The sequence below is a fragment of the Podarcis filfolensis genome, assembly GCF_964270895.1.
Source record: "Podarcis filfolensis genome assembly, chromosome: 7".
In the NCBI taxonomy this organism is placed as follows: Eukaryota; Metazoa; Chordata; class Lepidosauria; order Squamata; family Lacertidae; genus Podarcis; species Podarcis filfolensis.
The window spans coordinates 25,909,142-26,485,857 of NC_139603.1; the positions used below are offsets into that span (position 1 = coordinate 25,909,142).

Below are 576,716 nucleotides of genomic sequence, written 5' to 3' on the forward strand. Positions count from 1 at the left end.
TATTATTTTCTTAATTTGCTAGTTATTTGCATTCTAATAACAATGGAGAATTGTGACAAACCTTGTATTCAGTCTGATGCAGACCAACAGGGCTCCCCAGAGTGTCTGGGATTTTCCTCAAAGACGCAGATATTTTGGGTTTTATTTCAAAAAAACACATTATCAGGCCTCTCACTTTTTTTTGCAATAGCCCAGCTGCCGAGAACACGCTATTTCTTTTTTTTAATGCCATTTGAGAATCATTAAAGACATAGGAGAAGCCTCAAAATAAATTTCTGGCTAGCTCCTTAACCACTTACATTAAAGATGGAGGTTTTTTTTCCTTGTTAACAACAAACTGTGTCCATTACGAGACTGACTTAATGGAGGATTATACTAAAACTTAGAACTTTAAGCAAGTGGTAATTAAATGTTGTTAAATAAAACAAAATATTGTCTCAAGATTTACATAATTATATGAGCTTTTTCTAACAATCTTCATCTGATTGAAAACTTCTAAATCTGGAATCCAAATATGTGTGCTTCCTCTCTCTCTCTCTCTCTCTCTCTCTCTCTCTCTCTCTCTCATAACCATTTTCCTGCATGGAACTCTACACATGCTCTGAAACCCAAGTGTCTACTTAAGCAGGTTAAATGCAACTAGCTAATTTAGATTGCACTTCATTTGCAGATATCTCTAGGGTGTGACTTTGTTGCTTTCCTTTCTTTTCCCAACTTTTTTTTTTAAATGCAGTGGTACCTCGGGTTACATTCGCTTCAGGTTACATACGCTTCAGGTTACAGACTCTGCTAACCCAGAAATAGTGCTTCGGGTTAAGAGCTTTGCTTCAGGATGAGAACAGAAATTGTCCTCCGGTGGCGTGGCAGCAGCAGGAGGCCCCATTGGCTAAAGTGGTGCTTCAGATTAAGAACAGTTTCAGGCTAAGTACGGCCCTCCGGAACGAATTAAGTACTTAACCCGAGGTACCACTGTATCTTGGCAAGGAACACTTCCCCCTGTTCAGACATTAACTCTCTGTCCAAACCTTTCACACACAAGAGGAAAGCTGTACAGTGGTACCTCGGGTTACATTCGCTTCAGGTTACAAAAGCTTCAGGTTACAGACTCTGCTAACCCAGAAATAGTGCTTCAGGTTAAGAACTTTGCTTCAGGATGAGAACAAAAATCATGCTCTGGTGGCGCAGCAGTAGCAGGAGGCCCCATTAGCTAAAGTGGTGCTTCAGGTTAAGAACAGTTTCAGGTTAAGTACGGACCTCCGAAACAAATTAAGTACTTAACCTGAAGTACCACTGTACATAGACCAAGCATAGGAAACATAGAAATAAACCTTATACCAAATCAGACCAGTGCTCCATCTAGCTTGGTAATGTATACACTGACTGACAGCAGTTCTCCACGAATTCAGACACGATATTCTTCCCAGCCACACCTGGAAAAAAACAAGGATTGAACCTGCAACCTTCTACATGCAAAGTAGTTGTTCTTCCACCAAGCTATATAGCTTCATTGGTTTTTGAAAGGAATGTCTCTCTAAAATCCTCCCCAGTCTACACGGTTGTCAAGCTTGTGTTCTCAGGATATTTCGTAAGTTTATTTTTACGTTCTAGAGGCTTTGAGGAAGTAAACCTAAATCTCCTTGTGGTTTAATATTTCTAGAGCTGAGCTGAAGGGAGGGCTCCTTGTCTGCTGGGCTTCAGAAAACCTCCCAAATAGTTGGACAAACTGAAGTCTTTTTTCAAGCTACGTTTACCCCGTGGTGGCAGGCTTTCAGGGCTCTTTTCTGAGAAACGCTTACAACCGGGGGCCACACCCGGAGGGAAAGTCCCTTCACCAGATCTGCCACAGCGGTGGTTGTTTTTTATAAGCTAAGAGAGTTCCGTTCACACCCAAATCCTCAGCTGTACCAAGTTAGCAACTTGTACAGCTGAAAAATTATGAATTGTAAAGGAATCTTCTTAACAATATAAGTCATGGGTAGGCAACCTAAGGCCCGGGGGCCGAATCTGGCCCAATCCCCTTCTAAATCCGGCCCGTGGACGGTCTGGGAATCAGCGTGTCCTTTTATTTAAAATGCACCTCTGGGTTATTTGTGGGGCCTGCCTGGTGTTTTTACATGAGTAGAATGTGTCCTTTTATTTAAAATGCATCTCTGGGTTATTTGTGGGGCCTGCCTGGTGTTTTTACATGAGTAGAATGTGTCCTTTTATTTAAAATGCATCTCTGGGTTATTTGTGGGGCATAGGAATTCGTTCAATCCCCCCCCCAAAAAAATATAGTCTGACCCCCCATAAGGTCTAAAGGACAGTGGACCGGCCCCCTGCTGAAAAACTTTGCTGGCCCCTGATATAAGTGGTGTACTCTGCATTTCCCAAGGTGCTGCCAGGGCAGTTTTCCCATACAGTGGTACCTTGGGTTAAGAACTTAATTCGTTTTGGAGGTCTGTTCTTAACCTGAAACTGTTCTTAACCTGAAGCACCACTTTAGCTAATGGGCCTCCTGCTGCCGCTGTGCCGCCGCCACACAATTTCTGTTCTCACCCATAAGCAAAGTTCTTAACCCGAGGTACTATTTCTGGGTTAGCGGAGTCTGTAACCTGAAGCGTCTGTAACCTGAAGCGTCTGTAATCCAAGGTACCACTGTATTACTTTAGTAGGTTTCTTGACTGCGATCTTCAAGGGTGTCTAGCAGAGCTTCTGGTAGTTCACTGTTCATCGTCTCTATAACCGTTTCTCCTTGCTGCTGCCTACATGAGTTACAAGAATGTAGAAAGGGTGGCAGATGAAGATGATGGATTTTCCGGAGCTAGCCGACCTGACGGGAAGAGTCCGCGACCAGGAGGAGGAGGATTACCAGGAGGAATGGATGAAATTCAAAGACTATTTAGTTAAATATGTTAAGTTAACTTAATGGGAAAGCTTGCAAATATCAGATAGGCTTAGGATTTAAATATGTGATGTGATTAATTAATATGTTTAATGCCAAATTTGGAAGAGAGAAAGATGTTAAGTGATTAAGTTAATTTTATAAGAACATTGGTTTTGGAAAACTGTTAAAATGATATACATTGAAATTCAACCAGGGGGATATGGGGAAGTCACTTAACAAAGTTACTAAGATTGGTTTAAATAGGCTGAGATTCATGTTTGTTTGTGTATTTGTTTGTTTGTTTAAAAAAATTATTGGAAAACTAATAAAAAAAATTTGAAGGAAAAAAAAGAATGCAAAAAGGGGGGGAAGCAACTTAAGAAGCAGTCTTGGGGACCAGCGGCATCACGTTCATGGGGGACAGGGGGTGGAAGGTGAATGGAGCCCCCCCCAACGCTGCTGGAGTGAACCCCCACAGCCAAATAGGGCCAAGCCCTGCTTGCCTGCAGCCATTGCCCATTGCCTGGGAAACCCAGCCAGATGGGCGGGGTATAAATAATATTATTATTATCCTCCTCATGCAGCCCTGCATCATCGCAAAGCAGCAAGGGGCTGGTGGGGCAGTGATGAGCAAAATGTGCCCCCCCATGAGCCCAGGGCCACTTTCCCTCTGGTCCTCCCCATGCAACACCACTGCTTGGGACAGGAATAAGAGGTCCCCATCACCACAGATGTTTGCTGGGCTTTAGACAAAAAATGATTTAGACCAGGCTTCCTCAGCCTTGGGCCCTCCAGATGTTTTTGGCCTACAACTCCCATGATCCCTAGCTAGCAGGACCAGTGGTCAGGGATGATGGGAATTGTAGTCTCCAAACATCTGGAGGGGCAACATTGAGGAAGCCTGATTTTGACAAAGCTGCTTACCATGATGTATATATTAGGAGAAATTTTCATTGAAATGATGAATTTTTATTAGGACACTTTTAAAAAATAAATAAATCACAAACTGATGTGGAATTGTGGAGTACTGAATTTAAGGCTGGAAAAATGAAGAACTAAGAAAACTCAGAATTGACCAACATGCCAATCCCCAAAGTAAGTGAGTGTGTTTGTTTGTTTGTTTGTTTGTTTGTGTGTGTGTGTGTAGGCAAATTTTCTTCTGACAAGTTAATTCATAATGCATAATAATGCGCACTGCGACTAACAGACATACCAAGAAAAAAAGTCATCTTTATTATTATTGTTTTCTTGTTTAACATTTGGGGTTTATCTTTTCTAATGTTTTTTTTTTTTTTAAAACACATTTAGGTCTCAGCGCTCAACACACTGGCCATGATCCAAACCATGGCACAGGACGTTTCCTACTCTATCCTACCAGCAGAGAAATTTTAGCTTTTGTTATGGAAATGCACAACATATGTACTCTCAAACTAGCCAAAACATTCAATAAGAGAACCTTCCATCTGCATGTGAAGTTTCCTTCTCCTGGAACAGAACTATGTGGGTCTCCATGGATGTTTTGGATTTATAGTGTCGTAAGATTGTGGATTTGGAAAGGGAGAGGGTTAGCAGAGTCAGAGATACTTCCCTGACAGCCAGTTGTCAAGCATATTTTGAATTAGGAAAGCCACAAGCTTCTAGCCCAGAGTCTTCAGGTTGGGTATCCTACGGGAGCTAATACTTAAAACAGTCTTCACTAATCTGATGGCCTGCCAGATGTTTTGGACTACAACTCCCATCAGGGCCTGTCAATATTAGAGGGTTAGTTTGGCATGCCTCCATTCCCCAGCTAAGAATGATGTGATATTGGGATTGTGTGAGGTGGGAGACATAGAGGATGTCCAACTCCAGGTCTGACATACAAAGCTGAATCTCAAGGCCCCATGACCTCATAGAAAATACCTTTGTGGGGAGTACACTCCTGTTCAACTCGCATACTTGTGAATAATCTCGAATATTACAAAATTCCTTAAGCCTCCAAGGAAACCAAAACCAGGTAAGCCCTGTGCTCCTGGAACTTCTCATTTCTCTGAGTGGAGTCACTAGCCATTATGCGAAAATCCCATTTAAATTAAAAGAGCTTGTACAATAATTTTGGATGCAGCAGTGTTCCCACATGCGTAGGCTTCTCCACAGATTTTGTGGCGTGGCATTTCCGGGCATGATAAGAAATATATGTTCAGGACTGTTCCCAGGACTGACATTAATGAGAAAGCCCAGGCACATATATGGGCATTCCCACTGGAATTTCTCAACCTAGCAAGGACTCCCTGCATCAAGACTCTTAGGTGATTTAAATGGATTCAACTGAGCTCCATGCAAAGCTTTCTTTCACGCAAGAGGCTGCGGTGGGGAAAGAGTCTGGAGAAAGCTCCCTTGGAGAAGCTAAACGTTTTGTGTTTCCTACAGAATCCAGTAATGATCTTTTAATCAGAGACCATAATCAGATAATCCATGGTTTGGCAACGGACCTGCCAAATGACAACCTTGCGATTTCCTCTTGGGGAGGGGAATGGGTGGGAGCAGCCACAGCTGCCTGTCAAATTCAGCAGTGGCTAAGCCAGTCCCATCTCCCAGTATGCCAATAAATAAAATTAATAATAATAATAATAATAATAATAATAATAATAATAATAATAATAAATTATTTATACCCCACCCATCTGACTGGGTTTCCCCAGCCACTCTGAGCGGCTCCCAACAGAATATTAAAAACACGATAAAACATCGAACATTAAAAACTTACCTAAACAGGGCTGCCTTCAGATGTCTTCTAAAAGTCAGATAGTTGTTTATTTCCTTGACATCTGATAGAAGGGTGTTCCACAGGGTGGGCACCACTACCGAGAAGGGCCTCTGCCTGGTTCCCTGTAGCTTCACTTCTTGCAGGGAGGGAACTGTCAGAAGGCCTTCGGAGCTGGACCTCAGTGTCTGGGTTGAACGATGGGGGTGGAGACGCTCCTTCAGATATACTGGGCCAAGGCTGTTTAGGGCTTTAAAGGTCAGCACCAACACTTTGAATTGTGCCGGGAAATGTAGTGGGAGTCAATGTAGGTCTTTCAGGACCGGCGTTATATGGTCTCGGCGGCCAATTCAGGTAGGGGTAGGGGAAACAGAAGGGAAAGGGAAGGGAAGAGGTGTCTGTCCCTATGCAATACTAGAACTTGGGGGCATCCAATAAAGCTGAGTTTGGGGAGATTCAGAACAGACAAAAGAAAGCACTTCTGCCCACAGTGGACAGTTAAACTATAGCATTTGCTCCCACAGGAGCAAGTGATGGGCACCAACTTGGAAGGCTCTAAAAGAGGATTAGACATGGGGATATCATTGGCTATGTTCTACCACAAGGCCAGCCCAGGACACTTTGGCATCTGAGGCGAACCACAAAATGGCGCCCCCTCTTGCCTAAAGGCCACTGTAGAGGTGGCATTGGAGGGCTGCTGCGGTGCTGATTCAGCCTCCAAGGAAGGAAGAAGGAAGGAATAAGGAAGGAGTTTGGATTTGATATCCCGCTTTATCACTATCCTAGGGAGTCTCAAAGCGGCTAACATTCTCCTTTCCCTTCCTCCCCCACAACAAACACTCTGTGAGGTGAGTGGGGCTGAGAGACTTCAAAGAAGTGTGACTAGCCCAAGGTCACCTAGCAGCTGCATGTGGAGGAGCGGAGACGCAAACCCGGTTCCCCAGATTACGAGTCTATTGCTCTTAACCACTACACCACACTGGCTCTCTGGTAAGGAGTGTACCATAGCTGGCACTGCAGGCGATACATTCCCTGGAGGCCAGATCTGCTGCCCCTATGATCCTGCAGCTCAAGGGTGTGACCTCAGCTTGCCTCATGGGTGAGCTGGCCCTCTTCTACCTTTACAGTTGGACATAGTGAGCCTCTGATTACCAATTGCCTTCAGGTCTTGCTTCCAGGCTTGCCATAAACATCTGTGTGAAAAGAGCACTCAACTAGATAGGCCATTGACCTGGTCTAACAGACCCTTCTTATGTTTAGCTACAAGTGATAAGCCTTTTCCTCGGGTATGAAATGGTCCCTCATCAAGAACAACCTTCTGACAGTGCTCAGAACACCTACCTATTCATCAGCTGCCTACAATTAAATTGTATCTCTTAACTTATTAGTGTTTTTCAGCCCTAAAATAAGCAGACATAGTTGGGCAGAGAGCTGTAGTTTCTTGACTCGCAACTGAGCTTACAATTCTCTACTTCTTTCATAACGGCTTCTCTTAGCTCTTTCATAGGTGGGTGGACAGATGTTTGCAATTATGTCCCTATATGTGGTCCACAGGTATTCCAGAACTGAAGAGTCTGGCTCTTTTAAAAATATTTTCAAGAAACCAGCTGCCACATGGCTTCTTACAGCCAAACCACACCAAGTGGAAATATACTAAAAAGATGGGTAGAGTGAAGTACTTCTTTAAAAACAGAAAAATGACTCATGCTCATAAAATATAATTACTATAGTAATTTATTTAAAATATACTGGCTGACGAAAGGGGGGAGAATTTCAATTGCCTGTTCATTAGAGGGGTTTCCCCCCCCCCTTGCATGGTTCTGTGTCCATAATTGGCACAACTTACAAACTTTCTGTCTTAAAAGGGACTTCCTAGTTTTGGATACTTGCTGGAATTGCCTTATCTTCAGTCCTCTAGTGGGACTAGCCATGAAATAATCATTTGAGGACTGCGGAGCCTGAATGGAATGCCATATTGTAGCAAAGTGTGCCACTAGCTTTAAAGAATAATCAGGTTGGGGATTTCAAAGTGAACTTTAATAGCCTATGTGATATTAAATATGAAAATGCTCCAAAAACCATACCTGGAAGGGGGAAAATATTTTTTTTAATTATGGGGTAGGGAAATCCAAAATATATTAGGCATATCTTGATGACATAAATTTTTGTATTACAAAACGCCAGGAGTTTTACAAAAAATTGTTGTGCTTTTTCTGTTAAAAATGAATTCCTCTATTCCTTCCCTATCCATTTAGAACTTCTGGAACAAGCTGGATCCTGCTCTTGATTACATTTTAATCCCATCTGTGATGGGATGGTGAGCTGCTTGTGCGTAAAATCCTGATCCCTCAGAGTTTGGCTAAGTTCCCAAACCTCTGTCTGTGATGGAGCTCCTTAAGCATGGCTCCATCAATCGCTCGTTGAATCGGACAGTGGGCGTTTACGGAACTTCTTCCAGCATAAAAGCTCCTTGACGGAAACGCGTCTTCTGGACTCTCGGCGTGACAGTTTCCGCCAAGGAGTGGGTGTGCCTACGGGAGGTCCTGAAACCTCTCCACTGTTCCCGCTTGAAGTATCTCTGAGCTCTCCCTCCGACTCACTTTCCCTTGTAACTCCACTTCTCCCCCTGCTGGTCCCCTCCTCCGCTGAGTGGTCTCTCTCACCCTCCATGAGCCCTTTCACCTCCTTCGTCTCAGATGACAGTTCCCTGACATCCACCTCCCCTCTAGGGCCCCCTTCACCCCCTTCCCTCCCCTCCTCTGCGGGAGGCGAGGGAGCAAAACCCCTGAAGGAACCTCCCTCATCTTCCGAAGTTTCGAACACTTCCCTCCACCTTTTGCTGTTCCCGGTTTCCAAGTACTCCTCCTCCTCGGAGTCTGTACCCTCTTCCAACTCCGATTCCCTGAATCCCTCCAGTTCCTCCTCATCGTCGGTGGTGCCAAAGTACTCCCTCCGGAACCTCGCTACTGGTTGAGGTTTCCTGGGGAACCTTTGGTGGAACGTTTCGATCAAGACCTCGTCATGGACCTCCTCTGCCTTCACCCAGGTGTTTTCCGACTCCGGTTCCCCTTCCCACGCGACCAAATACTCCACCTGATTACCCTTCCACCTGGAGTCGATGATTTCCGCCACATAGTTGCGGCTTTCCCTTTCTTCTATGGCTGGCCCCCGTGTGGATACCCCTTCACCTTCCCCCCTGTATGGTGACAGTAATGACCTGTGGAATACTGGGTGCAGTTTCATGTGGTTCGGTAACCGGAGTCTGAAAGCCACTGGGTTGACCTGTTGGATGACCTCAAATGGTCCCAATCTTTTGGGTCTCAATTTCTTGCAACTACCCTTGAACGGCAACCCTTGGGTTGATAGCCAGACCCGACTCCCCACCCTAATTGTTTCACCTTCCCTTCTGCTCTTGTCTGCCTGCCTCTTATATTCTTCTTTGGCCCTTTCTAAGTTGTGTTGGAGTTGACGATGGATCGCTTCCATTTCTTCTACAAAAAGTTCAGCGGCCGGAACACTCCATCTCTCTCCTCCTTCCCCTGGAAACGCCCTGGGGTGGCACCCATAATTAGCCAAAAAGGGGCTCATCCCGGTGGACACATTCTCTGCATTATTGTAAGCAAATTCCGCTAGTGCCAACTTTTCGACCCAATCGTTTTCTCTGTCATTGACATAACACCTCAGGTATTGTTGAAGGATACCGTTTGCCCTCTCCGCCTGCCCATTGGTCTCAGGGTGCCTGGCAGTCGAAAAGTTGACCTCTACGTGCAACAAGCTCATAAGCTTCCTCCAGAACCTGGACGTGAACTGTTTCCCTCTGTCGGAAACCAGCCTCAAGGGGGCGCCATGCAGCCTAAAAATATGTTCTACAAACAATTTTGCTGTCTCTTCCGCCGTGACTGCATGTGAGCAAGCTACAAAGTGACCCATCTTAGTTAACTGGTCTACTACGACTAGTATGGCGGTTTTCCCCTGGGATTTGGGCAGATCAGTCATAAAATCTATCGACACCGCCTCCCACGGTCGTTCTGGTGTGGGTAACGGTTCTAAATATCCCGCTGGTGCCCGCCTTTCTCCTTTGGCTCTCTGGCATTGGTCACACCTTCTCACATACTCCCGTACATCCTCCCTCACCTTGGGCCACCAAAACTCCCTGGTCACCAACCACATGGTCTTGTGTTGCCCAAAATGCCCCGCTGTGGGATTGTCGTGCAGCTGTTTGAGTACTCTCCCCCTCAATTCCCCTTCGGGTATATATAGCGCCCCTTTGTAATACAATGCCCCGTTTCTTTCTTCAAAACCTCCGGGGTCTTCTCCCTCTCCCCTTAAACCTCTGAGCTTATCCTGGGCGTACTCATCATTTACCGTTCCCTCTACCAGTTCTCTTTGCCCCACCCAGGCCGCACCACACACCCAGTGGTCCTCTGGGATAATATGTCTCTCTTCTGGCGCTCCCTCCCCCTCCAAATATTCAGGTTTGCGAGAGAGAGCGTCCGCTCTGATGTTTTCTGGACCTGGCACATAGCAGATTTCAAAATGGAATTTGGAGAACTCCTGGGCCCATCTCACTTGTCGTTGGTTGAGCACTCGTGCCGTTCTCCAATACTCCAAATTCTTGTGGTCCGTACATACTTGTACCTTATGCTGTGCACCAATTAGTAAGTGTCTCCATCTCCGGAACGCTTCGTGAATGGCGAGTAGTTCTCGGTCATATACCGTGTAGTTCCTCTCGGATTTGTTCAGCTTACGCGAAAAGAAGGCACACGGTCTCCATTCCGACTTATTGCTCCCTGGCTGAAGCAGCACCGCCCCCACCGCGCGGTCTGAGGCATCAGTTTCCACTCTCATGGGTTTTTGTAAATCCACATGCAGGAGCTGTTCTTCCGAAGTGAATGCCTTTTTCAATTCCTCAAAAGCGTGCTCCGCCTCCGCCGTCCAAACAAATTTCTTCTTGCTGCTCAGACAGTCCGTGATGGGAGCCGTTAAGTGGGCAAAGTTCTTGATGAATTTACGGTAAAAGTTCCCAAACCCTAAGAACCTTTGCACATCTTTTTTCGTTTTCGGTGTCTTCCATTCCAGCACCGCCTGTACCTTGCCTGGATCCATGGCTAATCCCTTGTCTGATAGGCGGTACCCCAGGAATTCCACCTCCTTGGCGTGGAACTGACACTTCTCCAATTTCACCCACAACTGGTTTGCTTGCAGCTGGCTCAGCACTTCCCTGACATCCTTTACATGCTGCTTCTCATTCTCTGAATATATCAGCACGTCATCGAGAAACGCCACGCAATTCTTGTAGAGCAAAGGTCCCAGTACATGGTTCATGAGCGATTGAAAACAGGCGGAGCCTGCTTGTAATCCAAAGGGCATAACGAGATATTCGAAAGCCCCTAGGGGGGTGAACATCGTTGTCTTCCATTCATCCCCCTTCTTTATTCGTATCAGGTTGTACGCTCCTCTCAGGTCCAGTTTCGTGAATATCTTTCCCTTCCTCACCCTGGTCAAAATGTCATCAATCCTGGGCATGGGGAAAGTCACTGGTTCTGACACGGCATTCAGCCGCCGGTAGTCCACGATCAATCTCGGTTTATCCGTGTTTTTTTTGTCCACAAAAAACACTGGGCTGCCCCCCACCGCTCTGGACTCTCTGATGAAACCTCTCTTCAGGTTTTTGTCAATAAACTCCCTCAACTCCTGCATTTCCCTGTCTGACATGGCGTACAGCTTGCCCACGGGGAGCTGGGCCCCAGGGACCAGGTTAATTTGGCAGTCAAAGTCTCTATGCGGTGGTAGTTTATCTGCTTCCCTTTCGCTGAAGACCTTGCTCAGGTCAGCGTATTGTTTGGGCACCTTCCCTTTGTCCGCCACTTCCATCCCTGCTAGGGAGGCTTTTGCCCCTTCTGGCACCTTTCCCTCTTTGCAGTGCTCCAGGCAATGTGCTGACCCAAAGGAGACCACTCTCTGATGCCAGCCCACTAGCGGGTCATGCAACGCTAGCCAGCTCATTCCCAAAATGACTGGCGCCCCTCCCAGGGTGGCTACATTGAACGCTATCCTTTCAGTGTGCCTTGCCACCCTCATAACCATTGGGACGGTCTGTAGGCTAACTTCTCCCCCCAACAGCTCCCTCCCATCGATCGTGGTGACCTGCAGGGGGTTGCTTAAAGGGAGTGTCTGTATCTGGTGTTCAGCTGCAAACTCCTTGCTCATAAAATTACAGGAGCTGCCTGAGTCCAACAGCGCCTTGGTCTTTAGTGGGTATCCGTTTGCCAGCTCTAGCAGCACCTCTATTACTAGAGCTGGTCTTGGAGGTTCCGGAGTGGGCACTTTTACTGCTCCTTGGCCTGTCTGCAGTGCCCTGACAGCGGCAGACAGGCGTTGGCTTTTACTGGCTCCTGGACTTCCTCCTCCTTCCCCCCAACAGCTCCCGCCATCCCTTGCCATTCCTTTCTTTGTGGGCAGACTCTGGCAAAGTGACCTGGCTGCTGGCAGAGGTAACATTTCTTGGCGCTCTTTCCCTCCTTCTTCCTCCCTTCACTGGGATTTGAAACTGCGCGCGCGCGCGCTGTTCCAACTTCCATCGGCTCTCCGGGCGGGAAACTGGGTTCTGGAATCTCTGGAATGCGGAAATCCCTCCAACGCTCTCCTTTCCCCTCCCGCTTCTCCAAGGCTCTTGCCTCCTGGCGCGCTCCAATGGTCAGCGCTGATTTGGTCAGCTGGTCCATAGACTCCGCCCTGGGCGCCCGGGAAAGTTCGTCTTTCACCGCCGAAGAAAGCCCCTCTTCAAAGAGCATTTGAATGGGTTCCGCCGATAGGTCCCACCCCAATTTATGTATCAACATTGTAAACTCAGTCCAGTACTCACGAACCGATCGGCTCCCCTGTTTGCAAGCCATCAATTGTCTGCGCACCAGTCCCTGTTCAATCTCGCTGGAAAACATCAAATCCATGGCGCGAAAAAACTTCCTCGCGTCCTTCAGCATGTCACTATTCCCTGCCATCAGGGGCCGGACCCAGTCTCTAGCCCCCCCTTCGAGATGGCCAATCACAAACGCCACTCGCGATGCCTCATCGGGAAAGTCGTTAAACTGCAGTTCAAGAGCATACTGCATCTCTGTCCTAAAGGCTTGGTAGTTCCTGGGGTCCCCCCCAAACTTCTGCACCATTCCTGGCATCTTTCTTGCTAGTGTAGCGCCTTTTGCCTTTTCTGCATCCTGCGCCCTCCTTTCTTCTAGCCTCGCCGTTTGCATTGCTAGCTGGAGTTCCAAAACTCTGTACCTTTCTTCCAGAGTTGGACCTTCTCCAGCTCCTGCTGCTCCTCCGGCTCCAGCTGGGTTGCTCATGATGCCTCTCTGCACAAGCTGCTTTCAGGGACTGTCCGATTGCTGTGATGGGATGGTGAGCTGCTTGTGCGTAAAATCCTGATCCCTCAGAGTTTGGCTAAGTTCCCAAACCTCTGTCTGTGATGGAGCTCCTTAAGCATGGCTCCATCAATCGCTCGTTGAATCGGACAGTGGGCGTTTACGGAACTTCTTCCAGCATAAAAGCTCCTTGACGGAAACGCGTCTTCTGGACTCTCGGCGTGACAGTTTCCGCCGAGGAGTGGGTGTGCCTACGGGAGGTCCTGAAACCTCTCCACTGTTCCCGCTTGAAGTATCTCTGAGCTCTCCCTCCGACTCACTTTCCCTTGTAACTCCACTTCTCCCCCTGCTGGTCCCCTCCTCCGCTGAGTGGTCTCTCTCACCCTCCATGAGCCCTTTCACCTCCTTCGTCTCAGATGACAGTTCCCTGACACCATCCTTGGTCCATGGAGCTGAGGACAATACAAGTGGCATGTTCCCCTTGTTTCATTTTATTCTTAGAACAATCCCAAAATGGATACACTAAGTTGAGATATAGCAAATTACCCCAAAGCTTTTCAGTGAACTACATGGTCCAGTAAGTATTTGAAACTAGTAAATCTAAAAACCATGAGAATGTCTGCTCTTCCAGCCACAGAAATATGTTGTCACTGTTGATATCTGTTAAATACTGGAGAAGACTAACCATTATCTTCCTAATCGGCCTCCTGGGAGTTGGGGGTTTAGTGTGGAGTGGATTTCACTGTGGTGTATTGGTTGATTGGTTGGTTCGTTTGTTTATTAAATTTGTCTCTTCTTCTTCTTTGGCAATCACTCGTAGCCAAGTAAGATTGTCTTCCATGAATGCGGTCTTAACAGTAGGTCCGTAAGTGACTGTGGAGGCCAATTCTGGATCCACACGTCCTTCCACAGTGGGGACATAGGTTTCTGGATGGGAGTTGATCACGGTGAGGGTTTGCCAAGCATGTCTTTCTCTTAGCATGTTTCTCCCTTTCTTCCTGAGTTTGAGCGTCTTCAAAACCCTGGCACCTTTGGTAAAGGCTGTTCTCCAATTGGAGCTCTCGCAGGCCAGTGTTTCCCAGCTGTTGGTGTTTATACTACATATTTTTAGATCTGCCTTGAAAAGAGTCTTTAAACCTCTTTTGTTGACCACCAGCATTACACTTTCATTAAATTTGTATACCATCCTTCATCCATAGATTTCAGGGTGATTCACAGCATAGAAATACGAGATAAAAATGCATAAGAATAATAATAATAATTCATTATTTATATGCTGCCCATCTGACTGGGTTGTCCCAGCCATTCTGTGTGGCTTCCAACAAATTAAAACACATCAAACATAAAAAAACTTCCCCATAGAGGGCTGCCTTCAGATGTCTTCTAAAACCCTTGACATCTGATGGGAGGGCGTTCCACAGGGTGGGCTGAGAAGGCCCTCTCCCTAGCTACTTGGAACTTCACTTTTCCCAGTGAGGGAACTGCCAGAAGGCCCTTGGAGCTGAATCTCAGTGTCTGGGCTGAACAATAGATAATAAATACATAATGAAAACAAAAACAAAACAACACAACACTTTTCAGGACATCAGACACCGGTATATTGCGTGCACCAACAGATACCATTTTTTTAAGGTATAGAATTTTGAAGTTTATGACAGAACCTTGTTTTTTGCTACACACCTTAACTAGATGAGCATGCTTATAGACTCGTAGAAGTGTAGAGTTGGAAGGGACCATGAGGGTCATCTAGTACAACCTCCAGCAATGCAGGAATCTTGTGCCCAACATGGGGCTCAAACCCATGAGCCTGAGATTAAGAGTCTCATGCTCTACCAACTGAGCTAAAGCTCAGTGTCCTGTGTTCCTATAATCCATTTCTAGGAAAACCATTAGGTTTAGATTGCCTAAAGGGCCAATGTTAACTTTGAACGTATCACAGTGCCCTGACAAAGGTTCTTGTGATATGCAACATACAGATACTATTCTGCCCCAAATAATGGACTAGCCTGGATGTTGGGAGGAAACAAGAAGCACTCATTAATGAGCAATAGACTTCCCAATATATGTTTGGATTATCAACACTAGAGTGCACTGAAGTACAGATGAAGACACAGACTTCCCAGCTCCTGCAAATCTGGCTAGGTCTCCACAGTCTTTGGAGTGCATGTACCAGGCTGAAAACGAGCTTTCGGAGGAAAGAAAAGGGGAAACATTACCTGGACAATCTTCAGGTGCTTGCCACAGATGCAGAGGCTAGCTCTCCACCACAACAGAGGAAATGGTACGAAATAAAGTGTATAGTTTGAAATATATTAATGGGGAATTGTTGGCCAAACACCAGCCTCCTTGTCAATGAGGCAGCCTCCCTCCCCATCACAATTTCTTCCACAAAACACAGTAGACCACCTCATTAAGGACTCTGGCTCTGGGATGGAATAGGGATCAAATTCCATTTGTTTACCATCATATTGTCATCATCCAAAGCTTTGGAACAAATTAAGTCCCAGGATTCCTAGTCTCTATCTTAAGGGCTTTGATTTGTATGGTGTGCTTTGGTTTTGGTTTTTAAAATAAGTCCTCTCACAAAACTTCATTAGCATTTTAGAGCATACTCGTTATACACATTTTTGCATCCAGTTTTGCCAAATACACTCATTTTTGCAAGGATCTTCCCCTAATATAATGCATTTTTTCCACATTCTTTTTGCTAATAAGTATATTTCATGTACACTTGACCCAAATATATGCATTTTTTGTGCACCATCTTTGACTGAGGGATGTCATTGCGAAATTCAGGAAAAGTGAACATTTTCAAAGATAGCAGTGCTGAAGTTCATGTATTTTTTCAGAAAGTGTGAATTAGGTAGGTTCCCATTAATATGCAAACTGAAGTGTATTCCCCTCCCATTTGTAACTTTTACTGATAAGCGATGACAAATTGGAGACAGACAATTATTTCAGTGGAGCAATACACATACAAAAGTTAGGTGCTCCCTGTCTCTGCCTAGCAGTGGCAAGAGCCCAGGGGGTTCCAGGCACTCACCCAGGGCCTGTGTTCCTTTGGAGAACTGAGACACAGTGGAGTCTGTTGTAGCTTTAAAAAATGCGTGGAGTCTGCATGGAGAAAGTCCAGATCTTACAACATGGTCATTTCAAGAGGAGCTTGTACCCCACAGCATTGCAGGCCGCCTTCAGCCAGCCTGCCCAAAATGGATCCCAGTCTTTCTTCTTCCTCCTTTCCAGAACACCCTGCTAAAAATTCTTTTCCTGTCACCTCATACCCAGTTACCCTGGCAGCCTTCCAAACCCCCAGTCTCTGTTCATATCTCAGGGCAAGAGGGGAGGGCAGTTCTTCTGCATCGCCAATGGCCCTCTATTGTTTCTTAATGGCCCTAGTTTCACCAAGTCATTTTGCTTAGGCTAGCTCAGGAATTCCTCTGCAGCTTGTATTTCTCCGTTTACATCCAAAATAATCAAAATCCTACCATATATTAATTTCTAGGGTTATGGGTTCCCATCTATCATCTATCTATCTATATCTATCTATCTATCTATCATCTATCTATCTATCTATCTATCTATCATCTACCTATCATCTATGGCACCTAAACATGAGATCCGGTCTGTTAGATTATCTTAGAAGCGTTCTATCTGCTCAGTAATGTGCGGCTGAGTAATAAGAACAGTTTCTTGTTGTGAAGAATGTAACATTTTATTTCCATTTTTAAAAACCCTCGGCCACTTCTGTGCCATTTCTCAAGTGTGTGGGTGTCTCTGCCATGACAGCTTTTTGGAAACAGGTTTATTTCCACTGCCAACAGCTTCGCGACTGTGGTAATCGCAATTGCTGCTATGGTGAAGCTAGCTGGATCTACTTTGGGGGCTATACATTCACTTGGCAAATTCCCTTTGCTTTGGCCAGGGTCAGCAGGGTGAGGAAAAACACACACTAAGATGAGTTGGTCTCCTCTTGCAGAAGAAGAAGGCGAAGAAAAAACCCAACTCTATCTTGGACAGCGTTTTGGAAAGCAATAAAATCAAATTCAGTTCATAACACACACTGTTTGATCAAGCAGAACCTCTCTGCCTGCCAGCACTCTGCCCAGGGACCAAGAAATATATATATATTTTTAATGCCTACTTTTCATTTACATTAGTGTGGATTATTTTATTTTGCATGGAAGTAGAGACTGATCACAATGTTAATGCTACTGCCAGATGCTAATGTCTTGTACCCTTTGATACCTTGTGTATTTAAGTACCGGGCAGCTTATTCCTTTGAGTTCACTCTCAGGTAAGTGTCATATGTGCGTAGAATTGCAGTGTTTGTACATCTAAGTCTGCAATCCTACGCACACTCTCTAGGAAGCAAGTCCTATTGAAAGCACTGGGACGTCACAGTAGAAAGGGAGAAGGAATCCAGTCCAGTTTGCCTTCAAATGGGAACCTACCGAATCCACATTTTCTGAAACAATATGCAAACTGAGACACAGCATCCTTTGAAGTTCACACTTCACTGAATTTTGCAATGCATATCTTCCGAAAACTAATGTATACAAAAATCCTTATTTTAGGGAAACATGTGCTTTCTAAGTGAAAATAACGTACCTCAATGCATTATGGAAAATTTGTTCGCAAAAAATCTTTGACTTTGCATGATAAGGATGAAAATGCTGGGGTGGGGGGTAGACAGAAGCATCCCTGAATGTCATTTTATTCTCTTTGAAAGCAATATAGAAGAATATTTGGGGGGGGGGAGATGCAGATTTTAAAAAAGTTTTTAAAGCTATCTGGTGGCATAATATTTAACCTGTCAGATCCAGCCATGCACTTTTATTTATTTTTAATTAACTGAACACATACACACACACATGTATGAAATTGTAGAGTTGGAAGAGACCACAGGGGTCATCTAGTCCAATCCCCTGCAATGCAGGAATCTTTTGTCCAACGTGGGGCTCATGAGCTTGAGATTAAGAGTCTCATCCTCTACTGACTAAGCTATTCCAACATATATATATACAAACATGCACATGTATAAGTTTTACCAAGCAAATACAATGTTCCAGAAACATTTGCATACATCTTTAAAGTTCTGTTTATCAAATTTTCACCAGTGTTTTCACTTGATCTTCCAGACATGCCCTTTTAAACATTTCCCACGTTTGATAACAATGCAAAAATACTATGTATGTACCTTTCTTTGCCAAACACATATTCAGTGGCATAGTCACAAAACAGCTGAAACATCTTGTGTCACTTGTAGAGAAGCACAACAATGTATATCTGCACTGAATCAATCAAACACTCCTAGTTTAACTAAATAATGAGTATATCTCAAGGGTCAGTTGGATAACTAATTGAGTCCCCTTCCACAAGAAACGAGTTTCTCAGGTCCGACATCCTGCCCAGACGGCAAATACAATGGGGAAGCAAGACTACTGTAAAAGCGGCAACCAGGCTCAGGAAAAGCAGCATCCGGCTTGTCCATGAATAAATGTTGATGACCTGGAAAGTCCCGACAAAAAGAAAAAGAAACGCTGCGATAAATACATGAAGCAATGTGCCAGGGGTCCAATGGGCTTTATCATTTGGTCTGATCTATGAATGTTTATAATAGAAATGAACCTGCCTGTTTGACTAACCTCTGGAGCTTTTCCAACACGACAATCAAGAAAGAAAATTTAGGAGGTCATTAAAACCTTTTTACACCTTGGGCACTTTGGCAAACGAGTCTTCGCAGACATCCATGTGCATAAAACGTGACACATCCTGTCTAGAAATTATGTTCTCAGCTTTAGTCGCATTGAAAACGATGGGTGAAGCCCCGTTCCAATTCAAACACATTCCCATGGCTCTGTCCAAGTGATTGCTTTTTCCATCTGTGCACATTTTAAAGGATAAAATTGACCTCATTTCAGCTGGGATCAATAAAATGCATTCCTCTATAGTGCTTCTAAAACAGTGGCATAACCCTCCGCAGGGGAGCACGCAGGCGATGGGGTAACATCCTAGAAGGGCAGGAGAGTCTACTGCCAAATAGAGCAGGAGGGCTTGAAGGGGAGGGTGGACAAGGAGGAACAATGCCCCCGTTTCCATGTGCTACTAAGCCAAACCATGGCTAAACATGAGTGAAAAAGCATCTTACTGATGGGAAACCTGTGGTTTGGCTTAGTGTTGCCAGGCTCAGAGTTTGCTTCACACACCCTGCCGAGCACTAAGCCTAGAATAAACCTTTGCTGCAGCTCATGGTTTGTTTGGAGTGAGAGAAACCGTGAGTCTGGTTCAGACACAACACTAACCATGGTTTACTTCCTTATAATGCAGCAGCAGGACCGTGGAGTAGCAAAGTGGCCACAATTTCTTGCTTGGTGCCCACGTGGACCTTAACCATGGCTTTGACTTAGTGTTATGTGTGAACCAGGCCACTGTGTGGACCAAGGTGAGGGGTCAAAGGGGGAAGAGATGGAGGAAAGAAAATATATATCAGGGAAGAAATGAGGCAAGGACGACCGGGAAAAAGAAATGGCAGACTAAGCAGGGCCAAGGAAGGTAGGAGAAGAACCAGATGCACAGTAGGTTGTGGAGAAAAACATGGATGAAGGAAGTACAGGCCAAAGAAAGAGAAGCTCAACATTTCATGAAGCCATTACTGCTTTGACTCCAACTGCTAATATAAAATCCCAATGATTTTCAAGATTGCAGAAAGATGCCGAAGCTTCAAGCCTGGGAAGGATGCTATAGAGCACCCACTGAAAATCTTTATATGTTTTTGATATCCAAATCTCTGTCACGAAATGTATTATTTAGAAGGTTGACTTAAACAGGAAAGAGGGAAGGAGGTAGTCCTTAATTGTGCTCCACCCACAAAGCTTGTAATCCTGTGCACACACTTTTTTGCAACAATGCAATGCTATACATGAAAACTAAGAAGTAAGTCTCATTGTCTTACGTGGGCTTGCCCTCAGGTAAATGTATAGAACTGCAGCCCAAGGCCCATTTTTATATAGTGGTGCTTCTGAATAAATATGCGTAGAATCAAGCTGGATGGACTTTACCCATTACCTTGAAAGCAATTATGATTCAGTGCTTTGAAAGCAATATCGATTCAGTGAAGGTGATAATAATATGCTTATTTGTTTCATAATTTATTTCATAACTTACTTGTAAGTTATGAAATAACTGTATTACGGTATGTGTAGCATACCATCAATGCAATGCATTTGCAACATACCCTCCAACATTTCTCCAATGAAAATAGGGATGTCCTATTTATATCTATATTTATATTTATATTCAGCCAGTCTGATTGGGTTGCCCCTGCCACTCTAGGTGCTTTCTAACATATATAAAAACATAATAAAACATTAAACTTAAAAAAAACAACAAATTCTGCCTTTAGATGTCTTCTAAAGGTTGTGTGGTTACTCATCTCCTTTACTTAGGGGGTCAGATAACTTCATACCCTCCAACATTTCTCTGATGAAAACAGGGACATCCTAAGGAAAAGGTGACATTTTGGGATCCAATAAGAACCTGGGACGGCTTCTGTAAATCTGGGACTGTCACTGGAAAATAGGGACACTTGGAGGGTCTGTTAGAATACAGCCCAAACTAACTCAGGTTTAAAAGAGGTTTATCAGGCCAAAACTCAGTGGCTCTTTTGAATACAATCCTTCTGCGATGTGGGACATGTTTCTATTGCCACCCTTAGTACCGGTAAATGCTTTCTCACCCAAACACATCTCAGGGTAACTCTTCTTTGATATGGAAAATGGTGTAAGATAGAAGCTCTCCATAGGAACCATTTCTAGGGAACTGACATTTGACACCTCGATATACTGTAATTACGAGTCCCCCCCCCATTCACCCTGTTTGCCTGTTTGGGAGAGCCAGACTGCAACCAAACTTCAGGCGCCGGCTGATCTTTGAAAGTGTCTGCATTTAAAGAAACAGAGCTGCAATTCTATTAACACCAACGCTTAAGCCTTACACATTTTACAGGCAAAAACGTTGGCTTTCCTCCCCAAATAAAGCAAACGACAAGTAAACAAAACCCCCTACTTCAAAAAACTGCACACCTCTGAAAGCTGGCTCTTGTCACAGGAACCTTAAACTTCAAAGAGCCAACTTTTTGCCGGATAATCGTGCACAAGCACCTTGTGACTACAGCTCACACCACTTCAAATGTGGCACGCAGTGCAATTTTTATTTTTTAAAACCTGTCTCCTGGCTTGGAACTATCCCATGTTTCAAGTCAGAATGCAAAGTAGCAATGAGATGGGGGGAAAATATTTCACTTTGGAATTAAGTAAATTAAGAGGGGCCGCAGCCCACCAGAAAGCTGTTGCAAAAAAAACTCAATTTGACTGAAGGGGAAGCCCACGCAAGAACACTGGTGTATTCCCACGGTGTGGTTTACTTCCCATTCATTAACTGTACTCGCAACATTTAAAATGTTGTAATTTTCTTTTCAACACGCGCTGTTGTTGGCAATTTGCCTTGATAAACAAAGGAAAGAGAATCGGAGCACAGATCGTTACCTAAACAAGAATATGGCCCAGATTCAGCTAATCCAGCATGCTAGAAGAAGGCAGGGCAAGGACTCCCACTAGTGAAATATGGCTTCCCCATCCCTCTCACCCACTCACATGCCACCTGCATTTACTGTACTTTTCCATCTATAAGACGCCCCCATGTATAAGTTGCCCCCTATTTTTGGGGACTCAAATTTAAGAAAATGGGGGGAGATGGCACAGAGTTGTTGAGCTTTTTTGGAGGGGATTACCCAGGGTTGAAGGGACGCGGGTGGCGCTGTGGGTTAAACCACAGAGCCTAGGACTTGCCGATCAGAAAGTCAGCGGTTCAAATCCCCGCGACGGGGTGAGCTACCATTGCTCGGTCCCTGCTCCTGCCAACCTAGCAGTTCGAAAGCATGTCAGAGTGCAAGTAGATAAACAGGTACTGCTCCAGCGGGAAGGTAAACGGCGTTTCCGTGCGCTGCTCTGGTTCGCCAGAAGCGGCTTTGTCATGCTGGCCACATGACCTGGAAGCTGTACGCCGGCTCCCTCTGCCAATAAAGCGAGATGAGCGCCGCGACTCCAGAGTCGGCCACAACTGGACCTAATGGTCAGGGGTCCCTTTACCTTTACCTTACCCAGGGTTGAGGTTTTTTTAGGGGGGATTGCCGAAAATCGCTCACCTGCATGCGTTGCAAAATCCACCTCCCATCTGTCCCGTCGCTGGCAGAAGCTGCCAATCGCCTGCCCAACTGCCAGAGCGTCAGCCAATCAACACCACCCATTGACGCAGCAACCAATAACACGCACAATAGCTACCGACAGCCGCGCCAGCAGCCAATCAAACGTCCACCCTATGTAGTACCCATGTATAAGACGACCCCAATTTTTTAGCATGATTTTTAAAGAAAAGAACATGGTCTTATGTATGGAAAAGTATGGTATATCTGCTCTGGAAAGTCAGACAAACCTCAGAACAGCACGAGGGGTGGGGCGGGGGAATTGTTCCATCAGGCAGGCGGAAAGGCTTGTGCGGATGGAACAATAATAAGAGCACAGAATTGCCCCCTGCATATACATATTCATAAGGTAAGAAATTAGAATCATAGAGTTGGGAGGGATCCCAAGGGCCAACTGGTCCAAGTTCTGGAAAATGTAGGAACCTTTTGCCCAACGTGGGGCTCAAACCTGCAACCCTGGGATTACGAGTCTCATGCTCTACAACTGAGCTAAGAGTGATTTTTTTTATAGCTCAACCATTCGGAACCATTTTGCGATGGACTTTCGACGAGTGCTACAGATCCTGTTTTAAATGCTGTATTTCGTGTTGGTTGCAGAAATATCATCCAAAAGGCGCTTTGTAGGACAGAGCTGTCTTCAGTCTTTATTCGTGTGGAAAAGGGTTCTGGGAGAAATAAAAAAATAAAAAGATCAATGGCATGTTACAGGTTCACTTGCCTACTTGGAAACATAATTTGACCCCTTGCAAAGGAACTTTTGCTCACGACGTGTAGAACTTCACAAGTACAGTGGCACCTCGGGTTACAGACACTTCAGGTTACATACGCTTCAGGTTACAGACTCTGCTAACCCAGAAATAGTACCTCAGGTTAAGAACTTTGCTTCAGGATGAGAACAGAAATCGTGCAGCGGCAGCGGGAGGCCCCATTAGCTAAAGTGGTGCTTCAGGTTAAAAACAGTTTCAGGTTAAGAACGGACCTCCAGAACAAATTAAGTTCTTAACCCGAGGTACCACTGTACTGTGTTTTAAATCAGGGGTGCCTGCAAGATGAGCAAGACTACAGCCCTAATCCTACTTCCCTGGAAGTAAGCACCGTTAAATTCACAGAACTGACTCCTAGGTAGGCATGGTTAGCTTTGTGCTGTATGTCATCTTGGAGAGTAAGTAAAAGACTTCATCCACCAGCTTTTCTCTCATTTGGAAACGGGATTAGTTAGTGCTGCTTCTTTCCTAGAATAATTCATCCCACCAACACCCCTCTTGTAACAGCTTCCATGCTTGTCTATACACATTCATAACAGTAATGATTTTTAAATGGTGATGAGCGCAGCCCATGTCCTATTTAAATAGGGCTGCCATATTTTGAAGAGCAAAAAAGAGAAAGCTGTGACGGCCATTCAGAGCAAATAAACGCATTTTGTCTCAGATTTTACCCCTGAAAAAGAAGATTTGTCCTGGAAAAAGAAAACACATGGCAACCCTAAATAACGGCTAATTTCCCACTGGTGTGGGGATTATCTGGGCAAAAGGGGGCGGGGGAATCAGTACAGATTTTATTTTTAAAAACATGCTTATTACATTTGCTATTATAACTAAACTTTGTCAAATATACATTTTTAAATACAAAATTCTCTGTAATTTTTATGGATGTCTTCTGGAAAGAAGAATATGGGTATTTCCAGAAAGGGTCTTCAAAAAGAAAATTATTAAAACCAAATGAATCTAAAGAGAGAGGGTCTTAATATTGCAAATATCACAAACAGATCTTTGGCAACAGGTATATATCAAATATTCAGATATTGCAAACAGGGCTTTGGCAGCAGATTTTTTTTAACATCAGATTTTCGGGCGGGGTGGGGAGAATGCAGGCTGACATTTTGATGTCAGGATTGTGTGGGCACTGTGAAAAAAACAATGTAAATATGGAGCATTGATCCCACAATAAACACTTATATGGGAGTGTCCTATGTAACCTAAAAGTAAGGGTTGCGTGTGTTTTCCCCAAAGGAGACCTGTAGGTGGGAGTATTGACTACCCCAGAATTTCAAAAACCTTAACAGGGCAGAACAACGACAAAGAAATGTTTGAATTAACCTTAACAGTATTTATGAACACTCAAATATATCACCCTTCATATTAAACACAGCTGAGCTTCAGAGGACATATGTTGTTTTTGGCCATCTTTAAGAAAAGGAAAAAATAAAGATGTATACACCTTGCAATTTGTCAAGCTGGGCTGTTTGAATCACACTCAGATATTGCTTATCGGTAAGCAATATGCTACATGATAGGTTTGCAAGCATAATATGAAAATATCCATGCTATTGCTTCTCATTTTCTATTTTAGTATGGTAATAAATATTTCACAGGTTGGGATCATGAAAATTCACAGTGCAGGGACAGTGGGTTGTGTTGGGGACAGGGAATCAACCTCAGAGGATACCTGACCTGTCACGGGGCTACTTTTCCTTCAACACTTCCTCTCAGTGAAAAAAGGGCAGTCAGCGGAGGCTTTCCAACAGCACTGTAGCAAGGGGCGAAATGGTTCAAGTCCCTTCCCAGCCACTGTGGAATCAATCTTAATCAGAAGTGCGGGCTGGCTATGCAATACTGCAACACACTCAATACTGCATCTGGTTAGTCCTTAGGGAGTGGTTAGCCAAGATTTGGAATGTAGCAGAAATGATACAGTTAACCAAATACAGTATAAACGTTCAGGAGAAGATTTTTTTAAAAGGCAGAGAGATTTTTCAGCTTCACTACAGAGATGGCAGGAGGCAAACTTTGGCCTCTGCTATGTCCGAGGAAGAACATTATTTATTTTATTTATCTATTTATTAAATTTTTGTCCTACCATTCTTTCCAAAGGAGCCAGGGCGGCAAACAAAACAAAACAGAAAACAACCAGCAAAACAATTCATACATACATACATACATACATATATACATACATATTCATTAAATTCATATTAAGAAGCAAAAGGGAGACCAGCTAGGACTCATCTATTGGTTAGTGAAGGGATGGGTGCTCAAATGCTTGCTCTCCTTTTCCATTTCCATTTCATCTTGTTTATTAGACTTTATTAGCGCTCACAGACATAGAATGCCTTATCTTTTAATATCAGCACAGGGCTTAGAAATTGTTAGGCACTTTGCAATGCAATCGAAGACGTGTCTATTCAGAAAGAAATCTTATTGCTTTCAGTGGGGCTTATTCCCAGTTAAGACATGAAGAAGAAGAAGAAGAAGAAGAAGAAGAAGAAGAAGAAGAAGAAGGAGAAGAAGAAGAAAAAGAAAATAATAATAATAATAATAATAAAGTCACCATTTTATTCATTTTGTGAAAATGAGATACAATTTAGATATTGACCATTGTAGCCATTTTTACTTGGTTGTTTCCCCTTTGGGGTTTGTTATACCTTTATACCAATACATTTATATAAGCTTTAATATATTTTGATTTCATAATTAAAGGGCAATTTTTTTTAAAAAAACACACAACTAGACAAAATAGGGAAATATTTTTTTTAAATTGTATTTGACGTCCAGAATGAAAATATATTCAGCTACATATAGATACATATATAGATAGTGCTCTTTGAAAAGAATAAAAACTATACATTTGATTAGAGCATTTATGTCATGGACAGAAGAGGAGGCAGAAAATTACTGATTGGGGTTAGAATGGAGAGTGAAATTAATTAGAAACGGGCTCAATTGAGATAAAAAAGAGATTTTGGCTGAGAAGCCCCAGATTTTCTACGGCGATGAATCTCTTAATTTTTAACAGTGGAAGATCACTAGTGTAATAAGTAAATGCCTTTACAGATCTCTCTCTCTCTCTCTCTCTCTCTCTCTCTCTCTCTCTCTCACACACACACACACACACACACACACACACACACACACAGAGTGAGAGCACAACACATGATTGGAGGAAGAAGATGCCTGGACTGAGCTTTCCTATCCAATAAGGGGACAGCAGGAAACGGCTCCAGAATTATGGCAGCAAGCATCTGCTTTGTAGCCATATCTACACAGAAGTTGTTTGCGGGAAACTTTGTATGCTGTGTGTGCAGAAACATGCTCCCCACTGGTTATCCACCAAATTATCCAGAAACTGGTGCTTTTAGAGGGGGAGGGAAGAGAAGTTATCACAGCAAGCTGCACATGCTCAAATTCTCCATTCCCTCTCTATCTCAGTGTTCACTTTGAAAGCTTTCTATTTCAGGATTTTAATCTATTTGTCACTGTAGTATTTTAGCAACTCTCACATAATTAGATTGACAAAGCGAGGTCCCTATTCATACCAGATGCACCATCTGGTTTTAAAGCATCCATCAGCCAGTCCTTCTACCGCAATTTATTCTGACTCTTAAAAATTTATTAATCCCAAGCTTCACATCTACATCTGCAATATCATTATCTGCGCTTGTTCTATCATTCACCTCGGTATTTTTGCAAACTGCAGGCAAGTGACAATTTGGAAAATTATGGGCGGGTTAATGTTGCATGACTGACCGATCCATATCCTGAAGTTAAAGAAAGTGAAGTATGTATCTTTAAATATGATGCAAGAGGCTTATTCCAAAAAACATTCCCTTTACTGAATCTTTATTTGCAAGAGCCTATGGCCAATATGTGTTTTAAAGGTGGAGGTATGGGAGGTGCAGAAAGTCAATAACATAGCAAGCTAGATGAAATCATCTTTCAGACTATTCATCTTTATGGGGAGAAAACTGTGACTTGTCCATTTGTATCTCTACCCAATGGATGGGCCCTAGTGAATGTGGACGATCAAGGGTCAGATCATCTTCGCTTCCTGACCCCTCCCAGAAGTAGCTACCTCAGGCTACAAATCTGTGAAAGTGACAAAAATCCCATGAGATTTTGAATGTTTGAAAGGGAATGCTTGAAAGTGGCTTCTGCCAGAATGGTTGGATCCAAAATAACTCAGCAGGGAATGGAAATTCCAGAGCCATATTGGCTGTTGGTTGTGTGTCCAAATCCATTTGTGTGAGTCTGAATCCAGACAAACCCATCTCTTCTTTGCTGGAACGTTTGACCTGTTTGATATAAACACAGTCTGGTAACACCTCTGTTTTTTGTGCAGTACCTGGAAAGTTCTAGGAAATAGGATACAATCATTACATTTTATATCTAAGAGGTTAAACCCATTGCATGCCAGCAGGGTCATTCCTACCATTGGGCAGAGTGAAGTGCCCCCCTTAAACAACTGATTTCGGGGTTATGAAAGGGCAGCAAACTAATGGCTATTTAATTTATTATCCTTGGGAGAAAAGCAATGACAAACCTAGACAGCATCTTAAAAAGTGGAGACATCACCTTGCCGACAAAGGTCCGTATAGTAAAAGCTATGGTTTTCCTAGTAGTGATGTATGGAACTGAGAGCTGGACCATAAAGAAGGCTGATCGCCAGAGAATTGATGCTTTTGAATTATGGTGCTGGAGGAGACTCTTGAGAGTCCCATGGACTGCAAGAAGATCAAACCATTCTTAAGGAAATCAGCCCTGAGTGCTCGCTGGAAGGACAGATCGTGAAGCTGAGGCTCCAATACTTTGGCCACCTCATGAGAAGACTCCCTGGAAAAGACCCTGATGTTGGGAAAGATGGAGGGCACAAGGAGAAGGGGACGACAGAGGACGAGATGGTTTTCGAAGCTACCAGCATGAGTTTGACCAAACTGCGGGAGGCAGTGGAAGACAGAAGTGCCTGGCGTGCTCTGGTCCATGGGGTCACAAAAAGTCGGACACAACTAAACAACTAAACAACAACAACAACATGTTTACTGTCTGGGAGGGGTAAAGCACATGCAAGATTTTCTGCGTCAGGTGCCAAAATAATTTGGCTGCCTTGGGCACTCTTACCTTAACTTTTTTTGGGGAGGGGGGTCACAATTTGTTTCTCCCCCTCAGACAGAAAAGTGTCTTGGGCTGGCATTGGCAGCAGCCTATAGGCTCAACTATTTCCCAGAGGCCAATACCTATCAGCCCAAAGTCCTATTTAACACAGACCAAAAGCAAAGGCACTGAACCAACAAACAGCCGTGCATCAGACAGCCAATCTAGATGGCGATGTTTTTCATACCAGAAAAGAAAATATCTCTGGCGATGTCAGGGGAATGTTTGGCAAAAGCAGCCTATTGCAAAACTATAACACAAAATGCTGCACCTGCCAAAATGTCCACTTCTACACAACTTCTAAACCCTTGTTCTTGGTTCTTTAGGAACTAAGAACAAGGAAGTTGAAGAAAATAAAGCTGTGCTTCTTTCTATTCATATGTGCCTTTACGATTGACAGGAGGAATAGCCATCCTAAATATCAATCTGACTGAGTTAGTCACCTCTATAGTTACAACTAGGAGGCCTACTCTTATGAAATATATTGTTCACATGTTATGTTTGTGGAAAATAACATAACCCAATGATGGATCACCACAACCATACAGCTCCAAAAGCATCTTGCATTCCTCCTTCAGTCAGACAATGAGGTTATGTTTTTACTTCACGTAATCAGATTGGCCATTTTGCTAGCAATCATTAGTCAACGGCAGCCCACAATCAGAGACACCAGACGCACTAACATTGAGCAGAGATACTGCGACAAGGCAAAGTAACAACAAGGAGGTAAGACGGAAGGGTTTATGGAAACACCTTGTATTAAAACTGGTGCTATCTTGTGAGCCAGACCACTGGTCCATCAACTCAGTATGGTCTAAGGCAGGGGTCAGCAAACTTTTTCAGCCGGGGGGCCGGTCCACTGTCCCTCAGACCTTGTGGGGGGCCAGACTATATTTTGAAAAAAAATAATGAACGAATTGCTATGCCCCACAAATAACCCATAGATGCATTTTAAATAAAAGCACACATTCTACTCATGTAAAAACACCAGGCAGGCCCCACAAATAACCCAGGGATGCATTTTAAATAAAAGGACACATTCTACTCATGTAAAAACATGCTGATTCCCAGACCTTCCACGGGCCGGATTTAGAAGGCGATTGGGCCGGATCTGGCCCCAGGGCCTTAGTTTGCCTACCCATGGTCTAAGGCGTTGGGTTTCAGAGAGGAGATCTTCCCAGCCTGATAAACACCTCCATTGCTCAACAATGTACCACTCTTAAGAATTAGTTGCAGATTTTTCAATGAAGAAGTTCCATCGTAACAAGGTTTCCCCCCAACCAACCCCCCAAACGAAGGGAATAGCGTCTACCTGAAAAAATGTACACCGAAATATCGACCAAGCACTTTGCTACTGCATAACCTCCGTTAATGTTTCAGCATGGGGCTCCAAACAGGGTATTGCCGTCTATCTTTTTGTTCCATTGACCAATTCCAACCTGTTACTGGAAGTGAAAGTCCTCTCTACCGCAAAAAGGTTTCTGGTGATTCTATAGATTCTGCCGTTTCCCACTACCCATATTACATTTTTATGATGTGGGACTGCTCCCACAAGTCTAAACATTGGAAGTGTAATGTGTGTTGCTGCCATGGTGACCAGATGCAAAGGAGGACTCTTGCGTGATTAGTAACTGTGCAGAAGAGAGAATTTTGGCAGGTGCAGCTTGTCATGTGAGGGTGAGAAAAACTACACCTCCTGAAATGTCCCCTTGAACTGCTATTAAAAAGGTACGCCAGCCTTGCCTTTCTTTCCTGTTTGTCTCTGTAGTTACTACCTCCGAGGAAGCCAAACATTCTAGGAATCGCTAAACGTTTTCTATGGGTTGGTGGTTTTATTTTTGGAGACTCAGACTCTTATTAATTCCTCCATCATCATAGCCTTAAGCATGGCGGGAATTATCAAATGCATGACACTCTCATACAAAATAACACGAGTTCCTCTCATTCGAATAGGATTCACTAGTAGTGGTCTGATTCACAAACTGGGAAATAATTGAAACACAGCTTATCAGTGTCAGTAATCTACAGCCTAATCCTTTACTTCAACCAGCAGTGCAGGTCCAATGAAACCAACTCCTGAATAAGTTGACAGGAGCGAGCCCGCAGTAAATCACACTGAGCAAGTGGAGTTAAATCTTTATTAGCAAAAGCAGGATCCACACGGGAGTGTCAGGCCTAATGAGCAGAGCAACTCATCTCCAGTAGGTCTAGCCCCAATGAAAGAGTTGCTGAGACAGTAGGTCTCTGCCTCATCACAGCTGCCTAAATCCCCTCCTCTCCAGGTTTTTTGAAGCAATCTGAGACTGCGCCTGTGTGTCTCTTCTGCCCTTTTCATGCCTCTCCTGGTTCTGGGAGACCAGGGAGAAGGGGAGTTTGTCGCAGCAGGAGGGGGAGGCACCTGTGCCTCTTCACCAGCTGGACTCATCTCTGCCTCTTGGCCTCCCTCCTCTCCTGCTTCAGCTTCTGCCTCTGATCATGAACTTCTCTCTGCCGCAGATTCTCCCAGCTCACTAAACCCTGTTATGTCTTCAGCTTCTGGCACCTTCTGCTCCCAGTCTTCTCCCACTGGACCACTCATTGTCATCCCATCACCAATCCCCAGGCTCCAAGGCTTCTTCGCTTGGAGGTTCCCCAATTGTTTCCGCTCACTATTCCTCTGCGTCCAATCAGTCAATGACGTAAGTATGCGAAAGACTGCACTCCTTAACCCTTTGACCTCAAGATGGCGGAAAGACAAATCTTAAAACTTGGTCTGTCAAGAGGAAAGGAGAAAGGCAACACCAATTCCAAAACCCAACAATATGAAGCGAATTGCCAAAGGTGCTTAAAAACATATTTACCGAATCACTATTTTTATTGCTGTTGATATTCCAAATGAGTTTTAAGAATTATACAAATATTCATCAGCTATTAAAAACGGTTTTGAAATGATATAGATGACAAATAAAGAAATTTCAGTCAGCTCATCAAAAGAGTTTTAATTAATTGATCTAATAATTAAATCTAACTACATAAATACATTTGCATATTTAACAACAGGACTGGAGTTTGGGTGCAGAAAAGGGCTTAAAAGAGCGGTTCAGAAGACTCCTTTAGTTTCCCAGAGGTCAAACTGACACCACAAGAATTTTTTTTGGGGGGTGTGTGGAAATAGGCAAGATTTGTACAGTACTTCTTTGATCAACATCCATGCTTAAAAATGGGAACAACATTCTTTGAAATGTTTTTCTGCCCATACCAGTAGGTCAAAGGATTAATTTCACAGGTTATAAATAAGCAGTGAAACAAACAACATTCAACAGACTGTGGTTAATTAATAATTATTAATATTAACAATTAGTTAGCTACTGGATGAGAACTATATGAAGAATTTCTGTATTCTCCTGCCAGTCTTCTAAAACATTATTTTTGGAAAGATAAACTGTTGAGGACCAAACACCATGGGGTGGTGTTCAATTATGTTTTACTCAGAGTAGACCTATTGAAATCAATGAACACAACTTAGTCATGTTCGTGACTGTTGAATAACACCCATAGGGAGAAATCTTGTACACAGGAAACTGACATAGAGCAAGTTAAGTGCAAGTTAAGCCAAAGTAAAGTTATACCACATCCAAACTCAGTTCTGCAGCGGAGCTTTTGCAAGCTGAGTCAATCTGCGCCTGGTAAGAAGGGAAACAAGCCTTTAAAACAGTGTTTGAGCTACGCCACCTTTTTTTCCAGCTTCATTTATGCTGAGTTGCCAGGTGATGTGACTGAGCTGAATCTGAGCCTAAATTTCCTCCCTCTAGACCCGCTATGCTCTTGGAACACCAACTTTTCAGGGTTAAACCAGCTTAAGACCAACTGGGCTAGGCTCAACTAACTTGTGCCTTGGTGGCTAAGCCAAGATGAGGGAAATATGTTGGTACATCTCTGGCTGAACGGATGATGACAGAGTTAAACTAGCATGGCCCCGCTGCGTCAGGAACCTCCTGGTTCAGCCAGAGATCCACTTGATCCTAAACCACTCAACCTAGCAGATACTGCTATAAGATTGCTTCCATAGTCTATTTAAAGTTTAAGCAATACGAAGTCAAATATTGGTCTTTCTGGGAAAACAAGCAGTCAATTGTGGGGTTATGTGTAAAAGGAAGCAAAGAAGCTCATTTTGAACACTCTGGGTTGCCCAGAACTTCCTGTTATGCATTTTGCCATTTTCCATTCTCTTTATTACCTTGTTGGCAGCTAACAAATTGTTGGAAAAAGGCATTAAATTAACACTTCTTTCTGCCAGTAAAATGATACACTCATAGGATGGAAATGTAAAAATCCTACCCTTGTTTTACTGGGAACTAGCTCATTGGGATGACATTGTTCCACAGCAGCGGTGGGGGTGGGGTGTCTTTTGTAATGTTACACAACATCCACATGGTTTTGTTAATGGTTCTATAGTATTGTTTGAAATTCTACTAAAAACGTAGCGACTGCAAATAAGCCCATAAAAGTTACTAATCTGCTGAAAAACAAAAAGGCTAGTGTTGCTGGCTGGCAGGGGGGCAGACTCTCCTGTTGGATGAAATGATATGATTGGGGGGGAGGGAATCCATCCTCTGAGAGCCCACTTGGTATGCTGGGCACACTTGCATGCATATAATTACTTAGCAGACTAATGCTTAAGTTGAAGGCTGGATTAATATATAGGATGATGATGATGATGATGCATAATGATTTATTCTTCTTCGCAGTAGGGCAAGAATACAGTGGTACCTCGGGTTACATACGCTTCAGGTTACAGACGCTTCAGGTTACAGACTCCGCTAACCCAGAAATATTACCTCAGGTTAAGAACTTTGCTTCAGGATGAGAACAGAAATCGTGCTCCGGCGGCGCGACAGCAGCAGGAGGCCCCATTAGCTAAAGTGGTGCTTCAGGTTAAGAACAGTTTCAGGTTAAGAACGGACCTCCGGAACGAATTAAGTACTTAACCCGAGGTACCACTGTATTGCACTCAGAAATTCCCAATGGTTTGATATGAATTTGTAAAGTATTCGCCTTCATTGTGGAAACCAACCAATCAACTTAGATAAGCACCTGCCAATTTTGCTATTGTTTGCCTGAACAGTTGGGATATGAGAAATCCATCTCCCCAATCCCCCAGGTTCATCTCTTTAGGCTAGCAGAATACATATGCATAACAGAGCAGCAACTAATAAGCTCCCTATGGTTGGCTCTCCCCATTGAGGAGGCAAGAAGTCGTTGGACTTTGTGTGTGGCTCCTCCAACTTTCCCGTGTAGATTCATTTACAGGAAGATAAGTGATCAAGAGATGCAAACTTTATACAGTGGTACCTCTGGTAAAGTACTTAATTCGTTCTGGGGGTCCGTACTTAACCTGAAACTGTTCTTAACCTGAAGCACCACTTTAGCTAATGGGGCCTCCTGCTGCTGCCGCGCTGCCGGAGCATGATTTCTGTTCTCATCCTGAAGCGTATGTAACCTGAAGCGTATGTAACCTGAGGTACCACTGTACTCAGATATTCTGGGACAGCCAAGTCCATCATAGGATTTAAGCGTGCAGAGGCGATTCATGCGAGGCAAATGGATTAGATCCATGCCGGCAAACCACAATTGCCTCTAAATATATGGGGAAGCCACAACACTACAATTTCAGGCCAGCACTTAAGTGAACAAAGACACTCGGAAGCCCTTTAAATAGACACCATTCCTCTCTTCTAATACAGATAAAGTTATTTGTGGCAGTGCTGCACCATGCAGAGGTTTTCTCACAGACACTGATGTTTCCCTCCACTACTCCTGCCTTGGCAGAGCAGCTAGGGGCTAACAGTGGTTGTACTCAAATAAGTTAGGTGTAATAGTAAAATGTTGCTTGCTATGAATAAAATAGCAGAAAGTGTTTTTAATGTGCTTTTTAATAAACACACCCTCTTCTTTCATATATTCACATACTCCACCCACCTCCTACCACAATTTCTTGTTTTCAGCATGCTGGGCTAATACAAAGAAACTGGGTTTAACCAAACTACACTTACGTAGGAAACGAAAAATTAAACAAAATGATCTCAGCAAATATGGAAGATAACCTGTCTGGTGGAACCGCCACTCTCTCATTGTATTGCAGACATTAATGAAACATTAGATACTTTTTTAGAAGAGCTCACATTCAAAAGTGACCTAGTCCACAAGCTTTACATAGGAAGTCTGATAAAATCTTGCCAATAACTAATTATCACTGGGGGAGGTGGACAAGCATCTTGAATATGTCTAGACTAAACCATGAATGTTCCTTGGAACACAAACAGAAACTTTCAGCTTGGACTCAGAACAGTAACTAGAAAATGAGCTTAAAAAGCCCGAGAACTGCAAAGGCTTAAGAGCTGTCAGTATTCAAAGACATTCTGAGTTTTATGAAACAAACATAGAACAAGACATAAGTACAGGATAAAAAGGGGAGTACATTAATTTTGTATGCAAGGAATAACAGACATTTGAGTATGGTTTGCAAAAAAAAAAAAAAGCACCTTTTAGATTAAACTAAGCCTACTTAGCCCATGCTGCCAACTTTGCCAGTTTAAGTCTCCACTAAGGCTAAATTGGCTAAGGCAGGGGTCTGCAACCCGCGGCTCCGGAGCCGCATGTGGCTCTTTTACACCTTTGCCGCGGCTCCGGGGCGGATACTAGCGAGGGGAGGAGGCGCATTGTGCGCCCCAACACTCCCCACAGTGGCAGGCGCTGTACTGGCTGTGACGTTGCATGGGGGCGGTCACGCACCGTCCCGACGTCACCTTCCTGCCCGCTGTCAGATCGGAGGGCAGCGGCGCGCATGCTTTAAATGTAGCAATGGTTTTGCGGCTCCCATGTTTTTTTTCTTCGGAAACGGGTCCAAGTGGCTCTTTTTGTCTTAAAGGTTGCAGACCCCTGGGCTAAGGGGACTTAAGTTGGCTAAGTGGGCGACGTTGGTTAAGTGGGATCTTAAGTTGCCTAAAAGGGGACTTAAGTCCCTACTTAGCCTACTTAAGTCCCCATGCAGCCCTCTTAAGCCTCCACTTAAGTCCCAATGTAAACAACTTAGCCCACTTAATTCCCCACTTAGCCAACTTAGCCAAGTGGGCTATGGGGACTTAAGGGGGCTATGTTGGGTAAGCAGACTTAAATGGGCTAAAGTTGGCTAAAATAGGGTTGCCATATGTCTGGATTTTCGCAGACAATAATGCTGTTCCCAGCTGTGCAGCAGTGTCCAGTCGGAAATTGACCATTTGTCCGGGAGTACCCGGATATATGGCAGCCCATGTTGGCAGTGCCGTTTTTGCTGTTTTATCTCAAAAAGGGCATTTTTATTTTTTCGATTTTGCCCCCCAAAAGCTCAACAGCTTTGGGCAAAACTTAAAGAAAGCTCAACAACTTTCAATTTTGTGGACATGACCACGCCAGCGCAGACGTTGCCGAGACAGGAGTGCCAACACGCTGGGAATGCGAGCTTGGGAGTGCACACCTTTGCTTCAAAATCGGTCCCGCCATGTGATATCCCGAAATCTTCCCGACGCAACTTCAAAAAACATGAAAAACTTCACTTGCCTGCAGTTTACTCCTCCGCTCGTAGAGGGCGCTGAGTCTCCCTCCCCCAGCTCCCTCACGCTTCCTGTTCTGGACCCATCAAGGACGCGTGGACTCTCTTCCCTCCCTTCGCGTCATCAAAACCTAGGAAGTCCCCTCTTCTGGCTCCGCCCCCCTCCCTCAGCCTGAGCAAAGCCGGCTGTGGCGAGTCCTCTTGCAGCCCCTCCCTCCTTTCACCTCCTCCGTCACGTCACCCAATCGCCGCCCACCGCTCGCTTCTAGCAAACCTTTTCGCCGCACGGTGATGACTCGCCCGCCTCCTCCTGCCTCGCGGGAGGGAGGGGGGAGCAAAAGCGGCGCCTCTCGTGATTGGCTGACGGAGGAGGCGCCTGCCGCTGTTTTTCAAGAAGCGGAAACGGAGTGCGGGGGAAAGAAGAACGAGGCCGGTCGGCCGGTCCCACACCTTATATCCCCTCGTGTGTGTGCTTTTCTTAAAGGGACCCCGCTGCAAGAGTTCCGGGGGGGGGACCGCAAAGGGGAGGCAATAGGGAAAGGAGCCCCTGAGGCGCGCTCACCTTTACCTAGGGGGCGAAAAGGCGGGAGAGAGTGGGGGGGGGGCAGGTGTAAAGACACACACCACAGGCTCCCCATGCATGTTGGCCCCGACCTTTCCCACCCTGAATGAAAAACCTTAATTTTTTGGGTCGAGGTTAGGTGGCTTTTTGTATCCAATGGGCACCTCGGCAAAGCAAATATACGGCCATGGAAGCCAGTCAAGTCCCCCCACCCTGCCTCAGGTAATAGGTGATGCCCCCTCTACTTGGAGCCTGCAAGCGCCCCTGTGAGCGCAGCTGAGGGGACTTGGTTGCTGCTGCTGCCCTCGAAACGAGCGCGTGGGGCGACACGCCTTCTCCGCAGTAACAGCTCACACGTCCTCGCTACCCCGCTCCTTGGGTGCCACGGCATCTGTAAACTCCTGCAGCCCCTCCCCTGCCAGGGCCATGGCACATTCCCAGCAGCAGGAAGACACCTGCTCGAGCTTGGCGACAGAGAACTGTGCAGATATGAGCCCCAGGAAAGTCGCCCTCGTCACTGGCATCACGGGCCAGGTAAGTGCAGCCCAGTCTATTATTACGATACGATAATCTTTATTGTCATTGTCCCATACAGAACAACGAAATTGAAAAAAAGCTACATCAGACGTTCAAAAACCAACAAGCCTGCTATCCTAGCCTGGTCAGCCCCCTAAAAACTCTGGTACCCCATAATTAAATACAATATACTCCCATAGGGACTACCTTACGCTGCATTTAAAACCAAAATCGCATTTGAATAGAAACCGTTTCTCAGGTAGCTAGTCCTAGTCTTTCTAACCCTGTACCTTCTTCCAGAAGGCAGAAGCTGAATTATTATCATCATCATCATCAGTGCTTTTTTTCTAAAAAGAATATGTTTAGAGGTACTCTCATTTTGACTCAAGAAAACCACCGTTTTATAGTTCAAATTGGGAAAAACACATGCAGTAAATGGACAAAACTACAAAGATTCACAAAGTGTTTGGGGGGGGTGCGTCCCCCTGCGTCCCCCAGAAAAAAACACTGATGATGATGAAGCCTAGTCCCACCTGACCTGTTATTTCTGTTGTGGAAGGTATCATGGAACATCTGCCTTAGCAAAACTGAATTTGGCGTTGGGGGAGGAAAGGGAGAGGGGAATCAGTGCAAATGAGTTTGACTGAACCGACGTGATATGTTTCCTTTGTGAAACCTGAACCTGAAATACTAATCGCACCAGTGCAGTTACGAGTTTCAAGGCTAAATGTCTCTGTGGTGGACATATAGGTGTTTGTTAGCAGCTATGTGAGATGTCAAGCGGCCACCAGAAGTCTACTTCAGATCCTTCAACTGGAGATGCCGGTGACTGGACCTTATGAGACACTTAAGGTTATGGGTTTGAGTCCCATGTAGGGGGCTGGACTAGATGATCCTTGTGTTCCAACTCTATGATTCTATTAGCTCTGAATTGTGGGTGACCTCTTTCATAAAATGTTGTATTAAATACTGCATATGTACAACCCCCCGCCCCACATTTTTATTGTCTTGTTATACATCGCACTATAGTCTCTATGTGGAAGAGCTTGTTCTGAGTAAAAATGCATAATGTGGGAAATAAACCATAAGTGTGCACTCAGTTCTATGGTAGCACTAGTCTCTTGTTCTTTTAGTAGTTGCAAGAACTGAAGAACTGGGCTGTCAGCAGCCTGTTATAGTCAGGTTATGTTGTATGTTACATACACTTTTTAAAGTGTGCTTAACATTGCTGCTTTTATTTTGAAGGAAAAGCTGCTAATCAGCAGGTGTTACAGTGAAGGCAAGTGACTACAATATATAGCATTTTTTCTTTCCCTCCCTTTTCTCTGCTGCTAATAAACTTTAGTTCTATTAGTCAAGATATATACATAACTCATTTTTGATATATTTTAATAGCCATAATTTGTATTTCTAATGTGATGGATGTGCCTGGTTTTGTTAGCAGGTTCTGAGAATCCCTTCTGTGCCAAGCTGAGGGGTGTGTGTGGATTGGGCAGGGGTGCTCCTCCACACAGTCTCTTCTGCTTGCCAGTTGGGTGGTTTGATGCTGTGGATATGATGATGGTCACCATCCTAGTTGGATGGGGGAGGAGTTTGGATTGCTCTCTTGGTCATTCTTAGAGAAGACCCATTGAATCAAGGTGATTTAAGTTAGTCATGACTAACTTAAATCCCACTGATTTCAATGGGTCTAGTCTACGTATGACTTACAGTATAATGCTTGTCATATCTACTCAGAAGTACATCTTATTGAATTAAATGGGCTGCACTCCATTGGTAAGTGGAGTTAGGATTGCAGCCTAAGTCTGGATCCAATCCAGTCTATGTAAGTTAGCTGAATTGTGCCCAAAGAGAACTATTTATTTGTTTAATTATAAGGGGACTGTTAACAGACAGCACCAGCAACATGTCAAAGCCATGGGGTCTAGGCCAATACTTTGTTAATCTATAATCCAACCCTCATCAAAATGACCTGTATCTCTATTGTTATAAATATTAAATCACACACAGAGCCAAGCACAGTTATTTTCACGGTTCTACAATCTCTCTGCAGACCTTCTGAATGGAGTGTAATGTTATGTTATGCCATCTCCAGCTGGAAGTACATACAACAGCTTAATTCTTTTTAAAAATACACTGTGTGGTATCCAACACTCATGTTCTGCTAGCACACACACCTTGCCTTCCTTTCCTCCTGTCTGTGCCTTCAAAGTTAGCTACAGACGGTTGGGAGACCCTCCAAAGATGATTTGGGGGGAGTGTGGGGAGAGAAGAGGAAACAGAAGAGCTGCTGCACCAGCAGAACCTTGCTGATGATGCTTTGGATACAACCCACTCCTTACTTGACAGAATTGTGTGACTTATTGTGAAATGCAAACTGGCTAGCGTTCCTTTTATGACATATTCAAGATTACAATATGTTATCACTGGTACTGTTTGCCTTTAACAGGATATGCACCGGATGCCCAGCAGTATAAAGTGTTCGACAAGATTATAATCAGTATTGTAAACCTGCTGGAAGCACAAAAGTATACATATTCAGAAATTCATGTACTAAAACTTTAATTTTGTAGCTCTGTCTCACAAGTATGAAGTGTAACAGTGACAAATGAATTTGAAAATACGTCAGAGAGCCATGATTCGTGGTCATTCCCATCTTCTACCTGTTTACTCAGATGTATATTCCACTCTTCTGAGTGGCACTCATTTTCCATATTGGCTTCAAGTATCTAGTTGTCCCCTCAACTCACACTTTTCTCTTTTTCGATTACATTACTCGCCCATATGCTCCCTCATACCACACTGAACCTCTTAATATTTCATACTATTTTCTATGTTAGAACAAGCTTCCCCTTTTAGTTCATTCAGCTAAACCTCTTTCTCTTTCAATTGTTTTTACAAACCCTTTCCATATACAAATCATTTCGCAGAGAACTCTAGACTCATTCCACCCTGGAAAAAACCAAGGCCTTTTTCCAAGGTGCTTGACAAGAAACTAGATTAGTCCACCCCTAACTGTATTACATTCTTCTGGGCTCCAAGGTTATAGTTATACCTACAAGGAAGTTACATATTTGTTCTAGCATTTGATATTTTAAGAGATTGCTCAAAGTTTATATGACAGGTTCTCCCAAACAATCCTGGGATAATTTCCTGATTTGTTAACTGACAATATGCTAAAGTTCACATTTGGATATAAAGGGGGAAATCTGCCTGGATTTTCATTCTGAAGCTAACATATGACAGCACGAACACTCTACCCGCCCCCCACTAGCTCCTCGTGTCCTAGATGGGTTTATGAAGACTTGAACCATCATCTGAACCAGGCTACAGAATATGCTTGATAAAATGTTGTTCTCATTCAAGCTGATTAAGCTTTTTCCTTTATCTCCATTGTGCTAAAATGTTAGTCTTGAGATTCAGCAGCCTTGTGTTTCACTTGCTGGAAAGGATTAGATACAATGTAAGCTAACCAAAGTTTATTCATAATATTTCAGTAAAATATTGAAGAAGCCTTCTAGGATTGTGAAGAAGAAGGAAGCAAAACATTAGCAACAAGTACTGTATATGTTAAAAAACATAAAATATTAACTTTGTTACTGGTAAAAACACATTTGTTTCCATTTACTAAGGGACATTGTTACAGTTAACAAATCAAGTCACTTTTCAAACAGCACATAATTTGTAACTGTTCTACAGATGGATATAGCTTACCAAAGAAGTAGGTTTTCTAATACCGGCCATGTAAATTGGCTGTCTATGGCTTGCTAAAGCAGCATTACTATAAGCAATCAGACTTGATCACGTACATAAATGTACAGAGAGCCTCTGACAGCTAGTCGCAATAAGAACACTGACACTCCAGAGCACTCATGGAGTTGACAAGCCAGTTTGGTCAAAAACTGTATTGAACATTAAGCTTCTACTATACTCCAAACATATTAATATTTATGTCTTCACTTCACTTCACCCCACCCCGCGTTCATTTTTTTTCCTTTTAAGGGCTTTGAATGCATTACTGGGCAGATACAGTGGTATCTCGGGTTACATACACTTCAGGTTACATATGCTTCAGGTTACAGACTCCACCAACCCAGAAATAGTACCTTGGGTTAAGAACTTTGCTTCAGGACGAGAACAGAAATTGTGCTGCGGCAGCAGTGGGAGGCCCCATTAGCTAAAGTGGTGCTTCAGGTTAAGAACAGTTTCAGGTTAAGAACGGTTACAGATAGGTAGCCGTGTTGGTCTGCCATAGTCAAAACAAAAATTTTTTTTTTCCTTCCAGTAGCACCTTAAAGACCAACTAAGTTAGTTCTTGGTATGAGCTTTCGTGTGCATGCACACTTCTTCAGATACCTGAAGAGGTACCACCGTACTAAGAAGTATAGTATTTGAGCTCCTTGGTCTCAGTTTTTGCTTACCACAAAACAAACTGAAAACCTTTCAATATCTGGAATACAGTGGTACCTCGGGTTAAGTACTTAATTCATTCTGGAGGTGTGTTCTTAACCTGAAACTGTTCTTAACCCTGAAGCACCACTTTAGCTAATGGGGCCTCCTGCTGCTGCCGCACCGCTGGAGCACGATTTCTGTTCTCATCCTGAAGCAAACTTCTTAACCCGAAGTAATATTTCTGAGTTAGCGGAGTCTGTAACCTGAAGCGTATGTAACCTGAAGCGTATGTAACCGGAGGTACCACTGTATTAGCAAGTGTGGTGCCGTGGTGGAGAGAGTAAGAATTCTGGGTTTAAAGTTAAGCTAGTATGTCCAGGCAATGTGCATATTTGGGGCAGAGAAGATGCAACTCCTCTAGATTTGTGGATTGGAAATGTCGTTGTTCCTCAATGTAGCTTTTGTTCAGTGACAAGCACAAAGTGCAGCAGTGACTCCAAAACTCCCTTCTTCCCCAACCCAGGACTCCAGTCACTGGAAAGATGGCCACTATGCACAGTACATGCGGAATATGAGAGTCTCCCAGTGGCGTGCGGTCAGTGGACTAGAGGCACTAGGCTAGTCCCATAAATGTTCCCCTGGTGGCGGTGTCTCCTTCCAAAGCCTGGGAATCTTCTGCTTGATTTACGGAGGGAGATGCGATACTCTGAGGGGTCCAAGAGCCCTTCTGCCACCTTCCCAAAGCCTACCTGGCTTTGGGAGGGAGGCAGGAGGGCTCCAGCATCCTGTCAGAGGCCCGATGCCCCCTTCCCAAAGCCTGGGAGTTTTCTGCACAATGCTCACATGTGTGACGTTGCCCCATGCCTCGCAAGCTGGCACCTCTGGCCCTAACTGTTCCCCTATGAAAAATTTCACCGCACACCACTGAGTCACACCTAAGCTGCTGGCTGGTCTGAAGGCTCTGCTTTGCTTCTGTGTCGAATTCAGTAATTTGTTTCTTCCTGTGGCAGCCTAAGTGCAGGTCACAACGCAATCAACTTTTGATCACCATTGCTTACTGTGGCGTTTGCCCGTTCTTTTTAAAAATGTCTGTACGGGGGGGGGGGGGGAGAGGGAGAGTTAATAGGTAGACCAATAGAAAAGCCAGAGGCAGAGCCTACCTGTTTATAAAAGGGCTTAGCCTGAGATTTGGGTTATTTGGTTTCAGTTGGTTGGGAAAGCAGTTGGCAGACAATTGGAAATAGAGAGACAGTGCAGTTGGTTCTTGTGTGAGGGGAGGTGGAAGAGTTAGAGACAGGCTAAAATAAGACTAAGAAGGTAAAGAGTAACAACGTTTTGAATGCAGTTGAAGTTTATTTGTGTTTGCAATAAACTACACTCTTCTTTGTTAAGAACCTGACTGAGACTAAGTGATTTACTGGGGAGGACCTGGTTGGTGGCAGCGGATTATTGGTGTACGGGTCAATAGTCTGTGAGACGACCAGGGGCTCCGTAGAAACACCACACTTACCATAGGGAAGGGCTGTAGCTTAGTGGCAGAGCATCTGCCTTGCATGCAGAGAGTCCCAGGATAATCCCTGGCATCTCCAGGTATGGCTGGAGGAGATTCCTGCCTAAAACCCTGGAGAGCTGATGCCAGTCAGTGTGGACAGTACTGAGCTAGCTGGACCAATGGTTTGACACAATGCAAGGCAGCTTCTTAGGTTCCTAGAGTCAAATAAGATTTCACTTCCTGGATAGGAATATAGTGGTACCTCTGGTTGTGGACAGGGTCTGTTCCGGAGCTCCGGTTGGATCCCGAGGTTTCCGCAACCAGAGGGACCGCTTTTGTGCATGCGCGTGCGGCAGCAGACTGCTTATGTGCATGTGCGCGGCACAGTAGAGTGCTTCTGCGCATGCACGCATGGTGAAACACTTCTGGATTTGCTGCTTTTGCAACCTGAAGTTTACATTACCCGAGAGTAACATCATCATCATCATAAATTTTTATTTATACCCCGCCCTCCCCAGCCAAGACCAGGCTCAGGGCGGTTAAGGTGAGGTGCCACTGTATATTATAGCAAGCTGTTGGTGTCACTGCAAATCATGATGATGATGATAATTTTATTATTTATAACCTAGCTGTGTTTATAATCTGGCTGGGTTGTCCCAGATAACTGAAGCCACTCAGATAACTGAAATTCAGTTCATATCTTAATTCTCTGGAGATCTGTGAATGGAGAAATGCCGAGGCAAAAAAGTTTGGCGAGGCCATTATTTATCTACCGGACTTAAATTTGATGTTTCCTTTTCACTAGTGTGGAGAATCTTACTTGTAATTTCTTTTGAAAATAAGTCAAGAATAGGTATTCAAGGTTTAGTGTAGTGTTAATATAAAATGAAGTATTGTTTTCTGTTGCAAGAGCAGTGTCTCTGTTGGCTCCGGTATAATGGGCCATTTGGAGTGGCTACTTATCTGTGAACACACAAAGGTTATTGTGATTTTTAGTAGAGCAAATATTGATACCATTTACTTTGAGGGCAATCATTTATACCAGGTTTTATATTTCTGAAATCTCTGCCATTTTTTTACATTTGTACAACTACTGTACTAGGTGGAAACCAGAGCTTTTATGTCTGACTTCCTGTAATTGAGTTACTCTAGACAAATTTCCACTAGGCTTTGTACAATAAGTATACTATTGAATTATTGTGTTTGTGTTTTAAATACTTATTTTCTTTATTTTCTCACTTCTCAATTGTGTTTTGTATGTGCTAAGAATGTCCAAATTTAACTAATCTTGTAGCAAGGGCATCTTTTTATTTGCTAATGCATCTTCTTTTTTCTTTTCTTTTTTAAAAATGTTGAATACTGAAACTTTTAACAGAAAATTAATCCTATATTATTTTAAATAACAAAATAAAATGTACAATGAACTAGGTGCTGTAGCCGAAGATTTGGCTGGTTAGAATAAGAGCAGTTTTGTAGTGATGGAACTGCTCCATCATATTTATGTGTTAACTGATTTCTTTTTTCCCTTTTAAAGCAGATCTCTAAGTCATTGCAAATGTGTTTTGGTAGTGCCTAAAGTATGGCTGCGGAACCTGTGGTCCTCCAGATGTTGTTGGACTTAAAACCTTTATCATTTCTGACCACTGGCCATGATTATTGGAGCTGCAGTCCAACAAATCTGGAGGGCACAAAGTAAATGTCGAACAGGCCATAAATGCAACTTGCTTTGCAATCAAAGTAGTTTATTACTAATACTTGAAATATTTCAAAGAACAAGAAGGAACTGCATGTGCCTTGCATGCTATCTTAACATGCTTTTCCCCCTTGAAGGAATGAATATATTCTTTACAATTCATTTACGAGTGGTTGAAAATAAGGTTTTTTTCAGATATTTAGAAAATAGGGGAGAAAGTTATCATTTCTTCCCTCTTTCCTGATTTCCTAAACACCTTTCAAGTTTCCTTCAGCTAAGAAAGAGACCTCTCCTTAGTTCACTTAAGCATCAGCTTTGTTTATTGGTATATAGCAGGCATAGGCAAACTTGGCCCTCCAGAGGTTTTGGGACTACAACTCCCATCATCCCTAGCTAACAGGACCAGTGGTCAGGGATGATGGGAATTGTAGTCCCAAAACATCAGGAGGGCCAAGTTTGCCTATGCCTGGTATATAGGTTCAGCCACATGCCAGTAAACTGATCCCTGTCCAGCATCTTTTTAGAAGCAGTCAATGATTGATCATCTTATTCCATTGGATAGACCACCAACAGCTGCTATTTAAACAACACACAGGTTTTGGGGTAGATTTAGGCATAGAGAACCAGTCTTGTGGGTGCGCTGTCCACTGACCATATCCCAGGAAGCTTTAAGAATTTGTGCTGCTTGATCCAATCTGTCACTTGATGCCCAGCTATAGCCCTTCCTGGAGAGGGAAGGCTTAGCAACTGTGATCCATGCTGTAGTAACTTCTCCTCTGAATAATTGCAGAGTGTTCTATATGGGGCTTCCATTCAAGGTGGTGTGGAATTCAGCTACAAGGGTGCTTACAGGTGTGACTGGGAGAGCTCGCATAACACCTGTTCTGAGGGAACTTCACTTCCTGCCTGTCCACTTTAGGTCCTAGTCAAGGTCTTGGTCTTTGAAATATAAAGCCCTAAGCAGCTGCGGTCCCCATAACCAGACAGATCACCTCACCCCACACAGACCAAAACAGAAAAAGCTTTCATTCATAGGGTGTCTGTTAACAATTCAGCCACCCTCGGAGGTTTGAGGAGTGGCAGCATGTGGAAGAGCCTTCTTAGTAGTGGCTCCCAAGTTAAAAAATTTCCCTTGATTGTGTGCCCTGCACATACTTTGTACACATTTCTGTGCTGTGCCAAGGTGCAACTTTTTACCCAGGCTGAAATGGGGATAGATGGATGTGAATTTTCCCTTTTGTATCTGACACTGTATTTTATTTTAGGTTTGTGTGTAATATTTTTGTTTTTTAAGACTAATTTTATTCTTACTGTGTCCAGTCTTGAGATTTTGGGAAAGGGCTGGGAACCAATATAACAAAGAAAGAAATATTATTTTGAGGGAATATCTCTGCAATACTGCCACATATTAAGGAAAATAAATAGTTAACATTTAAAGTTTTAGGTTAGGTGGGGGGTTTTTTTCTTGGTAAACAACTATACTTGCTATGTGTTAGATATAACCTATATTTTAAATAGAAATGGGGGGAATGTTCCTTAATTTGGTGTCTAGACAGGGGAGATACACTTCCTTTTATGAAACTTGATTTCTTTAAAACTGGTTTAGAGTTGCCCAGGAATGCTGGATACAGAACTGCTACAGTTACTTCAGTGTTTTCCTGGAGTGCTAAAGAATCTTGGTACTTTTAAAACAATATGCTGTATAACATCATCTAACTTCTGCAGTATGGTGAGATGAAAGGTAGGATGCAAGTCAAAGGTGGATTTCTTGCTGGTTTGTGTATAATGGATGATATGTGTGTGTGTGTTAACTATTTTAGGAAACTCATGTTGATATGGGTGAGTCTGTACTAGCCAGGAATTGGAAGCCTACCTGCTGGAAGGAAGACTACCAAGTTTTGAGGATTTGATTATAAATATTGTTTGTTACCGAAGGGTGTCTTACAAACATACGGTGAAAGAAGGGCACAGTCATGTTTAATTCTTAGATTTGAGAATCTAAGCCTACAGATTGTGACTATTCTTTTTTGCTTGTGGAAGGAATACATTATGTACTTCTATTACTCTGTCTTTGCTTTAATCTTTTCTCATATTTGTTCCAAGTTTATTTTAAGGTTTCTCTGTGATTGCTGTGACACTGCACCAATTAATTTCGGTTTTGACTTTAGACACAAGGAATCTAAAAATAAGCACGAAAAATAGTTTCTCTTCTACTGCTCAAGTTGTGATTTATCCCTGTGCAAATAATATACAATTTTTACCAGAATTTCAGTGATACCTCATTATATTTATCAAATGAAAACAATAATTAGTAAAAATAATTTGTAAGTGTTGAAGATCTATAAAATATTGTTTCTTATTCATATACCGTATTTACTCGAATTTAATGCTCACCTTTTTTGGCCAAATTATGTTGCGAAAATGAAGGTGCACATTAGATTTGATGGCACATTTACATTTCTCAGTGAATACTTTTTTTTTGGTTTCAAGGTTCTGAAAATTGAGATGCGCATTAGATTCTATGGCACATTAGACTCAAGTAAATACAGTATTTGAATAGAAACTGCTAATGTTTCGTGGCAAGGCAACACATTAGCTCATTACAATTTTTGATGATAGGGTTCAAAATTGTGTCCTTTATTCTGAAATCCAAAGCTGGTGTAGGTATTGTATGTTTGTAGCCTATGAAGTCTGCAAACAATTTATCTCACAAGTCTCTATACCTACAATATGAGAAGGAAAGAACTTTTGTATTCCAGTTTCTTCATCAGTGAACTAATTCTTAAATGTTCTCATCTCAAAATCTAGACACCCCTGTTTTGGATTCTGAGTTCAGAAAGAGTTGTGCATATTCTATCAGAGGAGAACCAGATGCTTTTTAAAAGTACTTTACTTATGGCTTCTCACTTTCAAACTAATTGAAGGAGAGCAAAGTTGTCTGTTACTGGCTGACTAGTAACTATGGAAAAATGAAGGACATCTAGTAAAATGTTGTTAGGGTTGTAACTTAAAACAAAGCATGTAGTTTTGGGTAAAAAACGTGGGGGAAACATATTTGCCTGTTTGCCTTTTTTCAGTTTTGAATTCTATGTACTTAAGTGCTTGTTACAAACTAATTCCCATCTATCCTGCTTTCCCCCTTTCCTATAAGGTTTCACTGAGACTCCAGGATTTTAGTCAATTTGCTTCTGCGTTCATCACAAAATCGTAATATGTACTAAATGCTAACCTGTTGAATGATGCATAACATGGCATCTTGGAAGTAGGGAAAACAGCAAATGTTTCTCTTGGCTTGATTATTTCTGAAAGATTTCATTGAGAGACCCAAAAGAAGCTCTTCACCTGATTTAAAATATAGGTGGAGAAAACACATCTTAATTGGTGAAGAAAATAATTTATTAACTGCCCATCTATAGATTTGTTATTTCTGATTCAGAGTGTTTGCATATCTTTAGGAATTTACAAGCAAATGTTCTGCCAGGACAAACTTTTCTGTCCCTGATAGTACTGATGGTGAAGACACATCTGATGAAGAAGGCCAGTCTCACTTCATTCCATGCAATTTCTGGAGATACGAGTCATTTCAGCTGGTACCTGACATCTTCTATTTCTAGGTAGTTAGTAAATATTATGAAGACTTCCACCAGGCTGTTTGATTTCTCAAAGGAGGAAGAAATCATGAGAATCACTCTCCTTCTCATAATTTATTTGTAACTTCTCTAAATATTGTCTGATCCAGACAAACAGTCCAGAAGGGACCACTTTGAATGGTATTGAAAGCCACTGAGCAAAATCATTGACAAATGAAAATAAGTATTAATCTGTTATTAACCTCTTTCCAATGTGACAATTTTTTTACAAAGGTTATCACCGAGTTATTTGCTCCTATTAACAATAGTCAAGAAGAAAAGCGGGGGGGGGGGGGGGAGACGCTGGGTTGCCCAGTATTAACCCACATGTAATGAAATATCTTTTCATGAGGCTCAGTCAACCTTATGTCTATGTATTACTATAAAAGCAAGTTATTTTAAACTAACAATTGTATATGACTTCCCTATCAGTTAAGTCAAATATATCCAAGCAAAGATAAGGGTAAGAGGTGTGGGCAGTGGTTGACTTTATTGATGTATAGAAGAATAAGGAAAAGTCCAATTCTCAGTCTTCTGGAAGAGGATGTAACTTGTGTTACAAACCAATGGAATTTCTATAACCGTTAATGATTTTATTACATTTATTTACACATCATTTTTGCCCCTTGCCCTTCTTCCAGTAGGAGCACCCATAGGTCTAACAAAGTAAAGAAAATACAAGTCAAACATCAATATAAGTATCAAAGTTTAGAAATATATCCTATATCATTTTTAAAAGCCTCATCAAACTGTTTCAAATCATCATCAGGAAGTATTGTACCAGAACTAACCAACACTCAAATAAGAGGCAGATGCCTGGGTAATTAAAATGTTAACAAGGTACAATGTAAGAAAAGAGAACTTGTCTGGAATTTGCAAACTACAACTAAACTTTTAGTAGCTCAGCGGGGTGTGTCAGTCACTGACTCTTAAAGTCACTGAATAAAATTTGGAAAGTGTTAATAAATATAGGATCTTTTCTTTGATATAAATCTATACACATGTGACTGCCAAAGCCTCCAGGGTTGTTGGTTGGTGTCATTTGTTGGTTGATTTTCCCTGTCATATTAATTATATCAGTATCAATTTATGTCATAACTGTCTAAGTGTGATTACCGTATTGGCCCACATATAAGCCGCACCCGAATATAAGCCGCACCTTTAAAATTCAAGGGGGAAAATGAAAAAAAGACAATAGCTGAATATAAGCCGCTCCCTTAAAATTCCACAGGCATTCACACCCGTTCCGTTTTACCATATGTCTGTTTCAGCAGTGATATCGTAAAAGCCATTTTTTGTGAGGTTACAAATTTAAGCCGCACTTTAACTTTTCACGGTTGGAATTTGGAAAAAAGTGAGGCTTATATTCAGGCCAATACGGTGTGTTGTATAATCATATTTATGTATTTGTGTAACTTCTGTTTGTTTTGTAGTAATTAAAAGCTAGAGCTGCTGATAAATCAAGTGTGGCTGGGAGGATGAATTTGGAAACTTTTGCTTTTTTTTAACCTGGTCCCCCCCCCCACCCCCAAATTTGGGACTGAGTGTTCAAAACAAGCCAACTTCAACTTACTGGTTATGGAACTGGCTTGTTGAGATTAACTATTGTTAAATGATGCTCCCTGGTTTGGTTAAAGCAACAAGCTGGGGTTAGCTAACAGTGCATGCATATGCTTCAAACTTCATTTGGCTTGTGGTAAGCAATTAAGAAAGTACTGGATAGTTTCAAGGTCCTCTACTGAGCCACAGGGGAGGAAGAAAGGAGGCATGTGCAAGCTCAGGAGAAGGCTAGGCATTTTCAGGTAGTGCCTAACTATGGTTCAATGTTGCATCCAACTATAGCTACTGTGCCAATCTCCCAGTACATTGCAATCAACTCAAGTAGTCTGTTGCAAAACTGGGCTTGTAGCCAGACTGGCTACAAGGAACTGGATAATTAATGCCCTTCAAGAATTCCCAAGGTTCAGCCTGTTGCTGTACACTTGACTATGTTTTCTATGAAAGGGATATTGGAAGCCGAGTGAATATTTTCAGGATTAGGGTTTAAGAGAGGATCCTGTTTGAATCCAAATGTGCCTTTCCCTTGACAGAAGTGCTCTTCCTATCACAGAAGAGCTGTTTTCAACCTGTGCGAGGAAATTGAACCCAAATCGAGCGAAGTTCTGACTGGCACTGCATAATCTCTTGTGTATGTCTTTGCACAACTGTTTTGTGAATTGATTTGAGCATCATCATTTTTCTAATTCGAGTTTGCAACTCTAATGTGGTGGTACTGCACTGAAAGAACTATTGTGCAAGAGTTTACACAACAGCACTAATGCAGCTTTCTTCTTCAGATTGGAACTATTAACTACCTTTCAGTCAGCCCCTCAGCTTCCAACATAACACTGGTACCTCGGGTTAAGAACTTAATTCATTCTGGAGGACCATTCTTAACCTGAAACTATTCTTAACCTGAGGTACCACTTTAGCTAATGGGGCCTCCCGCTGCCACCACTCTGCTGCCGCCGCAATTTCTCTTCTCATCCTGAAGCAAAGTTCTTAACCCAAGGTACTCTTTCTGGGTTAGCGGAGTCTGTAACTGGAAGCATCTGTAACCTGAAGTGTCTGTAACCCGAGGCACCACTGTAATAGGCCTCCATGTGATGCCCACCTGTTTAAATTTATTTATTGTTTACAGGCTGTAGTGGAGATTAGGTCCTGTATTTAACTTGCCTAACATTGAGCAAAAGACACACACACAAAAAAAAAGTAGCTGAAGGCTAGATTTCAATAATGTACTGCAGTATTCTAAGAAATTACTTAATCATATAATGGTTATTTATATCATTGTTCTTAGAGACAGCCCTTCTAAATACCCTTTAACACTAAGCTTAATTGGAAGCAAGTTCTTTTGAAATCAGGGCTTTACTTTAGTGTAATGCCCATTATCAATTTTTGCAGGCCTGTTGACCACTACAGTGGAACCTCGGGTTACATACGCTTCAGGTTACATACGCTTCAGGTTACACACTCCACTAACCCAGAAATAGTGCTTCAGGTTAAGAACTTTGCTTCAGGATAAGAACAGAAATCGTGCTCTGGCGGCGCGGCAGCAGCAGGAGGCCCTATTAGCTAAAGTGGTGCTTCAGGTTAAGAACAGTTTCAGGTTAAGAACAGACCTCCAGAATGAATTAAGTACTTAACCCGAGGTACCACTGTATAGGCGAAGGCACTCGATGTGTTCTCTTGAAAGTGCTGGCAGCAGGAGAACAATTTATATTTAGCATTTTGAACTGTAACCAGTCTTTTGGGGCATGGTATAATTCACGTGCCCTTAAGAGAGAATAATTTTATGTTTTACATCTTGGATATGAGAGCTCATTTCTTTAAGAAATGAATCACTAATACTATTTCTGTTTAGATGGGATAGGTATTGAAGGCCAAGAAGGAAGGTTTATGGTCAGATTTATCACGCAGATCGCGAGAGGTGGTAATATCCAGCGCTTACTGTGAAACACTTAGATTCACAATGTAGCTTTTGAAACAGTCCATCTGTAGTGTAACCAGTATCCTCCAGCAGGTTTCCAGAAGCAAATGAAATGTTGCTTTATTACCACAGTATTGCTGAATTTTACTATGTGTGAATTCTGTAATGTCAAATTGCCACCTGGAAGGGTAGAGGTGAGATCCTGTTCAAGAATATATACTGAATATCTCTGCAGTGAAACAAACATGCCACCAGATGGCTCAAGAATATAGGTCGGAAAATGTTGGAAAGCTCCCTTTCCACTTTGTATTATTGTATCATTCTTTAAATATTTGAACCATTATAGAAACTATTGTTTTGCACAATATGTTTCATTATTCTACACCATTTGAAAACAAGTTATTTTACATTTTCAGTTCATTTTTCCTGCACAACCTATAAGCCGCAGGTGGGTGGGGGGACTGAATTAAAACTTATGCCTAAAGATCTGTTGTGACTGGACTGAAATCTTGATGTGAATGTGTAAGACAAAAAATAAACTAAGCCCAGTCTTCAAAACTATGGTGGTTTTTGGCTAGCTGTGCAACGATACCCATTGGTTAACCTGAATAAACATCACAACTCTGCCTAAAATCCTTGATTTGATTTTTAGCCTTGGCCTTGACCACATCAGATACTGGTAACCAACTCATCAAAGCGATACCTGAACAGAAATCATTCTACCAATGCTGTCCATTTGAGGACCAACTAATATGGTTTCTAAATATGGCAGTTGTCAGGTTCCCATAATAACAGTTTGCAAAATGACCTCAAAATCACTCATTCATGTATTTTCCTTTCTGATGATGGCTGGATTTCCTGACTTAATTTTTCAGTTTGAGAGAAGAAGAAGACTTCGCAGGCAAAAAAAGTTAAATTCCCGCTACAAGTGGTATTTAAAAAGCTTTCTTAGGAAAGCATTGAATATCTTTGAAATGTAAGATAAAAATGTCCAAAGCTATATGTAGCTGCAGAAGCATAAAATAGTTGCTCTTTGCCCATGGACAAACCAGCCTGAACCGGGGAGACCTTTTCCTTTGTTCTAGGTTGGAAGGCCTTTGTTCTAGAAGACCTTCTATTTATTTATTTCATTTATGTATTTAAAAACTGCCAGCTCGTTCAAAAAGAGCACGGTGGTTTACAATAGAACCATTATTATAAAATAATAGAATGCAGAACAAATGACCAACACCTGGATCAAATTAATTCTCTTAAAACGCTTGGTGAAACAGAAACACTTTCAGCAGGCAGTGGCGTATCAGAACTTTGAGTGCCTGTCTGATTTGAGTGGGAACTTCCAGCTTTCACTCTGTTTTAGTTTCCAGTTGGTTTTAATGTCTGTCCTTTTCTTGGTAAGTTGCTTGAGTTGCTTTTTATAAAAGAAAGCAATAAGTCAAATGAAAGTAATAGCAGTGTTCCAAAGCACTGGCACTTAAAACATTAGTTTAGAAATGAATTAGTTTGAATGTTTTAAGTAGTTTTTTTTAAAAAACTGATAATTTTATTGTATTATCCTTTTCGTAAACCACTTGACTGTTTTTCACAGTCAGGTGGTATGTATGCGTTATGAAATAAATAAACTAGTATGAAGTCACTGGGGTGCAGTCAAGGTGGATGCTCCAGATGATCGCAGCGATCTGGTTGGTGTATACAGGAACATGCAGTCCTTCAGGTAGGCTGGTCCTTGCTGTTTGGGGCATTACACACTAACAATAAAGCTTTAACTTGGCTTGATGCTGTGTAGGCAGCCAGAGTTTTTAGCAAACTTTGTAGCACCAGTGTTACTGATATGTTCATAAGCTACTTTATAGTTTGTACACACCACTTGTGGCAACTTTTTCTTGACAGGTGATTATATAAATACTACAGATAAATACATGGATTCTTTTTTGCAAAAACAAGCTTATTTTCAAAGGGTAATGTGTACCTTTCTATCTGGTCTACAACAGTGTAGATTGTTTGTGAAGTTATACAGGGGAACTATATATGGAGGAGGGATGGGATAGAAATCTAACTCATAAAATAGCTATTATTTGTATGAGTTGTGTGCCGTTGCTTGGGAAAGCGTACGAACAGCCGAAGTCTCTTTTAATATTATCAAATGATTGAAGTACATTGCTTGACTTGAGGCATATGAATGGTTCTGGTGGTTTCCAAGATAGACATCTGCCAAAGTATGTTTCTAAGTTATTGGCTGCTTCAACTACTTTCCAGGTGTGGAATGTATGGAAAGTCATCGGTGCAACTGAATAGAAAAGTGTAGTTTGGTTTTGTCATCAGATATTAGAGGATTTACACTTCTCTGTGTCAGCATATGTGACAAGTCTTGTTGCTGTTTGGCTAGCTTGCAAATCTCTGCAGATTATTCACATCCAGAGAACTGCAAAAAAGGTTGCATTGAAAATGTCTGTGGTCCTACTTACATTCTGATGTTTTTCCATTAATATCCTAAACTGGTGCTGTAGTTAACATTCGTCATAAGTGTAATTTTAAGCTTACCTTCTGGTTCATGGAAAGTTAATTTCCAGCTATTTCCAGACCTTTGTGACTGGTAAATATTTTTAACCATAGCATTCAGAAATTGTTGTTTTCCTTGCTGCCAGATATTTCATACCACAATGCAACTTTTTTGTTATTAAACAGCAAGAAAGGAATCTTTCTTAGCAGGATCATAACTGAAGTAGTACACATTTTTCTCATTAACATAGGCTTCTTAACATCACATATTACATTCAGCTGGGAGATGTGGCTCCTGTTGTATATATCTTAGATGAAATGTGCCTTTTGGCATTTTTAATGTCATGGACCTAGAATTCTGATCTTAACATTGATCAAACTTTCATGATGAATTAATCTATAATTATAATACAGAATGTGTTAACCTGTTAATATTTTTAAGTAAGGTTGTGAACAAGGATATTAAGGGATATCACCAATTACGAGCATTCTAGTATACCTAGCAGATGCAATTTAAAATAGTTCTAACATTTGACAGTGTTGCAAAACTTCATACAATGCTGTGTGGAATAAATGAATTCCTTGTACAATTCCACTGAGAGATGATGATGCCTTCCAACATATTTTGATTGCTTTACCCTGCTAAGTAAACTGGATAGACTCACAGCCTGTGAATTGTTTGCCATTTGAACAATTTATTTTCCGCTCTTTGAGAATGCTGAAACTACATACCTTCTGTAACTGCTTTGTGTCTGAAGAGGTTCACTGATAAAATTTATTAATGGAATTCCAGACAGTGAGCAAGTGGATAGGAGAGCAAGAGGTTGGACTTGTAAAACAATTTATTACCAAGCGAAGGGTGGTCTTCTGTCAAGGGTAAGGAAAGCTAACTTGTTAAACCACATAACTGAGTAACTGGGGATCTAAAACCCTATAGATTAAACAGAGAAGCTATGTCAGTAAATTTCAGTATAAAAGCCAGAGAACAACACAGTTAAACATGTCGGTAGCTGTTCACTCCAAGCCCTAGTCACTAGTGCATTAGAATTTATTGTTCCTCAGTACTTTTCCTTCTTTTTGTGGTCTGCTAATATTCTGCAGCTTTTCAGGTCTGTATCCTAAGTGCCTAGTCAGGGATCTGAAGAGCCCTTCAGGTACTCATAGGGGCTTCTGCATGTGCTCCAGGTTTCCACATTAATTCCCTGACTGTCATGCTGTGTGACAGTGGTTTCCTAACAACTCTTAAGTTCATGGACAAGCAATTGGAAAGCATAGGCCCAGCAGTGGGGAACATTCAGCCTGCAGGCTTAATTAGACTTGCCAAGTCTCTCCATTTGGCCCATGAGGCTGTTTAGCTCAAGCCACCCTCACCTTTCTACAGCTGATCTTGTATATGATAGCTGGGTCAAAAGGGGGGTTGAAAAATCAGCTGATCTGCAGTGCTTGCAGTTTGATTTTAGCCCACACAGGCAAAATGGCACCAGGTGATATACAGGTGGGCATGCTTGCCAATCTGTCAAACATGGCCCCAGTGTAAGTGGTCCGTGGTCGAGAGGAGTCTCCGCCACTTTGCTACATGCATATAAGTTGCACGCATAATTCAGGTTCTATAGCACAGCCTTTCCAATTCATGCCTGTCATCAGAGTCTGTAAAGCTCAGAGTTGTTGTATTAAATTAGCTTTATTTACCACATATAGCATCATAGAATCATAGAGTTGGAAGGGACCCTGAGGGTCATCTAGTCCAGTCTCCTGCAATACAACTGAACTAAACTAAAGCATCTATAACAGATGACCATCCAACCTCTGCTTAATAACCTCCAAAGAAGGAGAGTCCATCACCTTCTGAGGGAGTCTGCTGCATTGTCGAACAGCTCTTACGGTCAGGAAGTTCTTCCTGATGTTTAGAAAAGAACCTACTTTATTGTAACTTGAACCCATTGGTTCAGGTCCTATCCTCCAGAGCAGGAGAAAACAAGCTTGCTCTATTTTCCAAGTGACAGTCCTTCATATTTGAAGATGACTATCATATCACCTCTCAGTCTCCTCATTCCCAGGTTAAATATATCCAACTCCCTTAACTCATCAGGCTTAGTTTCTTGATCATCTTGGTTGCCCTCCTCTGCACACATTCCAGCTTATCAATATTGTTCTTAAATCATGGCTTCCAGAACTGGACACAGTACTCCAGATGTTGTCTGACCAAGGCAGAATAGAGTGGTACTATTACTTCCCTTGATCTGGACACTATACTTCTGATGATGCAGCCTAGAATAGCATCACCTTTTTTTTGCTGCTGCATCACACTGATGGCTCATGTTAAGCTTGTGGTCTTTATGACTCCTATACCCTTTTCACATGTACTATTGGTAAACCAGGTGTCCATCCACTTATATTTGTTCAGTTGGTTATTCTTGCCTAAGTGTAGAAGCTGACATTTGTTCCTATTGAAATTCATTTTGTTAATTTTGGCCCAGTTCTCCAATTTGTTAAGGTCATATTGAATCCCAGTTCTGTCTTCTGCAGCATTAGCTACTTCCTCCTAGTTTGGTGTCATCTGCAAATTTGATTAGCACCCCCTCAGTTCCTTTATCCAAGTCATTTATAAAGACGTTGAACAAGGGGACCAGATACCCCACTTGTCACTTTTTTTCCAGGATGCTGAGGAACCATTTGTGAGCACTCTTTGGTCAGTCAACCAGCTTTATGAGACGGACCGGCAGACATTTCTGTTGCATCCTTTTAGTGCCTGTGCAGTAGTCAGGGTAGCTTACAATTCTTAGCAGCATTAACTTAAAACTCTCAAAATCTTGCTGGAACCAAAGGACTTTTAAAAAGGTAAAGGACCCCTGACAGTTAAGTCCAGTCACGAATGACTCTGGGGTTGTGGTGCTCATCTCGCTCTACTGGCCAAGGGAGCCAACATTTGTCTGCAGACAGTTTTTCCGGGTCATGTGGCCAGCATGACCAAGCCGCTTCTGGTGAAACCAGAGCAGCGGATAGAAACACCATTTACCTTCCCGCCAGAGCGGTACCTATTTATCTACTTGCACTTTGATGTGCTTTCAAACTGCTAGGTTGGCAGAAGCTGGGACCGAGTAACGGGAGCTCACCCTGTCATGGGGATTCAAACCGCTGACCTTCCAATCGGCAAGCTTTAGGCCAAAACCTGTTGCCCAAAGGCCAACAAGGGTGAGGCAAGGTGAACATCCCTAGAGTGGAAGTGCCACAGTCTAAGAGCTGAGAAGGATCTGCCTCAGGTAATTGTTTACCGTTGCTCCGTGTAATATGCAGCAAGACCTTGAAGCAGAGCCTTTTTATATATGGGTAAGTTCACAGTAGGGACCTTGATATATCCTGAACCCTTTCAGGACAGGGCTAGCCAATGTGATGCCCTCTGGATACTACACTACAGTTCCCATCATCCTTGATGACTGGCCATATCAGCCAGGCCTGATGTAATTAGCAGCCATACAGCATCTGGAAGGCAACCTGTTGGCTCAACCCAGGAGGGTTTTTTTCATCCGGAACTTACTGGGACTCAGTTCTGACACCTTTCCAGTGGACTCCATTGCAATTCCAAGAGAATGAGGGAGGTGCTCATGGTGAGTTCCAGCACCTCTTTTTCTAGAAAAATATCACTGGCTAAACCTAATTTGGTGTTTTAGAGATCAAAACCAGCAGAGTCCAGTGGCACCGAGAGGGACTTTTCCCTCGCAAGAATTTGTCTTGTTAGGTTCACAGGTGTATTGAATGTCAAACCCATTCTCTCACAACTGAGGAAATAAGATGTTTCCTTTGAAAAACTGAGGGAGTAGTTGGTGAAATGTCTCCAAAATGAATTCTAGACTGCTGATTGAGTTTGCTAACACAGGACATCCCCCTACCCTTTAATTACTTTTAGCCAGAAGAGGAAACCCAGCTTTCCTTTTAGAGCCATTCCAATAGACACATTAAATAGTTTCCACAAATACAATTCCGCCCTTTAAATAATCTTGCATCTTTGTTTAAAATAGAATAGTATCTCCACTAATGTATTGGAGATCCTGCCTTTGAGTCTAAACAATTGTTTATGCATGTGTAGAAGTAATTGCCTTGTGTAGAAGTAATTACTAGTGTGAGAGATTTGCACAATATAAATCCAAATTAAAATTTTAATCAAATTTATCATTGTATTCCCTAATCAAGCTGATAATGTGTTTTAATATAAAGCAGCTTAATTTTTTTAAGTACATTTAAATTAACTTTCATATTGTTTCCATCTTGGATTGAGAAGGTGTTATTTTGTTGCAGAAACAGAGGTGTCGCATGAACTTGAAGCCAATTTTTCCCCCCTGAGGGATACATCAATAAACGAATACTGCCTTAGTAGGTGTAATAAGACATATTCCAGGTCATGAGCTACCACTGGTGAAGAAAAGCAGTATAAAACCACACAAACACAGCACTTTTATATGTTTTCTTTCTATATTAGGGAGATGTTGACATGTGTAAATGAGGTCATATAATGAATATGAATCCTCATCTTTATCAAGTAACTAATTTTGCATTGGAATTGTAAAACATGGCAGAATGTGCATGTGACTCTTGTGATAGTACTTCAGAAGTCTTTTTTAAAAAAATTAAATATTGAACATTACATTTATACATATTTTCTAAGATCTCATGTATAAATTACCAGACTACTGTGAGAGCCATTCCACTGATTCCCAGACTGCTCCTGTATCAACATCTGTGGACGTTATGTGAGTTAGGCCACTGGGGTTCAGACTCTAGGCTGTTTCCAGCGAAATAAAGATATAAAAATAAAATAAGTGATAACCATAATAAAATTGACAACAGGTTTACTCAGCAGCCATAGCCCTTTCAGAAGAGGGAATTGGTTTTTGCTTCATGCTAGTGTTACCAACTTTATATTATTGTTACCTACATGAAGAAGGACTTGGCTGTGATCATACTAAATCCACCACGACCAACTGGCATTTTGGATGCCGTACTTCACAGATATTATGAGTGATATTCAATTAGGTTTCACTCAAAGTAAATCCATTACTTTCAATGGCTGTACTCTGAGTAAAAAGGAGTTGAATACAGTGTGATTGCAACTTCTGTAAGGGCTATGTTCATGGGAGTTGCACGTAAAGGCAAAGTTGTGCAAAGTCAGAATGGCCTCTTGAACCGTCCCCTGAGATCTGGTGAGATTGTTGTTGTCCGAGATCTCCCATGAGTCTCCAGAGCTCAGTAAGCAAGGCAGAGAGCATAAAAAGCTCTTTTTGTACAGGGTTTTCCCTTTGTGGATAGCCCTGGGAGCTATGCAGAGCCTAGTAAGTAAGCCTTTCTATTTACTGTATTTATTTTTTGTGATCCACATAAAGATATGATTGTGTAAGTAAAACCAGCATAAGTTGTGATCCCACAGTCCCACCTTATATTTTGCTGTCATTCTAGAAGAGTTTGGGTTTGATATCCCGCTTTATCACTACCTGAAGGAGTCTCAAAGCGGCTAACATTCTCCTTTCCCTTCCTCCCGCACAACAAACACTCTGTGAGGTGAGTGGGGCTGAGAGACTTCATAGAAGTGTGACTAGTCCAAGGTCACCCAGCAGCTGCATGTGGAGGAGCAGGGAAGCAAACCCAGTTCACCAGTTTACGAGACTCTTAACCACTACACCACGCTGGCTCTAGTGACATACTCATAGTAATTATTTATGACATTAGAATAGGTTCACCTTTATAATGCAGCAATGTTACAATATCCATTTACTAAGATAATTAGTAAATCTGAGAAAAATAAATAGGTGAGCAAGACAATGAAAAAACAAAGGATTTAATGCCTCAATAAGTATAATTTGGCTGAAATTAACCAGCAACTGATATCCTCAGGTAGAGGTACCTTAATTTGTTTTAAGAATGCACATGAGTTTACTAGAAATTACATTTTAAAATAATTTATATTTTCAGTCTTCACAGTTACGAAATATAAATGTCACAATCCATTTTGGCTATGGCTGCAAGATAACCTCAGCGAACACATACAAAATTTGGTATACATTGGGGTATAGTTTAAAACATTCCCAGAATAGTTCTTTTCAAAACCATAACTTACAGGCTACATTGAGCTATGAACTACAACTACTTCACATTTTTACTTGTCAGTGGTATTCTAGGTGCTGGACAAACAAAGGAGCTATTTAAAAGCTTTTCACAATGGAACCATTAAGAATGATAGAAGTCACATATTTTTTTAATGAACGGTGTGCTATAGTACTTGGTGTTTTCTTTTCACAGCCTGATTGTGACTACATTTGACTTGCGTGTGGGACACTAAGCACATTTGGCTGATCTTTTTATATACAATTTAATTTCTTTGAATAACTATTTGTGTTGGGGTTTAGCGCTTTTGATTTGTGTGTGTGTGTGTGTGTGTGTGTGTGTGTGTGTGAGTGGTTTCTTAAAAACACCAACCTGTCTTGTACTCCACCAACTATTCAAACACTAAATGATCCACTGTTGAAAGAATAAATAATTTAAGCCAAAGAACAATGTCACGGTCTTACTCATTCAACCTTACAAATCCCCTAAGCAAAACAAATTGCAAATTAGCTCAGAAAGAAACATTTGGGTTTCGCTTTGGTTTTTCTTAAAAAAATGTTTTATTTAAACAAGACAGACAAAAGGAGAAAGATCATCCTGGTACAACACAGTGCAGGACGGAGTGGCTGGATGGCATATAGTTGATGGCAAAAAGTGGTCTTAAGTAAGTCAATCAGGTAAAATAAACTTGTATTTTGTGGCAACTTGTAGCAGACAGTAGTGTTATGGTAATGTAGGAGGGAAGGTTCTGTTAGGTGGTGCTGTCTTCTGATTCTTGCATTATTTTGCCAGTTGGTGTTTGCTGGGATATTAGAGAAGTGTGTGGAGGGTATGGGAAACTTGTGGGAGAGGGTAACTGAAAGAAGAAGAACATGTTATGAAACTGTGGCACCTTGCGTTTTCTTCCTTGGCATTCTGTTGAAGTAGTTCTCTGCACTCTTTGAACTGATCACCCTAGCCATACACTGTTGCCACCTGTCCTTTACCTTTCGGGCCTCCTTCCCAGCCTCCCAGCTAACAGTTTTAGAAAGCCGCAAGGGAGTCAATCTAAAATTAGGGTAAGTACTGACTGCAGTTTGCATACCCCATGAAATGCAGTAAGACCACCACCACCAGCAGCTGTTACTTCCAGAAGGCTTGGGAAGAGACTTGCCCTCATTGCCCTTCCTGACGTGTGCTTTTTGCTGCTGTCAGCCTCCTCTGGAGTAAGGCTAAAGGAGCCAGCTGTATGTCATCTAGCTGGGTGAGAAGACACCTCCCTGCTGAACTTCATTTAAGCCAGGCTTCTTGGAGTATAGCAAGACTAGTACCAGAAACGTGGTTGTCAGTTAATGCTTGTTTTGCTATGTATATATGTGCTTAAGTTCAGATTGCTGCTGTTGCTGTTGTTTTTGTAATACAGAGTTTATTCTGTGTTTGCCAAATTGTTGGTTTTTGTCATTTTTTAATTTGCTTACGTGTTTTGTATTCTGTTTCTCTTATTTCCAGTGCTTTGTATTTTGATGTGTTGCTTGTATGCTGTAAGCTGCTTTGGGCACAGCTCATTGTGGAAAAGTGGCAAATCAATCAGTCAATCAATCAATCAATCAATCAATCAGGAAGGTTGGCAGGGATGCCCAAGCGGTTGGGGAGCAATATGTTCATACAAAGCAAGGTTCCTGTTGCTTTTGTCCTTTGTCTCTGGTTTGCCTCCTTTGAGTAACTGGCCACAAAGGAGTAGATCAGGCCTTGATGTTGGGGAAAGGGGTTGCTTTCTTTCCCAGGAACAGCCTAGTAGAGCCCTTCTGCAGAAATCACAAGGGAAATATCATGCTTTTAGTACCACACAATGAAAACACACGTATAAGCTCCACACTAAAGTGTTAGGAAAACTTTACACTGAAATACTGGTGAGTTTTCATGAGGATTTTTTTTTCTAAATCACAAATCACTTCAAAACATGGAGAACTGAATTTAAGGTTGAAAAAATTAAAAGCTGAGAGAACAAAAATTGACTAATACTTCTGATTTGCTTTAGGATTTCTAACCCAAAAGCTAACTATAGTGATTAAAATCAGCATTATTCTGTCTCCGGGCATCCAAACCAGTTGGATTTTTTAAAAAACAACATATTTACTGAGTGTAGGTGAGTTTCTGTACAGATGCCTTACACCATAATCCTATGCATGTCTACTCAAAAGTAAGTCTTAGTGAGTTCAATGTGGCTTGCTTCCAGGTATAGGATTACAGTTTTGGATTGTGTGGATGATCTTTTAAGAGTGTGATTCTGCACACACTTCTGAGTAGGCATGCATGAGATTGTACTGTAAATGTACATTACAATAATGTTACGTTAGTATCTCTCTTGACTTTCAGTTGAACGGTCTGAAAGTCTAGAAATAAGGTAAACTGTAAACTTGGACTGACAGTTTAATCAGCCTTCTGAGTGTGATGTTCATTGACCACTGCCTCACTGAAAGAAAAGAGGGAAGTGGGACAAGTGGATTGTGATAATGTATCTTGAAGTAAGCCTTTTGCTAGCGTGCATTGTGTGAGATTACTGGACAGCCAAATTAGCAGTACTATGCTGGAATCAAAAAGCAGTAGCTTCTGGCGGTGGCTTGTTTCCCATTCATTGTCATGTCATGTTCTATCACTTGATAGACCTGGAAAGGAAATACAAAGGAAGTGAATGCCACTGCTAGTTCGAAATGTTCCAGTGTGGCTGGAAAGTTTGAGAAACAGCCCTAGTGAGAAGAACAAGACCTTATTGACAGGGTTCAGTTGTACTTGGATCTGTTTCTCATCGACGTTACGAATAATTGGGATCCTCCACTGGGATTTTACTTTCATCTCTGGATTTTAATGTGTTAAGCAACCAAGGCAGAGCAGTACAACAGCGTTTTCTTTCTTTTTTAATTGAGTGAATGGTAACATATCTATATTTCCCCCCTTCCTTTTCACTGACTTCATGGTAGTCCTGGTTTGTTATTGTCAAACTAAACCAGGGTTGTAATCAGATTTTGCCTGACTCGAAGTATCCCCACATGTAGCAGAGTAAATGTTTATACGCCAATACTTTTGTTTTCTCTCTCCGTGTTAGTTTACAGAAACCTAGAAAGCAAAATTTGTGTCAAGAGTCTTAAGAAAAGCTGAGAAGATTGGAAATCACATATGTGTGCCGTGCCCTGTCACTCAGCATGGATTTATGCATTTCCTCATCAGTGTTGCAGTGAATGTTCCATGGGCACTGTTTTATAGCAAGGAGGAATAGAATCGTAGAATCGTAGAATTGTAGAGTTGGAAGGGACCAACCCTCTCAAAGTTGCTGAACTACATCTCCCATCATCTCTGACCATTGGCATGCTGGCTTGTGCTGATGGGAGTTGGAACATAACAACAACTGGAGGATATGGTTTCTCCACCCCCACTTCAGAGCTTCATAATGCATTTCAAGTTCCAAGTGAACTCAGTGACTTAGGGAACCACTTTTGCCTTCACCCTTTGCTTGTGTGGATTTTGTTGCCTTCGAAGATAGCGTCCTGAAAGTTTTAAGAAATAGGTGGATATATCCCATGGAAACCTGGTGGTACTTTGGCACATTCAGTGTTTTAAGTCAGGTTGACTTGTTATTTCATTGTTTCCTTCTGGTTTCTATCTGTGAAAAATGAAGAATAGTTGGAAGGAAAATAAATTATACCCTTTGGTGGCTTCACCCCCGCTGGGAACTAATTCACAGTTTGTGTTTTAATATTCTCTCTATCTTTCGCCCTCTCTCTTCCTCCCTCCCTCTCAATATTTGCTTGGGAAGCTGTCAGTTGGCCTCCATAATCACAACTTGTTGGCTTATATTTCTAGCTGTAAGAACATTCACACAGCCCCTGGTACGCAGGATAGCCATTTGTGCTTTTGGAGTCTGTTTCCCAGCACTAGTTGGTATGCCTCTCTCCTTTTGTAATTTCCCCCCTTATAAGTGCAGGAGGGGAAATCCCAGGCTGCATTAAAAAAAAAAAAAGTGTGATCATGTGAATTAGCTCCATGTCATATGTTTAAGTTTATAAAACATGTATACTCCTATGAAATGTGATATAAACTGACCCAATGGCCTTGGAATTTTTTTTAACAGACAGTTAAAAGCAATATGACAGTAAATGGACAAAGAGAACAAACAAGTTCTGTTGTAATGCACATTTGAAAAAAATAGTGGAGGGGAAAAAAGAGAATTTAAAATATGAAACAGAAAAGAATGATTTATGAGTTGACATGTTAAGTTGCTCTTCTTGGTGTATGCTATCCCAAGGATTTATATGCAAATACTTGTATTTAACTGGACATTAAATATATGCTGTTAGTCACCAGTTCAGTATTGATTTACAATATTCTTAAGGCCTGAGGGAGCTTATAACCACCATATACAGATGCGATGGTTCTTACATTTCCATAACGTTTTCCTATCTTTATTCTTTTCAGGATGGCTCATACTTGGCTGAGTTCCTGCTGGAAAAGGGCTATGAGGTGAGTGACTAGTCTTGGTGACTGACTGCAGACTCATGGAATAATTTGGAAAGAGCTTCCTTGCCGCTGTCCCTCTCTGCATATGTTTTCCACTCAGCCTTAGATAACAAATCAAAAGTTTAGAGAAGAATGTGCAGCATGGTCTGTAATCATGCCAGCTTATTGTACTATTTATCAAAGACTGTCCAATGGTGGAATCCCTTTAGTCCTCAGGGTATAGCTGTTTTTTGTACACTTCCTCCTGTTCAGATAAACAGCAGCCTGTGCAAGGTAAGGCTGCTGAGCATTAGTGAGCATGTTGTGATGCAATGTATAAAATTTAAAAAGGGAGGAAAGCCTGGAATAGCTACTTTTTTGTGGGGAAAATGGATTTCATGCTCAATCCCCCCCCCCCCCCCGTTTCTGCAGAAAACAACCTGCAGAGCCACCTCTGAAAGAAGTTGTTTACTCTTGGTTATGTTCTTCAGAGTTGAACTGTAGTAAGTGGAGCTCCTTGTGCAGGACACGGGTGGCGCTGTGGGTTAAACCACAGAGCCCAGGGCTTGCCGATCAGAAGGTTGGTGGTTTGAATCCCCGCGACGGGGTAAGCTCCTGTTTCTCGGTCCCTGCTCCTGCCAACCTAGCAGTTCGAAAGCACGTCAAAGTGCAAGTAGATAAATAGGTACTGCTTCAGCGGGAAGGTAAACGCCGTTTCCGTGTGCTGCTCTGGTTCTCCAGAAGCGGCTTAGTCATGCTGGCCACATGACCCGGAAGCTGTACGCCGGCTCCCTCGGCCAATAAAGCGAGATGAGCGCTGCAACCCCAGAGTCGGCCACGACTGGACCTAATGGTCAGGGGTCCCTTTACCTTTACCTTTAAGTTGAGCTCCATTTGCACAGTCCTGTAATGTTAGAACTTTTGCAGAGCTGCCTTCTTCTGAGGAACAGTGTAGAACTGTGATGTTGCATAGCACTTCTGTGGGAAACATTTACAGCTCGCAAGACTAGACATACCATTTTTTAAAAGCACACGTGACTCATTGGTGCAGGCAGAACCATGCTGTACTCTGTTCCTGAAAGGTCCACCTGGACTATTTGTCAGATTGCGTTCCACTCATCCTTCACAACTTTTTTAGTAGAGCCTTTCTTGAAGTGTCACAGGTTTTTCTCTACTGCTGTGACTTTCCTATACTCCACTTTCCCTATTCATTTTCATGTTTTCCCACTCTAACTTCTTTGTACTATACCTAGCACACTAGCACAAAAATAAAAATTGCATATAAGTTCTGGGGGCTGCAGTTTAAATACATTTTTTCTATTTCATCTCCACTCTCATTAGCTGGTCTTTAAAATTCTAATCCTCAAATTTTAGCATTATTTTCTCTAACAGGCTTATTATTCTATCCAACTGTAATTTTGACTAATTTACATTTTTATTCTATTCACAATGCTGTCTAAAATATCCCTGTCTTCAATTCTGTTTTGCCCCATATCTTTCTGGTTAGATTCACCAGAAATTGGTAAGCTGGGCAGAAGAGGGGAAGGGTATGCTTGAGCTCACTGCATGTTCCTGTTCCACGGTTTGTTGTAGCAGGAATGTTATGTTGTGAGGGTTGTGTGTATGTGCTTTTGTGTGTGGCTGGTTTTAAAATATGAAGCATAAATGCACTATATTTTATACTTGTTGCTATAGTATGCCGTCTGATATTTTGGTTATGAGGCTGTGTTAACAAGAAGAAATAATGCAAAATGCTACACTAATCCCATCTGAATTTAATGCTGTGGTATTTGGGTTTGGTTTGACAAAATAACTGAAAAATTATGTCCTCTCACTGTCCCCAGCTGTGATCTTTCTAGTTGTCATCCTAGTATAACAATTCCTTTGGTTTTTTTAAGGACATTATAGTTGTTATGACCAATGGGGGGGGGAACTTACTTCCTATATTACCTCTAAAAATATTCACTAAGTATTTTATTACAGGTGCATGGAATTGTTCGTAGATCTAGCTCTTTTAATACAGGACGGATTGAACATCTTTACAAGAACCCACAGGCTCACACGGAAGGAAGTAAGACTTTACTTACTGTTGGGATAGAGTGTAAGAGGGAGAAATGGGTGTATTTTTGTTTGTATCAGCAATGTTGTCTGGCTGGAAAGTTGTACAAGATTGTATCAGTGTGGAAATTTAGCCATGGTGACTGATGTGTAAATATTTTCTGGTGAGGCTTAGAATTAGAATATAATTTGTTTCGGTTATGAGCCACATTTTGACCCTGTTGCATAAAAGGACTTTCAAGGACAGCAACTAACAGTATATTTCATAGTAATTTTCATTCTTAGCTAACAACAAGTTCAGATGTTCTTCTTGGTCATGCAAATGACGCTGTCTGTCTTCACGTGATCCCAGGAACTGGCCAGTAGAAACGTCTCAGTCACCTCAACAAAACAGGCTGCTGACAAGTGTAGTTGCTGAAACTAGCCATACAGTTAAGGAATAAGTATGTTTTAATTCAGCCTTTAACTTTCAAAGGCTGATTTAAAACATTGTACAGTATTTATTCTTTATCTGAGTTACCCATATGCATGGTCACATATACAAATTGTTATGTGAGTCAATTGGTTTATAACAAGCAAAAGTAGTGATTTCAGAAGTACTGATTTTCATGTTTTTTAAAAGGTATGGTAAGCTTTTTTTTTTGATCTTAATATTTTTTGAACATCTGACATGGCATTTGTAAGAAACCTATAGTTCTTTTGAGTAGTTTACTCTTTTTTTTAATCAGATAGCTGGCCAGTAGCACATCTAATACTTTTATCTAATATGGCTTTTAAAGTACATTTATTATAGCTTGTAAGTTTACTACATACTGTACAAGCGATGGATTAAATGGCAACATTCATGTTTGATTTTGTTTATGTGAGGAGTTACCTGAAGACAGACCATATAACTTGTGTGACCAAGAAAATAATGTTTGAACTAGAGTCAAGTCGTGAAGATCATTGTGCAAGATCTTATTGGAAATAAGAGATCTATTGCTTTCATGACTACAACTTAAAATACTTGCTAAACTGTGCCTCTCTCTTTTTTCAAACACCAGTGGAATCTGGTTATAATAAAAATATTTTTAAATAATGAATTAAGATTATTGGGACGCTGCACATTAAACACCATACTGTATTAATGTGTGCATCAAATCTCTATTATCCTAACTATGTTCTTTTGTTTTCTGAAGACATGAAGTTACATTATGGCGATCTCACAGACAGTACTTGCCTAGTGAAGATAATTAATCAAGTGAAACCCACTGAAATTTACAATCTTGGAGCTCAGAGCCATGTCAAAGTAAGTAGCATGCATTAGCTAGGATTTTTCTAATCGTGGCAAACAAGCAGAGACTTTGTGAAAAGTTAGCAACTTGTGTACTTTGAAATTTGTCTCTACTTCTTTCTGTAATCATCCTTTTTCTCACTGAGTCTTCCAGCTGTTTTCAAAACTATCCACCTGTTAAATAAATCATCACTTTCCCAGTATTCTGTTCTTCCTCCATCTTCACGGCCACTACTTTTTTTTCTGCACACGTCCTCATGTTTCTCTCCTCTGCTCCCAATATATGGGAATGTATCCATGTTCATGCATGGAGATGCATGCGCTGCACATTTTGAAATCATGTCTTTTTCTTAAATGCATTTTTACATTATCACAAGACAGCCTGGCTCACATGGTGAGTTGCCGATTGCAATGCTCATCTTGCTTGCTTTTCTTCTCTGCCCTCTCTCCAAGTGTATCAAGGCTATGTAGAACGTCAGCAAAGTTCACCGGTTGTGTTCTCTTCTGTTGTGCCTGCACACAGTCATCATCTGCTGCTGTTCATCCTCCAACACATGTGCATAGCAGCACATCAACTTTCCTTGAGGTTCGGGGTTGTTGTTTTTGGCCTTTTGATTAACTGAGAGGGGCTATAAATAAGCAAACCAAGAATTTTACAAATCTCCTGAGTTTTTACCATTATGTAGTAGGTTCAGTTCAGCACTCCCTGCTCCCTCACCAGCATGGACCCATTTTATTATTTATAGAACAATTTCAAAATCTGGTAAATTTTGGCAACAAGCTATATGGGTCAAGTTATTGCCCATTTTAGCTTTCTTTAGGTATATCAGGATGCCTGGAAGGAGATATCCCCAAACCTTATGATTTTAAGTTAGTGAATGATAATGTTACGTTTTAGGTTGAATTATATACACTGTTTGTTGCAAATGTAATGGGGCGGGGAGGTCCTTAAGTTTGGTTTCTCTTCAGATTGATGCACGTTTTGTGCTTTGGCATTTTGTTGCTCTAAATAAAGATTTTTCTGTCTAGTTTATTTTATATCAGCCATACTAAAAGTAAGGAAAATAAAGAAAGAAGAAGTTGGTCTAGTTTCCTGCAAGAAACCAACACAAATTAAAATGGGTTATTAGACTGAACCTATTGAAATCCAGGGACGCAGGTGGTGCTGTGGATTAAACCACAAAGACTAGGACTTGCCGACTAGGTCAGTGGTTTGAATCCCTGCGATGGGGTGAGCTCCCGTTGCTCGGTCCCTGCTCCTGCCAACCTAGCAGTTCGAAAGCACTTCAAAGTGCAAGTAGATAAATAGGTACCGCTCAGACGGGAAGGTAAACGGTGTTTCCGTGTGCTGCTCTGGTTCACCAGAAGTGGCTAAGTCATGCTGGCCACATGACCCGGAAGCTGTATGCCGGCTCCCTCGGCCAATAATGCGAGATGAGCGCCGCAACCCCAGAGTTGGTCACGACTGGACCTAATGGTCAGGGGTCCCTTTACCTTTACCTTTTATTGAAGTCCAGGAAACATGGGCAATGTTCTTCTTAATCATAAATAAAAAGGATTTGACTTCTAGGATAGATAATTTAGGAGTACGCATTGTCCATATTTAATTCTATGGATTAGCATGAACAAGCAAATGTGCAGGTAAAAGAAATAGAACATTATGACCATTTCACTGCTTCTCTGGTCCTGCTGCTACCATGTTATTGGTTTGGCTTAGAATTACAGCTGAACCTGGGCTTGTGACTTCTCTTGCTCCAGAAAAGCCACAAGCTGTAACTAAGGTTTGTTTTGGCTAACCACTCATGGTTTGTTGCCGTCTGGGGGGAAATAAACCACATGCCCGTGCTCAGAGGTAATTCTAACTTGATAGCATGGCAGCAACCAAAACTGGAGGCCGGCATGAAAAAAGCCTTTTCTAACGGTGTACCAGCATGCTTGTTTGTTCACACCTAGCCATGGTTTGGCTGAGAACAGAGAGAGCCAGAATATATAATCATGGGAGTTGTAGTCCCAAAACATCTGGAGGGCCGAGTTTGCCTATGTCTGCTAAACACTGCTGGTGGCATGAAGCAATGCTAGACCATCATTCCAACAGCTGATGATATGGAAGAGAAGGCTGAGGAGAATGTGCAGTCCAGGTTTTTCCATGGCGAAGTCCACGCAGGATTCATTTAGCGACTGTTGTGCAGCCAGAGAACTGGTCTTCTCCTTAGAACGAGATTGCCATGGGGATGCTGTGCCGTGGCCGAAAAACTTCCATACCTGCTACCATACCTACAGGTGATCTGGCCATGCAGAGATGGAGTTTGCCAGAAATGGAGGCAGCCTGGCTATCTATACTGCACTTGGATGAGCGGGGCATGCTCATTTCTGTAGTACTTTTTGGGTATCTCAGGACACATTCAAACAAGTGGTTGAGGAGGATCAGTAGGATTATGTAATGAAGCGTGGGCGACTATTTCCTTCTAAATAATTGGTCAGTCTTTAGTGTTCCTCAAGAATGGTATTTTGCATTTCAATATTTCTATTAACATTATTTGATGTAAAAAAAAGTTTATATGTAAAAAACTGGCACATGTTTATTGTCATTAAATGATCTAGTAAGAACTGTTCATTAGTAAAGGAACTATTTTTTATGGTTTTTGATATTTTATTCTGTAAGCTGCTTTAGAAATATATAGATTTTAAAGATAAAATATAAAATACTATTAAAATAAAATATAAATACTATTTCTTCTCATTTTTTTTAAGATAATGCTTGGCCTGTAACAGGTGTGGCTATAGAATACAGATATTTCTGTGCAGTATAAACAGGCCATGCCCTTACTCTATTAAGTATATACAGCTAAACAAGGTTGTTTTATAGACAATTGCAGAAGATACTTAATATTATTGCTGGCCATATAAAGAGGAGTGGGGGTTTATGTTGTTTAACTGAAATCCAAATATGTACGTGAAGCATATTAGATAATTAGTATTTGGTTACAACACTCCATAAATAGTGTCAATTTTTATCATAACTAAATAACTATTACAAATAAAAGGACTCACGACACTTTCATAGCAAGATTAAATGCAAGATCAGCGACATTAGCATTGCCCCATGGAAAAATAGTGTCCCTGTGATAGCTGCCTGCCTGGGCAATGAGCTAGCAGTAAAAGAGTATAGCTGGCAATAGTTTTCCATCTCCTAACTAATTACTTGCAGAGGTATAATAAAATAAGAATTGTAAACTGAAGCATCTTCCTTCTCTGATTATATATTCTGGCTCAAACCATGAGTGGTTTCCATTAGCACAACTGTATAGTTTAACCTGGCCCATGAATTGTCCCAATTTCATTTTTATTGGAATAACCTCTGAGTTGCTGAATGTAGGACAAATCCAGCAAAATTTAAGCTGATCACTGTTCTTGTAGTAGATGTTAAGCATGTGCCCATGTGCATTTCTGGATCACCATCACCACATTGAACATATTTTCTGGGTAGAACTCAAGAGGCACAGAGGTCACAATGAAACTCAGTGCTGCCTGTTAACAGCAGAAACGTGCTGTTTTTTAAAAAATCTGCTTTCTGTGGTTTTTGTTACATGCTGCTCTTTTTTACTGTGTAAATATTTTTGTGTGGGAATGAGCCGTGTATGAAAGTCCAGTGATACCTGTCCAAACAGATTGTTTTATTAGATCTAAGAGGAGCTGTAACCTTGATAGCAGCTAATAATGTTTGGAATTTCTCTTAAAAATTAGTGGACCACACAAAAGTGTAGCCATTTCATTGTGTAAAATCTGAGCACTAGTTATAACTATAAGTATTGTCTAGCCTGAACAAAACCTATAAATCATATATTACTTCAGTAGAGCAATATAAGCATCTTATATTGAAGCAGTTAATTCTTTAATTTTCCTTTTAAACACAAGCACATGGGTAGTAATGTGCTAGGTAGCAATAGCAGGAAGGTTATATTTCTTTATATGGAAACCAGTTTCATTTTAAATGGGTGTTTGAATCTTTCTCACACACTGTTTTGTACAGGTAAAAGATACAGCCAGCATTACTGTGTTTAAGTGATTGGCTTATTAGCACTTACTTAAATCTCTCTCATTTAACCAAATGGATTTCTAATAAAAAAAGGATTGGGTTGAGCTTACCATCCCAGTCCTTTGAGGTCAGCCACTACTAATGTTCTAATTTTAAGACGGAAAATTAAAGCTAAGGAAGGAGACTTTCTCCAGGTCACTCTGAATCATTTGCGGAGATGAAATCAGAACGACAGTAAGGATCAGGGTTTGAGGAACTATGATGATCTTCCTCCCTAAATTCTGCAAATAATCTCTTAACTTGACAGTTGAATTCTCCTCTGCTCTAACATACTTTTGCTGACACTTAAGATGATTTTGAGGGATGCGGGTGGCGCTGTGGGTTAAACCACAGAGCCTAGGACTTGTCGATCAGAAGGTTGGCGGTTCGAATCCCCGCGATGGGGTGAGTTCCCATTGCTCGGTCCCTGCTCCTGCCCACCTAGCAGTTTGAAAGCACATCAAAGTGCAAGTAGATAAATAGGTACCCCTCCGGCGGGAAGGTAAACGGCGTTTCCGTGCTCTGCTCTGGTTTGCCAGAAGCGGCTTAGTCATGCTGGCCACATGACCCGGAAGCTGTACACCAGCTCCCTCGGCCAATAAAGCGAGATGAGCACCCCAACCCTAGAGTCGGTCAGGACTGGACCTAATGGTCAGGGGCCCCTTTACCCTTTACCTTTAAGATGACTTTAAGGTGTCCTGCTATGTTTTTGCTTTTCTAAAATTTTACATTGTGCCATTATATTTGGAATTACATATGTTAATATGTATTTATGTGTTGTTAATAGTGACAGTATATTTTTACACTGAATAAGCAAGAAGTAACTCTAAAGTTTCTTGGCTCTTAGGATTTGCTGTGCCACTACATAAACATTTAGGACTCTGCTTGCCTCCAGATATAATGGCACAGTGCCACCAAGAAATAACATGATGGTGATGTAACAAAAATATTCCTCTGTGTCAGAAATATGCTGTTACATGTGTTTATACACAGGTTGACTGTGAAAGACACACTACATGTTTTTGTATTGCTTTGGCTAGTGATTCAACAGAAAGCTCCCTTTTTAGAAGTGCATCGAAACAGTTGTTTTCTTTTTGTCAAATAGATGGCAGCAGAGTGTTGTAGACAATAGACGATTCAGTTCCTCTAACCATAATGAAAGAGGCATGACAGATAGTAGACTTCTATCAACTGCAGCCTTGTAGAAGTTGTAGTTGTACATTAAAAAAGAAAGAATGCTACTATTGATAATGCACAAGAATAGAAGACTGAGAAGGTTATGCATTGCTATACTTTCGTGAATAGTTCCAGGTGGGAAAAACCTAATCTTTTAAGGTATGACATCAACTCATGAAATGTGATTGAAGTCAGCTAAGATAATATGCACATCAAAATGAATAGACAGAGAAATAGAAAGTGTTCACAAGTTTCAAGTGAATTAACTACTGCCTTGGGGTGCTGTGGGAATAAGCCTGCATGCCTCTTTAAAGATAAGCTAGTCAGAGAAAGGAAATGTCAGTCCTTAAATTGTACTGACGTTATTTAAGAACACTGCTAAGGAATAAGGATCTTTTCCTGACAAGAGTTTTAAAATTTTCCCCCCATCCATACTGTGGCTCCTGTTTAACAACTAAAATGAAATACATATTTGTGTTCCTTTCAGGATAAGTTGAAAGTAGCAAAGTACGTTACAAGAGGTTTTACTAAATAAAATACTAATCTTTTAAGATATATAATAATACATTTTATACAAAATGTTTATAAATTTGCCTGGTATCTTTAGATTCTGCAAGAACATCCTTAATAGGACAAAGTGTTTCGGTAACAATTTAGGCCGTAGCATAATAATCTGTGTTTCAACTCAGTGCATGATTACGACTATAAAGAACTCAAATGTACTTTTTGTTATTTCTTAATTTAAATCTGAAATTATTACTGTATTCTAGAAATATGAACATTTTGAGCAAAGTTAATTGTACAGCTGCGACTAAATCAGTGGTGTAGGATTTATTTTCTCTTGCCTGTGCATAAAATGTGAATTTATATAAATGAAAAATGCTATTTGGGCATGACCCAACCAAAACTTTATAATTGTACAGCTATATGAATTAATTAACTTGAAGTACATGCATACTTCATATATTAAATTCAATGTAACTTCATTTAATCATAACTGTATGATGAGTATGCTATTTAAAATGTTTGTTTATGGAAGTTTTTAATGTTTGAAGTTCTATTCTGTTTTTAGTCCTCTTTCGGGAGCTGCCCAGAGTGGCTGGGGAAACCCAGCCAGATGGGCGGGGTATAAATAATAAAATTATTATTATTGTTTGTATTTAAGCTGTGCTATTTGAAGGTGTATTATAACTATATCATTCCCCCCATGCAGTTAGCTCTTTTTGTTTTTACATTGTGTGCAGAGAAGCTTAGCTGCATTTGAAACCCACTTTTATTTTAGTTTGGGTTTTCAAATACTCATTATCCATTAGCCTAACCCTCTCCCCCATGTCCCCAGCAGTTTAGGTTTTAGCGTTAGTTTCTAGACGTGGTCTTTCTCCAGTGCAAAAGAACTAAAACAATAACGTGATATGAGAGTTCCATTATGAGAAGACAGCCATTCACATTTCTCCCAGGTGATTATAGCAGCAGAGTGAAAAAGGAACTTAGGCAGAAATGAAGGCCATGAAGGTGTCCGTACTGGTGATGCAAGCACTGTTGACCTTCGCATTCTCTGCCATGTTTATAAAGATGGTGGGAGAATTTGGTAGGGAACAAACTTGTGGCCACAATCCAGGGAGCTACGCATGCAGCTTTGTCACATTGTCAGGTTATTAAAGGTGAGCACAAACTATTCTACACCTGACATTGGGAATGTTCTGGGTTTTCCTGATGCTGTCAGCAAATTTAAGGTGAAGTTTTTTCGCTGGCTTCTGTCATTCAGATATCCTCATTGGGGGCATTTGACAGGACAAAAGAGATGATGTGTTGTTGTTTTTACAACAACATGCACTGGGATCAACACAAACACTAGGTTCAGTACAATCAATTTGACTCTTTCTCGTATGGCATTATAACTACAGGAGAAGTATTTGAAGTAAGTAATGTTAAAAGTGCTTGTCTATTCCCCTAGACAGCTATTCCCACAGACACGTTTTCCAGCTGAAACTTCAAATCCTAGATCTTTAATTTGTGTTTTAAATAGACAAGCCTCTACTATGCTGGTCCATTTACCTTATGGCTTCTTTTGCAGTCATTCTGCACTTGTTTAAACTGATGTCTCTCAAAGTAAATGCAAATATTTTATATACGTTGCACATCTGAATACACACACAAAGTAAGATGTTGACATATGCAGACGATAAAATGCTACATGTAGTATTCTGACAGCAGGAGTTTGGGGGGACTTCAGAGGCTGACTATAGCTCTAGAAAAGAATTCAATTTAAGAATGTGATCCTTAGATTAAGAACAAACATAAATGCAAAGAATAGAGCTTTGGTGCATAATTAATAATATGTCGTCTGTCTAAGATAGGGAACAAATGCTTCTAAAGTATTTATTTATTATTCCTGTAGCAATTGATATTTATTTGCTGAACAGCAAGTTTGTTATGGTGCAATGGGTTTATAATGTCTTTTGGCCTTTGAAATGTTGTTCAGATGGGATAGTAAAAAACTATTAAAAGTGTTTTGTTTTGTTTTTAAAAAAGATCAGACTGTAAACATAATGAAGTGTTTTAAAGTTTGACAGTGATTTAAGAATGATTGTGGTATTGGCATGGATAGACATTATATTTCAATATCTAAATAGCATTTTTTTAAAAAAATCATTAAACTGTGTAACACAAAATTATAAACGTTATACTTAAACCTTTTCAGTCATACAGCTGTGTTTTTATTTTATTCATAGGTCACTCTTATATCAAATAGTGCAAATTCATCAGCATTCATTGAACTCTATAAGTATTATATCAGCTTTATAACAACGTATTTTATATGTTAATTTAGAACTTAATTTACGTTTTGTAAGAGAGATGTATATTTCGGGTTATTTTCTCAGCACAGATTGTTTAAATCCTTCACTCTTATCACGTTCTGATTTAAGCTCCCCCTCCCCTGCATTAGATCAGCGATAAGAGTGGGGAGTATGTTAAAATGTTGCACGTTTGAACATATTTAGAAGAGTTTGACTAGAGCCATCTGTTTCAATGTTTAATCATCAAGCTGTTCTTGAAAAATAGGCCAAACATCCCAGGGGAACTAGTAGATACAAGTAGTTACAAAAATAATAAAAAGCAAAAACAGAAAATATGCAGATATCAAAAGTGAATGATCTATAGCAACCTTTTCTTTGCTTCTGGATATGCTGGACCAGATTTCCTACTGATAGTAAAACTGGCAAGTTAAAATGTTTTCTTTTCATGAAACCGTAGAAATAAGGCAGCTTCAGATGCACCCTTTGTTTTCCTGCCGCCATTTTGAATTGATTTAGGAGGGAAATAACAAACGGAGGAGGGGGAAAGTCATAGCCCCTCCCCAAACATGGCCCCACCCCATTAAATGTAATTTAAGAGCTCTCATTTGCTCCTTGTCTATACCAGTCAAAATTCCTTCTCTGTTCCCTTTTCATTGGTTCGTAAGGTTAGTGTTGGATCTGCTCCAGGTTGAATGCTACCCATACTTACCTTTAAATCGGTGTTTGAAACCTTCTAATTCTTGACAGAAACTGTTTGAAGTGAAATATGACTTGGATGAAACCTAAGCCTTACCATAGTTGATGCTGAAAGGGATAGGAATTTTAGTGAGGGGGTGCATGTGAGCTTAAGTGGGAGACAGTATATAAGTATTAGGGATGTTTTTATTCTCCTTACTGGGGTTTCAAGATTGAAAAATGTTAAATCTGCACCGAGCCTTAGAACATTCAAGTATTTTCCAGCATATACACCTGTGATTTATAAATGCTTATTTATTCTTGGGCAGAACCAATGCTTCAGCTAAAGCAGGCATCCCCAAACTCTGCCCTCCAGATGTTTTGGGACTACAACTCCCATCATCCCTAGCTAACAGGACCAGTGGTCAGGGATGATGGGAATTGTAGTCTCAAAACATCTGGAGGGCTGAGTTTGGGGGTGCCTGAAGCGAAAGCCTTTGCCTACGTTTTTGTCCTCTTTTTAATGTTACCAAATTTACTTGTGCACACATGCACATGAATATGTGTCTCACGTGTGTAAGGCATGTAAAAGCTAATTCTGGCAAATTAGGAATACTACTCTTGTGATCTGTACTGGAGACGACTGCGTGCCACAGAGACCTTGCTTGCTTTTGCGGATTTTAGTTCTGATCAATGTCAGCTGATCAATGTGTTCTTTCTCTGGGGAGCTGTCAATAGCAGCAGTGGGGTTTTAATTGCAATATTTTATTTATTTTAAAATAAAATGTATAAATTAACAGTATAAATAATGACTTTTGTGGCTTCTCAAGCCATTACAGAAATACAGAGTAAAAATGGATCAGTAACACACTACACAGGCTATACCCCACACCCCAATGTTGGTTGAACATAGTAACTGTTGAGTTACTATTATAGAGATAATCTGAAGGCAGTAAATCAACTATACAGTACAGAGAGGTGAGGTGGAGTCTTAAGGAGCCAATTTAGCCATGGGTCCTGATCAAGGTAGGGAGAGAACCAAGAAGGGGAAAATTCACATGCAAAGTATGAGCTCTCCTTGCATTGTGAGGCCTGAATAGAGAGCTAGATTGGGGTGGGGGAGTAGAAACAAACATTTAGCTGTTCTATGGTAAGAGGAAAACGGAAAGGCAAAAGCCTGGATTTCTACTATACTGTATAAGGATGACCTCTAATGGGGTAGAATCCATGTTTGGTTCTTCTCTCATTGAAGGAGACAATCCGTCACAGTCTTCCAAAACCTTGGAAACATCTCATTCACCCCAACTTTTAAATGATTAAGTTCCTCTACTCATGAGTTTCCCCCCTTTTAAAGTCTTAAACTTAGGCTACGCTGAAACCCTCCTAGTTTAATTCAGCAATAGAAATATTTCTCCCTTTGAATAGGCACTGTTCGGAACCTCTGGACAGAAGAGTCCTGGCTAACGCCAAAGAAAATAAGAAATATGGCTCAGAAGCAGGAGGACAAGAAAAAGTGAAGGCAATGAAGGGAGCTAGCTAAAGTGAAGAGAACAAGCGGTGCCATCTCTTACAGGGGATAACATGTTTGTAAACTAGTGATGTGAAGCAACTTCCTGGTGTAGTTGCCAAAGGCTGAACAAATTGTAGATGTGCACCCAGTTAGTTACCAATGAATTTCAACCTGAATCTGAAAAGGGCTTTTCACAAGTTCTGAGATAGGCATGAACACCATTTCATTACAAAAGATATACATGATGAATATTCCTAGGTCTGCGTCATATTAGCCCTCCCTGCCAGAGGGCGTAAAACAAAGTCCCAAAGGTGCCCATATTCATCAGTCTTACTTAAGGGGGCCTTGCTCCTCTTGAGAGGAGATGAGGTTGAAGCTCTTCAGATAATGTAAAATGGGCACTTGGCTTGCTTAAGGCAAGATATGATCACTGGATTGCATCAATTTGCCCCAGAGGGGTGATTAATGGCTGAATTTATAGGCATGTGTGGGGGACAGCAGGGACTTGCACTCTAAAGGCTTTCATCTGCCACAAGGACTTTGTCACTACTCTGTGTAAAGAAAAATGATCAAGTTTGTTGCATTTGCAGGTTCAGCTAAGCTATGCAATAACAGCACAACTGACAAATATGTTTGGTTGTGGGGAAATACCCTACCAGTTTCAGTGGTCAGTATCCACTGAAACTTCTTTGCACAAAGGAAGTTTGTGGAAGTTTCCTTCTTGTGCAGGAAACTTCCTAAACCCGCCTGCAGCAGTTGGAGGAGGCAAGGGCAGAGGAGAGGCGGAGGGATGATGACTTCTGTTGCACTAGCAGAAATTATTGCACTAGCAGACCTATTTAGTTGGATATTCCCCAATGATCACCTACAGGATCATAGCAGTAGATAGTGCTTTAGATTAGCTGGGAAATGATTGAATTAGCTGGGGTAATCTATATGTGACTATCCGTACAAGTAAGTATTGTTCTTGATCTCAATTGATTTAATTTGCCCTTTGCAAGGCAACGTGGCCATGCCACAATCATGTTTACTACATGATCCCTGATTGACTCAGATCCTGCAGCAAATGAGAGACACAACAAGGTAGAAAAACAGTGCTGGGGAACGATGGCTAAATCGGAACAGAAATAATAATGTTCAGAAGTCATGCTTTCTGAGGGAACTCTGAAGGAACATTCCTACCAAAAATTGAGACTGGCATACATTCAGCACAATCCTAATCCTTTGCTTTTTCTTCTAAACCGCGTATGGAAGTTGAACTCTTGAGACAACAGACATAAATCTCTCCAATAGCTAGATTTCTGTTTGCTGCTTTGTTTCCACCTGAGCTTAAGGACATTCTCGTTCAGGTCTTAATTTGCAACTTCTTCTTTTGAAGGACTTAAGCACAGTTTTTCATATTTACATGTAGGTGGAGGGTTGCATCGCCCAGTGATTGCCGCATAAGTATGCATGCATTCAAGCAAGCAAAACCTCCTGCTAGTTTGGGCAGGGTGTATTGTCTTTTTAAAAAAACACATGGGAATTTTCCAACATCTCTCATCTCACGTGTGTTTAACATGCTATTTGTTTCTGACTTGACAGTACATTTGATCTGATAGTTCTGTCTTTCATCTTAACATAATTGAGATAGAAATATTAACAGGACTAACTCCGGTAACAACTGTTCCTTACAAAATGAAAACAGTGAATGCAATGATAAAAGTGGAAATGTGCAGGAAACCATTCTGTTCTGTTACTTTCCTCCCTAATCCTTTCACAAGTTTCCTACATACAGAGTGTCTTTTCACACTTTCTTTCTTATGTAATTCATTGATATACAGTGGTACTTTGATACTCGAACGGCTTGGCTCCCGAACAAATTGGCTCCCGAACGCCGCAAACCTGGAAGTAAGTGTTCTGGTTTGCAAACATTTTTTGGAAGCTGAACATCTGATGTGGCTTCTGATTGAGTGCAGGAAGCTCCTGCAGCCAATCAGAAGCCATGCCTTGGTTTTTGAGTTGAATGGACTCCCAGAACAGATTAAATTCAGGAACCAAGGTACCACTGTACTAAAATACTATTTGTATGCTACAGAAACTGGATATGCCATTTGTGAAGCTATGGGATAACAGCTACCTATACGTAGGCTTTGCTTATGCTGTCAGTGGCCATTTGGTAGCAGGGCCAGTAGTGCAGCTCTGCTTATGCTGATTGAGTGATGATTCAGGAGATTCACATATGAAGAGGGCTGGTATGATATTGCCATCAATTAATAATGTTGAATGTCCAGTATGTATACATATGAGAGAGTGTGCACATCAGAATATATGGGGTTTTTTTACAACTTGCATTACAATGGAGCATATAAATGGAACAGACAAGCCATGTTGCCTCATCTAATCCCCAGTCCCCACTTGGATTGTTTCTGTGCACAGAAAAATGCAGTCATAGCAAGCTGCTCCCCAGGGTTGCCACCACTGCTTTGCTGAAGAGCTGAGACTCGGAAACGAGTCATGGAGTCCTCCTCCTCCTATCTCACCTTGCCTTGTAAGTAAGCAAGGGCCTGTGACATCACCTCACCACTGCAGCTGCATAGGGAACACACTATGCAACTGCATAGGGAACACATCTTCAGGCTGGAGGTTTGGCCCTTTAAGAGACTCTAGTTCTCCAACAAAGGAGGTGGAGCATAACAGAGATGGTCTGAAGACAGAGGCTCAAAGGCTTGCATTTACATCCAGCCATCAGACAAGTTGCTCACAAGGAACTCTCCTTGGTGCTGCAACCACCAGCTGACTGAATGGCGCCATGGGTCACGTCTGTGGAACCAGAACAGGATAGCTTGGTGGACCCTTCTCCCTTTTAAGCTTTTCAATCAGCCCATGGCATGTCCCCACCTTACACTTGGCTCAGACCAAAGACAAGTTAATATAGCTGTCAATCTATCTCCATTCCTAGCACTCCCACTCCAAGTACATGAGATGGGGACAGCTCGTTATTCAAATAGGCTATATGCTAATAAACAGATGCTAAGCAGCACCAAGAAAAGTGAGCATGGTAGGATTATGATAAACAATCAGACGTATTTTGATTTAGTTGATTTTCATTTCCTGTTATCCCATAGGCTCTGTGACTTTGTGTGTATTGGTAGAGTCCTAAATATCTATATTTTGTACCCATATAACAGTCTTTCTGCAACATCAAAATATTTCCAGGCGGGAGAGAGGGACACACACCCTGTTTTAATTTCACTTACCGAGGTTAACTTGCCACAATTCAGAACCTTTTTAATTTTGTTTATGAATTGGGTGAATTAATATCCATAGTGCAGGAAGCAATGAGTCATTAATTCCTGACACCTCTTGTGTAACATAGTGAGTTCACTTTATTTGCTTACTGCTCTTGCTTGCTTAAAGCTGTTGTAAGGATCATTTGGCGGCTGTCTCTGATTATAATGGGTCAGTTGACTTTGTACAGGAAATGAAGTAATTTACTTTGGCATTTGTGCTTGGCTGTTTTCAGAATCATTGCTGTAAAAAATACAGATATTTGGAAAACATACTGAGAATTATGAAGAATTTGCTTTTTCATATCTGCGAATTTCTTCATCCTATAAATATTCTTTAATAATGCTGCAACCAACATTTCAGCAGGGACTTTTGTGCAATTAATATTACTGTGGCTGCTGATTCATCTATCTGATACTTTTGGAGATCACTGTATATTGACTTGTAGAATACAGATGAATCTTAGTTTAAAATAAGCTGTCTTTCCTTTTTCTAAATTACTGTTCATCTGTCGCAGGCAGATGAATTGATATTTTACCTTTTTTGTTTGTTTTACAAAGCTTGATGGCACCATAGCATTAGAATTAGTAAAAGGAAAAAGGTGTGTAGAATGGATTCAATAAACACTGAATTGTTTCACTCAGATACATTTAGGGTTTATTGTTGGTGTTTAGGATGTAGATAAGTGGGTTGAGTTTACTACTGTAGGTGCGGTATATTTATATATGTAATATATTTTTGTCCTTTTTCTACAATAAACTTCCACATACATACTGGCCTTTGATGCCTACTTTTCCCCAATATAAAGCACTAAATATTGTCCTTGTCTAGGGATATTTTGAAGACCTCAACCAATGACATAGGTCTGCTGTTTGTATTAATTTGGTTTAGCTACTATGAGAGTTCTCAGTAATGTCTACTCATTGTAGTAAAATCATTTAGCAAATATTTTTAATGCTCACTTTTTTATATAAATTGGCAGTGTGTATTCAGATATAAAACAAAATACATTATGGAAGTTATTTTCCTAGATTCTCTCCCGTTGCTGATAAATTATAATGCAATGTATAGAAAATGCTTATTGGCGGGTGGAATAAAAGAGGCATTTTCTGCCAGATGTACTATTTTAGGTCCATTCTGTAAACTTTTTGTAAACATTTTGTAAACTGTTACAAAATGATAGGACACTCTCTACCTATAATGTAATCCGTTAACAAGTTTGTTCATTATGTGAGTGGTTAACTATACTGTATTTGCAACAACTTTTTTTTAAGCATTAAACAGAGGTGGCAAGAGTGACTCTTATTTATAGGCAGTTCTTTTCACTTTTGAGAACAAGTTCTGTCCTCCATACTTTCTTCGTTTTTGCTCAAAGCACATTTGACACACAAACAAAAGTCACTTTTGTCTCGCGGTGGAAACGTGCCAAGCTATTTGACATAATGACAGGTGGGATATTATCGCTGCTGAAATTTTGGCTGTATGGCTGCTTTGTTCATGTTAGATTGTGTTTTGACTTGCATGTTTTTGGCCGCCATGTAGGATTCACCTCCTTTATTGGATTTGGAACTTGCCTTGAAGTATAAGTGTTTTCCTGTTATATAATTTTCCAGTTGCAACTTGCCCGTTGTACATGTATGTACATGCTTCTTCTTTCATATTTAGCTTAAAAGTCCAAATTAAAAATTAATTCTGCTCAGTTGGGAAGTACCAGCAATAATGCCCACATGTACAAACTTAAATATCTTAAATGAACACTGTGTGCGCTACAGGCGACTATGTAAAAATAGTGAATAATACCAGTGTGATGTCTTTGGAAGGCTGTTTATAACCAAGGCAGGAGATGCTGCTGCTAATATAATTAAATATGTGCATTAGTTTAGATTAATGTACATATTTAATTATATTGGCAGCAGCATCTTTAAAGTGTCTTTTAAAACAGGCCAGGTATATTAATTTGAAACATTGGGTCAGGAGTTATCTGTTCTTAATGTAGCATAGAACTTGATTTCAGAGGAATGACTTGCATTGCAGAATACAGTCACTTACAATATGAGCAGCATATATATGTACCTGTATACATTACCGTATTTTTCCGTCCATAAGACGCCCTCATGTATAAAATGTCCCTTATTTTTGGGGACCCCGATTTAAGAAAATGGGGGAGATGGCCCCCATATATAAGACGCCCCCAAATTTTGGACATTATTTCTAAGGGGAAAAACCTAGTCTTATACATGGAAAAATATGGTAATAACTCACGTCTGCACTGCATAAATATAGTAATTTATTTAAACACAGTGGCTTGGATCCTAAGTGCCCTTTCAGTCAAGCAAGGGCAGAGTGATTTATTTCCCGTAAGTCAAATGTTTTCAAGTATCAAAGGGAATTATAGATCTAGTGGGAGTCTTTCCACTCTGCAAACCTCTTCTTGTTGTTCTTCTTGTTGCACATTGCTGTAGGTACAATGGTTTGTTTATTCTTAATGTTTACAGATCAGGTGCAAATAGAGAAAAAAAGGATTTATTTGGAAATCAATCCCTCTCTTGTCAAAGGGTAGTGTATGACTTAACACAAGCAAGTTCATTTGAATATTGGCACGGATTGAATAATTTTGGTGGTGCTTAATTAACAGCATGGAAAATGGATGGAAATACATGCTTTTCCACAAAGGTGCTCAAAAATCACGTTATTTTTAGCGCTGACCATTTAATATCAAGGATGGTCCAGTCCATCTCCTAAGCTTGGAAATGCAGGTGCCCAGGCAGTGCAAGGGGTCAACAGGTATGGGGGAATTATTGCACAAACAAGAAGGTGACGGTGGGAATGAATAATGCAATGAGGGGAGGAACTAGACATGTCACATAACTTGTTTATATTAACACAAATGTGAAAGTTTGATTCTAAAAGGCATCTGCTTCCTAGTGGATTCTATCCAGTGTCATTGGCTTGAGGGCTGTAATCTAGAGGTACTTCCTGATTTTTACCTTTCTCTTCTTCTTTTTTTAATATAACGCTTGAATTTTATTCAGTTGTAAGGAAAACCAGAAATATATACCTCCAATTAGTTTTCATTCATGCTAACTCCTGTATGTGAATGAAACATCTATTTTAAAAGTTCAATTACCTCCATAAAAGTGTTTTCTCCAAGGAGTATTTTCCCTCAGGAATAAGGAGGAAACGTCTTTCATTCTCTGAATTGAATATGAACGATGAATGCCAGTATTCTTTTCAATAAAGGAAACTTGGTAAGTAAGACCTTCTTAGGTTCCTAAAATGACCACAGACTAGGAATCGTTATTGTGTGGCCAAATTCTATATATAGTTTATATAGAGCCAGTTCCTTCCTTCTCTTCAGTCTAAAAATGTAACTTCAGCCATGCCTGTTTGTAAGCTGTTGCTCACGGCTGAATGGCTTTTCTATTGCTACGTGTGTTTGTGTGTGTACATTCTTGCTGGGAAGGTTAATTTAAGGAGGCTTTTCAATACTGTATTTCACTAGAGCTTTTTTTTACATGAAGTGTTGTAGATTCAACCCGTATCTAAAGTTTATACGCTCAAAAGCTTATATGCATTCAAAATGCATAATTATTTAAACAGATTTATGATGATTATGCATGATATATCCTCTAATGTGAAAAATGGAACTGTAGTTATCAGGTACAGTAATTTTATAATATTGAGTAAACATCTGTAACACAGACGCACAGAATCCATAGGTGTACGCGGCAACACATATATATGTACCGATATATATAATTTCAGCGACAAACCCACAGTGGAATTGTATTCACCACATTTTTGACCCATATATTTCTGCCCAAGTTGGGCTCGTAAGGAATCTTTTATTCACTTTTTTTTGAGAAGCATTAAAGGTAAAGGTAAAGGTACCCCTGGTTAATCTTAAAGTGGCTTCCAAACTTTTGACTGGATTAGTATTGTTTTAAAAAACAAAACATAAGGAAAGAAAAATGTGCAGCCTACCTGACACATGGGGTGAGAGGTGACAATCAGCTTTGGATCATAGCCAGAAATGTGCATCAGTGCAGAAGTGAAAGTGTGGAAGCAGAGCTCACCTGCAACCCTCTTCTCCCTGATTTCTACAAATGTTGCTGTGCTGCATTATTTTATGCAGTACATAAATTTTGCTCTTTCATCTGACCAGAATAAGCGGCTGGTTGCTTTTTGTCTCCTTGTTAAAGGAGAGAGTAACTTTCACATTTAAGGCAGCCCATCATTATGCATGTCTACGTAAAATTAGGTAAAGGTAAAGGGACCCCTGACCATTAGGTCCAGTCGTGGCCAACTCGGGGGTTGTGGCACTCATCTTGCTTTATTGGCCGAGGGAGCTGGCGTACAGCTTCCGGGTCATGTGGCCAGCATGACTAAGCGGCTTCTGGCGAACCAGAGCAGCGCACGGAAACGCCGTTTACCTTCCTGCCGGAGCGGTACCTATTTATCTACTTGCACTTTGACGTGCTTTTGAACTGCTAGGTTGGCAGGAGCAGGGACCGAGCAACGGGAGCTCACCCCGTCGCGTGGATTCGAACTGCTGACCTTCTGATCGGCAAGTCCTAGGCTCTGTGGTTTAACCCACAGTGCCACCAGCATCCCTACATAAAATTACCAGGTGGACTGCAGCTTTTGTTTGTCTTTGAGACTAAGGATGGGAGTGAGTACCAAAAGTGAAACTGAAGAATACAGCATTTAGTATTGTGGGTACCAGAAATAATCTGCTCTGTTTAGAAATCTGTGGTGAAACTCTTAACTGCATATACTCACAACTATTAATTGTACTTCATCCCCATCTGGTTTCCGATTGATGTTGGGTTGTACCTCTCTGAGACAGTGAAAGATTATGCAGGTAGAAACCTCTGCAGATTTTTTATGTGCCACCTCTGTTAATTGGTGAACCATAGCAGGAATTTGAACAGTTGTGAAAGTGTCTTGTTTGCTTGCTTTTGAGATTCGTCCCCTAATCCCAAGAATTATTTGATTGCTTCTAAAATTATGTGTGCTTTTAATTTTCAAAACTGTCAATAATGGCTGCGTTTTAGACATCATATTATCAGAACTTCCAGTTCATGGTTTGGAGGAAATTGGGAATGAGCTGTGTGCTCACACGCTATCCCTTCCCCTTGCATCTGTTCTTTAATAAACACTTCCTGGTTTACAGTCTTGGTTTGGGAGAATTACCGAAACGGCAGTCTGTCAGTACAGATGTCATGACAAATTGTAGCTCGGCAAACCAGGAAGTGTTTTTCAGGTCAGGTGTGTGAAGGTCCACATGCCTTCTTCCTGTCTGTTCTAGAGGATTGGAAGACCTTCCAGTGTAGCATGGAAAGTGGGGTCGGCTGCATGGCATGGTTGCAGTGGGGAGAAATTAGCCTCTCCACCTCTTAAAGGTAAAGGTAAAGGGACCCCTGACCATTAGGTCCAGTCACGACTGACTCTGGGGTTGCGGTGCTCATCTCGCTTTATTGGTGTACAGGTTCTGGGTCATGTGGCCAGCATGACTATGCCGCTTCTGGCGAACCAGAGTAGTGCACGGAAATGCCGTTTACCTTCCTCCCGGAGCGGTACCTATTTATCTACTTGCACTTTGACGTGCTTTCGAACTGCTAGGTTGGCAGGAGCAGAGACCGAGCAACGGGAGCTCACCCCGTCACGGGGATTCGAACCGCCGACCTTTTGATCGGCAAGCCCTAGACTGTGTGGTTTAACCCACAGCACCCACCCACGTCCCTCTCCTCATCTTAGCACCAACAAATGCTTCTGCTAGATGATACTCCTGCAAAAAGAACTGCAAGCATCACCTGTTCACTTTAAAATAAAGCTGAACCATGCAAGCCTAGTTGAAGTGGTTGCAAGGATGGTCATGCAAGTGGTGTTCTTGTTTGTGCCACCACCTCACTTTTCCCTCTGTCTCTGGCCAGAGAGGAAGTCTAGAACCAGGAGCCTAAGTATCTGCCTGGGCAAGATAGCCAACAGCCAGCACCCTTTCATCTCCATGGGGGCAAGGCAAGGCAAGGCAGCATGCTTTCCCTATACTTCCTCTTGGGCACAAATGTAATGTAACACTGAGAGGTTTATTAAATAAATGTTCAAATTGCACCCTGAAAAGTGGTGCAAGTTATGTGGTTCGGTCGCTTGGAAGGAATGATGGTAAGAGAGACAGCCTGGGAAAGAGATATTAACCTGCAATAGCACCACTGCACCACAATGGCTTGTGTGGTTTTTTTCTTGTTCAGCATAACTCAAGAAATTGGAATTAAACATGTGTTTCTTGCTTTACTTCTATGTGGTCAGGCCATCTATAGTTTTTTGTTGAGTCATTTGTGAGAAACAATTGTGTGGTGAGGCAAAATGTTACCAGTAGCAGTAGACTGATAAAGAAGAAGGAGGAAGAGGATGTTATTTGGGTCCTTAGAGGTGTGTGCATTTTCTGTGTTGGATGAACTGTAACAATGTCCTGCTACGTAGACTATAGCTGTGCCTTTATTAAGAACTTTCAGTTGGCCCATGGTTAATTCAACAGGTATCCTCTTGTTGGGTCTGTATATTTCTGTTCTCCTCCCAATATCCTGCCTCTACAACGATCTAACTGTGAAACAGCACTGTCCTATCATGCATATTGCATACCTTTGTCACTATCAAGCGTTGGCTCTGTTCAGACCAAACCTTTGGTGCTAATTCCACCTTGATTGCTTGGTTGTTTTGATTCCTGGATCAACCATGAAGATTGGCCCCCAACTTCTCACAGTCCTTCTGGCTTTAAAGACTTTGTATATCCTGGTCAAGTTAGGAATACTCAGCTGTCTGCAACCCAGTCCTATTTGGCAGTCTATGATTTAAGTAATGATCTAGAAAGGCCAGGTGTGTTCACATGTGTAAAACCCCTGATGTGAAGCAATTCAAGATGATTTGGATCCTGGGCAGCATATGTTTTTGTAAAAGCCTTATAGTTTTTTAGCTCAAAATTAAGTTCAATGCATTCAGCATATTTTATTTATGGATCAATTCTATATATCAACTTGTATATCCACAATAAAGGGTCAAATTTTATTCCATGTTGAAGCTATATTTGGGGTGATTGTTAACTACGTTTTACTCAGAGCAGACCCACTGAAATCAATGAACATGACTAACTTAGTTCTACTAATTTCAGTGGTTCTCCTCTGAGTAAAACTTAGTTGAATATCACCGTGTGTGGGTATTGGTCTTATCTGATGGGAAAAGTGACAACCTTTTATATTCAGCATGGCAGTATCATCTCATATCCCATGTTATAGCTTAATTTACATTAGTGCACTGTTTAAGCACAATAAATTACCAAAGTGGTGACTGAGCCGTTATTTGGTATGCTAATAGTTTGCAGGGAAACTATTATAGAAGTGTGAGTGGCTTTTTTAAATATTAGAAATTAAAATCAAACAATTAATGTCTGAATCTACCTTGATGTGTTAGATTCCTCATTATAAGATAAAACTAGATTCCTTGGAGGATATGATATGCTGCATTGCACATGTAACATTTTAAGGTGCCTTGTAAATGGGAGGTTGTAAATGGTGCAATCTGAAGGCACACTTTACCGAAGCTAAACCGATCAGGGTCTGGTCAGTGCCTGGATAGGAGAGTACCTGGGAACTGCATGTATGCCACCTTGGGTTTCATCATGGTAGAAAGGTGGGATATAATAAATGTAATAAATAAAAATAATTGTAAAAATATCTAAAAGGAGTGATGAAAATATTGAGTAAATAAACATTAAGGCAATATTGAAACTCCAGTGGGTGCAGAATGCTGCGACGAGACTCCTTACGGGGTCCTCGCTGCGAGATCACATTCACCCAGTGCTATACCAGCTGCACTGGCTCCCGGTGGAGTACAGGATCAGGTTTAAGGTGCTGGTTTTAACCTTTAAAGCCCCATACGGCCTAGGACCCTCGTACCTACGGGACCGCCTCTCCTGGTATGTCCCACAGAGGAACTTATGGTCTTCAAACAAAAACATCTTGGAGATCCCAGGCCACAGAGGTTGGGCTGGCCTCAACCAGAGCCAGGGCTTTTTCGGTTGTGGCTCCGATCTGGTGGAACGCTCTGTCACAAGAGACCAGGGCCTTGCGGGACTTGACATCTTTCCACAGGGCCTGCAAGACAGAGCTATTTCCACCAGGCCTTTGGCCAGAGCACAGCCTGACTCCCTCCTTTGGCAATTTTCACAGAACTCTAACCCAATGGTTGCCATCCATTTGATTTGAATTAATTTTATAATGAAATGATTTTAGAATGTTTTATTATTTTATTGTTGTTAGCCGCTCTGAGCACGGCTTCGGCTAGGGAGGGCGGGATATAAATAAATTATTATTATTATTATTATTATTATTATTATTATTATTATTATTATTGAAGAAGAGAAGACACATTGTTAACAAAACCCAATTTGGATGTGGGAGATGGTATGAGTATGTCAGGTAATAAGTTTCCCTATTGACACAGATGAGAATTTGGAGCTTTGCAGCTGTGCCCAGATGATGCAGAACCCATTCAGTGTAAAGGAGCAAGCAAACGATTTCATTGACAGACTGTTTTCTGCACACATTTTTTGAACCATGCAAATATACACTTGATAAACTTGCACAGCAATCAAATGACCATAAGTAGACCACAAACCAGCCCCTGAGTTGCTGCTGTTGGGTCCATCGTAAGAGAGCTAAGGAGGAATTATGGGTTGGACCATAATGGCTCCTGAGGACCCATTACTTTCAGATGGGTAAATAAATGCATGTTTTCAAAACTTTCACACATGCCAGAGGTTTGAAGTGCATCGCGAAAAGCCAATTGGATAAGTGTAAAAAAAAGAAGAACCCCAAACCATTTAAATAGAGAGCCAAAATGAAATCTGAAACACAACCAGTACAGTTTATTGAAGCAACCTTAACAACAACACATATTTACACAGATATTTCAAACTGTTGAGGTGGCTTGGTAAGCAAGCAATTAGAAACAAGACAAGGAGTTCTAAGACAGGATTTGAATATTTTATGGCCACTTTTCAGTCAACTCCCGGAGCTGTCAAATCCTTTTCAAGCCTTATATTCATGCAGTCAGCACCTCAGCAGCTGAACACATGTGCACACATAGAGTAGCTACAGATGTTAGAATCCCTCAGGGTTGTAAATGTTGTCACATCTTTCAAGTGTTCTGCATTTTACAGGCTTCCTGTTTTTAAACCATTTTTCTGGCCTTCTCCCACCTATTTCTGAACTTTGCTTATACTGCTCCTGTACTGCCAGCTTCTCGCTTTAGTGAAAACTAACACTCTTCCTTTCTTCACCCTTAACTGAAATCGGTCAAGAAATGTGAAGGAAGATGCAACAGTTATAGGTAAAGCACTCAGATGTCTTGAAAGCAGATGAAGAAGACTCTAGAGATATCAGGGAAGGGAGATGGGATATAGAACATGTAAAATGAACAATGAGCAAAATAATTAGGTCCTTTGTTGTAGGAATCAGAATCCTATAGTTGGTGCATTCTCACTGTTCCAAAATCTGTAGTAAGGCAATGCTTTTATTCAGGACTATCTAAAATATTGTGAAAACTTCTTAAATTTAGCAGAACTTTTCATCAGGTGATAACATTATACCTGAGGGATGCTAGCTAAAAGAAATACACAGTGGCTGAATTCCTATTTTTGAAAATGCAATTTTATCTTGACATGACAGTAAAGAGGAATAAGGTATTTTTATATTAGCAAAGCTGGAGATTAATTTTAGAGTAGTGTACTAGATGCAATTCTCAATGGAAGCCAAACTGTGTAGAATTATAAACATTTTATTAACCAGTTGTAATGAATGAATCTAACACACTTATACAATGCTAAAACTTTATTGCAACCAAACCACAAGCTAAATATTGGCTTTTTAGAAATGTTAGCTTTTTTGTGCAATTGGAATTTATCATTTTGACTATTATGAAAAAATCATCTGCTCCACAGCGTATATAACTTTGGGTGGCATTCAACTGCATTTTACTCAGAGTAGACCCATTGAAATGATTGTGCATGATTTAACAAAGGTCCACTAATTTTAATGGATCTGTTCAGTGTAAAGATGAGTTGAACGCCACCTATTGCAAACAGCCCAGAGTGTGTGGCTAACAAAATAATATATTTAAAGAGTTGCAACATTTCTGGTAAACAATAAAGCTCTTCAGTAAATGGCTGGCAGAAAAGAAGGGCACAGGTGAAAGTTTAAAACAAAAAGTGCAGCTTGGCATGAGTCTGTGAGTTTAATTACACATCATTTTTAATGATATAGAAGATGTCAGAAGGTGTTTTTGTTCTGTATCCCAGGTAAATCATGACAACTTCACTGAGGGGAAAAACTGTAGAGAAGTGGGCCAGGTATTTGAACAAGGCCTTCATTTAGAAACTGAAGCAAAGAGTTCTTCTGTTTCTCTTCAGCTATTTGGAGAGCACTTCCTAAAGGGAAGGTGACAAAGTTTGCTTCATTAAACTGCATTTATTTTTAACAGGGTTTTTCTGTTGAATAAAGAATCTCTTTCATACCTGCAGGTACAATAAGGTGAACTTGATTTTCTTCAGTTGTATTGGTGGTATCAAAGCTAATAAGAATGATTGACTAAATTCGTTTGGCTGAAACCTCTATATGTTAATTCTGGAATAGGAAATTCTGTGTTTAACCAAGATACCTATACAAAAGTTCAAGCTAGATTATATTCCCATATTTGATAAAGATCAAAAGATATAATACTTTTTGCAGTGAAAATATTAGCATGTTGCTTTAACCAAAATTACACTCTATTCATAATTGAGTCCTACTTTTTAAGAAGGATATCATTAGTGTTAGTGTATTGAAGGGTATTAGAGTATATTGCTTGTGTATTCTGCTGTCACGTGTCAGTCAGTGAATCAATCAACAGTATTTTGAAATGAATGAGCTCGACTTCCGGAGGCGGCGCGACCGGTAATGGCTGCCTTCTCCGAGTAAGGAGAAGGGAGCTCCGCTGTAAACGGGTCGTCCGCTACGGCGAAGCGGAGACCCATTCAGGAAAACCACAGGTGGCAGAAGCCTGTGGTCTCGGGACCCGGCGGGCGCCAGAAGCAGCCCCCAAAACGTTGAAGGGACCCCGTAAGGGGCTCCGGATCGCGGAGGGGGTAGCGGCGCTGTGGGTCGTTGCGCAAACAGCGAAGTGAAGCCGCATTGCTGTTGCCGGTCAGCGCTGTCCTTTCTTCCTGCAACTTTTCTGAACTTTGGAAACTACAACCCGTGAGTAAATTTGGACATTGAAAACTTTCTGAAACTTTTGTCAACTTTCTGAAACTTTTTGAGAACTTTATGAAACTTTTAAAACTTTTTTAAAAAAAGTTGAAATCTGGCTGAAAACGGAGTGAGGATAAGCAGGAAGCCCATCTCCCGCTATACTGAACTTTAAGCAAAGAGCAGGAGGAGTGGAGACAAAAAGTTATGCGTTAACTAAATGCTGGCACCCTGTTAAAGCAGTTTTCTGAGTGAAAGACTTTGAGCTATTGACTTTTGCTGGTCATATTCGGGGTGTATTGATACCCTTCTTCTGTGGCACCAGTGGATTATAAAATAAATAAGAATCTCTGGTGCTGGAGCTGCCTGGATGAGCACCAGTTTGCAACTTTGGATACATTGAATTCAGGTTTTGAAACATTCTGAGTTGGAACTGGATACTTTGAAACTGTTGCAGTCAAGGCACTGTAAGAAACACTGTTTTGCTTTAAGTTTTACTCTGCTAAAAATAATACATTGTGGAGGCGATAGACATGGATTTAAATTTATAAGTTTAACTTGGATTTGATCTTTTCCCTGAAGACGTATTAAGCTCCCTCTAGAGGATTTTGGACTTACAGCAGTGACTTTGTTTTACTTTCCCTTTCCCGGCCTCTGTTTGACTATTGCATCTGGGACTCTGCTTTCTCATGGGAACAACTTGGATTGACCTTGGATTACAGATAACTTTGGAATGAGTGGCGCAAGGAGAAGAGGAAGGACTAAACAAACAACTCTAACTTTATCTGCAGCCTCACAGCGTAGATCTTCTGTGCCGGCCTTGCCTTCCACTTTGCCTCCAGACATAGAGGCGGCCTCCCTAATACAGGCAGGGGAGGGTGAGACAGAGGAGCTGCACCTGGGAGATATGGCTTCAGGGACAAGTAGCTCTGTCTTGGAGAAAATTTTGGAGAAACTGGAGGCTCTGGACAAGAAGGCTGATTTGCATACAGCTAAAATTGAACAGAACACAGAAAGCTTGAATAAGCTGACTGGACAAGTTGCACAGAATGCCTAGTCTATTGGAGAATTAAAGGAGGCTGTAGGTGAAAATCGTAAACTGGCTGAAGATACTAGTCAAAGATTGGAAGAACTTGAGAAAGAAGTAAGACCACTCAGCAAACAAGTTGGAGAACATCAGATTTACTTTTTGATGACAGAACTGCGAAACAGGGAGACCAACTTGAGGATACGGTCAATACCAGAGGTGGAAGAAGATAATTTTATTGAATTTCTAACTAAGGAATTTGCCAAGTTTTGGAAGTTAGAGGAAAAAGACTTTAAAATTGTATCTGCTTTCAGGCTTGGCAGAGTCAGAAGGACAGAGAAGCCCAGAGATTGTTTGATAACACTGAGATCAAAGGAGGAAAGGGACAAGATTTTGGGCCTGCACTACGAAAAGTCACTAGACATTTTGGGCAAGAGAATTGAAATCTACAAGGACATTCCTAAGCAGTTGCTGGACCTTAGATCTAACTACACGGAATTGGCAAGACTGTTGAGAAGCAACGCAATTATCTTCAGGTGGGAGTTTCCACAAGGATTATCCTTTACCTACAGAGGGAGAAAGATCAAAATCAAAACAGTGGAAGATAGAGACAAGTTTTTGGGAGCACACGGAGAAGACCTCCACAAAGGACTTGGATTGCCAGCGCCAGAACTACCAGGGGAGCCCGCCCCCTCGGATCCTCAAGGACCGGAGAACAAGGTACCACCCCAGAAAGAATAACCAGACCTATCCAGGATGTCTCTGCAGCTTTTGAGTTGGAACATAAATGGCTGTAACAGTCCCGAAAAAAGGTCTAAAATTTTTCATATTTTAAAAAAGGAACAATTGGACATTATATGCTTACAAGAAACACATGTGATTAGGCTCCATAGAAAGGTGTTAATAAATAAAAGGCTTGGTCAAGAATTTATATCATCGGATACAGTTAAAAAGAGAGGTGTAGTGATCTATGCAAAAGAGAGCCTCTCACCAAAATTTCTCTTTAAAGATGAAAGTGGAAGAATCCTCGCAATAGAAGTACAGTATCAAGGAGAAAAAATTTTGATATTAGGAATTTATGCTCCAAATGAAGGAAAATCGGATTTTTATAAGAAGTTGCACGAGATCATGCTGGATTATCTGGATTACAACAACGTCATCATGATGGGGGACATGAACGGGGTCGTATCAACAAATATGGATAAGTCACAGAACCAGAACATTACTAAAGAGGGAAGACTACCTAAGACCTTTTTTGAAATGACTGACAATATGGACTGGGTTGACATCTGGAGAGTTAGAAACCCCCTGGGAAGAGAAGGAACATTCTTTTCTGAAGCTCAACTGACTTGGACACGAATCGACCAAATATGGATAACTAGAAGTCTGGCACCTAAGGTGAGGAAGGTGGAAATCTGCCCCAAAACATGCTCCGACCATAACGCCTTGAGAATGGATATGACATTGATCCCAATCGGCTCCTTTAGATGGAAGATGAATGATGGCCTGTTTAGAGATCAAAGAATTGTAAAGAAGGCCCAAAAAACCTTAAAGGACTATTTTGAGATTAATTTGAACACTACGGTGGAAAAAAGAACTATCTGGGATGCAAGTAAAGCTGTGATGAGAGGGTTCTTGATTCAACAGAATTCCTTAAAGAAAAGACTGCAAAATGAAAAGAAAGATAAAATTCTGGAAAGTATCAAAGAGCTGGAGAAGAAGTTAAGATCTAACCCGAAGTCCCAACCGATTCTGAGAGAAATCAAACTTTATCAGGCGCAATATTCCAAGCTGATAAATCAGGAAATAGAATGGAAGATTAAAACAATGAAACAAAAAACTTTTGAATCGGCAAATAAATGTGGGAAACTGCTAGCTTGGCAGTTGAAAAGGAGACAAAGATTAAATACAGTAACAAACTTAGAGGTTGAAGGAAGGAACATTCAGAACCCGGGAGAGATTAGAAAGTGCTTCCAGAGGTATTTTAAAAAGTTATATACTCAAGGGCCACAAGATGAAATAGAGATTACACAATTTTTGGAGAGAAATGGATTAGCAAAGCTGTCAGAAGAAAATAGAACAATTTTAAATGGCAAAATAACACGACAAGAGATTGAACAGGCCATCCTGAGTCTGAAACAGGGCAAATCACCAGGGCCAGATGGACTGACCTCTAACTACTATAAGACATTGAAGGATTATTTGATACAACCTTTGTTGGAGGTCAGTAATGAAATAATGGAGGGGAAGAAGGCGCCTGAATCGTGGAAAGAAGCATTTATCACATTGATTCCAAAGTCAGAAACTGAAAAGACACAACTCAAGAATTACCGTCCCATCTCCCTTTTAAATGTGGATTACAAAATATTTGCAGATGTTTTGGCACGAAGATTTAAGAAAGTTTTAAGTGAGATAATCCATAAAGACCAGGCAGGCTTTCTCCCGGGCAGACATATGTTTACTAACACAAGGAACATCATAGACATATTGGAACTTTTACAAACAAACATAAACACTAAAGCAGTTTTAATTTTTATAGACGCGGAGAAAGCCTTTGACAACATTTCTTGGAAATTTATGAAGGGGAATTTAAAAGAAATGGGAGTGGGACGGGGGTTTGAGAACGGGATTGAGGCAATATATTCAGAACAAAAGGCTAAACTGATAGTTAACAATGTGGTTACAGAAGAGTTTAAAATTGAAAAAGGTACACGACAAGGCTGCCCGATTTCCCCATTACTGTTTATTTCGGTTCTGGAAGTGCTCCTGAATATGATTAGGGGGGACCGGTTGGTGGAAGGGATTCAGGTCGGAGCGAAACAATATAAACTTAAAGCTTTTGCAGATGACCTAGTTCTGACATTACAGGAGCCGGAGTCTAGTTTGAAAAGAGTACTACAACTGATTCAAAACTTTGGTCGAGTGGCAGGATTTAAGTTAAATAAGCAAAAAACTAAAGTTTTGGGGAAAAACATGACAGATATTGAGTTGGAACAGCTTCAGAAAGAGACAGAACTAAATGTGGTTAAAAAAGTTAAATACCTAGGGGTAAACATAACAGCAAAAAATCTGAGTTTATTTAAAGATAATTATGAAAAATGTTGGTCAGAGATTAAGAGAGACTTGGATAGTTGGTCAAGACTAAAACTTTCTTTGTTAGGCCGAATAGCTGCCATCAAGATGAATGTATTGCCAAAAATGTTATTTTTGTTTCAGACACTGCAGATTGTAGACAAGACAGAGTGCTTCCGGAAGTGGCAGAAAGATATTTCTAAATTTGTCTGGCAGGGCAAAAAGCCCAGAATCAAATTTAAAATATTAACAGATGCGAAAGAAAGAGGGGGCTTTGCCCTGCCAGATTTAAAGTTGTATTATGAAGCTGCAGCTTTCTGCTGGTTAAAAGATTGGTTACTTCTTGAAGATACGGATGTCTTGGATTTGGAAGGTTTTAATAATGCGTTTGGATGGCATGCATATTTATGGTATGATAAAGCTAAGATAAATAAGGCCTTCAAGAACCATATTGTCAGAAAATCAGTTTTTAATGTCTGGACAAAATATAAAGACTTACTGGAGAATAAAACTCCGAGGTGGCTGTCACCCCTGGAGGCTAAGGCTCGGAAAAGAGCCAATATGGAGGCCAACTGGCCAAAATATTGGGAGATAATAGAAAAGGATGGTGACAACTGGAAATTGCAGAGTTTAGAAAAGATGAGAGACAAAGTGCGAGACTGGTTACACTATGCTCAGATTAAAGAAGTGTTTAAAAATGACAAAAAGCTAGGATTCCAAGTGGAAAAGTCAAAGTTAGAAACTGAACTGTTAGAACCTAAGACTAAGGTACTTTCAAGAATGTATAACTTGCTGCTGAAATGGAACACACATGACGAAATGGTAAAATCAACAATGATAAAATGGGCGCAGGATATTGGGTATAATATTATGTTTGAAGATTGGGAAAGGTTGTGGACCTCTGGGCTGAACTTCACTGCATGTAATGCGTTGAAGGAAAATGTGATGAAAATGATGTATAGATGGTACATGACCCCTGTTAAACTGGCTAAAATATACCATTCGTCTGATAGCAAATGTTGGAAATGTAAGGAAAATGAAGGAACATTTTTTCACCTCTGGTGGACCTGCCCTAGAGTGAAGGCCTTTTGGGAGAAGATATATAATGAATTAAAAAAGGTGTTTAAATACACCTTTACTAAGAAATCAGAGGCCTTTCTCCTGGGTATTGTCGGCCAGAGTGTGTTAAAAGAGGACAGAACATTCTTTTTGTACGCAACAACAGCAGCAAGAATATTAATTGCCAAGAATTGGAAAACTCAGGAGCTACCCACTGTGGAAGAATGGCAGATGCAACTGATGGACTATATGCAATTAGCCGAGATGACCGGCAGAATTCGAGACCAGGGAGAAGAAAGGATGGAAGAAGACTGGAGGAAATTTAAGATTTATTTACAAAAATATTGTAATTTGGCTGAGTGCTGAATTGGATGCCAGTGCAGACAATTGTCTACCATTAAATTAGATTTAAGGCTGAATTATATGTCAAACCAAATTAAGATTATTAATTAAGATGAGTTAAATGATAATTTGTTTGAAATTAATTTAATAATGATGTAAGTGTATGCGGGAGGTGTGGGGGAGTCCCATGTAACAATTGAGAGATGTTAAATGGACAATGATAAGTGCTTATCTAATATATGCTTTATTTGAAAACTTTAATAAATATATTATAAAAAAAAAAATGAAATGAATGAGCTCACAGCATACTATGTACAACAGGCTCAAGCTTATACATGAAATCTTTACCTATACTAATTTGTTTTTATTTGTTTATAAAATGACACCTCCCACTCTGAAAAGACCCTCTAATGCAGTTTTCAACAATAAAATTAAAATTAAAGGCAATGCATTTAAAAAGAGCATTCAGAGCCAGAGTAAATGGGTAAAACCATGGCCACACTGAATTAAGACACGCTAAAAGTCTGGGAGAACAAAAAAAGGTCTTAACCCTACTCTCATGAACAACAGAGAAAGGGACAGTCTTAACTCCCTTTGGATGAAATTCCACAATCAGTGCTTTCACCCAAAAGGCCCTGCTCCACGTTCCTACCAGCTACTGTGCCCTGCAGTTCACCCAACATCTATACCAGTGGTTTTCAACCAGTGTGCCATGGCACCCTGGGCTGCCTTGAATGATGGTCAGGGGTGCCGTGGGCAACACTGGCCTCTGTCCCTCTTTCCTTCCCTCCCCCCTCTGATGCCCTCTCACATCTCTGCCTCCCAAAGGCTTGCACAGCTGCTTTTTGCAGCAGCCCCAGCTACAAGCTCCCCAGACAAATGGTGCGCTGGGGCTGGCCAGGGGTTGACAGGAGCTGAGGCAGCCTTGGAGTAAGTAAGCCAGCGGGTGAGGGAGCCCAGCCAGCCAGTCCTCCAGCCCTTGCTATTGGGAATGGACAGACAAGTCCCAGGCCCCTGTGGGGCAGTGTGAGGAGGTACCTCTCTTCGGGGTGGGGTGGGGCAGCTCAGAGGACTCCCAAGGAGAGAGGAGACAAGAGGAGGTTGAGGGAACACTCCACAAGGGGGGTGTTTAAAAGGGGTGAGAGGCTCCCAGCTCTGCAGGCAGGAGGTGACGTAACTGCGCTCCTGAGCCCCACAGGGGAGCCACAGAAAGAATGGAGTTGGAGCCGTGGACTCGTGGTTGAAAACCTCTGATTTATGCCATCCGGCCAATATAGATAATTCAAAACAAAGTGGATTTAGGCTCCACTATCATTTGGGGATGGATACAGTGGTACCTCGGGTTAAGAACTTAATTCGTTCTGGAGGTCCGTTCTTAACCTGAAGCACCACTTCAGCTAATGGGGCCTGCCATGCCACCGGAGCACGTTTTCTGTTCTCATCCTGAAGCAAAGTTCTTAACCTGAGGTACTATTTCTGGGTTAGCGGTGTCTGTAACCTGAAGCGTCTGTGAACCTGAAGCGTATGTAACCCGAGGTACCACTGTAGTTGGAAACAAATCTGGAACACTCTTTCTCTCTCTCTTAATTTACCAAATAGCATCAGCCCGTGCTCAGTTCCTGGCTTATAAGGATGATATCTACCTAAACGTATCCGTAGAAGTTAAATGTGTTGTTGTTTTTTATTTTGAAATGAATACATTAATTGTAAAGAAGTCTTGAAGTTTATCTACAAATAACGCACTATGAAACTATTATAGTGGTACCTCGGGTTAAAAACTTAATTCGTTCTGGAGGTCTGTTTTTGACCTAAAACTGTTCTTAACCTGAGGTACCACTTCAGCTAATGGGGCCTCCCACTGCCGCTGCATGATTTCTGTTCTCATCCTGAAGCAAAGTTCTTAACTCAATGTACTATTTCTGGATTAGCGGAGTCTGTAACCTAAAGCGTCTGTAACCTGAAGTGTATGTAACCTGAAGCGTCTGTTACCTGAAGTGTATGTAACCCGAGACACCACTGTTCTACTGCAGCAACAACGTACAGGTTGCTTGGGGGTGCTGAAGGCCCCCTTTAAAATATTAAAAGCTCCAAGTAACGTTTGGATTCTTTCCTCTTGAGGGTTAAAGTAAACCAATCCCGAACATGAACAAGCTCCATAATACAATGCTGTTCTTGTCAGGAGCTCAGAGCAAGCTCTGAAGCACATAGTGTACATATTGAAAAACAGCTGTTTGGTGACAGACTGCTAGCTGGGAAGTTGAAGCTGAGTGAAGTGGTTAGCCCACATCCCTTTGCCACTGATAAAGTGCTTTGATAAGCAGACTATAGTGGTGAAAACCAGCGAAAGAGCCAAAGATTGTGATTTTTTTAGAATGAATGTAGGTCTTGTTTGACAAAGGCAGCCTTCTTCTCTTGTATACTGTTCCACATTTTGTTTTTACTCATTCCTTCATATTCAGTGTATGCTTCAATTTATCCACCCACTCGGCGCTGGATACAGAAGTGGAAGTAATCCTGAATATTTCAAAAGCATGCCTTGCAAGAGCAACAGATTTTTTTAAAATATGCAGAAGAATTAAATCTTCCTAGTATAATCCCAAGTGTAGGCATTTATTTATGTATTTAAAATATTTATTAATCATCTCTAATCATAGATCTCTTAAGTGATTTATGTCACTACTGGGCCGACAAGGGGGATGCGAGGAAAGGAAGCAGGATGGGATACAGCCTTTCAGAAGAAGTCTTTCGTTCAAAAAATGCTTGTCTGTTTTAACCACAAGCCAGCAACACATGGGCATCTATTTCTGCTTAATTCTATTTTAAAAAGAAATTCACAGTCAAAACATTCTTTGATTAATTTCTTAGCCTCAATTCGGCAATCTCAGAGATAACTCAGTGCAGATGTTGTGCATTTATTTCCACATTACTTGTATGCAGTTTCTCATATCTTATAAATAAGGAAAGTTAAGTACTTGAATAGATAAATAGTTAGATTCTAAAGATTGATCATGTTGGCTGCTTCCATGAAGCACACCGATTTTTAAAGAAGTTTCATTAAAATCCGCAAGTCCTGAGTTCCTAGCAAAATAAGTAAGTGTTTGAGTGTGTTTTACAGTGGCAGAGCAATCCAACCCTGCTGGAGGAGGGAGAATCAAAGCCAGATGAACCGTCAAAGTCCTGACAGACTTGTGCCAGCAGGGCAAAATGTGTGTGTGAGAGAGCATCATTCCTCATTTCTTTCCCACTCCTTTTGAAGGCTTTTTTTTTTCCTTTCAAAAGCATTTTCTCTCTCTCTCTCCTTTGGAACTAATGGGAGAAAAATACACTAGGTTAGCTTCAGGCCTGGTGTAGAAGAGTTTGGATTTGATATCCCGTTTTATCACTACCCTAAGGAGTCTCAAAGCGGCTAACATTCTCCTTTCCCTTCCTCCTCCACAACAAACACTCTGTGAGGTGAGTGGGGCTGAGAGACTTCAAAGAAGTGTGACTAGTCCAAGGTCACCCAGTGGCTGCATGTGGAGGAGCGGAGACGCGATCCCGGTTCCCCAGATTACGAATCCACCGCTCTTAACCACTACACCAAACTGGCTCTAGTTTCCCCTTTCCTCAAGGGTGGTGTTGGGGAAATGAGAAGACTTTGGATCCTCCTGATCCACAGCCACAGCATTTTCTGGTACCACCCCTTTTTGTTCTCTCCTACATCCTGAGTTCCAACATTGGAGAAGAGGCTCATGAAGTTGCATCTCCTTCTCTCTCTCTCTCTTTCGGTTTGTGGACTCATCTCTCTACCTTTAGATAGGGAGATCTGAAAAGTTCTGTGGCCCCTGTAATGCCCTCATAGGAACTATAGGATGGTACCCTTAGGACCAATTCAGATAGTCCTATGGGATAGCTGACCTGTGATCTTTCAGATGTTGCTGGACTATAACTCCTATCGTTCTTGACCATTGACTAGCATGGGAATTGGAGTCAGACAACAGCTGGAGAGCCATACTACATCTGCCGTGCATGTTTGTTTTATGTTGAAATTTTACGCCCCACCTATTTCCTCAAGGAGACTCAAGGCAGCAAACGAGCAGTAATAAAAGCAGGGAAAGGCAGGCAGACAAACAAAATGCAAACTGGTACAAACTGAAATATATTCAATAAACCGGGCATAAACAGTACTCCTGGTCTTCTCTGGAACAAACAGTAGTCCAGGTCACAGTGGATCTGAGTGCTTTTTTCTGCAAAGTGCTTTGCAAATGGGTGGCAAAGGGCTTCCCTGGCTTCGTGTGAAACCATTCTGTAGACCATGATAGAAAAGGTCCTTCACAACATATATAGTTCTGCTGGTTGGCTCTGCTTGGACGTATCATTGCACTGAAGTACTCCCATTGCCTCTTTTGAAAGTAAAGAGATAGACTCGATGAAAACTTATTTCCCTCTCTAAACCTTTGTCAGTTTCTTTTCTTGTTATCTTTATGTTAATTTCGTTATAACTGTGGTCCGCTTGATATGTTTTTGGTCACCATGTGATGTGGAGCTGCTGGTGGACTTGCAGCTGGCCTGGATTACATGGCCACTCTCATTGGATGAACTGGCAACCCATTAGGGATTTGGGCTTTCAATGGACATCATTTTCACAATTACAGTACCTCAAAAAAACTGTTACCATGGTCTAGTAAATTGAAGCAGTTACATGTGCAACTTGCTAGGTATTCAACTATCACTTTCATAGGGTAGCTTGTGGGTGTGCCACATCCCCCCCCAAGGAATTTGAACAGAAGTCAAGCAGCTGAACTGAGCCCAAGCCATCCATTTATTCAATATTGGCACTGCGTGAATTTTCAGAAACAATCATTTTTAACAATATACTTCCTATGTTGTAAAATACATGCCATACTGTACTATTATACATTTCAAATTCCAGAATTATGTTGGTACATGTCAAACGTAAGTTTAAGGTCCAGTTCATCCTCCAGTCAATCTTTCTGCATTAAGGCATTACTAGTGGGTGAGTGTGCAATATGTAAAATATTTATTTATTATATTTATATCACATATTGCACACACAAACACCCAGAAAGAAGGATTCCTTATAATCCATTATACCCATGGTTTGCACATTTAGCTTTTTAAATAAATGTATCTGTAGGGTATTAATGTGTCGGAAAAAGCTTCATTGTTTGAAAAGTGAATCAAGAAGTCTATACAGATGCTATAAAGGCAAACTGCTAAATCACACACACCAGACATCACCATTGTGTCTTCTGGGGGTGCAGTGGTGGCCTTGAGGTCTTCACCTGGCGCTCATAAAGGCTCTGAGCCCCACACTAACTGTCCCATTGGTCATGAGGTGGTGAGGATGGCTGCCTTTTTCACCCTTGAAAAGTTCATAGAGCAGAAGAAGGAAGTTGAAAGCGTGATTCTCTTTCACACTTTGTCTTTCATGTCTGTGTGCTTTTCAGGGCTCAGATTAGTTGATTTTATTGATTAAACACTCAAGAGATTTAAAGGCATCAAAACACACAGGCGGTTATAGATAAGAATATATGAAATGCAAAAACACTTCACGCTTCTCTGTCTACCGCTGCACTGAAATGCCACACTGGTTGTAAATATGCTGTTATAACTAGGTTAGTTTGCATCTTAATCGCATGATCAAGAACAATACCTCAATAATAGACAGAATCCAACACTTTCACAATAGCCAAGAACTAACAAACAGTGTTCTGTCTCTCTCTCTGATTGTAACTGTGGAGGATGGATGTGCTCAATGGTCGAAAACAATTAGTCTTCTAGGAAACCTACATACAGACATGTTCATAAGAGTACACAACCAGGATCCAAAGTGCTTCTTGGGCTCACACAACTGATCATTTTTCCCACCCCAATTTGAATAGCTTTTTCCAATCTCATATCACAAACTTCAGTTTTAGAATCAATTCCCCATACGGAAGGGGAAGTTGTGGTTCAAGACGAATTCCAAACAACTTGGGCACATAAAACTTGTTTAATGGTTCTTTGGATTTTTGCCTCAATCCAGCAGAGAATGAAGCAGATGTTTTCCAGCATATGCATACAGAGCTCCAAAAAGTAAATCATGCCGAGAATCCCCAACCACAGATAATCCAAAATGTATTATCTGTGTTCATATTACATTTTACAATATCTCGTTTCTGTGATTGCTGTCTGTCTGCATAGTCTATTGTAAAATGCAACACCTTAACTTAACTGTAGCTCGATATAGATTCAGGTAGGTAGCCGTGTTGGTCTGATGCAGTCGAAATAAAAAAATAAAAAAATTGTCCAGTAGCACCTTAGAGACCAACTAAGTTTCTTCTGGGTATAAGCTTTCGTGTGCATGCACACTTCTTCAGATACTTCAGATGCACACGAAAGCTTATACGCAGAACAAACTTAGTTGGTCTCTAAGGTGCTACTTGAGAAGAGAAGACTCCCTGGAAAAGACCCTGATGTTGGGAAAGATGGAGCACACAAGGAGAAGGGGACGACAGAGGACGAGATGGTTGGATAGTGTTCTCGAAGCTACCAGCATGAGTTTCACCAAACTGCGGGAGGCAGTGGAAGACAGGAGTGCCTGGCATGCTCTGGTCCATGGGGTCACGAAGAGTCGGACATGACTAAACAGCTAAACAACAACAAGGTGCTATTGGACAGTTTTTAAATTTTTTTATTTCGACTGCGTCAGACCAACATGGCTACCTACCTGAATCTAGAACCATGGAAGGCACCCCATTGAGCCGCATGAAATGGAAGTCCATCAACAGAGTGCATCTGAAGAAGTGTGCATGCACACGGAAGCTTATACAGAGAAAAAAAATTAGTTGGTCTCTAAGGTGCTACTGGACAATTTTTTTTAAAAAAAATAGTAGCTAGATATGAGAGACAATTCTCACAACCGAAAGATCCTGTTGAATCACTTTCATTTCATTCCCTTCATATCTTTCCAGGTAAGCCCATAAGTGGGCTTAATCTCCTAAAATAAAAGAGTTCTATTTGCTTTTGTGTGTGTAGAAGTTGCTGATCCTTAATAGAAAGCAGCATGTGCACATCCTGCAAACTCATTTCCTTATTTAAAGTGAGCATCCTTCCTTTACTGAGAGATGCTTCCTTTTATAATAGGGAATTTAGAAGCAGGCCTTTGTAAGCTCTTAAAGGCACATCCCTTCCAAATGACCTTTGTCCCATGCTACTAAATTATATTGTTCGGTCAACTGTCTTGTTCCACGCGTAAGATATTCAAGAAAATACAAACTCACATAAAATTCAGAAAATATCATATTTTTCCTATTATACAGCATAAATAGTAGATCAGGAAAAGGGATGGGTTTGGGGGGCAAGCGGGGTTGCTATTACGGTATATTATTTCTTGTAGTGATTTTATAACTTGCTGAGATAATTTTTGGAGATGTCAGAAACCATAACTTTGACATCCAGATTTACAAAAGGAAAATACATGAGATGCTGCGGTTAAATTTCTTGCTTGCATGTGTTTTGTCACTGTACATCCATCCATCTCAGAATATAATGCTAATAGGCATGTGGTTATATAACACATTAAAAATCAATTAGAAGCACATTTCTGTAATTGGCAGCTCACAAAATAAATGAAAGCATCTAGAAAACCTTAAGGTGGTATCCAATGATGCTGTTAGGTTGATGGTATGGTATTCTGTCAGCAGAATGGGAGGGAAGCAATTTTCAGCCATTACCCCTGTCTCCTGCATTTCTACCCTCCATACTCCCAACTGGAGGGCACACCAGCCCTCTGGAGCAGATTTAGTTGTGAGGGGGAATTGCCCAGAAAACTATTTTGTCTCCATTCTGCTGATAGAAAGTCTTATTGTCAGCTGAGCAACACCGTACTCTAACCAGCTGAGCTATCCAGGCTGACCGATTTGGATATTATTGTTTCATCTGTTATTATATTTTTGTGTTTTTTTATATATTGTAAACTGCCCGGTGATCCTTGGATGAAGGGAGGTATATAAATTTTAAAAATACATTTAAAAAATAAAAGATGGTTGCTGCTCATCCTTACTGCAGATTCTCATGGACTTTAATTAAAGCCTTTATTTTTCTCCCTTCTAGTAATATTTAATCCCTACTCAATCCCCAGGTGAGTGCCATATAAATTAGCTGATTTTGTTGGAAGAAATTTCCCTTTTTAACGTCAAATGTTAAACTTTTAATTCATCATTCAGTGACAATATTGGCCAGAGGTGTGAGTTGATGTGACTTTGATGAAAGCTACAGAAGGCATATCCTGATTTAAATTTTTAAGAAATAAAACTTGAAGTATTCAAGTCTGTGAGACTGGTTGCTTTTCCCTCTCAGAAGGCATATACTAGAAGATACAAAGCAAAATTATCATTTTAGAGGCAGGCCTGTGTGTGTGTGTGTGTGTGTGTGTGTGTGTGTGTGTGTGCATTTAATACAAATACTGAGTTAAGGAAGAATACAGATCTCTTTGGTTTGTTACTGCAGCTCTTGTAAATTTTCTGTAAGAGACAGTTCACAGTAATGCCCTAATTTCTTCTTTAATTTCCAATCATTTCAGAAGTTTGCAAGGGGTTTTAATATTATTATTATTGATATTTTGTATCCTAAATAACTTGCTGTCCTCCCCCAATAAATTAAGCTCCATTTAGAGCCAAGCTCCCTAATGAGTGTATCTTTTCATGTCCTAAGGTAGGCATAAGCAGGTGAGAAATAGAATGAAGCTTCCAATGATTCCCTCCACAATTTTTTTTTTTTTTATAAAAGAGGACACCATTTTTATATTAAAAAATCCTATTGTGGCAAGTGTATTCAATTAGCACCCATGGGGATATGAACAAATGGATCTTCCTTATACTGAATAAGACCAGTGGTCCATCTATTATCATCCAGTGCAGGAGATGCTGTGCTGCTCTCCAGATGTTATGTATTACAACTCCTATCATCTCCAGTCGGTATGTTCAATGGTCTAGGATGGTTAGAGTTGTAGTCCATAACATCTGGAGTGCTCCATGTTGTCTACCACTCTTCTAGACTGATTGATGTCAGTCTCGGGCAAAGGTCTTTCCCAGCCATGCTGCTGGGAATTCCAAAGATTGAACCTAGACCTCCTGCATGTAATGCGTGTGATCTACCATGGAGTTTGAAGATGTTCTCTCCACTTCTAAAGAGCATCACTGGAGAGCTGCTCTGTTTCACTAGAGCATGTACATACACAACAGACAAACTTTATAGAATTCCTTCAAACCATAAGAAGTCCAAAATGGAATCTTTAGTCTCAAAGTCTCTGAAAATCTTAAAATGAAGCGAGGTACCAGACTTTGTACGATGAAAGACAAGCTGTGAAGCTTTGTGTATTCAGCAAATTTAATGTCCAACACTGAACAGTGATTCCAGATATTGACTTCTGTCGAATGAATGCAGTGACTACATTATTACATGAGCATTGTTCCACAGCATTTGATATTTTCATTTACATACATTCATTCGAAATAAGATGGGTTTATGAAGCAATTCTATAGCCTCCCACCACACTGACGAAGAATTCTACGAAACAGTAGTCAATATCCGGAATCACTGTTCAGTATTGGGCATTAAATTTGCTGAATACACAAAGCTTCACAGCTTGTCTTTCATCGTACAAAGTCTGGTACCTCGCTTCATTTTAAGATTTTCAGAGACTTTGAGACTAAAGATTCCATTTTGGACTTCTTATGGTTTGAAGGAATTCTATAAAGTTTGTCTGTTGTGTATGTACATGGTCATCGTGTTGCCTAGATATTGCTGACGTTCTTTTTGCAACACGGGTTTGTTTGGTTACTTATTGGTTACTAGAGAGCTACTATCAGCCGGTTCCTCCTGAAATAATTTTCACAGCGCTGGAGTTCCACTGAAATTGCTAGACCTTGCACCAATAAATCGCCTTTGAGCTCCACTAACTTGTATTAGCTTTTTGTACCCTGTTTATGACATCTCATAGATTGGTGGTTACAGTAGTCAGCACATTTTTCTGCAGCATAATTGCTCTGTGGCATTAATTTAGGAGGGCTGTTAAAATATTGGTTTATGGAGGTGAAACGGTCTGCATTCTTGTCAGTGGGGTAGTTATAAATAGACTTGAAAATGGTAACAAGCCGAGCCTGCTTCTCTTCTAATGTTCCTTTTGAAATACTTTAAAACAAATGATTCATCAAATAAGCAAGGGTAAAGGAAGAAATCTGCCAATTTGTAGAATTTGACTCCTCCTAATCAGAGCAAGGCTACAGGATGTTGAGTTCCTGCCCTCCACCTGATTAAAGCCAAATGCACTACGAAATGGCTGGGACTAAGAGGAAGCGCCAAACACTTCACAGTTGGGGGTAGGACAGCAAAAGAATAGAAAAGAACCCCTTTACCTTTGTTGTTTTTCTGGCTCTCACAGATAAGCACTTATTTCCTGTGGTATTTGGACCTTTAAGAAACCGTGTGCAGTGTAAGGCAGAATTTTAAGTGCCTGGTCTTGGCAATTTTTTTATTTTCCCTGATATTGTAGCCGTTGTCTGGATAGCCAAATTATTTTTTTGACTGTGGTCTCTGCATATGCCAGGCTTTCAGATTGCTGCCCACCCACCTTTTTGCAAATCATAAATTTTGTAGGAATAAGAAGCAGATTCAGATTAATTTGCCATCTGGATCATTCTGATGGCTCCTATACTACTGAAGAGCTCTTTACAAGTTCCCAGGTCTATGTTTTTCTCTGCAGTGAAAATTACTGGCTATTAGTCTATATGATTCCTTGGGTTAGCTTCACAGTTTGGAAGTTGTATGTAATTGTGTGGAATAGTAAAAGTTCCTTCAACCTTAAGACTCACCCAAGTTCAAAGTTTCACTTCTATTTCAGTTATTGTAATTTTTCTTATAAGATAAGATTCAGAGGCTTACCTTTAGCCATGTCGTATTTTATCATATGTGGTGTTTGGGGTGTTTTATTAGTATTCATCTTTAGAAATCCATTGTTTCTCAACTTAAGCTTTCTGAAGTGTACAGGCTATATACATTGTGAGAATTGTGATATGCAGCAGAGGACGGGGGAAAGACTATAAGACACAGTCTGCCTGGAAATTCACTTTTGAGAAAGACAGTTTCCAAATTGCCTTTGGGTACCTGAAGCTAACAGCACAGGTCCTTTTAAGGCTTATCTTATTAGCTGAATGATAAAACATAGGTGAGATGTATTTTTGTTGTGGTATGGTACTATTGGTATGGTAATAGTGCCACTATTGTTCACTCAGTTGTTTACATGAAATGTAATACTGCTTAAGATTGTCCTCCCTGATAAGATGAAGTGGAAACACACCTAATTGCACGAATTACTTGTTGACTGGAAATAAGGTGTGCGTTTTTTGAAAAGATGATTCGAAGGCATTTGTAATTGCTTATTTAGGTTTTACCCCTTTAAAGAAGTAGCTTTGCTTTTGCTGTCATGATAGCTAATGCCCTTATTGGTAACTAAAGTACAATTATGGATAAGCACATCCAAACGGTTGTGTTCAGATCTCTGCCTTCAAACTCTTAGGGTATGTTGATTTAGGGTGGAATCTTAAACACACTCCCTAGGCTAGACCTTTTTCAGCCGTGGGCCGGTCCACCGTCCCTCAGACCATGTGGTAGGCTGGACTATATTTTGAAGGGGGGGAAATGAACAAATTCCTGTGCCCCACAAATAACCCAGAGATGCATTTTAAATAAAAGGACACATTCTACTCATGTAAAAACATGCTGATTCCCAGACTGTCCGTGGGCTGGATTGAGAAGATGATTGGGCCGGATCCGGCGCACGGGCCTTAGGTTGCCTACTCCTGCCATAGGCAATAAGCCTAGTTGGACAGAGTGTGACTTTCTTCTAAATAAGCATGCATGAAATTGTGCTCTAAAGCTGTCAAGAAAAAGTCATACTTTTATATGCAAGAGTTGAAAAAACAACAGCAACATGTTTTTGTAAGAATTTTTTTAAATAAAGCTACTGTTCAAATTAGATACTGTTAGTTAGTTATTGTCTATATTGGGATTTGTTATTTTGCATCAGTTGTGTTTCTTCTTGTTGTTGTTTAGTCGTTTAGTCGTGTCCGACTCTTCGTGACCCCATGGACCAGAGCACGCCAGGCACTCCTGTCTTCCACTGCCTCATGCAGTTTGGTCAAACTCATGTTAGTAGCTTTGAGAACACTGTCCAACCATCTCGTCCTCTGTCGTCCCCTTCTCCTTGTGCCCTCAATCTTTCCCAACATCAGGGTCTTTTCCAGGGAGTCTTCTCTTCTCATGAGGTGGCCAAAGTGTTGGAGCCTCAGTTGTGCTTAAAAAAATCCATTTAGCAAATGTTTCCATTACCGTGCATAGTTTTCTTTTCAATTAATTTCAATGTTTCTTGAGACCAGTGTTTTCAATGGTTTTCAAAGGAGCAAGATTAAAAACTTGTCAATAGATAGTTTAAGGGAACAGTAATGCTTTTAAGCATGCACAAATGCAATTATGTTAATTATGTGGTTTAGTCTCAAATTACATTATCTCCATGTTGTATTGTGTGCTCTTGGGTGCCTGTTAATTTGTAATGCACTTGAGTTATGTAGCATAAGAAACTCCCTATAAATTGTGCAGGATCTGTGTAACACTGAAATGGTGTTTTTAAATAGATTGGATTAAAGCCACTGTAGAATTACATACTTGTTACTAGGAAGGTTTTTCCTCTTTCATGTTGCCAAAAAAAGGTGTCTGAAAATATCAAGATGCACTAATTTTCTGTGACTCAATGGAACTTGTCTGCTTGCTATTTTGGAACACACTATAATTATTTATGCTTAGGCATGTCTATATTTAAAAAAGAGAGCCAATGTATATTGAAATGTGTGGAAATTTTGTAAACTTCACTGCTTGTTTTACATTACATTGCTGAAGAATGAAAACACCCCCAAGTTACTGACTTATACATAAAAACAAAAAATTGAAAGATATGATGGTGTTTATTATTGGATCCGGTCTAAGCTAGCTGCACTCAATCCCCCTTTAAATCATTGGCATCCAATGACATAACTTGTCCCATTAATATCTTATGGACTAGATCTAACAAAGTTCTGTTCAGAGCAAACCCGATGAGATTATGGGACCTAAGTTAGTACAGTAGAGTCCATTAAGTTCTGTTAGTCTGCTTTGGCTAATATTGGATACAACTCTTAAATCCTTTAGCCAATCTGTGTTTTCATAACACCCACTGTAAATTATAGAAAGTTGTTGCATGTGTTACCTTCCCTTATTTTATGCAGGAGACAGGATGTGGTTAGTGCAAATCTGTTGCATTTCGTTCACTCTTTCACCAGAGTTGTACACGTTATTTGTTAAGGATAAAGAAAGCAAAATAAACAAAATCTAAGCACGCGCAACAAAAAATGAAAAATGCTTCCATTAGCATCCAGCAGCAGCTGTCATTGTCAAGATGCACACTGACATTGCCTCTTTTACATCAGTTAGGAGCCAAAGGAAGGAAGGCCTATTCTTGTATAATCAGAATATTAAATGTGAGGTGGTATGAGCATCAGGCATATACTTCTTCTCTTAACAGATACTCCATGTGTTTGTGTATATATATATTGTAGACTTCTTATACCTAAATATGGGCTACTCCCTAGTTCATACATTACTTTCTCTTTACGTTAACTGGACAGGTGTAGCAAAAGACCCTAAGTTTCTGAGTTGAGATTTCTCATTGGAAGGTAACAAGTGTTTGAAAATAGGTAGAAGAGGCACACAAGTAATTACATAAGTTTGCGGGCAGGCAGGCTGGCTGGCTTCCTTCCTTCCTAAATGTGTGTGTATATTTAAGGCATTTGGGTATATTTTACTTTTGCATATCTTAGCTAAAGTTTCTTCAGTTGCTTCTAAATTACATACTGTGAGCCGACGGAGACAAAACGAGCTTGCATTCTGTTTTGAACGGAGAATGGGATCCACTTTAGTCAGTTAATCTGACAGAAAATTGCACCCAGCTTCTCTCTCGCACAAATATAAGAATGAAAAATAATATTAATTTTTAAGAGCGGCAGTATAATTGACTCAGTCTGTACTTAGTAGTGTTTGGTGTATTTAGCATGATGTTCAAGAGGAGCACTTCACTTGGTGGTTTAGAGAAAAGGCAACTAAAGGTGACACGAAAGAAGTTTATAAAAAATATTCATGAAATGGAGAAAGCAGACAGATAAGTTTCTCTCTCTCATAACACTAGAATTCGCAGACATCCAATGATGTCGAATCTTGGGGAATTCAAGGTAGATAAAAGACAGTACTTCCTCATTCAGTGCATAGTTAAACTGGGGAACTTGCTCACTCAGGACACAGCGATGGCCACTGGCTTGGATGGCTATTAGCCATGATGACTGTGCTCTGTCTCCATGGTCAGAGGCAGCATCATTCTGAATACCAGTTGCTGCAAACCTACAGAGTAAATGAGAGTTCTCTTGTGCTTGGGTGCTGCTTCTGGGTTTCCCACAGACATCTGGTTGGCCTGTGTAAATAGGATGATAGATTAGATGGACCATTGGCTTTCTCCAGCAGACTCTTAGGTCCTTATGTATGCAATCTTCTTCCTTATGACCAAGGGTATAAGTAGAATACATTTACCCACCTTCCGTCTTAATCCCTTTCCTCCCTTTAAAAGTTGACAGAAAAATAAGATGATAATATAGCAATGTTATTTTTTTTTTTGGTTTTTTGAGGAAAACTTTGCTCACTTTCTCCAAACCTCTCCTTTCATTGTACTTGCTGAACCTTTAAAGACAACGATGGGTTGCACCATGGTGTATGTTTCATTTGTGAAATGTATTAAACTCTGTCAGTATATGGAAAAATTATATCTGCTTTGAGCACTGTATTTCTAACAGCAATTTTAATAAGGAAAGCATAGAAGTACTGACAGTTTTTAATAAAACTGCTGTGGAGAGTCACAGTAAATGAAACTTAAAACAGTGATGTGCTCGAATTTGTAACCCAAATCTGTAACATGCCTGTTTCCTTTCTTTCTGAGGTACTCTGTGTGTTTTCTTTAGATCTTGTACTGATGCAGAATTCCATTATCTTATTTACCTTTTTAAATATATATATTTATGGAAACTTCAGTTTCATCTCACATACTGGAAAATTCTCAAAGTCCTAAACTTAACTTTTTCAAGCTCGATCCTATATGATGGATATTCTCTCACACACACACACACTTTCATTTTAATTATATTTATAAATCACTGAACATCCCAAGGGAACCCCAGAGCAGTGAACAGCAAGTAATAAATACAATACACAGCTTAACTATTAGCAAAAAATACCACAAAACCTTACAATTTAAAAAATCAGTGTGAACTACTATAGTCAAGCCTTCCCTTCATGGCATTTGCAGCAGCATGAACCAGTGCAGTGCTGAGATCACAGCACAAAAAGTGGGTAGCTGAACAAAATCTATGGGCCACTGTACTGATGTAAGAAATGTTCTGATGTCACACTAAGTCATGGTTTTCAACGTGAATGGCTCTAGCTCTCCCAAGGCCCGTATACTCCCACTTTCCTCCTCCCATGTGACTGGGAGGAAGAGTTTGGGGGGGGAAATTCTTTAGGTCAACAACTCTTTGTTATGCTGTTCAGAGTGGCAGATTGTGGTTAAGTCTGGTTAATTCAAAGGAAGCTAGTCCATTGCTTCAGAAATTGTCAGGTTTTTTTGTTTAAATAGTCCCACTCTGAAGATATAGTGGTGAATTTACAGAACCGCCATGATATACTGCATACTTGAAGCTACCTTTTTTAAAAAAAGAAAAAAGAAAAATACTGATTAAAATAATTTCTTTTGTTTGTTTGTTTATTATACCCATCAATCTCAGGGCAGTTCACAACATAAAATCACAGTACCTGTATAAAAACACACAAAACACATACTAAAAATAAAAACAAAGACAACCCAAGAATCCCCCACTTCCACAAGGTTTTAAAAGGGAATTAGATGTCAACCAGCCATTTATTCAGCTGCCTGTATAAAAATTAATAACAAAACACTGAAAGGAAATTTTCAAAGTCACCTTTTCCCTCCCACATTTTATTCATTGTCGTTGATTCCCATGACTCCTATAAAGCAAAATGAATTGGTTATCCTTTTACAACTCCCTTGCTAAAGTTCTCTAGTGACTTTGCAAGACTACCCTTTGGGGCTTTAAAAAAGGGGGGGAAGATGTTTAAAGCGTTTAGGACAGCTGGATTTCACCATATAAGAAAACGTTCGGAGCATTACTGTGTCACTGATCATTGATGTTGGAACATTTCAAACTGTAAATCCTTCCCTGGCTGCACTGCAGAATTTGGGTGTGTGAGAGTGATAAGTTTCTTGAAAAATGATGTTGAAAAATATTAGCATTCTCTCTCCCACTGTTAAAATATTTATGTTAATTGAGGCTTCAAACAATTTGCTTAAAAAAATTAATTCCTTGCCCTATATAACCTGATAGTTCCTCGGCTCCTTCAAATTAATAGCAAAAGGGTGCGATCTTAAACATCCTTACTAGGCAGTAAATTCTCTTGAACTCAGCTGTATTTTGCTGGGGATAAACATGCTTAGGATTGTTTTGCATGTGTGAATACATACTTGGGACAAAGGTTAATAGCCATTCTGAAGTTTTTACATTCTCTAATATACCACCTTATATTTTTCCTTGTTGTTTCCTCCACACCAGTATGTTATTGCTGTAAAATCTTTTCATTCCTTCTGTGATGGAGAGATTAATAGCGAAGGTGCATAGATAGTGTGTGTGAACCCAGAAACATAATAGATGCAGTGAAATTTAAAATATAAAAAGGGATTATAATCCCACCAGAGCCCATAACGTTTATCTAATCACCTGATATGCAAACTAGCATGTTCATAGGGCATAGGTGTCATATGGCCGAACTGCTGTGATGTCACAGAAAACTTTGACAAGCAGAGGAACTGTGAATGGTCTGTCTACCATTAGATCTCCTGCGATATTGTCATCATGAGCCCAGATAGACATAGGGCTCCTTTCTGATTGCTATTGACTTGGCTGCTCTGATATCACTGAAGAGTTAGGACAGTTGTACCAAGGATGATTGAATGCCAAGGGAGACTTGAGAAACCTGATACAGTGGTACCTCGGGTTAAGAACTTAATTCGTTCTGGAGGTTCGTTCTTAACCTAAAACTGTTCTTAACCTGAGGTACCACTTTAGCTAATGGGGCCTCCCACTGCCGCCGCACCACCGCCACACAATTTCTGTTCTCATCCTGAAGCAAAGTTCTTAACCTGAGGTACCACTGTGGGAGATTGTGGGAGGATATCAGCGGACCTATATTATGTACTCCGCTGGCAAACTCCCAAGTGTTGTATTTTATTTTATTTTTTCTCTCTAAACTTCTGTTTGATTTGAACTTGGCAAAAGTGCTCAAGTCAGCAGACACCTGGATTAAGTATTGTTGTGGGGGAGAGGAGAACACCTCATATCAAGCCATGCTCCCAGCCCATGTCCCTCCAAGAGGATATTTTCCAAGACTCACAATCAGTGGGAGAGCTGATGTATTGCGTATTACTTTGTTTCATATTTGTTCTGTGCTCCTTCTTCCCATAGTAGTGGGAACTCTAAGCAGTACAGGTTAAAATTCCCAGGTTTTTTTGTGGGAGAGAACATTAGGGATTTATCATTTAAATTTTAACAGTCTGCTTGTTTACAGTCATGCAGATTTACCTTTTGCAACAGGCATTTCAGGTGGGGCATTTTAGTAAAGGCTGTAGTAATTTTTTATGTGTCTTGTTTCTTTTAATTGATGTATTGTTCTACAGTGGTACCTCGGGTTAAGAACTTAATTCGTTCTGGAGGTCCGTTCTTAACCTGAAACTGTTCTTAACCTGAGGTACCACTTTAGCTAATGGGGCCTCCTGCTGCCGCCGCGCCGCCGCCACACAATTTCTGTTCTCATCCTGAAGCAAAGTTCTTAACCCGAGGTACTATTTCTGGGTTAGCAGAGCCTGTAACCTGAAACATCTGTAACCTGAAGTGTCTGTAACCTGAGGTACCACTGAGCTCATTGGACGCTTTTGTTAAACTAAATCATAACAAAAAAGGCCAGTTAGCTCAGTTGGTCAGAGCATGATGCAGATAACGCCAAGATCACAGGTTTGATCCACCTGTATATTCCTGCATCGCAAGGGGTTGGACTAGATGACACTTGGGATCCCTTCCAACTCTACAGTTCTATGATTCTATATTATTTCATTTATACCACATGGCTTCAATTGACACCGTATCTTAGTGAATACTTCCTGCTTGCGTATGTCACTTCCTCTAAAGTTGGTGATAGAAAACTGTGTTGAAATATATTGGTTCCACATGATAACAATAATAGTCAGAGGACTATATATTTGTACGGCCCTCAGTTGGCTGGCTAAGCTGAAGGAAACCAAACATCTTGCTTCCTATCAGCCTAGGGGTTATGGGATAAGGGAAGTTGGAATCATGAGGTGACCCTTGAAGAAAACCTCTGTATAGTTGAGGGGACTCAAACTTGACTGCTGTTTGGAATTTAAGCCAACCCCCAAAAGAAGTGCTGTAGTTCTAGCCATACTGGTATGTGGAGCCTGGGTGACATCAAATGCGCTAGGTATACATCACAACATTTTGTTGCAGTTCCCAATTAGACGTGACACATATCTTCAAGTGAAAGCCTTTGCGCACTGATAATACTTCCTTCTTTAGTACAAGTCCACATAAATATAGTGTTATGCCAATATTCCACCCCTGTCTGGAAGATACAGAGGCCTTGAATTTGTCATTTATCTGAAAACACCTATAGTAATTAAGAATTATCTCAAAGCAACCTACTCACATATACCTATTTTATTGACATTTTGCTTTTCTTGAGCCTATGCACTTTGGTTAGTGAATGTAAAACATTTTTTACTAACCAAGACTGTAGGCTATAGCAAAGCAAAACATTAATAAAATAGGTACGTGTGAGTAGGCGGCCTAAAAATACTTTTCTGTGGGGCTCATATACAGTGCTGTAATTTGGCAAAGACATCCAAAATTTGCACAGTGTGAAAAAAGCATGAACCTTCCCACAAAAAAAGCATCTACATATTTCAGTAGGAAATAATGTGTAAAACTCTATAGGGCTATAAGGAACTGCCTTATACTGACTCCAGTATTTTGTCAGTCCTGGCAAAGTTTGGGGGTAATTGTTTTCAGCCTTTTAAAAGAAAACAATATGCAGGGGACAGGGTGGTATGGTCACCCCTTGGGAATCTTGTGCATGCCAGCACCACCAATCCTGTCCAACTATGCCGCCCCTGCTATGACAACCACTTAATGATCTCTTTCATTTTCCCATCAATGAATAGAGAGTGACTTCACCTTTGGACCTTTCCAATATAGTATATATATATGCTTGTAATAAAAGCAGTTTCTCAGGAAACCAGACCCACAAATCTCTATTTGCTTTAGGGTTTCCAGCCTTATGCAGGCCTGTCCTATCTTCCTCCTTTGGCAGCCGAGCCTTTTTTTTTTTTTTTTTTTAAGGCAATCCCTTGTCCTTCAGCTGTCTATATTAAGCTTTAGCTCCTGGAGAGGTTGCTAATACATATCCAGATACCTAGGTCCTTGGGGGAGTCCTCTCAGTAGCCGTGGGGAATGTTGAGGTGTGGGTAAAGCTGCCGCCTTTTCTGGCAAGGTTCCTGTGCCTTTAATAGTCATAGAATTGGGGAAAATTCAACAAATAAATCTCCATCTGGCAGAGTGGCGGGGGTGGAAGAAGCTTTAGTTTCTGATTTTCCAACAGCCATGCGGGTGATAAAAGACGTAAGACGTGTGAGGCCTCTAGAATGATTCGTGCGACTTGCACGAAAGTACATTTAAGTGTATTCCGACCTGCTGAATCGAAGTGGCAAATTTTGTTTCTGCTTCTAAAGTAGAGCAATTCATATTGCAAATGAAAGTTTGAATGTCAAGATGCATTCCCTGTGTAATGTGAATGGTGGTTGCAATAGCCTTCTCAGTTTCAGTGTTAAGCAACTTTTGCGACTGTGGTGGTAATTTAGAAAACAAATACATTCTTCTTTCCTTTATACTTTTGTGGCTTTCATTGTAGGTTAACCTGAATTTTGCTGATTAGAATATCAGTCTAATGAATAACTTTGTACAGATTAGAAGTGAAATCAGTGCATAGCAACACACACTCAGATAGTTTCTCTTCAGGAAATAGGACAGAACAAAGATCCATGAGAAAAGGATCCACATTTATCTGATGCTCCATATATATCTCTCTCCATCTATATGCATGTAAGAATGAAATTTGCAAAAATTTAAATTTAAAAATGCCTCATATGCCTATGGCAAATTTATGTGTGTTTGTGTATGCAATCTTGCAGTTTTGCTAATAAGCATGGTTGAAACCTTAAGTGCAACAATTTAATGCTGAAACATTTTGCCAAGTATTTTCGTGTTTGTTCTGTCTTTATTTCTGCTGTGACAGATATCTTTTGATTTGGCTGAATATACTGCTGATGTTGATGGAATTGGCACTTTACGGTTGCTTGATGCTATCAAGACATGCGGCCTCATAGACTCTGTGAAGTTCTACCAAGCTTCAACAAGTGAGCTTTATGGGAAAGTGCAAGAAATACCGCAAAAGGAGACCACTCCTTTTTATCCCAGATCACCATATGGTGAGTATGTCAGCTTATGTCTATGTTTGTCCCTGCCTACATATTGCATCCTAATTAGCTGCCATGAAGCACAAAGTTACTTGTGCTGATGGAGGCACAAAAGTTCGAGGCAAATGGGAGTCTGGCATCACAAATCTTGAGGTTGCAACCAATTTTAGATCTTAACTTCTTTTCTGGAACGACAGTTTACAAGCTGGCCTGCTAAAACTGAAGGCTTTTGTACCGAAGTTTAAAATGAAGGCAGTAACATTTCCTACATTCTACTCTGCATTTTTTTCTTTTCACATTTCTTACCCAGTACAAATCCTACAATGTGAATGTGTTCTGTCACTGCTTGTTGGATGAAAGCTACCACTTCCATTAAAAACCTTACTTGTTTTTCCTTAAAGCATTCTCTCTCTTGTGAAATAAAGATAAAAATGGAAAGATGGAAATAATGTGGTTTCGCTTATTTGGAGAGGGGTTAAACTAACATTTTCAATAAATAAGTTACAATTATTGTTATAGGGGCAGCCAAGCTATATGCATATTGGATTGTGGTAAACTTCAGGGAGGCCTACAATCTCTTTGCTGTGAATGGTATTCTCTTCAACCATGAGAGTCCCAGGAGAGGTAAGAAAAATATTGAAAATTTCTGCGTTCTCTTGTGCACGTCTGAACAGGAATGCATTGTAACTGGTCTCAAGATAAATTCTAAACCCACATAATGAAAGCTTTCACATATAAAATAATTATTCATTTTGTGGACAGGCTCAAAACACTATATAATAGTTCTGTAGGGAGGGAAATCAGTAGCAGAATTGATGGAGTTGCAAACTTTCTATTTCACTGAAATAAAATAACCAATTCCCAATGATAGAGTTTATCCTAATAGCAGCACCTATAGCTCACCTAGTGCAGGTTTCATATTAAGATCGCCCTCTGACAGCCTCACTCCTGTGCTCTTTTGTTCATTGGCTATAAGGAAAAATATTCCAGGATCCATACCCATCAAATCAAGGGTACAAAAAAAGAAAAACACCCGTAGACTATTGATTACAGTGTTCCACTTTCCCCGTCGTTTGAAAGGGCTCTGGGGGTAAATAGGGAAAATGTGTGTGAGATAGTGAGTCGGTGTGTACGTGTGAAAGAGAGGAAGCGTAATGTTCATTATTGTAGAACCTTTTTGGAAACAGAGATATAAAATTGATAAAATAAAACGAGGCAAGGTAGCATCCTACTGCCACTCCTTTCCCACGGCACTTTTACACTATTTAAATGTATTTCAGCTGCTATCCATCCATTCCCATTTCTGAATGGCAGCAATAAGTCAGATATCCTTCCACAGGGTTCTCAGAGTGATTCACAATGATTTCTGGACAGTGGGGGACTGTCTCCCAAAAAGTCAGACAGGGGTGCTTCTGCTATCATTTTACAAGCAGTCTATTTTGATGCAAGAGTGAAGAATACTAGAGGTTTAAAGGTGAGAAAACCATTTAGGACCTTTGCTGCTATATAAAAGAACAGAGGTTTGTTTGCCTAATTATAACATTTGCTTTCAAATTAAATAAAAAGTTTGTAATATGAATCATCCAACTTTCCAAAAATGTCCTGCACGGTTTCTGATATTTCTATAATTGGGAGTAACCTGGATTTCATATGGAGTAATTTTCAGGTCAGGGTGCCTCTTTAAAGAGTGTGTTATGGTTTTGAGAAAGAAGAAAGATTTCTGTATTCATCACTGCCTTTGATCTGCAAGGTTTCTTTGACATTCTACCCAGCTCTGAGACTACTTCCCACTGAGTTTCCAGTCTCATAGTTCTCTCTGATACATTTATTATCCCTCTGGATATTGGGAGCCTGAGATTCTAAGTTACAAACCTTTTTCTTTTAGAAATATGTGTGTACATGTATATGTGTGTGTGCCACTTACTGATGAACAAGAACTTTCTGTCCTAAAATGCATTCAATTCTGCTCCCATTAGAACATGAACAAAAGCAGTTAGAAGAGATCTTTGGATGAGACTGGTGCCATTGTGCCCAAATAGTTAGTGTGAAATGCATGCATATCTTGTAATTCTGGAAAGGAGAGAAATATTGTTTTTCTTAATTGCCTAAGAGCTATTCAGTTTCATAACTTTATCAACACTAAAACACCTACGTAGTGTGGGAGGTGAAAAAGAGCAAATTGTAATAACATACGTCCTGAAAATGGTGGAATGTTCTCAGTATAGTCTTAGTCATTCAGGAGTCAAAATAAAGGGGGCTTGAGCAGAATAGTAAGTAGTTGTTTACTATTTCATTATACTTGATAAGTGCCCCCCCAAGCTTTAAGACAAAATAAGTTTTCTTGCTCAAATTTGTAACAGTGAATTCAGGTGGTTCCATGGTGGAAATTGGAGACTTTCACAGACCAGAACTGCTTCTGCTCTGTGAACTAACATGAAATATTTTGATTTAATTTTTAGATGACTATTAAAACATAACTGAGTTGATTTTAGAACTGCTGCATGTTGACAACAATAGTCATTCAGAAAAATCCAGTGGACCTTTTCTGCTGTTTTTTAGAGAAGGAGAAAACCATTAGGCGCTTCCTCAAACTGACAACATAAAAAAATGGAGGAATTTACTGTTTCAGTGAAGCAGCTGAGTGTCCCCTCCCCTAAACAAACAACAGCACCATTCTTAATTTTTCAAATAGCAGAGGAACAGCAAGCAGTGTTCCTTCTTCACTTTGAAAGATAATTCCCCAATGGGAATAACACATCATGACGTAGTGTAATTCCCAGGGAATTCTTTGTCATATTCTATTCAAATGACGAAAAAGCACTGCCAGACTCTCTCCGTTGTGGCACCCATGCTTTTATTGTTTAAAAACCTAGCTACAGTTGAACACATTGTCAGAGTTGTAATCTGCTTCCCAAGACCAAGACTTGCTTTGATGCTCTTGCCAATGAGTAACTGTGGACTCTCTCTCTCTCTCTCTCTCTCTCTCTCTCTCTCTCTCTCTCTCTCTGTCTCTCTCTCTCTCTGTGTGTGTGTTAGGAAGGGAGCAAGGCTTCCAGAGTCAGAGCTTCCAAAACAGATTGAACATTCGGCATCTCATATCTTACTTCTGAATGAAGTAATTAGAACTTTGTAATAAGATCATGTAATTAGAACTTTGTAATAATCATGTAATTAGAACTTTGTAATAAGATAATGACCAATTCAGATATCCTCTGATCATAGCCAAGCTATAACTGATGTCCATTATTCATGCAACATGTCATATAAATCAAAATTTTAAGATCCAGTAGCTTTTGAGTGTTTGTGTCATTCACATCCCTGCAGTTAACAAACTGGCTTATATCTAACACTAGAGCAAAGTTCTCAGGACATTTAGATAGCAGTGTATGTTGCTGAGCAGGGGCCAGCAAACTTTTTCAGCAGGGGGCTGGTCCACCTTCCCTCAGACTTTGTGGGGAGCTGGACTACATTTTGGAAGGGGGGGGGGATGAACGAATTCCTATGCCCCACAGATAACCCAGAGATGCATTTTAAATAAAAGCACACATTCTACTCATGTAAAAACATGCTGATTTCTGGACCGTCCGGGCCATAGTTAGAAGGCGATTGGGCCGGATCCGGCCCCCGGGCCTTCGTTTGCCTACCCATGTTGTTGAGCATTGTGTCCTAAGGCACTGTTTGATTAATTAAAAGTGTATTTGCTTAATTTCACATACATTTTATCCCACAAATACTAGATTTGGGCCTGCAGTGGTAAAGGCAAAGGACCCCTGGACGTTTAAGTCCAGTCAAAGGCGACTATGGGGTTGCGGCACTCATCTCGCTTTTAGGCTGAGGGAGCCGGCATTTGTTCGCAGACAGCTTTTCCAGGTCATATGGCCAGCATGACTAAACTGCTACTGGTGCAACAGAACACCGTGATGGAAACCAGAGCACACGGAAATGCCATTTACCTTCCTGCCGCAGCATCTGCTTTCAGTGGTGTGCTTTCGAACTGCTAGGTTGGCAGCAGCAATGGGATCTCACCCCATTGTGCGGATTTGAACCGCCGACCTTCTCATCGGCAAGCCCAAGAGGCTCAGTGGTTTAGACCACAGCACCACCATACCAAGGACAATAAATACAAGCATCTCAGTGCAGGGCTTCTTCTTACTCTATCTGTGACCCTTGATTGGTCCATTTTTATTTTTTTTTTGAAACAGCCTTTCCTTGGATGCCTAGGTCAGTCGTTGTCAATTATGTGGGGGGGGGGAGAGAATCAATAGTATCATTTAACATCAAAAAAGAAAGCGAAACTCTCAGCTGATTTAACTGTTCAGCAAAACACAAAGTACTTCAGTATTCTCCTTAATCTTTAATAATTATTGCTCCCTGAGCCTGACCTTGTGTTTAATGTTGTACAAACTATTTAAAGACTGAATTAAGTTTCAGAAATAGTTGTTATAGGGGAGGCAAAGCTATTTGCTTTCCTTTGGTGAAAAGATATCATTTCTGCTAGACTGATTGCATTCATCTGTTTCTGGGTAGTCCATAAGTTTACTTTAACATGGCAAGAATGAATAACAGGGGGGGGGGGAATGTTTCATGGGAGTCAAGTAAGACATTGCAGAGGTAAGAAACCCAATTGCATTGCTTTACAGTCATTTGTCTTGTCCCCATTCCCTGACAAATGACAGCTTGGATCAAAAAACTTTAAGAGGCTTTCCTGCTTTCAAGTAATGAGAACAACAGAAACGTTCTAACGATGGGCGGCTCATAACGATGCCTTTCCTTCTCTGACATGGCTACCTGCCAGTAACTGTTTTGTATAAAAGCTGCTTTGTATAATAAGTTATATAAATTGGCTTTGCATAGCTTCTTGATTGTCACTAGATTTATAATAATAAAGCTCATAAAAGCATGCTCTGTGAAGACTGACATAGCAACATATGTGACAGAAGAATATTAGATGTTAACCTCCTAAGCCACATCTTTTGCTTTAAGATGTTGCTGTGTTGTGGAGTGCCTGTGCAATACATCTGACACAAGATTAGTATATGTAGTGATAAGCAGGACAGGTGAAATATTTCTGGGTCTTGGAAAGTAGAAGGGCAAGGGTAACCATGTCTCTGTGGTCTGGGACATATCCACTCTCCCCAGCCTGAGTCTTGGCTCAGAGAGAGTTAAGATTATTGGTGAAGATTAGCTGAGCAGTTGTTCCCTTCCCTTCAGCTACATAAGGAGCTCATATAGGTATCTGTCATACTTTGACTTAAAATCTGTTTCTTTAAGGTTGGTAGAGATGACCTAGCTACCCTGCAGTGGGAGGGCTCACCTCTGAAAGAAGAGACTAAGCACATTCAGCTAATCATGCAAGATTCTGATTGCAGGGGCTTCTAGCCATGCTCAGCTGAATGTACTTAGAATGTACTTAGAATGTGCTGAACACACATTGGTCAGGAATACAGAGACTGGGTGTTTGGATGTGTTGAGAGAAATTTGGCATACCTGCTTCCCATGTCCCCTACTGTGTTCTGCTGATAGTCTGAATGCATGTTTAGGATAAATTAAGGAGAAACATAGAATTGCAGAATCGTAGAGTTGGAAGGGACCCCAAGGGCCATCTAGTTCATTGCATGAATCTCAGCTAAAGCATCCACAACAGATAGACATCCACCATAGTTAAATAGTATAGATCTTTAGATCTTGGGTTTTCTCTGTGCTCTTCATTTCACCTGTATTTATAATTTGAGACTCTTTCCTTCCTTTTTGGAGTTCAACACTTTTGCCATTCTGTTAATCTCGTGTTTAAAAATCAGGTATGTGTATAAATAATACGCTGGATTCAGAGTAGACTGTGTGGCTGAGACTGGCAGAAGCTGACTTCCCTGCCCCTCAGGCAACCCCCAGAGCCATCTGAAAGGTTTTTCCCAAGGGAAAGAAAGGGGACATTGCTAAATGGGGTGCCGTGCAGTGCTGTGGTCTGAGAGCATCACAAAAAATCATGAGGCGGCAACTTCTGCTAGTGTAACTCCCCCTCATAGCAGCTGCCTCTATCCAATTTTGGGGTTGTCCCCCCAGCTGCGCACACCGGAGCCCAGTGTTATGGTGATTGAAGAGCAATCATAATAAGCTTATTTTAAAAGGCTTGTTGCTGGTGAGTGCTTGCAAAAAAGATTGTAAGTACCTTTTCCCAGAACATGCATACTTGCAAATGATCGGTTTTCAAAGTTTAACATTCCTCCAAGCAAGCCTGCTTTAAGTTTTGAGTACCTACAATTTAAGTAATGTTGCTTTTGGCAGAGCTTGGTGGGCAAATAAGGCGTCAGCTCTCCCATCATAGTAGTGCAACGAGGCATGACAATCTCCCAGTGTCTTGTCTTGCTTAACCAGGCCTGAAACAGCTCACAAATATTACCACAATCAGTGAGGCAGCAGATTGGAAAATATGAAGTCTCCAAATGCCTGAATTCCTTCTATAAGGAACAAGGTCAAAAAGGAAATTGTTTTCTTTTGCTTTCAAAACTTAATGAGAACACTTTCCACTGAAAGGCAATGACTTCCAAATTTAGGATGTGTGGTTCTAGATTCGTTTCTGCGTTCAATGGAAACCAAGTTATTGCTCACTTAATATTTTATATTCAGTTGTGCTTTCGTGAGGGAAGTGATCTATGAAGAGACATTTTGCTGAAATCTTCTAAATCAGGCTTCCTCAAACTCGGCCCTCTAGATGTTTTGAGACTACAATTCCCCTCATCCCTGACCACTGGTCCTGCTAGCTAGGGATCATGGGAGTTGTAGGCCAAAAACATCTGGAGGGCTGAGGTTGAGGAAGCATGTTCTCAGTGTTCTGATTGCATTGTGTTTCTTAAAGAACGTCAACTCTACTCTTTGGTTATCAAGATTGTTCTCAGGTGAAACAGTTAGGCCTGTGTATTTATTGGGAGATATTCCAAGCATCTTTCAGCACATGTGGGTTTGTTCACAGTCCCCTTTTCCTGTGACCAATTTCCTGTTAGAATGTCATCTGCATAATTGTAACCCTATAGAGCAACTGAGGGTGTGTTCACATTACCAGTGAAGTTGCTTCCCCCAATGCCTTTTACAGCTCTTTCCCCTGCTGCCCCCCCCTTCCTGCCACCGCCAGCTGTTCACATCCGTACAGCTTCCCTGGTGTCAGATTAGTTTCTGTTTGTGTACACATCACATCTTGACTAGAGAAGAATTAGGAATGGCTTAACAACCCCAGTCAGTGTGAAGGTTGTTTGAGAAGCTACAGCAGCATCCTCCTAAACAAAGTGCAGGATACATATGCATTTTAGATAACATCATGTGAACAGAGATTGAAAACCCAGCACTGGAAATGCAGTGAGTGCACTGTAAGCAGGGATGTGAATACAGCCTCAGACTTTCAGGAACAGAGACACTTCTTATGTCATTTCTCTGGAGGAGGAGAAAACGAGCTTGCTCCCTCTTCCATGTGACAGCCCTTGAGATATTTGAAGATGGTTGTTATATCTCCTCTCAGTCTCCTCTTTTGTAGGCTAAACATACGGAGCTCCCTCAACCATTCCTCATAAGGCTTGGTTTCCAGACCTTTGATCATCTTGGTTGCCCTTCTCTGCACACATCCCAGCTTGTCTATATTTTCCTTAAATTGTGGCATCCAGAATTGGGTGTGGTTTGATCAAGGCAGAATAGAGTGGGACTATTACTTCCCTTGGGACTCAGGTGGCGCTGTGGGTTAAACCACAGAGCCTAGGACTTGCCGATCAGAAGGTCAGCGGTTCGAATCCCCGCAACGGGGTGAGCTCCACCTAGCCCACCTAGCAGTTCAAAAGCACATCAAAGTGCAAGTAGATAAATAGGTACCACTCCGGCGGGAAGGTAAATGGCGTTTCTGTGTGCTGCTCTGGTTCACCAGAAGCGGCTTAGTCATGCTGGCCACATGACCCAGAAGCTGTACGCTGGCTCCCTCGGCCAATAAAGTGAGATGAGCGCAACAACCCCAGAGTCGGCCACGACTGGACCTAATGGTCAGGGGTCCCTTTACCTTTATTACTTCCCTTGACCTGGGCACTATACTTCTGTTGATACAGCCTAGAAGAGCATAAGCTTTTTCTTTCTCTTTCTTTTTTTGCTTCATCGCCCTGTTGATTCATGTTAAGCTTGTGTATGGTTTCTTCTTTTTCTAGCAAGAGAACTTGAGACTACAAAATGCTACCCTTTAAATTACAAAATTTTAGTTATTGAACTCAGCCTGGTACACAGGCTGAGACCCTACCTACCCGTAGACTGTCTCACCAGAGTGGTGCATGCTCTAGTTATCTCCCTCTGGGACTATTGCAATGCGCTCTACATGGGGCTAATCCAGAATGCGGCAGCTAGACTGGTGACTGGGGGCAGCTGCCAAGACCATATAACACCGGTCCTGAAAGACCTACATTGGCTCCCAGTACGTTTCCAAGCAAAATTCAAAGTGTTGGTGCTGACCTTTAAAGCCCTAAACGGCCTCAGCCCAGTATAGCTGAAGGAGCATCTCTACCCCCATTGTTCAGCCTGGACACTGAGGTCCAGATCCGAGGGCCTTCTGGCGGTTCCCTCACTGTGAGAAGTGAGGTTACAGGGAACCAGGCAGAGGGCCTTCTTGGTAGGGCCTCCCATCAGATGTCAAGGAAATAAACAACTATCTAACTTTTAGAAGACATCTGAAGGCAGCCTTGTTTGGGGAAGTTTTTAATGTTTGATGTTTTATCGTGTTTTTCTGATACCATTTCTCTCTGTGGCCCACTGTGCCACCGCACGTGCTGTCTGAGGGGGTCCCCCATCCCTCTGCAGCAACTTTCCAGGGGGCACGAGGAAGGCGGAATAAACAAAAATCACCTTCCTCTCCATTTGTAGATCCATCCCATTATTTACTTTTTTAAAAAATAAAAGCTTATTTTTTAATTATCTGGTTTGGACCAGGAGAAGTGGATATATTTACACTGTACGGCCCTTGAAATACATTACAGTGGCAGCTAATTCCCATATTTAGTAAATTGCCTGGTATGCAGAGACCTGGGGCCATCCATCTCCTGTATACTATTTGCAGTCCTTCAATTGTGTGTGGAATTGGTAGCTCTCAACCATTCTTCCAAACATATTTAATGTTCCCTCAAGAGGTAATCATTGCAGAACAGAAGCTTTCATGATTGAACCCAGTAGGTCAGGCACTAAAACTCACTGCAATGCACATGATGATTACAGATCTTGTTGCTGATACAAAGTATGGACATGCAGTGCTGAAAGCTATTAGATTCACTTGCTAGCTTTTTTGCAGTCTGAAACCTGGATTGTATATTTTTACTTTCTTGGGGAGTTGTGGGCGGGGGGGGGGGAGGCTTGCTAAAGAGTATTTCAGCTCTTGGGTAATCAAACTGCAGCATGATTATGTTCCAGAATGCCAGAAAGCTGCTATAAAGCTCAAAAGTTGACACAGTAATTTTCAGAAAAGATATAATAAAATTTCTTGTGTTGATTAGAATATTCTCTGCACATTTGGAACTCTTGGTTCCTTTTTTGTTATCATAGGTTTTCAGTTGAGCAGCTAAAATCTTTGATCTACTGCAGAATAAATCTACTGATAGGGAATATTCTATTTTTTAATTTTATATTTATAATTTTCATTTATAGATTACAACAATTACTCAATCATAATTTTAACATTTCAAAGGGGGAAGGGGGGAGTCCCTTCCCCCTCTTTCTGTGATTCTTTATATTTATTTTCATCTTCCTGCATACTCCAAATTATCTCAACGTTCTTTTATATATCTATTCCCATATATATCCCATATATATTTTGAAACTGCAGGTTTTTACACTGATTCTGCCAATGTTTTGATCTGTTTACAGTTCATTTGTAAATACTCAATAAACCATTTCCATTCCTTTCTTTAAAAAAATTATACTGATTTCTTACTCTACTGGTAAGTTTCGCCATTTCTGCATAGTCCATTAACTTCTGTATCTATTCTTCTCTTGTTGGGGCCTCTTCTTCCTTCCATTTTTGGGCAAATAACATTAGTCATGGAATATTCCAGTGCTTTTTTTCTAAAAGAATGTTTAGGGGTACTCTCATTTTCCTTCTCATATTGAAATACTGCCCCTCAATGAGGCCAAAGTTAGATTCACAAAATGTTTAGGGGTATGCGTACCCGTGTACCCCTCCCTGCAAAAAAGCACTGGAATATTCTAAATGTACTCCCTTGATAGCTAAGGCTAGTTGGCTGTAAAGCTCTGCTTTGTGTGAAAAACATACAGATCTATTAAACCCAAGAAGAATCAGTCACACTAATTCATTGTTAATCCAGTCTTTCTGCCATTAGACTATACCTTCAAAAGCATAGAATTTTATTTTGGGGTGAGGTTAATGCCCCACTTCACACAACTAGAGGAAGCAGGAGATGTGCTGTTGATTCCAACCCAAAGCCTATGCAGTCCTGTTCAAAGGCAAAGCTTACGTATGTGGCCCAAGAATGATGTCACACCCTGTTGTGGAGCATCTAGGCTGCATTTAGCATGCCCTAAATCTCAGGGGAATACCCCTGTTCATATATAAGTACAAGGATCTAGGACAGTGGTTCCTAAACTTTTCCCCCATGGACCACTTGAAAATTGCTGCGAGCCTTGGTGGATCATTTAATTATTTTCTTTTCCTGCTTGTTGTGGCCGTTGCAATGTGCTGTGATATATACTGTGTGGCTTTTAACTGTATTTTATTGCTTTATTATTACTATTATATTATTATATATAATATAATATATATTATATTTAATAATAATAATTTATAGTTTATACCCTGGGCGGCTTACAGCACATATAAAAAATTGTAAAACATTAGACATTAACAATTTCCCAATATTTCTCATATTGTGTAATTATATAGAATTCAGATTTTAAATGTCCCTCGCAGACACTTCACAGACCTTCTGGATGTTCTAGGAGACATACATCCTCTTCCTTGGAGTTGTTTTGTGGCTCCTAGACTTCAGACGTGTTTAGTTTCACATAGTTAATTATCATAATGGGCAGATTCTTTGGACTGAGCACTTCTATAGTCTTAAGTTTCAGTGGACTCTGGACTGTTCAGCACATTCATCTTTACTTGGGTCTGCTTGAGCTTCAAATGAATGAAGGGCAGAGGTGTCTCCTTCTTGCTCTCTTGAGGCAAGCAGGCATGGCCAACCTTGGCCCTCCAGATGTTTTGGGACTACATTTCCCATCATCCCTGACCACTGGTCCTGTTAGCTAGGGATGATGGGAGTTGTAGTCCCAACAACATCTGGAGGGCCAAGTTTGGCCATGCCTGCTCTACAGAGTTCTGAATTTTCACATTTGCTACTCCACAAATGACCGCTCAGATAACAAGTTACAGGTGACTGAGATCTCATTTCTCTTGCTAAACGTTTTAGCATGCAAATTTCTATTTCACCCCAACTTTTGGAAAGGCCCAAGCCTTTAATGTTTGGGTTGCAGTCTTGTTTTTATTTTCTTATTTTCAGAAGTCTCTATTTGAATTTGCTTTTCTTGGCCTCGTGCCAGATTTAATACTGAAGCTTCAGATTAGGGATGCTTAGAGTTTCAAAGAAAGTTATTTGATGAGAGACTATAGCTAATGTGACATGTATGTTGGCACTCCTTGGCTTTCAGAAATGATAAATGATGACAGAATTTAGGTGATTGATACAAGGAGGAGGGAAGGCTGAAAGAAATTATCATAAACTGTATTTCTTGGGATCAGCTATCAGACAGTTACCAGACAGTTTCTAATCCCGTTATGCTATCTTTCTCTTTATTTTAGGGGCTAACTTTGTAACTCGAAAAATTAGTCGTTCTGTTGCTAAGATCCACCTGGGGCAACTGGAGTGTTTCAGTTTGGGCAATCTGGATGCCAAGAGAGACTGGGGTCACGCCAAGGACTACGTTGAGGTATGCTGTTGGTGAAAAGTCTACTTTAAAGTACTGCTTTTTGTATGCTTTATTGGAACAGCTTCAGAGAAAATGTACATCACACAGAGATATACCTCTAACCATACATTTCTCTCAGCTTATCTAGAGAAGTAATGCAGAAGACTACCTCGTGCATATGAAAAATAGATTTTCAGGTTTACATTCTTTGCTAAATTCTTCTGAAAGGGGGCTGGAACCTAGTATTCATGAAGTATCTCTCCGTTCACCTCCAAAATGTTCTTTCTGTGGTCATGTTAAGTATTAAGATGATATATTTCAATTGTGCTGAAAGCTTTCAAAATCCTTCTATTTCTTGATGGCCTCTTGCAGTGATGAGACAAAACAATTCCCATCTTAATTTCAGAAGGCCATTTTGGTTCTCTCATTTGAATATAATTTTTGCAAAGGTTAGTTTAGGAATTAGTGCAGTTACCGTTATGTAACTTGTACAAACATTTATAAACAATGTTTTTCGCAATTGCGACTTTTTTGGGGAGAGAGAATCATAAAGTCGCTAACTACGAGAAATGTCAGAATTGATTTCTGTTTCTCTTGAAAATCTTTATTTCCACCACACGGTTGTGTGCAGGTCTATGACCACATGGAGAAAGCCTAGTGGGCCCACACTATCTTTAATTATGGCTACTGGAAAAAACTTTAGTGCCACATGTAGAAATATTCCTTGTGGTTGGTATTCACATATATGATCACATCAATAAATGTAGCAGTGTGAAATTGCCCTTATCTTTCCATTTCAAGTGGAATTTCGAAAACTCCCCAGCAGAAATACTTCATTTAAAACATAAATGATGTGCATTACACATAACAAGTTTGATTCGATAAACAATTGCGAGGAAATAGGCATAGATTTAAGGATGAGCCTCTCTATCGCACCTGACCCCACCCTTCAGTCTAAACCTCCTTGGTAATGCAGAATTTACTGGGGCGTTTTTTTCAACCTAAAGTTTTCTCTCTGTGCTGGCCCAACTTCTTCTGCAAATATTTGTTGCACTGGAAATAAGAGTGGAGTTTATTTAGCAATACCAATGAGTTTCCAAATGTGCTGGCCACCAAATAGAATGCACTCAGCTGGGGTCTCCACCAGTAACACATGTTGGTGATGTAAGTAACATTCCAGATCTTTCACGTGATTTGAAGCCATCCCAAAATTGTTCTGAAGCAATTCATAACTGTGATAGAGGTCATCTTGAATATCTCACTCCCCAGAGATTAACTCCTGCATAATAGGTCCCTTGTTAATTCCTGGAGACACTGAATTTGCAAAATGCATTCGATTCCGGACTATGAAACTTTAAAACGGAAATAAACAACTGTTCCAGGATTTAATGGACTGGAAAGCAAAACTTCAAGATTTAGCACTGCTGTATAGTTACTGGAGAGTGCAGCAAATGTAGATATTTTTGTGAGCGTTTTAGAAGCTTCCTAGAATATTTTTACTAGTACTGAAGGCCTTTCAGAACCCCTTCTACATTTATAACTTGTTGATACACAACAGGGATTTTGACTTCTCATGGTACCTCTGTAAAACATATACAGTATTGTTTTTGACCTTTCAGTGGTGCAATATATCTCAAGCTAACAATCACATATGTATGCAGAAAGAATAATGCTGTGGGTTGAATCTCTTGTGCTTGTTTTAAAAAATATTTAAACAATGTACTTTGGGTTGACATCGAGCTTTAATGCTTAGGTAATGTGGTGCAATGGTGACTTAAATATTTGCATGATCATCTGCATGAGTAATATTGATCTCAGAATCTGCCTGTTAAAAGCAACATAACATTTTGATGTTACACATGATGCAAGCAAGTTACATTATGGCTGCATGTAAGTGTGTTTAGATTATATTTTGGATGGCAGTCAGTACCACTGTGGGTGGGGATGGGGGGGATAAGTAATGTATCAGCAGTGCTGATATATGAATCTTCTGTGTCTTGTTTTGTTCTGTGAAGATGATTTATTCCTTTTTATTTGGTAAAGGACAGTACAATAAACCATCTGTTAGATACGTTCTAATACTAGTGCAACAGTAAGCACTTAGCAGTCAATGATTCATTCCTATACAATGTAAAGAAAAAATAGCAAGACATGTTACAAAAATCCTAGCATACCCCCAGGAGAGCCCTATTTCAAATTAATATAGATTCCCACAAACATTTAACTTGGAGCAGTGAGAACGTACGTATCAATCCATTACCAACTTTTTATTTCTCAACAACTAAATATACAAATAATGCCAAAAATCATGAATGGATGGAATTTGAGGACATGTTTATTTCTGGTTGTAATGAGATAGTTTTCAAATATGCAGTCTTATTAAAAAGTTGGTGTGGGAAAAACATTAGGATTGGTTCACATAATACCAAATGTCAAGCTATTTACATGTTTTTGGCTTATGTGGTCATAGACTACCATTTTTGTGAAGAGCGAAGCAAAGAGGACCCTGAACATTTCTACAGTCTCATTCGGTCCCCGTTCTTAGCTATGGGCTTGGATCTAGAATAGCACAAGCAGAACTCTACTTATATGATGGAGTTTCAGCGTTTGCTCCTACCCATTTCAGTCCCCTGCACCCCCTGAAAAGCCACTCTACTCCTGAGAGGTGGAGACTCTCCAGAATAGGAGCAAATAATAATAATCTTAATTTCACTTACATTGTCATGGGGGCTGAACTGGCACTGAGCAGAGATCTTGGGCGTGATAATAACTAATACTACTAATAATAACAATGATATATTTTTTAAAAAATTTATACCCCGCCCTCCCCACCCAAGGCCGGGCTCAGTGAATACCTCAATGAAGATGTCGGCCCAATGTACAGCAGGTGGGGGAAAAGGTGAATTCAATGTCTAGGTATCGCTAGAAAAGGTATTGAAAATTAAAAAAAAGAAAAAGAACTGCCTATATCATAATGCTATTACACAAATCTACAATGTGGCCATGCTTTGAATGCTGCATACAGTTCTAGTTGCCTCCTCTCAAAAAGCATCTTGTTGAGCTGGAAAAAAGCAACAAAAATTACGAAAGGGATGGAGCAACTCCCCTTACGAGATCAGGTACAGCATTTGGGCTTTTTTAGTTTAAATAAAAAGCGAAGACTTGATGTTTATAAAAGTACGCATGGTGTAAAGAGGGAGTTTTTCTCCCTCTGTTATAACTTGGGGACGTCTATTGCAGCTGAACATGGGAAGATTTAGGGCAGACAAAAGTACTTTGTCACATAGCACGCAAACTGTGGAATTTGCTGCCATGAAAGGTAGTGATGGCCACCAACTTGGATGCTTTTAAAAAGGATTAGATGAATTAGATAGAGGATAATGGTATCAGTGGCTACTAGCCACAATGGCTGTTTCTTCCATCGCTGTCAGAGGTAGGCAGTATGCCTCTGAATATGAGTTTCTGGGGATCACAAGCAGAGAGAGTATTGTTGCAATCAGGTCCTGCTTGTGAGGTTCTCAAGGGCATCTGGTTGGCCACTGTGAGAACAGTATGTTGAACTAGATAGGGCATTAGCCTGATACAGCAGGCTTTTCTTATGTTCTTAGTGATGTGGTGTGTGGAAAGCTGCAATAGCAAGCGGACATGCTCAGAAACTGGATGGATGAACCTTGCACAAATGGAAGTTCTCTGAACATACATGACTCCCCACCTCTGTTTTCACTAATTTCCCTATACATCAGAATCCACATTATTCAAGAGCTCCTGGACTTGTGAAGTGACTTTTGGTGGTTGTAACAGCTACAATGAGGAGGAAGGGTTGGGTAATCCCTGTTATGGGACTGAAGTTCTGATCACGTTAATCTGGAAACGAGTCAATATTGTTGCCTGTAAAGTGTTATTTCCTTCAATCCCGTTTTTCTTTGTTTTATTTTAAAACGGACAAAAGAGAGCCATTTAAAATCGTAAGTGGGCTTCCTAATCACATCCATGAATTTTACTCCTGTGTGTGATGTCATACAAGCTGCTATTGTGTTTTCCCTACCCCAGACTGTATCTGCATGATTGGGGTCTGACAGTCTCGGCGATATCGTACAGCTGTTAGGCAAAGGGTCAAAGTACCATGCAGGAAGGACAGTCTAAAGGGCAGTTCATTGGCCGCATCAGAATCGGGGGATCTGTCTGATGGATGCAGGGACAGGGCAGACAGGAAAGGAAATGGTCTGGTTTGATACTAATGCAGGAAGATAGAGATCCAATCAGGTGAGGCACTGCATGCAGAAAAGAAGCTTCCCGGTTTTAAGTGCCAGCAACATTTTAGCAAACAAAAATCCCAATGCAATACAGTGGTACCTCGGGTTACATACGCTTCAGGTTACAGACGCTTCAGGTTACAGACTCCGCTAACCCAGAAATAGTACCTCTGGTTAAGAACTTTGCTTCAGGATTAGAACAGAAATTGTGCTCCGGTGGCGTGGCAGCAGCAGGAGGCCCCATTAGCTGAAGTGGTGCTTCAGGTTAAGAACAGTTGGGTTAAGAACAGACCTCAGGTACGAATTAAGTACTTAACCCGAGGTACCACTGTATTTGAGTCATGGCCCCTGCTGCCACCAGCACTTCTTTCATAGCAGAATGCAGTTCTGTGATTCATAGTCATATATGCGACTTCTGGCTCTGTGCCACCTGAGAAAAAAGGAAAGGTTCTTTCTTGTGAGGCAAGGAAAAAGATTTGCGGGGCAAGGGTTCAGGCTTTTTTTCATCAGGACATAAAGGAAAAATTATGCACTGCTTATAGGAGCCACTCTCTTGTATGTGGGATAAGTGTGAGTGATTGGCAATAAGAGAGGAAAAGAAGAAGAATGTAGGCCATAGTTATTTCAGACATGAATAGGTTCTGTATTTGAAAGTACATAATTGAGGCAAGAAAGTGGTTTTAATGATAATGTGTAGGAGCTCCGTCTAACGTAAATCATATGGTATTCATTTACAAAGCACCACAGTTGTGTCTACAAGTAAGTGTTGTTAATAGCCTCCTTTTCTTCAGGAAAATTATGCTCATCTGTTTCATAGCTACTGTACCATGTTGCTTTTCTGCAGTTATTCTCCCAGATGTGAATAATGGACTTTAAAACAAAACCAAGCCTATCTCTGTTTATGCAGATCTATCTCAGTGTTTCTGCATCTTTAGAAAAGATGGTTGCATTTGTTGAGTTACAAAGCAAAAAAACAAAACAAAAAAAAACCATATAAATGCTTTCTTCAGCAGAGCCATCTGGTTTTGTTTCCTGTGCGTCAATAACTGTATGTGTGTTATTATCAAGGCTATTCCCATGGTTTTCCAAGTGGTCTTCTAACACTGGTGGTCTCAGAACTCTGTTGGAATGATTAAAAAGTAAGAGGAAGGATTTCTTTCATGTATAAGGTTTCCCAATTGAGAAAATAATTATTATTGTCATAGTTTGGAGACTAACCTTTTATTTCATTCTTAATAATAATGCATTATCTTTAAAATGTGTCAAATAAAAAGCAGCTTATTTCTTCTCCTGTCCAAAGCAGAGTTTTCTAGAACAATATTATATAGTGTACCAAATTTATTGTTAAAATTATGTCTGAAAACCCTGTGTGTGTTTTGTTTCTTTTTCTTTTAAATTCAGTGAACATGTGAAATAGCAGGTGATTTAAAACTAAATCAGAGTTTTGAGGTGATGTTGTTCTTGCCATATCCCCACCCCTTAAAACCCTGTGGTGGCCCAGCCTATTGTATCTGTTTAAATAGGGCTAGTTGTCTGAGACAGTTGCAGCAGAAACAACAACAAAATCATGAAACTGAAATGAGCTCCTGTCTACAATAGCTTATGGCATAATAAAGTTCATTAGTTTTAAGGTGCAATTTGTTAGTAGTCAGTGAAATGGTGTACAATGTCTCCTTCGCTTAAAACCTCGTGAACTGATCCAGCTAAAGCCACTGTCCATCAGTATATTACATGATGGCACTGGAATAATGTTCATCTTCTGTGCATCCAAATGTGTATCTTACCGCTTTTCCAGTTGTGGACATCTTCTATCAACACTTCCTTCCAGTAGGATGCTCATTTGAATGTTCATCTGCATCCATATTGTGGTAGAAATAGTTTGCATAGTTACTCTCTTAGGCGTGCATCTGAGCACACATTCTTAATTGTCCCAAAAGACTCGGTGAGTTTCATAGAGGGAAGACATCCCTTAATAGGATGCTTATATTTTAGACCTTGTTACAAAGAGGATCTATCAACAAAATGACCATTCTCCACAGTTGTATATTAAACAACTGTGATTCTTCTTCCTTGTCAGAACATTCCCCAAATCTGCAGGGTATACTTAATATGCCACTTCTAGTTTAGAACAAATGCTTCAATTTTCAGCTATAGGTGTTCTGGGATGTGGCTTGACCTAACAAATAATGTTAATGATCCACAGATAGAGCAGCTGAACTTTCCAACTGGTCTTCTTTGGCAGGCTTTAAATTTATCTCAGGGGACTGGCAGCTCTGGTTACCAGGATAAGTATGCGGTGAAATTTTATGGCTGTCAGGCAATATTACCGCATGGTTGTTCTTACTACTTCAGTGTTTTTCTCCCCTCTCTCATCCCTCTCATGTATTGTAGAAGATGTTACATTTTTAAAAAAATCTACCTGCTGATATATTTCACTTAATACAATTCACATTTTCCCATGATTTGCCTCTGTCCAGCTTGTCCTGCTTTGAGGTTTTCTTCTTCTTTTTCTTCCTTTTACAAAAGCGGTCTACGAGCATGATAAATAAATAACTGTTAATGCCTTCCGGAGTCTTTTGAAGTTGATGTTGTATTGCATGCACTTTTGAATTTTGTATGAAAAGTTTTCCTCCTAGATAATGTGGGTGATAGGGAGGACATGCATTCACTGGGTGCTTGCATTCTCCCACTGGTGATAGAATAGTGGCAGTAAACTCCTTGCTCTTTCCTGCCCCAGAGACAAGGATTAATCACAAGGGCAGCCACAACAGTACGTGTATTGCTTTACACGAGTTGGGACAGAACGCTTGGGAGCAAAACTCAGCTCTCACAACTGCCTTCGTCTTCTGACTCCATGTGCATCCATATATACCACTGAGGAGTAGGAAATAATAACTTAATACCCAGTTGAAAGTACAGATATATCCAGGAAAGCACATTAAATAGTGGGAACAAATTCAGCAGTTCCCCTTTCTTGCTAAAGTGTGTGCATGTATGCACAGAAACCTTTCCCCCCCATAAATTATGAAGAGGGTGGCATATTGGAAGGTTCTGATTACCCCCCCCCAAAAAAAATAATTATAGAGCAGGGAACGGTTTAGAAAAGGACAGCCAGAGTGATGAAGCAGTTCCCCTGTGAGGAAAGGAAGGTTAAAACTTTGGGGGCTTTTTAGTTTAAAAGGGGGGGGGCAAGTAAGGTGTGAAATGATAGAGGTGTATACATTTACACACGGTTTGCAGAAAGTGAATAGAACTAAGTATTTCTCAGTCTCTCATAATACATCTAGTGAAGCTGGAAGTTGTAAGATTCAGGACAAACAAAAGCACATACTTTTGCAAGCAGCACACAAACTCTGGAATTCAGTAGCACATGATGTAAGAAAGGCCACTAACTTAGATGGCTTTGAAAGAGCATTGGACAGATTCGTGGAGGATGAGGCTCTCTTTGGCTACCTGCAATAATGGCTGTGTTCTGCTTCCACTGTTGGAGGTGATGGGCTTCTGAATGCTAGTCACTGGAGAAGATGAGTGGGAGAGCGCTGTTGTGCTCATGTCTTTTTTTGTGGGTTTCCCATGGTCATTTGGTTGGCCACTGTGAGAACAGGATCCTGGACTGGGTTAGGGCTCTTTGTATGTTCTTATGTGGTTTACTGTTGGTTAGTAGATTGTTTCAGATTATCAGTGATGATTGTCACAATTAAACATATACTTGAAAGTAGTTGTTTAGTTGTGTGTGGGTTTTTTAAAAAAAGGACAGAAAACTAAAAAAAAGCCCCTGATTAAGCTTTTGTTACACTATTCTTTTTACACAGAATAATTGCCACTTTGCTTATTTGCTTAATCATCAAAAGGTAATTTGATTGGGATGTAGGAAGACCTGATATAAAAGGACAGCCATCTACTCTGGATTGGCGGACAATGGAACATCCTCTCTAATGAAAGTAACTCATTGGGGATAGCAGAAGCTCCGCTTCTCCGTATTTTGCTGAATACAGATGATCGCAACGATTAACTCAAATGAGTGGCTGGGGATTTATTGTTTTCTCAGAGATAAGACATGGACTTCCTTCATTGTCACTTCTGGCAAACAGCTTGAACTTTACCGAAGGCATTGTTTCAATATCGCTATCTTGGATTCTTTTACTAATTTGTGTTCTGAGTTTCTCTTCGTAAGCCGCGTTGCCCTTTTATTGCAATTGTCTGAGCCGTTTGTCATTTGGGCCGCAGGAGTTCGGAGGTCCTCCCTTTGCACCATGTGATCTGCATCCAACAGTGCCTTTTCTGTTCAGCACTTGCCCTTCTCCCCAAAGCTGAAATAAATCAAAGTTGGTTGAGACTCAGTCGCAATAAATCAAGACCTGTCCAAAACTGGAGCCTGCCCAGTCAAAATGTCATAGCTTGGCTTTCACTGAGGATTAATTAAAGGGCTGATATAAAGCCCAGATGTGCTCCAGGAGAGTAGCAAAATGCTTTGTGGTAGCCATACTAAAAAGCAAAGATTCCCATGGATCTGCCCACCCAAGTATATGGGAGGAGGACAAGACTGGGAGGGAGGGAGGGAAGGTGGGAGAAAACAGAATCAAGTATGTTCTCAGATTTTTACAGTATCTAGCTGGGTGGAAAACAAGACAAGCTCTATGTTTCAGCTCTACTGGAAAAACATGTGTGTGTGTATGAGAGAGAGAGAAACAGAAACAGAAACAGCAGCAGAAGCAAACATGATTGTTAGGAGTTACATTAATCAAGGGGGAGGAGAAAGCTGACATAATGAATAAACTTCTGCACTTTCATGGTTGGGGGAAAAAATCCTTTGCCTTAGTAATATGTGCTTAGTGTCTGTTTTGCATTAAATTTCTAAACATAATTGGGATTACAATAATTCAGTTGAAGATTTCTCAGACTGATACAATAGGCTGTTGAAACATATTTGTTTATATATATAGTTTTTCAGTGCAAGCATCCCAAATAATGTTGATTTTAAATTCTAAATAAATATTGCTGTAACACCAAGCAGCTTGACTACTGTATAACCAACATTTGTAGTTGGTGGGTTTATTAAGCACATTAACAAAACCAGCATTTAAATGTAATTTGTAAGTCATTTTTTAATGTAATTTGCCCTACTTATCATCTGATATAACGTGTTAGACTGCAATTCTGACTCTTGAGTATCTGTTTTGAGACAATGTTCTATTCTAGGCTTCTAGACTTCTAAAATTTACAGGAAATATTATAAAGGTGTGTAATAAAAGAAGTTAATCAAAACAGAATGTTTTGGAGTAATTTCGTGGTAGGGAGCACTTGCCCTAAATTCTCCGTGGAGTAATAGCGAAATATGGCATCCCAAATGTTCCCAGGTGCTGATAAGTTTGTTAACATGATCAAGCATATGGGTGAATTGAGAGTTTTCATCTGACATTCAGGGTTGATGTATGGCTAGCCTTTCTAGCCTGACGTAAATGGTTTTAAGGACAGATTATAACAGACGCCTTATTATTTCTATCCCTCCTTGCAATGGTACACTTTAAATGCAGATGGTCTTAAAACATTTGTGCAGGGGTAGCAGAATGGCTCTTTGGAGGCATTGACTCTGGCCCATTGATCAAATCAGGATGCAACATGGCAGATAAGACCACCAACATTTATTGGGATTAGAAGCAAATATATTCACCCATTATCCCCTTCCACACACAACCCCCCCCCAAAACACCACAACAAGGACTGAACATGCTCAGTGGGCATGGAATGCTGACTGGCTGATAGGGGAGGGTGAATGGAATAGAATGGAGTGGTTGGAACCCTAATCGGAAGTCCATGCAGCAACATTTTGTTGTAGGGTCTCGAACTTGTGTATCATTACAACTAACATTTTTCACTTTCAGATATCTGGCATTTTGCACTTATGGAAGAAAATCCTATATTTTATGGATGGTACAGCATCAGACGTTCGATAATTCTGTGTTCCATAGCTTAGCAAGAATGATTAACTCCAATATAGCAAAAATATTTTGCTATATTGTTATGGCACCGTCATTTGCTTTTTACTGACATACCATTTTCAGTTTGCCCCTAACAGAATTCGGTTTAAGCACCATGTAACTCTAGAAATCTCATAACGATTTTCAGTTAATTGTTGCATAGTTTAGTTTGTAAGTTTAGGAAAGCTCCTTGCTGATACATATTAAATAGGTAAACCAGCTCTAACTGAAAAAGCTTTTTCGGGCAATTTGTTCTGAAAGTGAATTCAGCTCTGCATGTGCACGGGAAGGAAAAATATGTGAAACATTTGAAAAGTTAAAACTGGACAACTAGCCACTGTACATACTCAAAAGACTTTTTTTATTGGTAATATTTTCCTTTTCTCCTGGGTGGTCTGCAGCATCTCTGGTTCTTTTTAAAGTACTTCCTCTTCCCCACTCCCCTTTTCTATTTGTCCTCTCTCCTCTGTTGGAGGTCCTCCCTTCCCAGACACCATCCTTCCTGATCAAGACAACTAGCTATGATCCCCTTGGGCACCAGGCAGAAATGCTCAAGTTTCTAATCTAGAAGCATTTTATTAAGATTTCAGACGGACAAAACAAAAGACAAATGATCTAGGCAGTTTTGATGAGGACTAAAGTATGGGAAACAGCATTATTTCTCTAAACTGTGATCAGATGAAGGCCATGTGGACTCTGTCTCCATGTGTGGACGAGATTCCTGTCCACTTCTACTGCTGAACATTTGCTTCTTGAAAGGGGAAAGGTAGATATTGGCTATTTACTTATTTATGTTTGTCACCCACAGTGATTTTTCTTCATAGAACTGGAAACTATATTCAGAAGAGGCAGAAGGCAGGTTTTGTCTCCACCTCAGTAGTTCATCCAATTATGGCCTCTTTACTTTCTTCCATAATCACTGACACCCACAAACTGCTGTGGGAGGAAGTCGTTTCAGCCTAGTTTTAGGGGATGCGGGTGAAACCACTGAGCCTCTTGGGCTTGCTGATCGGAAGGTTGGCGGTTTGAATCCCCACAATGGGGTGAGGTCCCGTTGCTCTGTCCCAGCTCCTGCCAACCTAGCAGTTCAAAAGCATGCCAGTGCAAGTAGATAAATAGGTACTGCTGCAGCGGGAAGGTAAATGGCGTTTCCGTGCGCCCTGGCACTTGTCACGGTCCTCCGTGTGCTAGTAGCGGTTTAGTCATGCTGGCCACATGACCCAGAAAGCTGTCTGTGGACAAACACTGGCACCCTTGGCCTGAAAGTGAGATGAGCGCCACAACCCCATAGTCGCCTTTGGCTGGACTTAACCGTCCAGGGGTCCTTTACCTTTACCTTTTACCTTACTTTCTTCCATAATCATTGACTCCCACAAACTGCTGTGGGAGGAAGTTATTTCAGCCTAGCCTTATTGCACAAACCTGATTCATATTTTATCAGAATTGCATGCAACTGTGGTGCTGTTTGATTGAGTAAATGGGCTGTCTGTCAGAAGAATGGGTCGTTCATGTCAGCCTGAACAGCGTTGTTGGTTAGAGCGTGGTGCCGATTATGCCAAGGTTGCAGGTTTGGTCCCTGTGTGGGACAGCTGCATATTCCTTCATTGCAGGGTTGAACTAAGATGATCCTCAGGGTCCCCTCCAGCTCTACAACTCCATGGTTCTATTACTCTATGATCTCCTATTGTACATCCAGAAAAAACCTAGCTTTGTCTCTGGCTTTCCTGGTGGATCTGGACCAACTTCTTTTTTAATTTTTATTTATAAATTTCATTATTACCGTTTCCAGAATTACATTCACGTTCAAATATACATCCCCACAGTTAATATCTTTCTTTTAATAAAAACATTCAGCGACTTCCCTTCTTCCCCTTCCCTGGTTCCTTTAATTTTCCCACCATTCCTGCATATTCTTGTATATCCATTTAGATTACTTTCTCCCCTTATTCTTCCTTATTATACTGCTGCTAGCGTTTTTGCTTGTGCATCTGGACCATTTTCAAGGCTCCATGGTTCTGTTAATAGAGTTAGTGCCTTGGGTGAGATTTCATGCCAGGCCACTCCCGTGGCTTCTACTTCCTTTCCCTGGAGAGCCTCTCTGTTGTCTCCTCTAGTAATCCATAGATTTCCTTAGGGCCATCATGGCCCATCCCTCTGAGCATATACACTTGACCCCTTTTTAGGAAATTGACATGGAAAGTGGTTTTCCTCAGGGCAATTATTTCAGCTAGGAGGATGAGAGGATTGGAGCTCTGTCAGCGAGGAAGGAACACTGTGTTTTCTATCATGACAGTGTGGTTTTAAGACCTGGCCCAAGTGCCCAGCATAAGTTAAATTGAACTTTCCCTTAGGGCACAGGAGTTTCAGAGATGCGGAAACGGAATATGTGTTAAAACGTTACTTTCAAAATTAACCTATTATGGCAAATAATGCTTTGCTGTCTTTCAAACTGTGATAAATGTAGGTGTTTTTATTTCAATAAACAAGATCTTGGGAGAAATGATAATAGGAATGCTTATTTTTTTCTTTAAGAATCTGCTGATTAAATATATTCACCAGCATGTTCTCTGTTATTGGGTTAACACATATTTCTTCGTGCTACTACTTGAGATGGGCTGAGTTCATTTCAGAGAAACAAAAGTTCTTCAGATTGGTGTTAAATTTCTTACCCGCCTTTGTAGAAGCTACCCTTCCTGGTTTTCACCTTTTGGGCAGGGCAGGGAATGGCACTGAGCTTAACATGTTCCGGTAGCCCAAAGATTTCTTCTTTGTTCAAAGGTTCATAGCAAGTCAGGCATTTTTCTGTATTTTTTTTTAAACTTAACTGAGTTAAGTTAATTTCTCTTCGTTAATTCATCCACTTACACCCCCTTCAAAATAAACGGTTCTTCACACGAATCCAATTTAGCTTCAATATACCTTATTTACACTGTCTTTTATTGCAAGCTGCTGTTCATCTAGCTGTAAGATTTCCCAGCTGCCTCAAGTTTCTCAGTTGAGCACGGGAAATGATTTCAGCATGGTAGAGCCTTTTTGCTGCCTGGTTTTGGAAATGGGCTCCAATTTGCCAAAATGCCCCAAGTTTTAATTTTTTTTGCCATGGGGGAGCGGTGCAAGGATTCTTTATTTTACCCATTGCTGGAGAGGGTTGTTTTCTATTCTTCCCATCCATAACTTTGGATGGCTAGCAGCACAATTACCAGAAATTGCAGATCAGTACTTAGCTTTGTACTTTTGCCACCCTCTGAGGGACTAGTCATCTTGCCCTGAGCTTAAGTGCACTGTTGATATAAACAAGGAATGTTGTGTGAAACTCCGTATAGGCAGCTGGAGGAGAACTGGCAAGGAAGATCAGAGGCCAAAAAAAAGCCTGGTTTAGTCTGGGAGCAACAGCAAAAAGGCAAAATGCACCTGGATGGTGAATATGCATATCTAATCAAATAGGTCCAGGCCTCAAATGTCCATATATATAAACACACTTGGCCGCAGGTAACAAATAATAATACTCCTGTGTCTCAGACAGCTGTACGTTTGAGGGGTGGGGGCTCCATTTAGGATCTAGCAGTTTCAGCCAAGGCTATATTTTATACTGTTTGGGAATCTGCTCTTGAGGAGAAGCATAGTTTTAATTGAGTGATGGTGTAAAGAGCTGCACTAGAGTAGGCTAGATAAATGCAACCCCATTTACTGATAAGTAATAATAAACCTGTTAGGATGGGGTCGGAGCTGATAAACAGTACCTAGAGCAGGGGTCAGCAAGCTTTTTCAGCCGTGGGCCAGTCCACCATCCCTCAGACCATGTGGTGGGCCGGACTATATTTTGAAAATAAAAATGAACAAATTCCTGTGCCCCACAAATAACCCAGAGATGCATTTTAAATAAAAGCACACATTCTACTCATGTAAAAACACCAGGAAGGCCCCACAAATAACTCAGAGATGCATTTTAAATAAAAGGACACATTCTACTCATGTAAAAACACGCTGATTCCCGGTCTGTCCGCAGGCCAGATTGAGAAGGCGATTGGGCCGCATCCGGCCCCTGGGCCTTAGCTTGCCTACCCCTGACCTAGAGGGTCACAAGTGCCTCAACCTGTGTACAGCTCACATTCCCCCACATTTTCAGGTTTTAGGACACTATTGCTTTCCGTAGTAAAAGTTAACATGTGGAGAATCCCACTACCTCCGTTCCATCTCAGCAGCTCTGTGATCATATCTTAAGAGACCTGTTCTTGTCCTCTCTGCTCTAAAGCTACACATGCCACCTGTCTTCTGAAAGGCTTTGAAAACACTCAGCCAGTCCCTCTTATTCCTGTTACTCTGTGTTTGGGGACCAGAGGGTACAAGTTACAGGCATGTGATGCATATGGCATACAGTGGTACCTTGGGTTAAGTACTTAATTCGTTCCGGAGGTCCGTACTTAACCTGAAACTGTCCTTAACCTGAAGCACCACTTTAGCTAATGGGGCCTCCTGCTGCTGCCGCGCCGCCGGAGCACGATTTCTGTTCTTATCCTGAAGCAAAGTTCTTAACCTGAAGCACTATTTCTGGGTTAGCGGAGTGTGTAACCTGAAGCGTATGTAACCTGAAGCGTATGTAACCCGAGGTACCACTGTAGTATAGTAGAGGTATAAAATTAAGACCACGAGTCTGACCACAGATTATGTGCAAGCAAGTACCATTGATTTTTAGGAGAATGTACCTGTTCAGAACCTTAAATATATGGTGTCAATTATAGGGCAGTTTGGCTGAACTGACTAGGTGAGCCAAATTAGACCTGCCAGGCCTAAACAGAGCGACAGTCTGAAGCTTCCACACCACTGCTTTAAAGCATGTACAATTGGAAGTCACTTCTTTGAATCTCATACGAACCTGCCCAGACTCTGAGGTCTTCAGGGGAGGCCCTTCTTTCAATCCCACTTCCCTCAGAGGCAGGCTTGTTGGGGACGCAGCAGAGGGCCTTCTTGGTGGCTGCTCCCAGACTTTGAAACTTCCTCCCAAGAGAAGCTAGATGGGTTCCCTCCTTGTTTTCCTTACGCTGGCAGGTGAAGACTTTCTTATTCTAACAGGCTTTTTGGAGCTGACTGTTTGTAACCAAAGGGCTGGTGCTATGATATCTTTTATTGTACTTATTTATATTTTAATATAGCTTCAATATATACCGTACTTTTTCCACCTAAAAAGTAAGGGGAAATGTCTGTGCGTCTTATGGAGCGAATGCATGGTCCCTGGAGCTGAATTGCCCAGGGGCGAAAAGCAGATCATGCTCTTTTTTTTAGAAAGAGGGAATGGGGTGTTGAAATGAATCCGCTGAGCAGCTGGTCAGCAAGCGATCGGGAGGGAGATAAGGCTGCAGCTAAAGGAGGCTGCCAGGGGAGGGGGAAGGTAAAGACAGCGAACTTGCAAGGAGAGGAGACAGGAATACTAAAACAAGCAATGAGGAGAGAAATTAGAAGAAAAGGAGGAGCAAAAAACTGCTCCAGCTAAGGAAAAGACGCTAAGGCAAACAAGAGGGAAGGGGGTGTTGAAACGAAGCCGCTGAGCAGCAAGCGATCAGGAGGGAGATAAGGGACGCTAGCAATAAAAGAGGCTGCCTGGAAGCGGGGAGGTAAAAGCACATGGATCCTCAGGATTTTTGCATTGGGTCACCCCAAATTCACCATCAGATCACATAGCATGTCCATAGCTACAGCCTGCACCAAAAAAAATTCACACATCCACTGTTTCGTGGGGCCGCAATGGTGCAAAAACGTGGTTACAAAGCACGGATCCACATGGATTCTCAGGATTTTTGCATTGGGCTACCCCAAACTTACTGTCAAATCATTGATGTATTCCAATATCTTCCCTACACAAGCAATACTTTAATGATTTTTTTAAAAAAATCATCTAAGAGGTCATACAAATAATTCTATTTGTAGACCAGGTAATTCTTGTTTTTAAAATGTATTTCCTGCATATTTTAAAAGAAGAACTCAAGATGCCTTACAACAGTACAATTAGGTGGACCCAAGTAGCAAAGACAAGCGCAATTGTTAGGAATGTGATCATGTGTTGTAGTTTTCTTGTAAGAACTTGTTGCGGAAAGTGGGATGTAATACAGATAGCCCTCCATTAAAAATACATCTTTTTAGGCTGCCACAATTAAGTTTACATCGTCTGCTGTGGCATTAAGTCTAATCTCTGAGTACAGTAACCAGACAGTGTGACCTTTTGCATGAGAACTGCATTGCATTCTTGTTCACATTGATATTAGTACTAAAAATAAATACTGGACAGGGTTTCAGTTCCATTATGTTCTTGATTAAAATGGTCTGTGATTAATTAAACTGAGGTGAGTAAAGCGGCAGGAGACTGTTCAGTGAGATCCTAGAAGGTCCAGATACACTTTTCTTTTGCAGAGCATCTGGTCTTGCACTTTTCTGCTTCTTACCATTGTTGGTTAGAATTTGCTGTTTTATATAATAGTTAAAATTAGATATATTTCATTAAATAACATAGTTTCCTTAAACGTTCATTAGGAATCCTTGCCACCTTAATACTATATGAGTTAGTTATTATTTATCTGCTTTCATATTATGTTCCAGATTCTTTGCTGTTAAATGTTTCCTTCCAGAATCATTTGAGTTCCTGTCTGCTCTACCCAAATATTTATGCATATTTTTTGTTGAACTGGAATATGAATGAAGATGCATTGAAAACAATACAAAACAAACAGGTAACATCACTTGAGTCTACAATGTGTTGTTTCTCAAAGGGCACTTCAGATTTATGCCTATTGGTTCCAGATCTATCAAGTGATGTGTAGGCTTATTAGCATAAATATTAGCTTTGAGTTACCTACTGGCAACTAGTGTTTTAAATTTAAGCATATGTACTGTGTGTGTGTGTGTGTGTCTGTACCGTATTTTTCCATGTATAAGAAGCCCCCATGTATATTTTTGGGGACTCCAAATTAAGAAAACACTCCTCAGCACTACCCATGCATAAGACGAGCCCCAATTTTAAACCTATTTTTTGGGTTAAAAAACTGTAGTCTTATACATGGAAAAATACAGTACATACACTGGGGGAAAGGACATAGCTTGAGTCAGGAACCAGAACACTCGACTTTAAACTTTTATTTCCAAATCAACTTTCCAGATTTGTTTGAAAATGGTCATTGTTCTGTCAATAAGTGATAGATTTTGTTTCCTACAGCTTAAATAAACTCTCAAAAGCAATCCTAAAAAAACCCCCCAACCCACTTTATTCAGGTTTTGCAGAATGTGATGTAATCAGTCAATAGCTTATTGCTTAAAGCCAATTGTCCACAACCACTTTTGTTTGTAGTTGAAATGGAGGATTCTAGCAACAGGCTGTAAAAGTAAGACCTGGGGACTGAGGCAATTGTTTCCCGCCCATGATGTAGAATATTAAGTTATTATATGTCCAAACACAGGTCATTCTTTATATCTGTCTATCTATCCACACACAGAGAGAGTTCATTCTGGATTGCTTTAAAAAAAAAAAAATCTCCCACGTTAGATTCACTTACGCATGCAGATGTTCTTGTTTAAAACATTTTACTTATGCTTTCCCGCCATCTTTCCCACTAGAAGGCTCCCTGTGCCATGCTGGTTGCTGATTCATTTGTTACATCTTGAATGATGTCTCTTGCCTCATCCCTGCTGTGTCCGAGATGAAAGCAGATGCTGTTCATTATACAACGAAATCTGAATCCTTAGATTTCAGTTTGACCTGGCAGGATTTATGTCAGTAGGCTGCGATATTGTTCCTGCCACACAACTGTAAAAAGCAGTACGAAGCCTTTTTTGCATGTGGTTTTTCAAAATCCACAATATTGTTTCTGTAACCCATTTTGTTAAGACCAGGCAATTTCAAACCTTCAGTGTTCCAGCTAAATTATATCTTGTTCATTTATCTGGCATTGTGCAGTTTTTGTATTAAGTAAGAATTTGCATGCAAGCCTATTCTTTGGCAATATTTTAGACTATTTTCATGAGTTAAGGGTAAAAATACATTCTGGGAATCAAAAATTGTGCATTAAATTTATTAGGAAGCCCCCTCTGGGCCTGTGTCTAGATAGGATCCTGATCTCCCCATTCCTCCTTTATCCTGAGCAGTGCTTTTTTCTGGGGGTACACAGGGGTACGCATACCCCCTAAACATTTCGTGAATCTAGATTTGGCCTCATTGAGGGGCAGTATTTCAATATGAGTAAGAAAATGAGAGTACCCCTAAACACTTTTTTTAAAGAAAAAAAGCACTGCCTAAGAGGAACAGCCTCCAAAACCAATCTATATTTTTCCTGCCCTTCCAAAAAACACACCTCAAATCTCAGCCAGTGGTTGATGGCTCATTTAGGGTTGTTTCCCCCCTTGTTTAACTCATTTTTTTTTCCAAAAGCAAGCTTATTTTTAACTTTGGTCAAATTGTTGTTTCAATTTTCTGATAAACATAGCATGATTGCAGATGAAAACAATTCCCATGCCTGGACTTGCGTTAAATGGGCAGCTGCTGAACTAAAATTAGCACAGGAATCTTCACCGACATATACGTTTCCATAGGTGAGAAGTGACGCCTTCTCAGACTGTGTCCAAACTATTGTTTCTTTTTTAAAGAACTACCATAGTTTGTATTATTTGTGTTCAGTTTTGGGGTGTTTTGTCAGCTTGTGGTCCCTGAAGCAGGTGAAACTAGCTGTCAGTTACACAATCGGCTACAATACACAGGTATATTTTTGATTTGCGTGGGAACCTATCAGCAATATACCCAAGATAAATAACAGTTCTCTCTCCCTGCATGCCCAGAGCGATTTTACTTACTTAAAAAAAAAAAAACCTACATGAGCTATATAAAAGAAGGCCCCCATGTGCACAGAAAAAGTTCTTGGACACCAGCACCTTTTGAAAAAAAAACCTTTTTCAGAGAACAGTATATAATGTAAAAAACAAACAACAACAACCATGAATCATTCAAATGAAACATATTAGAGAACTGGGCCAAAACAAACAAGATGAATTTTAACAGGGAGAAATGTAAAGTATTGCACTTGGGCAAAAAAAAATGAGAGGCACAAATACAAGATGGGTGACACCTGGCTTGAGAGCAGTACATGTGAAAAGGATCTAGGAGTCTTGGTTGACCACAAACTTGACATGAGCCAACAGTGTGACGCGGCAGCTAAAAAAGCCAATGCAATTCTGGGCTGCATCAATAGGAGTATAGCATCTAGATCAAGGGAAGTAATAGTGCCACTGTATTCTGCTCTGGTCAGACCTCACCTGGAGTACTGTGTCCAGTTCTGGGCACCACAGTTCAAGAAGGACACTGACAAACTGGAACGTGTCCAGAGGAGGGCAACCAAAATGGTCAAAGGCCTGGAAACGATGCCTTATGAGGAACGGCTAAGGGAGCTGGGCATGTTTAGCCTGGAGAAGAGGAGGTTAAGGGGTGATATGATAGCCATGTTCAAATATATAAAAGGATGTCACATAGAGGAGGGAGAAAGGTTGTTTTCTGCTGCTCCAGAGAAGCGGACACGGAGCAATGGATCCAAACTACAAGCAAGAAGATTCCACCTAAACATTAGGAAGAACTTCCTGACAGTAAGAGCTGTTCGACAGTGGAATTTGCTGCCAAGGAGTGTGGTGGAGTCTCCTTCTTTGGAGGTCTTTAAGCAGAGGCTTGACAACCATATGTCAGGAGTGCTCTGATGGTGTTTCCTGCTTGGCAGGGGGTTGGACTCGATGGCCCTTGTGGTCTCTTCCAACTCTATGATTCTATGATAACTCAAGGTGATCAAACTGAATAATGATCAACTTGCATTTTGTTCTTCGGAAGGGTGCTGGGAACATTCCTCCTAATGCTTGGCCATAGCTACTGCAGTTGAATTCTTATGAGGCTTCTGAATCTGGTGGTCATTGTTGAAGACAGTATATTGTACTGTATGGACAATTGGCTTGACCCAAAACAGCTGTTCTTTCTTTCATGGTGAGCTGCTTCTAATGGGAGCTAAAACCTTAACTATCTTCCCTCAGCCTGGCTTTTCCATAGATAATTTCCCTTCAGGCTATACATTTCTTCAACAGCTAGAATTACAACACAATTAACTCACCGATATACGATAGAAATGATAAAATATTTTACAGGGTAGATTTACTCGTGGTCACATGGTTCAATAGTGACATGATAAATCAGGTAATCTCTGTTTTAAAAGTTAAAAGTCTCAAGTAAGACTATTCTTCTTCAAAGTTTATTACAGAATTGGAGACACACATGTGCTATGACACATACATAGCAATTAATTTAGTGCCAAGAAGGATTAGAACCAGTCTTCATATTCAGAATAATCATTTTCTATAAGTCGAGACTGCACGGTTACAAACTAATACTTTACACACATAAAAAACTAGGACATCGGAGAGAGGGAGGGCTGTGCTACAAAAATATATTTTTCTAAACACAGAGGTTTATTTTAATACAACGAAGCACCCACCACCATAACTTGAAATGGTCCTGTTCAAATAGGGTCAATTGCAGGAGGTAAATCTTTTCAAGGTAGATGTTTCCTCTTCAGTCTTCCTGCATTCACTAATACAAGGTGAATATTTGTGAAATGTGAAGATGTAGCCAATGATTTGTCACATTTTAATAACTTTATGTGCAGTATAAAAAATACTTTTTTGCTGCATTTCTTCAGCTACTGGGGGGTGGGTGGAACCCTGGGTAGATAGCTTGAACAGATTACTGGCAAAATGCAGTCATATGTAAAGAATCAAAAGGAGAATGTGTTGTGGTTTTTTGGTTCTTTCCATTGATTGACTGTCCCATGCTATTCATACTTGTGCTCTCCTGAGGCCACAGGTTTAATGTTAATTATTTTTATGGATTTTTGAGTAGGTTTTCTGATACAGGTTCCACCTACAGTCTTCTCTCTCTCCCTCTCTTTCTCTCCATATTGACATATTTAAGCAATAATTATCTCTATCTTTTACAAGTACTTCCTCATCACTCTCTTGTTTCAACATTTCCCCTCATCTGCTTAATATCACCAGGCTGGTACTACTTGTCAGCAAGTGGCTCTTAATTTCTACACCTTTTATTTACCCCTTTTCTTGGAAGATGCTAGGGCTTCCATTGTTTCACTGTCCTTGTTTTCAAGATGTTTGGAAGCAACTCTAGCATGCTGTTACAGCAAGGGATTTGGTTTAGAAACAGTGAACCACCTAAACATAAAGAATATCAAGTAAGAAGACAGGGCAAGGTTTCTATTCAAGATACAGGAGCGTAGCTGGCAGCCAGTATTGATCTTTTGTTGTTGTTGCTGTTTAGTCGTGTCCAACTCTTCGTGACCCCATGGACCAGAGCACGCCAGGCACTCCTGTCTTCCACTGCCTCCCGCAGTTTCGGTCAAACTCGTGCTGGTAGCTTCGGGAACACTGTCCAACCATCTCGTCCTCTGTCGTCCCCTTCTCCTTGTGCCCTCCATCTTTCCCAACATCAGGGTCTTTTCCAGGGAGTCTTCTCTTCTCATGAGGTGGCCAAAGTATTGGAGCCTCAGCTTCAGGATCTGTCCTTCCAGTGAGCACTCCGGGCTGATTTCCTTCAGAATGGATAGGTTTGATCTTCTTGCAGTCCATGGGACTCTCAAGAGTCTCCTCCAGCACCATAATTCAGAAGCATCAATTCTTCGGCGATCAGCCTTCTTTATGGTCCAGCGCTCACTTCCATACATCACTACTGGGAAAACCACAGCTTTAACTATACGGACCTTTGTCTCTGCTTTTTAAGATGCTGTCTAGGTTTGTAAATGATCTTACTTGGTTGAAATGGAGCTGTGTTTTTAGGAAGGTGTGTCATTAGCTGGTGAGGGGCTACTGCTATGTATCTCTAAAATCACCCATCCCATAGATGGGAAAGGAGGGGGGGGGGGACAAGTTGAGAAAAACAATAGTAAGGGAGGGGTTGTTCAGCAGCCTCTCCCTTTTCACTTGTTCTACACACCCAATTTCACACCTGCTTTTAATTTACAACTATAATATGAAATACTGTAAAACTGCCCAACAAGTGGGGCTTCATGCAAACGTGTATATCTGATCTCCCACCCACCACTCCCAGTTCTCTACTCACCAGGATGCTAGTTGGAGCTAGGGCATGGGAAGCAACCATGAGACTGTTCCACCAAAGTTGGCTGAAAAGGAATCCCTTGATAATGGGATAAAAAGTCAGCAGAACCTACCGTCTCAATAATGGGTCCAATTCAAAGCCAAGGGCAACAGGTCATGGAATTTCAGGTTTTCCCCATTTCAACCACTGTTTGAATGCATGTATTTGGTTTTAATTATTTTAGACGTAGACGGTTCCAGGCAAAGATGCTAATGTGTGGTGCACAAGAGAACTTTGCGTCCCCCTTTTCGGGATGCTATGCTTCATCATTCATCATCACCAGCAGCTTGTGTTGCAAACATGTAAACAGCTGCTGAAGAGGGGGGAAAGTTGTGTAACTGAATAGGCTGCCAAATGCATCTCTACCATGTGTGCTGTGTAATACTTGTCATCTCAAGTGACTCATTAAAAGGTTTCCCCCAATGGTGCTTTGAAGTGCTGTGACAGCTTGAGAGCATCTATAAATTGTCACAAACAGCCCTCATACTGCGTTAGCTAATTGCTTGCTCTTTGACTTATTAGGAGTCATTGAGTTAAATAATTTGTCACATGTGTGGCTCTTAATAAATAATGTGAATAGCCAGTTTGTTAGCTGCTTCGGTGATATATAGAGACTGTTTTGGATATTGTCACATAAAGCTAGCAGAAATGTGCTCCTTTTGACCCTAGCATTGTCAGAAATTTGTGATAATAATAAAATCCTGGCAAAGCAACCTGTAAGGGGAGAAAACCTGCTAGAACCAATGAGGATGTTCCGGTTAAAGTTCATGGAACCATTTCAAAAATATACTTATGTTTATATTTACTCTTTATACATTTATTCTTTATACATAGGATAGTATTGATTTCTTTAAAGTTATTGTACCATCTCTGGATCGTATCCAGTGAAGTTACAAACCTATTCAAATTAGTGCACTTGGGTAGTCATGTTCCTTGATATCAGTGGATCAATCTAGAGTAAATTGGATTCAATCCACTGTGTCCTTTTACTTGGTATTAATAGGAGGTCAGGGACGCGGGTGGCGTTGTGGGTAAAAGCCTCAGCGCCTAGAGCTTGCCGATCGAAAGGTCGGCGGTTCAAATCCCCGCGGCGGGGTGCGCTCCCGTTGCTCGGTCCCAGCGCCTGCCAACCTAGCAGTTCGAAAGCACCCCCGGGTGCAAGTAGATAAATAGGGACCGCTTACTGACGGGAAGGTAAACGGCGTTTCCGTGTGCTGCGCTGGCTCGCCAGATGCAGCTTTGTCACGCTGGCCACGTGACCCGGAAGTGTCTCCGGACAGCGCTGGCCCCCGGCCTCTTAAGTGAGATGGGCGCACAACCCTAGAGTCTGTCAAGACTGGCCCGTACGGGCAGGGGTATCTTTACCTTTTAATAGGAGGTCAGCTGCAGTGACCTAAAGAGATACAAAAGAGAGGGTAAAGCAGAAAACTTTGCACTCTAAAGATGTGAAAGCAGGTGGCTGCAGCAACTGAAAGCAGTATTTGGGGGTTTTCAAATATTTGGTGCCAAAAATATATACACTGGGGTGGTTCAGATGTAATATAAAACCATGGTTTGGTGGATCAGAGTGCCTCAGCCTCATACATTCATCCCATATAGCATGATTCTTTCTCTCTCTTCTTGGATCATACAAAATGCCAAACCAGGATTAGATGCTTGTTTGCAAACCAGGGATGGGTGGTGTGAGGTGTAAGTATGAGTTCAAGGCTCCTTGAGTGCTCATTCCAAAAGCGCCAAACCATAGTTGGTCCCATTCACATGATACTCAAGTGAATGGGATATTCATCTGATTTATCCTGACCACTTCCCAGTTCCTGTTGATGGCAAACTTAAGGGTAGCAACTTCCTATGTATGTATTTTCTCCCAACATATGCTTCTGTTTTGTTGTCTTCGATTTATATCTTCCTAATTTAATACATCTCTGTGCTTGCACATTATCACTGGAACAACAGGCAATAAAAATGTCAGAAAGCCTAACATGAGGCAGGGAAGTCACAAATAGCTCCCAGCTGGAATGTTTTAAGCTAATTTGGGGTGTGGTGGGGGTTGGCTTACCTTTTGGATTGCAGCATCGCTCACTGCAATTTAAATGGATGTAGTAATTAAATGATTGTTTAATTTAGCTTTTAGTGCAGACAAGTACTTTCTGTATTTAAAGTTTACAGTGCTACTTAGTCAAGTGCCATTTGGCCGTTGGATGAAGCCGCAGAAGAGAGAAAAGAATGCCTGGGGTTAAGGGGAACAACTCAATAGAGGGCTGTGCTTGCTTTTATTCATACAGATATATTTATTTGTACAGTGAAGGTGGGCGTTATATGCTGTTCTAAGTTCACCCAGTTCTGTTTGACTTCAGTAGAAACTGCTCATGGAAATGGTTGTTTGACTCGGAAATAAAAAGCGTTGTTTTCTAATTTGTAGGAAATCCTCAGCATCACTATTCTTACCATTTCTATTCGGTGCGCTTTATCTTTTTATGTCTTTCTGGTCCATATTATATAGGGATGTGGGCAGAGAGTTGCCCGTGTTTTACTGCTAGACCTGCACAGTTGCTGGGATTCTTTCAGACGACGTTAGGCTAGGTCAACCTCGATCTAATCCAGCCGTTCTCAACCTGTGGGTCCCCAGATGTTGTTGGACTACAACTCCCATCATCCCTGAGCTCTGGCCTTGCTAGCTAGGGGTGATGGGAGTTGTAGTTCAACAACATCTGGGGACCCACAGGTTGAGAAAGGCTGAAATCCCACATGGCACTTCTTTTCTTAAACAAAAGTTCATAGGATTGCATACTTCTTATTTATAGTTTATATTGATGAGAGAATTTACATATCAACTTTCTTGCAATATAGCTCTCCAGGCTGTTTGCTGAAAACTTAAAAAGCAAATTGAAACAAACAAAAAAACTAAACAAGATCACATACTCAAAAGAAGCAATTCAAAAAGACAGATGGCAGACATGACAACAGATGTCATTCAAAAAAAAACACCAGATATAGTCAGCGGCTAACCCAATAAAAAATACCTGCCTGAAAAGATGTTAAGAGAAGGCAGCAAAAAGACAGTAAGGTGGCAGCCAGATGGTTCTCATGGTGCAGGAAATTTAACAGTCTGTGCAAAACTGGATAGAGGTCCCTCTCCCATGGCTGCCCCACATGTGCAAAGGCATCTCTCCAGTATATAGCTGAGATTGTGCAGGCTCGTACAGGAAGAGAGTCCTTTGAGCATTCTGATTCCAAGCAATTTAGGGCAGTGGTAGGAAATTTCAGCCCTGTCTGTCTGGCCCCTGAGACTCTTCCAAGGCCACCCACCACACTATTCCTGCTCCACACCCTCCTTGAGTATTCTGCTTGGCTAGTATGAGTCAGTGAACTGTGCTAATGCATTTGCTTTTCTGTGTGTGTGTGTCTCTGTAAAAACCTGCTTGGCTGGAATGTAACCTATAGATGTAAAGAGTTACATCTGCTGGTCCACCCACTTTTGCCTAGGTCCCCCCTACCACTGAAAGCACCCCTTGCGCTGGAAAGGTTTCCCCATCTCTTACTTAGGGATTTAAAACGACTAACCAGTATTCTGAATTGAGCCTGCAAACAATAGTCAGGGCGATGGAAACAACAACACAAAGGTTGCATGTTCCAAATGACCAATTACATTTATCATTCCGCAATCTGCCCTAGCTGCAATTTCTGGAGCCTTCTTAAAGGAAACTCCGCCAAGGGCATGTTGCAACACCCCAGTCTTAATATAACTTAAACTTATATCACTGTCTGCCTTCTGATGGAACAAATGCAGTTGGTGCCCCAACCCAAGATAAGCAGAGCCACTCCTTGACACAACCACCTCCTGATACCATCTGAGCATCAGGCTGCCATCTAAGCAACCAGTAGCAAAACATGGAAAAGGAGCACTTCCAAACCAGACCTGTTCTCCACATGCAAATAGCTCTTCTTGCAAAATGCATGACGAAAGGGGTGGTTCTCATGTTTTGAAAGAGGGGAAAAACTTTATAGTTCAGACTCTCTGTAAAAATGTTGGACATCTGTCTTTAGGTTCCTGGGTACTATTCATTTTAGCTGGCATATTGAAAGGGTTTTATTAATCCTCATGGTTCAAATAATGTGCAGCTCTTGTTTTAACAAGTAATTCCTCCGCAAAGGAGTTCTGCAGATTTTTACCAATCCTCTGCAGAAATTATTATCTCAGCAACATTTGTTGGAGTCAATATATGTGGGTCTTTTCTGGTTTCGTTGAATGGATTGCCAAATTCTCTTGATGCTATCCCTCAGTGTACACATGGAATGCAGTGGGATGACCCTGTTAATGTCGCTATCAAACTCCTCAATTAGTTGACACTCCTCCAGCCACCCATTAGTGCTGATTTTTTACGCATCAGTGCTCCACCATCGCTTTGCACTGTGACATTGTTTTAGTCAAACTTTTAACTTAGTTTAAATTTAAACTGATAGAATTGAATGCACTTTGTTGAAAATGTTTATTTTCAAATGTAAATATTATTAAAATGTATGAGTGTTCACAACACCACTCCTGATCTCAAAAACGACAGAATCAGAACTATATGTGTATTACACGTGGTACAAAAACTGCATAGTATCACCGATAGACTCATGATACCCAAGTCTGTTTCCCTGTTAACACCTGGCTCAGGTGTACCGACACCTTTCTGTGAAACCACCTCTCCTTGAATTGAAACAAGCACGTGCATTAATGCAGTTTTGACGCTTTCTGAAAACATTTATTTTTGAAGACGCTTTTTACCATCAATAGCACTTGGTTTTTATTGAACTATCTGCCATTGATCTAGCAGCTACTGTTTTGTAATTTGTGTGTTCATTTTTGTACATGAAATTCTTATTATGAATGGAAGATGCTATATATATATATTTTTTTTAAGTTTACTCCACTGACAATACCTGAATAGTTAATAAGAATCTGGGATATGCCATACATGGTTAAGGGAACTAATATGGTAAGGGTTAAAGAAGACAAATAGTAAGTTTATTAAAACTTGGAAAACATATTCTGGAATAATATAGCACAAAATGTAATTCATATATTTCTCTGGGTGAATTTTAGTTTCCCCCTTTTTAGGAATAGATGTAATATTGTTACTGGAAACAGTTGTAATATGTTTAGCTTTACTTTTGGCTTTTCTCTTTTTTATTCCTGTTGTTTTTACTTCTATTATATACCATTTACCTATACGTGCATGATATTAGCCATAATGGCAGCTAATACTGTCTAATACGACTTATCTCTGCACCACCAGAGTAAGATTGTTAAGCTTGCGTATGAAATATCTGTTGGTTTAACTGCTCCTTCGCATTTTGTGTGTACATGGCTCATCATAATAATAAACTTTGAAAATAAAATATATGTAATGTAGAGTTGTTATTTTTAAAAAAACAATTTTTAAATCCTGTGTGTAACTTAATTATATTTGGGATAAAGTTTCAGAAGATGTGAACTTCAGAGACATACAAGAGCCAGATAACAGTGGTATTATTTTGTGTGTGTGTGTGTGTGTGTGTGTGTGTGTGTGTGTGTACACAGTGTATATTTATCTGGTCTGAAGTATGCATTAAACGGTAATTACAGTATAAACATTTTGAGCAGGTGTGGAATAACATCGCTTTCCCCCAAAAAGGAAAATGCCGTGTTTATCTGCTCAGTTCAGGGAAAGCATTGGCTCTGCTCCTTGAGCAGTTTCACCTTGCTCTGCCCAAGGTAAGAGGGGCAAAAAAAAGGGGGGAGGGCAGAAAAATGCCCCCAATCCCACATAAATCAGAAATTTCCAGTTGTAAATTGCGCGCCACCATAACATCCTTTGCCACAGTTTACATGCCAGGAGTGGGAGCTTGAGGGTAGTTTATAGCGGAAAAATGGTTTCTGAATGGATGGATAGTACACCCTCGCTCTGCATCTCCTCCCTGGACTTCTGCACAAGGTCTGTGGTGTGAGGAAATATAAAGCAGCATTTTTCTAACTGCCTTTTGAAAACAATGAATTCTCTGTTAGCTGCAAGCCCGAACTTCTGCCGTGCCTGCCTCACGAGGTTGGAATGGCTAGTTAAATGCAGGTTCAAAGCTCCTAGCCTCCAAGTACTTTTAACTCAGCACTATTTTTGCTTCTCTAACCTCTGTTTTTTCTACTTAAGCATCTAAGGTCTCCTTGTTTTTCAGGGAACTAGGCAGTAACTTTTTATAATTAGATTAGAGATAATCAAATGAAGCCTTGGATATTTATTAAATGTCATTTAATCCCTTTCTCTCCGCCCCCCCCCCCAAATAACCTTTTTATAGATTTTGCCTAGTTTCTTGTAAATTTACACTTTGTTTGTTGCTTAGATATATTTCAGGTACCTTCTTTTTAAATCAAATATCTGATTTGTGAGATGAACTTTTTTCTTCGTTTAGTGCCTTCTGTTAGATATCTATCTGTATGTCTATAGATATATGTGCAGGCATTATTCTTAAAAGAGGTTTTCGATGTCAGCTTGAGAAGGTAAATGGATTTCAAAGCAAGAAAGAAAGACTGCAAAATCACCATACATTTTCAGAATAACTTTTGTCCTAACTTTGTTATATAAGATATGCTGGACTCAAGTATTTACTTACACATGTGGAAGACAGCTTCTGTTCAGAGAGTTTCTGTATTACACCTAATGCTAAGGCATTGAATGAGAAAAGTGAAACTAAATCCAATCATCATCATCATTTTATTTGTATGCGGCCTTTCCATTGTTAAACAATGCTTAAGGCGGCTTACAACATGACAATATTTACATAATTACCAACATAACAAAAGTCATAAACAATAATTGCTGTTGTTGTCGTTTAGTCGTGCCCAACTCCTCGTTGGACCAGAGCAAGCAAGGCACTCCTGTCTTCCACTGCCTCCCGCAGTTTGGTCAAACTCATGCTGGTAGCTTCGAGAACACTGTCCAACCATCTCGTCCTCTGCCGTCCCCTTCTCCTTGTGTGCTCCATCTTTCCCAACATCAGGGTCTTTTCCAGGGAGTCTTCTCTTCTCACAAGGTAGCCAAAGTATTGGAGCCTCAGCTTCAGGATCTGTCCTTCCAGTGAGCACTCAGGGCTGATTTCCTTCAGAATGGATAGGTTTGATCTTCTTGCAGTCCATGGGACTCTCAAGAGTCTCCTTCAGCGCCATAATTCAATAATTAAAAAAATCAATAATAATTGTTTAATTATTAAATAATTATTTAAATAATTACATAATAATAATAATTAAAACAATAATTTAAACACATCAAAAGGTACACAACCAAATGGAAAACAATTTCCACATAAATCATTAAAACTAAAACTAAAAATACAACATTAATACCAATGATGTCCTTTAGCTAGCCCAAGAATTTGCCCAAACCCTTTTACAAGCAGAGGCGAGCTATAAAATAGGGTTGAGGAGCCTGTGGTCCTACAAATGTTGTTGGGTTGCAGTCTCCATCATCCTTGTCTATTGGCTATGCTGACCGGGGCTGATGGGAGTTGGGGTCCTACAACAACTTGCCGATCAGAAGGTCGGCGGTTCGAATCCCCGTGACGGGGTGAGCTCCCGTTGCTCGGTCCCTGCTCCTGCCAACCTAGCAGTTCGAAAGCACTTCAAGTGCAAGTAGATAAATAGGTACCGCTCCAGCAGGAAGGTAAACGGCGTTTCCATGCGCTGCTCTGGTTCGCCAGAAGCGGCTTAGTCATGCTGGCCACATGACCCGGAAGCTGTATGCCGGCTCCCTCGGCCAATAAAGCGAGATGAGCGCCGCAACCCCAGAGTCAGCCACAACTGGACCTAATGGTCAGGGGTCCCTTTACATTTACCTTACTCTTGTGCAGCTGTTTGTGGTGATTGCACTAGTGATTCTTTTCTTTCTATGGTACATCCTGTTTTGGGGGAGAAGGTATAAAAACAATTCGGGGTCATGACCTGAGATTGAGGTAAACTGCATTAAGTAGTCGAAACAAACAAACAAAAAATTCCTTCCAGTAGCACCTTAGAGACCAACTAAGTTTGTTATTGGTATGAGCTTTCGTGTGCACGCACACTTCTTAAGTAGCACTTGTCAACATTTTCCAGCAAGATCTGGGGGGAATAAAAATAATGAATTGATATTTGTTTTCATATACGTTTCCATAATACAAAATCATTACAGACTTGACCGAGTATTATAACTTTATATGTCACAAAAAAGGTACTTTGTGGAATTTAGGCGTTTTAAAGATAGGCTTTCCTAACTTCTACCATACTTGAAACTCTTGGAGATTTTCATTACAATTGGGTGCACTGCATCCCACTTTTATTACAAATGTAATGAAATCCCTTCCTGTTTTAAAATATGCCTGGAAGATCCATCCCTTTTTCATATATTTCACCTCCTCCCTTCAGCAGACTGGTGTTGACTAGTCTAGTAAGAGATAACCGAACTCAGATAATGACAGGCCCATTCTTTATAGTGACTGCAGACATATCTGGAGAGGCCAAGGCAAAGATCAGGTTTCCAGTTTGTTACATTCAACGGTACACAGGGGCAAGTGGGCTGATAAATCTGTTTCTCATTTTAAAAGGTGATGGCTAAGAAGGTCAGGGTTTGCCACGTAATATATTATGAACATCAGCTGTCAATTTACTCATTTAATTTTGTGTGTGGTAGTAACAGCTTTACACCTTTATTGTAACGTAAATATATTTGAACTAGGGAAAAAGTAGACACCAGAACGTATTTAAATATATAATATGTCAGTTACTTCTTGTACACTTAACTTGCATGTAGGGCTGAGGCAGGGGAACTAGTCTGTCTGTCTCTCTCTCTCTCTCTCTCTATATATATATATATATGGATTTTGTTTACAAAGGAAACTAGGTCCAATATTCATTTCCTTTCTGTGTGAAGTAGATACACATACGTAGTGTTAACTTTCAGGAACTAGCCTGGATCAAGAGCCTCTGTTTTTGTTTGCATATTGCTGAGCTTTTTCCTGACCAAAAGATATTAATTCAAAGTCTTCATAAATAACACACATTTTGAACTGCAAAATTGGGAAGCTTTGAGGTTTAGCTTTTGAGTTTCATTTACTATATCAATATACTTTGGGGGAAATATAAACTATATATTTGGGTGTTTTTGTTGCCTTCTCTGGTGTCTTCAGTGTCATTTTGGGTGTTTTTTTTAATAATTCTGGACAGAATTTTTTTAATAATTCTGGACCTTTTAGCCAACTTTCTCATTATAAAAGGAAATACAGTGGTACCTCGGGTTAAGTACTTAATTCATTCCGGAGGTCCGTTCTTAACCTGAAACTGTTCTTAGCCTGAAGCACCACTTTAGCCAATGGGGCCTCCTGCTGCTGCCGGAGCACGATTTCTGTTCTCATCCTGAAGTAAAGTTCTTAAGCCGAGGTACTATTTCTGGGTTAGCAGAGTCTGTAACCTGAAGCGTATGTAACCTGAAGCGTATGTAACCCGAGGTACCACTGTAGGTATTTTAGAGAACCTCTTGATTATTCTCAGAGACATAATGAACCAACGCCCTACCCAGTGTAATACCAAAAGAAAAAGGGGGCTACAAATAAGACCAGGGGTCAGCAAACTTTTTTGGAGGGGGCCAGTTCACCGCCCCCCCCAGACCTTGTGGTGGGCCAGACTGCATGCTCGTGTGCGAGGCGGCAGGAACTTCCCTCTCTCCCCCAGCCACTTCCCTCCCCATCTACCTATGGTACTGCCGGCGCAAGGGCGGGATGGCTCTGGAGAGACGCTGCACTCTGCCAATCGCAGCTCCTGTGCCTGCCCTTGCTAGTGGCAGAGGCTGGTGGCGGGAAGGGCTGCCTGGCTCCGGAGAGGCGCTGCTCAAAATGGCACTCAGCCAGATCAGCCAAGCCCCCTTCCTCCTCTACGCAGGGCAGGGTGGAATGGGAAGGGTGGGAAGAAGCCAGGAGGAGGGAGGGAGGAGGCATTGCAGTGTGCGAGAGGGAGGGGGAAATGGTGCCCCCCCCCAAAAAAAATGGCGGCGCAGGAAAAAAAATTAATGAAAAAAAATTAACGGACAGAATCCACACCATCCACGCACCGTGCGTGGGCCGGATCCTGAGGGCAATTGGGCCAGATCTGGCTCGTGGACTGTAGTTTGCCAACCCCTGAATAAGACTGTTCAGAACTGTTTGAAGATATCTACCTTGGTATTGTCATATAAGAGCCTCCCCTCGCTGCTGTGGAGTTCAAGGCAAAGTCCTTGCGGAATTTGTTTTGTAGAAAAATATTGGATCCCAAAGTGCCCTTCTACTAATGGAAAGAGTCCTTCTTCTCACAGAAGGATGGTTGAAATCAAACCATAACTTTTGATAGAGAGGGAATCCAGCAGTAGCATTTTAATAGTGAGCTGGCAGGAGGCAATGTGTGGTCCTCTCTTCCCTCTTTGGTCGATGTCATCTTGTTACTGTAAAGTCACTTGTTGTCAGAGGTTGTGAAGCAGGAGCCGTGTAACGGGGCAAGTATATTCATATAAGATGGAGCAAAAGCTTACGTGAGTAGCGCATGCCGAAGATGCTGGATTTCCTCTGCGTCCTTTTCTTCCACATTATAATTTTCATTTAAGTAAACTTCCCCGGGGGCCAATTCGTAATGAATTAGCTCATTGTCAGCATACACCAGAGGTGAATTGGACCTCTTGAATTAATAAAAGCATTCAACTGCAGCACTAAGTGGCATGCTCCTCTTGTGTTTATTTTCTTGTAGGTGAACTTGAAATAATTTCCTTCCCTCCCTCTGATGTCAGGTACAGAATTGTTTACTTGGTTCAAGGATGCTCTCTGCCTGATTTGACATAGCCCAGCACATTCTCCTCATTGCCAGCAGTACACCATGGGAAATACTTCATCAGCAAATGAATAGGACACCCAGTTGACCTCAGAGTTAAGATTTAGGGAATTACTTGCATGAGGAAGGGGGAAAACAACCTTAGGCTGTTGAGGAAGATTTTACAGACTTTCAATTCAGCCATGTTTAACAGACAAGCTTATTAAACTTTCCCCCCTTTTGTATCTGGTATATCTCAAAAAGGCATTTGTCCTTTTACACTGAAACAGCTACCTTATCAACCGTATAGTTTTGTTGTGTGTGTTAGCTGAATAATGAAAATGGAGCAATGATTTAATAGGCATGATTTAATTTTAAGCGAATATTTGTTTTTATAGATTATATAGATGCCTCTGGGGATTTTACGAGAAGAACTTAGAATTTTCGATTTACTACACTGCTAATATCAAAAATTTATTGTTGGTTTAATTTACACGTATAGCTGCATACAGTAGTGTCGTTTCTGGTTTCAGGGGATGTGAGGGACAGGAAGAGAATTTCAGTGGAGGGTAGGGAAAGGTTACATTGCTCAGAGCGGTATATTTTAAAAGAACATATTGTGGTCACCTTTCCATGTCTCATAATAGCCAGAGATAAAGAGGATCAGATACTAACTTTCTGTATGAAGACTTGGAGGACATTTCTGACAGTGGAACTTAAAACATTATTTAAAGCTAAGCATGAGATTGAGATCTGTGATATCCTTTCCTGAACTTCTAAGTGAATGCTGTGTCTAAATGTCAGAATGGAAGTATATTGGTCAATTAATCACTGCCAATGAGCCATAACATGTCAAAGCACCATTTCATGTTGACCTCCTCCTGATGTTTGTAAAATCTAAACCAGCAACCAGACAGCCTCTGATATTGACCACACTACTTTTTTGCTTTCTTAGTAATTTTGGAGCAAAATGTATATGAAATACTTTTTCAATATCTGTGTTTAGCATTTCTGCTGGTTGTTGTCGGAAAGAACATAGAAAATGTATTGTGAATGCTGAAAGACATGTTTCAAAACAATCTTACCCAATTTCCCTATTTAAAGTTTTTCTGTTGTAGACCTCTACAATAGCAGATACTGGAGGAGGTTACTGAAAGTTTTAAAGTTTGCAATTAAAGAAACACAAAGGTGGTCTAATGTTTCACCTGTTCTTCCCTCCTTATGCATTTCAGTAGCACAGGTGATGTTTGATCATCTTAAGTAAAAGTTCAAAATCTTAGCATTAATAATAGTTATTCTCCTAAGGCAGAAATGATTACAGTATTCATGTACATTGGATTTTTTTGTCATTTGCCTTCTCTAGTCTCCATTCTTTTTCCTCTTCCACATACAGCAAAAGTACCTTAACTTAAGTCACAGTATTAATTTGACAAACTAGGAAAATTAAAATATTGTGACAAGCAAAGCATTGTGTTACTGGTGGAAGGAGGTACAGGAAGAAACTTCTTCTACTTTGCTGGCCCATTTAGGAAATTTGGTCACTGGTACAAAGCCATGCAGCTGCACATAATATAAAGTAAGTTTAACTGCATATTTGGTGAGTTTATAACTTCCCTAGGGTATTTTAACATTAAAAATAGTGATTGTTAACCCAGTCCATCTGAACTTAAATATGAACTTGTTTTGCAAGAAACAGAGTAGCATCTAAAGTATTATTTGTATCTTTTTTTCCCTTTTGCATAAGGTTTTCACATATATTTTAGCTGAATTGTATGTTTTTGTATGACTCAGTGGGCGCATAGGTGCTCAGATCCATGTGTTAAACAAAGATGGCAATTCCCAGTGATGCACTTTGAATATGCATAGGCTATGCTTTGTATAGTGATGAAATGTTTGTAACAATAATAAAATCAGATGTACCATCATCATTCTTGTTACATTTTAGACAGCAGTGATAAATGAATTGTTTTGATAATAAATTACTGGCTGCATTGTACTAGGGAGTTTAAGAAGGAAAAACACAGCTAATCTGGAATTTTCCCAGTCTAGGTGGAATAAAAGAAGCATAAATGTACTCTGCATATGGTAAACATTGTCACACATGTTATTAGGCACTACTACAAATTATTTTAAACACCCAGACAGTTTCTGTCGTAAATTGTCTCCTTCACCATTTCTCCTTCATGCACGACAGATTTAAGCCCTAATACTATATGGCATGTTTAAGCGTACTTCGACATCCTTTCCTGTTATATGAACGGATTAGCTGGTGTCATGCAGTTACTCCTTTAGTTCATTTTTAGATTTACAGGTTTTAAGTGGAATATCAGGAGAGCTTTCTCTCGTTTCATAAAATTGGACTTGAGTGGAGGTATTCCTTAGCTACATGAGTTAGATCAGAACAAAGGCCATAATATGTGTTTAGGGACTCCTTAAAAAGCAAGCTATGCACCAGTTTATTGTAAAGCTTTGGGAGCCCCCATTGACTGTTGTAAAGCTGTATTTATAGAGCTCTGTGTGGTTTTGTCTTGGCATCAAGTCCTTATTATCATGATTTCATATGCTGCAGTGGATAAGAAAGCATTGACTGCGTAGGCCGCAAATACTCTTTTGCAGCCTTCTTATTAGTGGAATTTCTGTGCATATATATTCTACAACTATATACCTATATATAAAGATTAACTTAATTGGTTCTGCACAGGAGACCAGCGTGTGGGCGTTGGAAGGGAGCAGAACACCCACTTAGAGGGAGCGTGCGGGGTACCGGCATTCCAATCCTATTGTTAAATTCCAGGAATAGTGGCCATAAACCCGTTCAGCCCTGCTGTAAGGACTCCAACCCAGCCGATCAGCCCTGCTCAGCAATAGCACAAAGTGCCTGATTGTAGCAGAGTCGGTGCTGCTACACCAGTTTCATCTCAAATGCTTCCCCAATTTTACCATGCGAAACGCGAGGACATCTGTTTAACTTTGCATTCTTGCGTACTCTGCTCCACAATTCTTGTCCACTTCTCCAGACCTGTGGGAGATTGTGGGAGGATATCGGCGGACCTATATTGTGTACTCCGCTGGCAAACTCCCAAGCGTTGTATTTTAGTTTATTTTTAATCTCTAAACTGCTGTTTGATTTGAACTTGGCAGAAGTGCTCAAGTCAGCAGACACCTGGATTAAGTATTGTTGTGGGGGAGAGGAGAACACCTCATATCAAGCCATGCTCCCAGCCCATTTCCCTCCAAGAGGATATTTTCCAAGACTCGCAATCAGTGGGAGAGCTGATGTATTGCGAATTACTTTGTTTCGTATTTGTTCTGTGCTCCTTCTTCCCATAGTAGTGGGAACTCTAAGCAGTACAGGTTAAAATTCCCAGGTTTTTTTTTGTGGGAGAGAACATTAGGGGTTTATCATTTAAATTTTAACAGTCTGCTTGTTTACAGTTATGCAGATTTACCTTTTGCAACAGGCATCTCAGGTGGGGCGTTTTAGTAAAGGCTGTAGTATTTTTTTGTGTATTGTTTCTTTTAATTGACAATTTGGATGTATTGCTCTACAGTGGTACCTCGGGTTAAGAACTTAATTCGTTCTGGAGGTCCGTTCTTAACCTGAAACTGTTCTAAACCTGAGGTACCACTTTAGCTAATGGGGCCTCCCGTTGCTGCTGTGCCGCCGCCGCACAATTTCTGTTCTCATCCTGAAGCAAAGTTCTTAACCCGAGGTACTTTTTCTGGGTTAGCGGAGTCTGTAGCCTGAAGCAACTGTAACCTGAAGTGTCTGTAACCCGAGGTGCCATTTTACCTTTATGCATTTGTTTGCTGCCTTGGATACACTTGCATTCATTTGTTCACACTCTCTCTGCCTTCTCGCTCTCTATATAAATCAGGAGGGTGGGGGAAGAGACGTAAAAATTCTATTAATTTTCCAGCTTCTTCAAACACATGATTTTGAAATATGGAACACAACAAGGATCGCCTATTTATTTATTTTTTTGTTTTAAATAATATTCCAAGATGATAAAAACAAGTAAGAACAATAAACCATGATTGTGTGCTCAGTGATCCTCAAATAACCAGTTCTGCATGATTTGCATGGAAAATGCAACCTGCATCATCCCAGTTGGAGTCATGCTTGCTGCTTTAGGACCTTCAAGTCCTTTCATCCACTGCCTAGCAGCTGATGGCTGTAAGCTTCTCCCTCTCCAGTCACTTAGCCCTTCTTCACTACGTTTGTGAAGTATCTTTGTTCCCTATCTCCATTCATCAACTTGATTAATGTAGCCTTGGGCAGATCTGGTGAGCATTCCTCCCTTTGCTTCTCTGTTAATTAAGTAAGGTGCCATATTACGAAGACCCTAGACTTCACCATGGATAAAGCATTCTACTACCATAAGAACATCTCACATGAAATATAGAATTATAGGGCTAAACAAGTCCCTGAAGTTGAACCCATTGTAATTCTCGTATAAGAATAGAGTTGGGAGTTACCTAGTATCAGGAGCTGGAATTAAGGGACGGCAATAGAAAACAGTGTCAGTGCATTTAACTGTTTATTCAAAGAAACCAAAACAGCGCAGGCCTAGTGATTCCAACAACTCTTCCCAGTAGGTCTTGCTCCAGTGAGGCAGTTGTGAGGACTTCCTGCCACTCTTTAAGGCTCCTCCTCTCCAGGGTCTTTCCCAAGCAAATGCAAACAGTGTCTGCGTACAACCAGTCTCTGCTCTGCTCTTTTCATTTCTTGGTGTGTTCTTGGAGACCAGGGAGGAGGGGAGCTAGTTGCGGCAGGGGCGGGAGACTCCCTGGATTCTTCAGCAGCTTCTCAGATCTGCCTCTTGGCCAACCACCTCTCCAGCCTCTGCTTCAGCCTCGGAGTCTGAACTGCTCTCTGGAACAGACTGTTCCCGCTCACTAAACCCTGTAACCTCTTCAGCCAGTTCATAACACCTAGTCCACCTCCTGCTTGATGCAGAAAAGTGCACACCACCCTTTGTTTGAAGGCTTTCAATCTAAACCAGGGGTGGGAAATGCTTTTCAGCCCTAGGGTCATATCCCCTTCTGGGGAACCTTCTGAAGACTACATGCCAGTGGTGGGCAGAGCCAGAGATAAAAATGGATGTGGCTCTTACCTTTGGACTATAGGCTACATCCCAGCCATGCAAACTCAGAGGTTTCAATACACCTTCCTGTCCTCTATCCATGTAAACAAGAGGCATTAGCACAGTTCAGGTACACAAACCAGCCAAGCAAAAGCACAGGGGTGGAGAATACTGTTTTTATATATGTTGGGTGCCTCTGAGAGTGGCTAGGGCAACCCAATCAGATGGACAGGTACAAATAAAAAAAGTTGTTGTTGCTGCTGCTGCTGCTGCTGCTGTTGCTGTTACTGAGCTTCCCCCACCCCATGCAAACTGCTTTGACAGGGTCCTGTCAGATAACTTCAGTGAAATTAGGGAGGGAGGAGTAAATTGTAAATGCACTCCCAGTTCCTTCCTTCCTTCCTTCCTTCCTTCCTTCCTTCCTTCCTTCCTTCCTTCCTTTGCAGCCTAGCTCAAGCTGATCAGCACTGGCTGCAAACCCTACATTGGCAGGGACTAGTTGTACTCAGGAACAACTGACTGCAGGGTCCAAGCAGGGTTTGTAGCCATCAACAATCAGCTAGGGGAGTGTGTAGCTACAAACCCCATTTTTAGCAGGGATCAGCTGTGCTCAGGGAGTGTTATGTATTTGACGGTGTGATTTGTGAAGCGCTCTGAGATTTTTCAATACCAAAAAGAATTTAATAAATGAAATAAGGTGGAGTCCTTACCCCTCTTGTCTGGGAGTAAGCCCCATTGAATTCAATAGGACTTCTTTCTAAGTGGGGTGTATGGGGTGTTAGGAGAGGTCTAGTACCTCTGGTGGCAAAGATGGCATACTCCTTTGGTGCAGCTTGCCCACTTTTGGTCCCCACCTTGCACTCAGCTCTCACTTGTGGCTCCTAGAAGCTGCCAGCATGTGACAGTGGCCACACCCCGAGAAACAGCTTTGACTGGCCAGCTAAACCAGGTGAGGGCAGCCTATGGGACTTGAATCCTCAGTGAGTTAGGGACTTCCCTTGCACGCAAAGACAGGCTCCAGCAGATTGAGCGCACGAGAGCAATATTGGTTCCAACAGTCAAGAAAGCGGTTTCTGCAACAACTGTAGAGGGAAGTGAGGGCAGATGGGGTTCGTCAACCTAGATGGGTTCGTAGCCCATCTAAAAAAAGTAAACCATACACAAATCCAGAGTGGAGTCCTAAAATGGTTGGGTGGCACCTAGTACACCACCTTCCAGCAACTCCTGCAGCCAAGCTGGTGCCAAATGTATTTCTCTGCTTTCCTTTGGACCACATCTTATCGTCTGGGCAGCCCAGGACCTCCATGCACACTGTTCTGGCTTGCACCCCGGGGAGGTCACTTCAGTGCTGCTAACACAGTGGTTTTACTTCAGCCCTGGATGCGTACTCCATTGTCTTTCAAGACAGACAGATGCCAACAAATACTTCTGAGTAGACATTGTTAGAACTGCAGCCTTAATTAGATAAGGAGGAAAAAAACAACACATGTGGAAACCTAAGTATATGTAGGGCAGTGGGTGCTGCATTATCTCCTGGCTTTCTGGAGAATCATTCAAATTGTTTAACAAAATACGCACATAAATACATGAAAGTTAACAAAATAATTTAGATTACTAAATTCTGTTAGTTCTGAGACCTATATAACTTTGGAAAATTTAAGCTCAATTTCTGAAAAGAGTGAGGTTTTTATGGCCAAGCTATTGACCTCTGAGATTGGGTTTTATAATGGAAATGATTACATAACCTTGAACCACCAAGCCACAGACAGTATCATTATATTACTCTTTGCTCATGTCTATGCTTTGGAAATAGTGTGGGTATTGTCTGCTGCTAATATTGCTAAGGGACTTGAGAGAGCTGGCATGTGCGTTAGAGCCAGAATAGCTTTTTTTGAAAAAAATTAAAAATTACCCAACATGAGTCACAAAACTTAGCAGATGAAAAATAAATTGCTTGGTATGGAAATGTGTATGCCTTTTGCCATTTTATTCAATATGGTTAAATCAATATATGTCACTTGGTGCATGTGCTAATTCTTTTTTAGAAATATAAAGAATTTTTACATGTCTGAAACTTGTACCACACCATCAAAATACAGTGTACTTTTTTAAAAAAATGGACATTTCTTTTTCTGACAGAGCAAGTCAATCAGTGTGTATGCCTTACTTCAACCCGAAGATCAAAATTTTACTGATTTATTTAGTCAATTAAAATATGTATAAACTGTCCTGTCATAAAATATCAAGGCATTGTACTACAATGTATACAGATGCAATGGAACCATAAAAAATACAAAATAATTATTAAGATGACTGGCTCATCTTAACAAAATGTAAACTACTAAATAGGGTTATCAACATTAAAAAAGTATTCAAGAAATGCCTGAAAGTCAGTTGCAAAGATGCCTGCTGAGCCTCTACTGCAAGTGTATTCCACAGCATGGAACCATTTATGCTAAATGCCCAACTTTTAGCTGAAACCAGTCAAGCTTTGGAAATGTGGGGGACAAGTAACAGCAGTGCTCCAGGTGATCTCAGTGATAGAACTGGAATATAAGGGCTCAGGTGGTAATTAAGATATTCGGGTCCCAAGTTGCTCCAGGCATTGTCTTTTGATATAAGAACTTTGAACCTGGCCCAGTAGCATTTGGAAAGCCAATGCAGATGTTTTAGCAGAGCTGTCACATGCTGTCAGCCATTTGTCCCCACCAGCAATCTAGCCATTGCATTCTGCAATAACATGCTTGTGGAGCAGGCCCAAGGGCAGCCCTGCGTTGAGTGCACTGCAGTAGTACAGTCTCAATCACCAATGCAAGAGCTACAGTGGTTGGATATCCTGACCCAAATATGGCTGCAGCTGGTATTTTGTATAGCAGACAAGGCTGGTAAAAAAATACTCCTATCCAAAGAGACCATTTGGGCTTCTGATGACAAAGATGTATCTAGGAATACTCCCTCCTATCTCAAAATACTCTTTCAGAAGGACCAAAACTATCTATCTTAAGAACAGAGGTTATATCTTCCCAGGATTCAAACTCAGTTGATTGGCCCTCATCCAGTCCACCACTGTGTATTCAGGACTAGGGCAAATGCTGATTTAGATGTTACAGGGAAATAGAGCTCCAAAACTCCCAGCTGCTGCTCCCATTGGCTTTGTGTAGTTAAATAGCATTGGCAACTAAATTGTGCCCTGCACAACCTCATAGCACAGGTGCTAAGACGCAAAGCAGCACTTCTTCAGTGCTCCTTTGTAGACTCAGAACACACAGGTAGGAACAAAATCACTGCAATACGGTTCCTCTGATATTCATCCTGATCAGTCAATCCAGGAGGATACCATGGCCAATGCTTTCAAAAGCCACTGAGAGATCAAGTAAGAATAACAGGGTCACGCACACCCTGTCCCTTTGACAAAGATCATCAGAGAGCCCAAGGCTGATTCAGTTCCAGAACCAGGTTTGAACCCAGACTGGAGTGGATCCAGATTATCAGTGTTATCCAGAAACACTAGCAATTGCTCTAACACAATATTTTCCATCACCTTCCTCAAAATAGGGGTATTGGTGATAGGCCAGAACTTATTGGACATACCAGAGTCCAGGGTGGCCTTTTTTAAAAGTGGCCACATCACTGTCACTTCATAAGCAGCAGGCGCCACCCCATCACACAATGGTGCATTCAAAACACCCTGGACCCACCTGGTCATCCCACTCTGGCTAACCTTCTCCAGCCAGAAAGGGTAGGGTCCAGAGGGCATGAGGTAAGATGCATTATTATAAATGTGAACTGTTATAAGAGGCAGATTTAGTGAATTCTAATATGAGAAGAAAATTCTCTGAATGCAATCTATGCACATAGCATCATCTTGCATCTGCAGATCTAATCTAACAGAGCAATTATCTGAAAGTTTACTCAGAAGTAAATCCCACTGTGTTCATTGGGGCTTACTGCCTAGCTAAGTCTGTTTAGAATTGTATCCTAAACCTGTTTTTCCTAGTTTTCAGTGCAGAGGAAACCACTATTCATAGTTATTTACTTAGCAAATATGATCATGTTAAGCCAAACCACAACATTATAATCTCTCTCATTCATGTCCCCATTTCAGCAATAGGTATATGAGCTACCTTGGTACTTCACCTAAATTTGATAGATATATTTAAGAGGAGACATTGTCAGGCTAACTGTAATTCAGGGGAGCCCAACCAAATAGCATTTTTATTTATAAAATATCTCTATGCCATCTTACAACCATAAAGAGACCCTCCAAGGTTGTTCATAATAATAAAATATCAATACAGTTAAAATGAACATTCAAAGTGAAACAGAAATACAAAGCTAACTAGATAAAAATAAAATACATTGAAAACGTGGTGAAACAGAAATATTTTAACAGCCCACCTGAAAAGACACCAGTCTTGTCTCCCTTATGGGGGAGTTCTAGAAGCACAGTACATTCTCTGAAATGGCTCCATCCCAGCTCTAGCATCCCTTGGGATCTGTTTTGGTGACAGAACACACAGCAGAGCCTCCAAAAATGACTGCAATTGACAGATTCATGCTGAAAGAGGTGTCCCTTCTGATATCCTGGTTCCAAGCCATTTAGGGCTTTGTAGGTAATAAGCAACAGTGTAATTGATTAACAGTGAAGGGTCTTTAAAAGGAATGATTTACTTAGCCTTGAGTCCCAAGGTGCCCTTTCCAGCTTAGCAGAAGAACATTGCAAACTGAAATCCAGATATCTTCTTCCATTAGCACAAGCCCTTGCACAGCAGTTTTGTACAAGGAGATTCAATATTTGTTAGATCCTCTCTGCAGAGCAAGCCCCAGTGGCTGGGGCGCAGAGGCCCATAACAGAGCTAGTGTTGTAATGCAGAATTGCATGCTGTCCAGACTTTGTAATGGGGAACTTTTTTGTGTCACAGCCTAATGCTTGCTTTACAAATATGTAAAGTGTTAGACTCAAGATCCATTGATTTCAGTAGGTCTACCCTGAGCATGTCTAAAATATCACCCATGGACTCCATTGAGATCATAGTGGAATTATTGTGTGCAAATGGATGTACATATCTAATTTTCTCATGCACAAAAAAATCCCACTGCATCTTCCATAAAGAGAAGATGCAGTCCACATCACAGAAAAACACTTTCAATGCATTATTGAACCATTGGACTTGGGGAACATCTCTAAAACCACAAAGGCCCTGCCACCATCTCTACACAACACATAGCATGTTTAACTGAGCCACACGCAAACAGGAGGGATCATCCATCTTACAATCAAATAGGGAGGCAGAGTTCTAAAGATTCTAAAATCTTGACCTGCTTTCAGACTTACACATAGTTTTTGAAAGTTGGATAAATATTTGGGGATAGCAGTCACACACTGAAACATAGACCATATATGTGTTATATTATAGAGAACCTTCTATTCCTGTATGTATTCTCTTCCAGAGCATTTATTGATTATCTCAGTTGATGATGAACTTCACCAACAGGGTCTAAAGATAGTCAATATTTTTTTGTCATTTATTGCACATTTACCATAAGGAAAAGACGTGTGGTGCTATTTATTAGCAGAGGTTTGGTAGTCCTTGTGCAGATTTGGTTTTAAAATATATGTAAACCTTATTCAATCTTCCACCTTGAGGAGACTGTAATACACTTCTGCTATCTTAAAAATATGAAGGCAAATTACATAACGCTTTTAGAGACTTGTGGACGGCAGAGAGCCATGCTACATCTGCCAATTCCAGTATTTCTTTCCGTACATTATTTAGTTTTAGTGCTTACCACCACCACCCCTTTAAAAAAAAAAAGTCCTCTTGCATTCCTTTGTTGGCTACATAATGCATTGCTCTTATTCACCTTGGGACTTACACACCAAAAAAAAAAAAGAGCATGCTGTCATAAGATTGTTCTTTTGTGGTCTTGATTTTTAGTCACATCAATCATAATTAAATTGCTTGGCGGCAGAATAAATTACAGTAAACCATTTGACCTTTATTCTTCTGTTCAAAGAAATCATGCAAAGCTCAGAACTTCCTCCTGTGAACTTCCATGAGATTTGCTGTTATTTTTGTTCCTTTAAAACGGTAAGAATGAGGCTTTGATTGAAGCCACATAGTAAATCTCCCAAAAATTCTTCACCACTTTGCCTACTTGCTTGATATAGTATTTGCTGTTTATAATTGGCTGTTAGCGGATTGGCTTTCTGTGTAATAAACTACTCAGAATCGCATAGAGTTGGATCAACTTGGGTGTTCCGCAGTTAAAGTGGTGGCGGTTATGCCTAATTCCCGCAGCAGAGAGGGGGGAATTAGGAGGAGCATCACAAAGAACAAAAGTTAGTTGACTGCCAGCTGAGTAAAGCCCTTGCTGTGAACAGGTTTGAGTAACAGCAATATTTCTAAAGGAGGGAGAGTAATGACACTTAAGTGAGGTTGGTCTTAGTGTAAGCAGTTGCAGGTCTGTATCCAATAATGTATCATTACTGCGTCTGGAATAGATCACATGGATAAATTAACTGAACTCTTACCCTGCTGTGAGCTCTTTTGCTGTGTTCTTTCTGCTTGTTAGCCTCCCAGCCTCTAGTTTGACCCTGTTCCTTTCCTTAATTAATGCATCTCCAATTCCCTAATCTGGACTTTAAATTTTTTTAAAAAAAAAATCTCATGTTTCTTTGTTTCTCCCCAACTTGAAGAAATAGTTGGAAGAGTTTTCAACAGTTTACCCAGAGGCAAAATTAGCAGGTGCATCCAGGGTTATTATAAAGCCGATCAAATGCACAGAGAGCCTGGCCCAATTCCAGTTCTGATAAACAAAATAGCATTGTGACTTAACTGTAGACTGACATTAGCAGCGTTATTCAGATCATCGTGATAGATTCTCGGATCTGTGGCCATAAGAAAGAACAATGCATGAACAATGATCAGTAACCACACTGGGCCAGATTTAGGATTAGGTAGGAAATCCTCTCCCCACGCCCAACTGTTTAAATAGGATATGTTGCAACCTGTCAGTTCCCATGGGAACAGTGGGGTCTGTACCTGGCCGTAAACTTGCGCACACCGTTGTTTTACACATAATAGCTGAATGCTTTTCATTTGATTATACAGGTAGAGGCCTTCTCCAGCTAGCACAACGTTGGGGGATAAAGACTGATGGTCTGTCATCTGCTCATCTGAGCTGTCCCTGGTACCAAGTTTAGGCCACTAATATAAGAAATAATGCTTTGGAACATAATTAGAACTCAGGTATCTAAATCTCATACCCCTTTTATTATGACTTTTCCTTTAGATTGTGTCTGAAAACACGGGAACACCTTATCCAGCTTTATTGAAAGATAGCTTGCCACACCTGTGTGTCTAACATACTAGCCTTCTGAAATCTGGTGTGCATGATAAAATGGTCACATGATCTCTTGTTAAGGGGTGTGAAGATTTGTTTTCCCGCTCCCCTACTTCCCTACATTTCTTGTTAGATGGAAATGTTTGGTAAAATTTCCTTACCACTTATTAGAACATTGCAGGTGACTAGTTAATCTAGCCATTAGATAAACATTGTGTGCAAATTTCTTCCCAGTAATTGATTCACCCTAACATCACAAGTAGGGACGCGGGTGGTACTGTGGGTTAAACCACAGAGCCTAGGGCTTGCTGATCAGAAGGTTGGCAGTTTGATTCCCCGCAACGGGGTGAGCTCCCATTGCTTGGTCCCTGCTCCTGCCAACCTAGCAGTTCGAAAGCACATCAAAGTGCAAGTAGATAAATTGGTACCGCCCCGGTGGGAAGGTAAACAGCATTTCCGTGCGCTGCTCTGGTTCGCCAAAAGCGGCTTAGTCATGCTGGCCACATGACCCGGAAGCTGTACGCCGGCTCCCTCGGCCAATAAAGCGAGATGAGCGCTGCAACCCCAGAGTCGGTCACGACTGGACCTAATGGTCAGAGGTCCCTTTACCTTTACCTTTAACATCACAAGTGCAAAGGTTTTGATAGATCTCAAGCCATTCTGATAAATGGGGACCATATTGTTGACTCTTAAAACAGGATTGGTTTTACTGATGAGATTTTGGGACTCCAGTGGATATAGGATCCAGTTCAATCAATATAAGTTTATTGCTCTAGCCAAAGGCCATGACAAATCTGCAGCAACCTTACCAATAAAACAATACAGATCATGCATCCATAATATAAGCCAACATCCATGATGTAAGAGAGACGTTACCAGAATCACCAACAAACTCAAATCCAGGTTGATTTCAAATTAAACCTCCAAATCACCACAACAATTTATGGCAATTTTATCTAGCAACTTCCCTCCCTCCTCCCGCCAGTGCATAGAGGGCCACTGTGTGTGTTACAAAGCTATTGTCACCAAAAAAAAAAAAAACCACAACTGGACCATTTATGCCGGGTCTGGCATAAGTTGCTTGCTTGTGTGAAGCATCTCTTGGGGCTGTATGTAAGAGGCAGGCTAACAGATAATGAGTTGCTGTATGTTCTGTATTTTATTAATACCAGTAATAAACTAATTAAAGTTTGTCATGGCCTTTAGCTAGAACAATAAACTTACAAACTTACAAACTTGGATAATGAGTGATGTCTTCCGCCTAAGGGTGACCACAGAAACTTAAGTCTGTCTGCGTATGGGACATTGTAGCAGCTATTAAAGACTGCAATTGGTATCGCTTGGAAACGCATCTCAGTAAAGGCATTTCTTATGGAAGCTGGTGAGAGTTTGATCAGATAACTAGCACTAAAATGCTGTGTTCTCAAGGGTGGATACCAAAGGGGGTGGGGACCAGGTGTTTCTAATTAGTTGCAAGTCCCTCTTGGGTTCTATCCAGAAGAGCCTATCCCTGAGTTGACACTTACTCAAGGTCAAAGCAGAGCTCAGTTCTGGAAAATAAAAATATGATATTCTATAATAATGCATATTCTCACTCTCTATTGCACTTTCCTAAAAATATTTTCCAGCCAATTTATCTAGCTGCAAGAAATTTATATTTTTAAGAAGCTTTTGAAAATTTCATGTGAGACAGGTGAACAGTGAATATTTGCATTTTGGAGCAGGGAGATTTGGGCTGATGTTCTTATCTAGACCAGTCATTCTTTTCTAGAGTAACCTCCTTCACAGGATTGTTGGGATAACCTCCTATATCCACCAATTTTTAATTCACGGAGGGCAAGCCAGGATATCAAATAAATAAATAAAAGCAGTGTTTTACAATATTCTGCATTAAGAGATCATTTACATGAAGCCTTTAAAAATTGCTGAATTACATGAAAGAACAATTTAAACAGGTACAAAAGGTCTTTAATAGCCAACTTCCTCATTGTGAAAACTGAAGCTTAGATTTTGCAAGGAACTCTTAACTCCTTCCAGGCACTCCCAGCAATTAAGATGGAAAGGCTTTAAAAGCTCTTTGTTAGAAGTGATTGTGCAACTGGGACTCTGTCATAATATTTGATAGCATAATATGTTTTATAAAATGTCATTGAGCTTCAAGTTGAATTGGCTTTGCATAAGAGTCTTAGAGTATTTAGAGAAGAAGTGGAAATTTATGCGTTGGAGTTTTCCTCCTTGTAAATGTTTGAAGGGATACTTTTTGATATTTTGTTGTGGAAATGATATATTTAAAATATGTTCCTATGTGTAATAGCTTCGTTCAGATGCAACACTAAACTGTGGGTTTCCCTGTCCTCAGTTTAGTGTTTAAAACTGAACCCTCAACTGTGATTAACCTAAACTATGTTTTATTGAAACAAGTCAACTCCAAGTACAGTGGTACCTTGGTTTAAGAACAGCTTAGTTTATGAACAACTTGGATTAAGAACACTGCAAACCCGGAAGTAGGTGTTTTGGTTTGTGAACTTTGCCTTGGAAGCAGAACATGTTTTGCTTCCTGTTGAGTGTGTTCCATTTGTAAATTGAGTCCCCTGCTGCTGTGGGAAAGCACGCCTTGGTTTAAGAATGCTTTGGTTTAAGAACAGACTTCCAGAACGGATTAAGTTCGTAAACCAAGGTACCAAGGTACCATAATTTGAAGTTGTTTAATTCAACAAACCATATCTGGTTACTTAAAATGAAGAGTTTCTTGCTTCTTTTTAGCCAAGCTGGAGGAGAAGAAGGGAGAGAGAGCTGACAAACCGGAAGCTTTAGCATTGCAATCAAATGAGGCCATTCTTTGTATCCATTAAATGAAACTAAGTGTTATTTGCTATGGCAAATAAACTATACAGTGGTACCTCGGGTTAAGTACTTAATTTGTTCCGGAGGTCCCTTCTTAACCTGAAACTGTTCTTAACCTGAAGCAACACTTTAGCTAATGGGGCCTCCTACTGCCACCGCGACGCCGGGTCACAGGTAATGTTTAGAGTAAGGAATAACAAATTAGCCAGTTTCCACGCAAACCTTTTACAGTATGTATTTTAAAAAACCACTTGTTCATCCAGCAATTCTTACGTCATAAAAAATATTTTAAAGCTGAAGTGAAGAGGATGGAGTGGTTGGAGGATGGATGGCGGCTAACAGATTGAGGTTGAATCCTGACAAGACAGAAGTACTGTTTTGGGGAAACAAGAGGTGGGAAGGTGTGGAGGATTCCCTGGTCTTGAATGGGGTAACTGTGCCCCTGAGGGACCAGGTGTGCAGCCTGGGAGTCATTTTGGACTCTCAGCTGTCCATGGAGGCGCAGGTCAATTCTGTGTCCAGGGCAGCTGTTTATCAGCTCCATCCGGTACATAGGCTGAGACCCTATCTGCCCGCGGACTGTCTCGCCAGAGTGGTGCATGCTCTAGTTATCTCCCGCTTGGACTACTGCAATGCACTCTATGTGGGGCTACCTTTGAAGGTGACCCGGAAATTACAACTAATCCAGAACGCGGCAGCTAGACTGGTGACTGGGAGCCGCCACCGAGACCACATAACACCGGTCTTGAAAGACCTACATTGGCTCCCAGTACGTTTCTGGGCACAATTCAAAGTGTTGGTGCTGGCCTTTAAAGCCCTAAATGGCCTCGGTCCAGTATACCTGAAGGAGTGTCTCCACCCCCATAGTTCCACCCGGACACTGAGGTCCAGCACCGAGGGCCTTCTGGTGGTTCCCTTGCTGTGAAAAGCCAAATTACAGGGAACCAGGCAGAGGGCCTTCTCAGTAGTGGCACCTGCCCTGTGGAATGCCCTCCAACCAAATGTCAAAGAAAACAACAACTACCAGACTTTTAGAAGACATCTGAAGGTAGCCCTGTTCAGGGAAGCTTTTATTGTTTGACGCACTATTTTATTTTAATATTTTGTTGGAAGCCGCTCAGAGTGGCTGGGAAAACCCAGCCAGATGGGCGGGGTATAAATAATAAAATTATGATGATGATGATGATGATGATGATGAAACCATCTGATGAAAAGCTTTGTGAGAGGGCCAATCTAGCTGTCCACAAAAGGACCTCTACCTGTTGACCCATACAGCATCACACTTCAAAACTGCTTTTAGCTCATTTCTCTTGGTCATGCGAAAGAGAGAAAAGCTGCTTCTCCATGTCAGTTTGGTCCCATAGCAGTCATTGGGCTGAGCATGGTGGAGCTGCATCCTTTCCCTGCCGCTGCCATTTGATGAGACCACAAGAGTTGACCGTGAAGGCTTGTGAGCACTTAGGATCAGATCACACCATATAGAACTAAGATGATACCCACAGTCTGTCCTAGGTAGCTTGCTGAGTAAAAATACCAGGACCTTGAACTTTGCTTCTCTAGCACCAGGTGAAGAGGCCCCTTCTCTACAAATTAAATGCCTTCAAACCAGTTGTACCATTTCTTCCACACGCACAATTGCCCAGTGATCTGCTAGGTCCCAGTGACCCCAATTCTCATGTAACATTTAGAATTAATAATTCCCTGCCATACAGTCCTGTTTGCCAAATGCAATAAAACACCAGTGGAGGGAAATAAGAGAAGCAGGGCTACCTTTAGCTTTCCCCAATTGTCACCTAGCAGCAGAGAGAAGGGAATCAGAGGCTATTCCTCTGCTTTGAGACTAGCTGCCTTTGGCCCACTCTCTACTGCCTCCTAGAAGAAACTGTTCGACAAGATTTCTTGCACTCCATCCCAGCGGGACATTATAAGTACTATAGTTTTAAGAACTGATGCCCAAATCCCATCCATTTTTCCTTGTATGCCCTGCATTTTAGATGGGAAACATAAATGAAGGGTCTGTTTCACTTCTGAGTTTTGCAAGCTGCTGTTGGAGCCCTTTTGGATAAAGGGAAGGGTAAAAATGATTATTATACATCCCTCCAAGCAAATTTAAACTTTGCCAAAACACTTTCTTGGTTGGACAAATCGCAGTGCTGTTGTTCTAGAAAAAGAGGTGCTGAAACTCACCGTGAATGCCGTCCTTGTTCTCTTATAATGGCAATGGTGTCCACCTGAATGGTGCCAGAACTCAGTTTTGGTGACTTCTGGCTGAGAAAAAAGCCCCAGACAAAGGGCATCTTGGATTCTGCTTTCATTCCATGGCATGCCTATGGATGTAGTTATCAGATGGCAATCTATCAATATCTCATATAATTAGCTGATGTCTCTCAGGTGATAGAACATAACTACAGGTGTTTAGAGGAGGCAGTAGTATACAGCTTTCCTCTCGTGTGTGAAAGGTTTGGACAGAGAGTTAATGTCTGAACAGGGGGAAGTGTTCCTTGCCAATATACTAAAGTTAAAGTGTTGAACTTAGGGTTCAGCATAGCAAAAAAAATTATTAAAAAAAAATCCTTATGGGAGATTAGAAAGGTTATTTGCACTATTTATAGGATGCTCTATAACAAGGTGGCTTAATGAAGGGGAAAGCTATCAATGACTACAAGTCATGGGGGCTATGTGATGGCTAAGGTCAGACCAGCAAGCCCCTGAATACTGGGTACTGGGAAACAATTGGAACAGAGATATATTGCCTTCATGTTTTGCTTGTGGGTTTCCCCGAGGCATCTAATTGGCCACTGTGGGAAACAGGATGCTTGGCAGACCTTTGGTCTGATCCAGCAAGGCTCTTCTTATATCTTAACTTATAAAATACAGTTCATGTTGACAAAATAAACCACGGAAGAGTCATAATTTCTCTACCTTACTTGTATAAACATGACTTGAAATGGAGATAACTGAAAGGCATTTATTGATGGAGGAGGGGATGAACTATTAAGCTGTAATTCAATAATCTTGTCTTACAAATTGTATACATTACCTTACTCATGAAGTAGATTTTTTTTTTTTAGTGCCCTAGCTTGAGGGAAGAATAAGCGTCAGCCTGAACAATGAACACCTTGAATTTTGTCAGTTTGTCTCATATTCTGGTATTACTTAAGGGTAATTCTGTATCTGCTTCATTTTTTAATATACATGAATAAAGGAAAGACTGTGGGACACATTTATTGAATGACAGAAGGCAGGATGCATTGATGGAAATCAAACTGAAATGGTATTTAAACTGGGTTTTCTGTAACTGAGGATTAATGTGGAATGAATTTTGATACATATTTTTTTTAATATATGTGGAACTCTTGTTCTCTAGAGAAGCTAGACTGGCCCCTTCTTTGCCATCCTTCTGCCAGCAGGTGAAGACTTCCTTGTTCTAATATTGGTGTTGTTTGTTTTTGGTTGGCATCTGTCTGTCTCAAGAGATGATAGAGTTCGCCTCCAGGGGTGAAGTCAAACAAAAGTGACCTCCCCAAAGCACAAGTCTGGGCAGTGTGTATGGAGATCCTGGGCTGCCCAGACAACAAGACCACACTCTGGGCCTCACTAATGCGATCCAAAGGAAAGCAGAACAATAAATTTGGCACCAGCTTAGCTGTAGGAGTTGCTGCATGGAGGGATGCAAGCCTTTTGGGGATTGACTGCTTTTAGTTAAATGGCTGGTGCCCTGCTGTTTTATTGTAATTATTGGTATGTTTTAAACATATCTCATACATGTATATAGTTTTAATTCTATCAGTGTTTAATTGTTTCTTTAATGATTGATTTTTCTGTATTTTTAGTAGTTCTTATTATTTGTAAGTTGCCTTGAGTTCCATAAGGAGAAAAGGTGGGGTATAAATATAACAACAGGTACAATGGGCACAGCTGCTTTTAAGGACTGAAACCCTCTCAAGGTGGCTTTCTTTCTATATAATATATAACATTATTCTTTCAATATTCTTTCAATATAATATATAACATAAATAATAAAAACGTCAAAACAATAAAACAGGAACACTGAAGAAACCATTAACAGAACTGGTCAAAATACAATATATTACTAGGATCCGGTAAATAATTATAGCTAAGTACAGTTCAGTTCAGAAGCCCAATGAAACCTTTGTAAGGAAATGCAGCAGAGAACAAGCAAGTCTGTAGGGCTCTTCTAAAGGCCTGCAATGGTGGGACTTGGTCCAGGTTGCAACATGCCCTGCAAACGGGCCCACCACCAAACATGCCACTTCCCTTGTGCCCACCAGCTTAGTAGTTCTCCTTTTTGAGACTTTGACAAGTGCTTGTTGGATTTGCATATTATTGTAGAAATGAATATCGAACCATTCACTTTGCAAGGTGAATGGTAATAGGAGAGGAAGGGATGTAGCTCATTGGTAGAGCATCTGCTTTCCATCCCTGGTATCTCCTGCTTGGGCTGGGAAAGACTCCATCTGAAATCCTGGAGAGCTGCTGCCAGTCACTGAGCTGGGTGCTCAGTGCACCCAGTATGCCTCTGTATAACAGTCGGTGGGAATCAGAAGTGGGGACAGGGCTGTTTCTCTCAGGTCTTGCTTATGGGCTTCCCAAAGGCATCTGCTTGGCTACTGTGAGAACTGGAGGTTGACCGAATCACTGAGCTAGGTGGGCCAATGGTTTGACCCAATAGAAAGCAGCTTCCTATGTTACCATTTTCAAAAAGGGAGGGTCAACTATTTCTATGCCATGGGTGACCTATAACAAGTTGTTTCCTATAGGTGTTTCAGGATCTGCTTTTACAAATCTAGAAGGTGTGGGGTAAGCATATGGTAAAGAATTCATCCCTTTTTTCTTTGAGCTATATTGGGTACATCTAAATGTATTTCCAGTGCTGCCCTTAACTTGGAATTAACTCTTAGCTCTTTAAGCTGTTTGGCATGGACATATTCTATTCATTATTGACTCCAAATTTGCTTCTTTGTCTCTTCAAAATCTCTGGCATATCAGGTACCAGCTGACTCTTTTGTGCCTACATGGAAAAGTGAGTTAATGGGGAAAAATTGTACTGTTGATTTTTTTAGCCTTTTTATCTGCTGTCATTGGAGCAAGTGCAAGCCAAATCTATGGTTATACCAAGATTATAAGATATGAACGTGCTTGTTGTTAGCTATTGCACCACATACTCCATAGTCATTGGACCTCATTTAGTCTGCCACCAATAATTTTATGCTGTATACCCAAGTATAGAAGAGCTATTTCATTGGCCTACTCAAAGATTTTAAGCAGCAGATTTTCTGCTCATGCAACCACTCAGAAGTCTCACATGTATTTTACTGTAGTTTTCATCTGGGGGTTAAATATATGCATAGCATAGCATCTTTGGATAAAGTTTCCTGGTCAATCTTTAGAGTCCTTTCAGGGTTTCTTTCTCAAATGTATTACTAAACAGGCAAAATATATGGAGATTATTTAGACCTTCTGTGATGGGCGCCAGCGGTGAACACTCCGCCACTGAAGTATAAGCTATGATGAATTACCCAATTCTGTTTGTTCATGCTTTTATCGCATAGTGCCCACAAATTTGCTCGCCATGGCAACTGTTCCTCCCTCTCCTTGCTTCCCAAGCCTGCAGCTTGGAAGGTGGAGATCACCCCTATGTTCTCACAGCTCTTTAGAGACACTCAAACTGAAGCACTCAAACTAGGCAAATATCCGCCCTTCTGACCTTCGATCTGGAAAGAGGGGTGTTCTTTGCTAGCAATGCCAACCACAGCTAGTGGCCTTTTGGCCACAGTTGTATCAGCCAAATAAGGGGATTTTTTTGTTCGTTATGAGTATAGTTGGAAGTATGTCTGCTTATTCCTCCTGTCCACATCTCAGAGACCAGACATCATGGAGAGGGTTAAGTGGACTAAGTATGGCCCACTCAATAATTGTTGAATCGTATCTTTCTCACGTTTACAAGTGAATCATTGGGATAATCAGTAACTGAGATCCCATTGGGATAATCAGGAACATTTAATAAAACTGTAGCAAACACCATTCGTTATTCTTGATTCAATTTGTCTTTCGTTTTGAAATTGCTGCTAAGAGATACTAATCATACTACACAATTCACTAAAAAGCAGAGGGTTTTCTTAAAGTGAACATTTCAGCCCACATCTCTCCCATCCAATCAAAGTGTCCAACTTGGATTGACTAGACATGTAACCCACTGGCAGAATGATAGATCTGAGATACACTTGAAGGGATAATTGTATACAATCAGTTTAAAAGCTGGTAAATATTTAAGGGTCAGGGGTTAAATGTCACAGCCACAGTACTTGGGCTTGGGTCCATAAAGTATCAAGAATGGTAATTAAATCCAGGGTATATTTCACCAAAGGGAAATAAATTTGACAGCTAACAACCAATACTGGATTACCACCTTTCAGAGGTTAGGGATCATGCTAGTAATTGTAGGTGGTTTACAGTTGTTAACATAATAAGTAGAATGATTACCTACTTTGGGATGTGTAATATTAAGTGAAAGGGTACTACGTTTTCTCTCTTCCTTTTACAAAAAAAATATGTGTGCATATTTTTTAAAACACATTTTTAATCATTTTATGTTTATAATTTCTAAGACAAGTTCTGAAAGTAAAATATCTTCAGACCATGCTGCCTGTATTGCCTAAGCAAATAAAAGCATTTTCAGCAGTCTGTCAGGTTACAGGTTATGTTTTTTAAAAAAACAAAAAGCAGCATTGTTATTTCAATAAAAAATAAATAAACGTGAGTAGCAAGATTCACAGTAAGTAAAACTGGTTAATTTTGGGGGTTGTTGTTGTTGTTTTTAAAAAATCCACCCATGCTATCATTTGTTTTTCTGTAGTTATGAAGTTGTTAGCCTGTTGATCTCAAAAGCATTTACAGCTATATGTGCAGTACCGTAACAGCTGTTGATAAATCAGGTAGAGAGATTTGTGCGGTTGAAGGGACAGTGTAACTGTGGCATTGTAACCGATCACTGTAGCTCATTGTGTTTTTACTTGCCTGAAGATAACTGGAGGTTTCAGTGGCCAAGAATGATTATTTTGGTGCAAATGAGTTAGATGAGATGAAGCATAAAGATAAATCTTTTCCGCAGTTCACAGATTTCCTGCTGGAACAGAATATTCCCCTCGATTCAGCATGAAGGAAGTCTTGAATGAGCAGCTTAAAAGAAACAGAAACCAGTTATTGACTTCAGCGCAGGTTTTTCCCATAGATTCTTTTAGAAGTCGGCATGGGCTTTCCTCATACGTGGCACTGCTTTGGGTTTGTTTCCTAGGTCCTCCTGTTTCCTCCTTGTGGGGCCCAGAGTTTTCAATGTCTGCTGTAGATTTGGGTCTTCCTTTTGGAGAGGCAAATGCTGATCTGCAGATCCTGTTCAGACCTGTGGGAAACTGCAGCAAAGCGATCGCTATTAATACCGTTCCTTTCCCACTTAGTGTGAAAGGAACTCTCAACAGGAAGGTTTGAGTAGTTTGCAGAGCATAATTCCTTGCTTTTAACTCCTTGACTCCAATGTCATTCAAACTGCCTAAAGCTGGGAGGGAGAGATGCTTCCTTTACAGATAGTTATATCCCACCTTTTAATCCTACAAAGACTTCCTTAGCGGCTAACAATTAAATCCAACATTGTAAAGCAGCAATCGTCAATTGCAACAATAAAACAGAACACTGGCAACCACACTAAAGCTACAAGCGACGTGCTTCCATCTTGCAGGATTCAAGTTCAAATTATTTTCCCTTACCCATCCCAACATTGCATCCAGGCACCAGTCTGACCCTGTTCAACCTCTCCTGATCCAAACGCTATGAAGAAATAGAGCCATGTGTCATCTGCATACTGATGGCACCTTGCCCCAAAACTCCTAATGACCACTCTCAGTGGCATCATATACATATTATGTAGCACTGGGGATAAAACAATGCCCATGGTGTAATTGCCAGGGGGCCGAAATCACTCCCCCAATGCTACTCACTGGACAAAGTCCCAGAGGTAGGACCAGAATCACTGGAGCACAGGGCCCCCAATTCCCATTTTTACAGAGCCGGTTCAGGAGGATAATGGTCCTGAAAGCTGCAGAAAGATGAAGAAGCAGGAGCAAGTAGAAAACCATGGGCTCAAAGGAGGGGCTTCAACACCAGCTCTGTTTTGTATTTTCTTGGACAAATTACTTGTCCTTTGTGACAAGCAAGGCTACCAGAGCAGCCAGTTTGCGACTAGCCACTGCTCCATGGCAGCCATTTTGTGCTAGTGACCACAACATGTTTTCAGATTTCTAAATGTTCCCGTGAGTGCCAAAAGGTTGGTGACCCTTGGTACAAGGTATATTCATATATTCTGGATTTTCTTTGCAAGGTTCTCTCATGAGCTGTTTATGCTAGTGCTTATGCACATGCAGAAGGAGATTTCTGAATCCCAGCCAATATATTTTGTGCCTTTTGTTATTGTATATATGTTCAGTCCTAGCATACAGAGAATATCAAAAGTCTGAATGGACTAAATGTGGTATTTCCTCTAGTCAGAGAATTGTTTAGTTTAGCCAGATTTTAATCTGTGGACCCTGCCTACTGTTACGTAGAAGGATCAAAACCTTTTTGACCAGGGGTCAGCAACCTAAGGCCCATGCGCAGACACAAAAAATCGCAGGCGTGCTTGCTCACACACATGTGCGATCCAGCCCACGGAGGGATCTCTGCGGGACCGATCCAGCCCAGGCAAGATAAACCTTGCTGACCCCTGTTTTTGACCAAGAGTTTGCAGCATAATTATTTGTACTGCAAAGGTCACATGCCTTTTGTTTGGAATCTGGAAGCTCCCCTTTAAGCAAATGATATGCGTAAATAATAAAACATTTATTGGCATGTGAAGCAAGGAATCCGCATCTTGGAAAAGACAGACAGTGATATTTTAATTAAGCATATTGGAACCTTAAAAAAAAATGAAAACCTTAAAGGATTTTTTTAAAAATAAATACATAAATAAATATCCAATGTGAATATACTGCATCTAGCCCAGGGATAGGCAACCTAAGGCCCAGGGGCCGGATGCGGCCCCATCACCTTTTCAGTCCAGCCCACAGGCGTCTGGGAATCAGTGTGTTTTTACATGAGTAGAATGTGTGCTTTTATTTAAAATGCATCTCTGGGTTATTTGTGGGGAATAGGAATTTGTTCATTTATTTATTTTTCAAAATATAATCCGGCCCACCACATGGTCTGAGGGACAGTGGACCGGCCCACAGCTGAAAAAGGTTGCTGACCCCTGCTCTAGCCTGTCTGCTAAAATTTAATTCAATTTAATTTACTTGGTAGGGACCCTCATTGAACTCAATGAGACTTATTATATAGCATTATACTATAAAACTATGACAAATAAATTGGAAGGGTAGGCACCAAAGGAAAAATAGTAGTAGTTTTTTAAAGTTCTAGTCTTATTGTATCCTATCACTCAAAGGAAGGAAATACAGTGCAGTACTTCTTAAAGCAGAAATCAGATTTCATGTAGAGAAGTGGTGTAATGGGTTTGAGTTTCCTCTTTGTTGGAGAGGTTTTGATGGAAATAGTCCTCTGAACCTCTTTTAGGAAGTGCTTGATCTACAGATACTGATAAAAAAAAGCAGTGCTTGCAACAACTTTAGCTAATATGTCTGTATATGGGACTACACTGCCATCTTTGTATAAATAGCCATTTATACTAAGACTTTCCGCTTCCCATGTTTAAGAGTTCCCTAAAGTACTCTTCAGTATGATAAATTAAATGTAAAGGACAAGCAAGGAGGCACTGAGTCATCTACTTCAAAATTCACATTGTGAGAATTTGTTTTGTTTTATATTTCTCAACATTTGTCTTTCTGAGAAATCCATAGCAGTTGGGGCAAATTAGCCATTTTTTGCTCTGAAGTTATTGGGGGGGGTGGAGATTAGAGAATAATGTGTCATCTTTTTGTAACATGAGGCCTACTTAGTACAAGCTTTTGTATTTTTCATTTAATCTTGGAATTAATAAACAAGATTAAATATTCTCATACTGAGATGGATGGGATATAACATGGGGGTGTAAGTGTGCAGGTCTAGAAGCATTTATACAGTGGTACCTCAGGTTAAGTACTTAATTCGTTCCGGAGGTCCGTACTTAACCTGAAACTGTTCTTAACCTGAAGCATCACTGCTGCTGCGCCGCCGGAGCACGATTTCTGTTCTCATCCTGAAGCAAAGTTCTTAACCTGAAGCACTATTTCTGGGTTAGCAGAATCTGTAACCTGAAGCGTATGTAACATGAGGTACCACTGTATGCTGTTTTTCCTATGTTCAAATTGGCATTTGAAGACTGCACATATCCCAAACAAGCATTAGAAAATAGCAAGGTATTCTATTATTAACAATGTGCTGTGGTTAATCATGAAAGAAGTGTGGTTTATAGAACTGAGGGTGAAGTAAAGTTAAGGGGTTGGTTGTCAGATTGTTCTTTTGATGAAAGCGGGGATTTGTACTTAAGTATGACTGTGAGGATAAGGCTGTGAATATTACTTTCCCCAAAGGATGAGAGAGAATGTGTTCTTAATATTCACAAAGTACTTAAAACATTCTTCCGTTCACCGGTGAAGTTTAAATCATTACTGTGTGCTAATTATTAGCCTGCCACATGTTTGTTTATCATCTCAAGGCATTAACTCTTTTTAGAAACAAAAACAAAAAAATGGAGGGGAAGCTTGTTTTATATTGGCTATTTCCTTGAAATTCTGATGAGGTGATGCCAAGTGCTCAGATTGAACCTTACTAGTGGAACCTACTTTAAAAGGAGTTAATAACATGTTATTATCTGGATTAATAAACCTCCATCCTGAATTTAAAGTATAGGAAAAAAATTATAGTATAGAATGAAATTTGTAAGTAATTGTGGAACCGATGAATGATACCACTTTTCTTTCATTAATTGCTGATTAATGTAGTGTTCTAATTGAGTTTGACTGTTTACCACAAATATATAATCATTCAATTAGAATGCTCTAGCCTTCCATTTTTATGCTTCAGCCCCATTTGTAGATGTTAAAACCTGTTTCAGGGTTTTAATTTGTGACTTTCCGGGGGTGGGGAATGTATGCTGAATTCCTTTCCATAAAGCTGACCTATCATGGGCATAAGCATATGTCTCTCTTCATTTTAAGTAATTTACAGTTTAATTAGAATCCATTCTGATCCCTTGGGGACTAAAGAGGGGGGAAAGACAGAAAGGGCTTTGTAATCTTGTGTTGCTTTCAGGGTATAGATCTCACCTTGTAAAAATTTTGATTGCCCCCTCCTCCTCCACTTGTGCCATGAAACAGTGAATCACTCCTCCTCGTCTCTAAGTACAACTGCAGCACTCATGTTTTATCCTGACATTCCAAGATGAGCTTACCATTCCTGAGAAAGAGGCGGGGGGGGGGGCATTTGATGCCTCCAATGCAATTCTGCTGCCTTCTCTTCTCAGAGGAGTCGACTTCACTAGCAGCCATTGGCCGTTAAACCCATCATGAGACTCTTGCCCTGATGATTAATATATGCGAGGGCTCAACTCACTCCTCGTCCTATTCTAATTCATTCCTTCTCGTGGCATAGCATTGCGTATGTTCAGCTGTAGGGTGACCTTAGCAGAGGCCTAGTGGCGCCGACAATTTCCCCTCCTTTGTGCAAAAATCCAGAGAGACCAGCGCGAAGAAAACTGACAGTGGCTTCACTCATCACTGCTAATGGTCTTTAGTGCCTGAAGACTTCCTTCCTTGGGTGGCCCTTAGCACTGAACGGGAGAATTTAAGACCGAAAGTGATTGCTTTTGGTGTCATATATAAATTCCCCCCTCCCCCAGAAAGAATAATGCAGAAATGGTTCACCTAGTATCTCTTAGAACAGGGGTGGCCAGCTCCCAAGAGACTGCGATCTACTCACAGAGTTAAAAACTGGCAGTGAGATCTACCTCCTTTTTGGGGGTTCAGGTCAAAGTTGTTGACCTTTTTTTTAGCAAGGAAAACCCTGTTTTTGGGGATTCAGATCAAAGTTGTTGAGCTTCTTTGGGGGGAGATGGTGATCTCCCACAGGCATCCAGTGATCTACCGGTAGATCACTATCTACCTGTTGGATGTGCCTGTCTTAGAATATATCATATGGCCGCTCATCCAGACATCCGTTCCTTCATTCTACCATGAGACGCTGTTCTCAAGGATTCATCACATGCGATCCCTCTGCCACTAATTACAATTAATGACAGTGATTTGCATGAGCATGGTAGTATTCATGGTGAATGACTGTGACACACTTGCATTGGATAGACCTGGAAGACCTGGAAGATGCCCCTTTCCCCGCCCCTGCCCCCCTTAACCAATTTATGAGTCACTTATCAATCCAAGCATTGGTAAATAGCCCCACTTGCTGGTCAGTCCTCCTGACTCCCCAAGCATCCTCCTTATTTCAAAAGCACCCCCCACCCAATAAATGCCGCGGAGGGAGGAAAGCCCATCACAGCAATGGTCCTTCCAGAATCAACTGGACTTTTATCTCCCAGGTGCCATCTTTGAATGTATCCCCAGTGCAGACAGATGTCAAAAGGTACATTCTGGGCACTTATAAATAAGTCTAACAGAAAGAGGGCATTCACCTGTACGTCCTACTGAAATTTGTGAGAATATTATGCATATAAGTTAATGTCAGACCGTAGGGTGTTGTTTGGGGTATTTTCTTGCAGGGTGGTGTTGGTGTTGCCATTGTTGGTTTTTTGTGTCTTTATCTTAGATATTGTTGTGATTTATGTGGAAATGGTTCAGCTTGGTTATGTTTTGTTTATGGCTGCTTTTGTTATGTTGTAGTTATGTATTTTTTCATGGAGCCTGGAGTTGCTTAGAACGTGGTGCTGATAACGCCTAGGTTACAGATTTAATCCCCATAAGGGAGAGCTGCATATTCCTGCATTGCAGGGGGTTGGACTAGATGATCCTTAGGGTCCCTTCCAACTCTATGATTCTATCTTGTAAGATGCCTTGAGCATAATTTGAACTGTGGAAAGGAGGCATACTGTCAGAGCTACCCTAGGTCCCAGCTCACAAAGGACCAACGCTGCTTCGTTGTTAAGTATAAAAGTCTTTATTGAAGTTCAGATTCACTTCCAGAGCCGCAGCGCGCAGCTCTACGTCTCAACTGTCAGACCGCTGATGCTCCGTCTGAGTCTCCTCCCCCTTGACACCAATTTAAGATCCTAGCCTTGCTCCACCTTCTCCGCTGCTCCTTCCTCCTCTGGGTCCGCCTGCCCGCCGGGGTTCCGCCCTTTCTAGCCTCTTCTCCCGCTGATTCCCCTGAGCCTTCTCCCTCCCTCCGGCGGGCTTTAGGAGCTGGTTCCCCATCCGGGTCTCCTGCTGTTCCGCGCGCCTGCACATTTGAACTTGGCGCGCGCGCCCAGCCAGCAGCTTTCCTCCTGACCGTTCCACTGCTGCTGTCACTGCTTCCCCCTTCGGGGGGGCTAGCTGCAACTGACCTCCCCTCCGTTGGAGGCGTGGTCAGCCCTGACTCCCTCTCTGGAGGAGGCACTGCCCCTGACACATGTGACTCTTCCCCCCCACTACGCTCTGGTGGGGAAACTGGTCCCGATCCTCCACTGCTGCTTTGGGGTTCCCCTCTGGCTCCTTGTTTCTGGTGCGTCCCCCCTGGGACCCTCCTTGCCCTGACCATCGGCGCCCCCTTCTGGGAATCTTCTGATTCGCTGGAGAAGCTCATGGAATCTCTCGGGCCACTGTCATGCTCCCCTACACTGCCCTCGGATTCTTCCCCTTCGCTCTCCCAATCCTCTCTCCCCAGTGCTCCTGCTCCTGATTCCCTGACACATACAAATAAAAGTATTATGTATGTATTGAACCATGTAAATTAACATTAGTTTTTATTTTGCATTCCTTTGAATGCTACTGGTATGCTTTTATAACTGTGTCTATGACAAATATGGGTGTTAGATTTGTTTCAACTGATACTCTTTAAAATGATATTAATGTTCACCTAGTAACTTTCTGATTTGAGCTAATATGAACATTATATATTGAGGAGTTACATTCAGTATATACATTCAGTTAAGCACATACAGGCATATTATACATAAAGTTGCATATTATACATTCAGTATATACATTCAGTTAAGTACATACAAGCATATTATACTAAAATGATTTGCCTGTTTTACTTTTTACTTTTCATTTTGATACTTAGTATCTTTGCTGTCATGACTATAAATAGATTAACTATTTGTTTTGGCCTAACCTGATTTCCCTTTAATGATGCTTTGGACAAAACATTTTACTCAAATAGCTTAATATGGTAATATGCTTTACATGACTTTTTATTGATAAATAGCATGTGGCATAGATCCTTATATATAGTTATCCATAGGGTTGCTGCTTGAGACAAATATGAAAAATGAACTAGTTTTCAAAACTTGCCATCTCAGAATTGCTTTTATGGCTGAAAGAAACATGAGAAGAGGATTTCAAAGAAAACAAAGAGCTTCGGATTTATTTATTTATTTTCCAAAAAAACCGCACAGAAGCTAAATTTAGCTCCTTGATCAAATTGACCCAGTCTTTAACCCTGGCAAACGTTACCACAACACACTTCCAATAGACAATAGTTTGCATACCAACATCACACTGGAAACAGATGTGCATGTAGAAAAGACTTTCTTGGGTGATTCTCTGAGAATCTTTTTGAGCGAAATACTGAAAGGCCTTTCTTCCTAATTGGGGCATAAACCGCATCTCCTTGCAAAGACAGAAAGCAAGCATTTCGGAATCTCTCTTTTTAAAATTTATTATGTCACAACTATGTTTTGACCAATGTTTCATAATATCAGTCACTGGAAAACCATTGCTTGGCATGAAGCTCGATTATTATCTTATTTAAAAATTGTTAACAGCTGGCCTATTCATGGGTGATGGTTGCACAGTTTATATATCAAAATGTTTGGAATGTGAACAATTACCTCTTTTACTTTCTCACAAAGTTGCCCATAGTTTATATAATTTTTTTTCTGGCCCTTACTAAAATATATATAATTCCCCCACCACTGCCATTCATTCATCTCAAATCCTTTCCTCCTCCAAACACTATTGCCCTGTGTTGTCTTTGCCTTCTCTTGCCCTTGTGTTCTTGCGTCTTTTGAGATCTCTTGTTGTGTGGACACACAACTATGTGAAGCAGGATATTACACCTTTTTAGACAAACATGCACTTTTGTTTACAGCATCAGTGAAAAGTAGCTGCAGGACTACTTTTTTCTGCTACTGTAACCAAAGTAAGATGGTAAAAAATCTTACAGCCTGCTTTGTACTTTCTTCTCTTGAATCCAAAAGGGAACATTTGAATGACCCCAAAGTACATCCTTAAAATAGAGGACAGTCCCTTTTGCATTTCCTGTAGTTGGATAAGGGTCATTTTCAAACACTTGATTCTGGATTTTTCTTATGCGGCTAAGAGAATAATCATAGTGAAAGAAATCAACAGAGAGCATCTTTTTGCAGTCAAAATATATACAGTGGTACCTCGAGTTAAGTACTTAATTCGTTCCGGAGGTCTGTTCTTAACCTGAAACTGTTCTTAACCTGAAGCACCACTTTAGCTAATGGGGCCTCCTGCTGCTGCCACGCCACCAGAGCACAATTTCTATTCTCATCCTGAAGCAAAGTTCTTAACCCGAGGTACTATTTCTGGGTTAGCAGAGTCTGTAACCTGAAGCGTATGTAACTTGAAGTGTATGTAACCCAAGGTACCACTGTATCCTGTAACATCCTGTCTTATTTGCTATGGTGCAGGCTTCCAAAATAATGATGTTCACACATGTAAAAATAAGTGGGCTGCTTCTTTTAAGTTGATTTGTTAATTCTCTGCAACAGGAGTGGAGAACCTGCGGCTCTCTAGTTGTTGTTGGAACTCAACTCCCATCACCCTTCACAGTTAGCCAAAGACATAGCTAGGGCCTGAGCTGGAGCCTGAAGTTCAGCCAGGAAAGATACTGTTTTATTAACCAGGCAAGGATCTTCAGGGCCTGTGTTTATTCCAGACCTTCTCAGCTGAGAAACTTTCAACCAAAGGAGCTGGTGTTGCACTCCTTAGTTATCTCCCAGCCTGGCACCTGAGTTTACTCAGTGCTGACACACTTGCAAAACCCAGCCTCAGTTCATGAGTGGTCCAAGAGCCTGTCTGTAACATCTGCTTACTTTTGAGTGCAAACATAGGATTGGTTTAGCAGCTGCTCATGCAGCAGTTACCTGGCTGTCTTTCACCACCTTTCACCACTGAGTACTGCTTCATAACAAATCAGAGTGTGTCGCAAGGTGGCAGAAGCAGCAGCGGACTGATCCTTCAGTACTGTGGCAGTGGGCTACAAATATGATGATATCTGCTAGGCACTGCTACCCACCCAGCAACTATGGACCTGTGTAAAGCTGAAACAGCAGCCCCCATTCTGTGGGTGTTCCACTATTGCTATTGCAGCCGTCTGGGCCTTCAGTGACAAGAGTGCCTATTTCCAGCTACGGTTGGCCTATCGGCTACGACTATTTCTGCACATAGATAGGCTGGCCAGAGTAAACTCTCTAGTAATGGTAGACTATTTTAATGAACCCTGCATTAAATGTGCTAAGTCTGACATATAAAATCCCAAGCGGCTTAGGACCCACCTATCTGAAAAAGTACCTCTCTGTGTTTTTTCCAGCACATGATTTGAGATTGCCAAGGGAAGCTGTTTTTATTATGCCATCACAAAACAAAGCCCAGACCACCATGTGAAGTGAGCAGGCCTTCTCAGTGATGGCACCTTGGTTATGAAACCTTCCTGCCAAGGTTAGGGTGATAATGTCTAGCTTTCAGCGCCAGGTGAAATTTTCCGCTTGGCATCGGAATGTAAGTGATGGAGGGATGTGCATATTGAATTGATTAGTAGATTCTGTAAATATTTGTATTGGTTGGATTTATGTAGTTTTTTGCAGGTTGTGGCTCACTCTGAGGTTGTTTCGTGGTGAAGGGTGGGTGTGCCTATTATAAACAAAATAAAGTCCCAGATTCACATGAAGGCCTTGCAGATGGTGAGGCTCATCAAAAGAGCTCCAAAATTGAAAGTCTATCCTTTTGGCTCCCTAGGAGCAGCACTACTCAAAGACCCTCATCCCTTGGATCTGATCTGCTGAGCCCTAACACAATTTCCAAAGAGAGAACTCTCAGAGGGCCCTCTCAATGATAATATAATGTCTCTCTGCTAATACAATAATCAATACAAATAATCAATACCTATTTTCTAGGAAGACTTTCATTGGCCATGTTAAAGTACTTTCAACATATGCTTTTATGTTAGGTTTGAGCCACATGACATTTTTAGTTAATTGACTTTTAGTTTTTGTTTGTTTTTTGTTCTATAAAATAATTACTAATTTTAATTATAGTTTGAGTGTCTTTCAGTGAATTGGATACTTTAAATTGCTTGTTTATATCAGCTCTAAGTAGTCTGTCTCTTGCGGGATGGGTGGGATAATGTAAATTGCATTTTGCCTTGGCCTCTTGTCCAAAACTCATGAAATGTGCCTAAGTAAGAAATGGAAGTTTGCCACACTGTTGTTCAATATACTTGTGAGTTTATATGCCTAATTTTTCCATCTGTATCTGTATTTGTTTGGCATTCCCTTTGGACCATACACTCGGCTGCCAAATTTCCCATCCAATATTTGTGTTCTCCTGAGGGATGTGCATTCCTCAGCTTTCTGTGGAACATCCAGAGTCTGGGTCAATGGGTACTTCTTAAAAAATAGCATGTTGTATGTCATCTGTATTCTTTATACAGGCCCATTGAATAACGCCAACAAGCAACCACACTACTTTGGCCACAGTGGCCACAGTCTTGGGAAGGAAAGTTCAGCTCACACAGCTAATTCCTGGAGCTAAATAATTATCATTTCAGTTGCAATTGTCTAGTTATGGCTGTGTTTTCTTCTCCTTTGTGATATTAATTTTCCTTTTGGCAGTTTATATGAGCAACAGGAAATGGGGTTCCCCTCCAAAAACTTAAAATTGTTGGCTCTCTCTCTCTCTAGGCTAGCTAAAGTTGGATACAATTTCCTTTCAGCAGAGCAGCATGTTAGACTCTGAATCTAAGGAAACTCAGATGGAGAATCGACCTACTCAGCAAAAGGATGTAAATATCCCCAAGGGGCTTAGTTTATTATGCAGGTTTGCTCTCGGGTTTTGTCAGATTACTCTAGGCTTTCTCAGGCCAGATGTACTTAAGAGGTCTGAGTAGATGTAAGTGACAAGCTTTATTAATACATTAATATTTTTTAAATTGCATAGAGGACAGTCTACGAACCAATAACTCTAGAACAACCTTGTAGTTAACTTTTGTTGAATTCTGTAGCTGAAATCTAATGGTGGGTGTAACAGACACTATATAGTAGAAGAAATTCCCCCTACAAGATCTGTTCTGGAGGGTCAGAAAGGGGGGCAGGGAACGAAGGGCAAAGAGAGTGGGCATCTGTTGACATAGTGTTGGATGTTGCCCTATGCAATTACTTCAGGATGATTCGAACTGAAATGGTTTTGAAAGACATTATTGCTGAGACTTCCACAGCCTACCGCGAGGGGAGAATAAAATGAATGAACAGATATAAAAGTTTGAAGCAATAGAAGAGCGGCAATAAACTGCAGTTTGGAACAATCCTAAATGTTGCTGTGCCATGTTTGCCTGAAATTAAGAATGGGGGAGGACTAAGTCCAGTGTTTTCCACCCCCCACCCACACCCAGCGGTCAGTCAGCATTCTGTGCATGTTAAGAATCCTCATGACTTATTGAGCTGTTTGGGGGGTTCTCTTTTTTAAAAAAAATATTAATTTTCCAAAAATTTAAACACACATACATCCTATCTATAATTAAACCAATCTTGGTAACATTATTGACTTCCTCAAATCCCCTTGGTTGAATTTCATTATATATCATTTTAACAGTTTTCCAAAATCAATTTTCTCAAAAAATTAACTTGATCACTTAACATCTTTCATTCTTTCTAAATTAGCTTTAAACATCTTGAATCCTGTCCTTACACATTTAAATCCTAAGCCTATCTAATATTTGCAAGCTTTCCCAATTAAATTATCTTAACATATTTAGCCAAATAGTCTTTAGATTTCATCCACTTTTTCCTGGTACTCCTCCTCCTTCTGGTCACGGACTCTTCCAGTCAGGTCGGCCAGCTCTGAAAAATCCATCATCTTCATCTGCCAATCTTCCACTGTTGGTACTTCTTGTGTTTTCCAATTCTTCACTAACAAAATTCTTGCTGCAGTTGTGGCATACAAAAATAATTTAACATCTTTCTTGGGCAATTCCAAACCGGTTGCTGTTTGGGGGTTCTCACTCCTTCAGCTCCCATTCCCAATCCCACCCCGTCCTTGGTTTCTCCTTCTGTGGTTCTTTCAAACCTGTTGATACCTGCTGCAGAGTGTTGCTTTGGAGACATCAGGATCAAAATTCAGAAACTGAATTTGCTATAGGTATATAGGACGAAGGAACACAAAGCATTTCTTCTTCCGCAGCAATATTACGCCTGGATAAAAAGAGCCTAATACAAAAGGAGCTTTTATTTACTTATACGGGGGGGGGGGGGCGAGACAACCACTAACCTGATTCTGTTATGATGGTGGCCGCGATGAGGATAATGATGATGACTAGTTTTCATAGGGAAGCCTTGGGTTTTATAGAACAGAAGCTTAGTAGACATTTGTTAAAATAACAAATGTGGTTTTTTTGTGTGGGTTTATTCAAATCTAGGTAAGTGGAAGTCAAGAATATATCACTGGAACTAGGCAAAGGCTGTATAAATTACACTTTAGTGAATACAAAAGTTGCTTTATTTTGTTTTTAATATCTGTGGTGTCAATCCACTATTCTTCTGGCACGACAAGAAGAGATTATGCAAGAATTCTCCGTGACTGGAAATTATATAATATGCAGTTGAATTTTCTGGAAGTAGAAACCTGCTCAAGAAATGCATTTCTAGGTACCTGCACACAGACAATAGAAATAAATATTGTACAGCATTCCCAGAAGTAATGCTTTTTGTTTCATGACTTTTGTCCTTAAAGGGCTGGAGACTTTAAAAGGAAAGCTTCAAAGTCTGCTTCCCACTCCCCACTGCCTCCTGGCACAGTACAGATGTATTTTCCTGCACCACCCTCTCAGTAGGTCTACAGCCTCAGCTATTTTACAAGGTTGTTCTGTGGATAGAATAGTAGAGGCGGGGCCAGATACTTTCCCCTGCAGTCTTTAGGGAAGGGCTTTGATATCATTGTAATAAATCATAAATAAATGTGACTGTGACAAAGACGAGTATTTTACTTAGCCTGATAGACTTTGTTTCCCCAATTGAGTGAATAGGTCATGGTAACTGGTCCCTAGTAAGCAGTCTAAGACTTGTGGTATCTGATGCTGTGCACCTGATTGCTATACAAGCCCAGGGCTTGGAAAAGGAAGAAATGTATCACTTCCCACCTTTGAGTTCTAGTTCTACAATTCTGTTAATATAACAACATTTTACGGCAATGTAATCCTTGCATTTAAATATCTCCCTGCAGGCTAAATATAATTGAAGTTTAATTGTTTGGTGCAATATATTCACAATGGCCTTTGTAAAGCAATTATACTATCCTCTTACTACAATTATTTGACATCATATTTGACATTTAAGTTCATGTGAGCATCTTCCAAACTTTTCAGCTGCATCTGTGAAATAATTGGTGGGATGCAACTTGCTCATCCAAGCCTGTGTCTAGACAGCAGTTTCTCACGTTGTACAATTTACTGCTAAACCAGAAGTACAAGAAGCAGTGCTTTTGAAAAAATGTGGTGTAGGGAAGGGGGATTCATTTAACAGTTCTGGGGCAATCTTGAGGTCAGTTGTGTCATGATAGTTCAGCAAACCATACCACTATGCTTGCTTCACTGGTGGTGGTGGTGGTGATGATGATGGTAGTGGTAGCAATAATAATAATAATAATAATAATAATAATAATAATAATAACTATTATTATCATTTTATTATTTATACTCCACCCATCTGGCTGGGTTTTCCCAGCCACTCTGGGCTGCTCGCAGCAGAATATTAAAAACACGATAAAACATTAAAAACTTCCGTAAACAGGGCTGCCTTCAGATGTTGTTTATTTACTTGACATCTGATGGGATGTCAAGTTGTTTATTTACTTGACATCTGATGGGAGGGTGTTCCACAGGGCGGGCACCACTGCCGAGAAGGCCCTCTGCCTGGTTCCCTGTAACTTCGCTTCTCGCAGTGAGGGAACTGCCAGAAAGCCCTCGGCGCTGGATCTCAGTGTCCGGGCAGAATGATGAGGGTGGAGATGCTCCTTCAGGTATACTGGGCCAAAGCCATTTAAGGCTTTAAAGGTCAGCACCAACACTCTGAATTGTGCTCGGAAATGTACTGTGAGCCAATGTAGGTCTTTAAGGACTGGTGTAATATGGTCTCAGTGGCCACTCCCTCAGTTAGGCATTACATTACAGATCTCCATGGGAGTCAAAGCACTCCCCGTTTGGCTCGTGGCTGTTCATTGCTCTGATTCAGTACACCTTTCACTTGAAAACCATTCCAAATGTGATCCTAAAGCCTGTTACCTGAAGGTTACAAGAGAGAGCTGTGTGGGTAGACAAGGGCCAAGGAAATCTGGCTTTCAGTCCTCATCCAATCACAGAGCACAGTGTGTGATCCCTGACCAGTCACTAACAGCTTGATGTGCCTTACATCATGAGTTGCTGTGCCCTGAGCTTCTTGGAGGAAGAATTAATGTGTTAGATCCAAACCACCACCACCACCACGAGTGGAAAGAAAATTACCGCCAGTGCTGTTCCACAAGAGCTTGCACATGAATTTATGCATTGCTATAATAGCTCGATTCTATAGCAGGTTTTATGCTGAGTTTGTATAAGCAGAACAGCATTTAGGGGTTTAGTTTCACTTTTTCTGGTTACATAGCAAAGGATGCCTTCTGCAGGAGGGCATATTTGGATCCAACTCAATAAAAATAAAATTTAATAGTAGATGTTAGAATGCCTAAACAGTGCTTACACTTTTATTCATCCATGGCTTTTTCCTCCACAATTAACTTAACATTAGCCATAGTCAATTGTTATCTATTTCTACCTTTGTGATTTTGGGATTGTTTCAGAACGCCCACACATTGCACTAACTCTGATTTATATGCTTGGCTTTACTGTGGCCCTCACCCTGCCTACAGATTTATCCCATGTCATCTCCTTATAGCAATTTATAACCTCTATAAAATGTCATCTAGAGTTCCTTTTTATGTTTTCTGAGTAATAGCTCGAAAGAATTGCATAGGGAATCAAAAATCTAATGAGTTGTACATTATTTGACTATTTATAACCAGAAAGCAGTCACTGACAAATTTTGGCAATTTTACAGCTAAAAGCCTAGGCTATTGTGCTTTTGAATGTAATTTATTAAGCAAATAAAACTCCTTACTGGTAATGGATCCTGTTAAACCTGTGGCACTGCATGAGCTCCAGGCTTCTACAGCTGTGGAGGCTTCATAATACCTGCATACATCTTGCATGTCTGGACACTAATATTTTACACTTACATCATATTTCATTTACTCAATTGCTTTTATGCTCGTGATTGGGTTGTAACCAGACATTTAGAGTGAAAACCTTAGGTGGTAGGAGGAGCTGGGCAAGAAATGAATTTCATTTACTCTGTGAAGATTTAAATCCCTATTTTATGAGGCATAGCATTTAGTAAAGCCAAGTGGTAGAGAGAATGTTAATGGCTCCAGAAATGTAAAAATAACCTCAGGAAGGAAAATTGGAGGCAAAGAAAATAGAAAGGGGGGTGGAACAGAGGGGGGGAGCTGTTTAGGACTTCGGTATCATTCCTGCACTGTCATTAGACGGTGCGGAAGTTTGCAAACTCTGTTAATAGAAAAAATATAGTTCATAGCAGAAAGGATTGCCTTGCTATCAGCGTTCTCCAAAACACGAGATGAATTTCCCCAAGGCAGCTTGATCTGTTGCTAGGTGAAGTCACATTTCATTCTGACAAATAGGGCAATTTTGTTTCCACAAACGGAACCTATAGTGTAATGTGGCAACTGTGGGGTGTTGCTGTTCAGGGTTCCAGCCAGCCAGCTCTGCCCTTTTCCAGGATGCATAATTTGGCTACTTAAGAACCAGCACTCAAGAGAATGTTTGCTTTTGAGATATAGGATGCTTCTTAACTATCACTGTAAGCAGTGTCAGTGGACTACAGTCCTCTCCCTTAAACCTTCAGCAATTCAATATGTATATTAACTCCCTCTTTTTCTGATTCCACACACCTCCTTGACTCCCAAACCTATGTCAAATTACCAGATTGTTTGTTTACTTTGGGTTCACTCTAGGTCCTGAAAATTAATGTATAATACAATATGGTCTAACTTTAAATTGATTTTTTTTTTACCAGACATAATGTACACACTTACAGTGGTACCTCAGGTTAAGTACTTAATTCGTTCCGGAGGTCCGTTCTTAACCTGAAACTGTTCTTAACCTGAAGCACCACTTTAGCTAATGGGGCCTCCTGCTGCCGCTGGGCTGCCGCAGCACGATTTCTGTTCTCATCCTGAAGCAAAGTTCTTAACCTGAAGCACTATTTCTGGGTTAGCAGAATCTGTAACCTGAAGCGTATGTAACATGAGGTACCACTGTATTTCTATTCCACTCTTCCAGCAACAAATGCTGAGCTCAAAGCGGTTCCCAATAATCACAAACATCTAGAAGCATAGAAGCTACAAGTTTTCCTTTTCAATGAAACATCAGTGTGTTTTAGGGGACATGTTCAATATCGGAGATGCCAAGCCAATGCAAACAGCAACCAAGCAGGAAGATGAAGCAGATTTTCATGCACTAAAGCCTATGGCACTCCCTTCCAGCTGAACATAGTACCTATAGTCCCCTTGAGACATTTTTTTTTGGGGGGGGAGTAATATAAAATGTTTTTTACCTGAGACCTCCAGGTAGAGGGCAGTTTATAAATTGAAATAATAGGACAACTGCTGGCATGCTTCCCTTAGGCATCCTACTGACCACTGTGAGAACAGGATGATGGACTTAGGTGGGCCTTTGGGGCTGATCCAATAGGGCTCTTCTTTTGCTCATATATTCTTACAATTCTTTTTGTCTTTCTAGGGGGAAAAATCCTACAAAATGAAAGTTTAGATTTAACGGCAAATTGCTGGCATAAATCATTTTTTTTGGAAAGGGTGGCTTAGAAGACCGCACTCTTGTTTTTCCTTCATTAACCTCCTTTGACACCTCTTTTTGCCCTCGAGGTAGCCAGATGCTAGCTGCAGCTGGGGTCCTACACAATGTCATAAGCTTTGAAGTTTTATTTTAGATTAATTTGATACCACAGAGGAGGTGAGGTAGACTGTTGATCAACACCTCTGTAGTCCTTCTCTAATTGCTGAAGTAGTATCTCTGAAGCTGGATTGAGCTTTGCGCTTCGTACTCAGCAAAAGTTCTCCCCACTACTTTCCTGGCCTTCCCCAAAGGAGCCCCTGCCATCTATAGTAAATTGTAGCTGTAGTCTTGATAATACACTGCGTGGACAATAAGGTCTCAAGGGGTGCTTACTGAAAGAGATTAAACTGTAATTAAACTGCCCTATGAGTAAGAGGAGAGGAAAGAAAAGATTTGTGGTTTTCATAAAGCAGGGGGGAAATACAAGGGCTGGTGTTTACAGCTTGGAGACATTTTCACCGTCTTGACACAAAACAATTTTATTTTTAGCAGACCATGGTTTTGCAATGGTGCCTTATCAATCCCACAGTCCAGTTCAATGAAATAATTGGCCTGAGATAGTCCCAAATCAGCAGTAACGGACTCAAATTCAGGAAAGAAGCCTTAAACACCCATGTATAGAAACAAATTGTATTCACTCCCAGAAGCATGAAAATATATATATATATATATATATATATATATATATAAGCATTTTGAAATTCTGTATGTTAAAATAGAGCTTAATTGAACACAAAGCAATGTGATATCCTTTTGTTTAGGTTCAAAAATAGTTTGTATGTGTGCGTGTTTTTAAAAAACCTTTCTTCTTATCAGCTCAGCTATTAAATATTGTGGCTTACCAGCTATCAGTCTCCGATCAGCACAGTTAGTGCATTTTACCTTCCAAGGAAGTGCACTCTGAGCCAGCTGGAGCACGAAAAATGTAGGAGCTGGAGAAAGTCATAATTGAAACAGGCGACTGCTCTAGTACAGACAGGAAATAAAAGGAAGACTGGACCCTTCAGTGGATTAAATTAGATGTTTCGAATTCAGACAGTATCAGGGGAAAAAGAAGACTTATTTAGAATAAAAAAAGGTAACAGTAAGTTCATTCAGATGAATGCCTCCCCTTCCTGAGCCCTCCCTCCTCATCCATAACACATGAATTTGCTGTAGTCTTTCTGTGATGTACTGTAATCACATAAGTCTCTCTCTTAGCCAAAAGAGTAGCAGGTTCCATTGGTAAATTTCTCCTTATCCTATCCCTACATAAGCATAACTTTGGAACAGTTCCTCTAGGTAACATATTAAACTGTATAGGTAACATATTAAACTTCAAGTTGGTGGTACTGATTTCAGTAGTTTTCATGGATTTTCACTGGTATAAGGGAGAGCAGAATATGCCCCACTGTTTGTAATAAAAAAAAAACGTTTTATAGCTAATGTGAATGAACTGCTGTCACAATAAGCGCATCAGTTTACTTTAATATCCATTAAAGCTATATACATGCTCTTCATATGAAATGTTTAATGTCAATGACATTATAGATCATTACTTAAATAGAGCTTTGTGTCACATCTGTGACATGAGGCTCTTTAAACAGTGCTCTATATCATTCATGCATGGCAGCAACACACACACACACATTAGGCTTTCGCAACATACATACACATCTAAAGAACATAAGAAGAAGCTGGCTGGATAGCCAATAGTGTTACCTAAATCAAAATCCTGTTTCCCAGTGGCCAACAAGATGACTCTGGGAAGCCCACAAGTAACTGGTGTTTGCTGGTACAGTCGTACCTTAGAAGTCAAATGGAATCTGTTCCAGAAGTCCCTTTGACTTCCAAAATGTTTGAAAGCCAAATCACGGCTTCTGAGTGGCTGTGTGAAGAAGTTATATTTTTGTATATGTTATGAGTCTCTTGCCAATCAGTTTCAGCGGATTGTCCTGAGTTCCAGTATTATATAAAAGGGAGAATGTCAATCCATTTTCTCTGCACCACAGATGGTATTTAGCTACTGCATCCAGTCAGTATAAGGATTTCTGCTTGCCCAATTGGATTGTCTCCTGCACGACAAAACTTTCCCCCTCTCGTCCCCGTACATGGGCCCTGCACCCTCCCAAAATCTGCTCCAGAGGGTTGAGGGAACCCATAGAACACATTTAGGTGACATATGGGATGAGGAGAGGGGGAGAAATCTTTGCGCTGATGGAACGTTCACTTCACGCCGCGTTGGATTCCATCCCATGCTGTCATGAGTCCTGTGGAGACACTGTGGAGAGGGTGGTCAGATGAGAAGGAAGAATGGGAGATGCTCAGTTGGAGAAAGCTGACAAAGTGGGAGGGGATAGTGGAATATCTGTCCAATAGAGATGATAGAGTATGCCTCAAACCACTGTGTTAGCAACACAAAAGTGACTTCCCTAGAGTGCAAGCCTGGGCAGTATGTGTGAAGGTCCTGGGCTGCCCAGACAACATGATGCATCTCTCGGCCTCACTGATGTGGCCCAAAGGAAAGCATAGCAATATGTTTGGCACCAGCTTGGGTGCAGGAGTTGCCAGAAGGAGGTGCTATCCAACTGTCTTAGGGACTCCACTCTGGATTTGTGTATGGTTTACACCTTAGCCTTTTCTTAGTTTCTAATAGTAAAGGTAAAGGTAAAGAGACCCCTGACCATTAGGTCCAGTTGTGGCCAACTCTGGGGTTGCGTCGCTCATCTCGCTTTCTTGGCCGAGGGAGCCGGTGTTCGGCTTCCAGGTCATGTGGCCAGCATGACTAGGCCGCTTCTGGCGAACCAGAGCAGCGCATGGAAATGCTGTTTACCTTCCCGCCGGAGCGGTACCTATTTATCTACTTGCGCTTTGATGTGCTTTTGAACTGCTAGGTTGGCAGGAGCAGGGACTGAGCAATGGGAGCTCACCCCGTCGTGGAGATTCAAACCGCCGACCTTCTGATCAGCAAGTCCTAGGCTCTGTGGTTTAACCCACAGCGCCACCCGCATCCCTTTCTAATAGTTTCTAATAGTAGCTGTTAATAAAATGCGCTGTGCACAGAGACTTGGGCTTGGTGAATTTTCTGTTGGATGATGCTATGCTTTTAATAAAAGTAAGGAAGCAACATTCTTGCACTACTCAGATAACAGTACCACTTGTTTCTGAGATGGACTTATAACATGTTTAGCAGCTGGAATTTATATGGAGCCTTATTAAATAAAACAGCAGTAGCCAGCTCCCTCCTACTGAAGCATACTTGGAAGTAAAGTACCTGAACTTTTCCAAATGTGCTTGGCCTTTTGTACTTCACTCTGCATCTCTGTATTTCATCTTCGTTGTGTTTGACAGTTTTTGACCTCACAGTAATTTATTATTCTTTTTATTACTACTTAAGATCATGGTAATTGAAAGGCTTTATTTATATGATTACAAGTTAGTAAGGAGAAGATTAAGACACACCCAGAGAGCATGCCATAAAAATGAAAGCCTCTAACATTAGCTTCTATTTTATTAAGTTGTGAACTTTCTGTTTGGGCTTTTGCCTTGCAAGATGGTGGTTAGAACATGTGTTGTGATTGTTCGGAGCAGGAATGTAAATGGAAGCAATACTGTGCTTAAATAATAGTGCTGTTTTATTTTGTGCATGCAGTTCCAACATTTTATAAATGGATGGTTACAGCACTGTTTGTGGGAAGTCTTTATACTTTTGGTGAGCTGTATTATTTTTAGTGAATTCTCAGAAAGTTGTCTGTAATAGAGACAATCAGCTAAACTGTTACAAAGGAGAAGGAGCATTCCTTTATCCTTCACTTTATAATAATTTTGGTATTTAATATACTTACAGTGCAATCCTAAATAAGCATATACTCAAAAATGAGTCTCGCCGAGTTCAATGGAGCTTACTTCCTAGTAACTTCATACTGCCTTCTTAGGATTGCAGCTGCATGAATTACTTTTGTGGACGAGCTACAAAGGATAGAAAACCTAGAAGGCACACCTGTATAGAACTTCATATCACACATATCATGTCAGGGCTCTGAGTTATAGTAAATTTTAAATTACCAGCAATGTTTACGGCACTGCATCGAGAGACTAATCAAAAGGGTGGTACGGTTTTTCAGAACACCACCTCCATTTTTAAGGCACTTTTAGTGAGGTGTACAATCCAGGATACTTAACATTACAGAATGGGATTGTTGATGTCTTTATTTATTTGTGGCAGTTGGTGACCCAGATGATAGAACTACACATCATAGTTATTACTAAGGAATCTGTTTCAGTTGCCAGGATTTATAGACATGTAATGGGTATGTGATATAAACTATATATACTATAGTTTATTTGTGGGTTGCTTAGAAGGTTCCAAACAGGCCACCAGACTATGTGTGACATTGGTTCCAAGGGAGGGGGGAATAGGAGAATGCAGTAGTTCTAGTGGCGGCTGAAAATATTAGTAAACTAATACAGAAACAAAATGTAAGAGATTGACATATCCTTGGAGGGAGGGGAAATTTCTAAAAGAATATGGACTGCAAAGATGGTTCAGCATGATCCATCCATCCACCTAACATTTATGTTAAAGTGTTTTTTTCTGATGTAAACAGGATGTTAAGCTCTTGGCTAATTTATCACACTGGAAATAAAAGGCTTGTTCCTCAAATAGTAAGAAGATTAGCTTTCTAAGAAATGAAGTCTACCAGAAATCTGCAGAACATGAAATAGGTAGCTGAGGAGAAAAGGATATCTGCTCCCCACCCCCCTCAGGTATGCTTAGTGTCAAGAAAAGAAAAATCTAAGCAACATAAATTAGTCACTAGAGGAGGTGTCTACCTATTGCCTCAAGTTGCTCTGGATCTGTTTTCCTTATTCTGGCTCTGGTGAGACACTCACCACATTTATTTAATTTTAGCTTTTCTTTTTCAGAGGTACTCTGTCTTTCTCTCTATTGAAAACAATGTCCCTACTCTACTCTGAGTTCCAATGTATGTTCAAAGTCCTTAGTCAAGCCTCCCTGACTTTGGAGAACAGCTGGGCTGCATCCTTACAGAAGCAGCTGGAGATGAAAACCAACTAGAAGCAGCTGTACCGGGTCTAAGTCATTTAGGTTTTTAATTAAATTCCTTACATAGTAGTACAATTGTGAAATAAAATCTATGCTAGCCAATGGGAATTTAGAAGACGACCAATTTTCCAATAGCTTAGTTAATATTAAAAATCACTGATGTGCCCATTTTATCAATAAAAGAGAGTTTGCATAAGGATTTGCCCATGATAGTGAGGCCCCTCATGCCAGGCATGTTGCATAAAAACACCTCCTAATGAAATACGTTATGTGATCAGGTTTTTATGGATTATTTTAAACCGTCTATTCAGAACTGGAAAGGTGGATGTTCTTAAAAGAGGTTCATTCAGGAAAATAAGGGATGGAGCACCAAGTATGGGCCAGGGGCATAATGGAAATTAATTGGGCATCATGTTAAGTAATATTACTCTAATCCCACAGCTTTGAGCAGTTGGACTGAATTTCTATTTTATAACCTCTGTTAGAAGCTTGCATATTTTAAGTCTTGGCAACCATTCAGTTTTAGTGGTTTAGCTCAGGAAACACGCCTCTCTGCTCTCAAAAGCTGGAATTTGTGCTTTATATTATTCACCCTGGCATGGTGCATACGGACAGTTTTCCCTGCTTGCTATCTTTCTGTTGAGCCTTTCACATCAGCTCATTTATCTTTCAGGTGTTATAATCATTGACCCTCAATCAGTATTACATTATCCAAAACAGGCAATTATCCACATTGTCACTTTTGCATTTGCTCTTTTGACCTGCAGGTCATGGAGGCCTAGTGTAACTGAATCCCACAAAATTATTCCCTTACCTGTCATATAAATAGTCATCCTGGCAAAATGAGACCCATGGGGGCTTTTGCTGAGGTGTTGAGAAGGCCAGTCTAACTCGATCCTTTATTCTGCTCTTTAAGGAATGCAGTACTGTTTTGGCACTCCATCAAAATAAAACAAAGTTCCATTTTTGAGTCTTTTTTTAAAGGGGGAAAAAAGAGTACCCCTGTGCTTACAAATGCTTCTTTGTGGCCTACTTTATTGAAATTTCCATTCAGCTCTTCCATCTGTTAGCTGTGTTTGCCACTATTCCTAGGGCAAGAATTCTACCTTTCACCTTCATTTGGGGGGGTGTAAGGTCATAAAACTGTCTGGATTATTTCTGCTATATTTATACCTAAATTAATATTACTTCTCTAACAGATTTAAAGCTTTTTAATTCCCCAGCTCATTATTCATGGTGAATTTATTCACTGCAGAGAATAGAGTTTGTGTTCCATAGGAGAGAAAAGCATTTTCTATTGAAACAATATTGTCCAAAAGTTACTACAGCCCCAAACATTTATTAATGAGTGTGCGTTTTCACTTTTTAACCTGGCTGCAGTTAAGTATAACTACTGGAGCACTCCGTAGCTAGCTCTTGCTTTTCGACATTGGAAAGCTTTTGTCAGAAACTCTTAAAGAATCAGCAACTTCATTTTAAGTTTATTCAGTGCTGGCAAAATATGGCTCGCAGAGATTCCCTTGTGCTGCTCACAAACAGTGTTTTAGGATTGCAAGACACACAAAGGGGAAGGAGGAAAAGAAACGCATCACACACAAAGCTCCCTGGGCAGGGCACATGCTGGGTACATACACAGCTTTCCTAGGACAAGGGTTTGAGACCACCCAAGCAGGGAAAGACCCTTTTGACAAACAGCCAAGGGGTGGGGGCACAGCATGCAACAAGGGCAGCCATGCTGACAGCAGCAGCCTCCAGTGGCTCCCTGCAAAGGCCACAAGGTTGGAAAGCCGGAGATGCGAGTTCAAGCCCCACCACAGGGAAAGGGAGAAACACCTCCCCAGTCAACTTTCTGTTGGGACTCGAACACACACTGCAAATACCAAAGTTCCCTAAATACTCAGAATCAGTTGTTGTTGTTGTTGTTTAGTCGCTTAGTCATGTCCGACTCTTCGTGACCCCATGGACCCGAGCACGCCAGGCACTCCTGTCTTCCACTGCCTCCCGCAGCTTGGTCAAACTCATGCTGGTAGCTTCGAGAACACTATCCAACCATCTCATCCTCTGTTGTCCCCTTCTCCTTGTGCCCTCCATCTTTCCCAACATCAGGGTCTTTTCCAGGGAGTCTTCTCTTCTCATGAGGTGGCCCAAGTATTGGAGCCTCAGCTTCACGATCTATCCTTCCAGTGAGCACTCGGGGCTGATTTCCTTAAGAATGGATAGGTTTGATCTTCTTGCAGTCCATGGGACTCTCAAGAGTCTCCTCCAGCACCATAATTCAAAAGCATCAATTCTTCGGCGATCAGTCTTCTTTATGGTCCAGCTCTCTCTTCCATACATCACTACTGGGAAAACCATAGTTTTAACTATTCGGACCTTTGTTGGCAAGGTGATGTCTCTGCTTTTTAAGATGCTGTCTAGGTTTGCCATTGCTTTTCAGAATCAGTAGCAAGCAGCAATCAGACACGTCATGGGGTATTTGCCGGCCCCTCGCCCCAGTTATAGATGCCAGGAGCTCATCTTTGTGGCTTAGGGCCCTTGTATTTACGGGACCGCCTCTCGTGGTATGCCCCGCTGAGGACCTTAATAACCATAGTTTAGAGGTCCCGGGCCCTAAGGAAGTCAAACTATCCTCCACCAGGGCCAGGGCCTTTTCAGTGATGGCTCCAACCTGGTGGAATGCTCTGTCCCATGAGACTAGGGCCCTTCAGGATTTAACCTCCTTCCATCGGGCCTGTAAGACAGAGCTATTCTGCCTGGCCTTTAGTTTGAATTCAGCATGATCTTTTATTTCCCTTCTCTTCCCTCCCCCTCCCCTTTTATGAAGATTACCCACTCTGAGACCCCACAGCTAATTCTCCACTGGCCTCGCTGGCCCAAGTAGGACTAATTCAGCCAGCTAGCCCTGGTGATTATCTAATGCTTGTTAGATGGATTTCCCCTAAATTGATTTCTGAACTTTGAATTTTATTGTTATTCAAGTTTTTATACTGTGTTTTGTGCTGCTTTTACAATTAAGTGTTTTAAATTTGTTGTTAGCTACCCTGAGCCCGGTTTTTGAACTGGGAAGGGCGAGGTATACATAAATTATTATTATTATTATTATTATTATTATTATTATTATTATTAGTGGTATTATTAACTTGTGGCTCCTGTGCCATGGAGGTTCCTGGCTCAATTCCACATTATAAAATGGGAGGAGCCCCCTCCCAGGCACACCTGACTCCTGCATGGGCCAACCAGCCCTTTTAGCCCATCCTGTGGTTTCTGTGCTGCTTGGCTGGCTTAGTGATCAGACTTACGGCTGGCAGACTGTGTCATAGGATAGCATAGAGGCAATTTGATGAATATAAGTTGTTGCCTTCTATGACTGAATTTAGAGAAAGTCAGATTTGGAGGATTGGAGCCCCGCTTGGATTGGAGAAGGAAAGCTGGACAGATCCCCTTATACAGGGATGTTTGGGCTTTTGGGACCTGGATGTGGGTCAGGAGGAGATTGGAGTTGTGGGGGCCTTCAGTTTTGGACGGAAATATCTTTTGAACTTTAGTTTTGATTATGGAGAATGGGCTGACCTGTCGAGAAGGAATAAAGACATTGTTAGGTTGGAGCTTTCCCGAGATCTACTCCTCAGCACTAAAGGAAGGAAATTAAGAACAAGATCAGCAGAAGATAAAGTAAAGTGCATGTATAAATATGAAGAAGATCTGCAGAAGGGACTTGGAAAAGAGTTAAGAGCCTCGGACAGAAGATCACCAGGTTGATGGGCCATATGGAATTGATAGAAAGGACTGGCAGAATCCGAGACCAGGGAGAAGAGACGGTGGAAGAAGATTGGAAAAAAGTTTAAAAATTTATTTATAGAAATATTGTAAGATTAATGAGAGTTAGAAAAATGTTGGAATGAAATTACATGGCTTTAGTAGAAATGTTATAAGGAGTTAAGTACAAATAAGTTTTATGGTATTAATGGTAAGATAAGGTTAAAATAAATTAAGATAATTATGACAGAAAACAGAGAAAGATGGAAAGGATTTGCTGAAAATTAATAACTAGAATACAAAAAAGGGAGGTGTGAGGAGGTCGATGAAACAAGTAAATGAAAGACAAAGATATGGAAATATTGGATGTGTTTTTCATTGTTTTTGCTTTTGTTTTTGTTTTGATGTATTGTTTTTTTGTTTTTTTATGTATTGTACTGTATAGATTTGTTTTGTTTAATCCTTCTCTTTTTTCTTTTTTTCTGTAATCTCTAAACTTTTAATAAATATTATTTTTTAAAAAAAAAAAATTTAAAAGGATAGCATAGATTGTGACTCATCAAAGCAAACAGCGACAGCCATGTATTGCCTCCTGCTGCTTGCTTGACAACTTTGTTTTTGTAGTCCTAGGCAGCGGACAAAGGAGTTTTATGGAGCTTCTGGTAGATTGTGTCACAAGCTATGTAAGGTATAGAGTAACTTCTGTATTCAAGTGCTCTGTATTCTTGAATTTTACTTAAGAGGTTGATAAAACTGGTGACTAACTCATGGTCCATAGGCCACATATGGGGCTGTAGAGCAAGGTTTTCCAAAAACAGTTTCTAGCTGTTTTTGGACTACAATTCAAATCAAACCTGACCACTGGTCCTACTAGCTAGAGATGGTGGGAGTTGTAGTCAAAAAACAGCTAGAGACCCAAGTTTGAGAAACGCTGCTCTAGGGATTCTTTGTGGCCCTCAAGTCTCCCCCTCCCATTATTAATTAAAAGAAATTACTGACCACTCCTCTTGTCCCCTTGTTCTGATTCTGCTATGCCAAGGTCTGTCCCTCCCCGGCATGGAAAAGGGGATAATTGGCCTCAATCACATTTACGCTTTTGGCATGTCCACTTTGCCATTAGGCCTGGGGGGGGGGGTTGATCTTGGCCTGAAAAAGCTACCTCTTTGTTATATCTTTTGTTATAACTCAATAGAGAACAGTGGACCAGAGATGACTACTCTTTCTCTATCTTACTCCTCTCCAAGGGTGATAGGTAGCAATCTATTGAGGAATAATGTAGATGTGGTATTGCATAGCCTCCATTATTTTCGCTGAGGAAAAAAATGAAGTGAACAGAAAAATGCTCTGCCCTAATAGTTGACTGTATCCCTTATGTGATCTTTCATAAATATAAATGTTTATTTATTTATTAAATTTGTATACCGCCCTTCATCTGTAGATCCCAGCGTGGTTCGCAATACAAGATGAAAACACAAGATGAATCCCAGGGTGGTTCACAATACAGTGGTACTTCTGCTTACATACTTAATTCGTTCCGGGGGTCTGTTCTTAACCTGAAACTGTTCTTAAGATGAAGCTCCAGTTTAGCTAATGGGGCCTCCCGCTGCTGCCACGCGATTTCTGTTCTCATCCTGAAGCAAAGTTCTTAACTCGAGGTACTCTTTCTGGGTTCGCGGAGTCTGTAACCTGAAGCATATGTAACCTGAAGTGTATGTAACCCGAGGTACCACTGTACAAGATGAAAACACAAAATATATAATAAAAACAAAAACAAACTAATAATCCCCTCCTCCCCACAACATGTTTAAAAGGGCATCGGATGTTAATCAGCCAAAGGTCTGGTTGAAGATAAACATTTTCACCTGGCACCTAAAGGTGTTTAATGAAGGTGCCAAGCGAAACACACACCCCCCCCCCGGGGAAGAGCATTCCACAAATGGGGAGCCACTGCAGAAAACCCCTGTTCTCATGTTGCCACCCTCCGGACCTCATGACCTGCACCTAGAGGTGCAGCTGGGCCACCCACTGAAGCTGATGGAGGCCAGTCTGGGCCACTGGGGACACCTGAGTCTCAAGCTACAGCAGTGGATCCAGGAGTACCCCAAGCTACAAACCTGCTCCTTCAGAGGAAGTGTAACCCCATCAAGAGCAGACAGCCTCCCATCCACCCAATCTAGGGATTGAATTGATAAATGTAGCACCATGTCTTCAGTTCAGATCAAATTACAGACCTTCTACTGTTATATCCCATACAAAACTTAAATGGTAAAACATCCCATGCGATTTATACTGTCCTTTGTTATGTTCAAAGCAGAACATTACCAAAGACACTAGCAATGTTGTTTAAAGTTTCTCTACCACTGTTTCTAATTGTATGGTAATTACTGAACGATTATGGGGTGTTGTTTCCAGATTTTATTGATCTTTTCACTCTTCCCTTTTTGTTATCATTGAAGAAAAATGTATGAGGGAATAAACTGGAATTACATAAAGGAAAGGAAGGCTTGACCAGAACAGCATATTGGATACATTATTGCTTCTACTAATAAATGAATTTGGTTGGAATATGTAAAAGGAATTTATATTAATTCCATTCGTGTGATACCTGCTGGTGAGAGCTGAGCTGATCAAAGGCAAGTAGCCTTGATGACAACTTACTCAGGGCTTTGGCAGATTTTTATGTTCTTCTAACTGTGTGAAAGACTTTATAGACTATATTCTGTCTCTCCTTGTAGCAAAGAAACAGCAGTAAATCAGCCCTCTAAAATCATGCGGCTTGTCATAAAGAGCTTCATGTAGATCTGTCTGGAAAAAGTCTTGAACTTTTCTGAAAAGAAGATAAAAGAAAGAGAAACATATAGAAAGCACAATCATTAAATTCCCCGTGCTTTCTTATTCTCATTCAGTATTGTAAATATAAAAAATCACAAGTGTTATTATTATTGCTTGGTATGGAAAAGCATGTGCCTGGTTTTAAAATATTTATTTTAGATTAACATTAACAGTGTACTCTCATTTCTCAGTAGAGAGTGATGTTGAACAGCCCTTATGGGAAGCTGGAATTGCTTGTGAACTGGAGCAATTTGTGTTTCAGCTGGGAGTAGATTCTAGTCACATCCGCTTTACTGCACTGGTTACTTTGCTAGGCACTGTAGGATGAAGAGCCCACTGCCCTATCGTCTGAGATGTTGCTTGTTGATCTTGGAAAGGGAACAACAGTACTTTCTTGTAAAAGACCGTGTATGGCTCGCTGGTGCCATTATATTAGACATTGACTTCAAATCAAGTGCAGTGGTACCTCTCCTAGCTGTATTTTTGGGAAAATATGCTTAACTTCCTAAGTTGGTAATGTGAGAAGCTGTTGTTGGTGTGGAAGAAGCCTCAGTGCAGTGACATTTCCCCTCCTTGAGAATGGGGCAGAAATGATCTGGGACTGCAAGACACTTTCCCTACATGACTGAGCGATTCTTGCATTCCTTTCTTCCCCACAAAAGTACAGTGGTACCTCGGGTTAAGAACTTAATACATTCTGGAGGTCCATTCTTAACCTGAAACTGTTCTTAACCTGAGGTACCACTTTAGCTAATGGGGCCTCCCGCTGCCGCTGTGCGATTTTTGTTCTCATCCTGAAGCAAAGTTCTTAACCTGAGGTAATATTTCTGGGTTAGCGGAGTCTGTAACCTAAAGCTTCTGTAACCCGAGGTACCACTGTAAAGACTTTGCAGTGACTCACATGCCAAGAGTATCAGAAATGGCCCTTTAAAAGGCTGAAAGGAGCAGTTATCTTAAAATGCTCACATACCTGTCCCATGTTATCATCATCATCATCATCATCATCACCATCATTAATTAAATTTTTATACCGCCCTTCATCCAAAGATCTCAGGGTGGTTCACAGAACAAAAATACAGAATAAAGCCACAAAGTTCAAAATAAAAACGGGGGGGTGGGGCTTACACTCAACCCCACTGTTCTTTTTAGAATAATACTGATATTTATACTTCATATTGGAATACAAAGGTCTGTGTTACAGGCAGTAGAAGGTGAGGAGTACAGGTAAAGCAGTGAGTGAAACAGGGACCTGGAAGCAGGAACTTAGGGATCAGCCGGGACAGCTCAGTCGGTAGAGCATGAGACTCTTAATCTCAGAGACGTGGGTTTGAGCCCCATGTTGGGCAAATGATTCCTGCGTTGTAATGGGTTGGGCTAGATGACCCCTGAGCTCCCTTCCAACTCTACAATTATATGATTCTGTGACTCAGAAGTCTACTTCGACAGGAGGAGCTGGCAAGCCCAAGGACTTTGGGCGTGGGGGATGGGACAAGAAGCTCCTCCACAAGCAACAGGGCTAAACTGAATAAGTGAAGTGGCCAGCAAGCTAAAGATCTTCACAGTTACATTGAGGGTGACAATAGTGTCAAAATGTGCAAGACAACGTTGTTTCTGCTTACGTAGTTCCAAACCTTGTGAGACTATTGCTGTGTTGTTTCGTTATTTCGTTTCTTTTTGGAAGATACCCAATATTTAGAATGACATATTGCGTTATGGGTATGGCTGGCCAGATGTAAACCTCCTTTACCTCTTTAATGTGGTGTTCTGCCAAAGCGGAGTTTAAGCCTTCAGAGTGCAAGTATTGAAACACGCTCTACAATAACTTGGAATCAGACACACAAGTCACAGAGAGAGAGAGATGGCTTTTAGCTTTCTTCCAGAGATAGATGCTTCATGTTCTGCAGTTGTGTTCCTCCTGCTGAGCTGGCAGCTGCTGCTATAAGTTCACAAAGGTCACCGCAGCTTCTTTCCTGTTGCTCCTCCAGGCACTGAATTTCTGGAGCAGAGCTAGATATAAGATAGCCCTGTTTGTTTTTTTGGCAGCAATGAAGATTAAAAATAAAGTATATGCTTTGCAGATCTTCTCGCAATGGGAAGAACAATTTGCATTTTCGATGCACCATATACTCTGAATTATCCTCGCTCAACCTTCAGACAGAAAGCCATTGTGTACATAGTATTTTTGCCATATAATACCTGGTTGAGGAGCGGGGCTATGTTTTACGTTATATTTAGAGATCCATCTCCCGCTAAGAAAACAAGTCCGTCTGTCCCCCCACATTCGGTATGACTTGCCTGCAAAACTTTTAAGGCAAAAATACTTACATCCTTTTAAAACTTCAGTTGAATCACATTTTTTAAAGGAGATGCTAATACTTCAATGCAGCCCTTATTTTTATTTTCGGAACTGAGAAAACTTGAATACAGTGGTACCTCGGGTTACAAACGCTTCAGGTTACAGACTCCGCTAACCCAGAAATAGTGCTTCAGGTTAAGAACTTTGCTTCAGGATGAGAACAGAAATCATGCTGTGGCGGCGCAGCGGCAGCAGGAGGCCCCATTAGCTAAAGTGGTGCTTCTGGTTAAGAACAGTTTCAGGTTAAGTACGGACCTCCAGAACAAATTAAGTACTTTACCCAAGGTACCACTGTATAGATATTTGAGGGCTACGTCACACACGTCCCCTGTATATGTGATCCACATGCAGTGAAAAACAGAAGCAAAGCCTCAGGCTTCTCCCCACCCTGATCTGTAAAACATTTAGTGCCTTTCAAGGGTTGATGCTCACTGTGTCACTTGTTGCTATGGCTTTTTTTTTTTTTTTTTGCAATTAAAAGCAGACCTGAGCTAGGGGGTACTGTTTCCTCCCTGCCACAAATCCCAATGAAAATCACCCACCTACTCTTCTCTTTTAAAAGCAGAAGAAAAACACACAGTGCATCCAGCATCTGGATAGCTCAGTTGGTTAGAGCGTGGTGCTGATAACGCCAGGGTTGCAGGTTTGATCCCCGTATGGGACAGCTGCAAATTCCTGCATTGCAGAGGGTTGGACTTAGATGATCCTCAGAGGCCCTTCCAACTCTACCATATTCTAGGAGTCTATGATCTACATCTCCTTTGCCACTCTGCATTCTGCTATGTCCAAGTAGGCTCCAGATGGCTTGCGTGAGACTCTTGAGAGTCCCATGGACTGCAAGAAGATCAAACCTCTCCATTCTTAAGGAAATCAGCCCTCAGTGCTCACTGGAAGGACAGATCCTGAAGCTGAGACTCCAATACTTTGGCTACCTCCTGAGAAGAGAAGACTCCCTGGAAAAGAACCTGATGTTGGGAAAGATGGTGGGCACAAGGAGAAGGGGACGACAGAGGATGAGATGGTTGGATAGTGTTTTCGAAGCTACCAGCATGAGTTTGACCAAACTGCGGGAGGCAGTGGAAGACAGGAGTGCCTGGCGTGCTCTGGTCCATGGGGTCACGAAGAGTCGGACATGACTAAACGACTAAACAACAACATGATTCTACCTCCATCTCCTTTGCCATTCTGCATTCTGCTATGCCCAAGTAGGCTCCAGATGGCTTGCGTGAGTTAGGGTCAACTCACGTACAACTGTGTGCAATCAGCTCGTACTAAATGCAGTTGTAGTAGTAGACTGTTATTGTGTGCCCGTAGGTCGCTACAGCGCTGAGCATTGTTTGTGCAGTTGTGAGGAAGGGGGAATGGCCCAAGGCTTGCTCCACACAATGGCACATATAAGGCTCTTGCAACTAGCCTTGGTACACAGCAATCTCTCTGACACTCTCAGATGCTAGCTAGACTATAAGCCACTCCAGACAACCAATTTATTGAGTGTTCATCCTGATTTGCTTGCACAAACCTTGCAATAGCAGTTAGATTATACCCAGTTTTTATGGAGCTTGCATTCTGATTTATTTGAGGGGTGCTTATACGACAATGAATATTCATCCTGATTTGCTGCTTGCTTCTCATTGGCAATTTGTTTATCCCATGCTTTCTCCAAAATGCAAGGAGTCCATTTTTTTAATTTTAAAAAGTGTTAGTTGCACTAGAGCAGAGATTTTCAATCTTTTTGAGTCCACAGCTCCCTTGATCAACTGCATTCTTCCTGCAGCACCCCTGTGGGGCTCAGGAGCCCAGTTGCCTGCAGAGCTGGCAGACTCTCACCCTTTTTTTGAACACGCTGCCTTGTGGAGTGTTCCCTCAGCCTCCTCTCCTCTCCCCTCTCATTGGGAGTCCTCTGGGAAGCCACTTCTGCCACCCCTGATCTCTGAGCTGCCCCCACCCCACCCCAAAGAGAGATGTCTCCTCACACTGCCCCACAAGGGCCTGGGACTTGTCTGTCCATCCCCAACTTCCTTGCTTACTCCGAGGCCACTTCAGCTCCTGGCAACCAGCACCGCCTGACCATTCGCCTGGGGAGCTTGTAGTCAGGGCAGCTGCAACAAACAGCTGTGCAAGCCTTTGGGAGGCAGAGATGCAAGAGGGCATCAGAGGAGGGAGGGAAGGAAAGAGGGACAGAGACCAGTGTTGCCCACGGCACCCCTGACCATCATTCAAGGCAGCCCAGGGTGCCTTGAATTCCTCCTGCAAAATGGTGACTGCTTGGAGGAGTCCTTGCAGAATAGGAACTTATTAGGTCAAAAAGGACGATCGTGAGAAACTTTCTTCCCTCTTCTATAGGTAAAAACTGACTGATACAGTCAGGCACAACAATAGCAGAAGAACTAGGCTCATATTGGTCCAGGAAAAAAGCTATGAAAGATACAGTTTTCAGCTACAAATATCTGTATTGGTAGACCAAGTTCTACCTCAGTAAATAATGATAAGCCTAAGGCACTGAGATTTGCAGTAACATACACATTCTCTGTCATCATGAAGTCTTTGTCCACAGTGAAAGTTGCTTTTGATTTCATCCCTCCCCCCCATTTGAAATCTGGCATTTATTTTTTTGTTTAGTTTCAGGTTTTTTATGGATTTCTTTGCTGTGAAAACCCACATTTTTTTGTTTGTTTGCTTGAATAAAGTTGTGTACTCTGTTTTGCTCTACTTAAAAGTGTTCTATGCTAAAGAGGTTGGAAGGAAATCACTCCAGCATTTTCAAGCTTACAAGGCCTGATTTATTTTCCACTGATAGGACATAAAAGTGCCTGTTTGAATTGTGTATGTGTATTTTGGAGGTATACTGTATTTGCTTTACTAATGAACACTGAAATCTGCAATTGTATATATGAGTTCCAATAGGCCCGCATATTAAACTGCTCATGTTTCCTGTTTAAAAAGCTCATATAAGACTGAACCACTTAAATGTTTATCTTTTGCCATTGGATCTCTGCACTCCACAGAGTGACACACAAACAGGCTGAGCAGCTACTAATCAAACTCTTTAAAGCCGCCAAACTCACTTTTTGTCTGCATTATGAAACTAAGATTTGGTCAACTGAGGTCAAGTTGTGCACTTAACACAGCTTTCCATTATAGGCAGTGAACTCTATAACAGAGAGTAAACTCATATATAAACAGAGAACTTTTTCTGCTGCTGCTCAGGGCTGGGATTAAGTTGGATCACCTAGTCTTCTGCTTTTAATGAAATTCTCTCCCTTATATTTTCTTGTTTGGAAGACAGTCCAAAGTTATCTCATGCTAATTTAGTTAGGCAGTGCCCTCCAGGGATGTCACAGGCCTCCATGACCCCTCCAGAGAGACTCCGGGAAGGGATGAGGAGAATTAAACATTCCTGAGAAATTGCAAAGCAAGAGCCCCCAGAGATTTTGTAGAAAAACTAGCTCCAGACTATCTGCCAGAGACCCAAGTCACCTTTTCAGCACTTCCTTGACATCTCTCCACCAATTCCATCTGGCTTGACTCAGGGGGTCAGCATGGGGACTGGGAAGAGGTGGCAGTGAGAAAGTGTGGAATTCAGGGGAGGTCTGATTTACGCTGTTTGTGTGGGATATGTTAGATAAATGGAAAGAGCAGTGCGAGAAAATAATAGATCTTATTTCACTCCAGAGCCTTTCTCCTGCGTTCCGGAGGGGTAGGGAAGAAGGATTGTTTTTCAGCTAAAGATACTGAATAAGGAGATTTAACAGTTCATTAGCAGTCGTATAATTTGATGCAAGCTTTGTGTCTTTGGACTTGTATGGCAAATGTGTTAAAGATTTGTTTCTCGGAGCATAATCTTGCAAATTCTTATTACTGTGGATTCATTTCAGTGGCATTACTCATATAGTAAGGCTTATGGGCATGTCCTTATTCCTTCTGGGATAAAGCTGTTTTAACTGTTGAAGCATCCTAATTTTTTAAAAAATGCACAGGAATGCTCCCATATCTCAGTCCTTTTTCATAAAGTTATGTTATAATGTTAAATCCTAGTGTTTGGAGGAAAAATATCTCCCTTGTATGAGTAAGTTTAGCAACAATAAACGCTGTTCAGTGATTACAGTCATATATGCTGTTTTTCCTGTGTGTCTATAAAACTTATTTTTAGGTTTTACTCACAAAATTTGTGATCAAATGGGGAAGCAATTCTTAGCACTGTGTCCATATAATGTGGAATGGGAGTGGGCAATAAAAGGTAATCAAAAAAGCAAAGCAAAACATTATAGGCTTGTTCTATATGCAATTTCTTAACTCTGAAATATATTTAAACTCTTAATCATTTTTTCTACATTTTATTTTTCCACACAAGGTTGAAAAAAATCCAAAAGCTACAGGGGGCATATCTATTAGGGTCAACTAAAATGTCACAAAGCAGTGAGGAAGATTTTGAGTTTTCCAGTAGTCTTTTTCTGGCTGTTAAGCAAAACAGCATGCAGCCTGAAGAAGCATACTACTTATTTTATAGAATGGGCATCAACATAGTACTGAAAGTATCAACATTAAGTGAACACTAAATTGACATGGTTGTCACCCAAAGCCCTAAATTGTCACTTTTCCTCCAAGGCAGAGAACAAAAGAGCCACACCGAAGGCTTTTTCCAGCTATACAAACCATACTCCTTGTGTCATTGTGAATAGTCTGTTCTCAATATTGTGTTAACTGGCCAATTACAGATACAGCTGGCAGTCATTTCTATGACTAAGATCATACTAGAAAAGCCTTCCATATCCTTAGACTGTTTGGGTGTGAACTTTTGGGTGTGAAGTGAGACTTCAATGCGCACTCCAACTTTTAATTCCAACATCTGAGTTTTCAAGGGAGGTATCACATTGCATTGTGATATATATTGGTTGTCCTCCTTCAAAGTGGTTGAACTGGATTCATCCTTGAAGCACAGAACATTGCCCTGTTGTTCCAGTTCCTAAGTTCTCAAAGGCAGGCCTCTGAAACCCTCAAACATAAGGACACTGTTACAAATGAAATTAAAAAGAGCATTAGAATCCACTGCATTTATAAACGGAAAGGAAAACTTAGATTGGGGTCTATCTGATGTACATTTGTCCAGACCTTAACATTTGCACACCATACATTTCAGATTAAAGCTGCCCCCTAACACGATACGCTATATTTCACAGGCTCCCATTGCATAATAGCCATGCTAGAGCAATAATCCTATTATACTTCTATAATAACGTCTGTGTAGCTTCTGTTTTCTCGACATCAGGCATGCCAGCAGGCCTCTTTAGTGGCGAGCCTTCAAAGGTTTGGATTGGAAGGGTTCATCTAGTTCAGCCCTCTATTCCATGTAGCATCTGAAATACAGGCTGTGTCCACCCTGTCCCTGACAGATGACCAACCTGGTTACACATAAACACCTCCAAAGAAGTAGAGCTCATGATCTCCATTCTAAGGTTCTTTGCAATCTCTGTGCTGTCCTACATAGGAGCTCTACACGTGTGTGTGTCACTATGCAGACTTTGTTTTATATTGTCATCCATCGATTTATCGATCCAGTTAACAGATTTCACAACAGAACGTATACATCCATTAATAAGACCCTGTAAGTTTGTATAGAAGTCCCAGTGAAATGAATGGACATTGTGCATTTATAGACATAGACTGGGAGGGGGGACACACCTATGTAGCTATTTGCATGCTTTATTATCTAAATAGCAGGAACCCTGACCTTAATTCATAGATTTAATTCTGTATTGTATGCGTGGGCGCACTTACGGTCTCTCACCCATAAATCCTGTGTCTTTGAATAGAATTGCTCCCTGGATGGATAAAATATGTGGCTGTTCTGCAAGAAGTTATCTAAACGTCGGGAATGTGTATGTTGCTGGCAAGAAAATAAATGTATCTTTTATATTCACCGTCATCGAACCCAAATTATAAATAAATGCCAATGTATCTGAACCCTGCAGGCCCTTTTCACTCAACTTTGGGTTACTGTTGACCTGAATTTCAACTTGAGACATAAAGTGAACAATGCATTTTCTGCTTCTCTCCACATCCATGTGCACTGTATATTTGAAGCAGTTATATCCCACCTTCCCTACACAATTCAATCTCTAGTTGTCTTTTCAATCTCTAGTTGTCTTTTCAATGAACTCAGGACTGAATCGTGTCCTGGAACGCTTAGCTCCAATCCCTATTTCTCTGCCAGTTCTCAACCCTGAAACATCTAGAAAAAGAATTGATGGGACTGTCTCCTGATCAGATGCAGAATGTTACCATCTTCAGAGAGTACACAACACATCACAGTGATAATATTGCCATCAAGTTCAACACATATCAGAGTGAACAATTGCAAAAAACAGAAAAGTGCAACAGAGTCACACTTGGCTTAAAAAGAAGACACTTTTAATCCCAAAACGAAGGGATTGGTAAAGAAAAGAAAGTTGAAATGGAAAGTGCAGAGGGTTAAATCTCTCCAGAAATCACAATAACAGATTCTCAGCTAGAATGCATACCACAGGACAGCAGAGGAACAAAGTGGTTGCGATCTCCTAGTTGCGCATGCACACTAAGTCATGGTGTGCCTTAGCTGTTATGTGTACCAGGCCAATGTCTTGAATTTACTCCTAATATTCATTTAAAGTTCCTAGAGTGCCCATATACTGGTAAATGATACTGAAAATCTGCTGTCGTGTTTTCTTTGTTTATTTTTCCTTGCAGACTAGTGTAATGTCTCCTGGTTCAAACTGAGATGATGGTCTCTTCGTGGAAAGAACACGATTAATCCTATTTTCTTCAAAAATTAGAGACGGAAATGCATAAGCATCTTCATCTGATGCCAAGAAGCCTTCCAGCCAGTTCTTGCAACAGGGTGATCAATACACCCAGTGTGATGAATAATTTAAGGAGATTAAGTTGTTATAGCAACAAACCAACACTTGACTTGAAAGTCTACTTGAGCTATTTGTAATGAAAACATGCCTTTGACTAGTGCTTTCCTAGCATTCATTCCTATGTCTGCCCAAACCTGACCACATTCTGGGTGCCACCCTTTCGTCTTGCAGTGATTAAGTTGACTTGCATAGGGTGGCTGCTTCCTCCATCCCCCCATGGAACAAAAACATTTGTGCTTTATTTCTAAACGGAACAGAGCAAATTAATTCGTGAAGCAACTGATTAAAAGATTTGTGGGGGGGGTTTAATGAGCCAGAGGGCAAAAACCTCGAAGCGTGCTTCATATTTTTACTAGGTATAAGAAGTTTTGTATAGCTAGTTCAGGAGGGAAGATTTTTAAAGGAAGATTATCCATTGATTCATCGTTATCTTTTATTATTATTTCTTAATCTGAGTTATTATTATGGTTATATTTTATAATACTTGGTGTTATTTTTCCCCTGTCTTCCCCCTGCTCGCTTGTATGGTCTCTTTCCTGTGACAAAGACGCAGGGACCTTCCTGTTGAGCAGAATTATCCTATGGAGATTGTGCTGAGGGAGGAAGAGAGATTGTGCGGTGAAGGAACCATCACTGCATCCTAAACCTGCTGAGTTTGTGTCTGCTAGAGCAAGGGGTGTATGACGTCCTACCTTTTTTCGTCTCCTCGCTGGCATTTTAAATTATTATTCCCTCCCAAATGGGAACGCACCAGGGAACATTAAAGGTGGGTCGGCAGCAGTGGCACAGCTTTCCACAGGTGTGCTAGGGAATCTTCTGATGACAGGCCTCCGTCTCTGACTGTGGAGTGGTAGATATGCCACATTCTATGGCCCCTCAGTCCCTCTCCAAGGGAGCTGCTCCCTAAATCTTCATGCAGTAAGAAGGTACCGTATTTCTACAGATCCAAACCAGTCTTTATCTCATCTACAAGCAGCAGGATTCTTGCTGCGGAGTTCCTCATAAAGGATTACAAGAGAGAGCATAATTATTTCAAGTGAGATGTTAGTGCATATTTGACATATTATGTATTTCCTATTACGTTTTCTTGTTCTGTTTGTCAGTTCAATTAAAACAGTGCGTATAAATACAGTGGTACCTTGGGTTCCAGAGGTCCGTTCTTAACCTGAAACTGTTCTTAGCCTGAAGCACCACTTTAGCTAATGGGGCCTCCTGCTGCCGCTGCACCGCCGGAGCCCTATTTCTGTTCCTATCCTGAAGCAAAGTTCTTAACCTGAAGCACTATTTCCGGGTTAGCGGAGTGTGTAACCTGAAGCGTATGTAACCTGAAGCGTATGTAACCCGAGGTACCACTGTAAATAAAAACCAACAAACACGGAGAGACAGATAGGAAAATACATTAGGCAGATCAGCAGCTTGCCAGGCAGATTTTCCCCAAGAATGGATTCCCCTCAGAAAAGCACTACTACAGAGGAGATCATCGCATGCATTCCTACTACCAACCATACATGAGTGGGGAGCATGGAGCAGGCCTTTCCAACTGGCCTCAATATCAACTAGGATCAGTCCCTTTGGTATCATGGCCCCTCAGCCCTCCAGATGTTTAGAGACTACAGTTCCCAGCATCCCTGACCACTGGTCCTGCTAGCTAGGGATCATGGGAGTTGTAGGCCAAAAACATCTGGAGGGCCAAGGTTGAAGAAACCTGATTTAAACAATTCAGGGCTTTTGCCAGTAGACCACACACTAGGGAAACGGGTCTTACCATGACCATATAGTGGCACCTTGGGCCAAAACACTTGAGAAGAATTTCCACCACCACTCCTACCTTATGGCACATAAGGCTTATTCATATAATAACAGGATAGGAAATTGTGCTTTTCCCCAGCCAGCAAATCTGGGGCCTTTCCACCTGACCAACTTGGCGCATGTGGAACTCCCTCCCACCAGATGTCAAAGAGAAAAATAACTACCAAACTTTTAGAAGACATCTGAAGGCAGCCCTGTTTAGGGAAGCTTTTAATGTTTAATAGGTTATTGTATTTTAGTGTTGGAAGCCACCCAGAGTGGCTGGGGAAACCCAGCCAGATGGGCGGGGTATAAATAATAAATTATTATTATTATTATTATTATTATTATTATTATTATTAGGCTTCATTTCCTGTCCATTCACCCATCGGAGGATGAGGTATGTAATATCATGGTTCTGTTGCCGCAAGGACCATAGCTTTTCCTTGAGAGGCAGGGTCCAATTCCAAATCCATTCACTCTCACTTAAAGTATTATAGATTCATCTGAAACAAGGCCCAGACCCAATAATGAGAGAAGTAAGTCTCCTCCATCCCTTTCAGAGATTGAAGGCTTGGTACTTCTCTCCAAGCACCCACAGCCAGAGGCTCCCATTGATCTTCCCCGTATCACCCCTTAAGGCAACTTAGGGGTGTTTTTAGATGATCTTTTCCTCTGTCAATGAAGTGAGGGAGTTTTTGTGAGGGGATATGCAACAGATATTAATAGATAAAGATGGCTCTGGACTTTTTTAAAAAAGGAAAAGACAAAGGGTGATATATTTAAAGGCTTGTTTAAACTTCTATTGTTGACGTGATTTCCCAACGAGCAGCTTTTCTGTTTCATTTTGCCCGTGGCAAATACCTAAAGATCAGTAATAAAGCCTTATACAAATACCTTCATACTCTGCAAGAACAGCATTTTGACACTCGCTGATACAGTACAAGGAAAAGGACAACACTACATTAATGTTTGACAACACAGTAAGAGCATTGTGTATTCACCTGCAATGAATGACGAAAAAAATTGGATGAATTTAAACAGAAAGGTTCTCAGGGTTTATATTTAAAAGTTTATCTAGATCACAGTGATTATGTTCCCAAGCACTGTCTTCTGTTGTCCCATTATTTCTCCTGAGGTGTTGTAAAACAGCTGGACCATACAAGTGCAAAAGAAAAATAGATATTAATTTATTATTATACATCCCAAGCACCCCAGTATGCCAAGAGAGACCACCGCTTTTCCTTCTAGTGTCTCTGGCTAGTGAATAATGATGTAATTACTGGTAGTATGAACTAAATAAATAATCGCCATTTGCAAGTGCAAGTATTGCTACTATTGTTGCCGTTTGTCCTGAGAAAATACAGTTGGCATGCAGAAAGAGGTTTTGTGTTAGCGTCGCATGGTAAAATTACATGTCTTGGGAGGCTTGCCTAAAGATGAAAAGGTTTTAGCAGGTGCAGAAAACAATACACTGACAGTGCTTGCCTAATGTTAATAGTCAGGGAGTTTCAGAGAGACTGTTCTGTTGCATTGAAGGATCAGTCTTACCAGATTTGCAAACAGTCCAGTATTTGGAAGCGAAAGGACACAGCTGCCCATGGGCTCAGGGCTCCCTGTAGTAGACTGAAACCTCTCACATTGTCACTGTACTACTGGAGAGAAATGAACACCCAACCAGACTCCATTTGTTCACACTCCTGCCTCTGCCTGCACATTTGTTGTTGTTTAGTCGTTTAGTCGTGTCCGACTCTTCGTGACCCCATAGACCAGAGCACGCCAGGCACTCCTGTCTTCCACTGCCTCCCGCAGTTTGGTCAAACTCATGCTGGTAGCTTCGAGAACACTATCCAACCATCTTGTCCTCTGTCATCCCCTTCTCCTTGTGCCCTCCATCTTTCCCAACATCAGGGTCTTTTCCAGGGAGTCTTCTCTTCTCATGAGGTGGCCAAAGTACTGGAGCCTCAGCTTCAGGATCTGTCCTTCCAGTGAGCACTCAGGGCTGATTTCTTCTTGCAGTCCGCGGGACTCTCAAGAGTCTCCTCCAGCACCATAATTCAAAAGCATCAATTCTTCGGCGATCAGCCTTCTTTATGGTCCAGCTCTCACTTCCATACATCACTAGTGGGAAAACCATACCTTTAACTATACGCACCTTTGTTGGCAAGGTGATGTCTCGCACATACCTAAATATGATCAGTGTTGTGAATGGCTCCTGCTCTCCAGCTGTGATTGTTGATGCCACACCATGGGCTAGTGTCCACACGTGAGTGTTACTCTGCTGTTAATCCGCTTTGCTCTCGATTCAAATTAGACCGCCATAGTCCACCGCCGCACATATTGGAATTTGTATAGGAGGAGCAACTTGGGTCTTCCCCATTCATACTAGTAGGCATTTCCTTTTGTGTTTTCACTTCCTTACAATTTATTGATTCTGTTGTGCCAATTATGTACCAAGAGGGTATGTGAACAGATAGTTCTTTGCACACCTTGGCTTTTCCTTTTTTGTTTTTGTTTTTAATTCCCTGCTCAGGAAATGTGCAAAAACACACCATCAGGTCTTGTAAATTCTCGGCACATATTTAATGTGGTTTGTGTGTGCATTTTTCTGGTTCTGAATGTATTCTTCGAGTGTAATTTTCAACAGAAACCTGATTCATTTTGTGCTTTTATATTAATTCCTCTTGCTAATTGGACTTACAAAATATTAAAATAAGCGTGTACATATTCTTAACACTCTGCTTAGATTTTCTAGAATGTTCAGCTTCAAAAGTTAACTAAATTATAGGTATTCATTGCATGTTATTTGATTTGAGATCTCATTACCTCCTAAAAACAAGAAGTACTGCATGTAGAAAATTCATCCATTTTAAGTTAAATATTTCTGACCACTTTCAGGTTTTGATTTGGGCTTTTTGGTTTTCAGACAAATAGCACCGTCACAAAGGCGTCATACAACAATGCAGGGATCTTGCTACCATGAACATTTGGGTGTTTAGTTAAACTAAGCCTTGATTAACAAGCATTGTGCTAATGGATGACAGCACAGTTAATAAGTGTTTTCAATTGGGGTGCTGGATTAGTGAGTCATACCTATAGTTGCTTCAGATATGTGTGTGTGCATGGGCGTAGCCAAGGGGGGCAGGGGGCATGTGCCCCCCTAAATCAAGTAAATACACAAAATACTTAACTAACTGACCAGTTGCATTACAGATACAGTGGTACCTCAGGTTAAGTACTTAATTCATTCCGGAGGTCCGTACTTAACCTGAAACTGTTCTTAACCTAAAGCACCACTTTAGCTAATGGGGCCTCCTGCTGCCGCCGTGCCGCCGGAGCACGATTTCTGTTCTCATCCTGAAGCAAAGTTCTTAACCTAAAGCACTATTTCTGGGTTAGCGGAGTCTGCAACCTGAAGCGTATGTAACCTGAGGTACCACTGTAGCTCGGTTCCTCCCCCCTAACATTGATCCTGCCCCACCCAAAATAAATCCTGGTTTCGCCCACGTGTGTGTGTGTACGCATGTCATGCACACATAAGAGAAATGCACAGAATTTGTATGGTTTGACTAGAATAATCCTATGCAAGGTTTTCTTTCACTTCCTTCAGTAACCCAGGTGTGAACAATATAGAGAGCAAGCTATTTCTGAAGGGTGTTGGCCTGCATGAATATTCACTTGACACCCAACGTCAAAACATTTGAACTGCCAAACTTCCTGTTGTGCCAGCACAATATCCATGGCATAGCATCCTCTTCTGTGCTGTTACTCTAGCCTAGGTCAACAATGAGTACTCACCCTCACTTCAACCCGCTGCTAGTTATTCATTTAAAAAGCAAGGTTTAGGATCTCGACATAAGCTCAGAAATATTCCATGCCACCATCATTAGAGGGATTTTATTATTTGTAAAGAAAATGCTGACAACCCCTGTAATTATATAGAATATTAAGTGGAGGTCAAAGTATTCTGAAAGTACGCAAGCATGCTACTATCAAGGCTTTTTTCAGCTGGAACTTGGCAGAACTCAGTTTCGGCACCTCTCAGGTGGGCGCCAACAAGGGGGGCATTCATGGTGAGTTCCAGCACCTATTTTTCTAGAAAAATAGCACTGGCTAGTATGTATTCTTGTGTTGCAGTCAGTATCACTTTTAGCATTGCTGGGAGCCCCTAGAGGAAAACTAAATTGATTCACGTAAGAAAAACAAATGTGGTTATGGATTTTGCTCAGCCCTTCATACAAGAGAACTCCTGGGAAGACTACAGACTTGGAACTAACCCAGAAATTCAAACCATTAACAAAACAATTTAATTATGAAATACTGATGATATTTATACCCTAGTTGATTTCTTCATTGAGTTTTATCTTCACAAATTTGCGTTGCCAGCATCTGGTAAAGAGAGGTGATAAGAAAAAGTACTTTTTGTTAGAATTGACATCTAAGTAAACGTCTGCCACCCTATATGAATCATTCTGCTGAGAAACTGAAGAAAACTTTGTCTCTTCCTTCACCTCCGCAAAAAAATGTTCAAATATGTGACCTCGCGATGGTTAAAAGATAGCCAAAGTCAGGCAGTGATTTTATCGCAGATTGAGGCCTAGCCGTGTCACGGGTCAGGGAGTTCAGCATGTGAACAGGAAGGTGAGAACTGCTGAACTTTTACCTCAGTTGTGCAGCCCCATCAGAGAATAAATGGACCAAATCATTGTACAGCTGTATAAAGAGGTGAACGGCTGAATACCTATTGCACAGAGGCCTTTGTTTTCTGCACATGATCTGGCATCATGATAGGATGCACTAGGCTGCAGCTTTGTAGCAATTACTAAGCCATTATCACACAAGAACACAGGATCGTTTATCTTCTAATTCAGAATGTCACCTGTTCTTCATTTGCAAGTCAATAACCGTTAATTATGCTCAGTGGAACTTTAAACAAAGATTTTCCCCTCTGTTAAAATCAGTAAGCCATTTAGTAAGGGCAAAATAAATCTAGAATTGCAGTATTTTATTATTTTGCTTGTTTTTATCCTGAAGCCAGTACAATAAAACCCTAGAAATTGGTACATCAGGAACTTTATATACTTTGTGGTGGGAGAGAACCAGTTCCTGGGATTTTGACTGTTATGAAAGCGTTCAGTACAGATTTCTGTTTGACTGCGTAATATTTATTGATGAGATATTTATTGAATGATTAAACAGATTGAGCAATTGGTGTATCCTATCCACCTACCCTTTATTGAGTCTCTTTGACATAGTCTCTAGAACAAGAGACTATTTTTGTTAAACAGTTGTTGGGTTTTTTGCAGAAGAAAAAAGTACAAGCGTACCCACATCTTACAGTAGTGTTTGCTAAAAACAAATGATTTCTCCAAAAAAGTTTCTAATCTTCTAATAATTATTTCACGTTTTCACAATGTAGGATGTTTACTTTAAAAAAAAATTAGTACAGCAAAGCAAACAGAAACCTGTATTTATTTTTAATTAAATAACTCTACTTAAAAGATACTTTAAAGAAGCAGAAAAAGGTGCTTTAAAGAAACAGCAAAAACGAAGCAGAATTATGTAGTATTGTGAGCACCATACAAGTAATATAAGGTATTTGTCATGTTGCAATCTTGTACTCATTGACATACACTAATGTCCCTTGGAAATTTCATTTTGCAGAATTGCGAACAACTTACAGTGGTACCTCGGGTTAAGAACTTAATTCGTTCTGGAGGTCTATTCTTAACCTGAAACTGTTCTTAACCTGAGGTACCACTTTAGCTAATGGGGCCTCCCGCCGCGTGATTTCTGTTCTCATCCTGAAGTAAAGTTCTTAACCCGAGGTACTATTTCTGGGTTAGTGGAGTTTGTAACCTGAAGCGTCTGTAACCTGAGGTACCACTGTAGTTTTTTTTAATGAATTTTGTAGAATTAAAGATGTGAATGATATAAAAGGTTGCCATTCATCTGAACCTTAAACACAATATCTGCAGTCCAATGAGATCCCATGAGCACACCTTTTCTGTTTTCTTTTACAAGCAGAAAAATACTCTGTGCGTGCAATGCTGAATCCCTGTGCACATGCAAAATAGTACTCTGCATAGAAGGGATTGAAGAAAATAGAGAGCTACTGTGTGCCATAGGTTTTGCATTTGAAATCTAAATTGATTCGTATTAATGGGACATAATTTTGAAGCAGTTTTGTAGAATTGGAATCCTGGTCTCTACCCTTTCATCCAGGAACTGCTCTGCTGTCAGCGCATATGACAGAAATGGATAAAATGGAAAGGAATGGTTACGCATTGACAATGCAATCTGTCGTAGGTTTGGTTTAGACTGTATGTTTAGATACTAAAGATTAACCTTCTGATTTAAAACATTCAATAGCAGTGCTGCCAAACTGCACAAAGCAACTGAATAGCGACTAGATAAAAGTTCTGCTTCTGATCATGCTCTAAATTTATAAAATTGCACTAAGATCTTTTGATTCACTGACATTAATTTTCATCGTTGCATTTCAGAAATGAAACAAAATGTCTTATGGCTTTGTTGGCAATAACGACAAACATGCATTTCCATAGCAGTCGGGATTTTTGCAGCAATGTGTTAGAAGGTCTGGTCTTAGAAACATCACTACATCTGAAATTGATCAGTCTACTAATTCTCACAGTGCACAGTAGGCTGATCAAGAAAGCTGGCATAGTCCAATGGATACAGTGTCTTTCATTTTGACCTTATTCACCCTTGTGTGCCCCTAAGAAGCAAAAGAGCTGTATGTAAGTCGTGAATTTTGATTTCCTGAGTTTAAAAGACATCATAAGAGTTAGGACACACCTTCAGTGAAGGATTTAATCAGGTAGTTAGACTGGAATGCCTGGAGGTGGGGTTTTTTCTTTTTGTTTTTTAAGAAACTCTTTTTTGACTCCCCAAAGGCTGCTGTATCACAACTGAGAAAGCAGAATAGAAATAACAAGTTATCTTTCATAAGTTTAATCAACAATTTCTTGAGCCGCATTTGTTTCATGCTGCAACTATTCCAGGTACAGAACTGTAGCATACTAGTGAAACTTGGCTACATGTTTTAGCTGTAAAAAAAAAATCATGCAAGCACACTACTTCTGTGAGAATGCTTTAATTCTCTATGTATTGCTGACAGAGGGGTGGGGGAAATCTGAACTTTTCAGGTGCTATTTACTAAAAGAAACTGAGCTGTCCCAGAGCTTATATTAATCTGATTTGCAGAGTATCCCCTGGCATCTGGGGAGCTAGTAAAGTTGTTTTCTTTAAATGTGATGTGAAGAGGTCAATGCAAATAGCATTGTGGATTACCCTACGAGATAGCAATCCCTTTAAACCATATGGGGAGAGTTTGAATTATGGTGTTTGCATGCAGATTATTTATTAAACAAGGGTTGAGCCTTACAGGTAGCTCCCTGTTTCTTTCACTAAGGGATTAGAGTATTTCAGTCATTTTGGATTGATTTACAGTGGTAAGTTTTTCTCCAGATATCATTTCAGGGTAGCAGTGTGGTCTAGCTGATTGAGTACTAGGCTGGGAGTCAGAAACCCCAAGTTCTGTTCTTGGCTTAGCTGCTGACCCTGTGCAAGATGTTGAAGACATTTGTTGCTCCTGATTTCTTTTGCTTGCCTTTCATCTGCCACAGCTATTTAGCCCTGAAAGCTCTGCACAGCCACCAGACTCAGTTATGCAACTTTGCCACCTATTAAAATCAGTGAAAGAGGATATGTGTTCGCAACTCATTCCAAAACTCTGTTTATTTAGAAAAAGAAAATTTCCGTGTTTATTTGCATTTTGCCTTTTACGAAAACGTCCTCACGATTTTGTTTTCTTTTTGTTCAGCTAGCTATGTTAATAATGCAGGTCAAATAACTACACCTTAAGCAGCTAAATTTACATGTGTACATTTTTTAACTTCACATAAGTTTCAGACATGTATTTGGCCAGAGAAAATGTAGTTTTCTACAGACAACAAATAATCAAATAAGGCATATGCCCAGTGCTTCATTTTCTTCATTTATTCCAGTTGTGGAATCTGGATTTTGCAAAAACAAGGGTGTCACATGACTTTAATAAAAAAAATTGACTTTTTGCCAGTGTAATTTACTGAGTGAAGGTTCTTGTAAGCTCTCAAAATGTGTCAAGATTACAGACTACCACCTCCTGGAAAATATCTGAAATACAGGTTGAACTGAGTTATGGGCTGCAATCTCAGTTATAACCTAATATCTAGGTTATAACTGAGTTATAACCTGAGCAAAAAATGTGCCTTCAAATAGAATCCCCTCATCCCTGTGATGTCCAGTGGCTGGTTTAAATTGATCCTAAGGTGTTAAGAGGAATGGTAGCCAACCAACTAATAAATATGCTGGGAGGTGAGGCCATTTGGCAGGGCAAAAGAAGTGTGCTGGGGTGAAGAATTTCTGCTGTCCAGCAGTGAGAAACTTCACACCCATCTATTCTGGTTTCTAAGATCTTTAGGAGGCATTTTCTCAGTCCATTTGTCCATGGGCAAATGGTGGCTTTGTCCCAGGGACACTCCTGCCTGTTTCACTCATGACTTGAGCATTTTTGCCAAGCCCAGTACAAGGAGGGATGACACTGTTGGGAACCTGTATTCCTGAATGCTTGTATATACGTTTGAACAACATTTGGGTGTTCAAAAAGAGAGAGATAAGAACAGCTTTATACAGCTGCCCCTGACATTTTCAGAGGAATTAAATAAGGAGGGGTTAAAAAGGCATTCCAGTAATGGGAGATGTAAAGTCATGCAGTGGAATGGGGCAAGGTTTTTATAAAGTGTATTGAGATCCTCTGATGGGGCACTTCTGGTGGTTCCACATACCCCTGAGGTTCAGCTGGCCTTCGCTATGAACCAAGCCTTTACTGTGGCCGGCCCTACCTGTGGAACTCCCTAACACTAGAACTTTGGTGGGAACCATTCCTCCCTTTAAGATGTCTTCTAACAATTGTACTGTTTTGACAAATTTTCTGTTTTGACAAATCAGTATTTATGGAGGTTTGATTGGTGTTTTTAATGATGTTTTCTGGATACTTTCATTTATTTTATTGTCATAAGCTGTATACTCCCTTGATTCTTGTGATCATTTGGGGGGGTTATAAATACATAAATCAATAAATTATCTTCCATAGAGCAGTGAGAAGTTATAACCAATTAGGCTATATTATATTATTTCTTCCTCTAATGTAATGAAAATAATTTGCCGCAGTGGTACTGCTTTTCCTTGAAGTGCTGTTCTGCTAACTGAAAATGCGTTGGGTTGTTTTAAGCGGTAATACAATATAATGCGCCAAACGGGAGAGCAGTAACAGATGAACTAAATTAGGATGTACTTATCTTTCTTCAGGCTATGTGGCTAATGCTGCAAATGGATGAGCCAGAGGACTTTGTAATAGCTACTGGGGAGGTCCACAGTGTCCGCGAATTTGTGGAGAAGGCATTCCAGCACATTGGGAAAACGATTGTGTAAGTAGGAACACACAACGCAATAATTTTGGTTGACCATTTCTCGCTCACATCCTTTTATTTGGCTATTTGTACCTCTGTGATGTAGTAGTTCTGTTCATTTACCGTGCTCTCGCTTATTATGTCCTAAACCCTTTCAGTGTTATCCTTTTCCCCCATTCAGTCTAATTTGAAGATATGTTGACAACTCCAGAACAAAAAAAAAAGAATTCTCTCTGTTCTATCTGAACCTAAAATCGTGCAATCAAGCACTAAAAAAATTGTTTGGTTTTCACTTGATGGTGGAGGGGAAGGTGACAATATTCAAATGTCCACATTAAGAATCTCCATTCCAAGCCAAAGAACAAATCAAAACTCTCATGGCAGGTCTCTTTAAAGACAGAAGTTTTGCATTCATTAGATGAATCTGGTCCCTGGTCTCCCATATATGATTAATCCCAAACATTAAAATCCAGCCTAACAAAGGGAGTCTTGTGTACATCCAGGAAAGACTCAGGTTTTGACTAAGGCAAGGGAGTTTTCACAGTTGTGGGACAACAACCAAGTGTGCCATTCTCATATTTGGTATTACAATTTTGTGCACAGAGACTGAAATCTAGAGCGGGTTTTCCCAAACTTGGGTTTCCAGCTGCTTTTGGATTACAGTCCCCATCATCCCTGACCACTGGTCCTACTAGCTAGCTGTAGTCCAACAACAGCTACATACTGTATTGTTGTAGCAGTAGGTGGATGGATGACTCAAGAAAGAGAATCAATTTTTCTCATTTGCTCTGAACCTGCTGTCAATTTTGGGGTTTGCTTTTCACAGAATCCAAATGGCAAGTAAATTTCCATTCCAAAAGCAAATGGGCACTGGAGCAGGAACTAAGGCAATGACTCCTGGAGATGAGCAATTGAACAAGCACTTGCAGAGCTCACGAGGGAGTTGTGAACTTGGCAAAGGTCCAGAGCAGACAAAGAGACTTATATTCTCACTGCCAGGCATCCCTGCCAGCACCTCTGAGTCATGTGCTGGGTCATTGTTTGCAACTGGATCTTCTCCCTCTTCCTTTCCTCCCAAGTATAATCCTGGTGATAGAACCTTATGATTGGTACTCTTGCAGAGTGTGTGGGCTTCTTATTAGGATGCTATGGGGAGGGTTTATCAGGTGAGGGAGACAGGCTAGGCATCCATGATATGAGGCATTTCAGTCTGCCTTGGGACTACTGCAGGTTTCTCTAGGTCAGGGTCAGCAAACTTTTTCAGCAGGGGGCCAGTCCACTGTCCCTCAGACCTTGTGGGGGGGCCGGACTATATTTTTTGGGGGGGATGAATGAATTCCTATGCCCCACAAATAATCCAGAGATGCATTTTAAATAAAAGCACACATTCTACTCATGTAAAAACACACTGATTCCCAGACCATCCGCAGGCCAGATTTAAAAGGCGATTGGGCCGGATCCGGCCCCCGTGCCGTAGTTTGCCTAACCATGCTCTAGGTTTCTCCGGGTATAGGAGTTCTCAGCAGACTTTGGGGAGATCAGAAGCACTTGCTTCTGTTTGTATTATTTGTTTACTTACTTACTTGCATATTTCTGTTAAAAAAATAAAACCAAGGTGATTGTAGGACAGGCTGGGTTGCTGATGCCCCTCCTCTGACAAAAGACTCTTTGATCCAGCAAAAGCAACCACAGTACCAAAGGAGACCCCTTTTTTTTTCACCACTTCACTATCCGAGCACACACAGAGACAGATGGAACTGTATGCTGTTGGCAAGAATGGTGGGATATGGGTCAGGTGTTAAGCTCTGTATATGCTGTATAATGAACATAGAGCCCAAATATGTTGTTCAACTCCAACTCCATCAGCCCAGTTATCATGGCCAGGAGACACTGGTGATGGGAGTTGTAGTCCCATGACATCCAAAGGCATTCCTGGTGCATATGAATGTCAATGTTATGTACATAATATGAGTATTGCATGGGACAATGAATGAGTTGTGTGTGTATAAATAGAGTGTGAGAGAAAGGGAAAGGGGAATGGACATGGAGAAAGTACACACACAAAATGCCCTTACCCCTATCTGTTCTCCATCACTGGTTTGAAACTTCTGAGACCATGTGCCGCTTTAATTTCATTGTATTAATTTGCAAAACTACCCCTAGCGTTGGCATTTAATCCACATCAAAATCAGCGGTGTATCTACTATGTCAAAGGTAACAATGTTTCATTGTGTTGGTCTGGAACAATGAGGAAAAGGAAATTTTGACAAGTGAAATGTAAGCAATTTTGTCTATGAGACTTTCATCTTTGAAATCTAGTTCATTTTTTTTTCTTTTAACACGGTTACTGCCAAGGAAAACTCTGGAATGATGAGACTCCTCAGAGTGATTCTAATTCAGTTCCTTGCGCTGACAAGAAGACCTTTCAGCTACAAATATTTCCCCCCGTAACTATTACACCTTTTCTCCCCCCTTTCTATCTTCCTTTTGCCTATTACTAATTAAGTAATACGATGGGGAAACACTTCCCTCTTCTCATTTGAACTCCAACAGGATAAACCAAACAAGCAAACACTTGTCTTGACTAATTTTCTGTCATTAATCTTATTAAATCAGAGCAGCATTGTAAGGATAGCCTCAAACCACTACGGCACTCAAAAGTTCTTAGCAGACTGCTGTCTGTGAATAAAGGTGGAGGGGACCCTATATAAGCAGTGGAAAGATTTATGAGGTTTTCCCTCATATAATTCTACATATAGATCTGCAGCAAAAGTATTTGTTGCTTGAAGGGCTGAGATTAACATAAAAAAGCAATGAACAGTCACATTAATCTCCATTTTTGCTATCCTTGCCTGAAATGGTCATGATTTGCCTGTTCTTCAGAGTATTTGCATTTCTTCTGTGTAAGCTGCTTTGGGTATTTTGGGGGGAAAGCAGCCTAGAAATGTTTTAAAGGAGTAAAGGGTTCTGAAAAGTCTCACAAGCAAAGAGCTGTTTTTCAGGATGTGCAAGGGAGCAATCCTAAAGGTACAAGAAGCTGGTGGAAAGCAAGCAGGCATAAATTAAGCCAGATCCAAACCCCATTCAGCAGTGAGACTGGTTGCTGCTGCTCTGATCACGGTGGAGGAAAAGCGAGCCTTTAAAATAGTGTTCTGTGCCAGGTTACTAGGTCGCATGACCAGACTGAATGGTCTTAGGATCTAGCCTAAGTCTCCCGTCTCTGGTCCCATTCCCTCCACACATCCAAACGCTTTTTGGAGGCTTAATACCAGCCTGACCTAAGCTGAGATGAGGAACTTAGGCTGGCGTATCTTTGGCTGAGCCAGGTTTGGGGGCTTAATCATAGAACTGCAGAGTTGGAAGGGATCCTGAGAATCATCTAGTTTAACTCCTTGCAATTCACGGATACGCAGCTGTCCCATACGGGGATCAAACTTGCAACCTTGACATTATCAGTGCCATGCCCTAACCAACTGAGCTCTGGCGTAACCAGAGGATGTAGTGTCCTCATGTTGACCAACATGTCCTAACCTGCAACCTCACCCTGTTCTAAGAATATTCAAGACAACTGTTGTTTTTTAAACAATCATAAGATTCGTTGTTGTGATGATGACTGCTTCAAACAACAGATAAATGTTTTTGAAGGCTTCTCTAATTATGGAAACTCTGCAATTAAGTTATTCCATAGAGGAGATTACGCTGCCAAACCCTGCCTTACGACAGAATAGAGAATGAACAGTAATAAACTATAACCTATGCAACTATAAATTTATATAGCTATAAATCTGCACCAAGAAAGTGAAATCATAGCTGTCAACCATCCCTTATTTGGTGGGAAATTCCCTTATCCCAGTGCCATGTCCCGCTGCTGTCCCTTATTGATGATGTCCCTTAAATTTCCTGGGTTTCAAAGGAAGCAGCTCCTCTCCTTCCCTCCCTGCCGGCCAGGGAGGAGGGAGGCTCCAACTGTGTTGCTTGGCTGCGTTGCTCACCCAATAAGGAGTCTAAGAACAACTGGGGGGTGGAGCTTGCATTCCTTGTGCCGATCAAATCGGCTGCATTGCCTGGGGACTCGCCTTTGCTCAGCGCTTCCCAGCAGAGAGGTGACGGTGGTTTTCCTTGCAGCATCCCCTTTGCCGGGTTGCTGTGCTGTGGGAACCACCGCTTGAGGCTTCATTTGGCTGCTGGCTGGGCTTTCTGCCTTTGGCTCGGAGGGGCTCAGAAATTGAACATACCTGTGCTCGGAATTAGATAGATACATCATCGATGGCCCACTCACCCTTGCCAGGGAAAATGTCTGTCTGGAGCAGGGGCACATGGTGGGGGGAAAGGAAAGGAGCTGGTTGAGTACAATGGCAGGCGGCGATCTCGTGGGAGGGGGGGCTTTTGGGTTTGTTTTGGAGGCTCCTTCGATTGACCGTTATGGGGAAAAGGAAAGGAGCTGGTTGACTAAAATCCCTTATTTTGGCTGCTGATCCCTTATTTTTGAGGCTGCTTGTCCCTTATTTTCAAATCTGTAAGTTGACAGCTATGAGTGGAATCAGTATTGGAATCAGACCTGGAAGAACCAGGTCCACTTAGCAATGAAGCTTCCTGGGCCAGTCACTATTTCTCTGCATAACCTTTCTTACAAGATGTTGTCAGAAGAAAAGGAGGGGTGGGTGATCATGTACGCTGCTCTGACATATCAACTGTGTCCCACACAGAGCCTATCCAGAAGGGTACTGTGACCCATAGTATCAAAAGGTCAAGCAGCAGGCAGTCCGGACAACATTCCACAACCCCTAAGACTCTGGCTGGATATAGTGCCATCAGTGACAATACGGCACGTTGACTGGCATTGCCATTTGCCAGCCAGAGCATGGATTCCCAAGAAGTTAAAAATAATAAATAACTTCAATATATTTTGACTGTGTTCCCCACACGGTTCAGGTATGCGGTTTCTTTATGGAATGAAAATGATGGGAGCACAGGCATGCTGGCAAGCCCCTTCTCCTCCAGTGCAGAACCTTCCCCTTGTTTACGGGCCTCCATGAGTTGAAGGATGAACTTGTTCCGCATGGCCTATTTGTGGAGGCTGGCATGTTGTAAACAAATGGAAGGTGATGCACCCAAGCGGCAAGGCTTGCCAGTGCTGCTCCGCTCTTCCCTCACATGACCTTCATCATGAGAAGAGACTCAGCACCTGGACAGGACTGGAGAGTAATACTTATCAGATTGAAATCAAGGCAAAACTTCATTTGACTTAACATGCATGGCTCGCACAGGGATATTCCTTGTCGTTGCTACTGTCATTTCCCTTTTATAGGAGGATTGGAAAACGGTCAGTTGCAGCTGGTGAACACATTGTTATAAGAGCTACGTATCACGCTTTTCAGATTTGGGGGGTTAATTACTTTTCCCCTGTGGTTTTTTTCTTTGTACTTTCTCTTTTAGCAAGTATTAAGCAAGTAGAAATTCTATCTGAACATCAGATGAATGTGATTACCGTACCATATTTATTTCCTGTCTAAACTTTGCTCAGTTTTCTTATTGCATCTGTTGATTATCCACAAAACAAAACTGCAACACAATGATGGAAATCTCTCTCTTTTTTTAAAACATGCAGTAGTCATGCATGCATGTTGACCTGCAATCTGGTCATTGCCTTCTGATGTGTTTATCCTGTGGTTAATAGCAGTTGAGCTAAGCTGAAGTGTTAGCATGCACTCAAGATTGGGCTTTCATTTTTGTCATTTGCAGAACAATTAAGCATCTTTGAACATTAACAAGGAAGGAAGTATGCCATTAAAGTGGAGCTTATTTTCAAAATCATGACCTTCATTCTGGTGATAAAAAGGGCCCATGCGGAACTTTGTGGCGTTCAGTAATATTCTGTTATGCATGCACTAAACTCCAGTGAAGTGACTAATCTGGCTGACAATTGGTGACAAACTCACTAGCCTGAAAAATTACTTCCTATTCAAACTATGCATCCTTATACTTGTGGCAGACATTTATTTATTTCAAAGTGTTTTGTTTACAAATATTTATTGCATTGCTTTCCCACTGGCATGAGTTCTGCACACATTATTTTGAAGTGTTTCATATTGTATAGTTTAGTTTATAGTACTTTGGGAAACAGGTTGAGCTACTGAATAATTGTCATCTCTTACCATTCATCTACTTCTGCTTCATTGACTATGCAAAAGCCTTTGATTGTGTTGACCACAGCAAACTATGGCAAGTTCTTAAAGAAATGGGAGTGCCTGATCACCTCATCTGTCTCCTGAGAAATCTCTATGTGGGACAAGAAGCTACAGTTAGAACTGGATATGGAACAACTGATTGGTTCAAAATTGGGAAAGGAGTACGACAAGGCTGTATATTGCCTCCCTGCTTATTTAATTTATATGCAGAATTCATCATGCGAAAGGCTGGGCTGGATGAATCCCAAGCCGGAATTAAAATTGCCGGAAGAAATATCAACAACCTCAGATATGCAGATGACACAACATTGATGGCAGAAAGTGAGTAGGAATTAAAGAATGAGGGTGAAAGAGAAGAGCGCAAAATATGATCTGAAGCTCAACATCAAAAAAACGAAGATCATGGCCACTGGTCCCATCACTTCCTGGCAAATAGAAGGGGAAGAAATAGAGGCAGTGAGAGATTTTACTTTCTTGGGCTCAATGATCACTGCAGATGGTGACAGCAGTCACGAAATTAAAAGACGCCTGCTCCTTGGGAAAAAAGCAATGACAAACCTAGACAGCATCTTAAAAAGCAGAGACATCATCTTGCTGACGAAGGTGCGTATAGTTAAAGGTATGGTTTTCCCAGTAGTGATGTATGGAAGTGAGAGCTGGACCATAAAGAAGGCTGATCGCGAATAATTGATACTTTTGAATTATGGTGCTGGAGGAGACTCTTGAGAGTCCCATGGACTGCAAGAAGATCAAACCTATCCATTCTGAAGGAAATCAGCCCTGAGTGCTCACTGGAAGGACAGATCCTGAAGCTGAGGGTCCAATACTTTGGCCACCTCATGAGAAGAGAAGACTCCCTGGAAAAGACCCTGATGTGGGGAAAGATGGAGGGCACAAGGAGAAGGGGACGACAGAGGACGAGATGGTTCGACAGTGTTCTCAAAGCTACCAACATGAGTTTGACCAAGCTGCAGGAGGCAGTGGAAGACAGGAGTGCCTGGCGTGCTCTGGTCCATAGGGTCACGAAGAGTCGGACATGACTAAACGACTAAATAACAACCATTCATGATGAAAAGTTATTTGAGGAATGAGAAAGCTTTTTTTCTGAAAAAGGAGCTGAAATCTACTTCTGTGGTCTCTGTGGGTTGTATCCCGTTGAAATTAATGGACGGGATTCATCTGATGAGTTCCATCTGTGGTTAAGTCTTACACAAGGACTTCTACTTGCACAGTTGGGCTTTTACCCCACCCCCTCCCACCATGTGCCCCCTGAAATTGGCTTGGGTGGGTTGGGGAAACCCCCAGAACAGCATGCGGGGGGAGGGAGGAAGGGGGAAATCAGTCTGTCTGGGAAGCTGAAAGGCTTGCTCAAATGGATTGTTCACCATGGCACAATGTTGAATTCCACCCAGTGGACCCAAGTTAATTGTGTCCATTGTTTTAAATAGGTCTACTCTTGAGTATGGCTAATGTTGGACTCTGTGATTTTTATGGTGATCTTATTTTGAATATGTTGGAGTGGCAAATACTACACTCTCAACCTATCTGGAATTGCTTTTGAAACCTAGGGCGTAAATTAAAAAGAACAGTCTTACATTATCATGTTTAGTTCTCTCACTGAGAAGCAGGCCCATAGGAATTTATGAGACACACCAGGAGTATATGTTTTTAATCTTCAATATCATTAAGTGTTACGTACAGTATTCTGTGGATTGATCCTGATTTAAATTACTAAAAACCTGCTTTAAATGTTAATGGTGACAACAATCTTGATCTTTCCCTAGATGGGGTTCTGTTTTGATCTAGCATGTCTATACTTTTTTTTTTCTCCCATGTGGCTTTTGTCCTACTTCTTGAGCAATCTTCTGAGTTTGTGTTATATCTGCCTTGAATCAGGACTCCTGCAGACAAGGTCCTTCTGCTCTGTCAACAAATTCTGAGCAGGAAAGTAGACAAAAGTTAATGTTGACAGCTTTCTTTCTCTCTCTGTCTCTCTACTTTCAGGAATATTTCATAGTGTGTTCAAAAAGGGCTGCAGAAAATATTATCATTAATATGCTTCTCTAATAAATCCTTGGAAGGAATTAACATCCTTTTTCTCTAGTAATCTGACTAGCAACTGTCTCTACTTCTCTGTTATTGAAAACAAAAAGTGGCTGCATATTTTTCTGTCTAGGTTGAGCCACCCTTTCCTTGCTCCTCTTGCATCCAGCTACTACAACATCCAACTGACCACTTTTACACTTTTACAGTGGTACCTCGGGTTACAGACGCTTCAGGTTACAGACTCCGCTAACCCAGAAATAGTACCTCGGGTTAAGAACTTTGCTTCAGGATGAGAACAGAAATTGTGCTCCGGCGGTGCGGCAGCAGCAGGAGGCCCCATTAGCTAAAGTGGTGCTTCAGGTTAAGAACAGTTTCAGGTTAAGAACGGACCTCCGGAACGAATTAAGTTCATAACCAGAGGTACCACTGTATTGTGGTGATGGTGAATAGTGAGGCTCTAGAAAACTCAAAGCATGAGGTCAACCACTTCCAGAGAAATAAAAAGGCAGTTCTGGTCCTTTTACGGCTACAAAGGGTTTCCTTACTTCCTTCTTCCAGAATTGACAAATAACTACCAGGAAACTGCAATCTAATGGGGAAAATCCATGGCATGCTATTGAGTGTACAGGATTTCTATACAGCTGTACACTGTGCGTAAAGGATTTGTCTTGCCTTGCATACTGGGGTGGGATTGGATCATTCCCTAATCTCCGTTTTCTGAAGGTTATTGAAATGTTTATAGTTTTGCAACAACAAATTATGTGAACGTACAGTATAGTAAACATTTGATCAAACATTGTATTTAAAATATTCTGAAAGCTGAGTCCCTGCCCCCCACCTCAAACACAGATAATGATCTTCTGCAGGCAAGCAAAATTCGCTGTTGCTTCCCATGCCAATGTCCTAGCTATGGGCCTGCCTGGCATATGGTTGAGGGTGGGACTGTTTGATGTTCCAATAAGTGCTCTGTGAGACCAAATATGCTTAGGGCCCTCTGAGCTTAAGCCTCGGAGAGAGAGGGGATTTCAGCCTTATGCAAACATATGCACACCATTTGCTCATTCTGTTTGTAATTCACCCCATGAGCATGAGGTCTACTCACCTCTTTTGTTCCATTTCAGTATTTAAGACAGGCTGTAACTCGGAGTGATTTCGTGAACAGACCATATGCTGGTCCACTTCACAGAGTCAAATTTTCCCTCTTGCAAAGCCCAGCATGTGGCTTTTAGGAAGGATTCTATAAAGTCTTACATTAATGTAATAGTGTGAAAAACAAAGGAGACCACACTTAAAAGTCCGAAAGCTTGTTTTAAAATAGTTCGACAAATTATCATGAAAGCAACGTAGAAACCAACTGAAGAACATAATTAGACAAACAAGTTTTTAGTCTGATGTTGAAATTGATTGTAGAAGTGTTTGATCTGAGCACATTTCAAGGCAAATTGGAGATTGCTTGTAGTTCTGTCATCGTTAGGCCTGGGAAAACGAATGTACAAAGATGTTAAGTATCATCTTTATAGACTATGTATCAAATGATAAATGAATATATTTTTGTATTTTGTTGTCTCCTTTATATCTCTAGCCTATGTTACACATCTGTTTTTGTAAACATCTAATTTCTAACTACTCGGGCATAAATTCCACTGCTTATCAGTGTTAGTCTGTAGCAGTAAAAACTGTATTTTTGTAGCATCTTAAAGAGTGACATATTTATTGTGGCAAAAGATTCATGATCTAGTGCATGGGGAGGCAAACTAAGGTCCGGGGCCTGGATCTAGCTCAATCGCCTTCTAAATCCGGCCCGCGGATGGTCTGGGAATCAGCGTGTTTTTACATGAGTAGAATGTGTCCTTTTATTTAAAATGCATCTCTGGGTTATTTGTCGGGCATAGGAATTGGTTCATTATTTTTTTTCAAAATATAGTCTGGTCCCCCACAAGGTCTGAGGGGCAGTGGACCGGCCCCTGCTGAAAAAGTTTGCTAACCCCTCATCTAGTGCTTCTTCAGGTACAGAATCCTGTTATTTGTGTCCTTATATATATCTACTAGCAAAATATAGGACATGAGGCACCTAACAAAGTGGTGTCCAGTGCCAAAAACTTACGCCTCATCTCATGCATAGTATCAGAGCACAAAACAAGTGGACCTTAAAAGCCATTGTGCTTCCGCTCTGGTCAAACCTCTGCCTCTGCTCCTGTGGCCTGAAGTGTACATTGCCCTGGAGAGAGAAATAACACTAGCCTTGTCTAAGAATCTGTGCACCAAATGCTGCTGTGATCAGACTGGTAAAGACATTATGGGGTGATGAAATGTTTGTCATCTTTGCAGGTGGGAAGGCACGAATGAGAACGAAGTAGGTCGATGCAAAGAAACTGGCAAGATCCATGTGACAGTTAATCACAAATACTACAGGCCAACTGAAGTGGTAAGCAAAGTGATTCTTTCAGCTTTACAGAAGAATGCAAAACAAATTCAGTCACCAAATCGCTGCATTTGGGCAGCTGTTTGCAAGAGGGTTCTAACTTCAACTACTCCGTTTGCTTTCAAACAGGTAGCCATATATTTCTCTTAATTACCCTGTCTATGCAAAACAGGGATAAAACTCAGAAACCAGAATTACTGGATATTTCATGCTCTGTTTAATCCAGTTTTGAATTAGCAAAGATGATGTGGACAGTTTCTTTCTTCCAGATTGTTGCTGGAGCATAAATGCTTGAGACAGAAGTAATGATGGGTGCGATTTATTACATATTCTCCATTTGTATTTTCAAGTCTTATATCTATTCATGTGTTAAAAGTTTAAATTTATATGCTTATTTTCTACAGTATATTCCAGCAACTAAATACTTGGGGAAACCAGAAAGGAGAGGGAGAGAGGGTATTCAAAAAATAATAAATAAAAAAATCAGTCTAGAATATAAGACCATGGAATTTTATTTTATATATTTATGTTCATCTACCTGCTGTTTGTGAATATGTTAATGGAAAGTCACTGAAAAGTCATAATTAAGACACTTCCTTTCATGTGCTGGAAATAAATTCTCTTAATTAGGCCAGAATGCTTCTAATATATCCTTGTGAATTTGGAAGCAGTTTAAAAACTGTCAGTTATTGAGAAGAACACAATTATTTATATGGCTCTGCCACAAAGAAAAGAAAATACATGCTTGGCACTAGTAATCCTGATTCATTGTACTTCCATTGAAGTCAATCAAACACTAATCAATCAGTTCCATCTGCTTATGTTGATGAATGATGGTATGAAGGTTTCCATAGCCACCAATGTGCATATTAACCTTTTACAGTGTTTCATTCTAAATATTCATCATTCATTCAGCCAGATAATATGACCATTTATACTGGTGGTCACTGAATCAGCCTCCTTAGTTTGCTGTGGTAGATCATGGTGCTGGAAAACAGTACAGACTTGGCATTTTAGACGGTGATAATTTCATACGTACTAGTACAGCATACATAAACCTATGACTCAGAGCTGTTCTAAGAATTTATAGACCACTTTCCCATCATATTGCTTTCCTTGGCATTTAGAATTAGGTTTTCAACCATACTGAGCCAAACTCTGCACAGTACATACACACAGTTTCTGAAAAGCCAGCCTTTTTGCTGGTTAGAAGAATAGCCAGGTTTCGGTTTAAAGGTTTATCTAAAACTCTTCAAGCTTTTCAGGGGGTGCGGGAATAAACCATTGTGAATATGTTAATAGGAAGCTGTTACAATTGGAGCAGTGCTATCCAGCACATGTATTGCAGGAGCATATCTTTAAATATAGATACTGATATTGATATTCCTGAGCCACTGCAATGATAAGGGTAGCCAGTCACCCAAACCCAGAGTAATGAGTAATGCTTTAAAATATTGATCCACATACCAATCGAAAGATAAACTGAAATTCTCAGTGGTTGTCAAAGTAGCTAAGAATATTTCCCAATATCTTCAAGGCAAGCATTTTCCAGAAGCACTTGTTTCTGACCTACACATACAGGGGTTTGGTTCTGAAAATAATATGTCTTTGCATTTCTGTGAAGAGTAGGGTTCTGTTAAAAGTACATTTTCGGTTAAATTTCTGTTAGATTTGCCATGTTTCCTGCTTAGCTGTCTCCCTCTGTTTCATTATCCTTCATTGAAACGCTTGCATTTTTTAAAGAGGTCATTTAGAACTGAAAAGGCAATTTAGAATCTGAGAGTATTTTCATATTAAATGTTCTGTCTCTGAATAATAAGGATTTTCTCTGCACGAAAGACCAGTTATTCATATTGACTTACAGATTGTCCCTTTTTTATGTCCCAGTTCCCTTTCCCTGCTGCTTACAAATCTTTCACTCCAAATAAAGTTGTAGCCCTAGAATCTGGCATATTCTCAGAGGCTTTTCTCACAAGAGAACAATATTCTACTGCTTGGAAGAAATTGTATTACATTTTGTCCTCACCTACTTTAAAAATAAGTCAGAAACTGGATATTATTGAGGGAATGGATAGTGCCATTACATGGTTTGGCGACTAAATGTCACTGGACTTAGGGTGCGTCTAGGTGGAGTCTGGTCTTTTCTCATGAAAGAGAAGATCCATGTTTAGCTTATTGGTTGCATCTTTTAAGGCTTTCATAATGTGGGAAAAGTTTTGTAGCGGAAGTCCTGCACTGAAACAAATGCGTCTCCAAAAATATGTGTGAGATGTTGGATACTGGAACTGAGTTAATTGAGTACTTTTAAGCTTTGTTTCCCTCATCCTTTGCACCATCTTTCAAAAGTGGCATCCTGTGAGGGTGGCAATGAGAGAAACTTTTCAGTGATGGCCCCTTGGCTGTGGCACGCTCTTGCCAAACACCCAAATAACTCTCCTGGTTATTTGAAAGTTGATGTGGCTTGATTTCTGGCCTATTTTTGGTGTTCAACTTTTAGTTGGGTGGGGAAGTATATTTTCCTTGTTATTAGTGGCTGGTGGATGAACCCTTGGCTGGTGGATGTGTGTTTTTATTGCTTTAACTATTTTATGGTATCCTTGCATTCTTAACTTGTCAATCTCTTTTTAGACTTTCTGTAATAAGTGATGACTAAACTGAAATAATTATGATAATATTTGTAACTGTTGAATCTAGCTATACAGTGGTACCTCAGGTTAAGTAGTTAATTTGTTCTGGAGGTCTGTTCTTAACCTGAAACTGTTTTTAACCTGAAGCATCACTTTAGCTAATGGGGCCTCCTGCTGCCACTGCACTGCTGGAGCACGATTTCTGTTCTCATCCTGAAGCAAAGTTCTTAACCTGAGGTACTATTTCTGGGTTAGCAGAGTCTGTAACCTGAAGCGTCTGTAACCTGAAGCATATGTAACCTGAGGTACCACTGTATATGCATATATCTACAATGAGTGTGGGGAAGCTGCTGTTGATTAAATAATAAGATTTTAGTTTGTGTCCTTCAGCATTTTATCTAATCACTTTATCCAGAATTGTAGATCTTCCTTTTTGATATTGTATAAATGCTTGATGTGGAATAAAGACGGAAGCAGAAAATGGAGAGGGAGGGGATAAGCATTGTGAAAAAGAGAAGAGCATGTGGGTTGTGGGGGTGGAAGGTGGGTGTTTTACAAGAAGATAAAGCAGGATGGGCAGCTAATTCCTAACTCGGGGGCTTTGTGTGCATGGAAGTTACCTTTCATATTTGTTCCCTGCTAGCCTTATGCTTCCTCTAAACTCTCCCCAGCTCTTTCCTCCGGCTCAGACCACAGATTACATCATAGCATAGGGAAAGTATGACTCAATGGAGGAAAGAAATCATGAAGTTCAGACATTCTGTTTAAAAGACTGTTTGCATACAGAATTACCAGAGGTGGTCAAGTTGTTAAGAGCAGGGCTGTAAATACACAGTGATTACGCAGAATGTTATATTAGATTCAGAAGGCAGGCTACTGAGAATATCGGTTTTCACTCATGAAAACAGCAGCTTTCCTTATGGCTGCACATGTTTGCTTGAGAGTGTGTAAGCAGCCACAGGAATTGCTGAATAAGGGCTTCAGGTCATCATCATCTGAAGCCCACCACCAAGAAAGCTTAGGCTGGTTGCAGATGACCAGGACAGCACAATTTCTGTAGGCACAGCCCACTGTGCAATTCCCTTGCTAAGGTGGTCAGACTAGCCCAGGCATAGGCCAACTCACCACCCAGATGTTTTTAGGACTACAATTCCCATCATCCCTGACCACTGGTCCTGTTAGCTAGGGATGATGGGAGTTGTAGTCCCAAAACATCTGGAGGGCGGAGTTTGCCTATGCCTGGACTAGCCCCATCTTTTTATATCATATTTTTGCCTTGGGGGCAGAAAGGCAATTAATGAATTAATAATAACACCAGCAATAATAGTTCAGTGCCATATTCTCTCCACTGCTCTCTAGTAGGAGAAGAATAAGTTACAAAAAAGTAAGAAAATTCTAATTTGCATAATTTAAGTAGGCCACTGAAGTCAGCATTTGTAGTTGCATATTTTCACCTTAATATGGAATATTATTTTGTGTACAAGGCCCATCGAACCCTGACTATAAAATGGTATTTGAAATGAGAAATCCTCCATCAGGTTTTCTATTTTCAACATTTGTTAGTTGACTGAGGTTGCAATTCTAACCCCATTTACCGGGGAGTAAGCCGTACTTCATCCAGGCTAGCTTCTGAATAGACATGGTTAAAAATTTACAGTAAAGATCAAAAACACATATCCAGATGTGTGTCAAGACATCATGTTTCTGATGAGTCCTGAGCTTCACTCCTGACTTGCTTCTCAGACTTCTCAGATTTTTTCTTTCAGTCAGGTAGTCGTCATACTAAATCAATACCTCATAACAGCTTAACCACCTAAAACTAGTCATGTTTGTCCACTATTAATGGAATGGTTTCATTCTTAAAGCATGTGTGCATTTGGTATTTGCTTTGTCTAATCCCCAAAAATGTGGTGTTCACTTGTCTAAAAAGAAAAAAAAGTGTATGTTTTTAGGACCCACCTTGTTTTTTGGGTTGTAAGTTGTTTTATATCATTTTTGATATTGTTTTTAATGCTGTTACTCACCCTGGGACGTTACAGTGAACGGCAGGAAATAATAAATAAATGTTCATTTTCTTATATTGCTTCCCTCCAGATCTCACTCCCCCTTCCTTTTATATGGAAAGGACATTGTTGTTGGAATGTTTGTGACAGTTCAATAACTCTTTTCCCCATCCTAAAATTATATTTTTTAATCTTTCTTGGCTTATATCACATGCCTAGTCCAATATCCATTTCCTTCATTTTCTATCTGTCAATTCGTTTATATGTTAGTAAGTTTTACACACACACACACACACAAACACACACACACACACACACACACACACACATCTCTTCTTTATAGTTTTCATTAATCTCTATATCCCTACTTTACCACACTTGGCCTCAGTTACCCTTTTACTTCTTCATATGACACCGGAATAAGCTTTGCGTTTTTACCCTCTTTGAGGGGTGGGGGGGATGATTTTTAATACTCAGCTCTACGTTTCCCAGACTTCACAAGATTCCAATAAAAAACTCCTCAGGGCGTATCATATTCCTCCAAAGTCGGCTCTGCTCAAGTCCAAAGCATTTGTGGCAGTTCGTACTCTGAAGAGTTATGACTCTTCAAAATATAATGAAACTGATCACAAAATCCCAGTTCTTTTCTCCCACTTCCGCACCCCCCACCCTTTTCCATACATATCCCATTTCCTGCATTTACATTCCAAATGGGCCGTGAGTCTGAACATAGTTCAAACAGCTGAACAAGAAATATCCATCTTAGTTGTTTAAAGGTCCATATTCCTATCACTGTGTCTGTATGCAACCCATAGTGTCAGGGCGGATCTGAACATTGCACTACAGGAAGAAAAACCCTTAGTGGTTGTTTTTCCATGACTAACAGCCTTTGTCTTATGACAAAATCTTCTTACCTATAGAGGAAGATCCTTATGCACTTTCTTTTCCCAAACTGGAGGTTTATGTCAACATCTGAAAATCACTACTGTCAGAGACTGCCTCTAGGTCCCGGCTCACAAAGGACCAACGCTAGCCGGTAGAACGGAATAAAGTCTTTATTGAAGTATAGTTTCCATTTCCACATCTTAGCGTGCGTCTCTACGTCTATTCCCTAGATCGGCGAAGTCCCATCTGAATCTCCGCCTCCTGTACACCAGTTCAAGACCCTAGCCTTGCTCCACCTTTTGCGTCTCTCCTTTCGCCTCTGGGTCCTACCACCCCCCGGGGTTCCTTCCTTCCTGGATGCCTCGGATGCGGACCCTTCGGATTCCTCCCCCTCCCTTCGGCGGGCTTTAGGACCTGGCTCCCTTTCCGGGCTGCTCATTGCGCCTCCCTCTGGTACATTTGAACTTGGCGCGCGCGCGCTGTCTCCGACCCTCCTCTCTACCGTTTCCTCGCTCTCTGACGCAGGCGTGGCTGCTGCCGGAGAGCTGCCTGTCGCTGGTGCCTGGAACTCCTCCCCCCTGCTGCTCTCTGGTGGAGTAGCTGGTCCGGATTTCCAGCTGCTGCTCTCTGAATCCCCTCTGGTCCCTTCTTCCTGGGGTGCCCCTCTTGGTAACCCCCCAGCTCTGCCCACGGGAGCCCCTTTCTGTGAATCCTCCGATTCGCTGGACAGACTTAGAGATCTCGGACGGCTATCATCGCTAACCTCTCCTTCCGATTCCTCGCCATCCGTTCCCTCTGCTCCTGAACCCCTGACAACTACTTTAGTAAATTATTACTTTTTATTGTCTTTCTCGAGTGAATCACTGTGTCAGCCAAAATATTTATATCATTACTTACTTTAGACTCAACAGTAAGCTTTCGCCAGAGTTACCATCTTGCGAATCTAAAAGGGATCTGGGGTTGTTTTTGTTGTTTTCCAAGCTCGGCATAATCATAGGGTTGCCGTATCCCAGCCCACCCAACCCACAGGTTGCCTAATTTGCATATTATGCCATTTGTTTGCTGATTTTGCAAACCAAGCCACGAGTTGGGAAACGGCTCTGCATTTTTCAGCTGCTTTTCTACTTCAAACCGCCTCATTCGGAAGTTGCTTAACAAACAGATGGCTTGGCTTTTTGTGGATGTTACATGGAAAAGTTAGTACAGTGTGTTTTTAACCCGCAAAGGCTAAATTGTTTGCTTGTGCGCACATGCATCTAAGTGTTGTCATAAGTCTGTATTGTTCTCTCATCCAAAAGATTGCTAAACTGTGTAGCACTATCTCATGGCTCCTAACTGCTCAGGAAAGTGGAGAGTGGTGTGTGTGTGTGTGTGTGTGTGAGACCTTCCCTTGTTACTGAAAGACCTGACTTCTGTCGCAATGTTTCCTCCTTCATGTACAGAAGCATCTACTGAGGTGCTTCATAACTTTCCCCTTACATCATTTTTACTTTTCTGACTCAGCCCAATGATATCCAATCCTGAGAATCCTGGGAGATGCCAAACATTGGAATCATCCTGCACTGCCCTGTTCAGTTTAACCAGTTGTTGCCCTTTGTTTCATCCTACTTCACCTCCACATTTTTCCAGCCACTCGCACTGCTGACCTTGCCTCCTGCCCCCGCCTCTTCTTGCCCCCGCTGCTGTCATTCTTGAGCTTTTAAAACCAGCCATGTGTCATCTGTGAACTCCACGTCTTCATTGATCTTCCTGAGAACATCAGCTTGTCCCTCTAAATCTGCTATCTGATCCTTTCCAACTGACAGCTCTCGGCCTCAAAAAGGTATACCCTTACTTCCTCGGATTTAAGTGAAAGCCACCTTATCCTCTAAATGTGGCATCTCGCTGGCCGTGCAGTTGTTACCTTTTCCTTTATATCAAGGAAGCTGGCTAGAGCAGGTAGCTATTAACTCCTTTAAACAATCGGGAAACGGAAGAGGTAGAGGATGACATGTCTATTTACAATGAAATAGCGAGAGAGGCTCTGACAAATGCCCAGCACGGCCTTTTGTTTTCATTGCTTGTTCCGGGGGCCAGTTAACAGCCAACACAACAAGGCCTTGGCTAGGAGACATTACCCAGACCCGCGCCTTCCCCTTACACTTAATGACAGCTAAGAAGTGCAGCGGATGTTGTTAAAGTGGGCAAGAAAAAAACCACCCATCTTGTATATAATGAAATAAATATAGCCATAGTTCTAGCTATTTTTCTGTATAGTTAGGGTACTTGAAGCAGCGGCTATCGTCGCGCATATGGGTGGGGCTAAAACCCATACCAGTTCTGAATTTTTGGTTCAGCCCTGATGAAAAGGACAAGTGCTTTAATAATCCAAAAGCAACAGTAGGATAACACGTTTTAGTATGGGCCACTAGAGTGTCAAATAAATAAGGATCGCTATGTTGCCCACTATTCTGTGACGTTTTAATTGGTCCTAATACAAGTTTTACTCAACTGTCACGTTTGAATTTGTTCTAATGGGCTAACCCGGCTACCTAATTTTTTGGCATGCTTTAAAATGGAAATAATTTGCCTGTTTGTTCAAAGTAATGACTGGCTAGGGATTTCTTGTTCATTGGGGATTTGTGAATGGTTTGTTTAATTTGCTTGCATTAATTGATTTTGTTGCTTTGGGCCAAATGGGGGCTGATAAAGAGAAGAAGACTTTTCAAGATACCGGCTTCACCTCTGCAGCTCCACTGCCAGACCCTTATTTTATTTTATTTTATTTTAGTCTTATTTGTGAAAATTTCTATTCTGCCAGTGTTAAGAGAAAAAGCCATGGTGGTGAACCATGATCAGCTCAAGCCATTCTTTTAATTAATAGTGGTGTTCAAATAGGTTTTACTCAGAGTAGCCCCACTGAAATCAACTTAGTTATGTTCATTAATTTCAGTGGGGTATACTCGGAATACAGCTTAGTTGAATACCACCCCGTCAGTATAAATCACAACACCAATAGAATCAGTATTTTCCCAACTGTAGATTAAACAATTTTCAATTACAATGCACAGAAGAAAAGTTATAGTCATTTCCCCCCTCCTTCAGGTTGTCTCTCAAAAACATATTTTCTACATATCCCCCTTACATGAATACTACTTTTAGCCATGTAGACATTCTTTTTTGATTGGAATTGTCTTGTCTTATATATATATTTCTTCAGATACAGCTTCTAAATCCCTACATTTTCTGGCAGTGTTTCTCATGATCCTAGACTCTGTTTCTGTGTGTTGAGGGGATTAAGAAAGTTGACTGTGATGATCGCATAGTTAACAGGGGAAATGTGAGGTATTTGTAAAACCTCAGGTGAGTGATGTGACCGAGTTTGCTCTGTGTGGTATGTCGGTAACTATGCAACAAAGCCTGCCAAGCCCGCTTGTGTCACTGCTGAGTGCGTGTTGTGACATTTACTCTTCACTCCAAACAGTCTTCCTGTAGTGCTAATCCCGTGAGGTTAGAACAGCCTTTTATCCTGCACGTAGTAAAGGTTAAAGATGCTACACGAGATTTTTTTTTTCTTTCTACAAAGGTATGATCAAGTTCTCTACCCCCACCTTTCCTCCTGTGCTTAAAAAAAAAAAATTGCTGCTGCATTGCTATGGATCCAAAGCATCGTGAGGAGAAAGAAAACAGCTGCTGAAACTTTTCTGCAAATACTTCACTGGAGTTCTCCTTCCTCGGTTTCTGCATCGCATACACAGGAACACTATCTTTGGATTTCCTTTCTTCACATAACACTCAGGTGCGAGGTCTCAAAACAGCCCTTCCATGAGTGGAAATAGGGGTGGACTTTGGTATCATGGCGTCCTGAGCAAGGACACAATTTGGTGCCCCCCCCTCCCAGAAATACTTTTCATTTTCACAATACAGTGGTACTTCTGGTTAAGAACTTAATTCATTCCAGAGGTCCGTTCTTAACCTGAAACTGTTTTAACATGAGGCACCACTTTAGCTAATGGGGCCTGCTGCTGCTGCCGCACCGCCAGAGCACAATTTCTGTTCTCATCCTGAAGCAAGGTTCTTAACCCAAGGTACTATTTCTGGATTAGCGGAGTCTGTAACCTGAAGCATCTGTAACCCAAGGTACCACTGTACTGTACAGTCATGCCTTGGTTTCCAAACGTAATCCGTTCCGGAAGTCCATTTGACTTCCAAAACATTCTAAAACCAAGGCGTGGCTTCCGATTGGCTTCAGGAGCTTCCTGCACTCAAGCGGAAGCTGCGTCAGATGTTCGGCTTTCGAAAAGCCCTTGGAAACCGGAACACTTATTTCTCAGTTTTTGGCATTCGAGAACCAAAACATACAAGTACCAAGGCGTTCGAGAACCAAGGTACGACTGTAATTCATTTGGTACAGTTGCTTTTTTATGGATCTTCTCAGTAGGTACCTAGGTACATATAGGTTGTTGTTGTTGTTTTGCACACACACCCCAGCTTGGTGCCCTGTGTGCAGGAACTGACCGCACTGACCTAAATCCAGCCCTAGTTGGAAGGGCACCTTTAACCCTAATCCCACAGTGCCCATTCAAGCTCAGTTTAAAAGGGAAGACCATATTTTAGAAACAAAGCATTTACTTGATCTATAAAACCCAACCAAATTCTTAACCCCCAGGATGTGGTGCCAGAGGAGACTCTGGACAAGTAATCCGTTAACATAAACAGTGGTTACCCATATTGGCTTGCAGTGGCTTTGGGCAGAAGGTCTCCTGAAGAGATGAAGTCAACAAGGAAAGAGAAAATAAAAAGTATTCACAAATAAATCAGATTCACAGGTTTCCCACCATATGGGGGCCCACCTCTTTTGCTGAATTTGCACCGTTCTGCTCTACTAGGAATGGTTTTATTTGAGATATATATATATATATATATATATATATATATATATATATAAAATTTTAACTCTCTTTTCTGTTTTTGTAATTGTAAACTATATTATAGTAATCCATCCTTGCAGTGAAGGGTGCGCAAGAAATTTTACAAATAAATAAACAAATCGATTTAAATGTGGTTGTGATAGCAGTCAGGGCCGGCCCTGTTATTAGGCATAGTGAGTTTTGCCATGAAGGTGGCTTTCCATACTTCCTTTGCTGAGATCCCAGGTTATAAACGTTCATGAGTGTATGCAATCAGCAGAAATGCAGATGCTACAATTCCTTGGCTCAAGAACAAGGTGCCTTCTGTCTCAGGGAACTCATCCTCCTTGCTGGAAACTCCCTGGATGTCACATTAAAAGAGCTGAATTTTGTTTCTTTTGCATAGTCTCCAGTCATGGGTGGCTCAATAGGAAGTCTGTTCTGGAAGCCAAGCCCTTTCTTTGCATTTGTAGTTTAGCAGGGTGTGTAAAACCCCTAATTAACAATCCAAAACTGTAAACTTAAGATCTTCAGTGAGTAGCATGTGTTTAATATATAAGGCCTAGGGTGTGAATGTGTAGTAAAAGCAGTGTGAAATTCACACAAGCATTTGAACTGGATTTGCATGTGGACATACAGTGCTGAAGTTCAGAGCTTTTGGTCCATGTGGTGCTTTCTATTATGCCTGCAAGTGTACATGGGTAAAGGTAAAGGGACCCCTGACCATTAGGTCCAGTCATGACCGACTCTGGGGTTGCGGCGCTCATCTCGCTTGGCCGAGGGAGCCGGCGTACAGCTTCCGGGTCATGTGGCCAGCATGACTAAGCCGCTTCTGGCGAACCAGAGCAGCGCACGGAAATGCCATTTACCTTCCCGCCAGAGCAGTACCTATTTATCTGCTTGCACTTTGACGTGCTTTTGAACTGCTAGGTTGGCAGGAGCTGGGACCGAGCAACAGAAGTTCACCCCATCGCGGGGATTTGAACCACCGACCTTCTGATCGGCAAGTCCTAGGCTCTGTGGTTTAACCCACAGCGCCACCCGAGAGTCCAAGGGCATGCCTAGCCCTTTGTTATTTCAGGTCATCATGCTTCCAAATAGGAGCACTTTGCATGTGCAGTTTATACAAGGTAGGGAGCACTTTGTTTTGTTTTGGTTATCAACAGAGATGTCAGAATAATCCATTGAAAACAGACTATTAAGTGTTTCCTTTCATCCACGTACTCAGCTCCCATTGTCGCAAAGATTCTTGCTATGGAAGACATTCACTATAGTGCTCTATAACTAGGTAGTAGTAGTAGTAGAAGTAGTAGTAGTAGTAGTAGTATACCACCCTTCATCTGTGCATCTGAGGATGGTTCAAAACAAAAAATTTCAATATTCCAATATTAAAACCACGAAATACATAATAAAACGTGCACCCATTATATGTAAACAGATAGGTAAATTGCTTTGTAATACACTTCATTTACATACTCAATTAGGGATGCGGGTGGTGCTGTGGGTTAAACCACAGAGCCTAGGACTTGCCGATCAGAAGGCAGTTCGAATCCCCACAACGGGGTGAGCTCCCGTTGCTTGGTCCCTGCTCCTGCCAACCTAGCAGTTCGAAAGCACATCAAAGTGCAAGTAGATAAATAGGTACCACTCCAGCGGGAAGGTAAACGGCGTTTCCATGCGCTGCTCTGGTTCGCCAGAAGTGGCTTAGTCATGCTGGCCACATGACCCGGAAGCTGTATGCCAGCTCCCTTGGCCAATAAAGTGAGATGAGTGCCGCAACCCCAGAGTCGGCCACGACTGGACCTAATGGTCAGGGGTCCCTTTACCTTTACCTTTACATACTCAATTATGTATACAGCTGCTTCTTCACTTTTTTTGTTCCTGAAGTATTGTTTGTTGTCAAAGGCACTCTATGTGCACTATGGTTCATTTTGCTCAAAAGTAAATTCCACTGAATTCAGTGAGTCTTACTCCCAGGTAGGTGGGATTAGGATTTCAGTCATCACGCACCACTCATTATTGTTACTTTCACATTGAAATAAGTAATATCTTTGGTTACCTCTTGATTTTATCTATTCTCCTCAGTTAAAGTCCTAGACTTTGTCAAAGTGGGTGGAACTATTTGGCACTTAATTTTGACCACCCTAAATCTTCATTTTAAAGGTAAAATTAGATTTAAAAAGCCTTTCCTTCCTCCGTTGACTTATAACCATACTGGTACTTCTGGTACCTGAGGGAAATGAGATAGGATGGCAAGTTGATACTTACGGTAACTGTGAAATGTGGTAGCAAGAGTAGTTGCAATCTTAGCTGCACAACTGGGAGTAAGCTCCACTGAATTCAATGGAACTACTTCTTGGTAGACATGGCTAGGCTTGCGCCATAGATTGTTTTGTGATAGGCCATTAGCCACTTCATTAACATTGTCCTTAAGGTGTCACAAGGCTCTTTGTTGTTTTAGCTGCAAAAGACTAATGGGGCTACCCCTCTGGAAATTAATTAATTTTGAAAGGGAAGATTCGGGGACCGTAATTGTTTTGTAAATATATTTTTGATGACTGAGATCAGCCTATTGTGTGATATGGCACAAAAGGGAACACGGACTTGTGCAAAATAAACAAACTGCATAGGAATTTTAAAAATACCAGATGAAAGTGTGAATGGATATCGGATAGGACTGAGCTCCTACATCCCTAGTTATCATTAATGTATTGAACACTTTTAAAAGTTAAAAAGAACATAACTAGAGCCAGAGTCTCAGTTGCTCTGTGTAGTGTGCTTCATTGTGAGAAGGGGGAGTAATCTTTTCACTTATGAATATGCTTGCACAGGAAACCTAAAACAATTAAAAGAATGGTAAAGAAAAGACAGTGTTGTGTTAAAGTCACAAAGACCAACTTGGGGGGGGGGGAGATTTAATTTGTCTGCAGAAACTCATCAGGAAGGTGGCTGTATAGGAACCCCATTAATATTAATATTATTAATAATATTTACAGAAATGGCCCTGCTTCTGGTGGTTTGGACTCCTTGTAAGGTCAAATCCTAACTAGCAGATCTGAAGTGCTGGGAGGGGGCTTTGCTTTCTGGAGCCACCAATAGCTGTCTCAGCACTGAATTATTATTATTATTATTATTATTATTATTATTATTAATTATTTATACCCCGTCCATCTGGCCAGGTCTCCCCAGGCACTCTGGGCAGCTCCCAACAGAATATTAAAAACACGATAAAACGTCATACTTTAAAAACGTCCCTAAACCAACACATAAACTTTGGTACCCAGTGCAAGTCATTCTGCGGCAATAGGCTCAAATATCACCGCCATGCTGCCTGCTGATAGTCTTCCTGGCAATGGGGAGGCTAGCATCATCTTGGCAGGAAGAGATGCTGCCACAGATTCTGAATCCTACTGCTCTTACCTTAAGGCTCCTCCAGTCATAGCTTCCTTGCCCAGCTTGTCTTCTCTGGGGGACTCTTAAGAGCATGAGTCATGGGTTCGAGTCCTACCTTGGGGAAAAGATTCCTGCATTGCAGGGGCTTGGACCAAATGACACTTATGGCCCCTTCCAACTCTACAATTCTATGATTCTATAATTATAAGGAAAGGTGAAAGCTATTCCCTCCAAGCAGCGTTACCAGGTAGTGCTGTAATCAGTGTTACCATATAATGTGGACTCTTTATGTCCCTGTACAAAAACTTGGTAAAAATTCTATCGCTAATACAGGTCATTAATTTTCAGTGTTTCGATTCTAAGAAGAGATTTCAGGGTTCGGACCTGTAAAAGGTTGCTCTCTGACTTGGAATGTCTTACCCACTAATCCCAGCTGGTAAAGAGAGAGAGATTGTTCATATGCTCAAAGTCTACCTTGTTCTTAATTTTTTTATTTCATATGTTCCCGTTCTGACAGTTGCCACTTTCAGGGCTGAGCCGTTGCTCAAATTAAGCCTGGTGCTTTCTATGCTGATGTTCTCACATATATATTGTTGCACACCACCCTGTCTCCAATTGGGGTGAGATTCGAGGGGTTCCAGTCACTTACCCAGGGTTCGTGTTTCCTTTGGAACGAGTTACAGTGGAGACCGTGGTGTCTTTATGATATATGGTTTATTTACACATATATACAACCTGTGCCTACAACCTTGCCACAATCTTACTGTGACATATGCTCCCCAGGCCTTTTTAAAACACTGCCATCAAGATAGAGCTCATGCTTTTAACAAGAAACAAATGTTTTACATGATGCAGCACTTTCATTATTTAACACAGCTATTTTTGATACTATATTGTGATCTGTGGTTTCACATTGTTGTTGTTTGGAACTGGAGGTTAGATAAATGCTTTTACAATGGCATTAAAAATGTTCACTGTCATGCAGAAAGCAATGTGAATATACCTTGTTACAATTAACTCTAAGAAGGATGATGAATGAAGTTCTCGAACTTTGTTGTTGTTTAGTCGTTTAGTCGTGTCCGACTCTTCGTGACCCCATAGACCAGAGCACGCCAGGCACTCCAGTCTTCCACTGCCTCCCGCAGTTTGGTCAAACTCATGCTGGTAGCTTCGAGAACACTGTCCAACCATCTTGTCCTCTGTCGTCCTCTTCTTCTTGTGCCCTCCATCTTTCCCAACATCAGGGTCTTTTCCAGGGAGTCTTCTCTTCTCATGAGGTGGCCAAAGTATTGGAGCCTCAACTTCACGATCTGTCCTTCTAGTGAGCACTCAGGGCTGATTTCCTTCAGAATGGATAGGTTTGATCTTCTTGCAGTCCATGGGACTCTCAAGAGTCTCCTTCAGCGCCATAATTCAAAAGCATCAATTCTTCGGTGATCAGCCTTCTTTATGGTCCAGCTCTCACTTCCATGCATCACTACTGGGAAAACCATAGCTTTAACTATACCGACCTTATATGGATAGGGCTTAAGTTTGCCAGCTGGCCAGAATGCTTGTAGTGAGTTAGCTAGTATGATGTATTTTCATTGCATATTCCTCCTTCCTAAGTTCACACCTAGTAGTAATTAGTGGTGTAGCATTCGCCAGCCCATGTTTATACAACAGGTATATATGTATATCCTGCCCTCCATTCTTGAATGAATAATCATGGTCATGCTTTCAGATACTGCTTCCAGACAGTGGAGGCACCAGGACAATAAAGCGAAACAATAGCACAATCCTCTCCCCTTTGTCACTGCCAACCTTCCAAGTGAAGAGCTGGTCACAGGAAAGCCCAGTTTGCATTAAAAGATTTGATTTATATGGGAGATTGGCAACATAGCAGGGCAGCGGGTTTTGCACTGCTTTTCCAGCACACTAATTCAGCAGTGCTCCAAGCTCATGTGTAACTTTGTGTTAGGATGAATTCACGCAACCAAATTGGAAGGTTACGAATGAGGTGTTTGGATCTGTGTAGCGATTTTGCACATGGAGCCACATTTCTCTCTCGTCACAACTCAGCCCGTGTTTATTGTGCTGCTGCTGCAAGTGGGGGCCTCCTATCGCAACCATTTCAGCCTGTAGTGGTTTGGGGGGAAGCCCATTTCCAATTGTGAGATCACGGAAATGCAAACAGCCTTACAGAGAAATTTATTTGCACAAGGGATGAGGCATTGAAAAAAGCCATGATTTAGTACAAGCCTCTTGTTTAACACCTCAGATTGTCTTTGCATATATGCGGGCTAGATTCCAACAGCATTAGGAAATAAATCTTTGGTGGATAATAATCTGAAGTGCAAAAGCCAGCAGATGTAATTCAACACAATTGATAATCTCTGCATAGTGCAGTCTTCAAGCTAAATTATCATGGAGACTAATTAACTTTTTCACAGAGACAGCATTTCCCTCCAGAGGAAGAGTAAGGTCATTGGCGGGCTAAGAACCACTGCATGCCTTGGCCTTTGCTTGTTCCATATGGGAATTGAGCCTTGTGGTCCTGGAAACTCGCAAGTACATAGACAAAAAACCCTAAAATCTATCAGTTTATCACATTTTGCCATGGGACTTTTATCAGCCTTTAATGTTGTCTGTTCTTTCTTCTCTTTGCCTGCATTTTTCGCTGCAGAAAGAGTGGGTTTTATTGCGCTACAATAAAATGGAATCATTTGGATCTTATCATGCATGGGGGGAAATTAGTAGTTTGAAGCATTTACTTCAGACAATTGTACACTGAGAGCATTAACCTTATTTTTGTACGCCAAACTCAGTTTCCTGCTAACTTGAGAGTTTTCTTGTCTGGTTTGTTTTTGCTTTTTCCGAGGGGCTGTGCGCTACCTTTATCGCAGCTAATTGCTTACTGCAAAAAATGAACCGTCAATGAGACGTCAGCTGACATTGTTTGTCGAAAGCTAAATGTGTGCATATCAAATGTTGTCTGGGACACAAGCAAATTCAAAGTGTAATTTCTTGCCAAGAAAACTGGCTTTCTTGGCAAAGTACCTTATTAATATTTTCAGCAGAACTTCAGCTTTTCGACTTTGGTACAGGAAGGAGCCATATCGGCATTCTAGTCCAATTCAGGATTTGACAGTGCCCAAGGGAAAGGATGCGTCAGTTTTAAAGAATCCCCCTCACACCCCACAAATCTTGGAAATCTTAACATATATAACATCATGTCTGCCTTTAAGAAGCAAATATTGTTCTCAGGATCAGCTTTCATGGTTTTTTTTTATCTTTTCTGTGCACAAGTAATTTAGAGCTTTTTATGGGAGACAGTTTGACTTAGAATTCAGGTTGGCTGATGTGATATGTCAGTCATCAGTTTGAAATTTAATTAGCTGTATGTGATTAGCAACGTGTAAATAGATGTCGCTGAAAGGTGATAAAGAATAATGTTTCAAGCCACTTGGATCCTCAGGAAGTGTAAATTAGTGTAGTTTCATTTACTGTTCTTCTTATTGTCTCTCTTTAAAAAAAAAAAACTTTTTCAGTGAGACGTTGAGTAACATTCTTGGCATTATCAACAGTTTTGGAAAGTTATGTATTCCTTAGAAAGTAGGTTAGGTTTAAACTTTTTCATTCTGGGGCGGAAATCCAGAGTTCATGGGAAGCGTTTATGACAGTTTTCACATGTATTCTGGGCCTTTTGAGTGGATTCTTCCTATTGTAATCCTAGCCTCAGTTCACCCTAGAAGCCTTCCAGAAAGCCAGGAGATTTCTGTAAATCTCAGTGTCTACATTGAAGTTCTTGGAGGTGGGCATGAGGCTCTTCAGTTCTTACGTATGGATCTTGCCAAATTTATACATCCATGAAAATATGATGTGTGGACACGTGAATGCATGTTGCTTGCTTCCTTGTGAACAGTATACAGAATATAAAAATGCTGACGGTGTCCCTACAGTGTCGTGGCTTTTCTATCCAAGAAAGGGAATAACTCACTTGGATGATTCTACAGCAGTTACATCTGTCCATTTTTCCTCCTTGTTATGCAAAGAGAGCACGTAGGCTTTCCTCCAACGTAGCACTAAGTCTCTAGTTTCTTTAGCGCAAGAATTTAACCATGTGTAACAGAACATCCCCCCCCCGCCCCGCTCTTCCCCCTGTGCCTGCTAAATCTGTCCTGGAGTTCCCCCAACCGTCTGGAGCCATTTGCCTTGTTCAAGCAGACATTTTCTTCAGTTCAGCAACCCTTAACACTTTTGAGTTCTATGTGTCCCTGCAGCTCTTCACACAGTACATTTCTAGGAGTATATGTAAAAGCGTAAGGTGCATATGAAATAAATGGATGTTTGGAAACATTTACAGTGGTACCTCGGGTTAAGTACTTAATTCGTTCCAGAGGTCTGTACTTAACCTGAAGCTGTTCTTAACCTGAAGCACCACTTTAGCTAATGGAGCCTCCTGCTGCTGCCGCGCCGCCGGAGCCCGATTTCTGTTCTCATCCTGAAGCAAAGTTCTTAACCTCAAGCACTATTTCCAGGTTAGCGGAGTCTGTAACCTGAAGCGTATGTAACCCGAAGTACCACTGTACTGTCATATAGGTATACACACCAGAGTGCCAGGGTTGTCTGCAGCTCCTTGTCAAGTGCACACTTGTTACAAAACAATGTTTGTTCTCTCTCTTAATGCATGGAATGGCCTTTAAAGAGGGCGTAAATGGTTGTCTTCTTTAAAGAAGAATACCTCTGAACTGTCATGCAAATGTCAATGACAGAGCCTGTTCCACAGCTTTCCAGGATGCCCCTGCCTACTATAATACAAAGAACTTCTGTCTGTCTCAAATTGCAAAACACAGGGGATATTATAATTAATACTATTAATTACTAAATTTGTGCATTGCCTATGCCAGTGCCTCTGGGCAACTTACAACATACAAAATAGGAGACGCAATTAAAAATCTGTAAGCATAATTACTTAAAAATTATATATAAAGCTATGTGAAAAGTGTTTCACTTGGAATGGCCATCCCAGTAAGACAACATAAAAACTATTGTTAATTCCAAGGGTGAGACCCAATTGTGATGTCCCACTTAAGTAGCAGGCTTCAGCTTGTGCAAATGGGGCTTCCCTCTTCTCGTCCCCTGCATTCCTGTGTGTGCTTCCTAAAATATTCTTGAGGTTTGAGGAACTCTCAGGAGCAGATTGCAGGAGCATGGGAGACTGCAAGGAAGAATAGAGAAAGGGGAGGTTCCAACACATTTGCAAGTGTGCTGTTGCATCTTTCCCTAAAACCCTAAAAACTATGCCATTGTTAAAACCAATAAAATGGCTAAAATTCAGGCTGCTGAAGAGGCCAGAATGCATCTTTGTTGTGGTTTGGCTTCTTTTCCTTCTTGCATAGCTCTGAATAAGATGCCTACAATCATAACATGCTTCTACCAAAAGCATGAGAAAGTGAGTCAACTTAAAACAAGAGCAACTTCTCCACCAAGCAAACGACCCTTGGCAATGTATTTCAGAGCCATGCTGCTGGTGTAGAGAAGCTGTGCCCCACATTGCCACCCAGGAAGTAGAGGCACCCAGAGAAGGGCCTCTGGTGAAGATCAAAAGGAATGGTTTGGGGAGCCTGCGGTCCTTCATGTATCCAGGTCCATGGCCTTTAAGCACTATGTAAGTTAAAAGCAGATCCAAGGCCATTAGAAGCATTAGAAGTTAAAACCGGCACTTGAACTGTATCCAAAAAGAGACCAGACTCTGAAGCAGATCTTTCAACACAGATGAAATATACTCATTAGGGCAGACCCCTGTTAACAATCTGGCTCTTGCAATCTGAGTGAGTTGAAGTTTCTGAATGGTCTTCAAATGCAGCTCCCTATACAATGCATTGCTGTAATCTAATCTATATGTTACCGGAGCATGGATAAGGGTGGCAGGAAAGAGTGCAGGGGACAAGCTAGACAAAACTAGTGAAAAGTGCTTCATGCCGCAGATGCCACTTGGACTTCCATTGATAAGGCCAAATCTAAGAGTGAATCCAAGCTACAAACAGGTTAAGAGAGAGTGCAGTCACATCCAGTGTAGGTTGAATACCACCAGCCTTCAAGTCCACTAACCCTAACGCAACCAGCAGCAGACTCCATCTCATCTGGAGCTTCATATGACATCAGTGACCTAGTCCTGTAGGCAAACAGGTTTTCCCAATTCTGCTTGCTATAGCAAGCGTGAGTTTTCTGGTGAGCATGACAAAACCCAGCCTTCTTATGACCCTGGGAATCATCCCTGCAGTTGTGCAACACACATTAGGCCCTACAAGCACCTCTGAAGCAGAATACAACTGCTAGAACAATCTTCACCTACCTCTGCAGCTCTGAACTAGAGGGGAAAGCTGGGACTTCCTTTGACTCTGTGTTTCTGATGCACGTGAAGTGCTTCGGCGTGATCCCCAAAGCAATCTTCCATCTTTGTCTCCAGGTGGGGAGTTGCAGAGAGGAGCTGAGGATTGTCCCTGACCTCAGGCTGAGTTTTTCAGGTGCAATTTCAGTCAAGCACCGGAGGGGATGGGGAGGTTCCCAGAGGCTGTACATTTATGGTTGCTTGCAAAGATCAGCTAAGATTTGTGGATCCCTAAAGGAAAGTAGGGGTGCGGGTGGCGCTGTGGGTTAAACCACAGAGCCTAGGACTTGCCGATCAGAAGGACGGCAGTTCAAATCCCCGCGACGGGGTGAGCTCCCGTTGCTCGGTCCCTGCTCCTGCCAACCTAGCAGTTCGAAAGAATGTCAAAGTGCAGGTAGATAAATAGGTACCACTCCGGCAGGAAGGTAAATGGCGTTTCCGTGTGCTGCTCTGGTTCACCAGAAGTGGCTTAGTCATGCTGGCCACATGACCCAGAAGCTGTACACCAGCTCCCTCGGCCAATAAAGCGAGATGAGCACCGCAACCCCAGAGTCGGCCACGACTGGACCTAATGGTCAGGGGTCCCTTTACCTTTACCTTTAAAGGAAAGTATTCTTGTGCAAGAAGAGCTGTGTGTATTGTTACAGAAGGCGCACTTTACATATAAGTGTGGCAAAACTGGGAACAAATAATAGCTATTTGCATTTTTTAAGTATTCCTGCATTGGCCAAAGAATGACGATTGTAATTAGCAAATGAATCAAAATAGAACTGTTTATATTCTTAGTACAGTGAACATCACATCGCCATTCCTTTCCTGACTGTGCAGAATTCCTTTTAAAAATGTTATCTTATTATCTGTTATAGGGAACAGTTATTTGTCAATTTCCCGCCCTTGAAACAGATACATTCCCTGCATCTCCTGCTGCTCTTATCCATTTAATATCCTAAATACCACAATAGTCTCAAATTTCCAGCAGTGAGGCGCATCAAGACAAAATCAGCTGGAGACATTTTTGTGATTCTGTGCTGCTTGAAGGGTATCAGTTTTAACAGACTGGCAGCTCAAGGGCCAGTAGGAAGAGATGTTAATATTTTAATACAGAGATGTGCCGCATACCATTGTAGAAAGATAGCACCAAATTAAACAGTCAGTTCTTTGGGCGGTGAATTAAATATTCACCAGTCATAAAGTACAGGGCCATCGTGCAACAAACCCGAAACGCTCTTGCCCCCAGGTCATTCTCCTCTGAGTAGTCCTCCTGCATTTCAGTGGGTTAATAATGTCTGTCATTTATCTCCTTTCTGTCTTTCATAGGAATTTTAAATATGATTCAGTATCCCTCCTAACGCAGCCTCTGACCTTGGCATGTCAAGTGAATGACTTGAGGCCTAAAAATGTCCAAGTTGTTCATTCTGTGAGAACATTTGCCTTGAGATTATTGAAAAGATTGCTAAATAAAAAGCCAGCGTCTTGCTCTTCTAGTCATTCAAGTGAGAAGTAATAGCACATGCAAAGGACGTAACTGAAGATGTTCATGTCTCTGGACTGGCTTATAAAGGATATATGCAGCTGAACATACTTTTAGAGTTTAGGACCTGTTGGTGTGAGATTCAAAGTTAATAGCTTATTGCTCCTGATATTTTATGTACAGATTTTTACCGAAGCCAACCAATTTAACAGTCTTATGTCAGCATGAAAGTGATATCATTAAGAGAAATTATGTTTAAAGGTAAAGGGACCCCTGACCATTAGGTCCAGTCATGACCGACTCTGGGGTTGCTGCGCTCATCTTGCTTTATTGGCCGAGGGAGCCAGCGTACAGCTTCCAAATCATGTGGTCAGCATGACTAAGCCGCTTCTGGCGAACCAGAGCAGTGCACGGAAACACTGTTTACCTATTTATCTACTTGCACTTTGACGTGCTTTCGAACTGCTAGGTTGGCAGGAGCAGGGACCGAGCAACGGGAGCTCACCCCATCGCGGGGATTCGAACCGCCGACCTTCTGATCGGCAGGTCCTAGGCTCTGTGGTTTAACCCACAGCACCACCCGTGTCCCTAAATTATGTTTAGATGACTACTAATACATGAAGAATAAGAGTGTCTACTTTTCTCGCTCTGCAAGATGATTTACAATACAATCTTTTGCATGTTTGCTCGGACATTTACTGACTTGAGCTTAGTGGGACTTACTCCCAGCTAAAAAGCACTAGAGATGGGGAAATTTCAGAGGGAACGCTGACTGGCAGAAGAGTTAGGCTTTTCCATCCTTTCTCCAATGTAAACTGACTCTTTGCAGTGGAAAAGGATTATACCTTTTTGAGTTAGGGGAGCAGGAGTGCTCTCATGGAAACGGTTTGTTTTCTCTGATGCCTACGTAATACACAAAATGCCTCTTTTTGCCTTGGCAGCAGAAAAGAACTTGATAAAATTACTGAAAACTTCTGCAGAGATTCAGAGATTTAATGTGAATTAAAGTTTCTTCCTTGCGTATCCAAGGGACCCTGAGGATCATCTCTAGTCCAACGCCTTGCAATGCAGGAATATGCAACTGTCCCATACAGGGATATAATCTGCAACCATGATATTATCAGCATATTTGAAAGGTGGTTTATCTTTTTCTTTCAAAACTGCATGCCCCAAACCATTTTAAAGCAATGAATTGCAAAAATTATCATAAGGGTAGGGGAGGTTAAGTAGTTTCCTAAGTTTTAAACCGTTTTTGTCTTTTACAGACTGGACAGTATTTACTCAGATTGTGCCTGAGTTATTCTCAGAATAGATGGTGACCTCATATACTCCAAAATTGTACAGCTGCATGTGTAGGTGTTTAGTTTATAAAATAAAAAGCATTGCTTGTAAATGCAAGGTAAAATGCACGGCACCTCTGCACCAGAAGTTTATAATGACATGATATTTTGCTTTGCTTTAAGAACCAGATCTGTTTATCTCTAACCATTCTGACTATTTGCAGTTATTTATGTTTTAGTGCTTACATTTCAAGCACCTGTAGTCCTGAAAAAGATGAGGGGGGGGAACCCTTTCTATCACCTTCATGACTTTTATATATAATGGTACTGTTTCATTACCTATGGCAATCAAAGTCAAAGGAGGCGTACTCCACTTGCAACACATGGAACATTTTTGAGTGGATTTGTTCATTTATAAGAACATAAGATGAGCCTACTGGAACAAGCCAGTGGTCCATCTGTTCCAGCTTCCTGTTCTCACAGTGGCCATCCAAATGCCTGGGGAAAGCATGCAAGCAGGACATAAGCACAACAGCACTCTCCCCAGGTAACTGGTTTTCAGTAGAACTTGAAGGTAGAACACATCCATCATTGTTAGTAGCCATTGATAGCCTTACCCTCCACGAATGTGTCTAATCCTCTTTTAAGGTAAAGGGACCCCTGACCATTAGGTCCAGTCGTGACCGACTCTGGGGTTGTGGCGCTCATCTCGCTGTATTGGCCAAGGGAGCCGGCGTACAGCTTCCGGGTCATGTGGCCAGCATGACTAAGCCACTTCTGGCAAACCAGAGCAGTGCACGGAAATGCCATTTACCTTCCTGCCAGAGCGGTACCTATTTATCTGCTTGCACTTTGATGTACTTTCGAATTGCTAGGTTGGCAGGAGCAGGGACTGAGCAACGGGAGCTCACCCCGTCACAGGGATTTGAACCGCCGACCTTCTGATCAGCAAGTCCTAGGCTCTGTGGTTTAACCCACAGCGCCACCTGCGTCCCTTAATCCTCTTTTAAAGGCATCTAATTTGGTGGCCTCCACTGCCTCTCATGGGAGCAAAATCCATAGTTCTACTGTGCACTCTGTGAATAAGTATTTTCTTTTATACGTAACATTTCGGCTTCATTTGAGGTCCATGAATTTTAGTGTTATGAGAGGCACAGAAGAACTTTTATTTATTGACTTTTTACACACTATGCATAATGTTATACACCTTTATCATGTCTCCTCTTGTTTGCCTTTTCTCTGAATGGAAGGGGTCCCAAATTCCTTAGGTGCGGCAAACCTTTGGCCCTCCACGTGTTGCTGAACTACAACTCCCATAATCCCTGGCAGCATATATTTTTAGATATGCTGTAAGATGCCCAGAGTGGCTAGGGAAACCCAGCCAGATGGGTGGGGTATAAATAATAAAAAATATTACTATTATTATTAGCCATACTGTCTGAGGAGGATGGAAGAATCCAACGACATATGGAGGGCCGCAAATTCCCCGCTCCTGCTCTGGACGATGGCAGTGGTACAAGCTCAGTCCATTGGTGTTTCTACTCTGCCAGGTGGGGGATCCTGAATTCAAATTTACTATACTATTTCCAGTCAATAGCAGATGAATGTTATTCCAGAAATAATTAATTTTACATATTTATAAATGTGTGCAACAAACAGCGTGCCTATCTCTGTATATAAAGCTGTGCGTACGTGTGTTTTTAAATTCAAGTATATATTCTACACAAAACTCTAAAGTGTACATTAATCAAGATAAGATGTGTTTGTCAGTGCTTTCATCTCAGTGGGAGACAGTTATTACTGGAGTCATAGTCTTGAGCACCAGCTGAGGGTAGGAAACTGGATTCTGACTTCAGAGCGCGTGACTAATATCTTTTTCACTATCCTGCTTCTTGCAGGACACATATACAAATAATATATGTGGCCCTGGGAGTGATGTAATATATATGTAGCCGAGTACAAAGACACAATCTTTGAGAATACAGCCTTTTAAAGGAAACCAACATTTTGTAGAGCTTCTATTTTAGAATGCCTCATTCCCGTGGAAGTATGTTTTTTAAAAATTGGAGAGTTCAGGAGGAGGCAGAAGTAAACTTCCATGCTTTGCAAACCTGTTTGGTGATAAACATCTGATAATAGTGAAGGAATCCTGCAAGGAGTTTTATCTGTCACTTGAGCAATATTTTCAGGGTGGACTGTCCTGACTTGATTTTGAGGGGAAGGAGTAATCGCCACTTGACTTCCATAGGTAAAGTAGCAACCACAGACCAAACACCAGAGCTTTTCATTGTACCCAATTCTGGCCCAGAACTAGTTAATGGAATCAGCAGCCAATCACTGTGCTGAGCAGTTAAACCTCTGTTTTATGCATTCCCTTTCCAGTGAATGTGCTGTAGTTGTGTAAAGTAATTATTCAGCTTGCGATGACCACATGATTGACTATTGCCTCTTCATAAAGCCAGGGTCTGCTTAGCTCTGCGGTGCAAGGTGACTGCTAAATTGTGCCTGCCTCTTGGTGGAAATATATAAATCTACACTGAGTGAACGTTGTTCATTTTCCTAAGGACTGGATTTCTGTGCCAGATGACGTATTTAACTCTGGATAATAGGGTAGTTGGGTGAAGCCTGTTTTCTAGTAACTGCATGCATGCACCAAACTTTTTTTGAAAGCTGGGAACCGGGTTTCTTTTCAGCATGATTTAAAAATAAAAATTGAGGAACATTACAGTACTGTTTGGGGACTCTATAGGACGGCTATTAAAGCAAAAGTGCTTTTATAACCCTATGTTATATGCATGGATCCTTAATGCATGTCCTTCTGGATCATTGTAAATAAGTGGAACATAGGGAGGCTCCAGGCTGTTGGTATTTTGCCAGAGAGATTCAACACAACACCAAACCTTTAGGTTTGCGCAGTTAAAGTGAATGAAAGCACAACAAATCCACTTTAAAAAATGAAACTGACTTTTTGCGGTATGTGGGGGATGGGGAAATGTGTTGAGCAGTGTGGGATGAACTAACAGGAGATTTGGATGAATGCTCATTGTTGTACAGGTAAAAAGGTAAAGGACCCCTGGACAGATAAGTGCTTAAAGGCGACCATGGGGTAGCAGCACTCGCTTTCAAGCCAAGGGAACCGGTGTTTGTCCACAGAAAGCTTTCCGGGTCATGTGGCCAGCATGACTAAACCACTTCTGGCGCAACAGGACACCATGACGGAAACCAGAGTGCACGGAAACACCGTTTACCTTCCCACCGCAGTGGTAGCTATTTATCTACTTGCACTGGCATGCTTCCAAAGTGCTAGCTTGGCAGGAGCTGGGACAGAGCAACGGGAGCTCACCCCATTGCATGGATTCGAACCACGACCTTCTGATTGGCAAGCCCAAGAAGCTCAGAGGTTTATAACCACCCCACAATCATATCAGAATGAATAGTCGGTAAAGGTGGAATATAATCCAAACTCCACATAAGCTTTCTGCAATCAAATTGGGATGAATGCATCCGTCAGTCTTAAGAAACAATAGTGTGCACCTCTGGGGGTGAAGTCAAACTGTTGTGTTAGCAGCACTGAAGTGAGCTCCCCAGAGCACAAGCCTGGGCAGTGTGTATGGAGCTCCTGGGGTGCCCAGACAACAAGACCCCCTCTTTTGGCCTCACTGATGTTGTCCAAAGTAAGGCAGAGCAATATATTTGGCACCAACTTGGTTGCAGGAGATGCCAGAAGGAGGCATACAAGGTGCCATCCAGCCATGTTTGGGTCTACGCTCTCGATTTGTGTTGGGTTTACTGCTTAGCCTTTTCTTCTGAAGATACCCTGCAAGGCAGCAGAGGTTTAAAATCAGACTTCTCCTTCTCCTAGATGGGCTCCTTTCCCAGGTAAATGAGCCCCACCTACCTGCCCATGACTTCCCTCTAAAGCACATGCAGAAACCGCCTTCTTGACCTTTGGACCCATCTCCCTGGCTTAATCTGCCGGAGACTTGTCTCAACCACAATACTCGCCACTTGTCTTTGCATGAAGGGCAGTCCCTAACTCGCCAGGGGTTTGAGACCCATTGGCTACCCTCACCTGCTTTAGCTGCTGAGTCGAAGTCGTTCCGGGGGTGTGGCCGCTGTCACATGCTGACAGTTTCTAGGAGCCACAGGTGAGAGCTGAATGCAGAGCGGGGACCAAAAGTGAGCAGATTACAGTGGTACCTCAGGTTAAGAACTTAATTCGTTCTGGAGGTCCATTCTTAACCTGAAACTGTTCTTAACCTGAGGTGCCACTTTAGCTAATGGGGCCTCCTGCTGCTGCCGCGCCGCCAGAGCACGATTTCTGTTCTCATCCTGAAGCAAAGTTCTTAACCCAAGGTACTATTTCTGGGTTAGCGGAGTCTGTAACCTGAAGCGTCTGTAACCTGAAGCGCATGTAACCTGAGGTACCACTGTACTCCAAAAGAAGCACAACATTTCCCCACCAGAGGTACTATCTCCTCCAACACCCCATACACCCTGCTCAAAAAATAGGTCTCATTATTTTCTGTCATTCATTACAACGTGCTGTCATTCTAATACTGTAAACTAAATAAAAAATCAGTCAAATTCTTTTTTAGGAAAATAATTTTTGTTAAAGATTCCTTTGAAGAATATTAGAAATGTTCAGAAAAGCATCCTGCTCGGTGCCTGTCCAATAGCACAGAGATGCTGCTGTTTTCCCACAAAAATTTAATGTTAAATCTTCTTAGAGCAATGTAAACACACAAATGCCAGAAGGTACCTGCTAATATTTGCCTCCCTCTAGAAATTCTGGAATCGCCAATTCTGTCAAATCGTTTTGCAGTGTTGGTGTGAATGTGAGGAAGATCTATCTAATCCTCCTTTTTGCATTTTTACCTGCTACTTTTGTACAGTAATCCTCATGCAGACTGTACAAGCGCCAAATCCTCTTGTCAGCACCTAATTTGGCTGACTAGCCAGAGCCATGACTTAAGGCGGATGATGATAGGATGTGTTTGTTGGAAAAGGTGTTGCGGAAGAAATTACCATAAAATCTGCCTCTGTCATAGCTCAAATGGTGCCATAAATTCGCAGCGCACTTTTTTATGCAGAGATAAGCCTTATATCCATCACAGCCAGTTAACTACAGCAAGATTGCACAAGCCGGCAATCAGGACCTCTGCTCTGCATATGCAGTTTGAATTATTCACAGTCTCGTACAGACATTGATTTTTCAGCTGTGATTAAAACAGCCGTAACATACACACAGGTGATATTGATTGTTTTTAGCAGTATCTAGACAACAATTGAATTTCCAAGCACAATACAGTGGTACCTCAGGTTAAGAATTTAATTTGTTCTGGAGGTCCGTTCTTAACCTGAAACTGTTCTTAACCTGAAGCACCACTTTAGCTAATGGGACCTCCCGCTGCCGCTGTGCCACCGCCACACAATTTCTGTTCTCATCCTGAAGCAAAGTTCATAACCCGAGGTACTATTTCTGGGTTAGTGGAGTCTGTAACCTGAAGCGTCTGTAACCCGAGGTACCACTGTAATATTTTCCCCTCGGAACTTCTTTTGTGAATCAGCTCACATACTTCTTGCCTGTTCCAAAGTAAAATTCTGAACCCCATGCACATTTACTCAGAAGTTAAATAGGGCTTCTTAATGTGATTATGACTGGCGGACATACAGCCATGTGAACCAACCAAGGATTTGAGAGAAGCTACAGAGGTGCCTCCGAGGAAGGAAAGAAAGCTCAGCCTGGCAGGTTCAATGGACAGGGACTTTTCTGAGATGGCCCCACAAATATGGAATTCCCTCCCCTGAGATACACAATCAGGGCACTCGCTGGCAGTGCTTAGGCAGGCTCCAAACTTGTTTTTGCTTTTAATAAGGAGGTTTAATAGACATACTTTTGTCTAACAGTAATATATTGTTATGAAATGTTTTTGCTGTTCTTATTATGATTGCGATTATGTTGTTTATCTTTTATATGGTTTTTAATAGTTTAAAATGTTGTAAGCCACAGCAGGAAAATAGAGGACTGGGTAGATCAGTTGGTTTGAACGTGGTGCTGATAACACCAAGGTTGCAGGGTCAATCCCCATATGGGAGAGCGGCATGGGGGGTGGACTAGATCCTCAGGGTCCCTTCCAACTCTACAATTCTGTGAAAGATGGCTGATAAATTTTAACAAGAGCAACAATGAGGAGGAGACATTCTTCCTAAAGAAAGTACAAAGGGCAAAGTACAAAAATAAAACAAATAATTCCTTCTACCAGTGTCTCTAAACAATAACTTCACTTGTAACTTTGGGGGTAAACAGTCAAGCACTGCAGGCTGGATAAATTCATATTGTGAACTAGGCAATTACGGTAAATACCTTCCAAAAATATCACTATAAGTAAATTGTCAGTTTGCTCACAAGCAGGTTGGGAGAAGTCAAAATGTCTGTTTTAAGGCAACAACCCATTGTTATTACCCTGCCTGGTGTTTCCTAAGTATAGATCCCCTGCCCATATATTTCCAAAATATCTCCTTGGAAGACACTGGGAAACCTGAGGATATTTGTAGAAAGCAAATGTCCGAAACCTCTTCCTTAGCAACCTGCACCTTAGCCTCCATTGTTCACATTTGCTTTCTACGTCTGTCTCTTCATATTTATGTCAGCAACTCCTTGAAATCTGGGAATATCTGGGGGGGAAGGTGTTGGTAGTTCTTGTACTTGGCCCAAAGTAGGCATCAGTGTCATTCTGAAGTTACCTGCACAACCTTAATTAGTGCAAATCATTGTATAAAGTATTTGTTTAAGTGTATAGACTTCTTGAGGCATATGCTCAGCGTATGAGTGAACACTAGTATGAGGTGTTGTGTTTCTCTTTAATTCCATTCCCAACCATCCAGATTAGTTTATTCCTCGTCCCCTCCCATTTCTCAGTCATTATAGAGAAGGTAGCTGAGGGCCTTCTCACATTCTTTGTTGGTTGTTGATACCAAGAGATGATTGAAACAGCTTCCTATTCTTGGCAGGGCATATTGCTTGAGAGTTGTTAAAAGTAGACCAAGGTACTTTTTGTCCCCATTACATAGGAGAGCCTGAAACTATTTTTTCCTTCACTTGGGGAAGCTTTCCACGATAGTGCTTGAAATCTCTTGTCAATAGTATATTATATAGTATATTAACAAAAAGTTAATGGGTTGGATCCAGAGAATTCTACTCTAATGGGAGTTTACAGAATCACCTTCCCCTGACAAAGGAATCTCCTGTCGATTTAGCCCAATGCATGTCATGCTTCAATAGTGTACTAAGTGATAATGCTAGCTAGGCAATTCTCATTTCCAAATCACTGCAGAATGTTTAGCCTCCCAATATAAACTAACCCCAAATCTAAGAATTAATGCTGTGTGTGTTACATATCAGTTTTTGAAATCTTTATCATGCTTAAGGAACATTCTATTTAACAGATCTTAATTTGATTTCGATCATCAAAGCACAAAAGTTATATAAACATATAACTTGGAACAAGAAATCTAGTGTGGAAAACAAAAATCTACTGCCCAAGTTTAATCTAGTATAGGCCAGTTAAGGTGATCCTGCCCCCCCCCCCAATGATGATAGAACGTGAATTAAGAAGCATGAGGCTCTTAGGCACTGAAGATTAAAGTTAAAAACATGGTAATGATACCTTGATGATTGAGTGATGTCTGCCAAACTTCCTCAGGGACTTCAGTAATATGAAGGTAATATATCATTAGAAGTGTTGAACACTATGTCTGACATGTTTAAATTTATGTATCACATTCCTCTAAAATAACAACTGGGAAAAGGTTTTTTAAAAATCTGAAAATATGTAGGAGTTGTGTGGAAAACCAAAATGTAGGTGATGGTCTCAATTGGTGGTGCTGAATAAAAGTGTTCAGAATCATGTCATATGGTAAAACCAGCTTCGAATAACCTCAAGGATATGTTCATGATAAATTTGTACTCAGTGAAGGTTAATAATGTACAATCCACAGAACTTTCGAACTGGATGGGTACAACGTATTTCAGGTCAATGGGACTGGTACATTGATGAGAAACACAGTTATATGACAAGAAGTTTCATTAGACCTTGCTTTCATGTAAGCTTCTTAGGGTTTCAGCATGAAATAGTTTGTGAATCATAACCTTAGGTTTCAACATGACAGCCACTTGTTCTCGATTAATGCAGTTTAAAGTCATGCAGGTACTCAGTGGGTTCAGAAAGTACACTGTTAGAAGGGATTGGTCTTCCCCTCTGCCTTGATTTACAACATTTTATATCCAGAAACCTATACTTAAGACATCAGTGGCAGAAATTTGAACTGTTGCATCCAGAACTGAATGAAGCACTACTAAGTAGAAACTTTTTTACCTTCCCAGTCCTGAAAATGATATTCCTTTTGAATCAGCCCCAAATGGACTTTTGAGCACTATCACTATGCTGATTTACGATCAGTTTGCTATCCACTTTGGGAACTAAGACTGGGGGAAACACATTCTGACAAGGGTGCATTAACTTGCTATTTTTGATTTCCATGGGGTATTTATTTCATTTAAAAATGCAATCAATCTCTTTCAGAATCTCTAATGCATATATATATATGCATTAGGGAAATATGCAAATTCCTATCAGGGTGTGTTTTTCTGGCTGCATATTTCTGGATGGATGTTTGGCAGGAGGATTCCCCCCTTTGAATGAAACAAGTTCTAACACCATCTTTTGAGAATTTGTACAATACAGCAAAAAAGGAAATGCGTTTCAGTCTGCGCACAATCTGGATGACTTCATGGTATGGCACATGGAATTGTCTGAACCCAACCAGTTCATAAGCAGTTGTTTCTTCTTCGAACTATATACTTCCAGATGATTATGTGCCGATATGGGGGGGAAACCCACTTAGAGTTATCCTAAGTATCTTTAAAGGGACGCGGGTGGCGCTGTGGCTTAAACCACAGAGCCTAGGACTTGCCAATCAGAAGGTCGGCAGTTCGAATCCCCGCGACGGGGTGAGCTCCCATTGCTCAGTCCCTGTTCCTGCCAACCTAGCAGTTCGAAAGCACGTCAAAAGTGCAAGTAGATAAATAGGTACCGCTCCAGCGGGAAGGTAAACGGTGTTTCCGTGCGCTACTCTGGTTTGCCAGAAGTGGCTTAATCATGCTGGCCACATGACCTGGAAGCTGTACGCCGGCTCCCTCGGCCAATAAAGTGAGATGAGCGCTGCAACCCCAAAGTCGGCCACGACTGGACCTAATGGTCAGGGGTCCCTTTACCTTTACCTAAGTATCTTTACTCACAAGTAACACACATTTAGTCCAATGGAGCTTACTGTCAGGTAAGTGTGCCTTAAAATACTAATTTGTATGTGCAGCTGGACTATTTGCCTAATACTGCTTCTTCTTTCTACTTAACAGTGCCCTTCCTTTGTCTGTCTGTCTCTTAGTAAAAGCACCTGATAACGGTGGCACTGCTAAAGCTAAGCATCTAATATTTCTTGTTCATTAGTTTTCGAATCTGGGGAAAAAAAGAATCTTCCCTGTTGTAGTATAATCACTTTAAAATTGTAGAAATTCAAATTCCACCATCAACTCGAAAATCCAAATGTTAAGAGTTTAGTGACATTGATTTCAATGGAATATATAGTCTGTTATAGTTCTAGATGGGCTTGTAGGCAGAAGAGAAACAACACCACTGTGCTGTCCAGACAGCTATATACCTTTAAACAACAGTGAACTGCAATCTGCTATTGAACCTTTAGTTGATATGATTAAAGCTTCATTGTGTTGATTTCTAGGTGATAGAATTTCATCCCACACAGTATGTAATTGGATATGCACATCTAAAATCTGTCGAACACACACTTTGCATTTACTCCACCCAGTGTTATGGTTCAGATTGCATTTAAATTAATTATCAGTTTGTCAGCTATGTGCATAATACAACTTGTTTGCTTCTGGTTTATTAAAACACACACACAATACACACACTATAATCCATTGTTAGGGGTGTGTGTGTGTTTAATTAATTGTTCAAATGTAAAATCCGAAGGATACTCCAAGCAGGTTTATGTTGGCTTCCTCCCTGACCTATTATGTTCGTGCTAACAATAGACCTGACACTTGTTTTGCAATGTCAGTTCCAAAATAAGCACAGATCCTTTTGAAGTGCCTACTCTTTGTTGTAAGACATATTCAGAATCACAAGCCAATTATTCTAAAACATTCCTTTTCCACTGGCAAAACAGTGGGAGCCAATTAACTGTAGAATTACCCTAGCATTTGGTACGCTGTTGCATACACTAACATAAACTGGAATAAAAGCTTAATGCCTTGAAGATCAATGAAAATATTTGTTGCCGAAGCCAAATAATAGCATATCCTTCAAAAGCTACACTTAGGAATCTATAAGGGGAGATAGCACTGAGAAAACGCACTTTCTGCATTCCATTCAGAAATCTACAAATCTCTGTCTCTTTTGAAAACTCCAACTTCAATCTTTTCGTAGGAAAAATCCCCCAGCTCGTTTCAGGTGCCCCATCTGCATCTCGTCTTTTAAAAAAAATAAAAATAAAAAATTTGCATTTTCTATTTTACATATACAAGCGACATAAAAACATAAACATAAAATTCCCTTTGACTCCCCACCCCCATTGTGGATCTTAATATAATGATTTCCCCCTCTGCATTTCTTTCATAACTCTATTCTTATAAATCCTTTATCATTCCATAGTTCAAATTTTTACTACATGTTTTCTGTCAATCCTACCAATCTGTGTAATTGTTTACAATAGTTTTTCAGAGAGATTGTAAACTTTTCCCATTCCCACCTCTTCCTGGTTTCTAATTCTTCCTGTAAGGTTTTCCATCTCAGCATAGTTCATCAGTTTTATCTGTCACTCTTCCTTGGTTGGAGTTGTACCATCTTTCCATTTCTGGGCTAACAGAATCTGTGCAGCTGTGGTCGCGTACATGAATAGTTTCATCTGGTCCTTTGGGATCTCTGGACTTATAATACCTAAGAGAAAAGCTTCCGGTTTCTTAGGAAAAGCTATTTTCAACATTTCTTTCAATTCATTATATATCATTTCCCAGAAGTCTTTTATCATCTTACATGACCACCACATGTGATAAAAAGTACCCTCTTTCTCTTTACATTCCAAGCATGTTTTAGACTTTGATTTATACATTTTAGCTAATTTATTAGGAGTTAAATACCAACGATACATCATTTTCATATAATTCCCCTTCAAAGTGTAACAAGCTGTAAACTTTAATCCTGTTGTCCATCATCTCTCCCACACAGCTAATTCAGTATTATAACCAAAATCCTTTGCCCAGTGTATACTATCTGCATCTCTGCAGAATCCTTTTTGAGGTGAAGGGACCATAAAAGGCAAGCAGTTCTCAAAATGTGGGTGCAGCATAAATGTATATCTGTCACCATTAGGACATTTGATTGGTGCAGCTGATTTGTAGTTCTATTGACAAGTACCTCTGCAGCAGGTACATATTTATTTTGCTTCCTTTTTCTGCTAATATGGCTCTTGGTTCTCGTAAGGTACGTATCAGTTTAAATGTGAAATTATAATTTTTCGTTCCAATTTGTCGCTCAGTCACCCATACAAGAGATTGTAATTGCAATCCTATATGCGCTTCCCTGGGAGTAAATCCCATTGAACTCAGTGGCACTTCTGATTAGATTTGTATAGGATTACCCTGTGTATCATAGCCTGCTTGAGAATGAACTGTCTTGAATTTTTATTTCTTTTTTTGAGGCAGTTATATTTTCACCTTTCATCTTGCTCATCCAAGACAGCTTTAGTGTTCTCTACAAACTTCATCATCATCTTTTATTCTTGGCTTCCGTGCATTTTACTTTCTTTTTGTGTGAGAATTATGCATACCTTTTCATCTCTTTACTTTATTACCAAGTCATTTTGAACCATAAAAAACACTTGCCTTCTTATCTCAGGTAAGTCAGTCTTCATGGGAGTCTTTGGCGAAGGTCCTTGAGTCATTTCCAGCATAACATGTGGAGGTCATCCATTTTTAACAGGCAATGTCGTGTGTGATTTCATTTGAGCATTTTATGTGGGGACTGGTGTTTGCAGGATGTACATGTGAGCAGAATCCTATATTTCTGTTGGATCATATTCACAGATACAAATCAGAAAAAGAAGTGTAGGTGATTCAGGCCTGCAGCATGACCATTTTTTATTTTATTTTTATGTTTAGTTTCAGATTTTCTTAAGAAGAAAGGTGAGAACAGAAGTACAATTGTGATGGGGAAATAAAGACACGGTTCAGATTAAAGATGGAGCACAGTTCTGAAAAGGTTTAAGATTGCTTGTGAAGTTGTCTGATTTTCACATGGAAACACTTATCACTTTAGCAGAAGATCTGTGAACTCCAGTCCAGACATAAACTTTCTGAAAGCGCTTCTCTTTTCCTTCACTACAATTTCACCTTTGACATCTAATGTTTCTGCTGCCTCTTTGACTGGTTTCCTACCTTTGTTATATTAAGTAAAATAACATTTTATTAGCAGTTTTTACATCATCAGCTGTTAAACTCTTTTTTGCCTTCCCTTATTGCAGAATTACATTTGCATGCCTAAGCGCACGCCCACCCCCCTGAGGAAGGCAGTCCTCACATCCAGTAAAACACCAGACAACATACAGGATATGGGATAAAATTGCCACAACTTTATTAATTTCAGATGCAGGAAACATTGGCTTAGCCAGGCATGGCCAAACTTGGCCCTCCAGGTGTTTTGGGACTACAGTTCCCAACATTCCTGACCACTGGTCCTGTTAGCTAGGGATGATGGGAGTTGTAGTCCCAAAACAGCTGGAGGGCCAAGTTTGGCCATGCCTGGCTTAGGCAATGGGCATGTACCCCTCTCAGCCCCCTACTGGGGTTCTGAGGCAAGACAGGTTGAGTCAGGAATATGGGGGACACTGCAAAATGTGTGTTTACACAGCTGGGACCCCTCTTGCACCACTGTGCGCTTGTGGTCAGTGACTCCCGTCAATACCTCTTTTAATGGGGACCCTGCAAACACCTCCGCGGGAGGGTTGCGTCACTACTCCACCCCTTCATTTGGTTGATGGACTAAAGCAGCCGTTCTCAACCTGTGGGTCCCCAGATGTTGTTGGACTACAACTCCCATCATCCCTGAGCTCTGGCCTTGCTAGCTAGGGATGATGGGAGTTGTAGTCCAACAACATCTTGGGACTCACAGGTTGAGAACCGCTAGACTAAAGGATTCTGCCCAAGGGCCTAAAACCCCCAAAGTTGTGACAGGAGCACTGAAGCCTCTGCAGCAACCTCCAGGGGCAGAGCAATGGCCATTTGGGACGGCATGGCCACGGAAGGATGGCGGTTCCGCACGCCGGGCCACAAACGTCGCCCACCGCCGGGACTCGGTGAGCGGCCCTTAGCCTGCTAATGTTTGTGTGTGTGTTCCTTGATTGGTTGAGTGTTCCACTTTTAAAGGCAGTAACCTCGTCTTTTATAAATCCCTTGACCCTGATGTTTAGCCACATTGGCATCCTTTTGAATGTATACAAGCGTCTTCTAGTTTGTGGGATAAATTTGATATGAGACTGTTATTTGTTTGTATTTGTTACAGCAAACAGTCTGTGGTTGTGCAAATTAATACTTAGCAGGAGTGGTGTGTGCAAAAAAAGTGAGCAAAGGCATCTTCTAACAATACTGCGTATTTTGCCCAGTCATGCATTGTCACAGTTAATGTTGACTCGTGTGCCATAAATCTGTAAGAACATTCAATAAGAGATACAGTAAAGCTTTTTGCATTATTGCCTCAAATGTACTGATGCCGTTCTGAGTACGTGGCTACACAAATTTATATTAGGTTGCATATTCTTCTCACTGAATTGTTGGACTAAAAGCATGTTACATTCTCTATGTTTGTTGTGAATTACAAAGAAACTACCTTATGTAGAATTTCCCAAAAGCCCTGCAGCTGTAGCGAGATGCTCAAACGTGGAGTAACGTTCAGCTTAGGAGAGTTGGCGAAAGATCAGGAAATGAAAAGCGTAGGGGCTTAAATCAGAAGTTGTTTATGGAAATCAAACCAAGCAGATTCTCAGTGTGTAGCCAGTGTGAAGATACATTTTTTTGAAAAGGAATTGTTTAAATAACACCTGAGGCTATGGTATGACCGTCAGATGACATCTGCCTTTGAAATGAGGAATGCGAAATAGAGAAAAGAAAATGTAATAGGAGAAATGAAAGCGTGGGTAAAAGGATAATTTCTCACGTCTTAAATTCCCTACTGGGGAACATACAGCTATAGATATGTGTTACTCTGGCTTATATATATATTGTAAAGAACATCTTGATTACTATTTTAAAAAACAAACATTATTTCACTTTTACAAATAAAGCATGGATTTTCTGTGAGAAATAGTTTTTATGTGTTCCCGTTTATACAACTGGCATTTCCCTTTTTCGATGCCTACAAAAACTATTTCAAAAGCAAATCTGCATACCCATTGATTTTAGTACTTTCTTTGCAACTGATGTACTCAAATACATAGAAAGTGGTCTATTTTGTATCTATGCTGATCAGCATTTATTTTTAAGTGCAATTTTTTAAAAATTGGAAAAAGTGTTTAAATCAGAGGAGCATAATTTTTTTTAATTCTTTTTTCAAAGGATTAAACACATTCATGAAATGTAACCATACTGAGGGTTATTAGCAATAACGGATGGAGCCTCTGTGTACAGAGGCAGTTTATCTCTGAATACCAGATGCTGGTGACAGACAGGAGGGCGAGGGTATTGCTTGTACTGCAACCAAGGCATCTGGCTGGCAGCTGTTGGAAGCAGAATGCAGGGCTCGGTGTACCTTTGACCTGGTTTAGCAAGACAATTCTTGCATTCTCAAAGCTTCCTTCAGACTGGAGGGAACCATGCACAGGAAGTGAGATGGTCTTTGCGTCCCGTTGAAATGGCTTCAGTAAGTAAAACTATTGTATGGGTTTAAATTTTTTAAAAAGCAGTCATTCGAAGTATGGACACCCTTCAGTTATAAACCCCTGTATTTGCATTAAAGAAAGAAACAGAAAGTCAAAGACAAGAAGACATCAGATCTCTCCCCTGGGCATGCTTGTAACAGTAAATGTGTGCTGACTAACAGTCCTGAAGGTGAAATATTTGCAAAGAAAACAAATAACCACTATTATATAATTCCCTCGTCCCTCCTGTTTGCTGTCACTGAACAAGGAAGGGCTCTTCGATGTTTTTCTTCGGTGGGTGTCCATCTTAATTGAACAGTTCAGATAAAAAGCTTAAATATTTAGTTGGAGTAGTTACAATAGCGTTCCTCAATTCTTTGCATCTGCCAAGAGTACAGTAATACTCTGCAGACTTTAGCACTACTGATTCCATCCATAGCCAGCATAGCAGAAACTGTTTTTTTACTTCAGGATTCCATACTATTACCAAAATAAATATATGGGTTAGGTGAGCACCTATAGATATACCAACTACATTTTTAATATGACTTCCAAATCAAATTAACTTCTTTTTGTTAGCTGCAACCGAGTTTTACAGAAATCATTTGTTACAAAGTCTTAGATATGTCCTTGGAAGGAATCTCATAGCTGTGTTGTTGTTTAGTCGTTTAGTCATGTCCGACTCCTCGTGACCCCATGGACCAGATCACGCCAGGCATTCCTGTCTTCCACTGCCTCCCGCAGTTTGGTCAAACTCATGCTGGTAGCTTCGAGAACACTGTCCAACCATCTTGTCCTCTGTCGTCCCCTTCTCCTTGTGCCCTCCATCTTTCCCAACATCAGGGTCTTTTCCAGGGAGTCTTCTCTTCTCATGAGGTGGCCAAAGTATTGGAGCCTCAGCTTCACGATCTGTCCTTCCAGTGAGCACTCGGGGCTGATTTCCTTAAAAATGGATAGGTTTGATCTTCTTGCAGTCCATGGGACTCTCAAGAGTCTCCTCCAACACCATAATTCACATCACTACTGTAGGAGGCAACAATTTATCCTTTTCCCCATTCTTCTCCACTCCACCTCAAAGCAATATTAGTACAGTGGTACCTCAGGTTACATACGCTTCAGGTTACAGACTCCGCTAAACCAGAAATATTACCTTGGGTTAAGAACTTTGCTTCAGGATGAGAACAGAAATCGTGTGGCGGCGGCGCGGCAGCAGCAGGAGGCCCCATTAGCTAAAGTGGTGTTTCAGGTTAAGAACAGTTTCAGGTTAAGAACAGACTTCCGGAACGAATTAAGTACTTAACCCGAGGTACCACTGTACTGTACTAATGTCTTGAGCCAACAAATAAAGTTTTCTGCCATGTCAGATGCTGGGCGTTATTGTTGAGACTGTCCTGCTACCAAGTAATATGATTCAACAGAACCTTCACATTTTATGTTGTGGAGCTGCTTTTTGCATAACAGGCAAAACCTAAGGTGTATCAGTTGCATGATTTCATTTACCAGACCAGTAGGCTCAGCAGAGCATCACAAGACGCTTTGAGAAACTGACTTACGGCATCAACAAAGTGTGCCAGTTCTAAAAGGAAGCTTCAAAGGAGGAGCAGGAGCAGAACTTCTTTGAAGCCCCTGCCAGTTCATAAAAATCACTGGAGGGGACAACATTTCATGAATGGTCTGCTGAAACTAGTTAGTGTACAGCACCTACGCCATTTGACTGAGGGCCAACTATAGTTTGCAGTTAAAACTAAAGCTAGGCACTCTTGGTCTTACTTGTTTCAATTTTTCTTTTAAAAAAAATTTGCGGGGAGGGAGAGAAAGATGCGCGCACACAAGCTGCTATAATTCAAGTCAAGATGTAAAATTCTACAGCGCAGTTCTAAGACTGTGATATTGAATCTGTATGCCTTTCCAAATACAGTCATACCTTGGACGTTTTGTCTCCCGAATGCCGCAAACCTAGAAGTGGGTGTTCCGGTTTGCAAACATTCTTGGGAACCCGAACATCCGACGGGGCTTCCGCTGCTTCCGATTGGCTGCAGGAGCTTCCACGCTTTGGTTTTTGAACGTTTTGGAAATCAAAGGGACTTCCAGAACGGATTCCGTTCGACTTCCAAGGTACAACTGTAGTGAGAAATGGAATGAAGCAGACTTTAATATGCATTTATGTGATAGGGCTTTTAAAAAAGATTAGGCAACTTAATGAACATATGAAAGAATAGTGAAATGAAATACTCTGTTTATTTTTGGTATACCATTATGCATAGTGAACTGAGAGATAGACAGCACAACACAGGAAGTCGCAGTGTCTTTTCCCTCCTATCCCTGCTTTCAAATAAAGAGACCTTTTCCTAGTACTGATTCATATACTGTAGCCAGTGAGGCTGTTTGAACCAACAGGTTTCAGGGCGTGCTTTCTGAACTGATGCAAGCAGCTGTATTTGAATTTGGGCCATCACATGCCCACATATTCATTGTGTGTGTTGGGAGTGGTGTTTAGTCACAGGACCCTGCGAGTGCTTATCCTCAAAAAATGCTAAATGGTGCATCCAATATTTTTGGCACAAGACTGCAGTGGCATTTTCTTATGCTATCGCTTACAGTACTATCTTGACTGTATGTTTGTATGTTTGTTTTTTTAATCATATTATATATTGTGGGTCTGTAAAAAGTTAGTATACGTGATCTAACTCCAAATAAAGTAGCCTTCTCTTTTCATTGTCAATATATTGATTTTTGTTGTTGATTTATATGCCTATATTTGGCACAATGTTTAATTTTGTCAGAGATTGAAAGCTTTCCAGCATATGCTTCCATGCAAAGGATTTAATCTCCATAATACAAGCAATAGGGAATAATAATAATAATAATAATTTATTTATACTCCATCAGTTTTTTAAGGTACCGCAGAATTGAAAGTTTTCTCTCTGTATCAACGTGTAGAGCAGGCACTCTAGAACTATCCTTGAACTGAACAAAACTGCTAATAGATTGGCATGATTTTAAAGTATTGCTATTCCGTAAACCACATCTAAAATTCTAGCAACATGATCACCAGCCACCGATCTTCTTTAATTTCTTATATGCTCAGATCAAGAGGGCATAGAACACCTAGTAACTTGCTGTCTTTTAAACCCTCTGCCTTTCATCTTTGAGGGAAGGTTGCTAATCTTATATGTCTTGTCAAGTGTTGAAACATTATCAGCCTTATACAATACAAAAAAAAATGTGTTATTAATTGTAGAAATCTTTCTGCAACTTCAGTTCATTTGAAAATAGCTATTTGGGAGTAATGTGCATTTTAAAAATAGAAATAATGTAGCAGGAAAAATATGCACTACTTCTAGACTGTAAAGAGACTCTAAAATATCATATAATACTGGGAAGATATGTCAACCACTATCTCCTTCCCAGGATGGGGAGTGGGGCAAAATAAATGCTAATGATTTGAAAAAGGTTGCTCTTTTTTATTTAAAAAAAAAGGTTGAGGAGCAACTGTTTGAAATGTACACAAATCCATCTTATTCTTTAAAACTATATTAGGCTAGTTTCCAAGTTGTGCTGACATCCTACATACTGGTTTTCAGAAAGGACTGTCACCATCAATTTTTCTTTTTTAAAGGACTTTAATTCTTTCAGCATGTTCATATGGTTTTATAAAGCCCCAGATACATAGCAAATCCCCTTGGTGTTGTAAGACAAGATTGCTGTTAAAAAATGTTTAGGCTTAGTCAGCTTCTTCTCACCACCGAAGTCATGAGGGACTCTGGGAAATGGTGTTTATACTAAGCTTAAATTGATAGGGCAAGTTTAATGCAATCAGGTCAAAGGTACAACTGCTTAGCTAGCCTCATCAACCACTCAGGTTTCAGCATCGGTTTATAAGCAAAGGCCTGTAATGATAACATCTGGCTGCTAACTCATGGACCGCTTTTCTGCACGCCATGATTGAATGTAATTTGATGGTGGGGAGGAGCAAAGCTTAGGGGCATCTTAATTCTCAAATTATACGATTCCAAATAGATAAGATAGAAATGCTAGACTTTGATCGATCTCAGTATTGTGACCAGCTCTTCCCCCAACACTCCTTTTAAACAAAGTGCTTTCCTTCGCCTTGCCCATGGGCAAAGGCCTTCGGGTCGAGTAGGAAGTGTGCAGTTGCTTTTTTAAGCCTTTGTGATTTGGATGGGAAAAACAAAAACAAAGTCTTCATTCTCAGTTTGTCTCCTTTGCACTTATTCATCAAGCGGAGCTCAGGAAGGTTCTGGCTGAAGCGCTGTGTTCGCTGCGAATTAAATAGCCAGGAATAGGATCAAGATGATGCACAGCTTGCCTCCGTACCACAGAGCGCTGCTTCAAATCCCTCAGCCTATTAAACAATAAAATATTACATATGTGAAACCATCTCTCACAAACTTATCCAGACTTCACTTTTACCAACAACTCATAAATGCCAAGGGCGCACATATTCTTTACAACTTATGATGCCTTCTATTATAAATCTCCATTCTATTCCCCATCAGATTTCTTAGATTTAGAACACTAGTCCTTCTTTAAAGGAATAATTAGATGTAATCTTGTCTAATTTTGTGACTGTTTTTCAAATTCTGCTATTATCAGTGTTCATCAACCTTCAGTCCACACAGGTTGTTGGCCTAGAGTTCCCTTCATTCCCAGCCAGCTTGACCAATTGCAGGGATGGTGTATTCCAACAACATCTGGGGACACGAGGATGGAGAACACTGTACTATTTCATTCTGTGTTAAATTCATCAAAGCAATATATGATCAGACAAGACAAGAGACCTTAGTTTAGTGGCCAAGCAACTACTTTGCATGCAGAAGGTCACAGGTTCCATCCCTGGCATCTGGGAAAGATCCTCATCTGAAGGCCTGAAGAACCTCTATCACTCAGTGTAAACAAAACTGAACTAGATGGACCAATGGCTTGACTCAGTAAAAAGCAGCTTCCGATGTTGCCATGGCTGTCGATTTGTATTTCCCAAATTACTTCTCCTCTCATTCCTCTTTTTCTTCATCATCTCATCCATCACTGCACCTAGACGCCAAGACTGACTGTGTCCAGAAGTTTAAAAATCTTGGTTGATTAATTTATTAATGAAGCAATTCTAAATAAATTTGCATGTGAATTTAAAAAGTAGTTCTGAAGGGCAGGTGCATAACGTATTTGTCTTTATATGAGGCCCACATGGCTTATTGTAAGATAGTCTCCTGGGACGGGGGTAAGGGAGCGAGTCAGGAAAGGTTATCACAGCTGTGGAGAAAGTAACCGAAACAATAAGTACCGTATTTTTCGCCCCATAGGACGCACCGGCCCATAGGATGCACCAAGTTTTTTGGGGGGGAAATAAAGAAAAAAAATTATTTTCCCCCCCCAGGCGCTTGTGGGGCCGGCAGCAGGGAGAAGCGCTCTTCTCCCCGCCGCCCGCCTGCAGACCAGGTCTGGGGACAGCGGGAAGACGCGCTGCGCCTCCCAGCTGTCCCCGGAGCTTGCAGGGCTGGCAGCGGGGAGAAGCGCTCTTCTCCCCGCCGCCCGCCTGCAGACCAGGTCCGGGGACAGCGGGAAGACGCGCTGCGCCTCCCAGCTGCCCCCGGAGCTTGCGGGGCAGGCAGCGGGGAGAAGCGCTCTTCTCCCCGCCGCCCGCCTGCAGACCAGGTCCGGGGACAGCGGGAAGACGCGCTGCGCCTCCCCGCTGTCCCCGGAGCTTGCGGGGCTGGTGGCAGGGAGAAGCGCTCTTCTCCCCGCCGCCCGCCTGCAGACCAGGTCCGGGGACAGCGGGAAGACGCGCTGCGCCTCCCAGCTGTCCCCGGAGCTTGCGGGGCAGGCAGCGGGGAGAAGCGCTCTTCTCCCCGCCGCCCGCCTGCAGACCAGGTCCGGGGACAGCGGGAAGACGCGCTGCGCCTCCCCGCTGTCCCCGGAGCTTGCGGGGCTGGTGGCAGGGAGAAACACGCGTCTCCCCGCCGTCAGCCTCCAAACCACATCGGGAGACAGCAGGATGGCGGCGTTCCACCTCCCCGCTGTCCCCCGACCTTGTGGAGCTGGCGCTGCGTCTCTCCTGAAGCCTGGAGACCGAGAGGGGTCGGTGCGCACCGACCCCTCTCGCTCTCCAGGCTTCAGCGAAAGCCTGCATTCGCCCCATAGGACGCACACACATTTCCCCTTCATTTTTGGAGGGGAAAAAGTGCGTCCTATAGGGCAAAAAATACGGTATATATCCCTTAAATAAAATAAACCATTTACCCAAAATTAAGAGAAGCTGAAACCCAAACTCTCCAGCTTTGAATGTACCACTTCCAAAAAGATAGTTTTGGCAAATACAGTGCTTGCTACCACACACAAATTCATGTCTAATCGTCTCTTTCTGACAGCACTGAAAACCTGGCATGGCTCAGCAATGTACATAGCAAAACTTCCAGCATCTGAGGTGGTAAATGCATGTCTGAAGCCACCCAAATTTTTCATCTTTTAATCATTAGCCCGTACTCTCCCACTGAAGTTTTATGATGTATGTGGGGGTTTTCAGTCAAAGGTTGGCGCAATTTATCCCTTTTCCTTGGGAGTGTTATTCAAGTTTTAATGCTTACATTAGCCATTTACATTTCTTCCTTCAAAGATGGGATGGGACCCTTTTAAAATAATAGTGATTATATACATTGAACTGTTCAAAGTATAAACTGCCTTTGAGGATATTAACAAAAGCTAAACTACCAACTGTTAAGTCAATTAATCATACTCTGCATTGGAGTGTTTCTTTTTTAATACTCGTAGGATAATCCAAATGTATATATGTGCCTCAAGAGGTTATATTTATACACCACATGTGTAAGATATAAATGATACTGATGAAGACCGTGGAAGTAAATTATAATAAGGGTATAGTTTGAATTACTTTAGTATGAATTTTTAATGTGTTTATTATAGTGCGGATTGCATTTTAGCTGAACCAAAGGAGCCAAGATTATTAACTGCAACCCCTGTACAACTCTTTGAGCATATTCGGAGTTAAACATTTGGTATAAAACATAAATATAATCTTCTTTCTTTCTAATTCCAACCCCATAATAAAGTAGAATGAGAAATGGTTTGCATTGTTTCTGGGGAGGAGTGGGGAAGTGTTTTTAAACCGATAGTGCGCGCGAATTTTATCTTACTGGACAAGTGTGTGCAATCTTTTATTTGGGTTGTAGAGAACAATATTGGATGATTGAAAGGGAGCTCCTTCTTTACACTCCTTTATACTTTCCATGCGAGACAGCTGATTGAAGAAAGGCCACACATAAACATTTCCAGTACTATCTGAAAAACGTTAACATGAGCTGGTATAACTAAACAATTATTGAATCCATATTTCAAAACATAATAATACATCAAAATTCTACAGTGAAGCTGTCTCCTCTTCTTTTAGGGTTGCTGCTGGGTTCCAAATGTTTATCATGGGGGAAAATGGGAAAGCAAGAAATCTGCTATCATTTGCTAGAAGCCTGAGGGCTGAATTCAATTAACAGCTAATAGAGCACATCATAACCACCGTGATTGTCAATACAGAGGTGTGCCCGTTGCTAGTGCTAGTTCTAGTTCAGACATGCTATGATCCATTAAAGCTAAGTATCCAAGATACGAACTACATAATCTCTGCATCATGCATGTCATATTACAAACCACACTTTTCCTCTAGGCCTAAATTCAGTCGTGCCAACAGTATGCTGCAGTTAATTATGCCAGCTGTATTAATTACGTTCTAGTTACTTCAGTGCAACACAGGTTTAAAAGGAGATCCCTCCCATCCTCATTGGGTGAAATCATGCTTTTGCTGCTATACAGTGGTACCTCAGGTTACATACGCTTCAGGTTACAGATGCTTCAGGTTACAGACTCCGCTAACCCAGAAATATTACCTCGGGTTAAGAACTTTGCTTCAGGATGAGAACAGAAATCGTGCTTCGGCGGCGCGGCAGCAGCAGGAGGCCCCATTAGCTAAAGTGGTGCTTCAGGTTAAAAACAGTTTCAGGTTAAGAACGGACCTCCGGAATGAATTAAGCACTTAACCGAAGGTACCACTGTATATGGCATTTTGCCAAGCAGCTTGCCCAAGGTAGACAGGATTTTAAAATGGACCATTTGAATTATTTCAGCCATCATGTTTGATAATAAGAACAGAAGAAGTGAGTGTCTGGCATAACAATGGCAGAACTTTAAGGAGGGTCACTTAGAGGGAAATGGCAGTTTTAAACAACTGCAGGGTTTTGAGTAAAGCAGGGATGGAAGGATACTGAGAATGGAATTTCAGATGGAAACAGCAGAGGTTTGAGTAAAGCAGGGATGGAGGAACACTGAAGGGTTAAACAAAACCCACCTAGTTTTAACAATGAAGAATAGCAGAGATGGATACAGCAGAGATGTTAGCACCAAAAAAGCTAACACAACAGAGCCTTTCCAAACTCATTTCTTGCTGTACTCAAGAAATTGAGTTCGCTGTACTCAAATCTCTGCCATTGTTTAAAATGGCGACTTTCCCTCTCAGTAATTCTCCGTCCCTGATTTACTCTAACTTCTGATGCTGATTAAATTTGGCATTTTTATCTCAGTGTCATTCTATCCCTGCTTTACTCAAACATCTTCTGCACTGGTTGCAGCAATAAGCAGCTCTGGCTCTCTCAGTCCTACCCATTGTCACCCCACCACCGCACTTACCTGACCTGGGGGTTCTGGATCACGGGCCCTACTGGTCAAAACGGGAGCCTCAGCGATTGCCTTCTCCCACTGGAAACAAACTAGGACTGCTCCAATAAAATTGCACCTGGCAAAAAGAAGCGGTAGGCCCTGGTGGACCACCCCCTTACCTGCTTGTGATTGGCCAAGCAGATAGCCAATAAGGATTTTTAAAAAATTCACTTGTCACTTCCCTCTGTGGTCCCCTAGGCTCTTGCTGTGGCTCCCCATTTACACATTTTTCACTTGGGGGTCCCTTAGAATATCCTGGGGGCTCCCAGGGGGCCATATGGGAAACACTGATCTAGAATGATTTGGTAGGAACTATTCAAGACGTCACACTCAGCTTCTAGAAAGAATGGTGCATACTAGTGAACACCCACTGTCACAGAAAAAGCTGGTTTCTGTTCTTACCTTTGTAAAGTGTGTTTGTGGCTCAGTGTTTTAAAAAAGGTCTACTGACCAAGTAGGTGTAACCTGGGAGACTGAGCAATGCGCTGGTTTAACTAGGATCTTCTCTCCCAGATACTCCTCCCTGTGCAGCTCAGTTGGGAATTAAAGCGCCTGTCCCTTCTCCACACCTACCAGGTACATTGAGGTCAGGCAAAAGAAATAATACTCTGTCCTAACTTGCATGAAATCCTTCACATGGCGCTACTGGCAGGAGAAAGCTAAATCTAATCCTCTCTGTTGCAGCTTCAGTGAACCCGGCCCACTTCTTTTCTCATTAAAATTAAACTCCTTTGTTTCTTGTGGATTTTCAGTCCATGTTGGTGTGTTGCAATAGTACTTAGACACCCTAGGGTGTGATCATTCTCTGAAAGGTCACTTCTGGGCCATCTGGGACATCCTATGTGCAATAGTATCTTAGTGTATCCTAACAATGCAGTGACTGTCGTTGCGTAAATACTTAAGGGTGTATATAATGCTTTGCCTATTTCTCTGGGGAAGATTTCCTCCTGGCTTCTGAAGCTTAGATTCATCTACGTACAACAACTCTGAAGCATTGTAATTCGTAATTGACTTATATCCTGTATCCCAATTTTCCTGAATGAACGTAGTCATGTCCACCTACTAATCACCTTGCCTTGCCTAATAAAATCACACTAGCAGTAAAAAAACATATTAGACCCAAATGTTACCGAGAACATAACTTGCACAAAAATAATTAAAACAATTATTTTATCTCTTTTTCCAAGCAAGATATTGTTTTTTTTTCAAAATTAAATGCACATTCTTTGACCAGTGATGATTCATATTTTTAATATTAAATGTGAAAGAATTATTCCATTTTTAAAAAAAGCATGAGCGTGGATATTTTCACCAAGAGCAGTACATTTCAAAGGATGGTGTAAACTTGCACACAGGGGTGCCAACTTGAATAAAATATTGGGGGGCTGGGGCAGATCAGCCCTGCATAATCGATCACATGACGTGGCACTCGCACCATTTGAACGGCAATGCCCACCAACTATTTTATGGGGGGGGGGGATGTTGGCTCCTGTGCTTGCACATAATGACAATTTAGCCCTTCATTTGCTTGTATATGTGTGCCTAAGGTATTTATATCCAGCATTTCAGTTTTGAGAAACTCACAAGGTGAGTTCTAATCTCAAAACAAATCTGTATGAAAATACCATTATCAAGTTAGAGAATACAGAAATACAAAGGCAAGAGAAAACAAAATATAAACTGCAAACCTAGCAATAAAACTGCATCGCTGTTCATTGAATGTTCTGGTAATTTACCAGAAACCAGTAAGGTAAAGGTAAAGGGACCCCTGACAATTAAGTCCAGTTGTGAACGACTCTGGGGTTGTGGCACTCATCTCGCTTTAAAGGCCGAGGGAGCCGGCATTTGTCCACTTCTGCAGACAGTTTTTTCCAGGTCATGTGGCCAGCATGACTAAGCCCCTTCTGGCGAAACCAGAGCAGTGCACAGAAATGCCACTTACCTTCCCACCGGAGCGATACCTATTTATCTACTTGCACTCCAGATGTTTCTGAGACTACAGTTCCCATCATCCCTGACCACTGGTCCTGTTAGCTAGGGGTGATGGGAGTTGTAGTCCGAAAACATCTGGAGAGCCAAGTTTGCCTATGCCTGATTTAGCCTCTGTGTTGAGAAGGGAAGGGGAATTATTGGTTTGCTTTGTCCAGGACTGGCCCACCCATGAGGCAAAGTGAGGTGACTAACTCAGGTGACAGGATTGACAGAGGCAGCAGATTATTTGTATTGTTATTATTGAATTTATATACTGCCCTATACCTAGAGGTCTCAGGGCGGTTCACAGAAAAGATCAACATAAAAACCACAACATATATAATCAAAATAAAAACAACCACCCAATAACACACACACACCCAATGCAGATATTTACTTCCCCCTTGTTCCTGATGGAGATCTTCAGTCACCCTTTCTTCCCTGGTGGGGAGGGGGCGCCATTTGGTGGTTCGCCTCAAAATGTATTGGGCCAGCCTTGGCTTCATTACACAAAAGTGGAAAGTGAAATGTAATTAAAGTGAGCCACAAATGTTTTCCGTTGTGTATACAGGGATGTCTTGGGAGAAGAGATCATCAGATTGCAGCTGAAACATAAAAAATCTGGATAGAGGCCATATTTGTAAAAGCTTTCTGATAAATGTGAATAGCTGGCAAAATCCTGCTGGGAGTTTGGCCTGAGGCCATAAAGGTATACACCAGCTGACTAAAAAGAGAGAAGTACTTTGTGTGGGAAGAATTTGGGTTCCCCTGTAATCCCTGAAACAGGACAATGGAAGCTACAGTTGCACAACACCTTTCTGGTGTCACTTAGGGTGAGGTTTGGGGTTAAGAGCTGGTGAGATTGTTCAGGCAGATAAACTGTGAGGTTAATGGTAAATGGTAAATGTTCGTATTTCTCTAGTAATTGCCGATGTGTAGTCATAGTGTATCAGCTGGTAGAAACTATTAGCTCAAATAACTCAAAATGTGGATGGTACCTAATTTTGTGAAGCATTGAATTTTGGAACTGTGCACTTTGAAGCTCAGTCCCGATTCTGATTCTAAGGTCCTTACAAATTCTGGAGTCTCCAGTGAGAAGTTCCTGAAATGCAATGTGAATACAGCTTGAACAAAACATCTGCACTTAAAATGAAAAAGTCTTATCATTTCTCCTATTGCAACCATAGTATCCTTCTTATTGCGTTGATAATGAAAATTGCTTCCTCACTGTGTCTAGGTTGCTTTATATTACCGTATTTTTTGCTCTATAAGACTCACTTTTTCCCTCCTAAAAAGTAAGGGGAAATGTGTGTGCGTCTTATGGAGCGAATGCAGGCTGCGCAGCTATCCCAGAAGCCAGAGCAGCAAGAGGGATTGCTGCTTTCACTGCGTAGCGATACCTCTTGCTGTTCTGGCTTCTGAGATTCAGAATATTTTTTTTCTTGTTTTCCTCCTCCAAAAACTAGGTGCGTCTTATAGAGCGAAAAATACGGTAATTTTAATGTTAGCATTATTGATGCCTTCTCATTTTTTTATTATCATTCATCATTGGGTTTTCTCTTTTCTACAGTAGATTAGTTTTGCTAATCGCCCTGGTAGCAATCCTTACAGTTTGTGATCCTGTACAGTTTGTGATCCTGTATTTAGTCTGCTAATTTGAATTGGAAGTAGCTGTTTCTGAATGCAAGCGGATCCCAGGTGAATATCAATATCATGCTTGAAAGCATTCCAGAATTAGCCAGTGTCATAAAACAACAAAGAAATTAGACGTTTTTATTGCAGCATGTTAAAACAGTGCTGTTATCAGCTGGATCATCATGTTACAGGGCGAGAAATGTAGCTGTCATGTAAGGGATAGATTTCCCATCATAAAACTTCCCTCCGTAAATGTCAGCACCTCACTGAGTGCCTCTTGAACTTCTAGTAAACACCAAGAGCAATCCACTGTGTGTATGACCAACCAATATTTTGGTCATGGAATTTACTCACCAGTACTATGGAAATGGGTGTTGTCCAAGACCTGGGAATCATCTGTTGTCGCACCATTCCTGAAACTGAACTGCTCAGACCATTGTGAGTCCCATGTAAAAGAAAGATTTAAGTAGAATAAAGTGGTACCTTGGGTTACAGACGCTTCAGCTTACAGACACTTCAGGTTACAGACTCCACTAACCCAGAAATAGCACCTCGGGTTAAGAACTTTGTTTCAGGATAAGAACAGAAATCGTGTGGCGGCAGCAGGAGGCCCCATTAGCTAAAGTGGTGCTTCAGGTTAAGAGCAGTTTCAGGTTAAGAACGGACCTCCGGAACAAATTAAGTTCATAACCTGAGGTACCACTGTAAGTATTTTTAATGTGAAGTTTTGCTGCCATATGCTCAGTGTTAAAGGACAAATTCACAACCGTTTGCAATAGCCAGCTTATTTCAGTGAAACGGTCAGGTTGATGCAGACCTTCAAAAATGTTCCCTCTGCCCTTTGCTTTTTGCTGGAGTGTGTGAAATTATGAAGACTATACTCCATCTGGGTATGGGTATCATATATTTCACTCACCACTAGGTGGCTTCATATCCAGCCCCCTGCTTCCAGTATTGTGGGGAACAGGGGTAGTCAGAGAGTGACTTGCAGGCCTAGACACTTCTTTCTCTAGAAGTTATTCCTTTGCAAGGCTGACACTCATTACCCACTTTCAGGTAGGTGTGCTGGTTAGAAAGTTTGGGGAATACAGAAAACACACCTTGCCTCTTAACATTCTCCTTGTAAAGAAAAAAAATCATTTGTGGCTATTCCTCTGTTTGTGCATTTGTTGTAATTAGTAAACAACAACTGCTCAAGAAGACTTCAGATATATGAATGGTGGTCATACTTAGCTGTGCAAGTTAATTATTTAAAAAATCAGTTAGGAAATAACAGGCTTGAGACCATCAGAATTTTGACAAATCTGACTCCTGATGGCTGGAGAGGTGTCAGATTTGTCATAATGGACTGCTGACCAGAAAAAGCATACATATTGCTGACCAGGAGAGGATTCACAAATTAAGACTTAATGGTCCTATCTGCAAAGCTCATGGTGTCTTTCTTCCTGGTGTATAGAAAAGTCCATGGATTTACAATATGACTCAAGTTTTCAGTTCCCTTCTTAGTTTCACTTCTCAGATCTGATGTATTAGGAAAACATTTTGAAGTGCATGATACACTCCTCTTGGCATTAGTTTTATGTCAGGATTGTTCTGCTACCATTTAAAAAAAAAATTGGATTATAGGTCCTATGTGACTATGTCATTGGTATTTATTCCCTAAAGCTATGTTGCTTAGCTGTGAAAGCGTACTTTCCACAAAACAAATAAATTATTTCCACCATACTCCAAAGAGAGCTCTGGAACTTCTTTAGTGAACGTGAGTTACTATTGGACTTATAAGCAATCATTTACATGCTTGATCTTCTTCAGGTGTGCTGCCAAAGAACCGTCTGCCTGCATATGTTTTTACACATCTTTTAGCTAAATGAGAATTCCAAGTGCAGAATCTAACACTCCTGAAAACTGCAGATATTTGAGTGCATATGGATTGTTCTGATTTACAGCAAAAGTGTTCCCTCCCCACCCCACACCGCCCCGTACACATCAAGTTTTTAAAATTAAAGTTACTCTTTGTGGTAAGTGCTCTTAGGTAAGATCCCCAACTATTAAGCACCATAACTGAGGAGCTGACATTACTGGAAGGCTGACTAAAGAATGAAGCCAGCCTAACTACAGTTAGTGGTCACTTGTTAAGAAACCATCTACAGATAAACAAGAGATGTTGTGTTGCTTAAGGCTTCAAACTTCTCTAAGGTTTAGGAGATATACGAGTTGCTTTTAGATGCAGTTTAAGACTTAACTTTGCATAGATGTACTGTTATTTCCCATCCATGCCAGTGGGAAGTCCTTGATGGAATATTTCTGTGCTGTGTTTTCTGTGTCTTCCTTTCATTCACTACTCCTCCAATACCTTGTTGTTGTTGTTGTTGTTGTTGTTGTTGTTGTTGTTGTTGATCTATAAAAAAATATGTGTATAGCACTATATCATTTTTTTAAAAAAATATCAAAGCGGTTTTCAGCAATAAAACCATACAATAAAACCATTCAAAAGCCATTAAAAAGGTACTGGGCATGTGTGCAGGTACTTCTGTACCCTTGCACAAGACTGATATTCACCTATACTTACTGAAATAATACTAAGGGAGGTCTTGTGGAAGACCTCAGTATTTTTAAAAACAGCTTTTCCCAATGAGGCAGTTGCAAGGACTAAAGGTCCCCTCCTTCCCACAGCTTCCTAAATTTCCTCCTTTCCCAGGTCCTTCCCAAGCAATCTGAGACTGATGTGTTACTTGTCTTTGCTCCACACTCTTCACACCTCTTCTGGTTCTGGGAGACCATGGGGGAGGGGAGCTGGTCACATCAGGAGCGGGAGACCCCCTGGCTTCTACAGCAGCCTGATTCATCTCTGCTTCTTGGCCTCCTTCCTCTCCTCTCCAGCCTCTGATTCTGGACTGCTGTCTGCCACAGCCTCTTCCTGCTCACTGAACCCTGTTGCCTCTTCAGCTTCTGACACCTTCTCCTTGTGGGATGTAAAAACGTACTGCAGTCAGATACAGCATTCCTACAATGCACATACTGGGGAATGCTTTGTATCACTCAGGAGAAAACTTGCTAGTTCCTCCTGAGCTGGGACAGACTTCCTTTGCATGTGACTTAATGTGGGTGTGGCCTGTTCTTGGACAGAGAAGCACACAGCCTTCATGTTCTGCTCTTCTTGTTCTCCATTTTTGTGTCCCTAAGAGTTAGAAGTGACTGCTGAGCTGCAGTCACTTGAGACTATTTCCCTTATGGGATAGTTCATATAGTTATATGTTGTTTTGTAAATTAAGTCTGCCTTCAGGGATCTTATTGTGAACTGGATGATTGTAAGTAAACTAGTTGTATGTTAACTTTAATCAGATGGTTGTGTCTATTCTTTTAGGAGGGATATAAAAAAGGATCTTGCCATGAATCCTAAATAGTGAGGCTCAGACGAGCCTTCAACTAGCTCACCGCTGTGTAATATAAAAAGGGGATTGTTTAACAACTCTGCTAAGTTATAGAACTTGCTCATGCAAGTTAGGAAGGATATCATAAAATAATATACCCTCTCCTGCCTCCCTAAACATCCTCACACTCCTCCCAGTCTTCTCCCTCTACTCCCTCTGACATCTCATTGTCATCCCACCACCAACCCCCTGGCTCTGAGCCTTCTTCCCTTGAGAGTCTCCCAGCTGCTGCCTCCCACCACTCCTCTGAATCCAGCCAATCCATGTTAGATGCTGATTCACTGATTGTATTACTATAACCTGTATAACAGCACATCCTAATTTCCAGAGCCAGTCCTATCATTGGGCAGAGTGAGGCAAGCCCCTCTGACAGCACGTACTTGCAGGGGGATGAACCATTGTTCCTGAGACCCTTGCTGTTAGAGATTAGAGCTATGTGTGCCACACAACTTGACATACACCCTACTGTCTTCAGGTCAACTGAGGATGCTGTTTTGTTGCCAGTTTCAAAGTCAGACAGAACTGCCAGTCCAGTCAGTTTCTGCACATGGAATTTGGGCTGGGGGACACCTTTGCCTCAGGCAGCAGAATATCTTTGGCTGGACCTGGTCATCTCCTTTATTGCCTGAGAAGTCTGAGTGCATGGAGCAAAATCCTGACACTCCAGGAAGCGGCAACCTGAACTAACAAGAACATTAATGTAGACTTCATAGATTCTTTTGCCCCTAAACTCAGGGAACTTTGGACTTCTTGCTAAGATAGAGAAATGCCATTCCCATGTTTCACAACTCACATTACAAAGCTGAGTCAAAAATTCCTTTTTGACACTCCAGCCAAAATCCAGTGTAAAAATACACCAATGAATGGGGAACCAACCAGGGATCTCTGTGTTAGCAATAAAAACTGTCAGTTTGATGGACACGGGTGTGGAACATATTCTGACTCCTGATCTGTCAGCACAGACCTGCTGTGAACTGGAAAAGAAAGAAGAGGCCTAATCTGCATTAATTTGCTCACAAAGAAGATACCAAATTCTTCACTTAACATGCATTGGTAGTTTCAATCAAACGGCTGCATGGAGGAACACATCTTTTTGCCCCAAGCAGTTAATTATATGATGAAGTAGCTCAGGGAACAACTTAATTGGTGCTTCTCTTTTTGTATCACTTCTCTCATCAGCCCTACAACTTTACTCCTACCTTTTTCTTTCCATCTTACTCTTTGCTTTAAAAGAAATTGCAAAGGAAATAATTTTCTAAACAACACGTAGAAGCCCTTAGAGAAAGTGGGACGTCCCAAATGCGTTCTTCTTCTTTTCAACTGTACACTATATTTACATTGTGCTACTCACATTTTCCCAAACCGTGTGAGCTTTGAGTAAGCACTGAGGAAGAGGAGGAATAGAAGTAAGCAACTCGTGGAAGCATCAGCCACTGCATACAGGGCTACACTGTCATAAGGTGGTTCATGTTCCTAATAAAGATCTTAACTTTTTCACATTACTAAAAACATATGACTTTAATTACCAAAATAAGCAATTCCAAAAGGTAGGTCCTACTGAAAAACAAGCTCTCTTTGCCATTCTGTTCTTTGCTGTTTACTGAGGATAACATCGTGATATTAAATATCTGTCAAGGACCTCCTTTGCATCCCGCAATTGTTTAAAAAAACCAGTTTAGTTCTCCGTCTGTAATGGATGTTGTACCTTAAAAATTGGCAGCAAAACCACAGAATGTAATGATGGTTTCCTTCCTTATGCTTAAATGTACTTTGGTAATCTATGACCCATATTAAACATTGGTTTGGGGTTTTTCCATTGTGTGTGATACGGAATTATTTGAGTTGTTTTGTGTGGTTTCAACTTCATTATGCATAGCAGCAACAGAACTGTTTACCAAGTATTATTATTTGAAAGCTATTGTATTATCAAAACACCAAGGCCTTTTCACAACATGGTGAAAATCTGCTTATTTTGAAACATAGGTGCATACATAGGACACTAGCTAGACTTAGAGGCATCCATATGTCATCTAAAAGATTCCTAAACTGTGTTTTTAAAACCCATATGGTAGCCAGTACTTAAATAACTTAAAAGGGTGAACATCTAAAAGTAAACTTATCACCTGAGATGAAGCGCATAGACAATGTCTAACATTTAACAGAAAGGATTTTTCCCCTCCCCCGGGCCAGTTCATCTTAAAGTAAACCTAAATAGAGTATGCTTCCGTGTTGCCATTCCTTCTGGATGTAAAGGAAGCTTCGTAACTAGGGCAGGATCATTTGAAAATGACAAGGTTTGTGTGTGTGTGTTTTCCCTTTTCTGAAATGTTCCTTCATGTTTGCTGCAGGGTGAAATAATCAAGATTTCTTTGGTAGTCGATCAAAAACGCCATTTTCACTTGACGGTTTTTAAGCTAAGAGGTTCACAGAGAGGACAGGCTGACATCAAGACAATTTTAATTTGGTGATGATGCCCTGAAAAAAAGAAAGTTGCTTATAGGCATTTCGGTAACCCGTATCTGTGAGGGCACTCCTAACATGATGGAAGCCAGACTGCTGGGAAATGTATTCATTAGATCAGTTCAGTAGCTGTAGAAGAGGGGTGAGGAACTGGTTGCGTTCCACAGTCCTTACATCCCCCGCCCCTTGTGGGCCAACTTTGACAGGTGGCTGGAGTTGCCCACCTGTCATTCACCTGATGAGGTGACCTGTTTTCCTTTGCCCACGTGGTTTGAAATCAACCTGCCTGGGGAAAGGCACCAGGAGTTTGCAGGTGCCAGCAATGAGCATATAATCATGGCAATCACTGTGCAAAGGCACAGTGTCTTTGCATGAAAAGGGGATCAAGTGTATGGCAGCAGGCATGACTTGACTGAAGCTGCCTCACATGGCGAGACCCAACTGGCCTAATTGGACTCATGTGTCAGAGGCTCCTCATCACTGCTCTGGATGTACCATCTCATCTACGAAACATAAACAGTATGGCAGAAGATTCACGCACACATGTAAATAATACAGGCAGAAGTGTTTGGAGAGCAATCTATGCAACACTGCTGCTATAATAGAAAAAAAGCATCCATTTCTTCCAGTGTAGCATGCATTGCTTTCTTTCATTTGTCTCTGGAACAAACAGAGGATACAAGGCAGCAGCGGTCCTTTGACCTGGATGTTCCCCATAAGCGTGCCAGCTGGAATAGTAAAGGAAAGAAAATGAACAGATTGCACAGAGTGTGTGGTTGGTACACTGCTGCCTGGAAATCTGGATTCAAAATAAGGGAAACCAAAGCTCAAAAACCCTTAGACTGAAAAATAATGATGATCATCAGGGTATTGCAAGATATCTGGGTAGAACTAAGGAACAGAAAATACAGATTGGCTTTCGCTTGAAAAAGAGAGCAAGTCTTTTATTGAGAAGAGCAGTAGAGAATATTAGTAGCCTTTGTGAATCTGACCTATGGCCCACATAAACCTTCATCCTGTCACTAGTAGCATCCAATAAAAGCTACAACATAGCGAGAATTAAGCAGCGTACGTCAATAATGAGAGCAATCAGATCCTTGTCACTCATCCTTAGCTTCTGGCAGTCTGTGGTTTAGAAACACCCTGAACATGACTCCACATGCCGTAATAATCTTCCTAATGCTAACTGATATTCCTGTGCATCATGAATTTGTCCACCTCTCTTTGAACCCAGATACGTGCCCTTCAGATGTTAAGAGCAGCATCCGGGCAGCTGCTTTTCTGTGGGTTCAACCCACAACGCTGCTGCGATGTTTATAAAGGCCCACCATGGTGTGGGCAGATCTCATCAAGCAGCCTGCTCCTCATGTGGTGGAGGGCTTTTAAATACAGTACTACAGCCCCACTGTGGATTGAACCCATGAAACAAACTGATCACTCGACACTGTAATGTTAGTCTTAACTGCGTCCTGTGGCAATAAGCCTCAGAAGGGCAGGTTAGCCAAAGGCTGAAGTGATAAATGAAAGAGCAGCAAGCCACAAAAAGAAAATGGTGACTTTAAAAAGCAGAAGTTACTAAGATCTGATGGGTATCTCAGAGCACAGGAGCACTTGAGCCATATCCAGTGTGCCACCAGCAAGACAGCTTTCTTGCAGAATGCAGAGTGCAGTTCAGAATCAGAATTTTTCCTATAAATAAAGACTGAAATAGCTTGGATCCACACACCTATGAGGCTCCCCTCAAAAGTTGGCTTAGAGTGTCTTCTTGATTGCATCATCCACTGACTCCATTTGTACCACATTAGCTCATTGTATTGGATTTTGATTGCTGGATTAAGATTATAAATTCCTTGTTAATACCCTTGTATTTAGGCTGGCTTTGAATGACTTCATGTAGCTTATATTGGTAGTTTGCTGAACACTCTTAAAGACACTTCTATATGCTGTTCATAATCGGTCAATATAAAAGCAAAACAGTTTTTTTTTATAAAATCGCATAAATCTCAGCACTTGAAAGGTTCTGTTGGGAAGGTGGAAGTCTTTCAGGTATGAGTTATTTAGGGCTTTAAATAACAACATGAGCACCTTGAATTGGGCCAAGAAATGAATTGGCAACCAATGCATTAGTTTTAAAACAGGAGTTTTGTGAGATCAAATAGAACCTCAGCCAGTAATCTGGCTGCTGCATTTTAGACGAACTGAAGTTTCTAAGTCGGCTTCAAAGGCGCCTAGTTAGAGCACCTTGCAACACAAATGGGAATTAAGAGTCTTGCATATGGGATAATTTGAGGAGGATGGGTGTCATATACCATCGTCATACCAAACACAGATTCTGGGATCCCTGTTTGGGCAGAAATAGTTTTGAATGGGTGTTTTGTCCACAAACTTGACCACTGTGTCTCTTCATTGTCACTGCCAAGGTCCTGCTCCTATATAGCTTTTAGTTTGTTTGAGCTGTCAGAACCAGTGCCTAATAGGATTGTGTAAAACTCAGACACCTGCCCCATATTATCTGCTGTATAGGAAAGCAAACTCTGTTCCCATTTAGTTAATGCCCTCAGAGCATGGGCGTAGCCAAGGGGGGCAGCTGCCCCCCTAAATCAATACAAATCAATACAAATCTGAGGTCCTACACCCCTAACAGAAGCCTGCCCCATCCCCACAAAAATTCTGGCTGCGCCCATGCCTTAAAGCCATTTGCTTGACTTCCTTCTTGTTTAGAAATGATGCAAATTGTCTCCATTGCAGCCAGAACAGGGGGCCAGTCTGCGGTGCTGTCCTGACCTCAAGCTCTATGAGTAGGCTATGTCTCAGAGAATTCACAATATTAGTCACCTCAACAAAAAGGTAACTGCTTCAGCTTTAAGTGAATAAAAGATCTCTCTCTCATATTCAATAGACAAAGCCTCTGATGAGGAGGGTGTAGCTATAGTTCTGCCATATGCCCTTGGAGTTCAATGGCAAAAGAAAGAGGGTTACTCCATTTTGTCCTTGGTTATGTGGATTCACAACCTGTCCATTTGGGCACTGTATGCTACTACAGAACTCCTTCGATGCTGGGTGATTCTTCGCTTACTATAAAATTTCCCCGTCCTTGGTCCTGCACGTGAATTAACAGAGCGACTCTAAATATGGAATGTGGGCTGGACTAGAATCTCACTTGAATAATACTAATTTGGGAAAGTATGTGTATGGAATGAAAATCAGGAAATGCTCCTCTTGAGGTGAAGAATGCAGCTGGATGTGTTGTAAACAAGTACCTGCAAAGGGTTACTCTTTGTAGTGTCCTACTTGGACCAATGCATTAAAGCTGTCATCAAAGTAGATCTGATTATTTTGCACATGGCTTTCCTGAAAGGATGTTATGATTTTCTAGATGTTTGGTGGCTGGTGATAAATTAGGCTTTTATGATGTCATGTGAAAGGCCATTGCTTGGATTTCCTCTTCTGTGGAGCATGCTGAGGGATACGTTTGTGGAGACCTGCTCTGAATGCAAAAGCATCCCACCTTCTTTTACTTTAATTGTTGCATGAATCATTCGCTTTGCAACAAGAGTAGAAGCTCTAATAGAAAATTTTGTGGCTATGGAAGATACGTATGTATAATAATAATAATAATAATAATAATAATAATAATATAAAACCTGCCAACAAAGCCGTGTTGTTTATAATTGATAAATAAGAAGCAAGATTGTCATTGATGCATGACCATGCCTTGGAAGTGAGATCCAAAACTTACTAACTCCTTTCCCGATTTCTAGACCACCATGTTGGCTGTGTGCGATTTGAGTAGGGAGAGCAGAACTTGTAACTATCCATCAGAAATGTCAGGGGAAAATATTTCTCACCCTAGATATACATTGATACAATATATTCATATAAATCACTGCCTCATGATTCTCTCTCCATGTTTTAAAGTACTGGTGTCCTTCAAAGGCAGGCTATTTTATGTGGTTGAGACAAAGTTTTATGAGTACCATGGGAACAGTTCAGTGACATCATTTTTCATCTATTGAAAGGAACAACAGAATCTGACATTTATCAGTGACTGAGGGTAATGTCTGGGGAAGGACGTGGTATATTCTCAGGATCACAGAACTGGAAGGGAGTAAAAGGCCACTCCACAGTGAGGCAGGACAACCTGTCCATCAGATTGTCATAGGTAGGAGAGATATGAACCACAAGTTGCTTAAAGCAGAGTGCAGGCGCTTTGTGGTAGCAAATGCAGGCTGGTAAGACGTTTAGGATTCTTGCGTACTATGAGTAGTAAGGAGCTCTGTGCCTTACTCCAGGGCAGTGGCGTAGCGTGGGGGTGCAGGGGGGGCCGGCCGCACCGGGCGCAAATCCACGGGTTAGGGGGCGCAAATCCACGGGTTAGGGGGCGCAAATTACTTGCCTTGCCCCGGGTGCTGACAACCCACGCTACGCCACTGCTCCAGGGATGAAATTGTGCACCAAGTTACAATTCCTTGTTCGATCACTTCCAAGTCAATTCTAGGGGGTCACCACCATCATCACAGTTTAAAAAGGATAAAGGATGTCTGTTTTTGTAGGATGGGTGGGCTAAATTGGGGAAGAGGAAATAGACAAAGGAGGCAGGACTGGAAGCATGTGGAAGGACTGGCAAAAGTAGCATCATTCAGGGGCTGAGGTACTGAAATAGTATTTGCTAAATAAATAAATGTAATGTGATATCTTCTATTAACCATATGTAGATTTTGGTTAACTATTAGGCTAACTAGGTGAACCAAAATCTACATATGGTTAATGACTTCAATAACTTCGGTAATGTAGATATCAATTTTATTTTAAAGAGAAAATTTGAGATCCATGTAAACTAAGAAATAGAGTTGCACACATTTCATTGTCTTGTGAAAAGCTGGAATGTAAAATTGATGATTCTGAACTTTTGTATTTGTCAGTACTGCCACAGCTGGTGGTAAGAGTACTTAGGTTGGATTTAAATGTTACTTTTTGATGTGAGAAACTCACTACAAGTTGATTTTACCATGTCAGGGATGATTTCCTAGTAAAATTATTCCCATTTCTGGTATACCCCAGATGGGTGGGATATAAATAAAATCGTTGTTGTTGTTGTTGTTGTTGTTGTTGTTGTTACACATTGAGTCTAACAGTGATATATGTAAAAGCCTGCTAAACACACTCCTAACTCTAACTGTCTGTTCCTCTCCTCCCCTTTATTATGAAATTTATTATGTGGTTATCAATGAATTTGATCTGAAAAAATAATATGTAAAGTGGTTGTTTTTAAAACGAGTGCTTAATGTAATGTTGGTTAGTGAATATGTTGCTTATTGTTTCCTTTTTTGTAGTTGGAAAAAAAGATCAAATAAATAGAGAGCAACCTATAATCTTCAGGGGTTTACTGTGGTGTAGTGAGTACCCACTGTCATGTGCTGACCAACTCAGGCAAAGTATTTTCTCAGGGTACTGACATAATAAAGGCACCCTGTGGTGACTTTACCACCTTAGGATTCCATAGTGAGAGGAATGGAGGAGTTAAACCCACATCTGTCTCATCTTTTCTGGACATGGAACATAACGGGGGGTATCACTTTTCCCCTTAATGAAGAGAGGATCTACTGAGCTAATCTGAAGCCTCTTGAAATCAGTACTGACTTCAGTGATCTTTGGATTAGCCCTCCGGTGGGAGACATTTATCTGCTTAAAGAACCATTTTTAGCAAGTGAACCAGTCAAATAATTTTGCTTTGATTTACATTGCCAGCCATGTGATTTGGCTGACATAAGCACAAAAGTAAGGACTGCAACCTGCTCTCTGAAGAGATAGGTAGGCATTTTATCCTTGTGCTGATTAAACTCTGCACTGTTTCCATCAAAGCAATAAAGCACCAAATCGCACATCCCACAGGGCCAACCTTCTCTGTTTTGCTCCATTGTCTCCATTGTCAATGTGCTTGTCCAACTCTGCTGACTGATGCCCTTTCCCTGACTTTAAGCTGAAGCATTGTTTTAATGCTGACGGCATTGCCTTGGTCCGCTTGATGGACATTGCCACCAGTTCCCAACTTCCTGAACAAACCAGACAGTTTGCTCTTTTCTTCTTGTCTCTTATCATTCCCTGTCACTAAAGGAGAAGTCTGGATTCAGCTTCAATTTGTACTGATATACTGCAGTGTGGTGAGAAACGAGGAGCGACGGCTATTCCTTATCGTTATTGTCAGCCTTGTGTTTATTACTTCTTGGGATCCATGTGCTTTGGCCTTTTGGAAACGTTAGCCCAAAGATTAACAGGCAGGTTTTTAGTGAATGATGAATGAAGAGGTTGGGCTTAGATTTCCTGATTGGTTATTGACCTAACAGTATCATGGAAACTTTTTAATGGGACCTTATCCTAAGATGTGCTGAGTGCCAACAAAATCATGAAACAAATGGAGGACTTTAGAGCTCAGCACCTTTCAGAACCAGCCCTTAATGGAAAGCATCTTAATTCTATTCGACCATTTCCCCCTTCCTCAAATAAGCTACTTTGCATGTATGTTTTTAGCAAGTGAAATGCTTCTTTGTTCGCATTAGGAAGTGGTCTAGCCTTTAATTGCAAGCGAAACCACTTTATATCTGAACTGCTTGCATTTTCCAGTCTTTTTGGCTCTTCGTGAAAATTCTCTCTTTAAAAAAACACCAAAAAAACCCTATTGGCACAAGAATGGAGGTTAGCCAGCTCGCACTACATTAAAACAAATTTAGATGAAGAACCAATTTCACTGGCATTCTTCTATTCCCCTGGTATCATGCTTGTTCCACAACTTTACTTTTCTAAAAATAGTGAAGGGAAAAATGAAAAGTGAATGCCATTCATAGATGGCGTCCTGAAATTCCTAAAGATGTTTAACATCCATTGCCAATTTGATTGTGGTCTTGTTTGCTAAAATGTAATTGACCTGCACTCTTGCTTTAATTGTCTGTTACTCTGTAGAGTTACAGTGGTCCTTTCATAAATACAGTGGCACCTCGGGTTACATACGCTTCAGGTTACAGACTCTGCTAACCCAGAAATAGTACCTTAGGTTAAGAACTTTGCTTCAGGATGAGAACAGAAATCGTGCTCTGGCGGCAGCAGGAGGCCCCATTAGCTAAAGTGGTGCTTCAGGTTAAGAACAGTTTCAGGTTAAGAACGGACCTCTGAAATGAATTAAGTACTTAGCCCAAGGTACTACTGTATGCACTGTGTTTATAACATGTTCCAGAGCGATTAAAAGTTATGATGCAGTTGATTACCTTTCAATGAGAGCATTTCATGACAGCAACTTACAGTGTCTTCGTAATGTTTGCTTTATTTGCAAATACAAGAGTAGAGCTCTTATTGGAAGCAAATGGATAGCCCTTTGAATTTCTGATCCCTAAAGAACATGTAGCCTTCCTGCCCCCCAAGCTGCACCTCATTTTCAGCTAACTGCAGCTAGAAGATTTCAGCTCTCTGTGTCTAATTTCAAACTACAGAAACTGTTTTTCACAGTATCTCTGCTCCCTCTTTTCTATGAGGAGTCGTCTTCCAAAAGCTAGGTTTCAGGCCATGGGTAAAACATCTACAGTCATTAAGAAACATTAACATTATTTTGTCAAGCCCCAGGCTCCCATCAGGTGATGCTTTTAGGCCAAACCACAGTAAAAGACCAATTCAAAGTAATCAAGGCAGGGCAAATGTATATTAACACCAGACTGAAATTATACAGTTCTAGCTTTCAAGTTGTGTTATACTCAAAACTGCTTATTCAGCTCACACAAGTATATAACACCGAAATGAATATAGTCAAAACTGCTAAAAACAAATTTCAGGAATCTTTTATAATATTTGCATCATATGTATGCCATGTAACATAATCCAGCTGTGCAACACAGATTTTTACTATACCTGTTTGAAAAATCATTTGTGCAAATTTGGGAGCTAAGACTGTTTGATTTCATAACCTAAGATATGGCATTGCTGTCATGATTACATAGCACTGTAAAAAAAAAAAGGACATACTTATTCAATGAGCATTATCAGTGATTTCTGTAACACTGTCAAATCTGTTTCGCTTAATTTGTGACTCCTTTGAGGCAAAGAGACACACATATTTAATTAAAAACTGCTGTTAGCTACACTGAACCCTCCATATATGGTGGGATATAATTCTGAATAAATATAGTACTCTAAGCCTCCCCTCCCAAAAAGTCCCTTCTTTTGATAGATCCTTATACTGACTTGAATAGAACAGCCTGGTATGTTTGCCTGTGCTGCTCAGTAGAACATTGATGTGACACAATGCTAACACCCTCTGTTGTGACATTGTGCTCCTCTACCTCCTTACATGTATCCTTCTTTGAACTTTCCAGCTACTAAAGGAAGTTTCAGAATTAAGTTGCAAGTTTAAAACAAACAAACAAACAAAACAATTTGGAGCTGCGCTAGCCATCCCTCACCCAGGCTTGTACTGTGAAGCTATTGAATGCTTTGCTAAAGAAAATTGAATTAGACAGTAATAAATTGCACTATGAAACCAGATCATTCACCTAATGAGCTAAAATAAAAGCTATGATGACACCCAGAACCAGAACTCAGGAAACGGGATATTGACATAGAAATGGTTTGCATTTTTTCCTCTGGCTTTCATTGCTTTATTTTTAAAAAATTCCAGACCACACTCCACAACCAGCTCTTTGATGCAAAAGTATGTGTCTTTTCCAAGACTATAAAACTGAACTGCCATGAGATCAAGTTTAATAAACATAATTGTGCAGCATTTGACACTTAAACCTGCAATTACGAAAAGGGAGGAGGTTTTTTTAAAAAAAATTTACTAGATAAACTCATGCTTTTCGCTATCCTACAGAGATCGTATCACAGCTAAGTGAATTTAAATCTGTGGGAGATTTGTACAGTAGTATTAAACAGCACCAGTTTGGCTGCTGGCTTTCTGTTGCTTCGCCAAGTCTTTGCTTTTTCATAGCCAAAAACAGGTTGTAACTCACATTTTAAATTTGCAATTTTAAGCTTTGTTTTCCTTTTCACAGAACATAAAGATTTAGTGTATTTTGCTTCAAAGTGTGTGTGCAGCATCCCTTGTTCTGTGAAAAATAAAGTACTAAAAAATTACTGAAAGCAAGAAGGCTGCTTTTGTGATTTTGTTTTCAAAAAGTGTGTTTGTGTATCTTAATACATTCTCCAGTAAGTCATTTGTGGGGCTCAATGCTTTTCCCCTCCCAATTTTATGTATTTTTAGAGACCAGTGGCACCAAAAAGAAGGGGGGAAATCCATTGTAGAAAAAATAGACAGTAAACTAGACTGTGCTTTGAACCCAGATTCATTGTTATGTTGTGCTACAGCAGAAGCGGAAGAGTGGCAGAATTGCATTTGACTTGGTCAGCAGACTTTTCATAACCTTGTTCTGGCAGGGAAGAGGGACCTCATCCTCACCTTTCATAAACTTTCTGATCTTTGATGTTCTTTAAGAAAGCAAAGTCCTAGCACAGAGCTTCAGTCTGCCCCTGGACTGGCATCTAGGCTCCAGTTCAGACTAAATCTGGAAGTTAAATAGGTGCATATCTCAGTTCACTTAACACTTTAAATAATGTAGCTGAGCAGTGATTTTTTTCCCCCTGCAAGCCTTTTCTATTGTTGTTTTCTAAGTAATTGTAATCACACTTTTTTCATAGCATGAACCACTCGCAGAAATAGAGACTATTAGCCACCAAGGTTTCAGGCACAATCCTTCATACATTTATTCAGCAAATCATGGAGTTGCAGCCACTGTCATTTGTCTGTGTGAAATTATTTTTACTACTAGATGGTACTGAATGACTTATAAATAACCATGGCACAAAAAAAGAGCCTACTATTTTCTCTGGGGCGTTGTTGTTGTTTTAACTTACGTTGCAATCCTGTGCATATTTCCTCAGAAGTAAATCTTATTACTGGCCATACCCAAAGTGTGTTTAGGGTTGCAGACTGAAGTTGGATTTTGCTGCTCCTAGATCGTTAAATTACCAAATAGGCTACATTTCGTAGAATCTGTGCATGATTTTACAACAGCTTTTCTCCACTCTCAGCTTGCATTAACAAAATATGAAAGTGATGTGATCCTGGTCAAAAGGTGTTCTGGGCATCACTTTCAGAAGTATCTTAAGACCAGCTGCAGCCTGTGAGTGTTAAGCTGAAATCAAGCACCTTGCTCCTATACCAAAATTTGTCTGTTGTGGAAGTAATGAAAAAGACTGTTGGTGTGTGTCTGTGTGTGTGTGTGTGTGTGTGTGTGTTCCTCCACATGCCATTAGAATCCAATTCTCATCAGCCCTAGTCAGCTAGTCAGCATAGCTTAATAGTTAGGGATGGTGGAAATTGACATCTGAAGAGCCACAGGCTCCCAGTCCTGATGAACACAGTCTTGGTAGAACTGGTGCAGATGAGCTTCTTCTTCTTTTTTTACAAGTGATGTTAAGAATATATTTTTAATTTTTTTAAAACTACAAGCTGAATTAAAGCACCCTGCTCATCAGAGCACTTTACAATAAAATCATTTTCCTCCTTCTTTGTTCTGTCTTCAGTTAACCGTATTTACAAGCGACACCCAGTGATCCTTATTGTCCTTAGCATCACTTTTAGAAAGACCTTCGTGATCATTTAAAGACTGCTAAATCCAAAAACCTGCAGCAGCTAGTAGTTTGAAATGAGAAAATCAGCTGGTTCATTTGTTATATCGCTCTTAACTGTGAAGTTTTTCAGCGCTACCTTTTAGTGATCATATGGATTGTATCTGAAAGAGAACATTATAGTGTCAGGTTTTCTGTTTGATTTACTTCTATAATTTAACCAAAATTGGATGGGGGGGAAGTGCAAGGTGGGATACATTAATTCGAAACAGCTCTGCTAGTAGCAAGTCTTAGGAGGTATGACAGCTTAAAACAAGATGTTATCCATTAAAGAGTCAATATTTTTGATGCGCAGCATACATTGTAAATGGCCTGCACAGCTATTCTTGAATGCTGCCTCCTGGTGATTTATAAGCCACAGCACTTTGACTCGGAGTTGCAAAACTTGGGAAAGAGAATGGAGGTGGTTTGAATTTCTGCGAAGCACTGGCACTTTCTAGAAGCTCTGTGTGGATGGAAGAGTCTGTAATGAAATTGGGGCAAGGTGATGTCTATCAACACTTTCGTAACCATCACTTTGCCTGTCTACCTCCCCTGCAGCCTGGAAAGGGAATCACCCACCCATCTTTTTATTCCCCACAGGATTTTCTTCAAGGCGATTGCACCAAAGCAAAGCAAAAACTCAACTGGAAACCCAGAGTCACATTTGATGTAAGTTCTGTTTGGGGTTTTTATCTCCATTCATTTTATTTAATGGCCTGTTTTTTGGGGGGGGTGCGAATCTGTGCTTAGAAAAATTTATAAACTCATTATTAGTAGAAATAAAATAACATTTTATATCATTTAAAGGAAGGGGTGAGAGCTTTTTCTATCAAGGGTCACGTGTCCTTGGGAAAGTTGATGAGGTGCATGCAGACTGTGGAAGGATTATTGCATTTTCCAAAGCATAACATTGTGCTGGATGAATGCTGAGACAGAGCAACATTCTCAACATGAGAAATGTCATTCTGACTAGGGTTGCCATACGTCCGGATTTTCCTGGACATATCTGGAATACTGCAGTTGGCGGAAATCATACACATGTACAGGAAAATCCAGACATGTAGCAGCCCATGTCAGCAGTGCAACTTTTCTGTCTGGATTTTCACCGTTTGAAATATGGCAACCCTATTTTTTTTATTAGAAAGGGGAAGACTGAGTGTGACAAATGAAAAACGTGCATTCAAAGCAGCCCAAGCCATTTTAGTGCCTGAAGCAGAACCATCCAACTGGTCTCCTGTTGGCATCATAGTAATGATGATGAACCATTTACTGTCCTTCAGGAATACCCTGAAAATTAGTTATCCATTGCCTGCCTAATGGTAGGACCAGCTCTCAAGGACACAATAAATAGATTGTTTGAATGCATCTCAAAAGGTTTATTCTGGTTGGTGGGCTAATTCAGGGGGAAATAGATACTAGAGGGAAGTAATGTTGTGGGAATACAGCTATCACTCTAAGCAGAGCCAGACACATCTGTTTGTTTGTTTCTTTGTTTTGTGTGTGTGTGTGTGTGTGTGTGTGTGTCTGTGTCTGTGTGTCTGTGTCTGTGTCCCTTCCTTTTGACAGGAGCTGGTGAAAGAGATGGTGGAAGCAGATGTGGAACTCATGAGGAACAACCCCAATGCATGAATCTGTTCCTCCTTCCATACCTGCTGACATGACTGAGCCTCCAGGGAGACGGCCAGCCTAATTATGACTTCTGCAAGTGCCATTGCTGGGGATGGGGAACGACAATCACTCCACTGGGTGTTGAAGATTTGCTGCCATTTTATTTTCCTCTTGATTGTGCAATGGATCATTTTTCCCCCTTTTCAAATCTCAACCATGCATCATGACTTTACATTCCTTGAAGAGGATAGGCTGCAGTGATTGCACTTTTCCTCCTGATATGTAGACAAGACGTTGGAGGCCAGCTTGCCACTCCAATTCATTTTCTTTTGATATTAAAAAAAATCCTTTCCATAAATTAGACTGTACAGTGCATTTTTTAATTCTTTCTCCACTACAAGTGGAAGGGGGAGGGGAAACGAGTGTGAGTTATAGAGTTATGCTTCCTTTCCAAAGTTAGGGTACTTCCTTTTTTTTTCTTTTACTCTGAAATAACTGTTTGGAAAACCCAGTGTATGGTGGACCCATCCTACTGACCTAATTAGATTTATGTAAAATCATAGCTATATTATCCAATGGAATCATGTTGAGTTCTGAACATCGCATTATACCTCCTGTTTGATATTTAACCTATCAGGCAATCAGAGGTTTGGAAATGTTTTTTTAAAAAAATCTTAAATCATCTACATGTGGGTTGCATACTATTTCCTACACAGATGTGCTTTTCATGTGTGAAATGTAATGTAAAAAGTTTATTTGTATTGAATGGGTCTTACATATAAGAAGATGGGGTTTTTTTGATAGTCTCCTTAATGTTATTTGTTCAGGGGGCAAAGGGATTGTGCTTCCCTCCCGCTAGCCCTTAGCTACTTGCCCTTTCCACTGCCAGAACCCTTTACAGTATGGGTAACTCAGGCTTGCAGTGCACAGTTCCATCACCCTAATCCTTACTGACTTTAGATGTCTCTCCATGGTAGACCAGGGGTCTTGCTATGTTTTTGAATCTTCAGCTCCCCACCTTAGCATTGTGTATGCACATGTTTGCGGGGTGAGAACCTGTGACAAAAAGCCTCTCTGTGCGGCACCCAATTCCTGCACACAACAGAGCTATTCACATCCCATCCTGTTTCTGCTTACTATAATTAGACATATAGGAGCCTGAAGCTGCCACAAAGATGGCCTTAAAAAAGATTAAAAGGAGAGGAGGGAAATCCAGACTTCAAGGCAAGTAAATATTGTTGAAACATTTGGTGCCAATGTACCAAGGTTAAGCAGAGGTCGCGGGTCCCATACATTTGCCTTCCCCTTGGCTCTCCCGCCTGACAATCACCCTCTGCGCTTCTTTTAACTCTTTGCCTTGAAACGAAAGGGTGGGGCATTGCCAACTTTTCCTCGCGACCCTGCATTTCAGTCAAAACACGGTCGCGTCACAAAAGTTGCGGGCCCGCGTTTCTTAATACGGAAATTGCCTTGAAGTCATGAAGTGCGGATTGAGGGAGTTTGACTGCTGACTGCCGTCCGGTCCCGGGTAAAACTCCCTTCTTGGATTCGAACCACTTTCAGCCCAGCCCAGTCTCCCGCGTTGGTTTTAGAAGGGCAGAGAGAGAGAGAGCCGGGTAGGTTAGAAGCAGGGTGCATGCATTTCCAAGCCGGGAGTAGAACCGATGAAGAATCCAGGAGGAGGAGAGGGCAATGAGAGAGAGAGAGAGAGAGAGAGAGAGGCAGCCCTCTGCTTTCAGGAGGTGTGTAGGGCGGGTGGGGGAGGCGGCGAAGGGAGCTTTGCCCAGCCTGCAGGAGAGAGAGAGAGAGAGAGCACTCTTTGTGTGGCTGCCTGCGAGGGAGGCGGGCGGTGCGATGGAAAGTGTGCGCGCCGCGAGAGGAGGTGGTTTCGGGGTTAGCCAGGGCTTGGGGCCGGCCTGGCTGATGCTCAGAGGGGCAACAGGAGCTGGCGGGCCGGGGAAGGGAGGGGGGGCTCCCAATTGGGACCAGATGCTTCCTCGAGGCTGCCTTCGCAGCAGCAGCAGCAGCGGAGAGGCTGAGCTTAGCCGCCGCTGCCTGGCGCTACTCGCAGCTCCACGCAGGTGCAAGGAAGGAGGGGGGCGCTCGGAGAACAAGAGGGGCTCTTGTTTGGCTGGGCCGAGGAGAGGCCAGCCGCCTCTGGGCTTGCCAAGCCGAGGAGAGGGTTCCCACCTTCGGGAGCAATCGAGCCAGCCAGCCGCTTGGCTTCTGCGCTTAGCTTCAGGCCTTGCACGGAAGGGCAAGTGGCTGCGGGAGCGCGGATCCAACGGGGTGCGTTGCCAGCCGGCGAGGCCCGCTCGGTTCTCCCAGGGCCGCTTGTCTTCATCCTGGGGAAAGGGGTGACTTTCCTTTCTGCTGCGCTCCCTCCCCGACCTGTGTCCGGACTAGACGGCTTCCTTTCACTCCTGCCCTCGCCATGCTCTGGGCACTGCCAGTTATGTGGGCGATTTCAGACAGTTGCTGGCGAGCTGAGCTGCCACTTGGCTCTCCCCGATAAAACTGCTGCTCCCCAACATGATCAGCTAGACCCGAGGCCTGCGGAGCCCCTGGAAATCACTGACTGTGACTCTCTTGTGTTGTTCGCCTTTGCGCTAAGAGCGCTTCTCCGCTGCTTTTTCTTTTCCAGTGCGCTCAAACCACGCATCCGGGCTGATTTTGACCGAAAGGGGTCTGCGGCAGACCGACATGCAGACGGGGCTCTCGAGGGCTAGCATGTCCCGGGAGAAAGCTCAGGCGCCCTCGGGAAGTCCGCACAGCCGTCGAAAACGGCGACGTGTTTAGGGTCAGGCTGTGTTTAGGGACAGGTCACACTTCCACACCTCCCCGGCGCCGGCCTCTATCGCGCCGAAGGGGACCGGGGTGCTGAGAAATCGTGGATAGGTACAGCCCTGATAATGCGCTACAAGAAGCTAAAACACAGGCTTCAGATGTTTTATTTTTTAATTTAAAGGGAGTGGGGGGATTTTGACTGACTTGGTCCCATTATTAGGGAATGTGCAGGGATGCTCGTTTTCTTTGTTTTTCCGGCGGCACCAAAATCCGTGGCAAAACTGGTATGTCAGTTCAAGGAAAGTGGTGGCTTCCCAGCGCCAACCACCGGAAGGGTCTCCTGCGCCATCGCCACAGAAATGCACGCCACAAATTTAAATCACTTGGAAAGTACGTCCGCTGTTTGGACTCACATTAAAGTACCCTGAGCCTTCATTGTAGGTTTACTGAGATAGAGTAATTTCTATTCAAGAGACACAGATTACCCAAGGTTTAACGCCGCTGAGCGGAAAGGGTTAGGAAGTGTTGCGAGGGCAAGGCAAGGCGTGGACAAGCCTGGCGAAAGGAAGGGGACCCGGTGTAAGGAGGTTCCCCAGCGACGGTACTGAGAAGAGGCATTCCTGTTGCAATTTTTTACTGTGCCATTAGAGAGCCTATATTTTGACTGTTCAACGACACGAGACTGAAATCTTGCAAAATAAACTTGCAACTGAGTACCACTGAAATCATGCGTAACTGCATTCGGTGGGAGCTGGCGCGCGTAACGTTTTTCGCATTGCGCTCCTTATCTTCGCTTACACCCTTTTTTGCGCCTATTACGACTCTCAGTAAGCATCCTATGGAAACTCTGGCTCCTGATCTTTGCGCCTTCGAGGGGGGTCCCCTAGCATGGCGGTTCCTTTGTGGTGTTTGGGTGTGTTCAAGTAATTTAAAGGAGCAGCCCTGGTATATCATAATTACCATGTAGTTTTATTTTCCCTTGTAAGACTTACCTCCCAAGTCTTGACTGAGTGAGATGAGCGCAAGTCGGGTCGTGTGGGTTAATGAAAAGTAAACTACCTGATGATTATGAGAAGATGGGGAGCTGGAGACCTCCCCCCTTTTTTCTCGCATGACTTACCTCCCAAGTTCTGGAAAAAAGTGGGTGAAGTGGACAGGGGCTGGGCCTTCTGGATTCATTATTATTTGGGGGGGTTGCATTCAGCCGTCTTCTCCCCACCCGCCGCCGCGCCGAACAACTCCAGTCCTGGCATCCCATCTGCAATATCACTCCCCTGGCATGTTGACATTCATCGTGGCAGGTGACTGCTTTATTGCTGTGGAGGGTGGAAGAGGAGGGAGGTCTGCTTGGCCAGCTCGCATTCCTTGTCAAGGCCCAGTGGGATCCTCCTTCCGACAAGGAATGCGCACATCTCGCATCTTCACCGCAGAATGATTTGTTTCAGACGCTGGCTATATAATAACCGGCAAGTCCCACCAGAAGAGACCGTGCAGCCCGCGTCTTCCAGCTCGTCCCGTCAGCTCTGCCGCGTGCAGGTTGGCGGAAAAAAGCAGGAAAACAGCACGGAGCTGCGTTTTGTTTCCTAAAATGGGCTCCTGGCGCGGCTGCGATATGTTGTTGCCCTCTCTGTGTATGTGACCATCAAGCCTACCCGTCCTTCTTCCCCTAAGAAAAAGATCACACCGGGCCTCGAAGTGGGAAAAGAAGCCGTGGGCTCGATCTCTCTCAGTCGCACACATCCAAGGGGAAGTGGGCCCGAGGGGGCGTGTGGGAGAGCTGGTGGCGGTGACCAGTCTCTGGCACCACGGAGTGGGGACAAGAGGGTGTCTGAAACCCAGAATGAGCCGCAGTTTGGGCGCCTGGTGCTTTCCTGCTCTGCTTGTGCGCAACAGGGTGGAGAGGGTGGAGAGTGGCGCTTCGCAAGGATCAAGGTTCAGCAAGCGGGCGCCTGCGACTGCCCGGCGTTTCCCCTCGCATATCCCGCACCCACAGCCCAGTCTCAACGCGGCTGGCATTCCAGACATCTCAGCCAGTTCCTCCCAGCCTCGCTGCTAAGGTTGCTCTCCGGGTGTGAAGCCTCTTCCTCCCTTCAGTTACTTGTTTGGAGCGCTCCAGAAACCGCGAGCGGCTCTTTGGGCCAGGCCTGCGTCTCTAACCGGTGACGGAAAAGGTAGTGGACAGGGAGGCCAGAAGCTGGCCGTGTCAGCCCCGAGCGCAGCCCGAGGCACCAATCTTACGCAGCAATCTTCTCCTCAGCGTCCCTTCTCCTGTTGTCGAAGAGAAAAGCTATAATGTGATAAACACACTGGCGAACAAGTGACAATTTCCTCTTGGTTTTCGCCTGGCGATCTCTCTCTGTCTCTCTCTTGCAGAGAGACGCGGAGACCCTGGTTACCCTCTAAGATTACCTCTCTGCCTTGGCTGGAAAAGAGCTCTGGGTCAGCTGCATAGGGGAGACTTGCCGTATCAATTAAAGGGTGATATATGATCCCTGCCCGCTCGCCCCCAGCCCTAAACTGAAACTAATAGGTGATTAGAAAGGAGCCCGAAGGCCCCAAAGACGGACGGCTGAGACGGATGGATTTGGGGAGGTATGAGATCGACCTAGGCGATGGGAGAAGGACGGATCGGCGTCCTTCGGAAAGGCCAGTCCCGCTCCGCGCCTGAGTGGAAAACTCAGCTGGAAGGCAGGCCCCGTGGAAAACCGAGGACTTGCTTGTTAAGGGCTGAGACCCGGCACTGCGCAGATAACCCGCTCCAAAGAGGCCTATGTAGTATCTAGACGCGTCTCTTTAACGCTCCAAAGCGGAGCAGCACCCGAACACACGTCCCCCTATTTACTCCAGAGGAATCCAGTCATTGCTGTGAGCGTCCGATGATTGGGTGGGCATGCCCGCCTTGCCTTTGTCTGTGCGCAGAGGCCAGCGGAGGGAAGCGGGAGCCGGGCTGTCTTCGATCCCCCTCCCCCGCGTCCCCCGACGACGCAGGGAATCGTTAGATGGTTTCTGCTTGGAACTGCTGCTGCAGCGAGGGTTCCTCATCATAATCCCCGAGCAGGTCGTGCGAGATGTTCGCCGGAGGGATGACATTCCCTGCTCCCAGGGGCGGGTCATTTGCCTCCAGACACAACAAACTCCAGAAACAGGCAAACACGGCCGAGTTTTGACAGGCTCGAGGAAGCAAAACAAAACGAGAGAGAGGTACAGCGCGGGATGTGCAGAGGGCGAATGAAGGAAGCCCTTTCCCCAAGTCTACTCGAAAGGAGCCTTCCCTGCTTCGCGCGCCTCACCGCTTTCCTTGGCAATCCTCGGCTGTTTTGGAAGGGGTGTTTTGGGGAGGGGAATGGCGGTGTGGTTTCTGCAGATGCCTTCTAAGAAATTGGTTTTTAAACCTTCTAAATGAGAGAGAGCGTGTTTAGACCTTGCACGTTTTCGCGGCTTAATAATCCCACAGAAAGAGTGCGCAGTTCTTTCTCAGAGCTGCTTCTGCCTGACGGTTGTTCCCTCTTTCCGTCTCGTCCTGCCCTCTCCGCCGCCCTTTCCTTAATGCTCGCTCCCTCCTAAGTTGACATTTGGCATGAGAGCTACGCCGAGCCCCTCAAATTAGAGCCCACTTCGGGGCAAACAACAGAAACAGTAGCGCGCCTTTCTCTTGACTTTTTTTAATATATAAAAAAGTCAAGATCTATCATCTAGAAAGTGTGTTTAAGACCGTAGCTTTAAAGAACATTTAGAAAGGGGGTCTTTCCTTGACGAGCGGGCATTGATACACTGAGCATTGCTTTTTAATAATTATTGCATTGGATTCTATGCTTTATCAAAGCACCGCTCTGAAAGCATTTTTATCCAATAAAAAAAGCACTCTGGCATCTGCTGGATTGAAATGGCGCTTGCTTGCTCCCGGTGATTTTAGGGGCCCCTTCCTTGGGCATTTTCTGACGCGCAAATAATTTTAAAAGTAGAAATTCATTAAAAGGTCTCCTTGCCTAGTGATCATGGCATACTTTGCGCTTCTGATCCACGCTTATTCTTGCTTGTTTTAAGGGCAGGCACAGTTCTGAGAGCGGCAGGCAAGAGGCATCCAGTTCGCCTCTCAGCTCTCTGAAGAGTTAATAGCTCCAAATGTGTTGGTTTTCCTGCCTTCTCCCAGGGGTGATGGGGGCAGGGCGGCAGAGGGGGGCGAGAAGAGGGAGAATTTTCTCTATTTGAGGAAAAAGAAAAAAAGGTCGAGCGAAATTGAGCTGGATTTTCCTCGGGCTTGTAATATATGGAGTCTGAATTCTCCGCCCACCCGCTCACCCCCACCCGCTTACCCCCAACCTCTCCAGCAAGAGGTCAGGTGAAAGTCTCCTGCAGGTAAGGCTCGCTCCTTGGCTCACAAATTGTTCCCTTCTGCCCACCCAGGTCGACTCAGATCTGTTTATTTAGGGGAAAGAAAGGAAGGAAAAAGAGCGCTGGACCCTCCATTCTCATCGAAAGGCCCACCGGCGGTCAGAAAACCCTGGCTGATCTGCCTCCCTTTTTCTGTCTTTCCTGCCAGGGCGAACCCCCATCCACGGCAGCAGAAACTTTGTAGAAACAACAACAACAACAGCAAAAGCAAAATAGTCTCCAATATGCAGGGAATAAAGCTACTGGTTTGGTTTGGTTTTTAATTCAGAACGGTTTCCCTACCTCCCTAATCTATTCTCTGTAATAAGGTGAAATACTTGATAGGTAAATCGAAGGCTGGTTTGTGGGGGACAGAGGGCAGGAGGAAGAAGCTCCTAGACACTTTGGGGGAACCCCTCCACACACAAAAGAAGCATGCCTTGTCCCTGAACCCACAGCCAATCCAGGGGCGCTCCTGGCTTCTGCGTCTTTCCTTGCTGGCACCGGATCAAGCGGGTCCCTGGTTTTAAATCAAAGGCCAAACTGTTAGCGAAGACAGAGCAGCACCCCCGCCAGTCCACACACCCCAGTGGCCCGGCGAGTCCAGTTCCTGCCCTAATAAATCGATCCGAAAACGCGCGGGGTGGAACAAAGTCACATTGATTTCAGGAGGTGGTGTGTGCTGTGCGCGCGCCACCGTGTGCCCCCTTTTTATTTCCATCTCCCCTCCGACCCACCCCCCAAAAAAGGCTCTCTTGGAACGCGTTCAAGTTCCGCTGAAATGCACACGGAATTTGCTTCCCAGTGCGCGCCTTCGGGAGCGACTTCGGAGGAAACGGAGGCTTCAGTCAACAAAGCGATTAAGGCGCTCGGGAGTCTCGGGTTTGGGGGCTCCGGCCGATCTGGTTTGGAGGTCGCCTGGGCAAGCGCGGCCCGTTCTCAGGCTCTCTCCCTCTCTCCTCATATATATACATTCGGGTTGGAATTACAGCGGCCTCCGCGCGCCCCCCGCCCCATATATAATATGCTCAATATGCTACTAAATTGGAAGTCGGTCACGGGAAGAAAAAGAGAGAAGAGAAGGGGGGGAGCAGCAGCAGCCAAGAAAACATAAACGAAAATAAAACGACCAACGGTGGGGCGCAGGCTGTGGGGCGGACAGATAGGCTTCTTTAAGTAACCCAAGAGAGAAAAAGAAAGAGGAGGTGTGTGTCAGAAAATGTCTGGAAAAGCTGCAGAACAAAGACCCAGGCCCAGGCTTCCGCTTCTGCCCCGAATTCCCCTACAAGGCGGCCAAAACTCCGCGGGAGTGACCGGCCGACTCCAAATGGGATTCGATTTCGGTGCCAAATAGGCGTCTGCCGCCCCCCGCCCTTGAGAGCCGCTAGGTGTTTCTTTCTTTGTAAGAAAAGCGTTGAAGAATTCCGAGGTGATTTAACTACGACGACCACCGCTTTGATTTAAAAGCCAAAGCAAGTATAGAGTGTGATCTCAAGCTCACTGTTGCTTTTCGAGGACACGGCTTTTCAGAGCTCCGGGCCCTGCTGCGACGGCCCCTCTTGCATAGTAGGCCTCCCCTCCGACGCGTGCATCGCCCGACCTGCTCTATGGATGTAGCAAGGGACTCGCGGGTCTTGTCGGCAGGATCCATATGGGTTTGGGGTTTTTTGTTTAGGGCCAATGCGGGGTGTAATGTGATGAAGCGGACCACCTACCTTCGGGTTTTGGTTTCTGCTTTCTTTTCGGATTAACTACTTGGCTTGGAGAGGCATTCGAAAAGCAAAACAAAAATAAAAGCGGGGGGGGGGAGACACAGCAACCAAACAACGCCAGGGGCATATAAGTACAAGCGATTTGTAATGGGCTAGTTTGTGGAGGTGGTCTTCTATCCCGGATCGGTAGAGGAACGAGCACGGTCGTTCCCACCAAGCTTTTGTGAAAAGGCTGGAGCGCAGGGCGCTTTTCCTTCACTGGTTCGACATGCCAGACTCTTAACGGGAGTTTCTGCCCAGTCACTTCTGAGGATGCGATCCTAAGCAAGCTTACATCCTTTAGACTTGCGCTCGGTTAAGAATGTATTGGATGGGGGCCGGCGGAGAGTGCCGGGTGTTGATCTCCTCATACGTTTGTCATCCCTAATGAGCCATTCCCAGACAACCCCTTTTCCTCTCCTTACCACTCCCAGGTACCAGGGCTGTAAAAAAATGCGAGCCTGCTCTTTCTCTGGGTGGGGGGGTCGTTCCCTTTCCACACACACACACCCCATCCCCACCCCTCCAGTTCCGGGGTGCTGGGGGGGACAATGCTGCCTTTCTCCTCCACCTTCTTCTCTTGCTGGGGCGTTTGCGCCTCCTGTGCAGGGTAAGAAAGACCCTCCGGACGGCTTGCAAGGCAGGCCCTGCTCCTGGTTACTGCAGAAGCCGGGCTATTTCAAGCGCACCGCGGATCTCCCTACACATGGTTTCCTTCTCGGTGAACTTAACGCCTCTTCCTCCCACTGGAGGCATTTGGCGATTGTTTCGTTAAATGAGACGCCGGTTAATTAAAATAAAACACAATCGCCCATTAGGCTGCTCCTCTGGAAGGACACGGATGGTGGACATCCTTTCGCTTGCTCCCCGCCTCCCCTTCGGTCCACTGCTCTGATTAAATCGGATTCCCTTTTCGGCTTGGACTGATTTTAGGGATGGGGGGACACTTCCAGCCTAGGGGGAGAGAAGGAGGGAGGGAGGTGAGATCCGTCGCCGTTTCCAGTGGGCCTGGTGCAAAATCAACCCAGGCGTGAGCTTTGTATCAAACTGTCCTCTTTACATCTCGTGCTGAAATCCTCCCCACACTTCGCTGGGAGTCTGGCCCATTCAACTGAGGGGTGCGGGGCGGTGGGCTTAATTCCCAATAAGCAGTAGGACCGGCATCTGATCATCTTTAGCAAAAGTCTGGGGTGTGTGGAGAGGAAGAAGAAGACTGTACAACAGGCTTGGAGGAAGATCTCTGAGTAACCCCCCAAAAGAATCGGCAAACTTCCTCAAATATGGGAAATGATGTAACAAAACCCCACACAAATAGTTGGATTTATTGAGGGGGGTGGGAGAGAGAAAGAGATAAGAAAAAGAGCAACAACGACAAAGCCCCACAGTAGTATTATAAAAGAGAGGAGGGGTGTGGTGGGTGGGTGTTTGAGACTGGCACTGATCAGTGTTTCAGGGAGAAACAAGAGAGCTTTGGTACCTATTTCAAAACTTGAGACAAATGGGCTGGATATAACATTACTGCCGAGTTAAAGAGGGCTAGGAGACTATCAAAATACTTTAAATATTTTATATAATATTATGGATGCACAGAGCAGATGCACTCTCTGTGTGGCCCACAGCTGTGCAATGAATGCTAGCTAACCAGGTAACTAAACTGTATCTATTGCGGTTCGTCTCCACGTGATAAATGTTATTTTGACAATTTGCTATGTAATAATGCTAATCGAGCCAAATTTCAGCTAAATGTGACCCCGTATAAGGATGCATCGCTAGCAGTATCGATATTTCTCTTGCAGCGCCTGATAAAAGATTATATTAAATCCCACAGGCCCGGGAGAGGAGGGGAAGAGGCGCTTTTTGGTGAGAGTTAACATGACCAAAGGAAGGAACCCGATGGAAAGCCCCAGCGCTCTTTCAACATAGGAAGCCTGTGAATTCAAGCACTGGAGGGGGGAGATGTTATCAGGCTTCTCATGAGGAAATCTAAAAATATTTTTTTTTCCTGGATAGAAAAGCCAGGAACGTCTTTTTGTATTAATAAAACATATACAGTATTTCAAAGTATCTGTAAGTAAACAGCATTCCGTGCAAAATCCTGAGCTCCTTAGACTTTTGTGAACAAAACTAATTTTACAAAAGCTTTACCTATTTTAGGACCTAGACAATTTAGTAGGTCATAGAGTTCAGCTGTCTTCGGTGGGGCTTGCTTCTAAGTAAGCGGGTTTAGGATTGCAGCCTTCATTTGGCAGAGGCACAAGTTTTCTATTCAGTCAACATATGAGCTGGATTTGGATTTAGCAGACAGATCACAAAGGACTGAAACATTTACAGTTGCAAAACACAATGGGGAAGAAGTGGCTGGATTTAAGACGGCCAAAGTCAGCATAAATAAAAGATCTAATTTCAATCTCAATTCAACAGATTTAAAATCGGGTGTACATCTCAAATCTAGGTATGTTTACCCGGAAATATGTTCCACTGAGTTCAGTGGAGCTTAATCCCAGGTAAACGTGCATTAGGACTGTACCCTAAATCAGATTCGGATTCCTCATACGGAATAACTCCAAACATTGTCGATATGAATAAAACCTGAACAGGATCGATTTCTTTTCTTCAGAGGGGAACACCCCCACCGCCCATTAATTCAAAGAGAGGGGAGATTATGCAAGCATCCTGCGCCACCAATTTCTGTACAGCTGAAGCTTTTGCATAAGCAGGAGGGTGGATCGTAGCCCGCGGTTCAGAAGTTAGACGTTCAAACTTTCCATACTCAGTGTCGTCTGAACTGACGTTGCCGTTTGCGCAGCTCTATACGCAATCTCGTTAATCTGTAGGATTTGCCTTGGGTTTTTTGTTGTTTTTTTAAGGCGCTAAATTACATTCGTGTCAGGAACCTTTGGCTTACGTGGATGGTGAATGGGGTGCGGTGAAACTGGGGCAACTCCCACGCTGTACCCACGCACATCCCTTCTCTGACCAGTTTCCTTTGACATAAAATAAGCCTCTATGAAAAGTTAAATGAACTGTTTACACGCAGTTTAAAATCATCTACCTCTCCCTTTATCTCTAGATTCTAGATAGACATAACATCCCAGGCCAGGAAGATCAGCACAATGATTTCTCTTCTACCCCGAAAGTTGTTGTCAAGCATCTACTTGGAACCAAGCCCCACGGGCGTCAAAGGCGCTCGCATCCAAGCAAACCTGCTTTGCGTGCGTCGCAGCCTTTGACAAGCATCCTGAATTATGCGCTGGACCTCGCACGCTTTTCTCTTCGATACATAACCCACTCCATTTTGCAGCGCGGGACGACAGCATCTAAGGCCTGATTCACAACCGGTTGAGATGCAGGCCTTCGGGTGTTCCGAGGGCTGCGGATCGCTTGATCTCTCTCTCTCTCCCCACCCCCCACGCTGCTCAGCTAGAGGGCGAGGAGTAGTAAATGCTATCAAGAGAACAGTTAGGTATCTTCCAGCCCCATCAGGCCAGGCAGTGGGAGAGGCCTAGAAGCTGGAGTAGCGGCAGCTCCCTTCGCTCCCCCACAGCCTGCTGGAGCCGGTCCCAATTTACCGTGATTCACTGTCTAGCTACGGGCCTCCAAGCTCCCCCTCGCCGCCATTTGGTGCGTAAAAATTCGGGGGGCGGCCGGCCGCGTTTCATTCTCCCGGGACCACGTGCAGGCCAGCAGGGTGAGGAGTGGAGGTAGGGAGGCCTGGACTGCGTCAAGGAGACGCCAGCACAAAGGCTCTATTCATGGGCAGCCATCAGCAAGCCCAAGTCCCTCTGTGGTACTCCTCTGGAGCAAGAGAGGGGCTCCAGCCTGAGCCAGGCTCACCTGCGCGCCAGGCTCAGTTGCTTGGCCTGAGTATATGAAGGCGAACGATTCCCTGACCTTCCTGCTGCCTCCATCCTTTCCTCGCCTACGTCTATCTCTTCCAAGGCCTCCTTCTTAGGAGAGCCTGGACGTCCAAACACGCGAGGCAGGTTTCTAGAAACCCCTCCTCGTCTCCCTTTCCGAAAGCGTCGATCTCTCCGCTGTTCCCTGGCTGGGGGTCGGGGAAGGAGTGCCGGGGGAGTGACAGGGCCCATCTGCCGATCCACCTGTAGCTGGCGGGTTTTCCTCCTCCTCCTCCTCCTCCTCCTCACACGTTTGCCTTCAAAACAAAACAAAAGGTGGCAACCGAGGAGTAAACAGCGAGTAACGAACAGCTTGGGAGCAGGCGAGTGGTGAAACAAGAGCGCAACTGAGTGGCCTCTTTTGTCTAAAGAAAGGCTTCCCTGCGCGCTGGTTGGGTCAGACTGCAATCCGGATCCTGACCTCCTGTCATCTCCTGTCAACTCCCTGGGAGCTGTAGCCGCTGGATACTATCACCCTAATGCACATAGAAATGACGAAGAAAGAGACCACGATTTCCCAGGCTGGTCCTTACGGGGAACAACTTCTGTTCACATCAACGGGGACAGACTTCCATCTAGATTCCTTTTTTAAAAGAGAAAAAGTTATCTGAGGGCAAACTAGCCAGCTCTTAAAGCAACCGAAGAGTGACGCCTGCAAGCCCCAGGGGTTTAAGACTTAGTTGCAAGGGTTCAAAAGGCTCTTTGCTTCTCATTCCTGGAAACTTTGTTCAGATATTGCAGCAACGCAGCTTCCTCCGCCCCACTTTATACATTTTTACCTGTGAGTAGACTATACTGTGTTTAAAAGGGAACTTCACTACCCCAAGTAAATGTTATGGGCCATGCTGATTCCATGCCTAGTTGCATAGCTGCCCACTTTTCCCTTTTTTAAAAGGGAAATTCCCTTATTCCGAATAGGATTCCTCGCAAGAAAAGGGAAAAGTTGACAGCTATGCCTAGTTGGGATCAAAGATGCCTCGCTCTCATTTCCCTGGAAAGGGGTCTGCGTGTTTCTTAAGAAAGAAAAGGGGGAAGGAAATAAAAGACTTAGTCTTGGTCACACTTCAGCCGGACTGCAGCCCAACCATTTTACGTGAGAGTAAGTCTCACCGATTTTAGGGAGATTCGCTTCGGAGTAGGTGGTCGTACGATGTCGACTCTCCGCCTTAAAAAGGGGGTGGGTGGGTGTCTTAATCGGCTGGCTGGCTTTGTGGCACGCACTGAAACCCAGTTCTTCTTCCTACGTCGTTTGCCCCCAAATCTATGTATTTTGTCGTGGCCTCTGCTCCTGCAAATGGGGTCCTCTGATCCCATCTGGCTGCGGACTACTGGGAAGGCAGGAAGTAGCTTTCGCCAGTGGAAATCGAGGCGATCAGCAAACAAACATCATCCGAAGAAAGACTCTCCTCCCCGCCACTCTGTCTTCTCTCACAAAGGACATTGGGGTGGGAAGAGGGGGGTGGTTGGAAAGAAAGGACCTAAGGAATAAGCCTGCCATAAGCACAGTTCGTAAATTCCCCGTTTATGAGCTCACTGAAACCAAGAGTGTCTCCCATTGATGGCTTGCACACCGACGCCTCAGTTGAACGTGGTGGGACCACCTCTGAGGTTCCTCAACTTGGTTTCCCCACCCCAGCTCTGAAAAGACACAGCTAATAAACTGAAGGGATGTGACAACACACAGGGTTGCCCACCTCCGATTATTCCCTTCCTTTCTCCCTGGCTCCTTATATGTACAAAACACAAAGAGCGCGCGAGAGTCAGCCAAAATTATAAATGCCCATGAGCGCGGCAGTCTGATTTCAGTGGGAGAGTGAAGCACAAAGCCAGGCCGATTCTCTCCCACTGGATAGAATGGGGCTTTGAAAACGTTTCCACGATTCGTTTCGCTTTCGGAGAACGAACTTCAACTAGCCACATGCTCTGGTTCGCTAGATGGAACTGGATGTGTTAAGCTCAAAACGTACAAAGGCTCATCTATACGAATCTATTCCGAAATAAAAAAGATCAAATCGAAAGCGATCCTGCTACTTTCCTGAAGCTCTCTTTGAATCGGGAATTGCTAGTCGTGCTAAGGCCAGATCAGTTAAAGCCATATCGCAAGCTGTGCACCAAAGCAAACTTCAGCAGGCTCACTCAGGACCATTGAGTTCAATGGAATGTAGCAAGTAGGTGCCTTAAAAAGAGTCACAACTCCATCCGTAACACGGTTAAAATCAAGTATTTTGAGGTTAGGCCGATTTCATATTCTAGGCAGGCCTGCTAATTTTAACTTCTTTACTCCCGAATCCTTACATATTTAATAACTTTAGGTTAACTGAATTGCAGATCGGACTGTGGTTTAAATTCAAGTCCAAGCTATATAGACTAGCAGCTGACATACTAATAATTAAAGTATTTTGCCGCATTTCGAAAGTGCTCTTCGCAAATAAAGGAGGGGAGAATCGTTCCCAGGGTGCAATTCCGAGGTTGTAAACGCTTTCCTGAGAGTAAATGCCATTGAGCTCAGTAGGACTCCTACTTTCAAACAAGCCACATACATAGGATAAATCCGCACAGCGTCACCCTCAATCCGGGTCTACGTCTCACAATTCGAAGCACTTTGAAAAAGGAAGCAAATGCCCAATTCACAAACAAACACACAAGATCACAAGAGTGCAATTGCGTGAGATTAATTCCGATAGGGAAATGCAATAAAAAGCGAGGAAAATCCGTCCCCAAGTTTCTGAGCTCTTGCTTGATGCTACTCTGGAGGCACGGCTAAGATGAGAAGGCGCCTACTCAGGTTTTAATTAAATTAGCCCGGATTTATTTACTGTTTGCGGCCTTTAACAACCCGGGAGCAATTACTGCCAAGTGTTGCCTCCGATAAGAGCGCCTGATAGGAGCTGCGTTCTCTTGAAAAATGCTCACCGGAGGCTCCCCAGAAAGACAGCCTCGCCTCGCCTCTGACAGCGCGGCCGATCCTTCGCAGATAAAAGGCTAAATTGCATTTTGTTGGGTTATTCACGTGTTTCCTCCATTCCTTGCAAACCTCATTGAGAGATGACCTGAAGGCGAGTTTCTACATTTGACCAAAACATCACCCGTTGCTATTTGCAGCCATCCGCAAAGGGGGTTTCTTCTGCTTGAAGTGTGTTTGTGTGCGTAAGAGAGAGAGGGAAAACGACTCCAACGCTAGGTAACAATGAGGGAGACTAGTTTTCCTTCTCAGTTCTTTGTGTATATAGAATCGCTCCCTGGGAAAGCAGCAAAAAATATTTAAGAACTAGAGACCTGTCTAGAATAATGAGGGAAGGGGAAACAAATCCAGGACGCCATGGTTTGTGGAACGAGTTGCCCAAGAAACATGTTCGAGGGGGAGGGAACTGAGCAGCTCCCCCCCCATTAGTTCACATTGGAAGAAAGGGTTTTAAGGATCTTATTACTATTCTATAAAATATAGCTGCCTATATTTAGAAAATTCAGAAACCTGCACATGCATAAATGTCACTTTTTTTTCATAAAAGCACGCATTAATTTGCAAATGAAGATCAGGACCTCCTGCGACTTCTTTAACGCCTTCCTCTTGATATGGGACAGATTACGGCCCTGGGCCTTCCGCGGATATATTTCTAAGCTCCAATATTTGTCAAATAGCTCAAGCCCTCTGCATCTGCTGCCTCGCAACAGTGATGGCTTGGTGGCTTACATTTTCCACCTATTCGCTAAGATTAATAACCATAATAGTCAGAACTCATAAGTAACAGCAGCAGCAGCAACCTGAGCATCAGCCAGTGTAATCAACATTTGTTTTTAAGTCGATTCCAGCCGCATCCAAGCCCACACACCCAACATAGATTTTTAAAAATCGATTGACATAAATGATATTTATTTACAAGTTTAGGACTAACCAGAAGCTTAAATTCTGTTGTTTTTGGTTTAACCGGTTGATGGGAGCGAGTTACCCAAGAAACATTTTTTTTTAAAATGTATTTTTCACTTAGCCCACACTGGAAGAAAGTAATTCTACCATCAACATTTCAGCTGTAGAATTTTTAATTTTTTCCTTTAAAAAGTGGGGTTAATATATCCAGACTTATATGGTCTCAGTCCAACTGAATGGTAATTTATTAATAAACAAGCAAGGCAGTAACTTCAGGGTATCTCCAACAAAAAAAAGGAAAAAATGATAAACGATAAAATAAGATTAATACAGCTTCCCATTTATATATATAAATGAAAATAAAACAAAACAAAAATCAATGTTTAACGTTATTTTAAAGTCAACCTTTCTGAAAGCATTGGGTGGGGTGGGGTAAAAAGAACACTTTCTGGTGTTTGGTCCAAAAGTTCCAACTACAGATTTAAAAATAAATTACTATGCATCCATTTACATTTTCGAAACAAATCCTTGCGTATAAGGAGTCCTTGCAGGGGAGAGGAAAGGAAGGGGCTTTCTAAGGCGGCGTCGCTTGCAAACCAGGGACGAAACTCGCGTGGGCTTGAGCGAACCCGGATTGCGCCTTCATTGAGGGCTGCGATCCACACCACCCCGTGGAATTCGATGGAGCCGCTGGACTTATCCCCGCGAGACTCTCGCCGCTGGTTGGCTGGCATTTCCCGCGCGCTCAGTCGCCGGCGCCCAACCAAGCGCCGGACCAGCAGCCAATAAGGCTGGCGCAAAAGGGCGCGCAGGGTGGGAGCCACACAACGCGGCCGGCAGAGCCTCTCGGAGAGGGAGGCGAGGGAAGAAGGCACCCTCTCTTTTTGGGTGTGGGGAGGGTAGTTTCTAAGGCAAGGAAGAAAAGCACAAACTTACGTGTTATTTGGAGTAACACTGTCCTTTAACAAACCATGTCCTTAGTTAATAAAAGGGATGTCTTTGGGTAAGAGTCTGTGGAGGTTTTGCGCGGGCTTCGGGGGCACCGAGCGTCGTGTTCGTGTGTGTGTGTTTATAGTGGAAACACGGCTTCTCCAGCGTCCCCTCAGAGCGCGGCGGCGGCGGCGGCGGCGGCTGAGGGCCCGCTTCTCCCCTCGCCGCTCTCCTCGGTCAGAACTTGCTGCAGTCGTAGACGAAGGCGCCCGAGGGCCGGTAGAGCGGCTGGCTGCCGGGAAAGGCCATTTGGCAGCTGCTGGCGGCCGCCGCCGCCGCGTTGCCGTTGACGGGCGAGTTGCTCAAGCCCAGGCGCTGCGACGACTCGAACATCTCCCTCACGGCGTGGAAGTTCTGCTGCTGCACCGGGTAGCCCGACGGCGACGGCGACGGGGACGACGAGGCGGCGGCGGCAGCGGCCGCAGCAGCAGCCGCCGCCGCGGCCGCCGCGGCTGAGGCGGGCGCCAAATGAGCGAGCTCGCCCACCGCCGTGGCCTGGTTGAGGTACCAGGAAGCCAGGCGGCCGCCACCGCCGCCGCCGCCTTGCGGGTGCCCCTCCTGAGGGCTCAGGCTGAGGGAAGAGGCGCTGCTGCTGCTGCTGGCCGCCAGGCTGTACTCGGGAAGGGGGTCCTGCTCCACCGGGCTGCCGCTCAGGTGGCCTCCGCCGCCTCTTTCTCCGCCGGCAGCAGCGGCAGCGGCGGCAGCAGCGGCCGCGTAGAGGCTCATGGCCTGCAAGTTGCAGTGATAACTATTGGCGCCGCCGCCGCCGCCGGCTTGCGTGATGGCACTGCTGCCCGTCGTGTTGACGCCCTGGCTGCAGGGGGCGCTGTAGAGCGCGCTCTGCGCAGCCGCAGCCGGCGAATAGCAGCTGCTGAGCGCCAGCGAAGGCGGCGGCAGCGCCGAGGTCCGCGACGTCGAGGCGCTCGAGGGGCTGGACGACGACGAGGACGGCGGGGCTGCGGTGCCGGCCGTCGGGGGCAAAGCCAAGAGCTCCCCGGCGCCCTGCCCCGGGGAAGCGCGCAGGGAGGTCATGATGATGTTGTCCACGCTGAAGCCGCCGGCGCCCGCCCCCCCGGGGGGCCCTCCGGGGTGGTGGTGGGGCGGCGGCGGGTGGTGGAGATGCGGGTGGTGGTGATGGTGATGATGGGCGTGCGGGTGAGAGTGGTGGTGCGGGTGGTGGGCGTGCGGGTGCTGGCTGGGAGGCGCTTCGGCGGCGGCCGTCGGGGGCTCCAAGCCCAGTGCTCTGCCGCCGCCGCTGCCGTGCGGGCTCCCCGCTCCGCTGGAGAGGCTGCTGGCGCTGGAGCTCCCGGGGCTCTCGATCTTGGCCACGGGCGCGCCTCCCAGCGGGGACAGCGCTCGAGGGGGCGACGTCGAGCCGTTCTCCGTCTTGATGTCCTGCAGCCTCACCGGAGGCGCCTGCTGCTGCTGCTGCTGCTGCCCACCTCCGTCTTGCTGCTGCTGCTGGTGCTGCTGTCGAGTCGCCGTCTGCTGCTGCGTCTGCTCCTTGCTGTGGAGGCGCTCCTTCTCCTCCTTGTCCTTGACGGCGTCTTTCTTCTTGAAGCGCCTCCGTCGGCGCAGGAACGAGCCGTTCTCGAACATGTTGTACGAGTCCGGGTCCAGGGTCCAGTAGCTCCCCTTGCCGGGCTTCTTGTCGTCTCGGGGCACCTTGACGAAGCACTCGTTGAGCGACAGGTTGTGGCGGATGGAGTTCTGCCAGCCTTGCTTGTTGTCCCGGTAGAAGGGGAAGCGCTCCATGATGAACTGGTAGATGCCGTTCAGCGTGATCTTCTTATCCGGCGCGTTCTGGATAGCCATGGTGATGAGAGCGATGTAGCTGTACGGAGGCTTCACCAAGTCCTTGGGCTGCGGCGGAGGCGGGTAAGGGCCGTACGGCCTGCCCATGCCGCCTCCACCACCACCTCCGCCTCCTCCTCCTCCGCCGGCGCCCGGGTACTGCTCGTGGGCCGCCGGGTGCGGAGAGTACATGCTCATCGGGGCCGGCATGGCCGCGTAGCCCCCTCCGGCCGCCGCGCGGTAGTAGCTCTGCTCGCCGCCCAGGTATGGCACCACTCCCAGCGAGTTGGGGCTGGAGACCGAGTAGCGCGCCTGCATGGCCTCCCTGCCAGCCAGCCAGCCGGACCAAGCGGCAGCAGCTTCAGCAACAGCAGCAGCAGCAGACTGGCCTCCTCCGCCGCCTCCGCCGCCGCCTCCTCCTCCTCCGCCGCCTCCGCCTTTGCTTTCCCCCCTCCACCCCTCCGCAGCTCCAGAGCCAAAAAAGTATAAACCAGAAGAGGCGACCAGGATCTTTCCTTTCCGCCCCGCTTCCTCCCCCGAAAAGGGAGCAAGCAAGCGAGCAAGCGGACGAAAACTTCGGGGTCCCGTTAAAGTTTGCTGCTTTCCCCTCCCCCACTCAAGCGGGCCAAAAAATTAAATAAATGGAAAGGAGAGGGGGGTGGGTTGATGATGGTCGTAGGGAGGGGAAATAAGTCTCCTTTTCTTCCTGCTGCTGCTGCTACTCCTTCTTGCTCTTCTTAAAACAAGGCGCCGAGCCTCCACGGAAGCGGCCGCCGCCGAGAGGAAAAGCCAGTTACTTCCATCGAGGGCGAAACTGGAGTCCCGCGCGCTCCTTTGCGTAAAGCAGAGCGCACAAAACCCCCTCGTCGCTTATTTCCCGAGCGCCTTTCCTTCCCCCTTCTTTTTCTTCCTCCACGGAGGTGGACAACAGGTTGAGATTTCTTCCTTTAAAAAAGGAATAAAGACCGAGGCAAGCGAAGGAAACCAAGAAGAAGAAGAAGCGTGCGTTGGTTGGAGGGGCGCGAGAGACCGGATATTTTTTCTCTCTCTCTCTCTCTTTCTCGGACTCAAGTAAGAAAAAAAGACCCAAAAAAACCACCTTCCCCAAGCGGTCTGCGGTTGTTCAGCGCGGCCTCCTGCCTCCCTTTCTCCTACAGTCTCTTTTCAGCCGCGCGCTGCTCGGAGAAGCATTTGGAAAAACTCCTGAACTTTTGAGCATCCGTCACCAAGGCGAGGACTTTTTTACGCACTCGCAGGGCTCCTTTCCTCCCCTCCTCTTTCCTCCCCTCTTTCCCTTCCCCCTCCCTTTTTCTTTCGAGACTGGGAGGCCCCGCCCCGCCCCGGTGGCGTAGCCAATGAGAAGACGCCTCCGAGCTTTGAAGGGGCGGGTTGGGCTCGTAGCTTCAGCAGAAGCCGCGGCGGCGGCAGGAACAGCAACTTGGAGAATGATAGTTCTGGGACTGGCCACACACGCGCACGTCGCCCTGCCCTCTCCTCCCTCGCGCGTATATAGCTCCTCCGCGCGGCCCGAGGCCAATCCATCCCTCGCACACAGGAGTAGGTATGCGGATCAAGTTGCACTCTCCTCGCTCCGGAATGAAAAAAAAACACACCAACACATTTTCTGTGCGCTCATCAACCGGCCCTGCGCGCACACACATAAACACAAATCCTAACACACGCACACAAATATTATTTCTGCAGACAATACAGTTTGCAGCCAAACAAGCAACAGCGACCGAGTACTTTTGTCAGGACAGAGGCCAACTTAAAATTAGGGAGCTAGCTTTCGGGTTTCACAAAACTCTTTGTCGTCTTTGCTGAAGAACAACAAAATGGGGAGGGCACAAAATGCTTAGTTTTTCCTGAGGAGTTTTTGAAAGTTAAATCATTGTTTTGAGGGCTTCCCTCGCATGCCTTTCACTGTAGTTTTTTTTTTAAAATAAAAAACCCTTTTTGCTAGGCATGAGTAAGGATCCCATGAAACTGCAAAAAAAAAACCCACCAAAAAAACCACACCTTTGTCTTAATACGTTTTATTTGTCGTGTCTCTGTTTCCCCTATCCCGCTCCCAGTTAATGAACCGATACAGCCGAGAGCATGTCACTCTTTCCAGAAGTCGACAACGGATCATCATTCAAGTGCCACAAAGAAGTAAAAATATATGTACATTACACAAGCGAAACAAACCTTAGGCAAGCGGAGTTTTCTGCTGATAGGAATATTCATATGTGCTCCGAATAAATATGTTATTGGATCGTGCTTCTACGGTATTGAGTTCCACTGATTTCAACCGCAGAGATATAAACCCGAGCTGGCAGCGTCCCATTATAACCAGTGCGTCGAACGAGGTATAGGCAATGCCATCTCGTACACCCGCATGCACAAATATGCAAAGGCACGCACCAACATTCACATCTGCCGATCGCAATATTAGATCTTGGTGCATTTTAATTTTCTTTAGATACAGTGTTCTTGATGCAAATTTGCAGGCCGTATTTTTTTCTTAGCTTGTGAGGATGCACAAATGCGCAACTATTCTATGTAACCCTTTCACACATCGCGGGCTGAACTCCCCACCCTCCCGCAGTGCTCCTTACAGACTCCCATAACACGTTTCTCAGTAAAGAAGGCCTTGGTTCTCTAACCGACCCCTTTTTCTGCGTGTGCGACCTACTCGCTGCTGCCTGGACTTCCTATGTGTAAGTTTCCTTTCACGCCCTCCGACGGTCTTGGGGTCAGTCCTCTGTGCCCTCCAGTGGCAAAGGAAGAGCTAACGAACATCCTCGACCGATTCTCCACACACCAGGCCGGAATCCGGATTAAGGAGGGAAGGAGCAGGGGCCCCAAAGACTCCCCGGACCCCCCTGGCAGCCCCGCCCCGCTCCCGCGCTCCCTCCAGCCAGCTGCCTGACCAAACTTTCCCGAAGAGATTCCTTTCTCTGCCATTTGACAAGCCTTTGACGAGTTCTCCAAAGCTCCTTTTTATGAATCGGCTTTTCCCGTGACAGCTTGGAAAGACAGCGATGGTTGCTTATGCAGTGTTTATAAACATAGTCAGGTCATTCATATATATATTGCTGGCTTGTCCAGGCAATCTTTTGAGGTAGCGAACCCTTCTTCCTCTGTACTGGGTATGAGAAAATTTCGCACTGAAAGCGTCTGGATTGTAAACACAATTGCTACGAAATAACTGCCACTTGAACTGGTGGCATCGGCATTCAGTTAAACTTATTTAGGTTTGGGATGCAAAACTTACAAAACGGGTACTGGGACAAGGAGAGGGGTTTTTTTGTGGGAGCACGAGAGAGCCAGCCTTCGAATTACACAGGACTCTTTAACAAACAGGAACCGGGAGAAGTTTGCAGGGCTGTTCTTACGAGAAGAGAGACGGACAGTTGCGAACAGGAGGGCAAAAAAATATGCGTGCGCGCAGGGCAAAATGTTTGAAAGATGAATCACGAATAGGATATGCAAGAAAGCAGCTCTATTTTAGACATTTTAGCAAACTGCTGAAGGAACTCTAACGTGAAAGGTACAAGGTTTGGGCAAATAACTGCTTGACTTTAATCGACTCCAGCCCCGGACTCCCCGCTCTCAAACTGATTGTTCCTAAAATAAATTTCATTAACACCTTCGTGCGACTTGCTTTGCAAATAAGTGTCCCTCGACCCGCTTAGTGTTGGGAACAAAGATTAGACGTGGGCTAATTGAAGGGGGCTCCTTAATTAAGGACACGGCATCACCAAAGTCCTGTAGGTTTGAATGGCAGGCTTCAACACGTGCTTGGGTACCTTCCCTTGGAATTTAAGAAATTAAGTCGTGGATTTAAGCTGGTCCTACTCTACTTGTGTGCATGTGAGTTGTGTCTTGGTGCAAGGAGTTTCCACACTTGGTCTTCCCTGAGCTGGTGACAAAACTTCACTCTGAGGATGTGTCAAAAAAACCCCTTTTGCCTCCCGGATTGCAAAGCCCACCCCGCTCCACTTTCTTCACCTTTTGGGATGAATGAGTGGTCTTGAAGTCACGGCAGGTCTATGCTGACGTGACAACGAATCGCGGTTCCTCCCCCCCCCCCCACTGCCCCCAGTCGTGATTTAGTTAATCAAACTTTTTTTTAAAAAAGTGGCAGCTGGGTAAACTGATGGAGGGGCAGGAAAGAGAAACACAGAACCCGCACCCCATAACTCACACATTTGTCACACTGTATAAACAGCCAAGTGTCACATGCTGTCAGTACCAGCCATGGATTTCCCCCCCCCCCCCGCACTGCATCTCCATTGGGGAGCCGGCTGCAATCTCTGATTTCTCTTCTTCAAAACCTCCAATGCTTTTTCGCGGAGGAGGAGGCCGTTATTGCGCCATTTGTTCGCCTGCTCCAGGCTTCGCCCGTCTGAAATGGCGTCTCTTGCTTTCCTTCAAAATTCGAGAGAGCTTTCAGGATCGAAGCGTTTCGCTCCCTTTGGCTTGCGATTTCGCGGGCCTTTTCGCGGCCCCCGCCAGCCGAATCGTTACGGTAGCTCGGCTGCAGCAACCCAGACTGCTCTGGATGATTCGTCCCATTCCCCGGGTCCAATAAGGTTCAAAGTCCCTTGCTGGTATACTCAGGGCAAGATGATCGACTTGACATTAACATAATTAAATCAAGCCCTCACCATCTCAGTATACTTGTTTTAATATCTAAAGCTCCCCGTGTATATGCTCACCATTCAAGAATTGTAATAAATTGTGGGTTGTTTATTTTTCAGCCACCTGCAACACTGCACAATTAGCCGGCGGCCCCGATTCAGCTAAAGTTGCAGCCCGGTTCTCTTCCTGTTTACTCGAAAGAAAGTCCGGTCAATTGCCGCATCAAAGGTTAATTCGTCTCTGGATCGGGGCCGCTGTGTGGACTCAGGTGCGATGACAAATCGCATTCCCTTACTCCCGAGTAAACTTGTGTAGGAGACCAGCCCAACTCGATGCATCTTTATTGTAAACGGAATTAAGGCTGCAACCCTAGGGAAATTTAACCAGGGAGAAAGCCCCATGGAATGGAATGCCGAGGGATTTACTTCTGAGTAAATGCATAGGAAGGTTGCTAGTCAGGTTCCCTCCGAGTTCAGTGGGATTTATCCCCTTAAATAAGGGAGGGCTAGGCTTGCAACTGAAACGTCTCCTGCATTCCACCCTTGAGAAATGTTTTGTTCCATCCGAGGCTCCTATTTCTGGCTTCGTCGCTCCGCTTAGGACAAATCGCGGCGATTGCGAAACGAGCAGCCGGAGAATCGAGCTGAGGACGTAGGTAGGGATTTCTCCGTGTGATAAAGAGGTAAAAAAAAAATCGCCCCCACCCTCCCAAGTGAGGTGATTTTTGGATGCCATCCAAGAGAAGAAAGGAGCGTTTGTGTTTTACATCACCGAGTTTGGCCAGAGGTTTTACGCAGTTCCTTGACTGCTCCACCAAGTCCCCTGCTGCGGTTTATGGGATGGCAGGCTGAATGGGTGCCTAAGGCAGAAGTCGGGGCGGGGGCGGGAACTGCGCATCTTTCCCTCCGAAGTCCAGTTAACAGCGCAACCCTATCTACTCAGAAGCAGGGTCCATGGAGCTAAATCCCCACTTAAAAGTGAGAATTCAATACGTCTTATTTCTAAATATATATGGTTAGGACTGCTCTGTTAGGCAACGAAATTAAGCTGCCTCGCCACCCCGACCTAGGGCCTATTTATTTGCAACCAACGCGGTTTGATTTTCATTTTTTTTTTAGGATCGCGACTTTTTTTTATACATCCCCACTCCTATCCTTAAGAGATTTTGGTCTGAGGAAAGTTCCATTTTCTTGAATAATAAAGTTACAAATAAATGAATTTGGGTAGAGGATGCCTTTAGTGGGACGACGACTTGGGCTGTGGTTCTAGATCGGGGTTTTATACTGGTGGCATAATTTGTCTCTCTTTGCATGGCAGAAAACCGTCCCTATTTTACAAAACCAGTTATGTATAACCTGAGGAGAACAAGGGGACTGGCTGAGGCCAAACGCGTTTTCTTGAGAGCCAGTCCCATTAATTTCAGAAGGGCTTAACAAGTTAGCTCGCAATTCTGTGCGCGCTTACTGGGGAGTCAGTCTCATTGAGTGCGGAAAGACTGGCTTCAGAGGCGTTTCAGATGCGAGGTGCTTTAGAAACAAAGGCAAAAAGTCGAGCGCGTTTGATTTCAGTGTCCCAGAGTGAAGCTTGTGTTTTATTGTTTTAGATCAACGGGGCAAAAATGCTTCAGATTGGGTCCCAAGTAAATGCAAGACCAAACGCAAGCACAGCTGTTGGGTACTGGATTGGCGCTTGAACCCTACAGGGCGTCCCTGCACCTCCTTGTCCACACAGTCTTTCTTCCTCTCTGGACCCGAAAGCGCACCAGCCTTCCAGGCGCCTTCAAATAATTTTGCAGCTGATTTTGAAAGAACGACCCCGCCAACTTCTCCAGGCGATGTTGATTCAGAGAAGCTGCTTACGCGCAGTTTCCGCGCAGTGCCTTTCTCGCTGAACTTCCGCGCCCTTTCCTTGGCAAGTCAGTCCCATTCATTTCCGCAGCACCTTCGGGGGATCGTAGCCTCCGCTCCTCCTGACTCCCAAACCCCGGCTGCTATTTCTCTTTGCCTTCAGATTCAAGACAAGCCTTTCCTTGCTTCCCAAAGAGGCGTTCTAGGGTTGTTGCGTGTGAAATTTGGGGTATGCGGGAAAGGGTAGTTAAGTGGGACACCTCTTCCTGGAAATAAACGTAAATATGGGGCGGTTGGGGCGGGGAAAACATCTGTGCATGCGGAATGACACCTTTTCTCCAAAGCACGCGCATTTAGATCTTGGCACCGTTTTGCGCGACGGCCTGCGGAAATCCTCGAGGGAGGCAACCGGCGTGGTCCATGGTGCCAATCCCGAGGGGCATTCGGGAAGAGGAATCTCTTTCCTGCAGAGAGGATCCCACCGGCAGATTTCCCATGCCTTCTCCTCCCCTCCTGCTGGCTCTCAGATTGGTCAGGAATGGATGCAGTCACTTGCTTGCTTGTTGGATGTTTAAAAGCTGTACGGGTCCCATCGTGTCCCCCTCCCCCTCCCAGGTGATAGTAAAGAAGGAGGGAGGGAGGGAGGGACAGAGAGAGAGAGAGAGAGAGATAGAGAGAGAGAGAGAGAGAGAGAGAGAGAGAAGGCGGATTTCCTGATCCAGCCCCTTGGAAATGGACATATTCTCATCCTTTTCCTATCTCTGCTTTCTCAGGAGACTGGAAGGGAGTGCGGGGGGGGGGGCTGGGTGGAGAGGGGAGGGCTTGAATAATATTATGGGATTCTTCCAAGCCTTAACGAACGTGCGGAGAGTCATGAAACCCCAGGGTCGCCTGCCACCCCCAGCGTTGCCCCGCGCCCCCAAATTTGAGTTTCTCGCTTCCTAGGCTGAATTGCTTTGTTGCTGCTTGTTTATTCTAGATCTCTTTGTTTAGGCTGGCTGGAAAGGACACCTGGCTGGACCCAGACAACAGGCAGCAGCGAGGGGGAAGCCGGCCCGATCCTAAACCCTCTCAGAATTAAACCCCATTGGTTCAAGTTAGGTTTGCTGCAGGGTGATTCTCTCTCGGCGTCGCGGGTCTCTCTCCTCTTCCTCTTCTTAAAACTCAGTTCTTCAAGTCCAATGAGCAAAAGCTCACCGACTGAAAAGAAAGTCTGAAGCTTCTTTGGGACGCTCTGCACTCTGCACTTGCTCGAAGGCAGGTGGTGTTACTGCACCGAGGGTGTTAAAAGTAGGTCTGCGATGAGCTCTGTCCCACTGAAGCTTCGTTGATGGGCGTTGTGGAAGGGGCGGGGGATGAGTCACACCACTAATTTTATTTTATATTTTATTGTCCTGGGAGAATTAAACCCCGTTTCCAGCCAGAAAGATAAAGAAAGCGGGGTGCGTCTCCTTCCAATCCGGAATAATAAAAGATACCCCAAAACCAGAGGAGAAAATTGCCTCCCCGTCTCACTCCTGCGGTCTTGCCATAGGCTGGTGGCTGGTGCTGCCGGCCCACGCCAACTCGTATAACGAGTTAAGCATATACTGCACCCTCAAGCCAGGAACCTGGCAGAAAAAATTCTCACCGAATTTGGTAGCTCAAAAAGCGCTGCCTCTCTGGAAATCAAAAAGATCAACAGGTCTGTTTCCTAACGGGATCCATTGTTTTACACCACTCCAAAGTCAGACTGCGTGACTCTGGAGCACAGGGTCTCTCGCTGCCTCTCAAGAGCGGGGCGTGGTGCAGGACGAGGGGTCACACAACAATTCTCTGAAGAAACGATTTGAATCCGGGCTGGCTTTCCATCCTCTGTCGCCGTGCACGACGCAACGCCACCTGTGGATTGGCATCTCCAGCCTGTGTGACTGGAGCGCCCCCTGCCGGTCCCGATAGTAATCTGGCCCTCCTGCTGCCTTAAGCTGCCCAGGCCTCTTCAAGAATACAGTCTGGGCGCTTGCTCATACTTAAAAGAACTCGGGGTATGTGCAGGCTCCACGGCAGACTTTTGCATAAACTTCGTTTGCTTGTGTGTCTGTCTATATGTATGGACAAGAAGATGGGGCCTCACTGTTGTTGTTTAGTCGTTTAGTCGTGTCCGACTCTTCATGACTCCATGGACCAGAGCACCCCAGGCTCTCCTGTCTTCCACTGTCTCCCGCAGTTTGGTCAAACTCATGTTTGTAGCTTCAACAACACTGTCCAACCATCTCGTCCTCTGTCGTCCCATTCTCCTTGTGCCCTCCATCTTTCCCAACATCAGGGTCTTTTCCAGGGAGTCTTCTCTTCTCATGAGGTGGCCAAAGTATTGGAGCCTCAGCTTCAGGATCTGTCCTTCCAGTGAGCACTCGGGGCTGATTTCCTTCAGAATGGATAGGGCTGATCTCCTTGCAGTCCATGGGACTCTCAAGAGTCTCCTCCAGCACCTGAGCTTTGCAGCTGTTAACAGATGCTCAAAGGCCAACAAGGTTTAAGAAAGAGAGTGCTGGAAAGGGGCAGGAGATTTTGGAAGCCGCTGCATATGTCCCAGCAAAAGGCCTTGCTCTGCAAAATAATATTCTAGCAGCCGAATATCCTCTGCCCTAGATGGCCTCTTTGTGTGTGTGAATGCTCATTCTGATTACTGAACCAGTAAGGGAAATATCTAAACTGACCTGATTAGTAGTTGCAATGGGTTTCTACAGCGATGTCCTTGTGATTAAGCTTGCAATACCCCTGGCGCAATAGGTAAGGTGTGGCACTTGGACATCGGCGCATTCTGCTGTGGTGCAATGGTTGGTGGTTTGAGCCCACTCAGGCTGTGCATTGCAGGGGTTGGACTAGATGTCCCTTGTGCCCCTTCCAACTCTACACTTCTATATGATTCTATATGGACTCAGCCCAGTGGGATTTGGACAAATGCCTATGGAATTACTACTCCACTCCTCCTGTCTCCCAGCACGCAGCTCTCGTCTCTTTAACAGCAGGTGAAACACCCCCACATAGAGATGCAGCCCAGAAGAGATGCAACCTTTCTTTCCATCCAGCTGATCCAACACACAGCAGAGGGCAGGGGAAGCTCTGCAATCCTGCGGAGGGTTGCAATCCCCAGGCATTACACATTAATGGAAATTGTGCAAGGGGTTTTATGGGTTACAAATTGCATCCTGTGTGTTTGGCCTGCTCTGCCAAGCCAAGCCGACACCCACGGAAGAGACACCGAAGTCACCTCCTCATTTATGGCCAGAAATTAGTCAGGCGAGACGTTGGCCAGCCTGGCTCCATGCAAGCAACCACACGCTCTTAGTCAAAGTCAGAATGAGAAAGAAGAATGATCATATTGAGAGTGGAGTGGGGGAGCTGCAACAAAATATTGCAGTGTGGAGTGTACCCGTTCAGAGTTTCAGCCAGTTCTGCACGACTCCATTCTATTCCTCCTGTGTTTTCTGTTTCCCAGTGTTTCTTGGTCACTTAATATGCTCCGCCCTCACTGGGTGGTTTGAGAGAATTTAAATTTCTTTTACCTCATGGTGAAAGCCTTGGTGAAGACTTGACATTTTCATCCCCCCCCCCCCAAAGTTTTTGATTTGAGTTTCCATTGAAATAAGGCTGTATTTTAATGTTTTAATGTTGTATTTTCATCTTGTTTTTAAGTTGTATTTCAATCAATTTGTTTTTATATGGGGTGTTAGCCGCCCTGAGCCCGGTCTTGGCAGGGTATAAATAAAATTATTATTATTATTATTATTATTATTATTATTATTATTATTATTACTGGTATTACTATTATTATTAATGTTGATTCCATACTTCTGCAAACCTTGGCGTTCTTCCAAAAATTTGCTGATGCCTCCCTCGTTTGTGTGGGTGCTGCTTTGGCTACATGAGGACTGACACTCAGAAAACTGAGTTTGCTTTCAGCATATACGATCTCTCTAGGTAAAGGTAAAGGGACCCCTGACCATTAGGTCCAGTCGTGGCCGACTCTGGGGTTGCGGTGCTCATCTCGCTTTATTGGCGGAGGGAGCCGGCATACAGCTTCCGGGTCATGTGGCCAGCATGACTAAGCCGCTTCTGGCGAACCAGAGCAGTGCACGGAAACGCCGTTTACCTTTCCGCCGGATTGGTCCCTATTTATCTACTTGTACTTTGACGTGCTTTCGAACTGCTAGGTTGGCAGGAGCAGGGACCGGGCAATGGGAGCTCACGCCGTCACAGGGATTCAAACTGCCAACCTTCTGATTGGCAAGTCCTAGGTTCTGTGGTTTAACCCACAGCGCCACCCACGTCCCATATATGAACTCTCTACCCACACACAAATCATAGAATCTTAGAGTTGGAAGGGACCCAAAGATCATCTGGTCCAACCTGATGTAATGCAGGAATATAAGCTAAAGCATCCTTGACAGATAGCCATCCAGCCTCTGTTGAAAAACCTTCAAGGAAGGAGAATCCACCACCTCTCATGGGTGTCTGTTCCCTTTACTGTAAGTGCCTTTACTGTGGCGCCACGTTTATGGGACTGTCCTCGTATATATGAAGCGTTACCCTCAGATGTATAATCAGTGCTGGCCAAGAGGTGCAAAAAGTACAGTCTGTTGAGAACTGCCTGCAAAATATAATTAAAAATAAATAAATAAAATAAAATAATAAAAGTGAGACGAGCAAAGCAAGAAGTCAGAACAGCAGCAACTTGTGATAATTGCGGGTTTTGTAAACAGCTGCTTTGCTTAACTTAAGCTTCACATGCCATTGTCACAGATGGTACTCCTTGCATCTCGCTTGGGCCATTTGGCCCCCAGTGTTTACATTCTTTCCTCACCTCCCCAGCACCCACAACATTTAAGAGAAGATAAATGTTGATTACTGCAATTAGATGGAATCTAGTGGTGATAGTTATCAGCATGGCTTCAAATCAGGGTCATAGTTTCTAATTAATGTAAGGACAGCTTTCAACATACAGTTCAGCAGAGGAGCTAATCCCCCTAACAGCCTTTCCTTTAGATGAATGAATACCCAGGCACAAGTGCTAGTCATATCTTGCAAGTTTCAGTTACCCTCTCTTTCAAGCCAGGACTCCTTGAGGTAGTAAATGTGCCTGTGGCTTAAAGGTGAAAATCCAGGACCCCATTCAAATGCAGCAGCAGCAGCAGCAGCAGCAGCAGCAGTAATAATAATAATAATAATAATAATAATAATAATAATAATTATTATTATTATTATTTATACCCCGTCCATCTGGCTGGTTTTCCCTAGAAACTCAGGGCAGCTTACAGCATATATTAAACATAAGGTAAAGGGACCCCTGACCATTAGGTCCAGTCATGGCCCACTCTGGGGTTGCGGCGCTCATCTTGCTTTATTGGCCAAGGGAGCCGGCGTACAGCTTCCGGGTCATGTGGCCAGCATGACTAAGCCGCTTCTGGCAAACCAGAGCAGTGCACGGAAATGCCATTTACCTTCCTGCCAGAGCAGAACCTATTTATCTACTTGTACTTTGACGTGCTTTCGAACTGCTAGGTTGGCAGGAGCAGGGACCGAGCAACGGGAGCTCACCCCGTCACGGGGATTCGAACCGCCGACCTTCTGATCGGCAAGTCCTAGGCTCTGTGGTTTAACCCACAGCGCCACCTGCGTCCCTTATGTATTAAACATAGTAAAACACTAATCAATAAAAGCTTCCCAATACAGGGCTGCCTTCAGATGTCTTCTAAACGTTATGCAGTTCTTTATCTCCTTGACATCCACAGGAAGGGTGCCACTACTGAGAAGGCCCTCTGCAAGGCTGGCTGACCACATGTTTTTGTGTAATGTTTTCATTAAAATATTTTCTTGGGTAACAATAGTACATACAAGAGTCTCTGTTTTTCAAGTCATGGAATCCTTCAGGCAAGTCAGTTTTAGATTCAGAGCGAGACATTCTAGGCAATATGGGGTTGAGGAGAAAGAGATTTGAGAAGAGAGAGAGGAGGAAAGAGGGAGACAGTAAAATGTCAGTCTTTTACATAGTATATGAGCAAAGCTTTTGTGTCAGCGTCATGTAAATAGGTATTATCATCTATTATTATCATTTATTATTATCTATTATAATTATAATTATTATATGCCACCCATCTGACTGGGTTGCCTCAGCTACTCTGGGCAGCTCCCAACAAAATATTTAAAACACAGTAAAACTTCAACCATTTAAAACTTCCCATAACAGGCCTGCCTTCAGACGTCTTCTAAAAGTCAAACTGTTGTTTATCTGACATCTGATGGGAGGGCATTCCACAGGGAGGGTGCCACTACTGAGAAGGCCCTCTGCCTGGTTCACTGCAGCTTTACATCTCACAGTGAGGGAACCACCAGAAGGCCGTCAGGGTGGGACCTCAGTGTCCAGGCTGGACAATGATGGTGCTGTGAGAGACCAGAGGGCCCAGGGCACAGTTGGTTGCTGTTGGTTGGTCACATTGTGTTTTTGTGTGTGTGTTGGGGGTGCATGTTGCTGGGCCAGGTCAGCCATACCAATTTGTATGCTGTCGGGGTGTTTGTGTGTGGTTATTGTCTTGTTGGGAGCCACACCAGGGTGGAGGTGTCTTCCTGTGTTTGTCCCCAGGTTAACTTCAATTTGTTAGTTAGTAATTTTTCAAGTAGGGCTCTTTCCTATATTGTTTGGTACCAGTGGTCCATGTTGTTGTTTAGTCATTTAGTCGTGTCCGACTCTTCGTGACCCCATGGACCAGAGCATGCCAGGCACTCCTGTCTTCCACTGCCTCCCGCAGTTTGGTCAAACGCATGCTGGTAGCTTCGAGAACACTGTCCAACCATCTCGTCCTCTGTCATCCCCTTCTCCTTGTGCCCTCCATCTTTCCCAACACCAGGGTCTTTTCCAGGGAGTCTTCTCTTCTCATGAGGTGGCCAAAGTATTGGAGCCTCAGCTTCAGGATCTGTCCTTCCAGTGAGCACTCAGGGCTGATTTCCTTTAGAATGGATAGGTTTGATCTTCTTGCAGTCCATGGGACTCTCAAGAATCTCCTCCAGCACCATAATTCAAAAGCATTGATTCTTCAGCGATCAGCCTTCTTTATGGTCTAGCTCTCACTTCTATACATCACTACTAGGAAAACCATAGCTTTCACTATACGGACCTTTGTTAGCAAGGTGATGTCTCTGCTTTTTAAGATCCATGTTCACTCCCAATAGATCCCTCCAGCATCTGTTTATGATACTCCTAGCATCTGAAGAGGTGTCCCTCAAGACCAAGAGGTTTAGGATCTAAAATTTCCTAATGGTACTACTGCAGGTGCGGGCTCATGTGATTGACTGCTGCTCCCCCCGCACTTAGACAACTAGGACAAACTTTTCCCTGATTTGCTTTGTTTCTATGTGCAGGGATTTTTAGAAAAGCTTTTCAGAATGAAGAATAATTCAATTATTTGAGTGCCCATCTGCATTCTGAAAGGGGTCTTGCTGAGAAATATAGTGGTACCTCGGGTTAAGTACTTAATTCGTTCCGGATGTCCGTTCTTAACCTGAAACTGTTCTTAACCTGAAGCACCACTTTAGCTAATGGGACCTCCCGCTGCCGCCACGCCACCGGAGCAAAATATCTGTTCTCATCCCGAAGCAAAGTTCTTAACCTGAAGCACTATTTCTGGGTTAGCGGAGGCTGTAACCTGAAGCGTATGTAACCTGAGGTACAACTGTAAAACGATTGCCTCAGTGAGAATGAAGACCAGTAAGGCTCATGAATGTGAGTTATTCCCTTGCCACCACAGCAGACTGCTCGCTTCCTGCAAATCCTGGTAACTTTGAAAACTGCCCATATTCGGTGAATTAAGGTGTTTGAAGAATCTGATGTGCTAAATATTAGGAAAGGGCAGCAAAGCTGAGAAAAAAACAGGAGCTGTTTAAGGATGCAATTTGCAGAAACAGGTCAGATTGCAAATAACTGGTTTCAAGTTTGAGGAAATTAGTTTCCTGTGGTGTCATATCTTTAAGCACCATGGCGAATATTTATATATATTTGCTGTTGATGGTGCTTATTCTTATCTGTATGCATAAACTTTTATTTCAATACATAACTGATATAATCATGCACCAGGGTAGGTTTTCCACTACACTTCACTGCTACCAGTATTGTTTACTTCACTTAACTGAGGGATGGGGAAACTGTCGCCTCCCAGAAGTTGCCAGACTGTAACTCCATCATCCCCTGACCATTATAGAGGACAGTAGGAAGATCCCAACAGAATACCAGAGAATGGCATGCATTCATATGGAAACTATAAGTCAGTCACGTCTTCTTTTCAGAGTCCGGATGCACTTGATCAAGGCAATGAGTCACGATTTATTAGACATTTCGGTGAAGCAAGATCTCTTCTAAAATTATTTTAATATTTGTCGCTATGATTAAAGCATGCGGGAACATGTTGTTCTAGCTGTTTGTAATCATAGATATGTTGTTTTGTTCAACAGCATTTCCTTTGAAAATGAAAAACAAAGCAAAACAAACCTCTTGACCAATGTGCCACTTTGAGGATTTTTGATCCATTGCTGTTTATTAATTAAGGGATGCGATAATTATATGATTTGTGTTTTTATTGGGCCAGATCCGGCTAATCCAGTTTACTAGTGGAAGCCGGTGCAAGGACTAGTTGAGATTCCTGCATGGCAGGGGGTTGGACTAGATGACTCTGGGGTTCCCTTCCAGCTCTACAATTCCATGATTCTATGAGTCCTCCCAGTGCAGAACTCCACGCAGTACCAAGGTGTGGGGAAGATTGTTCCATCTGGCAAGCAGAACGATCATCTTAGTGCAATGCTGAATCCCACCCATTGTGTTCTATTTATGTGTCTCGAATTCTGATTGGTAAACTACCTTGTGAGGGGAACGTGCCCAGAAAGGCAAGTTGGAAACTTGTGGCATGCATATGCATACAGACAGGAATTGGGAAAAGAGTAGATTCTTGAAAAACCACTGCCCAGATATAGGATGCATTGAATGTGTCTGTTACCAGGAAATTACCCTGAAAAACAGCATGAAACAAAAATAAGTAAGATGAAACTTTTTCTCTGCTGCAGAGAGGACAGAATCATAGAACTTGAGAATTGGAGATCATATGGTCTGTTCCCCTGGCAAATGTCAGAATCAGTTGTTGTTGTTTAGTCGTTTAGTCGTGTCCGACTCTTCATGACCCCATGGACCAGAGCACGCCAGGCACTCCTGTCTTCCACTGCCTCCCGCAGTTTGGTCAAAGTCATGTTGGTAGCTTCAAGAAAACTGTCCAACCATCTCGTCCTCTGTCGTCCCCTTCTTCTTGTGCCCTCCATCTTTCCCAACATCAGGGTCTTTTCCAGGGAATCTTCTCTTCTCATGAGGTGGCCAAAGTATTGGAGCCTCAGCTTCACGATCTGTCCTTCCAGTGAACACTCAGGGCTAATTTCCTTCAGGATGGATAGGTTTGATCTTCTTGCAGTCCATGGGACTCTCAAGAGTCTCCTCCAGCACCAGAATCAGTGGGAAAAACTTAATCCAGTGGGAGCTAAAGTAGGTGTCCTCTAGATATTGTTGAACTACAGATCCCATCAGCGCCAACCAGCAGGGCCAAGGGTCAGAGATGATGGGAACTGTTGTCCAGCTACCTCTGGCTAAACCTGCCTATTGCATGCATGCGTTGGAATGCTCCAAAGGCACAGACGCAGTCGTGCTGACCAGCCTGACAACTCTACTCTCTGCCACCCAGCTGGTTTATGTTGCCAACTTTTGCTAAGTAGTGCTCTTGTGCCTGTAACAGTGGAGGTGATAAACCCCATCTCCGTTCTGTGAAAAGCTTTCCCCCATTTCTTCGAATCAAGGTCCTGTTCAAGGCGCAAGATAAGGCCAGTTCTTCGGGTCATTCTTAGCAGTCCTAGCTCAGAACTCTGGCCTGGAAATGCAGCAGTAGCTGTGTTGTGTGCGACAAGTTGGCTGAACAAGCACAGCAGCTAGGTGTAGGCAGCGGTGAGGTAATTGAAAGGGAAGGGATTTGGAAAAGATTCCAAAAAAAAAAAAAAAAAGCAGCCCAGCACATAAACCCCAAATGCTATTAAGAGCCACTAAATTACCTGAAGGCATCTCAATTAAGGAGATTGCAATCTTCCATCATGATGCAGCTATTGCTATTAAGGATTCCCGGTGCTTTGACTGAGATATTCTAATTAGACAGATTTCCTGATAAAGCACGTTTAAATGAAGCAAGCTGTGCTGTCTCTTTCGAGGCCTCAGCTTGCTGCCAGGCGCTGTCTGTCTGTTTCTGCATGGCTTGTCCCTCCCCGCTTTTGGATTGCAATTTCGTCAGTGTAGGTCTTTGCTTAGAAAGACGAATGCGACAGGACTTTAATTCTGCCTCAGTGAGGATTTATGCTGCCATAGATGATTGCAGCTATTTATTGCTCTGCTTTTATTATCGGATGTAAGTTGTTATGGACAAGTGGTGTGTACCCCGCCTTGAGATAAATGTGAAAGGTGGACTAGGAGTATTTTAATGAATAGTGATGCTATTAATAGCAAAGTATGAGTCAAGGATCTGTGTGGGTCAAACAGCCTTGGACTATACTATCGTCTTGCAAGAGCTGTCTTACTTTTAAGTTTCGCTTTTGTATTAGAGGGTCCTTCTCTTGGGTGGTTTGCCATAGCTTTGCATCCAGCTGTCCTGCCTTAACTTTGTGCAAAACTACATAAAGCTAAGTTGGTTCTATGAAAAAGCTGGTAGGATGAGTGTTGGAAAACTATTCACGTGGCGCCATAAGGGACATAGGTCTCCAAGACTCACTGTGGTGTTAGCAGCTACAGTTTAGATCAGTGAGTCCCAATGGGGTCCGCATAACCCACCCGGGTCCATGGTACCATTCACATAACAAAAACTACCATAGAGATATTGAAATTTCCAAAAGTAGGCAGTCCACGGCTTGGCTGTTCAAAAACAGGGGGTCCTCAATACTTAGCTAATTCGGAACTACTGGTTTAGATAGTTGGTGTAATTTGTTGTTGTTGTTAAAAATTCTATACCACCCTCACAAGGCAAGTTACAATATAAAAACACAAAAAATACACAACATAATAAAAAACAAAAGCAATAGCTCCCACAGTTTCAAAGGTCATAGATTGTTAAATTAGCCAAAGGCCTGGGAGAAGAGGGATGTTTTAAAGATGTTCCCTTTGAAAAGTTGCTGCATTGGTCCCTTAACATTACATGCTGTACTTTTAATATTTCCAGATCCCAAAGGCTGCATGATACGTGACACTAAATGCATTGCTGTCAATTGCATAAGGTTTCTCAAAAAATTATATAATGATGATGAGAAGCATTAATGGGCCTGATCTTTATTAGAACTACATAATAGTATTATGACTTGGTAGGTGCAAGGCACCCTAAATTCCGGATCAAGTTAGTGTTAGAATTTAATTAAGTCTTGTGTGTTAAAACTGTGTGTCAGACTCCCATGTATTAGGATGTAATCAAGACCCATGTGTATTAAGTTGTGTGTCAGACACCTCTTCAATCCTAGGGAATAAACAAGTCAGGCTAATTTCCTTTTGAGGTGATTGCCTGGAGATAAGCCACTACGACAACACAAAGGATCATGGGCAAATCTCATCTGTAAATGAGTGGACTCAACTAAGAGTTACTTTTAAAAGACAATGCCAGTGTTTTAGGTTAGCATTTTGGGATTTCAGTTAGGCGCTATGGAAGCAGCGGGATGGACAGAGAGTCAGGGAGCAACGTTTGGGAGCAATGGTTGAGGCTGTGGGAGAAGCCAGAATCTTCTGGGGTGTTAAGGCTGTGAACCCCTCCATCATAGACTGTCAGGGGCTGGACTGAGGAGAAATGGTGGGGGCTGCCCCCCTTCTCCTGAACCTTCCTGAGAACAGAAGGACAGTATAGATTTGGAACAGTGGTTTGCAGAAGGACATAGATCAGAGACTGTAGAGGGGAAAAGCTGGGAAATATTGGGAGAGGAACAGCAGGAAGAAGAAACACTGGGGAGGGGGGGAGAGACAGCTGACAGACTCGGTGTCTTTGGAGAGCATTCCTGACCCCCCCCCCCCAGGACCAAGTGAGTATTGAGAGTAGTAGAAAAGAAAGCTCAGAGGCAGAAAGCTCAGATTGGCCGATGCAGGGGTGAAGTAGAACAGGAGAGACGTAGGGGTGGGATTTTACTTGGAGCAACACCATTATCTAGGGGAGACTGCATTCCTTTGTCTCTCTCTGCGAATATGGAATAAAATTACTTGGTAAGAACTTTTATTGTTTATCTGATTCTTGGCTGCCGCTGTGCGAGGGATTGAATTCCCTGAAGCCTGACACAGGCTCAGGTTGTATTTATGCGAAAATAAAACATATATCATAAAGACTCCAGTCTTCACTGGGTTCTCATTTTCCAAAAGGAAACACAGAGAAGCTTTAATCATTGCTCCTCCATGGTGATCTGCAAAACCCACCTCCTATGTTGCAATATATAAAAAGATCCCATTGTCCCCATGAAGAGCAGCATGAGGGAGGATGACTTTGAGACACTCTCCAGCTCAATGGTTAAGTGTGACGTATTGTGTGTGTGCTTACTATTAAATAAAGAGGAGTTTAGAGGAGTTTGGATTTGATATCCCACTTTATCACTACCCGAAGGAGTCTCAAAGCGGCTAACATTCTCCTTTCCCTTCCTCCCCCACAACAAACACTCTGTGAGGTGAGTGGGGCTGAGAGACTTCAGAGAAGTGTGACTAGCCCAAGGTCACCCAGCAGCTGCATGTGGAGGAGCGGGGAAGTGAACCCGGTTCACCGGATTACGAGTCTACTGCTCTTAACCACTACACCACACTGGCTGATGTAGTTAGGTCCTTAGCTGCTGTTGTTACTGTCACCTGCCCTCATCTCTCTCCCATGCCTGCTGGATAGTACGCCTGAGTGCTACAGTTCATGATGGAAGGGGCTGGATGAAAAGAATGGAGAGAAATGGGTTGGATAAACTGTTGCAGCTGGGCCTGTCACTTTAACAGGGGAGTCAAGGTTGTAGCCTCAGCTGATAGGTTGCTGTCAACTCTAGTCATTTAGAATGAAGGGCTTCTAAGATGGAGACTGGACATCAAGCTCTCTGTATGTTCCCAGGTATTGGAGCTAGAGACCATGGCTAGATCTACACAGCTATTAAAAAAACAAAACAGCAACGCTCTGAATACGCTCTGCAAAAAAACTGCTGTAAAGCTCACAACTGAAAATATCATTGAGTTGTGATTTCAGCTCTACAGCGCCATCTCGTGTCGCAATGTTATAACGCTGTATTTTGTAGCTGAGTCCCATAACTCACTTCAGAGAGTAAGCATGTTTGCAGCTACTGATTTCAACAAGCTAAATTCACTTTGCTCTCTATGGTAGGGCTCACCAAATTTTTTGGACCAATGGCCACATTTTTAATTTTTGCACAGTGCTGGATGCTGCTGCTACAAAATGGCTGCCGTGGGGTGTGTGGTCTAACACAAAATGGCTGCCATGGAGAACATGGCATAACATAAAATCTGAGAGACAATCTTATGCTTATCATAGGAATTCAGCTATGTCCTGATTGTGGAGATCATGCGCTGATGGTGTTGCTATCTAATAACAACAATAGGGTGGCCACATCACACCCAAACATATTTTGCAGAAATTGTTTAGAAGGTACTTGCAGATTTGTCCCATAACTTTCATTCTGGGAGGGATAGAGACTTAATATATATTTTTTTATACAGGAAAGCTCAGAGTCTGGAGAAACTTGTACAGGTGGACCAGTGAAAGCCCATGGGACCAAGTTGGCAACCATCATCATGACTAAATCTTGCTTACACATCTTGCTTAGGTTTCCATCCTAAGAGCATAGGAAGGGAAAGAGCCTCTAGGTTCAGTCTTCAAGTAGGGCTGGGAAGGACTCCTGCCTGAAACTTTGGAGAGCTTCTGACACTCAGGGTCAACAAAACTGAGCTAGATGGATCATTGGTCTGATGGATCATTCGTACAAGTGAGCTTCCTGTGTTCCTATGAAGCTGCCTTGTAGTGAATTGGACCATTAGCTGAACTGGTCAAGTATTGACTACAGGCTGGCAGCAACTTTCTGTGGGCTTAGACTGAAGTCTCCCTCTGCCCCTGCTCCCTGGTCTTTCGTGGAGATGCTTTGGATTGAACCTGCAGGGCTTCTGTTCAGTGGGACTTTGGAGCAAATGCCCAGGGCCCCACTTGGCAGGATAGAGGACCCACCAAACACACCAGGGTTGGCGCTGGAATCCATATTTGGAAGCAAGTGAAGTTCTGACTGCCATCATCTAAACAACTCCTCTCCTCTAGAGTCCAAAATGTCCTAGTAGACACTACAGTGGTACCTCGGGTTACAGACACTTCAGGTTACAGACGCTTCAGGTTACAGACTCCACTAACCCAGAAATAGTACCTCGGGTTAAGAAGTTTACCTCAGGATGAGAACCAAAATCACGCACTGGTGGCGTGGCGGCAGCGGGAGGCCCCATTAGCTAAAGTGGTACTTCAGGTTAAGAACAGTTTCAGGTTAAGAATGGACCTCCGAAACAAATTAAGTTCTTAACCCGAGGTACCACTGTATAGTCGTACCTTGGTTTTCAAACAGCCTAGTTCTCGAACGTTTTGGCTCCCGAATGATAAAAAACCGGAAGTGACTGTTCCAGTTTTTGAACGTTCTTTTGGAAGCCGAACGTCTGACGGGGCTTCTGAGGCTTCTGATTGGCTGCAGGAGCTTCCTACAGCCAATCAGAAGCCACACTTTGGTTTTTAAATGCTTTGGAACTCAAACAGACTTCCGAAATGGATTTCGTCCAACTTCCAAGGTACGACTGTACTGAGTTAGCTGAACCTGTGTACAAATATTTATTTTTTTAGTGAAGTGAATAGGTGAGCATTAACTCTTTGGAGTGTGTCGCAGACATGCAATTCCCTGTTAATTCAACTTCCATTAAGGTCTTTAAGTCCGCCATGCATAACTACCTCTGTCCCCCCCCCTCCATTTTTCTTTTCCAAATGTTATTTTTATCAGGCATATTTAGCAGAGTCTTGTAAATGTTGCTGAGTAGTGGCTCACTTGGCCCAGAGAAGCATGTAACTATAAATTGAAACACGATGCTGATAATCAAGGCCTGGAGAATGTGTTTAGTCTACTCTTGGGTGGATAACGAGAATGTATATTAGCAAATACTTTTACAGGCAATGGTAGATAATATATTAGGAAAAAGTTTTCAGCCTTAAATACTTTGATATCTATAGACATTTATTTTAATTATGTTAAAAAAAGAAAAGAAAACCCCCTGTAACTGCTAATAGGTTTTTTTTTTAAAGCAGTCATTGCACATTGGCAAAGATTTAATAGGCAAATGGTTAAAAAAAGAGCTAATGGAAATAGTTCCCCCCTCCCCACCATAGAAAGGACAAGGATGCTGTTGGACGGTTTTGTTAATGGGACATTGTCGGGCTTATTTTCTGTGTAGGTTCAAACAGAGGACTGAGGAAATTCTTGGTGACTAGCTGCTGGAAATCTTGTTCTCCAAGTTGGGAATAGAATGCAACCTCACGCCGAAAGAATGTTGCAACCTGGATTTATGCAACAGGGAATGAATCCAGACCTTGTGGCATTTTGTGGGTCTACTCTGCGGCATTTGGGATGATTTATTGCAGGCATGGAGACCCCACCTTAGGCATACAGCCCCAGTGCAGTTTGCAATACAAAAATGGGAAGATTTTAATATATATATATTTAAAAAACAACATCTCAGTGCAGATGGGCAGAACAATCCAAAGCATTGATGCACAGCCCCGTTCTGGACTTTTCCCTCTGCCTGGCTCTGCTTAACTCTCAACTGGGGACTTTCCCACTGTTATTGTGTGTAGGTGGAGAAGCTACTGATTCTTTCCCTTTGAACTTTTATCCAAAATGCTACCACCTTTCTGGCACTTGCCGCACTTATGTCATATTCTCCCAGTCTGCTCTGTCTCTCACCGTAGACAAGAACATGTCTGTCATGACTGCATAATGCACACAGAGATGGAAAGGGAGAAGGGAAGTTGGCTCACTCCTCCCCCATCAATCTTTCAGTCTTCTTAAAAAGTTTTTTTTACCTAATTCCTTATGGGGTCGCTTCTAGGTTTTGTCCAAAGCCTTGCAGTTCTGTCTGTCTATCTATGCAAAAAACAGATAGAGCCAGCAGCAAATACAGCCGTATCTTGGTTCTCCAACGGAATCTGTTCCAGAAGTCCATTTGACTTCCGAAAATGTTCAAAAACCAATGCCTGGCTTCCGATTGGCTGCAGGAGCTTCCTGCACTCAATCGGAAGCTGTGTAAGCTGTGTCGAATGTTCGGCTTCCAAAAAGCATTCGCAAACCGGAACACTCACTTCTGGGTTTGTGGCGTTCGGGAGCCAATATGTTCGAGTCCCAAGGCATTCCAGAACCAAGGTACAACTGTATTCAATGAACTATGGCTAGCACACAAGGGAACTGAATAGCAGTTTCCCCTGCTATACCACATACTGCTATTTGTTAAGCTTCCCCAGTCTTGAGGTGCTTTTCATAGGGCATAGCAGGGGTCAGCAAACTTTTTCAGCAGGGGGCCGGTCCACTGTTCCTCAGACCTTGGGGGGGGCTATATATTTTTTTTTGGGGGGGAATGAATAAATTCCTATGCCCTACAAATAACCCAGAGATGCATTTTAAATAAAAGGACACATTCTACTCATGTAAAAACACGCTGATTCCCAGACCGTCCGCAGGCCAGATTTAGAAGGCAATTGGACCAGATCCGGCCCCCGAGCCTCAGTTTGCCTACCCATGGCATAGAGGACTGTTGTTTTGAGAACTACAACGCCAAAGGCCCCCCCTTCCCTGCCCCCCCGTCATATGGAACTGGTTGCATAGTCCTTTGGATCACAGCCCAACCCATTGAGTTTTCCTTCTTTTCTCTGAGCCAATAAGGGCGCACTGCACGCCTTTGCAGGTCTTCTGCCACCGTCTGCAAACCTTTCAGCTCCAGATTCCGAATGCTTTTATTGGCAAAGCACAAGGACTGTAGGTTTGGGAACTCCCAGCCTTTTGTGGGATTCGCAGCTCCTAATATAAATGTTAAATAGAACAGCTCTGGCTGAAGTTGCAAGAGCTGGCACGCTTTGTCTGTCAGGTGCATTTTCCTGCGAAGGATGCAATGTCAGGTGGTTATGATGCAAACTGAGACGCAGCCGCTGCAATGCTATCCAGGAGCAGCTTATTATTATTTTTTGTAACAGGAGACATGCTGCGGGTGACCTAAGAGTATCAGGCCTTATGAGAAGGGACTGTGTTGTGCCAAAAGCTTATGGATCTGTAGGTGTTTTGCTGCGAGACAAAGTCTACCATTGGTAATAACCTCTAATGAGTTTGTCTGCAAGCGGCTTCAAATCACCTCCCACGTCCGTTCCCTTTTGTTATGATCCACCCAGATATATGGCCACACAGGTTCTTACTCCTTCTTGCTCACTCATTTTCGGCTGCCTCATTTGCTCCACACGTACACCATCGCTTGGCAAAGCTTCTTTACAGATGGGTCTCTAGCAGGCCCATAGTCAGACCTGCATGCCCTCCATATGCCCTGTTTTTACAGGGACAGTCCCAGAATAACAAAAGTCATTCCGGCTTCTGATTTGATCCCAGAATGTCCCTCTTTTTCCTGCATCTCCAAATCTGAAGGTAGAGGACAGGGATGGGGGACTTGTGGCCCTCCAGATGTTCAAATAAAGCTTCCTTCACCCATAACCATTGTCCATGGCACCTGCAGTTAGTGGGAAATGAAGTCTAACCACATCTGGAGGGCCACAGAGTAGAGAACATCCTGGACACTGGCAGAAAGAAGAGCTCTCTGTTGACTTTATAGATGGCACCATTCCTTTATACCTGTCTGAACATATGCTCAGGGGCTGTCCAGCCATTTACATAATCACCAGTGATATTTTTCTAGAAAAAGAGGTGCTGGAACTCACCACGTACACCTCCTTTGTTCTCTTAGAATGGCAATGGCACCCACCTGGGAGGTGCCACAACTGAGTTCCAGCTTTTAAAAAACCACACACCCTGAGTTTTTGACCACATGCATAATTGGCTTGTTGGGCAGGCTAGATAGGGCAATTGCTTCTGCAGTCCTGAAGATTCTGGATTGCCACCAATATTGCTGAACAGTCTGTATGAGGCCACGGAGGAAGATTCCTGGAGGCTTGTTTCGAAACATTGGCGTGCCACCCTTTCCCTCACAAAGCCAGTTTGACTAAAACATCGGCAAAGCAATGAATCCCACTAAAACACTTCAGTGAAAAGCAGCAAATAGTGCGCAGCAACACATTAAAACCAAAGCAAGCGCAGAGAGACCTGTACCTGCCATCCCTAACTTTATTAATAACTTTATTAATTAATTTATTAATCCCTAACTTTATTAATAACTCTCAGCTCTATATTTTGCTATCGATTCGCTTAGGTGTGGCTGCCTCAATCCTAAATGAAGCCCTGGGCGAAGGGATGCGGTTAAACAGATTGAACCTGATTGGAGACAAGATGGAGGTGATATAGTTAATCCAAATGCTTTTGGGAGAGATGGAATGCCTGCTTTGGGTGGAGCAACACTTACTCCATCAGAGCATGTTCAGGGCCTTGGGCTTCTACTAGACTCTGCTTTGCTCGTGGAAAAACAGATAGCAGTGTGTTTTACCAGATGTACCTATTGCACAGGCCCCAGCCTATTTTTGAAGTAGAAGGGTTACACCTGGTTGCTCTGCAATTTGTGCAAACTTAAAGATTGACTACTGCAAGGCACCTTCACCTGCAAGGCACCTTGGAAGCTGTAGCTACTGCTATGGCCTGCTTCCTGATTCATAAAGTAAAGGTAAAGGTACCCCTGACCATTAGGTCCAGTCGCGGATGACTCTGGGGTTCATCTCACTCTATAGGCCGAGGGAGCTGGTGTTTGTCCGCAGACAGCTTCCGGGTCATGTGGCCAGCATGACTAAGCCGTTTCTGGCGAACCAGAGCAGTGCACGGAAACGCTGTTTACCTTCCCGCCAGAGCGGTACCTATTTATCTACTTGCACTTTGACGCGCTTTCGAACTGCTAGGTTGGCAGGAGCAGGGACCGAGCAATGGGAGCTCACTCTGTCGCGGGGATTCGAACCACCGACCTTCTGATCGGCAAGCCCTAAGCTCTGTGGTTTAGACCACAGCACAACCCGCATCCCATTCCTGATTCATGTTGTTGTTTAGTCGTTTAGTCGTGTCCGACTCTTCGTGACCCCATGGACCAGAGCACCCCAGGCACTCCTGTCTTCCACTGCCTCCCGCAGTTTGGTCAAACGCATGCTGGTAGCTTCGAGAACACTGTCCAACCATCTCGTCCTCTGTCATCCCCTTCTCCTTGTGCCCTCCGTCTTTCCCAACATCAGGGTCTTTTCCAGGGAGTCTTCTCTTCTCATGAGGTGGCCAAAGTATTGGAGCCTCAGCTTCAGGATCTGTCCATCCAGTGAGCACTCAGGGCTGATTTCCTTCAGAATGGATAGGTTTGATCTTCTTGCAGTCCATGGGACTCTCAAGAGTCTCCTCCAGCACCATAATTCAAAAGCATCAATTCTTCGGCGATCAGCCTTCTTTATGGTCCAGCTCTCACTTTCATACATCATGACTGGGAAAACCATAGCTTTAACTATACGGACCTGATTCATAGAGCAGGGCAAAAGCATGTAGCAGGTCACTGGTTTGGGGGGCAACGGCACTGGCTGCTTATGCCCAGTTCAAATTACTAGTCTTGACCTTTAATTGCTCTTAGTTGGAGACTTTCCCTCTCTGTATGAAGCTACCCATCCTTTGTAAGGCAGAGTCACTCTGCCAATGGTCCTGGTGCCTGAAGCCAGCTCCCCGTAGACCACGTCCCTCGGGAACCTGAAATCAGGATTGTGTCCCCTGTTTCCTTGTGTGACCCATCCAGGGTTGAACAAACTTTCTGCCCTTCCTTTCTGCTTGAGACAGTAAAATGCCACCTTGCATGTGAGTTGACTTCCACTCACTGGATTGCAGGTTGTATAGGCTTGCTTTAACGCTGCAGAAATTCACTAGGTGCAGCCCTCACTGCATCTCTATACCAGGAGAAGATGTACCTACTGAAGTTCCACCTGACAAACAGCTGCTGGAGGTGCAGAGTCTCAGTCGGGCAGGTAGGTGAGATACAGAAACAGTAACTGCGAGAAAAACTGCAATTATACTTCATTTCCTTTTGTTTTGAATTGCAACAAACTGAGCTCGAAAAGTTCAGGACAGAGCTCGAAGCTTCGGAGCAGACAAACTCTGTTAATGATTTAAAATGGCCTGTGACCTAATTTTCTAAGCACTTGCTTGGGTGGGAACTGCCGCGATGTCAACAGGACTGGATTAACCATTAGGTTACATACATGAAACAACGCAGAATGCCAGCCAAATGTTGCTGTGGGAGTTTCTTGCTGGGGAAAGTACGCTGGGCACCTTTAAAATGCAGCACACCTTAGAACATGTGAGCTATTATTTCATCATGTGGTTTGGGGGCGGCAGAGAGTGGAGAATGTGGCCCAGCTCCTGCAAAACACCCATAGAGCTCTGCTAGCACGAGGAACAGAAAAGCTCTACTCTTTTTTTAATTCTGCTTCTGCAAAGTTTCCTTACGCCCTTGGCAAGGAGATGTCTTGCCAAGTAGGAGAATACAGACAGAGGGGTTTCTCATAGGTTTCAACATGATCAACAGCTTGATCTGGTTAGGGCAGGGTGGCTACCCTGCGGCCTTTCAAATGTTCTTCGACACCCACCAACTCCAGCCAGCATGGCCAATGGTTAGGGATAATGAGAACTGTGGTCCATCAACTTGCGGAAGGCTACAGGTCTCCTCATCCCTAGATTAGGGGCTCAGATGTCTTCTCTATATGGAAGCTTTTTAGTGCAGGAAAAATATACTGTTATGGGATGGGGGAATGTGGTAGATGTTCATGAGATTATGTGTGGGAAAAAGTGGTGGTGGAGAGAATATTCATAGGCGTTGATGGCAGGGTCCTCTAGTGAAACTGATTGGCAGGAAATTCAGGACAAACAGATGAGAAGAAAATATTTATCACCATGCACAATTAGAGATGGGAGGGGAATTTGATGTAGTTTGCATACGAACCAAAAACACGACCAGAATTTGCGCTTCACTGAATCTTGCAATGCAGTTCTGCAGTCAAGCAGTGTGTACAACAATGCATAGACAAGGGTAAAGTGTGCATACATTAATGAAAATGGCCTACAAAAATGCAGGATGTTACAGAAAATTGCTTTTGCAAAAAAAAATGTGTATATTAGGCGAAATTTGCACTAAAATGCTGGTGGATTTTCAGGACTTAAAAAACAAACAAACTCAGACACAAGGAAATGTAGATAACTGACCTTAAGAATGGAAGAAACGAGAAACTGAGATTGTTATATCAACTTCTAGAATTAGCCATGAGAAACTTTCAAAGAGGATTAGGCAATTTCACGGAAAAGATGTCTATTGTTAGCAGTCACAATGACTATAGAAAACCCTCCCTCTTCAGAGAAGGTATTTCTTGGGGTGGGTTGCTGCCTTCATCTCCTGCATGTGGGCTGCCTGGAGGCATCTAGTGGACCATTCTAGGAAGCAGAAGGATGCTGGACAACTTGTGATTTGATCTGGCAGAGCAATTAGCAGGGTTTAACATATATCTCCATGCCCCAAAGAAATGCATTATCTGGGGGTTCCTGCATATCAAGTGTTTGATGAAGGTCACAGAGGCCACCTGAAAAGTTGGCAATCTTATTTTGGGGCCTCTCCCTAATTTTGGGGAAGCACTCCACCAAACACTTCTGCTGTGGATTTTCGGGCTCATCTGCATCATTGTTTGGACAATTCTCAGCTGTCCTTTAAATAACTGCCCTCCCACACTCTCCCTTGCCGCCGTCCCCTGGCCGATCCAGATTTCCACAAACTAGGGAATCTCCAAAAAGGAGAGGTTGTAAGCCCGACAATAATGTATGAAAAGAGCCTTGATCTCCTGAGGAATGTGAACATTATTTTGCAAGGTTCACAGTCGCACTTGAAGGCAAGTTTTGGATGGATACTGTCAATTTGTTCCTTTTCCTCCGAAAAAGCTACAGCAGCGTTCCTCAGACTCCAGATGTTTTAGGGGTACAACTCCCATCAGCCTCAGATAGCATGGACTGAGCTATAGTGCTATACTGTTGATTTTACAGATTTTAAAGGATTGATATAAAAGAAAGATATGAAAACTCATTGTAGCGTTTTTATTGCACTGCTTTATAGTAATTCACATCAGAGATTGAAGCCATTTGTGTTAGACAGATTCTACCCAGCGCATAGAGACCTGTGTGGGCCTGTGTACACATTGCCATTTACTTTGGCTCCAGTGCGCTCCCACAGCTGGTGCCTGAAGCTGTGTATACATGTTGTTAGCTACAATACACATCTATCTTGCAGTTTCTTGGGAAATACTGATGGCTGATACATTTCTTCAGAGGTGTACTTAGGTTTCCTTGTGTCCTGGACAAGGAGACGTATTGGTGCCTCTGAAGCTGGGAGAGACCACGGACCAGAAACTAAAAACGTTTGCTTTTTGCCACCTTTCGTGCTCCACCAGTGACTTCCTCAGCGGCCACTGGGGTTGGGTCTCCCCACCCTCTGTTACCCTGTCTGCTTGCCTTCCTGCCTCCCTTTCTCCCTCCGTCCACTCACTGTTTCCCCTCCAAGCTGCCAAAGTAGAGCTGCGATTTTTGCATCTCCTTTGGCCAACACTAGGTATGCCTCTGCATGCCTACAACCAGCTTCCATCTGATTTGAAAATGTACACCACGGTTAAGCTGAGGTGTGCACATTTGAGACAGATGTTGCACACATACAGATGACACACATGTACAGATGACAGCTTCACAAATAGGAGTTTGGAGGGGATCGTAGGCATGGGGAAACCAAACAGGTAACGTGCGTTGGGTGAAGACATCTCCATCCCCTCTCAGATGTATACAGCATGGTGCAAATGTGACTTGAAATGCAGAGAAGTCGAGGAAATGACCTCACTGTCTTTTTAAGCTATTAATATATACCTAACCTGTGTGAATACAGGAAAAGGTTAAGTATACTGGCACAGCACTATCATTCAGAAGTGAAGGGGCCTCCTGTAATCTTTAGGGTGCTTAAATTCCACTGAAATCATTTGGATATGTTGTTGTTGTTGTTTAGTCGTTTAGTCGTGTCTGACTCTTCGTGACCCCATGGACCAGAGCATGCCAGGCACTCCTGTCTTCCACTGCCTCCTGCAGTTTGGTCAAACTCATGCTGGTAGCTTCGAGAACACTATCCAACCATCTCATCCTCTGCCGTTCCCTTCTCCTTGTGCCCTCAATCTTTCCCAACATCAGGGTCTTTTCCAGGGAGTCTTCTCTTCTCATGAGGTGGCCAAAGTATTGGAGCCTCAGCTTCAGGATCTGTCCTTCCAGTGAGCACTCAGGGCTGATTTCCTTCAAAATGGATAGGTTTGATCTTCTTGCAGCCCATGAACCTCAAATACTTCTATTTATTTCAAATTTATGGTGCGATCCAAAGAGTTGTAAAAAATATTACAGAATATCAAAATGCGCATATATTACTAAGCAGATTTCGAGCGTAGAGGGAAGCCACCAGAAACTTCCATGATTATATATGATACTAGTGTTGAGTTTCATTACATTTCCAATTAATAGCCCACCCGGCCAGGTTACTTGTGTGAATTTCTGCTGCCATCTTGGCAAATCTATCTACTTTATGGGTTGCAGACATAACTTCCCTACCCAGCACAATTTTAAGCGGCAATCTCATGGGCCAATTACCCATCTGTTTTTACAAAAACGTCGGAGTGATTTTCTCTGGACGTACTATGCATAATGGACAGTACCATAGATAATCTCAATCGAACCACAGATGCACATTCTGTGGTCCCTCGGGATGCACACTGCTGGAGTTACTGCGGATATCACGGTCTGAGGTGAGGAAAAAGCTTTCTCTCTGTGTTGCAGGGTCTCCAGGCTGAGCCAGACCATACTCACATTCCAAGTTTGATTTGAAGCCTGGAGAAAACTGAAGAGAAATCGATTACTGCTCTATCCCTTCGAATTGCGAGGTCTTTCAATCAAGGAATGCGTTGGCAGCAATTGAATCCTTTGCTAGCAGCTCCAACTGGAATAACTTGTAATTTGCTGTAACCTTGAATGTTGCTGTAACTCAGAATATAATGTTTTATATTTTGCATATATATGCATGCACGCTTCTGAGCCTGTTCCACCATACTCTTGCAAGGATATCATCGGCTCCTGCATGCATTTATTCAAAAAAGAAAAGGTTCCTCTATGGAACATTGCCCCAAATTTTAATATCCTTGTTGCATCTGTTAGTCAAGGAATGTTTTGGCAGTGACTGAAGTCTTCACTAGTAGCTCCGAGTAGAATAACTCATTCATTTATTTATATTTATTTCATAAAAAATTATATCCTGCTTGATTGTAAGGAATGGAGAACCTCAAAGCAGTTTACAAAAAGAATAAAGCAGTAGAATTATCAACAAAAGTGGTTAAAAACAGCTATTCAAAGAATAATTAAAACCAAAGCTGATTAAAACACATGTAAACATATTACATATCTGGGTAGGCTTGCCTTGTAAAATGGTTGCTTCTCCTCTCACCACGGTGGTTGGAGGGAAGCACAATTATTTTGCACAGATATATCCTGGGTGAAGCAGTTTGTGAACCGTAAAACAATCTGAAAACCACAGTTATCACTGATACATAAAAAGGAGCTTGTTAACCTGTTTTGAACACTGGTAAACCACCAGACGGAATAAGAAACGGTAGCATTTTATGTCCTCCAAGACATTTTAAAACAATATGCTTTGCATTCCCCCCTTCAGAGCCTTGGAAGGGTGGTGTGCTGACATAACAACTATCCATGCAGGTGCTCCCTTGGAGATTGCTTTCCGTCTGTTTTTATTTAATATATACAAATTTAATTACATTTTATTGCTGCTGTTTTTAATTGGCGCTGGTAGGAAAGAGGCTCCCAGCCACGCACCGAACCCAACGGGTGTGTTAAAAGAAACGCCCGAGGCCTCAGCCCAGAAAGAAAGAAACGTACTTAAATCCCATTAAAAACCAATGCAAGTGGAGTGCCTGCATAAGCGGGATTCATGTTGTCATCGTTGTGTCTTTTATAAAGAGGACTACCCAGACTCCATTAAAATCCATGTCCAAAGGGGAGGGGAAAACACCATTGACTTTATGATTCAATTTTCTTTGCAGCGCGATATTCTTCACCTCCATTGTTCACTTGAGTGCTGCCACAAGTCGCCACAGGATAACAATTGAGTCATGCAGGAAGAATGTATACTTGTGTCGACCTATGAGCCACATACAGTCGTTGGGAGTTGATCCAAAATAATATTCAGCACAACAGATTCCACTTTGCAGGAATAAAGGCTTGATGTGCGACCACTTTAGTCTTCTATATTCTTGGGTGCCCCTATGGTATGTTTGGGAGGGTTATAGCTCAGTGGGAGGGTGTAACATGCAGAAGGCCCAAGACCCAACCCCCACTGTCAAAAGAGGGGGTGGGGAAGCTCAACAACTCTGTCCAGATTTTCACTTTAGGGAATATAGCAACTCTAGTATAGGGACAGATCCTGAAGCTGAGACTCCAATACTTTGGCCACCTCATGAGAAGAGAAGACTCCCTGGAAAAGACCCTGATGTTGGGAAAGATTGAGGGCACAAGGAGAAGGGGACGACAGAGGACGAGATGGTTGGACAGTGTTCTCGAAACTACCAGCATGAGTCTGACCAAACTGCGGGAGGCAGTGGAAGACAGGAGTGCCTGGCGTGCTCTGGTCCATGGGGTCACGAAGAGTCGGACACGACTAAACGACTAAACAGCAGCAACAGTATAGGGAAACTTCCTATGTCATTCCACAACTTCATGTTCTCTAAGCAGAGCTCCATAGTCTAGAAATGGACTGGCGCTGGGGTGGCAAACTTATGGACCTACAGATGTTGATGGACTCCAATTCCAATCAGCCACAGTCAACATGGTCAATGGCCAGGGATGATGAGAGTTGTGGTCTACCAACTTGGGGGAATGGGGGCAGGTTCCCTAACCCTTATTCTAGCTTCGTAACGAAGTTGAGGACAACTAAAAGTAAGAGCATCTTACAGTTGCAGCACATCCATTCTGTCAGAGTACTGCACGTAAATATATACATTTGCATGTTACTTACAAATCCCCAAAAGAGAATACAGAAATGTGGGAAATTCACCTTTTCACAGTACGAACATTCTTGGTAAGGCCTGGTAAGATTAAGTTGGGAGTTGTGTCCAGACCGTGAGCTCCTAACTGGCTACTTCTGCTCTAAACTATTAGTGTTCAGTTTTGTAAGAAAGATCTAATTTGGATGACCAGGTGTCTTCCGAGGTGAGATTGACAAAAATCCATGGATTCTCACAAAAATCCTGTTGCTCTGGGGATGCCACAAGCTGGGATGGGAATGGGGATGAATTTGGATCTTGCTTGAGCCGGGTTCAATGACTCCCCTGTGCTGACAGCAGGCAAAATACTTACTTGTTATTTTTTGTTTTGATTAGTCCAGATTTTGTTACTGAAGTTTTGGAGTATGAGATGAAGTCTGAGAAGAGATATCTGGATAGGTACTCACATCAACTGCCGTATGCCAATGTTCTTGGTCAAAATTATATCGATCATAATATTTCCAGGTTTCTTTCCTTCCAAGAAAAAAATATTACAAAGTAAGCCAGAAATAGAATTGCAACCTTTTCCCTATTTGCACCCCCCTCGTTGGTTTTGCAACCATGACAGAGTTAGTGTGAGTAGCTCACAATCTGAAATAAACTGTTACTATGGTTCTGAATGCATTTTGTATTATGAGTTGATCAGACAGTGTAATGGTGTACAGTGGTACGTTGGTTTAAGAATAGCTTAGTTTATGAACAAATTGGATTAAGACTGCTGCAAACCCGGAAGTAGGTGTTTTGGTTTGTGAACTTTGCCTTGGAAGCAGAACATGTTTTGCTGCCTGTTAAGTGTGTTCCATTTGTAAACTGAGTCCCCCGCTGCTATGGGAAAATTTGGGGAATTATTGTATTTTAATCTTTTGTTGGAAGCCGCCCAGAGTGGCTGGGGAAACCCAGCCAGATGGGCGGGGTATAAATTATTATTATTGTTATTATTATTATTATTATTATTATTATTATTATTATAATAAAGCACACCTTGGTTTAAGAATGCTTTGGTTTAAGAACGGACTTCCGGAACCGATTAAGTTCGTAAACCAAGGTATCACTGTATTTGTATAATCTTTGTAATGACAATACTTTAATTTGTGGAGAGGATTCAGAATCTGGCTTTTGTAGGTCATTGACTTACAGCCAGCCAGCATCTATTTCCCATAGACGTTTTTGTCTAGACAAATAATTAAGGAATTGATTAAGGTCAAACTCTTGACACCTGAGACTATCCCCCACTCCTAACCTCCCCCAGTGCAGTATGTTACTCAATTCTTGCTTAGCAAATTAGAATTATGAATGGTGACTTCCTTGGGAAGGAGTGAAAGAACCATTCAAAGCAAGACTGGTCAACCTATATCCCTCCAGGTGTTGTAGGACCATCTCCCATCATCCTTGACCATTGGCTATGCAGGCTGGGACTGATGGGATTTGGAGTCCAACAACATCTGGAAGGTCCTGGCTCCGTTTTAAGGAGTTTCATTAAAGTTTACTAAAGTTCAGTGCTGGCGTGGTGATATACAGTATCTGAATATTCAGTCAATGAGAGGCTTCCTAATCACCTATTTCAATCGTTAATTACAGACGTTTCCCATTTGTAAACAGGGAATGACAACATAGCCTATCTTTGTGCAATAGGGATAATTGAAATAATCACCTACTCCTATCTTCATCTCTCTCCAAAATGCATGATGAGCACCAGGTATAGACAATCTCCCAGTAGACTAAAGTGGCACCATGTAAAGCAGGAAGAAATAGGCACATGCTTTAAGAACCCAAAGGCATGTGGATGAGAATAATCTGCCTAGCAACTCAGAGCCCACATTGCTTCTGATCTGTATGCATGTAAATTTTACATTTACAGAAAACCCCCCTTCTTGGGAGATCCATGAATATTTCTTCCAAGTTGCAGGTGTACAGTATGTACATAAATAGATTATTATGTGTTAAAAGATAGTAACGATCAATCTAGAGAAGTTCAGTTGGTCAATGTGCAGAACACTTCATATCATCGTTCTTTTTACCCCAACGTACAATAGTGGCCAAAATTGTGGAAACCTTTTGGTAAAACTGTATTTCTGAGGTTTGGTGGCTCATAACACTACTTTTTTTGCTCCATATCTTTAATTTTATTCCGTTTTACAAGCTCACTAAATGAAAGAACACAGAAAACCCAACCAACTTGATAACGATCACACAGCGCACTGACAAATGTCCTCCTCTCAGCTCCAGTACATAACATCAAGAGCTGAATCCTACTGTGACGTGATTGAATTATTGCCAAAACAAGATGACACCTGATTGGCTCTCTAAACACTCATGCTCACTGGCTACATTCAAATGGAGAAAAGCTACTGCATATCAACCTAAGCAAGTTGTGCTTCCTTTTTCTGGTTATTTGGCTATAACCTTTTATAGAATACAGATAATTGAACAAACTTTGTTGCATTACATTCGTCATTAAATTATCTTTCCACTGATATATAATTTTATGGTATGACTCCAAAAAAGTGGTGCTATGAGCCATCAAACCTCAGAAATACCCTTTTCTCAAAAGGTTTTCACAATTTGGGCACTAATGTAGAAGCATGCTTCTTTACCATGGCTTTTGACACCCAAGTTGCATATTTTTTATGATCCAAGTTGTTTCTCTAATAGTAAGCTGTTTTAATCTAGTTTTAACATTGTGTTTTAATTGTTGTAACCCACTCTGGACATTAGGGTGAAGGGTGGGTAATTAATAAAAATAATAAAAATATGAATTTGTGGGACCCCAATAAACCTTGATTTCTTAATCATGGAAAGCATGGAGGTTACCAGGCCTCATACCACCTTGAAACATGGAAGAACTTCATGATGGCTGGAGATATGCGATGTGTTCCTCTTTCTACCAATGTTGCAGTATATAAAAGTGGCCGCATGTCTGAAAATATCTAACTCTATCAAAGAGCCTTGACACTTGGGTGACCCTGCTGCAAATGGAAAGAGTTGCCCTCTTTGTTCTAGCAGGGAGATCTGCAAGCTCAGGTTACAGATGCCCACCCTCACTGCGATGCTCCTCCAGACCTAATTAAGCTTCATGAATATGTAGATAGATCTCCGTATTGCTAGTAGTTACGTTCTACCAGACCTAGGCCAGGGTCACACTCCTTGCTGGAATTTGATAACAGCCCCAGAGATATGAATGTGGGGTATATAATTATGCATGTTGAACTGCTCTCATTTTGGGGGGAAAAGATTGATTTCCCTATAAGGGGCTACATTCTGGATGAGTGGGAAGCCACAAGTTACTTGATATTGCACTGCAATATTGAAAAATTCCTACGCTTCTTGGAAATGAATGTAAATAGTTGAATGTGCCTCTTTTAAGAGAGAATTTCGCTTCCACCACAAATGTAACTATATGTTTATTTTCATATCTATGCATCTGTATCTACATTCCAGATACCACATTGACCTCACAGTTTGAAGCTGTGTTCCAGCAGCTATATTTTGTATTATTATAGTTGGATAGCCAGATCTTTTCTCGGGCGTGTATATATCCTATACAAGTTGCCGCTTGCGGCCACCGACTGCTCATTACAAGGCTCCAACACTGATGTAAACTTAAGTTTAGCTAAAATTGCTCGTTGAGTTTAGAGTAAAAAACAAAAACAAAGGTATTTCTAGCCCTCCTTAAACACTCAGCAGCTGCTCTTATGCTATTTGGGTTTGAGGTGAAAGTGAGTGGCCATCAAGAGCCCTTGATCTGCTTAGGCCCATTGTGGTACAATAAGAAGGCCTGCAACTTCCTGTTCAGTAACATGCCCTCTCCACAAAGGCTATGAATTTGCTAGAACACACACACGCTCTCATGAATTTTGATGTATCATGTAACCATCTAGCATTATGACACTGGCCAAATCCTTACAGGTGATCTCACTTTTTGGAATGTTGCCTCTGGTCACATGACCAGTCTAGAGCGAATGGATTCGGTTTTTTTAATAAAATGAAGGCATAGTTCAACAAACAAGCGTTGGCTGTTGCTCAGTAGGAGGGACCCAGCGCAACTTCCGGCGGAGGTTTTAATCCTTGCAACTTGATAGCACGCTTTTGGGTCTGAGGACAGAGTCTGTGTGCAGTCGGCGACAACTGGAATCCTCCCTTTCGCTCAATTAAATTGAGCACAATCCTCCCTCCAATTAAACACACGCAATTTGCCTTTGGCTGAAGTAAGTTGTTGCCTGCAGGCTCTTCCATAGCTGCTGAGCTGCCCGACACAACAACCAACTTCTCGAAAGTAAGGTTGCCAGATTTTTTCAATGAATCCAGGGACACTTCAAATAAATAAATAAATAAATAAATAAATAAATACTACATGTTCGGTACATTGGTGCTGCAGCGATGCCTTTCGGAGCAGCCCCATGCCAACTCCTACTTGCGTGCAAGCAGGATGGGGCAGGGATCTCTCAGGCAGCCCAATGCCTCCCTTCCCATCGGAGCAGCCCCAATCCCATTCCTACTTGCGTACAAGCAGGAGGGAGCGGGGATCCCTCAGCTGGGAAGTGAGGCTTCCCGTTGCCTAACTGAGAGATCCCTGCTCCGCTGCTGCTTGCACGCAAGTAGGAGTTGGGAGGCTGCTCCGATAGGCAGCATGAAGCCTCCCTTCACAGCTTAATTGCTGGGGTCAGGGAAGGTGGAGGCAGCCCGGAAGCTGCATCTTTGAGCCCCTGCACCACCATCATATGGGGACTTCTGAGCAGCTCCTGAAGCCAGCCAGAGCCAACTGCTCCGGGCTGCTGAGACTGCCGCTGCTGCATTTCCCGGGGACATTAGATGAAATCCGTGGACATTCCGGGAATGGAATTTGTCCGGGGACTTATTCGCAAATCCAGGAACTGTCCCCGGGAAATGGGGACATCTGGTGACCCTGCTCTAAAGGAAGAGCGTAGGCGTTGCCTTCATCTGGATCCAATGAAAGTTGGACATTCTTCCATCTCCGCTCCTCTTTGGTTGCCTGCAATGTGTCTCTTGAACCTCCCCTGCCCCTTTTCTATGTTAAAATGAGAGAATCTAATCTGAAAGCAAAACAAGCTTGTAACATATTGGCGAATGCACTTTGCCATGAAATCACTAGCAATTAAACAGCTCAGTCTAAGGGAAATATGAAAAACACACACACTGAAAGCCTATGATACCTGGTTGTTACTAAGAAAGCAAGGAGGCAAATTGAGCAATGCTAGCTGACATCTGGGCTCCCTGAAAAGGTGCTGGATTCTGCTCAAAGATTGGTGCTGTTGTGACAATGATTTGGCATGACCCAGCCTAAGACAAGTTGGGCACTTTTATGGTCTTATGCATGTCTGTTCAAAAGGATGTTCCACTGAGTTAAGTATGTAACTCAAGGATGTAGCTGTAGCATACTGTAAATCCCATTTCTTTTTGTGGGATAAATGCTACAGCTGACCCTGTGCTAATGGAAAAAATATGTAGTCAACCTGAACAGGTTTATTGTATCTCTTCCCTTCCTTTCCATCCCCAAAGCCCCAAACAGAATCTTGTAAACTTTAAAGGTTTCTACCCTAGAGAGCCACCACACACACAAACACACACAATTTTGCATCAGCATGTGGAATAACCTCACATTCTGCCGCATTATCAATAGCATACAGATTCTCCTGACTGTCTTTCCCCCTGTCATAAGTTAATTTTCTGCCCTTGACTATACCCTTCTCTAGTTGGAATATTTCTAAATATTCTGTGTCATCACAGCCACCCAGCTAAAAGGTGTGCATGTTTGGCTTGTGTCTCTCTGTGTGAATGAATTTCTGGGTATATATGTATTGTAGACTGAAAGAACAGATTGAACAGTTTGCGGATGGCGCTGTGGTCTAAACCACTGAGCCTCTTGGGCTTGCCGATCAGAATGTTGGTGGTTCGAATCCCTGCAACAGAGTGAGCTCCCGTTGCTCTGTCCCAGCTCCTGCCAACCTATCAGTTCAAAAGCACACCAGTGCAAGTAGATCAATAGGTACCACTGTGGCGGGAAGGTAAATGGCGTTTCTGTGCACTCTGGTTTCCGTCACAGTATTATGTTACACCAGAAGTGGTTTAGTCATGCTGGAAAGCTGTCTGTGGACAAACGCCGGCTCCCTCAGCCTGAAAGCAAGATGAGCACCACAAGATGAGTCGCCTTTGACTGGACTTAACCATCCAGGGGTCCTTTACCTTTACCTTTTTTATGTAGCATAGAGAACCCGGGAAAAGAATTCATTCCAAATAAGGGATAAGACAAGAGAAGAAATGAAGATGGCCTCTCTAGCTGGTAGCTCCTTGGATTGGCTGAGGGGAAGCATGTTCAGTTTGCTCCCCATCACTCGAGACAATTCCTTTGCCCGCCTCTCCCAACCTTGTGACCTCCAGAGGTTTTGGACTACAACTCTTATCATCCCTAGCCATTGGCCATACTGGCTGTGGCTAATGGGAGTTCTAGTTCAAAGACATTTCAAGGTCACCAGGTTGAGAAAGGCTGAAATATGTGGGCCCGGGATGGGTACCTGTGCCAGGTGTATTCCCTGCCAGCACAAGGGAGGAAGAAATGTGCACACAGAGCCCTCAGCCAAGGCTTGGCTTTGGAGATTGTTTCAGCTACGCTAAAAATGTTGGCAGTGGCAGGGCCATTAGCAAGAGTCCCTCTCCTACGCTGTCCAGCCTCCCCATTTTGTCAGCACCTGAACGGACTCAAAGGGTAGCAAATAGATGAGCATGTGGCTATATAGTGCATTGAAAGAGTGGTGGGAACTAAATTAGGGGCTTTGCTGTATTTCCCCACATTTTAGCAGTCTGCTGAACCATATGTTGCTTGTGGAAATGGGCATGGCATTTGAGAACTTGGGAAATAAACATGGAAAAATGGAAAAACAGGACAGCTTTTAGAGCGATAAGCAGGGCCGGATTTAGGTTTGATGAGGCCCTAAGGTACTGAAGGTAATGGGGACCTTTATATGTCTAGCTGTCCTTTGTCAACAACAAATTGTCGCTGTTTTTTGTGTTGAATATATGCTATATGGTAAATTATGGACCTAATAGGTATCTAAAGCCATTTGCACATAGCAAAATATGTATTTTATTAACGTAATTGTTGAACTGAAATACAGTTAAGAAGAAGTATATTAATAGTGAGATACAATTAAGAAGTATATTAATAGTGAAATAATTATTAAGCTCTAACTTAAAATGATTGGGGCCCCATTACTTACATCATAGGAGCCTACACAACACAAAACTGTTGTTGTATGTAGGTTTTATTTTATTTGTTTTTTATCTTTTATTTTGGAAATGTGCATCCAGGTTTTTTTCCTTTAATTTTTTTGGGGCCCCCAATAGAGTGGGGCCCTAAGCTATAGCTTTTTTTAGCTTATACAGTATACACATGGCATTGCACTGTAACTGAAGAGAGCACAGAGCACTTGACTGAGGCATTTGGAAACTCCCATAATAACCTGTGTAGAAAGAGCTGGAAAGAAGGAGGACAATAATTTCATTCTTTGGACTTAGCTTTTCCTTCTGTTGATTGAAGCCAATGGCACCTCTGTCATTAGTTATTGTGTTGTGTTCCTGTTGTCGTTAATGGAACTGGGTGGAGAGAAGTTTGTGGCTTCTAAGAAAGAGACCATGACCTCTGTGGTTAGTAGACTTCTCTGCTCATAGAAATTCCCTATATAATGTAGAACTCTTGAGTTTCCAGGGTTCTGAATCATACGGTGGGAGCCTAAATGGGTAAAGATGATTCCATTCCTCAGAAGTCATTCTTCCAACTTGTGGAGGAGAAATTGTGGTGGGAGGAGTCAGCAAACTCGTCTAATTTCTTTGCTCCCTCACACCTTGATTAAAGGTGGAAGTAGAATACTTGAATAAAGCTATTGTTTAGCCAATAGGTTCCATGGCATCTGGGTGGAGTTTGGAGTTTCCCCCTGATGTTCTGTCTTAAGAGTTCCTGTCCAGTGTCCAGACAGAATAGCTAAGAACAAAAGTGGAACACTTCAGGTTGGGTTTCTGCCCATAACAGAAAGGAGTTTACAATTCCAGATTACTCGTGGGAGTTGCCACTTTCAAACAGTGCTCCTTCCATGTAAGCAGCATCCGGTGAAGAAAAGACCACGGAGAAAAATTCCAGCTGGTTTTCTGTGTCAGGGCATTTCCCATCATTTGATGATGATGGTAAAAGGTAAAGGTAAAGGACCCCTGGACGGTTAAATCCAGTCAAAGGTGACTGTGGGGTTGGGGCACTCATCTTGCTTTCAGGCTGAGGGAACTGGCGTTTGTCCACAGACAGCTTTCTGGGTCATGTGGCCAGCATGACTAAACCGCTTCTGGCGCAACGGAACACCGTGACAGAGACTAGAGCGCACGGAAACACCATTTACCTTCCCGCTGTAGCGGTACCTATTGATCTACTTGAACTGGCGTGCTTTCGAACTGCTAGGTTGGTAGGAGCTGGGGCAGAGCAACGGGAGCTCCGTCACGGGGATTAAAACTGCCCACCTTCCAATTGCAAGGGGTTCAGTGGTTTAGACCACACTGATGACAAAGACAACAACAACAACATTGTGTGTATATGCTGAGTTAGAAACTATGCAAAAGAGTTACACGATTAAAATAAACAATGGTAAATCAGCCCTTTTCCTCAGTGATTTCAAATCACAGTGATTTACTTAAACTCACCCTGTTTATTAAAATGACATGGCTACACCTATTATCCATGGATGAGGGGGAAACAGTTGAGGCACTAGGTCTCACCTGCTTGCACACGCAACTGTTTTTAAGCAGCTGCCTGAACCATCCTCTTTGGTATCAACGGCTCTGGAGTGCCACCTACCACACTGAGAACACAGTGCAAGGCAATGAAAGATGGAGAATCGCAAGCAAGGGTGCTTTGCCTTGTACACCTGTCAGGTTTGGTAGTACAAAGATCAGAGAAGGCCAGCTCTGAGAACAGCTTAGATAGGGCCGGCTCAGCCACTTGGTGGGGTGAGGCCACTGCCTCAGGCGGCAGAAACCCCCAAGGCGTCACCTCTGTGGGCACCCTGCCTGACCCACTGTCAATTTCAAGGTTAAGATTGTTCCGATTTCAGTGGACTTGTAAAATAGTAAAGGAATTCTGGGAAATGATACATAATGAAATGAAAAAAAAAATGTTTAAGATAACCTTTATCAAAAAAACCCAGAAACTTTTCTACTAGGAATAACAGGGAATGAAATACCAAATGATTTGAAAAGAATGTTTATGTGTGCTATGATGGCCGCAAGAATGCTATTGGCCCAGAAGTGGAAGGAAGAAAAAGTCCAACCTAGGAAGAGCAGATAACCAAGATGATGGACTATGCTGAAATGGCGAAGATGACCATGAAGATCAGACACCAAGATGAGGAAAAAATTAATACTGAGTGGGAAAAAATTATAGAGTATTTAAAAGACCACTCTAAATATTTAAAAACATTAGCAGGATTGTTATAACACTTATAATGTAATAAGATTAGAGGTTTTTTTTTAAAAGGATATAAAATGAATTGGAAAAATGAAATTAGATGTAATAGAAGAATATAAAAATTGGAAACCAGGGGATGGCGGGGGAAATCCAGGGATCCAAGTAATCACTGATGGGTAAAAATGAAAAATGATTTAAATGTTTAAGAATATTGTTGTAAAATGTGGGGCGGGGGGGAGGGAGAAAAAAAAATTATTCTAATTTCCAGCAAGATCTTGCCAAAATCACATGAAAATGGATATAAGCGCAATCTCACCTGATAACAATGCTAGTGCCGGCCCTGCCTTTTCCACCTGTGCTTCAGGCAGCAGCACAGGCAGGGCAGGTAATAGGGGCAACAGCAGAGCAAGGCAGCACTTCACATTTCACCTTGAGTGGAGAAATGGGACACCCTTAGCAGAAGATGAAAAATTTACTCCTATTAGTAAACAGGATTGTTATGAAACTCCAAGGAGCTTGCTGAGTCAGAATAATGTCATTAAGTTTTGTTTTTATTGTTTATTCGTATATTGTTTTCTTCTTTGATGTACCTTTTTTTCTTTGTTTTTGTTTGTTATTCTGTTATGTGATATTCTGTTATGTGATATTTGTTATAATTGCGGAAACTTAATAATTTTTTTTAAAAAAAGAATAACATGTCATTACTGCTGTATCTACATGAAAAGAACAATGCCATTGCTCCGATTCCAAATGGATTTCCAAATTCACGAAGAGTTTTGCGTTTTTGGCAGTCTCGTGCCCAAAAAGACTTTATACCTTGACGGTCACAAATCTTATGATGGTTGTGCTATAAGCAGATATTGGTGCATCTTCCTCATGAAATGCCACAAATTTGTCCCATTTCATGATTCTTCCCAGTGGGAAAATATCTCAATAATAAGTTGTGTTGAAGGGCTGTTTGCTAGGCTTGAAAATGTCTGTGATGGAGCAGTGCTTCCACCTGGTGGCTTGAAGGCAGAAAGACGTCTGCTGTTGGAGAGTCTGGACTTGGCAGAAGGTGCAAATATGAAACCGCCTCTGGAAGTTTGGGAGAAAGGTCATGCTAAAGACTATTTGTCTTTTGACTCTGAGAAGTGGGGCAGAAAATTCCAAACTGCTGTGCACTGTGTGGAGAAATAATCTCTGTTGTTCTGTCCCGAATTCACCATCATTGTGCCATTAGATGGACTCAGCTTCTGGTATTATAAGAGTAAAAGTAAAGGGACTCCTGACCATTAGGTCCAGTCGTGGCCGACTCTGGGGTTGTGGCGCTCATCTCGCTGTATTGGCCAAGGGAGCCAGCGTACAGCTTCCGGGTCATGTGGCCAGCATGTCTAAGCCGCTTCTGGCGAACCAGAGCAGCACACGGAAACGCCATTTACCTTCCCGCTGGAGTGGTACCTATTTATCTACTTGCACTTTGACATGCTTTTGAACTGCTAGGTTGGCAGGAGCTGGGACCGAGCAACGGGAGCTCACCCCGTCATGGGGATTTGAACCGTCGACCTTCTGATCGGCAAGTCCTAGGCTCTGTGGTTTAACCCACAGCGCCACCCGCGTCCCAGTTATGAGTGGGATTAAGAAAACCATATATCTAATCAATCCACTTTTTCTAGGTTACTAGGAAACCTATTTTCAGCCCAAGAGGCACATTTCTTTCTAGAAACCTTCTGGGGTCGACTTGCAAGCGATGAGTAAGGTCAGAGGCTCAAGAGGGTGGAGCAATGAGTGTAAAGTTTACTTTTGTATAGGATCATAGAATTGTAGGGTTGGAAGGACCAGGAGGGTCATCTAGTCCAACCCCCTGCCGTGCAGGAATCTTTTGCCCAGTGTGGGGCTCGAACCCCCAGCCCTGAGATTAAGAGTCTCATGCTCTACCAGCTGAGCTATGATTCAGGTATAGTAGTCTAGTTTCTACAAACACGGACCCAACCATCTCTGTCCAGCATCCAGGAAAGCAAGAGATATGGCTGGAGTTTAATGACACCTCCCAGCCTGACAAGGAGGTGAGAAGCAGGACCAAGGGCCACATAGAAAGATTTGGAGGGCCACTTTCAGCCACTGAGCCTGAGGTTCAGGCCCTGCTCTACACCATGCATAATTTTATACAGCTCAGTATTTAACTAGAACTTGGCTTTTCTCAGTGAGTGGCCACTGGGACCATACAACACCGCTCTTAAAGGATCTACACTGCCTGCCAGTACATTTCCGAGCACAATTCAAAGTGTTGGTGCTGACCTTTAAAGCCCTAAATGGCCTCGGTCCAGTATATCTGAAGCAGCATCTCTACCTCATTGCTCAGCCTGGACACTGAGGTGCAGCTCTGAGGCCCTTCTGGTAGTTCCCCCACTGCAAGAAGTAAAGCTATAGGAAACTAGGCAGAGGGCCTTTTTGGTAGTGGCACCCTCCATGTGGAATGCCCTCCCATCAGATGTCAAACAGAAGACATCTGAAGACAACCTTGTAGAGGTTAGGTTTGTAACCTTGGGTTACAGACGCTTCAGGTTATAGACACTTCAGGTTACAGACTCCACTAACCCAGAAATATTACCTGGGGTTAAGAACTTTGCTTCAGGATGAGAACAGAAATTGCATGGTGGCAGCGGGAAGCCCCATTAGCTAAAGTGGTACCTCAGGTTAAGAACAGTTTCCGGTTAAGAACCGACCTCCAGAACGAATTAAGTTCTTAACCAGAGGTACCCCTGTATCAGGAAGTTTTTAATGTTTGATGTTTTATTATGTTTTTATATGTGTTGGAAGCTGCCCAAAGTGGCTGGGCAACCCAGTCGAATGGGTGGGGAATAATCACAATCACAATCCATAATCCACTATCTGCTCAACACTGAGCATCTCAACATGTGGAGTTAGTTACTGTAAGTCTTTTAGTTACTCCTCAAGCTGTGATTTCTTTTCACAGAAGGGCTCTTGGGTGACACCTCCATAATATGTCAACAAGAGCTACCTCTTTAAAATAGAATTTTGCCAAGGTGACATACTGAGTTCAGGATGAGAAGGAGTCATCCGAGTGACACGTTGCTGGGCTGGTTGCGCAACAGAGCATGGCATGAGGTGTGCATTAAGTTATTTTAAGATGCACCGGCTCATCCAAAGGGATTATGGAGCTTTGACACAAAGCCAACTGACTCTCATGTCCGCAAGGTGAGATTACCTGATGATAACCACACCCCCTGGAGTGACTGCATGGATGCAATTACATAAAAAAGCCTTTTATTAACAGGGGAAAGTACCAAACCTTCCCTGGGAGAACACAAAGTTCATTGTTCCCCGCCTTGGCTGTGTGACTCACACTCTTTGACACTGAGAGGGATCTCCAGTACTGTATTGTACCAAGGCATGTATACGCTTGGGGAATTTAATAATAGGTCTCTCTAAAGATTCACAAAATTAAAAGACGCCTGCTTCTTGGGAGAAAAGCAATGACAAACCTAGACAGCATCTTAAAAAGCAGAGACATCACCTTGCCAACAAAGGTCCGTATAGTTAAAGCCATGGTTTTTCCAGCAGTGATGTATGGAAGTAAGAGCTGGACCATAAAGAAAGCTGATCGCCGAAGAATCGATGCTTTTGAATTATGGTGTTGGAGGAGACTCTTGAGAGTCCCATGGACTGCAAGAAGATCAAACCTATCCATTCTGAAGGAAATCAGCCCTGAGTGCTCACAGGAAGGACACATCTTGAACCTGAGGTTCTAATACTTTGGCCACCTCATGAGAAGAGAAGACTCCCTGGAAAAGACCCTTTTCCATCTTGGGAAAGATGGAGGGCACAAGGAGAAGGGGATGACAGAGGACGAGATGGTTGGACAGTGTTCTCAAAGCTACGAGCATGAGTTTGACCAAACTGCAGGAGGCAGTGGAAGACAGGAGTGCTTGGCGTGCTCTGGTCCATGGGGTCACGAAGAGTCGGACACGACTAAACGACTAAACAACAACAAAATATTTTTATTGGAACAATGGCAGGACAGATTACTACAGCTTAGGCTGTTGGGAATAAATTTCTGTATTTCATTACCACAGGGCAGGGGTGGGGGCAGAAGGTAGAGTGAGATCTAGTGCAAGATCTCTTGAGCGATTTGCAGTAGATGAGCATGAGTTTCCCAATTCCCAATTGCTTACCAATAGCAGCAACAAAATGTCTGTTTTCTTCCACCCTAAAATTTAACCGTGGAAATGAAAGAAAGGTTGGGGCGACCTGGACTGTGTGTGGGGAAGGGGGGGGGGAAATAACACATTTACAGCCAGATGTTGCAGAATATATATAATACACTCAGAGACATATAAAAATCTGCTTAATTCCAGGACTGCCATAATAACTCAGAGACACCTTTTCTCCTTCCGTGGGAGGGTGACCATATAATAAAGATAAATTGGGGGTTCAAAGGAGGAGGGGGGAAAAACTTCTTCCTGTGTAGCTCAAACTAAAGAATGCATTTTTTTTTTCTTGGATAACAAGTACTTCCAAACAAAATAATTCACTGTCCTTCTGACTCCCTCCCTCTCTCTCTCTCTCTCTCTTTCTCTCTCTCTCTCTCTGCTACCCGAACAGTGCAAAGTTTATTTTGACATATTCATGCCCTCCACATGTCAAATACTCTTTCCAAGCAGCCTGTGCCTGCAGAGGAGAGTGTGTGGAAATAACTTTTAGCTTCTCTGCCGGTGTGCATGTTGGCTTCTTGTGTTTTTCTTGACGAAGGTGATCTGTCTCAGAACGTTCCTCTGGTTTGGCAAGAACGCCAAATTATAGCGCCGCAAGTCCAGGCAGTGTTTGTTGACTTGCACAGAGGGTGTTGCTTCATGTGTGGGAGTGCGGACGGGGAGTTTGCCAGTCAAATAAAAGGCATCATTAGGGGCATATATTCCCCAGCTTGCTTTTTGCGACTGCGTTTTAGGTGGGGGGTGGGCAGGAGGATTTGCTTCTCCAAGTTCTTACTGTCAGAAAATCTCGCTGCATATTTCTTAGCAGAGCTAAATGTTAAAAAATAACTGGCTGACAATGAGCTAAATTCCCAAGTCCCATTACTATGACCAACAAAAATCATAGAGTTGGAAGGGATCACAAGGGTCATAGAATCATAGAATCATAGAATCATAGAGTTGGAAGAGACCACAAGGGCCATTGAGTCCAACCCCCTGCCAAGCAGGAAACACCATCAGAGCACTCCTGACATATGGTTGTCAAGCCTCTGCTTAAAGACCTCCAAAGAAGGAGACTCCACCCCACTCCTTGGCAGCAAATTCCACTGTCGAACAGCTCTTACTGTCAGGAAGTTCTTCCTAATGTTTAGGTGGAATCTTCTTTCTTGTAGTTTGGATCCATTGCTCCGTGTCCGCTTCTCTGGAGCAGCAGAAAACAACCTTTCTCCCTCCTCTATGTGACATCCTTTTATATATTTGAACATGGCTATCATATCACCCCTTAACCTCCTCTTCTCCAGGCTAAACATGCCCAGCTCCCTTAGCCGTTCCTCATAAGGCATCGTTTCCAGGCCTTTGACCATTTTGGTTGCCCTCCTCTGGACACGTCCAACCCCCTGCAATGCAAGAATCTCAACTAAAGCATCCATGCCAGATGGCCATCCAACCTCCGTTTAAAAACCTCTAAGGAAGGAGAGTCCGCCACCTTCTGAGGAAGATTGTTCCACTGTTGAACAGCGCTTACTGTCAGAAAGTTCTTCCTGATGCTTAGTCAGAATCTCCTTTTTTGTAACCTGAAGCCATTGGTTTGGGTCCTTCCCTCTGGAGCTGGAGAAGACAAGCTTGCTCCATCTTCCGTGTGACAGCCCTTGAATTATTTGAATACGGCAATCATATCTCCTCTCAGTCTTGTCTTTCTCAGGCTAAATATGCCCAACTCCCTCAACCATTCCTCATGAGGCTTGGTTTCCAGACCCTTGATCATCTTGGTCACCTTCCTTTGCAGACGTTCCAGCTTGTCAGTGCAGTGGTACCTCAGGTTAAGAACTTAATTCGTTCTGGAGGTCCGTTCTTAACCTGAAACTGTTCTTAACCTGAGGTACCACTTTAGCTAATGGGGCCTCCCGCTACTGCCACGCTGCTGCCGTCCAATTTCTGTTCTCATCCTGAAGCAAAGTTATTAACCTGAGGTACTATTTCTGGGTTAGCGGAGTCTGTAACCTGAGGTACTACTGTACCATTCTTAAATATTGGCACCCAGAACTGGACACAGTATTCCAGGTGTCACAAAATAGCGAGCAAGCTTTTTTTTTAAGGCTGCTAGAGTTCTTCATCAGACTGAATGTTACACAAGAGACAATAGGAAGTTTGAAAGAAGCTGGGTTGCTATTGAAGCCAGAATGCCTTCAAAAGTAAAAAATCATAACTGTTGTATAGACTTAGAAAGGGTGTGGTGTATACGGGGTCTGGCTATGGAGATTGTCATAAAGAGCACCTGTATTTCAGAATTTTCAGTTACGTCACTATATAGAGTTCCCATAAATAAACACCCTACAACTTGGCCTGGCTCAGTCTGACTTGGATCAATTTCACTGCAGAGAGTAGAACTGAGGAATAACCTTCTATTAAACTTCTGAGAGGGGGTGAACTCCCATGCAGAATTGCCTTATTTCCTGAAAATCATTCTGTGACCAAAGGATCTCTTCAGCAAACGTACTTCTTTGAAAGGAGGCTCTGTTTGAAACCTGAAATTAACTTAAAATCTCACAAAGTAGGCCTTTGGCTATAAAAGTTCACATTGCAATAGCCAGTTGGGCTTCAACCCTATGGGTATTTGGGCATGCATTCAGAATCAGTGGGGTTTAAGCAGCCTAACTATGAGGCCACATGGGGGGGACGGGGACACAGCTATAAATAAGTCAGAAATTAGAACAACACTACAAAAAAAGACCTTATGGAAAAACACATATAAAAATTTATTGCTCTCTGGCGCCATCTGGTGTTGCATGTTTAAAGTGCATTCAAATGGTTGTTTCTTTACTAGTGTAGCTGAGTCCTGTACTTTGGTTTTACAGTAGAGTATACTCAGACACAGAATCGTAAGTGCTTTGTGCCTATTAAATGGAGAGCTACCATTCTACACCCTGATACTGCCATGGATGTAGTGTGGTAGGTTGCGAAAATCCTGAACCAATGGGGGATATCCATCTGGTTTGCCAGACTATGTTTTATGGCTACTGCACACAGCAATAGGATGAGTGTTCAGTCTGTAAGAAATGGAAAATCAATGTTAATTTAATTGAATGGCATAAATAAAGAAGAGGTAGAACACTGGGTTGCTTTCATTCATTTGCAGTGACTAACCACACATTTGGGATAATGGAGGGCATCTTTCTTTAGTGGAGCAAATAATTTCACCCGCCATTTTATTTACCCAGAATGCTGTACATGTTGCTCCAGGGCTTTTTCCCCCAGCCAGAACTTGCTGGAACTCAGTTCTGGCACCTCTCAGGTGGGCGCCATTGCCATTATAAGAGAACAATGTTCATTATAAGAGAACAGTGTTCAAAGTGAGTTCGGACACCATTTCCCCCTAGAAAAATAGCACTGTGTTGCACCATTCTGGGAGGAAAGTGACAACCACCAAAAAGGTAATTGCAAGTGACAGCTGTCATTTTGTGTGTATGGTGGCTGCCATTTTTCACAAAGAATTAGGTGGAACAATCCAATATTTAGAGCATTCTGGGAAAATAAAGTAGCTACTGCCTAGAGAGGCATGGCTGCTGAAATTACCGGTAGCTGCACCGAGGATGTCAAAAAACCCTCTGCCAATCTGAGTCACTAAATGAATAATAAAACAAATAATGAAAATGAATGGAATTTCAATACAAACAATGTTTCTTGAATACCCCTGTAGAGCAGCCACCATGCTGAGGCTATTTCAAGTGGCTGTTATAATGCACAATTCCACTCTGCTCAGTAGCTGTGTCCTGGGGTTTGAACCCTGGAAAATTCTAGAACATGATGCCATGTGAAGGTTCCTTTGAAATAAATGCTACCCGAGATACTCAGGAGCAGCTTTTCCAGATGACTTTTTGGAAGGGTATTCCATTCAAAAATTAAAAAAAACAGGTTAGTGTTTTGAATTTTTGTTCTGTGTAGTATCTTGTCATGCTGGTACTCATCTGTTTTGGCTCCTGAATGCCGCAAACCCGGAAGTGAGTGTTCCGGTTTGCGAACGTTCTTTGGAACCTGAACATCCTAGGGGGCTTCTGCGGCTTCTGCAGCCAATCGGAAGCCGCGCCTTGGTGTCCTAACGTTTTGGAAGTCGAACGGACTTCTGGAATGGATTCTGTTTGACTTCTGAGATACCATTGTATATAGTGTGAAACATTTTTTATTTGGACTACTGTACACTGCCCTAGGGACGTGGGTGGCGCTGTGGGTTAAATCACAGAGCCTAGGATTTGCCAATCAGAAGGTCAGCGGTTCGAATCCCCGCGACGGGGTGAGCTCCCATTGCTTGGTCCCTGCTCCTGCCAGCCTAGCAGTTCGAAAGCACGTTGAAGTGCAAGTAGATAAATAGGTACTGCTCTGGTGGGAAGGTAGACGGCGTTTCCGTGCACTGCTCTGGTTCGCCAGAAGTGGCTTAGTCATACTGGCCACATGACCCGGAAGCTGTACGCCGGCTCCCTCGGCCAATAAAGTGAGATGAGTGCCGCAACCCCAGAGTCGGTCACGACTGGACCTAATGGTCAGGGGTCCCTTTACCTTTACCTTTACACTGCCCTAGAATCTTTTAAATAAATAAATATGTTCCATGAGTGGCTTCTGTACAACGGAAGAAATAATAATAATAATAATAATAATAATAATAATAATAATAATACCATACACACACACCATCTTTAAGGTAAAGCTTAAAAGGACCCAACTACGTTGGTGGGGCTCAGTGGAACTGGAATCTTCTTCCAAGATTCTGTGGTTGGGACCCACAGTTACCACCCACCCAAGTATGTGGGTCACTACCCACATCTGGACTCCCATGAAAATCTGAATATGTGATATGTGAATAGACATCTAGTTAACTGGTTGGAGAGTATCAATCAATCAATCTTTGACCCAACAAATTGTTACAAAGCAATGCACAATTCAGACAGCCTACCTCCAGGTTAAGCAAGTGTTTTGTTCAGACTTAAAGATAGGGATCATTGGTTCTTGCAACCACCGATAAAAACTTCGCCACTGCTAATGTTCTAGCGTTTGTCTGGTCTTCCAATAGGAAACTGACATAGTGAGCCTCTGATTTTCCTGGGAAAGGTACCAGCAAGGGTAATATCAGTTCAGCCCTGGCTTGCTCCTATTTCGCACAGAGCATCAATATATGTTTTATGGAATCGATGTCTTAAGCACACGAGCAAAGTCTGTCCTGGTAGGGAACTCCTCTCAACCTGCCATCCAACACTGCAGAAGGAAAGACGCTTAGTTTGGCTTTGGAGAATAACCTTCGATAATTTGGTACTGTCAGGTTTTTAATGTAAGGCGTTAACTTAAAGACATGCCTATATTGTACTGGTTGGAGAGTATAATCCTTTGTATACATTCTAGTAGTTTGACCTAAGGGCATTTTATTAAATTTATTTACCTCACCTTTTTAAAAAAAAAAATGAAAAAATGAGATTGATTAGTTTTGGGTTCCTAGGGCAATGCTTTCATGAAATGTACATAGATTGTGGGGGCGGGGGAAGAGAAGGCACAATGTTTCTCAAACTGAAAAATGCGACCCCACTGGCTTAGAGGGTCATGACTAAGGCTCTATTTTAAAAAGTTTTAATTTCCTTTTCTTTCCAGGCTTGGACTTAGAATAGAAATGCAAAAGCCTGCACTCTCGTGGCAACCCCCTTTTTCCTGTCGTGATTCACAGCTTATTTTATGATCGGTCTGGAGGGTGGCGGTAGGGAAACAACTTGGAAATATCTGTTTTTTTTATTGACTGATTTGCACACACAAAAAAGCTAAGGAGTTGGTGCTGTTTTTTCCCCCCAATATTATTTTTATTCAATTTTTCCAATACAAAATTTATACAATTCATACATCTTTTTTATATCCATTCTCTTTTTGACTTCCCTCAACTTGACTGATACTCCTTCACTTCTTAATTTCTTGCACATTTCTAAAACCTTACTTCCATTATTTTTATAGATTAAGTCTTATTTTGCTCACATTCTAACGTTTCTTCTTACAGAGCTTCATTAAAGCTTACAAGCGTTATTTGATTATCACTTAATTTATGCATATACTCTGTAAACTTTTCCCAATCTTCTAAAAATCTCTGATCTCGTCGATTTCGGATCCTTCCCGTCAGTCTATCAAGTTCTGCATAGTCCGTCATCTTCATTCTCCATTCGTCTAGTGTAGGTAGCTCCTCTTGCTTCCATTTCTGTGCCATCAATATTCTTGCTGCAGTCACTGCATATAAAAATAGCTTCCTTTCTTATTTATCTCGTTCCCTGTAATACCAAGTAAGAACGCTTCTGGTTTCTTAACAAAAGTGTACTTAAACATTTTCTTCAATTCGTTATATATCATTTCCCAAAAGCTTTTTACTTTCTTACACTCCCACCACATATGATAGAATGTACCCTCTTTTTCTTTGCATTTCCAACATTTGTTACATCCTTTGTACATCCTTGCTAACTTCACTGGTGTTACATACCATCGATACATCATTTTCATCACATTTTCTTTTATTGTTGTGCATGCAGTGAATCTTAAACCTTCTTTCCATAATTTCTCCCAATCCTCCATCTGTATATTATATCCAAAATCTTTGGCCCAGTCAATCATAACCGATTTTACCTCTTCATCCTTTGTATGCTATTCTAATAGTATCTTATACATTTTAGCCAAAACTTTAAAATCACTGTTTATTATTTCTTTCTGAAATTCCGACTCTTTATCCTCAAAGCCTCTTAGTATCAGATCTTTTTTAAACATTTCATTGATTTGAAAATAATGCAGCCAATCATTAATATATTCCTTAACTACCTCAAACGACTTCAGCCTCCATTTACCTTCTGTTTTTGTTATTAAATTCTGATATGTTGCCCACCCCCCTTTCATATTGATTTTTTTCACACTCAATGCTTCTAGTGGTGACAACCAATACGGAGTTTTTGCTTCCAACAGATTTTTATACCTTTCCCAAACCTCTGTCAAAGACCTTCTTACGGTGTGGTTTTCGAAACCTTTATGTACTCGCTTTTTATCATACGAGTTGGTGCTGTTTTTTAAATGCTGTGCACATTTACTACTAACCACATTTTGAAATATCGTAGAATCATCGAGTTGTAGAGTCGGAAGGGACCTAAGGGTCATCTAGTCCAACCCCCTGCAATGCAGGAATCTCGACTAAAGCATCCATGACAGATGCCCATCCAACTTCTGCTTAAAAACCTCCAGTGAAGGAGAGTCCACCACCTCTCATAGGAGTCCGTTCAACTGTCAAACAGCTCTAACCATCAGAAAGTTATTCCTGATGTTCAGCCAGAATCTCCTTTCTTGTAACTTGAATCCATTGGTTTGGGTCCTGGCCTTCAGAGCAGAAGAAAACAAGCCTTGTGACAGCCTTGAGATGTTTGACAATGGTTATCATATCTCCTCTCAGTCTCTTTTCCAGGTTAAACATACCCAACTCACTCACAAGTTTCCAGACCCTTAATCTTCTTGGTCGCCCTCATCTGCACACATTTCATCTTAAAGCCTATTTCTGTGTAAAAGTACCGTGGAATAATTAGTAACGTAGTTCAAAGGTCACCAGTGTGGTGTGTCTCCCTCCCCCGATGTTGCTGGACTACAGCTCCCAGTACCCCACACCAATTGACATGCTGGCTTGGGTAGATGGAAAGTAGAGTCCAGAAACATCTGGAGGGCACCATGTTGGCGAATATTGGTCTCATCCATGCAAATCCCTTTCAAAACTTCGGAAAAGTTTTGTTGGTAATGATTAAAGATAAAGGTAAAGGGACCCCTGACCATTAGGTCCAGTCGTGGCCGACTCTGGAGCTCATCTCGCTTTATTGGCCAAGGGAGCCGGCGTACAGCTTCTGGGTCATGTGACCAGCATGACTAAGCCGCTTCTGGTGAACCAGAGCAGTGCATGAAAATGATGTTTACCTTCCCGCCAGAGCGGTACCTATTTATCTACTTGCGCTTTGTGCTTTCGAACTGCTAGGTTGGCAGGAGTGGTAATGATTAGGGCCACCTAAAATGTCACAAAGCATTGAGCATGCTTTCAAGTTTTCCATCCATAACTCACTCTTCATCAGGCTTGGTGGTAAGCTGTAAATACAGACAGACAGACAGACAGACACACACACACACACCTCAAGACCACAATACCTCAAGGACCGCCTCTCTCCATATGAACCTACCCAGACCCTGAGATCATCTTCTGAGGCCCTTCTCTGTGTGCCCCCTCCTCAAGAGGCCCAAAGGGTGACAACACGAGAACTGGCCTTCTCTGCAGTGGCTCCCTGTCTGTGGAATGCTCTCCCCAGGGAAGTTCACCTGGCGCCTTCATTATACACCTTTAGGAGCCAGGCAGAAATGTTCCTTTTTAACCAGGCCTTTGGTTGTTCTGATTTACATCCTATGCCCTTTTAAAATGCATTTGTGTTTTTTTTTGGGGGGGGGGGGCAAATGGGTTGTGGTTTTTTATTATTATATATTTTGTGGTTTTTATATCTTGATTTTATTCTGTTAACCGCCCTGAGACCCCCAGGTATAGGGTGGTTTAATAATAATAATAATAATAATAATAATAATAATAGGCACATTTATGGAGAGGAGGAGGAGGAAGAGGAGGAAGAAAAAGAAAAAGAAGAAGAAAAATATGGTGCTGAGGGCCCAAACTGGAACAGGACTCCTGGAAGAGGAGATGGAGAGCTCCCTGTTGTCTGGACTTGGGTTGGAACCCCTGCACCTGCTGTAAGCATTTAAAGAAAATATTCTACTGGTATGAATGGGAGATTTCCTTCCAACACAATCTGGATTGGGACTGCAGAGGGGGTCGTGATGGTAAAGGGTTAAAGCCCCCATTTCCCACACCAGGGGCTGATCTGTATCAAGGGGCCTGCTGTCTATTTACTTCCCAAAATGTAAATTGTGGATGGTGTGAATGACATCTCATCAAGTTTTGCGCTGATGGTCTTAGCAGTTGGGTGTGAGACAGGGGTTGGCAAAGCTTACCTTGCCTGGGCCGGTTCACTGCCGAAGAGCCCCCTCCGTGGGCTGGCGCACGCTCGCGATTTCTGACCTCTGCGCAGATGCGATTTTCAGCACTGTGGAAGCGAGTCCCTGCACCGCGCTGCGCTGGTTTAGCGCAGTGTGCGAGGACTCGCCGAGCGAGTGGCTTGGTTCGGGGGCGGCTCGGGGGCCGGTAAAACAACCCCCATGGGCCGCTTGTGGCCTATGGGCCTTTGGTTGGCGACCCCTGGTGTGAGATATGGCTTCTCTTTGGATGCCCCGGTTCTTCCAATCTCTTCATAAAGTACCAGAACCAGAGAGCTTTCGACACAGTGATTCTTCAAACAGCTCTTGTTTATTCCCAGGCCAGAACTGAACTGAACTGAAGGGTTCAGCCAGCCTGCTTATATAGAGCTCCACTAGAACGCAACAGTAACCATTTTCTGTAACTATCCAATCACTGAACGTCACTTTCGATCCCTTATTTGCATATGTGGACCTGAACTATCTACAGTATCCCCCTGCTGGCCCAGGGGACATAACACTTTTCAATTAAATTGCGTCACACATTCAGCCGCTAGTGACGCCAGTCATCCAGCAAACAGTATCTAAGTGGTGCATATCAAGTGATGCAGGTGTTTGTGAGCGCTGGCATTCATAAAAGAGAAGAACGAGATCAGATAACGTAGCTAAATGTGGATGAGCCTCAAATCTCGTCCATGTGTGAGCACACTTTCCCTCGTTGTTTCGAAGAAGGACAGGCAATCTATCAGTCACAAAAACATTTTCTTCAGACTTTTGTTTGTTGGTTTGGAAACTATACAGGGCAGAGATTTGAGGTCAGGTTTGTGGTGCTATTGCTTGAGAAATAGATTAGAATTTGCAGCTGGAAAGAAGGGAAGGCTTGGCTGGTTAAAAATCACCTGGTTTCTCTTAACAAATTTTTTTTTTCCTTCCAGTAGCACCTTAAAGACCAACTAAGTTAGTTCTTGGTATGAGCTTTCGTGTGCATGCACACTTCTTCAGATACGAAGAATACGGTATCTGAAGAAGTGTGCATGCACACGAAAGCTCATACCAAAAACTAACTTAGTTGGTCTTTAAGGTGCTACTGGAAGGAAAAAATTTTTTTTGTTTTGACTATGGCAGACCAACACGGCTACCTATCTGTAACTGGTTTCTCTTGTGCCACCTGCAGTTGTAGCTTAAACTGCAGTTACAAACAACACATGTCTCCTGGAGTAGTGAGCAGAAATACAATTTCATGTCTCCTTTTTCTGCCATTTGTGTTGGTGTTAGTTTATACATTACATTTGGCCCTCTAACTGTCCCATTAATCATATGTGCACAGGCCTGATGAACTGCAAATACAGCACAAAATGCATTTGAAAAGGCATTCTGTTTTATTTGTTTTGGTACCTCCCTGCCCTCTCAATTTTTCATTTTTGAGTTATGATCATTTCTGGCTGGTTCAATTAGCAGTAAATAGCTGTTCGCAGTGCAGTGTTGTAATGGGAAGTGAGGTTAGAGTTTAATGGCTACCATAAGTTTGAACAGTGTTAAAACAGCCATCCTGTTTAGTTGAGCGCTACAATTGGGGCTCTGTCTTTCAGAACTTCACTTGGTACATTAAAGAGGCAATGCCCTGATTTTGCTGCTAAGAAATTTTATTACTTTCCCTGGGCTGCTCTGTTAATTTTGAGTAGGAATGGCTGTGTGAGGCTGGGCAAAGGAGAGATTAACCCTTATTAACTGTTGCCTGTTCCTGAAAGGTGTTTGAGATCACTTTCCATTGGTTCCCTGTGAATTCTTTTTGTTTTGCTTTTGTGGTCAGCTAGAAACTTGTATGTATATACCAACATACTTCAGCTATGTAACGTTATATGCTTCAGAGCCACAATCCAGGGATGCTGCTGAATTTGAAAGGGCCTTTTCCGTGGTGGCTCCCCATTTGTGGAATGATCTCCCCAGGGAGGCTTGCTTGGTACCTTCAGTGCATATATTTAGGCACCAGGCAATAACACTCCTCTCCTCCCAGGTCTTTGGTTATTTAAATAATCAAGAAAAGACTCTTTATGTATGCAACAACAGCAGCATGGATGCTACTAGCCCAGAGATGGAAATAAGAAACAGTCCTTGCCAGAGAAGAATGGCAAACTAAGCTGTTAGATTGTGCTGAAATGGCAAAAGTGACTGGAAAATTCAAGAGACCAGGAAGATAAGAATTACAAGAAAGAATGGGAAAAGTTTATAATTTATTTAGGAGGCCACTGTAAGCAGATGAAAATATTAGCAGGATTTTAATTTCACTTGTAATGCAACAAATACTATGGACAATATGGATAGATACAAAACATAGACTATTAAATAATAGGCAGTTGGAAATGTTGACAACAGGACCCATGGAGAGGATGGGAGGAAGTCCTGAGATTCAGAGAAAACTCACTTTATGGATATGTATTTGGTATTGTAATTAATTGACATTTATAAAATCAAACAAAAATGATTTCAAAAATAAAATAAAATAAACAACCAAGGTGGTCACTGATTTATTTCTTGCTATGTTATGTATTTTTGTGCTTTTGTGTTGCAAACCGCTCTGTGATCCTCAGATACGGGAGAGCTGTTTTTATCTTGCGTATTCTCATTCCTCAGATGAAAATAGAGACATTTCTTACTCCTCTGCCAACTGACCCCCGCAGAACATTTCCTGTCAGAAGAAGGGTGAGGGTCACCATCGCTACTTCAACGGGACAGAGCACACACACACACCCTCCACACCAATTAAGCTATAATGAAAGCTGAAAAAATTTCTTCTTCACCCTTGCTTCTAGGCAAATGGATGTAGAGTTGGCTGCTGGAGAGCTCAGTCAGTAGAGCCTGACTCTTAATCTCAGAGTTGTTGGGCAAAAGATTCCTGCATTGCAGAGGGTCGGAATACATGAGCCTTGTGGTCCTTTCCAACTCTACAATTCTATGATTCTATGACAGTATCACAAATAATGGATCTCTTGGCCATTTTGAGCCTGTAGCAGGGCTCTGTTTGCTCGCATTTTGTCACTAGGCTGGAAGAGGCAAAAATGGGTCTGTTTGCTGCTGGACATGTGGTAACGTTGCTCTTTATTTCAGTAATTTGTGGGTCTGCCTAGCTGTTGCACCCGGTTCAGCACAACCTTGCGCAGCAATCAGCATGCCACATAATTTCCCTTATGAGATGTGAAGGGGCCATGGTTGGTTGGGGCGGAGGGGGAGTCCGTCTGCAAAGTGAAAAATTAGGGGAATGGCTCAGCCAAGCGATTATTCCGGGAAAGGGAAAGCTCTAGTTTCAATCACGAAAGGGTGGGGGGCATAAGAATGGCTTCTTTCAACACAGGCAGAGGCTGTCTGGCTGGGAGTCAGAGAGGTTTAAAAATCCAAGAGGTCCAATAACTGAAAAATCTGTGTATATTCAAAGCATTCTACCGCACAAGTGTAGGGTGGTTGGTGTGTGTGTGTTTGGTAAAAAAAAACAAAACACAACGGTGATAGTTTTTCCATCCTTGTGGGGGTGTGCAGCCAGCTTCCAAACCCTGCAATATTTCTTTCCCCAAACGATCTGGGAGCATGTGGCTAAGTCCTGCCCGCGCTGTCAAAGGATGTGGGTGAAGAAGGCCGACGAGTGGAATGATTCTTTTGGTTATTTTTCGGTGGCTGGCTGCTCGCAAGTCAAATATATTGCTTTTGCCGTAATAAACCCGGCCGTTTTGAAAACAAAACAAAACAGCTGTGCGGAGGTTCCAGCCCCGATGAAGAGATTAGCATAGAAAAGGCTCGGAGCTGCTACTGAGATTATGAATTTTTGAGGTGCGGGGGTTGGGTGGGGGCAGAATGCGCTTAATGAGCATTAGCTATGCTTTCTCAGCCGCTCTTTCTTCAACCACATCGAAAGTGGTTAAAGAATTGAAGTTTGTCCACCCTTTTCAATACATGCTCATGAATCAGAGGGGAATGTGACTGTTTGTTACCATTCATGTCTGCGATTATGCTGGCCTAAATCGTTCAGAAAACAAGGGTGTGATCTTTCGCATCTGCTGTTAGAAGTATTTCTTTCATAGCGAATAAAATTGCTTTTGAATGTGTGGGGGGTTTGAAGTTTCTGGCAGTGCTATTTTCCTAGAAAAAGAGGTGCCAGAATTCACCGTGAACGCCTCCCTTGTTCTCTTATAATGGCAATGGCGCCCACCTGAGAGGTGGCAGAACTGAGTTCCGGAGAGTTCCGGCTGAAGAACAGCCCTGGTTCTGGCCATTCTTCCCAGTTTTCCCTCATTAGGATCCTTCCTTTAGTCTGCAGCCAGTCTTGAAGCTGAAACAAAAACTCCTGAGATAGAGGGCTAAGAGACCATCTAATGAGACACGGAATGCTATTTACCTCTTAGGCCTTGTTATGCTGTCAGCCTGAGTTCCAGGCTTCATAAATCTGGTGGGCCTTGCAGCAGTCCCGTAGGTATTGCCGCCCACCTCATAAAACTACTACATAATTAAGTGCAGTTCAGTACAACGGGCAACGTTTACTGAGTAAAGGTCTAGCGTGGAGTGCATAAACCTGTTCCATGCCCTATAGGATGGGGAGGGGAATCGCATGCTTCTGGCAGTTGGCCACCACAAAATCTTCCTGCTTCAAATATATATGGGTACAGCTCTCCTCCTGCACTCCTTACTGCTGAAATTTTAACAAGCTTGATGCTGTGCACAGGGAAGGATGAAAAAGTGTGGTTCCTTTTGGCCTGGATGTCCGCCCCTGTGGTGGCGTTTCAGAGCTTCAACCTGGACACCTGGTCCAGCTCCGAGGGCCTTCTCGCAGTTCCCTGACTGCGAGAAGTGAAGCTACAGGGAACGAGGCAGAGGGCCTTCTTGGTAGTGGCGCCCACCCTGTGGAACGCCCTCCCATCAGATGTCAAGGAGATAAATAACTATACAACTGAAGGCAGCCCTGCATAGGGAAGTTTTTAATGTTTGGTGTTTTGTTATGTTTTTATATCTGTTGGAAGGCACCCAGAGTGGCTAGGGCAACCCAGTCAGATGGGCGGGGTGCAAATAATAAAATTATGATTGTGATTTTTAGCTTATAAGCCTGTATGAGCTGGAGTCTTCACATCCTTGGGTTCTGCCTCACACCTGTAGGCAACCCTTGGTGCCATGATAACTGACTTTCTCATAGGAAGGGAACTTTAGAAATTGGTGTGGCGGTGGTAATTTTGCAGAACATTTGTTTTGTGCTTTTACAATTCAAAGTGTTGGTGCTGACCTTTAAAGCCCTAAACGGCCTCGACCCAGGATACCTGAAGGAGCATCTCCACCCCCATTGTTCAACCCGGACACTGAGGTCCAGCGCCGAGGGCCTTCTGGCGGTTCCTTCACTGCGAGAAGCAAAGTTACAGGGAACCAGGAAAAGGGCCTTCTCGGTAGTGGCACCTGCCCTGTGGAATGCCCTCCCACCAGATGCCAAAGGAATAAACAGCTATCTGATGTTTAGAAGACATCTGAAGGCAGCCCTGTTCAGGGAAGTTTTTTAACGACTGATGTTTTAATGTATTTTTAATCTTCTATTGGAAGCTGCCCAGGGTGGCTGGTATAAGTAATTAATAATAATAATAATAATAATAATAATAATAATAATAATAGCTGTGACTGTCCCTAGAAAATAGGGACACTTGCAGGGTCTGTAGTTCCATAGCAGCATAGTGGACGCAGTAACCCGAGGTGGAGGCATTAAGAGAAAAGAGGGTTTTGAGCAACACTTGTTATTTTGGTCTGTGCCATTAACACTGATGTTTAATTACATAAACAGGTTTGCAGGCGAGCTTGCATCCATGCTATAACTTTAAAAGACATATCCCCCCCAAAGGATCCTGGAAACTGTAGTTCATTAAGGGTGCTGAGTATTGTAGTGTGAGTATAGGATACCTGTCACAGTTACTGCACAGTTCAGGCAGGCTGTCAGGCTGAGCGCAGGAGGCAGAGATACTGTAATGCACAGAACACTGAAGTGAGCTTTAAATCCCTACAACAGGAAGTAGCTTTTCAATGAGGTGCTTCCTGTTTGCCAGCTACCATTACTCTTTGGAACAACATGTAGAAATGCTCTTGGACCAGCGACACAATTCCTCTTGCTTGAAGGTCTCTGGCCACGGCATTGACAGTTGCTTTTGCCGCTTGAAACGTCCTCTGTCTGGAAGCACCCTCATCAGAGACACAGTAGCTTGAGGAGAATTCTGAGAATTTTGGCTTAAAAGAGGGGGGGGGGAGCAGTTTCTAACTCCGACTGTTGAATAAGAAAAGCTTGGCAGTGGGTACTAAGAAGCAGAAGGCCCGAGTGAGTTTTCTATTGCTGTGTTTTTATGAATCTTTGAGGGAGCAGTGAAACGAATAAAGTACCTTGTGGTATTTTATACGAATAAAGTACCTTGTGGTAGTGGTACCTTGGTTCTCAAACGCCTTGGTTACTCAAACAACTTGGAACCCAAACACTGTAAACCCGGAAGTAAGTGTTCTGATTTGCAAACCTTTTTCAGAAGGTTTCAGAAGGCCTAACATGCTCTGTTTTGAGTGTTGCACTGACAATTTGAGTGCCACACTTCTGTTTTGAGTGTTACGCTGAGGTCTGTCTGTTTTTGCTATTTATTTTGCGTTTTTGCTTTTGCGGCTTTTTTGTTTTATTTTTGTGACTGTGTGGAACCCAGTTCAGCTACTGACTGTTTGATTGTGTGACTGCAGTACATTGTTTAATGCTTTCATTTTATGGATAAAGGGTCTTGTTAGATAGTAAAATTCATGTTGAATTGTTGTTTTAGAGGTTGTTTTTAAAAAGTCTGGAATGGATTAATCCATCTTGCATTCCTTACTATGGGGAAAGTATGCCTTGGTTTTGGAACGCTTTGGTTTTGGAACGGACTTCCAGAACGGATTAAGTTTGAGAACCAAGGCACCACTGTAAATACCAGGACCTTATTTAGCAGAGTGAGGGGTAACTATGGTATTTGCTGGTGACACAGAAAAGGGGTGACACAAGACAATATGGCAGCAACAAAGCCCAAAGTAAGAGTATGGCACCCCCCACATCTGCTTTAGCACTTTAAATGCATAGTGTGGGTGTCATTCTGAAAGATGGCGCTAAGCAAACATCTGAGGGACGGCAATTACTTAACTGAGGAGCCACTCCCCAAAAGATAAGGCATTTCAATTTAAATAAATAAATAAATAAATCTCATTAATAGTTGGAGGGTATAAGATCATATCCTCCAACATTTCTCTAATGAAAAGGGGTGTCAATAATAATAATAATAATAATAATAATAATAATAATAATAATAATAATAATTTTATTTATACCCTGCTCATCTGCCCCAGCCACCCTGGGCAGCTTCCAACATATATAAAAACAAAATAAAACTATGCAGGACTGCCTGCAGATGTCTTCTAAAGGTTGTATAGTTACTTATCTCCTTGGCTGGGGGACACAACTCCATACCCTCAAACAGCGGGTGGCGCTGTGGGTTAAACCACAGAGCCTAGGACTTGCCGATCAGAAGGTTGGCGGTTCGAATTCCTGCGACGGGGTGAGCTCCCGTTGCTCGGTCCCTGCTCTTGCCAACCTAGCAGTTTGAAAGCACATCAAAGTGCAAGTAGATAAATAGGTACCACTGCGGCAGGAAGGTAAACGGCGCTTCTGTGTGCTGCTCTGGTTTGCCAGAAGCGGCTTAGTCATGCTGGCCACATGACCCGGAAGCTGTACGCCGGCTCCCTTGGCTAATAAAGCGAGATGAGCGCCGCAACCCCAAAGTCAGCCACAACTGGACCTAATGGTCAGGGGTCAGGGGTCCCTTTACCTTTTACCAATACCCTCCAATATTTCTCCGATGAAAATACGGATATCCTGAGGAAAAGCAGGACATTCCGGGATCAAATCAGAAACCGGGACGGCTTCTGTGAATCTGGGCTTGTCCCTGGAAAACAGGGACACTTGGAGGGTTTGTAAAAGATGAGGAGAGCAGAAAGTGAATGGTACGACCACGTTTGCCGTAATAACAGCACCACCTAGTGTGGCTCCCTCAGCATGGTTTTCTATCTGTAAGCCTGCTTTGTTTTTCAGCTGGCGGGTGGGGAAGGCTTTGCTCAACCTGCACCTGACCAGGCCTCACACCTCAAAGCCGTAAAAAAGAGAGAGAGAGGCTAGCCTCTTAATCTATCAGTGGAGGATTACAAATTCTAGGCTAGGGCCACCACCTTTAACGCTGACCCTGTTGGGAAAGAGGGGCCTCCACTGAGGAGAGGCGTTTTTACGGTGCCTAGCTGTGAATTTCCTACCTCTCTTTCGTTTGGGGCTGTCGCAGCTTTTAATATGTTCTTGCCTCATGAATAATATTGCTACGCTGCCTGCTTGAAGCTGCGGGGTAATAAATTTTGGGAGTCCTGTGGCAGTCCCCCGTGCATTTGCAGCTCACGTCGTAAAACCGCTGCTTAATTAAGTGCAGTTCAGTACAATTGACGGTATCTGCTTCAGAAACAAAGGCCCGCGAATAAGTGCACCAATGTATTCCTATCATATATTTATGCCGTGGGAGAATTGGGAGGGTCTGCAGACAGCTGGAGGGAGCGGAGGGAGACTTATAAGTGGAGCTGTCAAAGAAATCCCTTTAGAACAATAGAAGAAGCATATAAATCATTTTAAGTCTGCTCCTTCACCTCCCAAACACAACCTTTCTTTGCCTCTGAGTACTTCCCCCCTTTTTTCTCCCCCCCTTCACAAAGAAACATCACATACGTGTAGAGGGTTTCTTTCTTTCTTTCTTTCTTTCTTTCTTTCTTTCTTTCTTTCTTTCTTCCTTCCTTCCTTCCTTCCTTCCTTCCTTCCTTCCTTCCTTCCTTCCTTAAATGGAATATAACAAGTAAGTAATTTCTGAATTGTTAATGTGACTTGCCAGATGTCTTATTTGGGACTTGATTCTCCCCAGAAAGCAGCAAAGATGTTTAATAATAAAAAAAGGGCTGGGTAATTAATAACAAGTAATAGTTATGATACTGGAGGGAGTGTCGCTGTGCAAACTGACATTATAGCATTAATCTTAAAACTTCTGTCAAGTATTTATTAATCACCACGTTACTATTTCTCTCTTCCTTCAGCTCAGAACCTTTTCAACAAAGCCTTTGGCTTAACCTTCTTCAGACAGGACTCTGGTTTGTTTGGGGTGCACCTGTATTATTATTATTATTATTATTATTATTATTATTATTAATTCAGCCTCTAACTCGATGCAAGGGAAGGTGGCCTATTTTAACTCTTTCCTCCCCTGCAGTTTGTCTGCTGAAAGATGATCTCCTATCTAGCTATTTTTAAAAGGGGTATCTAAAGTGTTCACATCTTCATGGGCTAATATGTTCCCCTCGCCTTGCCTCCTTCTGTTGGAGGTTGATACATTTTTGGCCAACGGGATGCTGTCGCATCAACTTCATTCTGCCTTCAGACTGTGGGGTGTTTTTTTATTAGGTAGGTGAGGAAATATATTGCCTATATTTTATTCCTCTACAGACCACGTATGCGGGTTAAGACTAAAGTTCAGCTTATCACTTGTGTTTAAAAGCAGAGGGATGAGCAGAGTTAAAATCCCATCTTTAAGCATAGGAAAGCATAGGAATTAGGTTGTAGACTTAATTAAGGTTGCGAACTTAGTTAAGTTCAGCTGCAAAGCAAAATGTCTTCCCCCGCTTGACAAAGAATCAGACAACAGACTGAGAAGTGATTTTAAAATATGATTTACTTACTCATTGCCACGCATTCGTTCTCAGCAGCGATGGCAGTAAACTAAATGCAGGCAAAACAATTGTATTTACAGTATAAGCAGCCTCAGGCATGTGCCTGAGGCTGAATCAGTTAGATATACAGTCATACCTCTTGTTACGTTCGGTTCAGGTTATGTCTTTTCAGGTTGTGTACCGGAAAGGGTTACTTCTGGATTTCGCTGCTTGCGCATGTGCAGACGCTCAAAATGACATCACGCGCATGCGCAGACACGGGTTGCGTTCTGTTCATGTTGTGAACGGGGCTCCGGAATGGATCCCATTCGCAACCAGAGGTACCGCTGTACATCTGCTCCCATCGCTGGTCAAAAGGGAGAGAGAGAAGGGACAGGAAATACTTCTTTGATTCTTCCCTCCCAAGAGAGGGGAAATGACATCACACAGAACCTTCTCTACCATTACATTTCTATGGTTTGAGTCCGCCTATCCCCAGTGTGGCTCTGTGATCTTAACTCCTGTACAGTACATGGTAATTCGCAAAGATATGCATTGTTAGATTTGGCTGCAAATCTCCCACACAGACAGCCCTTGCCTGCTTGCCTTCTTTCTTATAGTCAGTATTGCCTCTCAGCTTCCTCTTCAATCCTTGTAGATCTAGCAGGAAATAGGTTAATTAATTGATTTTTTTAAAAAAAAGAATAGGCAGGAAATAGGATGTGAGCTCCACTGAAACAGGCTGAACTCAACTCATAATGAAGGTTTTGCTATTTGAGTGTGGGGATCCCATTTTGAGTGCTGCCTTTTCCACATCTCTATTACCAATCAACTCACATAGGTTGGACAAGGAAACTGCTGCCATGTTACTGTTTCCCCCCATCCCTTTAGCCCAGGGGAGGGGATTCTACCCCCCACCCCCCGCAAGCTTTGAGAACTGCATTTCATCATGGGAACTTACCAGGGCCTGCAGTGGGTGGTGCCAAGGGCAAAAAATGGGTGGAGCCAAATGCAGCTGCTGGCAAAGCATGCATTTCTCCATCCAGGCAAGCAAGAAGCAATAACGTAGTTCAAGGACACAGTACACAGGGGAAAGAACTTGAGTTGGGTTTGTAGCAGAGCCATTGAGGCATGGCCTCAGGAAACCTCTGATAACCAGAGAGAGATTCTCCCAGACCTGAGTTTCCCTGCTCCTGATTTAGTCCTTAATGATGTCTAAGAAAGGCCTACATGTCTGATGTTTTTCTAGCTCCCTCCTGATGCCATTTCCCCAATATACGGTATATATTGGGATGCGGGTGGTGCTGTGGGTTAAACCACAGAGCCTTGGACTTGCCAATCAGAAGGTCGGCGGTTCGAATCCCCGTGATGGGGTGAGCTCCCGTTGCTCGGTCCCTGCTCCTGCCAACCTAGCAGTTCAAAAGCACACCAGTGCAAGTAGATCAATAGGTACCGCTCTGGCAGGAAGGTAAACGGCGTTTCCGTGTGCTGCTCTGGTTCGCCAGAAGCAGCTTAGTCATGCTGGCCACATGACCCGGAAGCTGTACGCCGGCTCCCTCGGCCAATAAAGCGAGATGAGCGCCGCAACCCCATAGTCGGCCACGACTGGACCTAATGGTCCGGGGTCCCTTTACCTTTTTACACACACACACACACACACACACACACACACACACACACACCCCACTGGAGAAATAGGTTTGAAGTAGGGAAGTAATGGGGAAAGTGGTCAGTGCTAATGTCCGGAGATCCACACAGCAAAAATTGTTCCTTGCTGAACAACAAAGTGCAAATAGAAAATATCATCTCGTCTTGCTCTCCTGCTCAGTTCCATTAGCATTAACAAAATTTTGCTTCAAAGGAGGACTTGTTGATAAACGTTGTGCCGCTACATTTTTGCCTTTCTGAAATTTCTACTGTATCATACGGTATGGTTGTATTTTAGATGAATGTGTTTATGCTTTCATTGTCTGCTATACGTTTTCTTTCTTTTTTTTGAAAACCACTGAGAGGGTTCCCCCCCTTTGTATTAAGCAGTATATAAATATATGAAACAAACAAACAAACAATGTTCCCAGGCTGTTCTGTTGCCTGCAGCGTACATCACTAAGCCTCTTTGGTTTTCAAGGAAGCACATTCATCCATCGATGGTAGGAACCTTGTAAATATAGAAAATCCACACATGTTTGCATTCTTTGTAGGTCAGCAGATCTCCTCCCAGGAGTGTGGTTTAATTTTTGGTTAATACATCAGTGCCATAATCCATCAGGTGGGGCAGCATCCAGTAATATAACAACTGTTCAAAAGGCAGGCTGCGTATTGAAGGATTTGTAGCCCCCGTTCTTCAAGCTGTCTTTTGCCTACAGTACCGTAGTTTATATTGTATCCATACAACTGAGAGAGTCTATCTCTCTCCTTACCCACCCCTCCTGCAAGTGACAAATCATATCTCCTTGAAAACGAATAGGCTCATAGGCTGAGCTTCTTGGTTAAAGAATAGAAGATTTCTAATGAAAATGAACTTCTATTTTCATGTAGAAACAACATAGAAGTTCATGGCACCTCAAGTTGTAGGATCAAACAGAAGTTCTGTGATAGGCTCACCCATAATTTTGTTCAAAGGTAAAGGCAGTACGATATAGAAGGGGATTTGATCAGGGTCATAGCAATGAAGGAGAGATCAACTCTCCCCCCGTGACATTTTCACCATCTGAATTCCTCCTCACTCGGCAGTTGATATTTCCCAACAGGGGAAAATGTGCAGTACCATGCATGAAATACTGTGACTGGGCAGTCGTATTCGCACATATGTGGGCAGGCAACTCCCAATTTGCATGGAGGTTACGTTCTGAGGCACCACACGTTTAAGTGAAATCGTGAATATTGGGAACACCATTGAAAAATCCTGCAAACACCCTCTAAACCTCTGGAAACCCTTGAAAAACCCTTTAAAAAACAGCAACGCTTACCAGACTTCCTCTGATCCTCCTTGCTCAAACTCCACAAGTCTCAGTGGTTACTGCAAAGGCTCCTGGGACTGCCTTGCAAAGGCTTGTGGGGTTGCTAGATGCTGTTTCCGTGCCATTTTTGCTATTTTTGCGCTCTTTGGGGAGACATTTTCGCCCCTTTAATGCCACTTCCAGGTTCGCAGCAATGTGCATGTACGCGGTCATGCATGACTCAAACGCATGTAAGTGGGGGGTTGCGTGTACTAAGGGAGGTACTACAAAGTGGCCTGGGAGTATTAGAGCTAATGTCACTATGTAGAGTGCAAATTAGAATGAAATTCGGTCAGGACTTCCACACAAGGAACAATATTGTGAACCACTCTTGAGACCTGCGGGTATACACATTTACTAAATAATAATCATAATAATATGTTGGAGAGCATAGTTAAACTATGGAATGTGTGATGGCCGCCATCTTGGATGACTTTAAAAGAAGATTGGACAAATTCATGGGGGACAGGACTATCTATGGCTCCTAGCCATGATGGCTTTTTTATCGCCAGTGATAGAGATAGCATGCTTCACAAGAGTATTGGGAAATAATTCATAATGAATTGAAAAAAAATGTTTAAAAATACTTTCCCAAAAAACCACAAAAAACAGAGTCCTTTTTGTTTGGGATAATTCAGATGGAAATTCCCAGGTGTCAAAAAAGGTTATTTATGTATGCCGCTACTGTGACCTGTGTTTTGTTAGCCCAAAAATGGAAAACAAGTGAGGTCCCAACTGAAGAAGAAAGGCAACTTAAGCTGATGGAGTATGCGCAGCTTGCGAACCTAACATATAGAATAAGAGAACAAGAAGAACATACGTTTAAAGAAGATTGGGAAATGTTTATTGAATATATGGGCGGGGGGAATTGTGTACATTTGAAAACGTGGGCAGCATTAAGATAAATTCAACAGTGTAAATAAGTTTTGATGGATGTAATAATGGAATCCTGAATGGTTTAGTTTATATAAAATATGCAGGGATTTATGTTATGCAAAATGAACCATGGGAAGAGAAGAAGGGAAGTCATTGATATTTTAAGGTTGTTTAAATGAATATTTTAAATTGTAGATCAGAAAATTTAATAAAAATTATGGGGGGGGAGAGATAGTATGCTTCGTAATAAAAACTGCTGCAAAACAATTGGGGAGAGTGCTGTTGTGAGTTCTCAATGTAGACATCTGGTTGGCCACTGAGAGAACCAGATGCTGGATTAGATGAGCCACGGGCCTAATCGAGCAGCTTTTCTTGTGTTCTTATGCTTTTAATAAGCAGACTGAAATTAAATTGTTTTCAGATCCCACCTAAAAGAAAATGGATAGGGAGCTAATTGTGCCTCCTGGGGTCACCATAGATAGGGAGCCATCTCTTGTGACTGCCACCCTAACCAGCTCTACAGGGGAACATACAAGCAGGACTCTGCAACTGATCTTAATGCTTGGGCAGGTATATACCATACTTTTCCGTGTATGACAAGGGGTTTTTTTACTCAAAAATAATGTCAAAAAAGGTGGGTCGTCTTATACACAGATAGTGCGTGGGGGGAACGGGGGATTGGTTGCAGCTGCGAGCAGGAGCTTGTCAGAGGTGATGTAATGGTTGATTGGTGGTTGCATCTAGTGCTGGGCAACCCCCCCCAAAAAAAAAGCTCAACAAGTTTTGGCAGTGCTCCCACCAAATAACTCTGGGCCATCTCCCCCCCCCCCATTTTCTTAAATTTGAGTCGCCCAAAATAGGAGACATCTTATACACAGGGCGCGTTATACACAGAAAAATACAGTATATGCCTAGGTGGCTCTTTAAGTGAATTGATCCCAGGCAGTCTAATTTCTGACCAAATAAGATTTTGCAGGTTTTTGAAGCACCACGAAAACCTACAAAATTGATTTGATGAGCGACAATAGTGGGCAAAGGAGAGTGGCTCTGACATATCATTTGCAAGCAGGTCTGTGCCCAGTATTTTCTCATTTTGATATTCATTTTGGAAGCAGCAATTCAACGGAGCAGAACAAATCTCTATGAAGAAGTAGCTTGGCTCGGAACTGTTCCCATCCATCACCCTTTTGTTCTGCTGGCTGCTGGTTTCACTTTCCTCTGATGAGAATCTTAGAAGAAGAAGAGTTTGGATTTGATATCCTGCTTTATCACTACCCGAAGGAGTCTCAAAGCAGCTAACATTCTCCTTTCCCTTCCTTCCCCACAACAAACACTCTGTGAGGTGAGTGGGGCTGAGAGACTTCAAAGAAGTGTGACTAGCCCAAGGTCACCCAGCAGCTGCATGTGGAGGAGCGGGGAAGCAAACCCGGTTCACCAGATTACAAGTCCACCGTTCTTAACCACTACACCACTCTGGCTTAGCCCAAGGAAAGCACTTTCTCGATGCTTAGTCCTGTTTTCTGAAAGTAGGCTGGTCTGTGTGTGCAGCCAAAGATTTACTCAGGGGCATCAGGCAGTGCCAGAGAAGGAGGTCTTCATGTCTCTGTGTGGCTTCCCCATGTGGTGAGCTATCAGAACTGCAGTTTAGAAAATCTTTCTAGCACCGACGTATTCTCAGGCTCTGGACTTGCCCTGCCCACTGAGGCCAGCTATTGGACCCTCATGGATAGGAATGGCTATGAAAGGCTTCCTGTTTGGCCTGGAGCCTTGCCAGAGCATCGATGCCTTCCTGGCTCTGGTGTGTATCTTGGCACTGACCGCTAGCTCACCTCTGATAGCTGCCGATGAATCAGCCTTGGGCCACATTCATCCCATGCTCATAGGCTACTAGGTTCCTCCAGTATTTCCCCCCTGAGAGCCTGTCTTACCTAAACCTCTCGTTTCTATTCACAAGCTCAATAACGCCTCATTTCTCAGAAGTCGTGTGTGCTTTCTGACCCCGGCCATATCATTTTTATTAATCTACCGAGGGTTGTGACTTTTCCCCTTTAAAAGCAACAGCAGCGGAGCCTGAAAACATTGCTCTTATAGAGGCTTTATAAAATGGTGACTAATAGCTTTCCTCAACCATAAATCATGTATGGGAACTATAAAATCCATAGCATTAGTCACCTTGCCCAGCACCTGCTGACTTGACAGTCTGCAAAGGAAACATCTGCTGTAGAATCCTAGAGATGGACCTCCTCTTTTAAAAAAACAAAAACCAAAACCCCTCTCTTCACCAATCGTTTGCTAATAAATAACAGCATGGTGCCATACGGATGTTTGGCTTGCTGGAGGACAAAAATAAAAGGAAGCATTGCCGGCCATCGTTTTATGAAGCTGTCTGTGTTCTGCGGCACGGAACGTGAATTCGTTCTTGTCTCCTGCAAAACCCCTCTGCTTCGTTTGCATTCCAGGGGCAGCTTGGCTTCTTTCCTGTCCCTCGAATGCCTTTTGCAATTAACAGTTCAGTAGCGAGGTGTCTTTTCCTTTCATCAAATAAAGTATGTACAGTGGTACCTCAGGTTACATACGCTTCAGGTTACAGACTCCGCTAACCCAGAAATAGTACCTCGGGTTAAGAACTTTGCTTCAGGATGAGAACAGAAATTGTGCTCCGTCGGCACAGCGGCAGCAGCAGGGGGCCCCATTAGCTAAAGTGGTGCTTCAGGTTAAGAACAGTTTCAGGTTAAGAACGGACCTCTGGAACGAATTACTGTATTTTTTGCTCTATAAGACGCACCAGACCACAAGACACACCTAGTTTTTGGAGGAGGAAAACAAGAAAAAAATTATTCTGAATCTCAGAAGCCAGAACAGCAAGAGGGTTCACTGTGCAGTGAAAGCAGCAATCCCTCTTGCTGTTCTGGCTTCTGGGATAGCTGCACAGCCTGCATTCGCTCCATAAGACGCACACACACTTCCCCTTACTTTTTAGGAGGGAAAAGTGAGTCTTATAGAGCAAAAAATACGGTAAGTACTTAACCCGAGGTATCACTGTATTTCATTTTGAGGCGGGAACAATATGACAGAGATAATTTGATAGCGTGACCTGTGCGTGTCTGACCGATGTGGTTCAAAACAGCCTCGCCTGCTAGACTCCTTTTTATGAGGACATGTTAGGGGGTATTGCTTAAATCGGGTCAGCAAACTTTTTCAGTAGGGGGCCAGTACACTGTCCCTCAGACCTTGTGGGGGGCTGGACTATATTTTTTGGGGGGGAAATGAATGAATTCCTATGTCCCACAAATAACCCAGGGATGCATTTTAAATAAAAACACACATTCTACTCATGTAAAAACACCAGGCAGGCCCCACAAATAACCCAGAGATGCATTTCAAATAAAAGGACACATTCTATTCATGTAAAAACATGCTGATTCCTGGACCATCTGCAGGCCGGATTTAGAAGGCGATTGGGCCGGATCTGGCCCCCGGGCCTTAGTTTGCCTACCCATGGGTTAAATCAACGAAGATCAGAAATAGTACCAGTATCATCTTGCACTTGGTGGGGCATTGCTGTTGTTGTTGGGGAGACACATTTGAGCATCTCAAATCCTCCTTGCTTTGGGGTGATTTTCAATGATAGTTGTTGCATATGGGCACTTTGAACATGGTGCATCAGCCAAAAGGAGCAAGCTATTATGCATATGGCCTGAGGTACACATGTTCACTATATTTGGGTAGCTGCAAGGATAGTTCAATAGAAAGAAGGTTATAAACCTCTCTGAGGAAGCCTTGTTGAGGCTGGCTAATTCAGTCAGCGCAGCATGAGTCTCTTCCTCTCAGGGGTGTGGGTTTGAGCCCCACACTGGGCGATTCTGACCTCCATTCTGTCTAGGGCTAGCTGGCCTCCCATGGCGAGGCTAGAACTTTGATCCTTTGGATTCAAAGGCAGATCCCACCTCAGCAGATCAGGAAAGTCACCATAATGAATAGTGGTTGGTGTGTTTTTTTACCCTATCTTTACGCCAAAACATTCTGGGTAGTATAAACTACATTAGCCACCTTTTCAAGCCACGGAAACAGAATTAAAAATGAATTCTCATTCCTTTCTGTTAGACTGAACGTGTGGATGCTGAGGACCACGTCTGGCCTGACACTGGGAATCAGAGTAGATAGTCTGAGGCAGAGGAATTCTTAAAGAGATGAGTCCTTTAGCTCTCAGTGCCATTCTTCACAGCACCTAGGTCTGCTACACCATGCTGTATCCTAAGTGAATGGAAAATGAACCTCTGGATGGTTTCAACACTCTGCTGAACATTGCAGTGGAAGCCAACCATGGTGGCTATTGGTTGTGTTTCTGGGACTACTGTATATCACTGATATGCCTCTCATTGAGGAACTTCTGATGAGCTTGTAAGGAACACTGGAGCTTCCTGTAATACTGTTTGCAAACCACTGATACAACAAGCCCTATTCATCCATTCTACTTCTGTATTCAACCAACCTTAGGGTTGCCATATTTCAAAAAGGGAAAGTCTGGACACAAAAGTTGTTGGGCTTTTTAAAGGAAATTTGCCTTCACTTCCGAAATGGGTTGCCGTACGTCTGGAATTTCCTAGACATTTAAGCATTTTCCGCCTGGGCGCTGTTTCCAGTGGCCGAATCCTGGCTATGTCTGGGAAATTCTGGACGTATGGCAGCCCTAACCGACCTATGATGGGTGAAGGTGAGGACAAGCGAGCTACCTCCATTCCCCATCACTCTCCATCATCTCCATACTGCTCAGAATCTACTGTGCCACATGTGTGTCATCTCTGAGGGTGCACACCATGCCCACATGTGCATTCTGTAACATTCTCCAATCTGAAGTATGTAGAGTAATCCGAAAGCTGGAGGGCTGTTATATGAAACTGCCTGGTGTCTTTAGAGCCTTTGCATTGTCACATACTGTACACTGAATGAATGGCCTCTAAAATCTAATGTATGTGGTTACCTTGGGTTGTTGTTGTGTTTATTTTTATTATGTATTTTGTGGTTTTATATTCTGATTTTATTCTGTGAATTGCCCTGAGACCTGTGTGTATAGAGCGGTACAGTGGCACCTCTGGTTAAGAACTTAATTCGTTCCGGAGGTCCATACTTAACCTACTTTAAAATAAAATAAATAAAATAAAATAAAATAGGAACATAAGTTCTGCTTCTTTCGTGTGTGCAAAGCTGGTAATTGTTCAGTTCAAACAATGCTTGTGTCTTGTCTGCTTATAAAGCCTCAAGAGCCACAAATAGCATGTGTCTCATTATCATCCTTCGATACAGTGTCCTCACTATGACACAATTTATTATATGATGACAACAACAACAACAACAACACACACACACCTGTCAATGTGTTTAATCAGACTTCCACCCAGGCCAAAAGGAGGGAGGTTAGCTTGCAAACAATAGATTGGTTGCCATTCATTGAGTTCAAAGCATTGTGGGTAAAGCTCCGAAGAATTGGGGAAAGGACTGTGTGTTGGGATTTTTTTAGCTCATATCTTTTGAGTTGGCATCCAGTGAAACAGATAACAAGGATCTTAGATTTGCATATCCATTACAGTAGCAAAGTTATTATTGAAGTGCCCTTTCATTTAAAACATCAAAGTGCACATGAAAGACCAACCTGCTCCCCAGGGAGTTGTAAGGCAGGAAGCCCGAACACGTTGCTATCTTTTTAAGGCTAATGCTTTTGTCTTGCCAGAGAGTACCGGAAAACAGGTCAGTCGAGAACATGGAGCCTTGTGCTTTCTGGCTTCTTACCAACCTAATAAATTTAATGTGAGGAAAAGACATGCTGATTCCAAAGCCAGGATTTTGGCAACCAAACACAAACAACAGACCTACGCAGAAGAGGGTTAACTTTATGTGACATTCGCAACAGCAATGAAAGCATGCAGATGTATGAGATATATCTCTCATAGCCTCCATCGTTTTTGCAGTGAAAATAGGGATGTCTTATTCCATCAACTAGAGGGACATGTGACGTTGTGGGTTAAACCACAGAGCCTAGGACTTGCCGATCAGAAGGTCGGAGGTTCGAATCCCCGCGACAGAGTGAGCTCCCGTTGCTCGGTCCCTGCTCCTGCCAACCTAGCAGTTCGAAAGCACATCAAAGTGCAAGTAGATAAATAGGTACTGCTCCAGCAGGAAGGTAAACGGCGTTTCCGTGGGCTGCTCTGGTTTGCCAGAAGCTGTTTAGTCATGCTGGCCACATGACCTGGAAGCGGTACGCCGGCTCCCTTGGCCAATAAAGCGAGATGAGCGCCACAACCCCAGAGTCGGCCACAACTGGACCTAATGGTCATTGGTCCCTTTACCTTTACTTTATTCCATCATCATCATTATTATTATTATTTATTCCCCTCCCATCTGACTGGGTTGCCTCAGCCACTCTGGACATCTTCCAACATATATAAAAACATAACAAAACATTAAGCATTAAAAAAAAAGCCTTCAGTTGTCTTCTACAGCTGCTTATCTCCTTGTTTTGGGGGTCACATAACCCTCCAACATTTCTCCATACCCATACCTTCCATACCCTCTGAAATTAATCAAGCTAGTTAGTTTTTAGTTTGTGGGAATCTAGCACCCACAAACTCGTAACAATACTTTTCTCTACATATATTCCACTTGCATGTTTTGTTTAAAGCGAATGTTACAAAGACATCGTAAATCTCCAATGTCCTATCCCCCAGAAGAAACAACCAGATCTACTCTCCCTGTCTCTTTGTAGTAGCACATCTTGGACTGATAAATGTGCTTATCTAATCCACCCGATTATGCAGCCAATGTCTTTCACAATAGGTGCACAAATGAGTCTTCACGGTATAGTTTTGGCAGTTTCTATGTACGTTCTTCCTGTGCCCTGGCTGACCTGCCCTTTTGGTGTGCTTCCACAGTAACATTCTATAAATTCTACAAGTTAAAACTGTGTTTGGGCACTGTAGTTGCGTGGCGAATTCCCGCCCCCCACCAGAATAAATAAAGACACGAGACACCATAATTTAAGGTTAATTGGGCGAATTAGGCCACAACTTTATTGAATTTCAGGAATGAGAGGCATTGGCTTAGGCATTGGTCCTAACGACTATCCGGCTCCAGCCCATTTGCTGGAGACACGGGGAAGGGTTAACCTTATATCGGGGGAGTCTCCTGCCAAGGCACGTCGACTAGGAGCTCCCCCGGGTCACCGCTCTGGGGCGTGCCTTTGGCCCTCACCTCCATAGGCTTCGGACAGGGCCACGCCCCCCGGAGTCCTTTAACGGACCACCCTTCGGTCGCTGGGGGGAGGTGATGGCGTTCCTCCCCCCCCCACATCTTCTTAACCCCTTCTTACCAATGCCTACCGCCAATGCCGAGAAGTTGTGACGAGTTGCTACGAGGTAGGCGAAAAACCAAAAGGCCAGAAATCGCCAATTGGGAAAAATTCCTACCATGCCCCTTGCGGCGACAGACCGAAGTCCATAGCAAAGTCAAAGACCTACCTAAGCCTAGTTAAAGGGAGGGAGGGTGGGAAAACGTGGGGGCGAGCCGGCGAAAAGAGGGTGAGCCCCCTCCGTGCCGGCCCTAAATAGGGCAGGCCATGCCCCCCCAGCCAGCCAGCTGATTGGCTGGCTGGGGGGGGCAGACCCGACCAGGATTCCCCTGCTCTCGCGGGGGCTGCGACCAGCCCCCGCTCATGTGGGGTGGGCGTGAAGCCCGCAACCCCACCTCCTGGGCAGGCCGGAAGTGGCTCTGTTAAAATCCTACTTGATAAACTGTGACTCTGATGAGCCAAGGCGTTGCTGATGTGCCAAACTCCCACGTTGCCTTGGTAAGTGTCCCTGTGGTCTTTAAAGCGGATATGATTTGAGACCCTCCACCATGAAAACATGAGGTGTCTTTTTCACATTACATACTAATGTCAGCATCAGGTGTCGTCTTCCTGTGTCGGACAAGGGTTGTGTAACAAATGCTGGCATAGTCCTGGCCAAGACTGATGATCAGTGCAGACAGGGAATTTCCTCTGATGCTGAGGAATTCCTAACAGCCTCATTACTGAAGGTTTAAGACTGGCTTGGCTTACTGGAAATTGGCCTTTGAGCCCCATCTGGGACTTCTCTCGGGCTAGATTTTTGTTTTCTGTTCAGAATGTCTTTATACTTGGTATAAAGCACCCCGAACAACATTATATGTCTATAAATAATAAATATAATTACCCAGTAACAACATCGCTTTCTGCGTGGGTTTATTTTTATGAGCGTAATTGTACCACATGTGTTTAATAATCTTAATTTAAAGGCATCTCTGTGCAAAATTCCACATATTAAGTAGTAATTATCCCTTTTCCTTTGTAATAAATTGCAAGTGTGCTTTGGATCTCATCTTATGTATTTCCCCCACTCCGTTGCTAATCCAGCCAAGCCCTTATATGCTGTATTTTACTTCTATTAAAGCTGGGGCTTATTGAAGTTACGTGCATTTCAACCTGGTTGCATGTGGACGTATTTACTTTGGCTCTTGCAGAATCACGTTTTCAGAGGGGAGGAAATAGCTGTGTGCCTGCTAAATTGCTAACGCTAATGGGAACATTTAATCTTTAGAATAGCTTACCTACAAATATGCCATCAACACATGGGTAACAAAAACACAGGATTTTCTTTGTGCTTGAATACTTAGGGATGGGGCTTAATTCAAAACATTGCAGACTTCACGACAATGGCATTCATTTCTGGGTTTCGTGGTGGCCATTTTTAATGTCTGCATGTATCAGTATTTTTGCTTATGCAAGAACTCCTGTTCTTACAGTTTGCAGCAAAGTCCTTCTTTTACCGGGTGCCAGAGTTTGGCTCCAGACCCCCAACTGTGAAGGACGCTCATAGAGACAGAGAATCTGCAAATGGAATAGCTCAGCTGGTTAGAACCTGGTGCTGAGAACACCAAAGTTGCAGGTTCGATCCCTGTAATGGACAGCTGCATATTCCTGCATTGCAGGGGGTTGGACTAGATGATCCAACGCTATGACTCTTCCTGTGTTGCTGGACTCAAGCCTCAGCCAGCACGTCAAATGGTCAGGAATGATGGGAGCTGCAATCCAACAACATAGGGAAAGCTGCAGGTTTCCCATCCCTCTGTTTTGAATTATTCCTGGGAATACTGAGGGGAATGGTCCATGGAGTTTGACTTCTTTACAGCGCTGTAAGATTGGTGGATTTGGACAAGAGAGGTTCTGTGGAGTCATAAGAGCTACAGAAAGTGGTTGAAGCCTGCCTACTGATAAGATCCTTTTGTTACAGAGATTACTGGTGATCTGCCTGGTGATCTGATGTGGAGCAGTAGAATTTTTTTGTTTTGTTTTTGTTTTTATTGTATGGGTTTGCATACAACTGCCGCTAACCACTCTGATACATAAATGCAACTATCTGTATAAATAATGATAAAAAGCTCATTTCTGGTTTTGAAACTTTTACACGGTTTGATGACACGGTTTTATGCATTACCCCTGCAAAGGTGCAGTAGATATATTTTACACACACACACACACACACACACACACACACACACACACTGTTTGACAATTTAAAACATTCATTTAAACAACCTTAAAATATCAATGACTTCCCTTTTTCTCTTTCCATGGTTCATTTTGCATAACATAAATCCCTGCATATTTTATATAAACTAAACCATTCCGTATTCCATTACAGTGATACCTTGGGTTACAGATGCTTCAGGTGACAGACGCTTCAGGTTACAGACTCCGCTAACCCAGAAATAGTACCTCGGGTTAAGAACTTTGCTTCAGGATGAGAACAGAAATCGCACGGCGGTGGCGTGGCGGCAGCGGGAGGCCCCATTAGCTAAAGTGGTGCTTCAGGTTAAGAACAGTTTCAGGTTAAGAACGGACCTCCGGATTTTTCTCTTTTTCCATTTTAGGGCTAACAAAACATGGGCTGCAATAGTGGCATACGTACATAACCTGTTTTGACACCTGGGGATTTCCATCTGAATTATCCCCACACTTTGATCTCTTTTCGTGCCGGCCTTTGGAACAGAAATCAAAGGCCCCACCTGGCAGAATGACCAGGAGAGCCCCCAAATGCAGCAAGGCTGTGTGTCCTGCATGTTAAAGTCTGTGAAGTCATACATGTTGCCATCTAAAGACCATAGAGACCAGAGTCTAAAGTGATTGAACCATAGCACAGGCCTTCAGGAGAACAGTGATCATAGTGTTTGGGGGAATGACAGTGTTACGTCTGACCAGTTCACCCACTATTTTGGTTTTGTGTTTGAACCCATCAGTGTGCGTTCTTCCCTTCAAAATCCCCTAGCTAAATTCCAGCTATTGAATATTGTTAGAAGAAGGGACTTGCAATATGCGCTGTTTTCTCTCCCTTATTAGGGCTGGCTCTGCCCCCCCCCTTTAAAGCTACCCTTGGTGAATTAAAATGTTCGCTCCCTCCTTCCTCCTGTCTTATTGTCTGCTGAGCAGCCTAACAATAACATATTAAAAGATCAAGAGCCGAGCAAGACGTTATTTTCATTTGCAACATCTGCCACTTCTTGACTTCCTCCTCTTTGCAACTACGTCCATCCCGGGAGCGGCAGGTGGAGATCAAAGGCTCTCATTCATATCCACCCAGTTGACAAGCTGCTCCTTTGCATCTGTGCACTTCCTCCAAAAGTGCAGGCAAGTGCCTTAAAAACTTCTGCATAGCCAGGGCAAGCAGACGCTCAGCATGCGCACCCCTCCAGAATTGCTGGATTTCCCCTGCTCCCATTTCTTAATCTTAGCTCCCCTGTGCTTTGGGTTCATGCTCTCAGCTGATACTTCCCTAACTTCCTTGCTTTCATTGACCTCAGTCTCCTGGAAAAAGAAAGCAGGACAGAATTTCTGGGAGGCCAGGCAACAACTTCTGTTTGGAAGTGATCAGAGTGGCTTGGTCAAATTCCTACCCAGATATCCCTTGTTTCTCCCAGATCCAGTTATGGTCATTGAGCTGCCTCGCTCCCTGAAATTCTGCAGTTCTCTTTCTTCCACAGCGATTTGCCTTGCTTCAAATGAACATGGTGCATGTTAATGATGGTAAGATCATGGTGCTATAGTTTTCAGTATAAAGCAATTAAGACAAAGATGTTTTCAAAGAAATAAGGCAGAGAATAAATGGTAGAGGGGATGTTTGTGGTACCCATTGTAAGGACAAATAAAAAGAGAGCAAACTGCAAGCTCTAACAATATTTACCAACCTGAAAGTTAGGCAGTTCTATATAATAGCACCACCTTGTGATTCCTGGTAACACTACAACTAGGTTCCACTCCTATACATGCTTACCTGGGTAGTCTTATTAAGCTCTGTGGGATTTGCATCTGAACAGACTATTATATAGAATGGGCACTGCACAGATAGTGCTACTGCCTTTCTCAGAAATACTTTCCCCCCAAAAGCATATATTCTGATTATTATTTTATTTTACATGTAATCCAATCTATTTTGGACTTGTGTCTTTTATTTTTAATTTATTTTAATTTATTTTTAATTGTATTTTTTGTATATGGATGCAATACCGTTCAATAAAAGTGTATTGTGATTCTTGCTATTGGGTTTGTTTTTAATATTTCTGTAAAGTAGAATTTGTCCTTTTTTTTCTTTTTAACCAACCAACCAACCAATGAACAAATTGCATCTTGTCTTCTGGGCTTAATCCTTTACAGGTCAGGGCCAATAGGAGTACTTGTAGGAGGGGTATATTTATTTATACCCCACTGATGGGACTCAAGGCAGACCATTTGTTTCCAGTTGTCATTATGCCTGGTGCCAGCCAAAAAGTGGGTAGTGTTAACAAAGGTTCATAGAAACATGGCTTGCATCAATAAACCATAGTTAACACTAAACAGAAGTGGATACAGTGGTACCTCGGGTTAAGTACTTAATTCGTTCCGGAGGTCCGTTCTTAACCTAAAACTGTTCTTAACCTGAAGCACCACTTTAGCTAATGGGGCCTCCCGCTGCCGCCATGCCACCGGAGCCCGATTTCTGTTCTTATCCTGAAGCAAAGTTCTTAACCCGAGGTAAGCGGAATCTGTAACCTGAAGTGTATGTAACCTGAAGCGTATGTAACCTGAAGCGTATGTAACCCGAGGTACCACTGTACTTACAATTTCTACCTGATGGCTAAACTTGTTAAAACACTACAGCAACAATAAAGACAGAAAAACAATATATTTATTTATTATTACATTTATATCCCATCTCTCCCAAGGAAACCCAGGTGACAAACACCTATAATAAAACTATACAATTATGGCTTCTACTAACAGCAAAAAACAACAACACCCTTCTGAAACAGTTTTACAAATTCTAAGAAACAGTTAAAAACTTCAACAGCAGAAAAATAATCAAATGAGACAGATTAAAATAGCTTTCTGTAGCCTGGTGTTTTGTACTGCAGCTCCTAACATACCTGAATTTAAAAGGGACAGGGCAATAAAGGGTTGAGGATGCAGTCTGTCTCCAGCTGCTAATACTTCACTCATATCCAACCTACTTCAGGTCACTTTGAATCAAAAAGAATAATACGATTTTTATTTTGTGCATACTTTTATCCTGAGCCCAATTTTAGTTGAATTTATAAATTATGTCCATTAGATGGAGCCCTTGTTCTACAAAAGAGATTACTGAATTTAGCGTCTTCTTAACACTACATTTCTTTATATGGGAGCGGGTCGTGGAGCCTCTTGGGCTTGCTGATTGGAAGGTCGGCAGTCCGAATCCGTGCAATGGGGTGAGCTCCCGTTGCTCGGTCCCTGCTCCTGCCAACCTAGCAGTTTGAAAGCACGTCAGTGCAAGTAGATAAATAGGTACTACTGTGGCGGGAAAGTAAACGGCGCTTCCATGCACTCTGGCACTTGTCATGGTGTCCTGTTGCACCAGAAGTGGTTTAGTCATGCTGGCCACATAACCCGGAAAGCTGTCTGTGGACAAACACCAGCTCCCTCTGCCTGAAAGTGAGATGAGCACCCATAGTCACCTTTGACTGGACCTAACCATCCAGGGGTCCTTTACCTTCACCTTTTAATGACTTATGCTGTAATACACTTTTTGGTCTTTAAGGTGGGAGTACTGTTCTCTTTGTTGTATTGCTAAAGTTGTACTGAGACCTACCTCACAGGGTTGTTGTGAGGACGAAAGACTATGAAACATTTTGGCAAGCTGAAAACACTGTTACAAAAGTAGGAAACTGCAGATGAGACTGCAGTGTGCAGAGGCTTTATGTAGTATAGGACCATGGATTACATTTTGCCTGCACACATACAGAGGCAAGCATGTCCCAGCAGGCATTTGCTGAGGACCGATATGTAAAATCCAGTGTCTGTAGGTCTGTAGGTCCCAGATTTTTAGCTGGTTTCCCCTCATGATTCCAAACCTGCCCTCCCCCAATTCAAGATCAGGGACAGGCAGGCTAGAGATCAGTTGTTGTTGTTGATTATTCCTTATTTATCAGTATTTCATGTATATATCTACTCCCCCCCAAAGGAATTTGGGGTGGCATTAATGGGTCTCCTTTTCCCCATGTTTTCCTTACAACAACCCTATGAGGTAGGCTAAACTAAGAAATGGCAACTAGCCCATGAAACTGTGCTTCGTGGCTGATTTTAACCCTGGCCTCCCAGGTTGTAGTCGACTTAATACCCCTGCATTTTATTACACATTCTGGAAAACAAGATGTTAAGCAAACAAGCAAGTAAGTAAGTGAATAAGAAGCAAATAAGCTGGCTTTGTAGTTGTTTAGTTGTTTAGTCGTGTCCGACTCTTCGTGACCCCATGGACCAGAGCACGCCAGGCACTCCTGTCTTCCACTGTCTCCCGCAGTTTGGTCAAACTCATGCTGGTAGCATCGAGAACACTGTCCAACCATCTCGTCCTCCATTGTCCCCTTCTCCTGGCTAGGTGGGGGGAAATAATATTTTCCCATAGGTCTGAAAATTTATGCTTGCTAACAGTCCTGTGTAGCACCTTTAAGACCAGGCTTCCTCAACCTTGGCCCTCCAGATGTTTTGAGATTGCAATTCCCACCATCCCTGACCGCTGATCCTGCTAGCTAGGCATCATGGGAGTTGTAGGCCAAAAACATTTGGAGGACCGAGGTTGAGGAAGCCTGTTTAAGACTATCCAGTTCAGACCGCAATCCTGTACATACTTATCAGAGAACAATCCCCATGGGATTCAGTGGTGTTTACATTTGAGTAACATACAGCCATTGTGTCTTGAGTCTACACTAGAAACTGTGAAAGTGGGAACCCCTTCTAAACCAAGACAAGACACTTTTTGGCTAAGTGTTCATAAAACGGCAGTGCTATCAGTGTCCCGTCTGCTACTTTGTAATGGAGGGAGATAGGGAGAGAACCAGAACAGATTGAAACTGCACCCGTTTTCTCCCAGCAGAGAAGCAATTGTGACAGCGGTGGACCCCCTTCTGAACATTTTTCAGTTTAGTAAGTTGCTAATTATTTGTAAAAAACAACCAACAAATGGCAGTACTTCAAAGTTCACAGCATCTTTGCAAAGGAGAAGGATGGGGAGAATGTCAGAACTTGGCCCCGCCCCGTGACCTCTCATTGGCCACACCCCTCTAACTCTTATTACCCCCCCCCCCGAAATCACTGGTAGTAGTTGCCCATAGTTCAGATGCATGGCTCATCTCCAGGAGTGATGTTTTCAGTATTGTGAGCCCAATTCTGCAGAACTACTGGCAAGTAATAGGCAATAGAATGAAAGAACAATACCCCCATCTCTCTCCTCTATCTCCTCTCTCCCAACAGCAAGATGTCTATGACAAAAGTGTCTCTCACCAAATGTGAACTATGAAAAGGACTATGAATTGAAAGTGGAGACAAAAGACTCACATTTCCCTGTTTATCTGTTTGCTTTGTAACTCAGAAAACCTTAATGAAAACTATTTTAAAAAGAGAGAGAGAGACAGAGATCAGACAGGCCCCCTTCCTGTTGAATTCTTCTGAATTTCCAACACTTGGTAAAAAACATTTTAATTTCAGCAGGCATTTTCTGACTAGTTTTAACTGATTTTTATCTTTTGTGACTTCTTAGAGACTGCAGTGTATATAAACTATTGAAGTAAACAACATACGCTTTTTTTCTGGCAAGCATTTGTCTGCTAAGTCCCTGATGTTTTAATTAAAGTTTGCATTTTACCTCTGGCCCATGTCTGTCCGTTGCATTTTTACTGCACTTTAATTGCATGCATTGTTTTTTATGTGATACAGTGATTTCAAAACCATGGCAAGCTGCCTTAAGTAATGCATAGGCACGAGAAGGTCAGGATGAGGAAATGTTCATAGAAATTGAATTTTAACATGCCTAGAGTTAAGCTATGCATTCACCCTTCTTTGAAAAGTGACCCACGTGGCTGCTAGGAGGTACTCTTGGGTTTGGCACTGGGCTGCAGTTGCTGCTCCCTGCTTCCCATGGAACCCTTGGCTCTGCATAAAATCTGCAAGGGTGAAGCTTCCTCATTGTTGCAGAACTGCTTTACTTCCAGACTACTAGGGATCTGAATTTCAAATGATGTGCATCTGCTGCTTTAGTGTAGTGTCTAACAGACTGAGAACCTAACAGCACAATGTTGTACTCATTGCTACTGACTTCCAGGCAGAGATGGGGCAGAAATTCATTTCAGTTTGCCCTTAAAGGGGAACGTCCCAATAAAGAAGACACAAACCAAAATACAACTATCCTTGAATAATCAACACTATTTTTCTGAATTTTGTGATGCGATTCTCCAACCAAGTAGGGTAAGAGATGCCCTAGAGACTGTATATATTCGCAAGAAGAACATACAAAAACGAATTCTGTTAGGGGGAAATGGATTGCCAGAAGGTGTATATTAGTAAAAAAAAAAACCTGCATGCAAATATGTATTTATTTGGAGAACTTTGCACTAAACGTTGATGGGTTTGTGATTTTTTTAAAAGGGCAAATTGCTGCAGAAATGTGGAGAACTGAATTTAAGATTGGCGGTGCTTTTTTTCCTGGGGGGACGCAGGGGTACGCATACCCCTAAACATTTTGTGAATCTTTGTACTTTTGTCCATTTACTGATTTCATTTTTCCCAATTTGAACTATAAAATGGTGGTTTTCTTGAGTCAAAATGAGAGTACCCCTAAACATTATTATTATTTTTTAAAAGCACTGAAGATTGGAAAACTTGAGAAATGCCGAGAACCAAAGTTGATTCATCCATCCCTCCTCCCAGTGTGTAAAGGACAGGTTGTAGAGCCGTGAAGCAGGAGGTTCCTTGTTCAGATCTCACTTTATGCCACCAGTTCACTAGATGGCCCTTAGTCCACAGCTGGTCAACATGTGCTTCTTTGTCCTAGCAGCCCTGAGTGCAGTTTGAAACCTGCATAGCACCTCACCATGCTATTGCTCTAGTAGCCTAATTGAATTAAGCTATAAAGAACATAAACATGGGAACATCATAAGAGCGCTGCTGGATCAGACCAAAGGCCTGTCTAACATCCTGTTTCCCACAGTGGCCAACCTGATGCCTAATGGGAAACCCGGAGGCAGGATGTGAGCGCTCTCCAGCTCCTCCTATGCTGCAGTTTAAGACTGGCTAGGTGGAGATTATGTGACTTCAGTCCAAGTATTGCCTGACTATAGATTCTGAATTTTTCTCATGAACTGATGTGAAGCTGCTGTCTGCCTTTTAGGCGACCTTAGGCAAGCCACGCTTGTTCAGGCAAACCTCCTCCACCAAGCTGTAATATGGGGATAATAACATCCCCTCCAACATTTCTCTAATGACAAAGGATGAGCAAGTGAAATCCTGAGTGTTATACTGGGCAATAGATAATTGGTCATAATACAGACATGGAAAGCATGGGAACAAATGTGGAATATGAATATAAAATTTACAACATGTTATGGTCTAAGAGGGGGATGCGGGTGGCACTGTGGGTTAAACCACAGAGCCTAGGACTTGCCAATCAGAAGGTCGGCGGTTCGAATCCCCGCGACCGAGTGAGCTCCCGTTGCTCGGTCCCTGCTCCTGCCAACCTAGCAGTTCGAAAGCACATCAAAGTCGAAGTAGATAAATAGGTACCACTCTGGCGGGAAGGTAAACTACATTTCCGTGCGCTGCTCTGGTTCGCCAGAAGTGGCTTAGTCATGCTGGCCACATGACCCGGAAGCTGTACGCCGGCTCCCTCGGCCAATAAAGTGAGATGAGTGCCACAACCCCAGAGTCAGCCACGACTGGACCTAATGTTCAGGGGTCCCTTTACCTTTACTATGGTCTAAGAGAAAATTATATGAAAATGATATATTGATGGTATCTAATACTGAGTAAATGTATAAATCTTTATACAAAAATGTATAAATCCAAATCGAATAAGTGTTGGAAATGTAAAGAGAAAGAAGGTTCTTTTTATCATATGTGGTGGTCTTGTAGTAAGGCTTCCTCAACCTTGGACCTCCAGATGTTTTGAGACTACAATTCCCATCATCCCTGACCACTAGTCCTGCTAGCTAGGGATTATGGGAGTTGTAGGCCAAAAACATCTGGAGGGCCGAGGTTGAGGAAGCCTGGGTTAAAGCTTACTGGGAAATGATATATAATGAATTGAAAAGGATGTTTAAAATAACTTTTGTAAAAAAAACACAAAAAACACCCAGAAGCTTTTCTTTTGGGAATTATAGGGACAGAACTACCTAAACTGTATAGAAACTTATTCATGTACGCTACTGCAGTGGCAAGAATGTTACTTGCCCCAAAATCGAAAGAAGCAGAAGACCCAGCAAAGGAAGAATGGATATAAAAACTTACAGAATTTGCAGAAATGGTGAAACTTACCAGGAGGAAAAGAAATCAAGATAACAAACCTTTTATAAAAGAATGGAAATGGTTTATTGTATATTTACAGATAAACTGTAAACAGATAAGAACATTGGCAGGATTATTGTAATGACCTGTCCTATTGGCCTACCTTACAGGACTGTTGTAAGCCTTATGTGAATTGTTTTGGAAACCCTAAGTGCAATATTTTCCCAGTAGTGATGTATGGAAGTGAGAGCTGGACCATCAAGAAGGCTGATTGCCGAAGAATTGATGCTTTTGAATTATGGTGCTGGAGGAGACTCTTGAGAGTCCCATGGACTGCAAGAAGATCAAACCTATCCATTCTGAAGGAAATCAGCCCTCAGTGCTCACTGGAAGGACAGATCGTGAAGCTGAGGCTCCAATACTTTGGCCCCCTCATGAGAAGAGAAGACTCCCTGGAAAAGACCCTGATGTTGGGAAAGATTGAGGGCACAAGGAGAAGGGGACGACAGAGGACGAGATGGTTGGACAGTGTTCTTGAAGCTACCAGCATGAGTTTGACCAAACTGCGGGAGGCAGTGGAAGACAGGAGTGCCTGGCGTGCTCTGGTCCATGGGGTCACAAAGAGTCGGACACGACTAAACAACTAAACAACAACAACAAAGTGCAATATTTAATCATGATTGTTACTGATGTGTTTTCCTGGTGAATCTACATGTGGTTTTGTTGAATGGAATTACTTAAGGTTGGAACCACATTTCCCAGCTCCTTGATCGTTTAGCAGCTATTTGATAAAGCGCCTGTGGATGCTGATACAAAAAATAAATGTTTGATGCTTTTTATATCTATTCACCATGCTAAGTCTGCATCAATTGTTTTGCTCAGTGGACTGCCATGAATACTGCGAATTCAAAATGGAATAACGATACTGAGACAAATATGCCAGAGCCAAAGAATTGCGCATACTGATGCAAATGCCTTAATTTTGGATTTTTCCTACTGACACTTAGCAGAGTCAAAATGTAGCTTGGCAGTCAAAAATTGGGCTGAAATTACATGGGGTTTTTTTGGCAATTAACAGTGTTATTGTGGGAACAGCTAAAGGAAGCATTTTTCGGTCTGGCAAGTAATGTGTCTTGCAAGTTCATAAGCAACAGACATCTGCACTAAAACAAGAAAAGGTTCTGCATCTGAAATAGGTTTTTTTAAATAGCTTTGTAGGTATACATATACAGATGAGGACCAATGAGAAACTGAGTTTCGATTAGTACATAATTAGGGGGAAGGGAGTTTGTGCTGCAGGGAATCTGTTGATCGCTGAAAATCCTGTTTGGATCCTTTGAATTTCTGGATCATTAGCTGCTCACACATTTCTAAACATTTCTCCAAAACTCCTAGGGCTAGAAAGAAGTTTCTTGTGAAAGCCAATATTCTGAAAGGACTGCTAATGAGCATTCAATTTTGATTCAGCACAGCATGATTTTGGCCAACCAGATTTTAGTCAGTTACGTCATTTCCTAAGGTGTTTCTGTGCCAGCTATCAGAATAAAAGCAAATACAAATCATCCACGTGATCCAAATCCTGTTTGTGTTAGAGAAAAGTAAAATAAATATAATCCATTTTTAAAAGTGCCGTGGTGTTAAAGGACAAAAATAGTGAAGTAAGAAACCGTATCTCTAAATTTAAGCATTCCAACAAATACAACCCAAACCTATGTTGTGTCTTCTCACATGTTGTGTGTGTTTTTGGGGTGGTAGTGTTATTATGAGGTTTGTCATTTTAAGGCTGCATAAACATATACAGGCAATCCTGCACATGCTTACATGGAAGTAAGCCCCATAGTGTCAAGGGGGCTTACTCTCATGTAAGTATGAATAGGATTCTGACCCGAATCTTCTTTTGGATCATTGCCTTTGTGGTCTCAAGACTGTATAACTATTTAATTGAGGTTGGAGTTTAGTTTATACCTCGTGCCAGTGGTTTTTTTCTTTAAAAAAAATGTTTAGGGGTACTCTCATTTTCCTACTTATATTTAAATACTGCCCCTCAATGAGGCCAAACTTAGATTAACAAAATGTTTAGGGGTGTGCGTACCCCTGTGTCCCCCCAGAAAAAAGCACTGCCTCATGGCATCCTAAAACAAAATGGAGACACTTGCAGGAAAAAGGATAAAAATGGCATAAGAACGCAGCAAGTTTAAATTAAACGTGTTTATGGAATGAGTGGTGAATTTTAGCCACCAGGGTTTTTGGGGAATTTGGAGATGTCAGAACAACAAAACTGAAATGTTTGGGTTAATTTCGGCGTCTTGTAGCCCAGGAGAAGCAATGTTGGACCCAGAATCCCTTGGAGTAACAATGATGTGGTGATTAATAATAATGACCAGTGCTTCTTTTCTATAAAAAAATATGTGTAGGGGTACTTTGATTTTGACTCAAGAAAATCACCATTTTACAGTTCAGATTGGGAAACATAAACACAGTAAATGGACAAAAGTACAAAGATTCACAAAATATTCAGGGATATGCACCCCCCCTGCGTCCCCTCAGGAAAAAAGCACTGATAACAACACTAATATACACAAAAGCTTCTGTACCAAGAGATGACACAGGACCTGCTCTCAAGTTTACAATTTTAAATATATGTTATAAGTATAGGGAAAGAAGCTACTTCAGGAACCAAACTTCCCACTTTCATAATGGCCAGGTAAAATGGCCAATGAGAAGAATGTGTCGGGCAAGGAGGGGCAAAATGGCAGTTGGTGTTAGGATATAGTTCCGTTCCACCTTAAAAGGGAACAGGCATGACTGTTGTCTGTCACATGCCTGTTTACTTCCAGCACAGGCTTACTGGGAACTTCCGTTTGTATATTGCTTTTGCATTGCTCCCGTTTGCTGGACACGAAGGGAAGCAGACATGTTTTTTCCTTTGTTCCTGAAATATGCTGAATAAATGCTGTAAATATGCTTACACATGTCTCTGTCCGCCACTTCCATTGTGAGGATTTATTCACTCTGCTGATAAGAGTGTGCACAGCTTCTAACCGTATCTGAGGCTCGTGTCGCTGATTGATGCTGTACTGGAGATCGCCTGGCTGCTGGCCGGTGGCTGGAGCCAGCTGGGTACCTGCCTGATGCCCCCGTCTCCCTGGCAGTATCCCAACAGTTGGTCCCAGGCAGGGTGCAAATATCCACCCAGCGCCCCAAATTACCATGGATAGTGCCAGCCATTGGGGGGGCGCAACTCTCCCCCATGCCGCTGGGGGAGAGCGATCCTCGCAGAGGCTTGGGAGTGAACTTGCGTCCCTCCCAAGCCTCCTCGAGAGGAGAGCAATCCCTGCAGAGGCTTTGGAGGGAAGCTGTGCGCCCGCCAGCCTTATGGTTGGCAGGGCGCAGCTGGCGGGTGTGCAGGGAAAGGGGAGGCCACCGGCAAAGCCGCGCAACTGCCCCACTTGCTGGGGCGCCCCTGAGAGGCTGGCGCCCTGGCACGATGCACCACTAAGCCCTATGGGAAAGATGGCTCTGGTCCCAGGCCCAGTTGACTTGATGGAGCGAGCTGCACTGATTCATCCTTTCCCCTGCTGCAGGCAACTGTGCTGGTCCCGGGGGCTAACCGAGAGGTGAGGTCCGAGTCCAGTCCGAGGTCAGTGGTGCAGTGTGGAGGCTGTCCGTCAAAGCTGTAGCTGGGTCCAAGGCGGGGAGTCGGGTGGGGTCTGGAACTCTGGCAGAAGAGCAGGACAGGGTGCAGGCAAGAACAGACTAGCAACAACGTTGCTCCCACAACCTGGGACTGGGGCTGACTGGCTTTTATCTGCCCCGAGGCATAGGGTGGCCCCAGTCCACAGGTGACTCGCCTCTGCTGGCCTGGAGGCGAGCACTCCTTCCCTCCGCCTCTCTGCCCTGAGCCTCTGCAGCTCAGGAGAGGCTGCAGGGTTACCAGACCCAGAGGCAACCTCCTCTTCCCCTGATGGGGCTGAGAGTGGAGCACCTGCAGACAATGGGTCCTCCATCACCTCAGGGGCCAGAGCAGACTCAGCTGATGCATGCACCTGAGGATCCAGCACAGGTGAGGACCCTTCAGGCTCAGGCCCCTGCCCCGGCTCAGCTGGTTCTGGAGACAGAGACTCCTGTGCAGGCTGGGATTCCTCAGGTTCAGCCTCTGAGTCCAAATGCCAGGCCATCACAGCAACTCTGATACTTGACACAGCATGGCTGATGACACACAATCGGTTGTTACCCTTTCAGGAGCTGCCTCTAGATGTGGAGGGGACATGGAGAGCAGTGGTCAGCTTTTGCTCAAGAGTTAAAATCTGGATGGAAGGATCCTGAGAAATCCTTCCACTTCTGGAGCTGCACGCAGCTGGATTCCAGGAGCTTCAAGCCCGACACGCTCGTTCCCAACCCCGTTCTTACTGAAGGGTAAACAAAAGGGGTTTGCCAGTTCAGCCATTTTTTGGCCCAGAGAGGTGCCCAGTGCTAAGCAGCCAAGGTTGAAAAATCCTGGCTGTAGGGACTTGTCTAAGGTCATCTCGTGCGTCAGAGGTCCAGCCAGGAATAGAATGCAACTCTCCTCTTCTCCTGACATGCAGCCCACACTGCCTCTTCTGTGTATTAAAAAGAACCAGCCTGCTTAAGCCTATTTCACTGCTTATATATTTATCTTTTGGAATTTGTGGAAAAGACTTAAAAATACACTGGACAAATTACCCGACATATTTCTTCGGGGGTGGTGTGGTGGAGTGCGTATCTTAAATGCAGCCAAGTATGGAGTGTGTGCCAGGTGCCTCAATAATTACTCATTTTCTGTTATTATTATTTTTTAAATCCGAAAAAAAATTACAGAGCGGGGATGAGGTAATTTTAACAGAATCATCATTTCCCACTCTCTCCTCTTCTTCTTCTTAATTGGGGGTGTGACGCATGCTGTTGGACAGAATGGGCAGCACAGGCACATTTAATGTAATTACTGGTGTTGAGGGTTCCATAGAATTGTAGAGTTGGTCCCACCCATCTTTCCCCCCCCTCCACCTCTTTCCCCCCTTTCTTCCTAATGTCTCAACAAATGAAACTGATTTGTAAAAATGTTACATGGGGGGGGGGAGTACGAGAGAGAGACATTGCAAACACTTTTGTAAATCAATAAAATCCTTAATAAGAAAACAAAACAAAACAAAAAAAGAATTGTAGAGTTGGAAGGGACCCTGAGGGTCATCTAGTCCAGCCCCCTGCAATGCAGGAATAGTTTGCCAAACGTGGGGTTCGAACCCACAACCCTGAGATTAAGAGTCTCCTGCTCTACTAACTGAGCTTTCTACTTTAAAGAAGCGGGGGGAAGGGCCTCGGCCCTTTTTAATTTTGTATATTAATCAGTATAAAATATATATGCTTGAATGTACCACATTTTATTCATTATTTTATCTATTTATTTATTTTACTTACTTATTTATCTAAGGGTAAAGAAAAGGAACCTGTCATGCTTAGACCATTGGGCTGTGTGGATAGCTTTGATTTTAAAATGTGTGGGGGTTTTTTTGGCGGGGGGTTATTGGGTTGTTGTTGTTTTTATTTTGATTATGTATTTTGTGGCTTTATATTTTGATTTTATTCTGTGAACTGCCCAGAGACCTACAGGTATAGGGCAGTATATAAATTCAGTGCACAACAACAACAACAACAACAACAACAACAACAACTACAGAAAGACTTTACGTGCTTTCAGATGAGGCTTTATATCACATGCAGGTTCCTCAGATCCAGTTTTTACATGTGCACATTTCTGGCCTCTTAACTTCCACACTTTTAAAAAGCACTTCTTTTAACACCCTCCCTGCCAGGAAGTACTGTACTACAATGTTTCACAATCAGCAAAGTAGGGAGTTAAAAAAGTAATTTTCAATTTTTTAACACAACGGCTTGTGAAAGAATATTTATTTCACTAAGGCTTGCGCAAGACCTCTGTATCATCATTTTTCATCATTACTGAGGGCCTGGTATATGTACTACAATTACAGTCTCTGAGGTAATCACATTTGTGTACTGTGTGGTGATCTTGAGAGAACAGCTGCTCTGAAGAGGTTGGCTTTTATTTATTTATTAAAATGTAAATACACCTTTATTGTAACACACACACACCTCAAAGCAGTTGTTGAAATTCGAATGTGGCTTCGCCATTTAGCAAATGGTGGGGATAGACACACTTGTATGATGGGCCACTGGAAGCAAAATGTCATTGGGGTGTGGTGCTAGAGGCCACTGACTGAAATGTCACCACACATGTGACAAAACCCCAGTGGTGTAACGTGGGTTGCTGGTGCCCAGGGCAGGGCAAGCATTGCGCCCCCTGGTGGACTGGGCAGCTGGGGTGGGGGCATGTGCCGGGGGAACATGCAGAGCTTTTGCAGAGGGTGGATGGAGCCCACCTCCAGTAGGTTCCTCGCCCGCTGCCCCATCCACCTGCCCACTGGATCAACCCGCCTGCTGCCGCGCCTCAGCTGCCAGGGCTCTGAGCCTGCAGTGGTGGCGCCCGATTGTGCCGAGGTGGAATCCTGGCCGCACCAGTCTGTGTGGCAGAATTCCCACTGACTTCACTAGTTTCTGGATTTTACCCGAGACTTGGGAAACGTTTCTTCATAGTTTCCAGCTCCGGCGCATGAGAAACCTTCGTAAGTGGGTTTGTTTTGAACTGTTGCCTGTAGACTTGGATTCTGTCAGCGCACGTTGCTGGACTGACACTCAGCAGCCCCTCAAGAGCTATTTTTAAGGGGAAGGTGTGCTCATTGTGGTAAGTTCTAGAGTGAGGCATCCTCTGCGGACTTTTCTTTTCAAAAGCATGTTGATTTTGCTGTCATGGAAGAGAAGAGTGTGTGACTTAATAGACTGGAAGGAAGAAACGAAAACAGATGGCACAGCTACCTTCTAACCTCGCCAAGTAAAAGCCTATTTTATATTCCTTTTTCATGTGATGCTTAAAAATAAGTTGTAGCGGACTGCTGGCTTCAGGCAGTTCCCCAAAAGTTCTGCTGGGCTTCCAAATACCTGGGGGTTGTAGCTTGTGGTTGTAATCTCATCTGGCACACTTGGTTCTTCTGTATCAATTATCTCTTTTCCAGGTCTAGAGTTGCCAAACTGTGTTGTAAACAATACTTTGTCTGTGGATGGGCGTGTTTTTTTTAAAAAAATCAAGGGGTGGAAGTAGAAGCTGGTCTGTTTGGGCAAATGGGGCGCTGTCACCCCAACCTCAGTCTGCCCTCAGCCAGGCCTCAGCTACCTGCCTTCTTACTTACAATGAACCCACGGGGTTGGCACTGCCTGGCACCATCTTAGTCTCTATGTTGCACTTGTAGAACTCAGGGAGGAGGATGCAGATAAAATTATAATCAATGGGCTCTCTCTGCCATTGGTTCCATCATCTACTGTTGTCCTCCTTGTCTTCCACCCTACCTGTCCTGAAAACCACCAGCCCATACAGCCCAACTGTCCCATCTTAAGCAGGACATCCCAGATTAACAAAAGCCTTCCTGGCTTATGATCCCAATCCTGGATGTCCCTGTGCTGGGCCCGGGGGTTAACCTGAGCAATGTGGTCCAGGTCTGGTCCAGAATCCAAGGATTCCGCGAGGAGTCAGTCCGACAGGGCCAGGGCAGGACACAAAGGCAGGAAACCAGGCGAGGTCAGGCACAGGATCTCAAGCAGGTTCTAGCAAACAACAATGTTGCTTCCGCAACCTGGGGCAGGGTCCAGCAGCCTTTTATCTCTGTCGGGGTAACGGCCGGTCCTGATTCCCCGGTGACTCACCTCCCTGTCTCGCCCAAAGGCGAGCACTCCTCCTGCAAGTACTCAGGTCTCTCCTTCTCTCAGACCTCAGTCTCTGCAGCTCGGGAGACGTTGGTGGGTTACTAGACCCAGGGGCCGCCTCAGCCTCCCCTGACCCAACTGGTAGTGGAGCAGCTGTAAGTGATTGCCCAGCTGAAGGCAACGAGGTAATCCCCGCATCTGGAGCCAGCGCAGGCTCAGGCCCCTGACTCGGCCCAGCTGGTGCTTGTTGCAGAGGAACCTGTGCAGAGTGGGGCTCTTCAGAATCAGGCCCCAGACCTGAGGCAAAGGATCTGGTGCGGACTGAGTCCAAGCCCGAGTCCCAGGCCATCACAACAACACCCTACGCCTTTTTTGTGTCACCATTGGCAGAAGTTAGTGCTCTGTCAGAGCAAACTCTTCTTTCTAAATAGCGTTATTCCAGGTTCAGAATACATTCAACAAAATTCTGGATAAGAAGCAAAAGCACAGAAGGGTGTGTCAGTAAGACACCTCAAGGGTAGTCAAGCCTCCTGAGACCTGGCTAGCTGGCTAGTCTCCACTGAGAATTGGTCCTCATTAAAAAAATTATCTCCAAGAAGCTTCACAGTGAAAACTTTTAACACAACACAGTACAAAAACATCATCTGCTTTTTGAGCCTTCTGTTAAACTTATAACAGCAGGGAGATGAGAGTGCAGCTTCCCTATTAAAATGGTGGACATCCACTTCTACAAACTCATGCCTAAATCCATCAAAACGCTCATAGGTTTCAGCTCTTCTAACTAATTATATTTGCATGATTTTGGAAGGGATTGTGATTCCCTCCGCTAGCGGTGGCGGTATGGAGATTGTAAACTAAGTTCAGAAACCTCTTCATCAACCTGTTTGGATTTTTAAGCTGCTGGTTGTGAGGACTTGGTCTGCACGAGAGTGTCACTCACAATGGTCACAGGGGAGGACAGCCATGGTTAAAAGAAAATACTTGACTTCCCCTCCCCACCCCTACCTCCCACATCCTTTCTCCCCAAAGGACACCGCGCAAGCAACACAAAGAGCTTTGCCCTCTCACAGGCTCCCATTGTGCACTTAAAGGAAATGCAGGAGACATTTAAATATTTCCAAACCAAACAAGACATCCTGGAGGATTCTCCTCCTGTGGCCTCATTATCTGCTTCTGCCTGTTCTTAAAAGAACTTGAAAGAGCTGTCGCACGCCAGGGCTGTGCCTAAACAGGACTATGAAGGGACAAAAAAAGGGAACAGACGGCCTCGACACTCATCCCTTTTGTTTTCTTCCTGACATAACATTTGGAACGACTAATCGAGGAATGACCAGGGATAGGCACTTAACTATGGAGATGTTACATCAGGAATAGGCTAAGCCATGTAATATTTCAAGGGGCGGTCTTCTAAGTGAGAGTCTTGATTCCTTCCAGATAATAATAATATTAATAATAATATTTTAATTTGTATTCAGCCCATCTGGCTTGGTTTCCCCAGCCACTCTGGGTGGCTTACAACATATATATATATATATATATATATATATATATATATATCCCACCAAGCATTAAAAACAAAATATCCTATACAAGCAGTAAACCAATAAATCAATAGAAACAAATAACAACAACAATGACAGCAGCAGCAGCAACAACAACGACAACAACAAACAGTTTGCCCAAATTAAAGTAACTGTCAATGCCAGCTAAGCATTTCTTCCAGGCAGAATCCCTTTTTTATGACCCAGCTTTTTAAATGTATATACTCAGATCAGAGAGACATCTCACAAGCCTGAAACATAATGTCAGGATCAGCTCTTAGACACCAGTATTTAAATGTATCTTAAACCACCTTTGTAAAAAAAGGGAGAAAAGGTTATTCAGTGAGAAATTAGCTTTTGGATGCTATATAATGAAAATACCAATGATTCTTGCCCCAGGTCAATATACTATATATATATTCCATTTATCACAATACGATCAGAGGTGATCATTTGACAAATGGAAGCCCACTATTTATTTATCCCTTTATAATCAGGCATGCAATGAAATAACTACAGCTTCTATCTATGGACTGCTAGTTACTATTTGTTTTCATTTCATGCTTCATTCATTAGTCTGCCAGTACTATGGGGCAAGAAGGAGGCCTTTTTTGGCTTCTAGCTAACAGCAGAAAAATTCCCCAAGAACTTTCCTGTAAATTTAGAAACCTTCGGATTGCAGTAAGTTATTGCTACAAGTCATTTGCTTCATCTTCCAGTATATGCTTTTTCAGAGAAAGGGGTAAATTATTAGCTAGAGTTCTTTATTATGGCCTGACACTGTGAAAATGGGATGTTCTGATAAACCACCTTTTATATCCCTCTGACTAATAACACATTTGTGAACTTAACCTGGGTTTCTTTGACACACACTGTAATGGTTCTAGGGGTTGCTCGTGCGTAAATCGGCGCCACACCTGGCTGGGTTACCTGGGTGAACCCTTTCTGTCCGGACAGCCACTCACCCGTGGCTGTCTCAATCGCTGGCAGAATCCGTCAGTGGGCGTTTCTTGAACTTCTTCCAGCAAAGAAGCTCTTTGACGCCTAGTCGCCGCCTACTCTCCCTGTGCGGAAGCCTTCTGCGCAAGGAGGGTGTGGGCAGCGGAGGACCCGTGCTCTCCCCGCCGGTCTACGGCGAGGAGTCATGGAGCCACCTCGCTGATTCCCCCATCTGCTCCCCTTCTCCACTGGTGCTACGCTGATTTCCTTCCCCAGAAGATGGGCTGCTTCTCTCCTTCCCGGGACGCTCTCCGTGATCCCTCTGGAGCCCTCCCTCTCCCTCTGGCTCCGATGGCAGTTCCCTGACACACTCTCTCTCTCTTTTGAATATGTGAAAGCAGAACAGAAAAAAATGTGTGTGTGTGTGTTTTAAGAATCCCGGGAGTCTAGTTTTTGAGCATTTGTTTAAAACAGCTTTCTAATTCTAGTAGCTGCATGGCCATGCTGGAAAACGTGATTGTATAATGCTGAAGAACAAATCAGAAGGAGGCAAGTAAAAAGAAAGGGGGGGGGGAGTTTGTTCATTTGTATTACTCCAACTTAAAGGGGGAAAGGTTGTGTACAATCCAATCTGTTCTAGATATAGAAGCAATCTTCCAAATGCATACCATTTCAGTGATCAAAATGCATTTCAATTATCAAAATGCATGATCAAATGGAAGGAATGCAACGTGCATCTGATTCGAAGCACGGCAAATCGCACAGTAAGCTTCAGTGAATGAACATGGCGGAGGACCTTAAGGTCCACAAATGACAACATTTTGGAGGTCCCAAGACGCAAGGTGGTTAGATTGATCTCAACTAGGGCCACGGCCTTTTCAGTACTGGCCCCGACTTGGTGAAACGCTCTGTCAGAAGAGACTAGGGCCCTGCAGGACTTGACATCTTTCCGCAGGGCCTGCAAGAAAGAGCCGTTCTGCCTGGCCTTTGGTTTGGACTCAGTCTGACCCTTGTGTTTCCCTCCCCTTATGGTCTTGATTTATCGCCTGCTTTTAAAATGAGGCTGCATGTTAAATTGCATTTTAACCTGTATTTTAAATTGGGGTTTTTTCCCCTTCCCCCAATTATGATTTTACTGTGATTTTATTGGTGTTAGCCGCCCTGAGCCCGGCTCTGGCCGGGGAGGGCGGGGTATAAATAAAATTTATTATTATTATTATTATTATTATTATTATTACGAGTCTTTGGGTTGCTTTAAAGCACCTTCATGAAGTTCAGGAAGCGAACCCACATAGCAGATCACGTCCTGGGTGAGCAGCCACTTCGGAGTAAAGGTATATTGCAGTGCAAATGCAAGAGACCCGCCGACCATTGTGAGCAAAAGTGGCATCATTTAACTGCAGGCAATTTAAACACACACAATGGCTGCCTCTCCTGGTCTCATGAAAGGCTTGACACACATCTGCCAGCTCAGATCAAGGTGCCCACCCCCCGATTAGTCTACACATGCATTAACAAAGGCTGACTCATTCTTTAAAAATAAAATAAAATGCAGGCTACTGTTTTCCTTTGGGAGGAGGGAGCCTAGATTCTGGTGCCCACTGCTGCTCCTACCACTGTCTCTCACACAAGAGTGGTCTTTCATATCTCTGCTGCTTCCTATTGTTGTTGGCAGTCTGCTGTGTGCCTGCGCTCTCCAGGGATCTCTACAGCATTTGGATAAACATTGACTCCTTTCTTCTGCAGAACATCCGCCCTCCCTGATACCAAGCCTACAGGCTGATGGTCACGTTGCACATTTTATACGGGTTTGTTGGGATGACTTTATTACTTTGGAAGCATGCTTTGAGGATACTGACTTCCACTGTGTTTCTCTCTCGCGGGTGGATGGATTTGGGACCTTCTCTCCAAAGGACAAGGAGGCCATTGATTTTCACCGCACTCCATATATAAAGCTTAGACTCTTTCCCAAGAAAGAATGCTGCTTCTCTAAAGAATTCGGTCAATGCAAAGCCCATTGTTTACTTCAGATATTTGATAATAATTGGCAGTCACTCCAACTGTGAGGTCCCAGAAAGGCTATCATTTTTATTCTTTTTTAAGAACACACGATTCTGAATACAGCGGTACCTCGGGTTACAGATGCTTCAGGTTACAGATGCTTCAGGTTACAGACTCTGCTAACCCAGAAATAGTACCTTGGGTTAAGAACTTTGCTTCAGGATGAGAACATTAGGCTCCATTAGCTAAAGTGGTACCTCAGGTTAAGAACAGTTTCAGGTTAAGAACGGACCTCCGGAACGAATTAAGTTCTTAACCTGAGGTACCACTGTACAGGATGTGCTTTCATTTTTAAGCAATAAGAGAGAAACAAGCTCTTTTAAAGGGGAAGACTGAATCTTTTCATAGTACAGTGGACGCTCAGGTTGCGAATGTGATCCATGCGGGATGCACGTTCACAACCCGCAGCATTCTGTGCACGCATGGGTTGTGATTCGGCACTTCTGCACATGTGCAAAGCGCGATTTAGTGCTTCTGTGCATGCACGACCCATTCTGGTACTTCCGGGTTTCGGTGGTCCGTGACCTGAAAAAACGCAACCTGAAGCAGCTGTAACCTGAGGTATGACTGTAATTCTTTTGCATCAGGCACATGGCAGGTAGAAGGGGGAACAGAGCAGACAAATGCATCTGCTGAGACTAAGGACAGAACTACACATTACCTTGCAAAACAGCATTTCCTTGCACCCCTGTTTGCCAATATAACATGATTCCGGGGCCAGAAAGAAATTTGTGGGGAGGGTAATTGGTGGTGCAGATCTGCCTTTAACTTCAAGTACCCCAAAGTTCAAATTTATGGGAGTTTCAGTGTTGCCTTTTTGTTATAGTATTTATGAGAGTCATGTATGTAACCCACCAGGAATTCCACATAGGTGAGTGAGAGGACTGGTGCAGGAGGAATGGATCGATTTGCCCTTGACAGCACACTTGGGTTACATACACATTAGTGACTTAAAACACAGCTAGGTTGTTATGTACTAAGCTTGGATCCTAGAACAATAGGCAGGTAGGATCCTAGAATGCAACAACTTGATTGGCCTGCAGGAGCAGCCCAATCAGACTCCAGGAGAAAGTTAATCAGCCTATTAGGCCAGTAGGATACTAGGATGCAACAACTGACTGGCCTGCAGCAGCAGCCCAATCAGGCTCCAGGAGGGAAACATCAACCAATCAGACAGGACTCCTTGTGTAAAGAATGTATATAAAGCCTGAAGTTTGGGGGGAAATTCATTCACTGTTTTTTGAGCTGCAATAAAGAGCATGAAATGACTACGCAACTCCGAGTATATTTCAAAGGTCGTACTCCACACATACTGCTGTCTTTCAAGTCACACTTGCACATTGCTGTGCACAGCAGAGAAGAGGCGAAGATGTGCTCACCTGATGCGCATTACCTGTTAGGCTTCCCCATGCCTTCAGCTCCCCAAACTCCAATTCATGAAGCTGTCATTCACATCTGTGCACGCGCTGGTTTTATCCCTGCCCCTACCTGTAGAAAGCAATATGAGCCAAACTTGCTGGAATGTGTAGATTGTAAGTCTAGATAGACTGTGGGTCAGATGGGCGCTGGATTTCCAGGCTCTGCCGATGAATTGTGAGAGATCACCTCCATGATCCTGCCCAGCAGATTTCCCAAAACTTTTACACAAAGCCCTCTGTTCCCGTATCCTGTGCTGCAAATACTTCTCTTGTTAGTAAGCTAGCTGTTTTCTCCACCCATCCACCCAGGACTTCCTTGACTCATTCTTACTCCTCTTGGCTCTCACACTGCATTGAAGAGATTGAAAAGAAAGCGGAACACTGGCTTGTGATGTGGGGTGGGGGTGGGGGAGAAGTGACCCCTAAATTTGCTACCCCCTCTACTCCTCCCACTGCCTTCCTTCCCCCCTATAAATTTCAATTGGTTTTCATGCAATACAATATTCCCGTAACATTTTGATTTCCCACCCTTACTTCCATGATGTTTCTATAACATACACCCCACATCGCATTCCTTTAGCATTCTCATTCTTTTGCTTATATTTCAAGTCCTGCCTGTGATTTCATTTGACTATAATATTTTCTCAGATAATCTGAAAAGGGTCTCCACTCTTCCACAAGCATTTCTTCTTTTTGGCCTCCTATTTTTGCAGTCAGTTTCGCCATCTCCACATAGTCCGATAATTTCAAAGTCCACTCCTCTTTTGTTGAAACTTCTTCCCATTTCTGCGCATAAAGAACTCTGGCTGCAGCGGTAGTGTACATAAACAGTTTAACCAACTTTTGGGGGACAACTGCCCCTATCGTTCCCGAAAGAAATGCTTCAGGCTTTGGGAGGATAACTATTTATGAATTTTCTTCAATTGATTATGTATCATTTCCAAAAAAAGCCTGTCACTAAGCAAGGCGCCAGACTTTGGGAAGGAGGCGCTAGGCTCTGGCAGCGTCCCAAAGCCCACCCACCTCCTTCCCAAAGCTGGGAAAGCGCTAACTAGGCTTTGGGAAGGAGGTGGGAGGACTCTAGGACCCCATCAGAGCCCTCACATCTCCTCCCAAATCTCCAGTGCCTTGCTTAGCTGGCTTTGGGAAGGTAGTGTGAGGGTGAGGGCTGGGGGGTGGGATGTAAAATGTTGCTGAGGGCCACAAAAAAAGCCTTGAGGACCACATGCAGCACTTGGGCCATACATTGGACCACTCTGATCTAGGTATATCAGCTAAGCCACAGTGGTGGCCAAACTTGGCCCTCTGGCTGTTTTGGGACTACAATTCCCATCATCCCTGACCACTGGTCCTGTTAGCTAGAGATGATGGGAGTTGTAGTCCAAAAACAGCTGGAGGGCCAAGTTTGGCCATCACTGAGTTAAGGAGGTAAAGGTAAGGTAAAGGGACCCCTGACCATTAGGTCCAGTCGTGGCCGACTCTGGGGTGGTGGCGCTCATCTCACTTTACTGGCCGAGGGAGCCGGCGTACAGCTTCCGGGTCATGTGGCCAGCATGACTAAGCTGCTTCTGGCGAACCAGAGCAGTGCATGGAAATGCCATTTACCTTCCCACCGGAGCAGTACCTATTTATCTACTTGCACTTTGAGGTGCTTGCGAACTGCTAGGTTGGCAGGAGCAGGGACCGAGCAACGGGAGCTCACCCCGTCGCGGGGATTCGAACTGCCGACCTTCTGATCGGCAAGTCCTAGGCTCTGTGGTTTAACCCACAGCGCCACCTGCGTCCCTAAGTTAAGGAGACCTCACTTCTATCTATTGTAGGCCATCTTTCTCCCACAACTTTTTACTTCTCAGCAAGCCTTCCCTTGCCATGAAGCAATATGAAGCAGTTGTGCCAGACAGTTGGCTCCCTGACCTCGGAGTTTAATATATAGAATGCAGTGTATTCTCCTCCTTAGTAGTATATTGCTATGCAGACTTACTTAAATACAACTGTAAATCCAGCGTTAAAACACTCCTATTAACCACCGTGATTTGGTGGCAGCGATGAGCTTTTTCCAAACCTGCGTGAACTACCGGCATATTTCATCTTATATGAATTAGCGTGGTGCAAAGGGAAGGGGGGGGGGGAGATAATCAAACTTATTTCCACAAATCAACTTGGGGGCAACGAGGAGTTGAAAACTTTGTATAAAAATTACAGATGACTTGGAGCTGCGCTTGGTAGCTGGCAAGTTCCTGCAGTCTGCTCTGAATTCTTTGTCATGCAGTCAGCCGCATCATTAAACTCTCAAAGAACCTCTGAGCTCATGTTCAAAAATACTCTGGCCTCTATTTACCCCTTTCCTCATTTTGTATCTCTCAAATGGCCGCACGTATAAATAAAGCCTGGGTGTTCTTATTAGCCAAGGCTATGTTTCATGAAGATGGATGTTGACAAGGCTGGTAAAATCTATTTCTATTTGGAGAGGAAGAATTCTCTGCTTTCCATTCGTGACGTTCTAGCTCAGCGTTTCTACAACGGGTGGGGGGTGAGCTGGCGAGGCGGGGGCGGGATTCTCATCTAGGAGCCTGCACTCCACTGAGTGACAAGTGGGGCTGGATCTTTTGAGTGGGGCTGCTGCTGAATCCCCCAGTTTTCTGCAATGTGCTCTATGTAGGGCTACCTTTGAAGGTGTCTTGGAAACTACAACTAATCAAGAATGCGGCAGCTAGACTGGTGACTGGGAGCGGCCGCCGAGATCATATAACACCGGTCCTGAAAGACCTACATTGGCTCCCAGTACATTTCTGAGCACAATTCAAAGTGTTGGTGCTGACCTTGAAAGCCCTAAACGGCCTCGACCCAGTATACCTGAAGGAGCATCTCCACCCCCATTATTCAGCCAGCTCAGGTCCAGCTGAGAGGGCCTTCTGGCGGTTCCCTCATTGCGAGAAGTGAGGTACAGGGAATCAGGCAGAGGGACTTCTTGGTAGTGGCACCTGCCCTGTAGAATGCTCTCCCATCAGATGTCAAGGAAATAAACAACTATCTGATGTTTAGAAGACATCTGAAGGCAGCCCTGTTTAGGGAAGTTTTTAATGCTTGATGTTTTATCGCTTTATTATTATTATTATTATCACCATTAATTCTGTTGGGAGCCACCCAGAGTGGCTGGGGAAACCCAGTCAGATGGGCGGGGTATAAATTATAAATTTTTATTTTATATTATTATTATTATTATTATTATTATTATTATTATTATTATTATTATCATCCTCATCCTCAAAATGCCTTGGGCTGAAACCATGCTCTGAATTGATGGTACTGGTTGCCGCTGCTGCTGTCAAGTCTTGCCTGGCTGATTTTCTCTCTTCCCCCACCAGCAGACGTCAGTGGCTTGAATGTGAATTACGGTACTGTGTTAGGCTGTGTACACAGGAGGATAAAAAGAAGAAGCAGTCATGGCTTTGCTCCACCTGGCCTGCCACTCTCACTAAGGCGGTGTACACAACGCTGATATAAAAGGCAGCTTTTTTCTCAATCTGGATGGCAGCTGGTCAAAAATTATTATTATTTTTTGAACTTATATGCCGCCCTATACCCTGAGGTCTCAGGGCGGTTCACATAAAAAAATCACAATATATAAAATCAAAGTAAAAACAATAACCCAAAAACACCTCCCCCCCAAAAAAGAGCTGCATTTTAAAAGGATGTCAGTCAGGTCAACCAAATCCTGGTTAAAAAGGAATGTTTTTGCATGGCCCCTTAAGGTGTATAATGAAGGCACCAGGCAAACGTCCCTGGGGAGAGCATTCCACAGATGGGGAGCCACTGTAGAGAAGGCCCTTTCTTGTGTTGCCATCCTCCGGAGCTCTCAAGGAGGAGGCACACGAAGAAGGACCTCAGTACTGTATTTCATAGGAAATGGCAGGATAGATAATTGGTCACGGCCAATGCTGTGTGTACACTGCTTCACATTGGACGCAGAGTAAATGGGGGTGTGTACACAGTGAATGGGTTTCCATCAACAGACTTTTACTCAGAGGAGACGTATTGAAACTGATGGCAGACAATAGGTTGTATTCAACAAACTTATTCAGAGCAGACCTGTTTAAATTAATGACCATGATTAACATAGATTCATTCATTCATTCCAATGCGTAAAAGTTAGTTGAACCCACCTCAGAACTTCTGAGCATGGTATGGTTAACCATGTATAACTGCCAGTATATTAAATGAACTCCGTTTCCAATAGTAAATGAATTAAATGCCAATTTTGAGCTTCTTTCTATGCTGTGCTAAGGGCAACCTATCACCTCAGTGTGTGATTCCTTGCAATATCTGAATAATTTCTTCTGTATTCTAGGAAATATGGTCATATCTAACTCATTTCTATATAACATTTCTAGACTTACCCCTTTGGATTTTAGGAGTTTTACAGAGAAACAAGCACGTAGAATTGAACTTTTATTGGCTCATGCAACATGCAAACAATGTACTTCTGCCAGTATTGCAATGAAATTGTTCTGGCCTTGCAGAACAGTAAGTCAGTGTATACATAAAAACATTTTATGGCTTCAGTGGGCTCAGCATCTGGATTGTAAACCACTTATAAGTTCCATAGTAATATTAGGATAATTTAGGCTGCAATCCTATACACACTACTTGCCTAAGAGTATGTGAAAGGAAACGCAATGGGGCTTACTTCTGAGTAAGCATGCATTGAATTGTGCTGTTAACATAACGTGTCTAATGTGATGAAAAAGTTGGTTTTGCTGGACAGGTTGGATCAAAAAGTGTTTGTTTTTTCTTTCTTTCCCTGCCAGCAAATGGTTAATGAATGACCTCTGATTGGCCATCGTTCCACGAGGGAGGGTTTAAAACAGTCTTTAGCAGATGCAGCACCGGAGTGCAAATATCCATCCAGCACCCCCAACTTACCACGGATAGTGTTGGGGTGGCCGTAGCTGTGCACTGCCAGCCATCGGGGGGGCACAACTCTCCCCCATGCCGCGGCGGGAGAGCGATCCTCACAGAGGCTTGGGAGTGAAGTTGCACCCTTCCCAAGCCTCCTCGGGAGGAAAGCGATCCCTGCAGAGGCTTGGGAGGGAAGCTGCGTGCCTGCCAGCCTTATGGCGTGGTGCAGCTGGTGGGCATGCAAACTACTCTTCTTCTTCTTCTTCTTCTTCTTCTTCTTCTTCTTCTTCTTCTTCTTCTTCTTCTTCTGTGGCAGTGGCAGTGGCAGTGGTGGCTCCTCCATCAAGGCACTGGGCCTGCTTCATCTTGGCTCGCCCCAGCTGCCAAGCGAACAAGGGGCAAGCGGAGAAGAAGCATCCCCAGTGCATCACACTGGGGTGTCCAGGTTTTTGGACTACAGAATATAGCAACCTTACATGAAGAGGATTGTTGGGTGGTGTTCAGCAAGCCGTTGCCCCTCACCTTCAGTTACCTCCCCATAAAATGAAAATAGTAGCAACCTTATCCCAGTACTCGCCTGCCTGTGTCTATGCAACATTGCATGTGTTACGAAAGTTGGGTGCCTGCCTCTCTCTCTGCTGACCGGAGGCAAGAGCCCATGGGGTCCCAGGCACTCACACAGGGTCTGTGCTCCTTTAGAGAATTAAAGACATGGCGGAGACGGTCGTGGCTTTAAGAAATATGGTTTATTCACGTGTTTACACCTTCAGTCTGTATGGAGGGAGTCCAGATCTTATGGCATGGTCGTTTCAAGAGGCAGCAGCACTGGCAGTCTTCAGCCTTCCTGCCCAAGATGGATCTCAGCTCTTCTTCCTGCTTCTCCTTCCCAGCAACCCTTGCTCAGAAACTCCCTTTTCCTGTCCCCTCAAACACACACCCCTTTACCTTGGTAACATCTCACTTCTCAGACTAAAGGATTCCTCTCCCCATGGCCCATCAACACCTCTTGTCAATGTTAACAGGTTTGCTCTTCACTAAGCCAGCCAGTCTGGTTTGCATAAGCCAGTTTAGGAATTCCATGTCCTGTCCGGTACAGCTCTGAAGCTTGTACTTTAATCCATATCCTAATGAATCAAAATCCTAGCATTTATTAATTTCTATGGCTTAGGAGAGGGATGCGGGTGGTGCTGTGGGTTAAACCACAGAGCCTAGGACTTGCTGATCAGAAGGTCAGTGGTTCGAATCCCCGCGACGGGGTGAGCTCCCATTTCTCGGTCCCTTCTCCTGCTAACCTAGCAGTTCCAAAGCGTATCAAGGTGCAAGTAGATAAATAGGTACCGCTCTGGTGGGAAGGTAAACAGCATTTCCATGCACTGCTCTGGTTCGCCAGAAGCGGCTTAGTCATGCTGGCCACTTAACCCAGAAGCTGTACGCCGGCTCCCTCTGCCAATAAAGCAAGATGAGCGCCGCAACCCCAGAGTCGGCCACCTAATGGTCAGGCGTCCCTTTACCCTTTACCTTTAGGTCTTAGGAGGTTAACCCCTAAATCTATAACACTTGCATCAGATCACTCAGATCACCCATGCGCATGCGCACACAGCATAACATGCTCATGCAGAATATTTCTTCATAGTAGCGAGAGGCTGAGCCTGGAAGCTCAGCTCCTTTCCTTCTGGACTTCCTGCTTGGTCACTGAGTCTGGCTTCCTTCTGTGTAGGAGGTCACTTTCTCCCTGCTGTGTTTAAGAGCTTTGTTGCTCCCAGATCTTTCCCACTACCCAAGAAATGGAAATAACAGATACTCCCACTCCAACATCAGGAGGCAACAACCGGACTGTCCTTCTTGGTTCCCTGCCCCCCCCCCCTTTGGCCAATGTTTGGCAAGAAGCTGCCTATGGATTTTGACTGCCCCTGGCCCCAGCAGAGCTTTGTAGTGTTGCCTCTTGAGTGTCCGGAATTGGTAGAGTGGGACAGGGGGGAAACCTAAAGTTATTTCTTGCCCCACATCCCTGTGCTGGAGAGTTCAGGTTTGGGGTGAGCTGCCAGGCCTGAACCTGAACATTTTAAAAATCTATATAGCATTATTGTTTTTCTGGAGAGCAGGAAAGGTGGCAGGCCAATGGAAAAATCTTGGCAGGCTGGGTCAGACTCATGGGTTTGTGATATCCCAGCCCTGAACCACAGAGGGCAACAGAGCACCCTTTTCTATACGGTTCTCCAGGCAGGCATGGCCATTCCCGGTGTCGCTTGCTTAACCTGAAATTCAACCTGCCTCCCTTTCCTTTCCTTCCATTCCCCGCTGTCACTGTTAAGGACAGGGAGAACCAGATTCTTGCTGCCTCCAGAGAACTTGCTGGTGGCAAATTTCCCTCCAAAGAATTGGGCAATGGGGATTGCTAATGGTTTCCTCCATGCCACCAGGCCCAACAGCAGATAAACGTCAGTAGCAGTTTGCAGCTACAAAATGGGGATGTTTTTGTATTGGAGGGGTCGCAGTGCACCAGAAAGTTCTCCAGCAGACGCAGCGTTGAAATGAATGGAATCTGCACAAAAGCACATGCCAACAGGGCTTGGTGTGCGCTTAGAAAGGAACTATTTAAAAGAAAGTGAAAGTGACAGAGGCAGGAGAAATGAAGGTGTATGTAGCAGGGCTCCAAAATATTGGGAACATTTGGTACAGTGGTACCTCGGGTTACAGACGCTTCAGGTTACAGATGCTTCAGGTTACAGACTCCACTAACCCAGAAATAGTACCTTGGGTTAAGAACTTTGCTTCAGGATGAGAACAGAAATCGTGCTCCGGCAGCAGTGGGAGGCCCCATTAGCCAAAGTGGTGCTTCAGTTTAAGAACAGTTTCAGGTTAAGAACGGACCTCCGGAATGAATTAAGTACTTAACCCGAGGTACCACTGTACTTTGCATGCTTCTGACGGTGTTCCTTATGTTGCATGTTCTGTTTTTTAGGTGGTTATATATTTTTGTAAGAAATAATGATTTATTGCTAGCAATTTGTTTGTTTTCTAAAAAAGCAACTGATGCCACAATCCTATGCATGTTTCCGGGAAAGTAAGGCCAACTGAACATTGTTGGGCTCTTTTGTGGCCTGAGTTTCCACAAACTTATTAGCTGCAATTTATTGGCCCCCAAGCTGTGTTTGTGTGGGTAGCTTTTGTTCTGCCTAATCACAAGCTCTGCCTAAATCAAAAGTTTTGCCCACTTTGTAGAAATAGCTAGCTCGTGTTCTCAAGAGGATTTGGCTAACCAGAATATCAAATATTTGCGCCTGGGTGAGGATAGGCCCGTTATTTATCGAGCGGGTTCCTCTGTGGTTTTGGCTTGCTAGAGCTGGAGCTGCCTCTGTCAACTTGTATGTTGTTCAGTGTAATAAAGATACTGTTTGAAGTTTCTTTCCATTACTTGGCATGGATATAAGTACTTATTTGATGGCAAGACTTTCTGTGTATTTATTTGCCTGCTTTAATGCTGTTAGGGTTTGCGCTGAAAAACTGATACATTTGAAGGTATGTGTAAATTGAAAATTTCCCTCCTAAAACGCTGTGTTTTTTCATGGGCAGGGGGTATAAAAATATCATAAATAAAAGAAATCACTTTGACGGCAGGGAGACCTGGTGAATTGAGGAAGGACCATAACGCAGTAGCAAACCACATGCAGGAGGTTGCAGGTTCAATCACCGAGGTCTCCAGGTACAGCTGGGAAAGATCCATCTTTTTAATTTTATTTTTACATTCCCACCCCCCTGAAAAAAGTTACCGTATTTTTCCTTGTAAAAAACTATGCTTTTTGCTTTAATTTTTTTTTTTCAAAATTCAGGGTTATCTTATACATGGGTGGTGAATGCAGAGGGGTTTTAAACAGCACTACTCACCTTCCAGGGACGCGGGTGGCACTGTGGGTTAAACCACAGAGCCTAGGACTTGCAGATCAGAAGGTCGGCGGTTCGAATCACCGCGATGGGGTGAGCTCCCGTTGCTCGGTCCCTGCTCCTGCCAACCTAGCAGTTTGAAAGCACATCAAAGTGCAAGTAGATAAATAGGTACTGCTCTGGCGGGAAGGTAAACGGCATTTCCGTGCACTGCTCTGGTTCGCCAGAAGTGGCTTAGTCATGCTGGCCACATGACCTGGAAGTTGTCTGCAGACAAACGCTGGCTCTCTCGGCCTATAGAGCAAGATGAGCGTGCAACCCCAGAGTCAGTCACGACTGGACCTAATGGTCAGGAGTCCCTTTACCTTTACCTTTACTCACTTTCCAGCAGCTGCCATGAAGAAGCTCAGCAACTTAGAGCGATCTCAGCTGTTGGTGGGCATGCTCTGCTGCTGCCCGCATGCGCACCCCCTCTCCCACCACCCAGGTGCCACCGGAGGTTGCTATGCCGGTGCCGGCGCTTTGAATATTTAATAAAATATCAAAGTTGTTCTGCTTTATGTTTAAGATATTGATTTCTTAATTTGGGGTTCAAAAAAAATAGGGGTCGTCTTATACATGGGAGCAACATACAGTGGAACCTCAGGTTGTGAACATGATCCATGCAGGGGGCACGTTTGCAACCCACAGTGTTTGCAACCCACAGTGCCACTTCTGCACATGCACATGATGAATTCGACGCTTCTGCACATGTGCAAAGCGTGATTTAGAGCCAGTGTGGTGTAGTGGTTAAGAGCGGTGGACTCGTAATCTGGTGAACCGGGTTCGCGTCTCCGCTCCTCCCCATGCAGCTGCTGGGTGACCTTGGGCTAGTCACACTTCTTTGAAGTCTCTCAGCCTCACTCACCTCACAGAGTGTTTGTTGTGGGGGAGGAAGGGAAAGGAGAATGTTAGCCGCTTTGAGACTCCTGAAGGGGAGTGAAAGGTGGGATATCAAATCCAAACTCTTCTCTTCTTCTTCTGTGCATGTGCGAGCGCCAAAACCCAGAAGTAACCTGTTCAGGTACTTCTGGGTTCGGCGCGGTCCGTATCCTGAAAACACACAACCCGCAGCGTTCGCAACCCAAGGTATGACTGTACACATGGAAAAATATGGTCATAACATATTTGGTTTTCCCCAATGTTTTTAACAAATGCAAACTTCTGATCCACTATTCCATGGTTTTCTTGTTTCCCCTTATCCTGCTGCATATTAAACCTATCATCCCTCTCCATCCTAACTTAATATTTAAATTGTTTTACTGCTGCTTACATTTCAAATCCTACTTGTGTGTTAACCTGACTCTTATTATGTTTCGTCTTGTGCTGATAATGCCCAGGTTGTATGTTTGCACCCCATAAGGGACAGATGCATATACCTGCATTGCAGGGAGTTGAACTAGATGAAGCTCAAGGTCCTTTCCGGCTGGGAAAGATTCCTCCCTGAAGCCCAGGAGAGCCTCTGCCAGTCCATGGAGACAATACTGTTCTAGATGGAACATGGGTCTGACTTGAAATGGGGCAGCTTCCTACCTTCTGCAGTCCCAGGACTCTCCTTTGCAACCACCACCAAGAAGGCTATGGAAAGGAAAGGATTTCTTATGTCTCGGCTTCCCTGTGCCTCTAACAGCCATTGTCTCTGGGAGATTTAAAGACTGGGAGCCACTGACACCATCTGTTTAGAGCAGCAGCAGCAGCTGAGATGTTTGTGTCAGCTTGCATTTCTTAGTACAGAAAGTATTGATCTGATGTGTATCTTTCCTATTCGAATTAATTCAAGAGGCTTCTGGAAGCTTCTCTATGTGAAAGAAACAAGCAGAAGGTTCCTGATGTTTGGGTTATTCCTTCAGAGAAGCTGAGTACAGCTGGCTTAAACTGGTTCTGTTATCTCTTCTTCAAGGTCATGCTGACTATAAAATTAAGGCCAGAAGGAGCCTGGGTTTCTCTTTCTATCTCTTTCCCTTCTGGAGTGGTGTTCTGTATATAGTGTTAAGGTGTACACTTTTGCTATTGTAAGTTTAAGTGAAGTCCTTAAGTTTGTTGGCCTGGGCACATGGTTCCAAAAAATGGAGCAACCCATCCATATCTGCACCAAAATTCACCGTGAGATGCATAGCTTTGTTTCAAAGTACACTTCTGAAAGGTGCTTCGTCGTGAAATACATACCGTATTTTTCGCTCTGTAAGACGCACCAGACCACAAGATGCGCCTAGTTTTTGGAGGAGGAAAACAAGAGAAAAAAATATTCTGAATCTCAGAAGCCAGAACAGCAAGAGGGATCGCTGCGCAGTGAAAGCAGCAATCCCTCTTGCTGTTCTGGCTTCTGGGATAGCTGCGCAGCCTGCATTTGCTCCATAAGACGCACACACATTTCCCCTTACTTTTTAGGAGGGAAAAAGTCAGTCTTATAGAGCAAAAAATATGGTATTTCTGAGCCAGGAACTGTATTGCAAAATTCGGAGAGGTGCCAGAATCTAAAGCATCATCCCATGTCGAGCCACATATCTAGGAGGTAGTTGCGATCAGGTCTATCTACCTTTGCATAAGGATTTGCAGAAACTGAATTCGCTAAGCATACTAAACTCTGAAGAACCTTTGCCCTCCATGACCACCGACGCTTTTCGGAGGTGCAAAGCCGGCAGCTGCAGCTGTTGGGTGTGAGAATGTCCAGTCTCAGAAAAGATGAAAAATCTAAACCTCACCCCGCTGCCCTGCATTCTGCATTCCCCAGAACAACTGCCCTCCTTGTGCCTGCTAGTTCGTTTCATAAAAACCCGCAAGTATGATTGCCAGGCCTGTTGGGAACGCAGAGCTTGTTCCTCTTGGCCACTGGTGTGGACCTGGGAGGAAGCAACACCAGCAGGAGGACTGGGGAGAGAACTTTATACATCACTTAACCCCCAGTTCCTGCAACAGCCACGGCCTCCAAGAGGGCTAAGGGCTGAGAGCCATTGATAACATTTGCTCAGAGCAGCCGCAGCCGCAGGAACACTGGTGAAGTGGGAAGAACCCCGTGAGGAACATCTGTTCCCCCAGCAGCCCCCCCTTTTGCTGCCACCAGCTCTCAGAGAGGAGAGCCGGGAGCCTCGGGATACTATCTGCAGCACCTGGTACTTTGGATCTCTATCTGGGAGGAGAAATGAGTTCTGCCCATAAAACAATTGGGAGCAACTTTGTGGTTCAAAAGGTTTTGCAAGAGAAATGACTCTCTGAGAAAGGGATCTAGTGAAATGGATCCCTTTATCTCTCTGGCTCATCCTGTGCCTAATTTCCTGGGAGTTAAGTTCCCCTGACTTCAATTGCTCTTGCCTGCTGGACAGATAAACTAACTGCACAGCTAAGTTTTTTTTTTTTAAGAAAAGAAAAATTCCTTCCCAAAGTTCTGTCTGCCCACTAGGGGGCAGTGGAGCCTCGCTGGAGCTCTCAGTTGGACAAATTCAGTTTTTCGGTCTTTGAGGTCTTGTCATTCTCTATATAAACAAGTTACGTTCGAGTGTTTAGGTTATAAATTACGTCCATGCAGGCTTGCCTTGAAAAGAATGTAAACACAGCACTGTGGTCGAATCGTACTCTGAAACTGACTTTATAATGTACAGCAGGCCCCCAAGAAAATCCAAGATGCAGCGTTCTTGAATATGAATATGAAAAAGAAGAGTTAAAAAAGAAAAAAGATTTTGCACAAATCCACTCCCTGCTTTATTGTTTGGAAATGCAAGATCGATGGGGTGCCCCATTTTAAATAGGAAGCTGCTGGGTTTTTTATTTTTATTTTTAGGGCATGGTTGTTATGCACGAGAAAAGCTTGCATAAAATCAAGGGTTGGCTGGCTTCTGAGCGGGAAGATCAGGCCTGCGCCTACAGCCCATCGGGAACCGCTCCAAACCCCCTTTCGCGCAGCCAGCAGCGCATCTACTTAAGATCTTTGGAAGTAAGTCCCGCTGATGAGTCAAGGGATCTGGTGGCTTCCCAGCAGGCTGAGGACAAAGACCCTCCCGGGCGTGCAGTCCACTGGAAAGGAGCGCGAGGTGCTTTCAGAGCTGTGATTCGGGCGAGAAACCCGCAGTTGCGCCCGATCCTAAGGCAGAGAAGGAGAGCGGGACGCTGAAACCGCGCGTCCCCCTATCCCATTTCAGGGGCTGCTTGAGAATTCCAGAAAATATGGGGTGGGGGAATGCATTTCCCCTTGCTCCTTGAGGAAGAGCTTCTGTTCTAGGAGGAGGCCGTTGGGTTTGACTGAAATCAAGGGCACTTAATTTCAGAGTGCAGTTCCTGTTGTCATGCAAGGACTGGGATCCGAACTCCGGACAAGCGGATGGGAAGGTCAATCCCATTGGTGAGGGTTGGGGTGCGGTGATGCCACCACCAGCAGCAGGGCAGGACTTTGGGGGGGGGGCAGAAGCCCAGCCGCTCACCCCCTGCACCCCACCCCCATATGCAACAGAGCTGGCTTAACACATATTGGAAGGAATTAACACACACACAGCTTCAGAACAATAAGCTCAGGGTCTAAAATCGCCTTAACTGCATCACGGCTGCCAGGTATCGATTCTCTAGCGATGCATTCGCTGCCTGGATGTCCTCCTACCTTGCAGGTCATGATCTCGTCCAATATCCTCTTTCCGATGCCCGTGAGATGCTCACAAGCAGGGAACAGGTCTTCCCTGTTCCCTGTCTCCAGCACCTGCCCCTCAGGAGTATTTATTTATTTACTATGATTAGTTAAATTTGTAAGCCGCCTTTCATTCGTAAATCTCAGGGCGGTTCACAACATAAAAATACAATATTAAAAACAAAATACTGTACACAAGAAACTTCCCTGACATGTACTGGAGTTCCATTTCAGCACCACAGACGTGGCTTTTAGGAATTTATTTAAATCTAATTTTTGAAGCTAAGGTAGGCGCTATCTCCAGGGAGGAAACCCGGCAAGTAAGTTACGTCTACCCCCCTGCTTAAACCGACGGTTCACGCGCATTTAACCCAGCGTTGGCGAATGCCCAATAGATGAGTTATAGAATCATATAGAATCAACTAAAGCGTCCATGACAGATTATGCGGTTCCCTTGGAAGTGGAGGCAGAAATTAAAATGCCATCGCTTCGTGAATCCCGAGCACTTGGGTTTGGGGAGCTGCTCCTCCCTACCGAGGCCTCACCTGGGCCCCAGGCTCCGTGGATTTGCAAGCGGACAGAAATATACCTCCGGACGCAATGGCGTTCACTTTTTGGAGGCGGACTTTTGGACACTCTCTCTGGCGCACAGAACGCGCGCGGTAAGTAGTGCTGTCCAGGCAGGACTTTGGGACAGAGGTACAGGACCCCCAGACAGCAGGAGAGCCCCCAAACCCTTGGCTTGCCAGGTTTCCAACTAAAGCAAGTTCGCATCTAAAGAGTACTCGCCCTCCCCCCGACGTTCACACGCGGCCATTCACTCCCCAAGTCTAAAATTGCCTAACTGCAGTTCAAGAAGTACATACAGATCTGCACTTTTTGGAAGGGCGGCAACTTCCTAATGTGCTAAAAAAGAAAAGAAAAGCCCAGGTTTCAGCATTTTCTTCCCGCGCTGGTTTTACTCTGGCGGACGCTAAACTCCCAAACCCGAAGACAAATTTGTCTTCCTTTAAAAGGGGAGGAAATAACTCGCTTTAATTCTTTGTCTACTGAATGCAAAGAGGAGTCTGATGGGTTGTTTCTGGATTCTTTCTGTGTGTAAACACTTGTTGAAGGTGGAGTGGGAGGAAAAATCTAAGTCCTGAAATGAAAGGATACTCCATTTGAATTTTTTTAATCCGAGATTTTTAATACTTTGTCTTCCCCCAATACGTTTCTCTTCTAAAGGGGGAAAAAATGTCAAAAATAGACAAACTGTACCAAGCGTTGGGTATAGGCGGGGTGTTTCGTCTGTTCAACGCTGCAGCCCGCAAGCGAAGTAATTCTGGTCCCGTTCCACGGAAAACAAAAACACACCTCGAAGTCACCGCGCCTCCTGGATTCGCCTCCGGATTCCCGCCTTTCCCTTAAGGAGCGAGATGCACGCTGCTTTTCCTGTTACAATTCGCTATAAGAACCGAGGAGTTTAGCATGCCGAGGAAAAGGAAAATGCGCGCTGGCCATATACATTTTATTGGGGGGGAAACACACCACACACATCAACAAGAAACCCACCCCAACAAGTTTGTACATCACAATATTTTGACAAACGTTATACATAAGTGCAAATTATACTCTCCGGTTTAAAAGCGATAGTGTGTGAGTATACACGAGATTTATTCCAAATAATTATTTTAAAAGACTGTGATATAAACACTTTTTTAAAAAAAGTAAAAAAAAAAAGAAAGCAAGAAAGGAAATAAACTAAACCCCAAACGTGGTATTGTTGCAATATTGGAAAACAAAACACAAACAAACAAAATCTGGGGGCTTTCTTGGAAGCGACACAACCACGCACAAGCACACACCCTCTCCAAATTTTAAAACAAGGTTTGTTAATACTGGCTGGTGCTGCTGAAACAGCATCCCGCAAAACAATGGCTCTGCTGACACTAGGGAATAATAAATCTGCATTTTCAAAAGCTAGAGGTACGATTCTGTGACAGACAACGCTGACTTCAATAGGAGAGTGTGATCGTGAACCTACGTAGCTTACTCGGAAGGTAATCTCAGCGGCGCAAAGACTTCACGGTGCAACCCCATATATTTCTACTCGGGAGTAAGCCCCGGGGAGTCCAATGGCACGTGCTCCCAGGTAAACACGTGCAGAATCGAAGCCTACCTTGTGCTGCAATGCCCTGACGTGCTTAGATCTCTCCAGCTGAAATGAAGCAGGACTCAAAACGAAAGTGCTTTATTCGGATGATGGAGTAGGCGAACTCAGTGTATGTGGATTGTTTCTGTGTTGCACGGACGTCAGGCCTAAAAAAGGGGACATCTCTCTTCTCCCCCCCCCCCCCAGTTTCTGTGTAATTGAAAAGCTGGCAGATTCCAACCGCAGTCGCCTTTATTTTTGTTTTTTTAAAATGTAACTATATGTATATGAACTAGCCTTCTGCTTCACTTCTTTAAAATACTGGCTATCAAAGGAATGCGCCCGATTGATTCTGAACCTGCCTGACGCTGCAGCGACCACCTTCTGCCCTTCCAGCCAAACACACAAAGCAAACAGGAGCCCATTCCCTATAGCTTGAGTTGTACGCAGCGCGATCCTAAGTATGCTTTCTTCAGAGGAAAGTCTCCTTGGGTTCACTGAGGCTTAAGCAGTGGCGTAGCGTGGGTTGTCAGCACCCGGGGCAAGGCAAGTAATTTGCGCCCCCTAACCCGTGGATTTGCGCCCCCTAACCCATGGATTTGCGCCCCCTAACCCATGGATTTGCCCTAACCCCAGATGTTGCGCCCGGTGCGGCCGGCCCCCCCCTGCACCCCCCACGCTACGCCACTGGGCTTAAGGCTGTGTCCTATACATAACGTACACTTGACACCTTAAAGACTGGTGTTTATTTATTAATTAGTATCATCATGGCTATAAGCTTTCCTGCGCTACAGCCCACCTTTCCATCCTAGATGCGGGTGTATGTCTAGGATCGCAGTCTTCTCCCTCTTGCGGATCTGTTCAAGGCTAAGACTGCCATCCTATAAGCATCGAACCATTGGACTCTATGGGATTTACTTCTGAGGAAGTATGCCTCGAATCGCCCCCTCCCCCCCACCTGTCCCCCTTCCTAGCTGAAGTCGGTGGGATTTAGTTTCACATTCTGGCGCTCTAGGATGGAGCTGCAACATTGCGCACGTTTCTGTTGGGCTAGAGTTGCTGATCCTGCACGCTCGGGAAGCCCCACTGGACGCAGCCGGGCTTACTTCGCAGGGAACACGTGCAGGCCTGCTGTGAACTCAGTAGGAGAGGTTTAGGATCCCGCGGAAAAGGAGCGCGCGTATCCAACCGGGCGTCCGGCCCTTACGCGGCTTTCCTTAAGTGACTGGCGCACTGTACTTACAAAGGGAGGCTCGCGCAGCTGGGCGTGGACCTCTGGGCTCGATCCGCGCGAGTCCTCCCGTTGCGTGTGATCTTTTGGGTGAAGTCTTTGGACCTCTCTCTCTCTCGCTCCCACCCCAACCTCCCCAATCTTCTCCTTTCAATCCAGCTCCCAAGGTCATTGTTCACATCACACAGGGCTTGATGTCTTGGCAGACGCTTTGATGGTGGTGGTGATGGTGGTAATAGGAGCCGCTGGCCGACGGGTGGAAGGAAGAGATGCCGTTGAAGTTGAGGACGAAATCCTTCCTGTCGCACACCGGGGACGGGTGATGCTGGTAGCGAGGCAGTCCCACTGCGGAGGAAGCGAGAAAGAGCGAGCGAGTCCACAGAACAGCTCAAAAGGTTCCCCTGGAGAAGGCAGGGTGGTCAGCTGAGGGGCGTGACTGGGCGGGTGGGGTGGTCAAAGGGTTAAAGGGTGTGACTTCAAAATCCCCACTGCCTAGGTCAGGCTTCCTCAAACTCGGCCCTCCATATGTTTTTGGCCTACAACTCCCATGATCCCCGCAGGATTATTACGTGGATAGCAGGAATGTAAGCCTCCTTGAGCGCCTTCGGAAAGAAGGCGGACTGCAATAGTAACTATATTGATAGCCAGAAGAAGGCAAGTCTGCAAGGGAGAGGAAGCCGCATAGCTGGCTTTCCTCATAGAGGCAATCAAAGCCTAATTTGTTTATTTTTATTCTCCTTTTTAAATGTTCTAAATGCTGTGCGGCGGACCTACAGACCCATCGCGGCTGTCGCTGCCCAAACTATGCCTATTCACAACGCATCTCACTTTAAGCCAAAGGTTTGGGGCCTAAATATGTCTCTCCTGACTTTGGCGTCCGATCAGCCCACAAGCGCGCAGGACGCCAAATTGCCTCCAGGGCTTCTCACAGTGCAATCCTACGGACGTTTAGTCCGAAGTAAGTCCCAACTATTTTTGAGAAGACTTACTGCCTGGTAAGTGTGACTGAGACTGCAGTCTCCAATAACTGGATCACTGTCCCGTTTCCCTCGATTTTTCCACACCTAGGTATTCTGGGCCTGTAGGATCCGCGCACAGTTCAGTGAAAAAGGGAATGTGGAACTCCGAATGAATTAAGATCCTGATCCTAACGACACAATTGACTTTAAAGTAAAGCACTTCGATTATCAATTGAGCTTCCTTTTCCATAGTCAGCGTCCAGACCCAGCGGTCCTCACGCCTCGCTCCCCCTTTTCAGGGGATAAATACTGACCCAGAAATTAGGGACAGAGCATAATCTACCCAGCTGAACTTGTTTGCGGCACCCGTCGACCGCCTTTCAGCTATCGTTAGCACAGGTGGTTCACAAAATAGAAAGCATAGAAAGCAACACGAACCATTTAGCATTACAGTGAAGCACAATGTTACGGTCCTCAGTAAAAGCTACAGTAAGGGCTGAAAGTTTCCAACTCCTGCTATTATTCGCAAGTGCGTGTCAAAATGCGGGATTCGGAGAGAGTTTTGTGGAAAGAGCCTCCCACCCTCTGAGAGAGGAAGTTTCAGAACCTATGGGATTCAGTGGACCTCTCGCGATTCTGACTCACCTCTGCCCAAACCCCATGATAAATGCCCTGAGTTGTTTTGTGTTTCCCTTATTAAGGCTAATCTCGGGTCGTGATCTATGTTGAGATGGTTAGATCACAGCAGAATATTATCCTATGATGCTTCTAATGCAGCCCTTGTTGATAGCAAAGCAATGACCGGGGAGCCTGAGATCACCGACTCCACAGAGGCTGCTGCGCGAAATCCTGTGAAGCATCTGAGCCATTTATCTCAAGGAGATCTCCCGAATCTCGGCCAACTAAAAGGCAGAAAAATCCCTGCCATGATTATCGGCCCAAAACTTTTGCAGCGACGGATCTGCTCGCACCAGCTTGATGTGCGCAATTTGATGCGCATGGACGCGGTTGCGCATCCTCCATGCCTGTCGCTGGCTCCGCGCAGCAACAGAGGCTCAAGCCCACATCCTAGTTTCACCGAAGTGCTCTTGTTTAGCTGACTGAATGCAATCCGGATCTTGAGCATCTCCCGCGGAAGACCCAGTGGGATGCCCCATTTCAGTTTACAACCTGCTTATTTTATTTCTGAAATCTTTTGAATAAGCCCCTTCAAGGAACCGACAGGGCGACTCTTGACCAAAGCGGCTTGGAAACCGCGCTGGCGCAGAGTGTGACACCTGGACTGTAAGATCTGGGTTCGTTTACATGGAGCGGTTACAGCCACAAGGTGGATCCGGCCGCAGCGGTCAGGTCGAAGTGGCCAGACCCGGGGAGTCTTCCCTTCCACCCAGGAGTGCTGTTGGGCATCAAAGTGTTTTGGGAAATACCAGAGCCGCTCTCCATTGCTTCCCAGCTAGCGGCAGGAACTTTCCCCCCGCAACGAGTGGGCTCAACAGGGCAATCTGCCCGTGCCCCGGAAATGAAGAGCAGCCCCCGGGGCATCTTCAGAAAAGCAGTATGGTGTAGCGGTTAGGGCGCTGGACTAGGGCGTGGGAGAGACCAGCGTGCAAATCCTCACTTGGCCAGGAAGCTCACTGGGTGACCCGGGGCGACTCACGACACCGCCTCCCAGCCTAACCTACCTCACAGGGTTGGTTTGTGGGGTTAAATGATCAGGAGGACCACGGACGCCCCCTCGGGCTCCTTGGAGAAAAAGATGCGGTAAAAACGCAATAAACAAATAAGTTTCTTCCTCCTTCCCTTCCTGTTCAGGAACCGTTTTGGATAGCTCTGTCTGCCAATCGGGGCTCTAGTTTCTGGGGCTGCAGAGAGGTAGACTTGACCGTTCCCTTTCTCTCTGGTCGTCCCCAACTGATGCAAAAGACTGCAGGGGTCTGGAAAGAAGGGCTACAGATCAATACCCCTCCGCATAATTCCTCTTTTTCCAAAGTTGTTTTAGCTGAGCAGTTGGGCAAAGGACTCCCATCGAGAGGGAAAGTGGAGAAGCCCCTTGCTGAATTTTCTCAGTCTCCGCTCAACGCCTTCTTCACTTTTGACCCAGGGGGCTGTGCGGAGTAATAGTTAGAGGGTCTCTCTCTCTCTCTCTCTCTCTCTCTCTCTCTCTCTCTCTCTCTTCTGCCCCTTTGCTCACCCCGGAGCGGTCCCTTTGGTAAAAGCGGTTATTTCGCTGGATTTCCTCCGTCTTTCTAATAACCTGCCTGGTATGCTCCTAATGAAACCGGCGCGCTTTATTGCAGCTCTGATTCAATCAGTTCGCTTTGGTTTAACGGTGTGCGAAAAATGTCCGCCTCCCTCCTCCTCCTCCTCCTCTCCCTCCCTCTGCTCCGTTCGCCTCTAAGCCTCCGAGAGAAGCGACTTCTGTTTCCAATCTTGCTCGGCCCTTCTAAGGGGAGGGCGGGAGGGAGGCTCAGGAGAGGCCGGGATTTAGCATCTCCTCGGCACTAAACCGTGCATGATTTGATGGGGCTTTATTGACCGATAAAAATCAATTGGGGACCGACATTACAGCGCTGTCAGCTCATAAACAAGCGGCTCCGCAGCGCCTGGTATTCCGGGCGGGGCGGAGACCTTAGGTCCTCGATTGCTTTGCCTGCCAGGATTTCAAAGTTTCGTTTAAGATCGTGATCCTAAACACATTTTCTCGGTTGCTAAATGCCACTGGGCTACCGGCAGCACTTACTCGAAGGCCTTTCATTGCAAATCAATGAAGGTTACTTTTAGCAGGCGAGGACCGGGTTGGGGGCGGGGGAGCTGAGATGTCCCGGCCTGATCCCGTGTCCTCCAGTCTCATATATTTTTGCGATGCACTCTTTCAGCGAACTCCCCAATCGCATCGTTTGCAATGCTGGGGTCCAAGGCTCGCTTGGAGAGGCGATGTTGGGGTGAAGAGGAGCTGCTGCTGGACCCCATCAGCCCCAGCTCACCTGACCATCCAGCATTCCCGCTGAGGGTGATGGGACTTGGAGTCCTACTACACTTGAAAGGCCACACCGGTTCCCCAATCCCTGCTGTAGTGTCTCCTTGAACTGGGAAAAATTTCCCTCCCAGAAAATACGCCTAGGATTTGTCTACTTCCCAGGAAACGCGCTTGCAACCTTCTTTCTTTCTCTTTCCCTGTTTATGTTTCATAGCAGTTTTTTTTCCACTGGAGCTGGATTTATATAGCATATTGTTCCCCAACTAAACATGCTTAAAAAAAAATACTTCAAAAATATTTCTGGGTTTCCTTCCCCACTTCCTTAAGATTAAACCTTTTTTTTTTTTAATCCGGATGAGATTTAAGAAACTCTCCTGTTTCCCATTGGCAGCCTGCTTATTTTAGAGTAGTCCCATTGACTCTGAAGAGCCTACATCGGTATAGCTGGCTTGGTTGACTGAGAAGCATCAGCGAAGCTTCCTTAGGCCTATACTATCCTGCACATCTTTAAGGTGCTTCGATCACCTTCTCCTCAACGGGATCCAAGAAGCCCAAAATAATAGCAGAAATCCCTGCCTAACCAGTTATTGAGTCTTTGAAACACCTGAGCGCTACTTCCCTAGCAGTTTCGGCTAGGGTTGCAATCCTGGGCATGCTTTTCCCGAGACCTACTTCGAGGTAGATACGCATACAGTGGTACCTCTGGTTACGTACTTAATTCGTTCTGGAGGTCCGTTCTTAACCTGAAACTGTTCTTAACCTGAAGCACCACTTTAGCTAATGGGGCCTCCTGCTGCCGCTGCGCCGCCGGAGCACAATTTCTGTTCTCATCCTGAAGCAAAGTTCTTAACCCGAGGTACTACTTCTGGGTAAGCGGAGTCTGTAACCTGAAGCGTATGTAACCTGAAGCGTATGTAACCCGAGGTACCACTGTACATGCATAGGGTGTGCATGCACACGAAAGCTCATACCAAGAACTAACTTAGTTGGTCTTTAAGGTGCTACTGGAAGAAAAAATTTTTTTTGTTTAGGGTTATCACTGTAAATGTGGTTCGAGACGTGGTGCCAGTGGGCTGTGGATCCGGCTTTCTCGACCTATACTCCCCAGGCAAGGGAACAGCGTTTATCAAAACTGCCAAATGTTTAGCGGGAAATAATCCTGACGCAGAAGCAAAAGATTTCTTCCGATCCAGCGTGTTGGGTTCAGAAAGCGGTTGGATAATTCTGAGAAAGAATGCAGTCCTTTAAAATCCAGGAAATGGGCATTTTAAAGAAGGGTGGATTTAGAGGCGGAAACTGCACGAGGCTACGGAGGGAAACGATGTGCTTTTCAATTGCTATCTTCCTTCACCCCAATCCATTACTGACCAGTTAAAGTCCCGTTTACACTCACTGGAACTTCTCCTACGCCCAGCCTCCAGCCCATTAAAGCCAATGGCGGGACTGTGTTTAGAGTCAGAATCAAGGTGTAAAAATAAAATTAAAGGCCACTCCGTAAAACCAAATTCTGTATCTAAGTTCCCTTCCTATCGTTACCTCGGGAGATTGGGATGTCGGTTTCATGCAACCCTCACCATCCTTCTTCTCATTTAAAAAAACAAAACAAAACTTCCAGAGATCCTTCTGGAATCATTTCCACAAGGGAAAGGCTCTGGTTTTTTCTGTCTTTCCCCAAATCGCAAGCTAAAAAGGAAGGTGATTTGGAGAGGGAGGGGGGCGCTAGTGGGGGGGGGGAGAGAGATGGAGAGTTGGGCTCAGCAGATGATTGACAGCAGGTCGCCGACAAGCAAAGCGAAGCAATGGACAAGGTCGTCTGTATTTGTTACTTGTTGAAATTCCCATAAAATTGAACAAGACCTCGCTCTCATCTGGGTTAAGTCAAGCTCCAATCCCCTTCGGTGTGGTCCAGCCCAGACTGTCTTTGTTTAGTTAACCTCCGAGACCCACGTTTAAAAGGGCTATTTGGAAAATTTCCTCCGTAAGAGCCCAACATCTTTTACCCATTTCGATGCCTTACGCTCGCAGCTCTCTCGCTCTCTTCCACCCAGATTTCCTAAAGAGTCTTATTATTATTTTTTAAGAAATATTTTTTTCTCTCCTATAAAAAGCAACGTACTACGAAGAGAGAAAAACAACAACAGAGCAGTTCCTTCCAGTTATAGAAACGGGTCTGAGTCTCACGCTAGCACCTTTTTTTTTTGCGGTTTGAAAAGAAAATCGGAATAGATTTACCGCCCCCCAGCCTCATCCCCCAGGCTGTATTCAGATAATATTTCTCCCTCTTTTTCAATTAGATGGCTATAAACCTCCAGGGTATTTTTTCTTTTCCTTTTGCTCCCGCTGTGGTAATGAGACCCTTTTTTGAGATTTGTTATGTTTTCTTCGCTATCATCAGGGCTGAGAAAAGGTTTTTTGTTTTTTTTTTTAAGAAACTTGCAGGAAAGAAGCTGTGGTATGTCATGCTCGCCAGGCGCTTCGGTTTATTCAAAACGGACACGATCCAGCCAAAGTAAAAGCCCTTTCCCCGCGGATTTCGCCGGGAGAGATTTAAAAGCACGTGTCTAACATCCCCGTTGAAGTCAATGGGAAGTAAAAGTGCGTAACTGTGGCTGGATCTATCTATCTATCTATCTATCTATCTATCTATCTATATCATCTATCTATTATACCAAGCCGGAGAAAGAAAGAAAGAAAGAAAGAAAGAAAGAAAGAAAGAAAGAAAGAAAGAAAGAAAACACCAGGATGTGCTCTGCTAACGCGATCCTAATCATACATACTCGCCAATAAGTCCTATTAAGTTGAAGGCTTTCCAGATTCTAACCACATAACCATACGAAGAGTACATTTAGTATTTGGGCTTGCAGCCATATTCTTTAAAAAGGCCATCCTAGGCGTGCTTCCTCGGGAGTAAGGCCCACTGCACTCAGTGAAGCGAATTCCAAACTAAAAGCTGCAATCCTACACAGAGAGTAAGGTCCACTGAACACGGTGGGAATTGACTGCTGAGTAAATATGCCTAAACGTGGGCTTCACAGGGACTTCGAATTGCAGCCGCCGGTATTTTAGAGGGGTGGGGGAGTTGTTTGGCTAAATTGTTAATCTCGATCTAGTAATCCTAATCGTGACTCAGTTGCAGTGCCGAGCCAGCGACTGGGCGCTATGATCGAGATTCGAACTTAAATAAGATGATTATCAATAAGGCAGCGAAGTAAAAATAATCTATCTGTAGTTTACGTTGATCTCTGGCATTCTGCTTAACAAATTGAGCCTGGCTTTACTAAGACACAGACAGGAGGATGTCCTGCGGCTATATTCTTTGGGTGAACTGGTGAGGGGGTGGGTGGGATAAAAAGTCATATATCTCTCTCCTACGAGTCCCCCCTCCCATCCCAGCCCTCCCGAATTGCTGCTCTACTTCTCTCCGAACAATAGGTCTATTTTCCCCCCTGGAAGCAGCTTTTGTTTTCTCACGTCAAAGCTGGTGTTTTCAGAGAAAACACCGAGGAGACCCAGCATCGGGGCTTGTTATTGAGGCAGCGTTATCTGACAGCTACAACTTTAACCTGAGCGAGCGAAGGGATTTATTTCCAGTCTCTTCGCAATCGCCCGCCTTCCCCGCGAAGAGGTGTTCTTTTTTTAATTAAAAAACAACAACACCCTACCTACGGTTTGGGAGGTCGCAGGTCATTCCGCTGGGAACCCCCCCCCCCACGCAATCTAATCTACATCTATCGAGATATATACATATATAATACACACACTGCACATGAAGAGGGTCGTTCTCATAAATGAAACGGCTGATGACCTAAGTGAGCGTGATGCACCCAGACGCCACGATGATGGGCGCCCTCTAATATCCCGGTCCAAAACCGTCTTTGGCACTTAATTCTAAGTAGGTGCGCTCAAGATCGCAGCCACTCGGTATTCTTGAAATATCTAGTCACTTTCCTGTTCAGGGTTTCGCTTTCAGAAACCGAACTAGCGCCTTCCGCACCTTCCTCTCCAACATCTTTGGCACATTAAAAAAAAAAAGTATTTACAACCTCTGTAGATCGAAGCTTTCCCTGCCGTAATGAACTGAGACATTAACAAGCCGTCCTATCTAAACAACTTCCACTTGGAATAAATCCCATTGGTTCCAGCGGCCCTTACTTCCAAGTAAGTGCGGACGGGATCACATCTCAATGCTCAAGGTTAATTCACAGAAACCATTGCCACCTCCTGATTCTACGCCCACAGTTTCTAAAGGAGATGGGCCCCCCGCTTACTCTGGAAGTGTGCATATGTATTTGGGAAGGGAGCTCAGCGTCTTATCATCCCTGGCCTGCCTGCAAGTCCCAAAAGGCTGGTTTAAAGAGCCTCACTTTTATGTTCTCCTTGATTTCATCCAAATATATTATTTTCAAGCCAGCTTGTTTGCTCACTGTCAACCGTCGGCTGGATCCCTAACCTGCGTTCCTCGCTCTTGCCTCCCAGGTTTAGAATCCCAAATAATGCACTTTCAACAGAATGGCCCCGATCAAGCTCTAGTCTAGCTTTATTGCAACCAGTTGCAATCCCCACGGGATGCGACCCGGGGTATGGAGTGTGGGGATCACATCCGCACCAGTTGCTGGATGGTGTCAGTGCGCGTTCCGTGCCCAGCAGATAGAGCCATTTGCAACTGAGTCCTTTTTTTAAAATGTTATTTGCATGGCATTTACTCCCAGGAGATTGTGCTCTTAGCATCACGCCTGTAGGATCTCAAACCAGTCAAGTTAGTGGCAGTGAAATCCTCCAGTGGGAGCGAGGCTGGAGCTGTGGGCGATTAAGAAGATCAACCAGCTCTTAAATGTATTACCGTAAGTTGTAAATAGAAATAACCAGAACGAAATATGCCTGTTTACAATAAAATATTATTACTTCTGCCGGAACATGCCTAAGATCTGAGCCCAAAGCTTCCTTTGCACAAGTTATGGGTATCTGCGGAGTATCTATCTATCCATCTATCTAATGTCAACAGGCTGATTTCCTATTTCAAAAGAAGCTGGAAGACCCCATTCGGCTTACTTGTGAGGTGGGCAAAGGTGTGGAAGGTTGAGCGCGTGTGAGTTTGGGGAGGTGGAGGTGGGGGCGGGTCGCCTTTGGTACCTGAGAGGTCTTCCCTGCCGTTTTGGTGCAAGTAGCTCTGCTCCAGCGAGTAGGAGGCCACTCCGGAGTGGATGCCCGTGGGGGCGGCGGGGGTGGGCGGCGGCAGGGCCTGCTGCTTGAGATAGGGCGAGGCAGCCGAGGAGGTCCAGTGTCCCGCGGGGCTGCCGTAGGGCGAGTGGCACTCGATGGCGCTGGCCATGGCGGGTGACGAGGGCACGGGGCTGCTGCTGCTGTCGGGGCCGTAGTCGGCGCCGCCGTTGGAAGGCACCGGGCAGCTGGCCATGTAAGTGGAGCCCGGGTTGGGAGACATGTGTGGGACGTGGTGCGCCTCGTAGGCGCCGGCCTGCATCACGTCCAGGGGGTTGTAGCCGTTGGGGTGGCAGCCCAACGGGGCGGCGGGGGGCGCTTGGAAGTCGAAGCCCTGCGGGAGGAAGCCCAGGCCGTTCACCATGCGGTGGTACATGGTGGGCTTGAGCGCCTGGCATTTCCTTCGGAAGCCCCTGGGGCGCCGTCGGAAGGAGCCTTCCTCGAACATGAACTCGCTGGCCGGGTCGATGGTCCAGTAGTGGCCCTTCCCGGGCCGGCCCAGCCCTTTGGGCAGCTTGATGAAGCACTCGTTGAGCGACAGGTTGTGGCGCACCGAATTCTTCCAGCCCTGGTAAGCGCCGCGGAAGAACGGGAAGCGCGCCTGCAGGAACTGGTAGATCTCGCTCAGCGTCAGCCGTTTCGACGGCGAGCTCTGGATAGCCATGACGATAAGAGCGATATAGGAGTAAGGAGGCTTCTCCGGGCGCCTCAGCCCCGAGCTGGCTTTCTTGGCTTTCGACGGCGCGGACGCTGAAGCGCTGCTGTTGCTGCTGCTGCCGTTGCTGGACGACTCCAGCGCGGAGGGCGGCGGAGGCGGCTGCTGGCTCATCAATGCCGGGCTGCGAGGCACCGGGGCCCCGATCTCGGAGCTCATGGAAGCTGCTCCTCCTGGGCCACCTCCTCTGCGATCTGGAAGCGGTCCCTGAGCATCCCTCCCTCCCTCCTTCCCTGCGCAAGCCTCCCTTTCTCTCTTTCTCCGTCTGTCTGCCTCTCTTCTGTTTCACACAAGCCCAGCGCTCTCTCCCTCCCTCCCTCTTTCCCCTCTCTGACCCCCCTCCTCCTTCTCCTCCCCCGCTCCCCCGACTCAGGAGCCTACAGTTCTCTCCAGCTCTCCGGCTCGGCTCTCTGCCCCCCACCTGGTGGCCATCCTGAAGCCTTTAAAGAAGAGGAAATCCAGCGAAACCCCTCGCCGCTTTTGCGTAAAGGCAGCGCAGCCAAACAGAATCCGCGGACGCCTATCGGGACTTTAAATCTGTCGCCTGCTGGAGGAACTTCCCCCTCCCTCTTTCCCGAAATCTCCTTTCCCATTGAGTCTATCCAAAAAATCAGCCTGGGGGAAGAGAGGAGCGAAGGGGAGGGGGGCCCGAAAGGGCGCAGCTCCTCCGCTCCAGCTGGCCTCTGTCCACCCCCCCCCCCGCTCCAGTCCTGCGAGCTGCCCGCAGAGGCTCCAGATCTCTCTGGCTGCCATCCTCGCTACACGCAATTATACCATCCATCACGCTTGCCCTGAGACAGTTGCTAAGCCTCGCAGCGCACGCTCAGCACCAGACCTCGAAGGTAATGCGCGGGTGGTGTGGCTTTTCTGCTCCTTTCCTACTCCTGCCAGGACAACTGCCAGAGATCTCGGCTAGCTCAAAGGAATGCTCGGGGATTTTTGCGACCAGAAAGAATCGCACTATTGAAAAAAACACAAACCCATTTTTCCCCTTCAGTTTCTGAAAAACACATATAACAATACCCATATACCCCACCCTCCAGAAACATTCCCGGCATATGCCATGTAAATAACACAGTCAAATATTAAGTTTGCAAGTAGCTTCTTAATCGATTGCATCAAGTTAGGTGTCTCCGTAACAGATTGTGCCAAAGTGAGAGCGAATGCGTCATTCCAGGACTGTGTGTGTGTGTGTGTGTGTGGTAAACCCAACTAATTTAGGTCTTTGGGTCGAAACCGCTAAGCACATATCCCTGCCTTTCCAGTAGGTTAGCTTGCACATTTAAGGAAAAGTAGAAACTATATGAATCAATAGGATTTAGTCCCAAAACATTTCCTTGGAAGGAATTCCTGTTGATTGCTCTGGCTACTGCATTTAATTAAGTGTGCAACCGTAGCCCATTTGAAAAGCCAGTGACATTTTTATTTTATTTTTGCCAGTGGTTTCAGCAAGGACCAGGACTGCAGGGTCGCAGCTCGACCCCGGAATTTAGATGTAAGATATACAGATATGGTCAAACACCGCCATCCAAGGAGCCCGCTCTCGTGCCCTCCCAGTGCCCTAGTGGCCCCAGACTTGGACACGCGTGTACACCCGCATCAAAGGAGGCGTCAGTACTTTATACAGCAAAAGTGCGCAGCAGCACATCCGGGACCTAATAGTAAAAAAACAAAACAAAACAAAACCCTGACCTGCTCCAGAAGCCCAAGAGGGGTTTTTGCAGCAGCACCTACGTACATTACTTTCCCTTCCAACATCAGAAAGTGAAGCCAGCTTGGTTTCCGTTCTTATCATTTCTTTAATGCACTTCTGATTTTGCAAATCCGACCTTGGTTATTTCTCATAACAAGCCTGGGAGGTCGGCCTCAGCTAGTCCCATTTCACAGACAGGAGACTGAGGGCTGGCCCAAGAGTACACCCAGAGCCCGGTGCCGCAAGAGGTTAGTCAGATCTCTGCCTGTGACCCGTGACTCCCTTCCTCTACTCTCCTAATATCTTTGTATAGGAATGTTGAGATTGCAGCGCTGCTGGTAGTCTGGTAATCTACAGAGGGGGGAATCTGTGTGTGTGGGAGGGGCTGGGGGGGGGGAGAGAGATGCCGCTCAAACTGATTTCCAGGGAGAAACCATGTGCTCTGCTCATGCTGTGGTTTGGGTAAGGAATTCATTCATGGGATAGAAGTCTATCAAGGAGGAGCACGTGAGATAAGAAGGGGACGGGGGCATTCAAGCCATTGCGGCTTATCAACTCCATAGTCGCTTGTCGCCCCACCCCCACCCCAGCACAGAGGCAGCGGGCACCGAAGCTTACCCACAGTGCTAATAGAGTGCTTGTCTTCAGAGCCACGCACTTAGATGGCGTAATAGGCACTTGTTTAGCCATTTTTGATTGGGAACGCTGAGTCCTGAGAGCAACTGTCCGGCCCAGTGGTCCGAGAAATGGAACCGTGCACTAAACCAACGCGTTTCCTTGCTTCAAAGCCCACACCGTTTCTCTGTCCTGATTCTCAAAGGAAAATAAAAAAGTAAGAACAACAACAAGAAGAAGAATAGTGGGGGAAAGGGAAAGTATTGATCCAAAGCTTTGCGCCTGGAGAACTGGATCTCTCAGTCCTAGCGAGGGGGGCAAACTTTTTCTTGTCTTGTGTTAAATTGAGTCAAATGACGGAAAACTCATCCAGAAAAAGAAAAGGACCCTTTAAATAGATAGATGATAGATAGATAGATAGATAGATAGATAGATAGATAGATAGATAGATATAGATAGATGATAGATAGATTAGATAGATAGATCCTACATCTAAAAACAAAACTGGTCCTCTGTTAGTTTAGCTTTACTCGCTTTCTGATTTGTCAGTTTTCCATGGGGACGTTGGAAGGGAGCGCGGAGACTATCCTGCCCCACCCCCAGTGCAGTCCGAAGTGGTACAGCCCAGACCCAGGTCCGCCACCACCACCTCGGTGAGAAGGAGGCCCTCAGCGTTGGTGGCGCTTTGCTGAGCTGCCTTTGGTGGAGGCGGGGGTGGTTGGAGGAGGGAAGAGGAGGGGCGGCTGGTCTCAGACAGTGACCTGGAGCTGAGTGGAAGCAGGCTTTTTCCATCAACCCTCTGCCTGGCTTATACCACCCACCGAGCCCAAGTGTCAGCTTACCGCCCTGAGCCGGGCTCCTTTTCCCTAAGCTCCGCCAGTAATTAGACAAAGCAAAGCTAAATTAACTGAACAGGCGTCGACAGCTTCCTCCAGATCACCCTCGCTCCGTCCCTGGGAAGAGGGCCCGAAAATGGCTTGATTGTACCTGAAAATCAGCTAAGAAAACATGACTAAGCTCGACAATGTTTACGACACAATTTAAGCCCAAGACCGGTGTCTTTTTTTGGTGAGAGTTGTGGACAGGACTGGGACTAGTGGGGGGTGGGGAAATCTTGCCCTGTCACTAGGAATTGTTGACCTTGCAGCCTGGGGGAAGAGGAGGAAGAGGAGGAGGAACGGGGGGGGGGCGTCTTCGGTTCCCACAACGCACGGGAGCCACCACCGTGGTTGATGCCTCCAGAGGCTTCCAAACGCCACCAAGTTCCAAACATTCCCCCTTTGCAACAACACTGTGCTTCCCCGAGCCTGACGCGTGAATGACATCTGAGTTCCTTCCTCCTCCCTGCGGTGACCCTTTGCTTCAACGGATCGCTTCCTTGGCAAAGGGCATCTCAAATCCCCGAAAAGGTTCACGAGAAGGGAGGCGTTCTCCCTGAAATTGCGCCAAACAGCCCACAATCTTGCTCAGACAAATTTCTTTCCAGCTGTATAATGGGGAGCATGTTGTTCAGAGGGCGACGCTCGAAATTTCAGCTCGGTGGTCTTTAGAAAGCAGAATCAGGACATAGCATAGTGATTTTCTGCAACAAGGACTTGTGAAGAGCGCATATCCCTTTCCTGGCTGCTGTGTTTCATTGCCATCCCTTCCCTCTGTGGTATTTCACCCTGCAGTGCCAAGATTTTAGATTGTAAGCTCCTCGGGGCAGAGACCCGTGCTTCTAGATTCTCTCTCAAGCACCCAACACAGTGATGGTGTTATATTGCTTAAAGAGGCTCTCTCTTAGACAAACGTACAAGGGAGTAAGCCTCATTGAACCCAGGGAGCTTTACTTCCGTGTAAACGTGCATCTGGCTTGTGCTGTTAACTTACTCGGGCTCCAACAACAAAGATTTATTCTCACGGGGATGTGGGAAATTCAGCCCTTGCGACCAGTGGGTGGAACACAGAGGACCTTATACGAGCTAAGGTTCTGAGATTGCTTCTTTGCCAAATGCAAACGTTATTTGCACTGTCCCTATCGCAGTGTTGAGTCAAGCAAAAAGCAGAAGGTCGATAGGCTTAGTACAATAGTGATTTATTTGTAAACTCTCTCTCTCTCTCTCTCTCTCTCTCATGTTATCTATTGGGAGGGGCTCGATCCTGAGATCAGTGCAAACGTCCATGGAAGGAAACCCATTTGGAAGCGCGTAAAGGAGCTGACTCCGGGAACCCCAGTCACAAAGGCATTTATTTGGGTAACTCCCATTGTTTCCAATTTCCTGTAAGAGTGTTAACGGTCTGGGTGTTCTTGGGACGCGGTGGCCCCCACGCAGTTTTAACAATCCCTTTCTACTCTTGGTGGTTGAAGAACGACGAAATAAACACATTTACTCTCATCCTTTTAATGCATGGGGGAGGGGGAGATTCTAAGAGTTGCTGCAGGGAGAATATCCATGTTTATTCCGAATTAATGTCACCCGAAGTAAAAACAAACAAGGGGAGTTCGATTTTGTGACCAGTTCTTCGCCTTTCTTTCCAAATCAACGCTGCTCAAAGCACAAACCCTACGCCTGTTTACTCGAAGTAAGACCCATTGAATTCAGTGGGATTTAAAATTGGAGCAAGTGACCTGCAGAAGTCGTGCTAAGTCTGTTGGAGAGTGTGTGTTTGTGTGCCGAGAAACCAAGAGTCCGGTTGAACCTAGAGGGTCATCTGAGAAAACCCGTTCAGGACCGAGACATTAGAAGGAGCAACTGGCAATGAATTCCACAGGACTTATTTGATATTGACGTTGCTGTAAATATACAAACCGACCTGGAAGTAAGCTGATTGCAGCCAGCATAATGCTTATAAGATCTGGCAACACCACTTCTGAGCAGTGGCGTAGCGTGGGGGGTGCAGGGGGGGCCGGCCGCACCGGGCGCAACATCTGGGGGTTAGGGGGCGCAAATCCACGGGTTAGGGGGCGCAAATCCACGGGTTAGGGGGCACAAATTACTTGCCTTGCCCCGGGTGCTGACAACCCACGCTACGCCACTGCTTCTGAGCTCTTCGCAGCAAACCTACTTATGAGCAGTTGCTGAACGTGCTCCTACAAAACTGACCACATACAGCAGCCACCCATCTGTCTTCCAGTCCAGAGGAGCCAACTCCTGCGGCCAAGGTCCCTCAGCCCCCCCTAAAATATTTGAGGTGCCTGGCCTCCCAAAAGTTGATGGACATTGCCATTCAAATAGTGTGCGCGCACCGCGTCATGCGATCGGTTATGTGGGGCGGGGCTTACCTGACCCCCTAATATTTTATTCAGGTTGGCACCCCTGTTCCTGTCTCTTTGCAGAAAAGGAGAAAAAGGTCAATGAGGCGATCCAGAAGGCGCATAACCAACAGGGTATCGATCGCTGATTATTGAGGAGATCTTCCTCTTCCTTGCAAATGTGTGCGAGTGTTTGTGTGTCTCCCTCTCCGACCCCCCCCCCTTTCTCTCTCTCTCTCTCCTGGACTTGCCATTGCAGCCAAGCATAAGGGACTCTTCCGAAGAGCAATTTGTCGCTGCGCCCTCGCCGGTGATGACGCCGGGATCGCTTTCAAGCGCTTCTGATTAACCAGGAGCCCGGGCGGCGTTTGTTTGGGTTGGGTGTCTCGCGTTCGAGCTTGATCCCGCCTTTGGAGAAAGCCAAAATGGTTTGTTTGAGCAGAACAGGCGGAAATGAAACTTGGGGGCTGATTTGGTTACTCAGATATTGTTGTTCTCTATACAACCGCCGCCCTCCTTTCTAGGAAATCGCTTCATTATTGCGGGTTTCAATTTCTTGTGCAGAACATGCTAAGCCTCGGCATCTGGGGAGCTACATAAATAAAAGACGAAACCGACGGTGGGAAAAATAAGAGTCAAATAGGAACAGCCAGCAGACGAGGGAAGTCTCTCTCTCCCTCCCTCCCTCTCTCTTTCCCCCTCTCCCTCTCCCTCTCTCCTGTGCCTCAGTTTCCTTCTTTACTTTCTCTAACGCTCTCTCTTCTTCAGATTCTATAGAAAAGAAGCGCCTCTGGCTTAAAATCCGAGGCTGAAGCTGCAGTCAAATCCCCTCTTAAGGGAATTTATTCTTCAAATATATAACCAAGATCTGCAGAGGCGTCCAGATTAAGTAAAAACGACGCAGCTTGTCCAACTTCTTGCGTTTGGAAGCTTTCTGGTTTCACAGAACCATTCTTCTGCAAGTGGAACAGCAAAGTAGCGGCATGGAGTAAAACCTAGAGAATTTGAGGGGTTAGGTTGCAAGCGAACAGCAACAATGGCATTTCTGACACAACGGGCTGTTGTTTCACCACTACGCCACTTCACGTAGGAACGCAAGGAAAGAAAGGTCCCTGCTCCGATGAGGTTACAGTATAAATGTGGGCAGTGGGTGTGGGAAGAGACCGAGGGGGTTGGCTGGGGGGTAGGGAGGGGGGTAGAGAAAAGGAAGGTTGATTAGAGATGAAGGTGAGCAAATGAGCTACAAGAAAGTTGGCTTGTTTCAGGTGGGGCAAGTGGGTCGCAAGGGAGTGCCTCAACTTTCCCATCTGCAATATGGGCCTAAAGTGACGCGGATGATGCTGAATGGTGTGCTTGTTTAGTGAAACCACCAGGCGAATTTAAGGAAAGCCAATACTGTATGAACCAATAGCCTCCTTTGCTTCTACTCTGCCTTTGAAACGTCCGAAGGGGAGTAAAAGGACACAGTGCTCTGCCGCTCCGAAGGAAGGTTGAAGGTACTGTGCGGGGAGGGGAGAAAGGTCTGAAGGGGAAGGTTTCGTCCGTCTTCCCCCCACTGCCGCCTCTTCTACGGGACCTTTTGCGTCCCCTTCGCCCTGTTTATTTGGATAGCTCTTCCGTTTTGCAAAGGCGTTATGTCCCAGGCCTGCAGCTTTTTATAGCCAGCTAGTCCCCTTCCTGCGCGCTGCAGATTGCTAGGATCTCTGTGGGTCTGGATTCAACGCCCTTAAGCCCTTGAACAGGCCGAGAAGCACTCCTATAGAGAGGGTTGATAATTTGGGCATATTGGTTTTCCTGGGGTGGGTGTGAGGGCGAGGGGAGTAACGCTAAAGCTTCCTGGGTGTTAACTGAAGTCCCATCGATCATCCATCTAAGTGTGTGACGGATCGCACAGGAAAAATGTAATAAAATGAAGATGGGCGCTTCAGGGAATTCTTAAGGGACTGAATTAAGAGGGGATTGTGAGCTGATTGGGCAGAGACTAGTTTCCAAAGGGACTATCAGAGTGATGGAATCATAGAATTGGAAAGGACCACGAGGGTCATCTAGTCCAGTTCCCAGAGTTCCATGGGAATTGGGGTTGTCAAACCACTCTGAGAATTGTAGCTCTGTGAGGAGAACAGGGTCTTTAACAACTCTCGGAACCCTTAACAAACTAGACTTCCCAGGATTCTTTTGGGGGAAACCATGACTATTTTATGGGACACGGGTGGCGCTGTGGGTTAAGCCACAGAGCCTAGGACTTGCCGATCAGAAGGTCTGTGGTTCGAATCCCCACGATGGGGTGAGCCCGTTGCTCCGTCCCTGCTCCTGCCAACGTCAAAAGCACGTCAAAGTGCAAGTAGATAAATAGGTACCACTCCAGTAGGGAGGTAAACAGCGTTTCCGTGCGCTGCTCTGGTTCACCAGAAGCAGCTTAGTCATGCTGGCCACATGACCCGGAAGCTGTGCGCCAACTCCCTTGGCCAATAAAAAGCAAGATGAGCGCCACAACGCCAGAGTCAGTCACGACTGGACCTAACGGTCAGGGGTCCCTTTACCTTTACTATGACTGTTTAAAGTGGTTTGATACTACTAAGCAGGGACGATAGGGTTTCAATTCTGATGGGGGATCTTGTGTTGAGATTTCTGCATTGCAGGGGGTTGGACTAGATGACCGTGGGGGTCCCTTCCAAATCTGTGATTCTATGAATTCCAAGATCCATAGCCCTTCAGTGCATGCATGGCTGGGTAATGCTGGAAGTTCAATCGGTGGTAGTAGCCGGTGTGGAATGCAGGTGTGGAACAAGATTAAAGCACCCAGCGTGGAATCGTTTGCATTGCTCTCCACATGTAGTTGGACTCCAGTTCCCGTGAGCCTCAGCTACCCACCATGGCCTGTGGTCAGGGATGACGGGAGTTGTAGTCCAGAATGTGCCGGGTCCCCTTTTTCGTTTGCTTCAACAGTGCGTAGATCTTTGACCTTGGTGGTTGGTTTAGTTTTCATCTGCTTGGGATGGGCTTCTAAGAAAGTGGGCGAAGTTCATCAACTTTCACTCTCCAGCCTGGCTGTAGCTCTGCTTCTCAGACCGTTTTTCCCACCGGCCTGATGAGAAGGAGTTTGTTAGCTTTCCGTTTGCTCGTAGGCCACCTTGCAGGCAGCCGCTAGTTGCTGCTGTTCCCGTCCTTTCGAGGCACAGTTTTCACACGGGGTGAATCTCGCACTGTCTTCCGCTTCAAGGCCTGTGCAAGGAAACGGGCCGCTCCTGGAGCCGTTCAGGGGGCGGCGGCGGTGGTGGTAGGAGAGAGGCTGGGCAAAGAGGAAGGAGGGTGGGTCAGATATAACTTCTGAGAAGGGTCAAACATAACTGCTCCAGTCTGCACGCAAGGAGCGCAGGAGAAAGAGCGCCCTCCAGCTCGTTCACACGTGCAATATGTAAACTTCTCGGATTCTCTTCAGCGGATTGCTCAACATTTGGTGACTCGCAGTTTCACGTGTGAAGCGACTCCAAAGATAAGCCTCGCTTCAGAAGCAACTCTGCGTGACACGCAGGTTCCGTCTGGCGGAGCTAGGGCTGGGGTGGCTCATTCACACATTCAAACCGTTGCTTAGTGTGCTGGACCGGTCAGCACAGACCACACACCCGAGATTTCATATTCGCCCCCTCCTAAACGGAAGCAGTTCACCAGAGCTGAACCGTGGACTTGCTGATGTACCTGCACGTGTGAACCCAGCTTTTCCTTAAGAAGAAAGCTCCATTGAAACCAATAGAAGGTGCTACCCTGGGACGTGCTCGATGAGCTCAAACCACGAAAAAACTTGGTTTTACGAGGCTGTGGATTATCTCTGTGCATAAATCCACAAGAGAGGATTCGCAGCCTAGCGCTACATGTGCTTAACGCGAAGAACCTGGGGCCTGTCCATTTTGCCTCCCAACTCAGGTTCTACGAAAGCTAGAAACTTAGTAGTTGTTTTTATATGCAATCCGGGAATCCGAGGTTTATGATTTATGGGGGTGGGGAAGCAACTGTTCCCATCTCAAGCCCCCGCCCCGCCCCGTCAATGCAGGCAAGGCGTGCAAGTCGTTGATAAAGGTCCAGCAAGAGGCTGCAGACTGTAGGGCGCTAGGTCTCGTCTTTCCCCGGAGTTAGACTGACCCGCCTCCTCCCTTGGACTGCGCTCTCCTTCTCCGAAGTCCGTGGGAAATCCTGTTCTTTAGTTTCGCGAGGTTCGGGACCTTTTTGGCTCTGTCGGTCTCTTCCCGTCGTCGCTTGGAGCGCTTGCCAAGGCAGTATCCGACACTCGGCTTGGCACTCAGGCGCTCCGAGGCCGAGCGGGGCTGCGGCTTGGCAGGCCAGGAATACAACCCCGCTGTCTCTGGCGGACCGTGTCGGGACCTGAAAGCGTGGGAGGATGTGGCCTGCCCCCCCCACATCGAATGGAAAAACAGTGGGGTTTCTTTCGGAGCTCAGGGGCTCGACGGCAGCGCTGGCAAACAGTAGCCGGCCCCCTTCGCGGTTTCGCGTGGCGTCGACCTCCGTGGACTTGTCTGGTCCACGGAAGGCTCTGCCACAAGAAATCACAAAGGTGTCGCCCGTGGGACTCGTTGCTACGTGGTCACCTCTTTCCAGGGGTGCCAACTTGAATAAAATATCCCCCCCCCCCGATAAACCCTGCCCCACATGTGGCAGCGGCACACCATTTGAATGGCAATGCCTATGAACTTTGGGGGACCTAGCCCCCTCAAATATTTTATTGGGGGGCGAAGACCCCTCGCCCCTAGGAGTTGGCACCTATGACGTAAAGGATCGTGGTTTAAGGCTGCGATGCTGTATGCACACTGACTTGGGAGCCAATCCCACGGGAATTCAGTGGGTCTTACTTCGGAGCGGGCACATGCATAGAATGATAGATTCGTAGAGTTGAAAGGAAGCCCAGGGTCATCTAGTCCAACCCGCTGTAATGCAGGAATATGCAGGTGGCCCATGTGGGGATCAGATCTTGGCGTTATCAGCAGCAGGCTGTAACTGAGCTAGGAGAGGCTGGGTGGTGCAGTTGTTGTTGTTGTTTAGTCATTTAGTCGTGTCCGACCCTTCGTGACCCCATGGACCAGAGCACGCCAGGCACTCCTGTCTTCCACTGCCTCCCGCAGTTTGGTCAAACTCATGCTGGTAGCTTCGAGAACACTGTCCAACCATCTCATCCTCTCTTGTCCCCTTCTCCTTGTGCCCTCCATCTTTCCCAACATCAGGGACTTTTCCAGGGAGTCTTCTCTTCTCATGAGGTGGCCAAAGTATTGAAGTTTCAGCTTCAGGATCTATCCTTCCAGTGAGCACTCAGGGCTGATTTCCTTAAGGATGGAGCGGTTTGATCTTCTGGCAGTCCATGGGACTCTCAAGAGTCTCCTCCAGCACCATAATTCAAAAACATCAATTCTTCGGCGATCAGCCTTCTTTATGGTCCAGCTCTCATGGTGCAGTTAGGGGTCCTTTAAATCAGAGCCCAAATCGGGTGTCACCATCAGGTCACCAACCCATGTCTCCTGTAAAGGAAATTCCATCGATCTGGGGGTGGGGGTGGGGTGGGGTGGGGGTCTTTCCCAGATAAAGTCGCAGAGCCTAGAGGCTTTCAGTATTTCCAAATTCCGGTCAAATCAAACCAGACTTGCTGCCAGGCCCAGTCCAATTTATCGAAAGTAGGAATAGCGTCCATAGGCCTAGCCAAAGGGGGCAGGGGGCAGCTGCCCCCCCAGATCAAGTAAATCAATAAAATTCCTTAACTAACTGAGGTTCTGTCCCCCCCTAACATAAATCCTGGCTATGCCCGTAATAGCGTCGTCGTGACGCATGGACGTGGACTGCTCCGACTTCCACAAAGTTAGTAGAGGGAATCGTGACCAGCGGTGGATAATTATTAATAGCATTTTTTAGTCCCTGGGCTCAGTCCCTTGGGAGATTCTCCTGCGCGAGCCCCCGCTGCTGCGAATGAGAGCAAAGTGGCTCGTGGCTCTTGTGGGAATGACGCAGCCAAGTTTAAAATCGCCTGCTGAAGGATCCTAAACAGATTTACTGGGAGGTAAATCCCATTGATGAATCCCAACCTCGCTTTCCTGGGAGTGAGCCCCATTGAATTCAGTAATATTTGCTTCTGAGTAGACATGGGTTGGGAAAGCGCTGCTAGTGCCATTGATTTAAACAGGAGAATTAAGCGTGGGTTTATTCCTTGAACCTATTTAACTCTGGCTGGGACCCTGCGCTGTCTTGAATACCTCCCCCCCCCCATTAAACCCTCTTACGTGCGGGTTAGCTCCCATATATTTCAAGTAAATATAATCTGGAGTGAGTTTTCTTGTGGCTCTTCGGTCACGTTTTATTTACACAGGCAAAGGATGCCCGGACAAAAGATTGCTCCCCCCGCCACGTCAGAGCAGTTTTTATATTTTTGGAAGGGTTATGTTTCCTTGACAAGGGCAGCTTTATATCCTGACCGCGGCGGGGGGTCTATTTTGATGCTCCGGAAAGTTCATATAGAACTATGCAGATTGCAGACTTGAAAGAGGCGGGAGGGGCCCTTTTGAACGCCACGGTTTCGTCTGCGGAAAAGTAAATGCGAAATAACCCAGGCTGCTGGAGAGGCTGCTATGAGTAGTAAAATTAAAAGAGTGCATAGACAAGATCTCCTTCAAATCCAAGTTATTAATCCTAACATCACCATCACTATAACCGGCCTGCTTTAAATTCAAGGTAGTATTCATGAATTTGAAATGACTGTAACTCCGTGTTTTTCTTTTTACAATTATTAACCTGGTTTAAAAACACAAAACAAAACAAAAATCTTTTTTCTTTTACTGTCGGTGTAGTCAACATCTATCCGTCAATCGCTTGCGATCAACATTGCTTGCTGACCAAAGTGTGTTTAAAGAGCAACTAATCTAATTTAAGTGACATAGAGTAAACTATGTGAAACATCTTCTTAAAGAAATTCTGTCTGGGTTCTGAGATATCTCCCACAACGTTCCTATGTGAGGATTCACAGCAATTGTGCCTGGAGGTAAGCTGACAACACAGGGATGCTGGTTAAAGTTCTGATCTTAAGTTTAACTCATGCCATGCTCAAAAGCCACAGCTGATGATGGACTTTCACTTCTAAGGTTGACTGCAGTTGACTGTCAGTGACTGGTCACAATATCGACTAAGGATATGTTCATAAGTGCTTGCCTATAACATAAGACCTGCAACATTGCTTGATGAGTTCCATGTGTGCAATAGCCATATCAACACCACAGTCAGTGTATAATTTAGCATTATGATCTCAAACACTGCTATCAAAACGAGGTAACTCACATATTCCGTTGATGGTCATCCAGTGGCAGAATCCACATACTGTATGTGAAAGTGTCATGGAGAATAGGACTGATTCATACATGCATGTGTATGTCATAGCTGAATTCTTGAATTGCCACTATCAGAAAGTTTTTTGGGTGATATGAAGGCTCTCCAGGACAAGATCCAGACTTATGAGATTCCGTTGTTTGGTCCCAGCTCCTGCCAACCTAGCAGTTCGAAAGCACGTCAAAGTGCAAGTAGATAAATAGGTACCACTCTAGTGGGAAGGTAAACAGCGTTTCTGTGTGCTGCCCTGGTTCTCCAGAAGCGGCTTAGTCATGCTGGTCACATGACCCAGAAGCTGTACACCGGCTCTCTCGGCCAATAAAGTGAGATGAGTGCCACAACCCCAGAGTCGGTCACGACTGGATCTAATGGTCAGGGGTCCCTTTACCTTTACCTTTACCTTTACATTGGTTTTTGGAGTATTCTTGTGCTAAAACAGCCAATATATTTTAGGAATTTATTTTAGGCGATAGCAGAGTGATAAAGCATGTACTTTCCTAATCCCCGGCCTCTCATCAGGTCAGATTATTTGTCAGATTATTTGCCCTGGGGACTCTCCAGCATCTCAAATGGGTCTTTCATATCAGATGTTAACTGAAGATATCAGGGGCTGAACCTGGCACCTACTGCATATAAAAGAAGCAGCTACAGTATCTTTTTAGCTGACATGAAATACCTCTTTCTGAATCCCTGGGGGGGGGGGGACTGCTGTCAGTTGCTATAATACTGGGATAAACGAAGCAGTCGTCTTGTGGGAGGATCTGCAGCCCAAATCACAAATGCATGATTGCTAGAGAGTCACAAAAAGGGGACTGTATGATGTCACATCCTCTAACCTCCTGTGGTGAGAGAGGGAAGAAGAGGAAACTTAATCTTCTTCCTGTTACTGCACACTCTTTTTTTCTTACCTGTGATGGGGTAAAGATGTCTTGTGATCTCTCCTCAAGAGAGCACACACCATTTTGAGCTTGACAATGGACTTCTGTAACTTTTAAGGAGTGTTGACTGCCTGATTTTCATCACTGGCACGTCTTTGAATGTTAGTCAATCTTATATTTTCTTGTTCGCTCAAGAAGTCTGAGAGTGATTTCTTTGTTAAGAGGGAAACATAGAAGGGAGATGATCCAAGCCTGTCAAAGCGTAATTAAATACCATGATTGTTCTAGGCTACACAACCTTGTTTCTAAAAGCTTCTAAAGAAAAGCTGGTGGGTTTTTTTCCAACTCTGCTGAAATACGTATTTGCATTCTTACACAAGAAAGAAGAGGAAGGACAATTGATAAATAAAATATCCCTCCCAGCTCATCTAAAATGATCCAACAAGTCTCATGTTGTATAAGACAGCTGCTGTGTTCCTATGCGTGTGGTGTCTAATAGATGGCAGGTCTTTCTCTGAGCACCCTGCATGGTCCATTGACCATGCACAGTTCACCAAAGATCACTGTATAAACCAGATGTGGGGGACCTTTGGCTCCCCAGTTGTTGCTGAACTACAACTCCCATCATTCCTGGACATTTACCATGTTTGCTGGGACTGATGGGAGTTTTAGTTTAGCAACATCAGGAGGGCCAAAGCCCCCCCCCCCCAGTATAAACTATGCCCTCAATCATGTATGAGCAGGGGTTAGATTGCTTACAGTTAGAGTCTTCTGCTAGTCACCATCCTTGAAAAGTCAACCTTTGTTTTGGAACTGGATCATTTCCCTGGATCTCGGCAGAGCATGAGGCTCTTAATCTCTTGGTTGTGGGTTCGAGTCCTATGTTGAGCAAAAGATTACTGCATTGAAGGGGGTTGGACTATACGATCCTTCCAGTTCTATGATTCTAAATATTCCCCTCCCCCTATTCCTTTTCTATGGTTTGAGGAGGGTGCTGAAGGCTCTCTTTTAGCACTCTCCAGGCCCTCGTCACAGTTCACAGCATTCACTGGGAAGAGGGAATGAGTATTAAATCAGTTCAACGTGTAGTTAAGATGGGCCTGAAATGAGAATGGCTGGAGCTGGAGATGGGCATTAGCTTCCCAGAGACTGAAAGAGGGTTTGATTGCACTTCTTGGCATCCTATTTTGGCTTGTAGTAAGTTGGTCTTGCATGCTTCCTTATTGCTTCAGAAACTTGCAAGACAGGGATGAAACCAGCTGATTGTTCTTGAAGTGGAACACAACTCAGCTTGGTGAGAAGGGTTTGCATGGGTTAAAACAGATGGAGAAGGGAATTTCCAAGTCGTACACTGGGGTTTCCAAACGGGTGATGACCCGACATACTTTTAACTGGAGACGCTGCCAACTGGACCTAGCATCTTCTTCTATCCAAACATGTCCTTTAACCACTGAACCATGGCCCTTCCCATCTTGATCTTGACCAGAGGTGACAGATCAAAAGAGACACTGTGTTTGTGCACCATGGGCACACAGCTGCCTCCAAAAGTACTTTTTAGATCACATGTATATGCCAGCTTTGGGACGCAAGTGGTGCTGTGGGTTAAACCACAGAGCCTAGGACTTGCCGATCCGAAGGTCGGCAGTTCAAATCCCTGCGACGGGGTGAGCGCCCGTTGCTCGGTCCCTGCTCCTGCCAACCTAGCAGTTCGAAAGCACATCAAAGTGCAAGTAGATAAATAGGTACCGCTCCAGCGGGAAGGTAAACGGTGTTTCCGTGCGCTGCTCTGGTTTGCCAGAAGCGGCTTAGTCATGCTGGCCACATGACCCGGAAGCTGTACGCCGGCTCCCTTGGCCAATAAAGCGAGATGAGTGCCGCAACCCCGGAGTTGGCCACGACTGGACCTAATGGTCAGGGGTCCCTTTACCTATATGCCAGCTTTCTTCCAAGGAGCTCAAGGCAGCGTACATGGCCCTCCACCCTTTTATGTTCACAACAACCCTGCAAAATATGCTGCGAGGTAGTAATTGGCTCAACGTCACCCAGTGAGCTTGCATGACTAAACAGGGATTTCAACCTGGGTCTTCTCAATTCTTCGCCTGACATTCTAACTGCTGTACCACACTGGCTCTCAGTGTGTCAGCAGCAACCTACTTACCCAAAAAAACACAGAGTAGTTGTGCATGGATAATATTTAGTCAGTACCGAAAATGATTTGCGCCCAAGTCATTGCTGCAGAGGTAATGCTGTTTCACTTTGCTTGTGTGAACCCAGTCTGAACCAGGTGGCAGTTGTTATTGCAGATTGATTAATTCATATTCAAAGAGAACGATTGGCTCAGTCTATGGAAAGCTTTGCACTTCTCCCAGCTGTTCGCAAGCCAGACTTGGAAATGTGCTAATAATCAGCAGCAGGTTTTGGGGCTTTCTCTCTCTTTCCTTGTTCGTGAGAGGTTTTCATTTAATTTTGTCTTTAAAAGTCAAGGCCCGTAAAATATAACAACCCATGCTCAAAGGTAGGGCTGAGTTACCGAGTGTTGGATTATTAAATGAATTATGAAAATAGTTTGGAAAAAAAATATAAGCACCTCTAAAAAGTTTGCCAAGTCCTGAGATAATAACTTTGTGGGAAACCCAGTCTCCCTCCTGGACTCTATGATGACCAGGTGTAGCGGGTGGGGCATTAACAATAAGTTATTTTAAATCCATTTTATTGGCTATTTTGGGGCAGGCAAGAATGACTTTCAGTTTCCTCACATGGTTACTGTACTGTAAGCTGTACTGAAACCTGTGGGACTTCTTTTCCAATACCCGTATACAGGATTTTTGATTTTCCACCATAACCACATCTCGCTGATTTAAATGGAACATACTTCCCAGGAAGTATGCTTTGGAAGTATGCATTGCTAGGTACTTAAAAAAGCAAAAACAACTTGGACCAAAGGTCTGTGACTAAGATTTGCATAAGCTTTGCAGATGCTGTTTTATATAAATAGATGGAAGATTTAGGCCAACTTTCAGAAGACGAAGAACAAAAACTCTGGCTTCTCTTGCTGTCCAAGATTAGTCTAAGCCATAGGCTACCAATGGGATTTTCTGGACCTTTTGCTTGGCCATCTCATCCAACAATTGCAGTGTCCTTCAGCCTTGAACCTCCCTTCCCCAATTGTTGAACTACAACTTCCACCACCTTTGCCAATGATCAGGGATGATGGAAGTTGCAGATAGGAACACCCAGGGAGCCAAAAGTGATGAACACAGAGCTATTGCTTGTATCTTTGGCCAAATTACAATGGTGACTGGCTGGGTCTCACCAGCACTGTGCTTTGTAGGGTAGCAAATCACCCAGAAGCAAAAGCTGAAAAAAAGGCAGAAGGCTCAGGAGATCTTGGTCCAGCATGAATAACATGGCACATGGACCTTGAAACGCCCTCTCACAACAGCCTTGGCTCATCTAAGACAAGGACTTTGATAAGAAGCCATTTAGTCCCACCAAAATGAATCAAATGGCTTAAATCAGTCACATTCAGCCTTTTCAGATTTGGGTCCCAACTGTAAACCAGACGCATTTCTTATTTTTACCATGTATTTGTATGGTGGTGCTGCTGCTGTTGCAACCCACCATAGATCGGGCCATGACCCAGTTGTGGGTCCTGACTCATCACTTGAAGAAGACCAGTGGCTTAAATTAAAGTATGTCAGCACTACTGAGTGGTCTGTCTGTTACTAGACACAACAGTGAAAGGAAGCCTATGGACACTTCATTTCTTTCTCACAAATGTAGGCCTCTTGACTGCCCAAACAATGTCCACCAAGACACATCCATTCATTCCCCATCCTTCTAGAGTTTCATTCCAGTCCTTTCCAACTATGCTATGCAAAGGGTCAAGGAAAGGCCTGTAGAGCTACACTCAGCCATGTATGTGGCCTACAAAAACCACAAGCAAAAAACAAGGCTCCTGTAACTGTCCCCCATTAATAATTGGACTGGAAGTGTACATATACAAGTATTAACTATAGTGGTACCTCAGGTTACATACGCTTCAGGTTACATACGCTTTAGGTTACAGACTCCCCTAACCCAGAAATAGTACCGCAGGTTAAGAACTTTGCTTCAGGATGAGAACAGAAAAAGTGCTTCGGCGGCACGGCAGCAGCAGGAGGCCCCATTAGCTAAAGTGGTGCTTCAGGTTAAGAACAGTTTCAGGTTAAGAACAGACCTCCAGAATGAATTGAGTATGTAACCAGAGGTACCACTGTACAAGTATTAACTATTTTTCACACTGTTGTCATTGCTTAATTGAATCTTGGATCTGGGTGATAAAGAGTCCGTCAACCTTTGGAGGAATACAGAGTTTTCCTCCTTGCTCTTGTTTACAGTGAAATTATGAACTTTTTGATTTCTTTAGAGAGATCACGCAATATTATCGTTACTTTGCTTACAACGAACGTTTGCACCTGTCTCCTAGGAAATTGGAGCACTATCCTGGCCAGACTAATCCCATGCTACCAAGGGTACTGAAATAGCTCAAAGGTCAGGCTGGTTGCTTAGAAGCAGGGGGGCTAAATTGAATAAAATATGGGGGGGCAGGTAAGCCCCGCCTCACATAATTGATCACATGATGTGGTTCACGCACACCACTTGAATGACAATGCCCAATCAACTTTGCGCCCCCCTCAGCTATTGGGGGGGGGACACGAAGACCCATTGGCCTCTAGGAGTTGGCTCCTATGCTTAGAAGAGTCTGCCTGCAATGCTATATACTCCTAATCTAACACTTTTACTCCGACCTGACCAGACTCAGGAAAGGACGTTTATATAGTCACTCAGAGGAAGCAAGAGACAAGAAGGTTGGGAGGTCAGTGACTCCTTGCACGTAATTGCGAGGGAGGGGAGGCGCTGGTGGCGCGACCATGAACTTCCCTGTATCAGAATGGCTTTGTCATCTAAGCTCTTGCGTTCATCAAGGATCTCCCAAACCTCTCGAGGCGCTTCCAGCCGCTTCTGTCTCTCGGCTCGTCCTTCCCGCTAGGGGGCGCTGGGCTCTTGCGGAAACCGAGGACCAGAGCGCAGCATCAACCCACCACCGTCTTAGGCGTCTGATGGTCGTTTTTGCTCCCACCCGCCTCCCGTCACTCTGCAGAGCCACTTAAGGCCTCGAAGTGGCTGATAAGGGGACGGAGAGTTTGAAGAGCGCTGGGGCCCTTGAAGCGTCGCCCCTGCCATTGACACATGCTGAAAAGCCCAGCACGCGCGCTCTTTAGCTTCCTGGGATCTGAGTGCCTTGGAACAAAGAAAGGGGGAAGCTGGGAGTTGATTGGGTCGACTGAAATACATAAAGAAGATCAAACGTGAAGTGGAATTCAGTGCCTGTGTGTGGCTCAGACGTTTGCCCCATTCAGTTCAATGGGGCTCACTCCCTGCTAGTAAACCCCCACCGAACTCAAATCGACTTCCTCCTGAGCAGGATTGTCCGTCCATGTGGCAGAATGCCTCTCTGAGCTCGAAGGCACTAAACTTCGCAGTAAACATGCATAGGGTTGGGCTATACATGTGCATCAAACCGCAGCCCAAAACCGCTTTGGAAGCACTGCTAGTCTTATAAACACCGAAAAAGCGAAGCAAATCCATCCTTTTTACCACCCGGGTTGTGCATGTAAAATGTTTCAATCGCTTTAAGCGATTACTAATCCTAAAAGCAAGGAGGGGGAATTAACAGAATCCCATTATTCCTTCCAACAGATTTTTTTTAAAGTTTATACTGGCGATCTTGAGGACTAGGAACGCACATGTCCTTTTTCAAAAATGAAAGGTGACGTTTTTCGTATTTGATTAAGTGTTCTGTGCATGCATGAGCTCTGCGTTTCGGCCAACATGATGGCATCGATTAGGAACAAAGCACACAGCGAACACGCGTGCTGTTGATTATTAAAAAGCAAACTCCAACTGCTAACGTTTCTGTTTCAAAACGTATCAAATAATATTTACATCAATAGATTAACTGAAAGTCGTTAGGAAGGTAGAAAGGATAAAATGTCGGCTTTGAGGCTGGCAGACTAATTTCAGCAATAATGTCAAAATAAGTATCAGGAGCACTGCAATCCTAAACACACTCGCTAGCTCACTTCAGTTAGGTGGAATTTATTTCTCGGTGCGCCCTGAGGCAGTCGTCGCTTCGAGGTGCCATTGAAAGAAAGAAAGTTTTGTCGACTGCAATTTGCAAATAAAACAAACTCGGTTTGCAAAAGTGGTATACACTTCTTGGGAGTATGCCCATTGAACACGGTGGAATTTACTTCTGAGTAAATACTTGTCTTAAATGGGCTGCGATTCTCTGAGTCCCTAGAGAAAAGTTGACACTCTCAAAATCCTAACTCTTTGTGTTGTGGGAAAACATCGCTGTGCGAGTCCCGTTTTCTTTCCGAACCTCCCGCCTCCCATAGATTTAGGGTTTTGAAGCTGGCTTTTGCTGTGGCTTTAAGGAACGGTTCAATCAATCAATCAATCAATCAATGGTTGGGAAATGAAAATGTGGAAAGCCCTGAGGCCTTCTGCATTTTGCACAGGGGAAGATGGCAGAATTTTGGATGTTACCACATCGTGTTATAAAGGAGAAGCATTTTGTCTGCTTTCAATCTCGTTAAAAAAACAAAACCAATCTCTCCCTGCATGTAATAAGCTAGAACAGCAGGGAGGCGACTGTGCCAAACCTTTCTGCCGGGTGAGCTAGCTTACTGCATGCAGGAATGATTTTTAAAGTTTTATTAGCAGGATGGAAGCATTAAAAATAAGGAAAACCCAAACTTTCAGCCCGTAGTGGTAGGGTCCAAGATTCTACCTCCTTAGTTTAGCTCTTCATTATGCCTCAACTGTAACTAGTTCCCAGGACATGGCCGAACCCGAGACTTCAAGCTCCTAAGTCATGGCAGAAAACCTCCCTCACCCACCAAGTGGTTAGACTCCAACTCCCATCAGCCCCAGTCAGCATGACCCAAAGCCAGGAATGATGGGAGTTGGAGTCCGAGATCCCCTATCCTTTTAGGCACAACTGATTTGCGGATCAAGTTACTGTGGGAATGAAACTCTTCTTCCCTTGGTCTAGCACGGTAGTGGGAATGGAACATGAGGAGACAGTGCGGTGTAGTGGTTAGAGCGTTGGACTAGTTCCTGGGAGATCAGGGTTTAAATCCTCACCCTCAGGCACGAAGTTCTCTGGACAACCCTGGACCACCTATTGGCCTTTCGCCCCACCTACCTCGCAGGGTTGTTGTGAGGATAAAATGGGGGAACGGGAGACCAACGCGCCCCTTGGAGGAATGTAGAAATGTGAGTTGAATTTAGAATACCAATAGGAATAGTGGCCCTGGATAGCTCAGCTGGTGATAATAAGACAGTACCAAGGTCGCAGGTTCAATTCCCACATGGGACAACTGCATTTTCCTGCATTGCCGGGGGTTGGTCTGGATGATCCTCAGGGTCCCTTACAACGCTGCGATTCTGTGATTCAGTTGTCGCGATTGTACAACCCACCTCTGACTAGCAAGAAGCTCCCGGTCTCCTAAAAGGATCCACACACCGAAAAACAAAAAAAGTGAAAGCAGCGGTGCGATAGAAAATAACAATATGGAACAAGAAGAAGTTTGCGTTTTAAAAAGGCAACAGCAACGCTACAATGCCAGCGTACAAAAAAAAAACACCCAAAACGCCTCGGTTTACAAAAATTAGCAGGCAAGCAAATTTAGTCGCTGCCTCCAGGCAAGTGGGGGAATAAATCTCCGTCCATTTCAGCCTTCAACTGCGGAGAGAGTGTCCTTCTCTTGAGTCGATTTTTTAAAAAAATGTACACACATTTGAAGGCAAGTTTACAAGCCAGAGGGTCTGGTCAATCCAACAGGGAGCTTCCCCTGATGATTTATGTCTCAGGAGAGGTTGGTGGGGTGGGAATGACTGTTTCAACCCGTTTATTTTGTTTCGCTTTTGTGTCACAGGAGGAAGGCGGTGGTCTCTCCCTTCTGTTTCTTACCCTGCTCATACATTCTCGGGCTGTTCCTGGGTCCTGGGAGAATCTGGCTTTGCAAGAGCTGAGCTGCAGCCCGAACGCCAGGGTCTGTTGCAGACTCGGAGGAGCGCGAAGGGCGCTTGTAGGTGAAAGAGCGAAGCAGCTGACATTCGTTTCTGATCAGGAGTTGACCCAATGCCGCCTTCCCCGTCTCTTTTGCAAGGATCTACGCTCCACAGCGATCTATTTAAGTGCACTTACAATAAACAGAACTCTCTGTGTGGAGGCTGGAATCGAGCCGGCTGAGCACGTTTTCTTGGAAGTAAATCTAATTTCAGACTTCCAAGGAAGCATGTTAAGGGCTGGGTCTCAGTCCAAGTAGGGCTGCAATCCTACGCATGTTTACTTCGGAGTAAACACCATGTAACGCAGGAAGCGGTTCTTTTACTGACTCAGATTATCTAAGGCACACCATACTTTTAAAGCACATCCAATTTTAAAGCACATGGCTCCCCACAAAAAAGAAAAGAAAAAAGAATGATGGGAACTGTAGTTTGAGATGGGTGCTGGGAATTGTAACTCCATAAGGGGGAAACTACGTTTCCCAGGATTCTTTGGGGGAAGTGTTGTGCTTTAAATGCTGGTTAGAGGCACTTTAAATGCATGGTGTGGATATTGTGCACACGCAACCTGGCAGGGCTTCAGATTGGATGCTTTTTGCATGCAAGGCCTGCACTTTCCCACTAAGCCAACAGGACTTCCTTCTGAGTAAGATTTGGGCTGTTTCAGTAATAATTCCTGCCCCAACTGTTAGCGGACAGAGAACAGAGAAGTTAAAGTTGTGATCAGTGGCATAGCTTTGGGGGCAGTGGCAGAGGGACTGTTTCCCCAGGTGCATTTTTCTAGGGGGAGGGTGCTTTTTTTGGGGGGTGTGTGCAAAATTTCAAAAGAAAATTGTGTTTTTGAGGGGTTTTTTTAATTTAAAAAAATCAAGAGGTGTAAAAATTTCATGAAATCAATAATCAATCAATCAATCAATCAACAGTTGCTGCTGCTGTCTCCTCCCCAGCTTCCCTCTCCCTGCTGGGTAAACCCTTCCCCACCACAATTGCCACTGCCACCCAACCCTGACAGGAACCACGGGGTAGGGGGCACTTGCCTTGGCCCGGGCACTGGCAACTCATGCTATGTATCATTGGTTGTGATGGTGCAGGATGTGGGATGTATCATCATTGAAGCAGTCAAATACAACATTTCCTGTTGCCTAGAGTGGACACACAGGGGAATGTTGCTCCAGACAGGGAGGACTTCCTGATGTACCTGCCCTGGAGCCTCTTCCCCCTGTGTGTGACCAGGTAGATTGGCGTGACCCTAGCAGACCCTAGAAAAGGGCTAGTCATGCAGCCATCTTCCCTTTCCCCCCATTTTCTCCTAACGGACTCCTCTTCTGGCTCTTAGCCAGCACATGGCTCATCCTTACAGAGGATGGAAGCCACAAGGTAGAAAGTCTGAGGCCTAGCTCAGACTTCTCTACAAATGTAACTGTGACCACAAGATAAAACCTGCCTTCAGAATACTACTGTAAACTGAATGTAAGTAAACTTTACTCTTACTTCTAAACAAGACTGTCGTGTTGTTATTATTTTAAGAGGGAAATAAAGGGGAAAGTTACCAGGAACAATCCAGACTGGACAAGCCAGACTGGACTGCTTAATTTAAATGATTCTAACAAATCACCAACTTGCTTCCAGCAACCTGCAAGGGAATGTGCTCTGCTGTTTGCTCACTAGCGTGAGTGAGGAGGGATTATACTTAGTCAACATATCCTCTCCTACTTTCCTCATCATTCCCACACAGGTGAGGAGACCCCAGACAGTATGGCTCGAAGTATAAGTTGCTAGAAATCCCAGGGGGGCTGCATGCTATTGTACTCAGGTTCTGCTTGCAGGATAACGGTAAAGGGACCCCTGACCATTAGGTCCAGTCATGGCCGACTCTGGGGTTGCGGCACCCATCTCGCTTTATTGGCCAAGGGAGCCGGCGTACAGCTTCCGGGTCATGTGGCCAGCATGACTAAGCCGCTTCTGGCGAACCAGAGCAGTGCACGGAAACACCGTTTACCTTCCCGCCGGAGTGGTACCTATTTATCTACTTGCACTTTGTGTTTTTGAACTGTTAGGTTGGCAGGAGCAGGGACCGAGCAATGGGAGCTCACCCCGTCGCGGGGATTCGAACCGCCGACCTTCTGATCGGCAAGTCCTAGGCTCTGTGGTTTAACCCTCAGTGCCATCTGCATCCCGCTTGTAGGATACCCATAGGCATTTGGTTGGACACTGTTAGAATAGGATGCTGGCTCTGATGAGTCTTTGGCGTGGTCCAACAGGCTCTTCTTGTGTTCTTATGAAAACCTTCCCTTCCCTGCCCCCTTCCGCTTACTTTCAAAGCAACAACTTTTCTTAAGTTGCGTTCATCCAGTTTACAGACCTTGAATTATCATCCTAATGTAGAGTGACAGAAGAAGACAACATACACAAACATATTTTTAGCAAAACCATAACAAAAGTGGTCAATGCAATCTCGAGAAATTACATCTAAGAGTTCCATTGTGTGCAATAAAGAAAACAGATGAGGAATGCCATCCATCTATCCGTCCTCCAGCAAATTTGATTTTGCCTAGAATGATTGATGCTGAGGAGGCGGAGCCTATCTAGTCTGTTTTGATTCACAACAAGTAATCAAAGGATGCCAAATAGAATGAAAAGGCGTCTTGTCTAGCCAGTTTCTCTGTCAAACAAACCATGTGCAAGAACTTTCACATCAGTATCCGTTTTGAAACAAGAAGCGACTGATGTAGGAGAGGGGCAGAGACAGATTCGGCAGCGACAGATTCGGCAGCGACAGAAGAAGCACTGAAAGTGGAGGGATGCTGTCGTTGAGTCTGGCTGCTTTCCTTTGCTGTGGTCCTTTTTTGTAGCTGTGAATTGATTCTCTTCTTCTCTGAGAAGTGTCTTAATGATTTTGAGTCAGTAAGTGGGACCTCAGAATCTTTTTAAATATATATATATATATATGTAAAGACTATAATATCTCAGCAGAATTATTCTGTTTAAAAGTCTGAGACTTTATTTCAGCAACAATTTCCTTGTCTACAGCTTTACAAGGCTGTAAATATCCCATGGACATAATGAAATCTGACATCATATGGCAAAGTACTTACACTTGCCAGATCATTTATGAGCAAATGTACCTCGGGGCATAACGCCTCCTCCCTTTCCCGTGCCCAAATTTCTCTTATAAATAATATAAGAAAAAATCGCTTTGCAAGGTCCCTTTTCTGAACTTCCTGGTCTGCCTTTTAAACATTCAGGCTGTGAGACAGGTAGATGATAGTGGAAAAGTGTTGTGGTGCATTAAAAACCCTGCTACTGGGATTATAATCCCTTGCACGTTTACTTGGGAGTAAAGTGGGCTGGGTTTAGCAAATATGAGCAGATCCAGGTGTTTCGGATGAAAGAACTTGCTGAACGAATATGTAGGAATAAGGGAGAGGGGGCAGGAGACAAACATAATATTTGTCTAAGATGTTGTTGTTGTTTAGTCGTTTAGTCGTGTCTGACTCTTCGTGACCCCATGGACCAGAGCACGCCAGGCACTCCTGTCTTCCACTGCCTCCCCCAGTCTGGTCAAACTCATGCTGGTAGCTTCGAGAACACTGTCCAACCATCTCATCCTCTGTCGTCCTCTTCTCCTTGTGCCCTCAATCTTTCCCAACATCAGGGTCTTTTCCAGGAAGTCTTCTCTTCTTATGAGGTGGCCAAAGTATTGGAGCCTGAGCTTCACGATCTGTCCTTCCAGGGCTGATTTCCTTCAGAATGGATAGGTTTGATCTTCTTGAAGTCCATGGGACTCTCAAGAGTCTCCTCCAACACCATAATTCAAAAGCATCAATTCTTCGGCGATCAGCCTTCTTTATGGTCCAGCTCTCACTTCCATACATCACTACTGGGAAAACCATAGCTTTGACTATACGGACCTTTGTTGGCAAGGTGATGTCTCTTGTCTAAGATACTAATGCTCTTTTGTGGGAAGCTATCATTATCCCTTCCCTGCCCCTTGGACTGTGTGTTCAGAGCATGTGTTTAAGGTGCTGCAAATGGATATGTAGCCTAACTCTTGGAGGTGCGAAGGCAGGACCATTAGCAGAACAAAATGGTCCAGAATAACGTGTGCTACCTACCAGATGAAGAATTTAATCCGTATGCTGCAGAAAAAGAGCTTACAGGATTTTTAAAAAAGGAGATCTCAGAAGCTACCTGTCTGACAAAGTTCCTTATGGAACTTGAAGATATTTGCAGCCATTTTCTCAGCAGAAGTAAGTCCCTCTGAGTTCAATGGAACTTGTTCCCAAGTAAATGTGCTGATGAACTAGAAAAAATGATTGACAAAACCAATGGGCAGCGGGATAATTTTCATGTTGCATTTAGGTTGATTTAGCGTATGAAAGAATAAGTATGGCACACACTCATCATCCACAGTTCTTGTGCAAGAGCCCTACTCTCAGCTTGACTCTTTCTCAGAAATCAGCAAGCCCAGAAGAATGATTTAGGGGAAGAAATGGAGGCAGTGAGAGATTTTACTTTCTTGGGCTCCATGACCACTGCGGATGGTGACAGCAGCCACGAAATTAAAAGATACCTGCTTCTTGGGAGAAAAGCAATGACAAACCTAGACAGCATCTTAAAAAGCAGAGACATCACCTTGCCAACAAAGGTCCGTATAGTTAAAGCTATGGTTTTCCCTGATGTTGGGAAAGATGGAGGGCACAAGGAGAAGGGGACGACAGAGGACGAGATGGTTGGATAGTGTTCTCGATGCTACCAGCATGAGTTTGACCAAACTGCGGGAGGCAGTGGAAGACAGGAGTGCCTGGCGTGCTTTGGTCCTTGGGGTCACAAAGCGCTGGACACAACTAAATGACTAAACAACAACAACAACAACAGTGGACTGCAGTGGTGGTGTGTCAAATTATGAAGTGCAGGCTCTCTTCACGACAACCCTTGTAGTGACTCACACACCTTCTAAGACTATTCAGCAGTACAAAGACCAATGTAGATATTATAGCTTCAGTATGAAGCCAGCTTTTTTCTTAAAAGGTGGACTCGAGACGTTTTGTGACATCCTGGTTCATCAAAACAAAGAGACCCCGGGACTTAAAACCTTAGCCATGCATGCTGATGCAACTTGCCTCTTCCCCTGCTTAGTTTATGTGGTGGGTTTCTCTCTGAAAAAAAGCTTATTTAATTGGCATGCAGAAGATTGGCAAATCATGCCCCTGGATATGACATCATCTGGGCTGTGAAATAAAGGGGTTCCTGCCTTTGTTCCTGCCTGGCCTTGCTCCACTGATGGCAAGTCTTCTCTCTGGCAGTGACTGAATTACCTAAGGGAATGCACAGAATTACCGAGACTGGTTGGAAGTAGGCAAGGCTAGGCCAGTGAATCAAGGCTAAACCACATGTGACTTTAGCTGTGTAGTTGTGCCTTCAACTGTAGGGCTTTTTTCTGCACATTTTTTGTGGGGGACAGTTTTGGGCCTGATGGAGCCACACCTTCATGTTGTGCAGAGGGGAATTTTAATCTGGAATTTAATTCAGGTTTTGATCTGGAATGGGGGTCCCACACTTGCACATTGCATTTTTTAAAACAACAACAACAACAACCTCCCATTGAAGCAGTTTCCTCTTCAGATATGGGACTTCTCCCTCGGCTCTGCTGAAAGACCAGCAACATTTGGCTCCTCCTCTCCTTGAAATCTTTCAATTCCAGCTGCTCAATACAATAACTGTGAAATTAAGAAATGGTGCTCGAGTCTGCCGTTTTCTTCCTCCCTTCTCAATCCACTTTCCTTTTGCGCTGTGTCTTTTAGATCGTAAGCCAGGGGGCTAATTTGTGAGCTGATCTGGGAGTCTTTGTTGACCCAAGAGCAGACAGAAAAACCTTTAAATAAATACATACATAGTTTTTTTTTGCCTCCGGCTCTCTATTCTCATAAGGGGAAACAGGCTGTGGGAGTTGCTGAAATGAAGTGCTTGTTCTTCAAATCTGAACAACTTTGTATAATCAAGTTTACTTTTTGCAGCCTCATCAACAGAAGAGCAGCAGTGAAGGGAGTTTGGGTTGGCCTAGTTTTCTAGCTGGCTTTTGTTTTCTCTATGCCCCCCCCCGGCATTGTTAAGTTTCATTGTTATTGAACGGGTTATCTAGAGGTCAATGGGCCAGAAGGTTGTTTGGATTTCCTAAAATTGTGCCTCCCTCTAAACCTGGCTAAAAATATTGTTTTCAGAATCTCCTGTGACCCTTCTGGGCTGGAAACTAAAAGGAGACACAATGTGGCTGCTATTTCTGTTTGTCACCCTTTGCCCCAGGCCCACAAGGGTGGCCAAGACAGCATGTGTCTGGTTTACAATATTCGCTGTAAATCCAAAGCGGTGCAGGGAGAGGAGCTGGAGACTGGGAACTTGAGGCTGGGCTGAATGCCACAAACTAGGGATGGAGAAGTTCTGCTGGCAAGAGTCAGAGATGGTACCAAGGGAAGGTATTGTTGGGCACCTGCCAAGGCCCACATTTCAATAAGGAGTCCATTGCTACTCTATGGAACTGCCTGCCAGAGATCTGCCCCTTCCTTTTTGCTCCTGCTCCCCTCTCTGAGTACGCAAGCTGCAAAGAAGGGAAGGAGGCGCAGCAGAATTTTCCCCTCCTCTCCTGTGCTCCTGCTCTGGATAGTTGTATGGACTAGACCCAGATGGAGAGAGCAAGTGAGTGAGCAGAAGGACCTTGGAGAGGAGGAGGAAGAGAGGTGCTGACCAGAGAGTGCCCTACTCAAGATGACCCACAAAAGCGGGAGCTGATAACGTCCACAGTCAAGCCCCCAATCCATTCTGGAGAAATGCCCTCTGTTAGCCTGGTTCCTGGTGGTACAAGAATATGGCAGGACCTGGGTACCAGATGTGGCCAGAGTCTTAAATCAGCTGCTCTTGTCCTGGCCTGAGAAGTTGAAAATATTGTCCACACTGTACGTGCCCCCAAATTTAGTTGTGAGCGCTGTCGTTGAGTCTGACAAATGCCGCCATTGTGAAAGACAAGCACCATCACTGGCATGGAGCGTCTTTGGCAATGAGCGCACAAAGTCGGAAGTCCTTTAGTGAAACAGTAGGTATACATTTCGGTAACACCTAGGTATATATGTATTTTGTTTTTCTAGCTTGATCAAAATTATTTATTATTTCATAACAGGTAGATAGTTAAGAGCTTAGGCAGCTTCAGCAGCGGCCGCCTGGTGCCCCCTAGAATTTGGCACCCGGGTGCTCTGCACCCCTTGAACCCCTAGGTAAAGACGGCCCTGAGCAGCACCCACTGTGGGTGTCCTGAAATCAGAGCCTCCCTCGCACAATTGGCAAGGAGCTGCATTAGTGCCTCTGAAGCCAGGAAAGGCCATCTGCCAGAAACTCAAAAACTTTGCTTCTCATCGCTTTTCACTGGGGAGGGGGCCCTCCAAGGCACCCAGAGGAGGCTGTGCACCTTACCCGGCTGCCTAGAGCAGCAGAGGAGCAGCCAGGTAAGTGAAGGCTCCTAGCCACTCCAAGACAGGATGGGCAGGTCCCCCTAGGCCTGCGCCCTTGGCAGGGGCCAACCTAACCTGCTAGCTCAGTCCCAATGGCCGACCGAGTCCAGCATCCTGTTCTTTCAGTGACAATCGGCTGCCTATGGAAAGCCCGCAAGCAGGACCCAAGTACAAGAGCACTGTCCCCTCCTCTGGTTTCCAGCAACTGGTATTCAGAGGCATTGTAGACTTATCCCCCATGAATTTATCTAATTCTCTTTTAGAGCCATTTGAGTTGGTGGCCATGGCCATATTCTTGTGGGAGTGGGACTATGTGCTGTGTGAAGAAGTATTTTCATAAGTCTGCATTGTGTTTTTTTACATTTGTATGTAGCCCTTGAAATAAATAAATATATATCCACATCTTTTGTGCTCATTGTATAATTTTACACTGCACTTCCCTCTGCAAACCGTTCCAAACTTTTGAGGACAGAATTTTATTTAGAGATTTTTTCTAAAGAGGGAAGAAAAGCGTCTGTCTCTCCTTCCCTCCCTGCTCTTTCCCTCCAACTGGGAAGTTATTACAGTAATTTGTTGTTTTTAAGAAACACTGCTGTTATCTTAATTGTTACCTGCAGGCTGCAGTGTTGCGTTGATTTTCCGCACACCTGTGGAAAACAGCTTTGCTGGGTTTTGTCACGGGGCTGATGAATGACTGTAACAGACTGAAAGAGCAAATGCCAGAAGTTGGACCACAAGGACAACATTCCTACAAAAAAATGCAAAGGGACTGCAGATAGGTGAATCATAGTCTGCTCCAGGAGGTATTAGATTATGGATAATTTATTGTATTCGTAGTATAACCCTTACATCTTGAGGGTGTAAAAAGAAAATAAGAGAAAAAGTGGGGGCAAGCAATTTTAAAACAAAGAATCCAATTCAAAAAGTTGCAAGCGCTGTTCTTATTTTGTTGATTTTTATGATATTAAAATACTTTTGACATTTATTTTATTGTTTATAGCCCAGAGAACAATGCTGCTGGTGGCCTTATATAAATATAGCAAGTAAGGCTGCAGTTCTAAACCCAGCAAGAACTGAGCCCCATTGAACTCAGTGGAAATTGGTTCTATTTAGGATTGCACTGTAAATGACACAAGATAGGCCTTGACTTTAACAAAGGGCAATCACTGGATTATGAAGGGCATAGTTGAATTGGTTTTTTTTTATTGTACTGTAGGAGTGCCTGGCATACTCTTTGTCCTTGCAATGCAATTGGTCGGTTGGCAGAAGCCACACCTACCCCTCAGTCCAATTGCCAATTGTGTCGCAAGAGTGTGCCACATCACACCCAAGTGACCTCTGTGAGCATTTCAGTTTCAAATATTCTGATTATTTCTACTTTTAGTTAAGTATTTTTATTTATTTACTTGATGGGGGGGACAGCCACGCCCTGCCCCGCTGGCTAAGCCCATGGACTGTGAGTTATATTATATTGATAATTATATCGACTGACATTCCTGCCACTAGGAAAAAAGTTTTCTTCTATGCAACCACTGCAGCCAGAATGATTATAGCAAGAAATTGGAAGGGGAAAAAAACTCCCTCAATAAGATTTTGTGAATACATAGAATCAGCAAGACTTACAGCAGTGGTAAGAGGACAATCAGACCAAAAACTGATAGAGGAGTGGGCTTGCGTGAAGGAATACATCAAAAAACATTGTTCTGGTATTAATATATCGATATGCAATGAATGAAAGTTATAGAGTAAAAAATTAAGAAGAAATGGGTATAAGATGAGATGGTCAAAAATAATATCGATAACACAGCGAAAAGAAGAAAAGAAATAAAGAAAGCCACACATAGGTGGAAGGAAATAAAGATTTATGTTTGCATGTTTAGTTTGTTTGTTTTCTTTTTTTGTAATCTAAGTTGAGAGGTGTATGTATGTATGTATGTATGTATGTATAATAAGTTTGTTTTGTGTTTGTAAGTATTGTATTTATCAATAAAAGTTTAAAAAAAGATAATTTATTACAATAATTTACACGCCGCCTTTCATGCTACAAGTTATTCCAAGGCTGCTTGGAGTTCGACTAACTTTGCCCGAATCTAAAAAATTTATTAGTTTTCACAATATTATAAACAAACAAACAAACAAACAAACACACAGGACAAACAAATAAAACAAACATAAATCATAGCCTTATTAAAAATTACAGTTATTAACTTTGTTAAGTGACTTCCTCGCTTCCCCTTGGTTGAATTTCATTGCATGTCCTTTTAACGGTTTTCCAAATCCCAATTTTTATGAAATTTAACTTAAACATTAACATCCTTAAATCTTCACCTTATAGAATTAAACATATTAATTCATCACTTAACATAAATAAAATCCTAAGCCCATTAAGTATCTGCAAGCTATTTCCAGTTAGTTTAACTTAACAAATTTAACTAAATAATCATTAAATTTATTCCATTCTTCCTGATACTCCTCCTCCTTCTGGTCGCGGACTCTTCCGGTCAGGTTGGCTAGCTCCGAAAAATCCATCATCTTCATCTGCCATTCTTCTATTGTTGGTAATTCTTGGGTTTTCCACTTTTTAGCTAACAAAATATGAGCAGCAGTTGTGGCATACAAAAATAATTTAATAATTAACTTTGCCTGAATCTAACCCAGTCTTTTTAGGTTGTTTTAAACACGGCTCTATACAAGCAAACTGTGAATATGACAAATGAGGGTTTCTAAATGTGTATGTTATTGTACAAATAATAGGGCTTGTCAAGTATCTGAGATTGAAGCAACAGCTTCAAGCTGTTCCAAGTGTATCTCTTGAGAGTACAATAGATGGCAAGTCTGGGTTTGTTTCTGCATAATGAAATAACTCCTAGCTCTGACACCACTAGGGTCACTTTTTCAAAAATCCTCTTTCTTGAGAAGTATTTCCAAGTGCCTTCTCCTTGAGGGGAAAGAACACTTGATTCCATTGTCCTTTAGGCAGATTTATGAAAACAACCTTCCAGTTCTGTGCTTGCTTAATGATAGCCTTTTGCTTTGTGTTTTCTGTCTTCTGGTACAGATGCCCTTTTCTTCAATTCCAGAAATGGGGCAAGGAGAGGGCAGGAACGTGTTTTTTATGGAAGTGCCTAGGTTATTCAGGACCCTTAAATCCAGATTTCCCAACCCTGTCCTAAATGTTGGCTACTAGTTGACTTCCAGCCATAATTCAAGATACTGGTGTATGGGCAATCTATCTGGAAGATATCTGTATTTCGAGGAGTTAGTGGAGTTAGTGATCTAACTTGGTTGCCCTCTTATCTCTTGTTAAGCTCTTTGATGGCTGAGAACAGCCTTTAATGTCCTACATCTGTTGGAAGGAAGAGATAGTGATGAGTACCTTCTTTGATGTTGGACATTGTTTGGAGAAAGTGAGGCACTGGGAGAGGGTAGCTAATGAATAATCTGCACGTGGCCAGTAATGTATGACTGGTAGCCAGTCAGGCAAGCCACATGGGCTAGCTGTCTACAAATTGGATATTTTTGGGCAGGGGTTTTAGTCTACCTGGAGGAGTCACTTCACCACTTCTTGAGGGCTTCCAAGTGGCAGATTGAACCACATGCTTGGTATGTATGTATTGCTTGCTGTTTAGAATAAAATCTTCAATCTTCTCACTCACTTGTGTTTTGCATTGCTTCTGAATCTCATTTTAAAATACAGTGGTACCTCGGGTTACATACACTTCAGGTTACAGGCGCTTCAGGTTACAGACTCTGCTAACCCAGAAATAGTGCTTCAGGTTAAGAACTTTGCTTCAGGATGAGAACAGAAATTGTGCAGTGGCAGGGCAGCGGGAGGCCCCATTAGCTAAAGTGGTGCTTCAGGTTAAGAACGGACCTCCGGAATGAATTAAGTACTTAACCTGAGGTACCTGAGGTATCTGAAAAACGCATTCTCCTATTTGAGTCTGCCTGGTATGATTCTGCACAGCTATACCCCCATATTGGTATTCCTGCATTCAGAAGTTGTGAATGGCTGCAAGGAAGATAGTTTCTGACTTTTTGAATTATTTCCCCGGGGGAAATTTCCTGGTGTCATCCGAGTTATCTTTTTAGATGCCAGGCCCGGTTTCTACTACTCACAAGAGCTTTTTAAATGGTACTTTACAATTCATTGTTTTATTGTAACTGCAAGTCCTTTTTATCTGATTATTTTGTAAGATTGCGGGAGGGCATTTTTGTAGATGAAAGGTGGGGTTCTGAAGGCTTTGTGATCATGAATGTGACTACCCTTGGGAAATATTGCATATGGTTCTGGTTGCTGCGCCTCTAAAAGGATATTGCAGGGCTGGGGAATGTGCAGAAATGGATCAGTAAAATTATGGGGCATCTGGAGCAGCTCTCCTATAAATAAAAGTTACATGCGCCTTTTTTAGTTCAGAAAAATAGGCAAGTAAGGGAGGTACAGTGGTACCTTGGGTTAAGTACTTACCGTATTTTTCCCTCTATAACACGCAGATTTTTTCTCCTAAAAAGGAAGGGGAAATGTCTGTGCGTGTTATTGAGCGAATGTGTGGTCCCTGGAGCCAAATGGCAAAAAAAATCAGGCAAAAATCAAATCGCGCGTCTCGGAGAAGGGAAACCTGAAAAGAGGAAGTGGCTGCTTTCCTGCATTCTGCCTCAGGGTCTTACTGCCCACCCCCTTCTGTTTCCTTGCTGTGTTTGCTCAAACGGAACAAAGAGCAGGGAAAGCCCCTCCCCTCCAGGCAAGCAGAGTGTCGTCTCTGTGCTCCGGTGCTGCTGAAAACATGCAGGAGGGAGAGAGAGAGAGAGAGAGAGAGAGAGAGAGAGAGAGAGAGAGAGAGAGAGAGAGAGCTGGCTGGCTTGGGTGGGTAGGTGAGGGAAAACTTTTGCCTTCCTTTCCTCCCTCCCGTTATACCCCTCTCCTGCATTCTTAGCCAGCTGCTTCTCTGCACACCCCTCTCGTGCTCCTTGTCCATTCTGTATTTTTCCTTCCTTCCCCACTTAAAATGTGGTTAAAAAGCATGGATCCACATGGATCCTCAGGATCTTTGCATTGGGTCACCCCAAATTCACCATCAGATCACATAGCATGTCCATGGCTACAGCCTGCCCCCCAAAAATCACACACGCACTGTTGCCTGGGGCTGCAATGGTGCAAAAATGTGGTTAAAAAGCATGGATCCACAGGGATTCTCAGGATTTTTGCATTGGGTCACCCCAAATTCACCATCAGATCACATGTCTGTGGCCACAGCATGAAGCACAAAAATGATACATCCACTGTTTCATTCAGAATGTTTTTTCCCTTGTTTTCCTCCTCTAAAAACGATGTGCGTGTTATGGTCAGGTGCGTGTTATCGAGCGAAAAATACGGTAATTCGTTCTGGAGGTCTGTTCATAACCTGAAACTGTTCTTAACCTGAAGCACCACTTTAGCTAATGGGGCCTGCTGCCGTGCCGCCAGAGCACGATTTCTGTTCTCATCCTGAAGCAAAGTTCTTAACCTGAAGCACTATTTCTGGGTTAGCAGAGTCTGTAACCTGAAGCGTATGTAACCTGAAGCATATGTAACCCAAGCTACCACTGTATATCAAATTATATGTGGGCAATCACAGATGGAGGATCAGCATTATTTATTACATTGTCCACTATACAGTGGTACCTCGGGTTAAGTACTTAATTCCTTCCAGAGGTCCGTTCTTAACCTGAAATTGTTCTTAACCTGAGGTACCACTTTAGCTAACAGGGCCTTCCTCTGCTGCCGCACGATTTCTGTTCTCATCCTGAAGCAAAGCTCTTAACCCAAGGTACTATTTCTGGGTTAGCGGAGTCTGTAACCTGAAGCATATGTAACCCGAGGTACCACTGTACACAGAACCTAGGAGATACTTTCTAAATCCCTTGTTTATCCAGGAAAGCTGTCTCTCTCTAGCAGAGAGGGTTCTATGGCTGCTCAGTGACATTAATGCCCCATAATGTGGCCCTCTTTGCGCTGGCGGCAAGAAAGATTAGGAAGAAGAATCTGGATAAAATTGCAGTAAGCTGTAAGGGGGATTCTGAGGTCTAAATAGAAAAATACTGTATGCTGTGTGGAGACCCCTAATTTCTGTGTGTGCCTGCAATTTATGATTCTGATGGTTTAGGAAGAGGTTCTGTTTTTATATGTGGATATATAGATTTATAGATATTTCTTCATTTGATAGTGCCTGTGCTGCTTTGCCATGGTTTTGGCTAGTACAATAAAGCTTCTCTGGCTATTACAGTGGTACCTTGGTTCTCAAACACCTTTGTACTTAAACAACTTGGAACCCAAACACTGTAAACCCAGAAGTGTTCAGGTTTGCAAACTTTTTTCAGAAGCCAAACGTGCTCCGTTTTGAGTAACACACTTCCATTTTGAGTGTTACACTGAGGTCTGTCAGTTTTTATTATTTATTTTGCATATTTGTTTTTGTGGCTTTTTCGTTCTGTTTTTGTGACTGTGTGGAACCCAGTTCAGCTACTGACTGATTGATCGTGTGACTGCAGTACATTGTTTATTGCTTTCATTTTATGGATCAATGGTCTCATTAGATAGTAAAATTCATGTTAAATTGCTGTTTTAGGGGTTGTTTTTAAAAGTCTGGGACAGATTAATCCATTTTGCATTACTTTCTATGGGAAAGCGCGCCTTGGTTTTGGAACGCTTTGGTTTTGGAACGGACTTCTGGAACAGATTAAGTTTGAGAACCAAGGTACCACCGTAGTCACATTGGATATACTACCTCCAGGTTAAGAGGTCCCTGGAATACCAATTGCTGAGGAAGAAAAACAGGAGAGTGCTATTACCCTTCTATTCTGCTTGTTGACTTTCCAGAGATGCATCTGGTTGGGTCTAGGATGCTGGGCTAGAAAGGCCTTCAAAGGCTTTTGGTCCATTACAGCTGCTGTCTTGTTTCTAGTAGTGAATAGGAATTTCTCCCTTTACCCAGCATTGATACCTATGGGACTTTTGTTATATGCATAATTGCAAAGTTTGCCTGTGCACGTATTGTAAATAGAATATGATTTAAGCTTTAAACATTGATTGGCCTGGACTTGCTTAGTGGAATTCTGTGCCAGGAACATTACACTTTTGATGAGGATTGCCATTTGTTCATAACAGGTTTCATGTGCCACTGAATCTACCAGCATCTTACCTCCTAGTGACTGTAGCAGTGCTCCCGCTCTCTGCCTGTTTTGTTTTAAAGGGTGAAACAGCACCAGAAACTGAGGGTTAAGGGCAGAGAAGAGAGTAAAAGGGAGACAGGGTGCTTAATCTTTCTCCACAACCATCTTAAACTGCTCCCCCCCCAGGGGTACATAATGTATGTTAACAATGGTATAATAAGTTGCATTGACAGATTGTCTAATCAACAGCAGCATAGTGGGTAGAAATAAAGAAGACATGAATACCTGTTGGATTTCTACCTGTCATGCTGCTGCTGCACACATGCCAGTGTGGTGTAGTGGTTAAGAGCGGTGGACTCGTAATCTGGGGAACTGGGTTCGCGTCTCCGCTCCTCCACATGCAGCTGCTGGGTGACCTTGAGCTAATCACACTTCTTTGAAGTCTCTCAGCCCCACTCACCTCACAGAGTGTTTGTTGTGGGGGAGGAAGGAAAAGGAGAATGTTAGCCGCTTTGAGACTCCTTCCGGTAGTGATAAATTGGGATATCAAATCCAAACTCCTCCTTCTCCTCCTTCTCCTCCTCCTCCCCTTCTTCGTCTTCGTCTTCGTCTTCGTCTTCTTCTGCTTTTAGCAACAGTACACCTGCCTAGAGAGAGAGGAAAGAGAAGTCTGGCCTCTGTTTTAAAAAAATATGTGTTCTGATTTTTAACAGAAACCCGGCACACAAAATTAAGCAGGTGAGGCTTTTCCTGGCACTCTGCTAAGTGATGGAGTAGGAAGGGACCAGGAGGGTCATCTAAGGCAACCCCAGTGCAGTGCAGGAACCTCCACTAGCTCATACATGGCAGAAATAAAATCCCCTTTGACTGGACTTAACAATCCTGGGGTCCTTCACCTTTACCTGTCACTGCAAACCTCAACTCTAAACTCTGCCTCAGTCTTTCTAAATATCTGTGAATTGAGGGAGGGCCAGTCATTTGCTTTCTCACAATTAGCCCCTTTCCTTTGTTCCCTTTAATGACCCATCACCCAGGCAATCACCTCACCAGGAAGCAGGCCTGGCTTATATTGTAACATTTCTTGGATCAATGGGTTAGAAGGGGCTTGACATACAGCCTACCTCCTACGTCCCCAAGCATGGGAGCCCACTCCTAGGGGCTGAGGGGTCTCTGCCCCCCCTAAAATATTGAGGGGGGCAGCCTCCCCCTAGTGGATGGGCATTGCCATTCAAATGCTGTTTGTGCACCATGTCACATAATCCATTATGTGGGGTGGGGCTTACCTGGCTCCCCCCCCAATATTTTATTCAAGCTGGCACCCCTGCCCCCAACTCATAAGAATTTGTAATAAAACAAATAAAACAAGTAAATAAAACAAGAACCTATGTTGTTTGTGTGAATGGACATGGCACCTGCAGCTGAGAATAATCTTGAGGTAGCAACAGAAGCCTCTGAGACCTGCTGCTAGAGTAGATACAGTGGTACCTCGGGTTAAGTACTTAATTCGTTCCGGAGGTCCGTACTTAACCTGAAACTGTTCTTAACCTGAAGCACCACTTTAGCTAGTGGGGCCTCCTGCTGTTGCTGCGCCGCCGGAGCACGATTTCTGTTCTCATCCTGAAGCAAAGTTCTTAACCCGAGGTAATATTTCTGGGTTAGCGGCGTCTGCAACCTGAAGCGTATGTAACCCGAGGTACCACTGTACAAGCAAGGGCGAGACTGACTCAGGATAAGGAAAGTTTCTACAATATAGTGGCAACTTGGGTGCATAGTTCAGTCCCAGCACACTGTTCCTATTCAGAGTGATTGGCAGGTTTTAGTTTGTTTGAGGAGGGAGGAGGAGGAGGAGCTAAAGTTGTCTGGTGCCCGCAGGGCAACGCTGCCCTGGCTAGCTTCTTCCAGGGCTCTCCGGGAGGGCTCCGCTCCTCCCCTTCTGTCATTCTGATTTATTAAGCGCTTCGCAAGACAAAGTCTCCCCGCACAAAACCCTTCTCTGTTCTGGAGAGGGTAATTTCCACCCAGCCCCGCCAGTGTAAAAGTATCCTGGCTCTCTGCTTACCTGCCGCTGGAGTGTGTTTGGGCAGGTGCTGGGCGCCCCATCCGTCTCTGCCATCTGACAGGCTTGATTTACAGCTGGAAAGAAAAGGGAGACTCGCTCCTCCATCTTCCTTGGTTAAACACACACGCACACCCCTCGTCTTGCAGCCAGATAAGCTTCCTTCCAAGAGCTCTGAGCGGTGCTAATTCTGTCTACTCGGAATTAAGTGTCGTTGAGTTCAGTGGGGTTTGTTGTTTAGTCGTTTAGTCGTGTCCGACTCTTCGTGGCCCCATGGACCAGAGCACGCCAGGCACTCCTGTCTTCCACTGCCTCCCACAGTCTAGTCAAACTCATGGTAGTAGCTTCGAGAACACTATCCAACCATCTCGTCCTCTGTCGTCCCCTTCTCCTTGTGCCCTCAATCTTTCCCAACATCAGGGTCTTTTCCAGGCAGTTTTCTCTTCTCATGACGTGGCCAAAGTACTGGAGCCTCAGCTCCAGGATCTGTCCTTCCAGTGAGCCCTCAGGGCTCATTTCCTTCAGAAAGGATAGGTTTGATCTTCTTGCAGTCCATGGGACTCTCAAGAGTCTCCTCCAGCGCCATAATTCAAAAGCATCAATTCTTCGGCGATCAGCCTTCTTTATGGTCCAGCTCTCACTTCCATACATCACTACTGGGAAAATCATAGCTTTAACTATACGGACCTTTGTTGGCAAGGTGATGTCTGCAAAAGTACAGAAGGTGGAAGCCTCAGGCTGGATCACTCGGAACCCAGTGGGACTTAATTGGGTTGGAGCCCTATATTGGGCAAAAAGATTCCTGCATTGCAGGGGGTTAGACTAGATGACCCTCGGGGTCCCTTCCAACTCTATGGTACTAGGCAGAAGGTACTGCACTCCAGTCCAGATAGGTTTGCCCGAATTTACACAGTTTTCTTGTTTAATAGGCGATTCCTTTAGAAACCGAGAGGGATTATGACAGCCTACTCAAACTCAAGGCTTTGACATTATGGCGGTTGAAATTAATGGGACATGCTTTCAAATTCAATCATGGTAACTGGCATTAAAGCAATTTTGCCTCGTTGACAGCTTTATATAAATATAGGTATATAAAATCCCGCGGGAGAACTCTCTGCAAAAGAAGCATCTGAGTGCAGCGTTGCTTACGCTTTTTCTGGCAAGGCTTTGTGCTCCTGGATTCAACAGGTGAAGTTGTCCCAATTGCTGCATCTATATCACAAGAACCAATTCCTAGGGGCCGAGGGGGTCTTCGGCTCCCCCATAAAATATTTGAGCCCCCTCCCCAGTTGATGGGCATTGCCATTCAAACGGTGTCACTGCGCTGCATCATGTGATCGATTATGCAGGGCCGGCCCCCAATATTTTATTCAAGTTGGCACCCCTGATCTATATAGTGGGGAAACATCACCTGCTGAATTTCTGCCTGCCCCGCGGCTGTTAAAGGCACGGCAACTGGGAAGGGGCTGCTACCTAATTTGAGTGTCATGGACGACACAAGCTGCAGCCTTAGCCATGGCCCATGGAAGTCCCATTGAATTCAATGGGCGTGCTCCCAAGTAAGTTCTCTTAGGGTTGCAGCCTTAGAATGCTATTCGTTTTCAACAGGATACCCGCAAGTGTCTCCAAACATTTTGGCTCCAACTTAAAAGCATCTCTAGGAAAAGATGCGCGCGGGGGGGGGGCGGCATTGGGAGGCTGTTTTGCCTAAAACAGCGTCTAGGTTCTAAACAGCACTTTTAATGGAAACAATAGTCTCCTAAGGTTGGGCGAGTCTAAAGATTGTTGTGGCTTCGCTCTTGTGTTTAATGGGTATTTCTGGACTGGAAGCGAACTTGGTGCGAAATGGACTTTGTGGGGAGGGAACGTCTCCTATTTTGCTCGTTTTGCATCGCTCACAAAGGGCCCCGATAAAATCTCAGGAGAAAAACTGACTGACACGTATTTCGTGCACCAGAGCCTTAAGATACGTTTGCACAGACATACAGCACATCGTAGCATGTTGTTTCATTGCTCGCGGAGAAAGAAAGAGACTGTTTCACCACTCCTTCGCTAGCGTTGTGCAAACAGCCGAGGGAAGGAAGCCCTCAAGCAGACGGGAAGACGACACATAGATTCATAGAATTGTCAAGTTGGAAGGGACCCGAGTGCCATCTAGTCCAACCTCCTGCAATGCAGAAATCTCAGGGAGATCATACATGCCCCTAGGGAGGCGGCACCGTGAAACGGTCCATTCACACTCAGCTTGTCCAATCGCTTTCAAAAAACAAGGGCAAACTTTTAAACAAAAGGCGCCAAAGAAATATTCACCTTTCCATGGAATTAGCTCTCCTGCCAATGAATGCGAGATTGAGGGTTTAGTTGCTAAGAGCACAATGTAATCTCCTTCAATAGTTTGTGCGATGCTGCGCTTGATAAAGGCGCACAGCCTCGAATGAGACCTGGCCGTCCTTTTGCAATCTGCACATGCAAAAGTGGCCTGTTCTCTTAGGGGAGGCGAACTATGGCTGCTGGGGAAAGGAGCGTACAGGTTTGGCACCGCTGTTTGCCGGATTGAAGAAATGCGATGAAGAAACGTGAGGAACTCCAAAGCTTGTATCTCTTTGCTTTTATACTTCGGACGCTCCTGACTTAACTCAGAGAGGGTTGCTTTCATACAATACCCTTAAGAATCGGACTGCTGCTGTTTGGAACCAACACGATTGTGAAAGAGCGAGCGAGCAAAAGATAGTAACTTTATCAACCAGAAAATCAGCAGAGGACGTTTTTGCTCAACTTCTGCAATTCTGTTGCCTTTCCCATCCTGTTCCCGTTGTTGTTGTTTTTTTTTAAATCAATTTTAGGCCAGATTTCCCGCTTCCCAACTAGTTGGTTTAGAGATTTGCCTTAATGATGATGGTGAGGGCGCTGAGGTAATGCCAAATTACTGGAATTGACAGCCGGATCCTATTGACATCTTCTACAATTCAAGTCCTATTTGAGCCCTGTGAGAGTTACTCCCAAATGTGTGTGTACAGGATTGCATCCTGAAACCATAAAAACTCCGGTTCCTAATTAAGCCAGTGTTGGAGTCGTTCTATTGACTTAAATAGAATTCCTCCAGCGTAAGAAAGGGGCAACCATCTCCTTTCACAATCGGTTAAAAATGAGGCTGCTGTCCTAAATCTATTTACCTGAAAGTAAACCTCATTTTAAAATCAATGGTACTTACTCCCGAGTAGATGGGGAGTAGCTGCGTTGGAATTCGCCTGTGGATGGACTCAGCTGTTCCATCCTGTGTACATTTTTCTAAATTTACCACATACTCTAAGCAGGAAAACATTCCCCGGGTCAGGTACCCGCCCTGCCGCCTGAACTGCATTCCTGAAAACGCAAACACCACCACCACCTCGAACCCAAGAGGTCATAAACAAATTGTCCCCCGACAACCTTCCTGGAGAATCTGGCAGGCGGCACAAAAGGATTAGGTTTCAACTCTGGCTTGTCCCTGGCGAAGCGGTCTTTCGCTGTCCACGCCTCCGCCCGCCCCGTCGAATATTTTGCGTTTTGAGTAAGAGTGAAGTCGAGGCTACAATCCTGTACACACTTAGAACTAAGGCCGCTGAACTCACTGGCGCTTGCTTCTGAATCGACGTGTGTAGGAATGCACGCTGTCAGGCATCCTAAGATCTTTCTAAAAATGGTTCTAGGCTTGGCAGAATGCAACAATTGTCCGCCGCCGCCGCCTTTGACTACAAGCCAGCTGGCCGGCCAATGGCTGACTCAGCAGGACTAGGGCACCTCGGCCCGCAGCCGGCTTCTCAGCAAGCCATGGCAGCCCCGAGGCTTCAGTTTTACTACTCCTTCTAGGTGGGAAATGAGTCGCTTCGCCCTGTTCTCCGTGGGACACGCGCAGTGCGTCGAAGCACCTCGGGTTCAAACACAAAAGTGTGTGAGTGTGTTGGGTGTGCATGGCTGACTGAGTCAGCCTACTGCAGATTTAGCTTTGAGTAGAAAGGGCTTGTGATGGAAGTGTGGACGCCTCCTTTCAGAGACAAGGCCGGATTGCCGCCTTCCCCCACCTCCCCCACTTCATCTGAACCGACCAGCACCCTCCAATAATTATCTGAAGCCCTTCTTCGTGTGCCTCCCTCTGGAGAGGTCCGTAGAGTGGGCAACACGAAAATGGCCTTTTCTGCGGTGGCTCCCCGTTTGTGGAATGCTCCCCCTTGGGAGGCTCGCCTGGCGCCTTCATAGCGCAGCTATCCTAGATCCTTGACCGAAGAACGGTACACTCCTATTTGGGATGGTCACCCTCTTCCTCGCAGCTTCCTGAGGGGCGCACATGGAGCAGTGACGGAGGAAGGGGACACCCGCCTAGCCACTCAGATCAGCTGAATCAACCCTGGCGATCACTGGGGTGGCAGAGGCACCAGCAGAAATTTTTCTCTTCAACCTATTGTTCCGTTGATTAACATTCCCAGGCCCTTTTAAATGTGTTCGTGGGAGGGGAAACTATTGATTTGTTTTTGTTTCATTATGTATTATGTATTTTTCTGTTGTGAACCGTCCTGGGATCTTCGGATGAAGGGCGGTATACAAATTTATTACCCGGTAATTATCATCATCATCATCATCATCATCATCATCATCATCTGTGTCTTTTAAGAGCAGCTACAGGCAGCAGTGCAACAAATACAGCTTCCTACGTGGGTGGCGCTGTGGGTTAAACCACAGAGCCTAGGACTTGCGGATCATAAGGTCGGCAGTTCGAATCCCCGCAATGGGGTGAGCTCCCGTTGCCGGTCCCTGCTCCTGCCAACCTAGCAGCTTGAAAGCACGTCAAAGTGCAAGTAGATAAATTGGTACTGCTCCAGCGGGAAGGTAAACGGCATTTCTGTGTGCTGTTCTGGTTCGCCAGAAGTGGCTTAGTCATGCTGGCCACATGACCCTGAAGCTGTATGTTGGCTACCTTGGCCAATAAAGCGAGACGAGCGCCGCAACCCCAGAGTCGGTCACGACTGGACCTAATGGTCAGGGGTCCCTTTACCTTTACTTTACAGCTATGTTCAGCGCCATTCTTTTGGCGCAGCCGCCAAACGCCAAAACCCCCCAGCTGTATATAAAGATCGCATCTTTTCCCAGTGTATCTTAAGACTGACGAATCTTAAGAAACTGATGTCCTCTGCACCTGCGCTTATAATCACCACCAGGCATGGTTAGATAGGGAACTGTACCCGGTACCTCCACATCTGCATTGTCTAATATTTGGTGGCCCATGTCAATTTCAAACAAGGCGTCCGCAAATCTACCAGGGATGCTATCCACAAGGTCCCAGCTGCTCTTCCTCCCTCCCTCCCCCCCGCTCTCCTGGCCTCCTATGCATTCCGTGAAGCCGCCACAACCCCCTTGAGCTATGCACAGAGAAGTCAGCACACACTTGATAATTTCCATTCCAACTTTTATTTGAAAATATCCAGGATCCACAACTTCATAACGCGCGCACACACATCACCACAGACACATTTCCTGAAAGCAGTCTTCCTTTTCGGTGGCAGCATTTTTTTAAAAAAAGGGTTCCGCTTGGATATCTCTGGATAGTCACAGAAACCCAATATTTATTTATTTATTGTGGGGCGGGGGTGATGGTTATGAATCAACTTTTAGCAGACTCACGCGGACACACCCCAAATATCAAATTCGTCCTTTCATTGGAAAAAATAAAAAGCGACGGCAGCCTGTATTTGCTGAAACAATTAAAAAGTTATAAATAAGTTACCCCCTCCCTCTTGCACGAAAGGCTCACCGCAGTGCTCATTCTGGGAAGGCTCACACGTGCATTTTTAAAAGAGCCATTCCTTCTGTATTTGGAGTACTCGGAAACAAGAGGAAAAGTATAAAGAATTTAGGAACGAAACCCTGACTCGGTTAGGCATTGCCTACGTTCACGATTTCCAGCAAAGCCGCCCCCCCCCATCGGAAAGAGGCTTCTATTTAAATAAATATAAAAGCTGTTTTGTCTTTTCTGTCGCCCTGTACATTTTGGGCTAGATCTCTCTGGACAGATCTCTCGCCAGCAGGGAATCTCACCAGTTCACTGCATCTCGCATCTAGAGGCTACCCATATGGGAAGTCAAACATGCTTACCTCTGCGTAAATATGCGCTAGAATCGGGGCGGTGCTTTTTAAGTTCTTCGTTTTTGAACGATGGATATTGCAATTAGGGATTCGCTCCACGCAAGTTCACAACTCACCTTCCTCTTTCCCCTTGCCTGTGATTCTATTCCCATTCCCACCCCACTCCACTAGCTGGCTGGGACTACCCTTAAGTGGCTGCGGCGGAATTCAGTCTTACGGCTGGCTGCTTACTCAGGAGTAAGTTCCCCTGAATCCCAATGGGTCGATCCCTAACTAAATGTACGCTTAGGAGCGCAGGCTGCAGTCCTGCTGTGTGATGGGTTGTAGTCAACTAACTCTTACCATGATTAACTTAGGTCCATCCATTTCAAAGAGTCTACTCTGAGTAAAGGTTAATTGACTACAACCCTATGTTACCCTCCCGAAAAAACAAGACCCTTTGAGTTAAATGGGGCTTAATCTCTGCCCCCCCTCCATGTGTATTTAGCTTCTGTTGAAATCAGTGGAGCTCTTAGGGTTGCCAACTTTTTACTGGCCCAGTTTTGGGGCCTTTGACAGCAGTCTGACCAAGCACCAAGACTGCTAAAGGCACAGGAGCCCCCTTCAACAAGAAGTTGGCAACCCTGCTAAAGTTTGCAGCATACGTACTGTATACAGAGTTCTCAAGGAAGCGGTTTGGATAATCGCAGTTGCCACCCTTGCCACGCCCACTTCGGAATAAGACCCGCTGAGCAGCCTTTCTTCGGAATAAACATAGAAGACAGGACTGCGCTTTAACGACTATACCAGAGTAAGGAGTTCACCCTGGAAACTCACGGCTATAAAAATGGCTTAAAATCTGCGGGTTGGGCGCGCCTCCTAGTCTTGTGAATGGGAAACAAAAACAATTGGACGAATGCCCCCCCAAACCTATCAGCAGGGAACTATTGCCAGGAGAGAGACACACTCTGGTCCATTTGAAAGTTCGGGTTGAAATCAGATCGAATGACTTTGGGTTTTTGTCTCAGGGGAAATCCATCCTTAAGGCACAGAGTCTTTGTACTTTTCAGTCACTGGATTAAAAATAAAAGTGTGCGTAGAGACCTTTCCCATCGCCTGTCCTCAAGTCACCCCTTCATGAGGGAGGGGGCTTGGCTAGTTCTACGGTTACACCGGTAGGGTCTCCGTGGGATAAGGCCGATAGACCTGCTGCAACGACCCGGGCAGCCGGAGGGGGCAGTAGAGCTGAGCGACGCCGAGCGGGACCCCTTGCAGCGATTCCGAGGCCGCGGTGGAAGCGGCGAGGAGGGAGGTCCTCTGGGGGAAGATTTGGTGGGGATCCCCGGACGTCGAGGCCTCCCCCGCGGAGACCTCCAGGAGGAGCGGGTCGGGCAGCCTGTAGGAGTACAGAGAAGAGGCCGCCGTGGGTGAGAACGGAGGAGGAGGAGGAAGGAGCCCGAAGGAGACGGTGGACTGGGGCAGAAGGCGAGAGTAGCCCGACGGGGCGGGCCACAGCATCGCCCTGTCTCCTGCTGGGGTTGCGGGGCGCTGCTGCTGCTTCTCAGACGGCTGGAAAGGGCGGCTCAAGATGCTCTCGATGGCGAATGAGCTGGAGAATTTCGGGCCCGACGAGGAGCACGACGGCGAGACCGAGGCGGCGGCCGTCGTCGTGGCTGTCCCGGACGCCGCTGGCTGGGGCTCGTGGTCGGCGCTTGGAGAGGGCGAGGCCGAGGGCTGGTGCGCCTGGGCAGGCTCCGCGGCGCCGGGCCTGCTGAGGCGCTTCCTCCGCCTGCGGAAGACGCCGTCGGCGAACGTGTACTCGGAGCTGGGGTTGAGCATCCAGTAGTTGTCTTTGCCCCACGGCCGGGCCGGGTCGCGGAGCACCTTGACGAAGCAGTCGTTGAGCGACAGGTTGTGGCGCACGGAGTTGCGCCAGCCCGTGTAGGCGCCGCGGAAGAAGGGGAAACGGCCCATCAGGTACTCGTTGATCTCGGCCAGAGTCAGGCGCCCCCCGGCGGAGTCCCGGATAGCCATGGCGATCAGCGCGATGTACGAGTAGGGAGGCTTCGGGCGACGCGTGTAAGGCTTCCCCGGCGCTGCTTTCGCGTTGCCGGGCGAAGGCTCCGAGCCCTGGCGCGGAGAGGCCCCGACGCCGCTGGCCGGGCTGAGGGCGGCGCAGTCACCGTCGGAGCCCAGCTCGCTGTCGCCGGGCAGCGGCGACGCCGCGCTGCTGCTTTCCTGGTCGCTGCTGAGCTTGTCCTCGTAACGCGGGGCGAAGATCTCCAGCTTCATGGTGGCGCCTCCAGCCTCGAAGGGGCCCAGCTCGGCTCCCCCCGCCCACGGGTCTCTTCTTCCCCTGGGATGATCGGTGGGCCTTCCGAGCGCAGCAGTGGGGCGGTGTAGGCTCGGGTCTCCGGGGAGAGGGGACGCTAACAAAAGTTGAGGTGCATCTCTCCTCTTACGCAGTGGTGGGGGGCTCCCCTAAGGGGCGACGGTTCCCTTTCTTCCACGGGGGAGTCACGGAATGTGTCTCGCGGCTTCAGAGCAAGGTCTCCGCCTCCCTGGAGGAAGAGAGCAAAAATCGGGGTTCCCAAGCTAGCAACCCTAAAAGAAAAGCAGAGCCACGGGAAAAGTTTCCGAAGCCTTAATTCCTTTGGGAAAGGGTGTCGGGGCGGAATGTAGCGGCGAGGTCTCTTTCTGCCCCCTCCTTAGTTTGTGAGCAAGAAGGGGGTTAGTTTCCACACCCCAAGTCTCCTCCTTCGAAATCAAAACCAGCGCGTTGCGCTCCTAGCGCGCGTGGAGTCGGCTGGTTTTCAAGCGTTTTCTCTCGGCAGTCCTGGATGGTGCGTTGCTGAACACCACCTGAACGATGATCCCTAGAAGGTAGGCTTTTCTCTTCTACCCAAAATAAGTATCTGATCCGCGTGGGGGAGGATCCTTCCGAGGAAGATGCGCGCTCTCCGCTCCCCCGCAGCCAGTGGTATTTTTTCTTGAGAGTCTCAGACGCAAAGCTGAAGTGACTGACAGGTGACTGAAGAAACTTTGCGTCAACTTTTTTTAAAACGATATATCCTGGTGGTGCGATTCTCTTTCTAGGAGTGTACTCTTAGATCTTCATAGGCTTCCAGGGGAAGATCGGCAGCAAGTTGACTCCGGTTAGGATTTAAAAAAGAAAAATGGAAACCTGATGTGCTGAATCCGCGTCTTTCTGCTCTCCTTTCCCCCACGTTAGTGGCGCTCCCGCTTGAAGAGCCTGGAGCTTGCGAGCTGCTGTCTGCTGGCGATAGCAACCCTCGAGCGGCTGTTGTCATTAAGTGGCATTGTCATTATCTCTCTCCACTACTCTCAGGCCAGCCCATTATAACGCTCAGCCCAGTTGGGGAGGAGGAGGCGGAGCTACCCCCCGCCAGGCTTCGGAGCGGCTGCTGGGTGGAGATGCAAGGTAAGTCAGACAAAGGTGGGCATCTCCCGAGAGAGAGCCTCGATGACAGGGAGAGCTTGTTGGAAAGCTGGGGCGGGCAGGTTGTTTGTTTGGCTCTGGCCAAGTCCCGCCCTCTCCTTGGGGTGCCTCCAATGAAAGGAGCCCAGTCAGGCCCCACCCCTTCTCCTCCCACTTTGCATAGCAGGTTACTCTTCTCAGGTGTAAAGTGCAAATTGATTTATAGGTGGCAGAGTCCAACCTGTTGAGGGATGGTGTTCCCCCTCCCCTATCTTGGAAATTACTTTGCAATTAGTAAATAAATGCACGCAGCCTCCTATAGAAGGTATTGCAACACTTTCCTATTACGGTTTTGAGTTCTGAACTTTGAATTCACAACCATTCATTAGAACTGAGAGCGATTAGAGTGTCCATTCACATGCCCACTCAGTCCTGAACCTCTCTGGTGGACCTGGGCTGAGAGCTAATGACAGACTACCTAACACAGACCCTCCAACTGTCCCTATTTTCCGGAGACAACCCCTGATTTAATCCCAGAAGCTCCCACTTTTCCTTAGGACGTCCCTATTATCATCAGAGAAATGTTGGAGGGTGTGGACTTACCTGACCCCTGAGTCATCTAAAGGCAGCCCTGCATAGGGAAGTTTTTTGTTTAATGTTTCATTACATTTTTATGTATGCTGGAAGTCACCTGGAGTGGCTGGGGCAGCCCGGTCAGATGGGCAGGGTATAAATAGTAAAACTCTTATTATGGAATAGGACACCCCTATTTTCATCTGAGAAATGTTGGAGAGTAAGCTGGCAGGGTTGTTGTGAAGATTGAGGGGTGAGCGATGCAATATGAGTCCCAAGTTCAAGGAAGGACAGAGTATAGATGCAATTAATATTCATAATCATAGGATTCTTAAAGAAATGTTCGTTTCCCATCAAGGGTGTACATGGGGAGAGCAGTTTTATCCACTGTGATCCTGCTGAAAGTTATATCTGTGTGGTATGGTAGCTATAGCTGGAAAGACCCAGGTTTGTGAAATTCACCACGTGACCTCTTTGCAAGACCGTTGTGACAATGTAGTGAGGGAGAGACAAGGGCCATGTATGTCAGCCTTGAGACCCTTGGAGGAAGATTGGGGTAAAGTGAAATAAATACCTGCTATTGATAAATACAGTGCTACCTCAGGTTAAGTACTTAATTCGTTCCAGAGGTCCGTTCTTAACCTGAAACTGTTCTTAACCTGAAGCACTACTTTAGCTAATGGGGCCTCCTGCTGCCGCCGCACCACAGGAGCATGATTTCTGTTCTCATCCTGAAGCAAAGTTCTTAACCTGAGGTAATATTTCTGGGTTAGCGGACTCTGTAACCTAAAACTTATGTAACCTGAAGCGTATGTAACCTGAAGCATATGTAACCCGAGGTACCACTGTACTTCAGTTCAGTAGGAGTCACCATCTTCAGCCAGGAGAGCCAAATGCTGTGCAATGATTCCAAAAAAACAGGATGCTCTTAGAAGTCACTCGGTGTGCTCCCCCCCTTCTGTGTAGCAAAGTGACAATGGAAGTCACAAATGTGTAAGAGCGTCCCCAGGACTGACTTTATTATTGCCAGTCTGTAAATGAAAGCTGCTTGAACACACGACTGCTGTTCTGCCATTTTGTGCCAAGGTTAAATAATGATATTTTAAATTTACAAATCGTATTCATGCAGTAAAATAAAATTCATTCAAAGAGTGTTGTGGTTTGTCTGGACTCGCAATTCATTTTCTGTTTTTATTTCAATTGTCCACATTTATTTTCGCTTTCTCTATTTCTTACAGCTGTGAAAAGTGAAACTCCGGTCTTAAACATGTCAAGCACAACTTAGCACTTGGAGTCCCCTTTCCACTTTCCTTCATTTTTCATCGGGACTTAAACATGCTTAAATTTGAGTGAATTGTGCCCACTCTTTGGAAGTTGACTTCAGTGGTATATTCCAAATGATCCATACATTTCAACCAAAGTTAAATCACTTTTAAACTGCACTGGATTTCAGCATGAGAGATGTTAGCACGTGCTTAGTTCTTTCATTGAAATCAGTCTGGCTTTCCAGGTGCACAACTTGGGCTTTGTGCTTTAAAACAAAGGCTAGGACAAAATCTTCTCCCCAAATATTATCTCCTTCTGAAAAGAGTGGCTGCTTTGCCACTACTTTCCTGTGAGGTGGGGATGGGGAAGAAATGTATCCAAAAATATTGAGAGGTAGTAGGCAACGCTATGGCAATAATCACTGTGATGAGCAGCTTAGGATACATGCATCTCTAGCTTAGCCAGCGTTTTAAGTTCCTAACCTCTGCTCAGCTAAAGATACTTGGATCATAGGAGCCAACTCCCGGGGTCTGAGAGGTCTTTATCTCCCTCCCAATAAAATATTTGAGGGGGCCGGGGGCACCAAAGTTGATAGGCATTGTCATTCAAATGGTGTGCATGCACCACACCATGTGATTGTGGGGCAGGGCTTACCTGGGCCCCCCAACATTTTGTCCAAGTTGGCACCCCTGTCCCAGCTCAACTGGGGCTGAGCCAAAGATAGATGAGCTGAAGCAGGTATAAGTCCCCCCAAAGGGTGGTAGGGGCTGGAACAGAGAGGGCGCACTTAGTCTATTCAGCTCAGTCACGTGACCTGGCCACCTGGCCTAAAACACTCTTTGAAAGGGTTGTCCTTCTGCCAGGCTTAGGCAGAGCAGCGGCAGCAGCAGCCCCAGTGCTGAATGGGGTTTAGATCTGGTGTAACTTTATAATAATTATAATACAGTGGTAGCTTGGGTTAAGTACTTAATTCATTCTGGAGGTCCGTTCTTAACCTGAAACTGTACTTAACCTGAAGCACCACTTTAGCTAATGGGCCTCCTGCTGCTGCTGTGCCGCCGGAGCACAATTTCTGTTCTCATCCTGAAGCAAAGTTCTTAACCTGAGGTACTATTTCTGGGTTAGCGGAGTCTGTAACCTGAAGCGTATGTAGCCCAAGGTACCACTGTAATAATAATAATTTATTATTTATACCCCGCCCACCTGGCTGGGTTTCCCCAGCCACTCTAGGCGGCTTCCAACAAAGTATTAAAATACAGTAGTCTGTTAAACATTAAAAGCTTCCCTAAACAGGGCTGCCTTCAGATGTCTTCTAAAAGTCTGGTAGTTGTTGTTCTCTTTGACAGCTGGTGGGAGGGTGTTCCACAGGGCGGGTGCCACTACTGAGAAGGCCCTCTGCCTGGTTCCCTGTAACTTCGCTTCTTGCAGTCAGGGAACTGCCAGAAGGCCTTTGGAGCTGGACCTCAGTGTCTGGGCAGAATGATGGGGGTGGAGACACTCCTTATGGTGGCTTAAGTTACACCAGTGTGCGTTATGGCAGCTTCTTGTGCCCTGGTGTGCTCCCATCATTGCTATTTCATTAATAGGTCTCTAGCCAGGAAGTAAGGCTCATGGGAAGCTATGGGGCACAAGAGTTTTGCTGCACCTCTCACTGGCGGTGCCACTCAGCATGCCCTGGGAGAAACATCCATCTGTCATGGATGCTTTAGTTGAGGTTGGACTAGATGAAACTAGGGATCCCTTCGAATTCTACAGTTCTATGATTCTGTGATCATGCTATGTGTTGGTATAACACCTAAGGCATTCTAAGAAGTGCACCTGTCAGGAAATTGTGAAAAAAGCATTTTTTAAAATGAAAAAAATCCAAAAGCAAGAAAAAAAATGCCTCTTCATGAGGTTAACTAAGGTAAGTGGAAACCCCTTCCTGAAAATTTCAGAGAGATTTCTACCTCCACTTTCTTGATCTTTTGGGCAGGTTTTGATTCCCCCCCCCCCCCCGGAGAAGAAATATACAGCGCAGCCCATTTTAAGACTGGAATGTTGCTTAAACTGGGGGACACTACGATGTTCGCTAAGGCAAACCAAAGATTGCATGCTGTAGTTGCAGAGAATCTGGCCTTTTGCCATTTCAGAATGTCAGTGGCAATGTCATTTCAGGAAATTGGCTTAAGTACAAAGATGTCGGCTTCAATAGTCGTGTGGCTAATGTGCTATATGTCTGTTAAGTGCGTTTACTTGAAAGGAAGTCCTACGAATTTCAGGGGAGATTCCAATCAAGTAAGTATTCACGTGACCCAATCCTAGGCGTGTTTTCTCAGAAGTACATTCCACCGAGTAGAATGAGGTTGGTAGTGCAATCCTATAATGTCTACACAGGATCAATGGAGTAAATGGGCACAGGACCAGATTCTTAATCTCAGAAACCTGAGTTTAGAAGTGCTTGTTTAGGATTGTATCCTTAGGCTGCATGTAAATCTCAATTATATTTGAAAGCAATTAATTTAATAAACGATGCCCTGACAAAAAATAAGTGTAGTACCATAAAATTAACGACATCCACATCCTTCTGCAAATGCTGTACTGGTGGATTTCCAACAAACTCTGATGGATGTCCCAAGACTGGCTATGGTTCATCTCTGATTTTTGAAGTTGCTGTTGAAAGATGCTACATTCTTTGCAAGTTTATACTGTGAAATGTTACACTTCTTGCATATTTTCGAAGCACTAATGTGAAATAGGTTTCATACATCAAGTTATCCATTGTGTTAAGGTAAAGGGGTAAAGGGGACCCCTGACCATTAGGTCAAGTCGTGACTGACTCTGGGGTTGTGGCGCTCATCTCCCTTTATTGGCCAAGGGAGCCGGCGTACAGCTTCCAGGTCATGTGGCCAGCATGACTGAGCTGTTTCTGGCGAACCAGAGCAGCGCACGGAAACATTGTTTACCTTCCCGCCAGAGTGGTACCTATTTATCTACTTGCACTTCGTGCTTTTGAACTGCTAGGTTGGCAGGAGCTGTGACCAAGCAATGGGAGCTCACCCCGTCACGGGGATTCGAACCGCTGACCTTCTGATTGGCAAGTCCTAGGCTCTGTGGTTTAACCCACAGCACCACCCACGTCCCTATATCCATTGTGTTAGGTACATCATTATTTATAACTGTGACCGTGACTAGTTTTCCAAACGATACCTGGTCATATAGGTAAATATGCTTTATACTAGACTCATTCACCATAGCATCCTTTGTCTGAGGTACCTAAATATGAGGTGGGCTTAGTAGCACCCCTGCTTTAAAACCTTCTGCTGGAGGTTATCCAAAACCCAAATATGAACATTTTCTACCAGCAACATGAGCATTATTTTTTTTTTTTAAAAAAAGCTTAAGCAGTTGGTAGCTGCTAATAAACCAGCTATTTCTTTGTACACACGTGAATTCAGGTTTCAGATTTGCCTGGATTTCTTTTGTGGATTATATATTTATGCTTCAACCAAGCCAGGGATAATTGCAAGAGATTAGGCATGACAGAAGATGGTGTGTGCATTTCTGTGTGTTTGCCTGGGAAAAAAGACTTGTGGACAGATACTTGCTTGAATGCATTCCCCACCTTAATCGCATAGGTTGACAGCAATTTGCAATATCTTAAAATGCAACTGTATGACTAAGTGAGGAGCGGTATATTGGTTAGGGAGAACATGCTTGGAATGCATTCAAGAATAATAGACAACTTGTGCAGGTTACAATCTGTTTTTTAACAAGAGATTTATAAGCATGAAGGGTGAGTCATTTACATTGCAATAGACACCTATCCGTGAGTAAGCACCATTGAATATAGTGGGTCTTGCTTCCAAGTAAACATGCACAGGTTTGGGCTGCATGTAACCCTTGTAAATAAAAGCTGAGATTCTCAGCAATCTAAATCACCAACCAGATTCTGCCAAGAAGTTCCAAACTCAAACCCTTCATATCATATTACATTCTTGTTAGCTGGTGTACTTAACATGGTTAAGAATGTGTGCTAGAAACTTTCATTCCTGGTTAAAATATCTCCTTAGCCATGGACTTCATTAGATGATCCTAAGCAAGTAATTATTGCTTCAGGCTCCTATCTGCAACACACAGACCCTAATTTTTGAATACTTGCTATGCGAAAGTTCACTTATCTGAACATGAGGAATTAGTAGCCAAAACTCTCTATACACACCACAGATTCAGATATCCAAACAGAGAGAATTTTTTAAAAACTTCCTTGTTTGCCTTCTATTGGTTGGCCGAGGAATAAAGGGAGGGAGGTAGAGCGAATGGACAAATAAGCACTTTCCCCTTCCTCAGAGGGTTTTCCTGTTTTTTAAATTTATTTTTGGGGTCAAAATTCCATGGTCCGGAATGCATTAGAAAGTTTCCCATAGGAATCAATGGAAACCATTGACTCATTATGCAAACACTCATCTAACAAACAATTTACAGGAAATGAATTGTGTTTGGTTAGCGGGACCTGTGTGTGCCTGGATAAGTCATCCAATGCACTTTGAACAATCAAACAGTGGCATTAATATTACTTTAAAGTTGGCTTTTCCATTCTGATCACCCTCAAGAACCCCACAGTAAAACTGCAGAACTTGCTTCCATAAGTTGTGGCAAGGGCCACCAACCATCTTGGCATGGGCATAGCCGGGTGGGGGGGCAGCTGTCCCCCTAAATAAAGCAAATATATGAAAATACGTAACTAAAAGTAGGAATAATTGGAATATTGGTAACTGAAAACACTCTCTGAGGTCACTTGGATGTTGTTGTGGCGCATTCTAGCGATGCAACTGGCAACCTGACTGAGCGATAGGTGTAGCTTCTGTGAACTGAACAATTGTGTCGCAGGTACGTTGGTTCTGGAATAGGACCGGGGGATGTCCTGACCTCCCCTAACATAAGTCCTGGCTACTCCCATGTGTCTTGGTGGCATTAAAATGGAAGTTAGACAGATTTATGGAGGACAAGGGTATCGATGGCTACCAGGTTCAGAGGCTCCATGTCTCTTAGTAATAGTTGATGGGAAACAAACAGCAGGGAAGGGAGGTTCTGTTTGTGGCTTCCCATAGCCACAAGGATATCTACTGTAGGGAAGCAGATTGTGAGACTAGGTTGGCCTTTGGGTTGATCCATCAGGGCTCTATTTGTTATATATGTAGTTTGCCTAAACAATACAGTGGTACCTCAGGTTACATACGCTTCAGGTTACAGACTCCGCTAGCCTAGAAATAGTGCTTCAGGTTAAGAACTTTGCTTCAGGATGAGACCAGAAATTGTGCAGCGGCGGGGCAGCGGGAGGCCCCATTAGCTAAAGTGGTGCTTCAGGTTAAGAACAGTTTCAGGTTAAGAACAGTTTCAGGTTAAGAACGGACCTCCGGAACGAATTACGTACTTAACCCGATGTACCACTGTACCAGGAAGTCGAACAACCATTGTAGGAACAATCACAGAAGAATCAGCAGCAACAACCTTGCCGATGTGTTATGGGTGTGTTTGAGTAGGTGGTGCTGTATTAGAAATCTCAAGCAAGCTGTACTTTGATGGTTGCAAGCAACACCAGCTTGACTGGGAAGCTTGGGGTGGTGAAAGGAACTCCAAACAATGGTCCTTGCATTTCCTTCCTCTTGCAAGGTGGCTTGTTTGCATGCCAGAGTAAGACTCATCGGCTTGGGTTGATTGGTATGACTGAGGAAACAACATGTAGTCGGAGATCTCAGGGATCTGATGAAGGAAAAGAGAGTTTGCTACACATTCTGCAAAAAACAAAACCAAGAGCCGTGTTGCAACACAGCTAGGGCTGGCCCAAGGCATCTTGCTACCTGACATGGAGTGGCAAATGATTCCTTACCCTCAGGTCAAGGCACATAGTGTACCCAAGCATAACACTCCATCCTTGTCAGCAAAAATAAACAAGAGGTTGGATGTAAAGGGAGGACAAATCCCCATTTGTGGAAGTGACTAGGATCCAGAGGAAATTCCACTGTGGAACAAATGGGCGGGAATTTTACGCCTCCCTCGGGAACCCCTCTGCCATCTTCTACCTGTTCCAGAGGGTCTCCCAATCCTACAGGGGATTTTTTTTTTTTGAGGGGCACACAGAGCTGTTGAGAAAATGGTGACTTGCTGAAATTCTGCCCCCTTTTGCCACCTGTGCAGCATCCAGATAGTGGTAACAGATTTCTGCTTCAGAGAGCAAGATCCAACACAATAACTGAAAGAACTAGACATCTAGTGCTATTCCATAGAAGTCACACTTAGCTGTCTCACTCTGCCCCATAGTAGGGCTAGCCTTAACTGCTGATTTATAAGGACACATGAAGCTGTCCTATACCAGGCCATTAGTTCATCTAGTTCTCTACTGTCTATTCTGATTTGCAGAAGATGTCCAAGAAACATAGATGAGATCCCTTAAATCAAGGGTGGAGAAACTGTGCCCCTCCAGATGTTGTCATGGGGCTGATAAAAGTTGTTGGACCACAGCTCTCACCAGCCCCAGCCTCCATGGTCAATGATCAGTGATGGCCACACGTTCCTCACCCCAATCTAGGACATAAGTGTCCAATCTAGATTGCAGCACTATCTTGCCATGGCCATCATCCCCAAGCAGCTGTCTTTTGGCAGATTAGGGGACATTACTTTTAATTCACATTAAAATTTGACCTCTGCATGTTGAAGCTTCACTATGCTTCATCATAAGGGTAGCCTTCCCCAAGAGACCTCCTAAATGCCCATCACTGACATGTAAATGTGACATGAAACTTGGGCAGTCAGAAAGATGGCAAGAAGTAAGCCCTGAGATAATGATTCTGAGCCATATGCTGTTGCAGTCTTGTGAGTTGGTTGTTGTCAGCTTTTCATTTGCCTTGTTTCAGAGTTGTCCAACCCAAGTACACCATGGATGGGAAACCTGTGGCCTTTCAGATGTGGTTGGACTCAGGAAGTAACTCCAGCTAGCATGAATCATGATCAGGGATGATGGGAGATGTACAACAACAACAAGTGGAAGAACCTAATTTTCCCATCCTTGTCTTTGAGCAGTGGTGCCCAAACTTGGTCCTCCAGCTGTTTTGGGACTAAACTCCCATCATCCATAGCTAACAGGATCAGTGGTCAGGGATGATGGGAACTGTAGTCCCAAATCAGCTGGAGGGCCAAGTTTGGCCACCACTGTCCTAGAGTAACCACTATAGGTGGACCATGGAAGCAAGGAAGGAAGGAAGGAAGGAAGGAAGGAAGGAAGGAAGGAACAAAGGAAGACTACAGCTGACTTTGCTCTGGGGAAAACTACATGTTACACTGATGATGCATGTGACAAAGTCTCCAATCACCCCTCCTCTTTTGCAAAGCCCCTGAAAAGGGTACAAGCAAGGGGAGTGATTACCCACCACCCTTAGTTAATTTTCCCTGTGAAGTAAATGCAGGTCTAGAGTAATATTAGTAGAGATGCAGTCAGTGGCAGAGGTAAATTGGCTGGCAGAGGGAAGAGCAAAGCACATCCCTACCATCTCCATCTCCCCTTCTAAGGACATTTTGCAAAGGAGGAGTGATCTCTCTCTCTCTCTCTGTGGTAGTTTGCAATGTGCAACACGTAGCTTGCCCCTCTGCATCTCATAGCCATTTTCTTTTAAACTTCGCTGAGCGAGATCTGATTTTTCCTCTACTCCCCCGCCAGTTGACTTCACAAGTGCCTGTGTTTGTGTTAAAGTTTCAGGGAAAGGCTTCCTGCCCCCAGTCTTGTGTGCTCAAACCCTGACGGCAGGGCCGAGAAGGTAGGTTTCCTCCTCTTTCCTGCTTTTGTTGTAAGTGGTAGTGGAGAAGTGAGAACCTGGCAAGCCTACCTTTTGATGTTTATTTTATTACCTTTCCACCTTTTGTGACTCAAGCGTACACTTCCCACCCCCTTTGGCTTCTGAGCTTTTGTGTAAAGGATCTAAAAGTCCACCCCATGCTGTCAGCAAAACAAGCAGACACTCACTCTCCCCTTCTGGTCCTTTGCCCACATTGACTGCCCTCCTCCTACCCTGTAAGCCACGTCTTCCTAGATCAGACCAAAAGCGCACAGAACCCAGCCACTCGGACGCCTCTGTGAAGCCCACAAGAGGGACACCAGGAGGCAATCACCGTCTCTCCCATGGCAGTTCCCTAGCAACTGACATTCAGAATCATCTCCAGATTTCTCTCTCTTTTCCGTTCCCTTCTCCTTCCTACCCCCACATTGTTTAATTATTATTAATAGGCCACACTATTTACATTGGCCATATTCAATAAGCCACATTTCGAACGATAAAAGTACAACCTGCAATAAAGTCATAAACAGTAACCTTGCTGCGGCGTAAGGACTTTGGGATAGCACTTCTTGCTGGTTTTTTTGTATTTATTCATATACAGTGGTACCTCGGGTTACATACGCTTCAGGTTACATACGCTTCAGGTTACAGACTCCGCTAACCCAGAAATAGTACTTCGGGTTAAGAACTTTGCTTAGGATGAGAACAGAAATTGCATGGCGGCGGAGCAGCAGAAGCGGGAGGCCCCATTAGCTAAAGTGGGGCTTCAGGTTAAGAACAGTTTCAGGTTAAGAACGGACCTCTGGAAGGAATTAAGTACATAACCAGAGGTACCACTGTATCTCTTCCAAATGGGGAAAAATTGCTATCCTTTCCTTTCAAAATCATCCTTCCTATTCTATTTCTGATCTACTACACAGCCCATAATTACCACAGACTTTTTGTCGTTGCTGGGGTTTATGGCATTTCCTCCCCTTTTCACAGCCTCAGCCCCCATCCCCAGTTCAGCATCCTTCTCTGCTATATGAGCTGTAGCCCATAGATTTTTATAGTACAGTCGTACCTTGGTTTTTGAACAGCTTAGTTCTCGAACGTTTTGGCTCCCGAACACCGCAAACCCGGAAGTGACTGTTTCAGTTTGTGAACTATTTTTGGAAGCCGAATGTCCAGCATGGGTTCCACGGCTTCCAATTGGCTGCAGGAGCTTCCTACAGCCAATCAGAAGCTATGCCCTGGTTTCCAAACATTTTGGAAGTCAAATGGACTTCCGGAACAGATTCCGTTCAACTTCCAAGGTATGACTGTATATTATAGCCAAGAATTTCTTGCATAGTTTAGTTATTATTTTTTATAGCCCCACTAAAACAATCAAGCTCAAAACCTGCTTATCACCAGCTCATCTAAATACAACAAAGTCACAATTAAGGCTGCAATCCTAGATAAGGAAGCCCAATTGAACTCAATGAGACTTTTGTGGACTAGAAATCTCTCTTCATCTACATGGCAGACAGTTAATATTCTTGGGAAATTTGGAATTCTTTGCTCAGAACCATGTTCCGCGTTACTAATACTGCATAGAATAACAGAATACACTTCACCTTGGTAAAATCCTGTATCATGGAAGTAAGTGCTTTTATTTACTGATTTTATAAAAGCAGCAGACAATATTTGAAGTACGTGAATTTTTCCCATAATGTATCATAACTTGCTGTGAAGAGCACATGGCTCTTTCATGTAAGCTGTGTAGATGATCACCCCATGGCTCTTCCTGTTATAGTTTAAATAGACATAGTATTGCTGTTGGATCTGTGAGGATCAGTACAATCATAGGAAAAAGCTGAGCCTGCTAAATAAACTTTACATCAAAAGCACTTTGATGTTCTATTTTATAGTATAAGTATTTATTTGTTAGAAAAAACACCCTTTAATAAACATGTTGGAGTGCGTATCTTCAGTTCTTTGTTCTAAAATGAAAATTGCCCCAGGTTTTTCGGCAATCTTGAATATTGTGGAGAGAAAAACATTCATAAAAGGAGAAGCAAGTAAAAGAAGAGGAAGTGGTACCCCATTTCCGAACATTATGTGTAAAAACAAGTCTCCTTTGACTTCAGTGGAACTTGAGTTCCATGCAGATGGGCTTATGATCATAGCCTAGTATTGATGCTACGCTTATTCCTTTGCAACGGAAATATGTCTTCCAAAACAATCCCGTTAAGTTTCTTCTCTATCTTCCTTCACAATCAAGGTTTGCATAATCAGCCCAACAATCCCCTCCGGCAACATTTTAGGTTGCTCTTAGGATTTGCGCAAAAGACTTCTAGTGACATCATCATTTTATTTAAGATACGATCAATCTGTAATACACATCACTATCCGGAGGATGTACTATGCTGGACTGTATTATGGCAGCCCAACAGTTCATCGAAGCAGCTCAGACAAAAAGTTCTATCTGTGGAACTAGATTGTGAATAGAAAGAGATTCCCAATGAGTTGTCAAAATACTTTTTTGGAATCCTGAGAAGTCCTATAGGTGACAGGGCGTAGGGAACTAGGCAGAGGGCCCTCCCGTCAGATGTCAAGGAAATAAACAACTATCCGACTTTTAGAAGACATCTGAAGGCAGCCCTGCTTAGGGAAGTTTTTAATGTTTGATCTTTTATCGTGTTTTGAATATTCTGTTGGGAGCTGCCTAGAGTGGCTGGGGAAACCCAGCTAGATGGGTGGGGTATAAATAATAAATAATAAACCAGAGGAATATGGTATCAAATAATAATAAGAATAATTATTATTTGATACCTCTGGTTTCCTCTGGTTTTTTATTTATTATTTATACCCCTCCCATCTGGCTGTTATTATTATTATTTGATACCATATTCCTCTGGTCCAGATGGAATGCCTCTCAGCTCTCTTTCAAACGTGCTTGCAAAGGAGACCTAATATTGTAAACAGATCACTTGGATACCATAGATGGGTATTGACAATAGGATTGTCTTTTAATTTAAGGGATTCCCCTAGAAAAGGTAAATATGGATTATGTAGTGGTGGTGGAATATGGGCTGGCATTTTCATGACAATGACATCATGTGGATGCTGCAAAAGATTTGCATGTATGTGGAACACCAGTGCTCACCTGTAAAGGTAAAGGTAAAGGGACCCCTGACCATTAGGTCCAGTCGAGGCCAACTCTGGGGTTGCGGTGCTCATCTCGCTTTATTGGCTGAGGGAGTCGGCGTGCAGCTTCCGGGTCATGTGGCCAGCATGTGGCGAACCAGAGCAGTGCATGGAAACGCCATTTCCCTTCGCCTGGAGTGGTACCTATTTATCTACTTGTACTTTGACGTGCTTTCGAACTGCTAGGTTGGCAGGAGCTGGGACCGAGCAACAGGAGCTCACCCCGTTGCGGGGATTCGAACCGCCAACCTTCTGATCGGCAAGTCCTAGGCTCTGTGGTTTAACCCACAGCGCCACCCGCATCCCTTGTGCTCACCTGTAAGAACTCTAAGTCACTAAGGTAGTAATAATGAAAACCACAGATCAGATCAAAGACCTGTGGCAGCTTTATCATGAGTCGTCTCTAAAGAAGGGATGTAGAGCTGGTGTCCCTCTAGATGTAGTTAGACATGGAATTTTCATCATATCCCAGCCACCATAGCAAATGTTTAAAAATTATGTGAGTTATAGTCCAGCAACTTCTGAGGACCACAAGGCCCCATCTCTAGTCCAGGGTCCACTTCATGTCTGCGTGTTTATTACTTGATGGTGGTTGAAAATGGGAACTAGTCTTCAGAAATCGAGCACCAGAAACAGATCTTTGTATCAAGTTACATCACCTCAAGCTCAATTGTTTTTAGTGGAACAAGTTCACCGTCAGCTGTGAATCATCAAAAGTTAGGCAACCAAGCAAAGTGTGTCGATGGGGAAGCAGCCCTGAGTGACCTAAACAAGCCATTGAGTTTGCAGATTGCACTACAATGTGTCAGCCATTTGCTGAACCTAACTTGAAATGGAAGGCAATGCAGTCGGAAGATGGGATAGAAATGGAAAAAGAGCGCAGCCTAAAGCGTCAGTGGAGCTGAATCCTTATCTTGCAATCTTACAGAATTGTAGGAACACCCTTTTCTCTGATATAATTAAGATGTGCAACTTGAATTACACATTATCACATGACTGGCAGGTCCAACAAGCCGAAGGCAAGCAGAAAATGTACATCTCTACACAGATACTGCAATTTAGTTTTTCAGAATATGTGCCCAAGTGCCATCGGCACTTGGTTCTTCTCTGTACAGTGGTAGGTAATTGGGGAAATAGGACAGCAAAAATGACTAATTTTTAATAAATATTTTAACCACGAAGCCTGTTTTCTTAAAAGTTATGAAATGACACATTGCCCTTGACCTGGTGATCTTTCTATGAAATAGAATCACATTCTATTTCTACGTGTGGTTGTGAAATCATGCCTTGTATATTACACATATTTTACTGAATTAAGTTACAGTATCACTTATGACTGTAGTCATAGCAAATGCAATGTATCTCTGATAATTACTCAAACAGCAGAATTCCATAGTTGCGTAAGATTTTGCTTTATGCAAATGCAGAAGGAAACAGTGAAATGAAGCACAATAGTCTTATTTCTCCCTCCTGCCTGCTTTTGCAAGCATGTTAAAGCAAGTGTGTTGTTACACAGGGTTCCTCCTTGCCTTCTAAATGTGGATCAGCAAGATGTCTAGGCAATATTACATAATTTCTTCTTATATTCTTTCTGGAACTTTGGAGAATGCCTGAGGAATATTTTATTTATGGGCAGAACTATCCAAAGGCTCTGGGGAGGGAGGAATCTAAGACAGAGGAACCACCAGATTGAAAGCCATCAGTCATTTGTGTGTGTGTGTGTACCACCATTTATGAATTGCTTCCTCCCATTGGTCTGAATGGGAGGATAATCAATATACAGTACTAGCTTCAGTGCTGCTGTAGTTCTTTATGCCCTTCCCCAAACTCTAGGGGCACGACAAGGCAACAGACAACTTCAAATCCAGCAGATCCAAAGAACTCTCCAGATCTTTCCCCAGCAGATCAGAATGCCTCTTTTTGCTGGTGCCATGGCAACAGAGTGCCAAGGGCTGTGCCCAAATCAGAGGAGCTTATAAGAGAAGATTCCCCTTTCCATTCACATACCTCCTTGGCCATGGGCAGAGGGGGAGAGCCATTCTATTTACTCACCCCATGAATGTTCTCCCAAGAGACCACAGGACTGCATCCGTATTTTACTTAAAATATACTTCAACCATCTTTCTTCAAAGGATTCTGGGGGTGTACAAAAGTCTGAGCCTAAGCAATGCACACAAAGGGGATAGCTCAGTCAGTAGAGCACGAGGCTCTTAATCTCAAGGTTGTGGGTTCGAGCCCCACGTTGGGCAAAACATTGGACTAGATGACCCTTATATTCCCTTCTGTGATTCTGTGAACATATAAATAGGATTAAAAACTAACCAATGTAACAAAATGCAATATGCCAAGAGGCAAATAGAAACAAGAACTTGAAACCGAACAAAGCAGAATAGGATTTTTTAAAAGGCCACACCTGCACCATTCACTTAAAGCACATTGTTTTCCCCAAATAATATTGGGAACTGTAATTTAGCCCTGACAGCGGTAACAGTTCCTAGCACACTGAACAAATTACAGTTCTCAGGATTTTGGGGAGGTACCCATGTGCTTTAAATGTATGTTGTGGATGTGATGTTAATTTAAAATTCATGAGCAAATATGAAGGTCTTTGTCTGGTGTCAAACAGCTTGTAATGTTGGTGCAGGACACACCTCTTGACACGAAAAGCATGGCTGACTGTAGGAGCTGACCTACAGTGAAGAACTGCTTCCTGCACAACTGGGGGGATGTGGCTGGTCATTCACTGGATCCTGCCTTGCTGTGTCTTCAAAACTGTACTGTAAAAAAAAGGTAAAGGTAAAGGACCTCTGGACAGTTAGTCCAGTCAAAGGCAACTATGGGGTGCAGCGCTCATCTCACTTTAGTCCAAGGTAGCTGGCGTTTGTCCACAGACAGCTTTCCTGGTCATGTAGCCAGCAGGACTAAACTGCTTCTGGTGCAATGGAACACCGTGACAGAAACCAGAGCGTATGGAAACACCATTTACCTTCCTGTTGCAGTGGTATCTATTTATCTACTTGCACTGGTGTGCTTTCAAACTGCTAGGTTGGCAGAAGCTGGGACTGAGCAACAGGACCCCACCCCATCACGGGGATTTGAACCACTGACCTTCTGATTGGCAAGCCCAAGAGGCTCAGGGAGTTAGACCACAGTGCCACCTGCTCCCTAAAATTGTACTGTATTGCATCTTTGAGAGAGGCGGTGTAATGGTTTGGAGGCCCAGTTGAGCCTGCACTGTGAGGTTCCAGGCATGGCTCCAACATGGGTTTTGCACTCCCATCTTGGCACGCTGCTAATCAGCGTTACATGGGGCATTTTGTGGCAATTATAAAATCAGCACTTGGTTTTTATTCAAATCAGATTGGCAGGGAGGGTGTGTGCACTCATTTCAATGAGGCATGCAGATAAACTTTATCTAACTTTTGAGATTACTCCAGGCGTCTGTGCCATATCAGGCTAAGTGAGTGATTATGGCGACTTACATTCTTTCTTTCGTTCGTTCTTTCTGCCATCTCAGCATAGGAATGGCTTGACAGAAGAACTTGGATCATTTTTGCCAATAACGAAAATCTCGTGTCCCTTTTATGCAGTGGAGGGGCATGTTCAGGTGCTTCAGCAGGTAGCTCATGCTCTGTTGACTGATAACTGTATTCTTAGCAACTTAAACAGTGTTTGTATTCATTGTGTAAACATGCGGACGGGTGGAGATCTGACTTAGATGAGTCACTGCTGGGGCAAGAGAAAAGTACAAAATTAGAACTTTGTGAGATCTGAGTTGTTTGGCTCATTCATGGATCTTGAAGGAAGGAAGAAAAAAATATAATTCTGTTTGTTTGTGTCTTTTGCAACCCCCCCTCCCTTTTGCAATTCCCATTTTGTGCTTTGGTCAAGAGGACAACAATAAATTGCTACCAAGCGGTGCACAGCGCTGCAGTTCCAAAGAGTTCCTGCAGGCAAGCATTTTGAGAATAGGAACATTGGATGAGAATAGAAAAAAACTGTTGCTAAGATGCCAGCACAAAGTGTACAGGGGGGAGAGAGAACGAGAGAGAGAGAGATTATGATCAGACAGCCTTTATGTTCAGACAGATACATGTAATTGTGAAGAATCATTAAATAACTATTAACCACACCTGCTCAGAGCCTCTGGGCCGTGTTGCACAGTCTTAAGAGCTGCCATCCCCCTTACGTCATGCTAAACAGAAGGGAGGGGGAGAAATACCTGGGTTTAGTACAGGATCAGAAAGTAAAATATTATTTGGAGTTTGGAGCCAATTTGCTGTCTGCCAGTGATTCCATAACCTGGCACACCCAATGCAACCTTTTGTACACATCTATCAGCAGTTCTGGTTTGTTTGCTTAAAACAAAGCCTTAGTAAGATTCTCTAAAGGTGTCTGTGATGCAACAATTAGTTGGCTGTCAGTTGTCTTCTTACGAGCTCCACTAGTTTATATGTCTGTCGCACTTGACAAGAGGACCACTGTTGGAGGTGAATGTGGCCCAACTAGCTTGCACCACACCCAATAAGTAGGCTGGAGATTAGTTGCCTTTTGCATAAGGCAAATTCATAGACTGCAAGAAGCCAGTGTGGTGTAGTCGTTAAGAGCAGTGGACTCGTAATCTGGTGAACCTGGTTCGCTTCCCCGCTCCTCCACATGCAGCTGCTGGGTGACCTTGGGCTAGTCACACTTCTCTGAAGTCTCTCATCCTCACTCACCTCACAGAGTGTTTGTTGTGGGGGAAGAAGGGAAAGGAGATTGTTAGCCACTTTGAGACTCCTTAAGGGGAGTGAAAGGCAGGGTATCAAGTCCAAACTCTTCTTAGCCAGGTAACAGAGGGCATGTAACCGCTTGGTCTGCTGTTTATCCAAACACAACCGGGCCACAATTTCACCACACACCTGCACTTCCTGTGAGCAGTGCTGGCCCACCCAATAGCCGAGGTGAATCCCTTGCCTCAGACAGCGGTTCAAGAGGAGCAGCAGATCCGTATCTCCTTGGCCTGTACACCGCTGCCTAGCCTGCCCACAAAGATGCCCACTGCTGCAGCTCTGACCATCCACGGTAGGTTCCCTACCAACTGAACTAAACGGTCAGTACAAACAACTATTAGCCAGTGTGGTGTAGTGGTTAAGAGCAGTGGACTTGTAATCTGGTGAACCGGGTTCGCGTCCCCGCTCCTCCACATGCAGCTGCTGGGTGACCTTGGGCCAGTCACACTTCTCTGAAGTCTCTCAGCCTCACTCACCTCACAGAGTGTTTGTTGTGGGGGAGGAAGGGAAAGGAGATTGTTAGCCGCTTTGAGACTCCTTCGGGTAGTGATAAAGCGGGATATCAAATCCAAACTCCTCCTCCTCCTCCTCTTCTGCCATACTATTTTTCCCTACTGCCTCCTGAAGCCATATATATCTACGGTCTATGCCAGGGCATATCTCTCACACCCTGGAAGCCAGTTCCCTGCATGCTGATCCCTGGTCATTGATGGTGATGCTTCAAACATGACACGGTGACAGACAAAACCAACCAATTGGCTGCAATTTTTGTGATGCATTGCTAACCAGCTGGGGCTACCCAAATGAACATGTTAAACAAGTTGCCCTGTACATGTTAAATGAGACAGATTGTCTTTCCAAATTTTGGAACAGTTATACAGGGAACACTGCAGAGCAGCCGTTCGTAAGTGGTGGATTGAAACCAGCTGGTGGTTTACAGAATCCTTTGTAAGAGGGATGCCAACATACAGACCATGCTTGTCTAGAGGACCTCTATTTTTCTAGCTAGCCACATATTGCCTGGCCAATATGAAGCCTCTTACTGGGTTCAAGACAGGCAGAGAAATGGCATATCAACACTCTCTCCAGCTGCTTGCAGGTGTACCCAGAGTGCACCATCAGTTGCTGAGTAAGAGCAATTTGAACCCCGATGACCTAAGCAGCCAGTCCATCTTTCTGCATTACCACCCAATCATCACCTCTCCTGTTTGTCTTTTCTACAGATCTGAGGGCTTAGACTGGCTTTAAGGATCTTTATACAGCTCTCAGGTTCTTAAAGGCATTAAAATTTATAAAAGTCATCGCTATAAGGGAGAGCTTGTGGACACAGCAAAGGGACTGTCAGAAACGTATGGAGGGATTATTCTGCTTTTAATTGTGTTTTTTTCTCTGATAGAGGCCTGCAGCTAAAGAGTTGGATGGTTATTTCAAAACCAGTAGGTGAATTGTTCACCTCTTCAGCAACTGGCTGTGCAAAGTTCCCACTCTGCTTTGTCTCTTCCACTTTTCTTTCTTTCCTCAGACTGGTAGATATGGTCTTATCCACTTCCCCTGTCCAGTAGTATAGGGGTGGCTAAAGTGTGACCCACTGGATGTCATTGGCTACAACTCCCATCATTCTTAACCATTGGCTATTGTTATGTACTAAGCTTGGATCCTAGAACAATAGGCTGGTAGGATCACAGAATGCAACAACTGATTGGCCTGCAGGAAAAGACCAATCAGGCTCCAGGAGGGAAGCAGAATCAGCCAATCAGATGGGGCTCATTGTGTAAATAATGTATATAAAAGCCTGAGGTTTGGGGGGCAATTCAATCACTGTTTTACAAGCTGCAATAAAGAGCATGAAATCACTACAGGACTCTGAGTATATTTCAGCTATGCTGGCTGGGACTGATGGGAGATCAACAATCTCTAGAGGGTCACACCTGCTCTAGGGTGCTCACTCTTGCAAGGACCAACCCTCTTGTCCAAACCCACTTGCTTTTCCTGCCCCATGCATTGTCTACCCCACCTGTCTTACAATGCAACCCTATGCATGTCGACTCAGAAGGAAGCCCTTCCATGGGAGGTAAGGATGTGCAGGATGCGTAGGATTGCAATATTGTTCTCTTCTGCCTACCCTGCCTTTCTCTCGTCTAGAGCATAGCAATGGTAGCTAAAATCTGTTCTTCCTGCCCCACTCCTCTGTGACACAAGGGCAACTCAGCCAAATCATGACCAAAGACCACTCCTAAAACCATTATGGCAGTTACAATGTAATTTGCCTAAATGTTTTTAAATGTTCAGGCTTGAAACATGGATTTATCATGAGCAAACATATCTAACATATAAAAGTGCACTTGAGAAATCAACAAATTGATCCCGCTATTTTTAAATTGTCTTATATTTATATCCTGCCTTTCTTCTATGAGCTCAATAAATCAAATGTGTGATTCTCAGAAGGTCTCCTCTCCAGGCACTGAGCAGACCTAGAACTACTTAGCTTCTGCAATGTGGTAGCCTCATGTGCCTTCAACCCATATCCGGGGACCAGCAATGCTTACAGGGCTTACTGGCACTTAGGGAATATTGTGTGACTGTAAAAACAGCTAAACACATAATGGAAGGGTCTGCTTGAAGCTCTGCCGCCTCCTGAAGATACATACTATTTTTCACATATGGAAACTTCTTCCTTTCTTTCTAGAAGTGTTGCTTCAGGATGGAACGAGCAACGTCTGCTGTTTCAATATTTCTCATAGACCTCCTCCCAGCTAAGGGAACTGTTGAATGCCTCAATTTGAAATCAGTTGCACTGGTTGTCAATTTGTTTCAGACTCAGTTTGATGGGCTGATAACTACCTGGACTTGAAAGGCTATCTACATGGCCATCTTCACTCATGTGAACCTGTCCAAGCCTCACGTTCAGCATGGGGAGGTGGGCTGATTGATGGATGCTGAAGATGTGGGTCTTTTTGGATTGTGGAATTCTCTCCCAGGGGAAGTACGATAGGCTCCTTTTCTTGGTTTTATTACTTTCTGTTGTTTTATCATTATCGGCTGGTTTTTTAAAATAATAATAATGGTAGTTTTAATTCTTATGTGATTTTTATACTGCATTTCATTGTTGTCCCTATATATTTAAATGTAAGCCCCTTTGGAAAATTCATTTGAAAGGTGGTAAAGAAATCAGTTTGGTAAATAAACAGATATTTCCTTACTTTGATGAGCTGAGTCCCTTTCATGACAACAAAGCTCTCTTCTTCCTTGTTACATCCAGAATCCATGGGCATTTCTTGGAAACCTACTATGAACAATGAAGCCATTGACTAACAACAGCAGCAGCAACAACATAAACAACAACAACAACAACAACAACAACAACAATTTATTTATACCCCTTCTATCTGCCTGGGTTGCCCCAGCCATGTAAGGAAGACCAATGAACTATATGGGAAGTTTGGTTTGATACGTCATCTCAGGCATTATTTGTTTCAGTTCATTAGGGCTGTATATATCCCCGAGCATCACAGCTGCTCTTTTCCTTTTTCCTTTTCTTGTCTGGATGTCTCTCCAGAGTTTCTTCATTCTTTCTTTGCAATCTGACTCATGCTTTAGATCATCAACAACGAGATGGGTTGGGGTTTTTTTAAGGCTTTCCATTGCATCTTCCTTGGTCCAGGAAAAAGGTGTGTGCCACCACCAGTTGCCTTAGCTAATCAATAATCATGATGGCAGCACTGGTTTCCACTGAAAGAGTGCCAGAACATTTCAACTAGACTGAGCTAGTATATGCTGGGGATTCCAGATTTGATGACAGATAGATGAAGTATGCCCTACTTGGCTCCCCAAGCTGTTTATCCTGGTTGTGATAAGACCTGTCGGGAGAAATTTTGGGGAACCTGTCTTTTCATGTTTACTAGAGTTGCCACTGCAGTTTGCCTAAAGTGAAATTGCAGGCAAATTTGGAAGGTGCATCAGGTGAAACATTGGAAGAAATGTCGAGGCAAGTTGAAATGATATTAATAGGAGTAGCGAGTTCAGTTTTGTACGTCTCTTAGGTTGTTTACTGTGGCTTTCCCTCCCCTCTCTCAATCACTCACGGCGAAGAAAGATGTAATATTTTTAGAGCATTGGGTCCTACTTGAAGCTCTCTCAATACGTTTAGTACAAATGGTTTGTGGAGATATGTGGGAAAGGGCGATAGCTCAGTGGCAGCGTACATCTTTTTGCAGAATCATTGAATTGTAGAGTTGGAAGGGACCCTGAGGATCATCTAGTCCAACCCCCTGCAGTGCATGAATGGACAGCTGTCCCATACAGGGATTGAACCTGAAACCTTGGTGTTATCATCACTATGCTCTAACCAACTGAGCAGAAACCCCTAGGTGCAATCTAAGCAATCTCCAGGGCTTGGGAAAGATGCCTTTTTGAAACTTTGCAAAGCCACTGACAGTCACTGTAGACCAGGGGGTGGGAAAACCTTATTGGCCACTATGGAGCAGCTTTGATACGTAGGTGGTCAATCATTTAATGTTAGGAGGCTGAAAGACAAGTTCCATTACTCAGCTGATAAAATTGCCCTCAGGGGTAGCGGGAGATACTGCCCAAGAAGCTGATGTGTGTGTGTTTGTGTTTGTGTTTGTGTTGGAGGGGAGTTTCAGTCTTGCTTTTCTGTGTTTTCAGGGTGCTTGACATATATTATCCATAAAGGTAGGGCTGGCTAATGCCTCCAGAATTTGGGGAAACAAGTGAGACTCCCTTTGCTAAGTCAATAGCCAGGGAGGATGGGAGTTGTAGTCCCAAACATCTGGTGTGCTCCACGTTGGCTACCCTGGTGTGATGCTTAGTAACTTCAACCAGTTATTTATTTTTGTATGGCTTTCTTCGGGTACATTTGACTCCAATACGAGATCGGTACAGTCAATTTTTTCTTTCGACAGAGGTTTTAGTGACACTATCCATGATTTGTACTGGGGACTGTATGCACATGATGCGGGATTTTTCTTAGGCCCATTAAAGTGGAGCCAGCATCATGCATGCAAGAGTGTGACCTGACTAAAAAACTAGTAATAATCAGCTAAGTAGGAACCTAACAGCTGAATGCTAAAGTGAAAAAAGCAACACCACCTCCATATAATGATATGTACGGGTGCGGGGGGGGAATGAGTTGAGGAAGTATTTCAAGAATTGTGCTTGGATGAGAGATTATGGGGTGCTGGCAACAGTAGGTGGTTTGGTAGAGGCTGAGCAGCTAAGATGTCATATATTTCCTATATAGTGTTTATCCTAATGGAAATGTTCTCTTGGACTCTTTGAAATCTCTTCGGTAATGCATTACTGAATAAAGTCTGACCAATTGGAAATTTGCTGTGAGCTTCTGAAGCTGAACCCCCAACGGGAATTTCCTCCACATGCACTACATTAACTCTTTACATTCAACATGTCCGGGGCTGTGGTCTAAACCACTGAGCCTCTTGGGCTTGCCGATCAGACAGTCGGCGGTTCGAATCCCCATGACGCGGTGAGCTTCCGTTGTTCTGTCCCAGCTCCTGCCAACCTAGCAGTTCGAAAGCACTCCAGAGCTTGTTGTTTGTGGGAAGCAACACAGGTAAGGATTCAAGTACTTTTTAAAAAACTTATTGGATTTTCCACTTGTGATTCATCTCCAGCTTCCTGTAATACTGCGTATGTAATGTGGCATAATATGTGTACTGCAATATATACTAATGGGGAAGTGTGTTGTACACATGGGCATAAAAGCTATGAAAATGGGTCAGGCTTCTGGTGGCTCATGCTCATTCATCCTCTAGACATGGTTTCCTGGCACAGCAGTTTCACTTGACGAAAGATCATCACTCAGCAAGTTATGTAAGAATGGCTGCGTTTTTACAATTCAATCAAGCAGTTCAATTGACTTAACAATAAGACTATTTCCAATGAACACCACCTTTTAGCAAGCAACATTGTGATTGACAACTGTGAAATAGTAAAAGTAGCAATTTTTATTTGTTAATTAATATTTCTAGATATTTGAATGTATTGGCCTGTCAGCAAATGTTTTCCAGATCTCTTCCTACTGAGTATTCAGCAGCTATCTGGAAGCAAGCCCAGTTACTTTGAAGCAACAGTTTTGAGTAGGCTTGTAGATCAGTCTTTCCCAACCTTGGGTCTCCAGCTGTTTTTGGACTACAACTCCCATCATCCCTAGCTAGCAAGACCAGTGGTCGGAGATGATGGGAACTGTTATCTGAAAACAGCTGGAGTCCCAAGGCTTGGAAACATTGCTGTAGATAAAATAAAAAGGGCTTGCATACACTGCATTAAGTTCACTTCACACTTCTGTCAGCTTTTAGACTGAGAATAGGCAGCTACCTGGAGAGCATTATGTTATAAGGTGGCATAAATAAATAAAGCCAATGCCAGTACAGTGGTACCTCTGGTTACGTACTTAATTCGTTCTGGAGGTCCATTCTTAACCTGAAACTGTTCTTAACCTGAAGCACCACTTTAGCTAATGGGGCCTCCTGCTGCTGCCGTGCCGTGGCTGCACGATTCCTGTTCTCATCCTGAAGCAAAGTTATTAACCCGGGGTACTATTTCTGGGTTAGCGGAGTCTGTAACCTGAAGCGTATGTAACCTGAAGCATATTTAACCCGAGGTACCACTGTAGTAATCATTTTGATGGCACCTTTTCGTAAATGCTCTACGAATGTATTGCAGTAATTCGTACAAAAGTCCTTTAGTTAAATTAGGCTCATCTATCCCCATATTACAGATGGGTGTGGGAGGTATTAGGAAATAATAATAATGTGCCTAAAACTACCCAGTGATTTCATGACTAAGCTGAAATATGAACCAGCACTGATATAACTTATGCAGGTATATGCTACCCTGGCACTCTGTAGTTAAGACGGCTCCTTTAAAGCACATTTCCCCAACAAAGAATTCTGGGCGCTGTAGCTTACCCCTTACAGAGTTACAATTCCCTGCAGCCATTGACAAACTACATTGCCCAGAATTCTTTGAGGGAGAAAATGTCATGTGATTGATTATGCACGGAGGGGCTTCCCTGGGCCTCCCCAATATTTTATGCAAGTTGCACCCCTTGCATGCAGATAGTCCTAGGTTCAAAACCCAATGTTTCCAGGTAGGGCTGGGAAAAGCACTTGTGTGAAACCTTGGGAAGCTTCTGCCAGTCACTCTAGACAGCGTTGAGCTAAGTGGACCAATGGCTTGACTCAGTATAAGAGAGCTTCCTATGACTGGCTGGGGGAGAGGCACTGTGGTGAGCCTGTGTGTGCGTCGTATGTCTAACCATTTCTCCCTCTGCCATTTTCCCAGTCTAAATGGCTCCTTCTAAAGTTGCTAACCATACAGGTATCATACCGCCCTCCCCCCCAGTGCCAATTGTCTCAGTTCAGCTCAGCTCAGTGGTACTCCACCATGGCTGATTCTGAAAGAAATCAAAAGAGATCTCACTGAACTTCGGCGTCCCATCTAGTCTCAGCAGCCCATTTGTCATATGGAGGAGATTGAAAGTCTGCTCTGTGTCTCTTCAATGTGCTCTATGGGCCCAAAGTACCGTGTAAGTGCTAATGATGGTGATGACAAATTTGGAGCATATTATGGTTGGAGGCAGTAATGCTGCAGGCCACAGGAGAGAGCGCTCATGTGCTCGGGTCCTGCATGAAAGTGTCCCACAGGCATCCAGTTGGCTGCTGTGAGAACAGGATGCTGTAATAGCTGGGCCATTGGCCTGATCCTGCAGGCTCTTATTATGTCATCACAGATAACCTTTCTTATATATGGATAAATGTAAATGATGATGGGATAGCAACCTGGTTTCAGATGTCTGCAGGAAGAATTGTTGCCGCTCATTCACATCTTTTGAAGGTAGAACTAAATGTTTTACACACTACTGGCTTTGCTGTTGTTGTTGTTTAGTCGTGTCTGACTCTTCGTGACCCCATGGACCAGAGCACGCCAGGTCCATGGGGTCATGAAGAGTCGGAGATGACTAAACAACTAAACAACAACAACAACAACAACAGCAAAGCAGGGCACTTGGAGTCATTGTGTTGCCTCTTTTCATCCATCTTTACGTTAATTTGGAACATTTCACTGAGAGCACAGATGCTTATCACAAAGGAGATATAATTTAAAGAAAAATGTGCAGAACATATATGCAAATTAATACATCCAAGGCACAGCAGAGTGCAAAGGGAAATCTTAATTCTACTATAGAAGCTTCAGAGTCAGGTTAATGTCCATTTCCAGAAGAGCTGAGGAACCTGTGGCCCTCCAGATGGACTACAGCTCCCATCATTCTCTAGACCATTGGCTGCACTGACTGGGGCTGATGGGAGTTGGAGTCCAACAGCGTCTGGGAGGCCACATGTTCTTCAGCACTGCTTGAAAAGAAATGTGGTCCATTGAGGCCAATGCCACCATTATGGTTGCCAAATCCTTTCTGTTTAACAACTGCATGCCTTGGATGAATTGAATAGACACGGCTTTTTCCCAGCACTGAAGTTCTACCATGGAGAAAATTGTGTTTGTTGCATTTCCTTCGGCCATGCAACTCCAAGTGTGCAAGGATTACAATGGTCGACTCCTTTCTAGGAAAGTCCCTGTGCCTCTCACAGCCAGAAAATGGGCAACCATCATAAGGATATTTTACCTTGTTCTACTTGCAAGCCTTTCACTTCAAACTCGGTACTGAAGCTAATTCAGGGTAAGGTGTCTTTATGACTGCAGTTTAATTGTGGTGATTAGAAAATGCAGCGCTAGGAAGAGGGTGAGTGAAGTAGGACGCAGAATGTATTTGCTCTATAATTGAGCGTACTTCAGAAAGGAAATTGTTACGAGGTTATTGACTAAGGTTCAGATAACCCAATAAAAAGATTCAATATTGAATAACAACGAACTGACATTATTTTATCTCTTGCATCACAAATTAATTTGTCTTTCAGATCCCCGGGGCCAGACTTCATGGAGCCCATTATTTGTAACTCCAAGTAGTGTCAACAAGCAACAGTAACCCAACTAATCTGCCTGTTAGTGACAGGTGACTTTGCTTAATAATGCTTTAACAATTGTCATAATGTCCTTTCGGGGTTGAAGGCCTAGTTCAAACATTAGCTAATTAATCACCACAGCATTTGCCTCAAGTATTATTGCTGCTCACTGCAGAGATGGCAAACAAGTGTGAATAGGCTTGTCATAGTGATAGAGGAAATTGAGATGGGGATGACCACATTATGCACAGATTTTTTCCATTAGAGCTGCTCTGCGGGCCATAACTACACTGCCATGTTTGGTGCTTCTATTTCTACAGCATGGGCCTTCATGTTCAGATGGCTTCTCTAAATGGAGCAGTTCTTGCTTACAATGCCCTGTTCTTTGGTTGTTTGTTGTTTCCAGTGAGAATAATTTCCATGTTGTGTATTCCAATTTGACCCACACGCTAGTGTATATGAAACCTCATGAGGGCAATACTCTATTAGAACTACCCCCTTCCCTACATGGAGGACTCCAGAACTCAACTCATCCCTTAGGTCAGCAAGACCATCTTCTTGGGCAGCAGCAATCCATGATTCAAGGAAACTCTTTCAAGCTGAGTTTCTGCTAAATTGTGTGTTGCTGAGACAACGGCTCCATTTGTTTGAGGAGATGGAACAACCCACTAGCCAGTCCCAGGGGGTTATGAGATGCTGTCTCAGCATTCCAAATGTGGCTGAGATTTGTGGAAGCTTATTTATGTGTGTGTGGATGATTTCATGGTTTTAATGATGCTGATATTTTGATCTTTTTTAATTGAAATGTCCGTACAGTGCCTTTGGAACCTTGGTTGAAAAACAACACATGAAAGGGGGTGGTTGACACCATGGATGAAATGGAGAGGCCCTGCAACTCAGTGGTACATTGGACATTTTTGCATGCAGAAAGTCCCAGGTTCAACCCCTGGTAAAAGGTAAAGGACCCCTGGACGGTTAAGTCCAGTCAAAAGCGACTATGGGGTTGCAGTGCTCATCCCACTCTCAGGCCGAGGGAGCCAGCATTGGTCCACAGACAGCTTTCTGGATCATGTGGTCAGCATGACTAAATCGCTTCTGGTGCAATGGAACACCATGATGGAAACCAGAGTGTACGGAAACACTGTTTACCTCCCCATCGCAGTGGTACCTATTTATCTACTTACACTTTGATGTGCTTTCGAACTGCTAGGTTGGCAGGAGCAGGGACACAGCAACAGGAGCTCACCCCATCGCGGGGATTCAAACTGCTGACCTTCTGATCGGCAAGTCCTAGGCCCTGTGGTTTAACCCACTGCGCCACCCACGTCCCTGGTACATCCAGCTAAAAGGGGTGTTTGCACTGACTGGCAGTGGCTCTCCAAGATTTCAGAAAGTGTTCTCTCCCAGCTCTACCTGGGGATGTTGAGGATTGAATGTGGGACCTTCTGGATGGAAATCAGATGCCCTTCTGGTAGCATATGGTAAGGGTGGTGCTCACCTGACCTCATTACCCGTGTTACTGCTGTGTACGGGGATGGAGAATTGGGAGGTGGTGGTGAAGTTGGCATGGTGCAAATGCACCAGTGGAAGTGCTGGATTGGTTCTACCAGTGCATGGACCTCACTGCCTCTCACACTCTCCCTCCTGGTATGCAGTACCATCGTGCCATCCCACCATATTCTAATGGGCCCTTCCCCGTAAGTGAAGGTAGCAGGTGATAGGAACCTGGTGAGTCTGAACCTGAGAACCTGGTGAACTTGTACCGGAAAAACTAGGCAATACTTGTCTACTAATTGACTTTGTGCAAGGCAGTGTCCTCTGTTCTCCAGGGAGGTGGTTGCAGACTCTTGTTTTCTTTTTTTGTGGAAGCCATTAGTCTCCACTGACACCTTTTAGTGCCCTTGCTCTCACTTGCCATCTCCATCCCTACCTCTACTGTCTGTCCCTGACAGATTTATCCCACAAAACTTAATGGATTCCATTTGCTAGAGCCCTCCAGATGTTGCTGAACCACAGCACTCATCAGTCCTAGCAAGCATAGCCAATGGCCAGGGGTGATGGGAGTTGAAGTTGAGCAACATCTGGAGAGTCAAAAGTCCTAGAGGGATATTAGTCCAGAACTACAGGCACTTGAATTCAGGATGGGTGGACTTTCAATATAGAAGTGATGAACTTGAGCTGCCTGGGACCTGATTTTTGTGGGATATAAATAACCAGAGCCCCATAACTTATAATTGTGCTATACCCTTTGCTACTGCTTACTGCTGTTACCTGTTCAAGACTTATCTGTTTTTATATATCATCTTGAAAAAATACATGTAGTAATGGTTGCTAAACTGTTTAAGGAATTTATCTATTTATCGCCAGGTTTATGCCAGCAATTATTCCTCCTAAGCCGTTTGTTTGTTTATCCGTCTCTAATTTGCATGTTCCTGATTTACATTATGTTACCAGAGAATGACTAAGGAGCAAATTATATAAAGATAATTGCGTATATGGAATTAAAAGATGACTCATCTAAATCAGCACTATACTTTATTTGTGGTCTTGGGCGTCTCAGTGAAAGCCCTGCAATTGTAGAGACTGAAGAGTCTATAGAGTGCCATTGAAATCCTAAGTAAAAACAGGGCACTAGACAGAGAAGTTTCATTTAATTGAGAATGGAGTGAACATTTAAATAGACATCTACAGCTGAATGGCAGCCATATTACATTTGAAGGTTTATGCTTAAACCACTGCTTAATAGCATTCTTCTCTTAACAATTGTTGGCATGACAGCTGAGTGCTCAAAACCTTTTAATGGGGCATCTTTGTGCTTCTGCAATAAGCAAAAGGCCTTGCTGGTTTGAATGCTGGATAAATTGATATACAGACTAGTTTTTATCATTTTGGAAGCCCTGTCTTCACATTTACTCAGAAGCAAGTCCCACCAAGGTCAGAACGACACTTGCTTCAGCAAATATGTTTTCGAACCTCGGCTTGCCAAGACAATGGGAAATGTGGCTACTTGCAGGGCAGAATACAGTAAGCAGGCAGGAATGAGGAAAATTTATGCCCTTTTTATATAGCTACCAATTCTTTCCTTCACTTGTTCCATCTCAGCTCCCGCCCACACCACTAACACATAGATTTCCATGCACATTTTACCTCAGTATATTCATTTTTTGGACACATTACTTGGCTGGAATACTTTTCGGATGGGATTTTGGACAACAACAACAACCAGGTGAAGGGAATGGTTTTCAGCATCCCCCTCCATCTCTTGTTTCTCTGCTGATCAAATTGAAACTATTTTGTGGCTGCTTTTCATTTGAAATGAAAACCTCACCAGGAAGCTGTCAATGTGAGTTTTTCTCATTTGACCACTAGTTTTTAGGAAAATAACAAGGTTTTCAAGTAGCAAGATCCAGAGACTTTTAATGGTACATTTTTTAAAATTTTATTTCTGCAGGCTGTTAAGGCTTTTTGGGCCCAGGAAGCCCATTTGTACGTAAGACACTATCTTTGCTACATGACAGTTCCCCTGGGATACTGCATAAGACAAAACAAAGGACCTCTGGAACATGACCACCTCTGAGTTGATCCATTTGTGTAACAAAATCCTTTCTTAGCTTGCTTTCAGGAGAAAAAAAGTGGGCCCTAGCAGTATGGAAACTGGCCATCCCAGGTGTAAAGAATTGTGTGTCAACATGAGAGGATGGGACATAGTAAGATGAATTCTGTTGGATCAGAGCAGAGGCCCATTTGGTCCAGCAATCTGTTCTCACCATGGCCAGCCAGATACCTCTGAGAAGTCTGCAATGATTTCCAGATACGTAGTCCTGTGATTAGCATCTTAAAAAGCAGAGACATCACCTTGCCAACAAAGGTCCATACTGTATAGTTAAAGCTATGGTTTTCGCAGTAGTGATGTACGGAAGTGAGAGCTGAACCATAAAGAAGGCTGATCGCCGAAGAATTGATGCCTTTGAATTATGGTGCTGGAGGAGACTCTTGAGAGTCCCATGGACTGCAAGAAGATCAAACGTATCCATTCTGAAGGAAATCAGCCCTGAGTGCTCACTGGAAGGACAGATCGTGAAGCTGAGGCTCCAATACTTTGGCCACCTCATGAGAAGAGAAGACTTCCAGGAAAAGACCCTGATGTTGGGAAAGATTGAGGGCACAAGGAGAAGGGGATGACAGAGGACGAGATGGTTGGACAGTGTTCTTGAAGCTACCAGCATGAGTTTGACCAAACTGCGGGAGGCAGTGGAAGACAGGAGTGCCTGGCGTGCTCTGGTCCATGGGGTCACGAAGAGTCGGACACGACTAAATGACTAAACAACAACAACAGCAGTCCTGTGATTAGATATATATTATCAATATGCTTGGGGGGGTGGCAAGGGGGAAGGCTAATGGATAACTTCACTTATTTTGTTCCATTAAGAATATATATGCCCATATTTGTGTCTGAATCTCTCCTTATAGATCAGAGTTTCCCAAACCTGACCACTGGTGCTGCTAGGAGTTTGCAGTCCAAAAACAGCTGGAGACCCAAGTTTGGGAAACCCTGTTATAGATCATAGCGACAAACCTCTTAGGTGGGCCAGCATATTATGAGGGTGGGTGGGGGGAATGAGAGACAATGACTTGTGCCAGGCTACCGGTGAGTTCAAGGCTGCAGTGGCATTTGAACCAGGACTTCCCAGCAAACAGTTTTGGAAAAGACCTTGTGATGAATGAACCTGGCTTTTCAAGGCATTCAGAACCCAAAGCAAATCTCACTGCTCTTGAATGCGACTCCTCCAGCTCTGCCCTTTTACTTACTGGTGTAGCAGTTGGAAAGGCGTGCAAAATAATAATAATTGCAGAATGGATTCAGTAAGAGACAAGAGGGTGCAACTGAGGATCATCAATTTTAACGGCGTCTCTCCCTCTCCCTCTCCTTGTTAAAGGGGTGTGAATCAGCTTACCTGTAAACTTTAATAACTTGGAAGATGACCTCAGTCTTCATAAGTGCTTGTTAAAGGATTTTCTCAAAAAGACCAGTAACACCTGCAGGCTCATTTATCACCTACTGGTTATCCCACCTACACATCGAAGAATGATGCCTGAAATAATGTTTAAACAATAAGCTATGTGAAATATGCCTTTTAAAAGGTATGATGCTGGTGGAATCCTGTCTAGTGAGGCTTCTGCCTAAAACAACAAACCTTCATAGAGTTCCTTCTCCTCTTGGATCATAGAGTTGGAAGGGGCTCTGAGAATAATCTAAGTCCAATCCTCTGCAATGCAGGAATATGCAGCTGCCCCATACGGGGATTGAACCTGCAACCTTGGCGTTATCAGCACCATGCTCTAACCAACTGAGCTATTGTGTGCAATGATGGAAACAGGTGATGATATCGCCATGTTACTTGCCTCCCTCCAGCCCTTCTGCAGTAAGCTGATGATGTGGAGAAGAAATGGAGAAATGCACAATGTGTTGATGTGATGTCCCACGTTTTCACTGAGCCACATTACAGTGGTACCTCAGGTTACAGACGCTTCAGGTTACAGACTCCGTTAACCCAGAGATAGTACCTCGGGTTAAGAACTTTGCTTCAGGGTGAGAACATAAATCGCTTGGTGGCGGTGCGGCGGCAGCGGCAGGCCCCATCAGCTAAAGTGGTACCTCAGGTTAAGAACAGTTTCAGGTTAAGAACGGACCTCCAGAATGAATTAAGTTTTTAACCCAAGGTACCACTGTACAAGGGAAAGAAGGAGCACTTGACTGTGAGCTGTTATTTTTAGTGGCAGCTCCGTGATTTGGGCAATGCCTTATGTCAAGGGTGGATAATCTTTTTCAACTGGAGGGCCACATTCTCTTCTTGGCAACCTTTGTGTGGGGTGGAATTACATGCCAAAAGTGGGTGGGTCAGAGGTAAAAGTGTGTGTGTGGCGGGGGACGATGACAATGTACATTAATGCTACCTTTCTACACTGGGCTGGTTTCTACATACACTCACAAATCTCTTTGTATCCATCAAGACAAGCAAGAGGCATAATCAGAATTCAGTGACACATCCCTGCTGGTGTCATGTGAAATTAAGATATTTTTTGCTCCAACATGCATCACTTTACGCTTGTTTACACTGAATTTCATTATACCACCCATTCACTCAGTTTGGAGAGGACCTTTAGGAGCTCATTGCAAGCTTTTTTGTTTTGTTTTAACAGTCCTGAACAATTTAGTGTCATCAGGAAATCTGACCAACTCACTGCTCACTCCTAACTCTAGAAAGTTTATGAACAGGTTAAAAAGCACAGGTCCTAATACCAATCCTTGGAGAACGCCATTTTCTACTTCTCACCATTCAGAGAACTGTCCATTTATTCCTACTCTTTGCTCCCTGAAATTTAACCAATTCCTGATCCACAAGAGGACATCTCCTCTTATTCCTTGACTGCTAAGTTTACACGGGAATCTTTGGTGAGGGACTTTTGAGAAACTTTTTGAAAGTCCAAGCACACTATGTCAACAAGGTCACCTCTATTTATATTTTTTGTTGACACTCTCAAAGAATTCTAATACGTGTGCGAGACAGGACTTTCCCTTGCAGAAGGGAAAGGTTTTGATCTTCTAGTTTATCTTTGACAATACTTTCCTTCAGTTGTCTAGGGACAGACGTAAAGCTAACTGACCTGTAAAATTTGTGTTACATTGGCTACTTTCCAGTCCTCAGGCATGGAGGCTGATCTGAGGGATAAGTTACATACTTTCGCATAAAGGGTTTGTTTTTGCCCTGTACTAAGGGCTATTCTGAGATCTCAGGCAGCTGATGCTGGCCTAGATGCAGAAACATTCTGACCTTGTTTAAGGCAGCTTCCTATGTTCCTATCTCCTTAAAGGTTGGCCGTGCATAGATTGTGGTGACATATTAAAGTCTATGAGCCTCAGCAGATCAGGGCTGAAAGTAAGCATCAGGTGGATCATGGAGCACTTTAATGGGATTCTTTTACAGTGGAAGATGCCCTGAAAGTACTTGAAGACACCTCCATTGAGGTTCAGCATGAATGAGAACTGCCCCAAGAATTCAAGGGAAGCTGTGAGAAGTGTTCATGCACTTTCTCTCTCTGTTGCATCCAAGTCTCATCTGGGAATGACTGATGTCCAGTCCTAGGGCAGCTGAATCACTGCAGGGATTGGAACTAAATCTGTGCTGTGCTTAGACCATAAACTGGCAGGTTGTGCAGCCTCTTACGGTGTCTGTATGTCCTACTTTCCAGATTACGGTTTTTTATTTGAACAAATCCTTTATTTGAGGGCTGCCAACCCAAACCTGGTTTAAAGATCAGGAACCACTAAAAAGGGAGAGCAGGGGCATTGAAGTTGCCTATAAACTGTTAGCTCAGAAGATTAAGCCACCATGGAAGTCAGCTGGTTAGCCTTCTCCACTATGTGTGTGATGCAGATGTTCTTTTTCGGCAATCTGTAACTGACCACCCTAAGCTACCTGTTAGAGCAGGGTTAGGGAATCTGTGGCTATGCTGGCTGGGTGAGACTGATGGGAGTCCAACAACATCTGGAATTACTCAGTTGGTAGAGCACAAGGCTCTTAAGTTCAGGGTCGTGAGTTCGACCCCCACTTTGGGCAAAAGATTGCTGCATTGCAGGGGGTTAGACTAGATGACCCTCAGGGTCTCTTCCAACAGTTGTGTGCATGGTATCTGGAGGGCCACAGGTTTCCCCACTCTTGTAGATTAGAACTGGGCCATCACAATATAAGCGGGACCCAGAGTGGCCCTTGAGCTGTTCTGCTCTATGTTGTCCTGCGATAGTGTAATGCATGCATTATTAACTAATTATCTGGCATGTGGCCCCTTTAAAATACAGTGGTACCTCGGGTTACAGACGCTTCAGGTTACATACGCTTCAGGTTACATACTCCGGTAACCCAGAAATAGTACCCTGGGTTAAGAACTTTGCTTCAGGATGAGAACAGAAATCGTGTGGCAGTGGCGCAGCGGCAGCAGGAGGCCCCATTAGCTAAAGTGGTGCTTCAGGTTAAGAACAGTTTCAGGTTAAGAATGGACCTCCAGAACGAATTAAGTTCTTAACCTGAGGTACCGTAAAGAGATATGATTCAGGAGATCAGCTCCTGGAAAGCTGACTCAGAGGTGCAGCTTGGCTGGAGAATAAGTTATCATTACTCCTCTCTGAATGTTTTGTTCCACTATTATCTCAGCTCATAGTGAGTTTCTACATCAACAACAGAAGACAATATACACTGTCATAATATTGTCTTGTTTCCTTTCCAGATGCCCCACAGCCAGTGAGATTGACTGCAAGAAGATTCTATGAAAGCAAAGAATCACAAACATTGGGTCCGTAGCCAGAAAGGCGATGTAATGAAAACTAGTGCAAAGAAAGACGTCTTTCCTTGATAAAGTATTGAATGATGCTCTCGTCTCGTGGATGCTGGAGATTACTAGGGCTGGCCCATCAGTCAGGCTTATTAGATTGTCTTGAGGTTTATCCAAGGCCAAATTAACCCCGAAGCAAAAAAATGGATGATGTGGTGTCTCTCTCAACTCAGCAATTAGATGGCTTTAAACACCAACACCACAAGGCAAATAGCTGTATAATTAAGTAGTTACTGAGCTGTGGTCTTGACTGCAAAGCGTGTCTTAAAGCTTTCACTCTCTCTGACCAGACATGGCTACAGATTCATCAAAGCTGTAGCAGGATAAAACGAAAACAAGCCCTCTATATAAATTAACCGGGAATATGTCTGACAACTTTGCTCTTATCTTCAGCTTCCTCTCTTGGGGCATGCCCCATTCACTTCCATGGGATTTGCTTTTAGACCAGGCTGTTTAAATAATCAACGCCGCACCTTCATTTCTTGTAGCTGTGTTGCAGTCATTGTGGTTGGGCCTTGAGACTAGCTGGCAACAACAATTAAACATGAATCATCTTTCAAAGAAAACGTTTTCGACCTGGTGGATAAATTCTGCGAAGAGTTCAATTATCCTGTTGCAACGAGGAAACAAACAAGCAGCACGATCATTTTAATAAGCAGGAAGGTGCCTTGCTGTTAAATCTAATGGTGCGATGGAACCTAAGGTGTTTAGAGTCAAAGGGTTTGGTTTTAAGCATCCATTTGTATGATGCTGCCGCGCTCCTAACGTCAGCGCTTTAGCATTAATTGGGAACTATCCCCACTTTCCCCATGCCTTGCCTCCACTGTGAACCTGGGTGTGCAAGTTGTGTGGCTGAGGCTGATCCCACAACATTCTTGTATGTGGTATGGACTTTGGGAGGTTAAAATTATCATTGTTACTCTCCCCTTCACACACACTGACTCACTCACTCACTTATGAACAGGGCAAGCCTGCCCGTGAGGCTCAGGGAGACAGTTGCTTTAGGCAGCAGACTGGAGACAGCTGGGAGGGGCAGCAGATTCAGGCCGAAGGTGTGTGTTGCTCGCCACCTCCTCTGCTTGTCACTCTCCTCCTGCTATGCTGCTTCCTCCTGCTGCCTGCTTCTCTCCAGACTCCATTTTTTATTCCTTGTGGCCCACCCAGTTTTCCCCAGGCTGCCTCCAATTACCCCAGTCAGCGGCAGTGGTGGTGGGTGCAATGCGCTCTATGTGGGGCTACCTTTGAAGGTGACCCGGAAACTAAAACTAATCCAGAATATGCCAGCTAGATTGGTAACTGGGAGCGGCCGCCGAGACCATATAACACCGGTCTTGAAAGACCTACACTGGCTCCCAGTACATTTCCGAGCACAATTCAAAGTGTTGGTGCTGACCTTTAAAGCCCTAAATGGCCTCGTTCCAGTATACCTGAAGGAGCGTTTCCATCCCCATCATTCAGCCCAGACATTGAGGTCCACTTCTAAGGGTCTTCTGGCAGTTCCCTCACTGCGAGAAGTGAAGTGACAGGGAACCAGGCACAGGGTCTTCTTGGTGGTGGTGCCCTCCCTGTGGAATGCCCTACCTGGAGTTCCCCATCCCTATCCTTGAATATAAGCTATAAACAGGTCAGGCTAATACATCACCTAATATGAGACCGCGAAGATGGTCAGTTCAGAGGAGTTCAGATACAATCAATTTCGCCAAATATTTTTCTTAGATAGCCAAAAGAGTCACAGGAGCAAAACAACAACAAGAAGTGTGCTTCTATTCAGGAGGTGAGTTTTTCTGAGCCCGCTGCCTCTAATCTAACGCTTCCCCTTGAATTTCAGCAGCTTTCTGGCTAGGGCTGTAGCTCTTAACGGCGAGAAGTTCAACATTGCTTTATGCTGGCTCGAGTGGTTCACTTTTGTCTCAAGTTGTTTTGTTGTGAGTTGTGCCACTGCCTGCCTCCTCCCAACCTTCTGCACTGTGAGAGTAGCTAGGGATGGTCGCCTTAATTTCAGCCATCTGCTCTTTTCATTAGGGTAATAGGGAGGGAGTGGAGAAAAATACCCTTTTCAGAAGGTTGTCTTAGGCTGCGTCTATTTTCTATCAATATGTCAAAACAGACTGATATTTGGGGGCTGGGGGAAGAATAATGTCAGAAAGTAACCAAGCAGATTGCTAGGCTTTATTGTATCAAAAGTGGGTTACAATGAGAAAAATAGTTGTGAGGTTAAAGGCTTGAAGCAAGATATCTAGGAGGGAAAGGCATGTGTGTTTGTATCGCTCTAGCTTCCTTTATGAATCACTTCTTATAAAGCATCTCAAAGCGATTCTGCAATGCAGGAAGAACATATATTTAAACATTGCTTATATAAAAACAGTTAAAATAATGTCAAATCCAGCATGGATGCTGAATGGGACAAAAACAATCCCCTTATAAGACCTGTTGAAAGAGGAAAATCTTCAACAGATGCCAAAAAGGCAGCAGAAATTGTACCTGCCTGATGTGAAACAGGATATATATGAATGGCTGTCCTATGAGGCTGTGAGAAAACCATTTGTGTTTTCTGGCTATATCTGCCAATTGCGAAACAGAGCTACTACGTAAAGGTTCGTTAAAGAAAATCTCAAGGACATTCATGATTAAAACTATGGGTAGGCAAACTAAGGCCCGGGGGCTGGATCTAGCCTAATCGCTGCCTCAATCCGGCCTGCAGACCGTCCAGGAATCAGCGTGTTTTTACATGAGTAGAATGTGTGCTTTTATTTAAAATGCATCCCTGGGTTATTTGTGGGGAGACACCTTCTTGTTTTACCTCAGGTATCAAAATGGGATAGGTCGCCCCTGATTATTCTTATTTGAAAGGCCAGATGTTTAACCTGGATTCTCCCAAGATGGGTAAGAGGTAAAGGGACCCTTGACCATTAGGTCCAGTCGTGGCCGACTCTGGGGTTGTGGCGCTCATCTCGCTTTATTGGCCGAGGCAGCCAGCATACAGCTTCCGGGTCATGTGGCCAGCATGACTAAGCAGTGGCGTAGCGTGGGGGGTGCAGGGGGGGCCGGCCACACCGGGCGCAACATCTGGGGTTAGGGCAAATCCATGGGTTAGGGGGCGCAAATCCATGGGTTAGGGGGCGCAAATCCACGGGTTAGGGGGCGCAGATTACTTGCCTTGCCCCGGGTGCTGACAACCCACGCTACGCCACTGTGACTAAGCCGCTTCTGGTGAACCAGAGCAGTGCACAGAAACGCCGTTTACCTTCCCGCTGGAGCGGTACCTATTTATCTACTTGCACTTTGACGTGCTTTCATAGAATCATAGAATCATAGAGTTGGAAGAGACCACAAGGGCCATCGAGTCCAACCCCCTGCCAAGCAGGAAACACCATCAGAGCACTCCTGACATATGGTTGTCAAGCCTCTGCTTAAAGACCTCCAAAGAAGGAGACTCCATCACACTCCTTGGCAGCAAATTCCACTGTCGAACAGCTCTTACTGTCAGGAAGTTCTTCCTAATGCTTTTGAACTGCTAGGTTGGCAGGAGCAGGGACTGAGGAACGGGAGTTCACCCGTCGCGGGGATTTGAACCGCGACCTTCTGATCGGGAAGTCCTAGGCTCTGTGGTTTAACCCACAGCACCACCCGCGTCCCAAGATAGGTACACCCATACTCTCTGGTGCTGTATCACACAACAGCAGGAACCATCTATTGGAAACTTTCCCATCACAGGCCCGTTTACAACTAGTGTGATGTAGGTAAGATGGTGCCTTGTTAATGGTAGTGATAGGCATGAATCCAGTATAATGGGATGGTGGTGGTAGGAAAAGCTCCATTCTAAAAGCTTCATAATAAGAACTGAGGAATCTGCAGCAAGTGGGCGGTAATTGGAGTGAATGTGGAAAATAATAATAATAAAACAACATGACATACTCGATAGACAAGTTTCTACTTGACATTCTCAGGATACTTTTAGTTCTCTCAACTCCTTAGCTGGTCAAACGGTTCTGCTGTCTCTAATTACATGCCCCTCAGCAAATGACACAGCTTAGGGAACATAAACAAGGCGTTGTGGTAAGAGATGTACTTAGGTGACATTGTCTCAGATCTTTCAAGCAACTGCTTAAAAATGGATGGAAACTATAGAAAGGCTAAGCAGGAAAGAGAGCAATGGCTAGCACAGTGGTGCTCATCGGCGTGGCAGGAGACGATGCAAGCATGGCAGGAAGATTCAAGGACAATCAAAGAAGCATTGACATTTCAGTGTACTATAGTATAGTATCAAAATAATTCTGTTTATTAGCAGAATATGGATCAATTTTCCCCCACTCCTCAAAATGAGAGCAAGATCATCAAGCGATACTTTTCTGAATCAAGCACTGCTAGGAATTGTTTCTTTTTGTTTCCCAATATATTTCTTATCAGTAAGAAATCCAGTTTTGTGCAAGCAGATTTTTATTCTGAAAGTGTGGGCTGGAGAAAAAAGTTTGAGAACCACTGGTCTAGCAAGTAGTGGGGGTGGGTTGAATCCACCTTAACACCTTTAAGGTTTTCCCCCCTCCTTCTTTTTGCTTTCAGCTTAGCTATATGACTCTCCAGGCGGACTGTTTATTCAGCATTCATCCTGATTTGCTCACACAAAGCTTATGCAGAGGTTGGATCATATCTAGTTCATTGAGTATTTGTTCTGATTTGTTTGAGGGTCAGTTACATGACAATGAGCATCTGTCTTGCATTTGTCCTGTTATGCTTGTGTGGTGTTTACACGTCTTCTAGCTACTCATCCATTCATCCCCCACTTTTCCATGCATTTCCCTATGCATTTTCCGAACCACAAAAAGTCAGATTCTTTTATAAACTGCTTTTGTTGCATTAGGGTGACAGAGCCTGTTAATCCATTTTAACTGCACAAACCGAACGTTTTGGCGAAACTGTCCATTTTTGTTTATCTACGTTTTTCATTTTTCTAATATGAAGTTAAGTTCTTCACATTTCCACTTCAGTTTGCTTATTCTTTCTTTCCAAAAAGTCCTCAAGAAAATTCACCTGCATTTTAGTGCCAGTTTCTCCATATACTGTATCTATCTATCTATCTGTCTATGCAATTTTTCCTAACATACTGTATTTTCCATCTATAAGACATTCCCTATTTTAGAGGACTCAGATTTAAGAAAATGGGGGGAGATGTATCCATGTATAAGACACCCCCTAATTTTTGACATTATTTTTTAGGGGAAAAACCTAGTCTTATACAAGAAAAATTCGGTACATATAGTCCCTTTAATATAATGCAGGCTTATATTTTATTTTCACTAATATATATATTTCTATGCATGCTTTACCCTAATATATGGATTATATAGAGATTATTGCAAAATTCAGAGAAGTGAACATTTCAAAGGATGGCTGTGTTCTAGTTCATATATGGTTTCGGAAGGTCCAAATCAGGCAAGCTCACCTTTCAGTACAAATTGAATCAAATTCCTCCCCTGCCCTTAGTTTTGGTATGTGCTTGACTTCCTCCTGTAAAACGTTTGATGGTCTAGAAGTGCCTGAAGATCAGTCAGACTAGAAAAACCATTTCCTTTTCAAACACATGGATTCCCAAATCCATGTTTGAAGAGCAATGCTAATGCTGGTTTGAGGGAGCATGGTGATAGCATGTCTTACAAAAGGAGAATGAGAACAAGAGGCAACTGTAGCAACATAGCTGTCAACTTTTCCCTTTTCTTGCGAGGAATCCTATTCGGAATAAGGGAATTTCCCTTAAAAAAAGGGAAATGTTGACAGCTATGTGTAGCAAATACTGCAGCATGGAGTGCTGCCATTCAGGATTCCAGCCACTCCATTCTCTCCAGCTTCCATTGCTTACTCCCAGCAGCCAATCAACATGCCTAGGTTTGTATTTCTTTAAGTTTCCCCAAGCTACTGATACGTCCCACTTCTTTGTGGGTGGTGCCATCTTGGCTACATAAGCAATGGCACTCACAATCTGAACATTCAAAATAGAAGGAGGATGCTGGAACCAAGAAACTGAATGTGTAAATAATGCTTAACAATAAGAATATTCAGGTTTCCCAGACTCACTATTTACTGTTTCTTCTGCATGCTCCTCCAGATCACATGCATCTCATCTCTGATTGAAGTTACTACTCCTGGTAGCAATTTTCTAATTAACTACTTTATACACAAAAAAGCTTTTTTTTTTTTACACAAATATCTGACAGTTATAAAAAATATCTATGAGTAATGATGTTATGATCCGCCAAAATTATAGTGAGCAGAAGGTCATTACATACTGCATTAACACCCGCAGGTACCGTACAGATTTAATACAGAGATTTTCCTACACTGAAAAAAATCTGGTAAGCACCTGCTTTAAACAACAAGGGCATAACTGCACTAGCTATTTTCTTATGTCTCAGTGCTGACTTGGTGCATTTGTAATGCATCTTTGATCAGCTCCGTTTTGACTGTAGTGCCCATTTTTCTGGTATTTACACTGCTAACTCCATGTCAAGTTGGGGCCAGTTCACACATGGATGTCACCCCATGTTGACTGTAGCATCACCTTCAAGGTGTTTTAGAAGGAAAGAGTTTGAAAATCAGTAGGGAACAGCAGGAGCTTTCCGAGGGGGGGCGGGGGCGGTACACTCCAGGTACCATTCCAAAGGGGGATGACAAAATGCCGACCCCGATCGGAGGCACCCCAGGGGCGCGCGCCGCTTGCCATGCACCCCTGGGACACGCCCCATGCCCTCTGAGATGAGCACTGCTCCAGGTACCAGAGCAGGTTGCTGCGCCTCTGGGGGACAGCATGGTAGGGGTTCCCCACTGTTCACCTGACCTCTGGCTGGTTATATTGTTGCTGTTGCTTACTGGGAGGTGGAGGTGGACGGACAAGGCAGCATGGTGCAAACATCCCAGCAGAAGTACCAAATGGCTATGCTAGTGTGTTTGCACTGCACCAGCCTTGCCACTGCCTTGCCCCTTCTTTTCGACTGCCTGCTAAGCAGCAGTAGCCCAACTGACTGGATGTCAGGTGAGCAGCATCACCTCACCACATTGTCTGCAATGGAGAATAATTTAAGGCAAAGTAGCCAATCTTCTCCAAGGAGTTGGGAAAACTTAGGAACAGAGTGGGAAGCAGTTTGGGTGGTTGTAGGCAGAAAGAGGACTTGGGTAAGAATTCCTTCCCCAGACGTTCTGACTTCCGGTGGAGCGCGAGCCCGACACAAGCGAGGGATTTCTCCGGGAGGGGAACCCTAGCTATTTCAGCCAAAAAGGGGGGTTTTTTGGGCGTAAAACCCCCCCGTCAAACCTCTGGAGGGTGTCCAGAGATCCAGGTTCCCGGCGGTGCCTGAAAGCTGCTCACCCGGCCGTCAGGTAGCCTCCGAAAAGGAGGTGAAGAGTACGGCGGTTTGAGACAGCTGGCTATCGGGAAGCCATTGCTGCGGCTGAATAGCGAAGCCCCGAGCTTGAAGGGAACAGCGCTCCGCTCTCAACTCAAAGAAATTCGGACTTGCAACATATAAATTGGACTATCGGCCTGGAAATATAAGGGAAGTCTCGAATTAATAAGGGAAGATTCCGAGTTCAGCGTTCGTTTGGAATCAGTAAAGACGCAGGACGGTAAGCAGAGCCAGAAAGCGAAAGTGATCTGCCGCTAGTGGCTATTGTTTCCGTTTCTCCCTAACAATAAGAAACTGTTGCAAACAAAGTTAAAGAAAGTAACTTTGTATAAAGCTAAGGGGGGCAGAAGAGGACTGTGAGGTGAAGGTCCCAGATGTATCTGAAGCTTTGAGACTTTGAGCTAATTTTCCGTTTATATTTCGGTGAATAAACTGTTACGCTAAAGAAGATCTATCGACGCCATATTAACCAGCTACGCAGAGTATTTTTGTAGAGGAAAAAAAAGCGATTAAAGTGTCTTTTTGGTGGATGTCCGGTTATATATATATATGGTCTTTTTTGCCTCCTTTGTTTAAGGACCTAAAACTGAGAAATTAAAAAGAAGATAAGGGATTTTGAAGTATAATTTTGAAGTAAAATCAAGAAGAAGGTCTGACTCCCCCAGTGGATATTCTGTGACAGTACAATTTGTTTTTCTCTGGAAATTTTCCATTGTGGAGGCTATAGAGAAATAACTGCTTCCTGTGAGATCTCCCTCTCCTGGATATGTTGTGAATTCTCCTATTTTCAAGGGACGGTCGTTGGAACCCCCTATAGATAATTGGATTATAAAATTGGACTACAATCTGGGACTTTAATTTAAACTTTTGTATTATTTCCCGCATTATTTTTTGGAGTACAAGTGGGCCCTCAAGTTGGATTATAACAAGATTTCTTCTTTGGTCTGCTAAGGATTAGCCCGAATGGGGGCAAGAAGATAAATTTATAGAATTGGTTATTTTCAACTTCATACTTGGTGGAAGCATCTCCAATTAGAAAGTTGACTTGACAGTCTCCTAATATCGCCTCAAAAACTTTGGATTAATATTTTGGACATTTTGTCATTTGGAAATTGTATTTTGGTGTTTTTATGTATTTTGTTAATTGGTTGTATAGATAATATTGGCTATTTTGAATTGAGATTGGAAAAGATGTCACATGTGCCAAAAAAAGGGGCGGAGGGGGGGACACCAACAGATAGGAGAGCTTCAAAACAGGAAACAGAGTTTAGAACGGAAATATTGAAAATGTTTGCAGAAATAAAACAAAGTGAGAAGAACTTGGAGACAAAACTAGAACAGGTGGACAATAAAATTGGGAAAATGGATAAAAAAATTGATGAGACAGTTAATGAACTGAAAGGTCAGATCAAAGAGGTTTCGAAAAGAGTAGATGAGGGGTTAAAGAGGACAAAGCAAGAAATGAAAGATATGAAGCGGGAGGAGGAAAAGATGAAGAATGAGATGGTGGAGTTAAACAAAGCACAAGAGGAAATAAAGGATTCCATTGCTATGAATGAATTGAGACAGAGGGAGGTAAATTTGAGACTGAGGCAAGTTCCAGAGGCGCAGAACGAAAATATAAGGGAGAAATTAATAAAGGGAATTGCACAGTGGTTGGAATTATCAGAGGAAGAAGTTGCAAAAACAGTACAAAATGCATTCAGAATGAAAATAAGGACAACTAAAACAAAGAAATTCCCGGGAGATTGTTTGATTACTTTTAAGGACAGAGAGATGAGAAATTTGATTTTACAAAGAAATAGAGAGAAAAGGCTCTATATAGACGGGAACTACATAATCATTTTTAAAGATATACCAGTTAGACTGTTGAAACGAAGAGAAGCGTACAAATCACTTGTGCAAATCCTTAAGAAGAATAAGATTGACTTTAGATGGGAGTTCCCGGAAGGAGTCTCGTTCTTTTATAAAGGTATAAGAAGAAGACTGACAAGCCCTGAAGAAATAGGGAAATTCATGAGAAGATATAAAGAACTACATGTGGGAGAGGAAGAGGTCAAGGGAGCAGAAGGAGGAGCAAGACTGTTAGGAGAAGAAGAGGAACAGAATGGGGAAAAATCGGAAGAGGAAGAGGATGAAGAGGAAGAAGAAGAGGTAGACAGATTGTAAAAAAAAATAACTTAAATTTATTTAATTTGAAGGAAGAATGGCGTTAAAATTTTGGAATTGGAACATTAATGGGATGAACGATAAGAAGAAACGCAATAAAATTGAACAATATTTAAAAAAGAAAAATTTGGACATTATATGTTTACAAGAAACCCACGTGGCAAAAAGACACAGGAAAATTTTGATTAACAAAAGATTAGGGAATGAATTCATCTCATCTGACAAAGACAAAAAAAGGGGAGTGGTCCTCTACATTAAAAATAAAATTGAATCTCACCAATTGTTTAAAGATGAAGAAGGGAGAATCATAGCTGTTCAAATCAATTGGCAAGGCGAAAAGCTGATAATTGTCGGGATCTACGCACCAAATGGAAACAAGACTGATTTTTATAGATCATTGGAAGAAAAACTATCTGAATATGTGGATCAAAAAATTATAATAATGGGAGACATGAATGGTGTGGTATCACTGGAAATGGATAGGCAAAGAGAAGTAAAGAACAACGAAGGGAAATTGCCTAAGACATTTTTCACAATGACAAAAAACTGTAATCTGATTGACATTTGGAGACTTAAACACCCATTGGAGAAACAATTTACATATCATTCAGAACCAAATCAGTCACTATCAAGAATTGATCAAATTTGGGTTTCGAACGATTTGACTCCAAGAATCCAAAAAATTGAAATTCAGGCCAAAGTTATTTCAGATCACAACCCAATAGAATTGGAGTTAAAAGGTTTTGAAGAAAGAACTTTTAGGTGGAGACTGAACGACAATCTATGGGACGATCAGAAGATGGTGGAAAAATCACAAAAGAAACTTTCGGAATACTTTATGGACAACATTGATAAAGGTACGAAAATGAGTATTGTATGGGACGCAAGTAAAGCAGTAATGAGAGGCTTTTTTATTCAGCAGAACTCATTGAGGAAAAACAATAAAGAAAAAAGGACAAAAGAGATTTTAAGACAGATTATGGAAAACGAGCAAAAACTGATTAAAAAACCCAACAATTTGAAAATAAAGCAGGAAATAAGGACTCTACAAACCCAATTTGCAATGATAATAAACAAAGAAGTGGAATGGAACATTAAAAGGTTAAGACAAAAAAACTTTGAGTTTGCAAACAAATCAGGAAAATGGCTTGCGTGGCAACTGAAAAAGAGAAAGGAGCAGAGTATAATCAACAAAATTAAGATAAATGGAGAAGAGACAACCGATCCGAAAGAAATAAGGAGAGGTTTCTTGGAATTCTATAAACAGTTATATAAAAATAAAGAAAGGAACAATAAGAAGAAAATAGAAAGATATCTAAAAGAGAAAATGGTGCGGAAGATCCCGACAGATCAAAAAGACCAGCTGAATGCCCCAATAGGAAAAGAAGAAGTAAAGGAAGTGATAAAGGAGTTGAAGAGAGGGAAAGCTCCGGGTCCGGATGGGTTCACATCGAGTTATTATAAAGAAATGAAAGATGTGTTGGTGACCCCGTTGACTGAAGTTTTGAACAACATTTTGAAAGAAAGAGACATTCCAGAAACGTGGAAAGAAGCATTTATTACATTAATTCCAAAACAAGACTCGGACTTAACTCAAGTTAAGAACTATAGGCCTATCTCATTATTAAATACAGATTATAAGATCTTTGCAGGAATTCTTGCGAAGAGATTGAAAAAGATATTGATAAAACTTATACATAAAGATCAAGCAGGCTTCCTACCAGGCAGACAAATGAGAGATAATGTAAGAAACATTATTAATGTTATAGAGTATCTGTCTGATAGGAGCGATAAACAAGCAATTTTAATGTTTGTTGACGCAGAAAAGGCCTTCGACAACGTGATCTGGGAATTTATGTTGAAAAATTTAGACTATATGGAAGTGGGACAAGAGTTTTATAATGGTATAAGGGCAATCTATACGGAGCAGAGAGCAAAATTGATTGTGAACAATGTTATTACAGAAGATATTCAAATATCAAAAGGAACAAGACAAGGTTGCCCACTATCACCATTGTTATTTATAACGGTTCTGGAAGTCTTTCTAAATGCAATTAGACAAAACAAGCAAATAAAAGGGGTAACAGTAGGTCTAAATGAGTATAAAGTTAAAGCCTTTGCCGATGATTTGGTACTGTCTATGGAAGAACCATTAGAAAGTGTGAAGGAGGTGTTAGAAGAAATGGAACAATTTGGAAGGGTGGCAGGATTCAGACTGAATAAGAGAAAGACCAAAATTATTGTAAAAAATATGGAACAAAGTACGATTGATTTGTTGCAGCAACGAACTGAGATAGAGGCGGTGAAAAAGGTTAAATATTTGGGAATTTGGTTATCACCTAAGAATATTGATTTATATCAAAATAACTATATCCCGGTTTGGAAAGGAATTAAGAAGGATCTGGAGGTGTGGGCCAGAATGAAACTATCATTCTGGGGGAGAATATCTACGATAAAGATGACGGTGCTACCGAAAATGCTGTTTTTATTTCAGACTATACCCATATTAAAGGGTACTGGAACCTTCAGAGAATGGCAAAGAGTGATCTCAAGGTATATCTGGCAGGGGAAGAAGCCGAGAATAAAATTTAAGTTATTGACGGATGTAAAGGAAAGAGGAGGCTTCGCTCTGCCAGATATGAGACTGTACTATGAAGCAGCATGTATATGCTGGATAAAGGAATGGATAAAGTTAGAAAACAATGAGTTATTAGATCTTGAGGGTTTCGATAACAGATTTGGGTGGCATGCGTATCTATGGTGTGATAAAAAAAGGGTTCACAAAGGATTTGGAAACCATATCTTCAGAGGTCCATTAATAGAGGTATGGGAAAGATATAAAAATATATTAGAACCAAAAGTGCCACATTGGTTATCTCCGCTAGAGGTACTGAGTGTTAAGAAGATTAACACGAGAGAAAAATGGGGTACATATGGCGAATTGGTAATCAGTGAAGGCGGAAAATGGAAGTTGAAGCCATATGAACAAGTTAAAGAGCATATGAATGATTGGCTGCATTATTTTCAAGTAAATGAAACATTCAAAAAAGATTTGAAGGATAAAGGATATGTTGAAAAAGAATCAATTTTCCAAAAAGACATAATAAATAATGAGTATAAAATTCTGTCAAAAATGTATAAGATACTGTTGGAATGGTATACTAAGGACGAGGAGGTTAAATCGGTAATGATACAGTGGGCAAGGGATGTGGGGCACAACATTCAATTCGAAGAATGGGAAAAATTGTGGAAAGAGAACATAAGATTCACGGCTTGTACGTTACTGAAAGAGAATGTGATGAAAATGTTTTATAGATGGTATATGACACCTGTAAAATTAGCAAAGATGTATAAGGTTGATAACAAATGTTGGAAATGCAAAGAAAAAGAAGGGACGTTCTTCCACCAATGGTGGGAATGTAAGAAGGTGAGAAGCTTTTGGGAAATGATATATAATGAGTTGAAAAAAATGTTAAGATACACTTTTGTGAAAAAACCCGAAGCTTTTCTTTTAGGGATAGTAGGAAAGGACATAAGAAGGAAGGACTGCAAGCTTTTCCAATATGCAGTAACAGCAGCCAGAATTGTGTTGGCCCAGAAGTGGAAACAAGAAGAGATACCGACAGTAGAAGAATGGAGACTAAAATTGACAGACTATGCAGAACTGGATAAGCTAACTGGGAAAATCAGATATAGTAAAGATCAAAAGTTTATTGAGGACTGGGAAAAATTTGTGGACTATCTGAAAAATACATGTGGTATTAACACAACGCTAGCAGGATTTCAAGAGGCACTGTAAAAAACAAATAAGTATTGTTTATTAGAAATATTAGGAATAAGGAGGAATATTGGCAATACGAAAAAAGGGAATGTGTATGAAAGGTATAAATATGGATGATTGTCAGAGACGCTGAAGGAAGTCCAAAACAGTTATGATTTGTTATATTCGGGATGAAATGTATAATTTGATGAAAACTAATAAAACTTATTAAAAAAAAAAAAAAGAATTCCTTCCCCAGACAGAAGCCTCTGCCAAATCACAGTTACTTTCATCCATCAGCAGAGAGACACCATACAACCCATGATTTCAGGCATATAAAAAAGCACCAGAGTTCTGTCTATCCAATCCTTTTGATTCTCCTATTTATTTAATGCAGAATATGACTTAGCATAGATGTGGAAGTTGTGACCGTAGCTGGTCACAGTACAAAAAATCATCTGATTAGCTAGATCATTCTTAAAGATCATCATTTCACCTTGGTTACAGACTACTGGTAAATGCTGTTGGCAAGGTATGTTTGGTGGTGGTCTGCCCAGATATGAAAATTTTCTATTAATATAACGTAAGAGCAGCTTGCTGGATCAAGCCAGTGGTCCATCTAATACAGCATCCTGTTCTCCTGATGGTCAACGAGATGCCTACTGGAAGCCCAGAAACAGGACTCAAGTGTAACAACATGCTCCCCTCCTATGATTTCCAGCAACTGGTTTTCAGATGCATATGGCCTCTGATTGTGGAGGTAGAACACAGTCATCATTGTTAGTAGCAATTGATAGCCCTACGCCCCATGGATTTGTCTAACTCTCTTTTAAAGACATCTAGGTTGGTGGCCCTGCCTCTTGTAGGAGCCAATTCCATAGTGTGTTCCATAGTACACTGTGTGATAAGGCCACTCCACTTCCCTGTGGGAGGTGTTGTGGGCAGGCCATGCACTTTCCCAGTGCACAGCGGGGGCGTGGCTTTGCCCCCCACATCATAGAGGAGTCCCGGCCATGTCACACCCCTGGCTGACCAATCAGGTTGGCCGGGGGCCTGGCTTGCCACATTTAAGCAGCTGCATGGTCGGGGGTCACCCTCTTGATTTCCTGCTTCCGCAGATCTCCTGCCCTCCTTCCTCTTTTCAGGCGTTCGTCTTCTCGGCCTTGCTATGGACTTCGGTTGGTTGCCTGTTGAGTGGGCCTGGTAGGAATTTTTCCACTTGGCAAATTGGCACCAGCCACTTGGTTTTCACCTACCTTGCAGCAATTGTCACAACTTTGTAAGGTTAGGCGGTTAGACATTGGTAAAATCTGGTTCATGGGAGGGGAGGTTGTGGCCATCACCTGCCCCTCCTCTTTAAGGGTATTCCGTTAAAGGGATCCGGGGGTGTGGATCTCATCCGAAGCCCAGATATGGGCTAGGGCCATGCCATGAACCATCGGGTACCCTGGGGGAGCTCTCAGTTGATGTACATCAACAGGGCTCTCCCTACTGGTTGGTTGACCCTTACTGGACTACCTGCATGGCGGGCAGGAGTAAGATATAGTCGGTTCAATTCCAATGCCTAAGCCAATACCACTCACATTCTGTAACCAATAAAGTTGTGGCCTTAATTCACCCATTAACCTAAAATGCTGGTGTCCATGTGTTTTATTATTCAACAAATGGGGAGAGCTCGGGGCCTTGACACTCAAAGTGGTCCTTGAAGAAATACTTGAGATAAAACTCCTTCCTTATCAGGTTCTTAACTAACAAACAGTTTACAGAAGACCTTAATTTGAAGAGCCACTTGACAAAGGATGTTTCCTTCACACTGAGATAACCTCCTCATGTAGGCAAAATGTCATATGAGAAGTGATACTCAGTCTGGTTTGAGGAACAGGAATTGCATTTTCAAAGATCTCCTTAGCACAGTCGATTAACCATCCTTGCTAACTAGATATGCTGTTGACAGGAAAGGTTAGATTTAGTTGAAAGTGAAAGCAGAGACTAGATGAGCATTGTTCCATGGGCAAAGAGTCATCATCATAACCCATGTAAGTTTTAGGAGCAAGGTGGCTAAAAATCTGATATACAGTACAGTGTGGACATGATTGTATTTTTCTCAAAGATACCATGTTGAACAGACACACACATGCAAAATCCTGCTCCAATTTAGAGCGCTACAAAAATCACAGATGGTATTCCTGCTGCCATGGACTCTGGGATTCAAGTCAAGATCTGTTAGTACTAGAGGAAGGAATCCTGCCTATGATGCAGCAGCCCTAGACCAGCTGACGCAAAGGACCGCTCTCCAGAGCCTTTCCATTTGCATGTTTGGGTTGTCTTCCATCTGATGGAACTAGAGCTACAGTGGCTAGCCAGAACTTGTTGAATTCCAACTCCCATTAGTTCCAGCCATCATGGTCAGTGGCCAGTGATGAAGGGAGATGTTGCCCAACAGGGCCAAATGTGTGCCAATACTGGCCTAGACCATCAGTGGCCAGCCTGTTGCATGTAAAAATGGCCATGAGAATCAGTCAACAGAAATCATTTCCATGGGTGGCATGCTCTGTCTTCTAATGCTTGTCATAATCAAGTGGGGAAAATCCCAATACAGCAGTGGGGGAATAGCTTGATTTCGGACCAACCTAAAGCACAAGCTCTTTGTATTTTCAAACTAGAGGGAAGGGCTGTAGCTCAATGGTATGGCACCTGTCTTGCATGCAGATGGCCCCAAATTCAATCTCCAGCACCTCCCGGAAGGGCTGGGAAGACTCCATTTATGAAACCCTGGAGAGCTGTTTCCATTGAGAGTGGGAGGGGCCAATGGTCTAACGCCTTATAAGGCAGCTTCCTATGTCACAAACTCAAAAGCAACCTTTCCATTTCTACAGTTCTACTCTGTGAACTGGAAAGCTCGCTCCCAACTTTCTGATATCGGCTTGTCCCTTCACTAAAGTATTATCCACCTGTGACTTTCTGATTTTATGTATTGAACCAGCCTGGCTACTTACTGGGGTGCCAACTTGAATAAAATATTGGGGGGCCCAGGTAAGCCCCAGCCGGCATAATCAATCACCAGAAGCCGCACACCACACCAATTGAATGGCAATGCCCATCAACTCGGGGGGAGTGGTCCCCTCAAATATTTTTCTTTTGGGGGGCTAAAGGGACCTTGGCCCCTAGGAGTCAACTCCTATACAAATCAAGTGGTAGCATTTGCGTTTAACTGCCCTACACTGTGGCTCAGTTTCCTAATTGAGTCTATAGAGTGGATGCATTTTCTTACCTGGAAAGGGCAATTCTAGCAGCACAATCCTAAATCTGAACCTACTGCTTCGGAGGAACTGATTGTATTCATCGCAATTCCACCACTGCTATACCTGCCATAAATAATTGGGCATGTGACACCCACCTCTCTTTTTCTAAAAGTGGGACTCTTCTCGTGCCCATTATCACATGCCGCGTTATCACCACAAATGCCTTCTGCGAATTTTTGCTGTCGCAACTGCCCAGCTGTTTAGTGGCTTGCCAGCCTTCACTTCTTTCACCGAACAGCACATTGTCCGAGATCAAAGCAAAAATAACATCAAGAGGGACGCGACAAAGAGAAACAGATTGCACAAAAGCTCAGATGGATTCAATGCAGCAAAAAACAAGTTAAAGGATTCTTCGTGAACATAAGAAAGAATAAAGAAGGATCATTGGGAAGCAAACCTTTGGTGTGGTCGCTTTGTTGAGACTCTGGTCTAACAGAAAATTTTTGTTGTTGTTACTCCTTGTACTGTAATAGTCCCACCCTGTTCCAAGTATATATAGTTGAAGAATAGATCAAAGTGAGCTCAGATATCAATGCAGAGATTATAGAACATAATGCACCTTTGCTTCTGCTTTCTTTAGTGCCCGAGGTGATGGTATTGATTCATTAGCTAACGAAGTGGCTGTCTCAGGTGGTGGATGCTAGGGGAAGTTGGGGAGAGCCAGAAAGGTGTTGGGAGGACAGAGCTGTGTGTATTACATCATCTGCCCTGACCCTCTAAGCAATCCTGCTGCCCTCAGGTGTGAGGTATGCTGTCCTGTTGTCAATGTTGAATTATGAGTCAACTGTGTAGTGGTTAAAGTGCTAAACAAGGACCTGGGAGACTAGCGTTCAAAGGCCCACTCAGTTATGAACCTCACTGGATGACCTTGGGCCAATCATTGTCTCTAAACCTAATCTACTTCACAGGGTGGTTGTGATGATAAAACAGGAAAGGAGAGAATCATGTACAGTGGTACCTCAGGTTACATACGCTTCAGGTTACATACGCTTCAGGTTACAGACTCCGCTAACCCACAAATAGTGCTTCAGGTTAAGAACTTTGCTTCAGGATGAGAACAGAAATCGTGCTCCGGCGGCGCGGCAGCAGCAGGAGGCCCCATTAGCTAAAGTGGTGTTTCCGGTTAAGAACAGTTTCAGGTTAAGTACGGACCTCCGGAACAAATTAAGTACCTAACCCAAGGTACCACTGTATACTGTCTTGAGCTCTTTGGAGGAAAAGTGGATTATACCATAAATGTAGTAACAGTAACAGCAACAACAGCGCTGATATTAATACAGTGGTACCTCGGTTCTCAAACGCTTTGGTTCCCAAACACTGAAAACCCAGAAGTACAGTAAGTGTTCTGGTTTTCGAAGGTTTTTCAGAAGCCAAACATCTGATGGAGCTGTCAGCTAATGTTTCTGAGGCGCCTGCACCAATCAGAAGCCGTGCTATGGTTTTCAAACATTTTGGAAGTCAAACTGACTTCCAGAATGGAACCAAGGTACCACTGTATTTGGCGCTATTTATTTTGCATTTTTGTTGTTGAGACTTTTTCGGTTAATTTGTTTTTGTGACTGTGTGGAACCCAGTTCAGCTACTGACTTATTGATTGTGTGAGTGCAGAAATGGATAAAAGTCCATCATCCAAACAATGACTATCATCAGTGAAGGTAAGAAGAAAAAAATAATTTTTATTTTTATCATCTACAATACTGTCTTATTTATTTTATAGTACAGTACCTTAATTATTGTTTTCATTTTATGGATCAATGGTCGCATTAGATAGTAAAATTCATGTTGAATTGGTGTTTTAGGGGTTGTTTTTAAAAGTCTGAAATGGATTAATCCGTTTTGCATTACTTTCTATGGGAAAGCACGCCTTGGTTTTTGAACGGACTTCCAGAACTGATTAAGTTTGAGAACCAAGGTACCACTGTATAACTTAAATTATGCACTACTTTCAAATAAGATGGATTTGCCATCTTGTTCTTCTGTTGGAGCGCTAACATGTCTTGGGCCAATAACTACTAAATCTAGTCAAACTTTTGTTTCCCTTTTCAAAAGTTGTATATAATGCACAACAACAAAATTCAGGATGGGGTGGAAACCCCTAATAACGATGCAGAGAAAGAAAACCAAAGGAATTATTACAAGTAATTCCATTGGGTGGTGACATTTTTCTTGAAGGTATATTCTGCTGATATCTGTAGGGTCAGATTATAATCTTATTTTGAATCAGGTGCAAGAGAAATTCATGTGTAAGACAGCATTTTGGTGATTAATTTTTTTAAATTTCTTGGTTGGATCCCAATTAAGTTCAAGAATGAGTCTGCCATCAGCAAGCTGTTTCCATCCATGTGCTATTTTTTTTTTTAAAAAAGGCAAAAAAACAAAAACCCAGCTGTTTTTAATTATATATCTGTATCCATATCTACTTATATAGCAAACCAGGACTATGGAAGCAAAATATAGAATGAGAGGCAGCTCACAAAACTTTCTTTTGGCATGGTTTTAGTGTTCGTTTTTAAGATTTAAAAGGTGGAGGAAAAAGCTAATGAAACACACTTAATAATGTAGTTTTATCAGTTTAACAGATCATTGCTTTGCTTGATCAAAGATGAATGGATTGGATCACCAACAGTGCTATATCATTAGCTGCCTCCTTGCACAGTAGATGATGTGATTTCACAACCATGCTGATGGTTCTAAGTGGAGCAGCAGCCATGTCTGCATCTGGGAAAGCAAGGACCATGTAACACGGAATGTGGTTGGAGATGACTACTTTCCCCCAAGGTTACTGATGCAATGAGTTAAGTTTTTAAATGGCTACCAGTGCCATATAATTCCTGGTCATCAGTCTCAAATCAGAAAACTGCTCTGTTGATTAAGAGATATGTGTTCTAGTCCAATGCCTACTGAATCAACATGATCCAGAGAAATCCTGCCAGAAGGGGATGGAAGGAAGGTGAATTGTATGGAATGTGTCAGCTATAGGATATGTCTGAAACCGAATTAAGGAAGTGAAAACCATCTGGCAGGAAGATGTCTTGAACTCTGATCTTCCACTGTCCACCCCACCCCATAATCTCTGCAACCCTGTAGTCATATCCTTGAACTGGGGGGGGGGGGTGAAGTAAGCATTGTGAGAGCTGCAGGCAAAGTGTTGCTACACATGGTGCTTTTCTTGTATGGTTGGTGTTTGAGTAGCCTAAACACAACATCATATGGTGAAATTGACTGGAAAAAGACATTTTCCAGCATTTTGGCAAGGTGGGCTGGGTTTTTCAAAAAGGGTGTTTCCCCCCAAGGTGTCTTGAATTCTAATCCTGGTTCCACATGAATAGGAACATTCATATTGCTATACACTCAGTGTTGCACCACCTCATTTCTCAGTGTTGACATCTTGGCTGAATGTGTCATATGTCTTTATTGAAAAGCATTGCTTGAGCTGATCACGGGTGACATGAACATTAAATCTGTGGTGATTTCTTTGATGGCTCATTTTCACCAATGCGAGTCATCTCTTCTTGAGTCAAACTGCCAACCAGTTAGGAACAAGAATGTGTAAACTAGTCTTTAATCATTTCTGGGTGAGAATTCACTGCTAATGCAAACAGAATCACTCACGACTTAGGATCCTATTTTCTCAATTGTATGTTTACTCTGTCATTCAAGGCCGTAAGGGTTCAAATGGCAAAATACCCGGAGTTCATGCTTCAGAACGAAAAGATAATATCTTGTAGGGTCCAAGTATACAAGCTGTTGTTTGCTCGATAATCCAGAGACTGAATTATTTTTTATTTAAAAAATCATGGTTCTTATTTGGTTGATCAGCACCTAGCGTTCCTAATGATCAGTCTTCCCTCTGGTGGCTAGGCCTCCTTGCGCAGTGCTCTTGCCATCTGGAGCTCTTTTGTTCAGTACTTTGAGTTAGAAAAATGCATTTCCGTAGGAAAAATAACATTTGGTAGGGAGTTGGCGACAACAAGATCATTGTTGCCAGAATGCATGCTGTGTGGGTGGTTCAAATGGCACTTAAACATGTTTCCTCCATGTTCCCTGAGGTATAGCAATTTTACCCCCAGCAGTTGACTATCCCATCTCCTAGGAACAGGGCAAATGATGATATCCTGGGTACAGTCTCACCATTAGTTGCTAGTCCAGTAAATTACCAGGAAAGTAGGTGAACAGTGACTGAACGATGGCAGTGAGAGATCTGCTGTGGAAGGGAGTCTGTTAAGGGTTATGCAAGTCCAGAAGCACCAAGCTGTGGTGGTAGCTCTCTAGAGATTTAGACAGGAGCATTTCCCAGCTTTTCCTGGTGATAGCAGGGCTTGAACCTGGCACTTGGAACATACTGAGCTACAGCCCTTAGCCACAGTCCTGGAAATGATGCACAGACGCTTTTCAAATGGGCCATCCAGGTGTGTACTCAGTCCTGAGGAGAAGATGTGTGCATTCATTTGTATTAATTGGTTCCAGGGCATAGGCATTTGATGATGTTGCTGATTTTAAAAGTGTATCACAAGCTGTTCAGGAGGGGTTCAAATAACAATTTCTCCTCTCTCCTTTTCACACATGACAGTTTTATCAGGCAACTTAAATCTCTGATTTAAGGACTAGCAGGCTGTCTAAGAGAAGTGACATTCTCCTATTCCTTTATTTTGGGGGGTTTGATGTATTTTTAGTACAAACATATTTAGAAGGGACTTTCTTGCCCTCCTTTTTATCCTTCTTCTTCTTGTCCTCCTCCTCCTCTTTATAACAAAGCAAGGAAAACACCTTCTTTCCTCCAGATTCCTTTCCCTACTCTGTGCTGCCATCTTTTTAGTCCTGTTTTCTCACATTTATACACAGTAAGGCACATGTATCCCTGTGAGAGAACAAAGAATTCAGAGAATTCACCTCCTTGACCCAAAGGCCATGTGAGCGCATAGGCCTTGCTCCCACATGCGCACAGAGCCCTGTGCATGCTAGACGGTGTCCACATTACCATGTACTCTGGCTCAAGTGTGCTCCCACTGCTGGCTTTTGAATCTGTGCACACATGGTGCTCATAGCTGTCAACTTACAGATTTGAAAATAAGGGACCAGCAGCCTTGAAAATAAGGGACCAGCAGCCAAAATAAGGGACCTTCAGCCTCACCTGTTCCAGGCACTCCAGTCTTCCTGTCCTCCTGCAGTCTGGTCAAACTCATGCTGGTAGCTTCGAGAACACTGTCCAACCAACTTTGTAACCAGAGGTTCAACTGAATAGAATCTGAATCACATGCACCACAAGGCCTATGCAGCCTCAACTTAAGATGGCTCCCTGGCCTGGCTTTGCACTGCAAAGTTTGCAGCAGCACGTGCAACAAAATGGCGTCCAGCATTCAAAAACCTCCTCAGCTTGCATTAACTAGCCGCACATAAGGCATGCAAGCTCCACCCCCCAGTCGTTCTTAGACTTCTTATTGGGTGAACAACACAGCCAAGCAACACAGTTGGAGCCTCCCTCCTCCCTGGCCGGCAGGGAGGGAGGGAGAGGAGCTGCTTCCTTTGAAATTTAAGGGACATCATTTAAGGGACGTTTAAGGGACATCTATCAATAAGGGACAGCAGCGGGACATGGCGCTGGAATAAGGGACTGTCCCTTCAAATAAGGGACACTTGACAGCTATGATGGTGCTACCCATCATGCAGAGCTCTCCCACAGATTCTTGGAAAATACCGCTATTTGGTGTCTTTCCCATTAAATCAGCTTCAATTCGGAACAAAAACCTAAGCCAAGTTCACTTTGCGGACAAGCTGAAATGAGTAAATTTGAGGCAGCCATTGCACACGCACGGATGACAGCTTCGTGAGTAAGAGTTGCAGGGGGTGCAGGAAAACCAAACAGGTAATGAGCAAATTCCACCCCCCCCCCACACACATACTGGTGGTGTGTACAACAGTGTGCATCCAACTTGAAACACAGTGGAAGGAAACATCTACATTGTGTTTTAAGCTGCTGATTTGTATATAGCCCTAGTGTCGATCTCTTTTGGAATACTCTGTGCACTGAAGCTCAACATCAAAAAAACCAAGATCATGGCCGCTGGGCCCATCACCTCCTGGCAAATAGAAGGGGAAGAAATGGAGGCAGTGAGAGATTTTACTTTCTTGGGCTCCATGATCACTGCAGATGGTGACAGCAGTCACGAAAGTAAAAGACGCCTGCTTCTTGGGAGAAAAGCAATGACAAACCTAGACAGCATCTTAAAAAGCAGAGACATCACCTTGCCGATAAAGGTCCGTATAGTTAAAGCTATGGCTTTCCCAGTAGTGATGTATGGAAGAGAGAGCTGGACCATAAGGATGGCTGATCGCCGAAGAATTGATGCTTTTGAATTATGGCGCTGGAGGAGACTCTTGAGAGTCCCATGGGCTGCAAGAAGATCAAACCTATCCATTCTTAAGGAAATCAGCCCTGAGTGCTCACTGGAAGGACAGATCCTGAAGCTGAGGCTCCAATACTTTGGCCACCTCATGAGAAGAGAGGACTCCCTGGAAAAGACCCTGATGTTGGGAAAGATGGAGGGCACAAGGAGAAGGGGACGACAGAGGATGAGATGGTTGGACAGTGTTCTCGAAGCTACCAGCATGAGTTTGACCAAACTGCAGGAGGCAGTGGAAGACAGGAGTGCCTGGCATGCTCTGGTCCATGGGGTCACGAAGAGTTGGACACGACTAAACGACTAAACAACAACGTGCACACAAATGGGTGTATTATGTGACCAAGGAACCCAACCATTGTGGGCTTGAACCAGTTCTGACAATTTGTGTGTGTGTTTTGCACAGAACTATAACTTGAACGGGGAGAGTGAGCTAACAGAAGACTGTAATCCCCAGTAATTTTAAAGCACATGCTTAAATGTTAAGAATGTTGAGGAAAGTGTAAACAAACTATTTTCTTTAATGGATTTTTTTTTGTTTCTAAAGATAAACATCTGTTTTGGGGGAAATGAAAAGGAAAGCAATTATAACCTGTGCATGTGACCTGCACATATGTTCTTCTGCAGTCTCCTCCTTAAGATATTCTGAGATCTGATCCTGCCCACCCCTATTGCTCCCCTCCCCTGGTTTCCATCTGCTCGCTTATGAAACTAAATTCCTCTTGTGTGCTGCTGTGCAAACATAATCACAGTTGAGTTTTTCTTTCTTTCTAATGAAGGCCTTCCTGCTTACACCTGTAGACCCATGTGGGTGATGATTCTCCAGGGGGGGGGGAAAATACTGGGTTCTCTTCTCAATGAATAGAGCTTTCAGTGTTTCACGTCTCAGTGAGCTCCTGTCAATCTGAAATGGAAAGAATTTCTCTTTGGAAACACAGCAATCCATATGTAGGGATGCTTGAGTCTGTCAATTTTGATTTCTCCCAGTTTCTCATTTTTCCAGCCTCAAGTTGAGTTCTCCGCATTTCCGCATCAATTTGTGAAATTTGTGAAAGTGTTTTTTAAGCCCTCATGAGAAATCACCAACATTTTTGTGCCAACTTATCCCAATATTCACATTTTAATGCGATTTTTGCAAACAAATTTCACTGATATAAAACACATTTGTGTTATTTTTCACCAATATACAGTATGCATTCTTAGGTACTTTATATGCATTTTTAGTATATGCATTTTTATAGACATTAATTGGCTGGAGAGCAGCACTGTAAAATTTGAAGATGTGTGAATTTCAAAGGATGGCTTTCTATTGCATATTGCCTTGGAAAGTGTGAAAGTGCTGACTCTATCATTGGGCAAAGTGAGTTGACTGCCTGAAACAGCAAATTTGGGGCACCATGAAAAGTTATCACACTTTGGTTATTTCATTGTGCTAGAATATTTAAATGATCTTTTCTTTCTTTCTTTCTTTCTTTCTTTCTTTCTTTCTTTCTTTCTTTCTTTCTTTCTTTGCTATATCTTAATTCAGGGTTTCCACTGGAGCTTCTACTTCAGATCCCAAAATGTCTTGGGCCAGTCCTGTGAATTCTGCTTGGCTTCCAAAAAATAGATGGAATGTTAAAAGCCACATCAAAATGCAGGCGACCACAATGGCAGAATCCTAATGTTAACATGGGGTGGAGTTCTACCCATGCACATTTACACTGATACAAGTGGTCAGGACTTGATGAGTGAATTTCTAGAGCAAATAGTGAGAGTTATAAACATCACATTCCATATTGTTGAAACAAATCCATCACGGTCATACATATACTTGAATTTTAAAAAAGAAATCTAAGAATTGATCAAAATGAACATTATAGAATATAAACCACCCTTTATTACAGCAGCAGTTTGTTTGCTTGCTCTGGCCAGTCTTGGAGGTCTAGCTTCCTTGCTGCCCCTTCTGAGATTCACAAGTGGAAGCAGTTTTCTGTTTGTGCAAGGCATCTTTGAATCCAATCCACTTGTCTTAAATTAGCATTGACTATATGTAGGGACGTGGGTGGCGCTGTGGTCTAAACCACTGAGCCTAGGGCTTGCCGATCGGAAGGTTGGCAGTTGGAATCCCTGTGATGGGGTGAGCTCCTGTTGCTCAGTCCCAGCTCCTGCCCGCCTAGCAGTTCGAAAGCACGCCAGTGCAAGTAGATAAATAGGTACTGCTCCAGCAGGAAGATAAATGGTGTTTCCATGTGCTGCTCTGGTTTCACCAGAAGCAGCTTAGTCATGCAGGCCACATGACTAGGAAAAACTGTCTGCGAACAAATGTCAGCTCTCTCGGCCAGTAAAGCGAGATGAGCACCACAACCCCAGAGTCGTTCACGACTGGACCTAATGGTCAGGGGTCCTTTACCTTTATACTGTGACCCCCCATATAAACAATCAGTACAGACACAAACTCAGCTTCCTCTAGTCCTGCTCCTTTGAGGAAGTAGTGTTTAAGCATACCCTCCAACATTCCTCAGATGAAAACAGAGGCATTTCTCACTCCCGCCAACTGACCCTCTTTGACCCCCTCACTTTTTATTTCCGCCCCAAGCATTTCCTATCAGAAGAAGGGCAAGTGTCACCCCCCCCCAATGGACACAGCACACACTCCCTCCACAGTCCTGAGAAAACCTCTTAATCCTTGTAGAATTTCTGAAACAACAATGGAATATTAGCTGCGCCCAAGAACAGTGACAACCGGGAAAAGATAGGCATAACATTTTACAAGGACAGGAAGAAACATCACGGGCAGAATAATTGCCAAACACAGGAATAATGAGGATATAGTTTGAGTGCCTCACTTGTAGTTTTTAAAAATCATTTAATGTGTCAATACGAATGGAAGTTGTTAATATTGCAGTTGTTGTATAAGGGATTGTTATCTTGACGGGAGTAAAAATTTTGAAACACAGAAATAAAGAAAATCACAAAACCATGAATTCCAGCATGCGGGGAGCCACCTAAATTATATAATTTGGTATCTGAATGATTGGTATTAGTAATTGTATTATGATTTGGCATTTTTATAATGAGGCTATTATTGGACTGTAATTGAAAACTAATAAAATTTATCAAAGAAAGAGAGAAAACCTCTTAACCCTGATTTTATTTTATTCTTTGGTAGATCTACAAGAAGAAAAACACACACCAATATTTATTTATTTATTTAGAAAGGGGCAAGATTAGATGCAGACACATAATTTATTTATTTTTTATTTAAAAAAAACCAAGACTCCTGATTCCTACAAAGCTTGACTGGCAGGTGAAGATGATAGAATACTTAGAACAGGGGTCAGCAAACTTTTTCAGCAGGGGCTGGTCCACTGTCCCTCAGACCTTGTGGGGGGGGGCTGGACTATATTTTGAAGGAAAAAAATGAACAAATTCCTATGCCCCACAAATAACCCAGAGATGCAGTTTAAATAAAAGCACACATTCTACTCATGTAAAAACACGCTGATTCCCGGACCGTCCACGGGCTGGATTTAGAAGGCAATTGGGCCAGATTTAGAAGGTGATTGGGCCTTAGTTTGCCGAACCATGACTTAGAACTTGTGAAAATGACTGGGAGAATAAGAGGAAACCCAAACCAGAATGTGTTTAAAGAGTGGGCAATATTGAAAGAATACTTAAAACAATATTGTGGAAATGTAAATCTTCTGACCATAGCTGTCAACGTTTCCCTTTTCTTGCGAGGAATCCTATTCGGGATAAGGGAATTTCCCTTAAAAAAAGGAAAAAGTTGACAGCTATGCTTCTGACAGGCTTAGACTGAATCTTGAAGAGTAAGGAGAGTTATAAACGCAGATAATCTCAGATGTGTAATAGAGGCAACAGAAAGTGCATATAAGCTAAGAAAACGTTGAAAGCACAAAAAGGTGAATTGGAAGTCAAAAGAATGTGTGATGATAGTTGATGTATTGTCTAGTGCTGCTGTTGAGGTTTGTTTTTTCCCTGTTTTTGTCTGTTTGTTTTAATTGTTCTTTTTTCCCCTGATTTCTTATGTAAATTGTTTGCAACAAAAAGTTAATCATCATCATCATCATCAAGACTCGCTCCACCTTTCTTCCTACACAGAGCAATCCTGCTCTCTGCCTGTCCCTCAGAGCCAGTGTGTCACACAGGGCTGGGCCTTGGCAGTGGCGGACATTTCTCCTCCTTGCCTGCTCTCCAGCAGGTGCCTACAAGTATCCAAAGGGAGCAGGCCAGCAGCAGCAGCCATGGAAAGGCAACAGGATGCTATCTGGTAGCAGCTGCCACCACAAAGGACAAGCACCAGCTCATCCTCCTCCCCGAGCTCAGCAGCAACAGCACCGGCAGGGGAAATAGGGACATCTCAAGATCAAATCAGAAGCCAGGATGGGTTTCATAATTCTGGGACTGTCCCTGGAAAATAGGGACACTTGGAGGGTATGGCTTAAGTACATAGCAGGCAGTTACATCTCTCTCTCTCTCTCTCTCTCTCTCTGATTAACAGGGTCAGGGGAGTCAATCTTCACTGCAAAAGTGATGGGCAAGAAGAGAGAAGCTTTTCTCTTCACTTTGCCGCTGAGTCTCAGGAAAAAAAGGCCCCATTAATGCCAGTGGTGATGCCTGCTAGCTCCTAGCCAGGTGTGTGGTTGCGGGTGCGATGTGATTCTCACGTTCTGCACCCCTGTAGTTACTTAAGGACTTCATTACTTATGACATCTCTAAACAAAAGGGCTACGTAATGTTCATCTCCACCAGTATAAACATTTATGTAACACTTCTCGGAATTTCAGGGTGATGCACTAATTAAATCTGTAATGCCTCAGGCACTGCAAAATATTACGTAACACCATTAACGATACTCTGCTTGGTTGACCTGGTTTATTTAGACAGTAGGTCAAGGTACATCAGTGCTCTGTACCCTGATCAGAATTACGAATTGAAGTTCTTCATTTTTCTGTATTTACAGAAAGGCAAAAATATGACAGGTGGTTTAGAAGCCTAATAGGGGATAACAAATCAGGTGATACTTAAGTGATAAGCAGTGAGACAGAAGTACAGACAATCTAGGTTGCCAATGGTGGCTTTTTCACTCAATCACTTATTCATTCATTCGTTCATTCATTCAATTTATATCCCACCTTGAACTCATTTGAAGGAAAAGTGGGATATAAATATAGTGACAGACTGAATCTACTTATGTATCTATTTATGTGTCACTGCTTATCTCTTAAGCCAGGCATAGGCAAACTTGGCCCTCCAGATGTTTTGGGACTACAACTCCCATCATCCCTAGCTAACAGGACCAGTGGTCAGGGATGATGGAAATTGTAGTCCCAAAACATCTGGAGGGCCAAGTTTGCCTATGCCTGTCTTAAGCTGTTCATTTTGTTATCAATTTTTGGCCTTAAAAAATCCATCCTGATCAACTGGGCTTTTAAAATGAATCCCATTTGCCATGAGAATAACAAATAAATGTACATGCACTGTTTGTTAACCACTTCCATGTGATTAACATTATAATAGTTGGTATTGATACTGGAAGTCATCAACTAGCCAAAGGATTAATTATTATAATAACACTCTATAACTTGACATCGAGCCGGGCTTCTTCCCTGGCAAAACTATACAATTAGCCATTTATATCCTTCACTTTTAGAACAAAAAAACTCCAGGGGTCCTCCATTTATAAAGCCCTATACATACATTGTGCCCTTGATTTCATTAAGAAAACATGCATCTGCTAACACGGACCTCCTAATTTTAAAAACAAGCACAGGAATATCCCTGCTGTCTGCAGATAAGCGCACACCCCTCTTGATCTCTTTGAAGTGTTCATGGGCCTCGTGACAAATTATGAAACCTATATCAGGTGATCTGAGATAGAATCTGATATGACCCGCTGTGATGTGTTGCCAGTGATCAGAACAAAGGTGATTCCTTGAAGCTTACCATTTCGCCTTTGAAAATTCCTATATACAAAGGGTGGTCGCAATTGTATTTGTGCTCTGCATCAAGAGCTATAAAGGGCAGAGAAATACACATTGTAACCCATATAGCAAAGCATTGTTTAAGTAACACGATGGACAAAACATTTACAGAATGTTTATTTAAACAGAATGTTTATTTAAGCTGATGAGGGAAGCAATGCAATATAACCAGCAAACAAACATTTTGTGTCCTTGACCCACCCCTTTCTGTTATTAGCTCCTCTTGGGTAATACATCTAGTATGTCCCATTACACAGTGCGTATGGGGAGTCAGGGAAGGGGTGGCACCCATTGGGAGCAGGTGGCGCTGTGGTCTAAACCACTGAACCTCTTGGGCCTGCTGATCGGAAGTTTGGCAGTTCGAATCTGCTTGATGGGGTGCTATCCCAGCTTCTGCCAACCTAGCAGTTCAGAAGCATACCAGTGTGAGTAGATAAATAGTGGTGGGAAGGTAAACAGCATTTCTATGCGCTCTGGTTTCTGTCACGATGTTCCATTGCACCAGAAGCGGTTTAGTCCTACCGGCCACATGACCCAGAAAGCTGTCTGTGGACAAACGCCAGCTCCCTTGGCCTGAAGCGAGATGAGCGCCACAACCCCATAGTCGCCTTTGACTGGACTTAACCATCCAGGAGTCCTTTACCTTTAGCACCTATGGTGGGGGACATGTCATGCTCCTTCTGGGGTAGTTTGTACACAACTTTTAGATGACATCTGAAGGCAGCTCTGTATTGAGAAGTTTTTAATGCTTGATGTTTTTATTAAGTTTTTAGATATGTTGTAACTGCCCAGAGTGGCTGGGGAAACCCAGCCAAATGGGTGGGGTATTATTATTAGTATTATTATTATTATTATTATTATTATTATTATTATTATTATTCACCTTTGGTCCTCACCCTGCACTCAGCTCTCACCTGTGGCTTCTGGAAGCTGTCAACATGCGACAGTGGCCACACCCCAGGAACGGCTTTGACTGGTCAGCTAAATCAGGTGAGGGTAGCTGATGGGTCCCAAACCCTTGGTGAATCAGGTGAATTAGGAACTTCCCCAGCTATGGTGGATTGAGCAGATGACACCAATAGTGATCAAGAATGTGGTTTCTGCAGATGCTGTTGAGCAGGGGTCATCAACCTTTTTATACCTACCGGCCACTATTGCCTCTTTCTTGATGGTAAAATTTCCTTACTGCCTAACAGTGCTGCAGTAACATGTGCCGTAGAACCCTCTACTGCCCACCTGGAATCCTGAAACGCCCACTAGTGGGTGGTAGGGACCAGGTTGACTACCCCGGCTGTAGAGGGAAGGGAGGGGCAGCTGGGGTTCATTGACCTTGGAAGGCAGGAGAAGGCAAACTCTGATCCCAGACTCCCGCTGCCTTGCAAAATATCTTCTGCAGAAGAAACAGCTAATGAGTAAACAAATCCAGAGCGGAGTCCTTAAGTTGGCTGGATTGCACCTTGTATACCTCCTTCTGGCAACACCTGCAGCCAAGCTGGTGCCAAACAGATTGTTCTGCTTTTCTTTGGACCACATCAGCAAGGCCGAGAGCACCAGTCTATCTAAAAGTTCTTTGAGCTACTTAGAGTCAAATTAGATGAGGCAGGGGTCAAGCTAATGAGGCAGCCACCATTTTTCTTCCATAAGCTCTCTCTGAAGGATGCTAAGTCATAATGTAGTGCCTTTCCAGGGACACTGGGGTGAGGATAGTGGCCACTAGCTGGTGGCTGCTAAGAAGAGCTCTGCTGCCTCCCTCACCACAGATGGCAACAAAATACAATCTGGGGTGCTTGCAAACAGCATTGTCCTGGGGACTTGAGGCTGATCATGCATACCAGTTCTGCATCACACCCATGCGATGTCATTCTCATCAGAATGTTTTCCTGTGTTATTTTAAAATTTAAACTGTAGAAATGGAAAATCTGGATTAGAAACTGGGGGAGGGATCTGCACTTTTGATTCCTCACTTTCCATTCTTAAGATCAGTACAGTGGAACCACGGGTTGTGGACTTAATCCGTGACAGAGGCACGTCTGCAACCTGCAGTGGTCACATCCTGAAGCGCCGCATCTGCGCAGGCACCAGCGTGATCTGGTCTTCTGCGCATGCGCGAGTGATGAAACCCGGAAGTAACCCGTTCCTGTACTTCTGAGTTTCCCGCAGTCCGCAACCCAAAAACATGTAACCTGAAGAGTCCGTAACATGAGGTATGACTGTATTCCATATTTCCACATCAGACAGTCAACCCCATGGCAGGCGGAGGACATGTAAGCATATGTCCACAATGTGTTTTCTTATGAACCAGCATCACTACCCTTGCTTTTATATTTATAAAAAAGATTTTTAATGTTTCTTCCTACATTACTATTAATCAGTCTTAAAGCCTGTTATGAGCATATCTAAAGCTGTATTTCTTGATTTCACATACGCAGTGTGAGAGAGGCAAAAACAGCACTTGGAGTGTCTTTCTCCAGGAAATGCCTTTTTAAAAGTTCACTCTGATGTAACATGTAGCACAATTTCCTGACAATGCTCTTTGGTTAGATGCCTCTTAGCCTGAGGGAGGCAAGTAATCTCTGGTTGTCAGAGATGATTTAGCAGTATCTAGACCAGAGGCTGGCAAGCAACCTTTATAAACTCCCTTCCATTTTGTATATTGTTCCCTTTCCAGCCTCTCTTGAACAAGCAAAATAATAAATCACCACTCAGGGCAGACTACGTATTATGAAGCAAACAAAGAATTCCGACTCCCAG

General features: G+C 43.2%; 4 protein-coding genes and 3 long non-coding RNA genes across 9 annotated transcripts; 3 read left to right on the forward strand and 4 right to left on the reverse strand.

The window, feature by feature from the left end:
- The first annotated feature begins 36,042 nt into the window (after nucleotides 1–36,042).
- GMDS (GDP-mannose 4,6-dehydratase) lies at nucleotides 36,043–315,266 on the forward strand. 3 transcript variants are annotated; one of them, XR_014550618.1, is made up of 12 exons: nucleotides 36,043–36,816; nucleotides 64,512–64,556; nucleotides 66,516–66,603; nucleotides 67,769–67,878; nucleotides 118,697–118,889; nucleotides 119,397–119,501; nucleotides 130,699–130,826; nucleotides 235,746–235,864; nucleotides 246,409–246,505; nucleotides 313,901–313,969; nucleotides 314,867–315,165; nucleotides 315,214–315,266. XR_014550618.1 is itself a non-coding variant. In XM_083623996.1 (11 exons), the coding sequence occupies exons 1-11, from the start codon at nucleotides 36,709–36,711 to the stop codon at nucleotides 314,927–314,929; spliced, it is 1,125 nt and encodes a 374-aa protein (XP_083480122.1). In that variant the 5' UTR covers nucleotides 36,069–36,708; the 3' UTR covers nucleotides 314,930–315,266. The 3 variants fall into 3 exon arrangements, 2 of the variants coding, with proteins under 2 accessions (XP_083480123.1, XP_083480122.1); XM_083623996.1 differs by having other exon boundaries at nucleotides 36,069–36,816; nucleotides 314,867–315,266; XM_083623997.1 differs by lacking the exons at nucleotides 235,746–235,864; nucleotides 246,409–246,505; nucleotides 313,901–313,969; nucleotides 314,867–315,165; nucleotides 315,214–315,266 and adding exons at nucleotides 147,654–147,755; nucleotides 148,636–148,737 and having other exon boundaries at nucleotides 36,047–36,816.
- On the forward strand, nucleotides 83,325–98,571 carry LOC310767288. Its single transcript, XR_014550843.1, has 4 exons — nucleotides 83,325–85,628; nucleotides 85,976–89,156; nucleotides 89,780–92,328; nucleotides 98,447–98,571. It is a non-coding gene; the product is annotated as an uncharacterized lncRNA (long non-coding RNA).
- On the forward strand, nucleotides 165,278–171,409 carry LOC310767309. The gene is made up of 2 exons (XR_014550864.1): nucleotides 165,278–170,447; nucleotides 170,584–171,409. It is a non-coding gene; the product is annotated as an uncharacterized lncRNA (long non-coding RNA).
- Nucleotides 287,906–300,138, reverse strand: LOC310767271. The gene is made up of 3 exons (XR_014550825.1): nucleotides 299,489–300,138; nucleotides 297,111–297,180; nucleotides 287,906–288,777 (listed from the first exon to the last, which is right to left on the reverse strand). It is a non-coding gene; the product is annotated as an uncharacterized lncRNA (long non-coding RNA).
- Nucleotides 315,267–331,733: 16,467 nt separating the features above from the next.
- On the reverse strand, nucleotides 331,734–335,643 carry FOXC1 (forkhead box C1). The gene has a single exon (XM_083623635.1). It carries the CDS (start codon nucleotides 334,678–334,680, stop codon nucleotides 332,746–332,748), a length of 1,935 nt encoding a protein of 644 aa, XP_083479761.1. The 5' UTR covers nucleotides 334,681–335,643; the 3' UTR covers nucleotides 331,734–332,745.
- Nucleotides 335,644–450,089: 114,446 nt separating this feature from the next.
- On the reverse strand, nucleotides 450,090–462,501 carry FOXF2 (forkhead box F2). The gene is made up of 3 exons (XM_083623995.1): nucleotides 461,025–462,501; nucleotides 451,416–452,303; nucleotides 450,090–451,224 (listed from the first exon to the last, which is right to left on the reverse strand). The coding sequence occupies exons 1-2, from the start codon at nucleotides 461,983–461,985 to the stop codon at nucleotides 452,134–452,136; spliced, it is 1,131 nt and encodes a 376-aa protein (XP_083480121.1). The 5' UTR covers nucleotides 461,986–462,501; the 3' UTR covers nucleotides 450,090–451,224; nucleotides 451,416–452,133.
- A 43,365-nt stretch (nucleotides 462,502–505,866) lies between these two features.
- FOXQ1 (forkhead box Q1) lies at nucleotides 505,867–511,151 on the reverse strand. Its single transcript, XM_083623511.1, has one exon. It carries the CDS (start codon nucleotides 508,829–508,831, stop codon nucleotides 507,707–507,709), a length of 1,125 nt encoding a protein of 374 aa, XP_083479637.1. The 5' UTR covers nucleotides 508,832–511,151; the 3' UTR covers nucleotides 505,867–507,706.
- Between the last annotated feature and the right edge of the window lie 65,565 nt (nucleotides 511,152–576,716).

Bases quoted from the DNA above. Each gene is read 5' to 3' on its own strand.
- GMDS (XM_083623996.1), top strand. From the start codon at position 36,709: ATGGCACATTCCCAGCAGCAGGAAGACACCTGCTCGAGCTTGGCGACA. The intron at 64,557-66,515 runs GTGAGTGACTAG...ATTTTATTACAG, and splicing joins TGCTGGAAAAGGGCTATGAG to GTGCATGGAATTGTTCGTAG. The intron at 235,865-246,408 runs GTAAGTAGGAAC...TCATCTTTGCAG, and splicing joins CACATTGGGAAAACGATTGT to GTGGGAAGGCACGAATGAGA.
- FOXC1 (XM_083623635.1), bottom strand. From the start codon at position 334,680: ATGCAGGCGCGCTACTCGGTCTCCAGCCCCAACTCGCTGGGAGTGGTG.
- FOXF2 (XM_083623995.1), bottom strand. From the start codon at position 461,985: ATGAGCTCCGAGATCGGGGCCCCGGTGCCTCGCAGCCCGGCATTGATG. The intron at 452,304-461,024 runs GTACCAAAGGCG...CTTCCTCCGCAG, and splicing joins CGGCAGGGAAGACCTCTCAG to TGGGACTGCCTCGCTACCAG.
- FOXQ1 (XM_083623511.1), bottom strand. From the start codon at position 508,831: ATGAAGCTGGAGATCTTCGCCCCGCGTTACGAGGACAAGCTCAGCAGC.